The 535,400-nt window shown below is 24.3% G+C and overlaps 60 protein-coding genes, 1 long non-coding RNA gene and 2 other non-coding genes across 87 annotated transcripts; 32 read left to right on the plus strand and 31 right to left on the minus strand.

Moving 5' to 3' along the window:
• The first annotated feature begins 18,038 nt into the window (after positions 1–18,038).
• On the plus strand, positions 18,039–19,411 carry LOC122854055 (beta-1,3-galactosyltransferase 1-like). The gene is made up of 4 exons (XM_044154467.1): positions 18,039–18,069; positions 18,403–18,608; positions 18,731–19,008; positions 19,096–19,411. Exons 1-4 carry the CDS (start codon positions 18,039–18,041, stop codon positions 19,409–19,411), a joined length of 831 nt encoding a protein of 276 aa, XP_044010402.1.
• Positions 19,412–20,699: 1,288 nt separating this feature from the next.
• Positions 20,700–21,979, plus strand: LOC122854056 (beta-1,3-galactosyltransferase 1-like). Its single transcript, XM_044154468.1, has 4 exons — positions 20,700–20,733; positions 20,980–21,197; positions 21,309–21,586; positions 21,673–21,979. Exons 1-4 carry the CDS (start codon positions 20,700–20,702, stop codon positions 21,977–21,979), a joined length of 837 nt encoding a protein of 278 aa, XP_044010403.1.
• Positions 21,980–23,301: 1,322 nt separating this feature from the next.
• Positions 23,302–46,497, minus strand: LOC122855706 (probable serine/threonine-protein kinase DDB_G0282963). The gene is made up of 2 exons (XM_044157260.1): positions 44,488–46,497; positions 23,302–24,575 (listed from the first exon to the last, which is right to left on the minus strand). Exons 1-2 carry the CDS (start codon positions 45,806–45,808, stop codon positions 24,208–24,210), a joined length of 1,689 nt encoding a protein of 562 aa, XP_044013195.1. The 5' UTR covers positions 45,809–46,497; the 3' UTR covers positions 23,302–24,207.
• A 38,699-nt stretch (positions 46,498–85,196) lies between these two features.
• Positions 85,197–103,673, plus strand: LOC122855707 (homeobox protein Hox-D3). Of its 2 annotated transcripts, none has more exons than XM_044157262.1 (3): positions 85,197–86,488; positions 98,523–98,745; positions 102,801–103,669. In XM_044157262.1, the coding sequence occupies exons 1-3, from the start codon at positions 85,717–85,719 to the stop codon at positions 103,030–103,032; spliced, it is 1,227 nt and encodes a 408-aa protein (XP_044013197.1). In that variant the 5' UTR covers positions 85,197–85,716; the 3' UTR covers positions 103,033–103,669. The 2 variants fall into 2 exon arrangements, with proteins under 2 accessions (XP_044013197.1, XP_044013196.1); XM_044157261.1 differs by having other exon boundaries at positions 85,203–86,488; positions 98,517–98,745; positions 102,801–103,673.
• A 12,112-nt stretch (positions 103,674–115,785) lies between these two features.
• Positions 115,786–126,013, plus strand: LOC122855708 (lateral signaling target protein 2 homolog). The gene is made up of 6 exons (XM_044157263.1): positions 115,786–116,427; positions 121,478–121,900; positions 121,971–122,315; positions 122,381–124,845; positions 124,937–125,247; positions 125,339–126,013. Exons 1-6 carry the CDS (start codon positions 116,392–116,394, stop codon positions 125,614–125,616), a joined length of 3,858 nt encoding a protein of 1,285 aa, XP_044013198.1. The 5' UTR covers positions 115,786–116,391; the 3' UTR covers positions 125,617–126,013.
• Positions 126,014–127,786: 1,773 nt separating this feature from the next.
• Positions 127,787–134,989, plus strand: LOC122855709 (cilia- and flagella-associated protein 58-like). Its single transcript, XM_044157264.1, has 11 exons — positions 127,787–128,159; positions 129,438–129,521; positions 129,889–130,017; positions 130,158–130,393; positions 130,965–131,241; positions 131,517–131,749; positions 131,848–132,259; positions 133,225–133,495; positions 133,655–134,169; positions 134,301–134,525; positions 134,703–134,989. Exons 1-11 carry the CDS (start codon positions 128,127–128,129, stop codon positions 134,985–134,987), a joined length of 2,700 nt encoding a protein of 899 aa, XP_044013199.1. The 5' UTR covers positions 127,787–128,126; the 3' UTR covers positions 134,988–134,989.
• A 10,379-nt stretch (positions 134,990–145,368) lies between these two features.
• Positions 145,369–183,334, plus strand: LOC122855710 (5-hydroxytryptamine receptor 1). The gene is made up of 7 exons (XM_044157265.1): positions 145,369–146,108; positions 155,657–155,747; positions 156,783–157,194; positions 158,915–159,210; positions 161,136–161,376; positions 161,701–161,907; positions 181,622–183,334. The coding sequence occupies exons 3-7, from the start codon at positions 157,066–157,068 to the stop codon at positions 182,234–182,236; spliced, it is 1,488 nt and encodes a 495-aa protein (XP_044013200.1). The 5' UTR covers positions 145,369–146,108; positions 155,657–155,747; positions 156,783–157,065; the 3' UTR covers positions 182,237–183,334.
• Positions 183,335–188,766: 5,432 nt separating this feature from the next.
• On the plus strand, positions 188,767–191,372 carry LOC122854057. The gene is made up of 5 exons (XM_044154469.1): positions 188,767–189,014; positions 189,109–189,256; positions 189,348–189,826; positions 189,915–190,066; positions 191,363–191,372. Exons 1-5 carry the CDS (start codon positions 188,904–188,906, stop codon positions 191,370–191,372), a joined length of 900 nt encoding a protein of 299 aa, XP_044010404.1. The 5' UTR covers positions 188,767–188,903.
• Positions 191,373–192,088: 716 nt separating this feature from the next.
• Positions 192,089–196,030, plus strand: LOC122854058. The gene is made up of 4 exons (XM_044154470.1): positions 192,089–192,199; positions 192,294–192,441; positions 195,704–195,914; positions 195,994–196,030. Exons 1-4 carry the CDS (start codon positions 192,089–192,091, stop codon positions 196,028–196,030), a joined length of 507 nt encoding a protein of 168 aa, XP_044010405.1.
• A 3,950-nt stretch (positions 196,031–199,980) lies between these two features.
• LOC122855712 (transcription factor BTF3 homolog 4) lies at positions 199,981–201,418 on the minus strand. Its single transcript, XM_044157269.1, has 3 exons — positions 201,166–201,418; positions 200,134–200,505; positions 199,981–200,038 (listed from the first exon to the last, which is right to left on the minus strand). Exons 1-3 carry the CDS (start codon positions 201,241–201,243, stop codon positions 200,006–200,008), a joined length of 483 nt encoding a protein of 160 aa, XP_044013204.1. The 5' UTR covers positions 201,244–201,418; the 3' UTR covers positions 199,981–200,005.
• An 803-nt stretch (positions 201,419–202,221) lies between these two features.
• Positions 202,222–205,274, plus strand: LOC122855711 (UPF0692 protein CG33108). Its single transcript, XM_044157268.1, has 4 exons — positions 202,222–202,598; positions 202,945–203,448; positions 203,511–203,843; positions 203,910–205,274. Exons 2-4 carry the CDS (start codon positions 203,186–203,188, stop codon positions 204,109–204,111), a joined length of 798 nt encoding a protein of 265 aa, XP_044013203.1. The 5' UTR covers positions 202,222–202,598; positions 202,945–203,185; the 3' UTR covers positions 204,112–205,274.
• A 2,193-nt stretch (positions 205,275–207,467) lies between these two features.
• Positions 207,468–218,286, minus strand: LOC122855713 (phosphofurin acidic cluster sorting protein 2). Of its 3 annotated transcripts, none has more exons than XM_044157271.1 (12): positions 217,651–218,286; positions 213,477–213,780; positions 212,778–213,065; positions 212,602–212,701; positions 212,336–212,491; positions 211,757–211,864; positions 209,897–210,177; positions 209,615–209,820; positions 209,202–209,549; positions 208,739–209,133; positions 208,544–208,660; positions 207,468–208,473 (listed from the first exon to the last, which is right to left on the minus strand). In XM_044157271.1, exons 1-12 carry the CDS (start codon positions 217,752–217,754, stop codon positions 208,340–208,342), a joined length of 2,541 nt encoding a protein of 846 aa, XP_044013206.1. In that variant the 5' UTR covers positions 217,755–218,286; the 3' UTR covers positions 207,468–208,339. The 3 variants fall into 3 exon arrangements, with proteins under 3 accessions (XP_044013206.1, XP_044013205.1, XP_044013207.1); XM_044157270.1 differs by having other exon boundaries at positions 211,757–211,867; XM_044157272.1 differs by lacking the exon at positions 211,757–211,864.
• A 240-nt stretch (positions 218,287–218,526) lies between these two features.
• On the minus strand, positions 218,527–220,419 carry LOC122855714 (protein YIF1B-A). The gene is made up of 4 exons (XM_044157273.1): positions 220,179–220,419; positions 219,839–219,927; positions 219,394–219,774; positions 218,527–219,319 (listed from the first exon to the last, which is right to left on the minus strand). Exons 1-4 carry the CDS (start codon positions 220,207–220,209, stop codon positions 218,786–218,788), a joined length of 1,035 nt encoding a protein of 344 aa, XP_044013208.1. The 5' UTR covers positions 220,210–220,419; the 3' UTR covers positions 218,527–218,785.
• A 1,165-nt stretch (positions 220,420–221,584) lies between these two features.
• LOC122855715 (DEP domain-containing protein DDB_G0279099-like) lies at positions 221,585–227,493 on the plus strand. The gene is made up of 5 exons (XM_044157274.1): positions 221,585–221,632; positions 223,774–224,246; positions 224,329–226,306; positions 226,392–226,877; positions 227,291–227,493. Exons 1-5 carry the CDS (start codon positions 221,615–221,617, stop codon positions 227,309–227,311), a joined length of 2,976 nt encoding a protein of 991 aa, XP_044013209.1. The 5' UTR covers positions 221,585–221,614; the 3' UTR covers positions 227,312–227,493.
• A 2,861-nt stretch (positions 227,494–230,354) lies between these two features.
• Trnac-gca lies at positions 230,355–230,426 on the minus strand. The gene has a single exon. It is a non-coding gene; the product is annotated as a tRNA-Cys (tRNA).
• Positions 230,427–232,338: 1,912 nt separating this feature from the next.
• LOC122855716 (probable ATP-dependent RNA helicase kurz) lies at positions 232,339–236,231 on the minus strand. The gene is made up of 4 exons (XM_044157276.1): positions 236,029–236,231; positions 235,793–235,972; positions 232,533–235,713; positions 232,339–232,449 (listed from the first exon to the last, which is right to left on the minus strand). Exons 1-4 carry the CDS (start codon positions 236,107–236,109, stop codon positions 232,373–232,375), a joined length of 3,519 nt encoding a protein of 1,172 aa, XP_044013211.1. The 5' UTR covers positions 236,110–236,231; the 3' UTR covers positions 232,339–232,372.
• Positions 236,232–239,034: 2,803 nt separating this feature from the next.
• Positions 239,035–246,998, plus strand: LOC122855717 (ankycorbin). 5 transcript variants are annotated; one of them, XR_006374091.1, is made up of 13 exons: positions 239,083–239,116; positions 240,616–240,933; positions 241,005–241,159; positions 241,238–241,572; positions 241,829–242,105; positions 242,168–242,416; positions 242,487–242,911; positions 243,009–244,939; positions 245,205–245,531; positions 245,614–245,690; positions 245,759–245,913; positions 246,038–246,137; positions 246,542–246,577. XR_006374091.1 is itself a non-coding variant. In XM_044157277.1 (13 exons), exons 2-13 carry the CDS (start codon positions 240,874–240,876, stop codon positions 246,707–246,709), a joined length of 4,236 nt encoding a protein of 1,411 aa, XP_044013212.1. In that variant the 5' UTR covers positions 239,083–239,116; positions 240,616–240,873; the 3' UTR covers positions 246,710–246,998. The 5 variants fall into 5 exon arrangements, 4 of the variants coding, with proteins under 4 accessions (XP_044013214.1, XP_044013215.1, XP_044013212.1 ...); XM_044157277.1 differs by having other exon boundaries at positions 246,061–246,137; positions 246,542–246,998; XM_044157279.1 differs by lacking the exon at positions 240,616–240,933 and having other exon boundaries at positions 239,035–239,116; positions 246,061–246,137; positions 246,542–246,764.
• A 262-nt stretch (positions 246,999–247,260) lies between these two features.
• Positions 247,261–251,123, plus strand: LOC122855718 (cyclin-dependent kinase-like 1). Its single transcript, XM_044157281.1, has 6 exons — positions 247,261–247,625; positions 249,203–249,395; positions 249,872–250,219; positions 250,296–250,562; positions 250,661–250,822; positions 250,899–251,123. Exons 1-6 carry the CDS (start codon positions 247,558–247,560, stop codon positions 251,037–251,039), a joined length of 1,179 nt encoding a protein of 392 aa, XP_044013216.1. The 5' UTR covers positions 247,261–247,557; the 3' UTR covers positions 251,040–251,123.
• A 14,688-nt stretch (positions 251,124–265,811) lies between these two features.
• LOC122855720 (aldo-keto reductase family 1 member A1-like) lies at positions 265,812–267,794 on the plus strand. 2 transcript variants are annotated; one of them, XM_044157284.1, is made up of 7 exons: positions 265,812–265,835; positions 266,300–266,443; positions 266,509–266,673; positions 266,743–266,946; positions 267,024–267,140; positions 267,214–267,608; positions 267,672–267,794. In XM_044157284.1, the coding sequence occupies exons 2-7, from the start codon at positions 266,381–266,383 to the stop codon at positions 267,715–267,717; spliced, it is 990 nt and encodes a 329-aa protein (XP_044013219.1). In that variant the 5' UTR covers positions 265,812–265,835; positions 266,300–266,380; the 3' UTR covers positions 267,718–267,794. The 2 variants fall into 2 exon arrangements, with proteins under 2 accessions (XP_044013219.1, XP_044013218.1); XM_044157283.1 differs by having other exon boundaries at positions 265,823–265,898.
• Positions 267,169–270,265, minus strand: LOC122855719 (DNA replication licensing factor Mcm5). The gene is made up of 3 exons (XM_044157282.1): positions 269,749–270,265; positions 269,491–269,663; positions 267,169–269,418 (listed from the first exon to the last, which is right to left on the minus strand). Exons 1-3 carry the CDS (start codon positions 270,154–270,156, stop codon positions 267,801–267,803), a joined length of 2,199 nt encoding a protein of 732 aa, XP_044013217.1. The 5' UTR covers positions 270,157–270,265; the 3' UTR covers positions 267,169–267,800.
• Positions 270,266–270,778: 513 nt separating this feature from the next.
• LOC122855722 lies at positions 270,779–271,279 on the plus strand. Its single transcript, XR_006374092.1, has 3 exons — positions 270,779–270,859; positions 270,940–271,093; positions 271,164–271,279. It is a non-coding gene; the product is annotated as an uncharacterized LOC122855722 (long non-coding RNA).
• A 1,053-nt stretch (positions 271,280–272,332) lies between these two features.
• On the plus strand, positions 272,333–275,326 carry LOC122855726 (angiotensin-converting enzyme-like). The gene is made up of 5 exons (XM_044157289.1): positions 272,333–272,456; positions 272,925–274,355; positions 274,426–274,680; positions 274,757–274,920; positions 275,019–275,326. The coding sequence occupies exons 1-5, from the start codon at positions 272,446–272,448 to the stop codon at positions 275,021–275,023; spliced, it is 1,866 nt and encodes a 621-aa protein (XP_044013224.1). The 5' UTR covers positions 272,333–272,445; the 3' UTR covers positions 275,024–275,326.
• LOC122855724 (replication factor C subunit 1) lies at positions 275,233–279,469 on the minus strand. Its single transcript, XM_044157287.1, has 2 exons — positions 279,124–279,469; positions 275,233–279,023 (listed from the first exon to the last, which is right to left on the minus strand). The coding sequence occupies exons 1-2, from the start codon at positions 279,130–279,132 to the stop codon at positions 275,304–275,306; spliced, it is 3,729 nt and encodes a 1,242-aa protein (XP_044013222.1). The 5' UTR covers positions 279,133–279,469; the 3' UTR covers positions 275,233–275,303.
• A 16-nt stretch (positions 279,470–279,485) lies between these two features.
• LOC122855723 (DNA-directed RNA polymerase III subunit RPC1) lies at positions 279,486–284,445 on the plus strand. The gene is made up of 4 exons (XM_044157285.1): positions 279,486–279,709; positions 279,999–283,695; positions 283,760–283,960; positions 284,043–284,445. Exons 1-4 carry the CDS (start codon positions 279,666–279,668, stop codon positions 284,238–284,240), a joined length of 4,140 nt encoding a protein of 1,379 aa, XP_044013220.1. The 5' UTR covers positions 279,486–279,665; the 3' UTR covers positions 284,241–284,445.
• A 243-nt stretch (positions 284,446–284,688) lies between these two features.
• Positions 284,689–285,891, plus strand: LOC122855727 (parkin coregulated gene protein homolog). The gene is made up of 4 exons (XM_044157290.1): positions 284,689–284,990; positions 285,056–285,368; positions 285,440–285,589; positions 285,666–285,891. The coding sequence occupies exons 1-4, from the start codon at positions 284,889–284,891 to the stop codon at positions 285,824–285,826; spliced, it is 726 nt and encodes a 241-aa protein (XP_044013225.1). The 5' UTR covers positions 284,689–284,888; the 3' UTR covers positions 285,827–285,891.
• Positions 285,892–286,514: 623 nt separating this feature from the next.
• LOC122855725 (probable glutamine--tRNA ligase) lies at positions 286,515–289,289 on the minus strand. The gene is made up of 3 exons (XM_044157288.1): positions 288,922–289,289; positions 286,700–288,850; positions 286,515–286,617 (listed from the first exon to the last, which is right to left on the minus strand). Exons 1-3 carry the CDS (start codon positions 289,030–289,032, stop codon positions 286,567–286,569), a joined length of 2,313 nt encoding a protein of 770 aa, XP_044013223.1. The 5' UTR covers positions 289,033–289,289; the 3' UTR covers positions 286,515–286,566.
• A 387-nt stretch (positions 289,290–289,676) lies between these two features.
• LOC122855728 (PR domain zinc finger protein 5-like) lies at positions 289,677–294,006 on the plus strand. The gene is made up of 6 exons (XM_044157291.1): positions 289,677–291,369; positions 291,448–291,898; positions 291,978–292,226; positions 292,310–292,834; positions 293,124–293,278; positions 293,350–294,006. The coding sequence occupies exons 1-6, from the start codon at positions 290,540–290,542 to the stop codon at positions 293,525–293,527; spliced, it is 2,388 nt and encodes a 795-aa protein (XP_044013226.1). The 5' UTR covers positions 289,677–290,539; the 3' UTR covers positions 293,528–294,006.
• A 250-nt stretch (positions 294,007–294,256) lies between these two features.
• Positions 294,257–295,498, plus strand: LOC122855729. The gene is made up of 3 exons (XM_044157292.1): positions 294,257–294,541; positions 294,860–294,980; positions 295,079–295,498. Exons 1-3 carry the CDS (start codon positions 294,344–294,346, stop codon positions 295,144–295,146), a joined length of 387 nt encoding a protein of 128 aa, XP_044013227.1. The 5' UTR covers positions 294,257–294,343; the 3' UTR covers positions 295,147–295,498.
• Positions 295,499–303,075: 7,577 nt separating this feature from the next.
• On the plus strand, positions 303,076–303,860 carry LOC122855735. The gene is made up of 3 exons (XM_044157303.1): positions 303,076–303,524; positions 303,608–303,712; positions 303,784–303,860. The coding sequence occupies exons 1-2, from the start codon at positions 303,100–303,102 to the stop codon at positions 303,654–303,656; spliced, it is 474 nt and encodes a 157-aa protein (XP_044013238.1). The 5' UTR covers positions 303,076–303,099; the 3' UTR covers positions 303,657–303,712; positions 303,784–303,860.
• Positions 303,861–304,179: 319 nt separating this feature from the next.
• On the plus strand, positions 304,180–305,413 carry LOC122855734 (40S ribosomal protein S10-like). Its single transcript, XM_044157301.1, has 3 exons — positions 304,180–304,315; positions 304,717–304,860; positions 304,953–305,413. Exons 2-3 carry the CDS (start codon positions 304,717–304,719, stop codon positions 305,286–305,288), a joined length of 480 nt encoding a protein of 159 aa, XP_044013236.1. The 5' UTR covers positions 304,180–304,315; the 3' UTR covers positions 305,289–305,413.
• Positions 305,414–306,113: 700 nt separating this feature from the next.
• On the plus strand, positions 306,114–312,228 carry LOC122854059 (DNA polymerase theta). The gene is made up of 2 exons (XM_044154471.1): positions 306,114–306,117; positions 306,169–312,228. Exons 1-2 carry the CDS (start codon positions 306,114–306,116, stop codon positions 312,045–312,047), a joined length of 5,883 nt encoding a protein of 1,960 aa, XP_044010406.1. The 3' UTR covers positions 312,048–312,228.
• Positions 312,229–312,315: 87 nt separating this feature from the next.
• Positions 312,316–314,826, minus strand: LOC122855731 (cleavage and polyadenylation specificity factor 73). Its single transcript, XM_044157295.1, has 2 exons — positions 314,606–314,826; positions 312,316–314,502 (listed from the first exon to the last, which is right to left on the minus strand). The coding sequence occupies exon 2, from the start codon at positions 314,500–314,502 to the stop codon at positions 312,439–312,441; it is 2,064 nt and encodes a 687-aa protein (XP_044013230.1). The 5' UTR covers positions 314,606–314,826; the 3' UTR covers positions 312,316–312,438.
• Positions 314,827–315,255: 429 nt separating this feature from the next.
• Positions 315,256–318,942, minus strand: LOC122855733. Of its 4 annotated transcripts, none has more exons than XM_044157298.1 (7): positions 318,499–318,942; positions 318,295–318,403; positions 317,678–318,201; positions 316,389–317,590; positions 316,192–316,288; positions 315,585–316,096; positions 315,256–315,496 (listed from the first exon to the last, which is right to left on the minus strand). In XM_044157298.1, exons 4-7 carry the CDS (start codon positions 316,497–316,499, stop codon positions 315,368–315,370), a joined length of 849 nt encoding a protein of 282 aa, XP_044013233.1. In that variant the 5' UTR covers positions 316,500–317,590; positions 317,678–318,201; positions 318,295–318,403; positions 318,499–318,942; the 3' UTR covers positions 315,256–315,367. The 4 variants fall into 3 exon arrangements, 3 of the variants coding, with proteins under 3 accessions (XP_044013233.1, XP_044013234.1, XP_044013235.1); XM_044157299.1 differs by lacking the exons at positions 316,192–316,288; positions 316,389–317,590; positions 317,678–318,201; XM_044157300.1 differs by lacking the exons at positions 316,192–316,288; positions 316,389–317,590; positions 317,678–318,201 and having other exon boundaries at positions 318,295–318,406.
• Positions 318,943–319,133: 191 nt separating this feature from the next.
• LOC122854060 (ZZ-type zinc finger-containing protein 3) lies at positions 319,134–320,217 on the minus strand. The gene is made up of 2 exons (XM_044154472.1): positions 320,148–320,217; positions 319,134–320,074 (listed from the first exon to the last, which is right to left on the minus strand). Exon 2 carries the CDS (start codon positions 320,061–320,063, stop codon positions 319,134–319,136), a length of 930 nt encoding a protein of 309 aa, XP_044010407.1. The 5' UTR covers positions 320,064–320,074; positions 320,148–320,217.
• Positions 320,218–326,224: 6,007 nt separating this feature from the next.
• On the minus strand, positions 326,225–334,510 carry LOC122855730 (GATA zinc finger domain-containing protein 14-like). Its single transcript, XM_044157293.1, has 3 exons — positions 332,458–334,510; positions 329,126–332,342; positions 326,225–329,045 (listed from the first exon to the last, which is right to left on the minus strand). Exons 2-3 carry the CDS (start codon positions 332,339–332,341, stop codon positions 327,219–327,221), a joined length of 5,043 nt encoding a protein of 1,680 aa, XP_044013228.1. The 5' UTR covers position 332,342; positions 332,458–334,510; the 3' UTR covers positions 326,225–327,218.
• A 400-nt stretch (positions 334,511–334,910) lies between these two features.
• LOC122855732 lies at positions 334,911–336,520 on the plus strand. Of its 2 annotated transcripts, none has more exons than XM_044157297.1 (4): positions 334,911–334,926; positions 335,318–335,743; positions 335,827–335,931; positions 336,003–336,418. In XM_044157297.1, exons 2-4 carry the CDS (start codon positions 335,319–335,321, stop codon positions 336,361–336,363), a joined length of 891 nt encoding a protein of 296 aa, XP_044013232.1. In that variant the 5' UTR covers positions 334,911–334,926; position 335,318; the 3' UTR covers positions 336,364–336,418. The 2 variants fall into 2 exon arrangements, with proteins under 2 accessions (XP_044013232.1, XP_044013231.1); XM_044157296.1 differs by lacking the exon at positions 334,911–334,926 and adding an exon at positions 334,990–335,149 and having other exon boundaries at positions 336,003–336,520.
• Positions 336,521–336,753: 233 nt separating this feature from the next.
• On the plus strand, positions 336,754–338,587 carry LOC122855736 (ER membrane protein complex subunit 2-like). The gene is made up of 5 exons (XM_044157304.1): positions 336,754–337,002; positions 337,118–337,231; positions 337,316–337,607; positions 337,690–337,942; positions 338,015–338,587. Exons 1-5 carry the CDS (start codon positions 336,969–336,971, stop codon positions 338,186–338,188), a joined length of 867 nt encoding a protein of 288 aa, XP_044013239.1. The 5' UTR covers positions 336,754–336,968; the 3' UTR covers positions 338,189–338,587.
• On the minus strand, positions 338,554–340,588 carry LOC122855737 (tRNA (guanine(10)-N2)-methyltransferase homolog). Its single transcript, XM_044157305.1, has 8 exons — positions 340,495–340,588; positions 340,324–340,398; positions 340,005–340,250; positions 339,802–339,936; positions 339,472–339,735; positions 339,272–339,410; positions 338,985–339,183; positions 338,554–338,923 (listed from the first exon to the last, which is right to left on the minus strand). The coding sequence occupies exons 1-8, from the start codon at positions 340,558–340,560 to the stop codon at positions 338,626–338,628; spliced, it is 1,422 nt and encodes a 473-aa protein (XP_044013240.1). The 5' UTR covers positions 340,561–340,588; the 3' UTR covers positions 338,554–338,625.
• A 440-nt stretch (positions 340,589–341,028) lies between these two features.
• LOC122855738 (glutamic acid-rich protein-like) lies at positions 341,029–342,622 on the minus strand. Its single transcript, XM_044157306.1, has 2 exons — positions 342,292–342,622; positions 341,029–342,200 (listed from the first exon to the last, which is right to left on the minus strand). The coding sequence occupies exons 1-2, from the start codon at positions 342,329–342,331 to the stop codon at positions 341,113–341,115; spliced, it is 1,128 nt and encodes a 375-aa protein (XP_044013241.1). The 5' UTR covers positions 342,332–342,622; the 3' UTR covers positions 341,029–341,112.
• Positions 342,623–343,100: 478 nt separating this feature from the next.
• Positions 343,101–344,605, plus strand: LOC122855740. Its single transcript, XM_044157310.1, has 5 exons — positions 343,101–343,294; positions 343,373–343,677; positions 343,749–343,950; positions 344,026–344,135; positions 344,216–344,605. The coding sequence occupies exons 2-5, from the start codon at positions 343,507–343,509 to the stop codon at positions 344,453–344,455; spliced, it is 723 nt and encodes a 240-aa protein (XP_044013245.1). The 5' UTR covers positions 343,101–343,294; positions 343,373–343,506; the 3' UTR covers positions 344,456–344,605.
• LOC122855739 (adipocyte plasma membrane-associated protein-like) lies at positions 344,598–348,076 on the minus strand. 3 transcript variants are annotated; one of them, XM_044157309.1, is made up of 4 exons: positions 347,733–348,076; positions 346,877–347,002; positions 346,310–346,795; positions 344,598–346,226 (listed from the first exon to the last, which is right to left on the minus strand). In XM_044157309.1, the coding sequence occupies exons 2-4, from the start codon at positions 346,984–346,986 to the stop codon at positions 345,167–345,169; spliced, it is 1,656 nt and encodes a 551-aa protein (XP_044013244.1). In that variant the 5' UTR covers positions 346,987–347,002; positions 347,733–348,076; the 3' UTR covers positions 344,598–345,166. The 3 variants fall into 3 exon arrangements, with proteins under 3 accessions (XP_044013244.1, XP_044013243.1, XP_044013242.1); XM_044157308.1 differs by lacking the exon at positions 347,733–348,076 and adding an exon at positions 347,249–347,457 and having other exon boundaries at positions 344,937–346,226; XM_044157307.1 differs by lacking the exon at positions 347,733–348,076 and adding an exon at positions 347,095–347,219 and having other exon boundaries at positions 344,937–346,226.
• LOC122854061 lies at positions 347,880–348,758 on the plus strand. The gene is made up of 4 exons (XM_044154474.1): positions 347,880–347,984; positions 348,065–348,260; positions 348,351–348,469; positions 348,558–348,758. Exons 2-4 carry the CDS (start codon positions 348,245–348,247, stop codon positions 348,756–348,758), a joined length of 336 nt encoding a protein of 111 aa, XP_044010409.1. The 5' UTR covers positions 347,880–347,984; positions 348,065–348,244.
• A 94-nt stretch (positions 348,759–348,852) lies between these two features.
• On the minus strand, positions 348,853–352,166 carry LOC122855741 (protein PFC0760c-like). Its single transcript, XM_044157312.1, has 2 exons — positions 351,660–352,166; positions 348,853–351,587 (listed from the first exon to the last, which is right to left on the minus strand). Exons 1-2 carry the CDS (start codon positions 351,928–351,930, stop codon positions 349,048–349,050), a joined length of 2,811 nt encoding a protein of 936 aa, XP_044013247.1. The 5' UTR covers positions 351,931–352,166; the 3' UTR covers positions 348,853–349,047.
• Positions 352,167–353,777: 1,611 nt separating this feature from the next.
• Positions 353,778–356,350, plus strand: LOC122855742 (F-box/LRR-repeat protein 12-like). Of its 2 annotated transcripts, XM_044157314.1 has the most exons (5): positions 353,793–354,567; positions 354,660–354,807; positions 354,899–355,218; positions 355,295–355,374; positions 355,462–356,211. In XM_044157314.1, the coding sequence occupies exons 1-4, from the start codon at positions 354,445–354,447 to the stop codon at positions 355,301–355,303; spliced, it is 600 nt and encodes a 199-aa protein (XP_044013249.1). In that variant the 5' UTR covers positions 353,793–354,444; the 3' UTR covers positions 355,304–355,374; positions 355,462–356,211. The 2 variants fall into 2 exon arrangements, with proteins under 2 accessions (XP_044013248.1, XP_044013249.1); XM_044157313.1 differs by having other exon boundaries at positions 353,778–354,567; positions 354,899–355,374; positions 355,462–356,350.
• Positions 356,351–360,890: 4,540 nt separating this feature from the next.
• Positions 360,891–363,739, plus strand: LOC122854062 (zinc finger protein 33B-like). Its single transcript, XM_044154475.1, is given in 5 exon segments — positions 360,891–360,998; positions 361,086–362,158; positions 362,161–362,174; positions 362,260–363,507; positions 363,698–363,739. Coding segments are annotated over 4 exon segments (2,319 nt in total). The 5' UTR covers positions 360,891–360,998; positions 361,086–361,143.
• LOC122855751 (hrp65 protein-like) lies at positions 363,479–364,994 on the minus strand. Its single transcript, XM_044157331.1, has 3 exons — positions 364,686–364,994; positions 364,309–364,598; positions 363,479–364,223 (listed from the first exon to the last, which is right to left on the minus strand). The coding sequence occupies exons 1-3, from the start codon at positions 364,836–364,838 to the stop codon at positions 363,815–363,817; spliced, it is 852 nt and encodes a 283-aa protein (XP_044013266.1). The 5' UTR covers positions 364,839–364,994; the 3' UTR covers positions 363,479–363,814.
• Positions 364,995–366,477: 1,483 nt separating this feature from the next.
• Positions 366,478–369,148, minus strand: LOC122855747 (E3 ubiquitin-protein ligase synoviolin A). Of its 2 annotated transcripts, XM_044157324.1 has the most exons (6): positions 369,089–369,123; positions 368,583–368,945; positions 368,387–368,479; positions 368,171–368,323; positions 367,817–368,107; positions 366,478–367,732 (listed from the first exon to the last, which is right to left on the minus strand). In XM_044157324.1, exons 2-6 carry the CDS (start codon positions 368,709–368,711, stop codon positions 366,632–366,634), a joined length of 1,767 nt encoding a protein of 588 aa, XP_044013259.1. In that variant the 5' UTR covers positions 368,712–368,945; positions 369,089–369,123; the 3' UTR covers positions 366,478–366,631. The 2 variants fall into 2 exon arrangements, with proteins under 2 accessions (XP_044013259.1, XP_044013258.1); XM_044157323.1 differs by having other exon boundaries at positions 368,583–369,148.
• Positions 369,149–374,781: 5,633 nt separating this feature from the next.
• On the minus strand, positions 374,782–382,135 carry LOC122855746 (uncharacterized protein DDB_G0288805-like). Its single transcript, XM_044157322.1, has one exon. It carries the CDS (start codon positions 379,400–379,402, stop codon positions 377,624–377,626), a length of 1,779 nt encoding a protein of 592 aa, XP_044013257.1. The 5' UTR covers positions 379,403–382,135; the 3' UTR covers positions 374,782–377,623.
• A 10,797-nt stretch (positions 382,136–392,932) lies between these two features.
• LOC122855752 (electron transfer flavoprotein subunit beta) lies at positions 392,933–394,753 on the minus strand. Its single transcript, XM_044157332.1, has 3 exons — positions 394,260–394,753; positions 393,771–394,169; positions 392,933–393,689 (listed from the first exon to the last, which is right to left on the minus strand). Exons 1-3 carry the CDS (start codon positions 394,308–394,310, stop codon positions 393,378–393,380), a joined length of 762 nt encoding a protein of 253 aa, XP_044013267.1. The 5' UTR covers positions 394,311–394,753; the 3' UTR covers positions 392,933–393,377.
• A 439-nt stretch (positions 394,754–395,192) lies between these two features.
• On the minus strand, positions 395,193–404,980 carry LOC122854063 (kinesin-related protein 4-like). The gene is made up of 6 exons (XM_044154476.1): positions 404,595–404,980; positions 403,094–404,504; positions 402,872–403,001; positions 401,190–402,797; positions 395,788–401,069; positions 395,193–395,353 (listed from the first exon to the last, which is right to left on the minus strand). The coding sequence occupies exons 1-6, from the start codon at positions 404,743–404,745 to the stop codon at positions 395,263–395,265; spliced, it is 8,673 nt and encodes a 2,890-aa protein (XP_044010411.1). The 5' UTR covers positions 404,746–404,980; the 3' UTR covers positions 395,193–395,262.
• Positions 404,981–405,730: 750 nt separating this feature from the next.
• Trnae-uuc lies at positions 405,731–405,802 on the plus strand. Its single transcript has one exon. It is a non-coding gene; the product is annotated as a tRNA-Glu (tRNA).
• Positions 405,803–405,840: 38 nt separating this feature from the next.
• LOC122855749 (fatty acyl-CoA reductase wat-like) lies at positions 405,841–408,667 on the minus strand. The gene is made up of 5 exons (XM_044157326.1): positions 408,256–408,667; positions 407,670–408,189; positions 407,325–407,514; positions 407,002–407,244; positions 405,841–406,908 (listed from the first exon to the last, which is right to left on the minus strand). Exons 1-5 carry the CDS (start codon positions 408,499–408,501, stop codon positions 406,521–406,523), a joined length of 1,587 nt encoding a protein of 528 aa, XP_044013261.1. The 5' UTR covers positions 408,502–408,667; the 3' UTR covers positions 405,841–406,520.
• Positions 408,668–409,024: 357 nt separating this feature from the next.
• On the plus strand, positions 409,025–416,266 carry LOC122855744 (myb-like protein X). 2 transcript variants are annotated; one of them, XM_044157316.1, is made up of 5 exons: positions 409,025–409,273; positions 409,580–409,716; positions 409,783–413,563; positions 413,745–413,888; positions 415,086–416,266. In XM_044157316.1, the coding sequence occupies exons 3-5, from the start codon at positions 409,811–409,813 to the stop codon at positions 415,236–415,238; spliced, it is 4,050 nt and encodes a 1,349-aa protein (XP_044013251.1). In that variant the 5' UTR covers positions 409,025–409,273; positions 409,580–409,716; positions 409,783–409,810; the 3' UTR covers positions 415,239–416,266. The 2 variants fall into 2 exon arrangements, with proteins under 2 accessions (XP_044013251.1, XP_044013252.1); XM_044157317.1 differs by lacking the exons at positions 409,025–409,273; positions 409,580–409,716 and having other exon boundaries at positions 409,779–413,563.
• LOC122855753 (kappa-scoloptoxin(11)-Ss1a-like) lies at positions 413,888–415,089 on the minus strand. The gene is made up of 4 exons (XM_044157333.1): positions 414,738–415,089; positions 414,466–414,648; positions 414,200–414,403; positions 413,888–414,122 (listed from the first exon to the last, which is right to left on the minus strand). The coding sequence occupies exons 1-4, from the start codon at positions 414,891–414,893 to the stop codon at positions 413,922–413,924; spliced, it is 744 nt and encodes a 247-aa protein (XP_044013268.1). The 5' UTR covers positions 414,894–415,089; the 3' UTR covers positions 413,888–413,921.
• A 509-nt stretch (positions 416,267–416,775) lies between the features above and the next one.
• Positions 416,776–426,405, minus strand: LOC122855743 (MATH and LRR domain-containing protein PFE0570w-like). The gene is made up of 16 exons (XM_044157315.1): positions 425,633–426,405; positions 424,978–425,145; positions 424,762–424,860; positions 424,563–424,627; positions 424,253–424,376; positions 423,950–424,184; positions 422,273–423,742; positions 421,341–422,062; positions 420,668–421,128; positions 420,213–420,486; positions 420,043–420,135; positions 419,786–419,945; positions 417,539–419,721; positions 417,179–417,453; positions 416,941–417,096; positions 416,776–416,871 (listed from the first exon to the last, which is right to left on the minus strand). The coding sequence occupies exons 2-16, from the start codon at positions 425,141–425,143 to the stop codon at positions 416,785–416,787; spliced, it is 6,570 nt and encodes a 2,189-aa protein (XP_044013250.1). The 5' UTR covers positions 425,144–425,145; positions 425,633–426,405; the 3' UTR covers positions 416,776–416,784.
• On the plus strand, positions 425,117–432,933 carry LOC122855745 (putative uncharacterized protein DDB_G0287457). Of its 3 annotated transcripts, none has more exons than XM_044157320.1 (8): positions 425,117–425,217; positions 428,156–428,273; positions 428,342–429,849; positions 429,976–430,188; positions 430,260–430,409; positions 430,476–430,536; positions 430,835–430,969; positions 431,132–432,035. In XM_044157320.1, exons 2-8 carry the CDS (start codon positions 428,171–428,173, stop codon positions 431,626–431,628), a joined length of 2,667 nt encoding a protein of 888 aa, XP_044013255.1. In that variant the 5' UTR covers positions 425,117–425,217; positions 428,156–428,170; the 3' UTR covers positions 431,629–432,035. The 3 variants fall into 3 exon arrangements, with proteins under 3 accessions (XP_044013255.1, XP_044013253.1, XP_044013256.1); XM_044157318.1 differs by lacking the exon at positions 425,117–425,217 and adding an exon at positions 427,108–427,560 and having other exon boundaries at positions 431,132–432,579; XM_044157321.1 differs by lacking the exons at positions 425,117–425,217; positions 430,835–430,969 and adding an exon at positions 427,108–427,560 and having other exon boundaries at positions 431,132–432,933.
• On the minus strand, positions 432,804–434,214 carry LOC122855754 (guanosine-3',5'-bis(diphosphate) 3'-pyrophosphohydrolase MESH1). Its single transcript, XM_044157334.1, has 3 exons — positions 433,408–434,214; positions 433,010–433,341; positions 432,804–432,925 (listed from the first exon to the last, which is right to left on the minus strand). The coding sequence occupies exons 1-3, from the start codon at positions 433,601–433,603 to the stop codon at positions 432,824–432,826; spliced, it is 630 nt and encodes a 209-aa protein (XP_044013269.1). The 5' UTR covers positions 433,604–434,214; the 3' UTR covers positions 432,804–432,823.
• LOC122855748 (poly(U)-specific endoribonuclease homolog) lies at positions 433,996–436,797 on the minus strand. The gene is made up of 3 exons (XM_044157325.1): positions 436,587–436,797; positions 434,706–436,153; positions 433,996–434,637 (listed from the first exon to the last, which is right to left on the minus strand). Exons 1-3 carry the CDS (start codon positions 436,642–436,644, stop codon positions 434,404–434,406), a joined length of 1,740 nt encoding a protein of 579 aa, XP_044013260.1. The 5' UTR covers positions 436,645–436,797; the 3' UTR covers positions 433,996–434,403.
• Positions 436,798–437,763: 966 nt separating this feature from the next.
• LOC122855750 (fatty acyl-CoA reductase 1-like) lies at positions 437,764–440,452 on the minus strand. 3 transcript variants are annotated; one of them, XM_044157330.1, is made up of 6 exons: positions 440,128–440,452; positions 439,855–440,056; positions 439,537–439,785; positions 439,254–439,448; positions 438,927–439,172; positions 437,764–437,858 (listed from the first exon to the last, which is right to left on the minus strand). In XM_044157330.1, exons 1-4 carry the CDS (start codon positions 440,371–440,373, stop codon positions 439,315–439,317), a joined length of 831 nt encoding a protein of 276 aa, XP_044013265.1. In that variant the 5' UTR covers positions 440,374–440,452; the 3' UTR covers positions 437,764–437,858; positions 438,927–439,172; positions 439,254–439,314. The 3 variants fall into 3 exon arrangements, with proteins under 3 accessions (XP_044013265.1, XP_044013264.1, XP_044013262.1); XM_044157329.1 differs by having other exon boundaries at positions 439,537–439,806; XM_044157327.1 differs by having other exon boundaries at positions 439,537–440,056.
• Positions 440,453–441,647: 1,195 nt separating this feature from the next.
• On the minus strand, positions 441,648–443,601 carry LOC122855756 (probable phosphoserine aminotransferase). The gene is made up of 7 exons (XM_044157340.1): positions 443,485–443,601; positions 442,993–443,123; positions 442,807–442,922; positions 442,551–442,712; positions 442,391–442,485; positions 442,144–442,313; positions 441,648–441,912 (listed from the first exon to the last, which is right to left on the minus strand). The coding sequence occupies exons 1-7, from the start codon at positions 443,545–443,547 to the stop codon at positions 441,648–441,650; spliced, it is 1,002 nt and encodes a 333-aa protein (XP_044013275.1). The 5' UTR covers positions 443,548–443,601.
• A 149-nt stretch (positions 443,602–443,750) lies between these two features.
• LOC122855755 (pyruvate kinase-like) lies at positions 443,751–449,128 on the plus strand. Of its 4 annotated transcripts, none has more exons than XM_044157335.1 (5): positions 444,023–444,222; positions 445,605–445,640; positions 446,470–447,862; positions 447,956–448,163; positions 448,488–449,027. In XM_044157335.1, exons 2-5 carry the CDS (start codon positions 445,614–445,616, stop codon positions 448,498–448,500), a joined length of 1,641 nt encoding a protein of 546 aa, XP_044013270.1. In that variant the 5' UTR covers positions 444,023–444,222; positions 445,605–445,613; the 3' UTR covers positions 448,501–449,027. The 4 variants fall into 4 exon arrangements, with proteins under 4 accessions (XP_044013274.1, XP_044013270.1, XP_044013272.1 ...); XM_044157338.1 differs by having other exon boundaries at positions 444,031–444,222; positions 447,956–448,112; positions 448,488–449,124; XM_044157339.1 differs by lacking the exon at positions 445,605–445,640 and having other exon boundaries at positions 443,751–444,222; positions 447,956–448,112; positions 448,488–449,128.
• Positions 449,129–522,068: 72,940 nt separating this feature from the next.
• LOC122855758 (probable serine/threonine-protein kinase DDB_G0271682) lies at positions 522,069–522,645 on the minus strand. Its single transcript, XM_044157342.1, has one exon. It carries the CDS (start codon positions 522,643–522,645, stop codon positions 522,157–522,159), a length of 489 nt encoding a protein of 162 aa, XP_044013277.1. The 3' UTR covers positions 522,069–522,156.
• A 42-nt stretch (positions 522,646–522,687) lies between these two features.
• Positions 522,688–525,220, minus strand: LOC122855757 (forkhead box protein A2-like). The gene has a single exon (XM_044157341.1). It carries the CDS (start codon positions 524,353–524,355, stop codon positions 522,688–522,690), a length of 1,668 nt encoding a protein of 555 aa, XP_044013276.1. The 5' UTR covers positions 524,356–525,220.
• Between the last annotated feature and the right edge of the window lie 10,180 nt (positions 525,221–535,400).

Genomic DNA, 535,400 nt, shown 5'->3' on the forward strand with positions numbered 1-535,400 from the left:
TCAACAATGACAAATTATTTACACTGTTATTTGTTTATTGTTATATCAAATAATTACTCATAATTTTTGTAACAATTAATTCATCAAACGTATGAAAAAAATTAACACAAACTGATATGAGAGAGCCTTGATCAATGCTGTTTTTCCGACGAGCAATCTTGCCAATATCCACGATTCGCGGTTGAATTAAACAAAAAAAATAATAAATAAAAAAACACGAGAGGATTAGCACTTGATTAAAACGATAAAACAATTATTTATTACAACTAATAATGCCAGAGAGAAAAATTTATCAGCAATATGAGGGCGGACGTTACGTATTCACGGCAAAAGACAACCTGAGACTGAAATTCTCCCAAGCGTCCGTTAGAGGTAGCAGCTATAAATTCTAGAAAAAAATTTTATGGCGGTTTTTTTGAATGACAATTATACAACAATAATTAAACAACAATTATCGTTATACATAAACAACTATTGGTCAATAATTATAGTAAAAATAATAATAAAAATAAAAATGACAAAAAAATAATAAAATTATGCAACAAAATACAATAATTATTGAAATAATAAATTAATTTTTTAAGAAATAAAATATAGCGCCATCTAAGTTTTTTCCATGTACTGTAGTGTTGTAGTTCCGCTTTCTACTTTACCATTTTCGAGCAGCGTTCCACCACCAACAACTGCGCATTTTTTTTTGTCAGCCAATGGTCATTGGTTACTGGGGAACGACAAGGCGGCTTCCCTTCTCATTTTTTAAAGTTTGGCCGGTTGTTTGTTGTTGACTACATCTGAAAGAAAAGCCGCCTCATTATACGATTGATACTAATTTTATTGACAACAATCAATTATAAAAAAATATTTAAACGATAGCCAGAGTCAACTGCTATAAAGTGAGTAATAATTTTTGTAAATTAATTATGTTTTAATTACAATTTTTGAAATATAAAATTTTACTCATATATAGTTTGCCAGAAGCTGCCCTTTTTTTACTCTTTTTTTTTTTTTTTTGAGTATTATTTCGATGAAAATTCAGTACTTGTTTTGATAAATTTTGAGGCGTGATTCTTGATTATAATTAAAGCAATAAATTGATAGTTATTAATTATTGTAATTCAATTTTAATTAATTTATTGTTATTATTAGATGAGTGAGAGAGAACGTGAAAAAAAAAAAGACAGAAGATTTTAATTCACATTGGCGCTGCTGGAGGTCATTCGCGAAAATTTCGTCATTGTGATGTTGATGTTGATGTCCAAAAAAGAACCTGTTGTTCATTGATAAAATCCCATCTAAAATTTTAATATTTTATTTCAACTGTTTTCCATGTTGAGCATTACTTTATTATTCATCATTTGAAATATATTTGAATGATAATAATGTCGTTGAATTCATACATTATTGGTTAAAATTAATAATTCATTATTCAATACTCGTTGCGACAACACTCGTTGTTTTGTTTACCAATAATTCGTTGATGTTGCATACTGATGACATTGCCAACAGAATTATTATTCAGATATTTGGTAGGTCAGATGATACTCACAATGATGCTAAAATCATAAGCTACTTGACGTAAATTCGTATTCGGTCATTGTTGCAACGATTGAGTTTGTAAATAGGTTTAGCTTGAGCGTGTTCATCCATGATATGGTCAACCAACAATTCAACAACAAACCTCTACCTATAATACCAACAATATTTACAATTCAACTGTTGTTTTTAATTTTATCATGTACAGCCGGCTCTTATCATTTTCATTCACGCAAAGTTAAAATATTTTTAAAAATAATAGGCATTCTAATTTTTTTTCTTTCATTTTTTATTTATGATCCAGCTCAATCTTTATCTCATTACTTACTCAATGAGATTAAGATATGGCTTACTTGTGATATTTATACAATTAATCATTTTTCGAAATTTAAACTTTTTGTTTATTGTTTATTAAATTCATTTCAATTATTTTTTTTTAAATATAATTTATAAATATATATCAAAGCACAAACATTAAAGATTTAGTACAAATAAAAAATACAGTTTTCTATTCCCTTGGTACTTATCAAATTTATATTTTATTATAATACTATATTACTCGAAAATTATTTAAATTCTTAGTAACTAAAAAAAACGACTAGAACGGATTGTAATGGTCCATAAATTTTAAATTTTCTTGAGACAGTCGCTTTCAAGTTTTCACTATTTTTAAAATTCATAATTATTCGACCACCAATATTTTTGTTGACAATTTTTTTGATCATCAACATTATTATTTATTCGTAAACCTTGTCTGCAATTTTTTAAAAATGTTTTTCGCCCTATACTGTTTATTATGAATAAATATTATTCCAATTTAATTGAATATATTTTTCACTTTCTATATTTAATTATTAATTCAAAATTTATACAATTAAAAATAAAAATCACAGTAATAATTTTTATAAAATAGCATTAATCCGTAGACAAAAATATTAAACGTTTATAAAAAAATTGCTTTGAGGTTTTTTTTTTTGTGCAAGAAGATAGACATCAACGGAGTGAAATGAGGGCGTGGAAAAAGCTATTGGTTTGACGAGACAATAATCGTCAAGATACCATGCAGTTAAATGAAAATAAATGAAAATGAAAATTCTAGCCTCCTATAATTATTTAATTAGAGATTTGTTATATCAGTCAATTTGATCTATCCTTTTATAGTCATACTAAATACTGCTATATAATTTTTTTTTTATATTTTTATATTTTTCTAAAATTCATTGTGGGTTGGGTCGATTGGCTTGATAAATTATAAAACTAAACTTGAAGCATGTTATTTTAAAGAATTTTGTAAAATAAGAAGTTCACACCTTTTGCAAATGAAAGATTTAAAAGAATGCTAATTTTCCTAATAGATTAAATATCCCTCTTATGAAAGAATTTCTCGCTTTATTTTTATTTTTTGTCATTGAAGACTTGATTTTAAGATCCTGTACAACACGCTAAGTGAGGTGGGCCTCACCTCTTATATGCGCCATTGTTTCATCAAACAAAAGACGTGTTCGTGCTTGAGTCTTGGACGAGTCATGGCGGTACTCTTTGAACGCCCCTTGGCCAATCATTGGTCGCGTTTAGACTGCAAGCTAGTACAAAAGAAATTTGCTCAGTCTTGATGATTGAGATTTTCTGCGTATACTGCTGAGATAAAACTACTTTTTTTTATTCATTTATTTATTCTACTCTTTTTTTTTTTTTGTATATAACCATCAACATGAGAATCATCTTGTGCACAAGGTGGTTTCACTATTTTTTTTATTTATTTTCATGTAAAAAAGTTGAACTATGTTGGTGATCTAGGCTTGGTCTTGTCGATCATCATATACAACTTACTACTCGTTTGTTTTACTTTATACACTTGAAACTTTAATTGAGCAATTTGTACTACCAATTGAGTGCATTGTCAATTTTCCTATATTTTTTTTTCCATTCATTTTTTCTTTCTCTCATTCGTGGGTGGTTTTTTTTTTTCATTATATATTTTCTATCTTTATAACTACTAGAATTTTTATTGTTTTAAAAATATTTTTATGCGATCATATACCTCATCTTTTCTTCAATATGTGAAATTAATAATAATAATATAAAAAAAAAAAAAAAGGTTAATGGAAAGTTAGATGGAAGCGCTGCGAAGCGTATATACTGAAGATCATGATTAATCAATTAGCGATCCAATGGTATATACCCCTTAAAAAATTGACTCCGTGGATAAAGAAAAAAAAAATAAAAAATATCGTGGACTCCAAAGAGACCGCCCTGACGCTGCGGTATAAGAATATTGCCCACAAACGATTATGTTTCAAGAAATGACAAAAAAAAAAAAAGTACGATCAAAAGAAAATAAATAAAAATCGAGATTAAATATAAAAATTAAAAAAATTTTGTGTATATAAAATATAAAAAATCGTTTTCAGCGATTCAGCCTTCAGGATCGTCAACACAATGGACCTGTCAATTAGCAGACCCAAATAAACTTGAGTATCCTTTTTTTTTTCCCCTCGAATTTATTTATTTTTTTATTATTTTTATTTAAATTTAAATTTCTAAAACCTCGTTGATTAATTTGAATAATGATCGTTGATACTTGTCATCATTTTCTAAAAACTACTACTCATATATTCCATCATCATCGGCTTAACTGTATTTTTTTTTTTATATGATTATTTTTATTTAAATAACATATTTAAATTAAAAAAAAAAAATGTCATAACTTCTGTCTTTTACGTCAATTTTATTTGTCTCCATCTCCAAAAGAAGAAGAAGAAAAAATAATCAAGATAAATTTATAAAATAATAATAAAGTAAAATATATATTAAGTTTTGAACAAGCACATTGAGATTATTATTGTGTATGTCCAGAAGGTATGAAAAACTTTTTTAATTAACGAGTCGATTGGATACAGACCGCCTGAGTGGTCAGCGAATGAACTTGTTTAGCGTAAACGAGAATTTTCCCGCTTGACGAAGCGGCATTCACACAATCTGAAGGCGGTTCAGTCTTCAGATGAATAAGAGAAAAAAAAAAAATAAATAAATGAATGAATGAATAATAAAAAAAAAGGAAGCCTGTGTGAGAGATGATATAAAATAAAAAAAAGTAAATTAGTTCCCTTGGAAAGTCATTTTTCAGGACTCAAAACGAGTGAACGATGCCGGTGCTCGATTCAATTTTATCCTACCGGTTTTTATTAGGTTCTTAGAAGTACGATTGGTTCATTTGGGTGGTTGATGATGACCAAGAAAAATATACATTGCCCAAAGAAAAAAAAAAAATTAAGTTAAAAAAAAAAAAAGAGAAGTGGTCACCTTATTTTCTCCTTCCCCTTAAAAATATGTATCCGCACGGTGTGAAATCATCCGCTTCCGAATTTCCGCCGTGTTGTTCCTCTTTTGCCCGCCGGCCTGGATGAGAGGGTATTACATCTTTTTTTTTTTGGTATTTTTATTATTTTTATATAGATACCTATATATTTCTTTTTTTTTTTTGGCTTGTGCATTCGAGCACAAAGAAACAGCGACTATCTTCGGTGTCGATAATGTGCTGCTTCTTTTCGTCGGCACGGTTATATTGTATATACTTCAGAGACCTGCCAGAATACACTGGCTTCGGGGCTATACAGACACATTACAAAACTTTCAAAGATGGGTAATTAAAGCAAAGAATATATCTCGACCTTGGTGGTTGACTGGTTGGTTGTAAAAATAAAAAATAAATAAAATATATGAAAATATTTTAAGACGATTGTGTGTGTGCCGAGGGTTGTGTATTATTTGGGTGATAGCAATATAAATCCATAAAAAGAAAATATAAAAAAATTATACATCTGTATTAAAATTCTTTCATCTTGACCGACGTATTTTCAAGCATTTTCAAAACAAGAAAATATACAGCAATTTTTATTAATAAAAAAAATCTGTACCTGAAAATTTTGTTGGGAAATTATTTTTAATATTAATATTTATTTAAAAATTTATTTAATATATTTAACAAGTTATCTCAAGGTCGAATGCGTGTTTGTTTATTTAAATATATTCGGTAGCAAGTTTGTTTTTTGTTTATCATGAAGTTTTCATGGAGCAAATATATACTCATGCATTAGAATTGAAAGATAATCAAATAAAAGATAGAAAAAAAAAAAAAAAGAGAAAATAAATTAAAAAATAGATGCGTATAAAAAAATTTAAACGAGATAAAAATTGATATATAACATGGCAAAAGCAGCTGCTGAATGAGTTTGCCAATTATGTTTTTGATGTAGTTATAATTAATTTTTTATTCACATCTACTAAAATACATTATCCATCAATTCTTCATTTATATATTGATAAAATATAAAATTAGTATACGCCCTCCTATTGAATAATTAAAAATTTATTTATATTTTTTATTGAATAAATTTTTTTTTAAGTTTGAAAAAATATAGAAATTTATTATTTGAATGATTTTGAAGATGGAGATAATTTAAAATAATTTTGCAATTTTTAAATATTGTTTAAAAGAAATTTACTGTTTCAATTAATTTTTTTTAATAATCATAAAATTATTGTCTATTAAATTTACTGAGTAATAAAAAATAATAAATAAAAATAAAAAAATAAATATTATTTCTCATATTTATTGCCATTTCAACTATTTTTTTTTTTTTTTGAATTTTATAATTTGCCATGAATTTCTAGGACCTAAGTAAATTCAGTTCTGTGGCATCCCATGGACCCATGGCTACCCCCTGGGCCATTGTTTTGCGACATTCGAAGATGTACCTGGTCACATTTGGTGGAACTGAATTTACCGTTTTTCATATAACCCGTAGGCAAAAAACTCGGGGGTTTTTGCTGCAGGTCGTTTTTGTGTGAATATATTTCTAAAGACAAATTTCGGAATTTTATGTTTCTAATATTTGAGCAACACCAAAATATGATTATCCAAAAAATATTTAAAGTTAAATTTCAATTATTTCTATTTTTTTTTTTTTTTTTGATTTGTAATTTTTTTCTTTTTTTGGGAATTTTCGACCAGGATCACGTTTGTTTGAATAAATATTTCTGGGCATGAATTTCATAAAATTATGCTTCTAAATATAATTATCCTAACCCTTCTAAAAATTAATTTTAATTATTTTTATTTTTTCTTTTGAAAATACTATCGTTATTCTTCAAGTAAAAATTCATCTCAAACTAGATAAATAATTCTAAATTAATTCTAATAAATTACTAATTATACATAATTAAATAACTCATTTTAAATATTTATATTTAGTAATTTAATCTCTCTTCAATTCTTCATTACCATACTTAAATTCATAATTAATTTTAATATAAATATTCAAAAATTTTCCGACCAAGACCAACGGGGACTATATATGGTTGCAGGTATAAGCAGTAGTATATTTCGAGTCGTAATAGAGGCTTTTAGTATCCTCACCATCAAAGGTAACATCCCCGACGTCCTCCCACTCTTACTCTTCAACCAAAGCTGCTGTTATTATTTTATTTTCATTCTTGTTTTGATATTATACTCTATCTTTGTCGTTGATCCAAAGAAGCAAAGTCTCTCCCGTGTGAAGAAACACGTTGAGGATGAACAAAAATATATATAGACAAAACTGGTCCAAGTTGTAACGTTATGTTCTTCAGCTAAAAGATGCTCAGAGGTGTTACCTTGATCTATCGATTCCTTCTCAGCATTTCGACCTGATTGAGACGGATCTGTAGCAACTTGCCGACCCCAAGACCATTCTTCAACTTCTCAGCTTTCGTATATATTTATACACATTTTTATTTCTCTCTTGCTCTTTTTTTTTTATTTTTTTTATTTTTTTATATACACAGTATTAATAATACTTTTCTTTTCTGTTCTCTTCATCTTAATAATATTTCCCTGTCGTTAAAACAATAAAATAAAATAATAAAAAATTATTTTAAAATATAAAAATCCCCGAAAAACATAAAATTATAAAAATTCTTTTTTTCCAAGATTTTTATTTGTTAAAAAAAAAATTCCTACATTATATATTTATAATGAAAAAAAAAAAAAATTATGTCAGCCCTTTTTGCCATTGCCCTGGGGCAATATTCTCTTCTAAAATACCCGTTGATTGGCATGGATCGATTCGACATGGACAATGGTAGTATCGTCTTACTTTTTTTATTTTTAATTTTTTTAATTTTATTTCTCTATACTTTGGTATGCTTGTGAAACCTGGTTTGGTGTTGGCTAAACGATAAAAAACATAATGAGCAAAACGTCAAGATCGTTACCGTTTTCTTTATATATATACATATACTCTTAAATTATAAAATTGTTTATATAGAATCGTCATTTAAAACGAGTCACAGTAGAAATCATTTTTTATTTATATTCATTTAATTTTTTTTTCTTTTCGGGGAAGCAAAAGGAGGTTAAAATGCGAACAAGACAGAGCATCATTGCTCCCGGATGTCTTTTTGAAGGGTTTTTTAGCCAGAGGCAAATATATTAAGTATATTATCCGCAGTGTAGAGATTTCTCGAGTGTATCTTGATTCTTGACGTCGTTTATCCAACCAACAAACCAGCGCACATGCATATACTTGCAAAGATTATTTTAAAAAATGATTGATGAAATATATAACCGTGGTAGGAAGAGCAACAAGAAGGATATATCAGGAGGTGTATATATAATATATTTATATTTAATATATATATATGTGAAAGGAAAAAAATGAATAAAAAAATAAAAGAGCCAAAACCGGTGTCCAATTAATAGTGTTGCAGTTAGTCAAAAATCGTGTGATGCTGGTGTATAGGATATAATATATATTCTGCTATACTCTCTCATGAGAATTGTCGGTCTTTTTGACGATTTTTTGAGAGTGTTAAAATTTTGCGACGCTCCGTGGTGCGTATCGAGGCCGACATACGACAAACCAACTTAAACAACAACCCTGCCAATTTCATTCACTATATAGGTACTATATTATGACATATAATTTAACAAAAAAAAATATATTTAACACAAATATAATATTCAATCTTAATTTATAAAAATAGAAAAAAAACAATGTTGCAATATAATGTAACTCAACACCTTGTTTAATTGAAAGAAGAAAAAAAAAAAATTAAAAAAAATTTAATCAGAATAGTACACTTAACGAGTTAATTGCATCATATAAAAAATAAAATTGTGCAATCATTTCATCTAAGTGGACTTAATCCTATGTACTTTATTACCATTGTTATGTATTTCTATTTTTTTTTTTTTTTATTTTAAAAGTTTCATATCAGCTGTATATATATTTAAATTTTATGTTCGACATCTGATTATAATTTTGATCGGCACACCTAAAATTTATGTAATATTAAAGATTGGTATTTTTCGTCACCGGCGGGTGTGTTTTTCGATCGAAAATGGGATACGATTAACTAAACGAGACAAGAATATTGGACACCTTTGTATCAGCAACTCGCTGTTGAAACACCAGTAAGCAATCTTGTCTGTCTTGTTCATGTCAGACTATATGGTTTTCTTCTTTCTCAATTTATATTTTGATATATATCTATCTATCTCACTTTTTTATTTTTCATTTATAATATAGAATCATGTTTTTTTATATATATTTATCCTTGTTGAATTCATTTGCGCACGCGCTAACATTCAACCTGTCTCATCAGGTTATCATTGCCGATAGTATACATTCACATATACTCGCGGACAATACAACTTTAATATCATTCTATCACACTCTCTTGTATATAATAAATATATAATATTATATTAAAAAAAAGAAAAGAGTTTCATATCTTGTTTTCTCACTTACTCCAAATACGTATTGGTGTTCGCGCGACCACGCTGCACGATTGCTTACCTCTTTTACCTCCCTTTTTACCTCCCAATCTTACCTTTAAAAAATAATAAAATAAAAAATTCTCTTTTCTCCTCGCGCCTTATTTACCACCTCCCATGATACTTGCGTCGTATGGCGGCGTGGATGAAGGCAAGCGGTACCCTTTGAAGTCCAGTTGGGAGCCAATTACACGAGTCACACAGGGCCGCAGCAGCGTGCGCGGCAACGCGGCAATACTATAGTACGTTTGAAACTCCAAAAATATAGCGCGCATCGATTAAAATTGTAAAATATATGAAATTTTTTTTTTTTCAATATATTTAATATATTTATTTATATATTTCATTTTTTCTTATTTTCATATTTTCTATATTTAAATTGTATTATGATAAATAAAATAGACATTAATATATACAAGAAAAAAATAAAAAAAATTTTATATATTTAATTTATAGAGGGGATTAAATGCACGAATTAATTAACATTTGAAAGATGATTGTGTTACTGTAAGCGGAAATTGATTAATGATTTGTCAACGTGTGTTTTTCACTTGATTAAAATTATTTTTAATAAATAATTTAAAATATTATTTTTATTTTTTTATTTATTATATATCTAGCTTACACTTTCTCTGTATAATAAAAGTATTATTATAATTTTCTTTTTTTAATATATTAATTATTATCCCACCTGTAAGATGAAAAAATAAAAATAAAAAAAATGGGAAGTAAAGCTTGAGATATCCTTTGTAATGTTATATAGGGGGTGAAAAGTAGGCGTTATAGTTTCGCCCACTCACTGTCTATTGTTTTCCATCGGATAATAATTTTATAGTTTTATTGGTATTATCAAAAAATATAGTACAAGGATATATTTTATTGTTTTTTTTTTTTTAAATTGTAAAAAATAAAATAAATAAATATAAAAAGTACATGGTTTATGCAAAGAAAACAATTTTTTATTTTCTTGTGTATATAGTTTTTTTCCCATTTCTTGGGCAAGAATAAAATCTTGAACTTTGTTGGACCACCCACTCAACCTATACTTAGCGAGGTGTCGGCAAATTGAGCTATAGCTGTTCAGGGTAATACACAACACCACCATGATATGCCATGTCTTGTGGCATAGGGTAAAACTGTTTTGTGTCTAAGAAAAAAAAAGATATAATATTTGTTGTTGCATGAATGTGAGAGAGTAAGGAATTAGATGAGATAATAGTCGAAGGAAAAAAATAAAAAAAAAAAAAAGGTAGAAATAAGGTGTTTGAAAGATGGTCGATTGTATCCGGAATTATTAGGGACCAGACGCCCTTTTACCTGTTTGAATTTACTAATTTCTTCAACATCTGGTTCGGCTAAAATACCAATGGCTATTAGTCTCGTGCCTCAATTATTATTTTCTCAATTTTTCATTTAATGCGTGAGGTCTAAATGCAAATATCAATTAATTATTATTTTGACATTATGAGCTTATATTTGTTATTTATATTATTTTCTGAAATTTTATTTACTATTTTGTGCTGGTATTATATATTGTTTATCAATTTTTTCTTAGTGTAAATAATTATGTTGTTGGTGTAATTGTAACAAGTATGGAAAATCGAAAATTTAAGTCTGATTTATTAATTTTTTTGCTCTATAAAAAATTATGTCGTCTGAAATTTAATCCACTGAGCTTTTTTATATTATGCCCAATTTTTGGGTTGACTTTAATTTTAGTTGTGATATTTTGAAGTCGTTTTGAGATCAATTTTCGAAAGTCGACATTATTTTTCACCTGGCTTGTGCCTGACGATAATGAGCTTTTTTGGTTTTTTTTTTTTCACAAATATAAATTCAGAGAATAGTCATTATAGTCAAAAAAAAAAAAAATGTCGACGAAACTTAATGTAACAGTTTAAATATTTTTTGACTTAGCGTATTTTGTTGGATTATTTTTGTCGAATTAACATAAAAAAAAATTCGTTAAATTTGAAGAAAAATAATAATTATATCTAAATTTAGTCATGATTCGTCATAAATTCTTGCCCAGTGTTTAATTACAAATTTTATTATCTTATATAAAAACAAGAAATCAAAAAGCTCTTAGCATTTTTTTTTTTTTTTTATTTCCAAAAAAAATAATGCAATTCATATTAAAACAAAAATTTTTGCTCATTTTTTTCACTTCAATTTTAAAATTTGTGATAAAAGATGCAAAAATTTATAATCTTGACACCATCATCGACATTTGTATGATAATCACCAAGGTGTGGAAGAAATAACACAGATGCCGCGAGTGATTGCCACAAGGAACATCGAAAAAAAAAAAAAGGGTAGTAGAATATTTAAAAAAAAAAAAAAAAATAGAATGCAAGAAAGACAAGTGTAGTGATGAACTATAATGTTAATGCGTGTTCTAAAATGTATATATGTGTACAAGTGCCTTGAGGAAAAAAAATAAACAAAAAAAAAAAAAAAAACGAAGCGCGCGCCTCTTGTTCTCGGCAAGTGATCATGCGGTCTTTCTTTTGAAAATGAATCAGTGCCTTTGTCGGATCTTCCGGCGCTTCGCGATTTGCAACTAAAATCATCCCCCATATATGAAAAATAAAATAATATATGCCCAACCCCATTATGCATATATATTACATATCAATTTATAGAAAAAAAAAAAAAAACTCTTTCATCACTGTAATTTTTTTTACTCTAATATTTTAATTTATTTACAAAAAAAACATGAAAATGAAAATATAATTTTTCATTTTCATTAAAAAATTTCTTGATATTTTAGATTAAAAAAAATTTAATTTTTCAAAAATAAAAAATTTATGATCTTGTCTTCCAATCAGTACTTGATAATGGCGATACCATAAAAATATGAATGATATAAATATGAAATAAATATTGCATATATAGATAGTTTATATGTACATGGGTATATATATGCATTTGTTAGTATATATATATATGAAAAAAAAAGCAATACACACGATCTCAAAAGACCGTGGCAATGATGAAGAAAGAGTGGAAGGAACGCGGGTAGAGACCACCCCGTGGCTCGTCGGCTCGTTTGATCTCTTCCCCCTTTTCATCCCCCCTTCATCATCATTCCCCCTATTTTTCCCCCTACTAAACCCCCTTCAATGTACAATATTTACCCTCTCTTGCTAACCAACAACACCACCACCACCACTATCATCAGCATCATCATCATCATCATCGCAATATTCATGTAATTTTTGTCTCACTCATTCACTCATTTCATAACAATTTTGTATCTTCTCATCTGGTGATCGAGCCGCATCATCTTTTATCCTTTCTCAGTTCCAGCAGTTAGATCTTTTGCGGTCTTCAGACACTTTGGAATCACACCTTTCCTGCACTTCTCTCTTTCTTAAATCACTCCAAATAACTCTCATGCTTCTCATTCTTATTTCTTCAACTGTTATTTCATTTTTTTTTTTTTTTTTTTATTTATTTATATATATTATTTAAAAATTAATTTCTTTTGCAAAAATAAAATTATATAATTCTTTTTTTTTTTTTTTTTAATTATAATTTTTTATTTTTATATCAAAATGTTTTTTTTTTTTTTTAATCCAAATTTAGTTTTTAGTATTTAAGATGAAAAATTTGATATCGCGGTATTTTTGAGAGTACCTGCATGTTATTTGAGGGGCGCTACTTAATTATCCTGGTGGTCTCTAATCTGGCAAATTTTGCCGCCGCACACACGCCACTGGTTTGCGATTGTGGGTAGAAACGCGCGCCAAACTATTTTATATATATTGTATCTCTCATGCTACCTATCATCATAGAATTGACTTGAAATAAAATACGAAAAAAAATGAGCAATTCTTCTTCAACAAATAAACATCTCATTTTTATTTTTGCACAAACACAAGAAAAATAATAATAGATGAAAAATAAAAAAAAAAATAGATAATGTATTTTAACAGATGCATGCATTTAAATTTGAACAAAAGAAATAATCATGGTTATATATCAATTCATCGAGAATATATATTGTAAAAAAAATAGGCAGCAAATTATAGAAAAAAAAAAAGGAAATATAGATGTATAAAATAATGTGGGTATAATAGTTGGCATTATTACATCGTGCAAGGTGAAGAATCAATTTAGCTTAATGATGTGGTCACCATCAGCAATTACGTGAATTTTTAAAATAGATATAGCCAAATATTCAATATACAAAAATACAAATAAATAATAAATATAAAAATTATATTAGGGTGTTTTATTTATGATAAATTTCATGATTGATTTTTGACCACCATGAAAATAAATTTATAGAAAAAATTTATGATTATTTTTAATAAATTTTCTATTTTTAAAAACTCAATTTATTTATTTTTATAAATTTTTTTTAAATGAAAAAATAATATATATTTATAAATTTAATAATCTTTTGTGAGATAGTTTTTTTTTTTTTTTTCAAATATAATTGTAAAATATTGTTGGGAAAATAATTTGGACCACCATGATGTTTTTATATTTTTATTAAACAACTTGCAACACCTCTCAATACATATATTTTATCGTTTGACTTGCATCAACAATTTATTTTTTTTTAATTTTAAATAAAAGTATAGATAAAAATGTAAAATATTAAAAAAAAAATAAAATAATGGGCGTCGGTTTGATCTATAGACGTGTGTTGCATTTTGTATGAGCTATGTACAGTTGTGGTCCATCAAAGAAAAATAAAAATAATATAAAAGAGATCTCATATACAAACGATAGTTGAGACCAGTTGAGAGAAAATAAATGTATAAATGTGTGTACAATGTATATATATAAATATATTTTAAAATGTATGTGTGTATCTCAGACATCAGAGAGGTGAGATTCATCGTACTCTGTAATCAGAAGCTAAAGCCGCTCTCAAAGTTGGCAGGTTACAATACACAGTATATATTGTATACATGAAATACACACTTGCATATTTTTTATATAAAAAATAATTTTTCACTGTTGTATTGTACTTTTGTATGTTACAATTTTCATTATAATATTTTAACAATTCTATGCACATTTTGCTGGAATAAATAAATAATTAAAATTTTTATTTTTTATAAAAACAAATCACGTTTTTTTCTTGACAAATTAAATAGATTATATTTATTTATTTTTTTAATAATATATATGATGATTTAATTTTCATTAAAAAATTTAATAAATTAATTTTAAATATACATTTCATTTTATTTTATTTTTATATAATATTACATTTTTTATTTACGAAAAAATTAAATGATCAATATTTTTTTTTACGGTAACGATATTGGCACCGAATACAGGGGAATTTACGGAGACATTTGTAAAAATTACGGAAAAACTTATGGTAAACATAGTCAAAAATGTGTGTGAACTCCGTAAATGTCTCCGTATTTCCCGTGAATTTCTCCGTCTCGGCGCCAATAACGTTTCCGTTTTTTTTTCATTGAGAAAACAAGTAAATTATCTATAAACAAATTAAATATATATCTTAATTTTTATCGACACAAAAAATTAAGTAAATTAACTATTAATAAAAAAAATGTTATTTATTTATTTTTTAAATATTATATATTATTTTTATTGTTTAATATTAATATCATGTTGACCATGTGCCAATTGAAAAATATAAATTTAAAATTACTAAATTATGTCCCACAAACAATTATTTATTATCCCCAAATTATTTTTCATAATATATTTCTATATTTATCTCTTTAAATATTTGTACATGAATAATATCATCTGCATTATTTGTTGCCGTTGAAATTCCAAAATATAAAAAAAATACATTTCGTGACAAATTATGTGTAAAGGGCAAACACTCATTTTATATGTTATTCATATTATAATTCATTTAATTTATATAACATTTTTTTAATTCTCATTTCAAAATTTTTTTTCTCTAACTTTCATATTTTAATTAAAAATTATGCTATTTAACTTTTTTTTTTGACATCTACCTACAAATAATGATATTTTTTTTTGTTTTTTTTTTCGTTCAAAAATGATATCATTTTTCATACAAATGACTTTTTTTTAATTTAAAAAATTTTTTTTTATAATAATTTTTTAAAAGTTAACGCGCGACTATGAGATAGTTCGTTAGCGTGCATACGGTTGTCAAATATCATGGATTTTTAGCCTCTAGGTGTCATTAAGATGAGACGAGACTGTATATACGCTGATTGGTCTCACGAATATTGCCCCAAGGGGACAAGAGGTCCCATCAACTGTCTCATTCGCGCAAACAACGTTTCAAGTATTTTTTATCTTTCTCTATTTATCATCCTTGAAATCAAATGTAAAATACTTAAGTAATCTCTTCAACCTCACAAGCTTAAATTCATCTCTATATAATTTTCCAAGTTTTCATATTTTTTATATATATTTAAAAATGAATAAAATTTAAATTATCATAACGAGAGAAATAAAATATAAAAAAGAAAATTATTATTATAAAATATTATATTCACAATGATTATGTTTATAAATATATACACATATATTGGTGTTCATGATAAGTCTTGAACATTAACAAGACTCTGATGAGATGTAACGTCATATGGATAAGAAACATGTCTAATTATTGAAAACTTGTTTTGTAGCGTGATATGTGATGGATTTAAAAGGAAAATTATACATTTTTATTTCTTCTTTTTTATTTATCATTTCTTTACTTGTTTTAAATGTTTTTTCTCCATCATATTGTTTAATGATGCGTTAGTTTGTCTGTGAGATCAATTGACTGACATGTAAAATTGTTGAGATACAGGAGTTGAGTTGTAGTTGGCAAGAGGATCAATGTAAAGTGGAGTCAACGAGTAAATGGCTCCGAATTACGTAGGCGTGTCGATATACTCGTTGATATTATGCAAAGTGATAGTCACTTTACAACGGCTTATCCAAGACTATATATTGATGTTTATATATTTATATTCTTATATATTATATACATATATATTTAACCAAAAGCATCGACAAATATGTTGATTTTTAAATTTACTACTGTCAACGAGAGTCGTTAGAAACAACGCTTCAATATTTCACGATAAATTTTAATCAACCCTATTTATTTTCTTAAAACCGTTTAATTTTTTTGACTTAATAAGTACTCAGTAAATTAATTACCATTGAAACAAAATTTTTTTTTTTATTTACTTTTGTTTTTTTTTTTATTTTTGTTGTCAATAATTTTATTGTTGTTAAAATTAAGTGACAATGTATTGCACCCTCGTGCAACGATTGAAAATCAACCAATTGTTAAATTGCTTTATATTTTTCTTTGAATATATTTGTAATAGGGAGTGAGAGGGTTGGAAATTGATATAAAAAAAGGGTTGATATAAAACGTGAAAAATTTTCAGTAATTAATTGTTTTTTTTTATTTAAAAAATTTTAAACAACATAATTGTATAATTTTTTAAACAAAAAAAATATATAGATTTAGTGGTGATAGATAGATAATATTTATAAAATAAACGGATCATTTAATTTTTTAATTATTTTCATTTGTTTAATGAGAAAAAAAATTAGTAATACATTTTTTATTACTCAAGTACGGAGGTTTGTTTATCTGCGTTTTTTTTTTTTTTTATAATCAATACACTGTGAAAATAATGAAATAAATTATTGCCACAGTGGTGTATTTGAGTTGAAAATATTTGGGAATTGGTTGAGTTATTGGTGTATCGGTTATATATATCGGAGAAAATTGGTGGTGCGATCATCATCGCCATTATGAATTCTTTATTTTGATGGAGCGGCTTTTGAATTACAGGGCAGCACGAGCTACCTCGGTTACTGCTTCATATATAAGTATTAAATTTTGTGTATACACACATATACAAATGTGTACACACCAATATGTATACATAAATTTAAAGGTGTATGTAAATAACAAGTGATTTGATAAAAGATTAATTTATTATCATTTCTCCGTCGGAATCAGAAAAGAAGAGAAAGAGAGGAAAAAATAGGAAATTTAGGAAAATAAAATAGAATCGTGCAAAAGAGAAATCTTTAGCCGGAGATTTGTGTGCCGAGTGCTAATTGGTAAGCAGCGTATTGGCACACAACGGAGTCGACCGGCTCCGCTTTATGCTTTCGACAATGTGTTGGCCCTACAACCTGCATATTTGGAAAACCTGAAATGAAATAAAATAAAATAAAATATGGAAATTTCTAGGAACCACAATAAGCCTTAGAAACTGTCAGGTGTCTTTGTCGATCTTTCTTGTCGATTTTACGTTTTCGCACGTACACCAAAATGCCAAGGGCTGTGCTAATACCTTAGTCCTATTGTGCAGTTCAGTTGCATTGGAAAACTAGCTGCATAGACATCTCGTGTCGCCTGTCTTGCAGTATTAAATTAAAGATATAATACAAAAATTAAATTAAATAAAACAACAATAGGTTCGTGAATTAATCAAATGTTTTTTGAATAATAACAGAAAAATAATCTATTCTCTTTAAATTCAGTTACTAAATATCTCTCCCTTAACGAGTAAAATACCAAACAATCATAAGAAATAATAACGGTAAAAAACACAATTTAAAAATGCTAGAAAAAAATCGTCGATATTCTTTACGGAGTAAAATTTTTTGCTTTTTTTTGGTGATAATTTTCTTTCAGGCTAGTGTTCTGTATTATTTGAAACCTCCGTTTTATTATTTCTTAAGTGGAATGCAAAACTACAAAACTGAAATTGAAAATGGTAAGTTTGAATTTCAATATCGATTTACTTAATTTATGCAATGAGTTAATGATAAAAAAAATCTTGATGAAAACAATTTCTCCGATTTTTTTTCGATTTTTCTCCGATTTTCTCCAATAAAGATCGGAGTTAAAAAGATCGGAGATAATTGGAGTAAATAATTTTTCGTTTTTACCCCGATTCTTCTTCATAATAATATGCGGAGAAAATCTGAGAAAAGCGGAGTAAATCGGAGAAAAACTTAAAAATATTGGAGAAAATTTTCGCCAGAAAAACTGAATTTAATTTGTTATTGACGTTATATTTATTCATTTTTTTTTGCACACTTTATAGCTTGGCCTTCTGATAAACCTCGAAATTTAACATATTTCATAAGACCTCACGAAAATACAACAATAATAAGACCAATTGATTGCTGTAACTCATCTACAACGTTTTTAAATATAATTGTACCATCAGGACTCGATCAAAAAGATCGAAGAGTTGCTATAAGACAAACATGGGGCAGTAAAAAGAGAATAAATGATAAAGAAATAGTAGTAAATTTTTTGGTCGGTCAAACAAATAATAACACTCTTACTGTGAGTATTGGAGTAATTTTTTTCTAAAGTATATCACAATTATAATTACTAAGAAATACTAATAATACTTTTCATTTTAGGATTTGGTGAAACAAGAAGCAAATGAATATGGTGATATAATTCAAGAATCGTTTATTGATTCTTATTATAATTTGACAATAAAAGTTGGAATGATGTTTAAATGGATAAGAAATAATCATCCAGATACAAAATATATTGTAAAAGCTGACGATGATGTGTACATTGACGTTCCAAAGTTATTGAAAAATTTATCGGAGCATGAAAACAGGAGTAAAGAATTATTAATGGGTTATCTCAATATTTTATATCCACCGATTAAAGATGAATACAGCAAATGGTGAGAATTAAATATTTTTATCGATTTTGAAGTAAATTCTGTTACTTGTATCATTTATAGTATTTTAATTCTCAAATTTTTCCACAGGTATATGCCAGATTATATGTATAGCGAATTAACTTGGCCACCTTTCTTGGCTGGACCTGCTTACGTTATGAGTCAGACAGTTTTAAGAAAACTTTATGAAAATGCTTTAACACTTCCATTTTTACACCTGGAAGATGTTTTTTTTACTGGTATTTGTGCTCGTAAAGCACATATTGATCCTATCAGCAATAAAATCCTTGAATCTTTTGATGGACCTCTTGAAAACATTTTAGAACATAAAATTTCAATTGCAGAGATGAATCGTATGTGGAAAATTAGAAGTCAATTAAATAATCATGAAAATAAAACTTCGTGAAGAACTGATTTTTTTTTTTTTTTTGTATGTATTCAGTTATAAATATGCAATTTTTTATTATTAAATAAAGACCTGATATCAAAACTGTAAATGTCAATTAATAATTAATATTTTTCATTTATCATATTCAATTAAATTTCCATTGGGGTTTTTTTTTTGTGATACAACAAAATAACCTAGATGTAAAATAAAAATGATATGCTTATTAAATAAACATTTTAAGTTTTTAATAAACTTTCAAAGACATCTAAAAATTTATTCTTCAGGTATTAAATTCATAGGTATCAAATTATGTGTATACACACATACCCACAATGTGTACACACCAATATGGATACATAAATTTAAAAATGTATGTAAATAACAAGTGATTTGATATTCACTAGCTACTGTTGTTTTTATATATATTTTATTTGTCCTAGATAAAATATAATCACTGTCAGTCGATAATTAAAAAATCGAAAAAAACAAACTGATTATTTAAAAATACAAATAAATAAATCAATAAAATATTGCTTTTAAATTCAGTATTTTTATAAAAGTATAAAATTTCTATTAAGTGATTTTTAATCGTTTTATTTTATTTTTATTTTTTTTACTGATCAAACAATTGTTTTTTTTTTTTTTGTATAAATATAATTTACATAAGCATATTTTTATTCATTTTCATAATATTATTTCATTTTTTATAAAAAATATATTATTTGAATGTATAGCGTGCGTCTTAATTGGCGCTATATCAATTATCATATTCTCGCTGCAAACCTACAATTACGATAATGGATTAATTCATTATCATAATTAAATAATAATGGTTATTCATATATGATGATCTCTTGAAGAGCGTGTAAACGATCAATACGTCTATTATTTAAAAGTACATTACAAAATATATACATGATTTTAAAATGCTGATGTAACATTAATTTTTTCAACATTATGGATAAATAATGGCGGGTTTTTTTGAGACAAAAATAAAAATACATTTTTTATCTTATTTCGGAGGAGATAGCAGAGGCCAGACTATTAAAAAACAAAAAAAAATTTTATTACTTTTATAAGTCAATTTGGTCACAGTTGACCATTAGTATCGTCATCAAATCTGTTAGATATAGTATTTATAGTCAGGCATTTTATAATACGTCCTCAGACACGTTCACGAACTTCCGTGGCAACAATCGACAAGAAAAAAAAAAGTTTTTTTATTGATACTAATTTTTTTGTGCTATGAATTGAATATTGTTTTTAAATTTCAAAAATATACGAAATTATAAAACACAATTAAAAAATGGTAAAAAAAAATTCTCGGTATTCATTAGAAAGTAAAATTTTTTCCTGCAGTTTTTTGATTATTTTCTTGCAAGCTAATATTGTTGGTGCTTTTTTTGTTAATTCGTTTTGGGATTACATTCATGGATATAAAAATTACAAAACTCAAATTGAAAATGGTAAGTTTAAATTTTGATATCGTCTTATTATTTTATGTAATGATTTTATTAAAGATAAATATTAATAAATTTTTTTATTGGTACATTTTTTTATTTTTTTATTTTTTGCATATTTAATAGTCTGGCCTTATGATAAACCGAGAAATCTATTTGTTTACGTAAAACCTTATGAAGTAACAACAACAATTGAACCAATCAAACAATATAATCACTCGGAAATATTTTTAAATATAATTGTCATCACAGCACTTAATCATGAAGATCGAAGAATTGCTATAAGACAAACATGGGCCAGTAAAAAGAGAATAAATAATAAAAAAATAGCAGTGAATTTCTTGGTCGGTCAAACAAATAATAACACTCTAACTGCAAGTATTCAATAATTTTATTTACAAAATTATATAACAATTATAAATAATAAAAAATACTAATAATAATTTTTATTTTAGAATTTACTAAAACAAGAATCTGATAAGTATGGGGATATAATCCAAGAACCCTTTATCGATTCTTATTACAATTTGACAATAAAAGTTGGAATGATGCTCAAATGGATAAAAAATAATTATCCAGATACGAGATATATTTTAAAAGCTGATGATGATGTGTACATTGATATTCCAAACTTGTTGAAAAATTTATCACAGCATGAAAACAGTAGTGAATTATTATTGATGGGTCAACTGAATACGTTATCTTTACCGAATAGAGATCAATACAACAAATGGTTAGGTTTTGATATTTGCATTGATTTTAAAGTAAAATTTATTATTTCCTTATTCAGAGTATTCTAATTATCAAATTTTTGGACAGGTATATGCCAAATTATATGTATAGCGAATCAACTTATCCACCATACTTGGATGGACCTGCTTACATCATGAGTCAAGCAGTTTTAAACAAACTGTATGAAAAAGCATTATCACTTCCAATTTTACATCTTGAAGATCTTTTTTTCACTGGAATTTGTGCTCGTGAAGCAAATATTGATCCTATCAACAACAAAAATTTTGGATTTTTTGCTGAACCTCTTGGACTCATTATGAAACATGGAATTACAATTGCAGAGATGAATCGTATGTGGAAAAATAGAAGTCAATTGAATAATTATGAAAATTAATTTTATGAAGAATTAATTTCCTTTTTTTCTTCTTCATGTGCCCTGGTGGAAAAATTTCTCCGGATTTTTACGCAATTAAGACTATCGGAGTTATTTACGGAGTAATCTCCAGACTATTTAAAAAAATGGAAAAATCAATAAAAAAAACCAGAAATAAGACTTTACATACGAAAAATAAAAGAGGAATTTTTTTCCCAAAAAATCCGGAAAAAATTTGGAGAGATTATTTCTACCAGGTTATACAATTATAAATCCATTTAATTTTCAAATATCAAAAATTATAATAGCTGCAAATTTAAATAAAGACTATCATAGCAATATTAATGATTCCAGATTTTTATTAATAATTAATATCAAAGCCAACAATAAAGTATGAATTTAAAAATACCAAAATCTGTATTTTTATTTAAAAAAAAAAACTATTTAATTTTAAATGTTAGCAAATGTAATACATAAATTGTATATACTTATTTTTATTTTTTTCTTCTATTAAAATCCATGTGGCGTTTATTTAGCTGTCAGCTGATAGCTGATATTTTTTTTTTATGTTATTCAATTAAATTTTCATTGGTTAATATTTTTGTGACGTAATGAGATAACCCAGTTGTAAAATAAAATTGACACGTAAACTAGAAAAAAATTTAAAAATATAAATAAATTGTCAGAGACATTATAAATTTATTATTCAAAAAAAAATAAATAAATAAATAGATGATTCAATTGCATCAAAGTTGATGCACCACTGATGCAAAAATTAATTTACCGATTTTCAGAATATGCATTACGATTTACGTACATCCGTTGTGTATTATATCAGTTAAAATTTCTAAATAATACATAAAAATATGACAACTACCAGATGCATTTAAAACTTTAAAATGCAAATATATACATATACATTTGACTTTCATGCAATGCTCAAGCTTATTTTTCAATGTTAAATAAGTCAAAAAACAAGCACATAGTTAAATTCATACCAGAGGTCTTTTTAAGTTTATAATTCCCAGAAATTTTCTCATTCAAAAGTAAGAAAAAAAAAAAACAACCCCGTAAGCGTTGTTATTTTGAGGACTAAATAATCACATCGCGTGTTTCCCTGTCGTTCGACATCAGAATAAACTCTTTTACCCTCTTTTATACATTTATATATAAAATTTTTTTATTCTTTTTTAAAACACTTTGATGTTATTATCCAACTAAATGACACCTTTAATGACATTCAAAATATACGCATTCATACAAACACAAAATGGAAGTTTTTTCTTTTTGACTGGAATAAATAATAATAATGTCAATTTTATGTTATTATCTTCATTTATTATTATAAGTTTTTTCTTTATTTATTTTTTTTTTTTTCATCACTATTTTACACAATTCTATATAAAGTCTTTTCGTACATTTACCGACAGGTCGTATATTTTTGCAATACAATAAAAATAAATCACTAAAATTCATCATCATCATCATTTTTTTTATTTATAAAAACAAAAAAAAAATATTTTTATTTTTCTAATTATAAAACTGACAATTAGGATAAATTGCGCAGTGTCCCGTCTATTAATTTTTTTTTTTTAATATTATCATTAATTTATATTCTATATAATATGAATGACGAAAAAAAATTATTTACTTTTCTTTTTTTATTTTAATTTTACATATACATTTACTGGAATTTTTTTTTAAATTTTATTTTTACTATATATTTTGTCGACAAGTTGTTGTTATTATTATTCTAATTAATTAATTTTTTTTTTTTTGCAATAGATTATTTACAGGTTATTTACATTAGTCTTTTAATATATATATTATTTTAAATTTTCTACATTAAAGATAATAATAATTTAATAATTGTTTTAAAACAAAATATGGTAGCGTTATATACCCTTAAATATTATATTTTCATTTTTAATAAATACGCTATAATACAAATTTTAATCCCCTCAATTTTTAATAATAATTAAGTCTCGCTGCAACGGCGCAGCCGACTGTGCAGACTTTATTATGTGACATGATTCGTTTGTTGTTATTTAAATCCAAATTTAAAAATTAAAAAACAATACATTTTAAATATTATTTTAATAAAAAATTGTCACTTGGAAATTTTATCCATCTATTTTAACATCACTATTCAATCGTTTTGTAAAAAAAAAAATTACAAAACGATTGAAATATTATTTATTTATTTATATTAATTTATTTTTGAATATTTTTTGTTTTTAATTTTTAATTTACGATTTATCATCCATAGAGTTTGGCAATGGTCGTTTTTTTAAAATACCAAGATCTTGTACATTTTCTAAAAATGTTTTATGATGTTGTGCAACAAGCAGGGGATTAACAGTTTGTACATCTTTTTTTAATTCTTCCATATCTCTTTTAAGTTTTGCTCTTCTATTTTGAAACCATGTTATCACTTGTGCATTACTGAGACCCAATTGTGCTGCAATTTCATCACGATCAGCTGGACTTAAATATTTTTGATACAAAAAACGTTTTTCTAATTCAAATATTTGTTGATTTGTAAATGCTGTACGGCTTTTACGTTTTTTTTTTGGCTGTTGACGATTGTTGAATAAATTAAGATGATTTGCTTGTTCTGTAACAAAAAAAATAAAATACATATTATTAAACATATATAAAAAAATATAAAAAAATAAAATACTTGATATTTATTAAAGCTAAATTATATAATAACTTTTTGTTAAATATTATCATGTATTCAAGTTGTGTAACAAATCATTTGAAATTTTCTCATAAATGTCATATTATGCTTTCGTTCCAGAGACGCAGCACAAAAAAAATACCTAAATACCTATCGAAGATGCGACCGAGGGTCTTCACCAAAAGTAAAAGGTAAGAAATATATCTCATGAAAAAATAAAACTACTCTAATACAAAAAATTTAAAAAGAAAAAAAAAAACATTTATAAGTGTTTCTTTGGTATTCAAAAATTAAAGAGAAAAAAAAAAAAAACAAAAGCATTTATAGATGGAAAATATTGTGTGGTTTCTCATTTTGGTCACATGAAATTTATGAAAAAAAAAAAGAATTGGCTTTTATTTCGCAAAATATATAACCATGAGAGCAATATTATAATCGTTATGATGAGACAGAAAATGTTGTAAATGCCTAAATGATGAAGGGTGTATGAGAAAGATAGTTAAAGTAAAAAGAGTTTGTTGAGAGTATATAGCGTGTGCGTTTCTATAGACAAAGTAGCCGCGTCGTTTGTTGGATCAAAGGCTGCCGCCATCGGTCACACCTGCGCAACCCGCGTGCGTACAATCTAACCCACCAAAAATTAAATACAATATATATATGTATAATAAAAAAAATATCCAGACATATATATAGAATACGTCACGAAGAGTGTCAGAGAACAAGACCCATCAGTGGATAACCACCAGTGTCCTCCTTTTATTTTGACGCCGGAAGGTGCTAAATTCTTGTGGATTTTTTAAATATTATTATTTTCGATATTTTTTAAATTTTTTTTTCAATCTCATTTTCAGTGCTTTTTATTGTGTATATATTGTTTCTAATTATTATTTTTTTTTTACATAATTTTTCATTAATTCCTGCTTTGTTTAATTTTTTTTTTTTTTGATTGGAATTTTTTTTTTTTTTTATAATTATTATAATTTGATACTCAAAAATTTCATTTCGAAATGATTTTTAGTACCGTTGATCTATTTGAAACGAGCCTTGTAATAAGGATAACGATTCGGGACAAAAAAAAATTTTTTAAAAGCGTCGTTGAAGTATCAAATGATTGAGGACCAAGCGTGACGAATTATTATTTTACTTTTTTTTTAAATTTATCATTATTATTATTTATTTTTTGTTTCCATTATAAAGAATATCATTTTTTATTCTTGTTGGATGCATCATCGACATCATCAGTGAGACTCACACGCTATCTATTTTTTTATATGACCGTGGTAAATTCTTTTTTTTTTTTTTTTTCAATTTTTTGATTGCTTTGTTTTGTTCAGCATACAAAAGCATTGACTATAATCGAACGGGTTAAAGAGAGATACGCGGCATCAACAGCGAAACGTCCATTTTGCCGCGATACTATTAGCAGGTATAAAAGCATAGAGACAAATTAAGCGAAACAATTATAATTTTTTAGATAAAATTTTGATATACACAAGAGATCAATTCGTCTTTTATATTTTTCTGCAAAAGATGAACGAGGTGAAATAATAAAAAAAAATTAAAGAAACAAAAACGTATAAAAAAAATTAAGTATAAAAGAAAAAAAAAAAAAAAAAAGGATAGACACGTCGCATTAAGTGTGGTTCAAGTAAGCGGGAGAGTCTCTCTCGCGGAGGCGCTGAGATATTAGTTTCTGCGGTCAGAAGTCTTCGTGGAGATTTAATTCGTTTGATGTTCACGAATTCACCGACAGTCTCTACTCGTTGTGCTCTCTCATATTATATATATATATATATTGTATAATACATAGTAAATTACATCGTACACAGTACATATTTTAATCCACAGTACTAAATGTACTGTACTCGCATTATGATACCGCGAATATTTAAAAAAAAAAAAAAACTATTATTCCACTGTGACTTTCAACAGTGTGTCTCTCTGCAGTAGTTAATTCATTTATTTATTTATTTATAATCACACAAACTATTAAAAAAATTTAATTTAAATATGAAAAATTTATATTACTTGGTACCAAGATGCTTGAATGGATATAAATATTTTAAAATTTATTATTTTCTCATCCATTGAAGATGAAAAAAAATGTATATTTAAAAATAAAAAAAAGTAATTATACAATTTTCTATAGGATATTAATAATTTAATGGTATATCGTGAAAACTTAGACTCTGTATTTTTGTTCCGCTGTTGAATGCAATAGGAGAAAGGAAAAAATTATCAAATGACTTTGCTAACGGGTTCTTGTTAGTATTTTGCTTTACAATATATTTATAATAATAATGAAATAATAAATAACATTTAACAGAAATAAAAAAAAAACAAAAGTATTTAGATTAAAAAACAACAAAAAATTATAATAATAAAATGAAGAAAAAAATAAATAAATAAATGATTTTTGATGTGCTTAGCAGCGCGAGACCACCGACAATAAAATTCAATGATCACAGACATGTATATCGACTGGATTATCAACATTTCAACGCAACGACGAACATAATTATCTGATTAAAATTTCATTTTCTAATATAACCAACAATTTTTTTTTTCTAATTTTTATTTTAAATCATTACGCTTGTCTTGGAAAGGCAATTTATCAAAATCTGTCGAGCATAAAATGCCATTGATAATTTGTCGGTGTAGTCTAGTTTTTTTTTTTTTTAAAACAAAAAAATAGTTAATTAAAAAGAAAAATAATGTTACAAGTTAATCAGCAGTTGGTATATACAAATACCAATGTATTTGTGTGATTAAAAATTTATAAATGATTAGATAATTTTGTGGATAATCGTTAAAATATCGCGTTACATTTTGTACAATTTTATATGCGAAATAAATAATTGAATGGCTTGAGTGTGTAATATAAATTGGTCAAAATTTAAAGACATAAAAAATTGCCAGAAGCTGACTGTTGACTTGTCAGCCACCCAAAGGGACAGACAAGCCATTTGTCTCCAAACAGACAAATTCTGTCTTCTTTATTTTCTCATTCAAAATCCTTTTTTTTTTTCTCATCAAATGTTATACAACCAACCCCCACGGGCACCACCACCACACCACACATATATTCGTTTAAATTTTGATTACATACACGTGAATTATTATTTTTTGGTGTTGGTAAAATTTTTGCCACATGTCAACGATATATTTTCTGCCGGTTCACAAATCGTTTAGCGGGTAATTTTAAAATTGGAACACTTATTTAGTCATTTAGCCTCACAGGCATACCAACAAGATTTATTGCATCTTCATATAAATAAATTTATTTTTTTTGTTTTATTTTTTTCAATTGTTTTTAATGTTATACTTAAAATTTCATTCATATTCTGTAATTTTATTTTGTATAATGTCTTTATTTGTTGGATGCTTTTTATTAAATTTTATTCTTATTTTGAAAAATCAATAGGTACTATAGACTGTTGAGATATTTACGTGTCACTTGTCTTGTCAAATAGCAATTTGTATATAAACCTATAAGAATATTTTTTTTGTTTTATTAATGTTAGACAGTTTGATCAATACAATAACCTTTTTTTTTATTTTTTTCAAATGGACATATTGCTTGTAAAAACTTTGCAAATAACGTCATACTATATCTACACTGTCTATATTCTTAAAAGTATATTCTAAAAAATATATTTTTTCATATTTTAAACTGCTTATTTTTCTTGATATCTTGTATTGCATTTATGTCACAATCTTTTATTAGCATATTGCTCATAAATATAATAGCTTCGAGTCTATAATAGACAAACAAAAGAAACTATTAAAATAAAAAAAAAATATATTTATCATTGACTTGATATTTTTATAGTTTAATTTTTATTAGCTGAGTAACTGAGTTTTCTTGAAATTTAATGGCACTTCATTTATAAGTTAAAAAAAAATTTTTTAAAATTAATTAAATATCCGATTTCCAAGTATTTATTTGAATATGTATTTTTTTTTCTACAGATAGTTTGAATAATTTGTGATTTTTTTTTAACCTTGTCTTTTATGATTGCATGTAAATATGTAATTGTCATTATACATCAACTATATATTCTAACAATTGTAATGGAATATTCAATGAGACTATGTAAATTCATTGATTTATTTTATATACCAATGACAATAAATTTTATTGTAGCTGAAGTATATTAAATTAATATGAAAATTTCTATTTGAACAAGATGACAATCTACAATTTTTATTTATTAAAATATTGTAATAATTTTTTGACGGGAACGAAGGGGTTATTTTTTGATAAAGAGATCAACCAATCAATAGACAAAAAAATAAATTAACGAACAAGCGTTGTTAGCAAACAATAATATAAATTTATTTATAATTTTTTAACAGAAAAATTCATGTGATTTGAATGTTATGATTGTGTTAATGTTCTTTGAACTTTTTTTTTTTTTTAATATATTGAATATATGTTTGACTATGTATAGACCATTCCGCAGATAAATTTCTAGTTGTAATAAAATTCGTCATGTCAGCAAATGTAAATTCCCCGGCATTAATGATCACGCGAAAATTAAAAAAAAAAAACAAGTCCAGTTATAAATCCAAATATGGAAATAAAACAAATGATACTTAATATTCATTAGCGTTTTTTTTTTTCACTTAGTTTTTTTTTTCACAATGATAAAAACATTGTTTATATATTGATTCTTATCATATTTTATTTTGCTTTTGTGTGTATTATATATACACACACATAATTTTTAAATATATTTTTTTTATTTTTATTTTTAAATTGAATTACCAGGAAATGAATTTGATAATCATTTTTCGTCGTGAAGATTCGTCTTCATTAGGACTTCCCGGGGTGAAAATGGTGATTGTATATACCACCTGGTATATAGTATAGTATAGTATATATGTTGTTTATAAAAGTCTGGCATCTACAAGTTAGGTTGCTTGATGAAAACCAACATTGCTTTCCAACGCCCAATAGGTGGTCCTATAAATTTTTTTCCATTTTATATTTTTTTATTTATTATACGTAAAACATCGATTAGATGCAACAGACTTTCCCAAATGACCCAACTTTATTTATTTATTTTTTTTTGATGCTTTCATTTGTAGTTTAACACCTGACGTGTTTAAAATATATATATCTACATCCTTCCCTCGTTGTTATTTATTATTATAAATTTATAATAATCGATAATTAATGTATAATTTAATATCATAATTAAAAAAATATATTTCAATAAATTATAACTGTTTTTTTTTTCTTTTTTATATCTTCTTTATATTAGTGTCGTTGGAAAAAGGAAAAAAAAAAAAATTCGATTCGGTAAATTAATTACTCAGGCAATTATATATTTACTGTACGACAGTTAACGGATTCTGGGAATTATTTATGATTTTAATATTTATTATTTAATTATATTTTTATTTATTTTTTTTTCAAATGTCGCATATTACTGTTGCAAAGTTAACTGAATGACTATTTTCGGCTCCAAAGACTGCCATTGAGATTGTCAGAAGATGATGAGCCAACCCATGTGCACCTGATTAGTCTAATTATCTTTTAAAAAATATATGCAGTTTGCAAGTTGAAGAAGAAGAAGAAGAGGAAGAGAATAAAAAATAAAAGCTAAATTTTACAAAGAAAAAAAATAATAAAAATATAATAGACATGAAAAATACGTGTCAAGAGTGAAATCAAGCTGTATGTATTTGAGTTTGAGCTAATAGACTTGGTGTTTTTAAATATTTTTTTTTCAACTAATGATTACATGAATATTCGACTTTATTTTATTAGAGTCATATATATATTTTTACATTGTCTGTTGAAGCAAAAAAAAAAAAAAGGGTGTGTATATGTTATCTTCAGTCCAGACGGCTACCACACGCAGTTTCATCTACTCCATTTTTTTTTTTTTTATTTTATCTTCAACATATCTTTCTTTAGATATTTATTACAGTAATAAAGAAAAATTAACATCTATGCAAATTCATATTTTTTTTTTCAACTATTTTTTTTTTTTTTTATTTTAAATAGCTACCAGTTTAATAATTTTTATCATACGACTATATGTCACCTCGTTAATTTTCATCTGTCGTTAAAAACTTAAAATTCATTTTAAAAAAATTAACAATGACAAAAAAAAATATAAACTAGAGTATTTTTTAGTTGAAAAATTAAACATAATAAATATAAAATTATTTAAAAAATATTAAATTCCGTTGAATGACAAAAAGTTATATATTTTTTTTTCTTTTGAAAACCTTCGACTAGATCATTAGTCATAGTGTCATCACTCGAGCAATTGGATGCCACAATATATTTTTCTCATTTTTATTATTCATTTTAAATTTTAAGCGCCACATTTTTAAATTCTCCAGTTAATCGAGTGATTTTATTTGACACCTCATACATTCCATGACACACCATGATGTCAAATAAAATATTATTGTAAATATGTCTTTCGTTGTTTATTTTTTATTCTATTTTTTTCGTTCCATCTTAAGGATTAATGGTATACATACATAAAAAATTCATATATATATTTTTAAAAACAGGATATATAATTTTGTGGTATATTCAATCAAATATTATAACACATGAGAGAATTTTAAATCATTGTCATTATATGTCTTGATGTACATGTGAATATTTGCATACGATTTATACGAAATTCATTGTTTAATATGTCAGGTGCTAGATACAACAGAAGGCGTTACTTTTTTTCTTCTGTATGTGTTCTAAATGACAGACTTTAAAAAGGGCTGGTATTGTATGATACATTGATTATAGGAAAGTTGGAAAATTAAAGAGTACAAGCATATGTTCTACCCACTTTCTAAAATCTACAAATATTCCTTCTTTAAAAATTAAATATATATTTATATGTGACACTTTAATTTGTACTTCAACACGCGTGTCGATATTAAATTTGTTTTTTATTTTTTTGGTATTTCACCACTTGTGTTATTTTTTCTTTGATGTTAACGTCCGGTTTGACTCTATATAAGACTTCTTTTGACAACGATATGTTACAGTATGATAAAACAAATGTACTTCTTTTCATGTCATAAGTCCTCACTTTTCAACCTCATCATCCCTCTTTTTATTATTATTATTTTTCTTTGACATTTTACTGTTTATGTTACTTTATTTTTTTTTTTTTGTATTTCAAATGTTATTAAATGGTATTATTTTTTTCATACTTTTTTTTGTCGTTCATGAGCCAAATTGCCGTTCTGTTAGTTATGCTTTTCTTCTTGGCTTTTATATTTGTCATGCAGCATGATGTTTAACGACGCAAAACATGTATGTACTCAGTTGTATGTACTATATTGCTGAGACTAGACATATACACTAATTAGCAATGGCATGCATATCTCCTTGTGTTTTTCATAATTCATTATGAGATCTAATTATCACTATTAATTTATCATTTATTATATTATATTTAAAAAAATTATTTAACATTTTTTTATTGACATTTATAAACTAAAATTAATTAGTTAAAAAATTTATATAAAAAAGAAATAAAAATTACTTTTCAATCCTTTTTTATTGTAATAGTTTTAGTTGTTTTTTTTTTTATGAATTTTATGTATTCAAGAGACAGGACAGCTGTATCAACAGGCATTAGTCAAATTCAATTTAAATTCATTTTTTATTATTTTTATTTCTTTTTATGTCGTCCGACAAAACAACCGCATAAAAAATATATATTCTTGTATTATTAAATTAAATAGAACCTGATGGTCTGTCGCATCTAATTTTTTTTTTTAAACAATATTACAATTCGTGTATTTTTAATTGAAAATATATGAAAAAAATATACCTATATTTTAAATTATTTGAATTATTTTCGCGGGTTATGTGAGACTAAATGATTATTCAATTCGCTCATTTTATTTAAAAATTGAATTTGATATAGATAGGATTTGGCAATTATTAATTGAATATTGATGACTGATGTAATTTTTATTGAGGTCTTTATTGTATACTTGTGAAAATAGTGATGTACAAAGTTTACAGTGGGGGATGATCGAACAGGGTAGAAGCGTTATAAATTAACTGGTCTAGATGTCTATTGCACATGTTGAGGTATACCACCAGTATATGGAATAATTGAACATGAAAAATTTTATGAAGGTGTGTAAATGTCAGAAAACTATTACACCCATCATCCATAGCAAATAAAACTATATATAAAAAATATTGACTGTTTTATAAACCTAGTTTCAGGGATAATTGAATCGATTGATATTCTATATATTTTTATACATCAATAAAAGTCCATGTGAACTTAAATATGTGGCATATTAAATTATTAAATTCAACAAAATGAAGACACTATTGTCGTAATTATTAATACCAATAGTATATTTAAAAAAAAAAAAAAGAGATTTATACACCTGCATTGTCATCATGATGATAATATTTATGATTAATTTAATAGCTGGATAACTGTCTTGCAAAATAGTGGAATTATTTTTTTTTTATTTCATATAAAAATAATAGTTGATAATTAGATGCGAGGGGGTGATCAATAGGGGCTGATATAATTATTATTATAATTTTTTTTAGGTCAAACGTTGATTGGATGTATAATTTCACTTTGTTGCCTTGATGTTAAAACTTAAAATATATGTATACATCATTGAAATTAATTAATGACATGTATCAAGTCAACTAGAAAAATTCAATTAAATTTATTTATTTCATATTGTGAAATTAATTAAATGACTCTGACAATTAGGCTATGCATATTTTTAATCCGTAACTGATTTATTTTATTTATTTTTTTTTTGTTTTTATTTATTATTATTATTTGAATTGTGCTTAATACGTTTAAGCGATTAGTAATGATGGCAGGTGTCGATTTCCAGAAGACTGGACACCCTGGAGGCGCTAAAACGCGTGTCTGATCGGTATATATTTTTGATGTATCGTTTTTGCAGGTGGCCTCATCTTTAAAATCTAAAAAGCTTACGCGCATTTGAAATTGTTTTGTATATTTTTTTTTTGCCCTTGGCATAACTCTTTCATGTAATTTTACTCTAAGCAACTATAATAATATAATTTTATTTTCTGTAATCTCAACACCTTGTATTTTATATTGAGATTAAATAAGATTGTAAATTTACAGTTTATACAGCGACAAAAATATCTCGTCAGACTTGGAATGTTGTAAAACGACTTAATTTCATCTGTTTCTTGTGGAATTTTAGTTGAACTTCATGCTCAAAGCTTTTGTAACATTGCCATGTGCATTAATATGTATATACGCACATAGTAATTTAATGGCATACTTTTGTTTTTAATTTTTTTTTTATAATTTTTGACTCATTTTATCCTTGGCATACGAGTCATGAATATTGTTTTCCCGCGTGTAGTCATAAGAGCACTTGAGAACTCGTGCCAGAATATTTAAAATATAAAATTATTTTATTTTTTAAATTATTTAATGTTGTATGCGCATACTTATATATGTATTTTTATTTCATTTAATTTTTTTTGATACAGATGTAATTATGTTTGATGCCGAAAATATATTTACGGTAATATTAACAGACGCCATTTACGAATTGAAGATATATTAAAGTTCAAAAGCGCCGGTTGACTTAACTTATCTTTTGTGATTAAAAACAGAACTCCTCCCACTCAAGTACCTTTAAAATTCTGATGATCGTCTTGTAAAATTACAATGCTGACAGATCATCTTGAACAACATTCATCCACAAAAAAAAAAAAAAAAAATTTCATTTTTCGTTTCGTAAATAATTGTGATTAATAATTTATTGTTTATTCAATTTTTTTTTTCCCATTACTAATAAAGTAATGACACAGTTGTTGATGTTTAAAATAAAAAAAAATAAAGAATAATGTGCAATTACAATAAGCCATAAACTGCAGGTGGCTGATACTCTGAATCTTCAACAAATTGCAAACTTAATCGGTCGTAAAGTGAATGATCCATTCACTTTATACCATTTACGTTTATCCCAGCTCATTGTCGCATGTTTTTTTTTTTTATTTTTTCTTCATGGTCTTAATTCTATTTCATATGAAAATCCCTGTATGATATAGATCCCCTTGAAACAACATCAGCCACCCTTCAGGCGTGATTTCTAACCCAACATGACACGAAGAATCTGGTAAAATTATTTTTTTTTTTTTACTTAACTCAGGGTTAATGCTCTGAGTAAATTCCAAAATGTATATCCGATTTGTAACGGAAGTTATTCGATGCTTACTGAAGTAGCAAAAATCAGGGGTTGTATCAAAATATAATAATCAAAAAGAAGAAAAAAATCCACATACAAAATAATCCCTCATTTATTTTTTTTGTTATTCATTCATCAGGGAGAATTTATCAATTTTACGTTTACAATGACACTCATTAAATATGTGTAAGGGATATACTAAACATGAAAAAATATACACTCTTTTTTATCGTCTACCAGAAAAAAAAAAATAAACATGAAAAAAAAATAGTGTACGTGGTTGTGTCTATTAAAATAAATGGACCAATTTATGTTCTCAACCACTTTTTTTTATTTTTTTTTCGGTAAATAAAATCTTAGCAATGTCGATAGATTTTCTTGATGGCTCTTGAGACACACAATGACCATTATCAATTTTATTCTATTGTAAAAAATTCCAATCACAAATTTTCAATAGATAAATTTTATAATAAAATTATCGATAATCTGACATAAATATTGATCTTTCTATTGGTATTTATTAAACAAAAAAAATAAAATAAAATGGTTGGAATTTTTTTTATGATTTGAAGTTTATTTTCCGTCGGAAAGTTTTGAGATTGTTATGACCAGTAAAATAAGGGTGAATTTTATCTTTGGTGTATATATTTTTCGGAGGCACAAGTGTGAAAAATACCAACGTGCCAACAATGTTCACCATTTGTCAAATGACCCTACACTATTGTCTTTCTGGCTTTTCCATTTTCCATCCGATTTACCATTTAGTTGACTCGCGATTACACCGACTCACACACATTCACAAACTTGATGAATAAAAATACTGTACATAAATATGTCCATGTGTTGTCGGTGTATATAAATAAGTTGGTTTTTTCTTTTTTTTTACAATCATACAGACGATATATGATACCGCATGTTTGTTATAATATTCGCATCGATCGATATGGCAAAGAAAAAATACCGCACACTACCAACGTCATCGTCATATTTTCAACAAACAATTTATTTATTTATTTTTTATTTTTTTCACTAACGAATCCGGAAGAACTTGACCTATACATTTTACCAGTTGGTACATGCGGTTATATATTCCATAATTTATGACGTTAATATAAATAATATCTATTTGAGTTGATTGAATTGACACAGACTATTAAACTGCATTCAACGGTGAAATGAAACTCATAGAATTTATTTCAATATGAAGAAATAGCATATAAAATTTTAAATTTATTTTTATATAATTAAAAATTTTTATATTTTATATATAAATAATATATTTCTAATATTAAAAATACCATTTAACTATTTTTAAAATTTACCTTTTATTTTTTTATTTTTCATGTAAAATAAATAAATATAAAATTATATATAATTTTATATATTTTATATAAAAAATAAAAATTTACAAACAAGTGCAATTTGTAAATTAATAATAATGAAAAGTTAAAAAATAAAAAAAAAGGGAATATGAGGGTTGATGAGTACATGAAATGTTGAGAAAACACGATGATGATAACGATCATTTTTATAGACGGATTTTGCGAATATAATATTTTATATATGTAGATGATTTTATATATTATAAAATAATATTTGTTGGATAATGAGGATCGTGTGTGCTGGTTTTACGAATAATACTTTGTGAATTTTACCTTCACTTGATATTCGACAAGCTCGTCTATAGATAGTGTAGCTTGTTTTATTTTTTTTTTTTTTCTTTTTTCGCATCTATTACACGAGGTGAATTTTCCCTTTGGCCTGTTATCCATGGTAAATGTTGAAGAGAAGGTAAACGTAAGCTTGGCTATACTCCACATGTATACATGTATATAAATAGTTTGGTTTACACTGTCTTGGTTTAAATAGGGGCTGAAATTCGATGCATCCCTTATTGTTATATATTCATTTATGATGGTTCGATATCTCTCGTTAGGTTTAATACGATGCATGATGCCAAGGAAGCCTCGTTAACCCCACTGATTTTTTTTTTTTTTACAAATTAATTCACATAATCATCAACAGTCATCTTGCATGAATAAAAAAATATAAACATAATTTTAATTGAATGTTTTTTTTGCACGAAAAATATATGCAATTGTTTTAAATGTTTATTATCTTGCAGAATAATAAATTTTTGTAATTAATATTAAGATACTTTTGCATGCTTTGTTAATTTTTAATATATTTTTTTTTTAATCTTAATTTTATTTATAAAATTATAATGGATTTTTACTTTTTGTTGTTGTTTATTTTTTTTTTTTTTTTGAATTATTAGGGTTATTGTCTTAACAAAGACAGTTGCGTAAAACTGTAAGATATGAATGTTTTTTATTTTTTTTCTTCTGGTGTCTTGACTGTGCGGAGTTAACGACTCAGGTTAACCAGTCCTTTCGTTCACCTTCATTATTTTCATCGGCTCTCATCTCACAAAATTTTTAAAAGTGCTGATGATTTTTTTATATTTTTTATTCTATATGAGACCATCACCTTTTTATTTTTCTTCTTCCTCATCATCCATTAATTCTTTCTTCAAGATTCTCATAGTCGCTTTGGTTGGGTCAATTAGCTATCGCAAAATCAAAAAAACGTTCAACCATTTCAGGCAACGTTCAACAGATCCTAATTGGCCAATTACATTTACTAATCGACAAGCAGGTTATATTATTGCTTGAATTTTAAAAAAACAGAAGCAATGAGCTCAAACTTTATTACTTAAAAAAAAAAAAAAATTAAATTAAAAAACACAAATGAATTATAAAAGAATTTTAATAATCAAAAAACATGATTGAGAATTAAAAAATATTATGATTTTTATAGCTCATATACAATATACATACTAGTAAAAAAATAAAAATTAAATTAAAATTAACTTTTTAATCAACTTAATATTTTTTAAATGTATTTTCTATTATCGATAAAAATTATAGTAAAAATTTATATGTATTTTACAAAACAAAAGTAATACTTATAACCCGTGAGACTATCTACCTTGTGTATTATTAATTTCCGTTATAGTATTATTCACGTCAATTTTCATTTGACGCATCATACAACCCATATCGAACATGAATATAACCTCAGCAACAAAACAACTCAAGATACTTTGCATAACTATTTTTTTTCTCCATCATTTTTTTTATATTTAAAAAATCATAGCTATTTTATTTACACGTTTAAACAAAATTGAATAATTACTACTACTTCAAACCGCCAACAACAACAACAACAACAAAAAATAAATTAAAAAAAAAGATAATAGTGTTGTTAATTTAGTCAGCAACAACTAATTAATCATGTTAAAATAAATTAAAATAAAATCTACATTAAAAACAATAATACGAGCTTCATAAAAAGTTATATAAAAAATAAAAAACAGTTTTAAAAAACAGACAACAATAGGGTGGTGTAGGTTTGCAAGACATCGATCTAGAACAAATATGGCCGCGTGAATGTCTCGTCATTGTTTGAGGCCAGTGCTAATTACTATGAATCGATTAAAGCACGTTTCCCCTTCTTTTTATAAACTTTTTTATTTCTCTCTCTTTCTCTCTCTTTCCATCAACCAACAATTCCCATCAGTTCTTAACCGAATTGCAGAGTTAAAACCCTAACTAACACCGTGTACATATCGCGTGCAGCAGCCGTCTAGTTTAGTTAGCACGCGCGATACCTATTTATAGAAAAAAAAAAAAAATTAAAAATATAAAAAATAATATAAAATAATATACAATTCAATGGCCAAAAAGAAATACAGATTAGATGTCATTCAAAGAGCATATTCACTCATTTTCATTAACACCTCTCTCTCTCTCTCAACTTTGGTATTTTTAATTTTTTTTTTTTTGAATAAATTTAATAAAGTTATTATATTTAAGAGTTTAAATGGTTGTTTTTTTTTTTTCTTAACGTTCTTGGCAATTAGCACTGTCATAAAGCACAAATGTATATAAATATATATTTTTGTTAATGTTCGTCTGACCAACACGTTCTTCATCTACTGTGATTTGCATGTGAAAAGTGGACAGGTACACCTCCCTCTTTTATTTTATTTTGTATATACTCTGTCACCCTTATATTATATTATTTTGCATGTTGCTATTTTATTTTGTATTATCATATTATTGTATATTTTTTATCTATTTTTATTATCATATTATTGTTATTTTTTTATCACTGTTTTTTAGTTGCAATTAGAATATATAGGTAGTCATCGAATAAAAGACTTCTCTGATCCTCGCACTGACTGCGGTTCTTCTCTTTTCATCCTTAATTTTATATTTTTTATTTTAATGTTGACCTGTTATGTTGGTGTATACCTATATCTTCCATTACCAAAACCGCATGTCTGTCTTGAATATGCGGCTGTCTTTGAAACGGAAGTTTCAAATTCTAACGAAACAATGGTGAAACAGAGCCATAAACCTTTATAGCTCTATTCACTCTCAATATACACATAAAAACCCTCTATTTGCCTCTTTTTTTTTTTTTTTTTATTTTTTAAAAGCATCACACAACAATTTTTTTTTTTTTTTTGCTGTAGAAGAAGAGGAGGATAAATAAAAAAGATAAAAAAAAATTGACTAAATGCATAGTCCTTTAAATGCATCACGCACGCATATCACATTATGTGGTTATTCTCTTTTGTATGTCTCATTCTTCTTCTCTTTATACATTTTAAATTTGTATTTTTGTAAAATTTTATTTCAGTAAAAAAAAACATGTAATAAAGCAATACAATGGTGAATGACAAAAAAAAAAAATATATAATAAAAATCGAAAGTCAATCTTCATTCAAATTTCAATGTATATACAATTTAAATAATATGTGTTTATTTAAATTACAAAAATATATATGAGGACATATGTCAATTGCATGACTTATTATACATCTTCTAGGAAATGAAAAAATAAAAAAATTAATTTAACAAAATACAAGTATGACAAACTAGGTCTATCTACCGCCTTCTTTTGCCTATATATTATTTTTTTTATTATTAAATTCTTTTTTTTTTTTTTTACTGTTCAGACTTTACGGTTGAGCTAAATCTAAAAGTCATAAAAACTAATCGCCTCAAGAAGCCTGCAATTCTCTGACCGACCCAATGAAAGAATAATAGGGTCTCGACTCAAAGGTGCGAACCAATCAATTTTCTTTTTCACTGAAATTTTGTATATTATTTTTTTTTACATATCAATACTCTTAATTTTGTATTTTCATTTATTTTTATTTATCAATTTTATATTTTTCTTGTAGTAATTAATTTTTTCAACTAATAAATTTGTATTTTCTTTTTTTCATTATTTTTTTTTCATCGAGTAATTAATACTAGCTGCAAATTGAATAATATTTTTCACATGTAAATTGATAAAATAAATAAATCAAAATATATTTTATTTACCACCCAATGTGTTGGTTATTCGAAAGAAAAAAAAAATCGTTGACAGATGATAATCTTACCCTGGAGGCCAATTTCAAAATTTAATCCGTATCAAATTTATATATTTGTCCTTCGAGGGTGGTCACACATATTACAAAAATTTTTGTATTTATTTTTATTTATTGTTTCAGCATGTTTATATTATCATGAGTATAAACACTGATATTATTACGTATAGAAAAGTGATTTCTTATTTCATTTGTGGTCCTTTGACAATTGGCAATAGTCAAAAATTTTTTTGTATTTATGTTTGTGTCTCGATTGGAGTACAAAGTGAGAACGATTGTCGACATAAATCACCCTACGCCATCCAATATAAATCCGTTAGTCGTGCACTAAGCTAAACCCGACATAAATACGACTTAGTCAGCCATACGATTTACGACTAATTGAGAATTATTTGCCGCAATAGGGATTCTTTATATAAAAATTTTTTTTTTTTCTCTTTTTTCATATGTCTTTTGCTTATCTAAGTAATTCAACCAAATTTTTCGCAGTAATCGTTTGCCATTTGTCGTCGTCACGAATTAAAAAACGAAAAAAAAAATTAAATAATTTATATATATGTAAAGCAATAGTATACAGTAATAGATTTCATTGAAGTCGAAAAAAAAAAAGAAAGTTTTATCAAGGACTATTAAATTTTTAACTTCACTTGCTCTTCTAGCTGCTTTTTTTTTTAATAAAAAATGAGGAAAGAATAAATTTTCAAATAGTTTTTTTTCTTGTAACCTAAGACATGAGAAAAAAAAAAAAAAAGAATATATCAGCTACTTCCAGACGTTTTGTGGGTCACTTGAAAACCAGCGGGTGGTTATACATTGGAAAATTTTTGCTTTTTTTTTTTTTTTTGAGTATAAGTCTATTTGGAGTGTGTGTGTGTTGAAGTGAAGTTTGTTTGTAGATTAAACTGTCACAACATCTTGACCTAAACGCCAGAACAAGCCCTCTTAATTTTCAGAGGCTGGAAATTCGAGTATCCTCAAGGCTCTTAGCCCTCCCTTATTTGTCGCGCCAAAAATCTCATATATTTTCTTTTTTAAAAAAATAAAAATATATAATTATATTGAATTATCTAAAATTAATAAATTTATAAATATTATTAAACTTGATAATTTTCCAAGAATGATAAGAGAGAAAAAAGAGATAATAATTTTCAAAAAAAAACTAATAAATAAAAAATTAAATATCAAATTAAAAAAAAAAATGAATATAAATTTGATTGATTGGATTTATCTTAAATTGAATTGGCCAAGAAATGACCGTCAGAAGATACATCAAAGCGATATAATATTTTATATATATATATTGAAAAAAAAAAAGGAAAAAAAAATTTAAAAAAAAAAAAATACATTTATCCTGAGCGCGTAAGTATAGAGCATAATAATCAGAAGTAAATTGCCAATACGTGAGGCTACCGTGTGCCAAGAAAGACAGAATGAAAGATAAAAAATTAAAAAAAAAAAAAAAAACTTGATCTCATATCCAATGAGGGTTATAGTCATCGTTCAATCAAAAAAAAATTTCTTACGATACCGCCAACTTTACTTTCAACCCCAAAGCCATCTATATATAAAAACAATTTTTTTTTTTTGTTATTTTTATTATTCAGTTTACTGACTACATTATGCCTAATCTAATTTGAATCCCTTGAAATATATTCACATAATGGAACACGTATAAAATAATATTACAATTTGATTTTCTCAAGCTGAACAACAATTTATTTCTGATGATTATACCGCGTGTGAACTTCTGAATATTTTTATTTGATGATTGTATCAATAAAAATGAAAAATATATTTTTTTATTTATCTAAATAATAATAATGAATTTATAAATAAATATATATTCATTAACTGACACATTGTATTATAATTATATCATAAATACATTCGTGACAACTTTTCATTTCCATTGTTTTTTTATTTTTTTGCTCACTCAATTTTTATTATATTTTTTAACAAAAAAAAATTAATAGATATTAAATTGCTGTCTCGTTATTATTGTTATTATATACATAAAGTTTTTTTTTTTTATTTTTTTGCCACTTAATATTCATCCGTTTGTCTTACATATGGTGTGTCATTGCGCAATGCAAACTGAAAAGAAGTACACTGCTGCAGACGCCGTCGGTCTCTTTAATATATATTTTTACGTAAAAAATTCAAGAAACCAGTATGAAGTTTTTATTATCATTTATATTTTTTTTTATTAAAGGGTGAATAATGTTCATTTTCAATAACAAGAAAAATAAAAAAATAAAAAAAAAATGACTTTCTTATGTCGTTACAATTTTTTATATGCAAAAAAAATGAACAAAAAAAAAAGAACAAAATGAAATAAAAAAAAATTGAAAATAAGTAAAGAAAAAATTAGTGTTCATATATTGACGTTGACCCGTCGGATGTTGAACAACTTATATACACCAAAGATCCAAGAAATTGTAAAAATAAAATACAGTGTTTGTATCACGCTATATGCTAATAAGAACATATGCAGGGCACACAGCTACACGTAATAAATTACTTCTTATGAAAACGTACGTAGGCCTAAAATTACACGTGGGTTTTTAAAATTTTTCTTTGATAAATTTTATGATTATTAATATTTTTTTTTGTATTAAAAAAAAAATTTATGTTTATTTGAAAAATGGATAAATTTACTTGAATAATTAAATGAAAATTATTTATTGTTTTTTTTTTTGTTGTATGATTAATGTATAATGAAATGAGAAAAAAAAAATCAGATCCAATTTCATTTGGTCGATTTAGTGAGGAACAGTTTACACCGTGTTTCATGTGCGCGTCCTCCGGCGTTACCAATTTGGCTTGAACGAGAGTAATTCAGAAGCATAATAGACTGGTTCGAACAGCTCCAATAATGGCCCCAAAATCCAATAAGAAAAAAAAACAATTTTAAAAATGAAAAAAAAAAAAAAATAAAAAAAAAGTGCTTACTGGGACTTTTTGTTAATAACGTTGCGGCAAAAATGGGGATGCTAAAATTTTATTTCAAGGACTAAAACGTGTACCTTTATTTTTTTTTTTATTTAAAAGAAAATCTAAACTTTGGTTACGCATGATTTTAACAACCGTTGTATAGTCGTTAAAATTTTTAAGCAAAAAAAAAAAAGGTACGAAAAAGGTCAATGTTGTAGAGTCCGTTTGAAAAATAAATTTCTCTAAAAATCCAAATTTCGAAGGTCGAAAGATAGTAGTAGTAAAAAAAAAAAAAAAAAAACATGTTAAAAGGAAATTTTTATTTTTCTTTAATGAATTACATAATATCTTCAAAGGACACCTCAAGAATTTTCCGTTAAAACCATGTTAAATAAAAATTTAAAAAGGTGCATTACAGAAAATTAAATTTTATTACTTTTTTTTTTTTTTTTTTTTCGTTCTTTGGCTTGCCGAAATAGTCGGTCTAGGTATAAACAAGATAATTTTCAAATTTTTTTTTTAAATCTACAAAGAAAAAAAAGCATAAATAATTTGAAAAAAAAATGTTAAAACTCAATGAAATGAAAAAAAAAAATAATAATAATAAAAGTAGTTGCGAAGATTTTTAAAATGCATCGATAGTTTTGTTTGTTGGTTAATGCATCAGAGAATATTACTATCAACCAATTAAGTATGTATAGAATTTATACATACACACAAAGAATATATACAATTTTCATAATATACCTTGACAATAAAAATTTATTTCAAATTAAAAATTATAAGTTGACACGTACATCATTCTAAAGTCTCTCCCCATCATCAATAAAAATTAAAAAAAATAAATTAACCATGATTATCAACAATTTATAATTAATATTTTTTTTGATATTTTACGTTTGTCATATTGACAACAAAAATAATAACAAGCTAGTATAATCATACTTGTAATTTGACAAGGTACTCTTTAACGCTTACGACATATTACTAAAATAACATACAAACTATACAACAATTTACAAATGATAACTCTCTCATCTATTATTAACAACAAATTTTTTGTTTTCATCTAATAATTTAAAACAATTTAATTTTATATTCTTGTTATACAATGTAGCGTGATTAAGAATTGCCGGAATTAAATGACAAAAAAAAAAAAAAAAAAAATCATAAAAGAAATAATAAAATAATAAGTAATAGTTAAAAAAAAAAAAAAATAAAATTGTTGACAATTTAAAAGACAATGTAAGTTATATTTACCTTGACTGTGTTCACCAGCATCGAAGGTTTTGCTTGTCATGTGCAATAGTGCATCAAGAGGACTTCCTTGACCTGTACTTCTTTTTCCATTTTGACTATTTTGATGATTATGTTGTTGTGATGATGATGATTTACGTTTAAATTGTTGTTGCATTGCTGGATGATGAATACCATGATGTAAACCATGATGTAATGACGTATGATGTTGTTGTTGTTGTTGTTGATGATGAAGATGTAAATGATGATGATGACCAAGTGGATCTGGACTACCAGAATCAGATACAGAACTTCTTCCAGATGATGATGAACTACTTAATGGTGGTTCACTCATTGATCCTGACATTGATGCCAGTGACATACCCATTAATGATAAATCTCTTGGTGTTGAATGTGGTGATGTATGATGTATATGATGTTGTTGTTGATGATGGTGATGATGTTGATGTTGCAGCTGATTATTATTAATACTATTATGTCTTTGATTGTGTGTTGTTTCAACAGTATCCCATGGACGTACAATTTTATTGTTAGCTTTTGGTCTGTGTGATAATAATTCACTAATATCAAATGATTTAACACCACGTTCAACATTTATATCACGTTCTCTATCATCTTTATTATTATCTGATTGTTGTATTGGTGCCATTTTTAATTTTTTTAATGGTTTAAAATAATCATCACCACATTTTTTTTTTCTTGAGTTATTGTCATCAGTAGAATTATCATCATCATCATCATTATTGTCATCATCATCATCACATAAATTTGTCATTTCACTACGTCTACGTATTCTTCTATTAACATATTCATCATCTCTTGAATATCTTTCATCATCATCATTGTAACTTTTTTGACTAAGTCTTTCACTACACTCATCTCTTGATAAACAAATTCTTTCATCATCGTCAACGTCATCTTCCTCATCTTCATCATCATCATTATTTTCACCATTATTTATACTATTATTATTAATGTTATTATTATTATTATTATTAGTACTGCTATTATTATTATTACTATGATTAATTTGTTGAGGACTAGTTGAGACAACAAGTGGTAATGGACTTGGACAACCAACTGATATTTCACCATCATCATCATCATCATCGTCATTGTCATCACGTGTTTCACGTGCACGACCTGGTGAATTTCTTGATGGTGTCATACGTATTGATGGTGATCCAATACAGCCAATAATTGTACCACTTGATGAGGCTGTTGATGGTGACATTGTATAGCCTTCAGTCATTTCAGTTGTACACATACCAATACCAAATTCTGGTAATTGATTATAAATATTACTTATACTCACAAGTGTCATATAGATATTTTTTTTTTATTTTTCTTTAATTTATTTATTTTTTCAACTGGATTAAAATACCGTCGCTTGATTATTCTATATGCATTGTTTATGCTTTTTTTTTTTTTATAAATTTATATTATTAACTTAGTCTAGATGTAATTATCGAGTAAACACTTTTTTCAATTTAACACTATTGATCCATATGGAAAAACCGGTATACCCACATTATATACTAAACACATTAACAATTTTTTTTTTTTTCACTTGTTAATATAAATCATAAATAAATAAAAATTAAATTAAATTATTACAACACCGTGTTTCATGATTAAACGCCAATTAATTAGACATAAAAAAAAATTGTCATAAAACTAATAATTAATAATGAATATCCTGGTTTTTTTTTTTTTTTTAATTTTCACAATTATTAGACACAATTGATGTCCTTCAACTTCACTTGATTAAATATATATCCTCTCGTATAGAAATCACTTGTATTTGTTATTTTAAAATTTGAAAAATAAACTTTATATTATTATTTATAAAAAAAAAAAAAAATAGAAAAACTCGATGACAATTGAGATAAAATATTGAGCCGGTATTAAATGTATAAAATGTTGACGTAACAGAGAGAAACACACCAGTCTTAGACAGTGACTAAAAACGGTTTGAACCGATCTCTCGTTTCCAGTCAGTGCAAACGCCTACCCTCGTTCATCCAAGCTATAGCCTTTTGACGGTGGTAAATAAATGGTATATCGTAAAAGAGGGGGACACCTGACGGTATACATCAAAGTTATAAATGTGGGTTGCGCTTGTATAAAAGGTGGAGTCTTTATAATCAAGCTCCGCCTGTTATACAATCAAACAACCAGTACAAACACTCGCAAAATGAGGCTGGTTCAATGGAATTTTTACGAGATGTACTTAACATCTATACCCAACTTTTAAGCAAAAACCAATTTATGCCACACTATATAGACCAGATGATTTTGTGGATTCAGAAGGCAACAAAATCAAAAAAAAAAGAAATTTGTAAAAGACATAAAATTCAGGACCTTTACAATCACTTTAAGCTTTATTACCACATTTTTTTTTTTTTATATATATTTGGTTAAAAAATATTCTTTTGATTAAAATTGCCGAGTTTTCGTATCGCTAATTCAATTTTTATGTTATTTTATATTTTTATTATAATTTTAAGAGAATAAAAAGGTCTAAAAAAAATTTTGTGTATATTATATTTTGTAAATTTAATGTACATATAACTAGACCTCCATAGATGATTTAATATTTGAAATGCGATTGCTTGAATGACAAGTGAATTAAGCATAAAAAATGAAAAAAAAAAAAAATAATATGAATGTTGATGATACATTCTTGGTTTAAATGGCATTTGTTGAATTATATATATTCAAAGATTTATCATAAAGGTGTGAGCCCTCTGGGAATGTTATTGTGATGAAAGATGAGAATGAGAATTAGTTGTACCTGTGACGTGATTGCAACAGCAATAGCCAAAGAAGATCCGCATAAAATATAAAAAATAATATAATACTTTTTATTATTTATTTTTTATATATATTTTTTTTTTCTCTTCATTTTAGAGTCCTTTTAGCTTCAATTTAGCGCGATGGAGATCGTAGTTTTTTAATGCCACCCGTCGGCATTCTCTATCCTAATACAAAGATTTTATATTTATCTCACTTTTTCTACCTTAATATTAATCGTATCTTTCTCATTCTTTTCAAGCAAATTATTATGATACCCCAGCCACTGAATTCGTCGGCTTCTCTTTGATCTTAACAGTGCTTGCCGTTTAGCATCTTTCTCAGCTGATATATATATTTTTTTTTTTTTTTGGTTTTTCAAATGAAACATACATATATAAACCTTGTAAATATCAAATTTGATGACTCTAAATAATATATGTAAAAATCATCTACATATGTGTTGAATGAACAGATAAACTAACCCACCAATCAGTTTATAATTTTTTTTTTTTTCTTAATTATATTTCACAATTAAAAAAGCACAAAAATTGTTTTTTTTTTGGCTTGTTTTAAATTTTATTTTAATGTTTAAATGTAAAATATAATTCAAAGTATTAAATGGTAAATTTAAATTCAAGAGAAACTCACAATTGATGACGTTTTATATAAAAAATTTCTAATAATTTATTATTAGGTGTGATTGTGTATTTATTTATTTTTTTTTGAATTATAAAATGACATAAGTAGAACAAGATAAAAAAAAAAAAAAATTAATATATATTTGCTTTGTATTTAGATGTGTAATTTATACGTGCATATAAATAGAATATTTTAAATGATATTTATAAAAAATATTAACAACGACACAATGAACTTTCTATATGAAAAAAAAAAATAAATAAAAAACTATTAAATGTAGCTATGATCAAAGAGCTCAGTCGATGAATATAATTGGCCTTACTTACAATTGTCGGATATTACGTAATCCAGATATAGTTTTATGTATGAAAGTGTGTATAAAGTTGATGACGGCTTGCTAATGATTCAGCTAATGACTTGGTATACTGCATACTGCATTACTGCTGTCCCATGTATTTAATACGCACACTTATATTTAATGCATACTCTCCTTATCGTAATTTTTTTTTTATTTTTTTATTTCATTCGTCTTGAACATTGTATAAAAGGCACTCGGTACATGTGTATATTTATCCATAATTGACGAGAACGCGTCACGCAAAGACCCACTATCTTGAATTTCAGTGATTGTGTACATGTGTGTTTCGATGAGTGTGTGTGTAAATAATGTTGAGGATGAAAAAAAAAGCATAAAAAAATGTTATAATAAAAGAGTATTAAGTATGTATGATTATTGTGTAGACTAAATAATAGTTATGGCTTTGTTCAAGTGGTTTTATAAATCCTAGAAACTTGTCAAATTTTGGGGGTTGGTTTTTTGATCATATGACACATGATAGGTGGTCATCAGTTTATCTATTGATGCAGTCAAAGTCACTGATCTTAATCAAGTATTAATTATTTATATTTATAAATATTTTTATTTTTTATTTATTTATTTATTTATTCACAGTCCCAACAGATTACTCCAGGTACTCAACAGGGTATGCTGATATACAGTTTTGTAACAATAATTATTACATATTGATATTAATTAAGTTATTTATTATTTTATTTATTATTAAATTTTGTTTATATATTTTAAATTTACTTATGTTTATTTTCATTAATATCCATTAAAAGTGAATATTATAATTTTTTTTTTCTTCAATTTTAATACAATAAAATTGGAAAATTAAAAATCTTTTAAAATTTTTGGTTCAAAGAATAATAATTTGTCAACTGAATTAATTTTTTCTATTGATTTGGTGAATTTTAATTGATAAAATTTTATAAATTTAATTAATTTATCGTTAAAAATTATTATGACATTTATTTAAAAAATAAACTATTACATAGAAATTAATTTTTTTTTTGTCGTAATTTTTTGATAAAAAAAAAATTACCATGACATAATTTGACAAAATAAATTAAACAAAACATTAATTTAAAATGAAAAAAAAAAAACATAATTTCAAGGTTTATTTGTATAACCCTTTAACTAAAAATTAATTTTAGAATTTTTTAAAAAAAAGAGCCATACAATTTTTTTGACAATGTGTTAACAAAAAAAATTTGATATATCAAAAATTAAATTCCCTCGTTTCCATGGCATCCCTTGTGTAAGTTTAACCCTCTTTTGGCTTTTGCTTACGAGCCTTGACAGCTTCAAGTCTCGTTCTTTCTCTCTCATACATATGAATACACCCATACATATGAATTCTCAATTTGCTAAAAGAGCTTTAGGGGAGAATCACTGAGTGAACGTGAATCTCAAGGTAACTCCGCCTCTTGATGTTTCTCATTGGCTAAATATTTTCCCGCCTCCAATTTGATTTAGCTCTCTTTCTACAACGAGCAATTTATGTTTCTGTGATTTTTCGTATTTTCCACCAGACCTCCCTCGAGAAAATTTTATTTATATTTAGTACTTATACTTTTTCAATGATGATGATGCACGACAACATCATTGATGACACCTCAAAAGTCAAAACAATGACAATAAATATCTAATCAATATTTAAAAAATAAAAAAAATAGAAAAATTATTTTAATAATACTGTTATAATATGAAAACAAATATAATTAAAATTGTTGGTATATATATTTTAATGATTGAAAATATATTTCAAATGAAACTTCAAAATTTTTATAACTTTTGTTTCACTGGAAATGAAGGGCGGTTCATTTCCGTGAGTTAAGTATCAGCATCGTTGGCGGTCTCAAACTCTCAACGCAAAATCGATTATTTACCTCATCGTGGGCGCGTCGATGATGATGATGATGGTAATGATGATGATGACCAGTCAATTTTCACCCCAAAGGTGCGATGTATAGCTATAATCTCAGAACTTTTAAACTCAAAATATATATACCCATTTTTTTTTTCTAATTTATTTAATATTGATAGAAAGTCTTTCTTTTTCCGGTATACATAAGTTTATATATAGAATATTTTTTATATTTTATTTTCCCGGTCTATATTAAAGTCTAGTTAACTTCCTTCATATATAGAAACTCATAAGACGAATATGATAAAGACACGGTGCTTTGGTTCGAAGTCAATAAGTTTTGATGTCGGTTTCCTTTGTGCGCGATGAATTTTTCTGTTGCGGGCCCGCACACAATCATTCTTTTTTTTTTATTTCTTTTTTTTTATACACACATTTGAAAGGCCCACCAAAGTGCGTGGGACAATACCCAAATGGATTTTTCACAACTTCGACAATAAGCAATGTGCTTCGATCAAATGGTCCACAACTAATCGAACAAACTATTTTTTCATTGTTGACTTTTATATATAGAATTTTTCAAGTGCCTCTTCTACAATGTATATAAATATATTTTGAATGAGAAAAAAATAATACAAAATAAGTGTCAAATTTGATTGGGGGGTGTGATGATTAACAAGAATGAAAAAAAAAAAAAGTCTTTGATGATCAAAAATGAACTTGATTTACAATAAAAATATATAAAATTTTAATCGATTTGTCGAGGGGCTGACAAACTATCCAAACGATATATAATTTTGCAAATAAAAAGAAATAAAAATGCATTTCTTCAAGATGTCTTTGTTCTTGTACACATATAAGTGTAACCGAAATGTCGATAAAGTTAATTTTAGTATTGTTTCTTTATATTAAAATACTGTGTATATATAAAGCATTGACCTGCGAGCATTCAAAGTCTTTGTTCAATTCTACCATTGTCTGTGCTTCATGAAAAGAAAAGCATAGGTAATCATATCTTTTTTTTTTTTTTTGATTATTTTGAATTTTATTCGATGCCATAAAGCTCAACCTATAACGCGATACAGTTCCATGAAGCGCTTGTATATAAATATGATATGAGAAACTTTGCATATTATAGCCTTGTTCGCCAGAATAATAACCCTGGATATAATTTTTTTTTTTTTTTTTTGTTTTATTTTATAAAACTGTTGTGGGCAATAAAATTGTCTGACTTAAAAGAATTATGACTACTGAATATATTTAAAATTAATTTTTTATTACAATAATTATTTAAAAGTATTTATAAACATTGTACAATTATAAATTATTATTTAAACAGAACTTTATAAACAATTGTTGATTTATTTTTCAATCAATAAACGCTTTTTTTTCAATTTTAGAATTTATATGTTTATAGTCAATTAGAAATTATTCAAGTGAAGGTTTAAAATTGATTCGACGTCGGAAGGCTTGGAACAATGAAAAATCACAAATTTACGAGTCAAATTAATTGTTGTTAGATAGATTTATATGTCGATTAATTTTTTTATGATTTGACTCAACTATTTTGTAGAATTTTCTATTTTTTAGTAATTTTTTTTTTCATCTATTTTGAGCTCTTAAATTGTTTGAAATATTTCTATCAAATTATTTCGAATGATGATTTGATTTTTATCATCAAACCAAAATTGATTGTTAAATAGATGGACAATAATTACCACCTGGGTATATATTTAGTTTTTTTATATAAATATTTATTCAAAATATTCTAATTAATTTTTTTGTGATATGCAAAATACAAGCTATTTGCCATGACGGTTATCAAATAAAAAAACAAAAATAAAATAATAATCTAGTCCCAGTTGACATTGGGATAAGAGGGTTCAGAAAATTCTTGTTTCACACCACCCTCACTATCTCTCCAACAAATTCACTATGTCAACCCTCCGGTGAAATATCCGATTGGTGCTTCATCGACTGGAATTAATCCAACCCGACTGAACATTGAATTACTGTCTGACTAGAGAGACTCTCCTCCAGTGATAAATTGATACTTTATAGATTTTTTTTCCACCAAATAAATCAGGTTAAAAAAATAAACACAAAAAACACTTTTAAATTAAATTTTTTTTTATTTTCCATTCAATACATAATTGAATGATAGATGTAAATAATTTGACTTGAATTAGTCTCTAATTTAATCTATCCCTAAATAAAAAACAAAACAAAAAAAAAATTGCATTTAAAAAAATTCTATATAATAAAATATCAAGAAGAAAAAAAATAAAATACAAAAATTTCCAACTGAAAAATTGAATAAAGTCTCAATCAACTAGTCATTCATATTTTCAGTTAAAAATATATGCAAGCTGTTGATGATCCAAAACGAATGAAAATATGTCACGCACATAAAAATATAATAGAAAAAAAATATTTTCCAAAAATCTGTACAAAATTAGGAAGTGAGTGGGTATTGTTGTCACAGGCCAAAAATTTCTAGCCAATGACATATAAATTTTCGAGTATATAAAAACATCTATATTATATGAGCCTTGTACATATTGTCAAGAGTTTATTTGTCTGGCCATCACTGCATCCGAGCATTGGATCCATTACTAGCAGAATAGATCCAATGTGTATAAATATTAGACACGCCAGTCTATTGTCCTCCCCACATGAACTATCCACAAGACTTGCAAGTTATTTTTTTCATATTCATTTATTTATTTTATATTTATTAAACAATGAAAAGATAAAAAAAAATTTCTAGATAGTTTTGTTACTGGTTACAAGTTGTGTATACCAGCTGCAAAATTGTGAATCGTGAAAACCATGGAGAAGATACTTTGTGGCCGCCCATTTGTGCGCGACCACCAACGTGGCTCCGATCGATTCGCGATACCCAAAGCCAAAGACCTCAGTAAAACCATCATGTTCACATTTAAATATTATTTTTTAATATTTAAAAATAATAAAATAAAATACTACAGACATTTGTTTTTGTTGTGTAAATTATTTTCAGTATACTATAGATATTTTTATTTTTATTATTTTTTTTTTTTAATGAAGAAAAAAAATATTCGTCTTGTTAATATACTCATTATTTCATCAAGGTATCATCCTTTTTTGAACCCTCATTTTATTTCATATGTCATTGTTCACTTGGATTGCGAAAATTTGTAATTCCCAGGTCACGTAAATGATAGGTTACATAATATTTTGCCAGGTGGTCACACATGCTTTTTACTTTTATTTTTTTTTTTTATTTTTGAGATATGGCTAATTTTATTATCGCTGTATTGACCCTAAATTGTAACAACGTATATTCCAAAGTATTATTCATTGAAAAAGAAATTTTTTTTTTTTTATTAAAATAATAAATAGTAGTGTAAAATAACAAAAAAAATTGATAAATTATTGGTTACGAATTTATACTGTGATGTAGTTTACAATGTTGCGTGCAGATTCACGCAACTTTTTTGTGGGGTACCTGTAGATTTTTGAAATTTTTATATTAATTATTTATAATTTAATAGAGGCACGGTGGTTTTTTTTTTTTTTTTCAAATAATATATTTATATCGTACCGGGTAAGTGACAAACGCATGATTTACAAAAATAAAAATTTCAGGGAAGAGTGACTTTTGTGACAAAGTTTATCATGAATCACGCATAAATGTTTTTTTTTTTTTTTTAAATAAATTATGTATATTCAAAAAAATATTAATGACAATTGCAATAAAGACCGAGTAAATTTTTATTTTTCATAATTTGATAAAAAAATAAAAATTACACAAGTTTTTCCTCATAATTTGGATTTTTTTTCATTCAAAAAATGTTCAATCAGTTATTCAAATGAAAAATATTACGCATGTCATTTAACTAGTCTCCAGTATAAAAATAAAATACAATTTGGAGTAAAAAAAAACCATCATTTAACAATACAACAAATGTGCTAAACACGCTAAGCAAAAAGACCATATGATTAAGTCCCCTCTTCATAACTTTTTTTACACTGAAAAAGTATTTTTAAAAATAAAGTTTGTAAATTTAAATGTAACATGGATTTGTAAACGCTAAATGATCTCTTTGAATATTGCTTACATATTAATTTTATTCGTCACGAATTTATTGGTAAAAATAATGGTGGTTGAGGGTAATTTCAACTCACACATTCACACAAATATATAAATAAAAATATCTTTTACAAAATGTACATTTGTGGATATATAACATGGTCTGGTCGACGGGGCCACGAGTAGACAGTAATTGAGTTTAAATATTACCCCAAAGACATCGATACGATTCGTCGACCACCCTCTCTTTCCTTCTGTTATTCCCCCGACCATATTTTCCATTTACTTTTTTATTTAATTTTTCATTTTATAATACTTTTCACAATATAAAAAACCAAGGACAATGTTTTATTATTCATAAACAAATATGTCGCTAAATATATAATATTTATAAAAATTTAAAAAGTCATTCTGTCATATTTTCAATTTTACCACTATCATTTTCACAAAGTGACTGACGTAAATTATATTTTCATTTATATTTTCGCACCCCAAATAAATAAATAAATACAAATAATATTATATATTTAAAAAAAAAAAAAACCATATTTTCATTTATATATTATTCAACAAAAAAAAAGCTTTATAACATAAATTATTAAAAATTAAATTATACATATTTTAAATTATAAATTTGAATGAATTTTTGAAAAGCTTTGTCATTTTTTTTTTTTTTTCTGAATAATCTATTAATAAATTTGAATGAAAAATATTAGCTACCGTTTTTTATAAATTATTACAAATAGATATTTAAAAAAAAATAAAAATAAATATTTTTGATGATTATAAATAGTTTGTTAGCATAAATCACAATGATGTGCTGAATAGACTTAATTCATCCAAAGGATTAGTCTATTATAAATATGTGAAAGTCAGATATACAAAAAGGGACCTGAAAAAAAAAAATCATGATTATTTATTTTTATTAGCCGGAAGGATAATGACAAGATATTCCGGTTGTTTTTTTTTTTGATTATTGATATTTGTTATTAATTTTTGTTGTTGTAATTTAACAATAAAATTTGAGAGAGTATAAAGCATCACGACAACGAAAACAACTGTAAGATATAACTTATGGGGTAGCATTACACACACATGATTAAATTGAACATACACTTGGGCATGTTGGTGATGTACATGTGTACTTGAACAATATGTAATTTGAATGTGTACATTTATTTAATACAATACATGGCACTCGAGGGCCTTTGCATTATCATGCTAATTTATTAACCCATATTATGGTCTTTTGATCATTTGTATATAAGGCGCGGTGTCATCACGTCATGTTCGTATATGGATATTTATTTTTATTTATTTTTATTTATTATTATATACTGCATGCAGTAGTATGATGATGCTACAACATGCATTATTAATAATGTAGTATTAAAATCATGATGATGATGATAATCATTATGATAAAAATATATATACCTATATAAAATTTGGAGATTTTTGGAGTAGTTTTTTTAATTTTTTTTCTTTTTCAATTGTTAAAGTAGTAAAAGGTTTTATAATTAATTTGAGTTTTTTATTTATTGGCTTGATTAAATTGATATTTTTTATTTTTCAATTGCTCATTTGTTTAACAATATTTTAATTAATTTTTGAAAATGAAAAATAATTGAGTTGTCTGTTTTTTTTTTCTTGTTTTTTTTTGGAATTTTAAGTTAAAGCTTTGGCAACTTAATTATTGCAAGTATTTGTCAGCTGAAAAATAATATATTTTCCATGCAAATTAATTGATTTTAAAATCAGGGATATCAATGTTTTTCGAATTAAATTTTATTATAATATAACTATACATAATTAAACGATAAAAAAAAAAAAATAATTTAAAAATAATGAAAAGTCATTTGTTAGTATTTAACTCGAAATAATAATATAAAAAAAAAAAACCTTCCTATAAATATATAAAATCAGAAAAAAAAAAAAAAAAAAAGTCAATCAAATTATTGTACCGTAACTTTTTCAGTAGCTCTTCAAAAGAGCAGTTGATTTAAAGTCAATTACAAGTTTCATTGTTGTCTGAGAGTCAATAAAATAAAAACCTAAAAAAAAAATCTAAAAAAAAGAATAAAATAAACGATCTGTTCTTGAGGGTTCTTTTCACACACAAAGGTGATACACATAGCATAAACTGACACAAAAATTTTGAGGGTGTGACGAAGGCAAAGATTTTTCATTCATTATATATATACGAGTGTATTATTTGGCAAAGATATTTCCCATATATATATTTTTTTTTGGCTTTCATCAATTTCTCATCCACGGTGTGTATTATATATTGAGGGCTCGTGGGCATCGCGCCCCAGAAGTCGATTAGCCACGCTAAAAAGTCATCCTTAACGATCGTCGCGAGAATGATCGTCTCATCATCATCATCATCATCATCATAATATTTCAATACTATATATATAAAAAAGTAAATTATAAAAGCCTAGAAAACTGGGCCTCTTCTTGTTTGTCCATATAAAATACTCTCTTGACTTGATAATAAATATATTTTTTATTTTTTTGTGTCTATTCCCTGTGGCCTATTCAAGCGACGGGTGACGTGCTCCTCGTGTAAAATTCGTCACGCAATGTACAAATGCATGTATAAACTGACCCAATGTGGCATTTTTGAATATACATATTTTATTATTTTCTTTATGATTCCCAGTTTACCCCTGTCCCATCATGAATGGATGCTTGATGACTTGATATTGTTGTCAGACACGAAGTGAGCGTGAGCACTCGATGACAGAATCACACATACACATTTTATTTATTTATATGTGTATATACACTCTGCACACATCATTTTAATACAGTTTTATTTATTTTTTTCATTTATTCTCATCTCATCTTAGTGTAATATATTAACTGCGTGTACACGATTGTAATTTATTGGTCATACCGTTACTATTCATAATTTTTAATCATTTTTATATTTTCTATTTTTTTTTTTATTAATATGTTGTTGTTAACTTTCTCAAGTAATTTTTCCATCGATCAGCTAGTTAATAATTTATAGTTTCTTTGGTTAATATAGCTTGATAATTTAATCGTAAAAGAGCAATGAAAGTTTTTTTTTTTTTGATAACCATGACGACGTAAATCGTAATTCATTGGGTGAACACATGAGTCGATTTAATTTTGTATATGCCTACTTTATGATGATGCGTTGATGATTGTTTTTATATATAAATTTTTTTTTTTTAACTACATGTTTTTATAATTATTTAGCTTGATATTATTTTGTATTTTATTTATTTATTAATTAATTAATTATTATTAATTTGATTGTCGTTGTTTTAATAGTGAAATTTTAAAATTTGAAAATTTATAAATAACAAGTATTGCATATGCATTTGAGATAAGAAAAAATATATAAAAATAAATAGAATTATTCTGTATAAGCGCATATACAATATGAGTATAAAATATATATATGAAACGGGACATAAAGTTAGTTTATAAAAGCAATTCGTGTGTGGCCCAGAGATGGCCGGTTCTTCACCTTGCGAACGAGTCGGTTTCCTTTGATGTTCTACCTACAGGCACACTCTCTTGATACATTGGTGGGAGAAGTTACTTTTTTTTAAAAAAAAAAAAAAAAAAAAACATTTTTTGCTTTCCCATCTCTCTTTTTATAAATATTTTTAATTTTTTTATATGCAACCTCAGGAATAATCCCCTCCAGCAAAGAACCTCATATGTATTTTTTTCTATTTTTTTTTATTTTTTGTAAATACGTATTATGTAGTTGAGTGTATCAACTACCGAAGCTAAAACACTTTGATATATCTAGTTTCTTGCTTTCATCACAAACCGCACATGTACTCATATCCTCAATCATGACATTCATCAAAATAAAGTTGACTTGCTGCTACTGCATTTTATTTATTTTTTCATTATAAATAAAATATATAAATTGAAATTTTTTTTTTGTATTATACAATCATTAACAACAACAAAATTAATTAATAAATAAAAAAAAAATATATTATTTTGCTTTATAATTACTTTCATTTAAATTGCATACATTTATTTTATTTTTTTTTTATTAAAATAATGACAACAAATAAAACGATTTAAAATAAATGCGAATAAAGTAAAATTATTTATTTTTTTTTGTTTATGTTATTTGGATTTTTTTTGTACGTAGTTGATTTTGTATAAGTGCAATTTCCGTGTAAGTGGCGATCACCAATTGTGATGTGAAGTTTCTGAACGAAGTCATCGAGCAAAGCGAGCAGATAATTGGAAGATGATACACCACGAGGCACACGGCGGGCGCGCCACTCGGTAATTGCTTGTGTAATTCTTAATTTCACGTCACGCTGAGAAATATCCTGTAGGCTATATTCAGTTTATAGTATTATATGCATACCTCATATACAGTCATATTTATTTTAAATTATATCCAATATAATAATTAGCTTTTTAACCGCATCAATGTATTTTATTTTTATAATTTTTTTTTTTTTTGTGATTCTATTATATTGATCGTATTTTCATATGTCAGGTTGGTATATAACTACCATTAGAATAATTAAGTACATCAACCTTGTAGAAAAAAAATAAAAACATTATTATATTTTTAAAAATTAAAATCATCTATTTTCTATAAGTTTTTATAACTAAAAAATTAATAGATATCTATTTTGTTGCATCAAGTACTATAATGATGAAAAAAAAATCTCCATTAAATTTTTATTGTAGTTTAAATGATAATAATCTTCAATGAAGTAATTGGGAAAATTACGATAAGCTTTTTAACAGTTAATAAAATAATTATTTAATAATTGAATATTAACAAATGAAAATTCTCTCAATAAAATTTTTATTTTATTGTAATTTAATTATTTGAATAATAGCTATTATTAATTGAATAATTTAGAAAATTATAATTAACCATTTAACAGTTAATAAATTATAAAAAATTTGAATTAATTGACTGAAGGAATTAATTATTGATAAAACATTAACAAAATTCTCAATCAATTTTATGAAATCCATCTACTGCGAATATCATTATTTGAATTCAAAAAAATTAAAATTTTATAAACAAGTAAATAATAAATAAACATCCTAAAATATTTTAAAAATTTAATTTAAAAAAAAAAATTATGTAAAAGTTTAATTAAACTGTAACACAGCTAATAAATTTTCATCTAAAAAATTAATTAAATTTAAAAAACCCCAACTTGACAATGATTTTTAAAAAATTCATAAAACACTTTTTTTTTTTTTTTTATGATAATTATCAAACCATTGTATTTTTAATGAGAACAAAATGAAAAAAAAAAAATTCTAATTTGTCCAAGAAAATTTCATCACGATATTTAATTTAAATTTTTATAAAAAATTAAATCCATGTTGACACGTTTAAACAAAAACCATAATAAAAGAAATTTCTATATTTTCCATTGTATATTTTTTAAATGCATATTAATCCATAATGAAATTAACAACGGGTATAGATGAGAGAATAAATTAATATCTTAATTTTTTCGTTTAATTGCAACGTTGATGGGAAACCCAGCTTTGATGAAAAATAATAAAAAAAAAAAATGCATTTTTCATCATTAGAAATTGGATATTATATAGCATCTCGCTTAAATCTCGGACAATTTACATGGTGAAATAGGCGGTGTGTTTTATAATAGTAGATAGGTTTATAAACTTGATGGCGTTAAAGCGGAATTCATAGTGGCAAATGGATAATAAGTTCATTGCAAGTTACGGTATTTCGTTGATTGCCTTGAATTCACATCATCGTACAAGCAATTTTTCATTTTTCTCATCACTTTAATTTATATATAAATATTATTTTAGCATTTCTTCATCTAAAAAATATATATACTTTGTTATTTTTAAAATAACAATAAAATAAAAATAAAAAATTAACTTACCATCAGTCAAATCGTGCTTGACCTTTGTCGAGAGAGAAAGATCTTCGTCATCTATCGTTTTAATTACCTGGAAGTTGTGGTTAGCTTTAATAAATGAAAATTTAAATTTCACTTTATGTTATATTCATGCGCGCTTCATGTGAAATATATTTATCTAATTGATATCTTCCAACTGATCCCGCATATAATAAATTTAAATTATAACTGTGCTGAATGACGATTCGAAAAATTAATCTATTTTTATTTTTTATGACTATTGTTTTATCATTATTGTAATTATATTATTATTTTAGGTTAATTTGATGCTTTTTGAATTTAAAAATAAACTATTCATATTTCGTAAAAAAAAAAATAAATAATACTATTAGATTGTCTGGCAATTACCCTGATTATATATTAAATTTGAACGTCAGGCAAAATAATATACACTTTTGTTTTATGTATCCACTTGTTCGTCTTGATATTTGGTTATGCACGAAATTGCTATTAGACCAGATGTTACACTTTCATGTCAATAATGAATTTTTTTTTATTTTTGTTTGGAATATATTGAGAAATTTTGATATACCCTTGTGGTATAATATTCTCTGTGAAACGCCCATCGTCAGTTTATCAATTTTTTTTTGTTTCATTTGTTTTGCATTTGTATAAAATAAAAAATATAAAATTGATGAACAGTAATTTGGTTTAAGTTTGAATTCTATTTGCACTTGAAATTTTACTGATTCCTGTCACGACATTCAATATCTGAGATATTATATATCTATGTCTATGCAATTTAGAGTTGAAACGTTTTTATGGTTTACTGAGAAAAAAATAAAATTGTATAACATTTAGTATTTTTTCTATTTCGTTTTAAAATAATTGAAAATAAAAATAAAAAAAAAATAGTTGTCATCATTTAAATTTAAATTAGCTATACAAAAAATAAGTTGGATTTTCTTTTTTTATTTTATTTTTTTTTTCTTTTAGATTGGAATTTCAATTTGTAAGAAAAATAAGGGATCAATATATATATGCACAAGCTTACAGAATGGCAAATGAGATTTGACCCTCTGGGTAATTTCATGTTGGCATCATCACTCGATGTTGTTTCAATATACCTTGTACTTTTACAAACCTATCATCATTTTAAAAAGTTTAAAACAAACACAACAAATAAAACCAACATTAACAAAAATAAAAACTTTTATGAAAACTTTTATTCAAATGACACAATAATTTAATATTAAAAGTTTTTTTTTTTTTTTCTTTATTTAAAACAACCATTAGAGTTAGTTTTAAAAAAGTTTTTTTTTATTTTACAATTTTTTATGAACAATGCTTTGTATATGCAGTCGTGTAAAATTTATATTTCATATAGTATTGAATTGTTTCTTTTTTTTTTTTTTCAGTGCAATTTAAAACTTTTGCATGACAGTTTTATTTTTTTTTTATTTTGATGTTTCAATTTTTTTTACATACTAAATTTCATTTGATATTTTTTAAACTCAAAGGTTATACTTATAATGACAGTCTACTAAAATAGAATATAAAGTTTTTTAGCCCTCGATTGTTTCCAATATTGCACAATCTTCATAAATAATTGACAGAAATTTTATACAATACTCGAGCTTTCAAGTATCTCTTCCAATTAAAGCTCCTAAAATAATTCTCTCGTCATTACAAATAATATTTAAAAAAAAAAAATAATATTATTTTATAAATTTCAAGTTAATATACTCATCAAATTTAAACCTACCAAAAACACAAAAAATAAAATACTCCATATAACAAAAAAAAAAAAAAATAAATAATAAAAACCACGAAGAGAAAATAAACACACTCCTTTCCAACAATAGAATCCATTCAACCAAATAAACTATCGACAATTTTTTGCGGTCTGTTTTTTTTCTTCTTTTATTTATTTCATTTTCATTCAAATGTATAAATATATCAATAGCCATTTTTACATACAAATACAACTCCGATTCCAAGAATAACATTTAACCATAAAACTAGTAATTTTGACAATACCACATCCTGAAAACGTATGTTTTGTGAAAGTAATTATATTAACCCATATTACGTCAAATTTTTTATCCAGATCAATTGTAAATTATCATATGTTTAATATACAAAATGAGCTCAATAAAAGTACATTGTTGTATTGTTGAAAATTTATTATATATAAAGTGAAAATATTAAAAAAAAAAATAAAAAAAAACGAGGAAAATTATTTTCATATTAATAACAATAATAAAAAATGGGTGTAAAGAAAAAAAAATAGAATCAACCCTCAGGGTAACTAGTGCAGAAATAATATTTCAATATATCCTTTATTTTTTTATTTTTTTTTGTCTTGGGGATAGTATGTAGAAAAGGGGGCGCGACTCTGGAAGGCCGCGTAGGCGCGATCAAGCATACCCCGTTGCATAAACTGATCCCCTTCTTTCTTCCCTCTGCCCTGGTCATTGTAGCGTGCCAGTCCGCGAGTAGCCCCGCGTTATATCTTATACATACATATATATAAAACAATAAAAATAAAGTACATACACATATTAATACAATCTTACACTTCTTCTTTCATTTCACGAGTAAAGTTGCGGGGATATACCCACTTGCATCATCAGCATGTACAAGTTAGTCCAGTCGCGGTATATATTCTTTGATCTACCCATAACCACGCCTACTTTTTTCATTTTTTCACTCCTTAAAAGGCAGATGGACAAAGTGTATTGTAAAGTGGGCAGCGAGAGGCTATGCTGTAGGTGAAGCTGCCGAGCCGTGTCCAATTACAATTATTAAGGACTTCTATCCTGGTAAAAAATAAAGAAAGAAATAAAACATCATGATGAAAATGATGAAGAAAAAGAAGAAGAATAATAATAATAATAAAAAAAAAAAAGGGTGAGTATAAAAACTAAATGATAAATAAAGAAATGAGATATATGAAAAGAAAGCCATTGAAAAAATATTTATAGTCCGTATGATGAGGACAAAATTAAGAAGTGTCTGTGAGAATATTGTCTGGGAAAAAAGAAAAAATAAAATCAAGTATATATATAATAATAAAATTTGCTAATTATCCAATCGGGTATAAGCTTTTGTGATTGCTAATTGGAACGGGGAATGATTTGCAAATATACAATCGATCAATTCCACCACCGCTATCGAAATGTACAAATCTAACACTGCCTTTATTTTTCTTTTCTCTCTGTCTCTCTATCTTCCTCTCTCGACAGGGGTCCAATTGACCTGACGTCTTGTTTATCAGTATCATCAATTAGCCTATATATTTATCAATCATAAACCCATTGTTTTATAATTTTTTACTGATCATTTACAAATGAAAAATATAAAAAAATAATTAGTATAAATTATATGGTTTTACGTTAATATTTAGGTATACTTTATTTATTTTTTTATTTTTTTAAATATACTGATCGAAATAAAAACATCATATTGTGTAACTAATTAGGGGTTATAGGTGATAAAGAGAGTGCCTCATTTGTGAGTTTCATGATTAATAAGTCTGACCGGATACGTCTGTTTTCACTGAATACATTAATAACAACAAAAAAAAAAAAACAATATAAAAAATTTATTTCATAATTTTCTTACATCCTATACTATTTTTATGTGATAATCTGTATATTTTTTCTTTTTTTTTTTAATTAAAAATATATTTTTCTATTTTTGGAAATTTATATAAATATTAAAAATACATAGACTAATATTTTTTTTATTTTCAAGTATTAATAGCATAGTAATAGCATATTAGTTTTAATATTTTTTTTTTAGATTTACAATAAATTATGTCTTGCAATTATTTCATCAACTCAAATGTCGTTTTTTTTCATTCAATTTTTTGTGAATTACACAAATATATTCAATAATTTTTTGTCAATTGTCTTATGAATATGAAAATGGCAAATGATGAATATGTCTGTATGCAGTTCAAGCTACCGAAACGAATTATTTGCTGTGGTATTATTACAACATACACAATTTTGTATTCTAAAAAAAAAATTAAAAAAAAAATAACAACATTAACAATAATAATAATAATATCTTCAAGTGTGATGGGCCCATAAGCTATTGTACTGAGATCGTTCACGCTCGAAACTGTCTCGCTATTTTTTGACATTTATGACACGTCATGATTTATGATTTATTTATGCCATGTGATATCTTTACTGTCTCTGTATTATATATATTATAATAATAACAATAAATATAAATTTAATGTTGATAGGTTGGCTGCCTCTCTTACGAACAAAACGACTGCTATTTTAACCATAAGATTTTTTAACTCTTGTTTTAGTGCCCCATGGGAATATATAACATAATTTTCATATAAAACATTTTTTTTTTTCATCCTCAACATTATGAATATAATACAAACTATCCATTATATATAAATTCAAATTTTTTTTTTATTAATCTCAATATAAATGATAGTAATTTTTACTGTAAACAAAAATAAGTTTCGATGACTTTAAACAATTTTTTTTCAAGCTTTAACGATAATAAAAAATTGCATTAACTTTGTACACAATGACTTCCTTATTTTTAAATTTAAATATCTGTTTTATTGAGTATATATAAAATTACAATAATAAATATAAAAACAAATGGAAAAAATTTAAAAAAATATAAGAAGAAATTTAAAAAAAAAAAAAAATCCACTTGGCATAATATTATTATCAGTGGTTAAGATTTTATATTGTTGGTTAGTAATTTAAAAAAAAAAATTGACGACAAAGTAATGTATAATGTTTGAGGTATATGTATGATACATTGTAAATTGGTACACCTATGGGGCATTATTTATAAATGCATGTATTTGTGCGGGACCTGCGCTTGAGCGACCCGACACGACGATAAAATGAGCTGGCTTTTTTACGATTATTGCCTTGGCATAGCTGTCACTACTGTTTTGAGCTACCCAGAGAGATAATGTATCAAGTTTTCTTTCTCATTTTTATTTTTTAAAACTCATTCTATCTCATCCATGAGAATTGCTAGTTCAACTCACTCTTGGCCGCAAGGTTTGTGGTCTCCTGCATATATATTCAAACAGCAATACACTTTTTGTTTAATATTTTTTTATATTTTTATTTTTTTCCATATGTATATGAGATGTTCATGTTTATCACTAACTGACTCGACGGGTGTGGAAAGCTCTCGTTTTATTTTCCAATGGACATTTTACGTCAAAACCTCAGGGCAATATATTTATAAACTGAAAATTTATTTAATATATAATACATATATACATACGGGTTAAAAATATTCAAAATTTATATTATTTTACTAATGTGATAAAAATAAAAAATAAAATATATACTCGAGTCTTCAATTTCTGATGGTTGAGTGCAATTTTTATTTTATATATTTCTACATATTTAATAAGATGATAAATCATTGACATGCTGTTCTCTGTTCATGAATAAAAAACCAAAAATATACTTTTATTTTTTTTACGAATTTTATATTGATATGTTTTTTTTTTCATCCAGACCCTTTCACATTGTTAAATTATTATTTAACCCTATCTTGTTGGTATTATTTTTTTTCTTGTGTATTTTTTATTTTATCCTTTGCATGATGGATCGATTGGATCACAATAATATGTTGCTAGAAATTCATGTGCATGGTAAATGAACATCAAATTAAAAATTTGCATATAAATATATCTAAAATATATTTATTTATATATTGAAAAGAACAAATTAAATAAATTTAAATTCTTTTTTATATCCCCGGTAGAAATTAGAGTCAATTTGAGGTCACTTTTTGACTTTACATGTTAATTTGATAAGAGAAGTCAAAAAATTGACTCTTATTTCTACCTGGGATTGCTTCTAAATATCAAATTAAAATATGATATTGAGAATTGATATGAAATAAAAATAATAATTCTGTCAATTTATAATGTGAATGTTTTTTAAATACCTGCAATCAAGTGCTCATTGCAGAATGATGAAATAAAATGACAAGAAAACAGGAGCAATACAGGAAGACTCAAGACATGCACGTGTATATTTTGCGTCGCTTAGTAACAATCACAATAAAAAAAAAAAAAAAACGTAGAACAAGTATACATCAAGGCGATAGTTATAGACGTCGAAGACACGTCGCTTTTTTGCAAAGGAGCTACGCTCGGTTGCTTCAACTAAGCACTTGCTAAGTACGTACTTGTAGGCGGTAATTTAATTTTTTTATTTTCGATAAAACCTTATAACTACACAAGGGTCTATACTCACTTTCTCAATCTCCCTTTAATTTATCATGTATATGTGTATTTTATCAACGCCATCTTTTTATTTTCTACCGACAAAAAAAAAAAAAAAAAAAACAATAAAAATAAATATCAGATATAGCCAGACTACAAAGAAAAACCTTTGATGGGAATACATAAAAGCCATGTCAATTTTTGTAATATATCGTATACTTGTATATAAAATTTTTACCTTTAAGATATTGCGCGTTGCGTTGTTTCTTAATTTTAAATATTTATTTATATTTTTTTTCCTTTCAAAATGAAGCATTGTATGTAAACTACATGATGGACTCACTGAATTTGGATAATTACTTGGAAGTGTGATGATTTTAAGTAAATTATATATCTTCAAACGAAAGGCGGTTAAATATACTTTGATACGGAAAATTTATTTATTTATTCTTGTTATTTATTTATATTTTTATTTTCATATAAAAATAACAATATATATTATAAACAATGGGTGGCATTGTTAAATGAGCGTGTCAAAAGTGTTGTTGTTTGAGATATAACGTGAAAATTAAATGTATTTATGTATATGACAAAACTAAGAGAGAGAGAGAGAGAGAGAGAGAGAGAGAGAAGAATGTTGAGGGCGGCACCTGTCGTTTCTAAATCTCGCTACTTAATTTTCTTACGCACATAATACTAACGCGAAATAAATACCCGCGGGACGACACTTGTGCCTGCGTGTACATGTGTTAAATATATAAATGTACATGTATGAATGTTTTGTGTGGTATTTAATTGGCTAGCGTGCACTCGTGCAACAACCAACAGACTATGCTATTTATAGTACTTTAAAGTCATTAGTTCATTACTCGCATTAAGGAGATATCTGCAAAGACCATGTAGTTATGACCCTCAAGTCAGTGCAACAAGATATAAGTACTTTGATCTGCCAACAGAACTTGACTACCTGATAAATGTCTTAAAATTATCAATTTATAATTCAGGAAATTATTATAATATTTAATTTATATTATTTTAAACATTTAATTATTATTTTTTTTTTCATTATATTTATGGATTTAAGTGCTGTAATAAATTAAATGAAATATTGCCAAATAATTTTATATTCAAATAAATATTTAGACAATTAAAATAATAGTATTTTAGGTTTTTTTTTTTGGCACAATTAATACAGGAAATGCAAAAGAATAAGATTCTGTCTTTTGACAAAATGGTTTTTTGCTTTTTTTAAGGGGATGAAATTCGCAGATCAACTTCCTCCTTTTTTGTTTTTACTAGAACGGTAAGCACATACCGGCTAATGTTGATTTAATTAAGTGGGCGGTTTAGTAAAAAAGAATATACTTAAGTCATTTCCCTTCAACAGTTACCATCCATATCTTCTTTTTCTATTTTGAGTCGTGATAGTTTACATCGACGACGACATGTGTCTCTCGTATGTTCAGACGCAATGGACGATTTCGCGTGACTAATAGTTCTTCTTTCTGTAAAATCAAGAATACTGACAATGAGGGTATATACTTCTCCAAGAATCTCAACTTTCGGTACTTTATGACTTGATTTTTGTAATTTAGAAATTTAACTGCAAATTGAATTAATCAATCTCATTTTTTTTCTCAAATTTTTGTTTTACTTGATTATTTTATTTTCTTAAATATACAATTTTAAATTAAAATATACACTCTGTTAATTTATTTATTATTATTATTATTTTATATATACCTTTACGACTTAAAATTATGAAAATTTAAAACCTTAAGGCTTCAATTATTAAGTACAGTCCGAGTTTGAATTTATTACTGCACTATTAATCAAAATTTTAATATTTGACAATGTAAATACATGACATGTATTTAATTAACGGTTGTACGCGTGTGGTCTGGCATCTTTTTTGACCACCAACATTGTCGCAATAACTCTTCAATTACATATGATTAAGAAATATGATTTTTACTTAATGCCAGTTATTCGTTTAAAACATGACACTAATGAGACGTTTTAAATTTTTTTTACATAATAAATAATTTTGATTTATATTTACAAATATACTGTGCTCAATTTAACATACCAGTTGTTGATAATATCATTATTTTTCAGCTTGTCCAACACTCCATAAAGCAACCGACAATTGATCAAAGAAATTTCCAGCTTATCGACTTGGAATCAACTGGCAGTTCAGTGCTCCTTCTTTATCATGAGTCAATAAATGATCTAAGTAAAGCAAAAAAGATTCCTATAACCGACTGCAGATAATAAAGGTATTTACATTTATCAACAGTTTCTTAATATTAATTTCATTTAGAAAATTGATTAAAATATTTTAATTTATTTCATAAAAATAATCAAAATGAAAAAATTAAAAATCAATATTATTATTTCAACTTATAAATATGTAAACGAAGAAAAAAAAAATAATTCAACACTTTACAACGAACGAAATTCAAAGCAATTATTCAAAGTGCTTGGAGAGTTTTTTATTGCATCCATTAGATTTTATGGAATCTTCATTAGTTGATAAATATTAATACATAAAGGCTTGATTTCGCTATACATAAAACATAAGTTATTTATGAACCACCTTGTAAAAAAAAAAAATATATTAAAACGTAATGACACTTGGAGATTGTGTGTATTTGCGGGGTTTACATATAAATATGTATATTTTTTTTATTTTTTTTTCAAACAAAGTATAGTTAAACACTTTGCTCTCTTGTGTTCGTTCGTGCGGCTCTAAAACGACAATTCGGAAGATCAAGTATCTGTTATCGTTGGAATGTTAAAAGGCCACCTCTTCGTCAACTGAAATTTATTCGAATTAAAACGCTGCAGAGCCGCAAGCTGACTCTTTTAAGATAAGACTTCTTGTTGCAAACCGGACTAGAATCTCATCGAGCACACAAAATCCTCTTCTGTCTCGTACCTGATCAAGTAGATTTTAACCTTTTCTTTTATTTATTTTCGTCTCTTTCTGTTGTGTTAATTTTTATTTTTTTATTTTTTCTTTTACCACCTATAACCATTTGCCGGGTTCTTTCAAATGTGGCTGATGCAGAACCTTGCTTTATGCAGACACTTTATGCACCCGATTGCAAACAACACCAGAACGCTCTCAACAGAATATACTCCTGCACCTTTCATCTCACAGTCTTTTTCTGATCGGGTATTTTTTTTCAATCGACAAAACAACGATTTAAACAGTCATTAATTTAAGGTTTCAAGTATCGCATATATATTCTTCATTTACCGATACACAACACGCGTCGTTTAATAATACCGTTGCTTTGTTTAATTGAAACAATATCTATACATCAAAGTAACGATAAAAATAAAACGAAAAAAACATTGAACAATTACATTTTTATAATGATCATGGACCTTTTTTTTTTTTTTAAACACTGTAGAAAAAAATTCCCAAGATCTTCGAACGATAGATACTTTTTGCATTTGTTAACCTTTATAGTTATTGGATGGATAGAATAGAATAAGAAAAAAAAAAACATAATGTATATCTGTAATACTGTAACACGCCTTTTATAAACTTTAACGATTATCTCAGGCACAGCTTGATGATACATTATGTCGATAATGGATAAAAACTTTTGATAATAATTCCATAAATGGCAGTAGGTTTACGAATTATATGCTTGAAAGATAAATGATAATGGTCCTTGGATGCTGTAGAAAGATGATGTGGATAATGGAAAAAGGAAAAAAATAAAATAATCAACAATAATAATAATTCTAAATGAGAGGTGTATCAGTGTTTGAAGGGCTAAGGAATAATAAGGCTTGGACAATATTTATACGTTTTGATTGCGGTCATAGAAGAGCCAATAGGTCAAAAGTCAAAACAAATGATTATCGATAGTGATCATGTGAGGATGAGAATTGAATGATTTAAAATATTACGATTGTTGGAGAGAAAAAATAAAATAGTCAAGAGGGGTAATGACTAATAATACATGCCTCGAGAATTCTCTCTATCATTGCCAATTCGCCACAACAAAAAGAATGCCGATAAACATTTTATAAATATATTTTTTTATTTTATTTTTTTGTATTTATTCTTTGCTGTCTGTTTCGTAAATTTGAATCCTTATTTGGACATGAAGATTCTTTATGCATTCATCAATTTTTCAGCTTCATTTTTCAATTTTCATATCAAAAATTTTATCAACTAATCAATGATATGGATATCACTCAACTGCAAGTGGTTCCATCGCTAGAAATATATTTATGAAAATAAAAATGAGCTAATATTTTGGTGGATGTGTGTGTATTGTGTGAATGCACATATATGCATCTTTTGCATTTTATTTATCTCAATTCCATAATCCAAGATGGCCGTTGAAACGTTGAGTTCGCGGAGGCTGGCTTGAAAAAAACGATGAACGTAATAACTATAGCTAATGGCCGGGCAATTTCAGAAGATACGAATGTTCCACGATTTCGTCTCTACGTTGATTCCTCCCTTTTTTGCAGATTTTTATTTTTTTTTTTTGTTCGTTCGTTTCTTTGCCCTTTCTTTTTGGCTTTTAAATACGTTTTTTATTTTTTTTTTTCTTTTGCTAAATTTTTTTTCATTTTTTATTCTTTGATTTTTTGGCTGTTCGTTGTTTCTTCTTCTTTTTTATTTTTTTATGTATTTTGATTTTAACTTAAACATTTTGCCAACCCTCTTTCTTTCACTTTGGCATCAACGGTTACAACTCACCGCCATCAAAACGGATCCGTGGTTTTAGAATAACCGAAAATTTAAGCTTAAAAGTTAAACGTTTCCCCCCAGTGGTAAATTGAGATTTAAAAAAAAAAAATATATATTGTGACCCCATAATATGCACTCGTAGATATATACGGTTTGTCAGACAGGATATTGTTTTTCGTGCGGTCTCAACATGACAATTAAAGATGGTTATATGTATCCCTTATTCCCTTTGCTATATAATAATCGAAATAATTCAAGACAAATAAATATATACGTATCTATGAACAGATTGCAAGGGTATACAAGAAAAACGTTTTTTAAATAGTACATCTATTTTTGTGATTACAAGACATCTGTCATAATTTTCAGGAAATGGGAAGTGTCTCTATTATTCTGTATTCTTTTTTTTTTTTATTCTTACTTTTTTTTTGTTTCTCAGGCTTTCCATCTGATATAGTATTTTACTCACCGGATAACGTCTTTATTTGGGATTTTTTTTTTATTTTAATTTCAAAATTACTCTTGTTAAAAAAAAATAATACAAATGAGCGAAAAAAAAAAAATATATAAATAACAAATGAAACAAAAGTAAAATTAAAAATAATTGATACATTAACTTTACAAAATTTGTACAATTTAATATAACTGATGGAATTTATTTGAAACGGAAATTAATAATAAATTATTCAGTGAAAAAATTTACCTCCAGTTATCCAGTATTATTGACAGGTCAACGAGTGACATTCACATCTGATAGTTTGTGGTTTTTTTTATCCATTTTTTATTTATTCAACGATTTATTTGCATCACTTTTATATATGCAATTTACGTGCTTGTTTACCGATACTTTTTATCGATAATTTTCAGTTGACAAATTTTCAATAGCTATATATATTTCCATGCAGAAAAAAAAAAAACAATCAACATTCTCTGGATGTTGAATTTTTTTTTGTTTCATTTAATTTATTTTATATTAACTTCATGAATTGCAATTGGTGATTTATTATTGATATATTTTTTATTGAAAGGGCATCAAAGATGAGACGAAAGTAAAAGAATATTATAATAATAATGATAATAGTAAAATAATAACATTTTAGTTTATTCGAGTCAGATCAATTTGCTTGAATTTTTAATAAAAAAAAAAATATACCGCTTATGTTCGAATAAACTATATGAAATCGAAATAATATAATCGCAAAAATTCACGCTCGATACACAGTATTTTAGAATGATTTTTTAGTCTTTGTTGTTACCGCCTTTCACGAGTACAAGCATGTTCATCGAACCCGTACTTATGGAGAACGATTGTCGTTCCAGCCACTTACGATATTCAAGTCTCACAGCTACATTGTAAGGTAAAAAAAGTAATATAAATATATCCACCAAAAGTAAGAGTACAATAAAAAAATAATAAAAATTGTTTAAAAAAATTCAAAATAGGTGATACGACACTTTTTTTGAATACCGTTGTAATTAGATGAATATTACATCAAAGTCACAATTTTTTGTTCCATTTTTTTTTTATCCTTTAAATATATATAATTTAAAAAAAAAAAAAAAACATATGTATAACTAATTTGTCATTGAACGCACGTGTGTTTGCTCCACCCTTTTTTTTTCTAATTTTTCATTATATTTTTTTTTGAAGATATTGTTGACGTCTTTGTTTGATTCATGGTTAATGCACCTGGTTGAATTTGTGGTAGCTTGTTGCTCACTTGGGCGGTCCTATCTACAAATGAGTTTAAAATTACGTATACAATGTCGGTTTATTAGTCTAGATTCATATCAACATCAGCCACATATATCCATTACATACAAATTACCTATATATATTTCAAAAATTTTGATAACTGATATACAGCTTTTTTTTTTTCAATTTAAACTCAAATTGTAATAAAATAATCATAATCACATATATATATGCATTATAATGATAATAAATAATTGTTATTTAAAATAAAAAAAAAATGCAATATTAATAATAAAAATAATTATTTAAAAAAGTAGAATCTCGTTTGCCTCGAGAATGAATATGAGAAATTATATAAAAAGCGTTGGAGGCTTATTACTTTTCGCAGAGTTAACCGAGCCAGTCATTACAATTGAAATAGCATATATTGTATGTATATGTATTATATATGTTTGTGTATGTACCAAGAGTTTATTTGAAACCCCATCATAAAATAGCTGGAAAAATATATACTCAAGTATACGATTATATTCGTATATCGAGCCTCGCCCCGTTTCATATTATTTCATTTACAACAACGATTACCCTCTCTTCCCTCCTCTCTCTTTCTCTCTTTTTTTTATCTCTCTTTTTCTCTCTTTTTTTCTTACATGTTTCCATATATATATAGGTATTTATTTATTTATTTATAATTTTTTTTCCTCTCCACCCACTGTCGACATCAGTGCACAATTTAAATAATAATTCTGGCAAAATTATTATTTATTTAGTTTTTTTTTTGTTATAGTTTTTTGAATTGGTCGCGTATAATTTACAGCCAAATAAATACTGCATATATTTACATATTTAAAGATTAAAAAGGAAAAAAAATTGATCCATTTTTTTTTGTTTTATACAATGATTTTCATTTGAGATATTAACTTTTTTTTTTTTCATTTTTTTTTTTGTTTTTTTATTAAGAGTTTATGTTGGATTACTTATTTATTTAAATTGTTTATTTATTGGTCCATGGTATTTTATTATTCTCGAAATTTATCGTATGAATAATTTGTAAATTTGAAAATAAATTTTTGTAATGAATTTTTGATATTTGAAGTTGCAAACGGATGTAATTAACAATAAATTGAAAAATCATGTTTATTGAGTTTTACTGAGTTTACTGGGGAGTTTTTTGACAGTTTTACCGATTGGTTCTATAATTTACAAGGATTTCTAAAATTAACATTGTCGAAAATTGATTTATTATTTTTCATTTGATGTTTTCACCAATTTTCCAAATTATCGTAATTAAATTTTGAGTAAAAACATTTTCAATTAAATTGTAATAATTTTTTTGTAAGTGATTGATTTATGTTCGTTCAAGTCGATGGTTTGTGTTTTATTTTTTATATATTTTATTTGTTTGTATATGGTCAATAGTCAGTTTATACTTTATATATTTCAACCACTCAACTTGGCAATTCAATATAAATTCTTTGAATCGATTTTCTTTGATGTGAATATAAATAAATGTATATAAATAATAAATACGGTAAATATATTTTATAATGTATATTGTGAATGCAAAATTTAAGTCTTTAAATTTCTTTTACTTATATATATTTTCATGATATTGCCATCGAAAAACTCAATAGCGTCATTAAAAAACAAAAAGCAATTTTTTTTATTTATTTTTTTTTATGTGCTAATATTTTTCCAAGTTAAGGAAAGTAATTGTACTTGGAAACAACGGATCACATGACATGGGAAAATAGTTTCCTTAAATTTTGCCATTTATATGATCGACAAAAATAACCTTACAAATAGCAAAATTTATTTTTTTCTTGGAAAATCCGTTAAAATAATAATTTTCAAGAAATGGAAATATTACAGCTATTTAAATAGTATTTAAAAAAAATATTAACTTCCAAGTAAGTATTATAATAAAAAATTAAATTTAAAATTTAATTTTATAATTGAAAAAAAAATGAATAATTACTAAAAATTGAATTTAATATTTATTTTATTAATTTAGAAAATTTAATACATTATTTTTTTCGAAATAAAAATTTATAATCATACATAAAAAAAAATTGATGAAATTTATGAATAAAAAAAATGATAAATAATTTATTAATCAAATGATAAAAAAAAAAATTAAATTAAATATAAATTTTTATAATATTTTAAATTAAATTTTTTATTTTTTTAAATTTATATTTATTCAAAATATATTTTAATCAATAATATTTCTCATTTAAATAAGAGGATATCCTTAATTAAAAATTGATATATTTAATTAAAAAAATTAAAATTAAATATCCGGTTGGTAAAAAAAAAAAAAAATACTAAACCTTAAAAAATCAAAAATATTAAAAAAAATAATTTTAAAAATTATTATGAACATAATAAATAATATAAAATTAAATCTGACAAAATGAAAAATTAACATGCCACTAAAACATAATTCAAATTATTCAAAAAAAAAAAAAATGTTTATTATATTATATATTTCTCTCGACTTGTATATATATTTATTTTACAAACTAATTAACTGAAGATTCAAATCGTATGTTTTAAAATCACGTACAAGACTTATGAGGTAAATAATACGGTATATTTTTACTTATATATATACACATATATATTCGCAAAAGAGCTGAGGATTAAAGTGTTGTTGAAAGAGGCGCGCGATTTCGATTCAAGTTGTATCCTATTGGCCAACGTTGTGCTCAACAGCGAAGGCGGAGCAAGACTTAATGAGTTTCTAGCTCGATATTTCTTGTGCGCATTATTCTAACGCGTTTTTCGTTCAAGGACGATTATGTTAAAATATCCATTCAAACCATTGATAATACATATTCATTTAAAAAACAATAATCAACCCTTGATATCCACCCTGAACAAATTAACTACTCTCCATTTTTTTTATCACAAAAAAAATTATAAATAAATAACAAACGTATGATAAAACCACCCTCAAATTACCCACAATATCTACGAAATTTATTTATTTAATTCATGTCAATATATATTTTTTTTTTCGTGAGGTATACATCATCCACGTTAAACAATCGATGAGAACAAAGTTCATTGAATAATTTAGTTCAAGTCTTTGGCGACACTGTTAACCTAATACGAATGACTCGTCAGCATTGCCTCTTGAATAAATCATTAATAAACCACAAAATATAAGCTAAAATAAATCACCTCCTTTAAATTAAATAAACAAATATTATTAATCAAAAAAAATTGAAAAAAACCCTCTATTTTTCCAAGAAATTATTTGTAAAATTTAAATTCATCTATTAATAATTAATATAGCGCTTTATGTTAAAAGAAAAACTACTTAAAATTGATTAAAATTTATCAATTGAATTATCATTTATTAAATTCAATATTTTTTTATTAGATAATTCAAATAAATGTGTATATAAATCAAGTGTTAAAATAATTTATTAGAATATTTAAAAATAAATTTTATCGAGTTAAATAGCTTGGTGTATGTATACACTTGTGCTCATGGATAAATTAATTATTTATAAAATTAATGGCATGTGTCTAATTGATTCTAGAAAATGCAATTATCGCTGGTAAATTTTAGTCAACTATATACAGTGTTATATACAATGATAATAATAATAGCATCAATAATAATCATTGTGGAATAAATTAATGTTGTGAAATTTCACCTGTATATAAAAACCGCTAATATATGTGTTTTGTATATTTGAGGGTGGAAAATAATATAATACAATTTCTATGTATACATGTGGACAATAAGGGTGGCAATTGTATTTTGGGGTTGGCCTTAATTACGTAACAATATATAACACACTCACGTGTATTTTACTTTCCTTCTGAAAAAGAGCTTTTTTTTTATTTTTTTATTTTTCTTTGTTCATTTTTGTTTGTTTGAACGCCATTTTGGTTTCTGGTCACGTAAATCGTAAAATAATAAAAAATTCCAAATCTTTTGTTGATTAATATTTAATATGTCATTATTGGTTAGGGGTGGTTTGGAGCTTTTGAGACAATTGGCAAAGTTTTAGTGTGCTCAATAAGATATATTTTTTTTTTGTATTGTTTTGTAACTTAATGAAAAAATTATATTTATGAAATATTTTTGATAATTTAAAAAGAAAATTTGATTATGAATATAATATGGATAATTTATTGTATGAGAATATAAATGAATAAATAAAAAATTGAATCAACTGGAAGAGTAAAACAGATAGGAAGAAATAAAATTATAGTTGGAACAAGTTGAAATATCACTGCTTTCAGTAAAGTGAGTGGAAGACATTATGATCAAGTGCGGTACAATTCTTGTTGTAATGAAAACATGGCCGACTATTTTATACCTTTATATTTTGAATATATATGTACACAAGGGTGTCTATAATAGAATATATATTTTATTTTTAATATATTTTAAAAAGTTTTTGATTTACAATTTATTTTTTAAGGTATAAAAATTGACTTGTGTCATTTTTTTCATTGTACTGTCGAGTGACATTGTGATAATTTGAGTGAAGAGTCGTTTCTCAAATGTCAAATTCAAAAGTTTAAGGGAGAATGAAAATGAAAAAGAATAGAAAAAGTATAAAGTCAAAGTGTATTTTTTTTTTTATTTTTATTTTGTAAATAATTTATGATAACGTTGAATCGGGCAATCCCTACAGACATTTTAGTTTATTTTTTGAAAAAGCCACATCTAAGCAAAACAATTGTCTGGAAAATAAAAATCGCAGAAAACCAGTAAAAAATCGTTGGCACATTCATCTATTATTAAAACAATAGCCAAAAAATAACAAAAAAAAAATAAAATAACTTGCCCCAATCTTTTGCATTGTTAAACTTTTTTTATTTATTTTTTTTTCTTTCCCTCGGTCAGTGTGTTTCAAAGTGATTTCAATTCTCAATCCAACAATATTCTTTTTTTTATATCCTTCAAAATTCTCGATAACTATATGCGAGAGATAAAATAAATAAATAAATAAAGATTGCCTTAAATTTAAGATAGGCCAATATGTTGAAAATTAAAAAGACCACTTGGTATCCCAGAGGAGCAATGTATATGCTAGCAAGTGGAACCAGAAGATAATAAAAATAAAAAAACCAACAAAATTGGTGAAAACAGAAAACGAGAGCTGAGGGTAGAAGAGAAAAAAAAAAAAGGACACTCTAGGAGGGGTGCAGTAGAAATTAAATCGAATTTAATCACGCACACAGCGTATCTCTTGAAAAAAAAAAAAAAAACAAAAACACTTGCGAATAAAACAAACTCACACAAAAATCCCCAAGTTATTTTCAATAAAACTATTGTGTAAGTGAGTATAGGATGTCTGGTTAACGTCGGGCATAACCACTTAGCGTATTGGTGTTTGATTTATTTGTTGGCATCGAAGTGCCATCCAGGGGAAAGCATGCCTACCCCCCATGGGACTGCACATCGAGCTCTATTGTATTTCTATTAAATCGAGAAAATACCCCTCTTGTAAAATTTTTTGCCCTTCTCTTTATTACATCACATGGTCCATATCAAATATATTTTTTTTTGATCCTCCAATCTTCATAAACAACGCACGCGTCACTAACAAACTATCTTATTCTCAAAATTAAGCAAAAAAATTTAAATTTGAATTAGAAAATTAATTGTAATTATAGAAAAATTATCAATTTAAACTGAAAAATTTATTTTTATATTTATTTATATATTTATTTAAACAAATTGAATGAATTGTAAATGTATATATTTTATTTTTTTTTTTGTTGAAAATAATAATTCAAGATAATTTCTACTCAACGAGTTAATTAATTATGCGAGTTGTTTTTTCTTGGTTTGACGTAACTCTTGTAGCTTAAACCAAGCCGCACGCGGTTTATTTGAGAAAAGGAATTGCAAGTCAGAAAGTGTAAGATGGAGTGAGATATACCCACTGTAAATTTACTGGGACGGATTAATTTCGTCGTAACTCGGGAGAGCTGATTATTTATGCCTTGGGCTCGACACCATTTATATATGTATGCATAAAAGGGGAAAAGAAAACTTTAAATTATAATATATATTTATTTTTTTTATTTTGCTATATCAAAGTCATTGGTATAATGAGAATAATTAAGGAAAAATTAAATAAAAATATTACAAAACAAGTCAATTTAACTTATTAATATTTATAATGATTATTTGAAATTTACTTTCATCAAGGACGTCAATTGATTGGATATAAATTTTATATTGAAAAATAAGAAAAAAATAAAATAAATAAAATTTCTTGTTAATTGATAAACATTACCAGTTACCACAATTTGTCTGACTGACGAGTAGGATCATCTCTTCAGAAGACAAAAAAAAGAAAAAAAAAAAATATACAGAGAAAAAAAATCCTCAAGATGAAGAGAACGAAAAGCAAGATTCAGTAGAGAAAAGAAGAATTAAATTTGAACAGAAGTGTAGGCAATTATCCGTCGTCCCAAAAGAAATAAGAAACAAAAAAAAAAAAATTAAAACGACGAAAGTAACAGTTAAAAAGTCCAAAGGAAGTTGAAAAAAAAAAAGATATAATAATAATAAAAATATAGGGGTAGTGTAACACCCTTCGTAGAAGACCTGCCTACGAGAATTAAATATTCTTTTATCTTCTAAAGTTTTATATACTCTTGGCCAAGTACCGCCAACAGTGGCCTGTTAATCAATCAAAAAATCATGAGAAAAAAAAATATTAAAAACATACCAGATGCGGATTTTAACTTGCTGCTTTTTTTTATTAATTTTTTTATGATGATAAGATAGTAAAAAATAGTAAAAAAATTATAAATAAAATGTCGTAATTTTTTTTTTTTTTTAGTTAATGAAAAAATTTTAAATAAAAAAAAAAAATTAACATTTAAAAGGTAATTTTTTTAAAATCAATAATAAGATATCAAGGAATTAAAAAAACAAACTGATATTTTGGCAAATGACTTGGGACAAGTGTATATATAAAAATAGGAAAAAAATATAGATAAATAAATAAAGAGGTATAAAATAGACATTGTGCAATAAACTCAAGGAGTACAGAATAGAATACAAATCGGAAGTTGTAGGTTGGCTAACCGAGTTATCGCACCCCTTCAAATATACCAACCCCCAAAACCACTTACATTCTATTCTCTTGTTGTTTTTGTATTTCTTTAGGTATATATATAAATGTATCACTTGACTATGTATCTACTCAATATCTCAATGTTTATGTACGTGTATGTGTGCAGATAAACCCTCAATTTGATAAAATCCCTGGGTACTAAATAAATGTTTAACCCCCGAGCTAACACTACCTACATGTCGGAAATTTTGCAATAAGAGACTTTGCGCAATTGTATACTGCCACCTGCTGGCATTGTTCCATCAACAACTATTATATCTAGACCAATCAAAAAATTTACATCTCAAAATTCTCAATCTCTTTTCAATCGGTGGATTTTTTTTTACATCATCACCACAAATTGACAATGAAAAAAGAAATAAATTAACAAAAGCAAAAAGTTAATTTTAATATTTGTCGATTTTTAATTTTTCTACGATTGAATTATTTTAAAATATAATTGATAAATATTTTTTTAGATCGTTTAATTTATTGGTTTTGATTTTTGAAAAAAATATTTATATTTGAAATTGGAATTTTGATTTTTATGAATTTAAAAATAAAAAATATCAATTTAGTAATCGATATATATGATTTTTTGTTTTCTATTTCTCTTCGGTAGTTCTAGTTCTAAGAAGTCAAAGAAAAAAAATATAAAAATAAAGCAGTAGAAGATTTGAAATCCACGTGGGAGCTAAAGTTACCTTCTTGGCTTTCACGCCAATCCTTGGAGACTGCGGCACACTCTGAGCTTCACTATGTAATTGGCGATTTCTTGGAGTTTATTCGATGCAGACTGTCGAAAGATATATATCCTAACCTCGACAAATTCACTAGGGAATTTTATTTTTATATATATTTTCTTTTATCATTTCTTTTTGTTTTTTATGTTCGATACTCTTATAGACTTTTAAAACAGATCAGTAAAACAAAGCTAAATATTTATCATTGTTTTTCGTTTTTTAATTTTTAATTTAAAAAAAAAAAAAACAACGAAATAATGAATTAATAAATGCCGAGAGAGTATGTAGGTAAACTATGTGTTTATGCAGAACACACTTAAATTAATCCAAGGTTGATGTGTAATGAGTTTATAAGTCTTTACAGTGCTCGAGCATTAAGGCGCACGATAATATACCACAGAGGTCACTACTTTCACACATAATATACTCTGAAATGCTCGGAAATGTGGGTTAATTTACAAGGGCTATATTGTAAAACTCAATTGTTTTATTTTACTAATATTTAAATTTTTTTAAACAACAACAACTAAAAAAAAAATGGAAATTTAAAAAAATAATTATTCAAGTTAATTTCAAACAATAAATAAAATTGCAACAAAGCTCAAACAAAAATAAAAAGCTCTAATATAAAAAAATAATAAATAATTTATCAAATTAATTACAAACGAAAAATAAATTCATCAATAAAATATTTTTGATAAATTTAATTTATTAAAAATTAAATTTTTAATTTTTTTCAATATTTTAAAATTTTAAAAATTAATATTTCACAAATTTATTTATTAAATTACATTTGGATTATAAATTTTGATGAAAAAAAATTTTTTAGTTAATTTTTTTTATAAATAAAAGACATTAAAAAATAACAAGTTAAAAATATTAATAATATTATTTGATTCTCTTTGATGATTAATTGATGAAAGTTGATTATATATTGAGCCATAATAATTGTTATTTATATTTTGAATAATTTATTTGTATATCCATATGAATACAATGAACAAACAATCACCTGTAACTGAGACTCGTGGCACCCGACGATGAACATTCTCAATCTATCTTCACTTGCTTTACAATATTATTTCCCCTTTCGACTATTAAATTTCACAACAAGCCAATCGTCCGATCACCAGATGCCCCTCAATTTTTTTCTTGCCTCCAAATTATATTTTTATATACAACTATATTAATATATATACTAGGGAAAATAAATATACAACGATATACAATTGAAAATAAAAATTACAGGGGGATTGATTTTTGATCACACGCCCAGCAATATATTCCCCTTGAGTATACGACACTTGGGAATTAAATACAGGCACACATTGTTAGATCAATGAGGTGTCGCACAGTCAGCAGCAACAAAAATTCATGAGAAAGATTGACATTTTTATATTCAACAATCAGGGGAAAAAAAAAATAATAAATATGAATCAATTTAATCACATCATCATAATTAAAAAAAATAATTTCTTAATCATCATATAATTTTAATTACACATCATAAATAAAACTAATAAAAATTTTAAAAATAAATTGATTAAAAATTAAAAATATATACTGTGCTTTCATCAAATCAACTTTAAATAAAAAAAAACTTTACAAAAGTTGAGTTAAAAATTTATATACTTAACCTCTGTCATCACATTTTTTTATTTATTTTTTTTTTGAGTCCGGTCAACATCCTTCAAAATGTTGTATATGCTATTTTTTTTTTTCCTGCTTTTTGTGACACTTTGTACCGAGGGGACGACGGATGTTAGTTTCGTTTATATGTATATGCTCATTTCTTTTTTTTTTTTTTCGGGAAAAAGGGTTTTCGTCTGCGATGAATTAATAATGCCTCAAATGGTGAAAATGCCAAAGTGACACAATGTCTTCTTGACATCTAAATTTATTCTCAAACAGGATTGTCATGAACTCCCCAAAATTCAACCCCTAAATTCGTACATATAAATACAATAAAAAAAGAAAAATTAATAAAATATTTCTCAGCTAAGAAAAAAAATTATTTTAATTAAAAAAAAAAATTAAAAAAAACAAGCATGATGTTATTTTTCAACTCATTTAAAATAATAACAATATATAAATATAATTTAACCACTCCTTGAAAGTCATTTTAAGACATGAAATGAAAAATAAATAAATTTATTATTTGAAATTTTAAAAAATAAAATAAATGAAATGAGCGCAGTTGGTAAACAAGTTGGTAATTTGTTATTTCGAAATAATTTTTTTTTATTTCTGTTAAATAATAAAAAACCCCCAGACTTGTATATATAAAGTGCAACTCTTTGATTGAAATTTCATAGTTTAAACATTCACAATATGCCCTGCTGCAGCATTTGATTTTATCGTCCAATAAAATTATATCAAAATGCATTTATATAATTCAAATATTATTGTGGTTATATATTATTTCTAGTATACTATAGTAACATCCCCCTGCCTCTTCATCAACTACTTTCATAATTAAACTTGTGTATATGAAAAACTATCGAAGCCAATAAACATTTAGACTCGAATGATCACTTGTTTAATGTAACCTTGCTAGGGTAATATAAAACTAATATAATTGAATTGCATATAGACATCATCAGCGCATTATGTGTAAATATCTATTTAGATCGTAAATTGCAATCCGTTACGCAGCGGTAAATATCGGGGATAAATTCACAAGATATATACTAGTCTACAAAATTATTATTACAACGAAATAATAAAATGTTTAAAAATATTTACTAAAAAAATTAAAGAGAGAAAATATATTTAAGAGTTCAATTGTATTATTGCTTGTACAATTTGTTTTTTTTTTTTTTACTCTTTCTCTCAATGAAGAGGGAAAAAAATTCTGTACATCATCATCATTGCCAGAGGGTATATACAAAAACATAATATAAAAACCTCAACTTAGCAAAATGCATTACAACGAAAATTATATATTTACAATATAATTTTAATAACACATACAAGCCTTCGGTATAGTACCAGCCAATCGTCAAATATATACAACTCACATCATATTTTTCACATATCCCAATTTCTTCGAAAAATATAAAAAAATAAAATTGTTACTTTTTTTTTTTTCATCATAAAGTATAATCTCTTTCTATCCTGAGTATAAAAAGTAACAGGGTGTATGTTTAAATACATGAAATGTTTAAAAAAATAAATATACTTTGTAAATTATTTAAAGCATCTCAAGTTGTCTGTTCACGTGAGATGCATGAAGCAGCCTCTTATGGTGATACATATACCTTGAAGAAAAAAAATATGTATAAAATAAAGAAGAAATGGTTAAAAGGTGAAGCAGGGAATTTTTACATTTTTTTTTTTCTGTTTTCATTCTTGAAGTGCAGGTTTTTGAATGTTATGTTTGAAAAATAAAATACACACCATCAACTTGGCCAGGGTAAAAAAAAATAAATAAAAGACATACAATGCTAAAGCCCAAGTATATATGATTGTTTCAGAAATAAGAAATATTGGTTGAAAAAAATAAATAAAATTAAAAAGACAAAGATAAAATTTATAAAGTTACGTTGAAAGTATTGGCGTAATTAAGTCTCACAGCTTCCACGGTACATTGCAAACACGACGAGGCGGGTGGTTAGCGTGAAAGGGGAAGCCCTTGAGTTTAAATGAAAATAAAAAAAATTAAAAAATTTTAATAAAGACAACGAGATTGTACAATTTGACGGTAAAACAGAGAAAAAATTGTCGAGAGAATAAAGAGATGTGTAATTTGGTAAAAAAAAAAAAGAAACGAGCATACTTGTGCAAATGTAAGAGGTACTGTAAAGAAATAAAGAAAGATAAAGAATGAAAAAAAAAATGTACATGACGAAGCCAATAAATAATACAAGAAATAATAAAAAAAAAAAAAATTTTTAAAAAAGCGATCGCCAGCAGTATTTTGCACAAATGTTAAATGGGTATCAATTTGATTTGAGCCAATGAACGTGAAATAGGGCGTTCCAAAATAAGACTGGATTGGTTGATAAGAGTAAATGGGCGTGATGGGGTTTGTTGAGGGCCATTCGATTACGAATGGACTTTGTTCAAGTGGGGGGTTATAGCACCTGGTGTATGATGAGCTCTATGTTGTGAGAATAAGCTAAACCAGCTCACTTCTTCACGACGAACCGGCCAAGCCAGATCCCACAACAAAAAATTAATTGTTTTATTTACAAATTAAAATTATACATGAAAATATAAACAGTTATTAAATATTTTTATTATTAAATATTGTGAATACAAATAATTGTGATTAATTTTTTTTTTTTTTTTTTAATTAATTTGTGATTGAGTACTGGTTTTATTTTTAAAATGGTTTATAAAAATTGTGACAGGTGCTTGATGGATTGATCGATGGATACATTTGTATAAAATAAACTGAACAGTTTTTATTATTTTTTTTTAAATATATAAACAATTGTGATGGGTGAAATTATTAATAATTAAGTGGTAAATATTTTTTTCTTTTTTTTATATAAATAACAATTTTTTTCATCTTAATAAGATTGTTTAGTTTCTTTTTTTTTTTTTACTGTATACTTGAGATAAGTGATTGTGAATTATAAGTGTTAAAATTAAAAAATTAAAATAGTCAATTATATATCAACTTGAAAAAATAAATGAAAGTATGATAATTGCAAGAAAAAAAAAAAAAGTATAAATAAAACGTAGCTATCATCTGAATAATAGGGTAGAAGAAACAAGGTAATATTTATATATTTATTTTTTAACGTTGGTGGTACATTGAGTAAAGACTTGAAATAAAAAAAAAAAAAAAGAGTAATAGTATAGAATGCTTACCAGCTTACCTGGAAAAACCACTGTAAATTTTTATGGCCCATAAAATGGCCGACGAACAACCAGGACAAAGATACGCGAATAAACGTAAAAAGACAATTACTCATTGCCACGTATGCTTACCGTAATTTCCAAATAAATTATCAAAATTAAAAAATTAAAATTAATATAAAAAAATAAAAAATCTTGATTAAACAAAGATAAAACAACTAACAATAATACTATTTAGTTCTAAAATCAAAAAAAAAAGTAAATATATTAATAAAAATTTGAAAAAAAAAAAATAATAACAACATGTCAGAACACGGTGACAGTGACGTTGATCCCTCTGAGGAAATAAATGTTGATGAACTTGATTCACGCAGTTGTTCACCACGTAATTATGTTAATACAAATGACAATCACAACAATGAATTACCGTCGGATTGTTCAACATCACCAATACATACAAAAACATTAACAAATGATACATCATCACCACGTAGTCATCCATTCAGTATAAGTCGTTTACTTGGTGATAATAATCATCATAATATAACAAATAATAAAAGTCCAAGTTCAGATGATCAAGATAGTGAAAAAGAACGTAGAACATCATGGGTATGGGATGAACGTAGTAATCGTCATTTACAAATTGAAGATGGACATAGATCATGGAATGGTGATATTGAAGAAAAATTATCAGACAAAGATGATGATGATGATGATACTGGTAGTACACCTGAAATTGGACAAAATAATAATACAACAATGCATCCAAATGATTTATTATCACCATTTAGAATATTTCCTGGTGCATCTGGTTTATTATACACTGGTGGTGCTAGTGTTATACGTGTACCAGCACATAGACCACAAAATTCAAATGGTCAAAATAATAATAATAGCAATAATAATAATAATAATAATATGCAAACACAAGGACTAATATCACCATGGAGTCTTCAAGCACTTCAACATAGTCAACAACAAGCTGCTGCTGTTGGTCTTCATCGTGCAAGTATATTAGCAAATCTTGCTGCTCATCCACTTCAGTCACATCCACATCTTAAAGATCGTCTTGCTGGTAAGAATAATAATAAATAATTATACAAAACAAAAAAAAACATTTAAAATAAATAATATAATTGAATAATTATTATTCATTTATATCCTCATCCTGAGAAAACACATTTTTCATTTTAAAATTACATTACAACTATCATTTTAACATTACACGATTTTATTGCAAGCCTTAAGTCTTGGACAAAAATAAAAATAAATAAATAAAATTATTTTTTTTTTTTGTTATTTAAAAGAGGATGAAATAAATGACGAATATATTTTTGAAAATGATGGTTTTTTTTTCGAAATAAAATGAGCTAAATTTGATATTTATTTTTGAAATATTTCGACTGACATGTGCATATATTTAAGAATTTATATTATATAAATTTAAAACGAATGAAAATCAAAAAAGAAGATAGGGCACAGTGTAAGAGTTGATGCCGCGCCTCAGTGTGAAATACGTAATTAGAGTACACTTAAGCAAATTCCCCTGATGTCGTGTTTTTCGTGCGGATAATGAAAGCTAGTATTATATTGCCATGGCGTGAGTTAAATCGTATTTACAAATACAAGTAAAATATTATTACTTGATAGTTATTCTCTTCAGATGTATATACACACTCGGTTACTTGCCGGAAGGATAAAATATATTTAAACACGCTATAGATTATGAAAAATATATTTGAATGTTATACTTGGTTAATTTATTTAACTATGATTTATTAAGTGTTGAGGATTGATCATTTTCATCAAATGAATTTATGTATACATCTATGTATAATGATTATTTTAATAATCAACAAATTGCAAAAATAAAAATACTAGTAGCTCAATGAATAGTCAGACAATGATTCAACTTTAGTCTTTGTGTTGATCTATACAAGACAAATTCAATTTGACTTGTCACTTTACAATAAATATCATTTAATAGACGTGATTTGTGTCCATTTGTGTCCATCATTCAACTGATAATTAAAAAGAAAATAAATATAGTTAATTACCTTTTATTTTTATTCATTTACTAGATTTTTTTTGCCAATTTTTTTTCATTTTTTTTTCAATTATTTAATTATGTATTTGTAATTTAACGATTGATAATTAAATATCGTTGTCAATTTACAAGTTTCACTTGAAATTTAATTAGAACTATTTGTTTTTTTTTTTTTTTTCTAAACAATATTTTCTATTTTTAATAGATTTTTTATTTATTCAACTTTTTTTGCATATAGATTTGTATTTTTTTTTTTTTGGTTTTTTTTTTGTCCACGATTTTTTTAGTACCTTGATAATGATAATTTTTATTTTTTTTATTTTTTATATATATTTTTGTTCTTATCTAAGTGGGTGGGATAATTACCGCGACAAGTTTCTGCACGATCGACATTTAATTCATGCCGATAAAGTGGTTCGATAAATAATGACAGAATAAATTCGTTAATTGGAATTATCATTTAAATGATCTCACTTTTAGTTTGATGATGCTGCAATATTCTTAGTAAAATTTTAATTTTTTAAAAATAATCATATTTATTTCAAGTATCACAAACTCGTTGGATTTAAAGCAATCTCGACAATTATGTGATTCAATGAGTTGGTTTGTGTGTACATTTTAACCGGTAGCTTTGATTTTAATTATCGCAAATTTTAAACGTCAATATTTAGCAATATTATTTTCATTCAAGTATACTCGTTTAATTTTTTTTTTTTTTCATACTATTTATTTCCTTGAAAATAAATAATTTAGATATCAATTTTTTTTTTTTTAATTTTATTCATTTAATTTTTTGCTACCGTTTTTATCATTATGCAATTTCACAAAGTGAATGTTCTGTCACTTTTTTTACAACTACAAATAAATATTATATTTTTATTAACAAAAATATTCATTTGACAAGGCTTTTAAAATTTTACTCATAAAATTAAAATTTATCTATTTATTTCATGCGAATTTTCAATCGAGTTATTAACTCAAAATTATCACAAAGTAAGGAAGACATTTGTTCCAGTTGTTGGCTATAAATTTTTATAAATAAAAAAAAAAATATAATTTCACATCTCTTTAACTATTTATGTATTTAAAAAACATTTTAGAATAGCATTATTTTTTTTTCTCATCAGTCTCATTATGATTTGAACGGTCAAGCTAATTTTTTTTTTTCTTTTTTTTCTCTTACAACAAAGTATCCTCGAGCATCCGTTGTTCATTTCCGGCACCGATGAAATTATCCACTCTAAATACATCACTTTGTAGATACACATACATACGCATCTCAAGAAAATATGAAAAATAATAATAATAAATAAAAATATCTCTTGGCACGCTTAGTTTTTAGTGGCATTTAATTTCTTGGCAATTTTTATTTCAAAAAAAAAAAAAAGAGAAAAATACTAAATGTCAGTTATTTAACGAATTGCATGATCAGCATATGTCCACGTTGAATTGCAAAGTCTTGTCATAAGTTAAAAAATAAAAAATAAAATTTTTTGATGTTATAATTCAGTCTTTTCATGATGGTATTTTATATTTTTTTATTTTCTCAATTTTATTTCCTTAAACACAAAATTAATAAACAAAAAAAAAGAAAAATTTTTTGTCCAGTTGAATGTATGTATGTGTGTGTCTATTTTAATTCATGTACAGTTGAAATAATATTGTTGAGACTTGGTTTAAATGTTAATGTTGATATGTGTTAGTGTATGGCAAAGTTAGTTGGCCGGAGGCCAGGGATAACCGGGTACTGGGAAGCAGAGAAAAAATAAAAATAAAAAAGGCATCGCGTGACCAAAACCTGAAACAGATTCTACTGCAACAAACTCCATACTTTGGATGAGAAATATGCCCTATCCTTTTCATTTATATATATGAGTATTTTTATATTGACTGTATTGAAATTTCGCACTCGCAGTTTATTTATTTCTTATTTTTTTTTTTTGATGAGTTTAAAGAAGAAGAGAAAAAAAAATTTGTACAAATGCGCAAGTAGAAACAGACATATCATGTCAGACATTATACGAAAAATTCTTTTGGACCATCACTTGGTCCAATTGACCATGTTACATTCACCTGAAAGAGCGGATGTATATCCCATATATTTTTTTCACTTAATTTTTTTTATTCATTCACTGTATTTTTTTTTTTTTTTCAAATATAAGAATCAATTATTTATCTATTAATTTTTTCTTTTTTAATTCTTTCATTGTTGGGTATTTTTTTTCGAGTAAAAAAAATTTATTTAAATAATATAAAATTAAAATATCAATTGGCTATTTTGCACAAGTCATTGACACATATTTTTTTGATTAGATTTTATTTTTTTAATTTAGATAAATACCTTTTTACAAATATGATTTTCAATTAGTTTTTTTTTTTTTTTCTTTTTTATTTCTAACAAGTATAAAGCTTTAAAATAAATATAAATAATTATAATTTTATTTTTTTTATTATGAGAAATTGTGTATGTAATTCGTGGTAGGTTGATGGTCATATTATATACTTGGATAAAAATAATTTAAAGATGGAAAAATAAAAAAAAGATGAGCAAGAAAGTGCTAATGTGAGTAAGAACGCTGTCACGCTTGTACATGATGATTTGTTTGTAGCAATAATAATATAATATACATGCGTCTATTAGAAACAGTATAAAAAAAAATATAAATAAAAAAATCGTGTGTAGAACAGTAGTAACACGGTAGATATTAATTAGAAGGTATACATTCAAAACACCAATTAGTTAAACATTCAATCATTCTTTACATATATTTTTTTATCTATTTTTTTTTCTTCTATACAAAAAAATTAAACAAAAAATTAAAACTCTGAGAATTGTTAAAATAAAAATAACTTGTTTTTATTATTTATATTTTTTTTTTATTAATAATCATTTAGCTTTATTTTTATCAAATATTTAAATATAATTTATTTTTTTTTTTTAAATAAAAATTTATCAAAATGATATATTGTTATTTTTTAGATAAAAAAACAATTTGTTATTTTTACATTTTTATCAAATATTTAAAATGAAAATATATTTTTTGTAGATAAAGAAAATAAAAAAAAAAAATTAAATGATTAAAAATATGTGTATAAAAAATAAAAAAATTAATATTGATTTTTTTTTTTCGTTTAATTTTTGTTTTAATAAATAAAATTATCAATCAATAAGATAATAATTTATTTATTCATTTTTAATAATTCCAAGTAATTGAAAAATATTAAATTCATTTACTTTCTGTATACATAAAATATATATCAATGAAATATTTTTATTAGAAAACAACAAAACCACAAATTGAAATAACAAAAATATAAATAATACGTATAAGTGTTGTTAAATTATTGTAATACAATTTCAATTGTTTCTCAGAATAAAAACAAAAAAAAAAATATATATAGAATTTTAACGAGTAGATACAATTTGAGTCTTTTGAATTTACCAAAGCCTTTCTAGAACCATAATGGCCGATCATAAAGTATTAAGTACAACTCCAACTTTGCAAGGACTGCCGGAAGAAGTTTGCAAGGTACTATGTAATCGTCTGTGAACGAGTGCAAACTAATCGGACAAAAATACATAAATTTAACTGACCAACAATATATATTATCTCAAAAACTAGATGAATCGTTTTTACCTTAATTCTTTTTCTTTTTTTTTTTACATTAAAAACTTTTAACTTGATAAATTTCGTAGAATAACTGTCAATGAAAATTATTCTCACTTTTATTATATTTATTTATTATATTGCCTCTGTTTTTTTTTCATTTATTTATTTATTTATTTATTATTATTATTATTTATAATATAGATCTACAAAACGGATATACTAGCAATAAAAATCAAAAGACATTATATTTTTTTTTTTTTATTTCTTTTTGCTAATTTATTTCAAATACGTTTCTCTGACACACTTGAGAAATTATCATCATCATCATCATCATTATCATAGACTAAAATATTATATACATATTAAAATGAAATAATAAATTTTATATATTATTTTTATATTTTTTATATATATATTAATTGGGAGGAGCAAACGGTAGCTTTATTACCTGTTCCAATAAAAATGTTAAATTGAGGATCTTTTTAGTGCGTTATTCTGTGAAAGTGATTCTTGGTATATCTTATAATATCCAGCTATATTATTACGACAATGTATTCCTTGTGTGGCTTTTTGATTTCTCAAAGCCGACGGAAGCATAAGGCAATTTACCTGAGGCTACTGCGAATCACCAATGATTCGTCGTTACAATGATCATTCTCTTTATTTTTCTGTGACTATTTTTTTATTTTTTTCTCATTTTATTTATATCTAATTTTTTCTTTTTATTTAACAAATATATATTTTATTTTCAATTTTATTGTCGTCATCAATCATCGTATAATAATTTATCATCATAAAATCTTCGCACAAAGTTGTTCAACTTTTTTTAAAACCTCGATTAAAAAAAAAAACAATAAAAAAATTAATTTATTATTATTATTATTATTTGATAAATAAAATTATAAATAAATGTGTTTTGAAATAAAAAAAATAATAAATAAAACAGTTATACTTTTACGTTTTAATAATGATAAATTAATTTTTTTATTACCGAGTTTTTTTATTCAGTAAATTACTAATGATTAAAATTTAAACAAGTATATAGTGTTTAGTTAATAATTAATAATAATTACATTGTTGTTGATTGTAATTAATGCTAAAAATAGATCATAGAATGAGGCAGGGTGTTGTAAGTTGAATTATACTGTTGACTGATCGTTTTGGCGAAGCCAAGTTTTAGATTTTGCAGGATTATTTAAGTGGCAGACTATCTAAGGTTTAGCAAAGTGATCGTTCATCATCATTTACATACCAAGCAACTAATATTTCATATATATAGGATACACTAATACAATATTACGTTAATGTTGTACATGAAGAAATAACCCTTCATGATAATAGACAATATACTTGGGCTTATGCTGATATTCAAGACAACTTGGGTAGCTTTATTATTAACGTGACTTCACTTTAATGTTGCTACAGTCAATTAGCTGAGTATATCGTCTGTCAACACTATCAAAAATTAATTTATATATTTCTATATAATAACCACTGAAAGACAAGACAAAATTAATCTCAAAATTTATCATTAAAATGAGATTAAAAAAAAGAAAATCATATATTTTTATATAAAAATTTGCAAAGCTTTTTATGTCGATTTATTAATTTATTTATTTGATTTAAAAAAAGCTTAATTTAATTTAAATTTGATGGAAATATAGATTTGTAATTTAATTAAGAAAATAGTTATCATTTAGATTTTGAAAAATTTATTTTTATAAATCGTATATTATTGAATTTTTGTAGACAAATTTAAATATATGAAAATAAAAAAAAAGTATAATTCTGTGCTTGTATAATAAATCGGTAAAATGACAGCAAAAAAAAATCTCCCCTGGGTGGATATAAAAAGCGATGACCCTGGAAAAGTATTGGTATAAAATATTTCAACCCTAACCCCAACATAATATATTTCAAATCGCTTTGGTCCATACTTTTACCATTTGTCAATTTATGTTATATTTTACAACATATTTATCCATGTGGCTTTCCGCATACTATTTGCGATTTTTTTACATAAAAAAAAAACAAATATATATATGAAAAAATCCCTGGAGAAATACAAAATGTCACTGTGAATTTTATCGTATCGCAAAATCATATATTCCAAATAATATTTATGTCAGTATATATTTTTTTTCTTTTTCAAAAAATTCAATTCCCAAAGTTTTTAATAATTTTAAATTCTCGAGTGTATATATTGATAATTGATTAATAATTTTTTTTTTGATTTAAATAATAAATGTAAATAAATGTATGATGTGATTAAAATAATCGTATGAATAAAAATTACAATAAAAATTTGAATAAAAAATTACAGGATGTGGAAGCATTGAAAATATAAATTTTATTTTTTAAATAATAATGGAAAAGTAGTTAATGTATATAATAAAAAAAATATTGTTAACAATGTATTAAATCGTGAGATTTTAATTTTAAATAAAAATAAATATTCTTTTGAATTTTAGTAAAATACTGTATGGTGAACCATAAGGAACAATGGGGTGGAAAAAAAATACATGTTGATTTTTTTTTTTAGTAAATTTATAAAAGTGGTGAATTCTGGTAAAACCGAGTATGGGTAAACCGCAGTAAACAGATTTCAAAGGTGTCTTTTCTCGCGTGATTGTGGTATTATTGTGTCTTTTGAATTTTCATTTTGTATATGGTCATTTAGTCACATGTATACAAAAATTATATGCCAAGAAAATCAGATAAGCTATTTTATATTAAATACAAGAAATAATAATTATTATTTTAAATTTAACTGAAAATTTTTAATAGAAAATCTTGTTTATAAAAATAATTATTAATAATTTATTTTTCATATTTTAAACAAGCTAATTATTTAGCTATTATTTATTTTATTCTAATAACGATAAAAAAAATATTTTAAATGCTTAATTTTTTTTGTAAAATAAAATCCAGCTTTTGAGCTTTTAAAAAATTTTAAATATATTTTTTAAATATTGAGCTTTTTTGAAGAATTTTATACGTGTTTTTTTTTAAATTTAAATTAATTTGTTTATTGTAAATTGATAGTTATAGATATTAAATTTTTTTATGTGTAGTTTGTTTATTTAATGCGATTTTTCATTGACACATTTTGGTAATATCGATAATGTGCGAGTCACCAGTGTGCATGAATAGCATCATCCAACATTTTCTTGAGGGTTGGTTGAACATAAGACTGGATATATTCAACAAGAGGGCACATGTTTTATATCGACTTGTATAATATATATATATGAGCTTGAAAAATGATCAGTAACCCTCTTGAATTTTACCATCACCCATTTGCATTATTACATCAAATATAAATTCATTTTTATTTTTTTTTATAATGACAATAAATACTAAAAAAACAAATTTTAAATAATAAAATAAAAAGCTTGTAATAAATAATATCCTACTATTATCATTTTTTTTTTATAATAAACTTTTAAATAATAAAATTTTGGCAAATAATTATTCCTTTTTTTATTCCGTTATTTTTTTAGAACAATATCATCATTTGTCATAATAATTTAAAAAAACAACTAGTAAAAAACAAAGGAAAAATCACAATGATTATTTTAAAATGATAAATATTAATTTTCAACTTGCCAATTTTTATTTATCCATCATTAAAAACACTAAAAATATAAAAGACAAAAAAAAAAAGCTCATTTATTTTTTTATCTAAAATATTTTCAATTAAAAATAATATAAACATGTTAATAAAAAAAAAAAAATATCCATGAACAAAGAAAACTAAAATAATAATAATAAAAAAAAAAATAAAAAAATTAATTTCATAAAAAATTAAATGGTTAAAAGTTAAATGTATGTAGCATAACAAAAATCAAAATGGCGTCGCTTACATGTTATTTTATTGAAAGAGAATTGGCCTTTCTACGAATCGCTTGTGTCTTGTAAGCGTAATTCTTATAGAACTGACAGTTATGTATTTAAGGGTTCAATTACATTCTATATAAGCAAAAACAATATTATTCCAACTTAGCATACACAAATAGCCAAAGTAAAAAAAAGTTAAAAAAAAAAAATAAAAAAAACAATTTACATATATGTTTGTACCTAATATACCTGCATCATCGTAAAAGCGATTTAACAATTTTTCGTGAAAATAATATTAAGTATATATGCGTGTGCAGGGGTATGTACATATGAAAATAAAAAATAAATAAAATAGAAACATGGAATAGTGTACATTTGCACGCGAGTATATTTTTTTTTATGCTCAATAATTTATACACAATGTGCAATGTGCTTTTTTTTTTAAACTATTCATTAAAGTCATAAATTATTTATATTATTTACATTGACAATATGTATAGTGATGATGACTGTTGTTAATTTTCAAATGTTTTGAAAAACCAAGCGGCTGGAAAATTCATGACATCCTGCTTGACAATTAATATTAACAACAAAATTTTCCTCGTGGGACTCGTTACGCCTACTCAACAGTCAACACTTTGTATATATTATTGTTCATCATGTCATGCAACATATAAATTTATAATATCTTTTGCTAATAGCAAATAAACTAGTTTGTTGATAGCCTCAAAAAAAAATAATACATTTAAATAAATAAATAAACAATTTAAAAAACATATAAATTTCTTTTGTGTGAAAAAAATTTTTAGTATTTTAGTATTCAAGATAACAATTATATTTTATTGATTAAAAAAATAATTATATATTTATTTATTCATTTATTAATCATAAAATAATCAATGAATAAAAATATGATAATAATTTGTTTGTTGATTTTTTTTTTAAATTGTTTTGTTCTCATTATTCATGACAACGAGAGTCATGATTCTTGGGCCAAGTGATTTTTTTGCTACTGTGTTTGCATATGTTCATGTAATTTTATTTGATGTACATTTATATATGCAACAAGTCATGAATTATTATTTATTTTTTAAACATTTTTTACAAAGAAAAAACAATTTACTTTGAAGGCCACAATCTCTATTACTTCTTGATGCACACAGTCAAACGTGAGCAACAAAATAATGACTTTCTCTAATTCTTCTGTCATATTTTGATTAGATACCTAGTTTGTCAGTGAAATATTACATCATTTAAAAAAATGAAAAAATATAAATAAATAACATCATACAACTTGACTCATTTGTAAGGTAAATAGTGTCTTAATATTGTGACATAGTAAAACCGACAAAGGTTATGCGTCTCAAGCTCAGTAGGTCAAAATATTTTTCCCTTATATTTTTTTTTAACATCGTGATGAATCTGTACTTGTTTTTATTATTTGCGGTTTTTTCTTTTTATTCTTTGTATACAAGGCTGTTCTATAACTACACTACTAAATTATTATTAACTACATTGTTAAATAACTTGCAGTTTTTATTTACTTTGTACTTTTTTTTTTTTTGAAATCTATTTTGTTGTTTTTGATAATTTGACGATCTAAATTTCTGATATAGTTTTCCAGTTTTTTTTATTTTTACTACCCCTAGCTACTGTTCAACCCCCTGAAAAAATTTCAAGCTGAAAATTCTATAAATTTTTTGTAAAATTTCATTTTTAAAAATTGTACATTTATATATGAATTTCAAATTTTAAAATTTATTTATTTATTAATTTTTAATCTATGAAAAATTAAATTTTTTTTTTATTGTTAAATAAAATATTTATACAAATTGCAGACTTGAAAATAAACCCCTATTTTTTAAAATTTTATTCCCTCATCAAAACGATAAAATAAAGCCAATTTTTCTCCGAAATAAACACAGTTAGCTTTTTTTTTTTGTCTCAACTATCTCATAAGAAAATTATTTCTTTTTTCCGCCAGAAAGATGATTAGTTACATTGTTATATCCAATCTTGGGTAAAGCTTTTTGTTTTTCTTTCGATATGATCAAAATGAGTCAAAGTTTTTCATGTTTATGTGTATCAAATTTTTAGTATACATACTCTGGAGAGACAAAACTTTATCTTTGTATATATAAGTCATAGGAAGCCCCGACGGCACCATGAAGCCGACAACTTCTCTTTACTCATATTTATTTTATGTGTGTGTGTGTTGTACATATAAAATATATAAACATGTAACCACCTACATGTTTGCCACTGACACGCTTCGTTTATTTATGTCAGCCATTTTGCGGCAATGGTAACCATCTTGTTTTTATGACTACCCTTTTTACCACAATAGCTTACAATATAAATGTATCTTTTATCAAGTCTTTTGACTTTTTATAACATATTATATTCTCGTGCAGATTTCATTAAATTTAAAAATATAATAAATTCATTTTAAACTAAATAAATAAATAATTTCAAATTAAATTCATACAGAGTAACAAAAAACAAGCCTAAATAATGAATTGAATTATTTATAAAACTGATAATATTATAAAAATTATCAATATACAGTTTAACAAATAAATAAGGTAATTTTTCAACATAGTAGTTTTTTTACGAGTCATGTATAACCACTTTGTACATCGTTACTAGGAAGTATCCTTCATATTTTATAAATACAAAGCGAAATAACAAAAAAAAAATTATTATATTATCTTTATCGGTGTATATACGTGTATATTATTGTGTCCACCCTCTGCATGAACAACTTGACTATTTTTTATATATTTTTTTTTTCATTATTATTTATTTTATTTTCATGTCCTCGATGTGTTTTGGTCGCTGGAGTGTCGTTAGAAACACGCCAACTTTATGTATGATGGTTAGCCAAAAAAAAAATAAAATAAAATAATCCATGTATTCAACGAATAATATAAAAACTGTAACAAATATATTTACATTAATTTTTTTGTTAAAAATATTTAAAATCAAAAAAGCTATATAATAGAAAAATTGAATATTATATAATGTTGTTTTTTTTAATTTAAAAATAATTAATTAATTTAAATAGAAAAAAAAAATGTGATATTTAAAAGAAAGAAAGAAAAATATGTATTTTAATAATTAATAAATATTTTTTTTCTTTGTAAATAATTGATAATAATATAAAATAAAAAGTAATATTTTATTTTATCAGACTTGTTGATTCGTGGAAATATTATTATGAGCTTGTCTACGATGGGTATTATTAACTTTTAACGAAAACTAATTACGAATAAATTACTTTGTACATAAAGAAATGAGTTTATGAGTTTTATAATATAATGGGTATAATGGTTGGTACAGGATTATCATCATAATAAGGGAGTGACGTAAGTGTTGAGAACAAAATGAGTATAAAATAAATTGATAAAAGGGAAACATTTGATGATTATGTTGAAAAAGGTGTTGTGAAAATGATCGTAAAGGGTAGATGGATATGAAAAATTATCTACATAACAATAAACACCCTTGAATAAAAACAAAAAAATAAAATAAAAAGCTATACAATAATTATTATTACATGTGAATAATTGTTATTTTAATATTAAAATATTTATCTTGTTTAGTTGCAGGTGCATTTCCAAGAAGAATTGGACATCCATATCAAAATAGAACACCACCAAAACGAAAGAAACCACGAACAAGTTTTACAAGATTACAAATTGCTGAACTTGAAAAACGTTTTCATAAACAAAAATATTTAGCATCAGCTGAAAGAGCAGCACTTGCTAAATCATTAAAAATGACTGATGCACAAGTTAAAACATGGTTTCAAAATAGAAGAACGAAATGGAGGTTTGTCTATTTAATTATTCTTAACAAAAAAAAAAACCAACACAAAAACAACAAAGAAAATTATAAAAATCAAATTCTAGCAAAAATAATATTTCCTTTGTGAAAATAAAAATTAATTTGATAAATAAATTAGAAAATAAACAAAATTTATTATTGGTAATATCGGTATGTTAATATAGCAAGTTGTTTTTTTTTTTTTTTTTTTTGGGATTACCGTGTATGATTTGAAAAATAAAAATAAAAAAAGAAAGTATTTTTAGAGAGAGCACATTGGGTGTCCCCATCAGTGAATGCGTATTAAAACGGGCTCCTCTTCAAGATAAAGCCTGGTTCAAAAACACGTCATTTAGATAAAGAAATAAAAAAATAAAAAAAATATATATGTTGTATAGAGGAGCCCTGGATATCAGAGACGCGTCCGTCCGGCGAGACGTCCCGACATTCTCCAGAGGATATCGTTACGATATGCCCTGTACACCAAAACTGTTGACTCTCTAAAAGCAACCCCACAACGACCCCCGGGACCGTTATCCACATAACTATATAAAAAAAAAAAACTGATGACAGAGAGGTGCTCAATTTTAAAAGGCACATAAGGATACAAATCACGATAAAATACTTTTTAAATACCTGAAAAAAAACAACATAAATAAATAACAATAAAAAAAAAACATAAATAAGTTTAAATAAAAAAAAAATAATAATTATTTGAATTTTGAAAAAATCTATATATTAAATACTTTTTAACAAATTAACTATTACGTGATTTAAATAATTTTAATAATTGAAAATAAAATATAAAAAAAAAAAACAATTTGAAAAATTGAAAATATTTTATTTATTAAAATTGATAAAACAGTTTATGATTAATATCAGTGTATTATCAAATTTATGAACACGATTGATTATTTGATACTGTCAACGTAATACCGTAAAATGCATTTTCCATTTATTTATTTTTTTTATTTTTTTTTTTAGAATTAGTTTATCGTCAATTGACTTTGAAAGCTGTCTACACAAGTTACCTGACACTTGATGTCTTGACACGTGAATATAAAATAAAAACACATATTCAAACATACAATGTGTGTTTACTTATTTATTGATTATTTCTAAAAATACTTGAAATAACAAATCGATACATGAAATAAATAAAAATGATAAAAAATAATTGTGAATGCGACGGTAGCTGTTGTGCGCATTAGATCCATATTGAATATATCATTTATAAAATAAACAAAGATGACCATACATAGTATATGCATATACAAATGAGATAATTTGAAAAGCATTAAATAATTCATTCATCTAACAGCTTAGTCTTGTCCTGTACATTATGTAGTCGTTTTCAGTTAACCCCTCTTTTCTTTATCATCATGCTCCCCTATCTCATCGTACACAGTTTACTCAATATCACTGAGGATATCTTTCTCCCACCTTATCCTCATTGTCTCCTGTATATTATCCTCTCCCTCTTTCTCTTTTTATCTCTCTATTTTTCTCTGTTGAGCTACATCATCCCCTTATTCTCAATAAAAATGAAAAAAAAAAAACAACCCCTCTCCTCTCTCTTTGACATCACAAATACTTGCTTACATTTGACTCCATCCACGATCTCACAATTTTCTCGAGCTTTTAAACTGTCAAACATTCTAAATTCAACGGATTTTGAATCCCTTCGATTTTCTCTCGTTTTATATATACATCCAACAACCAACTACCGGTTTATATCACTTGCCTTTTCCAATTTCTCCCTCATCTTGTTAAACATTCATTCACACCAATCCCCCTATTTTCTATCTTAACTTGTACATATTCATTTTACCATTTCACTTTATTTTATAACTTTATAAATGTAAAACCTATACTGCAGTTTGCTTTTCTTCTTGTTTACTTGTTTTTTTTTTTAGTTATTTTTTATAAACCACCCTCGTAAAACTTGAGTGTAATTTTTTTGTTATTTTTTTTTTTGTATATCTAGAATTTTTTTTATTTTTAATATAATTTAATATATAAATAATTTCATGTTTAAGACTTGTGCGATAATTAAAAAATTAAATTAAAATTTCTTTCATTTACACAAATAATAATAAAAGGAATAAAAAAAGGCTAGTCTTAATTGAATTTAATTTTTTTGTATTTTTTAATTATTTAAAATGAAATTTAGTTTGAAGATTAGGGATATAAATTAGAAGGGTTGATTATTAGAGTTGAATAATATTCAACGGTTTTTGTGGGTAATAGACAAATGAGGTACCATTGAAAATGAACGATAAGGATAATGCATGTCGATGTCAGGAGTCAGGACCAACCCCCATTCTTCATATACCAAATGATATCAAGCTTTTTGGCTTGTATAAATTCAAATTGGTGTAGTAATTTTATAAGCTTACTATAATACCAAACTGAATAAACCAATCGACAAAGAAATTATTAATTTTTAATAATCAACCAAGTTAATTATTTTGACAGGGATGTGACATTATATTTATACATCAATTTATCAAAAAAAAAATATATTAAAACTTTTAAATGAAATTTCTTTTTTTCATAAAAATATTTTAAAGAGATTTCTTTTTTTATTTGACTCAAGTAATTTGTCATATTTTTTTTTGTTTTATTTATTCAATTTTAATGAATGCCAAATGAGTTTAATAACTTCTACTGAAGATGTAGAAAAAAATGAGAATTTTTTTTTTTTTTTTAAATAAATAAAAAACACTGGCTACCCGGTTCATCGTAAATTACAGGAAACTGTATATTGTAAAACGGACATATACGTTGAGGAAGAGTTAATAAGCAATGGATATAATTTTTTTAAGAAAATAAATATTTATGAATAATTTTTGAGGATATATATGAACATTGAACAAACTTACTGGTCTTAAAAAAAAATTTTAATATTATTTTTTTCATTAATTTTAAGTCAATTATTCTGTTGTTTGATTTATCAGTAAATAATTAATATTAATGTTATAATTTTCCATAACAAATATAAAATTAAAAATGAAATTAAAAAATTATATTAATAAAAATCTTAAAAATTTGTGTTAGAAATTTGTCAATACAAAAAAGATATAAAATTTAAAAAAAGATTTTTTATTTTTTTTTTGGTTCTGTCAATATTTCATCTGATACCTTTGGTGATGATCGAAATGGTCAATCCATCATCAAACCATACAGCTACTGTGATTTTATAGATATTTTTTATCCTTTTTTTTTTTTTATTTTTTTTTATTTTTTTTCTTGTCGATCCGTCGGGTATCGAAATAAAAAATATAAGGTAGCCGCGAATCAAATACAAAAATAAATAAATAAAAAAATATAGAGAGTGTAAAAAAGGTTACTACCTCGTAGTAGCCCGAGGGCAATCTGTCGTCTTGTTATTCAACATCGAAAACATTTAATTACCAGAAGCTAAGATTAAATCCTAATGAAGTCAGAGTGCTTCAACGATGATTAGCTCGTTTTTTATTTATTTTTATTTATTTATTTATTCTCAGTAGTTAATATAAAAATGATTATAATAATATATCAACTTAAGATAAACAATTTAATTAATTAATTAAAATATTTATTAAAAAATTGATAACTCTTTTTTTTTTTATTATTAATACTTATTAGCTCTTTAATTTTGTTGTTGTTTTTATGAATTTTTTTTTATTGCTCTTTGTGTTTTGATGAATATAAATGTGTTTGAAAAAAAAAATTATTTTCCATGTTATTTTGGGTTTGGTGTAATGATTTGCCAAATAAATGTCTGACTACGCAGGTCTCCTTGGGGTTGAATAAAAAAAAAATAAAACAACCCAGTGAATTTTCTTTTTGCTCCGCCTCAAAAGCTGCGCAAATGTCGTAAGCTAAACTAAACATGCGCACTTGATAAATTAAAAATTCATCTAATTGATAATTAATTCAGGAAATTTTTAATTTTTATTAAATGTTAAAAATGAATTTATACATTTTTTCATCAACCTTTTGTCTGATGAGTTTTATTAAATTTAAAAAGTATATAAAATGAATGAAAATTTAATGAAATTATTTTATTTTTACAGACGTCAAACAGCAGAAGAGAGAGAAGCTGAAAGACAAGCAGCAAATAGATTAATGATGTCGTTGCATTCAGAGGCACTTGGTAAAGTTGGATATCCAAGTGGTGTAGGCAATCATCCAGGTAATTCACAAGTGACAAGTATGGAGGGTCAATCAGGTCCACCACAACTTGGCCATGGTCAATGGACATCGCCATACGGACCACCTCAACCACTCACCGAGCCAATTTGCTAAGAATTCATTTATTTTTTTTTTTTAACATTTAGTGTCGACACTAGAAATATTAAAATCATCATGAAAAAAATTAAAGAAAATATATAAACTGATTGTGTAAATAATCTTTAAAAAAATATTGTTTTTTTAATTATAATCAAGTGTAGTATGAAAAATTTAAAAAGTGATTATCAAGTGACGAGTGTGATTGAAATATAAAATTTTTAAATAAAGGACATATCTGTATATAGCAAATATAACTTTATCAATTTAATTAACATTAAATCGTAGATTAAAATCACTACGATATAAAAAATAAATAATAAAATTATATATATATATATTGTCGTTATAAACGGCACTAATAATTGCTATGATAAATATTAAAAAAAATAATAAATATAAGTGAAAAAAAAAATTTTAAAAACAAAAAAAAAAAATATTAAAAATATAAAAAATAATTGAATTTAATTTTAAATTTAAGATCAATGGTAATTACACCGATGTATGATGTATAACGAGCTATGTGATTTTATGTACGTGTTGTAAATATTATAAATATTTAAAAAAAAAAAATTAAAAATATAAAGAAAAAATAATAAAAACCAACGACAATGATGTTGAATAATAAAAATAAAAAATTTAAAAAAAAAAAAAATACATTTGGATATAATAATCTGGACAAACGAGCTTAGAACCCAGTCTCATCATTTTTTTTTTTTTAACTATTATTATTTATTTTAAATTTTGTTATATTCTAAATTTTTTTTTTGCTCATTTTTTTATTCTGTATACATTTTGTTTCTTTGTATACAATTTTTTGAATTCAAACAGTTGCCGCCAAGTCTTTAGCGGGTGTCCAAATTGAAGGTAGCATTGCGGCAGTCTATCATCCCTCAAATCATGTAACAACATCCGGCAAAAATTTATATATATATATCTTTATTTCTTCTTGTTTTATTTATTTATTTTTGATTTTTTTTTTTCCTACTTTTTTGTGTATAACGATCCACCTTGAGTGTGTGTGTGCGTGGCTCAATCTCACACAAGTAGATATTAATATTATGTCTTAGAACAAATATAAACACATTGGTTGTGTGTGTGTGTGTGTGTATCACTTGTTTACCGGATGTGGCTACATTTACTACCTATAATTGTAGAGAGAGATACCGCGGCTTTGCCATCCTGACCAATTATTTGGAGACAAATGTCGGGAGTCCTTTTTCTTTTTTTCTTTTGGTGCTTATCCTCCTCCAGAAACACCGTTTTTCTATGTATGTATTTCATCCTTTTTATATATTATTTATTTTTTTTTTGGTTTCCTTTAATTTTTTTTATGGACCACCCGAGTTTCAACCTGTTTAATCACCACAAAATGTATGTCCGGTTGAAATATAATATTAAAAAAAAAAGATATAAATTTAATTTTCCTGTCAAGTTAGAAATAATTGATTTATTTGAAAATCTAGTTTTTTGATTTTATATAGGTGTATATATGAAATATAAATTAAAAAAATAAAATGCTTAGAATAAAAAATAGGAAACAAAAAAAGTAAAAAAATATATAATTATCAAATTGAGGCGGTTCGTAAAATTCGAGAAACTTTTAACTCTCTTTATCTCTCTTTTTCTTACCGCAAAATTTATCTGATTATTTTTTTCGATTTTTTTTTTTTAACATGTGTGTGCGTATATTTATAAAAACGTAACTCACATTTTTTTTTTTTTCTTACCTTTTGTTGGTTTTTAGTCGACAGTCTGACGCCCCAGACAATAAATGACCCTGTAATCTAGCCGGAAATAGATTTTGTTAATCTTAAAAGGATATAATAATAACTTACAACTAAAAAAAATCATTGTCAGAAAAGTAAAGATTTAAAAAATAAAATTTCTATTTTGAAAAAAATATTGGGTCATTATTATACAAAAAAAAAAAAAAATCAAAACAAAATATAATTACTTTTAAATTGAAACGTAAATGTAAATGTTTTTTTTTTAAAAATATTAAAGATATATTAATTTGTTTTTCATTAAACATTATTGTTATGCAATTTATTTATAATTATTATTTATTGTTAGTTAATTTAGTGTCACTAAATTACATGAATATAAGGGTGCAGAGTAAAAGAGGAATTTAAGGTAGGTAACACGATGATAAATTTCATGTGCAAATAAAAAGAGCAAGAGAATGAAAATAAATCCCACAGGACATTGCACACGCCCATTGAATTAATCCTCGATCATACATCAGTGGCATTCAACCCCCTTTGATACACCATATTCATATACAATTTTTATATTTTTTATTTCTTGCGTATGCGCACAAGTAACACGTGCGAATATCTCTCTTGGTTTTTCTCACCCTCCCTTATATATTCAACAACCACCCTCACATTTATACAATAGTATAACATCAAGTGGTTATAAAAAAAAAGAATGAAATATTGCATGTGTTGTCTTTGTCATGGTGGTGCTACAGAAAAGGGTAGTTTGAATTAAAAACTAATCCAATATTAGCTCCAGTCTGAGCAAAATGCAATATTTTCAACAATTAAATTTTCACCTTTTGTATTTATTTATATGCAACCTAACACTTTATTTACCATCAACAAATTAAACCCTCAAAATAAATCGCAAATTTATTATTTTTTTATATAAATTTTATTTTAAATTAATCCTTTTTTTGTGTAATGTTAAAATTTGTTTAATTAAAGCGTGACAAGTGATTTGTGAATATAAAAAATACTCAGCTGATTTAAAAAAATATTAATTAATAATAGAAATTTATTTATTTTATTTAAAAATAATTTTAATATTTAGTCCAGACTGTTTTTTGTGAAATGACATTTCTGACAATAAAATAAGTGGTCAATTCTTGGATTAGTATAATGAGATTTATATATCTATTTCCTGCTCGTAAATGTTATTTTTTTTTTTTTTTGTCATTATTTTATTTTATTTTAGTAAAAAAATAATATAATATTTTTTTTTCTTCCAAGTATATAGAAATAGAAGTATTTCTTGTGAAATGAAAGCCAATATATTTTTTACTATTTTAGATGATTTTTGTGGTTTTTTGTGGACAAACGTTTCTTAGTTTTCAAATAAAAAAAAAAATATATAATTTTCAACATATTGTTTTTAATGATGATTATTAATTATTATCAATTTATATTATTCAAAGTATTGAATTTCTTTTTACTTGTTATAAATGCTACAGTATAAAAATATATTTTGTATTTATTTTCAATATAAATATTATGAAAAAATATGGAAATTATTGAGCCGTGGGAAGGCTATTTGGATTATATGAAACGAGATATTTTGAATGATTGATAATTTTCAAATGTTAAGGTATAGATTAGATACAAAATTGGAATATATAGGAAAATATATTTAACGTTGATTTGTATGTATACGTTTGTAGTAATCCCAAGAGGAATTAAATACTGAATATTCTCTAGGTATAGAGAAAATTCGTTGGGGTTGAACAATAGAACAGGGTTAATTCCCGCGACAACTATGAGAATGCATTATCGACTGTCGAAGTACCATGTCAACGCTAACACATACGTAATCAAGTAAATCTATATAAGCTTCACAAAGTCTGATAAATTCAACATTAAATTCAATATTGGTCCCAGACGACGACAAATTATTTCTCATCTTGATATTAAATTTATCAATTATATTAATAAATTATCATTAATTATTAAATTATAGTAATCTTTAAAATTACATAAAATTTTTATCAAGTCTATTTGCAAATAAAAATTATTGAAATATTTAAAAAAAATAAAAGAATTATCATTGTTTCAAATTTATAAAAAGTTTTGAAAATTTAATGAGAGCCTTTTGAGAGACAATGTGACACAAATAGTGACAGTCACCACGGAATATTTAAAAAAAAATATAAAAATAAAACAATGAAAATAAAAAAAAATATATAAAACAAAATAATTGATAAGTCACCTGGGCATTTAGCATGATTGCTTGATTTATGTATTTGCAAAAAAGTATCACTGTTAAAAATTTTATTTTTTATTTATTTATTCTATCAGACTTTTGCCCTTTCATCCAACTTTTCCATCAAAGTTAATTTATCTCAAAAAGTTGATGCAAAAATCTCTCTGTCTGTTGAAAAAAAAAAAATAAAAAAATGAGGTAAAAGAAATACTAAAAATAAGAAATAAATTGAGGTAATATTTAATTTATAAATAACCTGCAACTGTAGACTATTGAAAAAATAATAAACAATTGCTAAAAAATTTATTTATGATCGCGAATAAATTTTAATTGAAATTTTTTTTTTGTAGTTTTAATATTTTGATTGTGAAAAATTGTGTCCTGGTTAAGCCATTGACATGAATTACTTGAAAGTAATTTAAATAACGTCGTCAAGATGAAATAATTTTGTTAATTTTTTTTCATAAAAATAATGGATGTGAAATAAATGTTTGAAAATTTTTTTAAAAAATGTTAACGTTGCTTAAAATCGTGATTCTTATCTCGGCCATGGACACGGGGAAGAAAATTATTTTTATTATTAAAATAAACCCTCCGAAAGTTGAGTTCAATCCATAGACACGCTGCGGTTTAACAAGATTTTAAGACCTATCATTACAAAACATCATATACCACATTAAAAAAATAAAAAATTACCTAAACAAAAAATAAAAATTATTTCAAGGACTCTTGCATTATTTTTTTATTTCAAAATCATTTAAGAAATTAAAAAAAAAGTAATAATTTTATTTGTTTGGTAACAATATAAATTGTTTGATAGATATATAAATTAATGCTAAGAGTATGCGTGTCTGCAAGTCGATAAAATTTAATATGAAAGGAAAAAGCCATTAACGACACAGGACAATCAAGACACCAAGCGTGCATTCATCGAGAAAAGATGTAAAACTTTTTTTTTATTTTTAATTTATTTATTATATTTTTTTTCTTTATGTAGCATATGTATGTGTTTGTACTTTAATCACTTCGAGTAACCAGACTCGTGCTTTTGTGATATACCCCCGGGGAAAAATCCCATTTCTATACATATTAAAAAAAAAAAGGAAAAAAAAAATAGCAGGGTGAGATATAAAAATAAATATCTGACAAAAAAATAAAAATAAAATTTTATATTATTTTTTAAATTGCAAAAAGAAAATGCATTAAATAAAAAAAGTGTATATTATTTTAATTAATTTAAATGACTTGAAAATACGTTGAAATTGCTTGCCTTAAAATTTCAATAAAATAGATAAAAAAATTTGGTAAATTTGACTTTATCCTTGCAGTAATTGATGATGAAAATTTGGATTAATTTCGCCAATAATTTGTCTCATTATCTGCAACAATGATTGATAAAAAAAAAAAAAAAAATGAATCAACCAAATGCTAGAGATTCCATCATTCAAGTAACATGGAAAATTTGACAGAAAAAAATTAATCAACACATGCAGAGCTAATTACTTTTAATCAGTATAAAATTTTCCAAATTAATAATTTTTTATTTTTTCAGCATCGGTTAAAGTTTTAATGTGAAAATCCAACATCAGATGGTTGTCAAATCGAGTGAATTTTCACCAACTGGAATATATTTTAATTTAATAAAAAATAATTTTTTATGTATACATGAATGATATGAACGCGTGCTGCTATATCAAAGATCCGATTGTTTTCATCTGTACATACAGTTGGGTAATTCCCTCGAGAATGGAAAAACGTTTTGTATATAGATGTATATCTATTTGCAATATATACATACACAAACACATACACATGCACATATAAATTCAACGAGTTTCGTCACTGTTGCTTTAATATTTAATGCGATTAAACTCGTCCCCGACAGTATCTACCAACGTAATTGCTTTCTGATTAGCGGCTAAGTTTTAAGTGTATTACATGATGATGTCATCATAATAATAATCAATATGACAATAAATTGATAATCATATAATTTGATACATACAATAGGTTAATTGAATTTTCCATAATATAATTTACATTGTTTTCATTTTTTATTATTATTTATATATAAAAAATATTCAAATTTAAAGCAAAAAAATGTACAAAAAAAAATACTTAATTAGATTTTTAAAAAATGTAAAAAATTTGTATATTTTTTTTGAAAATTATTTACATTTAATTTGTAGGATTTAATGGTTTAAAAAAAAAAATACTTTTTCAATTTAAAATTAGAAATAAATTGTGATTGATTTGACCCGAAGAGTTCAGTAATCGATTTAAAAATAATCGAGTGATGTCTTGGACAAATTTTATTGGATTGTAATAATAAAATAGTAAAATTAAGTTGGCTGTTAAATGAGCTGATGTAAAAAGTATTTTTATATTTATGGAAAATTAAATTAAATAAAAAAAAATGTATATAGATGGATGGATAAGAAAATGTTGATCTGGACGAGTTATCAAAAGGATAATTTATCAAAAGGATAATCCATTGACTCAACGTAAGTTGTGTTTCTCCATCCTTGTTGACAGAGAAAATCCATCCTTCATCCGGCCATGCGGAGGGACCAGCTTTATCTCATTTAAACCCCCTTAATATTTTTACAACCCCCAATAAGATTATCTATTTTCTTAGACACTCCTTTCTTATATATAAAATATAAACTTGGTTTTATACAAAATTTAATTAACCAACAGCATTGATTATCCCAAATGAAAATTGAATGATAACTCTTTATTCATGCAATAATTATACTCAACGTGATTTTATATCAAATACGAAAATATACCTTTAAAATTATCACTGCATTTTAATTCAAAGTTATTCACAGATAAAATGCATATTATACAAATTTCAAAATCAAATGAAAATAGTCTCACAAGTCATGACAATTACTGTCGTCAAATATTACATTGAATATTAAATTACACTTTTTTTTACATTACACAGTTCATTTTAATATTTAATAAAAAATTAAAAAAAAAAAAAAGACATGGGAATATAATTTGATGGTTTATTAACAATAACATAATTCAATTCCAGCCTTTTTTTGAGCCTTATAAACATTTTGTTTCAATTCTATGGTGACTTATTCATTGGGCCGTTTTTTTTATTTTTTTTCGGCGAACCATAACTTTTGTTATAATGAAAGCAGAGATCTTATATTAAGTTCATATTATGCACCTCAAAAGAATCTAGTGACGGTGTTGGGGTTTTTTTTTCTATTAATAACGGTTTTCGAGAAAAAAAATTAAATATCCAAATTTTTCGTTAGATTTGAAGTTTTTTTTTTTTTTTTTTTTCTCGAAAACTATTATAGATAGAAAAAAAAACCGTTATGCGAGCAATAGAGTTTTTTGAGGTGCATAATATGAGCTTAATACCTTTTTCTAAATTATAAGTGTATAAACAAACCTGATGAATTATTTTATTCAAACATATAAACTTATACCGGTAATTACCGGTAGTTATTAATAACTACTTCATCAGAATAATATAAAACGAGCTAAGATCGTTATTGGTTTGTTAATTGTTATTAAATAACACTAAATTAATATTGTCTGTGGCACCACACGCTACATCTATTAAAGTTAAAAATATACCCCCCGAAGTTACAGCTGATGATGGTCACAATAAGTCTAAAAGTGTAATTGAGTTCGAGGACATCAATTCAGCAAAATATTTTATTTTTTTATTTTAAAATAATATTTTTAGTTTCAGAACACTGATTAGAGAAAAGATGGAGAAAAGTTGGAGGAAAGTCGAAATAAATTTTAGGTGGAGAAAGGTTCGAGAAATTTGTCCGCCATTTCTCCAACCATGGCTCATTTTCGGAAAAAAATTGAGAAAGGCAGAGAAAGGTGGACAAAAGGCGGAGAAAAATTTCCACGAGGGCAGTCTGATCAATTTCTAAGTCATCGTCTTTAAAGTGGTATCCACACATACATTTCAATTTTACAATGCTCTTCCATGTAAGTTTTAACAATGCAGGATTCCCAGTTTTTTTTACCCCTTGCCTCCGTAAAACTTTTGGCAATCAATATGTAAAATAACAATAATAAATTATTTATTATTTATTTGCAATTTTTTTTATTTAAACACATTTTTTTTATATAATTATTACAAAGCAAAATTTACAAGCATATATAATTTTTAATTTTTTTATTCGTTATTTTCCATTGATTGTTATTTTATTTAATTTTATAATTTATAATTTAATATTAATAATTTAATCAATATCTTTGTTTAAAGCAGAACGTTGAAATGTGTTTGTTGCAAATTGATATTCTTCAATGACTTTTGTTAAAATGTTGAGAAGATCACAGGGTATTGAATAAATCTAAAGAAGAAAAATTAATTTTTAAATTGTTAATAATAATAAATAAATATGAAAATTAAATTAATATTTTTACTTGGTCATTTGAGTTCTCCTGAAGAAGCATTTTTAATTGTCGTAAACCACATTGAATTGTTGATGGATCATTTGTTTGACGTTTTATTTCTTGAAGTGGAAAATTCATTTTAAATTCCGTCGGTAGACCGAGACCAAATGTACCAATATCTGATCTTTTTCCATTTGTCCAACCACGACTGTATTGAAATGTTTGACTGCTTACAACGGTGATAATAAACACCAATAAAATCATTGAGACACTTGTTACATTAGCCATCTAAAATGTGAAAAATTAAATTAATAAATATCATACAAAAAAAAACAACAATTCATTATTATTTTTTTAATATATTTAAATTATTTTAGTGGCTTTATTATTTTTTGTATTTAAGATTTTGTTTTTTTATATTGAAGGCGTGTTGCTTGTTTAAATAAAAAAATTATTTTTCATTTTTTAAAAGTACATTAACGTGTTAAACAATGGAGTAGTTGAGACAATGGTCACGCTTGAATTGTCAAATCAACGATCCATTTATCAGGGATTTTTTTTCCAGCTAAATTATAGTTTAAAAAAAAATATATTTTTTAAATAATTTTTGTCCTTTCACTCAGTACGCCTCTTAGTTTATAAACAATAGATATTTTTTCTCATTTACAGCTTCTTTGTGTTTTTTTTTTTTAAATTAAGTAAATTTAATTATTCAATAATTACATTGTTACTTTTTTGCGTTAAATTTATAGGATAAATTAAAGAACAAAAATTATCAAAGAATGTTTAGTAATATTGTTGAGTAATTTATTGATAAAAACTATTAAAAAATCTTGATTACTATTAAGAAATAAAATATTTCCTGTCTTGAGTATAAAAGTATAAAACTTAAATAAAAATTAGTATTAAAAAATTAAAATATATAGATTAGTATTATATAAAATTGAAAGGAAATGAAAAATGAATTGTAAATAAAAATTAAAAAATTGCTTAAGAATTTTTATGAGACATTTTATCAGCGCGGAAATAGTGGTTTTGAAATTGATCATAAAAATTTTTTTTTAACTAATCTAAAACACGCTATTTATTTTATCCCAAAAAGGAACAAAAAAAAATATATATACATAGAAATTTAAATTATAATCTTAAGTGGGAAAAAAAAATATAAATAATATACATTAGAAATTAGAATTTGATTTGAAGAAAAATAAATTTGATGAATGTTTTTTAAATTTATTATTTATATACTTTTAATTTATTTTCATTGTTTATTTATTTTAGCATATGTGATTATTTAGAGAATGCAAAAAATAAATAAGTATGTTGAGAAACGAGGGATTTCCAAAAATTTTTCGAAGGGTGCCTCAGTGCTAATTTTAAGAGGCCATTAACGCAACGCGCGTCCTCAGTCATTAAGATAAGAGTAAGTGCTACTAAGTGTCTCAGTCTTTCTCTCTTTTTTTTTCCTCTCTCTCTCTCATCCTCTCTTGTTACTTATAGACTAGAAATTTTAAGCTCCGGTATTTACTATATAATGTAAATATTTTTTTATTTTTCACAATAATAAGTCAGTTTAAAAAATAAATAAATCAGTCAAGGGATATAATAAATACACGTATCAATAAAAAATAAAAAAAATAATCAAATAAAAAATTAAGCATGTTTTATTCATTCACTCGTGTCAATAATGTCAATATTGCAAAACTGGCTTTGCTTTTTTTTTAATCAGCTAATATTAATACTGGAAAAAAAAAAATTAACTTTTTTTTTTTTTTATGATTTTTCAGAAAACTTTGATATGGTTATTTGATTATATGTTTGGATTGAAAATTTAAATTTTTTTTAAATAAAATTATACACATGTAATTTGATGAAATAAAAAAATAAAAAAAATAAAATTCATGAGGTTTGATTGTATTTAAAAATAATTAATTCATGAAAGGTACGTTTGGTTGAAAAAAAAAAAAATTTAAATTTTGAATCAAATTCAAATAAAATAAAGATTTTTAATTTAAATTTTTTATAAATATTTAATTCAAATGCTCGATTGAATTTAATTATTCAAATTTTTTTTTATTTATTAAATTATTTATTGAGAGAGCTGTTGGTATTTATTTATAATTAAATTTATATTTTATTTTTTATATTTGTTGAAAATTTTTAAAATTAAATTGCAAAATATTATTGTAAAAATTTTATTGACCAATTTTAGGAATAATAAAAATATTTTCTGCAAGGTATATTGCACCTGGAAGTACTTTGACTTATCTTATTGTGAGTATCGTTTCGCGTATTGATTTTCTCATTATGGGAGTTACGATTCAATGCTGTTCACCTTAATATCAATAACCGATGACGTTCAATAGGAAGACGATTCGTGGTTCATTGAATTTTATCAACCAAACAATATTTAATAATTTTTTTTCATTTATTTATTATTGTTACTATCATTTTTTATTATTTTCATTTAGTTTTTTTAACGTTTATCATGAAATATTTATGATTCAAGTTGATATTTAAAACTTGAGATTCAATGAAAATTTATTTAAAAAATAAAAAAGTTTTATTAAAAGTTGAATTAGTTTGTTGATTATTTATTTATACTTTTTTTTCAGTTATTAAAATCTATTCACGCCATCTGACTAATTTATTTTGTTTCAAAATTTTACCATTTATCGGTTTATTTTTTTTTTTCATTGATAAATTACAAAATTTATTCGTGAATTTAAATTAAAAATCATCGAAGAATATATTTTAGTTTTAAAACTTTGTAAATTATTCAATAAACTTATTGATAGGATTTTTTTTTTTATAAGTTGTTTATTAAAGTAGCCAACAGTTGGCAAGTTAAACAGCTATTCTTATTTCTAAACGATAAAAATGTTTTTATTTTAAATAAATTATAGATGAAAAAATATATTTTTAAAAGATAAAAAAATAAAAAAACAATTTATAAATGTTATTATATTATTTGTTTATTATGTTTATTTATTTTTTCAAATGACATGTCGGATGATGAATGGATCCACCAACACAATGTGTTACACATTTGACATATATACTTTTTTTAAAAAAATTTTATAAAAATTAATACGCAATGTGTCATACGACAATGACAGTTGAGTTAATGAAAAATAAATTTAAGTGAATTTTGATAATACTGAGTGCACTTTAAATGAATAGAAAAATAACTTTAAAAAATAAAAAAAAGCAAGATCTATAAATAACTTTGATATTCAAAATCATAGATAAATAATTAAATTTTATTTCTAAAAAATAATTAATCAACTTACCTTTAATTATTTGAAACTCTTCTTCTTCTTTTTTTATCAAATAAATTTTATCCAAACTTGTTAAGACAGCTTGAAAATTTATTGACACGATTAATAATTTTAAAAAAAGCAATTATCAATTTAATAATAAAATTTTTATTTATTTATTTTTTTATTTATTCTTGAGACTTCCAGTGAGTTTAAATTCTCAACGTGAAATGTTCCTGTTGGTTGTTGCTTGGCACTTTTATAAGAAGCATCATCCCTTATCATCCCCCCACGCGTATACCACCCCCTGACCCCAAGAAAACTACCCTGGATGAACGATACAATACGTAGTTTCATGTCTAATTTTAAATCTCACACTTCTTCGAAAATTACATCCTAATTATTATCATTATTCCATCAAGATATAATTATCAAAAACAATACAAGCCCTCATGACAAAAAGTCACGTACTTGATTCCAAAATTTCACATCACAAAATTACTCACATCATTGTCATTCTCTATACTCAATCAAATTCACAATACAACTAATTAATTAAATTAATTATTTAATTAATCATTATTAAAAAAATTTAAATACATATAATTTAAACTTTTTTTTTATAAAAAAATTACTTAAAAAATATCAAAAACAACTAAAAATAAAATACAATAAAATCACTAATAAAAAATAAAATATATAAAATAAAAATACTTTAATAAATACCAATCAAAATAAATAACATTTAAAATTTACTTATTTTTTTTTTCTCATCAACTTGAGTGGTTTTTTGAAATAAAAATACTATTAAAATAATCAAATGACTATTTTAAATTTGCATATTTTTAATTATCGATATTGAAAATTAAATAGACACTAATAATCACTATTTATATTTAATTAAATAAAATGATAAAAATAACAATTTAAGTATAATTAAAAAAAAAAAACAAATTAAAAAAATTAAAAAGTACATTTTTTTTTTAAAATATTTTTTAGTGTCGATAATAAAGGTGTTGATTTATCAACCGAGTAAATTTGTCAAGTACAAAATATTGATAAGAGAGGCATTTAAATCAAAATAAAAAAAATAAAAATAATATATTTATCAACGCATGCGTAAAATGTAAACGCAAGCGCCTTTGTGATTTTATTATTTCTGATCTGTCATTTTATAAAATTTTCCCCACTATTTTTTTTTAATATCAAAAATGATATCAAACTGTGAGTTAGCCTCACGACTGCTGTCGGTTATCCTCTAAAAGTCTAAAACATGCAATAAATTGAAAAAAAAAAGCAGAAGTACTGGTTGGCCATAAGTGAAGTGTTTATTTTATTTTTATTTTCATTATAATTTTTTAAATAATAGGATAAAGTTTGTAGCAAGTGTAACATATTTAAAATTAAAGCACAATTTGACGTGTGTCACAAATTAATCATCAGTGTTGTTTATTAAATTTTAATTTACATATTAATACGTATGAACAATACAGTTATTAATATTATTTAATGAATAATAATAATATTGTAAATTAAATTGTGTGTGTGGTATTAATGCCAAAGCATTTGTGTTCCGACGTCGGGCGTCGGTATGACGCAAGTGCGAGAAGGTGCGCGAAAGGCGCAGTGATCTGTGCGGAAACAAGTACGACATAAAATTATATATTTTTATTTTTTATTTTTTTTTTTAAGTTTTTTATTTTTGTCATTATTGTTATTTAAATAAACGTCATTGTGTGTTGTGTTTGTGTATGTGGGTTTAAATACAATGGAGTCCATCAGAAAATGGTTTTACAGGCCAAAGGTGAGCAAAAAAAAAACAAAAAAATATAAATTGTTTAATTATTTTTATTAATAATCAAGTGTTAATTTATTATTAATTATATTATAATTTAATTATTATTTATGGTAATTTTATCAAGATTATTAATTTTATAATGTCAAAAATGTATTATCAAAATAAAATAAGTCTGGCCTCTTTTTTGTGATGAGAGTTTCCATTTTCTCTTTACTCATTTTTTTTTTTTTTTTTACAATTATATTTTTTGCTGTCCTCTTTTGTCTTGTAACTGATGGTTTTTAAAAATATTATTATTTTAGTTAAGTTAGGTATTGTTATAATTATTATTGAATAAAGTTTTTGATATAATTTTTTTTTGTTTTTATTATTTAAATATTTAATTTTAATGATAAAAAATTTAATACGAGTCTGCGCTTTGCCCACCTGTTTGTTCGAATGATAAATAGAACATATTGTGTATTATAATTAAATATATATATTTACGCATCTATAATCACAATAAGCTTGAAAAAATAAAAATAATATATAAAATTAAAAAAGAAAACATTGAATACGTTTTGATTGTTTGTGAAAGTTGGAGGAGAGTCAGTCAGTGTGGTAAACGAAGCACGGTATTAAAAAAAAAAAATAACAAAAAAAATAAAATAAAAATACATGAATTGTGTAAATTAAATATAATTGTTATTACTGTCAATTGACAATTACATTATCATCCTTATTTTTCTTACACTCTTAAATATTTCAAAATATTTTTCAAAATAAAAAAATGTGTTTATTATTTTTTTTTTCTTTGCACCATGAAAATAATAAATCTTCTTAATTTGACCTTCATTATCAGCAATAAAATAATATAAAATTTAAACAAAAAATAATCAATATTTATTTATAAAAAATGTAAATATCTAAATATTTATTTTTCTTATCACTTGATACATGTACAATCAAATAAAAAAAACAAACAAACAAAAAATAAAAAATGTACCTTTTTTTTTTTTTATCAAATTAATTTTATTTAATTTAAAAAATAATTAATTTTTTATATTTTTAGTGTTATTATTTTGTGTATGTGTGTGTATTAATTGAAAGTATATTTTGTGTGGGTGTACAGATGTTTTTTTCAGGATAATAAAATTCTTTAGCCAGGTAAAAATGAGCTCCCAGGTAGAATAAACAAATCCATGTCAAGCTGCAACGTATTTTTTTCAGTCTCTTCCTTATTTTTTTTTTTTTTTTACATTCAAATATTGTTGTTATTATTATGTTGCAAAGTGTGTATGTGTGATGATGTATTGTCAATGAAAAACGACATGAGGGAGTATCAATAAAGAAAGAAAAAAAATCTTAAATTATTGTTGTATTTTTTTTTTTTTGTAATTTAATTTGAAACCAGAGGCGTATTGCTAGACGAGAGGTCTAGGCAAACACGCGTGGAGTTATTTGATGTCAGTGCCAGATTGAAAAATATATATAAAAAATATAATACAATCGGTTAGCAAATACACCCGCACGTCATTCTAAAAAATAAATAATAAAAAAAAAAAAAACGAAATACATCTGTTTAAATTGAATTTAATAGAGAAAAAAAAGCTCAATTTTGTTTTCTTGATATTTACTAGAAAAATTTATTTATACTGTTAATTGTTGATATTTTAAATTTGTATTATTATTAACAATTGAATAATGGCTATTATTAGTTAATAAAAATTTTATTTTATGTTAAAAGTATGGAAATTTAATGGAATATAGAAAATAGAGGAAAAATGATAAATTTTTTTGTTTTTTTTTAAATAGAAATATTCATAGTTGAAATGAATTGAAGATTAATATTCAAATTGAAAAATAAATAATACTTAAATGCACACCAGCAGAGAACAAAACAATTTTAATTTATCAAGCTTGTTCCCCTTTCATCGGGGTCAATAGCGTAAATTTATGACAGATCGATAAAATGTCATTTAGATCAAGTCTAAGAATTTCCCAATTGCTTGTATATTAAGTACAATAATCATTTCAATTTAATACTAATAATGACGACAATCTATATTAAAATCATAAATATATATTTTTATTTATATATACACTTAATTTTATTTTTTATTTCGTTATTTTTGTATCTTATTTCGCTACTGGCGCCAATTTTTATACTTTCCAATTTAAATATATATGTGTACTTTGTTTTTTTAGTATTTGATGATTATATATATATAGACTTTATATTCATTATCATGTACTTTTTTGTTATTTTTACTTTTTTTTTTTATATTTATATTTTTTTTTTTAAATTATTGTCCGGGGAAAGCCGTCTCATCGCGCCCAACTCTACGTGACGAACCGAAAGTAAAAGTGCGTACAAAACACGAGGACGTTTGCGCCATGGCCTCGTCTAAACTATATGCTTACTATTTTCCTAATATTTTTATTTTTAATACAACTCTTTTATATTATCTTAAAATAGTTTTTATAAAAATATTTATACAAAAATAGACACATAGTAACAAATTAAATGTGTTGAGATTTTTAAAAAATTTACAAATTATTGTTACAATTATTTGTAATGGAAATATACAAAAAAATAAGATAAAATTTGTTTATATGTATTGTAAATTATTTTTATCGTTGATTATTATGAGGAAATAATATTATTTATATTGCAATGCTTATAGAAATATTATTGAAATATTAAAATATTGAGATAAGGAAAAAGGCCGAGTTTTTTCTAGACGACACATTTGCACTGTGGTTCATGGAAAATTCGAGGGGATGATAAAAAAAAAAAAAAAATCAAGGAGAGGGTAGATCACAATTGTCTGATGAGTCATATTTTCATATTGATCATACCAATTTTATTATAAACAATAATTTTTTATCCTTATTTATAAAAATGATTTTTTGTTAATTTTATTTTTTAAAGTGTGTCATTTGTAAAAAAATATAATAAATATTTCCGGATAATAAAAAAAATTTATTCCAATCATTAATCACTAGTTTAAAATGGACATGTGTTTAACTGCAATGTCAATGATTTTTATGATTATTATTTAAATCGCTATTTGATCTTGAGATATTGAAAAAAAAAAAAAAAAAATTTACACAAATTAATTTTGCACTCACTTTCTAGTGTTTTATTAATGACCATAAATAAATAAATTTAAAAAAATTAAATATATTAAAATAATAATAAATAAGTTTTAATAAATTATATTTTTTTTAATTAAATATCATATAAATAAATTTCTATTTTACACTTGAGAATAAAAATAGAAAAAAAAAAAAATTTATAAAATTAAATATAAAACTAATAATAAATAAAAAATTGATAATTTAATTTTATAAATTTATTTTTATAAATGATATACGAGGAAAAAGAAAAAAAAAAAAAGAAAATAGATGAAAAATTAAATACCACGAGTAGATATATTTAAAAAAAAAAAAAATAATAATGAAAATAATTATTGATAAGACTCGATAATACGACTTATAATCTGTTGTCATATGAAGGTTAAATTTAAATGAAAAAAAAAAGTATTATTAATGATTCTTTTTCTTTAAATAATATTCAATAATTTATCGAACACAAAAATATATATTTGAATAAAACACCTGTGCTCGATTCGCTTAGTTTGACCTGACCATTAAAAAAACTCTGATTATACGTATTACGAGACCTTGGTCAATCGTTTCAATGATTGTATCCTTGAAAAAAAAAATCATAAGGATGAAAAAAAATATAAAAATATTATAAATAAATAATGTTCGATGAGAAAGGTACAAATTTGTAACGTTTATAAATGGCCATCATGAATACATATTGCCTAACGGATATTGTCAAAGTTTCAAAATCGATTTATTTAAAAATATCAATTTAAAATTTTTTAATTTTTTTTTTTTTTTTTAATAAACTATTTTAGCTACTTGAAATCTTGATAATTATTCATTTATAATTTTTTTTTCTTTCATTTTTTTACAGTACTATTTATGATTTTTTTCCATAAAATAATAACTTTTTTTAATTTACTAAACTATTTTTTTTTTTTAACTTTAAAGACGTTTTAATTTGTTTTGAATATTGTCATTGGTTATTTATTGATATTTCATTATCAAACGTCGTATTATTTAGTTGATAATATATTTTTTTAAAAAAGCAACAACTGATAATGTAAAGAAATAAAAAAAAAATTAAAAGAAGCTTTTTTTGTTTAATGTATTTTTAGACTTTAGTATTGATTAAAAAATAAATTAATTAATAATCTTGTTTTGAGGTTTATCTATAAAAGTAATGTAATCAGATCCAAATGCATTGTTTATACATATGGCTTGTTAATGCAAAAACATATATCGTATAACTAAGTCAACAGTAGAAGAACAAATATAAAATAAAAAAAATCCTCAATGATATATAAATTTTATAGATAAAAAATGTTTATTTAAAAATTCAGTATAATAAAAAAAAAAACAAAGAGTGATTTTATCAAAGAGAGAATAATGTATTTTAAATATATTAAGAAAAAATATAATCAAAGTAATACGAGACAGCAGGTTGTGGTAGTAACCTCAATATAAATTGCAATATCGAGGTTTATAGACTCAACTTTTACTTGTAATAAAATTTATGTCTAGAATAACAGAAACATTATAAAATATATATCAACCAAAAATAATATAATAATAGAAAATATATCTCAACAAAGATAAAATATATATAAAACTAGTAAAAATTAATTTATAAAAATTAAAAAATTATTTACAAATTTAAATAATTGTTATTCAAGTGATGATGAAATAGCTTAAATGATAAAATAAGTAGACAGAATAAATAAGATAAAGAAAAAATATTCTTGCAAAATAATTGGCAAGACCAAACAAATGTAATTTTTTTTTTTAAATTCAACAAAGCTTCTTTTTGAATTATAATAATACTCATTGTTTGTATAATACTTAATACAAAGTAAATATTTAAATGACTATAATTAAAAATACTAAAAAAAACTAAATATTTCAAGATTTATCTTGATAATAATAATAATTTTAAATTATTTATTTATTATGATTTCAGAGAGATGATACAAGTTTATTGGCTCAATTTTTTTATGCAAATGAAGCATTAACAGCAGTTGCATGTGAACTGGATTCATTTGATGGACGTCAAGAGCCAGAACGTTGTACAACACTTGTTAATCAACTTCGTCATTGTCAAGATAAAGTATTGACAATATGTAATCAAATAATGGATGAATTAATACCAGATAGTCGAGCAAATCGTGATTTTAGAGTTAAATTTCCTGATGATGTTATGCAAGAAAATTTAGCTGGACAATTATGGTTTGGTGCTGAATGTCTTGCTGCTGGTTCATCAATAATGAATCGTGAAGTTGAAAGTTCAGCAATGAGACCACTTGCTAAAGCACTTACAAAATCACTTGAAATTGTTAGAAATTTATTGAGAGAACATGCACTCAAAGGTCACATGAATCTCAAGGTAATTTATACATTTATAATTATTATTATTATAAAAGTTTTTTTCTAATATAAAAATATTATTATTACAGGCACAAAATCCATTAGAACCATCATTGGAAAAATTAATTGAATCATTAAAAATATTTGATCGTTTATTTGCTGATTTTGAATTATGTTATGTTGCTGCAATGGTACCAGTTAAATCAACTAAAGAATATGAACAACAAGAACTTGTTTGTGTATTATTTTCTGAAACATTACAACGTGCACTTGAACGTGGTTTATTAAATCAAGCTGATGTTGATAATTATGAACCAGCACTTATGTTTACCATTCCAAGACTTGCTATTGTATCGGGTCTTCTTGCATCACCTGGTGGTCCACTTTGTTTAAATTCACCTGATACAATTAGTGAAATGTTTAGACCATTTAGAGTAAGTTTTAATTTATAATAGTTACATATTTTATTTATTAATTTAATTGTTATTTTTCCTTACAGAATCTTTTATTAAAAATACGTGAATTATTATGGACATTAAATAATCGTGAATTATATATGCTTGAAAAATTATTATGTTCAAATGAAGAACCAACAGCACCAATATCACAAACAAATAAAAATTCATGTCAACAAGATCTTGAAGAATTTGTTCATAATTTTTATACTGATTATCCATCTTGTAAAGATTTTATTGTTGATTTTTACACTGTTACTAAAAATACTGGTACAAATATGGATGAAACAGCAAATGATGCTGTTGAAACAATTGATCAAGATAATCATGAAAAAATTGAATATTTAATTGAAAGAAAATTACAACCAGAAAGAGATAAAAATAAACGTATTAAAAAACAAAAAATTACAAAAAATGATAATATTAATAATATTTGTGTTAATGAAATATCATCAAATTCAAATGATAATAATAATCATCAAGTATTGGGTATATTTGAAGAAAATAATAGACATGATAATAGTGAACAGAGTGAGCTTAATTGTCAAAGAATTGTTGATACAATAATTAATCATAATGATAATAGTAATAATAATAATAATAATACAATAGTAATTAATGAATGTCCTAGTAGTAGTAGTAGTAGTGGTAGTAGTAATGGTGGTGATAGTGGTAGTAATAATGGTGGTGTAGGTGTTAGTGTTAGTGATACTCATCAAAATAATAATAGTACACGTAGAAATGATAATTTTTTAAGTTCTGATATATCACAAATACTTGGTACAACAGAAAATATTGAAATACCACAAACTCAATATTTATTAAATCAAGTATCACATGAAAATAATGTTACTGGTGAAACAATAAATATTGAAAATTCACTGCCTGATATGGATTCACGTAAATTAATATCTGAAGCAAATAAAACATTGTCAAATTTATTACTTGAAGGTGAATGTCAAAATGAAATATCTGAACAAACTGATTCTGGTATTTGTACTGTAATATCATCAGAAAATACAAGTTTATATGATAAAAGTCCAGAAGAAAAAAAAACATTTACAAATATTATTAATAATAATGTTGATAATGATAATGATAATAATGATTTTGATGAAACACCATCGTCATCTTCATCAACATCATCATCTTCATCTTCATCTTCGTCTTCATCATCATCTGGTAATATTTATAATAAAAAAAATGATTGTGAAATAAATAATGATAATTGTGATGTTGAAAGTATTAAAAATAATGAGCTAGATAATAACCAAATTGATAATAATAATACAAATCAAAATAATAATTTTGATAGTATTGAAACATCAAAAAATATTGATTGTATATCATCAAATTTTAATGGGACCAATGAAGAATTTGTTGGTATTGCATATGGTAATGGACAAATATCAGTATGTGATTCAAATCCATCAACATTTCAAATAAATTATTCTGAAAATTGGGAAAATTTAAATATAAATATTGATAATAAAAATGATACTGCTAAAGAATTTTGGAATGATATAAAATGTAAAAATCATCCATCAACATCACATGATATTAATAAAATAAATAATTATACACAAGAAAGAATATCATCACGTAGATTAAAAGATACAAAAGGTAGTGGTAGTGGTAGTGGTAGTAAAAAAAGACATCATCAACGTAAATTTGATAGAAAAATTGGTAAAAGAAATTATGATGATACACATAGAAGTTTATCATGTAATGTTAGAACATTAAGATTAGCACAAAGTACTGAAAGTTCAAGATCAAATTCAACAGATCGTTGTTTAAGATTATCAACATTTGGTGCTAGTTTACATCCAAGTCAAAATACAAGACAAATGCCTAATTTTGGTAGTCATAGTCCACAAAGAAGTCCACGTTTATGTCATTTTGAACCACGTAATGATAATTATACAATGAGAAATTATAATTTTGGTCATAGAAATCATACAAATTCATCATCACCACAAAATCGTAAATTACTAGATCATAGACGTTCAAGATCTGAACAAATTGCTAAAATGCGTAAACGTGATATTATTGATAAAAAAGAAAATAAAACTAAAAATATTAATATTGATAAAAGAAAAAAAATTAATAATAATGATATTGATAAACATGATAAGCTACCAAATGATGGACTTGGACCAAGAACAGATAAAAGTGGATTATCATTAGAATCACCAACATCTGATAATATTGATACAACAATTGAACATCATCATCATCCTCATCATCATCATAATCATGACGATACAATAAGACAAAGAAAAATTGGTAATCTTGTTAATCCAAATGTTATTGCTAGAGCAACAGCACCAGTACTTGAATTAGCACTTAATCGACATGACATACCATCAAGTTCAAGTTGTTCAAGTTGTTGTGACTCAAGTTCTGAGACAAGTGAATTTCAAAGTGATTGTCAGGATGATGAAGAAATTGCACTTGCAATGCAAGCTGCTGAAATTGCAAATAGAAATCAAGTTAGAGCTAAATTTCGGTAAATATAAATTTTTTATTTTTTCATTTCTAATAACATTATTATAAATTTAATAAATAAATATTTATGTATTTTTTTTCTTTAATTTTAGATCATCTGAAGATCTTGTTCATAGATTATTTGTTTGTATTGCTGGAGTTGCTGATCAATTACAAACAAATTTTGCATCTGATTTACGAAATATTTTAAAATGTGTTTTTCTTATGAATAGCACAGAAATTGAAGCTAATGAAGAACAATTATTATCCAATGAATCAAGTCCAACAGATGTTATTGAAAACACAGAAATACCAGAAAGAAATAACACCAATAATAACAATAATAATAATATTGAAAGACAAAATTCATTGGGAGAAGATGAAGAGGATGAACTTGAAGATACAATGTCAAATAATGAAAGAAGTAAGAATAGATTAATTGTTAAAATTAAAAAAATGTATTATAGGTATATTTTGTTTATTTATTTATTAACGAATTTGTGTATTATTATTAGCTTCACCAGTGACTGAATGCGGTGAAGAATGTGTCGAGAGAGCACCCGCATGGATACCTGACAATGACGCACCAAGATGTATGGCATGTCATGCTGGTTTTACTGTTGTTAGACGCAGACATCACTGCAGAAATTGTGGAAAAGTATTTTGTGGTAGATGCAGTAGTAATAATGTTCCATTACCACGTTATGGACATACTAAACCTGTAAGAGTTTGCAACAGGTGTTTTCTATATCAAGTTACACCATTTACAGTATCACAAGTGACAACAAGTTGAACATCTCTATTTTCACTTACAAACTAAATATTTACCAAAAAACAAACAAATAATAAAAAAGCAACAAAGTGTCGTTGACGATTGTTTGATTAGACTTTTATTTTTTTTTATTTATTTATATTTCAATATTATATAAACAAAAAAACAAATTATAAACTTTAATTCTTGAAAAAAACAAAAAATGGCAAAGAAAAAAAAATTATTAAAAGTACATACAAGTTTTATGAAAATAAAATTAAAATAAGCATCACAAACTGCCTATACCGGATTGAATCAACCGGGTGAATGATGATGAAAAAAATATTCAACAAGATTTTAAAGAATTTCGAATTTTTCATGATAAATAAATGCATAATGAGTGTATTTTTTTTGTGCCAAATTCAGGAGACAATAAGCCTCTTCTGTCCAAACCAAATAAAAAAATAATAATATAATTTTGATGATTATTGTTAATTAAATTTCTATATTGGAAGTAGACAATCTGGCAATTGTGATTGTTTAGAATGTTATAATAATTCTGGATAAATAATTTTGACCAATTTCATTTGCTAAATTTTCATTTATTTTTTAACTATTTCGCTGTGAAATGGAATAAATATTTATACAATTGATTTGATCAATTGATATTTAAAAATTTTCGTTACGTACTGTCAATTTATTGTTATTATTATTACATTTATTTAAACGAAAAAACAAAGTTGATTTTATTTGATATTTGATACGAGTATTTACGATACTTGATAGAGTTTTTTTTTAAATTCACTGTGACACTTTATATTTTAAATAAAAATAGAAAAATAAATAAATTACACGTGTTGAATGACAAAGTCTGATGCAAGTGGTTTAAAAATTAAATTTTAATTAAAAATGAATACAATTATTATTACAATATTGATTAATGTCTAAAATTGTATTTTTCTCTTTGAAAATTAAACTGTTGACGTAGAGATGTAAAAAAATAAAAACGAATAACAATTGTAACGTCGCTTTAATTCCACTTGTCAATGTTCGATTTTTTAATTATTATTATTGCTCATTTAACGAGCTAATCATTCCCAATTTTTATGAATATAATTATAGATATTAAAAATATATCCAATTAAATTTTATTAAAATTTGAAAAAATAATAAAATCATTAAAAATTTTCAATGGATAAATATCACGTAATAAAAAATAATAATAAAAATAATATAAGACAAATGTAAAATTATTTTTTATCTAATCGAAATGCTGAATTATCATAATTATCATCAAATGATTACGATTAATATTTGGCTGATAAAATATTTTTAGTGTTAATATTTTTCCTTGTGTGCCTACAATTTTGTTTCTATAGAAATCTGTAAAATTATAAACAGGGAAAAATATTAAAAGTGTTTTCTTTTTTTTTCTTTTGTTTTATTATTGTTTTTATGTTTTGTAAGATAAAAAAAATATGGCAACATAATTATTTTTATATTGTTTGTCCTGGCAATACAAATTTGTTTGGTCATTTTTACAAAACTTAGCTTAGAAAAAATAAAAAATAAAAAATGTGTGCAATTATTATTACCGCATAAAAATCGAGTAAAATATCACAATATAATTTTTAATAATTAAAATAATATAATAATTACTCGAAATATTAAAATAATTCTATCTGTACAAAAAAAAAATTAGCGGACAATTGTAATATAATCGACACCTCGATATAAAACTTTAAATCAATACGAGATTTTTTTTTTTAGTTTTCTAGTTAATAGCCACAATAAATAAATAAAAAAATCACACACAAATAAATATATAAATTATAATTAAATAAATGTAAAAAAAAATAATAGAACTTGTGATTAATGGGCAATGTAATAAAGCAAAAAATATAAAAAAAAAATCAGTTTGCCCCTAAAAAAATCTGCGCTGATTAAAAAAAAGAAAAAAAAAATACCATGTCACAGGTTTATCGATAAACCATATTTTTTTTTTTTTGTGTAAATTGGTTTATGACTTAAAAAAATATAAATGTAAATAAAAAAAAATAAAAAATTTGTTATTTCAAAATATAAAAGACAAAAAAAAAAAAAAAATTGTGAAAACTAAAAAACGTAGTGTTATTTAATTAAAAAATTTAATTAATGATTTTTGAAATTTTATTTACAGATTTGTGTTCTTTACAAGTTGAAAATTTTATGAATATTTTATTGATTGAGGTGAGAGGTGTAAGGTTGAAATTCCTTTATCGTCATGGTGACTTGTAAACAATTGGCTAGATAAATAAGAAGATATATGAAAACCAAAGTTTCATAGCATTATTAACGAGCTACATTGTTATAAATTATAATAAACAAAACTTGATATAAAAATACATTTATTTATCTAAAAATATAGTCATTGTGATAGTAATAATTGAGTAGTGTCATCAGGTCAACAGTATCAAAACAAGTTACAAGTTACAAGTGTTATATCAGTTGACAAGTTGATGATAGTTTGGTGACTAAAGGCTTGAGAGTAAATTCAAAGGAAGGACGTAATCATGGAAATGGAAATGAATGCTGAAATGGAAAGGGTGGGTCGAACAGATGTTACCTCAAGTTTTGTCATTTTATTTTTATCTCATTCCTCTTTTTTTTTTTTTTAGTCTCTTTTTATTTATTCTATTTCCGAAAAATGTAAATGAAATACTGTCAATCAGAATGTCCAGAAATTCTCTTTTTTTTTAGTATTTTATTTTATCAAATTAAAAAATTCCTCTTTGATATATAAAATAACAAAAAAAAAAAACGACAATATCATGTGATATTTCAAACACATAAAACACAATATTAGCGTTATAGATTTTTTTTTTTTTTAAATTTATTTTTGTTTAATAAAAAAAAGGAAAAAAAAAATTTAACGTTTGAATGGACGTGATATATCAAGAACGAGAATTGCTAAAAAAAAGTTTAAAAAAAAAAAAAAGAAATTAACACTCAATTTTCATATTTTATTTTACGCTTATGTGAATTCATTTTTCTCACTATATATCACACGAATGTAGCTTGTTATTTCACTAGGATTGTAGAAAAGTGTTTAAAAAAAAAGAAATTATTGTTCATCACCGGAAGAAAAAATGAATAAAGAAAAAGCAAATAAAATGAAAATAAAAAAAAGTAAAATGAAATTCTACAAACGAGCTTTTGTCTGATAGCCGTAAATGTTTATACTTTTGTGACACATTTTACTGGCTTGTATCACATTTTTTTATATATTTTTTCTGTGGGTGTTGTAAGCAAACAACATGCGGAAACTAGCGTGTCTATATTTTTCTAACGTCCGACAGATAAAAAAATAAAAAATTATATATATTTAAAAAAATAGTAAAGTACCCCTGGGGCAAATTTATACAACTATTTTTAGGAATTACCGGACGTTAAACATCTTGCAATTTTATTATTGCTAAAAGATAGACAACTGGGGCAAAAAAAAAATAGAAAATATTGAAAAAATATTATAAATAAAATTAAGCTGAGATCAAAAAAGAAAATAAAATCGAAATATTTAATTTAATCATTCATTTGTCGATTGTTTTTTATTAAATTGGTTGGAGCTTTGTGTCTGGTTTTGTGACATATTGACATGTCATATTTGTAATTTCAATCAAACATCACATGCAACTTGGATCGAAATAACTGGAAAAATGACTGATCAAAAAATTCATCATAATGTCAGGATAATTATTCAATATTTTAATTTAATATTTATCAATATCTGTCATTTACAATTAACAAAATAATATACATAAATAAAATATGTTTTTAATGTATTATAAAATGAATATTGAAAATTTATTAAATTTTTTTTTCAGGATGATAGTGACAGTGGTGAACCATCAGCTGTTGGAAGCTCAGCCGGCAGTATATTTTGTTCACTCGAAAAAGATTACGCTCGAGTAAGTGATTATTAAATTTATTTGTTTGAAATTTTATTTTTAATATTTAAAAAAAAATACAATGGTAACAACTGTGTTGGTAATTTTGTACAATTTTATATTACAAAATTGTTTGTCAAATATTAATAAAAGTATTTTATTTTTTCATTATGAAACTTGTTTAATATAAAAAAATAATAACAATAGAAATATGATCTTGGTAAAATAATAACCGCGTTATTAAAATGTAACGAAAGGAATTTTTTTTTTCTTCTTTTTTATTAAGCAGCTTTTGAAGAGTGAACAGTTATTTCCCTTGTGGTGTGTTTAAATATATATTTGTTTTTTTTTTGGTAAATTTATGAAGATGAATTGAATGGTGTTACAGATCCTGGATGAAATGAAGACAAACGAGGCATTGTCAAGTTTTGAAGCTGAGTATACTAGATTATTTGAAATGCTATACAAATGTCGTCGAGATGAGGAAAATATGATGGAAGGATTTCGTCAACTTCAAGTAAAATTATTTAACTACTAATTGGCTAAAAGAAAAAAAAATAAAATTTCATTACTATTTTTATTTTATTTGCAATTTTTTTTTGTTTCATTTAATTTGTAATATATTTTATAAAAATTGAAAATTGATTTTTCATTTAGGACTCTGTAATAGATAAAACCAGTCAAATTTACGAGCTTAAAAAAAAAATAGAGAGCCAAGGTAATGAAATGTCAAAACTCAAAGATGAAATTGTTGGTGCATTAAAACTTGCTGATGCTGCTCATACACGCGAACAAAATTCACAAGAAATTATTGAAAATTTAAGGCTATCAATTTTTAAATTAAATCATGAAATTGAACAAAGAAATCGTCAACTTGCACTTGATGAAAAAAAGTAATAATAATTTTAATTGAAATATAAATTAAGAAACAATTAATAACTTATTAAAAACATTAACAGTATATTTAATTTTCATAAATTTAAGTATTTTAAATATAGCCACTGAACTTGTCTCGTAAACTCACAATATAAATAAGTTAAATAACTTTTAAATTTATCTTCAAGAAGTTGAGCCAGTAAATTCAACTTTTGATAATAAAATTTTAAAAATAAAAATATATTAAAAAATTGAAATCACAAGGGAAATAATTGTGATGAAATTTTTTTAATTTTCCTTTTGCAATAGTAAAATAAAAAAATCAAGTTTATTAAATTTTAAATATATATATTTGTTTTTCGTAAAAGAATATCAGTAACTAGTTGAAATTTTATAGTAAAAAAAAAAAAATAGAAATATTTTATATCTGGAGTTGAAATTTTAGCTTAATTTATAAAAAATCAAGTCTCATTTGCCCCAGGGTAATAGCCTCTGCATGACCAGGTTAATTGAGTTGACGAGAAAAGTAGATAATAAATTATTAAATAATAATATTATTTTTAATAACAAAAATAAATTAATCTCCAGCAATCGTGATACCAAGCAAAAAGAAAATTATGATAAAGAAAAAGAAAAATTAACAAATGAACTTGAGACAGTGAGACAACGTTTGAAGTGTGTCAATGAATATAATGAAGAACTTGAAAAAAAATTAAACACATCTGAACAACAAATTAATGTTATGCAAGAAAATATTGATGTACAATCAAATGAAATATCAAAAGAACGAATAATACGTGAAAGAATTGAACGAGAATTTCAAGAATTAATGGAAGAATTTAACAATAGAAATATAGAATTACAGGTAATAAAAAAAAATATAATAAAAAAATAATATCTTATTCTTAATTCAACAGCATTATTTAAGAATTTTTAATAATAAAAAATATAAATTTTACAAGTTAAAATTATACTACAAAACAACAATGATAAAAAGCATAAAATAAATTTAAAAATTTACGTTAAATTTTTCTCATTTTGCTTTTAAGCAATTTAAAAAAATAAAAAATACATATTTTTTTGTTTTTTTTTATTATTGTTGTTTTATTTATTTATTTTTGATTGTTTAAATATTTTTAGTCAGCAAATACAACGATCCAAACAGCAACAACAAACTTGACCAAACTGGATAATTCGCTGCGAGAACAAAAAAATACAAACGATAAGCTACGAAAAGAAATGAACAAATTGATGGTTGGTAAAATGAACTTACGAAATGAACTGGACAACGCAAATCGATTGATTGGTGAAATGGAAAAATCTATAAAAGACAAAGAAAAAGACTATAAATTACTGGAGCATGAAATAAGGAGGTCAGTTAATTGAAGTCTTGTTATATTTTAATTTTTGATATTATTATTTAATTATTAATTATATATATTTTGAATAATTTAAAAAATATGGTAAATAGATTGAAAGAGGAAGCCGCAAAATGCAAGGCTGAGAGTACCTGGATGTCGAGTAAGTATGCTAAAATCGATAATGTACGGGTCAAAGTGGAGAAGGACCTGGAGCATGTTAAGCATTCATTGAAGAATGCAGAAATTCAAGTACAAGCATTGAATCGCCAAATTATTGATGAAAAAAAAATTAATGATAATATTATACGTGAAAAAAATGAATTAACAAAACAATTAAAATTACTTAAAGATAATATTAAAAATATGCAACAATTAATTGATTGTAATGAACAAAATAAACGTAAAATACAAATGGATCTTGATCAGGCGCTTAATTTACTTGCTTCAATGACTAAAAAAAATGAGGCACTTGAAAAAGAACGTGAAAAGTTTAACCAAGATATCAAAAACCTCATGCAGCAGGTAATTTTTTATTAATTAATTTATGGGCTTTTTATAAATGCTATACGAGTTTTCATTGCTCTTTTAAAATACAGCACGATTTTATCAACAATTTATTTATTAAATTCAGCTTTTATTTACAAATATTGTTGATATAAATTTACAGCATGCCAATTAATGTATTTTTATATTTTTTTATTTTAAAAACTGACAATTGCTATTTTTTATTTTTACAAATTCTTTTATTTTTTTTTGTAATCGTTGTTTTTTAGTTTACATCGGGATATGCAAATATTGACTGTTGAAACAATGATAAAAATAATAAATAACATCAATTTTTTATTTGATTTAAATTAATTAATAGAACAACAAATATTATTTATTTAATTTTTAAAAACACAACTTTATACGAAAAATAAAAGCTAAATTTTCTTGATTATTTTTTTTTTGGTAATACCTATACTTAGATATTTTTTTTTTCAATTGAAAATCACTAAAAAATTGTGATGTAAATGATGAGCCAGACAATTGATTTATTCCCTTTTGGAAGTTTACTTTGTAATTCAATATTGCAAAATTGATTTCCATTCACCATTCTCCCCAATGTTTTGTACGTCATTCTCTAAATAACCGTATAATGATAAAGGGTGAAAAAGAAAAAAAAAAAAAAAAGAAAATCACTGAAAGAAATAAAAGATATTTAAAAAAGAAAATTAAAAAAAAGGGAATCTATTTGTTAAATTGGTGATTCGTCGAAATCCTTAATGCATTTTGAATGAACATGAACGGGTAATTCAATCTCTCTGGGGGATATCTATTTATTTTTTATTTTTTTTCAACAATTAAAAAGTATAAAATCAGATATTAATTGATAATTTTTATATCAATAAAATAGACGTTTGTAAAAAAATGAAAAAGAAATTTAAAATAAATGTTGAATCATCTTTGGTTAAAAAAGTAAAAATGTTTGTTTGCTTATCATACAGATTGATGACCATGCAAATCAATTAAAATCAAAAGATTATGAATTGATGGATTATAAAAAACAATTATCAGATCTTGATATTAAATTTCTACAACAACAAAATTTATTTGAAGCTGTAAGATCTGAAAAAAATACATACAGTAAAAATTTATCTACCGCCAATGACGACATCCTAGAACAACGTGAGAAAATAAAACTTTTAAATGGACAAATTGAACAGCTAAAAGAAATTATATCAGCCAAAGAATCCAATACTACAAAAGGAGAATTTTGTAAGTACATTTTTCATATAATTTTTCCACTATATACCTTTATAAAAAAAAATTTAAAAAATAAATAAAATAAAATTGAAGTTGTAAAAAAAAATTCAAAGAAATATGATTCAAGTGTGTTCATTTTGTTCTCATGATAATAATGATAATAAAAATCAGTATTGGGAAAAGCTGAAAAAGAAAAAGAATCAGCACGTCTTGAATTGCAATCAGCTAAAAAAGAATTGTTTGATCTTCGACGTGAGTTAGAAAATAATAAAAAAGAAGAAAAAAATTTACGTCAAAATGTTAAAAAATATGAAATGGATATAAATAGATTAGAAAAAGATATTGACATGATATTAAATGAACGTGATATATTGGGTACACAAATTGTTAGAAGAAATGATGAATTATCATTACAATCAATTAAATTAAAAGAACTTTATTCAACATTACGTAATGGTGAAAAAAAATATGCTGAAAAAATTGATGATATTAGACTGTTAAAGCTTGAAATAAAAAAGCTAAATACTGAAAAGCTATTGTTAGATAAAAGTTTAAAAAATAATGGTAATTTAAAAATTGAAGTATTTCATTTGGATCGTGATTTAACAAGAGAACGACTTAAAGTTATTGCTCTAGAAGAAGAAATACAAAACCCCATGAACATTCATCGATGGAGAAAACTTGAGGCAAATTTACTATGATATTATATATTTTTTTTTTTTAATAAAACTTTTATAAAAGAATTTTTTTGTTCTTCAACTTTATGAAATTTTTTTTTACTTTGCTGTTATAATTTTTTGGAGCTTATTTTTTCTAGGGTTCTGATCCTTCTTCATTGGAGTTGATAAAAAAACTTCAATGTTTTCAAAAACGTATAATAAAAATGAACAATGAATTGACATTTAAAGATGAAAAGATAAAACACAGTGAAAAATGTTATTTAGAAATTTTCGAAACAATTATGAAACAACCGAGTCAAGAAATTATTGATAATTTTGAAAAAACTAAAAATACATTACGTGAACGTGAAAATAAAATAAAGGTATTGTAAAAAAATGAAAATTTATAAATTTTTTATACTGTAAGCCTATTGATCCACATTGAATATGATAGTATTTGAAGAATATTCTTAAAAAATTCATATATTCAATTTTTTTTTATTTTTTATTTTATTTTTAGAGTCATTATGATTGTTTTTTTATGATTTTTTTTTTTAAAGGGTATGCTGGGTGAGCTTAACATGTGGGAAAGTCGTGCCAACGAATACAAATATGAACTTGATAATGTTGTCAAAGAACTTCGTGATTTGAAAAACAAGTATTATTTATTAAAAAAAGAAAATAATAAAAATGCCATGAAAAATAATGATGTTAAAAATTTAAATGAAAGTTTTTCATCATTACCACAAGTAACATCAAGTCAAAAAAAATTTTTCGGTGGTGGATTTACTATGACAGTTGCACCTTCAAGAAATTGTTATAGTCTTGAAACAGTTCGTAAATAATATGGATAAATTATCAAAATAATAAAATGATAAATTATTTAAATAAAAAAATATATTTTCATTAATTTTAAATGAGAGAAATGTCTCAACCAGCTGAATTGAAAATAAAAAAAATATTTTGAGATACTGTATTGTAAATAATCGAAATTTTTTTTATTTAATATTTTGTCAGTGGCAGATAGACTTGTGTTCATTTTGACTAATAATATTCCAGTCATGTTCAGTCTACTGTTGAGAATTTCAAATTTACGATAATATATAATTTTCATTTAAAATATATATATTAAAGGCGTGTTTACCCGTCGTATCAACAATCTCAATTCGATTTTTTTTGCATTTGAATCATGTCATACAACTCAATGATGAAAATATAAGTTCGAAAAATATAAAAACACTATTTCAATAAAGTAATAGTTTTAAAATAATTATTTTTTTTGATTAAAAAGTAGAAAAAATTATTTTTAATATAACAAAGTAATAACAGACAAATAATTTATATTAATTTTTTATTTTCAAAATAAAAAACACTATTTTTATGACAAAAATATTCAAATGAGCTTGACAACTGATAACTTTTTACATTTGAAAATAAAAAAAAAAGCTCAATATTTATTAGTTTCAAAGTATATTTAATATTTCACAACATTATTGTGATTTTATTTGTAAAAAAAAAAAACTTTTTCATATCCATAAACATTAATATCAGCCATCAGTAAAGATACTTGAAGGACAAAATATTTCAACCTAAAGCTGCACTATCAGAATGAGCAGAAAAAAAAAAAAAAAACTATACTTATTTACAAAATGACATAACGAAATTAAATAAACTCCATGATGAATCGTCAAGTACAATTATTATAATTATTTATGAATTAATAGATATTTAAAAATTGCATCAATTAAGGTCACTATAATTACTCAAAAATGTAAATAACCGTTGATAAAATTTACAACGTTGTTATTGAGAAAAAAAATCAATAATAAATTAAATTTGATTAATAATTTTATGCAGCTGTTTAATTATTTGATGGGTAAATTATGTAACTATGAAATGATAATTATTTTACTAATAATAATTATTGTTAATTATATTAATTGTATAATTAATTTTAATTATATACCTGCAATATTTATTTTGATTATTTGTTTGTGTGATTCAATATTCCAAAGGGTTTTACAGATGTTAATTTAATTTTGTGAGCTTTTAATATGAACTTCTCTCTCTTTATCTCTTTGAATTATGGTTTCAGACAGTATCATCGTAAACAACATTAGTGTGGGTGAAACAATGCTTCTGGCACAGACGTGGTCAAACAATTGTCGTTGTCGATATATATAATCATCGTTATTAATCATTTAACTCTCTAATTGCCTCATATAAATTGTCCTACAAAACATTGTGACCTAGTCTTATTTTTATTAAAAAAAAAAAAACACTTTTTACTTTAAAATATATCGAAAAGAAGTATCAACTTTGTTTGACAAAAGAAAAATAGAAAAACAAATAATAATATTAATAAAGAAAAGTTTATGTAATGTAAAATTTTGCTACATCTTTATTTTTATTTTTACAACTTTATTGTTTAATTTATCATAATTATAAATAGTTATTAAACTTAAATGTTTATATTTTCTATGAAAATTTAATAATGTTTAATAGTTATGATGTAAAGTTACATGTCAAATTGAATATTGTGGTTTGTCTCTTCTCTTGTCATTTAATTTTGGTTTTAGCATAAACTTTTGAGCTTAATATGTTCAACCAACGAGACAAAATAAAACTTTAAATAAATATATTTATCTTGTAGATTAATTTTTGAATTAATATAACTATAGAGAAAATAAAAATACTTTTTTATTTAAAATTCATTGACTAGTTATTAATTTTAAATTTTGTTTGATCCAACTGAAAATATTTATGAAAATTAAAATTTAATATTTAACTTTTTAGAATGTTTATATTCTTGTTATTATTGTGAAATTTTATTTTGGTACTTGTGACCAAGGCATTACGTTAATACAAAGTAATTTCAATTTAGCCATTATCTCTGGATCGCTATTTTTATAATTTACCATATTGCATATATAATTGAATAACCATCAAAGTGGAACATCAATAATTTTCGTCTATTTCAGTAATCAATTTTAACTCATCCATAAATACCACGTATAAATTTAAAAATAATATAAATATATATCAATAAATAATAATCATTATCAAAGTTTGAATTTTTGAAAATTTTGTAATTTAATTATTTAATTACTATTTTTTAAATTCAAATTATCAAACAATTTTGTAAATAGAATTAACAGTTTTTAAATTGAAAATATATTTTCAACAATTTTAAAAACAAGGAGAATAATTTAAAAATTAAAAATTATTGAACATAATTAACAAATCATTAACAAATTAAAAAATTATTTATTTTTTTTAATTTTTAAAATATTTTTTACTTTCAAAACTGTTTAATAATTTTTATTTAAAAAAATAATAATTAAATTTATTATTTATAGGTTTTCTTATGTCAGTAGATAATTGTTGAATTAGTTGGTGACTTGGTGTACATAGCATGTATAGAAATTATTATGAAGAACAAAGGAGCTCATTAGAGATAATTTCTCTCAAACATGTCAAAGATCTGCAGGATATCTATAGAAATTCTCTTGTCATGATATTACGACCAAAGTTTCATATAGATTTAAACAATCATAAACCGATATTAATAATTAATATTGGTCGATAATTATTATTGGGACTTTGTTTACAAGATGAAGATAGTAATCTAATTAACACAGAAGAACAAGACGAAAAAAAAAGAATCTTTATGTTTTTAATTGATAAAAAAAATAACAGTTATACAAGAAATTTAAAAAATATAATTTATTTCCAATATTATTGATGATACTTGACCTTGTGAAAATTTTTTTATGCTCATTGAAAATTTTTTTTTATATTCTTCAAAATGATTAACTATGAAAAAATATTTCTTCAATTTTACGTCTACTTTAAAAATGAAAAATGACACACAAATATTAAATTTTAAATTTTACGCGTCAATGTAAAATATTATTATATAAAAAAAATTTTAAAAAATTTATTTAGATTTGTGTTTATTCCTATTTAATGGTGATTGAAAAAAAGTAAAAAAAAAAAATAGATTTTATAGCTGTGGAATAGCAAGGATATATAATTTCAATTTGAAAATCTCATAAAGTCAAATGTAAATATATTTCTATTCGATAAATGTAACCATACTATCGTCACAGTTAACGATAATGTGACTGGTAGGATTTTGGTTGCGGCTAAATTACCGAACGACTATATGATTCTCACGTTTACGCTGATGTTTGATCAATCTATATACACAAATCCTTCGCTGGTATCACCTCTTCTCCTCCTCTTTCCCTTTTGCATGCATCCCTCATCGTCATTTCACGAAATCTCTGCATGTAATTAATTGAAACTTTTTGTTAGTTAAGTACCATTTAATATTTGCACAAAATTTAATTGAATTTAATTAATAATTAATATTTTAATTTTACTATTACATTCAGTTACAGCAATTTGTAGTCAAAATAATTGCATCAATAACTACTTGAACAATATCAAATGAAAAATCAATTTTTTCTTTGACAAATAGTTTTTATTTTATTCGAAAAATAATTCAAAACAAATATAATTTTTACTCTCTCGCATGAATGAAATAAAAATAATTAATAAATAAATTAATATAAATCAGTGAAGATTATTTTTAATTCAAATAACTTTATAATATCACGGAATTTTTAATTTCACGAGTCAACCGACAATTATATTATGTGTTTACCCAAAAAAATTTGAAAACAAAATTTAAATAAATAAATATTTATCAATGTTACAATATATAATCTAACGACATTCCAAATTTTTTTTTTTTTTTGAATAAATAAATATAAATTATTGAAAAATTTATTAAAAATCAAGATGAATTAAGTTGTTTTTATTTTTTTATTATTAAGAAATATTCTGTTTAGCAAGTGAAAAGGCACCAAATTGCATAATTTTGTGGTTTAGCTTTAAAATTTGAGTAACTCAAGTCTCACAAAACTCCCCTACACTGGTGTAACCCTATTTTATTTGATAAAACAAACCAACCAACCTGTAGACCACTTAAACTCTCAAAACTTTTACCTAATACAAGTTTTAACACCTCTATTAATTTTCACCTAATATTACGTTTATTATTCTAAGTGCTAAATTTATTATTCACATATAACTAATAAATAAATTCATTATTTATTCATATTTTCAGTTTTGAATGCTAATAGTTTCATAAACTCACTGGAATTTATTTATTAATTTTCATCACTCAATTGTCTTGTTTGTGTATTAAACAACAAATTATTTCATTTATTTTAATAATTTATTCAAGATATTTTTGATATTTTATCCAAATATTTAAATTTAAATAAAAAAAATATCGAATTTTCAAATATTCATAGAAATTTATTTATTTATTTTATTTCCTGATAAATACAATTTGATATTTGACTATAAATATGTTTATTTATTTTTTAATATTTTATCAAATTTTAAAATAAACATAGAACAATGTTGTAATAACAAAAAATAAAAAATACAAAAATATTTCTGTTTAAAATTCAATTGTTAATAATTTAATTTCCTGCTTATTATTTTGTATATTTATTTTTCATGAATTAATTAAAATAATCGATTTTTAAATAATATATAAACAATGTAAATGTTTATTTTATTTTATCGATTTTTATTTATGTTACTCAGTTAGTATTTTATTGATTAACTCGTGTTTGTATTATTTCGACAACAATATACACACCGAGACATGAAAAAAAATAAAATATCCTTTTTATTTATTTTATTACTTGATTCTAGGCAGGTACATCAGGCAATATCATGGAAAATTGGGTGTGCCATAGTTTTTTTTTTTAACTTATTTTCTTTCTTTTATCTAGGATCTCATTGTAATACCAATATTTTTGCGGTATTTTCGTATTTGGGACAGAAGGCGAGGCTTCTTTTGAAATATATCAAAAGAAACTTTGAATAATCTAACAATTTAAAAATATATCCTTCGATTTTTTTTTTATTTATTTTTTTTCAGGTAATCTAAAGCTGCAAATTTTACTTTTTTTCATTCACTCAAGTTTCATTTATTGTTGGCTTATCTCATGGTAAATCTTTGTGTATTTATATATATTTTTTCACGACAATTTTTGAAGTCGAAAAAAGACGTATTTATACTGGTTCAGAGAGATCTTATCATAACATTTATTTTTTAGTTTATTTTTTTACAAGTAAATACGCTTTTTTTTTGTATATTTTTCACCCTATGTTATTTATAGAATATCTGTTTTGATTAATCAACGAATAAATTGAATTATTTACTTAATTTTAAAGTGATTGCTATTTTTATTTTATCATTTTATTTTTAGTGTTTTTTTTTTTTATTTTGGTTACTGATAAAAACCATCCCACGTGGTCTTTGATATTCTACCAGTGCAACCGAAAAATATATCAATCGAATACGCCTTGAAAAGTTAAGTTAGCAAGTATTATTTTATTTTTTTTATTTTTTTATATAAACTTGATCTTACACGTGTGTGATTTCATCATCGTTAAATTTTTATTTTTATTCCAACTTGATACTTCAATTTTTCATGAATAATAAAATATAAATAAAATGTTATTTACAAAAATTTTATTTGTAAATTATTCATTGGCTAAATTAAGTCATATTTATTTTTTTATTTTTTATAAATTTGTTATTATCAATTAAAATTCAAATATAATTTAAAAATAATTTAATGATAAATAAATTCCAGTTGTAATGATTAGAATATAATGAATAATAATAAAATTAAAAAAATATAAAAAAAATAAATTAGTTGTGATAAAGATAAAGATATTTCTGTCGACGTCTATTTTCCAATTTCAGGTTTTAATCCTTATAATCTGTAATCCTCGTGTCCAAAGCCATGCCAAGGGAAGTAATTTCCAACAAGATCATTGTTGTCCAACGAGAAAATCTACCCCTAGCTTTAACAATTAATCATACAAAACACAGAAGCATATTCAATCATTTTCTTCCCTCTATTTTCCTCCACTATTGTTTACAATATTTTTCCTTTTTTTTTTTTATCTATTAAATTTACTTTTTTCATCCACCAAAAGACAATGCAAATCGTGGCACAATAAGCTCAGCTGGTTCGAGCTTGCAAAAGGCATGCTTTGTTTTCATTTCATTCAATTTCTCTCGAAAAAAAATCATTTTCACAAGTAAAATAAATAATAAGAAAAAAGGGTTAACGATTTCATGAGATAACTCATTATCACTCAACCCTTTATCACTTGTCTGTTTTTTTTTTTTTATCTTTTAAAATTTTTTTTCTCGTATTCACCCCAGTACAACACGCAATGTTCTCATAAGTATTCGTATTTTACGAGCAAAATAAATTTGCGATCAGCTAAAGATATTCAAATTTATATCAAGTATATCGCAATGTTATATTTATTAGTTATTACCATGACTTATTTACAAATCATTCTAATTTGTTGAAAAAAAAAATACAACAAAAATTTGTACAAGTATTTTTAATATCCAAGTTTTCATCGCTTTATTAATTTTTTCTTCCCCTCGAAATGAATAATCCAAATAGTATGACATGTATATCACTATTTTTTTTTTTTGAATCATTAATATTCTTTTGAGCTTTTAATATTTTAGATCAATACGTAACAAGGCTTTTTTTTTTTTCATTGTTAATTTGAACCCTCCGAAATGTTTAATCTTGATGACCTTAAATCCAACCCGCACTGCGAAGAATGATAACCTTTGAAGCTTTTCGTTGAAAATGGAAAAGGGTTTACTTTAATTTTGCTCTTTCATCCTGTGTTAATTAATACGATATATATATTTTTTTGAAAAAAGAAAATGATCTTTTTATCTGCATTAATTCAGGCATCAGAAATAATTTTTTTTTCGATATTTTGTATTTTTTAATCCAAATTTATTATTAGTTTTATGAATTATTATAATTTTTTTGAATAAATAAATTTTAGTTTGTCATATTTTTAAGCTTTCATTATTTAAATTAAATAGATTTAATTTTTTTTCAATTCAACGAAAAATAAACTTAAGATAATTGTAAAAAAAAAAAATTTATTTATCATATTTATTGTATATTTATTTTTAAAATATATCTGATGACCATGAGATTATTGGAATAAATAAAAATGAAAATAAATGAAATAAATAAATCAAAATAATAAATTAAGCAAAATATATAAATTAATTAGAAATATAAATAACGAATATATTAATAATTTGTCAAACTTAATTAAATAATATAAATTACCAAGTTTTTACCAAGTGGTTAACTTTGAAATTTTACTTTTTGAATTGGCTTTCAAAACATGCAATATCACGTGTATATTTTCTATAAAATATACAGATAGAAACATATATAACCATGATCCTCGCAGAAATCAATATGTCGACTAGACGCCATCGCGACCTCATACCTTCATCAACTGTCAAAATATTATTCTCACCTTAGAAAAATAAAAAAAATCCATTGAATAATATAAACAATAATAAATAAAACAAAAAAAATTACCATAAATATGTCAATCTATTTCGTTGTTTTCCAAATAATATTTCAAAAATGAAAAAAAATATAAAATTCAGTAAATAAATCATCGATAATTCATTAATAATTAAACAACAAGTTTCAATTAATTAACTGAAAATCTTAATATTGATTACAAATTTAATAAAAATATTAAATATTAGTTTCTTTATTTTTTTTTCATATAAAAAAATATATTCTTAAAATTAAAAAATTAAAATTAAATTTAATATGTTTTATGTATATTTATTATGTTTATTATTTTTGATTAATAGTCTGTTTGTATACAAAACACGTACACCTGACTTGAGATGGAAAGGTTACTTAGTGTAAGTTCAATTATTCTTGGTAAACGCGAAGACACAGTGGCTTTACAATGTCAGATACTCTCATCTTCACTCTCGAGTCAAGTTTATTTATGCGTTTAGGCATTTAAAGTGCATCAGTGCATGCAATTTTAATTATGTTATTAAACAAACATAATACACAAAATATATTAATAATTATTATTATTAATTTTAAATATAAAAAATAGTTGTTAATAATTTTATATAAATTAATATTTTATTTTTCGTTGGAAATAATTTTTAAAAATTAATAAATGAATAAATAAATAAATTCAAATAAATATAATAAATAAGGGTGTCAGGGTTTGTGTTGTTGTTGTTGTTGTCGTTATTGATATATCATTGTACAGTAAAGTCCCTAATTTACGTGCTTGTTAAGACACTCATTGAATCGAGTGAATCGCTTAATTCAGAAGGCATATATAAACGTGGCATTCCACTGACGAATTAACTAATTAATTGACCACACTTGATTTACCACACATTCAATTAATAATACAATTATATAATCAAAATTCATTAAATAATTATCATTAATAATCTGTAAATAATAAAAAAGCATTATTGTTTTTTATCGATTAAATTTGATCATTTCAAAGACAAAAGAAAAGACAAGTATTTTTATTATAGAAAAAGGTTAAATTCTTCATATAAATTAACTAGAGTTGAAATAAAATACCCGACACTTTGAAAAAGTTATATATGTTTGAAAAAAAATAAATAAATTTAATGACTATATAGCATGAAAGAAGAAAAAAAAAAATTAATTTTGTATGTCACCTTAAATATTGTATAAAATTTTATTTTTGAACTTGAATAAATTTACTTTTCCTCTAATTAACAAGATTATTAAGTCTAGAAAAAAAAAAAATATATACATGCAAGATAACATAAAAAAAAAAAAAATTTAAATTGATGATGATTAATTTGTTTTTTTGATTGTAACAAGTAAAGTTGTTGATAATTGTATTTTCCGTGTGAACAAAACACATTTAAATATGTGGCTGACCTCGAAATGTAATCTGACAATTTGAAATTGTTTAAATGGCATGCAACGGCCCAGGTAGTCTTGTGAAATTCTGTGTTATGCACTTGGCACGCAAACAAAGTAAAGGGTAAATGTGATTGAGAGAGAGATGATGATGATTCCAACCAAGATGATTTTGAAAATTGAAGGGGATGATGAGTTGAATTAGATACAGATAAATCTAAAGTGTTTAACATGTACAACTGTATAGTAATATATTCATGGATAAAACATAAATGATATATGTCTAGATATGATACAACTTGTCAGCTACTCATGCGCCAGTTGGTATCGGCTGAGACTCGAATTTCCTTGACTGTTGAACAAACACCTATTTCATGTCTATTCTCCGCAATGACCTCGTATTGTCACGCTCATATTTCCCTTCAGAATTTTTTTTATTTTTAATCTATAATTTTTTATATATAGTACACTTTTTATGCTCAACTTTTATATTACATTTTTTGATTAACCTTTCTTTATACTATGAAAAATTTTAACGTAAATTTATAAAAATTATTTATTAAAAATATACATGAAAATTTATACCAAAACAGTGTCAAATTTAACATGGTACAAAAATAAATATTAATTTGATACTATATTCAAAAACTTTGTATTTTAAAACATCTGTTTTTTTTTTTTTTTTTTTTAATTCTTGGCTTACCAGTGAATTGAAGAAAGAATGATTTATGATTTTTTATTTATTTATATGTGTATATATTTTTGAAATAAAGTTAGATATAAAGTTGAACGAGCTGTTTGAGAATGTGAATAAATTACAAGCCAGATTGTAAATAAATCGAACTGTTAAAGTAGAAAAAAAAATAATAAATAATATTTCAAGTGATGATGATAAACTGCTAATGAAGGTAAAAATATTTTCTTTCTTGTTTTTCTTTGTTAATTTATTTTATAAACATTTAAAGAAAAAAATAAAATATTTTATTGAATATATTAAAATATTATGACACTTTTAAATTTGTTTTTATAGTATTATTTTTTTATGATTTTAAAGAAACACAGAGTAGTTATTTTGATATTTTTTTATGTTATTTTTTTAAGTTTTTTTATCACTGCCTGAAATTTTGTGGTTGTGCATTAACCTGTTTGAATATTATGCTGTATTTTTGATGTCAATGTGTGTGTATTTGTTTGTTATAATCTTTGTGACAAAGTAGATTATGGTTTTGATACGAGGGTTAAGTCTTCTTGTATATTATGTTTTGAAAAAATATTACGTTACGTCACATGATACGGAATTATTTTCCGGATATAACTATAAAATTTTGGCGGCGCGGCGCTTGCGCTAAATGTTAAGTCCGGGTCAACGGCAAAGCACATCACTTCCCAGACTAGTCGCACAACCAACGTCAAAAAGTAACGACGTGTTGTAATTTATACTACGAGAAAACACAATTTGTTAACTACAATATATTCTAAATAAAATTTAACACACCATAAATATAAAACTAATTTTTTTAATATTAAAAAAAAACAAAAATTTTATTTAAATAATTTACTTAATTACATCGTAATAATTTATTGTAAAAAAAAAAAAATTAAAGTTTTTTTATTAATTGTTAATTTATACATATTAAAAAATTAATAATTAAATATTATTGTTTTGTTAAAAGTGTTTAAAGTCAATTTAAATTAAAGTGAATTGTTTTTTTTTTTATTGAAAATTTAACAGTGAATTTTAATTGTACTTTTCGTTTGAAGTTGATTAAATATAAACAATGATAAAATTTTTTTTCATGTTTGTATGATTATAGAGACAATTTGTGAATTTAAAAAAAATATAATTTTTTTGTTATTAGATATTGTAGAGAGAGTTATATATTGTACCACAAGTGGTATCTCTAATTAACGAATTTTCAGAGCTTATTGAATTTTATCCATGTGCTACACCTCCGGCTAATATAATATTAAACGTGATTTAAAAACTTTACTAGATGATACTGATAATTCAAAAATAAGTTAATTTAGTAAATTATTAATAATAAATAATAATCAAGTATAACAAGTAGCAAATAAAATTAAAAATAAAACATGAAAATTAATTTATCCATCAATTGATCTACAAGTTCAATGGTAAGTAATAAAATCATTAAATAAATATATTAATAATACTGTAAATTATTCATCAACTTTTAACACCATACTTTTATTTAATGAAAGAAAAAATTTTCTCTCAATACATCCAATTACTCATGAATGAAAGCTAAAACTAACTGAGAAAACATTTTATTTTTTTTCATTTTTTATATATAAAAATTAAAAAGTTTAAACAATCATTATTTATTTATATTAAAAGTTTATAAATAATTGATTAATTATAAATAAATAAAAATAAATTAATGTTAAATTGATTATTATCTTTTTCTTTTTTTTTTTAATTATATAATCATGTAAAATATTGAATAATTTTCGTTTGAAAATTAGGGCATTATTGCAAGAAGATAATGTGAGATTGGAGATGATTTATGGTTTTAAAATGAGTGTAATATTAACTGGCAAGTGAAATATTCAAATGGCCAATATTGAAGAGCCCCTTATTACATATCGTTTTGTTTGACAAGAAAAAACAGAGCTCAAAAAATTGACCTGAACTTTGTCTATAATTACCATGAAATGTAAATTTTTCTGTTCAAATTTTAGAATTTAATTTCAACAAAATTAAAGGCAAAAAAATATTATGTTTTGTTGTTTTTATTTTTTTTCTTTTTCAACAAATTAGGGTATACAGGAAAATTTGAATAAGCAATTAATTATTCGGAACATTTAACATGACGAAACAAGTATATAAATTTCAAAAAATTAAATTACATTGTAATGAGTCTGAGAGGTAAAATAAATTACTCTAAATGTAAATAAAAATAAATTTAAAAACTAAACTTTTATATACAAGTTTTTTGTATATATATTTATATATATTTTGTTTATTTTTTAATTTTTTTTTTTTCTCTGATGATTGTTTGAATTAACACCAAATTTACCAACAATTTTCCACGATAATTTTCAACAAATTGTTGTCGAAAACCAAGTACAAACTAAAACTTGAAAGCATGGTTAACCACCAAAGTAACTTTTAGAGAATAAAAAAAAAATATTTATTATTTTGTTTGAGTTTTGTTTTTAGAGTAAATTATGTGTAAAAATGTTTTTCAATTAATTTCCACATTTACTGTGTTGTTTAAGTAATTAAAAAAAAATAAATAATAAAATAATGTTATTTAAAAATTAAATACACTTGAATTTATATGTTATTTAAAAATTTTTAAATAACAAATAATTTGTAATATAATATTGAAAATTAATATTCAATATTTTGTATTTTCATTATTTTGTTTTTAAATACGAATGCAGTGTTATTGTATTTTTCAACGTTTCAAGTTGGATTAAACAAGCTATAATCACATATGAGGATAGTATATTGTTATTCGAAAAAAATTCACTTGATAATTTTTAGTTTATCTATATTTAAATTATAAATAAAGCATTTAAAAAAAAAAAAGAAAATTACTCTTTTTATGAAAATTGTTTGATCTTTTCTTTATAATTTTATTTGACACTTTGATTATAAATTGTAAACCTTTTTTTTTTATCAATTTGTTAAATAAAAAATGCAATTGATTTTATAATTTTGTGGTTTTTTAATTTTCTAAATGGAGTTATTCTTTAAAAAAAAAAACTACTGTTTTTATATAGAAATGTTCATGAATTATTTTTTTTATAAAATGATAAATTTCAGGGTTATAATTTAATTATTAAATAAAAAATTAGACACAGTTTTTTTCAATTATAATCTACAATTGTAAAATTTAATAAAAAAAAAAATTATATATATATACATTTTTTATCATTCAAAACGAATGAATAAAATGATCTTTTTTTTGCTAAAGAAGATTTTTTTCTCATCAAGATTCTACAAGCCTGAGTTTAAAAAAAATTTTATTTAATTTAAAAAAATAATTACTATTATTTCAGTACAATATATAAAGCTATGAAAGAGAGTTGAATGAAAAAAAAATAAATTCAAAAATATATGATATAAAGAGAGCATAATAAAATGTGAAAAAGGCAGTAAAGCAGTTTTCTAGATTTTGCGATTCATAAAAATACCTGGTACTCAAAGAGAATAGAATAGAAAATTAAAAAAAAATTATATCTACATATTTCTTTTCAATTTAATAATAATTTTATATATAAAGAGTAAAAATAAATATGTACAAGTTTTAAATAAACAAGTTTAAACGTTTGTGACTGAGTGGAAATGTAATTTACACTCGGAATAAAATAATATATATTTTCCTTCATTTAATTTATATTTTTTTATAATTAAAATTATAATTTTCATGTTTTTTTATAATTTAAATTATAACTTTTATATTTTCTAATTGAAAAAGCATTTTTTTTCAAAAATAAATTTAGTGGAGTCATCAATAAATACTCAAACAATGATACGTCGACATTGAACAAAGTTTTTTTTTTGCGATACAATAAAATTATTTTACAAAAACTATCCAGAGATTAAATTTTTTTACTCTATTTTTCTTACTTCGAAACGGTAATCCCAACGAAAAAATATCTAGTACGTGCTTTGAACAAAAATTTAAGAATAGATGATACAAGTTATCGGTTTTTATTGGATTACTAAAATCTCAAACAAAGTATATAAAAAATAAACAAATTATTATCAGCTTCACATTGACAAAATGATAATACAAATATTAAATATTATTTTTATTTTAAAACAATAATAAACCTGTCAGTAAAATAAATTTAAAAAAATAAAATTTTACAACTTAAATACAAAAAAAATATTGTAGAATGATTACTTAAAATTATTATAATCCTACAAAATAAAAAAGAATTTATATAAGTGAGAAAGTTTATTTCTTTTTGATGATAAAATATTTATGATGATAATAAATTTTTTTCTTCTGTAAAAAACACATAACAACTTTTATCTAATAATAGAAAGAAATAAATATTTTTTACAAGAAATAAAGTTTACTTATTTTTATCGAGATATACCTGAATTATTTAACAATGAACTTGGAAAAAAGTTACATTGCAAGTTGAATATAACACCGAAGGGCAAATATATAAACTTCATCTTACAAAATTGTCTTCAAGCCAAGAGCTTTCTTTTCTTTTTAATATTTTTTACATGAAGTTTATAATATGCATCAAGTCTGCAATGCGGAATCTGCATAAATTGTAATATGTAAATAATTGTGTAAACAAAAAAACAAAAAAAAAACTGAAGACGTTTATTTCAACAAGTAATGCACAGTAGTTTTTTAAAAAAGAAATTATTAAAGTGTTAATAAAATAGGATATTTCTATGGTAAATTTTTTTGTGATTGAGTAAATGATAAATTGATGAGTTGATTGAATGATTGATTGATTGCCCACTGATAAAAACAATCTATTGTAATCTGTTGTGCACAATGAACTGGTGGCGAAAATTGAAGGGAGAATGACACACAAAGAAAAGAGAGTAAAAAAAAAAAACAATAAAAAAAATATATACATATATGTGAACGTGACAGAAAAGTCTGGATGAAATATTATACATGATACATAAATTGCTCAGATTGAAAATGGTCATTGTGTGATTTTTAATGTAAAAAAAAACATATTTATTTTATTATTTTTCTAACCAAGGAAAACATAATGATGATGAAATAATTTTAAAATAATTTTACATACATATGTATAATATTTAAATGTTATTTATATATTTGAAAAAATAATAAAAAGATTAAGAAAATATGTATATATATTTTCGAAATATTTTGATGTTTTTTTTTTACGTGTAGAGTGGTTTTTAATTGGTGAACAAGTGAAAATGAATTTAGTGTTGAAATCGACCAGTTGGCTAGTCAACGAATAACCGAGAAACCATATACACCTATAAAATTTTTTTATTTATTTAAATTTTTTTTTCCATACATCCGTTTGTTGCTCACATGAAAAAAATAATAAATCGATTTGATTTTTTAATTAACGCGTATTTGAAAATTTAATAAACTCAGTATTTAAATTTGAAAAATAAAAAAATTAATAAATAAATATAATTTAATTATTAATCAATAAAATAATAATTATAAATTTATATAATAATAATAAGCAGAAAATTACTTGAAAATATTCTCGTAATTATTAATATTAATAACGATATAAATTAATTAGGTAATTATTAGAATTTTAGTGAGTCCTTGACATTTAATTCTCTTTTGATTTTCCAATGAACTTGAGTTAATATTAACTCAAAATATACATGCTAATATTAAAAATAAAAAAATAATAAAAACAAGCAGTTAACTATTTCTTTAGTAAATAAAATAAAAAAGTTAATAATAATTAAAAATTGTAATTGGCTAAAATAAAAATGAAATTATTATTTTTTTTAAAAAAGTAGTTTTTGTTTTTTAGAAAAACTGTAATTATTTTACGAAAGATAATATCGTAGGGATTTATAATAAGTAGACATTGTAAACTGATAAAATTGTCCTTGGTTGAACAGCACATTCGTATTTCTAGATTATTGGAAAACTATTATGACAAAAGGAAAACATTAGCTGCAAGTCGATTGTAAACCCCTTTGGGTATAAAACACGAGGGTGTTCATGCTCTGTTTTTTTTTTGTCATGTTAGTTTTACAATATACGTGATTATAATCTAACCAGTAATCCAACAATTCCCAGTATAATTTCATCCATGTAAAAAATAACTTTCATAATAATAGAAATAAAAAAAATTTGACAAAAATAAAAATGAATAAAAAAAAATAAAATTTTATATTTAATTGAAAATTTTTATGGTTGTATAGCACTGTAATTTTCTCTCATTTCCATCAGCAAAACTCACGAGATTATAAATAATCAAATTAAAGTAAAAAATTTTTATTAAAAAAAGTATAATTGAAAAAATAATTAAAAAAGTCTTTTAATATTGATGATACTTTTTTTTTTCAAATCGAATTATTTATTTTTTCATCAACTGAGAAAATATATAGTTAGTTTTTAAAAAAAAAAATACCAACGAGATATGTAGTTTATGTTAATAAAAAAAATTGTTTTTCTTGATGAGAAGTTTGAACAGCTGATTCACCAAAAACGAGTGCTCAAATGAATCAAATAATGATTGTCCTCTGTTTCACATTGCCCACTCTTTATATTCTCCCCTTTATTTATATACATTTATTCTATCATATTATATTTTTTTTTATATATTTTTTCTTATCTCACAGTCGACAATTTGTCAGTGATTTTTTTTTATTTTATTTATTTTCATTGAATGTAAGCCTTGTCTGTCAGCGTGAGTGTGAACAAGTGATTAAAATAAATTCAAGATAGTAAATTTAAAGAAGCAAATTTAAATCAATAAAATAGTGAATTGTTTTTGTTAAAAAAAAAAACAATTAAATTAATTAATTACGTAATTGAAAAAAAAAATATTTAAAATAGATTTATTTGCCATATATTTTTAATAAATTTTTGAGTGAATAGATTAGTTATTAATTATTTTTAAATAATTGAATTTGTTGGATATACTGATTTGATAATCTACAAACATGTGTTGGGTATTAATGACAACACATGCTAGTATATAATAGAAAATAATAATGAGATTATTGATATGATGGTTTACATGAAAATTAAATGATAGTTATAAATTTATCATTGAAATATTTTACGTTAATTACATAATACGAAATTGTCTGTTGTAATTAATTGAAAATGCTTCATTTGCTTGGATAATTTTTATTAAAAAATTCACGTTGTTATTAATTATCAACGGAAATTAAATCAAGCAACATGACCAAGACAAATAAACAAGGCCAATAACAACAATATTAAAATATACACAAACTGTAATAATAATAGGCTTAATTAATTTTAAATTAAAGATTAAAAACTAGTAGTATTTCCGTTTTTTATTTGATATTTTTTCCGGGAAAAAATGAGAAAATTTAATTACATTATCATAAAAAGTAATTAAGCCAACAGCTTGATTATTAACATATAAAGTTTTTTTTTTTTACTCTTTTCCTTTTACTTAATAATAATTTTATTATTAGAAAGAAAAAAAAATTTATTTTCTTTTTTTATTCTTCTTTTTATTTGTAAAAAATACTCAAATTTTTTAAATTAAAAAATAATATTTTATGATAATAATTTTAATATGGTTTGAGACACTTGTGATAACCAAACACCTGTGCCAACTATTATTATTATATTTTTTTTTTAATATTTAAATCTATATATAAAATTAAATTTACAAAGTTAATTTATTTATATTGTGATTCATGATATATATTTTTAAGTTAATTATTTTTAAATTTAATATCAAGGTTATTTTGATAAATATATTTGTCGATTGATTGACCTAAATACCTTGTTATGATAAATCAATAAACTATAAAAATTTATATTATCAACAATGAGGAAAATATTTGATAATAAATTGATTTTTTTGAGGTACATATTTATTTGATTTAAAAGCGTCATTGAGTCTCATCGTTTACTGGACCAGAAAATATGTGTATAATATTTAAATTGAGTTATTTTGAATGAGAAGTTTTAAAAAAATAATAGAGGGATTTTTTAAAGCTCAGCCAGTTTTAATATCGACAACTATTAATTCGTCACTTGAGCTATTATATAAAGATTTTAAAAAGAAAAAAATATCCAATGTTATACTACTATTAAAGTTTTGTATTTTTATCAGACTTTTTTTAAACATTGAATGTGTCAAAATGGATAAAAAAAAGTTATCGTTTTTTTATATATTTTTCTTTTTTTATGCAGGAAATATATTGGAAATAAAAAAGCTGAATATTATATAAACTTTTTGTTAAGTTGGAAAATTAATGTTCGCTTGGTTTTGTATTAAATTTACTTGCCAATAAATTTTTGAAAATAAAAATTATTAGCTTGTTTATTATTTAGAGTTAATAAATTATATTATGAAATTTACTGTTTTTCATTTTAATTGTAATGGTGATTTAAAAATTAGCTAGTAAATTTATTGAGTTTCTTATCGCCGAAATGATAAAGAAATTACTTGGATTTATTGGGTTGAGATAGTACTTTAATTAGGCCTCAAAAGTTAGATAATAAAAAAATATTTTTAAAAATAAATTGGAAATGAAATGAGTAAATTTTTAATTTGTTTTTTTTTTTATTTATAAAACCAAGTATTTTTAATTTTTCATCGACCTTTTGATGACGTCTGATTAGGTATCAATTTTTCTACTCTTTAGTCGAAAAATTTACCAGAATTTTTCGTCTTATAAATGTCACAGTTGAAACTCCGTTGACCTTATTACAAAATAAATAAATCCAAAAAACACGGAAAAATTTTATCCTACATTTACAGTCAAAACTATTTAGAAAAATAAACAACTTGAATAATAAAATTCAAACTTTAAAAGTTCACAAATAAACATATTGAAATATATATTTTTCTATTAACAAATAAATCTTAAATTACATCTATATATTTTTTACTTTTTTCAATAAATAAATTTTTATCGAGACCAGTTAAAATTGTCGATAAAAAAAATAATAAATTCACAATATCTTGAGGAAAAAAAAAAACACTTTCAAACCTTTTAAATAAATTAAAATGCGTATTGAAAAAATGCATTTTTTTTCTCATTTAAATTCAATTATATCATTGATTAAATAAGTATGCTAATTTTCACCGCAATTAACACAAAATCACGTGTTGATTGCGAAAAAAAAAAAGGTTAAAAACAAAAATAAATAAACTATCATTTACCTGGTTAAAATTAAAAATGCCATTATGGAAATTTGAAAACACCAATACAATATAAATTGTACATAATATTTAAATTAATTAAATCAAAATAAACACTAATATTTAATTAAATTAAAAAAACAAAATAATTTTAATAAATAATTAAATGTTGATATTGAAATTGTTATGAAAATAAATTATCAAATATATTAACGTGTGTTTGATATATTAAATGATTCGTTGCACTTTTCGAATGAATTCAATTTTATTATTAAAATTTATAAACCATATATGTCGCTGGTGAATTGTATCATCATTGTAAGCATCAGTGGTTTGTCAAATACTTTTCATATTATAATGAACACAGTGTTTGTAATATAATACAATTTTTCAACCGATAAATTAAATTTCCATACCAGAAAATAACAAGACTGCAGTTGTTTTGCATTATCGATTAAATGAAAATCATTAAATATTAAATTTAATATTCAAGTATAATAGTAATTAAAAATAATAGTAATTAATAGTAATAATGATTTTTTCATTTTGTATTTTATGTATTATTTAAGGGGAAGAACTACTTGAATTATATTTTAACTTTTTTTTTATTTAAATATATAAATATTAAATAACACGTCAATCAAAAAAACTTGAGATTTTTTTTTTAAATGAAACCAACTATAAGAATTTCATGACAGGTGGTTGGCACTAGGATTTAACTTAAATCCCCTTAATTTAAAAACTTTATCCTCAAAATATTTTATTTTTTTATGCATGATATATCTATGTGCTTTTTTTTTTTAATGTTTGATAACTTACTGCAGGTATTAAGATGTTTTAAAGTTGAAAATTGTGAATGATACGAGTCGTATTTTAAACAACAAAATACATGGTAATAATTAGGGATGATTTTTATAGAGAGATTACACTGCAAATCAAATTTAATGAATGACATAAACCCGGTATTAATTTTTTTTGTAAAATAAAAATGAGTCGTTTATTATGGTTTGAATTTTTCGATTGAAAATATGAGCTCATGTAAATATTGATTGTAAAAATAATAATAGAAAAAAAAAAAATTCAATCCGACTATTATTCTATGAATAAATACCTCGAGTCAAAATTTAAATAAAAATAAAAATAAAAGGGTAAAAAAAAAAACAGGATGTCATGGAATAATTTACAGAAATTCCAGATCAGGTTAAAATAATGAACGATTTTATTTTTTAAATTGTTTTTTGTTTTAAATCTATCAAGTACATAGTCAAAAATTCTATCGACAATGAGTTGTACAAATTTATGTAACGCATGAATAAATGTAAATATAAAATAATAAAAAATTGTATTTACATTGCCAACATACACATCAAATACAAATTCAAAAAGTTTTACAAGTTGGTTTTTTGTACCAGCCAAGTTTATTATTTTATTTATTTTTTCCATGTCAAACAATGACAAATGAATGCAGAAAAAAATTGAATAAAAACTTGCAATACTTTTAAATAATCAAGCTTCTTTTTGTTTTTTTCATATTGAAATTGAATATTTGACTTTTTAAGGTTTAAAAATAAAAATACATAATAAATAACAGAGTTGAGTTTTATAAACTTGAAGACAGTAGTTTACTGGATGAAAAATAATAATAAATTTAAAGAAACAAGTGAAGTTTGAGATAATAATAAAACTCATTGAAATTTGTATAAAATTTAAAATTCATTAAAATAAAAAATACGAGTACTTTAGTTTTAAAAATAATAAAATACCACAAAATTGTAAAAGTACTTCAAAAAAATAATATTACAATTTATTTTTCAATTTCTACTCTGAAGGGAATTAATATTTTCAACTTTTAATTTTTACAGAAAAATGGACGGATTTTTCACTGAAAAAGATGAGCCAAGTATATTCAAAAATAACCAAAAAATTACAAAAAAAATCCAGAGGATTAAAGTGGTAAGTAAAACCAGATAATATTTAAATAAATAATACTTCGTATGCAAGCAAAAAAAATTGAAAAGTATAAAAAAAAAATGAATATAGAATTACATAAAAAAGCAACCATATAAAATCTAGGATTTTATTATCCCTGTGTCCATGATATACGATGTACGACAAGATAAAAAATCACTTATCCATTGATGCACTGCATTTGTTTGTTGATAAAGAAAAAAAAAAAAATATAAACCATCTTTTTGTGTGACACAAAAACACATCAACAAACATATGACAATGCTTATCTCTCAATTTTTTATCGTTAAAAAAAAAAGCATGCTCACAATGATAATCCTTTCACAATAAATAAAAAAATAAATAAATTGAAAAAAAAATAAAATATACATAAAATTATTACTACCAGTCATAACCAAATGAAAAAAAAAGAAAACCATTAGAAATCAAGAAAAAAATAAAAAATAAAAACAAGGAAAAAAAATAAATTTATTTATGTATTGTATGGGTAAATGAGGACGAACTTTGATGGTAAAGATATAATGGATTTACGAGTTCACACTTGGATACATATATACACACATACACAATACACTTTTAATGTCTATTCGATTTTTTTTTCGTTGCATGCAATGTGTCCCTCATTTCCTGTATTCGTATAAACTCGTACAATTCTTTGTTGATTTATTTTTTTTACATATATATTTCTTTTTCACAATAAAGAATAAACAATCGATATTGTTATCCAGGGTCTTTATTTGAACTGACGCAATTTAAAAATCGATATTACAATCTCAACGAGGTGCCTCTTGTCCAACACGCTCATGATCATACACTTGCTTGTTGTTAAAGTGTTTATTGAAAAAAAAATTTATTATTATTACTAATAGCTCGTTGATTTAAATTAAAAAGAAAAAATAAAATACTTAATTATATTGTTGACATGTAAATGAATTAATTGGATTAATTTTTTTACAAATAAAATATTTTCAATTATTTTTTTTTTTAAATTTTATATATGTTTATTTTTATTTTTTTCAGAATAATTGGAGTTACAGTATAAAATTCAAGTGGTGATTAAAACTTGAAAAATAAAAAAGATAATATTTCGTGGATATTTTGAGTTGAAAATTCAAAGGGATATTGAAGATATTGTTGAAGAAAATATAAAAAATAAAATAAAAAATAAACAAGTGGAATAGATAGATGCTTGGGTTGCCGGGCAAAAACGAGAGGTGGGCATTCAGCCAAATATCAAAGAAGAATGACATAGGGGTGTGCAAAAGGGGCGATTGGGATGCTCCGGGTTATTGGTTAAGATCGTATGGAGGGGAAGGACGAAATAACGGATACAACTTGGCATCAAAATTTCACGACGCCGATTACAACACAGGAACCCGATTATTTTTTCCGGGGATTTCCCGGAAAACATTCTTCCTATACAACAACTCAGGTTTGTTAATTTTAATTGTATTTTTTAAATTGAATAAATTTATTAACATAAAATTGCATGTTGCACAAAATAATCATTTGCATTTTATTTTAAATATAATTATTATTGTAGATAAAGAAAAAAAATAATATTTATTTTGTTTTTTAATTTATTATATTTGATTAAAAATAAAATTTATTATTTTTGTTGTAATTTTTAAAAGTTAATTGATGTATAGTTTAATCAATTAAATTATCATAACAAAAAATCTTGTATATTTTTTTTTTTTTTTTTTAATTATTATGTTGAAAGATATAGGTGTTTTATTTGATATGAGAAATAGAAAATTTAAAAGTTTATTTTAATTTTTTTACGAGTAAAAAAATGTTAAGGAAATGGACATTTTTGTAAATTTCCATAGATTATTATATCGCGTGACTGATGGAATGAAATTTTGGAATTGTGTTTTTCGATTTAGTGGATTTTTTTTTTTAGGTACTTCTTTATTTTACAAATGTACACGGCTTTATTATTATTTATTTTTTAGTCATGCAATATTTATTTTAATTCAAATAATAATTTTAAAATCATTTTTTTTTATAAATTTATATTTACGAGCACATTGGCGCGCTACGCGCGCCTGTATCTATACCTTCTAAAAGGTTCATTGTTCATTGATTTTATAAACACAAGTATTATCATAAAAAAAAAAAAGAATGAATAAATTGACGAAAAATTTTTTTAATTTATTTATTTACACATAAATCACACAATTCACACGTAATTTTTAGTCTAATAACATCGAGATCGAATCTTTATTCTTTATTGAAAAAGTTGTGCTACCTTAATATGTCAATTTTAAAAAAAAATATAAAAAATATTTAAAAAAATTTTCTTTCAAATTTATTTCTTCACACATAAAAAACACATAATTCGCACAAAATTTTGAGCCCAATTGCATTAAGATCCGATGATTATTGAAAAAGTTGTGCTAGCTTAATATGTCAATTTTTAAAAAAAATATAAAAAATATTTAAAAAAATTTTCTTTTAAATTTATTTCTTCACACATAAAAAACACATAATTCGCACAAAATTTCAAGCCCAATTGCATCAAGATCTAATAATTATTAAAAAAGTTGTGCTAGCTTAATATGTCAATTTTTAAAAAAAATATAAAAAATATTAAAAAAAATTTTCTTTCAAATTTATTTCTTCACACATAAAAAACACATAATTCGCACAAAATTTGAAGCCCAATTGCATCGAGATCCGATGATTATTGAGAAAGTTGTGCTAGCTTAATATTTGAATTTTTTAAAAAAATGTAAAAAATAAAAAAAAAATTTTCTTTCAAATTTATTTCTTCACACATAAAAAACACATAATTCGCACAAAATTTTAAGCCCAATTGCATCAAGATCCGATGATTATTAAAAAAGTTGTGCTAGCTTAATATGTCAATTTAAAAAAAAAAAATATCAAAAAAAATTTTGTTTACTCGCTTTTTTTTGTTGTTTTTTTATTGCTAACGAAATAAATAAAAAAATAATAGAAAAAGGCAAACAAAGAAATTTGTATGAAAGTAAGTGAGAAAAAAACAATGACCAATAAAATGTTCGGAAGACCGATGATGTTTGTCCTTTTTATATTAGGAATTATTTTTGAGACTATTATTGATTTATTTTAGAATTAATTAAAAATTTTAATAACCTTGATTATTTATGTTTTTTTATCTTTAGGCAATTCTTATGGCCTTGGTACTCGGAATAATAGTAATTGTGACAATAATTGGAAACATATTGGTGTGTGTTGCGGTATGTCTTGTACGAAAATTACGTCGACCATGCAATTATTTACTAGTAAGTCTAGCAGTAAGTGATCTCTGCGTAGCACTACTCGTAATGCCAATGGCTTTATTATACGAGGTATTAGGAAGTTGGGTATTTGGACCAATACTATGTGACCTATGGGTGAGCTTTGACGTATTGAGCTGTGCAGCAAGTATACTAAATCTCTGCATGATATCAGTTGACAGGTATGTTAAATTTATTTATTCATTTTACCAATTTTCATTTAATTATATAAATTAATTTATCGATTCATATTACAACATAAAGCAACATCAAACTCTCTCTCTCTCTCTCTTATGATTTTGTTGGGCTTATGAAAATTTTAAATAACAAAATAAATACATAAAATAAATAAATGGAAATGTAAATTTCAAGTGATTATGGTCAATGTGAGGTCAGACCACCGAGTAATTACTGTGGCTCATTCAAAATTCCACAAAGCATCTCACATTTCCTAATTACATCTTATTTTTAATTACCAATTTTTATCAATCACATGCTTAAATTATTTTTCAAAAAACAATGCCTTTTAATTTGTCCTAATTATCATTATTTTTAGCTTGTAATTATTTATAAATATACTCGTTCATTTTGACATGAAATAATTTTTCGAAAATTTCAATTATTCAAAGTAAATAAACTTTATTTTTTTTTTAAATAATAAATCAAATGTAAAATATATTTAATAAATAAATTATTATCATTCCAATCAAATGAATAAATAACTGGATTTCCATATCACATATTTAATCGATTCAAACTTGAAAGCTTTTCGTTAAAAAAAAAAATCTAATAATAAATTTTTTTTTCACTATTTTTAACTATTTAAATATTTTATTTGTTTTTAAGTATTTTAAAAATTTTTAATTGCCAAAAGATTAATTTATATTGAGCATTGAACAATTCAAAAATATCCTAACAATTTTATCTAACTTTTTTATTGTTCTAGTTTTAAATATTACTTCTCTATTTTTTTACTAGTAAATAAATTTTTTCAAACATAAAAATTTCAATGAAAAAAAAGCATTTACATTAATTTTATTTATTTATTTCGTGGTAAAGTGGTTGCGTAATGATGTGAGGGTGTGAAAACAAATATTTAGAGTTCACCCAGTTTGTGTAACCGACGTCAATGGTCTGCGATTACTCAAACACCAACAAAGCGTTATCGTTTACCTTTTTTTTTTTTTTTCTCACTTTCTCTCACTCTCGGATATAAACAATTTATTTTTATTTTTTTTTCAAAGGTTTGGGGACAGTTCTTTGAGTTCAATATAGCCAAAATATATATGCATTTAATTAAACCGTTGATGAAAAAAAAATAAAATAATAAAAAACACAACATTGGAAAAAAGCATTTAATCCATTTTTAAAGTTGTTTTTATTTTTGATATATAATTAATTGTATTATTATATTTGTTAAATATATAAATCATCATATTATATATAGGTTAGTATGTTGCAAATGAGAGATGGGTAAATACGTCCCTTGCATTGTGGTAATTGTTGATCGTTTTGTTGGCAAACAAACAGACACGAGCTTCCCCTCCTATTGTGATTGTTAACGAACATTGCGGATCTCACGTCATGACCATAATAACATTGTCATCCGAGACGTTGATGTAATATATTTTTTTATTTATTTATTTATATATAAATAAAAACAACAAAGTTATACTCAACCAACATTCCAATTTATAATTCACATCACGTTTTCACGTCAACAAAAAATAAAAAAATTCTATAAAATATTATTTAACAGCCAGTGCAATAAAATCTACACTAAACACAAAATACTGTAAATAATTTTTTGTTTTTATTTTAAAAATTTAATTTCATCGTTATTACATTTTTATTATTTTTTATTCAATCTATTATTTTTTTATTTACGTCACTTTAATTTTGTTTGCTATTAAATGACAAATAAAATAGAAAAAAAAAATATATATACTAACGATAAAATATTCAAAGGAACTATTTTATATAGTCTAAAGGGAATGAAGTTTAATTTTAATTATAGAATATAGATGATAAAATTATTTAATAAAAAATAAGTAAAATAGAAAAAAAAAGTTTATTGAATAAAAAAAGGGATATTATAATGTTACAGATATTATGCAATAACAAAGCCACTGGAGTATGGTGTAAAACGTACACCTAAACGAATGATAATATGTGTTGGTCTTGTGTGGCTTGGTGCAGCTTGTATAAGTCTACCACCACTTTTAATACTTGGTAATGAACACAGATATGATATGGGTGCTTGGCATTGTGACGTATGTCAAAATTCAGGATATCAAATTTATGCAACACTTGGTAGTTTTTATATACCGTTATTTGTTATGATTCAGGTGAGAAAAAATATATTTTATTATTCAATAAACTTTTAATTAAATATATTAAAAAATTTATAAATTCATACGTTAAACTTGAGAAAATAAATTGTCATAGAATAAATAAATAAATAATTTTTAAGGATAAATTTTTTTTAAGAGAATTTCATTTTTAATTATTTTTTTTTTGTTGATAATAATATTTTTTGTGTTTATTTATCGATTGACTTTATTCATTCTGATAACACAAATAGAAAAAAAAATAAATTCAGCATTTTTTTTTTGAAATTGAAAAAGATAAAAAAAAGAATAAAAAAATTTTTTTATCTGTTTTTTTTTTAGGTGTACTACAAAATATTTTGTGCAGCACGTAAAATAGTACTGGAGGAAAGACGTGCACAGAGTCACTTGGATGTACATTGTCATCTTGATAAAGAACCAGTGATCCATCAAACAAGTACTTTGAACAAATCATTAAATTCAGATAGTCAAACAGCTCAAAGTAGTCCAACAATAAAACAGCATCGTAGCTCGAGTGCCTCAACTACGGTCAGTAATATCTATTTTTATAAATATTTATTTTTTTTTTCAATCCATGCATATTCCCTTATTTTTTTTTTTTTTATATATTTACTCAATCAACAAATGCAAATTTTTTTTTTTCAAAATTTATTTTCATATTCAACTTTTATTATACCGATTTTTAATAACTTCATGAATCAAATATTTTTTTTTTTTTTTTTACATAAATATCGTTTAATCTACAAATAAATTTGCATTGGAAAAATGTTTACAACATTATATAAAATTTCAAATAGAAATAATAAAATTTAATAAAAAAATTTTTCAATAATTATTTGAAGTTGAATGACAAATCAAAGTATTTTTCTAAAAAATTATTATTATTATGGCTATTCATAGACTTGAATGACAGGTAAAGAAAAATAATACCCTAAAAAATATAGTAATAGTATATTTCTTAAATTTTTTTTTATTAAAAAAAAATAAAATATCGTATTGCAAAAGGAAAAAAAAAAGTCAATATATTTTTTTAAAACAATTACAAGTGGTTTATTGTAAATGGGTAATATATATATGCTGACATTGACAGGTTAATGACTAAAATGTTCATAGTAAACACAGATAATTTATCAGGCAAAGTGATTTTATCAGATGCCTTGAAATTTGACCTTTATTGACCTGGGCGTATTGATAAACCCCCATACACACAATACATGTACACACATATTTACACATTCATATTATTATTGTCATCGTTAACCAATGTTACATCGTTTGATGTTATCTACATGGCAATTGGTTGTTGATGATGAGCCAATCAATCCGACAATAATATTGTATATTCCCTTAATTTTTAACTTAATGTAATAACAAGTTAACAACATCACGTTAATTTGATATTCATTTGATTCATAATTACTAATTACAAACCAAAACAAAACAAAAACAATTATTTCTTTGTTTCATAATTAATTGTTGTATTATTTTTTTTTTTATTTATTATTAAAACTTTTAGTTATTTAAATTACGATAAGTGAGTTGAATAAAAATGAAAAAAAGTAAATTTTTTAAACTCAATTTTACTAGTCGATGGGCTTAGTACAGAGTTTGGCTGACTAAAAACCAACCAGAGGACTGGTAAGCTCAACCAACCGAACAAGTAGTTGAAAAAAAAAAAAAGTAACTAAATGAAAATGCCGAGGTTTAAAAAAGAGAATAAAAGGTAGAATTTAAAAAATAAAAAAAAAAATTTTAACCAGCTGGACGAGTGCATTAAAATAGAATTGAAAAAAAAATACTTTGATATTCAATATGGCTGTTGTAATATATTTATTTTTTCATTTTCCCCGAGGGACAGTTATTTAATTATACAAAAAAAAAAAAATGAAAAAATCCGTATTGAAATATATCTGTTACATGATTGATGATAATTAAATGTTCCATGTTATTTTTTTACTATTTTTTTTTTTTTCTGTCTGTTAGTGAAACTGTCAATCGAGAAATAAAAAAAAGAAATTTATTATTTTTACATGTAGAATTTGATGAAAATATAAAAATATATTCTTGTCGTTTGTTGATGGTAAAATCTTCAAGTTAAAACGATTTAATGTCAATCTTGATGATAAAAAAAATTAACTAAAAAAATAGGTGAGAACCAAATAACCAATAAAGAGAAATTAGATGAATGCGACGAGGTGGAACATTGAATTCTCGGATTTCGGACCTCGAGGGAAATTTATTTTATCGGTTAAACCATTAATTGACATTGTTCGCTTCTCTGAACATTACAGTACCGTTTTTTTTTTTTTTTCTGGCCTTTATGGAGTAGATAGATAAGTGTATAAAAAACCTTTGTGATGAAAAACCATCAACTTTTCTTTACCATTTCTTTTTTATCAACATTTATATATTTTTTTTTTTTTGCTAGTGAGTTTCATTTCACTACGTAAGCCTCTAAAGGTGACAAAGCCACAATGATTAATTGCCCAGGCAACAGTACCTTAACATTACCAGTTACCATGAAGAAAAAAAAAAAAAAAATTAAATTCCCTGTTAAAATAACTACCAAAAAAAAAAAAAAGAAGAATTTTGAAGTTATTCGCCTGAAGAATTTGCAAAAACTTTCTTCACAAAGTTACTTAAAGATAAAAAATAAATATATATCGAAAAAATTATGTGATATAAGTTTTTAAACGTAATTATCATTTTTTTTTTTTCACAATCCCAGGTGGAAATTAACGTCAGTTTTTAATTTTTTATCTCTATTCGATTATCCTTTAAATATTTAAAAAGATACAAAAGAGTTTGCATTGGTCATTTGAAAATTTAAAAGGAAAGGTTTTAAAAAATTTTGAACTCGACATTATTGAAGTTGAAGATGGAAATTTGAAAATCATTACATCGACACTGATATCATCTGCAAAATAAATTATATAATTAAAATTTTTAATTAAATTATTTTATTAAAAATTTAAAATATAAAAAGTAAAAAAAAATTAATAATAAAAATTGATTTTAAATTTTGGAATAGAGTTAGAATATTACTGAATTTATTATTTTTATAATTACAAATAAAAAATTGCAATTGAATTGAATTTAAGTTCAATATTTAGTTTCCCAATAATCGATTATTTGAAGAAAACGTATTACAATTTACAAGTGGTTGAGAGGGCTCTTTGGAAGTTTAATTAAACGTCTTTAGAATGACATTTTACATAAGTTTTTAGCTTCAAATAAAACTCAATCCAAGTGTCAATGATAGATATTCTATCATGATTATTGAATGAAACATATTGTTATCAAAATTATATAAATTTTCATCAATTTACTTGTATTGTATAACTTGTAAAACTAATTATAGACTTTATTTAATCATATATACATTTCACAAGGACTCTTATCAACAAAATAAGCTGTTAAAATATTCAAGACATATTTAAAAACTGAATTTAAAACTTGGTATAGTTAAGTTGTATAAACTTTTGAGAGATTAAAAAAAAACAAGTAAGAAAAATATGTAAATCTTTGACCAAAAATAGTAGAATAAGTTTCGAAACTTTTTGGTAATGACAAACGACACTGTTTAAAAATTTTTTTTTTAATTCGATAATTCTATGGGGATCACTTAGTTGTTAACTACTATCATAATATTCTCTCAGGAACAATTAACCCAATGCCTTGAAGAAAATAGAAAGAAAAAAATCATATAATAAAATAAATGAAAAAAGTTTTTCGTCAAGTCAAGAAGTTAATAATGATAAAATCAATCTATCCTAAATCTCTAAAAATGTTTTTAAATTATTTTTTATTACTATTATTTTGTTATTATTATTTTAAGAATATTCTACAGTAAAAGTTCTTGAAATTGTTTTCGAATTTTACTTGAAACTTAAAGTCAATAAATATCTCAATTACAACGAAAAAAAAAAGAAAGTTTTTGTATTTTATCAATGTCTTGTTTATCTCCATTAAAAATTATTATACTCCATTAATTTAAATAGAAAAATAAATATTTTCTAGAATTTATTAACTATTTATATTTTTAAAAAATTTAAAAATAATCTTTTGGTAAATAAAGTACTGAGAAAATAAAAAAAAAAAATAAGACAGTGATGATAAATGTCGCGATGGCATTAACTTATTGTTGCATAAAACTTTTTTTTTCAATTGTTATTATTATTTAGAGAAAATAAGTTGTGGTAAATGCGTCATGCTTTGATTAAAAAGCACCCACGGTCTTGACCCAACCTTATTTGGCTTTTTTTTATTTTAATCCCTTTTTAACGAATTTTTTTTTTTTTTTCTAGCAAATTCCTCTGCTAACTCTCATCTCTTTTTACGAAATATTTCTTTTATTAAAAAAATTAAAACAAAATGAAATACAATAATGACAAAGCAAGTTCAAACAATAATGCTAAGTATAAAAGAATAAGACTAGTATAACGATGATGATAATAAGTTGAAAAAAACAAAAAAAAAAAAACCACAATATTTTTCTGTAATTAGAGAAGTACTGTTTAAACGAGTGTGACAGTTTTTCTTTTTTTCTCTTTTTTTCGACATCGTTGTATTTCAAAGTAAAAGAAAATTTTTGTACAATTTTTTTTATAGAAAGTACAAATATTTCCGTAAAAAAAAGAATAAATATTCTTTGTCTATCTATTTTTCTTTTTGAAAATTTATTTTAAAGTTTAGTTTATATACAAGTTTTTTTTTTATATAGTCAACTTTTTTTACCGGAAAAATACAAACTACATATTTTTTTTTCTCATTTCCGGTTGAAAGATAAAATGTATTGCATCGAAAAATTCATCCAGTTGTCTGTCGACGTACATGCAGTTTTATAAAAGAAAAAAAATTATTTAAATAAATAAAAAATAGTTGAAAAAAAAAAAATTAAACTTTCTGCCATTTGCATAGCTGATTGAAGTAATATTTTTTGTATTTTATTCATAAAAAATAATAGATACATAAAAAATTGTAAAATACAATTATTTTTAATCTACAAAATTTTATTTCTACAATTTTTATTCTATTATGTATTTACATAAGTTTAATCAAGTCTTTTGAAGATGAATGATAAAAAAAAAAAAAATTAAGAAATGAAAAACTTCAAAAGATCTTTCGAACCGTGCAAATTTTGTGGTAATTTTATCGCCGGATTTTATTCGTTTCCTTTTCAGCAGAATAAAAGAAAAATAGATAAAAAAGAAAAATAAAATTTAGTTAAAGATCAGTATAAATGTATATATGGGTAAAAAAATTGGAATTCATCTTTTCCAGGGTGCATATAATACAACGTAACCCAAGCATAAAAACGACACACACACGAGTGTATTTTGTAAAAGTTCAAGCTCAAATTCACTGCGTGTGAACGAGTGAACACATATTTTGCACATTTCAAAATGATATATATGAAGCATTTAATTTTCTTTGGCAAATATATCTTTTTATTTTGACCTGTATGCTGTTATTTATAAGATGAAAATGAAATTTCAAATAAAATATCAAATAAAGTACATATTAATATTTTTATATTAAAAAAAATTGTTTCATTTTATAAATAAATATATGAATAAATTTTTTAAAAATAATTAAATAGTTTATTTATTTATTAAGTGAATAATAAATCCCAAAAAAAATATATAATTAACAAAAAATAAATTATGAATAAACAAAATTATCATAGTAATTTAAAAAATTTCATATAAATTATTTTTAATTGATACTAAATTATTAAATTTTTTATTTTACGTGACTCGTGTATACCTGATCGTAATTAAGATTATTATTATTATTTTTATTATTTATTTTTAATCTAAATTGAATTTTTTGTTTGCTAAATTCAATTTATTTTCAAAATTTTTTTTTTCTTTAATTATTTAAAGAATGTTCTATGCAGAAGAAAATACGTGATGTTGCATTTGTTATAATATTTATACCATGATTCTTTCTGAAACACAAGAGACTTCAGAATCGACCTGGTAATTTTTTATATATATAAAATACAAGAGCATCAGTATACAACTGATGTGACCCAGGAGAATATTATATTCTCCAAAGTATATACTCGTAAACCGCCATTTATACAATCAAATGAAACAAAAAAAAAAAAAGCACAATACCATAAAAATAAAATTAACCAAAGTGTCTCAAAATCATCATAGAAAATTGTATTAATTTAAATCAATGAATTTTATTCTATTGAATATTTTTTTTTTCCACGTAAATTGATAAACAAAACGAAGAAAAAATTACTTTTTAAAATTAATTTAAAATAATTGAATTTAATAATTAAAATAAATTTTTTAAATTATTAATTATTAAACAATAAACAAAATAAAAAAAATGAATGATAAAATATATTTTCAAGATATAAAAATGTCCAACTTTTTTATTAATTACAAAAGCTTAAAAAATAATTATAAATTTTAAAAATTTTCTATTAGTTTATAAAATTTATAGTATTTTTAAGTTTTTTATTTTCAATGAAATAACTTAATAAATAGACTTGAAAGTAATATTTCAATATATAATTAAAAATTTATGTACTTTAAGGAAAACTGATTGTTGGATCATGAATATTTAAGACAATAAGGGACGACCACATCTTTCAACGGGCATTGTGGATCTCCTCTACTAAATATTCACACTAAAATATCACCAAAGTCTCTTAAATTAAATTCTATTTAAATGCCCATATATATATAAAATACGAACACTATAAATTTTACAGTTTCACAAGATAAAACAACCACAAAAATAGAAATTATTATTATATAAAATTAACATATTAATCATTTAAACTGTCATTAAAGTTTCAATTGAAATTTATAATCTAATAATTATTAAAATTTACTATTTTTAATGATAAAATATTGTTACTTGTTTTTTTTTAACTTAAATCAATTATTTATATTTTTTATGAACCATCATACAAATATATATATATAATAATATGAGTTGAGATGATTTACCGCAATAACTCGCGGTCTCTGGTGGCTTTACTCGCATTATATCAAAACTAATAAACCACCGTAATATATTATGCGGATACCATCATATTGCACAAAAGGAAAATGACATTGTTATTTACTTGAATGAATTTATAACTAGGATTAAATTTTATGTTACTTTATTTTAATAATTTATCAATTCAAAAAATAAAGTTAACGTATTGTCGTATTTCTTAATTATCAATTATTATTATTGTTATTATTTTGTTGAAGAATAAACAAGGAAAAAAATGAGAATAAATTTTAAGTTGTGTAAAATTTTATGCATGTAAATATAAACAGAAATAAAATCTATCCATAATTATTTGACTGGAAATATTTTAAATTACAAAAAAGTAATTAACAATGCGGCGAATTGGATATTTATATTAAAAATAATTGAAATAATAATTATTATAATTCAAATTAGTAAATAAAAAATAAAATATTTATTATTTATATATTTTAAGCTGTGTAAAAGTTGAGAGAAAATAGTTAAACTTATTGTTATTATATTTGATGAGAAGTAATTGTCATCATTAATTTTTCAATTCATTAATTTATATATAATCGTTTGTTTTATTTTTTTTTTTTTGCTCTTTTTTGTTTGTTTAAATATGTGATGGTTTCATTTTTGTCAAACTTTATTGTCACACTTCTTTTGTGTGACTTTCATTCACCACTGGGTAAATTATTTTTTTTTTAAAGCCTATATATTTTATTTCATGTTTTTTTTTTCTTTTTGCTAAAATGGCATGTTGTATAATGGCTTCTGGCATTGCTTTTCATGACATCTATAGAGAAAAACAATCTCTATTTTTTTATATTTTTTTTTAATACTTCGTCAGGATTTTTTTTTTATCATCATTCTTTCACCTTACTCTCGACAATTTATTTGCGTATGTATATGTATGAATTCAACGTAAATTGTCCCATATTTTTTTAGTGTCTCAATATATGTAAATATAAAAATATCCATTCGCCGAAAAACTAAACGATGTCTTATACTGGCTTTAAAATTATTCCAACCCTCGCAAAATTTTACCGAGGGAATTATTTTGCCATCAAGTTACCCACAACGAGAGATCTGTGATCTAAAATCAGTGGAACAAGTCAAGATAAAGGCAGACGGTCTCTCCTTCTCCAACAAAAGAAATATAACCAAGTCAAATAAAAAATGCAAAAGAAAAAAAAATTATGACAAAATCAAGAACACTTATATTTTCTTCAATCTTATTTTCGCTGACACAATCTTTTCTAGTTTAAACTCCGGTATTGAACAAACTACTGAAAAAAAAAAAAAAAAATACCTCTTAATTATAAAATCGCAGTTTAAATATTTGCTAAATATTCTTATTATATTTTTTAATTAAATTTTCTTTATGCATCATGATAAAAAACCTATTCTTAAAAATAAAAACAAAGTGCTTTTTTTTTTTTTGTCAATTTTTTTTTGTTGTCAAACATATGCACAACTTTAAAAAAATATTATTTGAAATAAAAAAAAGAAATAATATTTGTTTTCAACGATAAATCTTGAATCTCTTGGGGCAGGTTTCATCGGGGATATATACGTGGAGTATAGTGCGAGAAAATACCATCTAACATTTATTTTTATTTTTTTTTATTAGTTTTTTTTTTTTCTTTTTTTTGTACATTTTCTCAAGAGCTTTAGCCTTATTTCCGACTAGCTTATCAAACTCTTTCTATCTTCGCTTCTGACCAACACAAACTGCGGTAAAAAAAAAATTTACGATCTGTCATTACACATACCAAAAGTAAAATTAAATGGAAAAAAAAAATTCACGTACAAATTTTATAGTCATTTTATGAGTTTTATTTTTTTAAATATATTTAATTTTAATTTTTCTTTTTATTATGAAACATATAAATAGTCATGATATATTTAGTCATAAAAAAAGTCATTAATAACATAATAAAATGAATATAAAAATCTCATATCCGAATGGACAATAGATTGGTCAACAAAATGAGAAAAAAAAATTATTTTTTAAATTCATTAACTGTAATTTCCATCGTTAATTAAAAACTTTATAATTTAAAATATTTTTTTTCAAGTATTTAAATTTTTATATTTACAATCCTATTATTGAAACGACAATTGTCATTTTATAAATTTTTACCTTACGATTATTAAATTCTATATTCAATTTTTTTTTTTTTATAAAAATTCTCCCGAGAAAACGCATCAGTAGATATTTTTTAAAATTGTCAGGCATTTAAATACAGACCCTAACTACTTGCAAAAAAATTCTCATCGTGAGCCAAGCATTATTTATTGCAAAAAAATATAGTACGTATTTTCAAGTTAATAAAAACAATATAAACATTACATAAATTTCCATGAAAAATTGTTTATACACTATTTAATATCGTATTCATGAATAAATTTATATTACAAGATCAAGAATAATTTGCAAGTGTAAATTACAGTGTAAAGAAAATTATCACTTAACGACACTGTGAGTAAATCATTTACTGCATATACAAACACATTTTAAAATTAAAAAAAAAGCAAAAAAAAACACTTGTTTATCTCTTGATATAGTAACCCCTTCAACCTTCCCCTCTCGCCCTCTTTAACTTTAATAGTTTTTTAGTTTTTATTATTACTTTTTATGTATTCTTAGTGTGCATATTTAATCTTTAAACATATAAAATGTTATCAGAAAAAAAATGAATCATAAAGCAGTAAAGTGACATAGAAAAAAAATAATAATAACAAGCTCTTCAAGTTGCATTATGTACATGACTACATGAGTACTCTCAAGTTATAAGCACATGCTCTTATTGATAATCTAATTGAGAGTCAAGTATCTTTTATTTCATTTACAATAATATCATAGGTGTCATTCAGTCAATAACATCATCTTCAACAAATTTATATATTTATTTATCTCACAAGTGGGTTTTCAAACGTAAATGTGTTTTGATTATCAAGAAGTTTATTAAGTTGTATTTGTATATACGAGTAAGTGTGGAGTTTATTCACTAGACAGTTCAAGTTTATATATATTTTAATTCTGTCAGATGCATACAAATTTGTCCAATGAACCAACAAGATTAAACATATGGTTCATATATTTTATGTCTCATTTTTATATACAATAAATAATAATAAATAAAAAAAATATTAAAATGAAAAAATAATAATTCAAATAGTATTTTTTTTTTTTTAAATTTTTCGTTCAGTTTTTTTCCATTAGTTTATATGTTGAAATAGAAAAAAAAAATAGCCTAAAAGTTTCGACAGCCTCGAGTTAGAAAAAAAAAAATATTTTAAAATTTCTTTGAGGCAAGTTTTGAAATATATTTTCAACGAAAAATTTAATAAAATTAAAATAAAAAAATTGCGCGATATTATTTATTATAAAATAAATAATGGTAATATTTTTTGAGAAATATATATCATTAATTTGTTTTATTTGTGTGTCAGTTCGTGACAAATGCAATGGTTTTTAACTTGAATTAATTCTGACGCAAAACCTTGCGTTTTCTTCTCTAATTGGTTTCCACATCCGTCACAACCCTCCATTACCTTTTACCTTTTTTTAACCCAATTTGACCATTACAACGTAAAAGCATAAACATACCAATACCATCATAAATTATTTCAAAGAAACACAACCTAATATAATCATCATTATTTATTCAAAAAAAAAATATGAAAAATAAATAAAAGAAATATAATAATCATAAAACATAACTCAATATTATTTACATTTTATTTTTAATGTAGAATATTTTTACAAAAATAAGATGAAAAAAAAAAATATTGAATTTAAAGTTAAATTTGCAACATTTTTTATGCTAAAGTTTTTTTTTTATTTTTTTATTTTTTATATAAAAAATTTTATATAATGATGTTGGATAAAAAAAATGATAATAAAAATATAAATAGGATAAACAAAATAGATGAAAATATTTTTTAGTGCCTTGATCAAGTTGATTAAGAATTTCTATTTAATTCAGTTGAGAATATTGGCAAAGATCTTTCAATGGAATTTAATATTTCTACATGTCTAATGATTACTTGACGAGAGCTGGTTAAACAAAAACTTTTGCAATTTGCTTTTGTACACAACTTTCATTAAAATATATATATAAATAAAGTTTTGAAATAATTGCTGAGTCAAAGCTGATTGAAATTGAGTAAAGCCGATTGTTACCATCCAATTTTAAATAAAAATAAAAATAAATAATTAAATCCATTTTATTATCTACACCTCAGAGGTAAAGTTACGTTTAATTTTTTTAATTATTTTAACAATTATTACTGTATTTGAAAATTATAAAAAAAATAATTAACAAAATAAAAACGAGTCATAAATAATTCAAGTATTTAAGTTGAGTGAAAATTAAGAAAACTGGAAATAGCTAAACGATTAAAAGGATGAAAATCTTTTAGAGTAAAAGCAGGAATTTCATGAACAACAAGAACACCAAGACTATATTCCAATGAAAGTTTTAGCCGCAGGTGGCAAGGATGAAACAGGACAAATTCACCATGGGGTATTTCTGTTTTCTTTTAAACTTTTAATGGAAATTGGAAAATAATGAGTTGATGCTACTAGATGCTCTCTACCTCAACAAAAAAAAAAAAAAAACAACGTTAATAAAAAATTACGTATATACAGGAAATAAAATATAAAATTCAAAAAAAATATAAATATAAATGTCAAAAATTAAATGTCAAATTAACATTATTTTTAATATAAAGTGAAATTTTTTTTTTCCGGCACAAATGATAAATGTACAAATGGAAATAAAAACATTTTAATTTAAATTGTTTTTTTTTTTTTTAACTCAATTTTGTAATTAGTACAAAAAAAAAAAAAAATGAAACGTTTGAATTTTAATAATGAATAAATATTTTATAATTGTTAATTAAACATGTAAAAAAAATATAAAATAATTTGTTATTTTCAAATTCGAGCTAGCTATGAATTTATTTTAAAAATAAAAATACAATTTTTATTTTATTTAATGAAAATTGTTAAAATGTATAAATTTATTGGTAAAATGATATGGCATCTAAAAGTGAGTGTTGTGAAAAAATAATATGATGATTTGAAAATTTATATATGAAATTGATTGATTGATTGATTGGTTGATACAAAAGTGTGCTCGTGCTTGAAGCAAATCAAAGTAGACTGTCTAACATTTGAAATGTTTTAAAAAAGCACTTTTTCTGTTTCAATTTTTTTTCATTTGAGCACTATGTGACGGAAGAATTTTTATTAGCCCCGTATATTTATACCTGTCGTGTTTTTTTTGATCATACTGAAAGTAATTTTTGATATATTGATTTATTTTTTAGAAGAAAATAAATAAAAGAAAATGGAGCTTATTGCTACAGCAGTACACACATATCGAAGACATTTTATACGTTTTTTTTTTACGAGTATATTTTTATATTATATACTCGTAATAAATAAATAAATAAATAAATGAATTTTGAAAATATCAAGTCGTGTTATTTTAAGATTTTCATTTATTCATCCTGTTAAAAAAGGGATGAATATAAATTGTGTATAAATGCACTCAATCGTGATAAAATTGTGTCACAATGAGGCACTCAAATTGGCTTTTGAGTGTGTCATTTAGGTCTGGACTCTTGAGAAAAGTTTGATCAAGATTAAATATACCTTTGCTCACTTTAATTGACAAAGACACTAACTCTTTTTTATTCCATTTTTTTTTTCCAATGTTATTATCGGTGTATTGATTAAATTTTTCGCTCTTATTTTCAGATAATCGAATTTTAAAAAGAGACATAAAAATAATAATAATAATAAAATACATGAAAAAGTATTGGTATTTAGAAATAAAATGATACTTTTATTTTAAGCATTTATATGGTTTTTTGGCTTTTTTTTTTTTTTGTCTAGTGGGGAATTTAATATGACACATTATCAATTCCCTTGACACCAAGTCGAGACCTTCATAAACTTTTTAAAAATTTTATACTTATTAAAAAATGATAAAAAATCAGGGAAAAAAAATGACACTAAATGGAGTTTTCTTGTTTTAAAATAAAGTTTTAAAAATACTTTTAGATGAAAACTTGAAAAAATTTTTTAGACATTTACAAGACATTCATCGATAAGTAAAACTATTCAAGTTATTTCAAAATAAAATATAAACTATTTTCAATTTTATTTACCCGATAAATAATAATTTTAATAAAAATAAATAAATAAAATATTATATCAAAGTAAATTAGTGACTTTCCTTTGTATATCTTGGTTTTTTTTTTTCATTTATTTATTTTTCTCATTATACTTTGTTTATGTAATTTTTTTTATTTTTTCTTGTTCAATTATTTTTTCCTTTTTTTTTTTACATTTTCTTTGGTCAACCACAAAACGAGCAAGACTTTTCTCCAATAATCCAATACCAAATTAACAGAACGTTAATGTCATTTGTAAAAAATGAAAAAAATAAAAAAATAAAATGGATTTACAATGTCGCCTAGGAATAAAATTGTCTGCAAGATATATCGAGCATTATCTTGTACACAAATCAACTATGATTTTCATTAACAAACTATTTTACAATTAAAAAATAATAAAATAAATTTAAATAGTATTTAAATAAATAAAATAAAAAATTATGTTAATTTTTTCTGACGATCGTAGACCTTACCACGTGTCCAGCTTTAATTTACATTGACAATGACATTTAAAATTTTTTTTTTTTTAAATTTCTTTCTCTCATGACCCAAGGTCTTTCCGCAAAATGATATTATTTAAACATGCATAGGCACCATGTCACAATTCTATCACGACTATAAATCTAATTTCTATAAAAATTTTTTTATTTATTTTCAAGGTTATCATTAAAATATATGTTGAATTGAAAAAATATTAAATTCAATTTTTTTTTCTTTCTATAAACACTAATGATTATATTTTTTTTCTTTCAAATTAATATATATATTGTTGAATTTTTTTTTTCATGTATTTTGTAGTAGTCTTGTGAAAAATAAAAAAAAATTTAAGATTCATTTATTACGACTAGAAAATCCATCAGTCAACCACAAACTAACAGAAAAAAAAAAAAAAAAAAATTACTTTCTCACTTGAAGAACCAGACGATCTAATTAATTAAATTTTCTTTTATCTTTTATCATTAATTAGCTTTAAAAAGCCTCAAATTGAATTAGATTCTATTAATACATCTCAAAAGAATATTTTTTCTTTTTCTTTTGCAATGATTAAAAAGCTACTAAATAATTTTATTTGATAAATAATAAAAATCTTGATAAATTGATACTACATCTGTACAGCAATTTGTATCTTTCACTTTTGAAAAATCATAGTAAATTTATCTTGAAAAAATATGTTAAAATTGTATCATTGAATTTTTAAAAAAATGATAAAATATTGAGGTCAGCATTGCCACAAAAGACTTGCACTCAATTTTCAGTATAAAAAATTATTTCTGACTTATATTTTTATCTCTATTTTTATATAAATTTTTTCATTCTTTTCAATATGACAAAATAGTAACGTCCAAGAGTCCAGGATATAATATTTGACACAATATAAAATTGTGATATGCACACATAGATGTGATAAAATCTATCGGGTGTACAACGGAAAAAGTCAATTCCAAAGAAAAGCAATTTTCAGCTCGCTCAAACATTCCCAAGAGCTTCAAGTTTAAAAACCATTTTCAAGTCAAGAAAAAATCCACATCCAAACGACAAATTTTTAATAAAAAAAAAACAAAGATAAATAAAAAGTAAACATTTTTTAAATTGATGTACAAAGACAAACAAAAAAATATATAAATTTCAATGGTCAATATTTACTCTTCAAATTTATCTAAACTAAAAAATAAAAATAAAAAAAAAAAAAAAATTACATTTATTTGTATGTATATTTTAAATTAGTTTTTGATCCGATGATATTTTATGTGAGCTAAAAATTTATTTTCAACTCTTGTATAATGGCTTGAAAAAAAAAATGTAAAACAAAAAAGTTTGATACTTGTTGTTTGGAAAATTTTTTGAAGAAACAAAAAAGATTTATCAAAAATAAAAACAGCCAATACAGGTAGGAGTTTTAATGGCTTGAAAAAGCATGTACCAAGTGGAATTAAAGACCATTCGTATTGAAGAAACGAAAGCTGACTGAAACGTGAGACCCAGATTTTGTTTGAGTACACGAGTGTTTGGGGAACTATTAATACAAACCAACTATAAACAAATAAATAGCCCAAACATTATTCAACAGAAAAAAAAACATTACAAAACACGAAATGAAATAAAAACCTTCAAGTCAATTTCAAATGTTTATGATAACTCTTAACATAAACGTGTTGTTACCCCAAGTGCGTGAAAATCTTTTAAGTAGGCTCAAATAAAAAAAAAAAAAAATTGCCCAAGGGAAAATTCATGAAGAAATAGCACAGCATTTTCTCTAAAGTGCTATTAAGCGTGAGCTACGAAAAAAAAAAATAAAAGCCTGAGAAACAACTGGAATTCTTTAAAAGGGGATGTCAAACTAAGAAGTTGCATGACTGATGAAATTAGAAAAAAAAAAAGTCACGAATATTTTTCTTGTTAAATTATTTTTTTACTAATTTTATAATGAAAAAAAAAAAGCCAAAAAAAAATTAAATAAACTGCAAAAAGTTTAGAAAACAACAAAAACAAAATAAATGAAAAAAAAAAAAAAAAAACATCAGGGTTATCCTTAATTCTAGAATAAATATAAAAATATAATATATATTTTGATTTTTTTTTTTTGCACAAAACGTTTACTCAACTTTCTTATTTTATTTTTTTTTACTGATAAGAAATATACGTTTTGCCAAAAACGATTTTTATCTTTTAATTACAAGGGTAGAAAAATGAAATATAAAAATTGATAAATAAAAAAAAAAAGGCAAAGATGAATCAGGAAAATTGCCAAGAAAAATTTTTTATGTAATAAATTACACACTGGAGTGTATTAAAATAATTATTAGTAAGTAGCAATCAAATGGTTTAAATATATTTGTATATTCGTATCACGTTTAAACTTTAATATATAAAATTTATAATGTAAGTTTAATGTAGATAATAAAGGACACATGCAGCTGTTAAATATGTCATATTGAGCATAGATAATTTATATTATGTACAAAGTTGCTTCAAGTATTCTCTTGTCCTCTAGGGGTGATTAAAGCCTTTCAACATTCTCAAACAAAATTATATATTTCATCTTAAACGTGGTAATACCTAGAAGAAATTTAATACGCTTGATTTAAAATTCTATGTAACAACGAAAATATGCAATTTATAAAATATGCATTTTACATATTTTTTTTTTACAAAATTAATCACTTTGTCTTGTGTACATGCATTTACAATATATTTCATAATGAAAATTAATCCTTTATACAAACATGAATATATATTACATAAATTTACAGCGCCAATATTATTTTACAACGAATTTATTTGAAAATATATTCACATTGTAAAAATAGACAAGATCGATCATACCTACCAATTTTTTTTTTTTTTATATTTACATTTTTATTTACTCTTTTTTTTTCTTCATTTTAAAACCCTCAAAATTGACGTATCACTCTTTTGACTTTAAAACAGAGTAAACAAAATTTTATATTAATATTTACTCTATTTTTCATATTTTTTTTTTTTCTGGCAATGGCTTCCTTTACAAAATGCAAATTTGATGGAATTTCTACTGAGTGAAATTCAAATAGTGTATATGTAAAAATAAAAAAAAAATATAATACAAATTTTCAAAGGTAAAATTTGAGGTAAATTGAAATATGATTCAATAATAAAAAATAAATCTGATTTTTATATTTTTTATGTACAAAAATATACATGAAACAAAAATTTATTAAATAAAAAATATTGTTTATAATATAGTATACATGCAAAATAAAAGTTTTTTAATTTTTAATATTTAAATAATAATAAACTTTTGGCTCTTGAAATTATCAAGAATGATATGGAGTGTGTAGAGAGAGTTATGTCTGACTATTCACTGGTTCAACTACTTGCAAGTTTGTTAATGAAGTTTAAAAGAAAAATAGTACAAATGATAAAAACAATATTGGCATTGTAATTTCGAAAGATTAACAATTTTAAAATAGAAATTATTTTCTGAATAATAATAAAATTAAAATGACCTTTTGCAAGATTAATAAATTTGATATTCATGAAGCTTTCAAGTATTTGAGAGTATTTTGTTTCACAAAATGAAAGTAATATCAAGCTATTTAAGAATGAATATTTATTTTTCCAAAAAAATATTTTAATACCGTGTGTAAAATTTGAATATTTAATTTAAGTACAAAATACACTTTCTCAAAGTAAAATTTTGGGGTTATAATATTTGACAATTTTAGCTGTAAAAAGCTAAATGCAAAGGGCTTTGATAAAGTTTGTTTAATATATATATGACACTATGGCTTTTCATCAGGGTTAAAATAGCAGCTAACGGTGAGATTTATATCCAAGTAGACACTGCAAAGATCTCGTATTATACCTTCCCTTGAATTTAACCGAAAAACCAGGATTATGAGAAAATCTTTGAGAGGTAAAATTATATCCACACATCTCTCCTTCTGTCAAATTATTTAATTCAAATTTTTAAAAGGAATTTAATTATCAAATTTATATTAAAAAAAATTTTTTTTTTTTCAATTAAATTTATACCAAAAATAATTCATTATTATTCATCTCTTTTTTTTTCCCCAAACGATATATTAAAATAAATAAATAAATAGATTTATATTTTTTTTGGGTGAATAAATTTATTAAAAATTTTAATATTTAAATAATTTTATATTAATAATATATGAATAATGATTTGTGGATATTTTTTTTATCAATTATTTGGCCGATTGAAATGTTTTTTTAACTCAAAATTTGAATATTTAAATTATTTTTTTATTCATTCAAATTTTAGTTGTAAAATTTTTTAAACGACACTCTTTTTTTGTTGTTTTAAATAGAAAATAATTACCAACATACTGTAAAGTAAAAAAAATTGTTGAAATATATATTTTTTTCTTTGTAAAAATATTGTTTTGAGATGAAGTTGGATAATATTTTATGATTCATATTTAATGTTTAGGCACTTGCACAGTTGCACAATTTACATTTAATATTTATTCAAGTATCTCAAGAATTTTAGTGCTTCAATTTGCCCATTGTGTCTTTTATGTCGAGTATCAAATTTCATTACACACAAAACACTTTGCTCTCTCAATGTGTGTATGAAGCAATAAATATGCAAACATCCATTGCACATCTCCTATTATATTTAAATTTTCTTCTACTTCTTTGAAAGAAAAAAAGAACAAATTCTCATGAGCTTCAACATCGTCACATTTGTTTTATGAATAAACCGAAAATTCGTACACACTGTGTCATCAGCTCCTGGGAAATGCGCAAATGTTTTCATGAACTTTTAAATTTATTCATGCCTAAAAAAAAAATTTCTAAATTCCTGACAAAATATTTCTATGAGATAAAAAATTTATCAAAGTATTTTAAATTCTTTTTTAAAAATATAATTTAAAGATATTTTTTTCTTTATTTTCAATATGAATTATGGGAAATTGAATGCTATTTTACCGATTGAATTTACATAGCATTGACTAGGTCAAAGTATCATTCAATATTTGATTTTATATTTTTCGTTTAGAGCTTTATTGTTTTTGTGGTATTTCAAGAAACAAGATCAAGTCAACGTATTACCATTTTTATGGGACATTAATAACAGCAGTGGAATTTTTTTCTTTAATATACCCTCTGTTGAATCGATCAGATCAGAATGAAATTACGATAAAATAGGCTATAAATGCCGAAACCATTTTTCTGCTCTTTGCTTAGTTTTTTTTTATTTTTTTCTTTTGTTTTAGAATACCAAATATTGTCTCAATGGTATTAAATAATAAATATCGTTATAATGGAAAAAAAAAAATAAAAAAAAAAAATTTCAATTTTACCAAACAAAACTGTTTCTCTGGAAAAATTTATAATTCATATTTCAATTATTCCCGTATGAAATTGACTTTTAATAATTCATTTGTTTAAAAGGAAAAAAAAAATTTTTTTTTAATAAAAAAAATGGATTTTATATACAGAAATTTTTATCAATTTATGAAATATTTTTAAAAAATAAATAATAATACAAGTAGAAAATACAAAATTGAAATATAGATAAATAAAATTAATAAAGATACAATTGAAAATAATATTTTGCCATTTGATAATCTTCAAATATTTTATTAAATAAATAAAATAGTAAAATGTCAAAACAATATTAATAAAAAAATATATTTGAAAAAAAGAAAGAAAAACCTTAAACGACACGCGATTTCATGCCTGACTTTATTTATTGATTGTTAATATACGACAGAAGATACATGTTGACAAAGTGATGCTCATATAGAACAATTTGTCAATACCAAAAGTGAAATAAATCAACTTGATGTACATCTAAATCAAATAAATCATTATTGAGTTTTCTCAAAGAAAAAAAAACACCCAAACAAATATATATATAGACCAAGAGAAACACAAGATTTCAATATGCTACAAACAAATTGAAATAAAAAGTTTTTATACAAGTATATAAAACATTATCATTAACAACTAAATACACAAATATCATTTGTATACAAATACATGAAGCACCATCAGGCCCTAATAACAATTCAAGCAATTTTCAAAATACTCGAGGCAACCGATCAATACAATTCAAAGTGCTTCTAGATAAATAAAATATAAAGTGTAATTTTACTTATTTAACCTTTTTTTTTTTATTAAAAAAATTTAATATACATTTTATATGTAAATACAAATATTAATAATAAATCATAGGAGAAAGTTTATTAATTTTTCAAACAACTTGAACTTGAAAAATGTTGAAAAATTAAAAATATTAAAAATTTTGTCGTGTTGTTTACTCTTTTTAAATTATTATCTTTTATTTTTTAAAAATATTTATTTATTTTAATGTTTATTTATGTCTATCTTGTTAATTAATTGATTTTAATTTTCAAAACTTTAAAATTAATTTAAGACAAAATTTCATGAAAAAAAAAAATCCCAATAAGCCTTATTTTTTTTGAGTTTAATATGAAAATACTTGTCGTTTGTTAATAATAATATTATTTAATTGTAATAAATTTAATTATATATAAAAATAATTAATATTTAATATTTTTAAAATTTTTGTCAACAGTGCAGTGGTCATGGAGTAAAATGTTTTCAAGGTGGTCCAAGAAAAAGCAACGAATCACAATGTCCAATGTTACTAAAGCCAGATAAACATATGAAAACAACAAATAAAAAAAAATCAACAATTGTTAGAAATCATTTAAATAGTACATGCAGTGTAACAAGTTCACCACATCAAAAAAAATTACGTTTTCAATTGGCTAAAGAACGTAAAGCAAGTACAACATTGGGTATTATTATGAGTGCATTTACAATATGTTGGTTACCATTTTTTGTACTTGCATTATTACGTCCATTTGTAAATGATTCAAAATTAATACCAAAATCATTATCAAGTTTATTTTTATGGTTGGGTTATTGTAATAGTTTATTAAATCCAATAATATATGCAACATTAAATCGTGATTTTCGTAAACCATTTCGTGAAATATTATTTTTTAGATGTGGTAATTTGAATCACATGATGAGAGAAGAATTTTATCAAAGTCAATATGGTGATCCAGTTAATAATTACGTTATAAAATCATCAAACAATGATGATAATGGTGAACGTCTTGAAAATCATAACGACATTATTGATGTATCATTAAATGTACCAGCAAATGAAAGTTTTCTATGATTATAATTTATTTTAATTATTTAATCATTAAAAGAATATAATAATAGTAATCAAAAATAAGATCATTTTTACTTGGATATACAAGGATAATATTGTAAATGTCAATTTCGTATTTTTTGGATTATCCATTTGGGATAATACGTGACATGAATGAACTCTGAGATTGTCAATGTTATGTGTAGAGAGAGGTCAAATGCAATCGACCAATGGATCCTGATGGGGTGACAAGCAAACACTTGCTGACCTGAGGTGTGTTGAACTACTATCCATCAAACACTCTCAGTTTGGCTCAATGTGTATATATACAATAAAATCCACGATGAACAAAAATAATAACCAAGCAAAAAACTAGGAAAAAATTTTTAAAAGAATTTTCTTTTTGCGTTGTATTAAATTTTATTATATATAAAGGTATTGTTGAAAATTAAAATTAACTAAATGTTAACGAAAAAATAATAAAATATTATGTCTAAAAAAAAAAGGAGAGACTGAGTCAACTGGACAACTTGAATCAGCCAAAAAATATATTTAAAAAAATAAAGATATTGTTTTGTTTTGTGGATGATTAATTGTTCCGGAAATAATAAATAAATTTTAAATAATTAATAAAATTAATGAAATTAATGAAATTAATATACACGTATTTATTTGCGTTGATTATAATGCTAAAATTAGTTGATTGTGCAATTGATAAATATATAAATAACGAAAATTAATTATTTAAAAAAATAGTTATATTATTAATAAGGCAATTGATATAAAAATTAATAATATATTAGTCAAATGGCGTAGTGGACAATCGCTATGAAAAGGAAAAAAATAAAAAAATACGTAGTGTAATTGAAAATATTAAATTTCTATTGAGACTGTCATTGAGTATAAAGATAAATCTATAATAATTATAATGTTTTTCGATGAATAATATTTAATAAAAAATTGTGAATAATGTTACAGATGAAATTATAATTTTTATTATTTATCATATAATTAAATTTTAAAAATATATATATTTATTGTTTTATTCTATGAATAAAGATAAATAAATAAGGAGGAAACTAAAAGTACAGCTATGTACACTTTGCCAAGATGAAAAAAAGAGTAGTTGGCACTCGATAAACTTCATGTTTAAAGAGTTCTTGATAAATGTTCCACGATGGTGTAAAAAAAAATCATAAAAATGATTGGCAAATAAAGTTAAAAAATTAAAAATTCGATAGCTTTAAAATGAATAATAATTAGATTAATTTTAATTACATAATTAATATGAAAAAAAAAAAAATGCTCGAAATCATCAATTAAAAAAAATAAATCAAATTTAAATTAAAAACTCATTAAATGTTTAAGAATCATGTATAAATGAGTCTGAATTTCATGTAATATTTTATGTATTATAACGTAAATATATCATTAAAAATTATTTTTATATTTTTCATTTGTTAATACCTTCCATTATTTTCATATTTAAATTGTGAATTTGATGATATTAATTTTTAAAAATTCCAGGACACTTGTATTTTGTTGTTGTTTAAATACTAGAAAAATAATTTAACGAAATTTATTGTTAGAAATATTTTTTTAAACAACCCTGAGTTTGGCCAAAGTTAACAAAATTTAAACAAATAAAAAATCGTCTAAAATTGTCGAAAATTATGTTGCTTTATTTTTTTTTTATATTAAATTTTGTTGTTGAATAAAAACGTTCTCTTGTTCTTCAGAATTTTTCGCCGAGATTTATTTTAACATGACAATGAAAAGATGAACATTTCAAGTTTAAATTTCCAATAAATCGATATTTTCATTTTTTTATTTCCATTGAAATCAAAACTTTCAAGATAAAATCCATTAGACTTTAAAAAAAAATATATCATTTCAAGAAACACTTGGCTTTATTTATTTTATTTCCTTTATCATTTTTTTTCCATTATACATTTTGTATATCGACAATATGATTGAAAAATGAAATAAAAAAAATAAATAGTAAAACGATCGAGTGAAATATTGTAAAATAAAATTTTTTTACGCGAGTTATAAATTAAATTGGATAATGTTCACATTGATATTTTAATCGAAAGATATATTTTACACAATTTAAATAAATTGTTTGTAAATTTATATGTATTTATTAAATTTATATGTGTTTATTATTATCGTCACACTGTTAATATTACCAGGTTAAATATTTTTAGCATAAATACACAAATAAATAATCACGTTTTTGTTCGTTAGCTGATACGCAAAATGTGGCTTTTATCGTTGTTCTATTTTCAAACCACATGAAAACCGTCCAGGAAATAAAATATACGACCAACTGCGACCACGTATTTTCAGATTGACAAAAAAAAAAAATCCACAATGAATTACCCTTCACTAAAAAATAAATAAAAAAATCCGCTTGACAAAATTAAATCTTTACTCCTTTAAAAATATTGCTTTATATTTTCAAAATAAATATTTAAAAAATTTCTAATAAAAACAAAACTATCTCTCTTTTTTTATTTTCAATTTTTCCTTAAAAAAAATTATTAATATCTACAAAATAACAAACAAAAAAAAATTTTAATTTTTGACTAAATTAAAAAATTTCCCTTTTCAAAATTATATTCTAAAAATTTCTAAAAATCATTATTAAATAAATTAAATAACAAATGTTAATAATTAATAATTAAATAAATAAAAAAAAACAAAATTTAATGAAAAATATTAATTTACAAATGAAAATAGTAAATTTTCATTTTCAAAATTGATAGAGAAATGTTTGTCTTTGAACTCGGTCACACGAATCAAGCTTAGAGGTGATAATGCATACACAGATGAAAGTGTAAAAGCAAAATTCACAGACATATACTGATACTGTTGTATCAGAAACCAGGTAGATATAGCAACCACATGAATAATTTCCGTAGAATATCCTTTATCTGACTAACAAAACAAACATCTATATTTGCCAAGTCCAAAAAGATCAAGTGCACACATTTACAAATTTATTTCTATAGATGTGTGTGCACCTTTTACATAATTGTAAATCTCGCATACAATTTGAATTCCTCTAGTAAACAAAGAAGCTTCTTGTTGTTTCATGTTTGTATCATCAAAACGTTGTAACAATTTTATGCTTTGAATTGCCTCAAGGATACACACACTGCACACACAACAATATATTTTATTTTCTTGTGGTATAAATTTTTTTTTAATCTCATTTTATCATAGTTAATAATTTTTTTTTAAACCAAAATTTTAAATTTACATAGATCCGGATTTAATCTCCCGCAAGCCGGATGCTTATTGTACTTGCAACGAATTTTCTACTCGAATAATTTATCAGTTTCTTTGCATAAATACATGCACACAAAACCATTTAATTTCGAAATTTTAATACACAAAATATTTTCATTATTTAGCAGAGCAATATTACAAGTAAAACATATTTCATTAAAACTTTATATATGTTTATTAATCATCAAAAAAAAATCTAATGAAATGAAAAAATTTAAAAGTTTTTTTTAATTTACAAAAATAGTCTCAACAATTTTTTAAAAATTTCTAATGAAAATTTTTATCATCGATTATCTAGTTTAATAATCTACAATGAAAATTGTTTATACAAATTTATTGTAAAATTTTTTGAGCTTTATAAATTTGATATTTTTTTATTAAATATATGAAGTTTTTTTTTTTTATCTTTGAAAATTCTTTTTATCTTAAAAGTCAACTTTATATAAAAAAATATTAAATTGGCAGAAAAAATATTTTACTAAAATATTACATTATATAATAAAAAAAATAAATAAAAAATTTCAAGTATTAAAGTCAATGGGTGAGTGCAACTTGCAAGTATAAAATGTTGCATTTGATTTATTTAGTACAACGAGTGTAAAAATATATATTTCAAAATAAATAAAAAAAAATTTATATTGCAGTTATGTTAGATAAATATGTATACATGAATAAGACATCAAGGAGTTTTTTTAAAATATAATAATAAAAAAATATTTTTATTTCTTTTGAAGAAACATATTTTCTTACAGCTTGTATATTTTTTGCGATTATTAAATCTGGCATTGTCGTCATCCGATATACAACTTTGTATTACAACGCAAGGGCAAAAAAAAAAAAGTACTCAAGATGATAAAAAATAAATATGATATAGAATAAAAATACGAAAGCCAAGAACAAAAAAAAAATGCAGAACGAAATAAAAATTAAAAAAATGAAAGAAAAAAAAAAAACCAATACGTTCAGAGCTAGTACTTAGATTAAATTATTGCTAATTTTTTTTTTTTTTTTTATTTCACTTCATTTTAATCATTTTTTTTTTCTCCTCTTGGTGCAGTCAAGAAAATTCTGGGTGAATGAATTTTAAATCCCATCAAAACGACCCTCAAATGCACATGAAATAATTTTTTCTTTTTAAATTTATTTTCTTTCATTTTTCATTTTTATTAAATTCTCTTTTGATAATAGCTGATAAGTCATTGCAAATCATAGTGTGTATGCAAGTCATATAATAATCACATTGAGTGAGTAATGAGGTGAAGATTGACCCACGTCATAAATTAAAAGACAAAAAAAAAAAGCTAAGATCTTGTACAGTGTGGATAAAAAGATTACAGTTTGATGCACCAACGTTAGAAATATTTTTCATCCTCGTTTTTTTCATTTATATATTTTTTATTCTTTAGAATTTTTATAGCAGAATTCCAAGAGGACACCGACATATTTTTTATATTTTTATCTTGAGCAAAAGAAGAAAAAAAAATGACAGTCCCTGGATAGATATTAAATTTGAAATATTATACTGTTAGCTAATCTCCAAGAACGTCACATGGATCACGTATTTGCACGTTTAAAAAAAAAATTAGAATGCTTATTATTTTTAAAAATATTTTAACTTTGCGTGAATGAAAATGATAAGAGCCGGCTGTACATGATGAAATTAAAAACAACAGTTGAATTGTAAATATTGTTGGTATTGTAGGTAGAGGTTTGTTGTTGAATTGTTGGTTGACCATATCATGGATGAACACGCTCAAGCTAAACCTATTTACAAACTCAATCGTTGCAACAATGACCAAATACGAATTTACGTCAAGTAGCTTATGATTTTAGCATCATTGTGAGTATCATCTGACCTACCAAATATCTGAATAATAATTCTGTTGGCAATGTCATCAGTATGCAACATCAACGAATTATTGGTAAACAAAACAACGAGTGTTGTCGCAACGAGTATTGAATAATGAATTATTAATTTTATCCAATAATGTATAAATTCAACGACAATACTATCATTCAAATATATTTCTAATGAATAATATTAAAATAATGCTCAACGTGGAAATTAATTAAAATAAAATATTAAAATTTTAGATGGGCTTTGGTCATTATTAATTAAGACACAGTATCAGTGGCTGTCGTCGGTTTCAATAAAAGCATCAAAATAAATTCATAAAAATACGATTAAAAAAATATTATTAAAAAAAAAAAAAATTATCGTATGTTGGCCAAAGAAGAATGTCGTCATAATAGCGCGCTTTTGAACCGAATGTGGCGATATGACTATAATCGAGACAACTGCTGCTGCTTCAACCTGTCAGATGAAATTTGAAACAAAAATTGTGGCAATAATTTGGTAGAAAGATTAAAAAAAAACGGATAGATAACCATTAATATATTTAATGTTATCACTGAGTATTAAATAAGTAATTATTTGCTAAAAAAAAAAAAAGAACAAAATGTAAATTTGCCACCATAAAGCAATTAACAACGCTCAAGATAAATTGTGAATGGATAACTAATGATGGCGTATAGAAGTAGCCATTTCAAAGATGAATAATTTAACACATCTTCGTTTTTTCGGCATTAATGACAGCATTGATTCTTCATCAATTAAGTTGCTCAAAAACTTGATTGGATTTATGTTACCCCACAGTAATAAAATTACTGATGATTTAGCCATAAAGGTTCTCGAAAATTCACCAAAGATAAAGGTGCTTTTTGTTGCGGACAAAAATTTTTTTTTTTCTGTTTTTAGTTTTTAAAATACCCACAAAATCACACTATTAATATTTTGTATAGTCTTCCACTCTCCTTAAGATTTAATGTAAATACGAATCCCCTCTACTCGGTGTTGCTAATTTTTTTTTTAATCGCTAGCTAGAATAATTCTCTATTTTATAAAATTTTCTCAGATTTTTCGACCTTGAAATAAAGTTGACCGATTTAACACGGCCGTAAACGGAAAAACCCACGTTTTGATCTGTATCTAAAAACTCCTCTACTCGAAATTACAAAAGTGAATGAAAATGTCCCATGGAAATGGAAAGTGGAGGGAGAACGATTGAAGCGAACTCGGATAAACGGGCCCCGCCTTCCAAAATTAATCTGGGTATTTCGTATAATGGAAGATATAGTGAACTCGGCAATTGCCGACCGGACAATTGGATGGTTGAACTGCAGGCTGAACTGTAGCAGACTCTCAGTTCGCACTGGTTCGTACTTGGCTGTACTTTGTGGTGCTTCTTGTTGCCTATGTTGATTGATGCTGATCTTTGGTTACGTTTAGTAAAAAACATAGAGCATATTTAAAGTCTTTTGATATAATTAATATATATATATATTGGGTTGAAAAAAAATTAAACCAAAACTTGCTCCTAGTGAATTATCCAATATGGAAAAATTTAGAAAAAAACGTAAATCAGAGTTGGAAAACCTTTTTTCCAAAAAATATAAGGTTACAAATGAAATGTCAACACCTTTCTTCAACGAAAAAGATACTGAGGTTAGTCTAAAATATATAACTGCAGTCAAAACATGCTCATAGATTAATTATTGAAGTATTGTTGTAAAATGTAAATATCCATTATTATTTTTAGATATACTATAAGCATCATGATCATACATACGCCGAAAATATAATAATTGACCACGCCAACAGTATAGCAATTGACTTTGTTAATGATGATTGTCTAGCTGAAATATTCACGTATGTGCCAGCATGTGAGAGACCTAGAATTGCATTGGGTATGTGATAAGTACAATATCAATTAATTGAAAAAAAATAATAATTTAATTACCATAATTAATATATTTGTATAATTTATTTATTTTTTAGTATGTCAAAAATGGAAAAGAGCTCTTGATTATTCTTGGAGTAATGTCAGAAAACTTCAAATAACTCACTGGGAATGTGCTGAGTATCCAAATTGTTTGAAGAAATATCCAACACCCGATAAAAAATTAAGCTTCTTAAAATCATTGCTTTATAAATGTGGCCGTTATTTAACACAATTAGACTTGACAGCTTATGGTCATAGTAACATAGTGCCAGTTATTAATGAATATTGTCCAAACCTTGTAAAACTTCGATTGAGATTCATCTATGATGACGATAAACTATGTTGGAATTCATTTTCACGTCTATCTAAGCTCAAAGTACTATCAATTACATTACAACATAAATGGGACTGTGTATCTGTTAACTTAATCGATGCATTGTTGGCCCTTGCTGATACATTGACTGATCTGATTTTGTCCTATTGGAAAACTCACTTCGATAAACCCTGTGAAATGTCTACAAAGGAAATCATTGCTGTAAGTTAAACTTTACATCTATGACAAAAAAAATTCAAAAACATTCTTTTTATTGTTTACATATACTTATGAATAATTTCTTTTGCAGGTGCTTCGTCGATCCAAGGCTCTGAAAAGATTTGAATTAGGTGGTGTACGAATTCTCCCAAATCTAGTACAGTATATGAGAGATAATCGCACAGCTGTACAATTTTATCCTTATGATCATTACATAAACAAAAATATTATTGAGCCAAATCAGTTCATGAGTACAACTACATTGGATTTGATGAAATGGAAAATTACAGATGAGTGTTTGTATGCTATTGCCAATACCATGAATCATATAGTTAAGTTTTCTTTAAATATTGAACCGATAACCAATGATGGTGTAGTAGCCATCTCAAAGATGAATAATTTAAAATATCTTCAGCTTGCCGGCATCAATAACAGCATTGATTCTTCATCAATCAAATTGCTCAAAAACTTGAATAAATTACTTTTACCAAGCAGCAATAAAATTACTGATGATTTAGCCACGAAAGTTCTTGAAAATTCACCAAAGATGGAGATGCTTTTTGTTCTGTACTCAAATATAACTGTTGAATTTATCAAAAAAGCAGCAGAAATATCAAGAAATCGAAAACAATCCTTGATTTTAGCTGTTTCTTTCTTAATTGATAAAAAGAAATATGAATCGCCATATTTGAAAATACTTATTATCCAAAAAAGTAAAAAAAAAGAAAATTAGAGAATTAACAAATTTTGATTACAACTATTAATAAGACATAATGCTCGATTAATAGAAAAATTGATTTTCGATTTTAAAATATAACATGAAAGTACAATAACTAAATGTAACTATCATAGACTGAAAAAAAAAAAATTGTAACTACCGTTTTTAATTAAAATAGAATAAAGTTTTTAAATATAATAGAGTCGAATAGAATATTGTTATGTATATAATTTTATTCAAAAAATACATAAATAAATATAAACAATGAAAAGGTTAAATCTCGATTATTGACAACCATCAAGTACTAAATGTATTTTAATCTATTTTTCGTAATACACAAAGTTGGTCAACAGCATCATTTCGATGATTCAGATAATGAAGAAAAATTTTTTGAGCTTTATAAATTTGATATTTTTTCATTGATTCAATGAGTACAAATTATATTAGTAAATTCTTTATCTCAAATTAAGTCAAAATAAATCAATAACAACAACAGCAAATAACTAAAATATTGGAACATCAACAAAAAACAAATAAATTTCACATACGCAATAATATTATATATGGAGATGTAATAAATAAACTGATATTGAATCATATGGTTTTAACAATTTAGTACAAAACAAATGAAAATAATATCAAGTAATTTTTAATAATATATTGTATGTACGATGGTAATGGTTGTATACTATCAAAATGCATGTAAGTCACATAATAAGCGTTTTAAGCAGCACCAGTAATTATTGAAGGTAGTGAAAAACAACTTAAATAATATATCATCAATAAATGGTAAATTAATAATTGCTAATTTTGCAATAAAGGAGTGTTTAATTAACACAAGTAAAGATGATGATAATGATAATATTAAATATAATAAAATTTAAAAAATTAAATGATCATCTATGTTTAAAGAATAAAATTGATTTTTTTATATGAGATTTAAACATACAGAAAAAGGAATAAAACATGGACAAATGACAAAATTTACGCATCCTCGGACAAATATTGATATTAAAATTGAAGAATACCCACAAAATCGCACTAATAGTATTTTGTAGTCTTCCACTCTCCTTAAATTTATATAGTTCCAGCTATACACGTGGACATTAGCAGACATTAGTGGACACCAGACGGCTGGTACCGAGTTCGCTCCAAAGCCGAAAATTCTCCAATCTTGCGAATGAAAATGTCCCATGGAAATGGAAAGTGGAGGGAGAACGATTGAAGCGAACTCGGATAAACGGGCCCCGCCTTCCAAAATTAATCTGGGTATTTCGTATAATGGAAGATATAGTGAACTCGGCAATTGCCGACCGGACAATTGGATGGTTGAACTGCAGGCTGAACTGTAGCAGACTCTCAGTTCGCACTGGTTCGTACTTGGCTGTACTTTGTGGTGCTTCTTGTTGCCTATGTTGATTGATGCTGATCTTTGGTTGCGTTTGGTAAAAAACATAGAGCTTATTAAAAATCTTTCGATATTATTAATATATATATTGGGTTGAAAAAATATTAAACCAAAACTTGCAAACAGTGAATTATCCAATATGGAAAAATTTAATAAAAAACGTGAATCAGAGTTGGAAAACCTTTTTTCCAAAAAATATAAGGTTACAAATGAAATGTCAACACCTTTCTTCAACGAAAAAGATACTGAGGTTAGTCTAAAATATATAACTGCAGTCAAAACATGCTTGCAGATTAATTATTGGAGTATTGTTGTAAAATGTAAATATTCATTATTATTTTTAGATATACTATAAGCATCATGATCATTCATACGCCGAAAATATAATAATTGACCACGCCAACAGTATAGCAATTGACTTTGTTAATGATGATTGTCTAGCTGAAATATTCACGTATGTGCCAGCATGTGAAAGACCTAAAATTGCATTGGGTATGTGATAAGAACAATATCAATTAATTGATTTAAAAAGAAATTTAATTATCATAATTAATATATTTGTATAATTTATTTATTTTTTAGTATGTCAAAAATGGAAAAGAGCCCTTGATCATTCTTGGATTAATCTCAGAAAACTTCAAATAACTCACTGGGAATGTGCTGAGTATCCAAATTGTTTGAAGAAATATCCAACACACGATGGAAAATTACGCTTTTTAAAAACATTGCTTTATAAATGTGGTCGTTATTTAACACAATTAGACTTGACAGCTTATGGTCATAGTGACATAGTGCCAGTTATTAATGAATATTGTGAAAACCTCGTGAAACTTCGATTGAGATTCATCTATAGTGACGATAAACTATGTTGGAATTCATTTTCACATCTATCTAAGCTCAAAGTACTATCGATTACATTACAACATAAATATGACTGTATTCCTGTTGGTTTAATCGTTTCATTGTTGGCCGTTGCTGATACATTGACTCATCTGACTTTGTCCAATTGGAAAAATGACGTTTATAAACCCTGTGAATTGCCAATAGACGCATTCAGTGCTGTAAGTTAAACTTTACATTTATTACAAAAAAAAATCAAAAATATTATTTTTATTTTTTACATATACTTATGAATAATTTCTTTTGCAGGTGCTTCCTCGACTAAAGGCTCTAACAAGAATTGAACTTGGTGGTGTACAAATTCTCCCAAATTTATTTCAGTATATGAGAGATAATCGTCCAGCTGTACAATTTTATTCTTATGATTATTACATAAACCAAAATGTTATTAAGCCAAATCAGTTAATGAATATAACTACATTGGATTTGATTGAATGGAATATTTCAGATGAGTGTTTGTATACCATTGCCAATACCATGAAGCATTTACTGAAGTTTACTATAAATATTGAACCGATAACCAATGATGGTATAATAGCCATCTCAAAGATGAATAATTTAAAATGTCTACAGCTTTCCGGCATCAATAACAGCATTGATTCTTCATCAATCAAATTGCTCAAAAACTTGACTAGATTAGCGTTACCAGACAGTAATAAAATAACTGATGATTTAGCCACAAAAGTTCTTGAAAATTCACCAAAGATGGAGAAGCTTTTTGTTCTGTACTCAAGTATAACTGTTGAATTTATCAAAAAAGCAGCAGAAATATCAAATAATCGAAAACAATCCTTGCTTTTAGCTGTTTCTTTCTTAATTGATAAAAAAAAATACGAATCGCCATATTTGAAAATCCGTATTATCCAAAAAAGTAAAAAAAAAATAAGATAATTAACAAATTTAGATGACAACTATTAGTAAGACGTATGCTCGATTAATAAAAAAATCGATTTTCGATTTTAAAATATAACATGAAAGTACGATAACTAAATGTAATAATCATAGACTAAAAAAAAAAAAATGTAACTACCGTTTTCAATTAAAATATAATAAAGTTTTTAAATATAATAGAGTCGAATAAAATATTGTAATGTATATAATTTCATTCAAAAAATAAATAAACAATGAAAAGGTTAACCCTTGGTTATTGACAAATAATTGAGTACTAAATTTATTTTAATTTATGTTACGTAATACACAAGGTTAGTCAACAGCATCATTTGATGATTCAGATAATGAAGAAAAATTTTTAACAATAAGTTTATCTGGTGCTATGTCAGATTCAATGAGTACAAATAATATTAGTAAGGTTCAGCAAGTAGTATAAGCTCAAAATAATCAATAACAACAACAGCAACAACTAAACTATCTGGAACATCAACAAAAACAACAAATTTCACATACGCAATAATATTATTACATGGAGATGTAATAACAACTGATATTGAATCATATGGTTTAACAATAACAAGTACAAAACAAATGAAAATAATATCAAGTAATTTTTTAATAATATATTGGTATGTACGATGGTAATGGTTGTATACTATCAAATGCATGTAAGTCACATACGTTTACTAGCAGCACCAGTAATTATTGAAGGTAGTGAAAAAACAACTCAACATATATCATCAATAAATGGTAAATTAATAATTGCTAATTTTGCAATAAAGGAGTGTTTAATTAACACAAGTAAAGATGATGATAATGATAATATTAAATATAATAAAATTTAAAAAATTAAATGATCATCTATGTTTAAAGAATAAAATTGATTTTTTTATATGAGATTTAAAATTAATAATTTTCTCAATAAAAAAAAATTCATGAACAAAATGTTTATTTACAATTGCAAAATATTTTTTTTTTGTTTTTTTAATTTTCAAAATACCCACAAAATCGCACTATTAGTATTTTGTAGTCTTTCACTCTCCTTAAATTTATAGAGTTCCAGCTATACACGTGGACATTAGAGGACACCGGACGGCTGGTACCGAGTTCGCTCCAAAGCCGAAAATTCTCCAATCTTGAGAATGAAAATGTCCCATGGAAATGGAAAGTGGAGGGAAAACGATTGAAGCAAACTCGGATAAACGGACCCCGCCTTCCAAAATTAATCTGGGTATTTCCTAGAATGGAAGATGGAGTGAACTCGGCAATTGCCGACCGGACAATTGGATAGTTGAACTGCAGGCTGAACTGTATCAGCTGTATCAGACTCTCAGTTCGCACTGGTTCGTACTTGGCTGTACTTTGTGGTGCTTCTTGTTGCCTATGTTGATTGATGCTGATCTTTGGTTGCGTTTAGTAAAAAACATAGAGCTTATTAAAAATCTTTTGATATAATTAATATATATATTGGGTTGAAAAAATATTAAACCAAAACTTGCTCCTAGTAAATTATCAAATATGGAAAAATTTAGAGAAAAACGTAAACCGGAGTTGGAAAACCTTTTTTCCAAAAAATATAAGGTTACAAATGAAATGTCAACACCTTTCTTCAACGAAAAAGATACTGAGGTTAGTCTAAAATATATAACTGCAGTCAAAACATGCTCATAGATTAATTATTGAAGTATTGTTGTAAAATGTAAATATCCATTATTATTTTTAGATATACTATAAGCATCATGATCATTCATACGCCGAAAATATAATAATTGACCACGCCAACAGTATAGCAATTGACTTTGTTAATGATGATTGTCTAGCTGAAATATTCACGTATGTGCCAGCATGTGAGAGACCTAAAATTGCATTGGGTATGTGATAAGAGCAATATCAATTATTTGAAAAAAAAAAAATAATTTAATTACCATAATTAATGTACTTGTATAATTTATTAATTTTTTAGTATGTCAAAAATGGAAAAGAGCTCTTGATTATTCTTGGAGTAATGTCAGAAAACTTCAAATAACTCACTGGGAATGTGCTGAGTATCCAAATTGTTTGAAGAAATTTACAACACCCGATGGAAAATTAAGCTTTTTAAAATCATTGCTTTATAAATGTGGCCGTTATTTATCACAATTAGATTTGACAGCTTATGGTCGTAGTGATATAGTGCCAGTTATTAATGATTATTGTCCAAACCTTGTAAAACTTCGATTGAGATTCATCTATGATGACGATAAACTACGCCAGACATCATTTTCACGTCTGTCTAAGCTCAAAGTACTAGCAATTACATTACAACATAAATGGTACAGTATACCTGTTAACTTAATCGATGCATTGTTGGTCCTTGCTGATACATTGACTGATCTGATTTTGTCCTATTGGACAACTTACTTTTATAATCCCTGTGAATTGCCAACAAACGCACTCGTTGCCGTAAGTTAGAACTATACATCTATGACAAAATAAAATCAAAGATATTCTTTTTATCGTTTACATATACTTATGAATAATTTCTTTTGCAGGTGCTTCGTCGACTAAAGACTCTGAAAAGATTTGAATTTGGTGGTGTACAAATTCTCCCAAATTTAGTACAGTATATGAACGATTATCGCACAGCTGTACAATTTTATCCTTATGATCATTACATAAACAAAAATATTATTGAGCCAAATCAGTTCATGAGTACAACTACATTGGATTATATGAAATGGAAAATTACAGATGAGTGTTTGTACGCTATTGCCAATACCATGAATCATATAGTTAAGTTCTCTTTAAATATTGAACCGATAACCAATGATGGTATAATAGCCATCTCAAAGATGAATAATTTAAAATGTCTTCAGCTTTCCGGCATCAATAACAGCATTGATTCTTCATCAATCAAATTGCTCAAAAACTTGACTAGATTAGCGTTACCAGACAGTAATAAAATAACTGATGATTTAGCCACGAAAGTTCTTGAAAATTCACCAAAGATGGAGAAGCTTTTTGTTCTGTACTCAAGTATAACTGTTGAATTTATCAAAAAAGCAGCAGAAATATCAAGAAATCGAAAACAATCTTTGATTTTAGCTGTTTCTTTTTTGATTGATAAAATGAAATATGAATCGCCATATTTGAAATTACGTATCATCCAAAAAAGTAAAAAAAAAGAAAATTAGATAATTAACAAATTTTGATGACAACTATTAATAAAACATAATGCTCGATTAATAAAAAAATTGATTTTCGATTTTAAAATATAACATGAAATTACGATAACTAAATGTAAGTATCGACTAAAAAAAAAAAAATTGTGACTACCGTTTTCAATTAAAATAGATAGAAGTTTTTAAATATAATAGAGTCAAATAGAACATTGTAATGTATATATAATTTCATTCAAAAAATAAATAAACAATGAAAAGGTTAACCCTTGGTTATTGACAACCATCAAGTACTAAATGTATTTTAATCTATTTTTCGTAATACACAAAGTTGGTCAACAGCATCATTTCGATGATTCAGATAATGAAGAAAAATTTTTTGAGCTTTATAAATTTGATATTTTTTTTATTGAACATATGAAGTTATTTTTTATATTTGAAAATTCTTTTTATCTTAAATTAAGTCAATTTTATATAAAAAATATTAAATTGGCAGAAAAAATATTTTACTAAAATATTACATTATATAAAGAAAAAAAATAAATAAAAAATTTTAAGTATTAAAGTCAATGGGTGAGTGCAACTTGCAAGTACATACATATTGTATATAATATGTCATTTGATTTATTTAGTACAACGAGTGTAAAAATATATATTTCAAGATAAATAAAAAAAAAATTTATACAGCAGTTATGTTAGATAAATATGTATTCATGAATTAGACATCAAGGAGTTTTTTTTAAATATAATAATAAAAAAAAATTAATTAAATTAAATAAAAAGATTAAATTATTGCTATTTTTTTTTTTTTTATCTCACTTCATTTTAATCATTTTTTTTTTCTCCTCTTGGTGCAGTCAAGAAAATTCTGGGTGAATAAATTTTAAATCCCATCAAAACGACCTTCAAATGCACATGAAATAAATTTATTTTCTTTCATTTTTCATTTTTATTAAATTCTCTGTTCATAATAGCTGATAAGTCATTGCAAATCATAGTGTGTATGCAAGTCATATAATAATCACATTGAGTGAGTAATGAGGTGAAGATTGACCCACGTCATAAATTAAAAGACAAAAAAAAAAAAGCTAAGATCTTGTACAGTGTGGATAAAAAGATTACAGTTTGATGCACCAACGTTAGAAATATTTTTCATTGCCTTTTTTTTCATTTATATATTTTTTATTCTTTAGAATTTTTATAGCAGAATTCCAAGAGGACACCGACATATTTTTTATATTTTTATCTTAAACGCCTTAGTTGCATAAATAATTATTGGTATATTAAATGTTATCACTGGTTATTAAAAATATTAATTTGCTGAAAAACGACAAAATGTAAATTTGAGTAAAAAAAAGACGCCGACAAAGGAGTCATTGTCGCGGCTTCTTTGGCAATAAATTCATCTAAATTTTCAGCAGCATCAATGAAAATATAAGTAAATAAATAAATTACCACTGGTAGCATAAAATAAATCACTGAGCATACTTCTATATGTATATTGTATATGAATATGTTGATTTTTATACATTTCAGAGAATATAAATAGTTAATAAATAATGTAAACATTATTATTCCAATAAAGAAATTAAAAAAATATTTTAACATGTTGTTCAGTTTTTTTCCATAATTCAAAGTTTGGCGCTTTTATTGGCTCCTTGTATTAAAAAAAAATATGGCGCTTTTTGGTTCCGCTGGTTCCGTCTAAGCTAGAGTGGGTATAAGCCCACTCTCTAGTCTAAGCCGCACCGCAGCGCTATTTGCTCCTTTCCCTCGTTTCCACTCGTTTCTGACTTCTGGGATACAATTTAGCACAATTTAAAGCACAATTTAAATATAATAAATATAACATAATAAATTAAAAATTTAAATAATTTAAATTTAAATATTATAAATTTTAGCCAGTTCAAATGGCAAAATGGCAATGTGGCGCCCCTCCAACAATACGGCGGACTCTTTCACTATAATATAATAAATGAATAAAAAATTTTGCTAATTAATTTTATTAAAATAAAAAACCCCACGAATATGAATAAAATTGAATTCAGAATAATAAAACACCCAGTAATTCAATATCCAAGTTACAAAATTTGCAATATTCATATGAAAAAATTAACAATAGAAAATAAATTTATCATGCTAAGCATTATTTATAAAAATATAATAATTAACTGATTTATTAATATCCAGGTTTATATTTTATAAAAATTAAAAATAGCTGTCCATCTTCCAGCAAAAGAAACAATTTTTTCACACTATTAATATCCATAGACTTGTATGACAACTCTAGCATCAGCTAGATGCTATAAATAATTATCATTTATCAAGTATTTTAACGTATTCTTGGAGTATTAAACTATAAAGATTGCCAATGTTTACCTCGTTTACTGATTACAAATATATTTCCTAAATTGTATAAATGTTAAAATATCAAGGTACCATCATCCTCGATGATGCCAATCATCATTACATCTTGATTATTAAAATAAAGAAATCAGAAAAAAGTAACTACTATGATAAATTAAATTTTGTATTCTATCATAAAATTATTTTATAACAAAACGGTGATAACGATAGTATCAAATGAAGCATTAAAATAAAAAATCGAGGACAAATAATAGATCTAACAATTCATCAAATCGAGGTTTTTAATTTTTTTTTTTTTTTTTCATTATTAAAAAGATTTTAGCAAATAAAAAAAAATTAACTTGCAAATACGTAATTATTTTGTCGGCAATTGAGTCATCGTAGAATATTAAAAAAAAAAAAATGTAAATCAATATTGACATCAATGTAACTCACATTTTTTTTTTTTTTTTTTAAAAACAATGAATGATTATTTTTTTTTTTAGTTTCTTACTTAAATTTTTTTTTTCTGTTTATTACAGCAGTTAAATTACAAAATTATTTTTCAGCTTTAAACGCTGTACATTAAGACCAGTTTTTTATTTATTTTTTTTTTTTGTTTTTTTTATTTTTTTATTATCTGTAAAGAATAAAAATGAATAATTAGTATTACAATTAAATCAAAATAATATAAACAAAAAAAAAATGATAATAATTATCCATTATTTTCAATAACTTACGTTGAAAATTGTTGAGAAAATTTAAGCCTCAGTGGTGTCTTTCTTTGGGGCAACCTTGAACAATCAACAAAACAAAATAAAGTTAATAAATTAGCCAACAAATTAATTACTTTTTACAATTTTAAAATCATTTAAAAAATGAATTTTACCTCTCCTTTGCTGGCCTCATCAAAACTTTCAACAAGATCTGGTATTTCATCATCTTCTTCGAGTGCTGATTTACCAACATTACTTTGACCAACACTACTTGCCAATCTTTTCAATTGATTCAAACCTTCTGGTCCAAGTTGGCTCAAAATACCAGGCAACATTTCAGCTATTTGTTTATTTTCGCCATGTCCAGTAACGGCAAATGTATTGGCAGCAAGACTTGCCTGGGTTTTTGGATTATTAAAATGAATAACTGTACCATCATCCTTGATCATGTTAACTTCTTCAATACCAGGAATTCCATTAATTTGTAATTTTTTTAAACAACTTTGTAATTTTTTATCATCAGTTGCTGCTGTTGCGTGTACTACCTAGTTAAACATACAAAAAAAAACCAATAATTATCATCAACTTTCTCATTTTCTAACCTCAATTATGACAAATATATTTTAATTGACAAATTTTAACAATAATAAACCATGTGGTCCCTTTTTTCTTTGTTTAAAAAATATAATTTTAGCTCTAAAAAATAATTGACAAATACGTAATAGCCATATTTGGCAGTGAATGGTCGTATCACATAAAATGGAGCAATTCACATCAAGGTCGGCATCAAACCGAATGGAACAAATGACGCACGTTTTTAAAAACAATTAATAATCATTAAAACCACCATAATAATTACATAAATAATTATATCGACACTGATTTTAAATATAACAATTAACTAAATTCAAATAATTTAATTAAAAGAAAAAAAAAAATTAAAAGAAAAAAAAAAAAATTCAAGATGCCCCCAGGGCCGTTCATAACCATGATGAGATGAAATTGGACCTGGACAATTTCATGTATTTTTAATTTGACAGCATAATATAATGTTAATAATAATTAATTATTTTCAAGACAATAATTAATTGTTTATAATAATGATGTTAAAGTGTTTAATAAATGATTCGTTTAAAAAATTTTGGTTTTTGTCTTTCTTTTTTTTTTTTTAACACACAAATATAAAAATAAATTTTTTTTTTTACCTTCTTCTTACGACGGGGTGTACCTTTACCACCAATTCTCACTTGGGCTTGTAATTTCTTCAGTTTTTCTGGATTCATGATTATTTAATAATAATTACTATTACTGATGATTGGATATGTAATCAGTAATGGCTAATATATAATTAATTGTAATGATTAGTGCTTTTATGTGTCGACCGGCAAGTAAACACGTGCTCAACACTGTTAGCCAAAAGGATCGAGAAAATGGAAGACCGCATCTATGCCTTGTACGTCACAAATTAATTTCCGGAGCGAACACAATCGACTTCCGTTCAAGACAATAACTTATTTAAAATTATTTTGTAAAAAAATATTATTTATGGATTTTTTATTATACTGAAATATTATAGATAAATTAATTTAATTATTTTTTATTTTTTAATAATTTTTAGACAATTTATTTAATTCATAAATTTAATACAATTTTTTATAATTGTCGCAGTTTTGTCTAGGATTATGAAAAGTAGAAGTGAAAAATTAGAAAAAAAAAAATTTATCGGTAATGTAGATATATTTATTATCTTGTAAATATAAAAAGCGGTAAATAATTTTCTTTTTTTAAAAAAAAACAAATAGCAAAAATATAAAAATTAATTGTAAGAAAATTTTCTAAAAAAATATCAATTATTTTTAGTGTTAATTTTATAAAAAAAATATATTTATTAATTTTATTTGTCAATAATAATTATTGTTGTTATTTTTTATATAATATATTTTTTATCATTAGGAATTTTTAATCACTAAAAAGAAAAAAAAAAAAAAAAATTCAACAAACAAACAACTTATGAAATGTAAAATTAAAAAAAACTAAAATTTTTTTTTATTTATTTTGATAAATATATGATTTTTTTACTGATATAAATTAAATATAGGTCAATACTATAAAAAACAAATTATATTTATTTGATGATAAAATATTATTTTTAAAAACCCAGCCATATTTATCATAAATAAAAAAAAAAAAAAAAAAGAAAATGATATTTTATCTTTTTCTCTCTAGAATAAAATTGAGTAAAACTGAGTAAAAAACCTTGCTGGCAGCCATATTGGGATGGTTAAACATAAAACACTTGTCAAGTACATTTGCAGAAAAGAAAAATAAAAAAACAATATAGGTGTATATATATATATAACTCTATATAATACACACACATAAAAATAAAAAATAAAAAAATAGAAAAAAGAGATTGTCACCACCAGCTGCAGTGCAACGATCGATCATTTCATCGTCTGTCAGTTGAACCTAAATTGTCATTATTATTAACAATGTTCTTGTGAATTTAAATAATTATTTATAAATAATAATCAAGTGTCACAAGTATAGTGACAATTATTAATAATGATAAAACAAAATTACAAATTTAATCTACATTTATCAGGCATATCATCAACTTGAGTTTAATTTTATCAAGGTAATAATTTATATGTATTATTTTTTTAATCAATTATTATTAATTAAAATTAATTTATATATTTTAACGTTATTTTATTATAATAATTGATTAATTTATTTACTTTTTGTAATTATGTAATAATGAGAATGACGTTCGAAATTGTTTCGGATAAATTAGGCATGATGACTCATACACATCATGGGCGATTGTAAAAATTTATAACGGAATTATTTATTGCTAATAATTATTATTCAATATAGCTTTATTGCTTTAACATTTATAAAATAAAAAAAACATGAATGTATTTATTTTTTATAGTAAAAAAAAAATTTTTTTAATTTGTTTTTTCTTTTTTTTTTTCCAGTGCTAAAATAATCATAATTATTACTATGTTATATAAAAAAAATATTTAAAAAATGTTGTTGAACTCAATTATCAGCATAATACTAGAAAAAAAAAACTCATCAAATTCCAAATGACTCATCCAAATTGATTGTGTTGAAGATATAAAATACAGTAAACATTGTAGCGAGAAAAAAAAAAAGGAAATAAAAACATAGAAAAAAATTCAATAGAAAAATTAAATATAGTAAAATAAAATCATCATGCCAGCACCACCACTATCAATACCAAGACCTCCAAAAATTCAAGATTCACAAGAAGTAAAAAAATCAAATAAAAATAATAATAAAATTGATGATAATGATAAAAATGTTGTTACTGAAAGTGAAAATTTGCCACCCTGGGCTAAAATAACATTAACATCAGCTGAAGCTGAAGTTGAAAAATTAATTGTTAGAAATGAATTAAAAGATGCTGAAGTTATGTATTTTTGTCAAGTTGAGCCAATACTTCAAGATGGTCCACAGTAAGTTTATTAAAAAAAAATCTATAAAATAGCAAAATGTTGATATTATTTATTTTATTTAGATGTGGACTTGTTGCGTTAGCAATGGCATCACAAGAATATACAAAACCAGTATCAGTAAGTCAATTGTTAGCTGAAGCAAGAGTACGTGGTTTTACACAACATGGTGAGGTATATTCAGTTGATTTTATGGGTACACTTGCTGCTGAATATTTACCAGATCATAGACCAGAAATACTTGTTGATTTACAAACATGTCCAGATGCATTGACTCATGCATTGGCACATGGTGCTATGATACTTATTCCATATGATTCTGATTTTAATCATTCACCATGTTTGAAAAAAGGACACAAAGCACATTGGGCATTACTTGTTGGTCTTATTGCATCAAGGTAAATTAATTTATATATATTTTTTAATTTAATTTGTTAATAATAAATCTAATTATTATTTAATAGACAAGGCTACTATGTACTTGCAAGACATGGTAAATCACGACATTTGGCATGTTGGCCATTACGTGATTTAATTGAAAGTAATGGTAATTTAGAAGAAGAAGGAACAGCAAGACATGCTGGTGGTTATGTTATTCCAAAAGGTGGTGTTGGGGGCCAAAGAGGTTTACGTTCACGTGCTCTATCTTTACATCCATATATTTGAAATAAATAATAGGTATTATAATTATTATTATTTTATTACTATTATTATTTTATTATTATATGAATTTTATTTTTTAAATAACAATTACCTGAGAAATCATGTGTCGTCTGGTCCACGTATTGATAAAATAATCATTATAATTATTAATCCTTTTGATGCTTATATTTAAATAATATATATGATAGATTAATTATTGATATTTGTGCTTTTATTATCAATTCTATAAGCTTTGATAATATTATTCGATAAATATGCTATTTATATTTTTAAATGTTGAATCAATTGTCTTTTCTTTTTTGGGGGGTTTAATTATTTTTCATCAATTTGCATTGTGAAAATGGATTCATGAAGCCACAATTATTAACTGTGATATGTGGATAATTGAAAATTCATTTTGAGAAAAGTAAAAGGAAAATTAGAATTTTATAATTCAAACCAATTGATATTTAAATTTTTTTTTATAATCGTTATATTTGTTTGACATTATTATAATTGTTTTACCAAAGTCGTTCATTTATTTAAAAATAATTAATGATTTTTGTTTTTCTTTTTTTTTTTAAATGAAATATATATTTTAGTTTAAGTTTATTGATTTTCTATGAAATTGATTTTGTTTACTTTGAATTGAATGATATATTGAGTTGTTATCATAAATTGTATAACAGAAATAATTATTATTTATCTAACTCTCATTTAATGATCAAAAAAAAACAAAAAAAAGCCAAAGTAAAAAATTTACTTTTAAAAAGAAATTTAATAAATTAATAGTTAAAAAAAAAATCGAACAAAGAGATAAATATTTATGGATCTTCATAATTGTAATTAAACAAAAAAAAATATTTAAAATATGTAAGTATATTAAGTATAAATGAAGTATGAAAAAGGAAAAATTGTTTTTTTTTTCTTTTCTAAATAAAATTTTAAATTTTCTGCTTCTTTGTCCATTGGCTGTAAAATTTAACTAAAACACATTTAATAATCAAAAATTAAATAATTGATGTTATTTATTCTAATCATGAAATTAATAAAAAATTAAGAAAAATTTAACAAAAAATTAAATAACAAAAGAAAATTGTGAAACAAAAGGACCCAATGAGATAATCTTGTCATTGTAAAAATAAAATGAATTAATAAAAATAAATAAATAAAAAAAATTTTCAACTTATTAATACCCTTCCAATTTAAATTGTCTTTTTTTCTTTTAATAATTTGTATTTATTTTAATAAATAAAAAACTAAAATTTAAATGATATTTAAAATTATAAAAATAGTGAAAAATATAACAATTCATTGAATAAAAAAAAACACAATTAAAATTTATATAAAAAACGCGTTACATTTATATTTCAAGCTTACAAACATCAACAACATATTATTATTTTTTTCTTTCTAATTTTAAATGTATTATTATTAATTTTATTTTCATTTATAAATTCATCATATATGTACGTTTTTTTTTTTTCTCTAATTTTATCTTCAAATATACATAATTCATTTAATTATTATTAGCTTTATTTATTAACCATTTCCAATGCTCATTTCCTTTTATTTTTCATTCAATTCAGATATTTTTTTTTTATAACTGAATTATTAAAACTACTTGAATCCTGAGCCTCGTTTGAGAATGAAAAGTAAATAAATAATTTGAAAATGAACTAGAAGAAAAATCACAAAAGCTCAGAATACAAGATTTTATTATTAATATTAAATAATAATTAATGACATTTTAGAGAGTTTTGTGCTTTTTTAAAATTATAATATTTATCACACATTATTATCTCATAATTATTTATGAATGATTGATATTTTAAACAGGCTATTAATTAAATATCACTGTTTTTATTTCATGTCTGCTATCTGTGCTTAAAACAAAAAAGTTTTTGTCAATTTTTATTTAAAATTCAATTAATCAGGCACTTTTAGATATTTCCATGTTAAATATACTCTTTCTCAATTATTTTCACAAATTAATTTTCATTTATTTATTAATTTTTTCACTTGATTAAAACATTTAACAGTAAGAGTAATCGAACTGGAGACAAGCTTGACAAATGTACACACAGGATATGCATCATTTTGATTTTAATTTTTTAATTTTAAATTTTCACTCATTTCCTTTTATCAAACAGTTATAATTTTTATTTTTGAGCTTTGTAAATTGTTAAAATAATTGGATTAAAACATTTTACAGCCTTTTTAAACTCACGCCTAATTATTATTTAAAATTATCATTAAAATGATTATTTTCACAATGAAATTTCAATGTTTTTAAGCACAAAATATACCTACAATTAATTCTACTAAATCAGACTAATTTATTATTATTTTTTTTATCAATAACATAATATATTACCGAGTTTTTTTAGTATTTTTATTATTCATTATCTTTTTTTTTTTTTTTACATTATTGTAAGCTTTGAGCTTGGGCCTGCCTTTCATAGCCCCACTTGATATATAAAGACTGTTTAATAAAATACAAAAAATACCAATTAACAAATTATTATTATTATGGATCATTATTTTGACATGATAATGATACCTTTTGCTTTTTTTTTCTTCACAAATAAAGTCACAGTGTTGTGTGAAAATAATTATTAAATAATATTCAATATTATTCATTCCAGCTGCTGATAGATAATTATATTTAATCAATTATCAATGACTAGATTAAAAATATGTACGATTTATAAATTTAAATTAATAAAACTAGGCTTTGTCACAGATAAATTATAAATTGTGAAACGAAAAAAAAAAACTACTATCACTCATTTTACAACTGTCAGTGAATAATATTATGATGTCTATCATAAACTACAAAAAAAATAATTATATAATCATGAAAAAAAATTAAATATATCTATTGTTATTGCAATTTTTTAACATATTAATTATCAATCAATATTTCAGCATTATAATTTATTTGTAAAAAAAATATTTTGCTCTACTTTTTGACTCAGTTATTCTTTTACATTTGATAAAATTAATTTTTGTTTTTTTTTATTGCAAATTTTTTTTATATAAATGTGGATCGACCACTTGAAAAATTAATTACTATTAAAAAATCAATAAATAAATTTTCAAAATAATTATTTTCATTTGTGCGAAAAAGTATTGATTTTTAATTTAATTTTATTTAAGAGTATGTTGAGTAGTTGAATGAATGGCAGGCATATTTATAAAATAATAAACAAATCTCTTTATATTGATTTTCAATTGGAAAAAAGAGACAGTCTCACAAGTACCTGGCCATTAATTGATAACTAATTTTCACGTATAATTGAGCATTGTATTTTAAATCTCACATGGAAATTAAATTAAACAACGAATGCCTATTTACAATTCAATACAATTGTTACTTTTTTTTTTTTTTACCCCGTTGTAATTCTTTTATTTAATTCTAAAGTTCATTTCAACAACTAGTATACATGAGTACTTGTATTTGAATACTGTCATTATTTTTATTAATTAATAATTTAAGACTAGCGCGAAAGAAAAAAAATATATAATTAAAATACAAAATAAAAAACAAGGATAAAAATTATAAAAATTAATAAAACAAAAAAAAAAATAAATATAAATTTAATTAAATAAAAAATAATGAGTTAATTTTTTTCAGCATTTGAGTTAACGAGACAATTGGCAGAAAATATAAATACAATAATTGTTTTTTTTTTTTTTAATCTGAATTTGGCATTAGACAGTCTTGGCAACAGTACACGCTGCTAACACTAATATGACTTTATAAACTGTGCTAATTATTTATAAATTAATTTTCATCTAATCACAATTCTAATAATTCGGTCTAAATTGGTCATGAAGTTTACGAAAAATATTCATGACCTCTCACAACAGTTATTAAACAACGAGCAAGGAATGATACACGTTTTCATTTAAAAATTCTATTATTATTATTATTATTATCATTATTATTATTAATTTTTTTTAATTCTTCTTTTGGCATCAGATAAATTGACGAGAAATAGCCGACATATGCCAAAATAAAAATACCAAATGAAAACTTTAAAAAGAAAAAAATAAAGAAGATTATTTCGATATAATTAAAATATCATTTAGGAAGAAAATATGTCTTTGGATTGCATGAAATAATAATAAAAATAATAAAAATTATATAAACACTTGAAAAGATAAATAATTTTAAAAATATTCGACAGAGTATCATAATAAAATATAAAATAATAATAAATAAAAAATTTTTTACGTTAAAATATTAATTGAAACTCGTTGTTTGTTGGATTGGATTATATCCTAACATTGCAACAGGAAATGTTTTAATGTGTGTTTGCCATTGGGCTGAAAGTTGGAAGAATTTCACACCGTACCATTCAGTTCCATCAATTGTAACTGCAATATAATTATTATTGTTATTGTTTAAATTAAAAAATAATAATTATTGTCAATATTTTGATATTACCTCTCAATGGAATGTTGTGAGTTTTAGCTGAACATATTAATCTCGTAACACCATCAACAGCCTGACTCTTTGGTTCATTTTCTTTTTCTTTTTCTTTTTTTTTTCCAAGTCTCATAACTATAAAAAAAAAAGAATATTAATATCTATCCAAAAAATGTTGTCAGTGTAATACAATTTTTTGAAATAATTCCTCACTCTTTTGTTTTTTTTCTTTTGTTGTAAAATTCATTGACAAGTATTGTCCAGGATATTCACATAATGCTGGTAATCTTTGTACATGTAATGCACGAAATGCTTGACGTAATGTACTTTTACCCTTATCACCAAGTGTTGGTTTACTCCAATAATCTAATTGTAATTCAACTGGCTCCCATCCTTCACGTGGTTGACTGACATTTGGACTACTTGGTGGTGTTAATCTAGTTGGTGGTGGTATTGGTAAACTTGGTGGTGGTAAACTTGGTGGTGAATATGACACAGCCATACCAGCCTCATCAAAATCAACTGATGCTGATGTATTATTTTCAGGACAACCAACTCTCACGTCATTTACAAATGGAATAAATATTTGACTACTATCATCTGTTTCTCTAATTAAAATAAATTCATTTAATTATTATTTTTTTCATCTAATTAATTGACTTATTAAATATTATACCTGTATGTAACCATTGCCTCAGCAATTGGTAGTAAAAGTGTTGTTCCAGAATTCATTAAATAATCAAATACTCTAGCTGCACCCTCACCAGCACCACCAGCTTCACGTTCTAAAAGTTCTTTCCATTCATCACCAAATAATATTGAATATTTATTATCTATTGAGCATAAATATTTTGATAATGTATTTAAACCAAGTGGTACTATAAAAAAACGTAGATATTGTTGCCAATCTGGTGGTCGAAAACTTAATAAATCAACATAATGTTTTAATACACCATTTATAAAACCATCACCACCAGCTATCACAACTTTTATTGGTACTGGAGGTTTAGCTGAACTGTTGCAGCTATCAACAAAAAAAATTTTAATTACAATTACATTTATAAATAAACTAAATAAATATAAACTTACAATTTTTGTATTCTTGCAATAAGACATGTAAAAGTAGCACGAATATCTGCTGGTGATGCAGTTGTTAAAACTCTGATATTACGTTCTTGAAGACGTGCTGCTAATGCTGCACCACCTGGATCTGACAGTGACACAAGAGCTATTGATTCTGGTAGACAATCATCTGGTAAAACTCGACATAATTGCTCAACTAATGCTTTCCTTGGCTAAACATAAATTAAATCAAATAATAAATATCCATTATTTTAATTATTTGATGTATATTTTGTTGAATAAAATTACCTCTAAATTATTTAAATCCATTGGTGGTTTAAGATCAACACTTAAACTGTGTTTTTTCGATTTATTACTACCTGGTGTACCTCTATCTCTTGTAAATAATTTACTTTTTCTATCGGTATTTTCAGTTTTATTATTTTGTTGTTGTTGATAATCAGATTTTGGTGGTGATCCTGCAACAACTGTTGGTGCATCATTTGCCTCATGATCTGTCCAATTTTCTGGATGGGAATCACTGTCTGCTCGTCTTGAACTATCATCACTCTGTCTATCTCCACATCTTTCTGTAATATTATTTATTTATTTAAAATTCATTTGTCTATTTTAATTACATTTATTTTTTTTTTTAATTAAATTTTTGCTTTTCACTGCAATAAAATTATTAATATCTTATTACTATATATTGTTATTATTAATTTGTATTTTTTAATCAATTTGTAATTTATTTTTTTCTATTCTAAAATGTAAATTGGAAAAAAAATTATAATTGGAAACTACGAGACATTGAAAATAAAAAATTATTGTGCTTTAAAAATAACTTACAGTGTTAACATCGTCACAGATTCAAACAGGTAGATAAAAATACATAAAATATGCAATAAAAGTGAAAAGAGGAATACGTACGTGTACTGAGCAGATAGATAGAGACGTCAGATTATTATTATTATTTTTTATATCAATACTATTCATTATTTTATTTTTACATTGTGTAAAATATTCATGGAAAAAATATTTAAAAAAAAATTTTTATTACTGATCAAATGATGTTGAAAATATAATTAAAATTTTTCTTTTAATGTTAATTTTCATTGGGATATTTTTAACTATTCAAATGACAAAAAAAATTTATAATTCATTAGAAAATAGAAAATTAAGGGCAAAAGTTGAATTGACATTTTCATATTTTCGAAATTATAAAAAAAATTATTTTTTTCACCAAATTTAAACTACTTTTTTAAATATTATTCCACAGAGATGCTTCCAAGTGTCTAGGGTGCTTTTTAAAAATTTAATTTTAGGCCACCAAAGAGCCCTGAATAATCTCTGGACTTGGAAATTTTTACCGATTAAATTTTTATTCAACGTAATCTGATCAGAGTAAACAAAAAAATTTAACATGTTTGTTGAGAAATTTAACATAAGGACAATCATGCTGAATAGATAATGATTTTTGTTTTTTTAAATTCTAAATATAAATAATTCAACAATAATACTAGTGTTTAAATTATAAAAAAATAATATAAATATATACAGGATGTTCAAAGCTGACCAATGAAATTTTTATTTCAACTAAAAACTTACATGAAAAAAATTCTTTACATGAAATAATTTTAAAACTACAAAAATAAAATAAACTAAAATATAAAATGCATTTTATTTTACATAATTTTTTTACTATTTATTTTGTTGTTGTTATTTATTATTTATTATTAAATTAAAATATGATGTTATTGGTTTTCTTGAATCAAAAAAATTATTTAAATTATATCTTGCTTGTTAAATAAATTATCTGGAATATTTACAATTAATTGTTAATCTAAAAAATATAATTTATATTTTCCACTAGTGACAAATGAAAAATATCAATATTTATTGATAAAATTAATTTTAAAAAATACATCAAGCATAGAAAGAAATAAAAAATAAAAATTAATATTTTCTTAATTATAAGAATAATAATAGTGTACTATTTAAAAAACAAAAAGAAATTATTATTATTATTATAAAGTATATTAATAAATAAGAAAAATAAATAACTGTTTATTTTTAGTGAAAAAAAAAAAAAAATTAAATCAAGGTGATATATGAATTTTCGAAAAGTTTATTTGTTTTAAAATTTTGTTTTAATGTTTATTTACGTACCTGGTGTTGTATGCCGATTACGTGATTTATCTTTGACAATTTGACTGGATGATGATTGAACATGTGTTGTTGCTGGTGATGTATTTGCTCCACTTTCCTCTCTGGTAACTACTACCGAATTGAACCATGCAACAGTGCAAAGCCAATTCCACCAAGATTTACTTAATTTTATCATTTTTTTTTTAAATAAATTTTTTTTTTATTTAAATAATCAAGGGGAATATAAACTGTCATCAATTGTTTATTATTATAATTTATCAAAAATTATTTAATTCAAAAGCAAAATTAATTTTTTTAATTTAAATATCAAAATACTAATTTATCTGCTTGAAAATAAGCAAAAGTACAAGACTTGTGATAAAAAAAAATTCAACAATAATAATAATAATCATCATGCTATTATTATCATTATTATTTTAATTATGTATAAATGATTTATGATTTTTATATTAACTGCATTTAAAAATAAATAGGCTGTGATTAACGATTGATATTGTTTTAAATTTTGCGATATAACTGTCGCAGCAATACTACATTGTTAAATAAATAATTAAATAATAATAATGATGATAAATTTACCAGTATTTGATGGTGCAAGAAGTGATCGACTAGAACTAAAAAATGGTCGTAATGATGGTTTTGGTGTACTGCTAACTGACATTGTATCCAACTCAGGACCACTGTCAGATAAATCTTCAAGTTCATCAAATAATTCTTCAATTTCCATATCACCACCTTGTATAAAATAATAATAATAAATTAATTAATAATAATTGTTTGTTGAAGAAGAATAAAAAAGTAAATTAATTAAATAATAAAAGAAGAAAAATTAATCAATCATATACCAGATAACTTTTGTCCAATTTCAGCTTGATCATGTTCCAATTCTTCAGAGACACGAAAACGTTTTAGCAAAGCAATAAACTTTTGCTTCAAGTTTCTTTGCTAAACAATTGATAAAAATAAAAGTTAGTTAATTGAATTTGAATTTTTTTATTTTATTTATTTTTTGATTAATTACTCTTGCATTTGCTGGCATTTTAGCACGACTTTTTCTTCGATGTACTTCAAGAGTTGGCTCACTGTCACTACCCTCAGCTTCATTTTCTGAACTAAATTCTTCCTCTTCATCACTGTACTCTGGACAAAGACGTTCATTTACATCAGTTGATAAACGTTTGTCTTGATCAACTGGTTGTGATGTTAATCCAACAACACTTATTTTTGCTAGTACAACTGAATTACCACCGTATTTTTCTGCTTTATCGTATATTAATTCTAATTCTAAATCCATTTGTTTTTGTAATACCTAAAAATTTATTATTTTTTCATTATTTAAAATTTACATTGGGTATATATTATCATTGGCAAATAAATGACAAATTTATTATTATCAAACTATATTTTTTTCTATTTTATATTTAATTTGTTTTAAAAAAATTGACGTTATTGTTTTATTTAGAAATTAATCAAATATGATAATTAGGAAAAATGAAAATATTGTTTTTTAATCATTTAAATGATTAAACATCATTGAATATTTATGACTCAAGGCTGTATAAATAATTTGTGGTTTTTTTCTTTCAATTCTGTTTGCACGAAAATTTGAATTTTTCATTAATTAATTAAATTTCGATTAGTATATTAATTTTTTTATCATAACAAGTGATAAAAATATCAGATTAATATATTTTTTTTGAAAAATAAAAATGGAAATTACCTGTGCCATATTGACAAAACCTTCAGCAAGTGTTTTATATCCCAGCATTGTACGATTTTTATATCTTTTTCTTCTTTGTAATAGTATCAATAATTTATTACCATCTCTTTTTAAAAAATGTGGATATTGTAATGCAAATTGTAAATCCAATTCAGTATCAAGTATTCCACTTGGTGGTAATGTTATTTCATTAGATCTTAATGTTCTTTTTGAACTTTGCATTTTAACTGCAATGCTGATTGACGTTAAATCAACACCAAGTGATCGTAATATAACCAGTCTTGATAATGTCAATGTACAAAGCCTATAAACATAAAAAAATAACGATTTTTACATTTTGTAACAAGTAAAAACTTGTTTTAAATATTAAAAAATTTACATTTTATTTTTATCCTCAATAAGTCAATATGTATATATAGCAACTAAACTATATATTCAACAAATTTTTATTGCTCATTCAACACGCGATGAGTGTCCGATTACAACACAAGCCTATTTCCTAAACTTTGAATAATTTTTAAACTCCAATATACATTAAACCCTATTTCCTAATAACAAAATGAACACTTAAAAAAAAAAAAATTACCTTTTTCCCTATTTTTATTATTGAAACAACAATTTTTCTTATCAATTTAATCAATCATCAATTGATTAATATGCATAATAAATGTAATATATTAAATTGAAATAATATAAAAAATGTAGAATAATAAGCACGTGGATTCTATTTACGTTGAAAAGTTTTATATCGATTGGAAGAATTGAACAGACAGACAGTAGGGCGACACAGGTAATTGCTAAAAAAAAATAAAAAAAATAAAAGTACATGTGCGTGTGGCTCCAGGGGGTCGGTTTCGTGACAAAGGGCCCACCTACTGGCTTTCCTGCTATTAATTAAATTGCTGATGATTTTTATTATATTTAAAATATTTAAATCACAAAATTATATACTAATTTTTATTTTATCAAAACATCTTGATTTGATTATTTTTATATTTAATCATTAAATTTTTTTGCAAAATAATTTAGAAATATTTCATGTTACTTTTTATTTTTATATTTAAAAATAGATATCAAATATATATATGAGGTTTAATAATAAATCTGTAATACTAGTTACTTGATTGAAATGAAAAAAAATAAAAATTGCAATTCGAGGTGGGTTTACTGGTCAGTGACATCAAATCGATATAATTTTATTTCAACAACAACAACCCTTGGCAGTATGTGAAATTTTTTCCACTCTTAATTTTTTGTATATTCTATTTTGAATATTATTTTATTGATTTTTGAAATATTTTTAATACAATGTATATATGAAAATGTCATTGTAAATAAATTAATATCAAGATTGTCATATTGAATAACAAAAAGATATGAAATTTTTTTCAATCAAGTTTATATTTTGATTAAGAGTAAAATTTTATCAGTTTGTAGAATAAGTTAATATATTTCTTTTATATATTTTGTATGTCGATATGATTGTACCTGATATTTGTTTGGATACATATGTATGTGACGTATCATTCGTGGTCTGAAAATGGAATATTGATTCGTGACTTGTAGACGAATAAAACGAGTACAAGACAATATACACCTAAGCAATGATAAATTTTTTTTTTCGATATGAAAATATATTAAATTTAAATATGTTGGAGGACAATTAAAAATGTGTTGATAATAAATTAAATCAACAATGAGTATAAATATTTAATAGTCATGTTTTTTTATGAATAAAACAATATTTTCTTTTTTTTTTTTTTTTATTTCGATAATCGAAAACTATGACGAAAGATATTTTATTTTTTTTTCATGAAAAGTTTCGAAGGTGAGGTGTCTGTTGAATATTTTGCAATGATTATTTCATGGGTCGACAGATTTTATAAATAGAAAAATTCTATCCTTGATGGTTTTATTAGAAAAATGTAGGAAAAAAAAATTTAAAATACATTTATCAATATTAAATTTAATTTTTTTTCTAAGAATATTTTATATTTTTTATTATCCAGTGAGTTTGAATGTATAAAAATTTTTATTAGAATTGAAATTAAATTCTTGTCTGTTCAATTGAAATACAGAAATGAGAATTGACAGTTTAATTTTTTTATTACACATGGAAATCAGACTCTAAGAATTATTAATTTTTATTCTCATCGATAAATTTAATTTAAAATGTCAGAACACAAACAAAGACAGTGTATTATTCTCACAATTAATTAACAATAAATATAAACCATACAATTTCGAAATATATTATAATTTTTAAAATATCATGTGAAATTTTTTTGGCCCTCAACACATGTCCGCATTGCAGCAACAATGTTACGTCAATGCCAATGTCACAGACAGACGCCAAAATAATAATATTTAAAGGTCGTGGTCATATTTTATTTAAAAAAAAAAAAAACCAACTAATTAACTATCTAATGATTGAATTAATTAATCAACCCAACTGATTGATTTATAAAAATTTATTACAAGCTCTCTTGACACATAAAACACACGAATTTAATTTTCCTTTTTTTTTTCCTCAAAAAAATATAATCAATCTTATTTTATTTCTAAAAATATCATTGAATTTTTTTTTTCTTTTGGCAACTTGTTTATTAATTTTTTTTACAACGAATTTAAAACTTGATGTAATTTAAATTTAAAGTTTCATCAATAAAATATTTTTTAATTAAAAAAAAAAGTATATTTATTTATTCAATAATTTTTATTTATTAATTTAATCATTTAACAAGTTAAAAATAATAACAAACAATGTTCAATAATTTTTAACTTAAAAAAAACATACATCTCAAGTTTATTATTTCAAAAAATTAATTCAAGATAAATAAATGAAAATATAATAATAATATAATACATAAAGTGTGAATAAAAAAGGAAAAATAAATAAAAAAAAAATTGTATGTGTAAACCGATTTAGTGCTTACCACATGTTTACCGAAAACATAGCAACGGGTTGTCGAATATAAATTTACTCAACAAGAGAGGGAAGAAGAAAAAAAAAAAAAGAGGTGATATCTAATTACACAAAGCAACGATGAAACCTTATCATTACTTACATTTGTTGCTATTGACTCATTTTAACAAACCCCCACAAATTCAATCAATTAATACGAATTTAATATCGAAAAAAAAAAAAAAAAAAATTAATTACAATACTCTATTTATATTAATATAAATATGTAATTATTTTTTTTATTACTGTCGATGAATATTAATTTATGACAATGACATTGAAGTTGATAATCCTGTCATTGAAGCACCCGTTTGAATGAGCCGGGATTAGCTGTCAATTTTAAGTGTCACAGGAAATGTAAATCTCTCTCTCTCTCAATTTATTTTATGTTTACATTTTTTTTCTGTTTATTTTAACCCATGTTATTTATTTATTAACCATGTATATTATTAATTAAATTATTATTATTTTAAACAAAGAAATAGGCATTTTATTTTGGCAAATTTATTTTAAAAAATTAAAATTAATTTAATTAAATTCCTACGATTAATTAATTTAAGAAAATTAAATTAAAATTATCTCTATCTCTCTCTTCACGTCTTGGGATTAAATTCTCGATGAGTCAATTTTAAAATAATAATCAAATTTTCGTCTACCAATGCAATTTAATGCGCCATATAAAAAAAAAATTTATTTATTTTCATTTTTTATTATTAATATTAAATTTTATCAAAAAAAAAAAAAAAAAGTTAATAAACAAATAGTAATATATTTTTTCTTGTTTAAATATTTAAATAAATAAATTTATCTGATTAAAAAAAATTCAATAAAAAACAAATAATAATTACAATTAAAAATAAAAAAAAAAAAACATTTATTTTCATTTTATCTGTCAATAAAAATTTGTTTTAAATGATGATGATTGATGATAATGACATGTCAAGATAAAATAAAATAAACATAGTTTATGTGTATCTGATAATCACAAGTCATTTCCCTATTGTCCGGATGTTTGTCATCTTGACAGTTGTGCTTTTATTTTTTTATTTCCTTTTTCTTTATCAATAAAATTCCCTCCAAAATTCATCACAAAGAAAATCCATTATAATTAATAATAAAACAATAATAAAAATAGTAAAAATAAATTAAATACAACTGTCATTTTGGAGTAAATGTATTGATGATTATTGGAGTATTTATTAAATTTACCTGGGTATACAATTGGGTGGTGTACGATCAACTTCCCATGTTGCAAAAAGCTTCATTGGTACAGGCCGGTTGGCAGGAGTCGTCATTTTCATACGCTCCGCCATTGTTAAAATTATAAATATAACACTTATCACAATTATTTATTTAAACACATCAGTATAATTTCATAAACTATTATAATCATCAGTTAAATTATTTATATATTTTGATGATAAATAAAATTACACTGATGGAATTATAAACATCCCTGATGACAGGAATATAAACACAACACAACAACACACAACACACACTCTCACAAGAGACACTTTTTATTTTTTTCTTTTTACTCTTTATTTATTTTTTTTTAAGATGAATATATTTTTTTAAAAATATGTAAATATGTATGTTATTTGCGATATTCCACGTTGTGATATATGTATGTAATTTTTGAACATGTATTTTCTTAACGCATACACCAACAACAACACCACCCTGCCGTCAAGATTATACCCGTCTGTCTCGTCGGCATTTTATTCACCACCACCTCCACCACTTTTCAATACATACAAAACAAAAATTTATATCACAAAATATGTGTGATCAGATGATCACATAAATTTACTCTCTCTTACAATAATAAATTGGAGTAAAGTATCCAAGAGAGATGGAGAGTCAATATGATTTTTTTTTTTTTTATTGATAATAGGGACTCTAGATTAATTTCTAGCTTATACATGATTGGTTGATTTTATTATTTAGTTTTAAAATGGCTCGACGAATCAAGCTTGCGTATTAAAATAGCGGCAGCTTGAATTTTTTATTTACAAAAAATTGAAATTTATTTATTTTTCCTTAAAAAAAATTAATATGGATAAATAAAAATGTCACAAAAAATTTTCAATGATAATTTAATGTTTATTATTATAATTCTTAAATAATAAAATATTTTTATTACAAAAATTTTGAATTTTTTTTAAGAATATAAATTTTCTCCTAAACATGAATGAAAAAAAAAAAAAAATCACAATAATATTAATAATATAATAATTTGACAAAAACAAGAGAAAGAAAAAAAAAAAAAAATTCTATCAAAATGACACAGTATTAATTATATATATTAAAAAGAAAAAAGAAAAAGAAAAAATGATTAATCTCATTCAACAAGATGATAAGAAAGCCACCACATGAAGACTGACTGTAATGCAGCAACAAAAAGTATAAAATAAAGTCTTCTTTTATTGCCAATAGCTGTGTATGTAGAGTGTCCCTCAGGTATGACACGTAATTTAAGTGATCGAATTAAGAAAAATGCTAATGATATACTAAAATAACCAATGACAATATAATAACCCAAACGTCCAAGTAAAAGTGACAACAATAACGCAGCATTAATTCCAACATATTTATAACCACAATATGCAAGTAAATCAAGTGTTCGTAAACTAGTATCAAGATTCATTGTATATAATGTTACAGTATGAATAACAAGTTCAAGTACACTCCATGCAAGTGCTGAACTAGCAACAATACCAAGTTGTTCTGGACTAAAACGTTCTTGTGTACCAAGTAATAAACCAGCCATAACAACATATGTTAAAAATGCCATTGTTGGTATATACATATCTGGTGCATTTTTTTCATATCTTGGTTGTAATGGTACATCTTGTTCATACTTTACAGACCAATCCTAAACAACAAAAAATAAATAATTAATAAAATGATAAATTAATTAATAAATATAAATTTATAACAATTAATTACCGTATGTGTAAATGGAAAAAATAATAATGCAAGTTTAAGAAAAACATAATCAGTATCAACAGCAAAATAATATTTAATTGCTGTAACTGGTACATATTTTTCAAGATGTTGTTTACCAGTGTCAACAAGTGCATCACCATATTTTAATGCCATATTTGTGACAATTGGCTCGGCAAGTAATTGAGTTGGAAATTGAGTTGGTACAAATGTATCAATTCTTGGTGGTTCATTTTGATTATATTGCATTGATGGTTGTTGCATTGGCATTGGCATTGGCATTTGTTGTGGTATTGTTGATGGATTAAAACCATATGCTTGTGTTGATGGATCTGGCATATTGAAGCCATATTCTTGTTGTTGTGGAATATTGTTCATAGGCATCTGAATAATTTTTAATTGTTATTTATAATATTATTTTTGATGTATATATTTTTATTGAACATACCTGTTGGTTGTACATGTAAGGACTTTGTGGTGTTGATGAAGCTGTTGGAGCCAAGTTTGCTGAAGGATCTAGTATCCTTTTGGGCTTGCCTAGATAAATTTATAACAACAAATATTTTATTTTATGTTTATTGATATATTTGTTATGGGTTTTTATTTTTATGAAAACATAACCTCTAATTCTGTATATGTCATTATTTTAAAAATATAAACACAATGTATTTTAATGTATTTAAAGGGTGATAGTTAATTTATTTTTCAAATTGGTTATTTAATATTATTTAGTTTGACAGATGGAGTGATGAATGGGATTTAATTGTAATGTTGATGATGACACATACCTCTACGAGCACCTGAATTGTTATAGTTCATTTTTGTGCTCTTATTATGATTTCAAGTTGTTGTATTGTCTTGTTGTATTTGAAATTTATTTTTTCCTTTAATATTTATGTTTTTTTATTGATGATTGGAGCTATTTTATCATTTTTTTTATAACAAAATGTAAACTTACACGTCGCCTTGTCATTCCATAAAAATATTTTTTTATTTTCTCTCTTTTTTTTTTTTTGACTGTCTACTAGAGCAGCCAGTGAGAGTTTACAGAATTTTAAATTTTTTTTATTTTATTCTGTTGATAAAAAAGATTCCCAGGTAGTTGTTTAAAAAAAAAAATATACTCATCAACTATAATTATCAATAATAATTATTGAATCATGTCAAATTAATTTTTCAACATAAATAACAATACTAATATGTAATAATCAAATGATTTTAGAGTGAGACTATAGTAATCAAATTATTATTTAATTAATAAAAAAATTATGTATAATAATTCAATCGAGTATTTAACGCATTAAATTATTTTTTATCAGTTTTAATTAAAACATAACGATTTAAATAAAAATACTAATTTGATGTAACTGTAATTAGGTGTTTTCAATTGTATGGTTACCATAAATACATGCCATAAATTAACATCAATATTTTTTTTCCATTTACATAATTTACATTAACTTTTTCCTATCCTATTGAATAATTTATAAAATTTCGCGATGCATTTGCTTCAGCGAATTTTCCAATAAATAATGAGATGAAAAGTAAAAAAAATAAATAAGAAAAATGTCTTCAATATTTTCATACATAAATTGTATAAAAATTAACTTAATTTTTTTTCAAACCTATTATAAACAATTGGAATTTAGTTATGTGGAAAATTAGGGGCTGCATTGGGTCTACCTTATTTTCATCAAGGTAAGTATATAGAGTAACCGGTTTATATATCCAAATGATCAAAAATTTTCAGAAAAATAAAATCCTATATACTATATAGTAGTAAGGCTAAACATGTTTCGGCCAAAAAATGTATCTTAATTTTCTTGGTCTAGACAATACGGAAAACTCACAATCACAATAGCATATCAAATTCATTGCTTATAGAGGTATATACAAAAAAAAAAAAAAAAAAAAGAAAAAAAAAAGGAGCAGAGCTTCTGTCACCTGTCTGGTTTCTCCTTTTGTGTTTCCTCTTCTTTTTAAAAGCGTTTCACCGGTTCCACCAACAGATCAGATTGGATCAGATTCACTCGAACAGAGACCATCACACTGTATAGTCATGTTTTCGACAATAATTTTTGGTCTCTTGTAAAAATTAATATAATTTATTTAATATTATTAAATTGTTAATTATATTAATAATTTTCAAATATTATTTAATATCAAATTAATTTATAAAAAGTGCTTAATTTGTGTGAAATAACAAAAAGGATTACTCAACATCATGGAGTTATTTAAAAAAGTAAGTAATTTTACATTACGATAATATTTTTTTTAACTATGAAAAATATTTGATTATAAATTTTTTGTTATTATATAATGTTGAAGAATTATATATTTTGTTGGTTGAATTTTTTCTTTTGTTAAAATTATAACTTATTCATGCGGTGGCTAAGTGCAGTCAGGTAACACGATATAACTTTTTTTGATTTATGGACTTTGGGAAGGTCAGGGTTAACAAATATTTCTACGTTTTTTTTTTCTTCTTTAATTTTATTTTTTTGTTAGACAAGATGAGTATTGGAATTTTTTTTTTTTTTTATTATTCGATTGATTGATTATTTTATTGATGAAATATTACATCAATGTTTTCAAATATTACATCTCACCTGGGGGTCACACAATATAAATTAATTTTTTTTTTTATCATTTGATTTTTCATTATTTTTTTTTATCATGGGAAAAAAAAAATTCAATATTTACTTGTCGATGAGTTATTGATGGATTAAAAAAAAAAAAAAAAAACAAACATGTTAACAGTTTTTTGAGTCAGTAGGATGATTTCTAAGTTAATATTTAAAAATTTTAGACGCTTTCTTTATCACTGTATTTTTCTTGACAATCATCATATCCATAATGATCTGAGTGAGAAAGAGAATTTTTAGTTCTCAGCATAATATTTAATCCCCACCAAATAAATCAGTGTCCCAAAACCAGTGCCAGCATCTAAGAGGACACGGTTTCTTTTTACTCATCCTTCATAAATAATTCAAGGAAAAGGAAGAAAATTTTTTTCTCCGTTTACAATGGAATAGACGGAGATAAATGAAAAAAAAAAAAAATATATATAAAATACACAAGAGAATTGTTAATTTCTCTTTGCTGTTTCTTCCTCCTTCACTTTCTTTAAACGAATGTGATGTGCTCCAGAGTGTTCTCTTTCAATAATCAAGTTCACACGATTCTTACTGACAAGAAAAAAAAAAAATGAGCACATCATGATTTTAAAAGCGAAAAAATAAATAAAAACATGACTTTTAGCATTTTAAAAAATAATATTATTGTTTATTTTTAAAAAATAACAATAAATGAAATTTAAATAGAAAAATTTTCATTTAAAAAAATTTAATTTAAATTGAGCAATTAACAATTATTAAACAGCAAAAAAATTTTTTTTTATTAAATTAATATTTACATTGTTTACAGTCTATAATATTTAAAAAAAATTTTATTTAAAAAATTGAATTTAAACAATTAATAATTATTAATTAGTAAAGAAATTATTTATCAAATTTTTTTTATAATATATTAATAATATTAACAATAAAATTTATTATATTTATTAATGAAAAAAGAAAAAAAAAAAAGTTTAAATTATAAACAATTAAAGGTCGATGTATCAAAGTTTATTGCCTCATTGAAGATATTCAGAGAGGAAGCAAAATAATGACCCACTTTTTTAAAAAAAAATTCTTCTTTTGCTTCTCGTGCCATTGACTGTGTACTGTGTTGTTCTTCCTTGTGCTCGTGACCTCTCTAGTTTCCAATTTTTATATATATGTACTGCATAAGTATATTTTCACAAGACACTTTTACATTCAACACACGCATATCCATATAATTTTAAAACACATGAAAATTTTATTATTCTTGTTTTTTATTTTGAGAAAATTAATGGTTTTTTTTTTTTTAATATATATTTTACGGTTTACCTGTAGACAAATTGTCGAATGGATCATTAGAATTTTTAAAGTAGCTAACTAATAATAGTAAATTATGATTCATCATTGGACTCTCTCAATTTGAAAAGAAATAATAAAAAAAAATATATATATTTTCTCGTTATTAAAGTTGAAAAAAATTAAATAATAATTAATCATAAAAAAATAAATTCTTTTCATAAATTAATTAATATTGAGTTTAATTAATGTGATTATACACTTGCCAATTGTAAAATTTGTATTCACACAAAATACTTGTTATTGTTTAAATAAAATAACTCTAGTAAATTATTTATTTAACAATATAATGAATAAATTGATGATGAATTTATTAGCATATAATGAATAGCTTATTTTTAAACTGGTTATTTTGTTGCTTTACTTTCTAAATCATCAATTTAAATAAATCATAGATTCATATATTTTAATTTTATTTTTTTAGAGTTTGCTTTTCTTGATTCTACTGATAAATTATTTGTCAATGGTATCATCTTTTCGCAATAATGGACCAAGACAATTATTATCAAATAGACAAAATCAAGACTTTCCTAGTGAATTTTTAACACCACCAAAACAACAACAACCATCAAAAAATCCACGTCTTTTTTTACCAATCATTAATCCTAATACACGAGAAGGAAAATTATTGATGAATTTATTAACAAGTACACCAGCTCCAATACCTTTATCAACAACACCAGAACCACCTGGTTTTTTTGCAAGATTATTTGGTTGGACAAATGCAGTTAGTCCAACTACTCCAATACCAACAACAACAACACCACAGCCACAGCCACAACAACAAACACAAACAAATAATTATCAATCACGTAATTATCAAGATGATGATTCACAACAAGCTGGCCAATGGCAGAATACCTATGATGCACGAAAACAATCATTACCACATAAAACGTGAGTTTATTAATTTTATTTTTTAATTATAAATACATAGAAATAATAATTAATAATTATATTTAATTTTTTTAATTAATAGATATTCAAATGAGCAACTTCCACATCCACCATTTCCACCAAATGGTCAATCATATTCACCACCATCTCAGAAAGGTAATTGTAATGATTGTAATAGTATACCCTGGACTCCAATAAATAAAGCAAATGCTTATGATGATCAAAATAATTATTCTGGAACAAATAATGGATTACCTCAAAATTCAAATAATAAAAAACCAATTAATCAACAAAATAATTTACCATCAAATAATGTGAAAGTATATGCTCCAACTAATACAGTACCATTAAAAAATAAACCAAATACAAATTGTCAGGATAATAATAAAATATCAAAAAAACGTCAGCCAGATTATCCAGTTCCAATAAAAATTCCAATTCAAAATATATATATGTTTGCTGGTGCATTACCACCAATATATCGTGAAACAAAATTTCATCCTCAAACTAGAAGAATTGAAAATGATATATTTAATCAAACAAGTAAACCTATTGATCAAGTTACTGATGCTTCAAATACTGAACAATTGACAACTGTTATTCCATATTTTGGTATCAACAGAAATAATGTTACAGCATCAAATATAGGAATAACAGCATCTGGTCGTGATTCAGTATCAAATTCAGTTTTTCATCCATATGTTATTAATAATCAGCCTGAAAATGTTACATACATTTATTCACAATCAACAGAGCCAGTTATTTACATACAAAATTCACCAACTGTTAATTCATTGTCAGGTGAAGTTTTTACAATTGTTAATTCACCAGTTTTAAATTATTCAACAACAGAAACACCAATACAATCAACAATACAATCAACTACTACTGTTCAACAACCAACAATACAGTCAACAACTACCATACAACCACCAATAATACAATCGACAAGTACTATTCAACAACCAATAACACAATCAACAAGTACTGTTCGACAATCAACAATACAGTCAACAACTACTGTTCGACAACCAACAATACAATCAACTACTACTGTTCAACCACAAATAATACAATCAACAACTGCTGTTTGGCAACCAGCAATACAGCCAACAACTACTATTCAAGTACCAACAATACAATCAACTACTACTGTTGAACCACCAATAATACAATCCACAACTACTGTTCAGCAACCAACAATACAGTCAACAAGTACCACTCAACAACCAATTATACAATCAACATATTATCAAGTACAAACAACACCAAGTTCTAGAGTTATAACAACAACAACAACACAAAAATCAAATAATAATATCAATAATTCAAATAGAAAAAATAAAACTGAACAACCATTGAGAGATGCAATTTACGAATCTTATCTTGAATTTTTAAAAAGAAATGATAATTCAACAACAAAAGAAAAACCAAAATCATTATTTAATAATAATAATGGTGGTTCAACATTAAAAGTAATGAATGCTTTTCCAGATAAAATTCATGATAGCTATAGTATTGATGATGACAATGATTATCCTACCAGTAGACGACAAACTCCTAAAAGAAATAAATTATTTCAAATAATTATTCCTTATACATCACAATATAAACCAAGTCCATTTAAATTACCACATGATTTTTTAAATCAACAAGATAGCCACTCTGATGAAACAGCCATTTCTCCAACAATATTAACATCATCAAAAGAATTTAACACAAATTATGAAAATCAACTCTCAAAAAATTTAGAAAGTATGGAAAAATTATTAAACTCTACAGTTAGAATAGCAAAACCAGCTAATACATCAATTGATCATGTTAAATTACAAAAAAATATTGACAATTGGACAATTTTAGAATATTCAACAACAAAATTACCAGGTTCATTTAGTCCACAATTAACTCAATCAAAATCAATACCAGATGAATACTTGACAACAACTGAGCCAACTACATCAACTGAAAATACATATGATGATGATGATGATGATTTTTCGGAATTTTTTGAAAATGATTTAGAACATGTTGGATCATCATCAAGTGTAACAAATATTAAGGTAAATAAATTATTAAAAAATTATTTTTCAAATTTAAATATTATAATTTAAATAATTAATTATGTTTGTTTTTTTATTATTTTAGTATTCTCCATTTAAAACTGAAAGACCATCGACATACAATATTGAAAAAACAAGTAATAAAGAATCATCAATAAACATGAACGATCAATCCTCAAAACAACTTTCTGTTTCAATGGCTTCATTGAATAATGAACGTGTGTATGTTGTTACACCACAAACATTTACCAGTCATAGTAATAATAATAATAATAATAATAATAATAATAGTAATAATAAAAGTGATAATAATAATAATAGTTATAATAATAATGAAAATAATCATAGTGGTATTAGAAGAATAATAAAAAATGATATGATAAATTCAACTGAATTGAATTCCATTGAGAAAGCATACCAGGTGCTACCTGAAGCTGTTAATAATCTTGAAGTTGCTTCAACTGGTCCAGCACAAAATGGACTTTGGGGTATTATGGAGCATGATCAATATGCATCAGTAATTAATAATTCAACATCAAAAATACCAGTTCTTCATTCAGGCCATTCAAAGGTAAAAAAAAAAAAATATGATGAACTTAATATATTTTTTTAAATATATAAAAATATGATTAATTTAATATTTTTTTAAATATAAAAATATGTCGAATTTAATATTTTTTAAAATATAAAAAATATGATTGATTTAATATTTTTTAGAAGAAAATTTGATAAACCCTGCTGGAAAAATTGCTCTGGCATTACTCCGGCATGAGATTGATGCTGAAATAATTTCGTCGACATGGAATTAGTACCAGTATTTTCTCCGTCATCAATCTCATGCCGGAGTAATTACTCAGGGAATTAATTTAATATATTTATTTTCTTGATGATTTATTTAATAATATTCCATATTCTAATAATATACTTTTTTTTTTATTTTCATTAACCGTTATAATTTTAAAACGAAATTTTTTTTTGTTCTAGGTATCACGTGGAAGACAATAATGATTGCCAAATAAAAAAATGTAAATTTAAAAATAATATGAATGTATTTAATAGACTGCCAAGTATTTATTATTCATTATTTGAATATATTAAGTTATATTTTTTTGAATATTAATAGCTAATTAATGATTGATAGTTTTTGTAATCATCAAAAATATTATTATCAATATTTAAGCTCTACAAAAAAATGAAAAATATAAAAACTAATTTAAAAAAAAAAATAATTTTTTGTGTCAATTTGTGCTCAATTTTGTATACTAATAAATATTATCAATAATTAATTTAATAATTTTTATTTATTAACTTACATTTACATAAAAAAAAAAAAAAAGAGACTATATATAATAATCGAAAGAAAAAAAAAATTGAATGGAAAGTTGAGTGAAATAAGTTTTTTTTTTTACTAAAAATAAATTTTTCATTTAAATATATAGAAAAGAAAAACGTGGAATGAAATAATCATTGATAAGTGACTTGTGACTATTTTTTTTTTGTTTTTTTATAAATGTAAACATTGAATATTCAATGAGTATGTGGTGCTGAATAAAATAAAAAATAAAAAATGTAAATTTTGAATGATTTTCAAAGTGAAACCATATTGTTTTGTATTGAACTTTCGAATTATTAAAGAAATTAAATTTGAAAAAAAAAAATTAATTTAGTCTTATCAATTAATGACCTGATTAATATACTAACTTAATTAGAGGTAATTGTTGGTTTATTGAGTGTAGAAATGAAAATGATTGCACAATACTGAAGAGGATATATTTACTATAGAGGAAATTAAATACTATGAGTATAATGTCTGACATGAAATCATAAAATGTGAGAAACCGGAAGATGTTGAAACATTGTTTCATTGTTTTACACACAATTAATTAATTTACTTTTTCAAATATCATGAGAAATATATATAAACAAGGACATGACCTTAATAAAGAAAAAATTATTTAAAAAAGAAAAGCATGATCTAAATATCTGGCTGATATAATTTCATGGAGAAGAAAAAAAAAAAGTGGACCTACACAAAAATTAAAAAATTCGGAGTAATCACGGAGAAATTCGGAAAAATTCGGAGAAATATTTTCATCAGGGTATTTTTTTAGTATTTTTTAAAAATGCTGGAACTTTTGATATAATAATAAAAAAAATGGAAAAAGCAATAAAAAAAACCATAAGAAAGAGTTTATACATACGAAAAATAAAAAAGAAATTTTTTTCCAAAAAAATCCCGAGAAAATCTGAAAAAACTCCGAAATAATATCTCGAGATATCCGGAAGTCTCAATTGCGTAGAAAATCAGTAGAAATCCAGAGAAGATCCGGAGAAAATTGGCTTATTTTTTCATTCAATTTTTAGGGTATATAGTTTTATATATTTGCATTAATTATTTTTCAATCATGAATGGGTTATAATGGTTATAATCACAATTTTGTGATCAAATTAAAAAAGATAATTCTCGATTGTTGAGATTATTGCTTAGAGATATGTTTATATTTATATCACAAAATAAAAGTACTTTTATTGAGTTTTCTTTATAGGGCAATTGAGAACAACTATATGAAATTTAAACGTGGAACACAACATGACAGCTCAGAATTTCTTCTAAAATTATTCAATAAAATTTAATTATAAAAAAGCAACAGTCAGTGGAATAGGTGATTCATATTACCATGTAAATTTAAAAATATGTATAGACAACAATCATAAATATACCTAATAAATGAAAATATTTTGCCTATATTCATTTATGATAGATCTTATCAAGGTATTACTTTATTTTTAAAAAAATAAATTTAGAGAAAAAAATATTGAAAATATAATGAATATCTATCAATTGATGATTTAAAAAATGTAATTGAAATATGTTGCTTTCGATCCTGGTGTATGTGAACTATTTGGAGAAGTTGAAATGAATTCATTAGGGAATTTTAGACAGAAATAATTTTAACATTAAATAAATTTAAGCTATCTCAAAAATTCAAATACCCGAGGCAAAGAGCGAAGATAATAATATATGCTAATCGTAAAAATAAAAAAAAACGATGACCCTTTATACTGTGCAATAGCCAATAAGGCACTTGTAATTATTAATTGATAATACAAAAAAAAATATATATAAATAAATAATATCTTAATTTCTCTGCAATTATTCCGAATTTCTCCGTAATTACTCCGAATTTTTCCCAAATTGACCCATGCGGAGAAATGGGTGGAGAAAGGTATGAAAATTTTTTTCCGAATTTCTCCGAAATGACTAAGGGAAGAAATGTTCGGAATTATTTCTCCACGAACATAATTTTACCGTGAAGAAATTTTTCCATAAAACTTGGGTAAAGGAACGTTCCGAAACATTTCTCCGTGAAAAAACACGCGAATAAACGTGTGAAAAAAATAATTTTACCGCGGAAAAATTCTTCTGAAATCAATGACGAGGAGAAAATTTTTCACTTATTTTTCCAGATGGGTCAATTTGGGAGAAATTTAAAAATTAAATTAAAATTTAAAAATTCCGAGTAATCACGGAAAAATTCGGAGAAATAGTTTCATCAGGGGTTTTTTTAGTATTTTTGATATAATGAAGATAGAGACTTCGTATTAGGCTTAAATGAAAGGCCCGGAAAATGTGTATCATCTGGTATGTGGGGTTTTTTTCCAACAATAATAGCTTTCGAGAAAAAAAATTAAATATCTGATTTTTTTTTTTATTTTCGAAGTTTTTTTTTTTTTTTTCCAAAACCATTGAAGATAGAAAAAAAAAACCACAATGCAAGCGATAGAGTTTTATTTAAATCTAGTACGAAGTCTTTATGTCAATTAGTAATATTATTTTTTTGTATAATAAAGTTGAAATTTTTTTCCATCAAGTAGCTGATAAATAGAGAAATAGTAAGAGAGGGTAAATGATTAATTTGACTTCAGTTTGAGCTATTTTTAACGTAATTAAGCATTTGTTGGACTAATTAACACGTAATAAGTATCTAAAAAGGCGTAAATAGTATTAAAAAAATGCTAAACATGAAAAAAAATAACAAAAAATAACAGGGGGCACCCGGATTTGAACCAGGGACCCATTGGACTGCAGCCAATTGCTCTGCCACTGAGCTATACCCCCAAATCGATGTCATCCTCACTCAAAAAACAGTACAAAATCAACGAAAACTATATACCCCCAATTTGATATCTTTCACATTCAAAAAACAGTAGAAAACCAACAAAAACTATATACCCCCAAATCGATGTTGTACTAACTAAAAAAACAGTAGAAAATCAACGAAAACTACCCCCAATTTGATATCCTCCTTACTCAATAAACAGTACAAAAACTACGAAAACTATACCCCCTTCTTGATAGAAGTCTATTTACTAGTGACTTGAGGAAAAAAAAATTTCAACTTTACTATACGAAAAGTATTTTTTTTTTTTAAATAATTCTACTAACAATTGTAATCAGTTAGCCATTCAATGTCATGCATCAATAATTATTTTAGTACCTTCTCCCCCACCCTCCCCCTCATTAATTATAGAAATTACATATTGCAAATAGCCAACAACTATTTATTATTCTAAATGTTCAAGGCTGTGGAAAAATCTTTCTTCCTTATATTCTCGGAAGCAACCTTTAACTTGCCTACACATGTTTTTTTTTATTGAATCCTTTATACCTGTTCACACTACTAGGTATACATAGTAAATTATAAAATCAAGTTGATGATTTGATACATCAAAAAATATTAACAAACAAACAATTATTATAACACTACTTGCCTAAGTAAAATATTATTTATATTATTTATTTATTTAAAAAAAAAAAAAAAAAAAAAAACATGTGTCTCATTCGTTTACTTGTTAATTTTTTTCCACAGGATATGTCATTTCGATCAACAATGCCTGTAAAAAATTTAAAAATATCAATTTTAATTACAATGTTCATTTTAGTAAGTACTAAATTAAAATTATATTCATAATCATCATCATCATCAACAATTGAATCGAAACAAAAAAGACATTAATAATTATTTATATTCAAGGTTGGAATGTCCACTGGTTTATTGGAGGATTATAAATTTAGTGAGCATCTTCAAAATCAATCCTCATCCTTTGATGGAAGACCACTTCCATTTAGTTACCGAGACAGTATTATTCATCGTGTACAAATAACAAATCTTTATAAAAATCTTGTGTGTTTTAATGATTTCGACCATTGTGCATATATTATGCACTGGAATACATTTAAGAAAAGTAAGATATAAAAAAAATCGATTATTAAACAATATTGATTATTAATATTTCCATTTTTTTTTTTTAGATATAATAATGACTGTACGTTATACTAGTTATGATTTTCTTAGTGATAGTACAAATAATCCAATTAATGAAACACAAATATATCTTCTACAAGATCCATCAGGTAAGAAAAATTATCAATAATACAATGTACAATTTTAATTAATATATTTATATTTATTTTAAAATATAGTTAAAGAGCCAAAAAATAATAAAAAACAATGTAGATCAGGAACAGTCAACAATGCTGATTATTCAATTTGTGATTATATCATTGAAATTAATATGAATGGAAAGAATCCAAATAAAAATTGTCTCAACTTTCTATTTAGTCGATCCAATCCAAAACAACCATTAATACTAATTACTTGTAAAAATATTTTTCGTGAGTTGGAAAAATTAAGTGTACCAATGAGCTTAACAACAGTTGGTACTTTTAAATTTTTTTATAAACACATTGATCTTAAACTTTAATTGTATATTGAAATTTTAATAAAAGAAATTTTTTTATTATTCACACAATTGTCTTTTAGAATTTCGAAATTATTTTCTGATTATATTTAAATATTCCAAAATACTTTCAATTGGATATTTTCATTTTTTTTTTTTTTTATCAGTAGTATCACGTAAAATGGAAATACGCTTGTGTTAAAAAAAAAAAAAAAAAAAAAGAAATTTTATAAAAGTAAATCATTCTAATTTTAAATAATAAAAAGATAAATTTATTAATCATTATTATCGTGTTATTTACAAAATATGTAAAATAATAATCAACTACATTGGTGGCCAGAGTTTAGAAACTTGTTTGTGTGCTGATTCAGGAATCCATTTTTGATAAGCACTCAATAAAACTAAAAAAAAACAAAAAAATAACAATAAATTAATTAAATCAAAATTAGATATTTAAAATTTAAAATATATATAAAGTGCTTACATTTATCATCTCTTTTCCATACTTCAATTAATTTATCTCTTGTCATAACTCCTTGTGATAATAATTGTTTTGCCATAAAATCAACTCTAGGAACAGTTTTCGCCCATGGTTTGATCATAACATCACCCTCTGATATTAAAATTGGTACAAATTTTTGTAATTTCGTAAATACTTGTCCATTAAGTAAAAATTTAGCAAATAATTTAACACCATCAATATTTGATGGATGCTCAAGTTCCATTGGTGGTAATTCCCATGCAGCACGTCCAAATGTACCAGTCATATGACATATTATTTTTCCAGTATCATCATCATATCTTGGTGGTGGATCAACAAGTGGTTCACTTAAATGACACAATGATGGTACAAATTTTGGTAACCATTCTGGTTCAATTGCTGTGATACCTCTAATATACATTTTATTAGTTTCATAAACTTCTTGATAAACAATCCATTCAGGTAATGTTTTTTTCAAAACACAAGATGAATGCATATAAACTGGATCTTCCATTTCAATTGTTTTATATGCATATTTATATTTATCTTTATCTTGATCATCTTTAATTTCATCACGTTTAATTTTTTTAGCAACATGATCAACCATACCAGCAAGTATTATTTGACGTAATAATAATGATTGTTCATCATTTGGTGGTAACATATTTGGATCAACAATTAATTCTAAATTTGGTATATTTAAAGTTATATCATTTGTTAATTGTTGACGTAATTTACGAATTTCAACAACAGCTTTTGTACGTAAACCATGTCTTGTACAAAAATTATCAATTTTACCTTTTTGATATTCATATTCAGCAGCACCAATTGCTTTAATAAGTACCATTGGATCACCAAGTAATAAACTATTACCATTACCAGCCCACATTCTACGTGTTTTTAACCATTTAATTTTTGATTTACCATCAATTCCAAGTCCTTCAATTAATAATTCTTGTACTGATAATGCTGATACCATACAAATTGTATAACCAATTAAATTATATTGATGTGATATTGATAACATTTTACCATAACGTGGTGTTACTGGAAATACTGATATACTTTTACCAAGTTGTGTTACTTTTGAATTATAATTTTCTCTTTTATGAGCAATTGGTAATTCAAGTGCACCAAGTAAACATAATTTTTTTTCAGCAGTTTTTAATTGTACAATATCTGGTGATGATGGAAATGGAAAATTAATAACTTTAGATATATTCATAACTTTCATTTGTAATAATAAATCATCAACTGGTTTACGACATATTTCCGGCTCTGAATATAATTCAAATTGATCATTAAATACTGCTGATGAATATAGCCTATAACAATGACCATCTCTTGTTCTACCAGCTCTACCAGCACGTTGATTTGCTGCTGCTTTACTAATATATGATATTTCATATTTACTAACACCAGTTATTTTTTCATACAATCTTTTTTTACAACGTCCACTATCAACAACATATTTTATATTTGGTATTGTCAATGATGTTTCAGCAATATTTGTTGATACAACACAAAGTCTACAACCATCAGGAACTGGTTTAAATACTTCAGCTTGTTTATTTGATGGTAATAATGAATAAAGTGGTAATACCCAAAGTGGTCCAGCTGTTGAATTTTCTAAATCCATTAATAATTCTTCATCTTCTTCATCTTCCTCATTATCACTATCATTTATATCAAATAAATCATCTTGTGTATCATCAGTTGGTGTTGCTGAATAATCATCCAAATTTATATTTGGCATTTGAATTTGTTTTTTTTTTCTTTTTAATTTTTTAAATATACACATTTCATCATCATCATCATCATCATCATTATTATCAGCCTCTTCATCAACAACAGCAACATTTTTAGCTTGTTTTTTTAATTTTTTATTTTCATTATAAGGAAAATATTTACGTAATTTTTCAACAACAGAATTAACTTCATGTTGACCAGTTAAAAATACAAGAATACCACCTTCTGGTAAATTTTTATGTATTTTAACAATTTTTTTTAAACTATCAAGTACATAATTTTGACTTGTTTTACGATTATGATGAATTTGTACATTATGCTGACGTGATTCAACAGTAATTAATGGTGGTTTAATTTTAAATAATCTTCTATTATCAAGAAAATCTTCAACACGTAATGTTGCTGACATAATAATAACTTTTAATGGATCATTCATAGCAGTACGTCGTTCAACAATACGTGAAAGAAAACCAATAAGTATATCAGTATAAACACTTCTTTCATGTGCTTCATCTAATATTATAACTGAATATTTTGATAAATAAAAATCATTTTGTAATTCTTTTAACAATACACCATCAGTCATAAATTTAATTTTTGTATCATTTGTTGTATTACCCTCAAAACGTATTAAATATGATACTTGACTATTTGGTAAATTCATTTCTTCAGCAACACGTTTACTCATTGACATTGCAGCAACACGTCTTGGTTCAGTTATTCCAATTAATTTATTTTTTGCATAACCAGCTTCATATAAAAATTGTGGTATTTGAGTTGTTTTACCACTTCCAGTTTCACCAGTTATTATTATTACTGAATTTTCATTTATTGTTTCAACAATTGTTTGTTCTTCACGAAGTATTGGAAGTTTTAATCTTGCCATTTGAATTTCTGGTTTACGATCTAATGCAACAAATACTGCTGGTATTCTTGGTATTTCTTCTTTTTTTATTTCTACAATTGGAATTATTTTTTCTTTTACTACTACTACTGGTGGTGGTGTTGGTGGTGGTGATGGTAATGATGGAGTTGAATTTATTTGTTCTTTTTCATCATCAACCTCATCAACTTCATCATCATTATCATCATCATTATCACTTGATAAACTGTCATCATCACTTGACTCTTCAAATCCAACAATATTTGGATCAGACAATGCAGCTTTTTTAATTGCTGATTTATCATTTAATAATGAAAGACGAGCTCTTTTATTTCCTTTAATTGCATCAATAGCTGATTCTTCATCATCATCATCATCATCATCATCATCACCATTATTATCTACAAAATTTTCAACTTTAGATTCAGCACGTTCTTCATCACGCAAATGACGTTTTAATCCTTTTGTTTGAATTGTTGTTAATGATACATAATTTTTTAATTCTTCAGCTGGAATTTGTACTTTTTGTAAATTTTCAAGTAATCCTACTCTCTAATAACAACAAAAAAAAATTAAATTATAGTAAACAATAAACATATAAATATTTAGTTATTTTAAATCATCAACTTACGTTAAATTTTTTCTTTTTTTTTTCTAAAACTTTTTCCAATACTTTCCTACGTTTTTTTGATAATAATTTAACAGTTGATTTTTTTTTGTCCCTATTTATTGTTTGTCTTTTACGATCAGGAAGTACCAATGCATTACAATTGTCATAATGTTCTTTTGGATTATCAAATTCAACAACAATCTGAAATTAAATTTAAAGTTAATAAATTATATAAATTAATTTTAATTGTTATTTACGTTTTTAGTTTGTGAATTGTCAATTTCAATTTTTGGTGTTGATCGTGCTTTCCAATTATACTTTTTTTTCACAGTATTCATTTTCGAAAAATTTTAATTAACAAAAAAACAAATTATAAAAAAACTACAACAATTTATTATTTATAAACAAAGTTATATTATTAACAAGTATGTCAGTTAACCACATGTGCTTGTTACTTGTTTTCAAGCCATAACCTCAATTTTACATGTGTATATTATTGTGATTATTATTATTTATTATTTTTTTTTTTTTCTTTTACAATTTCGTGCGCAGAATGAAACTGTCAGTCATGGCTGACACTTTTTTCTGATTGGTCATTTAATAAAGCCGCCAATAATTAATTTAAAATTAAGATCAAGCTTTAGTATTTTGATTTGATTTTTTTTTTTTTGTGTTTCTAGCAATTAAATGCACGAAAGGATTATCTTGAAAATTATTTTGATAATATAGGAAATAGTTCAAAAATTTTTTTTTTATGGGGATGCACCTATAATATCCCCATTATTATTTTATTAAATTTAATATTTTTTTACTTGTAACATTTTATTAATAATTTTTATTTATATAATAAAAAATGTTTATTTACAATGATATATATTTTTTTGAAGTTTGCAAAATACCCACAAAATCGCTGTATTAAATTTTTGTAGTCTTCAACTATTCACGACACTCTAATCTTCTTAAATTAATATAGTTCTTGGACAGTTCCACATGTGTGTGGACACTGGGCAGTTTGAATTGGGTTGAACCTGCTTAAACCATCACAGTTCGCTTGTGTTCGTGCTTGCCGGTGCTTCTTTTCTATGGAATTAAAATATTAGTAAAAAAATATCAATAAAAAAATATTAAACCAAAACTTGCTCCTAGTGAATTATCAAATATGGAAGAATTTAGAAAAAAACGTAAATTAGAGTCGGAAAACCTTTTTTCTAAAAAATATAAAGTTACAAGTGAAATGTCAACATCTTCTTTTAACGAAAATAATAATGAGGTTAGTCTAAAATATATAACTGCAGTCAAAACATGCTTGTAAATTAATTATTGAATTATTGTTGTAAAATATAAACATTCATTATTATTTTTTAGATAAACGTTGAGAATCATGATCATTCATACGCCGAAAATATAATAATTGACCACGCCAACAGTATAGCAATTGACTTTGTTAATGATGATTGCCTGGCTGAAATTTTCATGTATGTGCCAGTATGGGAAAGACCTAAAATTGCATTGGGTATGTAATAATAAAAATATCAATTAACTATATTTAAAAAAATAATTTAATTATGATAATTAATATATATTTGTATAATTTATTTATATTTTTAGTATGTCAAAAATGGAAAAGAGCCCTTGATTTTTCTTGGAGTAATGTCAAAAAACTTCAACTAACTCACTGGGAATATGATGAGTATCCAAACTGTTTGAAGAAATATCAAACAAAAGATAGAAAATTAAGCTTTTTAAAATCATTGCTTAAAAAATGTGGTCGTTATTTAACACAATTAGATTTGACAGCTTATCGTCATAGTAACATAGTGCCAGTTGTTAATGAATATTGTCCGAACCTCTTGAAACTTCGTTTGAGACTCACCTCTAATAACGATGGAGTTATATATTATGATGCATTTTCACGTCTATCTAAGCTTAAAGTATTAACAGTTATATTTCAATATCATATGGTACACAACTTTAAGCTTTATTATTTAATTACTGCACTGGAATCCCTTGCTGATACATTGACTGATCTGACTTTGTTTCATTGGAAAGCTGACGTACCCTATATATTTAGCAGGCCTAATATACCCTGTACATTTCCGCAGAACACTGTTTGTGTAAGTTAAACTTTATATCTATTATAAAAAAAAATCATAAATATTCTTTTTATTTTTTACATAGATATACTTATAAATAATTGTTTTTGTAGGTGCTTCGTCGACTAAAGGCTCTGAAAAGATTTGAATTTAGTGGTATACTAATTTTTCCAGAGTTAAGAAAGTATCTGAGAAATAATCCCACACTAGAATGTTCTTACAGAGATTGTTCCTTAAACGAAAAGGTCATTAAGCCAAACCAGTTAATGAGTATAACTACATTGAAATTGAAGGAATACAAAGTTTCAGATGATAGTTTGTATACTATTGCCAATACCATAAAGCAATTAACAACGCTTGAGATAAATTGTAAATGGATGACTAACGATGGTGTAGTAGCCATTTCAAAGATGAATAATTTAACATTTCTGTATTTTTTCGGCGTTAATAACAGCATTGATTCTTCATCAATCAAATTGCTTAAAAACTTGACTAGATTAATGTTACCACGCAGCAATAAAATTACTGATGATGTAGCCACGAAAGTTCTTGAAAATTCACCAAAAATGAAAACGCTTATTGTTCTGTATGCAAGTATAACTGTTGAATTTATCAAAAAAGCAGCAGAAATATCAAAAAAACAAGAACAGCCCTTGCTTTTAGCTATTTCTTTTATAACTGATAAAAAACAATATGAATCGCCATATTTCAAAATTATGAATTGTTTAATAAAAAAAAAGTAGATAATTGACAAATTTTAATGATAACTGACTTTATTAATATCATAGATTAAAAAAATATTTTTATAATATTATTATTTTTTTTTTTTAGAAAAAAAATTTTCTAAACAATATAAATTTATTAAAAATATTTTAATTTTTTCAAACTAATAATTTTACATCTATAGCACAAAGTATATGAATAAAATCAATAAAAGCATAAATTAATTTTAATTTTAAAATGACCTCGAAATGAAATTTTGAATAAATAAATAAATAATCATCATCATTATTTAAACAAATTGACATCTTACAGTAATTAATAAAATGAATATTTAAATTTTTACTTCAAGCTGTCATATGTTATTGTTGACAATTTTTGGATATTGGTAACCATTGGCAACGTACACGATACTCTTGTACAGTGTACATATGTGATGTGTATATATACATAACGTGTTATTTTCATCGGCATTGCTCGTGTCTACCTGCCACCAAACTAAAACATTGCTGCAAAATAATGTTGTGATAAGGTAAACACATATATGCATGATAAAATGTAATTTAATTTGTCTTTAAGAAACAGTTTACTTACAACCGTCAGAGTAACACCACACCAAGTGCACCAACACCACCAGTTTTACCTTTATTTTTTTTTAGTTCATTTATCAAAAAATTTATTATCACCTTGGCACCATCCACACAAACTCATCATTATTCCCATCGTCTCGGGGTTCAACTCTTAAAAAGTATAATCAATAATATTTATCATTAAAAAAAACATTAATTTTTATTATCGAAAATATATATTAAAAATGTAAAATTACAACACTTGTTTTAAAATTTGTAAGTATTAATTTTTTATTTTCAATTATATTTAATTTATATTTATTATTTTTGTTTGTTGATTTTATTTTTTTAAAATATTTATTTGATTATTTTTTTAAATAGAAATTATAAATTTTAATTATTTTTTTTTCATTTATTTTTAATGGTTAATTGTTGACTATATATACGTATTTTATTATTGAATAAATTTAATTTAATTTAATAATTGTTTTTAAATATAGTAACATTGTGAAGGGTTGCGATTTTCCTCAACATGTAAATACACGTGGTTTTGTCGTTGACTTATTTATATATTTAAAAATAAATTTGAATTAAACAAAACGATAAAATTAAATGACAATGTAATTTATTTTTTTTTTTTATATGGTAAAGTGTTTAAATTTTGAGCAATGCAGGTCAGGGATCCAAGGTGTTAAATTCACTGACACACATATATACACATAATACACATATAAATTTATTTAAATAATGCATTTTGATATGCTTTTGATGGGACTTGCAAGCATAGCGTGACACATGATGGGCAGGAGCTTGAAAATAATGTTTGATATTAAAATCAAATATATCTGTAAATTGGACCAACACTATCTTTTTTATTAACATAATAATTTATCGAATATTTGTGTCCTAATTTTATAAAATACAAAAAAATTTCTAAATATTTATGGCTGACTAAATATTTATATTACTACTTAAATTTAAAAATAAAAAAAACGTAAATAAATTAATTAAAATAAAAAAAAATCAAGATGAAATAAAGAAAAATAATTTTTTATTCTTCACGTGCTGACCTTGTCGCGTGACTACCCCTATTCACAGTGCATGTTTTAGTTTTTTTTTTTTTTTATTATCATTAGCAAATTTATATTATAATTGTTGTGAATCATTGTAACCATGGTAGCCAGTGGTTGACCTGGTCAATTTTTCAACGGCACGTGGTTTCAACGACACAAGTAGTTTTAGATTCACGTTCACGCTGGTGATTTAATGTTCAAGATTATCAAGATATAAATTTGGCCCACTTATTCAATGCGCTCAAAAAAAAAAACGAACCAACGAACAAAGAATGAGTAAAATAAAAAAAAAAAAAAAAAGTAGTTTAATGAGGTCGGAAGTGACGTTTTTTTATTACGGACGATAATTCTCTCAATAAATTTCTTAAACACATTTTCAACCCCCACAGAGACGCTGTTACACCCCCAACCGACCAATAGTAGCCAAGATAATATTTAAATGTATACATGTGAATAATATATTCACAAATAAAATTAAAATAAAAATAAAAAGGATTGACATGCGGTTGTTTGATAATATTTGGCTAAAATGTTACTCAAGAGAGTGGATCAGTCGTTGAATAAGAAGCCGGTTGTACGCTGGCGGTGGTGGTGGTGGTGGTGGTGTTGGTGGTGGAATTTTAATTGTTATTTAATTATTAAGTGGAATGGATACAAAAACACCAACTATACCCTTGAAGTATCAAGAGAAGAAACAACAATCAAAAGTACATATTATTAATTAAATTATTTGTTTGTTTGTTTTTTAAAAATTTGGTTTTTTTATTTTTTCATTTAGAAAAAAGATAAAACAACTGGTGATGTATCATTACCACCATTGACAACACCACTACCAAATGGTATTAAATATAAAAATAAAAATCAAGGACAACGTCATTGGAGTCGTGATATACCATTTGTCAATCAGGATCCAATATCAAAACATCCATACAGGTTTTAAATAATAAAAATAAAAGTTAAATGAAAAAAAACTTTATTAATTATTTGAATTATTTTATATTTTTTTTAAAGAATACTTCATCTTGGAGCAACTCCATTGATGCATGCTTGTCAACAAGCAGATAGATCAAGAGTATTACGTTTATTAAAAGAACAAGAAGAAACAATTTGTTATCGTGATAGAACATTGAGAAGTGCATTACATTATTGTATGGATGCTGGTACAGCTGGTGCTGTTGCATCAACAGCACCTGAACTTGTTAATTCATCAGATAATGAAGGGCATACACCACTTCATCTTGCTGTTATTGCTGGTGATACACAATTAGTTGCTGTACTACTTGCAAATGGTGCTGATGTCAATGCCAAGGATCTTGAGGGACACAGTGTTCTTCATTGGGCAACTGGTATAAATAAATAAATAAATATTGCATTTTGAAATAATTATAAAATCAAAAATACTTTATTATAAATTTCATTTGGTCAGTTAAGGTCAGTGGGTCAAGATATTTGAAAAAAAAAAAATTTGTTCAGTTCATGTTGGTGTATCACGCGACAATTGCCCGACACACTCAATCAACTTTATTCTATATAGTTACTACTATAATTTACATGTCCTTGATTTTATTTAAAAATAATAATTTATATTATTTTAAAATTTAGTTTGTGGTGAAGCTGAATGTGTAAGACTAGTTCTTGCATCTGGTGCAAGACCATCAACACCAGATTTACGTGGTGGTTCACCACTTCATTATGCTGCACAATGTTGTGGTGCTGCTGTTACTGCTGAACTTTCAGTACCTAAAAAAATTGGTTTAAAAGTATTACAAACACTTTTAGAATTTAATGCTGATGTTAATGCTAAAGATGAAGATGGAAGACAGCCAATATTATGGGCAGCAAGTGCAGGAAGTGTTGAGGCTGTACTTGCACTTGTAAGGTAAATTTATATTTTTATATATATTAATGAATGGAAAATAATTTTAAATTGGTAAATTTAAGGGCTGGTGGAGCAGCAGCTGCTGGTGCAACTGATAAAGATGGTTTAACAGCTCTTCATTGTGCTGCATCACGTGGACATGCAAGATGTGTTGAAGCATTAGTTAATTTATGTGGTTCACAGCCAGATCATGTTGATGATAATGGCTGTTCAGCATTACATTATGCTGCAACACTTGGACATGCTGATGCAACAGCATTATTATTGAGACTTGGTGCTGATCCAAATAGACAAGATCGAAAAGGCAGAACGTATGTTTAATATATAATTATTCTTATTTTTTTTTATGTATAAAATTAATTGGTTTACATGTACATTTAGACCAGCACTTTGTGCTGCAGCAAAAGGACAATTGGAAACATTAAAAATGCTTGCCCAACATGGTGGTTCACTTAATGCAAGAACAATACGTGGTACTGGTGTTGCACATGAAGCTGTATTATCTGGACGTATTGAATTACTTAAATGGCTTGCACGTAAAAAACCAAGTACACTTGATGTATCAACAAATGATGGAAGAATGCCACTTCATGTTGCAGCATTACATGGTCATTTAGATGCTTGTAAAATATTACTTGATAATGATGCTAGAATAAATGCAATATTTAAAACAAATAAAGGTGGTACAATGACACCATTAGATGCAGCACTTTATCGTGGTCATCGTGATTGTGCTAAACTTATACAAATGCATGGTGGTACAACTTCACAACATCTTCGTAATTGTCAAACAGCACCTAATCGAGGTTTATTTTAAAATTAATTAAATATTTTTATTTATTTATTTATTTAAGTGTTTTTTTAATTTGTATATTTATTTGTTGTTTTTTTTTTTTCTACAAGTTTTTGCAGCTAAATTGAGAATTAAAAAAAATGCAAGTGAATCAAGTACAACAAGTGAGTGTGATTTCAATCATCATCGTTGTCACAATGCTGATGTTTATATTGAAGAACATTGGATTGAAAAAAGAACAAGAAGAAGAAATACAAAAAAAAATAAAAATAATCGTAGTTATAGTGAAGAAAAAATATGTCATTTAAAATCATCAAAACGTGAACGTGAAAGACGAGCTAAAAGTGAATCAGCAAGGTATAAAATTAATTTAAATAATGAAAAACCATGTAAAAAAAAATATTCAAGGCATGAATACAGTGAATCAACATCTTCATTGTCATCCTCATCATCATCATCATCAGCGTCATCTTCAAATGATTTGGATGATGAAAGCTCAGACAATGATGATGATGATGATGATAAAGAAAAAAAAAAAAAACATTCCAACAAAGAAAAACATAGTAGTTTAAGTGATGATAGCCTTGAAGTTGTTGTTGTAAAAAAATTATTAGAAAAAAAAATGGAAAAAGTAGAATATTCAGATAGAAAATCAAAAACACCAAGAGAATTATCACGTGAAACAATAACAGAATGTGAAAAAAATAAAAAAAGTACAAAAAAAAATGATAAGTTAAATAAAAAAAAAAAAAGAGATAATAGTGATAAAAAAAATTCAAATAATGAAAAAACAAATGATGATAATATTGATAATAAAAAAGAATTGAAAAAAAAAAAATTAACAAAAGATACAACTGATAGTACGAGTCAAGAAGCTGGTGAAAGAGTAACAGTTACAGCAATGATTCATAAAGATCAATCACCAGATAGACCAATTGAAAATACAGCAGCTGATAATGTTGATCAACAATTAACAAAATCTGAGATGGATGATATTCTTGAAAAAGCTGATAATATGCAAAATTCATTGATGAATAAAGCTGCAGATTTACGAAAAGATGTTAAAGATATTCGTAGTCAAAGAACAAAAGAAATTCATGCAGATGATGATAAAAATATTGATGATAAATCATTGTCAAGTAGTAAAACAGAAGATTCAAGTAGTCTTGATGATGTTACGACTGAAAATAGCACTGAATCATCTCAATCAAATGATTCACAATTAAAAAAAAATCAAAATCAAAATGACGATAGAACTTTAGAGCATCAAGATGATGAAAAAATAGAAGAAATAATTAGAGAAGAAACTCCAATGCCTTTGGAAGATAATAAAAAATCAATTGAAACATCAAAAACCACGTCAACTTCAAATTCTACTCCTGATAAATTGACAAATGAAAATTCTTCAAAGCATAGTAAATCAAGTTCTAGTGAAAAAGAAAATTCTCAAATTAAAAATGACAGTACATCAGAAAGTGAAACATTAATATCTAAAAATGAAAATCTAGAAAATATCGTAGATGATAATTTAGAAAAAAAATTAGAATCTACTGAGAGTTTGAAAAATGATGAAATAAAAAATGAAACTTCAAGTGAATTAGAAAAAATAGATAAAGAAAAAAATTTTGATGATAAACCATTGGATGTTAATCACAATGAAAATTCAAGCTCAGAAAAATCATCAAAAAATTCACATAGTTCAAGGCCATCAACTGGTAAAACACCAAGAAAACATGATGAAGAAAAAAAGCCAAAAAAATCAACATCAAAAAGTAGTTTATTTGATGAAAATTGTGAAAATGAACAGTCATCAAATCAGAGTGCTATTATTGCTGTTATTCAAAGTCCAGAATGGGATGACGAAGATGAACAAGTTGCCAAAGAAATAAGTGATGTTGTTGGTGATAATGCTGAGCCTGATACTGATCCTGATGATGATGAAGATGATAGTCTTGGAGTTGTCAGAGTGCTACCATCTACCAGTGATGAAGGTAGTCCAAGTACTCCACCAAAATCAACAAAAAATCAAACACCAGCTCAGGTAATTTTGTAAAAAAAAAAAATTAAATAAAAAATATTATCTATAAATTTAAAAAAATATATTTTTATTTATTTAAAAATTAGCTTTTATCTTTTTGTCCAAAAGAAGATGACTGGTAAAATTATAAATTTAATATTTCGATATTCGATATTTATTGGAAATAGTAAATGAAGATTTAACAAAAATAATATTTCAAGAAAATTCATGTTGAAGATAAGATTAATTAAATTTCCGTAATATAATTTATTAATTTTAAAACTTTTAGGCTGATAGACGATTGATTGGAAGTCCAGTTACTTTTAGACCACGTAGAAAACAAAGAAAAGACAGTACTGGTGGTGGTGGTGGTGGTGGACGTGATAGTGGTATTGAACCAAGTCCACGTGTATCAAAAATTCCAAAAAGAAATATAAAATGTTATCCAAATACTAAAAAACAACAAGCATTAAATATGGAAACAATAACTCGTGATGTATCAATTAATTTACGTCGTTATCATCTTGAAAGAAAAATATTTTTTCAATTAATGGAATTAAAACGTTTACAAATACGTCATGGTCAAACAAATGAAAATGTTCTTGTCAAAAGACAAGTACTTATAACAATTTTTACAAAATAAATCATAAATAATTTAGTTTTTAATTTAAATTTAATTTAATAATTTTAAATTCAAGGTTGAAGCATTTCACAAAGCTGGAATGGCTGGACCAGCTCTTGGTGTTGCACGATATGATCAACCTCTAACATTCAAGTTTGTATAATTTTTTAAAATAATTAAAATAAAATATATAATTAATTAAAAATTTTTTTTCTATTTAGAAATTTCGAAGGATTTCTTTATGAACAATTACGTCGTCTTCAAAGACGACCACCATCACCAGATTGGTGTACAGATGCTAAACAATGCACACTTAAAACACATCGTTGTCATCATGCCACAAGTGCATACACATCAGTACCAATTTATACATATCGTAAGAATTAAATATAAATATATTTAAACTTGATTATTAAATAATAATTAATCAAGACAGCTTAATTATATTAATGCTAATTTCGTTGTAAATTATTATTGTATAAATAACGTAATTTGCTTAGGTTCATGGTAGATTTAATTGCAGTAGGTGGAGGAGATCATGAACGAGGTGAAGGTACATTTTTTCCAAAAATTGAAACTCGAGCAAGGGGTCAAATGACGGTAGAAATTATTTAAACAATTAATTTATATTTTTTTTTTTTTCGGTTTTTTCATAGCAATCATCGTCATCTTCAGATTGCACCAAGATCATCTGTCAATCATAATCATCATATTATTTATTTCAATCTTGACATTCTCATATAATACGAGGGATTATTTTTTTTTTTTTACTTTAAATATTTTTTGTAAATTATACTGTTTTATCAATAAAAATTTTAAATAAATAATTCACAAATTTACATTAAATTAGATCAATTAAGCAGATAAAAAAAAATCCTCCACTCGTATTAAAAATATTAATCAATAGATTCATTTTCAATATAAAATAATACATACATACAATAAATTATTAAACTAGGTGTTAAAAATATATCTAATCTTGTTTTTTTTTTTTAATTTAATAGGTTGAATTTACAAAAGGTGATGAAAAACAAATAATATCATTACCAGCTGAAAAATTGGATCGCACAAAACGTTATTATGTTGCATTCACAGTAAGAGGCGATGAAAATAATCAAGATGATATTAAAACTCCACGAAATAACGCACAAAGAAATTTAAAAAGTGTATAATTACCAAAATTAAATATACTGCCACAGCAGAATAAAAAAATTATAAATAAATAATTACAAAATAATTAACTGTTAAATAAAAAAAAATTATAATGCAGATTATTTCTAAATAGAAATACGACCATAAAAACTGCATCTTATTTTTTATTTTCTAGCTGTAAAAAAATATTTGTTCTGTGTTATTGTTAATTAATAAATAATTTTAAAAAAAAGAAATAAAAAAGCCAATGACATTTCTGTCATATTTAAAAAATGTAATTAAAAAATAATAAAATAAAATAAATAAAAACATTATAACTGTACTTCAATATTCAATAATAATTTATTTGATATTTAATAGTAATTATTTTAGACCTTGAAACTTTTAAACATTATAATAAAATTTTTGAGTTGATATGAAATTCTGTAAATAGTTACACTCAACACACACAAAAAAACAAACATAATAATATTGGTCTAACAAACCTGATGGGTGCTGGTAACTCTTCAACTATCGATCCCACATGACGTACAATATTCAGTCTATTTTGTTTTTTATTATTTCAAAGTACACTGTGTATTCAAGACAGGTGAAAAAATTCATCATATTGTGTCGAAGCACTGTCGTTTTATTTTCATCAATATAATAATTATTTTTTTTTTTTTGTTAAACTTTAAAAAAAATATAAAAAGATAATCAATATTGTGTAAGAAAAAAAAAAAAATAATAGTGATTATGTTAATAAAATATTTAACTAAAGAAACAATGACACTAAATAATTTATTTGATAAAAAATTTATAACAGTGAATATTGAACAATTATCAAAATCAATAAATAAAATTATAAAATTTGAATAAAATAAGGCTCATGGACAAATGGTTACAAGATAGAAAGCTCTGGCTATTTGGCAACACACTGCCACTACTGCCACGAAGGTTTTAATATTTATTAATCAAATTTAATTATTTATTTATTTATTTATTTCTACTTTACTATCAACTTGTCAATTTAATCAATAAAAATAACATGACATTTACTACTCAAACATGTCATCAAAATAAATGAGACAATTTTTTTTTTTTTTCTGTTTCATTATTATTATTGTTTGTCAAGTAGAAAAAAAAATAAATCTATTTAGAATTATCTATTTTAGTATTTCTATTTTGCTTCTTCGCAGTTGCAGGATAAATTTATTCCTTTGAAATTTTATTATAGTTTGAGGGTATTATAAATATAATCGTGTTGGGAATTTTTAATTTGAAAGTCATATTAACTTCCGTTGACCTTCATTTAAATACATATCGATTAATCATAATGTGTAATAATAATACATCAAAATTTAACACGCAAGTATCTCAACAATTATCATTAAATATTAGCTAAATTTATGTTTTTATAATTTTGGTATTTAGTGTGACATAAATTACAATAAAAAAAAAAAACATATTGACAAATTGCAATGAAATTAATTTAAAAAAACTAGAGTAAATTCAAATAAAAATACTAAAAGTATTTTTAAATAATGACATGACAAATTGAACTGAACTGAAAAAATTAAACTAGAATCTTAAAATTGAAATAAAATAAAATAAAAAATTAATAATAAATATGTACAGTAGTAATAGTCAATGTGTAGTCAGCCTTGATAAAGTAGATAAACTTGTTGTTATTGATCAATGATTTATGAAATATGAATATATAAAAAAAATAAAAAAAAATAAACACTGGATGTAAAGGTAGTAGAAAAAAAAAAAAAGGAAATTAATGTCACTCAATAAGTCAGTTTGTTGAAAGCCACAAAAGGGTTAACATTATTTTTTTGCAAACATGAATTTTTTTTTGGAGATGCTGTTAGTATTTAATTTCCTTAATTATTAAATATTATTAAAATTAATTAAATGTTCAAGTATTTATATTAATTATACAAAATATTATTTTTTTTTTTGTTTTTTATTTAAATTTAATTACTGCGTAGTAATTATAATAATTTATATGGTAATGTATAGTTAAATATTTTTGAGGGAAAGAATATTTGAAACGCGCTGGCGCATTTATTTTGAATACTTGAAGTGTTATGTATTTTCAAAGAGAGAAAGAGAGTAAGTCGTTGAGGAGCTTGACCCCTCAACAATCGAGCAAGTTCCTAGTCTCATCGGTCAATGGCGAGAACAAGGACAGTTTTAGAAAAAATTTTAAAAACTTTATTAAACAGTTTATTTTAAATAGCTTTTTTTTGGTATTATTTTTATCGTGTTTTGATTTTTTTTTATCAAGTTAAAATGATATTTTCTGAACAATTTTCATTGCCTTGTCTTGGAAGATTTAAAAAGTCGGTATTTAAATTAAATTTACATGAAAATATATAAAACAAAGTTTAATTAAAATATTTTCTCCAGTTTTCATTGTTTTTTTTTATAGGTTTTTTGATTATTTTTTTATTTTATTTTCTTTTATTATTTGAGGAACATATATTTAGTTGAATTTTTAACTTGTAAGGTGGTTTTTTTTCTAGCAAATCTCGTGCACCGAGTAAAACAATGGAAAGATATGAACGTCTTGGTCGTCTTGGTGAAGGAAGTTATGGAATTGTATTTCAATGCAGAGATCGTCAAACTGGTAGAATTGTTGCTGTCAAAAAATTTCAACAAACTGAAGATGATCCTTTAATTCGTAAAATTGCATTACGAGAAATTCGTTTACTAAAGGTAATTCTAAATAAATATACCTATATAAAATAATATTAATTGACATTTATTTAATTTTTTAAAAATTAATTTGAATCATTTAAAATACGCAAGCGCATTGTTTTGTTATTATTTTACAAGTCCACATACTGGACACTGGTCAATAAAATGTACCGGTCAATATCATTGCGTGTTTCTCATAACAACGAAAAATCTTATCCAACAAATAATCAGCTATTCCTTTTTTTTTTTTTTTTATACACAATCATACATGAAACAACGAATTTTTATATTTTCTTCTTCATGTGAAATTACTTTGACCTTTTTATTCTTCCTCATGAATAAATCCGATGAAATTATTTGTTTATTTAATTTTTAATAATTTTCAATTTAACTTCAAGGTTTCCATCATAAAAAATAAAAATCAATTATTAAATGTCAAATATAATTAAAGATCCAAAACAATGTTATATGTATTTTTTTATTTTCATTTACAGAATTTAAAACATCCAAATTTAATAAATTTATTAGAAGTATTTAGAAGAAAACGTAAATTACATTTAGTATTTGAATATTGTGAGCATACATTATTAAATGAAATGGATAAATATCCAAATGGTTGTCCAGAATTAATGATCAAAGAATTAACATGGCAAATACTTCAGGGTGTTGCATATTGTCACAGACTTGGATGTGTACATCGTGATGTTAAACCAGAAAATATATTAATAACATCTGATGGTGTTGTTAAGCTATGTGATTTTGGATTTGCTAGAATGTTGAGCCCCGGTGAAAATTATACAGAGTACGTTGCAACAAGATGGTACAGAGCACCAGAATTATTGGTAATAAATTATTATATTATTTCATTGAATAATTAGTACAGATGAAAATATTTATATGATTAATGATTGTCAACAGGTTGGTGATACACAGTATGATACTTTGGTTGATGTTTGGGCAATTGGTTGTGTATTCGCTGAATTGATCCGTGGTGAAGCACTTTGGCCAGGAAAATCAGATGTTGATCAACTTTATTTAATCAGAAGAACACTCGGTGATTTATTACCAAGACACATGGCTATTTTTCAACAAAATGAATTTTTTTCTGGTGTTACTTTACCAACACCACAGTCATTGACACCATTGGAAACACTTTTACCAATAACACCAAATACACCTGCTCATGTTAGTTGTTATTTACATTTTTTTTTCATTGAAAATAATTTTATTATTTAAAGATAAATTAATTGTTTGTTTGTTAATTTTTTTTTTGTTGTTTAAAGATTGATTTTTTGAAAAAATGTCTTGATAAGGATCCAAATCAAAGATGGACTTGTGATCAATTACTTCAACATGGATATTTTGAAAATTTTAATTTTCAAATGCCAGAAGGTGAAATGGAAGAATTTGAGAAATTACAAAAAAAATATAGAGAACGTTCTAGGGTATTTATTTGTCAATAATTATTATGACTGTGATTTTTTGTTTGTATTTTTTGGGAATAATGATTTTTTGATGTAGAATTCAACGTACAATCAAATGGTACTACCCCAATTGACTTCCAAGGGTGGTGGTCAACATGAAAGTCGTCCAAGAAGCTCATCACTTCATCATCAAAATCAAGACTTTGATCATTTACCAACAATAAGAGGTTGCAATTAAATTTTAGACAATTATTGTCATTGTAAAATATCAAATTAAAAGTTTAATTAATAAATAAAACATATATATAATATAAAGAAAGAATAATTATTTTTATTTATTGTTATTTAATCATTGATGTGTCGAAGAGAAAAAAAAAAAATTATCAATTAAACGTAAGTAAATATAATTAAATTTCAGAGTTGTGAGGAAATATTTATAAATTTTCAAGCAATTTTACACGTGTAGGAAATTTTAAATATCAAAAGACAAGGTCGCAAGTGTTTAAACATTATTCTGGTATTTGTGTTTCATTTTTTCATTGTAATATTTTAACTTTATTTTGTAATTGAAAAGAAAAATATAATTAAAAGTATTCCGCATTCTTGAATATCATAAAATTTATTATCAAATACGAACAAAAAAACTTCCTGGTAAAATGTAATTTTTATAAATTTTAAATAAACAATTATTATTTTTTTTTGTAAATTCAATTTTTTTTTTTTTTCAACTTTGAAATGAAATTTTATTATCAAGCATGTAATTTGTATTTAAATCAAACTAAATTATAGTCATTAAAAAATATGTGATTAATAAAAATAATGAAGGTAATAAAATGTAGCATAATATTTTATAAAAATTATAATGACATTTTTAAAAAAATTAAAACTCAAATTAGATGATGAAAAATTAAAAACTTAAACTATATTTTAAATAAATATTTGACCTCCATTATTATATAGCTGTGTATCTTTTTTTAACGACTATTTTAAAAAAAATATATAATCAAAGTCCAAAGTTTTTTTTTATATTCCAAAAGATAATAAAAATATTTATCAGTGTTTTATTTTTATCCATAAAATTTTAAGTTGTTTATGAAAAAAAAAAAAATCACCTACAATATTATTCCGCATTCTTATAAATCAAGCGGACTTTTTGGCATTAAATTTGGCCGTCATACTTTGTTTCAAATTGAAAAAAAGCAAAACTCAAATTTAACAAAAATATAATATTCCAAAAGATAATTAAAATATTTATCAGTATTTTATTTTTATTTTTTTATTTGTAAAACTTTAAGTTGGTTTTGGAAAAAAAAAAAAACGCCTTCAAAATTATTCCGCATTCTTATATAAGGCAGACTTGTTGCCATTAAATTTTGCCAACATATTTTGTTTCAAATTAAAAAAAAGCAAAACTCAAATTTTATGATAAAAAATAAAATACAAAAAAAAATATTTTAAATAAATATTTGACCTCGATAATTATAGCCGAGTCATTTTTCATTTTCCGAAACTCATTCAACAGAAGTTCAAAGTTATTTTTATATATTATACAAAATAATAAAAACACTTGTCATTGTCATCATTGATAAGTGCTTATCATCAAAAATTTATTCTTTTTTAAAAAGTATAAATAGTCGTTCGACACCCATTTATTTAATCAGCTTTCAATAGTCTACTAATCAAGCTAGTCAACTTTTAAACTCCCTGAAAAGACAGTGTAAAAAACTAAATCGAATATCGTTTTTCATTTGTTCGGCTAAATATTTAAAACTAAATTATTTTTATTTAAAAATTTTCGAGGAAATAAAACAATTAAATTTTTTATTTATTTGCAATTATATCAGCAATCATGATAAAAATTAATATTCTTGTTGGCTTTGCATTGCTGGTTTTAGCAAGAGCTGATGTACAAGATAATACAATCATTTCAATGCAATCCGAGGTATATTGTGAACATGATTTTATTCCTGATGAATATTTACATTATACTTTATATGCTTGTGCCGATGCAACATTTCTTCCACCATCATCCATCATTGATTTCTCGGTAAGTTTTAATTATTTTATAAATTATTTATTCTGTTTTTTTCATATAAAGTTTTACACTTATACCTCAGTCAATAAATAGAAATTTTATTATGTTAATTTTATTAAATTACAACTATAATAATTGTATAATATTTGAATTTATTTAATTAGCTTGAAGACAGGATTACACCTGTGAACAGAATGTCAATGGCGCTTTATGATCCAGACCCAAATGGATGTTTTACATATGTTCCAAGGCATACGCAATTCACAATGTGTTTCAATGCATCGACCACCAGTGCTAAAGGTATTGTTTTATCCAAAGTTTTCATTAAACAATTAGTTTAATATTTATTTTCATTTATCAAGAACAACGTTGGAATTATTTTTTTTATTTTTTCAGCTTATCTAATTGATAAAAAACAAATTTCCATTAATCGTGCTATTTACTATGGAAACATAGGGTAAGTTTGAAAATGTTCATTGAAAATATTTATGTTTTTTCTTATCAATGAATTAAATTATTTTTATTTTAATTATGTTTTGATAATATTTTTTCTAGCAATCAGTTCGAGGATGATCAAGTTTGGCCAATAATTCATCCCGTTGATGGTTACAAACAATGCAACTTGAGATTCACTGAGACATATTCAGCTTTGAAAAATGAAAAAATTATAATTACAATCGTGACACCACCTGACAATAATTATATTCTTAAACTCACGGTAAAAAATTGATTTTTATAATTATGATTTTACTACTAAAAATAAATTGTTTTTTGTTTGTTTCTTTATACTATGTATATTTATTTCTATATTGTTTTTAGATAGAAGAAGAGAAACCAAGTTCAAAAAATATCCGTCTGAAAAAATGGAAACAATATGATGATAAATATTTATTGAATGAAGAAGTGCGTCTATCACTAAGTGGCGAAAGGGTTGAGTATGTTCCTCCAAAAGATGTTAATTTTCGAGTTTATTTCTATACATTTGCGCCAAGTGGTAAGTTGATACTGTTGTAATATTATTATTATTATTTTTCGCGTATAACAGTAAAATTAAATAAATTTATTTACAATCATTTAACTAAATTGTATTTACAGGAACTCCAGACCGACAAATAAAAAAATTAAATATTCTGACTAAAGTTACATATGGCAGCCCAGCGTGAGTCTTTTTTGTTTTTTTTCTAATTATAAAGTTATTACCAAAGCAGATTTTAATTGATACATGTTTTTCACAGACGAGGAGATTCAAAATTTAAACCAATTTATTAATTTCATGTGGAGAATTTACGTAAATATATGTCGATGAAAATTTAAAAATATAAATTCTCAACTATATTTTATCAATGTAATAATTTCAAACTTTTTGAGTAATAAATAAATAAAATAAATATTTTAATTGTAAATTAAAAATGCAAAAATTAAAATAAATCTGGAAAATAAATAATTGTTTTTTTTATTGTTGTTATTTACCTTCGCTAGATTAAATTTATTACTTTTTTTTTTTTGTCATTGTAAAAAATAAAAAAAATAATAAAACTAATAAATAAATATTATTATAATTATATAAAATAAAAAAATAATAATAACTTGTATTTTTTTAGTCATTAAATTTTCAAAGAAATATTTATTTCAAAATTTAATTTTTATATTTATTATCAGCTTCTTTTTTGATAAAAACATCGATTATTATTTTCATTTTATATTTTTTTCTTACTTTTGTTTAATTTTAATATTTTTATAAATATATTTTTTTTCAAAATTATCTTTTTAAATATGACCATGACATAAATTTTTAAATGACTTTCGTCTTGTTAATCGTTTTTTCAATATTCTTGGACATTAATATTCTCATATATATAAATATATAAAATAGAAAAAAAAAAAATATATATTACAAGTGTATACTGGCTCTATATTGATCATAAAATTATCTATCAAGCAGACACAAGAATTAGGAATAAGTTATATTAGCTATAGATCTTTTCAATACTGAAAAAAAAATGTTCAATTTTTTTTCATTTGCTATTTTATTTTTTTTCTTATAGTATACTAGAAAAAAAAAATCAAATAATTATATTCGAAATAAATATTTAACCTTCATAATACTAACTAAATATTTTTTATATTTAAAATTATTTTAAAGTCGTTAAATATTATAAACATAATAAAAATCCATTGTAATTTTTATATTCGTGGAAATAATAGAAATATTTATCAATGATAAGTGCTTATCACCAAATATTTTTTTTTTTTTTTTTTCAAAAGTATATAAATATCTATTCAATACCCATCTATCCACTCAGTTTTAAATTCTCTCTTGAAAGTAAACCTCTATTTGTTGGTTGTTGAAAAAAAAAAATATAATTAAAAAGAAAATTTAATTCATCGCAAATAAAAATAAATAATTATTTATTTTTTGTAATTACTATCAATCATGATAAAGATTAATATTCTTTTTGGCATCGTGATGCTATTTTTAGCAACAGTCAATGCACAAGATGATACAATTTTGATGCCATTTGCCATCGGTCATTGTGAAATAAATTCGATACCTCTAAAATATGTCAATCAATCCCTGTATGCATGTGCCAAAGCGAGTATCAACCAAGAATCAACTGTCATCATATTCTCGGTAAGTTTTAATTAATTAATCATAAATTATTTTTATTCAAGTTTTGTTCATTTTTTTTTCTTATCAAATTTATTTAATTTGTATTCAAAGTTGAGTCATTAGCGACTAGTTTTGTTTTTTTTTTTTTTTTTATAATTTTATACACTCAATCAACTAGCTATGATTATTAAATGACAATTATGATAATTTTTTTTCATCAGATGGAAGGCTTGGTAAACCCTGTGAATAGAATATCCATGGGACTTGATTTTATATCTTCATTTGGATGCTTTACATATTTTCCAAAACGTCAGCAATTTAAAATGTGTTTTAATGCTTCGACCACCAACACTCAATGTACGTTTTTATCCACATTCTTTATTAAATAATTAAATTATTAATTTTAGCATTCATTTGTATTTTTTATTTTAAATTTTTTAGTTATTTACCCAAATGATAAACAAGAAATTTCAATTACTCGCGGTATTTTTTATGGAAATATAAGGTGAAATAAATATTAAATAATAAATACAATAAAAAAAATATATATATTATAATTATTCGTAATTATTTTTCCTTAGTAATTTCGATATGGACATTGACAAAAAAATTTGGCCTGAACCCAGTTCTATTCCAGGATATTTTCAAAATGATTTTTATCGTTCCAAAGTTTATGATGCTAATGAAGGTGATAAAGTTTACATTTATTATGAAGTTTTGCCAAAGCCCGGCTATATACTCAAAATTATGGTATGAAAAAAATGAACAATATGATTTTTTTTGTTTTATAAAACTTGACTGAATTTTACGCAAAAAAAAATAAATAATAATAATAATTATCGTAGATGAAAATATATTTTAAAAATTATTTTTCTATAAAAATTTGCAGGTACAAGAAGAGAATGAAAAAAGTGGAAAATGGGAAAAGTATAATAAAAATTACATAATTAATGAGGAATTAATTTTTGGTAAAAAATCATATGTGGAATTTTTAGCTACTAAAAAATTTAATTATCGAGTTTTTGTCTATACGTTTGCCAAGAATGGTTAGTTATTATTATATTATTATTTTTTTTTTAAATAATAAAGCTCATTTAGTTGTTGAATTATTGTTGAATTATATATTTTTAATGAATTTTTATTTTTAGATATTGTTAATCCATTATCAATCTTGTCTTCTGTAAGAGTCATAACATTTCCAAATGGACTTAGAAGCTAAAGCGTTATTATTACTGAAGTTCTTCTTTTTTCATAATTTTGATGAATAGATTTTATCATCTCAAAAAAATAGAAAAAAAAACCAATTTACCTAAAATTTATGAATTACTAAAAAAATAATCAATGTAAAACAAAATTTTATTTGTTAAAAATATTAAATTTTATATTTATTGTGTAATGTTAAAACTCAATAAAAAGTTGAAATTAAATTTTAGACATTTATTATCATTGTAAAATATAAAATTAAAAGTTTAAATAAAAAATATAAATATAATATAATAAAGAAAATATATATGTATTTTTATTTATTGTAATTTAATCATTGATGTGTCCAATAAAAAATTAAAAAAAAAAAATTATCAATTATACGTAAGTAAATATAATTAAATTTAAAAATTGGGAGAAAATATTTATAAATTTTCAAGCAATTTTGCACGTGTATGAAACTTGAAATACCAAAAAACAAGGTCGCGAGTATTCAAACATAATTTATTGACACATGTTTTTCACAGACGAGGAGATTCAAAATTTAAACCAATTTATTAATTTCATGTGGAGAATGTACGTAAATATATGTCGATGAAAATTTAAAAATATAAATTCTCAACTATTTTATCAATGTAATAATTTCAAACTTTTTGAGTAATATTATGTAATTGTTCAAGCAACTTTTCAATTATAAATAAATAAAAATAAATAAAATAAATATTTTAATTGTAAATTAAAAATGCAAAAATTAAAATAAATCTAGAAAATAAATAATTGTTTTTTTTATTTGTTGTTATTTACCTTCGCTACATTAAATTTATTACTTTTTTTTTTTTTTTTTTTGTCATTGTAAAAAATAAAAAAAAAATAAAACTAATAAATAAATATTATTATAATTATATATAAATTAAAAAAAAAAATAATAACTTGTATTTTTTGAGTCATTAAATTCTCAAAGAAATATTTATTTCAAAATTTAATTTTTATATTTATTATCAGCTTCTTTTTTGATAAAAACATCGATTATTATTTTCATTTTATATTTTTTTCAAAATTATCTTTTTAAATATGACCATGACATAAATTTTTAAATGACTTCTTGTTAATCGTTTTTTCAATATTCTTGGACATTAATATTCTCATATAAATATATAAAATAGAAAAAAAAAAAAATATTACAAGTGTATACTGGATCGATATTGATCATAAAATTATCTATCAAGCAGACACAAAAATTTGGATTAAGCATTCCTTTAAAAAAATAATTTCAATGAAAAATAATAGCTATAGATCTTTTCAATACTGAAAAAAAAATGTTCAAGTTTTTACCATTTGCTATTTTATTTCTTTTCCATGGAAGAAAAAAAATCAAATAATTATATTCGAAATAAATATTTAACCTTCATAATAATAACTAAATATTTTTATGTTTAAAATTATTTCAAAGTCGTTAAATATTATAAACATAATAAAAATCCATTGTAATTTTTATATTCGTAGAAATAATAGAAATATTTGTAAGTGATAAGTGTTTATCACCAAATATTTTTTTTATTTTTTTTTCAAAAAAGTATAAATATCTATTCAATACCCATCTATCCACTCAGTTTTAAATTCTCTCTTGACAGTAAACTAATCTTCTATTTGTTGGCTGTTGAAAAAACAAAAAAAATATAATTAAAAAGAAAATTTAATTCATCGCAAATAAAAATAAATTATTATTTATTTTTTGTAATTATTATCAATCATGATAAAGATTAATATTCTTTTTGGCATCGTGATGCTATTTTTAGCAACAGTCGAAGCACAAGATTTTGTTCATTTTTTTTTTGTTATCAAATTTATTTAATTTGTATTCAAAGCTGAGTCATTAGCGACTAGTTTTTTTTTTTTTTCTAATTTTATACACTCAATCAACAAGCTGTGATTATTAAATGATAATTATGATAATTATGTTTCATCAGATGGAAGGATTGGTAAACCCTGTGAATAGAATATCCATGGGACTTGATTTTATATCTTCATTTGGATGCTTTACATATTTTCCAAAACATCAGCAATTTAAAATGTGTTTTAATGCTTCGACCACCAACACTCAATGTACGTTTTTATCCACATTCTTCATCAAATAATTAATTTATTAATTTTAGCATTCATTTGTATTTTTCATTTTAAATTTTTTAGTTATTCACCCAAATGATAAACAAGTAATTTCAATTTATCGCGGTATTTTTTATGGAAATATAAGGTGAAATAATTATTAAATAAAAAATACAATTAAAAAAAATATATATCATAATCATTTATAAATTTTTTTTTTTTTTTTTTGTAGTAATTTTGATAGTGATAAGGACGAAAAAATTTGGCCTGTGTCTATTCAGTCCATTCCCGGATATTTTCAAAAATATTTTTCTCATACCAAAATTTATGATGCTAATGAAGGTGATAAAGTTCACATTTATTATGAAGTTCTGCAAAAGCCCGGCTATATACTCAAAATTGTGGTATGAAAAAAATGAACAATATGAGTTTTTTTGTTTTATAAAACTTGACTGAATTTTACGCAAAAAAAAAAAATAATAGTAGATAAAAATATATTTTAAAAATTATTTTTCTATTAATATTTGCAGGTACAAGAAGAGAATGAAAAAAGTGGAAAATGGGAAAAGTATAATAAGAGTTACATAATTAATGAGGAATTAATTTTTGGTAAAAATCCATATGTGGAATTTTTAGCTCCTAAAAAATTTAAATATCGAGTTTTAATCTTTACGTTTGTCAAGAATGGTTAGTTATTATTTTATTATTATTATTTTGTTTAAATAATATAGTTTATTTAGTTTGAATTACTTCTGAATTATATTTTAAATAAATTTTTATTTTTAGATATTGTTAATCCATTATCAATCTTGTCTTTTGTAAGAGTCGAGACATTTCCAAATGGACTTAAAAGCTAAAGCGTCATTATTACTGAAGTTCTTCTTTTTTCATAATTTTGATGAATAGATTTTATCATCTCAAAAAAATATAAAACAAACCAATTTACCTAAAATTTATGAATTACTAGAAAATTAATCAATGTAAAACAAAATTTTATTTTTTAAAAATATTAAATTTATTGTGTAATGTTAAAATTCAATAAAAGGTTGCAATTAAATTTTAGACATTTATTATCATTGTAAAATATAAAATTGAAAGTTTAAATAAAATATATGTATAATAAAATAAAAAAAATAAATGTATTTTTATTTATTGTAATTTAATTATTGATGTGTCCAACAAAAAAATAAAAAAAAAAATAATCAATTATAAGTAAGTAAATATAATTAAATTTAAAAATTGGGAGAAAATATTTATAAATTTTCAAGCAATTTCGCACGTGTATGAAATTTAAAATATCAAAAAACAAGGTCGCGAGTATTCAAACATAATTCTGGTATTTGTCATTGATTTTTTTTATTGTAATTTTTTAACTTTATTTTGTAGTTGAAAAAAAAATATAATTAAAGTATTCCGCATTCTTAAACATCATAAAATTTGTTGTCAAACACGAACAAAAAACTTCCGGGTAAAATGTAATTTTTATAAATTATAAATAAACAATTTACTCAAACTATATTTTAAATAAATATTTGACCTCCATTATTATATCTGAGTATATTTTATTAACGACTATTCAAAGTCCAAAGTTTTTTTTATATTCAAAAAGATAATTAAAATATTTATCAGTATATTTTATTTTTATTCGTAAAACTTTAAGTTGGTTTCGGAAAAAAAAACACCTTCAAAATTATTCCGCATTCTTAAAAAATTATAAATTTTATTTTGGCAGTTTTTGACTTTTTGGCATTAAATTTTGCCCAAATATTTTGTTTTAAATTGAAAAAAAGCAGGACTCAAGTTTTATGATGATGATAAAAAATAAAATACCAAAAATGATATTTCAAATAAATATTTGACCTCGATAATTATAGCCGAGTCATGATTATTTTCTGAAACTCATTTAAAGTCGTTAAATAAAATTAATATAATACTCAAAGTTCAAAGTTATTTTTATATTATACAAAATAACAAATGTCATTGTCATCATTGCTTATCACCAAAAATTTAGTCTTTTTTCAAGAGTATAAATAGTCGTTTGACACCCATTTATTTAATCAGCTTTCAATAGTCTACTAATCAAGCTAGTCTACTTTTAAACTCCCTGAAAAGACAGTGTAAAAAACTAAATCAAATATCGTTTTTCATTTGTTCAGCTAAATATTTAAAACTAAATTATTTTCATTTAAAAATTTTCGAGGAATTAAAACAATTAAATTTTTTATTTATTTGCAATTATATCAGCAATCATGATAAAAATTAATATTCTTTTTGGCTTTGCATTGCTGGTTTTAGCAAGAGCTGATGTACAAGATAATACAATCATTTCAATGCAATCCGAGGTATATTGTGAAATTGGTTCTATTCCTAATGAATATTTAAATTATACTTTATATGCATGTGCCAATGCAACATCTCTTCCACCATCATCCACTATTGATTTCTCCGTAAGTTTTAATTATTTTATTAATTATTTATTTTGTTTCTTTCCATATATAAAATAATACCTCATCACTGACTCGTGAGTCAGTAAATAGTAATTTTATTAAATTATAATTATGATAATTATATAATATTCAAATTTATTTTATTAGATTGAAGACATGATTACAACTGTGAAAAGAGCATCAATGGTCCTTGATAATCCATCCCTAGATGTATGTTTCACATATGTTCCAAGGCATTCGCAATTCAAAATGTGTTTCAATGCATCGACCACCAATCTTGAATGTATTTTTTTACCCAAATTTTTTAATAAATAATTAGTTTAATATTTATTTTCATTTATCAAGCACAATATTAAAAATATTTTCTTATTTTAAACTTTTTTAGTTCAGCCAAATCATGAGAAACGAGTCTTCATTAGTCGTGGTATTTACTTTGGAAATATAGGGTAAGTTTGAGTAATTTTGAGAATGTTCATTGAAAATATATGTTTTTTCTTATCAATGAATTTTGTTATTTTTATTTTAATTATGTTTTGATAATATTTTTTCTAGCAATCAGTTCGAGGATGATCAAGTTTGGCCAATAATTGATCCCATTCGTGGTTACTATCAAAGCAACTTGAGATTCACTGAGAAATATTCAGCTTTGAAAAATGAAAAAATTATAATTACATACGTGACATCAGAAGACAGTGATTATATTCTTAAACTCACGGTAAAAAATTGATTTTTATAATTATGATTTTACTACTAAAAATAAATTGTTTTTTGTTTGTTTCTTTATATATATATATATTTATTTTAGATAGAAGAAGAGAACAAAAGTTCAAAAAATATTCATATGAAAAAATGGAAACGAAATAATGATAAATATTTATTGAATCAAGATTTGCGTCTATCACGTCATGGACAGGTCATTGAGTATACTCCTCCAAAAGATATTAATTTTCGAGTTTATTTCTATACATTTACGCGATATAGTAAGTTGATACTGTTGTAATATTGTTATTATTATTTTTCTTTTTTTGCATATTACAGTAAAATTAAATAAATTTATTTACAATCATTTAAATTGTATTTACAGGAATACAAGGGCCAATAAAATTACATATTGAGGCTAAAGTTACATATGGCAACCCCCCGTGAGTATTTTTTTTTTCTCTATAATCTTCAAGTTATTGCCAAAGCAGATTTTAATTGATGCGTGTTTTTCACAGACGAGGAGATTCACATTTTGACGCAATATATTTGCCGATAGATAATTAAAAATACAAATTCTCAACTATTTTATCAATTTAATAATTTCAAACTTTTCGATTATAAATGAATTAAAAAAATAAAATAAATATTCTGGTTGTAAAATAAAATTAAAAAATAAAAATAAATCTGCAAAATAAATAATTGTTTTTTTTTTCCTTTTCTTGTTACTTATTTGTCTTCGCTAATATAAATTTATTATTATAATTTTTTTTTTTTTTTTTTTTTTGTCATTGTAAAAAATAAAACTAATAAATAAATATTATTATAATTATATAAATTAAAAAAAAAATAATAATAACTTGTATTTTTTTAGTTATTAAATTTTCATAGAAATATTTATTTTAAAATTTAATTTTTATTTTTATATTTTTAGCTTATTTTTTGATAAAAAAATTGATTATTATGTTTATTTTACATTTTTTTTTTACTTTTGTTCAATTTCAATATTTTTATAAATATATTTATTACAAAATTATCTTTATAAATGTGACTATGAGATAAATTATAAATGACTCGCCTATCCATAATCGTTTTTTAAATCTTTTGGGACATTAATATTCAGATATATATATATAAAATAAAAAAATAAAAATATCAGAAGCGTATTTTGGATAGACATTGATCATAAAATTATTTATCAAACGGATGCAAAATGTTCTCAAATAGGATTGAATCTTATTCATAAAAAATCATTCTTTCCAAATTAAAATTAAAATAATTTCAATGAAAAATAATAGCTAGGCCTTTTCATTACTTTTATTTAAAAAATATAAAAAAAAACGTCGTTATTTTTGCGTTTAAATTTGCCATTTTATTTTGTTTCCGTTGAAGAAAGAAAATCAAAGAATTATATTCAAAATAAATAACCTTCATAATATTAACTAAATATTTTATGTACAAAATTATTTTAGTCACTAAATAATTTTATATCATTATTATAGCTGAGTATTTTTTAAATACACATCAAAGTCCAAAGTTTTTTTTACATTCCAATAGATAATGAAATAATTTATCAGTATTTTATTTTTATTCGTAAAACTTTAAGTTAGTTTTGGAAAAAAAAACACTTTCAAAATTTTTCCGCATTCTTATAAATCATAAATTTTCAGCGGTTTTTTTTGCCATTAAATTTTACCATCATATAAAAAAGCAAAACTCAATTTTTATGATAAATAATAAAATACCAAAAATGATATTTCAAATAAATATTCGACCTCGATAATAATTATAGACGAGTCATTTTTAATTTGAAGATGTATTATAACTAATAATAAAAATCTATTGTGACTTTTATATTCTTGGAAATAATAATAACATTTATCAGTGATAAGTGTTTATCACCAAATATTTTATTTTTTTAAAAAAGTATAAATATCCATTCAATACCCATTTATCCACTCAGTTTTAAATTCTCTCTTGACAGTAAACTAATCCTCTATTTGTTGGTTGTTGAAAAAACAAAAAAAATATAATTATAAAAAGAAAATTAAATTCATCAAATAAAAATAAATAATTATTTATTTTTTATAATTATTATCAATCATGATAAAGATTAATATTCTTTTTGGCATCGTGATGCTATTTTTAGCAACAGTCAATGCACAAGATGATACAATTTTAATGCACTTTCCCATCGGTCATTGTGCAATTAATTCTATACCTCTAGAATATGTTGATAAATCATTGTATGCATGTGCCAATGCAAGTATTAACGAAGAATCAACTTTCATCTTATTCTCGGTAAGTTTTAATTAATTAATCATAAATTATTTTTATTCAAGTTTTGTTCATTTTTTTTTTGTTATCAAATTTATTTAATTTGTATTCAAAGCTGAGTCATTAGCGACTAACTTTTTTTTTTTTTTTCTAATTTTATACACTTAATCAACTAGCTGTGATTATTAAATGATAATTATGTTTCATCAGATGGAAGGATTAGTAAACCCTGTAAATAGAATATCCATGGCACTTGAACGTAACTCTTCATTTGGATGCTTTACATATTTTCCAAAACGTCAGCAGTTTAAAATGTGTTTCAAAGCTTTCAATCCATCGGCCACCAAAACTCAATGTACGTTTTTATTTAAATTCTTCATTAAATGATTAATTTATTATTAATTTTTAGTATTTATTTGTATTTATATAATTGGTATTTTTTATTTAAAATTTTTTAGTCATTCACATAAATGATCAGCAAGAAATTTCAATTACTCGTGGTATTTACTATGGAAATATAAGGTGAAATAAATATTAAATAAAAAATACAATTAAAAAAAATATACCATAATTATTCAAGATTATTTTTTTTTTTTTGTAGTAATTTTGATAGGGGTATTGACAAAAAAATTTGGCCTGAACCCAGTTCTATTCCAGGATATTTTCAAAATGACTTTCAACGTACCAAAGTTTATCATGCCAATAAAGGTGATAAAATTTTTATTAGCTATGAAGTTGAGGAAAAGCCTGGCTATATAATCAAACTTACGGTATGAAATTAATTATATAAAATTTAATTATCAAAATATTTTAATGTTAATTTTTTTATTTTATAAAAATGTTCAGGTACAAGATGAAAATGAAAAAAGCAGCAAGTGGGAAGAATATAATAAAAATTACATTGTTAATAAGGAATTAATTTCCGGTCAAAGATTTTCTGCGGAATTTTTTGCGGCTAACGAACTTCATTATCGAGTTTTTTTCTATACATTTATCAAGAATGGTGAGATGTTACTACAATATTATTTTTATTATTAATTTTTTTTTTTTTTTGTCAATAAACAAAGCTTATTTAAGTATTCGAAATTATTATCTATAAATTTTAATTTTGTAGAAATCGTTGATCCATCGCCACTCGATTACGCTGTGGAAATCGGAAAATATCCAGCTTCGGATCCAAATCTTTATATTACTGAAGGTTTTTATCGTCGTAAATTTGAGAAAGACGATTCATCAAATTCAAATCCATCAAGTATATTGGATTTAATATTCTAAAATAATTTACATGAAAAAAATAATTGTTTTGATTCTAAAGATTAAAACTCTTTGAAATTCTTTCTAAAATAATTTGCATGTTATTTAAATATCTATGAATTACAAGTTTTGTTTTTATCTACTTTTTTTTTTTTTTTTTCATTAAAATTTTATAAAATATTATGCTACATTTTATTGCCTTTATCATTTCCATTAATTAAATATTTTCTGATCATTACTTTAGTAATTAAAATGAACCATAATGAACATATCAAATTTTCAATCATTTAATTTAATTTAACTTTCAACTATTTTACAAATATTAAATTAATAAATCTATTAATGCTTTTTTATAATTTAATTAATTAAATTAAATATAATATCGATTAATATTTCTATCACACAGTAAGTATAAAAAATTCGTAGAAACTCCACTAGGGGTGCAAGTGTATCTTTCACCCACATACAGTAAGAAATTTTTTAACCCTTTTTTCTATACCCAAAAGCTGTCGAAATATATTTTTTTCTATCTCCGTTATTAGTTAATTAATAAATATTATAAATTAAATTAAATCACTCAAATTGTCAAATTAATTTAAACTTTAAAACAACAAAAAAAAAAAAAAACTTGATAATTATTACACGAAATTATTCTGACCTATAAAAATTACGAATGAAAAAAAAAAAAAAATCAATTTTATACGGTTAAAAAAAAATTATTTGAATTGATATAAAAAATATATTAATGTATTTTTTAATTTTAGAAAAATATTAAATATATCGTGCAATATATAAAATAAAATTTAACTACATAGTCAATTTCTAAAAATAAAATCTTTACTGTGTTGTGCAATTGTGCAAAAATACAGGTCAATTGCAGCTGGTAACAAGTTGGTGAATAAAATAAAAAAATAATAAATTAAAATCAATATTATTATCAGTGATTGATCATGAAATCAGTGAAGCTGTCATCAGGATATGACATGCCAACAGTTGGCCTTGGTACATGGCAGGTAATAAAAAAAAAATAAACGAAAGCATAAAAAATAAATAAATAAAATATTGTAATATTATTTAGGCAAAACCAGAAGAAATTGAAGCAGCAGTTGAAAGTGCCTTAGAAAGTGGATATCGACATATTGATACAGCCTTTAATTATAATAATGAAGAAGCTATTGGTAAAAGTTTAAAAAAATGGTTAAATAATGGTGGTAAACGTGAAGAATTATTTATAACAACAAAGGTAATTAAAAGCTTAAATATAAAATTAAATATTTAATAATTAAATTTGGTGATTAATTTATTTTTTAAGCTTCCTAATTATGGTAATCGTGCATCAGATGTTGAAAAATATATAAATTCATCACTTGAAAAACTTGGTCTTGATTATATTGATATGTATTTAATTCACATGCCATTTGCTTTTGTCAGTGATGAATCTTGTTGTGCACCATCTGTTCATGAAGATGGAAGTTATCAATTAGACTTGAATACTGATCCTGTATCTGTCTGGAAGGTCTAACACTTGATTTACTTAATTTTTTATATAATTAAACTAATTAAATATTTATATATATTTTTTTTAAACCTCAGGAAATGGAAAAACAAGTCAAAAATGGACGAGCAAGATCAATTGGATTGAGTAATTTTAATGAAGATCAAATACTAGAAGTTTGGAAAAATGCAACAATAAAACCAAGCAATCTTCAGGTAAAAAAAAAATAATTATACTAGAAAATTTATTTGATTCTAAATAAAATTATAAAAACAATTTTTTATTAAGGTTGAACTTCATGCCTATCTTCAACAAAAAGATTTACGTGAATTTTGTAAAATTCACAGTATAATTGTAACTGGTTACAGTCCACTTGGTTCACCAGGTGCTAAAACTCATTTTCAAACAAAATATAATTATAATCCAGAAAAATTTCCTGATTTACTTGGACATCCAGTTGTTAGAAAAATATCAAATGATAAAAATAAAACAACTGGACAAATTTTACTACGACATTTAGTACAAGAAGGTCTTGTTGTCATTCCAAAAAGTTCATCACCAGAACGTATTAAAAAAAATATTGATATATTTAATTTTGAGCTAAGTTCTGATGAAATTGATGTACTAAATGCACTTGACCGAGGAAATAATGGAAGAATATTTAATTTTCTATTTTTTAAAGGGTAAAATTATTTAATCTAAATTAAAAAAGCAAAATTATAATTTTTTTTTCTTTTTTGTTTCAGAGTTGAACATCATCCATTGTATCCATTTAAAAATCAAATTTTATAAATTATTGTAAAAAAAAAATTGGCCATTTGGCAAAAGACAAAAAATGATTAAAAATAAAATAATTGAGTATTGATATGTTAAATTTACATAAGTCTGTAGAGCATTTTACGTTGCATACGATGTTGTAATTCTCCACGTCTAATCATAGTATGAATAACTTTAAAAACAGCACGTTCTGGATATTTTTGTTTGATAAAATCATTGACAATATTTTGTTCTGATACTTGTGAACCAATGGCAAATCTTTTTTTCAATTGTTTTTCAATAGTTGCAAGAATTTCATGATCTTCTTGTGATGTAAAACCTTCAGCACCAGCTAATGAACCTGACATTGCTGCATCAAGTGTTGATACTTGAAATAATCTTAATGCTTCATCAACATGTACCTCAGTTGCAAATGGTTGTAATTGCATTTTAGCTAATGATTCAGATATACGTATAACAGCTTCAAGTTGTCTAACAGTTATTGGTATTGATAAACGTTTTTCCATATCTTTTTCATGTTCACGTGTACCAGCTCTCATCATAACATAACGATTTTGTAATTTATCACCAGCTTCTTTATTTAAACGTGGACCACAACGCATTCTACAATAATATATATATTTTTTTAATACAGATAATGGTAATTCACCTTCAGTTGTTTCTTCATTAACTTGTCCAGCATTAGCATGTATATTCATAACATGTTTAGCAAGTGTTATATCTTTATTTTCTTCATGTACATCTTTAACAATAAATATCATATCAAAACGTGATAATATTGTTGGCATAAAATCAATATTTTCTTCTCCTTTAATATCATCCCATCTACCAAATATTGAATTTGCAGCAGCTAATACTGAACAACGTGTATTAAGTGTTGTTGTTATACCAGCTTTTGCAATTGATATTGTTTGTTGTTCCATAGCTTCATGTATTGCAACTCTATCATCTTCTTTCATTTTATCAAATTCATCAATACAAACAACACCACCATCAGCAAGTACCATTGCACCACCTTCCATAACAAAATTACGTGTTACTGGATCACGCATAACAGATGCTGTTAAACCAGCAGCTGAACTACCTTTACCAGATGTATATATACCAATTGGTGCAACTGTTTCAACAAATTTAAGTAATTGTGATTTAGCTGTACCTGGATCACCAAGCATCAATACATTAATATCACCTCTACGACATAAACCATCAGGCATTCTTTTACGTGAACCACCAAATAATAAACATGCTATTGATTTTTTAATATCAATTGCACCAAATATACTTGGTGCAATACTTTTAGCTATTTTATCATATATCAATGGATCATTTGACATACGACGAAATAAATCTTCTTCTTCATTTGTTAATGTTGGCATTGTACCACTACCAGTATTTTCACCATCAACTGATATACCAATAACACGTATATATGGTGCACGTACACCAACTAATGCTTTATCTCTACCACCACGTTTACTACCAGTTGTTGATACTTTTTTTATTGAATATATACCAAGTATCAGCACACGATTACCTGGTACAACACGATCACATAAATAACGATCACAATATAATTGTAAATGACGTGGCATTTCACCTTGTGGTATTTGATCTGGTAATTCTTGTAATTTTAATACTTGAAAATCAACACAATCACACATATCTGGCATTACAAAAAATGGATCAAGTTGACATTTTGGTCTACCAGCTTGTTCTCTGTATTTTGAAAAGAAATATTTTTCATATTATTTAAATGTTTATTAATTATTAATTGTTGTTTAAACTTACGTTGTACATTTTCGTGGTAATGCATAACCTTCTAGACCAGGTTTTATTGGAATATGACTCTGAATTGTACGACATGATCTACATTGAATTGATATTTTTGTTGCTTTTGAACGTATACCAGATGCTGAGACAATAATACCAGGTACTTTGATCAATTTGGAAACAATATCAGGCTTTAAAAAAAAAAGATAATAAATATTATATTAATTATATTCAAGTAGATATATTGTTTATTTGTTTATTTGTTTGTTTATTTACCTTGGTACCACGAAGAGATGTTGCATGACCATCTGATGACAATAATATTTGTATATCTTCAACTTTTTCCTCACCAAGTGGTCTTGGTGATGTTAATTCATCAGCAACATCTTTTGCAGCTTCTTCAAATACTGGCAAATATTCAGTTGGTTGTTTGTATATTTTTTCAGCAAGTGATTCATCAAATGCTGATAAATCTTCAAGATTTACCTCAATCCAATATAATCCAAGATTATAATTACGTTTTAATGCATCACGATATTTATAATTAAAATTACCCTCATGAAATTGACGTATAAATTCTTTATATTTTCTTTTAAATGATTGTAATTTTTGTGAATCATCACGTTGATCATCAGTTGAAAAATTATCAGAAAAAAATACTTGGGGTTGATCAAAATCATTCATGATGAATGTTTTTTATAATTATAACTAATAAATAATAATATTTATATATTTTTAACAAACACTTGTCAATTGTGATGGCGAGTGAAGCCCAACAATCTTTCTCTCTCTCGACTCTCTCAGTTCTCTCTCGCTCTCTCTCGCTTTGCAAATTACTTTTGGCGGGAAAATAAAATGCCATGTTTATTTTTAAGGTCAAGCTAGATGATAAATATCGGTAATATAAATTCCTCCTTTAACAGTTAAAATTTAAAAATGATATTTAAAATTGAACAGAACACAAAAAAAATGCTTAATGCGATTTTAATTCATTTTTTCATTTAGATATTCACCTTTGTTTTTTTATAAAATTATATAATTGTTGTTTATCAAATGATGTTTTTTTTTTACAATAACTGGGTTATTTCAGATTGTCATTAGGAAAAATAAAGAGACGTGTCTAAACGGTCTCAATGTTCATCTATCTTGTTTAAAAATTAATTTCGTCTTTTCATTTTTTTTTTTTTCTATTAAAAAGAAAATCAATATAATGAAGCTGCTAATTTTAATTATTGGTATATTATTTGAAGCAGTTATTTTGAGTCATTCAAAATCAGCAACATTAGTGTGTCAAATAGTATGTGAACGACAAAACTTTCAGCCAAATGATGACTTGTATCTAGGCTGGAAAATAGTTAATGCAAGTGGAATTCATATTGACTTTGAGGTATATTTAATTTTGTATTTTTAATTTAAAAAACTTGATGAAAAAATATATTTAAAATTAAATGAAAATAATTTTTGAAGATAAGAACGTCAGTTGGCAGTGATGGCATTAATCCAAGTAGACAAATTTTATTTATTAGTGATGCTCAAACTCAATTGGAATATGAAGATCATCACTTTACTGGTTCATCTACTGGAAAATTTGATATTTGCATTACGACACGTTTCGACAAAGGTATATGATAAATATTTTTTTCAAATAAATTGAATTAAATTTTAATAATATTTCTTAATAAAATTTCAAGGTGATGAAAATTCAAAGAAGCTTGTTTACTGGACAATAAGGAATTCAACGTATTCAAAAAAAAAATTATTTATATGAAAAAAATATTTACATTCGCGTTATCTATGACTATACCAGCTGGGCTAATAATAAACATTCTGTTCTATTGTATTCTACATTGCTGAAATTATTTTAAACACTTAAATATCATCAAAATTTATGAATGTTTTGAATGATAATATAGAATAATTTAAAACTATTAAAAATAATAATTTTTTTTATATTTTTAAATGACTTTTTATCCTTAAGTTAATGTATTTCATAAAATAAATACATATATACATTTAAAAAATTTATTATCACAATAATAAAAATGATAAATAAGATGATAATTAAAAAATATTTTTTAATTATTTGTGGTAATTTAAAAATTTTATTTTAAAAACCTATTTATCCTGTTTATGAAAATGAAAATATTTAAGTTTTAATGAAGCAGAAAAAAAAAAAAAATATATTATAAAATGTTTCTATTCAACACACAACACAATTCTTATTTATTTTTTTTTTTTTTATAATGTTGAGGATAATAATCATAAAAATCTCACAAGTCACAGTGATGTGAAAAAAAAAATTAAAATTGATAATTGATTTTTTTGCTTATTATTTTTAATGTGACAACCGGTTTTTTTATCATAAAATCTTAAAATTATTAATGATAATAAAAATAAACCAGTTTTAAAATTTAGGAAATATAAAAAGATAATTTTTTTCTTGTCATTCAAAGTTTGCAAAAATAATTATTTTCATGATAAGCAAAACGTGATAATTTTTTTTTTTTTTTTTATCTTATTCAATAACAAAGTCGGTAAAAATAAATTTCAAAATAGATAATAAATTGATATCTATAAATAATTTATTTATTTATATTATTAATGATTTTTTACATGATAATTTGATAATAAAAGAAAAATAAATAAAATTGACAATCGAGTTGTGATTTTTATGTACAAAAAAAAAAAAAAATCAACTGTCAATCTCAATAAATTATAATCTTTAATATATTTTTTTTTATTTATTATTTTATATTATTTTGTGTGGTAAATGGTCATAAATATTCACTCTGTGAATCTGTGATCCGATTGAAATGATAAGTGGGGAGAAAAAAAAATAATCACATATAAATATTAGGTTCAACGAACAAAAATATTCATTCCCAGTTTCAAGCAGTTACATGCTGCTTGTGTGATTGAGCTGAGCAGAGTTGAGTATCAAGGCTATCAGTGGAAAAAATTAAAAATAAAAATATGCTGATCACGTAAGTTCAACAAAAACATATAATAATACTCAATCTATTATTTTTTTTTTTTTATCATTCTAATAACGAAATACTAGCTCACTATATTTTAAAAATAGAAAAAAAAATTTTCAACGTTTTGAATCTTATTCTAAATATAAAAAAAAATCTACTTGATCAATTTTGTTATAAAAAATAGTTCAATATCAAAATTTGTTAATTCAATAATTTAATAAAAATATTTTATATAGATTTTTTAAAAATTAAATAGTCTAAAGTTTATTCTCGTGTGGTTATAGAAATTTTTCTAACATAATTTTGAATAAATATAAAATACAAAATAAAAAAGAAAATAATTTTTTAATTTTGAAAAATAAATTAAATAACTAAGCATGAATAAATATAAATTTAAATTGTCTTTGTCTACTGCAAAAAAAAAAAATTATAAACAAATAAATTTAATTTCCTGATTTTTAAAATTCATAATAGATCATCGTCCTTGATGATGGCAATGGCCTTGCTAATCACCATGGTCAAGTCAACAACAACATCACCATTAAACGATGATAATTATGAAACCATATCACGTGCAAAAGCACTATTGAATAAAATTGATAATGAATACAGTATTTGGAATAATAAATTAACAGTTGCAGCCTGGAATTATGCATCAAATTTAACTGATGAAAATCTTGCAAATCAATTAAAAATATCAAGTGATTTTGCTGAATATATACGTGAAATGTATAAAGAAGTATCTCAATTTCCATGGAAAAATATTAACAATTTTGATATTAATAGAAAATTTTCAAAGCTAGCATCACCAGGATCAGCAGCATTGTCAAAAGAAAAATATATGGAATATCAAGAAATAATAACTGGCATGGAAAATTTATATTCAACAGCAAAAGTATGTGATTATAATGAATTTGATAATTGTAATTTGAATTTAGAACCAGAAATAACTGAAATAATGATGACAAGTCGTGAACCAGAAAGATTAAAACATTTATGGAAATCATGGCGTGATGCATCTGGTAAAAAAATGAAAAATGATTATATAAAATATATTGAACTCAGTAATGAAATAGCAAGATTAAATAATTATACTGATATGGCTGCATACTGGATGAAAGAATATGAGACAGATAATTTTCCCGATCAAATTGAATTATTATGGCAACAAATAAAACCATTGTACTTACAAATTCATGCATATGTACGTCGTCAATTATTAAATAAATATGGTACCAATGTATTGTCAAAAGATGGTCCAATACCAGCTCATTTATTGGGCAACATGTGGGCACAAACATGGAATAACATAGCTGATTTTACAACACCATATCCAGGTAAAAAGCTACCAGATGTTACTGAAGAAATGATAAAACAAGGCTATGATGAAATTAAAATATTTAAAATTGCTGAAGATTTTTTTACATCATTAAATTTAACACCAATGCCAGATACATTTTGGAATAATTCAATATTAAAAAAACCTGATAATGTTGATCTTATTTGTCATGCAAGTGCATGGGATTTTTATGATTCAAATGATTTTCGTATAAAACAATGTACAAGAATAAATATGGAAGATTTATTAACAGCTCATCATGAAATGGGACATATAGAATATTTTCTACAATACAAAAATCAACCAATAATGTATAAAGAAGGTGCTAATCCTGGTTTTCATGAAGCTGTTGGTGATACAATTTCATTGAGTGCATCAACACCAGAACATCTCAAAGAAATTGGTCTTTTAAATGATACATCATCTGATCAAGAAGCTTTTATAAATCATTTGTACTTAAAAGGTCTTGATAAAATTGTTTTTCTTCCATTTGCTTATATGATGGACAAATGGAGATGGAATGTTTTTCAAGGAAAAACAAAACCTGATAAATACAATGATGATTGGTAAGATTATTTATTTATTTATCATTTAAAATGAATTTGTTTTTTTAAATGTAAATTTTATTACTTACAGGTGGAAACTTGCTCTTGAGTATCAGGGAATTGTACCACCTGTTGAAAGATCATCTGATGATTTTGATCCAGGTGCAAAGTATCATATTGTTGCATCAGTTGAATATATTCGTTATTTTGTAAGTTTTGTTGTACAATTTCAATTTCACAAAGCTCTTTGTATTGAAGCTGAACAATATGATCCAGAAAATCCCCTGAGTAAACCACTTAGTCAATGCAACATCTATGGAAATAAAAAAGCTGGAAAATTATTTTCGTAATGATAATTTAAATATTATTAAATTGTTTTTGTTAATTAATTTTCTTTGTTTAATATAGTTTTATTATTTTAGTGATATGTTGAGTCTTGGATCATCTGTTCCTTGGCAAGATGCAATGGAAAAAATAACTGGACAACGACAAATGGATGCCAGTGGTCTTTTAGAATACTTCAAACCACTCAGTGATATGCTAGAGGCTGAAAATTTAAAAAATAATGAATATATCGGTTGGAAAAGTAAGAATAAATTTTAAATTAATCAATTGATTTTGTATTTATTTTGACAATTTTTGAATAACTATACAATTTTAATTTCATTAATTATATTTTTTCAGATTGAGACTTATTATTATTTTTTAATAAGATAAAAATAAATTTGTTGAATACCACAATTATTTAAATAATAACTTAAAAGAAAATAAATACGAGGTAATTTATGAGCTTGTTATCACACTCCTCCAAGAATCATCATTTTTTACAAAAAAAAAAAAAAAAAAAAACCACTGATTTATTTGTAAAAAAATATATAAAATCAAATGAAAAAAAAAAAAAAAAGGAAACCATGTGAATTTTTAAATATAAATGATATGAATGTTCGAAGTTAATAAATTTAAAAAATATTATTTGCCACGACCACGTCCTCGTCCACGTCCTCTTGTTGTTGTTTTAGTCTGGCCTTTGCTAGTTGATGCTCCAGCATTTGTTGTTTTTGTTGGTTTTTTAACTTTAATCATTCTATCTTTTTCCAAGTTATCATCTTTATCTTTATCTTCATCTTCATCATCATCATCATCAATAATTTCATCACCATCACTACCAAAACCAGATTCTTGTGATGCTTGTATAGATTTTTTTTTCGGTGCATCACCAATTTTATATGGCATTATTGGTGCTTTTTTATTATACATTCTTGTAAATGCAGCTTTGACTTTTGATTCAATTCCTTGCATTGGATCACGTTGTCCTGGCCATAATGAACATTCAATTAAACCTTCTAAATCATCTTTTAACATATGATAATGTATCATTGTTTCAACAGCACTTTCAACTCCATCAGAGCCATCAACAACAAGTGGTCTAACAACAGCATCACGTAATGGTTTTAAATAATCAAATATAACAGCGTCTTTACTTGCACCAGTTACAAGACGTGTATGTGATGTTATTTCTTGTAATAATCTATCAAATTTACGTGCTGTTGAATTTTTACCAAGCCAACTTGGAAAATTAGTACGACCAACAGTATTACCAGACATTAATGTACCAGGTATAACAGATGAAAAACATGCTTGTACTGGTAACAATGACCATGCATCACGTGAACGTATTGCTTTTTCAATAACATCACCAATTGATAAACTATCAGCACTCAATGCAATTCTTTCTAATGTTTCACATTTTGGTGCTTTTGGTATTATTGTTAAATAATTTTCTTGTACAAATAAACTACCAATATTATAATCATGAAAAAATAAATTACTTTTATCATGTATTGACATATTTTTATGTGCTTCACAACTAAATACTTTTTCAACAACACTCCATGGTGTTAATTTTTCATCTTTATTAATTTTATTTGTTAAATTTTCATTTGTTATATTTGATAATTCATCACCACTTCTCATTGATAAATAATTTATAACTTGACGTATATCATATCCTGACATTTCAATTATTTTATCAATATCATCTTTTGTTATTTTTATTTTTTCAGCATAACATAATGACATCATAGCACCACGTATTTGTTCAAGTTTTGGTTTTGTAAAACGTAAATCAAATGTATAATTAACAAGTGTACGCATTTTTGGATTATTACGATCATTACAAATACAAACAATTGGTATATCTGTTGATTTTATTAAAGCAATTAATTCTTGTAAACCACCACGATCTTCATTACCAGCCATACCATCAACTTCATCCATTAATAATACATGTTTTAATGACATATTTTTACCATCATTTTCATTATTTGAATTATTATCTATTGAAAAATAATCTTTGGCTGTTTTATTTGAAAGAATTGTTGATATTTGATTTTGTAATAATTTTTTACTTCTTGTATCTGATGCATTAAATTCAAGTAAATCAAAACCAAGTTCTTTACATGCAACTTGTACTGTTGTTGTTTTACCAATACCAGGTGGTCCAGATAATAAACATGCTTTAAAATATGCACCATCATCACTTTTAGCAAATGGTGATGGACGTGTTAATTTTGTGCTTTTATTATTTTGATTTTTATGCCAATTTTTTAACCATAAATAAAATTTTTTAGCACAACTTTTATCTGTTTGTTGACCAATTATTTGTTTCATTGTTTTTGGACGATATTTTTCAACAAGAGCTGCTGTTGGTTCAACATATGGTAAATTAATTTTAATATTATTATCTATTTTATTATCTTTGATTGTTTTTGTTACTGGTTCTTTTTTTTCAATCAGTTTTATTGGTGTTTCATTGTTTATTATTTTTTCTTTTTCTTTAGTTTCATTTTTATTATTTGGCGTGTCAACTGATGATGTTAATGATGCTGATGATGAACTACTTCCAGTTCTTGTTTTATCTTCATTTGATAATGTTTTTGGTACATATAAACTAGTATCAAGAGGTTTAGTATCTTCTTTGAATGATTTATTATGATTATCTTTTTTAGATTTAGTTAAAATAATATCTGTAGCTTTACCAGCTTTTCTTGTTCTTATTAAATCCAATAATTCATCTTCACTAATTTTTTTAATTTTTAATACATCAGCTTTGTTTAATTTTGATTCACCAGCTTGATCACCAACAACAAGATAATTTGTTTTTTTTGATAATGCTGCAACTGTTCTACCACCGTATTTTTGTATCAGTTCATCAGCTTCAAATCTTTCAAGTGAATCAAGAACTCCAGTTACAACAAATGTCAAACCAGCAAGACAATTTACAGCACCAACTGGAATTTCTTTTGAGCCTGGATTTCTTGCACCACCACGAGACAAGTAACTTTGATAAGATGCTGCATGTTGTTTTTTTTTAATAATTCTATCTTCAAGAAAATCAAAATCATCTTCAGTTGCATTTTTTTTATTGTCTGGTTTTTTATTTTCTTCAATTTCAACTTCATGCTTTTTTGTTTTTTTTTTATCAATCTTTGATGATTTTTTAGCATCATTAGTATTTTTTTTTGTTGAAGAACTTGGTTCTTCATTATTTTTAGAAATATCTAATGTTTCTTTTATCTTTTCAACATGATTACTTGATTTTTCTTTTACCTTTTTATCATCATTTGATTTGATTTTCATTTCATCATCACGAACCAATTTTTTCTCTTCTTTTTTATTTTTTTCATCATTTGATTTAATTTTTATTTCATCTTCATCAATTAATTTTTTTTCTTCTTTTTTATCTTTATTTTTTTTATTTCTATCATCATTTGATTCAATTTTCATTTCAACATCATCACTTAATTTTTTCTCTTCTTTTTTAACATTATTTAATTCAGGTTTCACTTCATCATCCTGAATTTTAATTTTTTTAGCTTCTTTTTCAATATCACTATCACGATTTTTTCTTTTAGATGTTGTCTCACCATTTGATGAATTTTTAAGTGTTTTATCAATAATATTTTCATTGTCAAATTGATCAAGTACTGCTATAAAATCATCATCATCCATATGATAATCAGCTTCTTCTACTTTTTTTTGAATTGTTGGTTGATTAACACGTTTTATTGGAACACGAGAAAACATTTCTGCAATACTTGGTACTTTTTTATCTTTTTCATGACTTTTAGTTTTTGTATTTGGTTTTTTTTTATTTTTTGGTGTTTTTTCATCATCAGATGAACCAAGTTTTTTATTTTTTTCATTTAATTTATCTTTATCATTTTGTTTTTTAGGTGTTTTATGATCATCTGTTGATTTTTTAGCTGATTTATTTTTAATTTTATCATTTGAATGTTTCTTTTTATGTGAATTATCACCATCAGAATCCGACAAAGGATGTTTATCACTGGATTTTTTCTTGTTAATAATTTTTTCTTTAGCAGATTTTTTTTTTGGAGGTGTATCACTATCAGAATCCGACAAAAAATGTGTATTTTTAGTTTTTTCTAATTTTTTAGTAGGTTTTGTTGGCTTTTTTTCAAAATCATCTTCATCATCATCATCATCTGAAAGCAACACAAGTTTTGAAGTTGGTTTTTTAACATTTTTTTTAGCTTTTGATAGTTGAGGTGTTGCAATGACAATGTCATCATCTGATGACGACGATATACATCTGTTGTTTACTTTTTTTTCTGGTGGTTTACTTGTACTTGGAGTATTTTTAACTTGAAAAAATGACCTAATATCCTACGAATAATAAATAATAAAAAAAACATTAACAACAATAAATTATAGCATTTATATTTTAACCTAGAAATTATTATAAACAAAATATATAATTTCTTACCCGTGGCATTGTCGTAATTGTTTATTAAATATTCACTGTAATTTAACTCCAGCCTGTTGAGTCGCAATTTATTATGATTTTTATCTTGTAAATAAACAATCAAGCCACCAACATTAACATGAATGATTAAAATGCCTTATAATTTATATTTTTTTTTAACACATTTTTCCCACACACATATACAACACATGCAAAAACGCGCGCGTCAAAAACAACACACCAAAAAAATTCCCGCGCGCGTAACCCGTTAATCTAGGGATTTTGATTTTTTAATTTCATCATTTTCTATTTTGATATCTCTGTCTAAATATAATAATAATCAAATTTTTTATACGCAAATGTTCACATGTTTTTCTTTTTGCCACGACTGATTAATCATAATTGTTTTTTTTTATAAAAAAACAATTGAATATGATTATTTAATGTGATTCATTTTTATCATTTTATAAATTGTTTATCAAAAGTTGAAATAATCAACATTTCAACACATAAAAAGTGTAAAATAATATTATCGGCATTACTGGCTAACCTCACAATTAAAAATGGTTAAGGAATTATATCGTGAAGGCGATTCTAATCGTTTAATGTAAGTAATTATTGTTAATTAATCATAAAAAACAAAAAAATTGAATTATTTACTTTTCTTGTATCATTTGTAATCAATTTCTCCTTTTAATTTTTATTTATTGTCAATGCTTTTTTATCTTTAAAATACGTATTAAAAAATAAAAATATTAATTGTTATTTTAATTATTTATTATTGTCAATGAGACAATAATAAAACAAGTGTGACAATTGAATATTTAAAAAAAGTTGGAGTAAATTATATAAATATTGGAGTAAATTATTAAGTGTTGTTGTTGTTGTTTTTCTAGTAAACACGTACAGTTTGGTGTCTCCAGTAGTACAGAGATAAAACAACAAGGTCATGTACCAGTTGTTGGATCAGCTTTATACACCGAGATTGGTCATGCACCAAGACCATTTGGTGCACTTGATAAACGTATGGGTGTTACTGAAAAGGGTCAACACTGTCAAACATGTGGAAAAGGTTTACAAGATTGTATTGGACATTTTGGTTACATGGATCTTGAGTTACCAGTATTTCATGTTGGTTTTTTTCGTCAAATAATATCAATATTACAAATGATATGTAAAAAATGTTCACGTGTTATGCTTGATCCAGATCTTAAAAATGAATATTTACGTAAAAGTAAAAATTCAAAACTTGATTATGTTGCTAAAAAAATATTGAAAAAACAAATATTAGAAAAAGTTAAAAAAACAACAATATGTCCATACTGTAAAGAATTAAATGGTGTTGTTAAAAAAGGTGGTTTATTAAAAATAGCACATGATAAATATCGTTCAAAAAAAAAAGACAACCCAATTGTATTAAAAAAATTAGCTGAATATGATAATATATTTGATGAAAATAAAGAAATTAAACAAATACTTGAAAAAAGTATGGTACAAACATTAAATCCACTTGAAGTTGAAGCATTATTTAAAGCAATACCACTAGAGGATATGAGTTTATTAATGATTGCAAATGATGCTAAACCAGAGGATTTAGTTATACGAAGAATACCAGTACCACCAATATGTATACGTCCAAGTGTTAAATCAGATTTTCGTGCTGGTACAAATGAAGATTCATTAACTGGTAAATTAACTGAAATACAAATAATAAATACTGCAATTGGTAAACACATTGCATCTGGTGCTAAAATACAAAATTATAATGAACACTGGGAATTTTTACAGCTACATGTATCATTATATATTAATAGTGAAATGTCTGGTATACCATTAAATATGCAACCTAAAAAATCACTACGTGGTATTGTACAAAGATTAAAAGGTAAACAGGGTCGTTTTCGTGGTAATTTATGTGGTAAAAGAGTTGATTATTCAAGTCGTACTGTTATATCACCAGATCCAAATTTACGTATTGAACAAGTTGGTATACCAAAATATGTTGCTAAAATATTAACATATCCACAACACGTTAATAGTGCAAATATTGAATTATTAAGAAAACTAATAATAAATGGTCCAGATGTACATCCAGGTGCAAATTTTGTAAAAGATAAAGATACAAAAAATCGTAAATTTCTTAAATATGGTAATCGTCATAAAATTGCACAGGATTTAAAGTATGGTGATATTGTTGAACGACATTTAATGGATAATGATCTTGTGCTATTTAATCGTCAACCATCACTTCATAGATTAAGTATAATGTCACACAGAGCTAAAGTATTGGAACATAGAACATTTAGATTTAATGAATGTGCATGTACACCATATAATGCTGATTTTGATGGTGATGAAATGAATATACATTTACCACAAACTGAAGAAGCAAGAGCTGAGGCACTTATTTTAATGTCATCAAAATCAAATCTTGTTACACCACGTAATGGTGAATTAATCATTGCAGCAACACAAGATTTTATAACTGGTGGTTATTTAATAACACAAAAAGATACATTTTTTAATAGAATACAAGCATGGGAATTGGCAAGTTGTTTATTAGCTGGTGACGATTCAAATATGGATATAAAATTACCAATACCAGCAATTATTAAACCATATGAATTATGGACTGGTAAACAAATATTTAGTTTAATATTACGTCCAAATGATAAAACTAAAATTAAAGCAAATCTTGAAACACGTGTTAAAGTTAAATTACAATCAAAATTATATAAAAGAGAATTTTGTTTAGCTGAGGGTTATGTAATTATTAGAAATTCTGAATTAATTGCTGGTGCAATGGTCAAGCTGACACTTGGTTCTGGTTCAAAAAATAATATATTTTATATATTACTACGTGATTGGGGTGAAGAATCAGCAACAACAGCAATGTGGAGATTAGCTAGAATGGCTAGTCATTATTTAATGAATCGTGGTTTTTCAATTGGTATTAGTGATGTTAAACCAGATAAAAAACTTATTCAAGGAAAATTAGAACTTCTTGATAAAGGTTATGAACAATGTGATGAATTTATTGAAGAAATGAAAAGTGGACGAATGAAAAATATACCTGGTATGTCTATTGAAGAAACACTTGAATCAAAATTACTTGGTACATTATCAAAACTTCGTGATGAAGCTGGTAATACATGTTTTGAAAATCTTCATCCAAGTAATAGTCCATTAATAATGGCAAAATCTGGTAGTAAAGGTAGTTATATTAATATTGCACAAATGATTGCTTGTGTTGGACAACAAGCTGTTAGTGGTAAACGTGCACCAGATGGTTTTGAAAATCGTTCATTACCACATTATGAAGTTAATTCAAAAGCACCAGCAGCAAAAGGTTTTGTATCAAATTCATTTTTTTCTGGTTTAACACCAACTGAATTTTTTTTTCATACAATGGGTGGACGTGAGGGTCTTGTTGATACTGCTGTTAAAACAGCTGAAACTGGTTATATGCAACGTCGTTTAGTTAAAAGTTTAGAAGATCTTTGTTTAAGTTATGATATAACTGTTAGAAATTCAGTTAATGAAGTTATACAAATTGTTTATGGTGGTGATGGTCTTGATCCATCATATATGGAAGGTGATGATCGTCCAGTTAATTTTGAACGTGTATTAAATCATGTTAGAGCAATATTACCAGATAAAAATGAAAAATCATTTGATGGACCAACACTTGAAAAAGCAACAATGACATTATTAGGAGGTGATGAGTATTCATGTTTAAGCTATGATTTTAAAGATAAATTAATTAAATTTTTATTATCAATAGCTGATAAAATAACATTAAATAGAAAATATTATCCAGAAGAATCAAAAATTTCACAACAATTAGAACGTATAACATTATCACAACTTGTTGAATTTGTATTTACATGTAAAGAAAAATATATGAAATCGAAAGTTGAACCTGGTACAGCTGTTGGTGCATTAGCAGCACAAAGTATTGGTGAACCTGGTACACAAATGACACTTAAAACATTTCATTTTGCTGGTGTTGCATCAATGAATATAACACAAGGTGTACCACGTATTAAAGAAATTATAAATGCAACAGCTAAAATAAGTACACCAATTGTATCAGTTAAACTTGAAGTTGATAATGATCCTGATAAGGCTAGAATTGTCAAAGGATTAATTGAAAGAACAACTATTGGTGAAATTACAGAATTTATGGAAGAAATTTATCGTCCAGATGATTGTTTTCTTCTTCTTAAACTTGCTACTAACAGAATGCAATTACTTCAATTACAAGTTAATGCTGAATCAATAAGATTTTCATTAATTAAATCAAAACTTAAATTAAATCCACGTGATGTTACTGTTATGAGTGATTCAATAATATCTATTAGACCAAATTCTGATAAACACAGTATGAATTATCAATTATCAATGTTAAAAGAATCTGTTCTTAATATTGTCGTTCAAGGAATACCATCTATTTCACGAGCTGTTATTAATAAAAATGAAGGTGGAAAAACAACAACGTATCAAGTATTTGTTGAAGGTGATAATCTTCGAGATATCATGGCAACATGTGGTGTTGATGGACATAAAACAAAATCAAATAATACTATTGAGGTAAATAAATTTTTATTTTATTTTAATTGTTTTTAAATTAAAAATTAATTTTGAATTTTTTAAGGTGGCCAAAACATTGGGTATTGAAGCTGCAAGAAAAGTCATTGGTAGAGAAATTAAAAGTGTCATGGCAACTCATGGAATGAGTATTGATAGAAGACATGTTATGCTTGTTGCTGATTTAATGGCAGCTAGAGGAGACATACTTGGTATAACTCGTCAAGGTTTAGCTAAAATGAAAGAATCTGTTTTAAATTTAGCATCGGTAATTATTTAAATTTTTATAATTTATTAATGACATTATCTAATTTATCATCATAATACATACAAATATTTTAATTTTACAGTTTGAAAAAACAGCTGATCATTTATTTGATGCTGCATATTATGGACAAAAAGATGAAATATGTGGAGTATCTGAATCAGTTATCATGGGAATACCAGTTCCAATTGGTACTGGTTCTTTTAAATTGTTACAAAAATCAAATCGTGATGAGATCACCAAAAGTTCACTTATTTTTGATGCACCAAATGACAATCCATAAAATCAAAACTTTCCATGAAATTATCAGACCATCAAGTACATAATATTGTCAATATAATAATTATTATTTCAACATTAAACAGTTTTGTAAATATAAATTAATAAATGATTAGTTTATCATTTTTTATTTTAGTTTGTTCATTCAATGGAAAATTTTAGTCAATAATCTAAATATAATGGGGACATGTATATATATTTTTTTTTATTTAGAGACACTTTGCTATTTATCAAGCTAAAAATTCAATAAAAAAAAATAAAATATACATTTATTATTATGAATTTTGCATGTTTTACAAAAATAGAAAATATATTTTAACATCAATATGGTTAATTTATTTTTGAATGAACTGACAAGTTACTGCATTGTTATTTGTAACCATGGTTTTTTTGTTATTTATTTTTTTTTATTTTTTTGACCTATAAATTCAATGATTCAGTATTTACTTGGTTAATCAGTATCTTAACCATTTTGAAACATGTACCTTTTAGCTGTTTATAAATTGCTTTATTCATTTTACAAGTAAAAAAATATTTTTTTGATAAGAAAAAAAAAAAATTACTACGAATGTATAATTTTGTGTTTTTTAATTTTTTTAATTTTACAAAATAATTATATTTAATAAATTGATAAATTTTTTAATATAACGAAATGGTAAATCAAAGTGAATTTTGGGCTGAAATTAGAAAAAATAATCCAAAATATAAAAAAGCTCCTCGTGTTGTACCGGCATTTACAATTCAAGCACTTCAGGTATAAAATTATAAATTAATATTAGTATTTTTTTTAAATAAATATTAATTAATTTTTGTTGTTAGGAAAATACTATTGTTGCTAAACCACCAAGATGTGGTTTATACAAACCAGTACCACCAAAACCATCAAATTTTCGTAAATTTTATGAACGTGGTATATTTCCAATATCAATTAAAAGTGATGATGCACCAATAACATGGAAAGTACCAATTGAAGATTTAGATTTTCATCATTATCTTCCAATGTTTTTTGATGGTCTAACTGAAACAGAATCACCATATAAATATCTTGTTGAACAGGGTATATCTGATATGCTTTCACGTGGTGGTCCAAAAATACTTCCAGTTGTACCACAATTAATTATTCCAATTAAAAGTTAATATTATATATTTTTTTTTTTCAATTTATTTTAATTATTAAATTATTTTTTTTTTATTTTTAAATAGATGCATTAAATACTAAAATACCAGAAATTATTTGTACAACAATGAGAACACTTCAAAGACTTGTAAAATCAGCTGATTGTGTTGGTGAATCACTTGTTCCTTATTTTCGTCAAATTTTACCAATTTTAAATTTATTAAAAAATAGAAATGGTTTGTATAATTAAATTTATATTTATGTATATTACATTTTATGGATTCATTGATGGTTTTTGGTTTTTTTTTTAAGTCAATTTGGGTGAGGGCATAGATTATTCACAAGTTAAAGGAGAAAATCCAGCTGATTTGATTCAAGACACTCTGGAGGTGTTGGAAAAATATGGAGGTGAAGATGCATTTATTAATATTAAATATATGGTACCAACTTATGAATCTTGCATGATGAATTAAAAAAATTAATACATAAATAACATGTATATTAATCAAAATTAATTGTTATTAAAATATTTAATTAAAAGAAGGCAAAAATAAATTAACAAATTAACGATTAGTAAATGTTTTTCTCTCTATTAATGTATAATTTATTTAAATTAAAATTGTAAATTATTTCAAGGTAAGTGTAATTGTTATAAATGTTACTGAGAACAATTTGGCTATAAATTATTATCCAGCTAATTTATTTAATTAGTAAATTTATTTATATTTGAATTAATTAATGGTTTTTTTGTTAGGAAATCTTCCGAAGTGTTCCAAAAGTTTCGAAAACTTTCTGAGAGTCTCTCGAATTTTTTAAAGATTCCCGAATCGTTCGAACTATTTTTAATTCGGGAATCTTCTCATAATTCCAGAGACTTTCTGAAACTCTTTGAAACTTTCTGAATTCTTCAGAAGATTTCTGTGTACCGAGACTGCTTTTACGCGGGTTTATATTCATTCACTTGATAATAAACGCTCGCGAAAATCATGCGAATACTAGCGATAAAATAAGTAACTCTTTTATTTCCTCGTAATATCATTATTATTATATGCGAAATAATAATAATAGTAATAATAATAATAACAACAACGAATAAAGCAATAAACGTTTTAAAATAAAAAATTCAACTTGTATTTTAATCAACAAGTATTTATTGAAAAAAAAAAAAAAAAAAAACAACACAAAAAAATTACATTTTCATGATTACTAATTATTATGCTTTTCCAGAGTCTTCCTTGAGTCCAACAGTACGATTAAACACCAGCTGAAATATCAAATAAAATAACAGTTAACAATTTATATTAAAAAATATATGAAAAAAAATAAATGAATAAAAATATTTTTACCCTGTCTGGACGTGAATCAGGATCAACAGAAAAGAATCCAATTCTTTCAAATTGAAATTGTGTAAATGGTTTTGCAATATTAATCAAACTAGCATCAACATATCCAACAACTTCTTTTTTACTATTAATATTAATATCACTCAAATAACCATTTGGTACTTCATTAATATCTTCTGGATTTTTATGTTTAAATAATTTGTCATATAATCTTATTGATGCTACCTTTGGTTTAGCAACCCAATGAATAAATGCTTTTGGTTTATTTTGATCATTAACTGGTTCTTGTCTAACAACTAAACCAGTTACTTTACCACTAGCATCTTTTTCAATTTTTTGTAAATGTAAAACAACACCAGCATACTTTAATCCAACTGGTTGTTTAAATGTCAAACGTCTATATCCTTTTTCTTCAGTTTCTTTAAAATCAGATGCATCAATATAAACAATTTCATCAAATGCAATAGTATGTTGTCCTTTTGTTGTTTCATTTGGAAAATCAGCAACATTAATATTTTTTAAATTATCTTGATAATTTGTAATTGTAACTTTGAGTGGATCAATAACAACCATATGTCTTGGTGCTTTAATATTAAGAACATCTCTAACAGCAGCTTCAAGTACAGCTGGATCAACTGTTGCTTGTGCACCAGTAACACCCATTTGTGCACAAAAATTATTAATAGCCTCAGCTGGAAAACCACGTCTACGTAATGCTGTTAATGTAAATAATCTTGGATCATCCCAATCAGCAACAATATGTTCTTCAATTAATTTACCAATTTTTCTTTTTGATACAACTGTATAGCTAACATTTAATCTACCATATTCCCATTGTACTGGACAATATAAATCCAATGTATTACACAACCAATAATATGATGATCTACGTGATTGAAATTCTTTAGTACATAATGAATGTGTTATATTTTCAATACTATCACAAAGACAATGTGTAAAATCATAAGTTGGATAAATACACCATTGATTACCAGTACGATGATGTGGTGCATATTTAATTCTATATGCAACTGGATCTTGTTTACCCTCTTCAAGTGTTAATTTCATACGTAATGTTGCTTCACCCTCATCTAACATACCATTTTTCATATCTTCAAATAATTGAAGACTCTCAGCAACTGGTCTATTACGCCATGGACTTGGTGGTGGATTAAAACCTTTCATTTCTTCACTTTTTTGATGACAAACATATGCATGACCTTTTTCAATTAACATCACAGCCCATTCATATAATTGTTGAAAATTATCTGATGAATGAGTTATTTTTGATGGTTTATAACCAAGCCATTCAACCATATCACGTATACCAACAAAAAATTTTTCTTCTTCTTTTTCTGGATTTGTATCATCATAACGAAGAAAACATAAACCACCATTTGCTGATGCATAACCAAAATTAATATTTATTGCTTTTGCATGTCCAATATGAAGTATACCATTTGGTTCTGGTGGAAATCTTGTTCTAACAAGACCACGTGTTGCTTTTAAATGTTGTTCAAGTAATTTATGTGTATTATCAGTAACAACATAACCCTCAGTTTTATAATTTTCACCAGGTTTATGAAAATTAACTGATTTCATTAATTCATTCATTGTTATTGGTGTTACATCTTTATTATCATTTAATTTTTCATTATTTTTATTATCATCTTTTTTAGGTTTTTTTTCTTTTATTATTTTTGGTAATGGTGCAAGATCAGCATCTGTTTTAGCACCAAGTAAATCAAATATTTGTAAATCAACTTCATTTTTAATTGCTTTACCATCAGCCCATTTAAGTAATGTACGTACTTCTTGCATCAATGGTCCAGCATTAAATCTGTATCGTTTTTCAATTATTTCATTTTTATTTTTGCTTATTAATTTTTCAATGGCATTTTCAATTTCTTCTGGTGTTACTATTACACCAACACCACATGATTCTTCAAATTCTTGAATATTTATTGTTTTATTAACATTAGTTAGCAAATAATTTAATGCTGCATCAACACGTAATGTACTGTCCAATTTTTTTGCAACAATATAATCAACAATGAGTTCTATTTTATCCAATATTTGTTGTTTTATTTTTGATGCCAAGTGGTACAATAGAATACCGGTTTCTTGTGATATTTCACCATCATTTTTATTTGCCTAAAAAATTATTAATTATATTAATATGATAATTATTATAATGTTAATTTTATTATTTATATTTTACTTACAGCTGTAATTGCTGATTTTAGATTTTTTGTAACCTGAACATTTTTTAATGTCTCCTTGGCTTTTTGTTCACTCAAACCAATTGACATAAATAATTTTATATCATCCCCCATGATTGTTGGCGATTTTAATTCAACACCGTATGTTATTTTTTTTTTTTTTTAACAATCAAATTTTGAGTAATCTCAGGTTAATCAAACTGTCCACGCAACAAGTTTTTTTTAATTTTGTTTTTACAGTGAAACCAAGTGAAATAACAATGTATGATGTAAAATTATAAAAATGTATAAAATGCCGGCGTTTTAATACAGCTGTGTTTGTGTATTAATATATACCTACACAACTTTATATCTGTGTGTGTTAAATTATCTAATTTATCTATTCTTATCTGACAGCGTGGAGAAAAAAAAAAAAAATGCTCCAAAATTGACAAAAAAAAATTACTCCAAATAGTATAATGATAATTAACTTTAAGATTTCGAAAAAAATACGAATTCCTAATCTCAAAATTATTTAAATTATTTTATATATTTTATTTAATTTAATTAAGCTAATTTATAAAAAAATTATTATCTCAACAATCCACGTGTAGAATAAATTTTATTAAATTAAAAATCCAACAATTAAATTAACAATAATGATAATAATTATTAATTAAAAAAATTATCCTGTTTTCCGTCTTTTTTTTATTTAAATAAATTAATTAAAATTATTAATTTTTTATAATTTATTGAGTCATAGCAAGTCAAAGTATTGAGCAATAATATCAAAGCATAATTTTTAGATAATATTATTGAACAATAATCTCAATCAAACCGCCAAAATAATAACAAACGCCATTTAAAAAAAAAAAAAATAAAAAAAGAAGAGAGTAAAATTCAAAGCTATTATATTATCTATTGTTATCTGTTTGTATGTATTTGTTGTGTCCCCAGGTATACACTGGTATACACATATCTGGGTTGATCTCTTATCTAGATGACGATGATGACAATGATGAAGAGAGAAAAAGAGGTGGTACCAAGTGAAAGTTGTGTATATTTTTTTATCAATTTATAAATGTAGGTTGATAATAAAATAGCAATAATAATAGTAACTATTATTATTTAAAAACAATAAATTAGTTAATTATTTATAAAAATAATTATAACAAGACATAATACAATAAATTTTGATTGTTACTAAGTGATTGTATTGTTGTTTGATTGTGACAATATAATATGTGAGTAATGACGAAAAGTGTCTTGTTACAATGTCAATAAAATAACATTTAAAAAATCATCATATCTGTATAATAATCTTTTTCAATGTATGTACAACTGGTGATACGATTATATTAGTTAACCTCATTTTATAAAATTTACCATTTTCGGTATACCTTGATATAATCAATGATGACAATCAGTGTTAGACAAAAGTTTTTATTATGTATGCCTACACATTTTTTTACTCAAATTAATAGCCAAGTAATAATGTAATATTTACTCCAAAAAATCTACTTTTTATTTATAGGTATTTTGATTGAATAAATTAATAATAATGAAAATATAAATAAATAATATTCAAAAAAAATAAAAATAAATTGATAACAACATCTAGATAAGAATATTATAATTAAAAATGTCGTTGGAAAGTGAGTGGAAAAATACATGTAGGCTTTGTGCTGAAAATAAATTAGACATGTTAAAAATATTTGGTGATGAAGGTAAAAAACGTAAAATTGCAAATAAATTACGTTTATGTTTACCAGTTTTAGTATACAAAACAGATCCATTACCAAAAAATATATGTCAATTTTGTGCAGCACGTCTTGATGATATTTATGAATTTCGTGAATATTGTTTAGATATATATAAAAAAATGCATTGTAAATTATTATCAAATAAAGATATTAAAACAGTTAATATATTTTTGGATGCAATGAATAATTCTGTGGATCCATGTAAAGTTAATTTATGTACAAATAAATCACGTGCACCATTACCACCACTAGTACCATTGCCAATAACATCAAATACAAAGATTGATAATAAATTACAAGATGAATTAAGTATTAATACAATTGTTAATAATGATAAAGCAAGTGTTGCTGAAGAAGATGGTGAAGATGATGAAGAAGATGATAATGATGTTGAAAATAAAAAAAACAAATCATTTGTTGATTTAACATGTGATGTACAAATCAAAGAAGAGCCAGGAGTAAATAATCAAGGTATGGCACTTACTGAAGATGATGATGATGATGATTTTAACAATGAAAATAATTATGATGATGATGATTTATTAACTGATGTTAATTTAAATGGAAACAAAACAATTGATGCTGAAAAAAAAACAAGTATACTTAAACAAGCATTGACTGGAAATTTATCAGTTAATAATTGTCAAGAATTATCCAAGAAAAAATTAACATCTAAATGGTGGTGTTTACCTTGTAATAGTTATTTCAAGTATGTATAATTTTAATTTTAATATCACACTAATTTAACAAACTTGATAATTAATTTTTTGTATTTATTTCATTGTAGAACAAAAGAAGCATTGATAAAACATATGCATCAAAATTGTCCTCGTAGTTATACATGTGGTAAATGTACACAAGTATTTAAAAGTGTTGAAGAATTAGCTAAACATGAAGGCACAAATCATTTAAAAATAACACTTGATTTTGATGAGACAGTTAAAGAATGCCATCAATGTGATCGTGAGTTTGTTAGTTGGGAAATGCTTAGACATCATCGTATACGTGATCATGTTGGTTGTTCACTTGAACTTGGTACAAGTACATGGTGCCAAATATGTAATAGATTTTTTACAAATACTGATGATTATAAAAGTCATGTGGAACTTCATAATTCTGATACATCAATTTTAAATAATGACATAAATAATGGCTTTGCTATTGATGATGATGATGGTAAAAAAAAAGAAGAATTTATTAAAAGTATTAAGTCTCTAACTTGTCCAACTTGTGGAAAGGTAATTTTTTATTTTGTGTTTGCTATTTCAATAATTAAATATGAAGATAATAATTTGTTTTTTATGAATACTTTTATAGACATGTACACAACAGAGTGCACTATCAAATCATTTACGTACACATGAGCCAAAAAAACATAAATGTGAAGAGTGTGGTAGATCATTTGGTTTATTGATACGTTTAGAAACACATAGACTTAGTGAGCATAATAATCAGCAGTCATCATCACCTGTTATGACAAGTGTTGAACAAGAAGAAGCATTAAATGCTGAAAGAGAAGCTCGTGAAGCTAAAATGACAGGAAATCGTCGTAGAAAATATTCCGAGGTAATAAAATAAAAATATAAATAAACAAAAAACAACAATTAATGAAATTTAATAATTTATATTTAATTTAATTTGTTTTTTAGACAATTGACAATGATGATCTTTTAACAGACAATCAATCACCAGCTAAAAAACAAAATAATAATTCAAATTCATTGAAAAATGTTGCACGATGTGGTATATGCCAACAATGGTTTAATGATCATACAACAATGTTAACACATTTACAAACTCATTCAGATAATATAACAGTTAAAAATTTCTTTTGTTATATATGCAAAAAAAGTTTTAAAGAAAAATGGCAATTACAAAGACATGAGGTATCACATAAACATAATAAAACACTTGCAATTAATAATAAAAATAAACATGAAAATACTCATGTTGTTGATAAAACTTATCATTGTTCAAAGTGTAATAAAATATTTTTCAAAGAATTTTCACTTATGACACATCAGTGTAGTCCATTATTGACAATTGAAAAAATACCAGCTAAAAGAAAAATTAGAAAACAAAATTTTAAAAAATATGGATGTTCAAAGTGTGATGCTTGTTTTAATAGTTCACAATCGAGAAATTCACATATGAAAGTTCATGCTCCATCAAAGGTAATGATTATTCATTTATTTTTAATTTAATTTTTTACAAAAAAAAAATAAAAAATAACAATGATTTATTATTTAACAATAGACTGGATTAATAATTTAATTTTCAACTGTTATTCAAAATAATAATCATCAAGAAAATTATAAATATTCTGTAAAATTAATTATTAAATCTAAAAATTGCAAATAATTTATTTCTATTAATTAAAATAACAATGAAATAAATCAGTCAATATTTTCCTTTTTAGTTATTTTTGAATTTTTAAATTGCTAATTTAATTTTTATTTACAGACAAAAAAAAATATAAATAATGGAACTGAAGAAAGTAAAAAAATAGTGCCAGAATTATCACAAGGTACGTCGTTATTACTTGAACCGAAAATTGTCATTGAAGAACCAGAACCACCAGCACCAATTAAAAGGACTCTTATTAAAACAGCAAATGGGTAAGTTAATTAAATAGTTAATTAGATTTATTATTTGATGTAAATTAATTATTAATTGTTTTTTGAATTAGATATCGTTGTGGAGTGTGTCAGTCACCTTTTGTACTTCGTGAATTGGCTGTTGCACATTTACGTTCAGCACATCCAGTGATGCCTTATCAATGTCCTTATTGTAAAAAACGTTTTACAACACAATATACATTTTCACATCATATTAAGGAACAACATCCTGATGAGTCTGAAAAATAATTAAATGTCTTCATATTTATTAAAAATGTTCATAAATATGTATATTTTTTTTTCTCTTTTTCTTTTTTTTTAAATTAAATTTTCGTAATTTTAAATTGAAAATTAAACTTGGCTATTAAATGAGCAGTTTTTCTTTTTTTTTTTTTTTCATTTGATTTATTATTTTATTATTTTTATTTTATTTTAAACAAATAGTATTAATAAATTGGCAAGTATAAAATACAAATTAGCTGTATATTTATAAAATTGTTTATAAATTATTTAATAATAATTTAAAATTATATATTTTTAAATGAAAATAAAAAATATATTTTTTTATACTTAGTAATTTAGAGGTTTACTCGGATATCACGGTTTTGAAGTGTAAAAAAGAAAAAAAAAAAAAAAATTTGTTATTTAATAAGATGAGTCATTGATGGGTTCAATTATTATAAATTTGTATCATAAATAATTATAAATAAATAGCTAGTATTTAAATATTTTTTTTGACTTGTTGTTATTTTATTTTTTATCATTGTTTTTCATGGTTGTTTAATTTTTTTTTTGTATTTTTATATCATTTGGTAGCAGCATGTAATTTTTTGCAAACAAAATACATATCCAAGTTTGAATTAAAATAAAAAAATTGTCGCTCAAATTGGCATAAAATAATAAAGTTTGATCCTCAATTCGTAGCAAAATTAAAAACAAATTAGTGTATTTTTTATAAATCATAAAACTCTGGTAAATTAAATACACTTACTGACGTGTCTTAGGAAGTGCAAAGTCGACTTTAAAATCGTGTCAAGCATTGATTGATTAGTATAAATAATAATTATGAATTTATTCATTTTTTATGTTATTACCGGGGTAATGATTACTATCAATGGTAAAAGAATTGAATATAATCAGACATTAATAGTAAAAGAGCGTAATTGTACATTATCGAAATTTTCACGAGATTCATTTTGGAAAAATTGCGAAGCTGTATATTATCTTGATTGTGTAGTAACAGGTCAAGAAATAAGATTTAGTGTAAGTAAATTTATAACTCGAATTATTATTATTTTTTTAAATAAACTACAGTTCAATGTCTAGATGACCTCAATTAGACAAATATATATTTTTTTTTATAATCAGTTTATTATCCTACTGAAAAAATAATATAATAATATAAAATAATTTTTAGTATATTTTATTTATCATAGTTTAATTTGTTACTTTTATTTTCATCACTGTAATTTTATTGATCTTTTTTGAGTTTTTAATTCATTATTAATTTATTTTTTTTTTATTTATTTTAGTTTTTCTTTTTTCTATTCTAATAATATAAATAATTGTCTATTTTTTTAGGTATACAAATCTGATGGTGATAAAAGAGGAACAGAATTTTATGAGCCTGCTGTATATGAATCGATTAATTTAACTAGACATCAAAGAGTTAAAGAATTTTGCGCTTATGTAGAAAGTTTCAGTATGCCAAAAATATTTAATTTGATTATTTATTTAGTATTTTTAATATTTAAAAATAATTTATGGCAAATTATTGATAATTATGTTTTTTTTTTCTAGAAAAAGTACGACAACAACAGACTCTTCAAATCCAAAGTAGCTGTGAACAAGTTGACGTATACAATTAAATTTTAAAATATATATATTTTTTTTTTAATTTCAAGTATATTACACATTTTTTAATATATGGAAAGTTGAACAAAAAAAAAAAATAGGTCATAAAGATTATGACAATTATTTTCTTTCTAATTTATTTTTATTTGCTTAGTACTTTATAAGTTTGTATATTAAAAATAATAAAAATATAATATCTATATATAGTATTTAAATTTTTTAAAATTAAAATAAATGTAGATTTACCATGTTTCTATTGCAAACAGAATACAAATTCAAATTTAAAAAAAAAAAAAAAACCTGTCGCTCAAATTGGCATAAAAAAATAAAGTTTGATACTCAATTCGTAGCAAAATTAAAAACAAATTAGTGTATTTTTTATAAATAATATAACTCTGAAAATAAATACATTCACTGACGTGTCTTAGGAAGTGCAAAGTCGACTTTAAAATCGTGTCAAGCATTGATTATTGATTAGTAAAAATAAATATTTTAAATAATATTCAATTTTCAATTCAGCTAATAAAATCATGAATTTATTAATTTTTTTCGTTACTACCGTGGTAATAATTACTATCAATGGTGAAAGAATTGAATATAATCAGACATTAATTGTGAAAGACCGTTTTTGTACATTATCACAATTTTCACGAGATTCATTTTGGAAAAATTGCAAAGCAGCATACTATCTTGATCGCATGATATGGGGTCAAAATATTATACTTAGTGTAAGTAATTTATAAATTATATTTTTTAAATTTATATTATTTTTTTTTATTATCTGGATGACTTCAATCCGGCGTAATATACTTTTTATATTATATACGAGCTAATTATACTGGTCTTTTCAAACAATTTAACTTTTTTAATGTTTTGTTTAATTTACTCTTTTTTCTAATGCAATATTTTTTGTATTACATATTAATATAAATAATTTTTTTATTTTAGGTATACAAGTCTGACAGTAATGAAAGAGTAACAGAGTTTCATGAACCTGCCAAATTTGAATGGATTAATTTAACTAGATATCAAAGAGTCAAAGAATTTTGTGCCTATATAGAAAGTTTTAGTATGCCTTAAATATTTAATTTGATTATTTATTTAATATTTTTAATATTTAATAATAATTTATGGAAAATTATTTATAATTATATTTTGTTTTTTTTTTTTTAGATAAAGTACGACAACAACAGACTATTCGAGTCCAAAGTAGCTGTGAACGAGTTGACCTATATAATTAATTTTTAACGATTTAATAAACAAATATTTTGTTTTTTTTTTTCTTTTAATATTTCTAAAATAATCTTGAATTTTTTAACTATTGTTTATTGGTTCTCAATAGAAATTTCATAAAATAAAATTACACATTTTTATTGAAAAAAATAAATGTAAATTAAATTTTTCAATTTTTAATTATATTTTTTTTTTTTAACAATAATCAAAATACGTCGCTAATAACCCTGGCAGTTAATGCGACATTAAATAAAAGCGTAAAAACAAAAATGAATAAATTTTTACTTAGTACAAAATTTATTAATATTTTAATTATTATTATTATTAATTTAATGATCATTATTTATTACTAAAAAAAAAAAAAATACTAAATGTCCTTGAACTGTATAAATTTATGAGATGTATTTTTAAAAAATTTAGAATATAGATTTAAATAAATGGTACACAGACACTTAATTTCTGCTGTTTTTAGAATCAGTTGGTATTCAAATAATCGATAAAAAAACAATTACCCTGTTTTGAAACAAGTAAATTTTTACCCCGAAATACAATTGATGATGTATTTATCAACGAAGTTATAATTGGTCAACGTGTACTGTATACTATTTGACATTTTTGATAAAAGATTTATCTGTTGGTAAAAATAAAGTTTAACTGGGACCATTATTTGTTGAATTATAACCAGAAATAAAATGTCTGGAATACATGTACCAACGGTATTGGAACGTAAAAAAAATCCATCCGTTCTTTCATGTTGAATTTGAAACTCAAAAATCAATAATGTTTCTATCAATCTAGTATTATATATATACCATATTAATACCAGCTATCATCAGTCAAACTAATAATAAATTTGAAATATGGCGATTCATATTGTTTTTTATCAATTAAGAAAGAAACAGCTGTAAGCAAGGGTTGTTTTCGAATTTCTGATATTTTTGCTGCTTTTTTGATAAATTCAACAGTTACACTTGTGTACAGAAGAAAAAGCGCCTTCAGCTTTGGTGAGTTTTCGAGAACTTTCATGGCTAAATCATCAGTAATTTTATTACTGCGTGGTAACATTAATTTAGTCAAGTTTTTAAGCAATTTGATTGATGAAGAATCAATGCTATCATTAACGCCGGAAAAAAAAAGATTTGTTAACCTATTCATCTTTGAAATGGCTACTACAGCATCATTAGTTAACTCTTCACAACAAACAACGAATTTTGTTAATCGCTTCATGGTATTGGCAATAGTATACACCCTATTATCTGAAATTTTGTAATTCTTCAAATCCAATGTAGTTATGTAGTGATAATGTAGATTATAAGTGTGAATATTATAATGACAATATTTTAGTTTGCCTTTATCTCTCAGATTCTTTAGATAGTCTGCTAACTCTGGAAAAATTCGTATATTACCAATTTCAAGTCTTTTCAGAGCCTTTAGTCGACGAAGCACCTACAAAAACAATTATTCATGAGTATATATGTGAAAAATAAAAAGAATATTTTCTTTTTAATTTTTTTTTTTTGTAATATGTATATTACTAATAGATATTAGATATAAAGTTTAACTTACATCAATGGTTACATCTTTTGGTAAATCATACTTATCATTCAAGTAATTTTTCCAATAGCACAGAATGAGGTCAGTCAATGTATTAGCAAGGGATTCCAATGCAAGGATTACATCAAGAAGCCTCAAGCTGTTTTTCATATGTTGAAATATAACTTCTAACACTTTGAGCTTAGATAGACATGAAAATGCATCATGACTTAATTTTTGATTGTCCTTTATGAATCTCAATTTAAGTTTCAGGAGGTTCGGACAATATTCATTAATAACTGGCACTATGTCACTGTAACCATACGCTGACAAGTCTAACTCTGTTAAATAACGACCAAATTTATTAAGCAGTAATTTTAAAAAGCTTAATCTTCCATCGGATGTTGGATATTTTTTCAAACAATTTGGATAATTCCCAGGTTGTACCCAGTGAGTTAGTTGAAATTTTTTGACATTACCCCAAGAAAAATCAAGGACTCTACTCCATTTTTGACATACTAAAGAATAAATAAATTATACAATAATATTATATTAATTATTTTAATTAAATTATTTTTATAAATAGTTAATTGATATTTTTCTTATCACATACCCAATGCAATTTTAGGTCTTTCACATACTGGCACATACATGAATATTTCAGCCAGACAATCATCATTAATACAATCAATTATTGAATGATCATGATTTTCATAGTATATCTAAAAAATAATAACGAATATATTTATACAACAATAATTCAATAATTAATCTACATGCATGTTTTTATTGCAGTTGTATTTTGGACTAACCTTATTATCTTTTTCGTTGAATGAAAATTTTGAAATTTCACGTGGCACCATATATTTTTTTAAAGTGAAATATTCCGACTCTTCCATATTTGATGAAGTTAAAATATCGGTATATTTACTGTAATTTCGTTTTATTTTAATATTTTTTTATCTCAATATATCAATTGTGTATTATAAAAAATTTTTAAGCTTTGTTTTTTAGTAAAACATAACTAAAAATTATAGCATTAATTGACGTTTGATATTGGCACGACAAAGCACTAACCGGTGTGAACGTACGAGATTTTTGTAAAGCGATGTCTCCACGCCGCTCCACGCTTGCATCAGCTTGCATTCACATGCATTCACAGACAATGTAAGTCAATGTAAGTATGGAACAGTATGGAACATGTTCTATTTTTTCGTGCAAGAACTTGTGTTGCACAAACTTGCATGAGATTTATGTATCGTAGAGACTCTTTCGTCAAAAAAAAATATTCAAACACTAGCTATTTATTTATAATTATTTTATAATTATTTATGATACAAATTTATAATAATTAAACCCATCAATGACTCTTCTTATTAAAAAACAAATTGATGAACCGTGATATCCGAGTACACCACTAAATTACTATAAATATAAAAAAAAATATATTTTTTATTTTTGTTTAAAAATATGTAATTTTAAATAATTATTAAATAATTTATAAACAATTTTATTAATATATACAGCTAATTTGTATTTTATACTTTTAATGCCAATTTATTAATATTATTTGTTTAAAATAAAATAATAATAATAAAAACATAAATCAAATGAAAAAAAAAATTTAAGTAATGACCAAGTTTAATTTTCAATTTATTAAAATATTTTTTATATTGTACTTGTTAATTATATTAATCTGAGAAGACAAAAAAAAAAATTATATAAATTATTATTATTATTACATTTCTATTTATCAAATAATTTAATTTTTGAAATGTTTTGTTTAATTTATTCTTTTTTCAATTGCAATATTTTTTGTATTATATATTAATATGAATAATTTTTTTATTTTAGGTATACAAGTCTGACAGTGATGAAAGAGTAACAAAGTTTTGTGAACCTGCCAAATTTGGATCGATTACAATTTAACTAGATATCAAAGAGTTAAAGAATTTTGTGCCTATGAAGAAAGTTTTAGTATATGCCTCAAATATTTAATTTGATTATTTATTTAATATTTTTAATATTTAATAATAATTTATGGAAAATTATTTATAATTATATTTTGTTTTTTTTTTTTAGATAAAGTACGACAACAACAGACTACCCGAATTCAAAGTAGCTGTGAACGAGTTGACCTATATAATTAATTTTTAACGATTCAATAAACAAATATTTTTTTTTTTTTTTACTTTTAATATTTCTAAAATAATCTTGAATTTTTAAACTATTGTTTATTGATTCTCAATAGAAATTTCATAAGATAAAATTACACATTTTTATTTGCAAAAATAAATGTAAATTAAATTTTTCAATTTTTAATTATATTTTTTTTAAACAATAATCAAAATAATTGTAAAAAAAAAAAAAAATGAATAAATTTTTAATTTGAACAACATTTATTAATATTTTAATTATTATTATTATTAATTTAATGATCATTATTTATTTAGAAAAAAAAAAAATACTTGAACCTTGAACTGTATAAATTTATGAAATGTATTTTAAAAAAATTTGGAATACGGATTTAAATATTGTCTATATAATAATAAAATTAAACAATAATAGAAATCGTTTTATTCCCTTTTTGTAGACCTCTTCCATAGTTTCTTCCAACTGCTGTGTGGTAACTGGTATACAGACACTTAATTTCTGCTGTTTTTAGAATCAGTTGGTAAACAAATAATTGGTAAAAAACAATGACCCTGTCTTGAAACAACTAAATTTTTACCCTGGAATACAATTGATGATGTATTTATCAACGAGGTTATAATTGGTCATCGTGTACTGTGCTATTTGACATTATTTTGATAAAAGATTTATCTGTTGGTAAAAATAAAGTTTAACTATGGGACCATTATTTGTTGAATTATAACCATAAATAAAATGTCTGGAATACATGCACCAACATCAAGCCAAACTGATTGGAACGTGAAAAAGATCCATCCGTTCTTTCATGTTGAATTTGAAACTCAAAAATCAATTTTTCTATCAATCTAGCATATTAACAGCACTTACCATTAGCTAAGCAAATAATTAATTTGAAATATGGCGATTCATATTGTTTTTTATCAGTTATGAGAGTAACAATTGAAACCAAAAGTTGTTTTCGAATTTTCGATATTTTTGCTGCTCTTTTGATAAATTCAACAGTTACACTTGTGTCCAAAACAACAAGCAACTTCATTTTTGGTGAATTTTCGAGAACTTCAATGGCTAAATCATCAGTAATTTTATTGCTGCATGGTAACATTAATTTATTCAAGTTTTTGAGCAATTTGATTGATGAAGAATCAATGCTGTGATTAATGCCGATAAAACAAAGACGTGTTAAATTATTCATCTTTGAAATGGCTACTACAGCATCATTAGTTAACCATTCACAATTAACAATGAGTCCTGTTAATTGCTTCATGGTATTGGCAAAAGTATACACACTCTTATCTGAAATTTTGTAATTCCTCAAATCCAATTTAGTTATGAACTGATTTGGCTTATTAGCGTGAATATTATAATGAAAATATTTTAGTAAACGATTATCTCTCAGATAGTCTGCTAACTTTGGGGAAATTCGTAGATTACCAATATCAAGTCTTTTCAGAGCTTTTAGTCGACGAAGCATCTACAAAAACAATTATTGATAAGTATATGTAAAAAAATAAAAAGAATTTTTTTTTTTGTAAATAGATATAAAGTTTAACTTACACGAATGGTTATATCTTCTGGTAAACTACACGATTCATATAAATCATCTTTCCAACAGCACAGATACAGATCAGTCAATGTATTAGCAAGTGATTCTAATGCAAGGATTACATAAAGAAGCTTAAAGTGGTTTTTCATACGTTGAAATATAATTTCTAATACTTTGAGCTTAGATAGACGTGAAAATGCATCATATCTTAATATTTTGTTGTCATCTTGGAATCTCAATCGAAGTTCCACGAGATTTGGACAATATTCATTAATAACTGGCACTATGTCACTATAATCATAAGCTGTCAAGTCTAATTCTGTTAAGTAGCAACCACATTTATAAAGCAATGATTTTAAAAAGCTTAATTTTTCATCGGGTGTTGTAAATTTCTTCAAACAATCTGGATTCCCAGCTCGTTCCCAGTGAGTGAGTTCAAGTTTTTTGACATTACCCCAAGAAAAATCAAGGGCTTTTTTCCATTTTTGACATACTAAAAAATAAATAAATTATTCAAATATATTAATTATTGTAATTAAATTATTATTTTAAATTTTAATTAATCAATTGATATTTTAATTAATTAATTGATATTTTTCTTATCACATACCCAATGCAATTTTAGGTCTTTCACATGCTGGCACGTACATGAATATTTCAGCCAGACAATCATCATTAACACAATCAATTATTGAATGATCATGATTTTCATAGTATATCTAAAAAATAATAATGAATATATTTATACAACAATAATTCAATAATTAATCTACATGCATGTTTTTATTGCAGTTGTATTTTGGACTAACCTTATTATCTTTTTCGTTGAATGAAAATTTTGAAATTTCACGTGGCACCATATATTTTTTTAAAGTGAAATATTCCGACTCTTCCATATTTGATGAAGTTAAAATATCGGTATATTTACTGTAATTTCGTTTTATTTCAATATTTTTTTATCTCAATCATGGAGGTTTTTTTTTATTAAAATGTATTGCTTTAATTTTATTTGTTAAATAAATAATGTATTATTGAGTTGAATTATTTTTTTACAGAACTGAGCCACACAAAAAAAAAAAAATGTAAACAAAAACACCATGTGACTTCGGATCTTCTCGCTACTAGCGTCAACACTGGCAAAAAAATGTACTGACTTGTTCCATTCCGTGAGCTTCAAGCCTTCAACAGCTCCCAGTGACGTCACAGATTACCCTCCTTATATAAAACTCCATGACTTAACCTAAAAATTAATTGTTAAAATATTTAAATATCATAGACTGATGGACATTCTTGTATACATATATATACACGTGGCGTCAATATAATATAATAGCTCAAGTAAATTAACAATCTCAAACAAATTAATAATTGATTATTAATAAATAATATTGATTTAATAATAAATAACATAATCAGTGTATTAAAAATAATATTAAATATCTAATTTTATATTTAACAACAAACTGTCGATATTTAATTTGTTTAATAATTAATAATAAATTACAGAATGGAAGGAAAAGTAAATGAAAGTATTAAAAAAAAAAAAAATACCGAACAAGACAGAACAATATATTTACGTTTTCCAAAACGCATTACTGATATTGATGAAGTACGTAATTTAATAACTGGTGATGCAAATATTAAGTTTCAAAGACAAGCATCAAGACATTGTCATGTTATATTTCCTAAAATGGAACAAAAAATAAACAATATGAAATCAATAAAGGCTAAATCAAAAGAAAATAATTTACGTATTGTTGTATCTGGTGCTAAACCAAATCAAAAAATTCAACAATCATCTGATAATGATGAGCCACTTAATAAAGATAAAAATGTTACAACAACAAAAGCTAAAGATAATGAAACAAATGTGGATAAACAAGTTAAACAAAAAACAACTAAGCCTAAATTATCTAAAGCAAAAAAACGAGCGTAATTATCCTATTTTTATAAATTTATTTTAGTAAATAATCATTTACAAAAGTTAATTTGTCTTTTTGTTTTTTGTGTTACAGAATAATTGTACGTGGAATTTCAAAAGACACACCTTTGGCATTAGTCTAAGAAGCATTTCCAGATTGTAAAATTTTTGCATATATCAAAGATGAAGTAGTTTCAGGGTAAGGCTAATTATTTATTGATAAATTATATTGTTTATTTTTGATATTAATATGTTATTCTATTTCAACAGAGTTCCAGGTGGTATTTGTAAACGTAATGATGAAGTAGATGGTACATCATCTGGTGCTGTTTTGAAAAATAATCATTTAAAAAAAAAAAATTAAAACCCACTGTGAAAACTTTAATCATTCAATATTATAATTAATAAATTAAACTTAAATTAAATAATTAAATTGAATTATTCATTAATATTTTCCTAATATATAATAAGAAAAATAAATTTAATTCCATTTTGTTTCTTATTAATTAATTAATATTTGTTTATAATTAATTAATAATTATTATTTTTCAATTTATCAATTTACCTATATTATCGACAAAATAAAAAATACCTACATTATCAGTTTCAAACACATATACACAGAGCAACATGCATACAACACAAGCATGCTTGTGTAAACTGTAGTGAACTGTAGACTTGTGTGTTTTTTTCTCCATTTTTTCTTTCCTTGTAATTTGCCATCGAAGAAGCGTTGTCGCTTGTCGCTTTTGATTAACAATAATCATCATTTATCCGTTGCATCTCAACAAATAATATCAAAGTAAGAATAATAATTAAAACTTGATTAATTTATTTATTTGTTAAACTCAAAAATTCGATTAATAATTGTGTTGTTTATGTGTTAATCAAATAAATCATATGCACCAGGGCTGTTAATTTCTTGTCTTCATATTTTTTTGAATTAATTTTCAACCAGTGTTTTATTAATAATAAACTATTAATTGTTAAATTACTTTTTTTTTTTTTCCAATTGTAATTGTTAATTTAATTATTAATTTATACGTCCAGTGGTTAATGATTTATTTGAAAGAAAAAAAAAAAAAAAAATGTGATAGTGATAACATAACCTAACACCCGACACAATTGGTTGTTGATGGAGTTTTTTTTTTTTTATGATAATGTGCAAATGATTAATGTGTTGTTTTTTAATTTGTTAATTAGATGTTGATGCCAAAAAAGAATCGTGTTGCTATCTATGAATACCTCTTCAAGGAAGGTGTCATGGTAGCCAAGAAAGACTTCCACGCACCAAAGCATCCTGAATTGGAAGCAATTCCAAATCTCCAAGTCATCAAGGCTATGCAGGTAAATTAATTATCAATATGTTGATTGAGTAATAAAGAGAAAAACCTAAGTTACAAATAAACTAATAAAATATTTTTATGTTATTTGTTTAGTCTTTGAAATCCAAAGGATTCGTCAAGGAACAATTTGCATGGAGACATTATTACTGGTACCTCACAAATGAAGGTATCGAATACTTACGTGGTTTCCTTCATCTTCCACCTGAAATTGTTCCATCAACATTGAAACGTCAACCAAGACCAGAAACTGCTCGTCCAAGACCAGCAGCAACAAAATCAGACTCATCAAGACCAACTGAAGATAGAGCTGGATACAGACGTGGACCAGGTGGTCCACCAGCACCTGGTGATAAGAAAGCAGACATTGGTCCAGGTACTGGTGATCTTGAATTCCGTGGTGGTTTTGGACGTGGTAAAGCACCACAATAGATTTGTACGATGGCAAAAAATTTATTAAAATAAAAAAAAAATTAAATAAAAAAATAAATTAAAAATTTTGTTTTTCATTATTTTTCAATAATTAATTGAAATAAATATTTATGTCTCTCTTCAAATATTTATTGGTTGCTTTTCTTTTATTTGACAGATTAAATAATATTTATAATTTATTTATTCATCGTTGATTTAATTATTTTGTTGTAGATAATATATTTATTTTTTTATATTTATTGCTCCAAAATGACTCATTTAAATGTCCACATGTGTGTGAGTAAGTCCCCCCTTGCGCTAATAGGGATCTGACCTATGGGCGGGGTTTGGTCGCTCACGCACACATTTATTGTGTAAAAGCTTATCTGTGAGGCAATATGGCGCATTCCAGATCGTTTTACTATAGTATGCTATCGTCAACAAACTATACCATATAAAAATTTTCAATGTTGTTTCAAAGATCTGGAAATAGTTCACTGTGCGCCACCAGATGTCATGGTGAATAGGTCAGATCCCTTATAGATACTTAAACTCATGACTCCGAAATCAAAATGGAGTACTTGACGTTTATGTACTCATGTACTCAATACACGAGTACCGCTAAAAAAACACTGAAAATAACAACAACAAATTGGTAAATATACTTACAATAATTAATAATCATTATAAATTAATATAAAAATAATTTCTCATCAGGTAAAAGCAATGATACTAATTATATAAAAGAAGAAAAAAAAATAAACAAATCAAGATGCAGACAATTGGAGAAAATACACTCAATGCATTGATGATATCAGAAAGTTAAGAACAGATATAGAAGACAGAATGAGCAAGCATTGATAGTGTTGTACATAATAGATATCCATTAAATAAATACCAGTAACCCAAAGCCAATACGGTAGTGATGTTGGTGTTGATATTGTTGATGATGATGATGATGAACAAATTAATGTTGATTATACAACAAAAACAAGTCATATACAAGAATTAATAAAATCATCATTGTCTTATGAAGTACCATCACAAATATCAACACAAGAACGTCTTAAATTATCAAATTGGGGCTTGCCATTAACTGTACTAAGAAAATATGAGGAACGTGGTGTAACATCAATGTTCCCATGGCAAGTTGAATGTTTATCAAATTCAAATATTATTGATAGAGCTAAAAATCTTGTTTATTCAGCACCAACATCAGCTGGTAAAACACTTGTATCAGAAATATTAATAATTAAAACAGTTCTTGAACGTCGTAAAAAAGTAATATTTATATTACCATTTGTATCAGTTGTACGTGAAAAAATGTATTATTTTAAAGATTTATTATCAGATGCTGAGGTTAAAGTTGAAGGTTTTATGGGTGGTATACAACCACCAGGTGGTTTTAATGCAACAGATGTTGCTATTGCAACAATTGAAAAAGCAAATTCATTGATAAATCAAATGATGGAAGAAGGTGGCCTTGAAAATCTTGGTGCTGTTGTTATTGATGAATTACATTTACTTAGTGATCCATATCGTGGTTATTTACTTGAATTATTATTAACAAAGCTAAAATACATGACATTAAAAGAAGAAAATATAAATATACAATTAATTGGAATGTCAGCAACATTACCAAATTTAGATTTACTTGCAAAATGGCTTGATGCTGAATTATATAAAACAGATTTTCGTCCAATACCATTAAAAGAGTATTGTAAAATTGGCACAACAATATATGATGATAAATTAAATTCCCATAGAGTAATAAAACCATTACAAGAATTAAATAATGATAATGACAGTGATAATATAATACAATTATGTCTTGAAACAATACTTGAAGGACACAGTGTATTAATATTTTGTCCAACTAAAAATTGGACAGAAAGTCTTGCACAACAATTATCATCAGTAATAAGTCAACTTGGTAGACAAAATAATGAATTAGGTATTGCATTACGTAAACAATTAAATACTGAAACAATAATGGAAACATTAGAACAACTTAAACGTTCACCAGTTGGTCTTGATTCAGTATTAAATAAAACAGTATCATTTGGTGTTGCATTTCATCATGCTGGTTTAACAATGGATGAACGTGATATTGTTGAAGGTGCATTTCGTTCTGGTTCATTAAAAATATTAACAGCAACATCAACTCTAAGTAGTGGTGTTAATTTACCAGCAAGAAGAGTTTTAATAAGAACAATAATGTATCATGGTAAACCAATTGATACATTAACATATAAACAAATGATTGGTCGTGCTGGTAGAATGGGAAAAGATAGTGCTGGTGAAAGTATTATTATATGTAAACAAAATGAACGTATATTTTTAAAAAAATTATTACAATCAAATCTTGAACCAATTAAATCATGTTTAAATAGTACTGGACCATTAATAAGAGCTTTACTTGAAGCTGTTGCTAGTGAAGTTGCATATACAATTGATGATATTAATTTATATATGAAATGTACATTATTATATTTAACAAATAATCAAGAAATTAATAATTTGACTATTGATGCTGTTGATTTTTTAGTTAAAAATGAATTTTTTTTAAATCAAAAATCAATAAATGGTAATGATGAAAGATGGATTGCAACACAACTTGGTAAAGCAAGTTTAGCTGCATCAGTACCACCAAAAGATGCATTATTTTTATTTGAAGAATTATTAAAAGCAAGAAGAACATTTGTACTTGATACTGAATTACATATTATTTATACTGTAACACCAATTAATTCATCAAATAATATTGGTGATATTAATTGGTTAAATTTTTTTGATTTATGGAAATCAATGTCTGATAGTGATAAAAGAGTTGGACAGCATGTTGGTGTTAGTGAAAAATTTATAGCAAATGGTATTAGTGGTACAATTAAAAATAGTAAATTACTTGATATACATAAACGTTTTTATACATCATTAATATTAAATGATCTTGTTAAAGAAATACCATTATCAATTGTTTGTAAAAAATATTCATGTTGTCGTGGTGTTGTACAAAGTCTTCAACAATCAGCAGCAACATTTGCTGGTATGGTTACACAATTTTGTAAAAAACTTGGATGGGATTGTGTTGAATTATTGGTTAATCAATTTCAACAACGTTTACAATTTGGTGTATCACGTGAATTATTAGATTTATTAAGACTACCAATGTTAAATGGTATTAGAGCAAGAAGTTTATTTAAAGAAGGTATTAAAAGTGTTGCTGAATTAGCTGTTGCTGATGATATGGATGTTGAAAGAGCATTATATAAAGCATTACCATTTGAAAGTGAAAAAGATTATAATAATGAACATGAATATGATTTAGTTAAACGTAATAAAATGAGAAGTGTTTTTGTAACTGGTAAAGATGGTTTAACACCAAGAGAAGCAGCAGTTATGCTTGTTAAAGAAGCAAGAGAACTTGTTAAAAATGAATTAGGTGTTGATGAAGTTGATTGGAATAAAAAAAATAAAAATCATTTGACTGGTCAAACTTGTACAAATCATTTACAAATATCAACTAAAAATACAGATATATTGAGACAAGATTCTTCAACAAGTTATTCATCAACTGTATCAATAAACAGTGGTTCTTCAAAGATATCAATTGAAGATGACGATGATGATAAAAATGTACAACAATCTCTCAGTTTAATTGAAGAGGATGAAGAGAATGACCATAATATTGTTGATGATGATGATGAAGATGATGAACAAAAAGCTGATAAAATTGAAGAAAATATTCCAGAAATAGTTGAAAAACAATCTAGTATAGAAAGTTTTGGTGAAAGTTTAAAATTTGATTCAAGAATGGAAAACTTATCAACACCAAAATCAATTTTACTTAAAGAAACATTTAATTCAATATCAGATTCACGTAGTCCAAGTCTTTTTGGTGATAGTTTAATTTTAGATACACAAGATTGTAATATGCTTGATGAAAATATTCTTGAACATAATGTTCTTGATGAAAATATCATTGATCCAAATTTACTTGACATAAATGTAGCTGATTTTGAAGAAAATGAATTTTCATGTTTACAATCATCATCAAATAATAATAATAATAAACAAGATAAAGAAAAAGATGTAATTAATTTTGTAAAGCCAACAACTCCAAATGTTCAATTAAAAAATTTAGATGAAAAAGATAAAAGTAAATCATTATATTGGGCTGATGATTCATGGAACTTGACAAATGGAATTCTCAATGCACTTGATCAACAAGTTCAACAAAATAACAAAACCCATATTGATAATAAAAAACCAGCATCTACATTAAATACAGAGACAAATAATAAATTGGATAATGTAAAATCAACATCATCAAATGATACATCTAAAGAAGCTGATAAAAAATCATTAAAACGTAAATCAAGTAGTCCAATTATAACTGATAAATCACCACTAGCTAGTGTTGTTAAATATGATGCAGCAAAAAGACTATCAACAGACTCTAATACATCAGAGGATGATGTTGTTGTTGGCACTCAAGCAATGGACGTGTCAAATACAAGCAATAAAATAAGTAGAACACGTTTAAAGCTCGAAGCACTTAGAATACGTACACAAAAAACAACAGAATTAATTAAAACTCCATTACCATCAAAAACATCAACAACATTTACTGTTTCTCTTGATGATAATGTTGATGATGACGACGATGATTTATTTGCCGAAAGTATCATACCAAATTCCGAAGATGAAGATGCATCACCAAAGAAAAAAAAAATAAAGAAAACAACATCAAAAATTCATGAAAAATTATTGAAAAAAAATAATAAATCAATGAATAGTATGAATTTAAAAGAACTTGTTGTTATAAGTGTATCAGAAATTGAAAAATTTAATGATTTTAAAAATGAATTATTAAAAATAAATGAAATATCAATGGCACTTGCTTGTGAGTCATTCGTTAAAGATACAATATGCATTGGTACAAGAATAATAAGTACAATTAACAGCAAAGATCATGAAAGAAAAATTAAAAAAATTGATAATTGTATTTATAATGATAGAAAATTATGTGGTGTTGCAATAACATGGGGTAAAAATGTATATTATATGTCATTTGAAAATATACAAGAACCAAATCGTGTATCAATAAAAGACAGAATGTCATTGTTAACTGATATACTAACAAATGATAATTTAACTGTACGTTGTTTTTCATCAAAAGAAATATATAAAACTTTATTTAATTGTTGTAATATATCATCAACATGTAAATTCATTGATCCAACTGTTGCTGATTGGTTAATTAATCCAGATTTACCAGATAAAATATTTGGCAATTTAATTAGTGAATATTTACCAGATGGACTAGAACTTTATGAAAGACTTGGATCAATAAGTGGATATTTTGGTCCTGGTTTATATGTTAAATCAAAAATATCTGGATCAATAAGAGCATGCACAGAAACAGCACTAACTTGGTGTACAACAAATGTATTATTAAAAAAATTACAATATAAAAATTCTCAATTATTAAATACATATTTAAATATTGAAATGAAAATTGTTATGATATTATCAAGAATGGAGTTGACTGGTTTTGGTATTAATTTACCAGCATTACAAGAATTATCAACAGTTATTAAACAACAATTAGCACAAATTGAAAATCAAGCATACACATATGCTGGTAAAAAATTTAATTTTTCATCATCAAAAGCTGTTGCACAAGTATTAGGCTTAACAAATGACAATAATAAAAAGAAAATAAGTACAAATAAAGTGTCATTAGAAATGTGTGATAATCCAATAGCAAATTTAATAACAAATTGGCGTAAATTACATTCAACATGGATTAAAATGGTATGTCCATTATTAAATTTAGCTGAAAAAAATTCAAGAATACATGGTAATTGTCTGACAAATACAGTAACTGGACGTGTATCAATGCATGAGCCAAATTTACAAAATGTACCACGTGATTTTAATTCAGCTGATGATACATTTGTGATAAGTGTGAGAATGGCATTTGTTCCAGCAATTGGTAATATTATGTTATCAGCTGATTATTGTCAGCTTGAGTTACGTATACTTGCACATTTATCAAAAGAGCCAATATTATGTAGAGTATTTAAAAAACCAGGTGATGTATTTAAAAATATATCAGCCCATTGGTATAATTGTGCAATTGATGATGTTGATGAAACAATGAGACAACGTACTAAACAATTATGTTATGCTATGATTTATGGTATGGGAATTAAATCACTTGCTGAAACATTAAAGATAGAAGAAGACGAAGCTAAAGAATTTCAAGATAAATTTATGTCAACATATCCTGGATTAAAAAAATGGATTAACAAAACATTGGATGAAGCTAAAAAAAAAGGATACATAACAACATTGATGGGAAGAAGAAGATATTTACCTGGTTTAAATAGTGATATTAATGGAGAAAAAAAACATGCTGAAAGACAAGCAATTAATACAATGGTACAAGGTTCAGCTGCTGATATTGCTAAAAAAGCTATGGTTGTTATTGATGAAAGAATGAGAGATGAATACAGTGATATGCCAATGGTACTTGTTGATTATCCAGTAAAAAGAAAATTAAGAAAAAGTAAAGATTTAATACCACGAGGTGGTTATTTAGTATTGCAACTACATGATGAATTAATTTATGAAGTTAATGGACATGATTTAGAAAATGTTGCAAGAATCATTAAAGAATCTATGGAAAATTGTTGTCAGTTATCAGTGCCTTTGCCAGTCAAAGTCAAAGTTGGACCGGCTTGGGGTGATCTTCAAGAATATAAATTTTAATTGTATATAATTTTTTTTTTTTAATTAATCACGTTGCTTTTGCAGAGAAATTTTTTTTTTAATCATTAATAATTGTATATAATATTTAATTGTTGATTATGTTGTTTGGATTTTTTAAAAAATAAATTAACTATACGCTATTGCGAATTTATTGAATACATTTGTGTGTGAGATTGTACAATTAAATTATTCAAAAAAAAAAAAAATAAAATAATATATGTATACAAATGAAATGAAAAAAAAGAAATAAAATTATGTAATATTTTCATGAAATTAAAATAAATTTATATATTTAAAAAATTGTATATATATTTTATTTAAATAAAATATGATTAACATCATAATTGTTTGTTTTATTAATTAACTTAATAAAAGTTAAAATACAATATAATTAAATTGAATCACTAGTTGGTGCAAGTGATTGATGTAATTTTGTTACAGCAGTTCTGACAATTTGTTGGAACGTATCATCTTCTGGACATGATACCTCAAGACTTGTTAAATCAATATGTGCTTTTTTGTCATCAACAGTGACATATAATTTTTCACCTTTAAATATTTTTGGTACTGAATCTTCACCAAACATTTCTTGTAACATTTCAATAAGACATTCTTTAAAATGCATACGATCCATTTTAGTTGGTGCTGGTAATATTTTTGGTGGTGTTTCTAACATTTCACATTGTAATAATGCAACAACAATTGAATCAGCATACATATCATTAACTGGTGTTGCAATCCATTCAAGTGTAACAATTTTACCATCAATAGTAACATCAACATTTTTAAATACTCTTATTTTTTTATCATCAATAATATCAAGTGTACCAGATATTTGTTGTAATAAATGTTTAAGTACAGACCATGATGAATTAAAACATATACTTTGTCGTTGTACAACTTGTGCAATACCCATATCAGTATATTTTGATAAATCAGATGGTGCTAACATATGATAATTAAAATTTCTTTTAACAATAACACCAGATATAACTTGTCCTGGTTTTGGTGTATCAATAGCAAGTGTACCCATAACTTTAGCTGTTTTTTCACCACGAAAATATAATTCAACAGCAACAGTATTTCTTGGATTATGTATTTCCATTGTTGTTGATGGATCATCTTCATATTCACGTTGTAATGCTGCTTTTAATCTTCCCATTTCATTAGCTTCACCATGTACCAGCACAACATGTGGTGGTTTTAACATTCTTATAAATTCCGATGTTTGTTGATAATCTGTATGTGCTGAAAATGATATATAATCAACAGACATTTTTAATGGTAATCTTTGTCCACTCATTGTTGCAATATCTTCTGGTTCAGATAAAACTGTTTTAGCAAGTGTACCCTCAACACAATAACCAGCAATAATAACACCATTTTTAGTATCAGTACACCATGATTCAAATAATTCTCTTGATAAACCACTTTGCATCATACCTGGTGATGCCATAACAACACAAGGACCAATATCATCAAAATGATCAATACCTTTTAAATTTGATATATGTTTAAATACAAATGGATTATTAATTGCAATTTGACGACGTATTTTATCATTCATTGCATTAACATATGTTTGATAAACAGCCATACATTTTTTAGCAAGTGATGATGCATAATATATTGGTATTTCATGTAATTCTGGATGTAATGACCAGTATTCATCAAGTATTAATAGTAATTCTTGTGCTCTACCTAGGGCAAATACTGGTATAAGACATCTACCACCACGATTTACAATTTCATGTACTAAATTTGTAAATCTACCTTCTCTATCTTCACGTTTTTCATGTATATGTGTACCATATGTTGATTCTGTTATCAATACATCTGGATGTACATTTGGTATTTCAGCAGCCATTAAATGACGATCTTCTTGTCTACTAAAATCACCAGTATATAATATTTTAACACCAGCAATTTCAATCATAAACATTGCTGCACCAAGTACATGACCAGCATTATAAGCCCAAAATTTTATACCAAATACATCTTTTTCTTCATGAAAATTTATTGTTTCAATTTTATCCATACTTGCTTCAAGATCAGCTTCAGTATATAACATTTGTTCAGTTGCAATATTACTAACTTTAATATAATCAGATAAAAGCCAACGATAAATTGCTTTTGTAGCATGTGTCATAAAACAACGTCCTTTAAAACTTGTTTTTTGTAAAAACCATGGTAATGCACCACAATGATCCAAATGAAAATGTGATATTAATAATAAATCAATTTCATCTGGTTCAATTAAATCAACGTATGGCAATGCATCCATACCTGATAAACCTGGATGAATACCACAATCAAGCATTATTTGTTTTCCTTTAAATTCAAGCATTATACAAGATCTTCCAACTTCCTGACCAGCACCCAATGGTTTTATTGATAATAAATCACTCTCCTCTGCTGGTACATTGTCCATTTTTGGTCCACGTTTTGATGTCATCTTTAAATTATTATTATTTTTATTTTTTAATGTTAACAATTTTTTAAAATTATATTATTATATTGTACACTATATATTGTTGTTTATATTTTTTTTAACTTACTTTTTAGGTTAGAATTTATGTTTGTTTGTTATTAATTTAATTACTCAATTATTATTGACACAACTAATTATAATTAATCATAAATAATAATGTCAATGTTAAAATACTTTATTGTTATGTTTTTAAAATTTTTTAATTATTAAAAATAATTTTGTTTTAAAAAATAAAATAATAAACACACCGGTTGTGTTTTATTTATGTTGCAGTTGCAGTTTGCACTATTGACAACAGAGTTGCAGTCAGCTGGATGTGTCGTCACTCGTTCAATGTCGTTCGTCATCGTGTGAAATCGTGTATACCGTAATTTCTGTTTAAATTAGACTATAAATTTCTATCTGTTGCTAATGTATAAAGGAATTTTTGTTAATAATTATGTTTTTATATTTGCTATTAGTTTAAGTATAATTGATTTATTTTTTTTTTATTTACAAAAATTTACCGCTGCTGACAGAAAATATAATTAAATTTACAGAATTTTTTTTACAAAATCAAATTGAATTACATCTTGATATAATTGTTACTCAATATTTACAAAAAGAGGTAACTAATTAATTAATATATTTATATTTTGTTTTTCCAAGATTTCATAAATTATTTAGTTTCAAAAAATTTGTTATTTGGATAGAAAAAAAATTGTTAAACCACTCATCACTATCTAGCATTATATATATACAGTATTAATATCAGTATTATCACCGAATTTTGTCAATTATCTAATTTTTTTTGTTGAACAAATAATTTTAAAATTCATCTTTAAAATGGCTAAGGAAGGAAACAATCATAGTAAAAACATTCTAGTGTGTGACTATCTCTCAGATATTCTTCTAACTGTGGGAACATTTCTATACCAGTAAATTCAAATCTTTTCAGGGCCTTTAGTCGACGAAGCATCTGCAGAAGAAATTATTCATAAGTACATGTAAAAAATAAAAAGAACATTTTTGATTTTTTTTTGTAATAAATATAAAGTTTAACTTACCCAAATGGTGATCCCGGGAAATAGACAGGGTATATTAGGTGTACTATTTGTACTGCAGGATACGTCATCAGCTTTCCAATTGAACAGAGTAAGATCAGTCAATGTATTAGCAAGGGGTAACAATGCAGTGATTAAATAATGAAGCTTAGACTGGTGTTTTTCATGATATTGAAATATAACTGCTAATACTTTAAGCTTAGATAGACGGGAAAATGCATCATATACTACAATTTCATCGTTATCAGAGGTGAATCTCAAACGAAGTTTCACGAGGTTTGGACAATATTTATTAATAACTCGCACTATGTCACTATGACCATAAGCTGTCAAGTCTAATTGTCTTAAATAACGACCACATTTATTAAGTAGTGATTTTAAAAAGCTCAATTTTCCATCGGGTGTTGGATATTTCTTCAAACAATTTGCATCCTCATTATATTCCCAGTGAGTCAGTTCAAGCTTTTTGACATTACCCCAAGAATAATCAAGGACTCGATTCCATTTTTGACATACTAAAAATATAAATAAATTATATACAAATATATATTAATTATCATAATTAAATTATTTTTTTAAATAGTTAATTGATATTTTTATTATCACATACCCAATGCAATTCTAGGTCTTTCCCATACTGGCACATACATGAATATTTCAGCCAGACAATCATCATTAATACAATCAATTGTTGTATGTTTGTATGTCTAAAAAATAATAACAATTATAATATTTATATTTTACAACAATAATTCAATAATTAATCTATACAAGCATGTTTTTACTGCAGTTGTATTTTTGACTAACCTCATTATCCTTTGCGTTAAAAGAAGGTGTTGAAATTTCACTTGACACCTTATATTTTTTAGAAAAAAGGTTTTCCGACTCTGGTTTACGTTTTTCTCTAAATTTTTCCATATTTAACAATTCACTAGGAGCAAGTTTTGGTTTAATATTTTTTCAACTCAATATATATATTAATTATATTAAAAGATTTTTTTATAAGCTCTATGTTTTTTACTATAAACAATTGAAGCACCACAAAGCACAGCGAAGCACGAACCATAGTGCAAACTGTGACAGTTCTGTGCTGTTCAGCTGTGTCCACATGTCGCTGAAACAGCTGTTCAACAACTATATATAAATTTAAGAAGAGATTTTGTCGGTATTTTAAAAACTGATAGAAAAAAAAATATATATATATATATTATTGTTATTATAAATGAACATTTTGTTTATTAGGTTTTTTATATTATAAAAATTTTTAATAAATTTTTACAAGTAAAAAAAAAAAATGTATAATATTAAAAAAATTATTTTTTAATCTATGATATTAATATATCAGTTATCATTAAAATTTGTCAATTATCTAATTTCCTTTTTTTTACATTCTGGTACAACAAGAATTCTGAAATATGGCGATTCATATTGTTTTTCCTCAGTTTTGAAAGAAACAGCTAATTTCAAAAATTTTTCTCGTTTTCTTGATACTTCTGCTGCTTTTGTGATAAATTCAACAGTTACACTTGACTGCTGCAGAACAAACAACACCTCCAGCTTTGGTGAATTTTCGAGAACTTTCATGGCTAAATTATCAGTAATTTTATTGCTGCGTGGTAACATTAATTTAGTCAAGTTTTTGAGCAATTTGATTGATGAAGAATCAATGCTGTTATTGATGCCGACAAACCAAAGATGTGTTAAATTATTCAACTTTGAAATGGCTACTACACCATCATTAGTTATCCATCCACAATTTATTTTGAGCGTTGTTAATTGCTGCAAGGTATTGGCAATAGTATACAAACTATCATCTGAAATTTTGTATCTCAACATATCCAATGTAGTTATACTCATTAACTGATTTGGCTTAACATTTTTGTTTCTGAAATGATCATATAAGGATGACATTCTAGTGTGCTATTATTTTTCAAATACTCTCTCAACTTTGGAAAAATTAGTATACCACCAAATTCAAATCTTTTCAGAGCCTTTAGTCGACGAAGCACCTGCAGAAGAAATTATTCATAAGTATATGTAAAAAAGGGAAAGAATATTCTCAATTTTTTTTGTCATAGATATAAAGTTTAACTTACATGAACGATACTCATCGAAAATTCACAGGGTAAATACTTTGGAAATCCCCTAGGTCTACTATATGCCCAGGGTTCGTCAGCTTTCCAATTGAAGAGAGTCAGATCAGTCAATGTATCAGCAAGGGATTCCAATGCATGTACTAACTCATTGAGCTTAGCGTGGTGTTTTAGATGATGTTGAAATATAACTGTTAATACCTTGAGCTTAGATAGACGAGAAAATGGTCTCCAACCTAGTTTATGGGTTTCGTCATAGATTAATCTCAATCGAAGTTTCACGAGGTTTGGACAATATTCATTAATAACTGGCGCTATGTTACTATGACCATAAGCTGTCAAGTCTAATTGTGTTAAATAACGACCAAACTTTGGAAGCAATGAATTTAGAAAGCTTAATTTTTCATCGGGTGTTGGATATTTCTTCAAACAATTTGGAGACTCATTATTATATTCCCAATGAGTTAGTTGAAGTTTTTTGACATTACCCCAAGAATAATCAAGGACTCGATTCCATTTTTGACATACTAAAAAAATAAATAAATTATACAAATAATTATTAATTATCATAATTAAATTATTTTTCTAAATAGTTAATTAATATTTTTATCATCACATACCCAATGCAATTTTAGGTCTTTCAAATACTGGCACATACATGAATATTTCAGCAAGACAATCATCATTAACACTGTCAATTATTGAATGATCATGATTCTCATCGTATATCTAAAAAATAATAATAAATATTTATATTTTACAACAATAATTCAATAATTAATTTACAAGCATGTTTTGAGTGCAGTTATAAATTTTAGACTAACCTCATTATTATTTTCGTCAAAGGAAGATGTTGAAATTTCACTCGACACCTTATATTTTTTTAACAAAATTTGTTTGCTGACCTCTTCCATATCTGATATAATTGCAATTTGTCGGTGTTTACTATAATCACGTTGTGGTTGAAATATTTCTTTATCTTAAATCTCAATATATTAATTATTTTAAAAGATTTTTAAGCTCTATGTTTTTTACTAAACAGTAAACAAACCAATGATTAGCATCAATCACACAGCAAGAAACACCACAAACAACAAGTGTCAAGGACCAAGGGTGTCAACTGACAACTGTCAAGTGTCCACGTGAGACTGGAACTGTCAAAGAGCTATATAAATTTAAGAAGACTGGAGTGTCGTGAATAGTAAGACTAAAATAAATGCAGCGATTTCGTGGGTATTTTAAAAACTAAAAAAAAAAAATATTATTGTTATTGTAAATAAACATTTTTTATTATGAAAATTATTACCCAAATTGTTACAAGTAGAAAAAAAAAAAAAAAGATAAAAATAATAATATAAAAATATGAAATTTAATAAAATAATAATTATATATTCAATATATCATGACATCAGACCATTGTTTCTGATGGTTCATTTTATGCACATAAAATTGATTTTCATCATTTTTTAATTCTTTGTAACATTTCAATATGACTGTATACTCTTTGTGTATGATTATCACTACGTTCAGAGCTATTACTGTCATCACAATAACCACTTGGATTACTTGATACACCATCAATACTATTATCACAATTATTTTTATCAATGTCCATATTATTATCATCAACATCATCATGATTTTCACAATTATCAAATTCTTTGTATGGAAAAAATGTTGATGCTCTGTTACCACGACGTTTACGTTTACCTAAACGTGAATGAGTACTTGTTTCACTTTTAATACCTTTTCTAAATGTCAATGCAACTTGTTTTAATTTTATTTCATATTTTTGTACTCTACTTGATACTTGTTTTGGTGTACGATTACCCAATTCATTTGCAATTTTAGTCCATCTACGCATTTGAATTGTTTCTTCTGGATATTTTTCAAGTAAACGATCAAGTCTCATTTGTTCTTCATCTGTCCATGGTTGATTAAATGTTTCTGGTTTACTGTCATCAAATATTCTACCTCTAACAAGTCTTTTATTATCATCAATTTTTTTTTCACATACTGGTGCTGGTTCTTTGGGTCTTGTTTGTGGGCCCATTCTTGTATCACTACCATAAACAGTGTATTGGCTAAAATCAATTTTTGGAATATCTGGTATTTTACGACTACCTGGTAACTCTAGATGACAACCATCTTGTAATTGTTTTGCAAATGATAATGGATCATCAAGTGCTTTTTTACGCCAACTTATCAATGTGTCTAAATCTTCAAGTGATTTTATTCTCAGGGCTTCCAATGTTACTACTGTTTTTAAAAGAGATAAATAATCTTTGTTGTTTCTCAATGCCAAGTGATCAGATTCAAAATAAAATTCACTGTTTTCATCTTCTTCTTCTTCTTCGATTTTTATATTCTCTTCAGTGATTGTTTCCATTTTTGTTTATACTAAAAAAACAACAACAAAGATATAGTAAAATGTTTATATTAAAATTAAAAGATATTAAAAAAAAAAATAAACATATTGTTTATTAATTAACCTGCAAAATTGAATGTTTATATTATTTTCTGTCACACTGTCACACGTGTTGTTTATTGTGATTTGCTGCATTAACTAGATCAACTAGTTGGCTGACTGAATTTTACCAAATTTTACTTAACTTATTTAGATGGCAGCTCGGTATAATTATTACATTATTTTTAATATTTATATGGAGATAAAAGATGGCAGCTCATCAATATTCCCAGATTTTCAAATTTGAAAATATATATAATACATCGACTACTTTTTTTTTTTTTTTAGGCTCATTATTATTAAAATTATATCTTGAGAAATAAAGATAGCAGCCAGGATTTTTTTAGTTTAAATTGTTCAGGATTTTTTTCTCTATCAGTCAGTAAATTTTTAAGACAAACCTTCTTTGTATTTGAAAAAAAATCCTGATAATTATCACGTACATTTACCCCCTTTTTCAATTTAGTAAATTTATTTTGCTTCTTTTCCAAAGTTTATTTGATTTTTATTTTCTTTTCATCATTAAATAAAAAAAATTAAAAATTAAATTGTTTAATATTTACTATTTTTAATAAATAAATTAATTCAATTTACTTTTATACTTGTAAGTTTTTTAAATAAAATATATATTAAACTCAATTTTTTTTACAACCATTAAGACAAGTTATAACTGAATAACATTCCTTAAATTCTTTTAAACAATCTTTTGTAAAATTAGCATTATGAGTAAGTATCAAACCAGCTTTTTTTGCACAAATTCCAGTAAAAAAAATACCACCAAAATGAATAAATGTTTCTGTCAATGAAATTTCATATAATTTTTTAGCAATATTAGTACTCATCACATAGCCCAATGAACTATCCAAAAAAAATGGATAATATCGATCATTATATTCATAATCTGGTATATACCTAATGGAAAAAAAAAAATATAGACACATGAAAATTAATTACAAGCATACTTGTTGAATTGATAATTTTTTTTTAACTCTCACTGACCATGGATCAGATGGATCCTTGACTGGCTCTTCCCATTCTCTCAAACGTCCCATCAACAATGATCTACCAGCTCTGTTATTTTCATGACTCAATATACTTTGAATCAAATTAATAATATTAATATAAACATCATCATTAGTTATCATAATGTATTTTACATTTTTATTATTACAATTTTTTTTAATCCATTTTAATATCATTCCAACTCTTATTGTTGAATTATAAATAGAATCATAAAAATTTTCTTGAATTATATCTTTAAATTTACGAGATTCTTGTTTAATATTTTCCTAGAAAAATATTATAATTATAATTTTTATAAATAAATTAATAATTATAATTTCAAATACTTACATTAATAATTGAATTTTTTGATAGACCGATAAAAAAATTTGTTACTATGTTGATGTAATCAAATTTTTGTCTCATCTCAATTGACACTCTTATGTTGTTTCGTCGATTAATATTTTCTGGATTTGATATCATAATAATATTAATAAATGTTTTTGATATATTACAGTTCCATCGAGGTTTTAAAATTATTGTTTCAATCTTGGGTTTTATATAGAGACTTAAATTTCTCGGTTTTTCAATAGGCCAGTCTTCTAAATATTTTAAAAATATATTTCAATTAATTTAATAAATATGTTTGATTATTTTTTTTTTGTGAAATTTGTACTTGCCATATTCAATCTTGGCTTTGTATTCATTGCCTTTTCTCGGTGATAATGTTACAACGTAATTTTGTAAATAAATTATCATCAAAAGTAAATAAAAAATATTAATTGATAAAAAATTTTTTAACTCTCGTCTCATGATTTTATCGAGTTACTTGTAAAATCAAAAATTCATATAGATTTAATTTTAATTTATGTATTTTTTAAATAAATATTTATATACAAAATTAATGATTAGTATATCTTTAAAATTAATTTGACCTCAATTTATGATTTTTTTTAAAACACCTGCTTGTATCTAATGTGTTTGATGATTAAGTTGAAGCTTATTTGTCAATAAAATAAAGCTGATAAAGCCTTGAAAAATGATAATGTTAATGACTGTTGACTTTTATCATGACGACTATTAAATTTACGAAATTTAATCAGTATTATATATGTGAGTAAGTTGATATACATAGATTCAAATGTGATGAAATATTTTGTAAACTGAAAAGTAAATAATTTATTAATCTTCAAACTACATATCTAAATTATAAATGCCAAAAATATCCCTCGAGATTTAAAATAAAGAAAAAAAATATTAATATTTATTATCTATTATTTTTAATATATAAATCTTGTAGTTGAAATATTAATTAATTAATTCAATTAATTCATTTTATTGATTTAGTAAGTATGAAACCAGCTTTTCTCCACCATTTGTCCACTATTTCTCTGACCATGGGTCATTTTCGGAAAAAAGGTGGAGAAAAGGCGGAGAAAGATAGATAAAAGACGGAGAAAAATTTCCACCAGGGAAAAACATATCAAAGTGACTAATTTATCAACATCTGTAAGTGATAAGGAACTACAAGAAGCTTTTGGAATTTTTGACACCGTGAAGAGGGCCTTGTTAAGAGATATTTGCATGGTCAAACAAAAGGCAAAGGCCTTGTCTAATATTCAACTTATGAAGCAGCTTTCACATAGCTGTAACAATATTTCATCAAAAAAATTATTATATGAATACATTGTTAGATTCACAATAATTTATTTTTCGGAACCAGATTCGTATAAACCGGGATTGTATACAATTATAAAGTGAGCTGTTCTCTGATTTATTGAAGCCTTTTTATTGGAGCCGAACATATTTATGTTTTAATAAACCAGGAATCATTAATTTACAAAAAAAAAACAAAAAACTGTCACTAAATAACAAACTTATTTTTGTTAATTATATTATTAATTTGTTATTTATATTGTTATTGAATTGGTAATTTTTTTTTTAACTCTCACTGACCATTGATCAAATGGTTTCTTGACTGGCTGTTCCCAATCTTTCAAACGTCCCATCAACAATGAACCACCAACTATATATTTTTCTTGATCAAATATACTCTGAATTAAATTTTCAATATTAATATATATATCATCATGAGTTATCATAATGTATTTTGTATTTTGACAATTTTTTGTCACCCATTTTAGTATCATTCCATCTCTTATTGTTGAATTATAAAATGAATCATCAAAGCTTTCTTGAATTATATCGTTATAATAGTCAGACTCTTGTTTCAATTCTTTCTACAATATTATATTTATTTATTAATATCATTTTTTTTATTATTCATTAATTACAAATGTACTTACATTAATTGTAGAATTTTTCGATAGACCGATGAAAAAATTTACAACTACATTATTGCCATTGTAGTTTTTCATCATGTCAATTGACATTCTAATTTTTTTTCGTTGATTGAGATTTTCAGGATTTGATGTCATAATGATACTGATAAATGTTTTCGTTGTATTAAAATTCAAACGAGGTGTTAGTATTGTTGTTTCTGTCTCGGGTTGTATGTAATCACTCAAATTTCTTGATTTTTCGATTGGCCATTCTTCTGAATATTTATAAAATAATAAATTCAATTGACTCAAAAATTAATTATGAAAAATTATAATAAAGTTATTCAATAAGTTTCCCATGATTTTCATTTTTAAAAAATTGTTTGATTATCAGCACAGTCATTAATGCAATCATTAAACAATATTTTTTTAAATTTTAAAATATTTATAAATAATAATAATAAAAATAGGAAACTGACACTTACCGTATTCAATTCTCATTCTGTACTCATTATTTTTATTCTTTGGCATTGCCGTAACTATATTTTGTGAATAAATTATTACCAAAAGCAAATAAAACAAATTATTCAATAGAAAATCTTTCAGCTTTTGTACCATGATTTTAGAATTTTTTTTTACTTTTTTTTTTTGTAAAATTTAAAATTAATACACGAGGATAATTAGAGCAATTTATTAAAAAATACTAAATAATATATTACGATAAAATAATTCGACTTTCAATTTGTTTTTTGGCTGGCAGCTGCTTGTAAGCTGTAATGTTTAACTCGTGTATTTGTTGAGGTGTTAAAATATTATTCGCGTAAAAAATGAAATAATAATCACCAAAAATACGTGGCTGATAATAATTGATAAATTTTTTTTATTACCAAACAAATGTGGCTATTTTTCTTTTTATTACTTAAGGCTTTTTTTGTCGTTAAAATATAGAACAGAGATAAATAAAATAAATAAAAAATTTAAAAAATCAACAAAAAAAAATTACTATTTATTGCACAAATATACTTTGCCATATTAAATAATTTTTTTTTCCAATTTATTAATAATTTACAAAATTATTAAGTTAACATCTGAATTATTTGTTTTAAAAAATTATAATAAAATTATAATAATTATAATACAAAAATTAATTTGATACAATAATTATTATCATCAAAATAAGCTGCCAACTTTAAATAGAAAAAAAAAAATCGAAAACAGGTATTTTATTAATTAAATAAATAAACAAATATTAAATATGTTCAAGTTTGTTTTTTAATAAAGTACTCACTCGATGGTACAACATTTAAACGATAATGAACTCAACATGCTGGTGTTGATAAATTAATTTAAAAACGAAAAAAAAAAAAAAAATGAATTACATACTTTTAAATAATTACAATTTAAAAAAACATAAAAACGCTTTGATATTTGTTAAAAAAGAAAAAAAAAACAAAACATCCTCAATAGCACGTGGAGTTTGTATCCTGATTTAAATTTTATTTAATCATTTTTTTTTTTAAATTTAATTAATTGTTAATTATTCTATATCTCAACTCTCCTTTAGGTATGAATTAATTTTTTTTTTTTTTTCTTGCTTTCGTACATTTATTTAATTTTGCCAAATTTACGTTTTTTTTTTTCATTTTTTCTTTTACGTTTTTTTTTTTTTAATTATTTTCGCATTGGCCCTATTATAAAATAGAATCGATATACATATTTACAAATATATACAAAATTCTTTTCTCATTTTCACTCAAAACCTATTTTTAAATTTGTTTTTAATTTTCCAAATTTTCCCATACCTTTATTTTATTTTTAAAAACAATTAAGACAGAAAAAAAAAAATTATAATTTAAATTATAATTAACGAATTGCACGTTACATCGATGCTGGTTTTTTTTACATTAATTGTAAATTATTCAAAACACGACATTATTATAAAATCAAAAATTATAATTTAAGCTTTTTAATATTCTAAGATGTACAAAAATTTTTCTTTAATATTTTTTCTATAAAAAGAAAGAAAAAAATTCTTAAATTTGTAATTCTATTTATTGAGACATTTTTTCTTTTTTTAACCTTTCATACTGCTCTCTATTTATTTTACTTAATTATTTCTAATATTATTACTTTTATCGTTCATTCAGAAATGAAAAATTATCTAAATTACAAATTCTTCATTGCCAATATTAAATTTAACGAAGAAAAAAATAAATCACAATTATAATCACTTTTTTCAATTTCTTTTTTTGTTATTACATATTACTTGTTTTGTATTATTTTTTTTTTCTTTCATTTTTTTCTTATATTGTTATTGTTTTGGTACAGCTTTGAAGAATTGTTTTTATTTCATCTAAATTACCCTGAAATACAAATAAAATTATCATCTCGGGCCAATAATTATAACCGAGTGAATAATTTTTTTTTCTTTTCTCATTTGCATTCATGACTTGTTAAACTAATTTTTTATTAACTTATGTCTATTTTAATAATATAAATCAAACACAGTTAAATCACAAATAAATATACATTAACTGAAAATAATAATAATTCCACTAATTATTTATGTTTTTTTTTTAGTTACTTTGAAAATAGAAAGATATATAAAGAGAGCAGTACGAATAACCAACATCGATCAGTCTTAATATTGGATTATCCAATAATAATCACCTTAAGCATTGCAAAATATATAAATATACAAGAATAATAAATAATTATCCTTTATTTATCCCCTTCATATTTTTAATATGTTAAAAAATTGCAAATATTAATTTTTTGACAATTTATTAATTCGGCCTGTTTATTTTTATTTTTCTTTACTTGTTTATTACTTTGCTAGTTTTTTTTTTTTTTTTTGTTTATTAATATTATTTTTTTATTTTTTGCAAAACAGTTAAAAAAGAAAAAAAATATTTCACTTACGACTGACATTTTTTATAATTTATTTATTAATTTATTTAATTAATTACTGTACGCAGATATTTTTTTTTTAATTTTTTTAATAATGTTTTTATTTTGTTACCTAAATTTAATAATTGATTATTTTTATTATTACTTATTTTCTTTATTCATAAACATTAGTTGGCAAACATTTTTTTATTTATTATATTGAAATATTTCTATTTCTATTTTTTTTTTTTTTCTATTTCAAACAATTTTTTACTTTCTCTCTTAAAAAAACACTTCCATTTTTTTATGTTCACTTTACTGGAGTGTTTATTAAATTGTCCTTTTTTATTTCATTAATATATAATTGTTTATTATTATTATTAATTATTATTATCGTTATTTTAATTTAAGTAGGTCTATCTCAAACAAGACCCACAAATTCCTAGACCAAAAAAATAAAAATTAAAAAAAAAAGCAAACAATAATAATAATGATAATAATAATTAATATTTAAAAAAAAAAAAAAAAATTTTAATTAATTTTTTCTAATTTACAATCAATGCGACGAGTAACAATCATCAAGCATCAAAAGTCAACAAAATTGGTGCTAAAAAAAACAACATAAATATTCCTTTATGAATTTAAAAAGAAATAAAAAAAAAAAAAAAACTCAATAATAATTCTTATATTGATAAGAAAATTAATAACATTTTTTTTCTTCATTACGACATTAGTATAAAAAAAAAGTAATAATAATTAACTATACAATAATAATTATATCACGACATTTAAAATCAAATGAATTTGCACTTGAAAATTAAAGGAAAAACTCAAGAAAAAGTTAAAGAAAATTTCAAATAAATAAACAAAATGGAAATCACATTATTAAAATTAAATGAATATATTAATTTTCAGTATTGACAGGTTCTCTTGCATGATGAATTCTAACATGTTTATTATGATTTGATTTGGTACTACTTGATTTACCACAAATATGACATGTATAAGGACGTGCACCACTGTGAACACGTAAATGTTCTTTTAAATAATAAGAACGATGAAATGTTTTACTACAAACATTACATGTATATTGCTTATTTTCTTCATGTTCTTTAACATGTCTTAAACAATTATATTTTCTAATAAATTGTGCACCACAATAATTACATGTATATGGTCTAACATTTTTATGAGAATTCATATGTGCTGTAAAATCACTGTGACGATAAAATGCTGCTGAGCATTGATTACATTTAAATGGTTTTGTACTACGTGCAGCATGTGTCCATTTATGTAATTGTAAATTCCATTTTGTACTAAATGATTTTGAACATACTTGACATTCATATGGTTTTTCACCATTATGTACTCTCATATGTACAGCCAATGATGAACGTAAATAAATACATTTACATTCTGGACATTCAACATTTTCATTTTCACGTTCAGCATCAGGAACAAAACGTTTATTATGTGCACGTCTCATATGTCTTGTTAAACTAGCCATATGAATAAATTTTTCACTACAAAATGTACATGATTTTGGTTTTTCATCATGTGTTTCTTTATGCCATGCTAATTTTTTTTTAGTATGAAATACCTCACCACAATGACATATAAAATCTTTTAATTTTTTTTTAATATTTAAATGATGACGATTTTTATGTTGTGTTAAATTTGAATATCTTCTAAATGTTTCATTACATAAATTACATTTAACTGGTGCATTACCAGTATGTCCATTCATATGTTCATCAAGTTTTTGTTTTGTTAAAAATGCTTTATCACATACTGTACAAGGAAATGGTTTAATACCTAAATGACGTTTCATATGTAATTTAAAATTTTGTTTACGATAAAAATATTTACCACATTGTGCACATTCAAGTGGATGTTCTTTTAAATGTAAATTAAATGTAACAACTGATGGAAATTCTTCATTACATATTTGACATTTTGATATATCATGTAAACGTTTTGCAACTTCAGTATTATGTACACGTTTATTATGTATTTGTAATGAACGTTCAGATGTAAATTTTTGACTACACATTACACATGATATTTCAGCATTTTGTGGTATAATAATATCTGGTTTTTCATCATTGTCTTCATGTTTAGTATTATCAAGAATTAATAATTGTGACGATTGTAATGGATAATGTTGTTGTTGTTGTTGTTGCAACAGCAGCTGTTGTTGCTGTTGCTGCTGTTGTTGATACTGAAGTTGGTGTATTTGTTGTTGTTGCTGTTGTTGATAACATTGTTGTTCTTGTTGTTGAGGTGGTGGTTGCATTTGATGTAATAATGGTTGTCCTTGATTGGTATTTTGATTTGTATCAATACCACCAGGTACAAATATATCTTCAAATGCATTCATTCTTCTATCAAGTAATTTAATATCTTTACTATCATTTATTTCTAATGTACCTGAATTACTACTACTATTACTTGGTCCAGCTTCTTTGTGGACAGTTGTACTATGTACTCGACGTTCTTTTGGACAATCAAATATTTCATTACATTGTGAACATTTAAATGTACGTTGTTTTGTTGGTATTTTACGATCACCATCAAGAAATAAACTTGATGTAAAATGTCCAGCTAATGATCTACTATCCAATAATGGTACACCAGTTTCATTATCACTACCTTCTGATTCTTCCCAACTTTCACGTGCCATTAAATCATATGATGTTGACATACGTGATGATTCTTGTCCAACATATAACTGAAATTAAATTAAATTATTATTATTGCTATTATATTTATTTATTAGAAAAAAAAAAAAACAAGAAAATATTTTATTACCTGCCAAGCTGAATGTTCTGTACAACCATTACTTTCTTGTTCTGATAATTCACCTCTTGGTGGCATTGTTTCATCAGCTCTCATATTAACACTTTTAATTTCTTCATCAATACCAACACCACCACCACCTTCACTACTTGCCATTGATTGTTGACTTGTTGCACTTATTGCTTTTTGTGATGATTCACTTATAAATGTACTTGGTACTAATATTTGTAAACCATCAAATTCAAATACATTTGATAATGGACATGAGTGTGCATCTTCATTAATATTAAGAAGATCACTATTTGGTATATTATTTATTATTTTATTATTCATTGATTGAAAATTTTTTGTTTCATTACTTGTTGTTGGATTTGTTATATCAGATAAATCAAGTGGATCATGATTTTTATTCATTGATAATGATGATGGTGGTGTTGTTGTTGTTGTTATTGTTGTTGTTGATGATGTTGTTTTATTATTTGTTGATGATGACATTATATAATTATCAATTATTGATGATGATTGTTCTTGATTTGAATTTATTGTATTCAATTGTGGAAATGAACTAACATGTTCAGTTATAACTGATTGATAGACATTATCATTTTGTTTATTATTTATAATATTATTTGTTATTGTTGATGTTATTGTAGGTACTTTACGTCCAGTAGGATAATTTTTGTGTATATTTTTTTGTTTCATACGTATTTCTTCATCATCTTCGTCTTCATCATCTTCATCCTCATCGTCATCATCATCATCGTGATAAGTTTTAAATGTAACACGTTCAAATGATCTTGGTGGTGTTGTTGTTGATGATGATGTTGTTGATGGTGGTGTTATTACTGCTGCTGTTGCTGACGATGACGACGACGATGATTGATGATAATTATCTTTTAATAAATTTTTACGTCCACGTAAATTTTTTAAACCACTTATTGTTGTTGTTATTGTTGTTACTGGTGTATGTGATGATATTTTATTATTATCAATATCAAGCCTATTTGAATATGATTGTGTTGTTGATATTTCTCCAATTTCCATATCTTCTTCATCAAAATTATCAACAATACCTTTATCATCATCATCATCATCTTCATCATCAATATCTTCTGCTTCTTCATCGTCATCTTCATCATCCATTTCTTCATCTTCATCGTCAATCATTGTATTTGATTCAAATTCAACTGGATATAAATTATCACTTGAGCCATACTCTGATTTAGTACAATATGATTTTTTAAATTTATTATTATCTAATTGTGATGGTGATGATGGCAATGAACCACTACCTTTATTAATATATGTATAATTAAATACATCATCATCAATTTCACATAATTCATCATTAACTTCATCATGTATTTTTTTAATTTTCATTATTGTATAATTTTGTTTTGAATTTGTTGATTTATCATTATGATCGTCATTTAAATTATCTAGTTCAATTATTTTATTATCTGTTGTTTTAATAATACTTGTATTATTTATTATATTTTCAATATTATTAATATTTTGTCTTGTTAATTTTCTTTTTTTTAATAAATTTATATTATTATTTTTTTTTAATTTAAAATAATCAGGAATTAATCTTTCTTGTTCTAATTGTTCATAATTATATTCTTCTTCTTCATTATCATTAATTTCTTCAAGTATTTCTTCATTATCATTGCCAATATGTTCAACATCTTCTTCAATTGTTTCATGAATTGTTGAATTTTTATTATTTATTGTTTGACAATCATCATTTGTAAATACATTTTCTTCACATTGTTGTAATTCATTTAATCTGTGATCTGTACTGTCTTCATGAACACCACCATCATCATCATCATTATTATCATCAATAACATCATTATGATGATTATTGTCATCATCATCATCATCATCTTCGTCTTCTATATGTGGTAAAATACTCTCTGGTTTACTTTGTTGTGATGAAATATTATTATCAATAATTTGTTGATTATCATTATTTTGTAATTGTTGACACCTATCTCTTATTTCTAATTTTTCATGATCATCTTCATCATTATTATTTTGTCTAATTTCATCAACAATTATATTTGTTTCTATTTCTTCACTAATTATTTGTTGTTCTATTTGTGATACAGTCAACAATGTATTATCAACAATAATCGTTGATGATTCATCACTTGTTACATTTAATATTCTACTACTACTATTATTATCAGCACCATTATTACTATTACCTTGACAATTATTATTATCATCATCTTCATCATCATCATCATCACGTATTTCTGGCAATATTTGTTCAACACTATTATTATTATTACTATTATTATTTATAGTTGATGTTATTGATGATGATGTTGCTGTCGTTGTCGTAGTTGTTGTTGTTATTGATGTTGATGATAATAACAATGATGGTGATGGATCATTTCTATTTATTGTTGTATCATTTGTAAGATTAATTGATTTTATTCTAGTGGCTGCTGCTGCAGCTACTACTGTTGTTGTTGCTGCTGCTGTTGTTGTTGCTGTTGCTGCTGTTGTTGTTGATGGTGGTGGTAATTGTGGTTGTAATGTTGTTACTGGTGATAACATTTGTACAGCTGGTACTTGTTGTTGTTGATACATACTATATGGATTATACAGCATTTGCATCATTTGATTTGGTTGTGGTGGTGGTGCCATGGCATATTGTGGTATCATCATTGTACCATTATTAACAAATTGTTGATAACTAAATGATGCAAATTGTGGTGACATCATTGGATTTATTGGTGGATATTCAAATACAGGTCCAATTGGATATGGTGATTGTGATGGAATGTGATTTGCTTGTCCAGTTATTTGTGGTGATTGATTATGATGATGATGATGATGATGTGATTGTGGTGTTGTTGGTAATATTTGTGGACTAATTTGATGTGATGTTATTATTTGTGATGATTGTGATAATGTTGTTGATGATGCTGTTGTTGTATTTGTTATTGTTGATGGTGATGTTGGTGTTGATAATGTTGATATTGGTGATGATGATGATTGTGGTGGTATTGATGATGAGGAGGATGATGGTAGGGATAGTAATGATAATGAATTTGTATTTGTACCACTTGCAGCTTTAATAAGTGCATCAATAACTTGCTCCTTTGGATGAGTATTGAGATGCCTCTGGAGGCTGATGCCCTCACGAAGATAAAGTGTGCAGACAGGACAGGCAACTGCCCCACCGGTATCCGACGTCACATTGAGATCCATTCTGTATAGATTATATTATTTTTTTTTAATATCACTTTTGACGTTTATCAATTTATTTATTTACTACTAATGTGTTTTTATTTATTTTTTTTTTTGAATTCTTTTTAATTTCTTACCTTATTTTTTATTTATTATCTTGCTCTATATATCTTATCACACCTAAAAAACAATTTGGAGCTATTTATTTATTAATTGTACTCCTAGCGCACACACACAATTTTTTTTTTTTTATTATAATTCAGTCCTCCAACTTCGATCCAACAAGCCACTGCCTTTGTCAGAGAGTGCTCCTTCTCTTCTTCCTCCTCTGCCACTGTCGTTGCCTCCTGCCTTTTCTCTCTATATATCTCAATATGTATACCTATGTATATCTGTCTTTTACACACTACACTCTCTCTCGCTATTTTTTTTTTTTATTCTTCTTTTCTTATCTCACTTATTTTATTATTATTCCTCTTCTTCTTTATCTCACTTTCTCACAGATTTTTTTTTGGTAATTATTACCTTTTACTTTTTTATAATAACAACAACACTAACAATTAAAAAAAAAAGCCTTATTTTCACAATTTTTTAACACTTTTAATCACTTTTTAATAATAATAATAATTATTATAATGATGATGATAATAATAATAATGTGTGTTAGGGGGCTGTTAGGGCCCTATCAGGCCTTCGAGCAAGGCCTTACACGACGATGACTCGTTAGTGAGAAATCAACGGTGTCTTGTGCCCCAAAAATATCGACGTCCATGGCTGCTTGTCGTCTGCTGCTGCTGCTGGTGCTTTTCTTGCTTGCTTTGATGGCTGTTTCGTTGGTTGGTTAGTTGGTTGATCGGTCGGTTGGCTGGTTCAGATGTGATGTATGTCTATCAACTTTTTTGTTTTTTCTTTTTAAATACAAATAAAACTTGTATTGTTATTTCATAAAAATAATGAGCAATTGTTGCAAGGTGATTAATTGATGAACATTGTGATGATAAAAATTTTTTTTTTGATGATTATCAAAACCTTGTTTTAGTGTCACAAACATGTACACACAAGACACAACTTGATCACAAATAATACACACGCTACCCTTTTTCTCTCTCTCTCTCTCTCTTTTTCTCTTTCATTTATCTCACTCTCTTTTAAACTCAGAACATTCACACCAACATATGTATATACAATTGTGTAAACTAATACACATGAATATTTTTTTTTTTATTTATTTTTTGTATATAAATGTGTATCTTTTGGTTTAGCGAGACGAGTCACTAGGAGGGGGCCTGTCTCCACATACAAATCGATATCCTGTTAAATCGCCAGCAGCAGCCACCCCTGCTGATGCCTGATGCTACACTAGATTCTCTCCTTTTTTTTATTTTTATTTGATACATATACACCTATATTTCTTTTTATCTTTTTTATTGTCTGTATTTTTATGTACCTTTTTCATACATATATTTTATACCTAGGCTTTTTTTTTTTTTATGCAGACACCTTTGTGGCAGGTCAAAAAACTTTTCTTGTTTTTTTTTTTTTTTTAGTTTTTTTTGAGTACGTAAATATATGTCAACTAAATTTATTATTTATTCATTTTTTTTTCTATTATTTATCACACAATCAACACAATTATTACAACTTTTTAACGATATTTATTTCACAAACATCACGGCGTCCATTCAGTCAATTTACTTTTTACTCAAATTTTTTTTTTTTCACTGTATTTATTCATGTGTTTTATGTATTAATGTGTGAATCAAAAAATTAAAAAAAAAAAAAAAAAAACAACTGTGTGCATCGAGACAACGACCTTCGATTATTATGTTTTTTTTTTTTTAATAATTATTTTTTGCATTCAGACACTGAGATAAATGACTTGTTTATTTTTTATTTTTTTGGTTACTCAACAATATTTTATTTATTTAAAAAAATATATTAATTTATACAATGGATATATTTGACATCAAGCACAAACACAGAACACACCAGTCACCAAGCGATATTCTCCTCAGCTGGGAATAAAAGCAATTATATTTTTGTTTTTTTTTTTTTTAATAAAAAAAAAGAAAATAATAAAAAAAATATTGAGGCATTGAGAAAATTTCTTTTGGAGTGTTTTCAAGCATGACGATGCTAGCGACAAGGTTTACCAAGTGGTAGACTTAATAATTATTTATTTTACACACACTAATATATTTTTTTTTTAATATTTCTGTATATGTATACACAATTGTTTATGTTTTTTATTTACTTGTGTTTGTGACGGCCATGTTGTATCCGCCATTTTGAGATGACATGAAATTTTACAAACTTTTTTCTGCTTTTTTATGATAAATTTATTTAAAATAATATTTATAATTAATAGATATTATTTTAAATAATTTTTTTTCAATATTTAAAATTTTATTTTATGTTTGTAATGATTATTGGGTCATTTATGGATCTATAAAATTTGTCCTTGTTCCAGTTTTTTTTGACATTTTTAATTTTTTATCATATTTCCCTCTCACTTTTTTAAAAAAGCGACATCTTTTAGTCAATTTTATATTGTTGCTTATCATTATTTTTTATTTTCCCAGATAACCACCTACCAGTAATCTACTGTAATATTATATACAATTATATATATATATATATATAGATATATAAAAATAATCAATATTCAATATACAAGAAATCGGTTCATTCCACTTTCCAAGTAGATTCCACTTTTGTTCCATAATTTATAAACTTAACCTAAAAATTAATTGTTAAAATATCATAGGCTGATAAACATTGTTGTATACATATATATACACGTGGCGTCAATATAATATAATAGCTCAAGTAAATTAACAATCTTTAACAAATTAATAATTGATTATTAATAAATAATATTAATTTAATAATAAATAACATAATCAGTGTATTAAAAATAATATTAAATATCTAATTTTATATTTAACAACAAACTGTCGATATTTAATTTGTTTAATAATTAATAATAAATTACAGAATGGAAGGAAAAGTAAATGAAAGTATTAAAAAAAAAAAAAATACCAAACAAGACAGAACAATATATTTACGTTTTCCAAAACGTATTACTGATATTGATGAAGTACGTAATTTGATAACTGGTGATGCAAATATTAAATTACGAAGACAAGCATCAAGACATTGTCATGTTATATTTCCTAAAATGGAACAAAAAATAAACAATATGAAATCAATAAAGGCTAAATCAAAAGAAAATAATTTACGTATTGTTGTATCTGGTGCTAAACCAAATCCGAAAATTCAACAATCATCTGATAATGATGAGCCAGTTAATAAAGACAAAAAAGTTACAACAACAAAAGCTAAAGATAATGAAACAAATGTGGATAAACAAGTTAAACAAAAAAAAACTAAGCCTAAATTATCTAAAGCAAAAAAACGAGCGTAATTATCCTATTTTTATAAATTTATTTTAGTAAATAATCATTTACAAAAGTTAATTTGTTTTTTTGTTTTTTGTGTTACAGAATAATTGTACGTGGAATTTCAAAAGACACACCCTTGGCATTAGTCGAAGAAGCATTTCCAGATTGTAAAACTTGTGCATATATAAAAGATGAAGTAGTTTCAGGGTAAGGCTAATTATTTATTGATAAATTATATTGTTTATTTTTGATATTAATATGTTAATTTATTTCAACAGAGTTCCAGGTGGTATTGGTAAACGAGCAGTTGTAAAATTCAACACAGCTCAAGTTGCAGCTGAATATTTAACTAAAAAACGTACTTGGCCATTAATAAATGGACAAGAAATTGAAATAAAACAAGATCTAAGAAAGAAAACTAATGCTGCTAAACAAAGAAAATTGTCTGGTCTTAAATCTAATGATGATGAAACAAATAATACAAATATTATGCAATTAAAAAAAAAGAATATTAATGATGTAAAAGTTGAGGTAGATGGTACATCATCTAATGCTGTTGTAAAAATGGAGCTTCAAAGTGATAACGATGATACTGTTGCTGGAAAACTTTCCAAGAAAGAGAAAAAAAAAATTGAATAAACTTATGATTAATTAAAAATTTAAACAATAATTAATATTAAACAAAATATTCAATAAAATAATCATGAAAAAAAAAAAAAAATTAAAACCCACTGTGAAAACTTTTTAATCATTCAATATTATAATTAATAAATTAACCTTAAATTAAATAATTGAATTGAATTATTTAAATTATTCATTAATATTTTCCTGATATACCTATAATAAGAAAAATAGATTTAATTCTATTTTGTTTCTTATTAATTTATTAATAAATTATTTTTTATTAATTAATTGATAATTATTTTTCAAAAATACCTACATTATCAGCCTCAAATACATACATACCAAACTCCCTCATACATACGTACCAAACTCCCTTTTTTTTTAATTTTCCCCCGTGGATTATTTAATTAAATATCCACCTCCACCCGCGATAAATCGAGCGATACATAACCTTAATTTACATTTTCTTACGTGTCGGTTTTTTTTTTTTTTTCAACACAAATAATCAGCTTCAATTTTCTGTCGTATCATTATACTATATCGATTACTGTCATTTTGTTTTGTTGTTTATATTTTAATTTGTTGTGTTAAAAGTTTAGACTTATATCAATCAATCAAACATGGATAAAAATATTGATCAGCTGTCTTTACAAGGTTTGATATTATTTTTAAATAAAAAAAAAAACAAAAATATTAATGAATATTTTTTTTGTTCTATAATTTGGAGTAATGAGGACATTGTTGTAATTATAAATAATTAAAATTTCAGAGGCTAAAGACTTGCTACGTAAATGGCGAGAAAATTCAGAACGTAAAAGTCGTGAAATTATTGACATTTGGGAAAATGTTTTGGTTGCTAATGCAGAAAAACTTGGCAATGAAAGTAGGAAAATTAATTAATTAATTAATTATAAACAAATTAATATGATAATAATAATGTATATTGTTTTTTTTTTTTTGATTATAGAATTATTGATATTTGAGCAAGTTTGTGTTGCTGCACTTGATTGTAATCGTCGTTGGGCTGAATATTTGATAAAAGAATTAATGAAAGAATTTCCAGGTAGTTTAAGAGTACATAAATATCATGCAATGAATCTCGAAGCATTAGAAATGTATGATGAGGCATTAGAAGTACTTGATTCAATTATTAAAAGAGATGAAACAAATGCTGCACCAAGAAAACGTAAAATTGCAATATTAAAAGCTAAAGGTAAAAATACTGAAGCAATTAATGAGTTAACTGAGTATTTAAAAATGTAAGTAAATTTATTAATTAATATTTAATTAATATTTTTATTATTATGAGTGTTAAATGTATTTTTTTTTTATTATTAAAAGGTTCATGAGTGATCAAGAAGCTTGGCATGAACTTTGTGATTTATATTTACAAGAACAAGAATATGCAAAAGCATCATTTTGCATGGAAGAATTGATACTTCATAATCCACACAGCCATTTAATATTTCAACGTTATGCTGAAATTAAATATACACAAGGTGGTGCTGATAATATGGAAACAGCTAAGACATATTTTGCACAAGCTGCCAAGCTAAATCCAAATAATATCAGAGCTCTTTATGGATTATTATTGGTAATTTAAATAATAATTTTTCAAATTAAATTATTAACAATTAAATTAAATAAATGTTATAATTATTTTCAGACTGCAAATAATATCGCTAATTCATCAAAGTGTCCAGCATCGAAAAAAAAAGATGCAATCAAATTGAGTGAATGGGCAGCAGCTAATATTGAAAAACAATATAAATCTAAAACTGATAATTCTGATGTTAATTGTATTCAAGAATTTTTAGAACAATTAACCATTGAAGCTTGAATAATATTTATAAAATTATTGATACTAGTCTAATTGATAAATAACATAATTATTATTGTTAATTTCATTTATTTAAATGAATATATAAAAATTAAAAAATTTATTGTGTATTGTCTTTATGACTACACTTGATAATTTTTTTTTTTTTCTTTTAAATAATAAGCCACAATTTAATGTCAAAAAAACGTCCAGATCAAATTATTTTTTTTTGTCACACATTCCTTGAATTCATCAAAAATTTACTAACAAAAGTATCAATCATTTTATTAATTAAATAAATTTATAACTAATTGAGCATAAAATAAATGAAAAAAAAATCTTTTTTTAATTGTTTAAAAATAAATTGTTGTAATTCACTATGAACAAAAAGTTATTATAAAATAAAAAATACAAATTAAATTGTTTTTTTTATTGTAAAAAGAAAGAAACAGAACAATTTATCTTTCAGTACTTTCAGTTTTTTCACGACATCTTTGTTCCCAGTCAGCTTTATTTTTTGCACGTTCAGCATTTTGTCTAGCTCTTTTTTCACGACGTGTTTCATCTCTAAGTGCAAAATACATTTCTCGAAAATCAAGAATATTCGTGGAATCCATGACATCACAATTTTTTGGTTCACGAATTTTAATATAAGTTAGTAATCTTCTACTTGCATGATTACTAAGAACTTGTTCAGAATTTGCTGTTAATTTCATGCAAGGATGTATTGGCAATTGATCAGGTGAATAGTTATCCCTAAAAAAAATCATAAACAATAAATAATCATCATTAATTTCGAGGTATTTCAAAATATTACCTGTAAACAGGAAACCAACAAACTAATCTTCCATTAATCTCCAAATGTTGTGCTGCAAAATTAAATATATCCTTAAACATATGAGGCAAATTATAATCAATTTTCGATGGTATATGAGTTGCTGCTTGATGTTCATCAATTTGAGGATTTAATTTTGCACTTCCTACACGTTCAGTTGCTTCTCTAACACCATAAGGAGCTAAAAAAAATTAAAATAAATTACTCATAATTACATTCGACAATATTAAAAAATTATTAATAATATACTTTAATTTAATTTATATTACGATCTGTTATTATTGCATCTACTCGCATTCCTGGTCTCCATAATGGTCTTGAAAAATCAGCAACAACAACGTCAATGTACTGTGATTCTTTACCATATTGTTTCATGTTTGCAGCAACACTCTCATCACTACTTCTCTTCTACAGTTGAAATAAAAATTAATATAATTATATGAATTACATATTGTATTATAATATTTACCTTTTGATTTATTCTTGTGGGTCTTGTACGAGCATGTAACATCATATAATCAATATCATTTCCCATGATAAATCCACCAAATTGTGATGCAGCTACTAGCAATGATCCAGTACCAACAAATGGATCCAATATTATATCACCATTTTTAACTTGAGCTTGATTAGCCATCATCAATGACAATTGTGGATCCATTGATGTTGTACCAATGAATTTTCTTGTTTTTAATGATAATTTTTGTATCAATTCTCTTTGACCATTTGCAATCTAAACAATTGAAATATTTATTTAATTTTTTTTTTGATAATTTATTTTTTTTATATATTTATTTACCCAACGACCAAAAAAATATTCTTGTGGTTCTTTTGATATGTTATTTGGCTCCATTCCATAGTGCTCAATGTAGTATAATGTTGTATCAGGATCTGTCAATTTAACTGGACCATCAAGAGGTAAATAACTAAAACTCTAAAATGACAGATTAAATATTTTTTCCATTATTGTTTGTTGATATTTTTTTGTTTAGATAAATTTACCTCAATTCTGTCAATTTTTTCTTTTTGTGTAATATGACCACAAAATGTTTCAACAATAATTTTAAATGATTTACCATTTCCAATATGTTCATTTAATTTTTCTTTTGGTAATTTTTTTAATGTATCATGAAGAATATTTGACTGATTTTCACGAGCCCATATTTCAATACAAAATCTCAGTGACACTGATCTACTAGCAATTCTTCTAATTGTTGATTCAGAATTTGTCTCAACAATCCAATAAGGCTAATAAATATAAAAACAATATTTTAGATATTTTATTTATCTGCTTAATCATATGAAAAAAATTATTTCTTACATGATTTGGTGATTGTTCAATGGTTTTTAATATTGCTGGTGATATTTTAAAAACATTAAGTATCGATTCAATTTCCTGAAAAATTAATAAACAAATAAAAATAACCAATAAACAATTAATGCTTATTTAAATTAAAATAATTATTTATATTTTTTATTTATTTAAACTTACAGGAGCACGAAATTCAACGTGTTCATGAGCAAACCAAAGTAAAAATTTTCTCATTTGTTTATTCATTTTTTGTTTGTTTTTTAATTAATTTTATAAACAATTTGGAGCATATAATTATTAATCATACACGTGGTTTAATACAAAAACATTGCAGGTATGACAGAATATATTTTTTAAAATTATTATTATTATTTTTTTTTCCAAATAAATTAAATAAATAGATGGCAGCTTATCAATGTTCCCATTGTTATTTTCACCTGAAAAAAAGGGGGTAAATTTCTATTGTTATTTCTTGGAAATTCTAATCAATTCTAATTATCATCAAGTATTATTTTCCAGCATGTTATTTTATTGGTTAATTTTTTTATTTTATTTACTCCAAAAAATATTGCTCCAATTTGAATTTAAATAAACAAAAAAATATCAAACTTGTTTTTCTAAATTTATAAACAATATAAATGATGAAAAAATATATATTTAAAATTATAAATAATAAGGTTAAAAAACACATTAATATATTAATATAAAATTTAATTTTTATTATTCAATTATTGTGTTATAAAAGTAGTTTATTTCAATTGTTTTTTTGAATGTTAAAAATTTTTATGAGTAAGCGTATTAATCGACTATTGTTTCGTCTTCTTGAACGGTTATAACCATATCTTCATCTGATGTTGTACTTTCATCATCATCATCATCGTCATCTTCATCATCATTATCATCATCATCATGCTCGTCACTCACGTTATGTTCTTCTTCATCTTCATCATCATCATCATCATCACCAGTTTCCACTTTTTCGTCTTCAGGCTCTTGAGGAATCACATCATAATCTTCGTCTTTAGGCTCTTGAGGAGTACCATATTCTTCACCGTCATCAATATAACTGTCCTCAGCTCCTTCTGAACGATCAACATTTTCTGGTTTTTTAAAATCAATATTATTTTCTAATAGCCATTTGTTATTAGCTGCAGTAGCTTCAGCCAATGTTGGTAATTCATTTGGAAATATAATATTATTTTTAATAACACGATACTTCCAATCATAAATACGATTAATTAAATTTCTCCAACGATTAAGAACTTTAAATTCAATCAATGATTTTGATATAAATTTATAATTCCATAACTCATCATTTGAATATATATTAACCATGATCCAATTTAATCTACTACTTATAATTTCAGCTTCATTAATAATTTTTTGATTATCAATTTGATGATTATTATTGCTACTATCAGCATCATCATCTTTAAATAAATATTTAACAATAAGATAAGTTGCATTTTTTTGTAATTGGATGATATCTGAATCAATGATTTCATTCCAGCCACCTTCCATTGAATCAGCCATGCGTATTTCAAGCAACACCTGTTGTCTCAATGTTTCAGCCTCACTTATTAAACTGTCTAAATTAACATTATTATTTGAATTAAATATATCCAGTTGAAATGTTTCCAGGGGTTCAATTGTTGTTAATTTTGTGTCATTATTAACAATTACATCATCATTTTTTGTCTTTGTGTTAAAAAAATTTTTAGCTACATCTAAATCATCAATTGATCTAGTGCTTACTAATATAATTGCTCCAATAAATAGGATCAATAAATTTACATAAATTATCACCTTAATAATTTTTCCACATAATTTTTTAGGCTTTTTTTCATCTTGAATTCCTCCTCCTTTTTCCAAAAATGTATATAATTCTAAATAAAAATAAAAAAATAATAATAATATAATTTTTATATAAATTAATTAATAATAAATAATTAAATAATTATTATTTTTAATACTTACGATTATTTAATGATTGAGTTTTCATAATGCAGTCTTTCATAACTTTTTAAAAAAAATTTTTTTTTTAAATAGTTTTTCACTTGACACAAGGTATTTTTTGTTGTTTAACAATTTATTAATTATTGATTGATAATTTATTTAAATAATTGTAATACATGAGTTGAGGAAAAAAAATTAGTTTTTCCAGAGTGGTTATAAAATTTTTCAACCCCTGTGGATTTATTGAAAAGTGTTAAGCAGGTACAAACAGGTAAAATGAAAAAAAAAAAAGAAAAGGTAAACTCTTTAGTGCTCTTTAGTGAGAATCTAAAATGCTAAAATGAAAGAGGGGAGAAACAGGGAGAAGGGAAAAGTGCATTGAATATATATATTTTTGAGAAAGCATACTCAAAAAGAGGTCCAAACTCAGGGCCGGTTTACATTTTCTTTCTCTCATCTCTCTCAAATCTCAATGATCTCAATCGTCTCAATCGTCTCAAACATTGATTCTCGATCCCTGATTCCCTGTTTGATCCCTAAATCTTGAAAGTTTGAGTTGAAAATTTTTTGCAATCTTCAAAATAGTAAAAAGAAAACTATTAATAATAATTTTATATAAATATAATTACATTTTACCAAAATTTACACATTGTTATTAACAATAGACATTAATTGTTAATTAAATTTTTACTCCAATTTAAAAAATATATATTTTCTAAATGAGACAATTTTTTTGGTGTAACAGATGGCAGCTCTCTAAGATTCCCCTGATTTTATTATTAAAAAAAAAAAAATAAATAATTTTATCATATATTATTTATAACAATAATAAATAATAGGATAAACATATGATCAAAGTGATTTATATATTTACGTCTTATGACATTGCTCATCGACCTTATAAAATATTTACAACGAGTTGATCTAAATATACCTCTACATCATTGACATAAATTTAATAAACATAAAAAATTAATAATAAAAGAAAAATTTATTATTTATATTGTTTATTGTCCTTCAAAAAGTTAGTTAATATTTATTGTTATTATTATTTAAATGTTTTAATTTATCAATTAATTAACTCCGTTTTTTTTGTTTTTAGATTTACAGAATGTTTAAATAAATGTTTAAATAATTTTGCAACGAAAAATATTTGATAATTAGAAAGATAATAAACGAATTTAATTGTTGGATGATATTAATAATCAATTTGTAATAATAATAATAATAATCAAGATGTCAGAATTGGAGTCAACAAAAGTGTCAAATAAATCAGAATCGATGTTTATTAATTTTATATCAAAATTTGAGGATGAATTTAGCAGAAAAGATTCAAGAGGTTTTCAAATTTTAACATATGGATTAACTGGTGTTGGATTGATGACAGCATTGATCAGAATGAGACCTGTAAGTTTATAAAATTGTGTTGTTTATATATATGAAATAAATTGTTAATTATTTATTTTGTTGTTTTTTAGTTTGCTAAATTTTCTGATCCAAGAAAAGTGCCAATGAGATTTATCAAAAATCAAACAGTTCTTCAGGGTACAGTTGAACGAATTGAACCTGGTAAAACTGCACTTTTGATGGTTAATCATAAACCACTTGTTAATATTCCAAGATTTGGTCAACCAAAATATTTACCAGTAAAAATTGCTGGTGTTAATGTCACAAATAATGGTAAATTAAAATTTTAAATTTATCAAGTTAATTTAATTTAATAAAAATATTTTTTTGTTTTTCTTTTTTCAATAGGTATAAGTTGGCTATCGACTATTGTTCAAGGTCAAAAAATTGAATTTATCCCACTTGAAAAAACAAATGATTATCTTAATTGTAAAGTTAATATGTTGGAAGAAAATAAGGTAATTAATAATTGAAAATTACTAGTTAACATACATGTTTGAATGTAATTTTTAATTAAATTGTGTGTTTTTTTATAAAGGTACAATTGGAAATTGGAAAGGAACTTGCTCGTTTAGGCTTTGGTATTGTGACTGATCTTCCATCAATCAAAAATGATAATATAAAATCATACAAAAATGCATTAAAATCAGCACAAAATTATGCAAAATTACATCGAAATGGTGAATGGCATTTTACTATTTATCCATCAATTTGGTGGAAGATTAAAAATTCAATGAGTGAAAAATTAAGTTTCAAAAAATTAATCATCAGAAATTGAGCTTCAAAAAAAATCAACTTGAAGTCTTCAAATTGTGCCTGAAATTATTTTCTAGAACTTAAAATTATATAAAATATTGTTGATAATAAAAAAAAGAAAACGAAAAAAAAAAAAAATGTTAAATAAATGAAAAAAATAATAATTAATTAATTATATATATTTTTTTTTATTTATAAACGTTTTAGATATTTTAATTAAATTTTTAACAATAAATCCACTTAATTTTCAATAACACACATATTTAATTTAATAAATTGATTATTTTTCGTTAAACTGGTATTGAAAATTCATAGCTACTAAGTTATATATTATTTGAATTGGAAAAAATAACATTCAAGTAACTTAATGTTATTTACAAATGTCAAAAAAATTTATAAATTAACATAGTAACATCACAGTAGTACGAAATTTATTTATTTTTCATCATAAATTACTTTTTTAGAATTTTTTAATTTCATTTTAATTAATATAAAAAATTCTAGAATAAATTTAAACTACGGAATGTACTTAATAATAATTGGAAAACTTTTGTAGAAAAAAAATTTAACATTTATAAACAGTGTGACATCACTGTTGATATGTTGAAAGATCAGTCTTTGGATATTAAATCCAATATTTTGATCCAATATATTTTTTGTTTCTTCAAGTGGAACTTTTAAAAAATTGTTTATTTGAAGAAATAATGGAAAAAAGAAAGACATTAATTGAAATTTACATTTCATCTCTTATTGGTTTTTTTTGTTGATTTTTAGTTTCAAATGTTTCTTCTTTGACTGGTTTAATATCTGGTTGTTTAGTATTCTTGACAGGTTTTGGTGGTGTTTTAACAGTATTTTTAATTTGTTCATCAACTTTTTCAACAACTGGTTTTATTGTTGGTGTAACTGTTGGTTTTGGTTTTGTAACTTTTTCTGCTGGTTTTTGAGTTGGTTTTTGAGTTGTTGTTGCTGGTTTTGGAGTAGTTGTTGTTGTTGGTTTTGGAGTTGTTGTAGTTGTTGGTTTTGGAGTTGTAGTTGTTACTGGTTTTGGAGTAGTTGTTGTTGTTGGTTTTGGAGTAGTTGTTGTTGGTTTTGGAGTTGTTTTTGTTACTGGTTTTGGAGTTGTTGTTACTGGTTTTTTAGTTGGAACAATTTTATCAACTTTCTTAAAATCAGGAAGTGCTTTTGCAAGTGATACACGTGCAAGAAATTTATTAACTGGTGAACCCAAATAAAGATAATTATCTTTAATAATAGCTGAACTTATTAAAGATAATTTTTCATCATTGTTATCAAGAATATCCAAAATATTACCATTTCCATCGAATCTAATAACAGTTGCACCTGGTTCACTTGTACCTTGTACACTTTCATAGTGCCCAATATAATTAACAATACGTTTTGTATAAATATTTGGATAGACTTGCTCAAATAATTTAAATGGTGCTTCAATAATACCAAGTAAACGAAGAAGCATTTTTCTTAAATTTGAATGAGGTGCTAATGTTTGACTTATAAATGGATGATCCTCATCAATAAGTGTTGGAAAAGTAACAAAGAAATTACCCTGTCCATCACTGTGAATATTATCTGGAGCTCCAGGAAGGCCATCAATAAGAATTTCAGATTTACCAGCTTTTTGTCCTTTTATAAAGTATTTTATAATTTTTGATGACAATGTTTCAGCAACAAGTACAAATGATTCATCATCACTCAACTTAACACCATTTGCAAAACCAAGATTTTCTAATAAAACTTGATTCTTTTTTGTTGCTGCATTGTAACGAATTAATCTGTTGATAATAAATTTAAAATATATTAACAAAAAATTCAATTTAAATATAATTTACTTAAATTTTTATTGTTTTTTATTTACCTTCCTGATGGATCAGCAAGAAATGAATAAACTAAATCATTTAATTTAAAATCAGAACTAGAAACTGTCCAGTATAAATCACCATTACTAGCAATATCAATACTATTAGCAAGTACTGGAATTTTTCCATCAATTGGTTTTGTTAAATCAATAATTTTTTCGTATTTTTTAGTCTTAACATCGACCTTGAAAATACCATAGTAAGCATCAACAACAAAAAGTTTACCATTTTTATCAAATTTCAAACCCAAAGGACGTCCACATTTTTCTTCCTCATAAACACCATCACATTTATTGCCAAATTTAACGACTTCAATGATTTTATTGTTGACAATTTTACCAACAGCTCCACCATGTAAACCAGTGTATAAAACACCATCATAAATATCAAATGATTCTGGACCATGAATTTCACCATCAAAGAGTATTTCAGGATTATTTAATCTACCATTTCTTTCTTTATTCAATGCCATTGGTTGTTTAACACTATAAATTTAAAATAACAATTTAAAAATTAATTAACACATATTGGTAGTCTTGGTTATTTAGAATTTTTATTAATCTTACTTGTATGGTGTTGTTTCAATTTGAGGTGGAAGTCCAGGTATAAATGTTATGGCTGCTAAAATTGTGCATATCCATACAAAACCAGTTCCCAATGATTTTAAATAACCCATTGTTAAAATACTTCAACTGTAACACAAACAAAAATCAATTATTATAATTTATTTTAATGAAAAATAATTTTTTTGCTGATTCATTTGTAAAAAATGATAATTATATACTATTATCAATGCTGGTTGATTGGTTGATTGATAAATCAGTTCGTTTTATCTGCCACGATTAAAAAAAAAAGGTAAATTATGTATACGTGTCAATGTGATATCACCTGGTGACTCTGAATGATTTAAAATTTAAGATAAATACTTATTTATTCACCTGATAAATGTTTCAACAATAATAACAATTATTTAATTAACTTATTTATTTTTATAAATGATTTGTATAGCTGGTACAGTCTGGAATATTCAAGATATTGTTAGCTGCAAGAACAAGTTGAATTATAATAAAATAAAATAAACGTAGATGAAGAGAAGGAGAGAAAATAACAACTTCTTCTTCTTCGACGAGATCGGTCAGCCAACTAGGCAAAATTATAACGGTGTTTTTTACCAACATCCCGACGATCAATGACCTCTAAAACCACCTCTAGTATTTTGCCCTCAGGCATCTTCATATTTTTTTGCATATTTTATATTATTTTTTTTACCCAGTTCAATCAACTTTTAAACAAGTTAAAAAATAATAAAATAAAAAATTCTTGTTTATAATTAAAAATGCAATAAATTAAAAATATTTAAATTAAAAAAATAATAAATTAATTTATCAAAATAAATGATGCATGAAATATTATTTTACTAACCTTCTTCTTTTTTTGTTTCAATTTTGTGTTGGATGATTTACGTTTTGGAGCAGCTTCAGACACGAAATGTTCAGACACAATAATTATTTATAATAATTTATCTACTTGTGTCTTTGATGTTGATATTGAATTTAATATTTCGATTATTATGAGAAGCACTAAACGAAACCAACAGGAGCTCTGATAAATACGTAATAAAAAAAAAATTAAACTGCGAAATAATTATGATCACTTCACTGTGAGCCGGAAAATGTAAGCCGTTGTTTTTTTGTTTTTTTTTTTTATTGGAGTTTAGCCGGTGTTTATTATTATTCTTTTTCTTTTTCTCTCAGTTCTGTGTGTGTTTGTGTGTCAATGACAGCAATGTGTCATAACACACTCATACACAAAATGGCGGAGTAAACATAAATTAAAATAATCAGCTGAATTAATATAATACATTGTTTACAATAATATTGAGTATTTTTGTGAGGTCATTACAAAGGTCACAGTTAGGCATTTTAATTATAATTATGGCTAATGATTCAGGTGAGTTAATAAAAATTTATTTTTTCATTTTATTATGTCTGATGTTTTGTTATTTTGTTAATTTTAATATTATTGTTTTTGTTATTTTAGCTGATTTGGAGGAACAGTGTGAAGATGCTGTCTTTGAATTATCAGATACCAGAGAAAGATATCCAAAAAAATGTGCTGAATTGTTTAAACAATCACTTCAGCTTGAAAGTCAAATTGCTGTAAATAATTAACTTTTTTTCTTAAAAATATAAATTAAAATATGAATAACAAAATTTATTTATTAATAATTTTTTTGTTTTAATTTAGATGCAACCTGTTGAATTAAATAAACCAAAAAAGTTACCAAAACCAGTTATCACAGATTATCAGAAAGAATTGTTTAATAAATTTATGGAAAAAAATTTATCAAATGATTTAGATAAATATAAAAAAATGACAAATGAAATTCAAAATTTAAGAATAATATTGGATCAAATGAAAAGAGACAAATCATCATCAATTAATTAACAAAATTTAACATAAAAAAATTCGACAATTATTTAAACTAATTAATTCTATTAATCATAAATAATAATTAACAATTATATTTTTTTTTTTTATAAAATAAGCAAGTTTTATTATTATGATTTTTATATGATAATTTTTATAATGTGAATTTTAAATATCATTAAAACAACTACATATTTCAAGTAGATGTAAATATTAATAATTAAAATTATGTTATTTTTAATTTTTATTCCAAGTATTGTATGAACAATTGTTTATCACAAGTATGTACATAGTTAAAATTATATTATTATTTGATACAATTTTTAGCAACAATATTTGACATGTCTGATAAATCAAGACGTTTTACAACAACTCGAACACCTCTTGACATGTCTTGTAAAAATTTCCACATTTCAATTTCAACATCTTTTCTTGGTTGATCATTCTTATTTAATTCTTCAAGTTTACGTTTCATTGATAAACTTTTTCTTGTTAATCTTGGTACAACTGGAGATTTTTTTCTCGATCTTTTATTATATGAATTTGATGATTTAGTGTCATTATCAATTTCCATTTTGATAATACTATTTGTATTATCTGGACTCTTGTCATTAGCATTCAAATCATCTAGCTTTTTTGTGTTTATTATTAATTTTTCTTTGTCATTTGTAATTTTTTTATCATCCAATTTTGTATCTTTTAAAATTTCAGTATTTTCTATTTTCTTTTCATCTTCTATTTTTGAATTATCGTCAAGCATTTTTAATTCATCAGAATTGGTATTTTTATTATCATCATTTACTTCTTCATGAATAATTTTTGTATCATCAGAATTAATTTTTTCATCATCAGTTTGAACGTTAGAATCTTCAGGTGTAGTTTTATCATCACTATCATTTGATTTGTCTGTATCATTTGATTTATCTGCATCATTTGATTTATCTGTATCAGTTGATTTCCTGTTTGATTTAACAGAACGTAATGTTGATAAATCAAAACTAACTACTTCATTTGATACAATTCTTGGAGATTTAGCTTTTAGTTTTTTTGATTTAAATGAAACATCTGGTGGTGTGTAATAATTCTCTTCCTCCTCTTCATCACCATCATCATGATCATCCATAAGAAGATTTGATTCATCATGATTTATGTCAATTTTATTTTGCAATGCTTCTGGTATAATATCCTCATCAGCCATGCTTGGTGTATCACTTTCATTACCAGTTTTATCATTTTTATTTACATCATCATTGTCATCATCATCCTCATCATCAATAACATCTGTATCACTATCATCTGTTGATTTTACATTTCTTCCTTTTATTTTTTTTTGTTTTTTATTATTTTTTTCAACTTCTTTTGGACAATCATCCTTGAAATCAGGGTAGATATACTCAACATCCATTGGCATTGAATCAATTGATTTAGCAGATTCACTTTTTGAATCAATCACTTCACCAGATTCACTCTTTGAATCATCAACATCCATTGAAATTGAATCAATTGATTTATTTTTTGTTTCATCAGGATAAACATTTTTTTTAGCAAGTGAAAAAAATTCATCAACTTCTGATTTACTCATTCTATTTAATAATACAACATTGCTATTATTATTTTTATTATTTAAATAATCATCATTATAATTATGATTATCAATATTTTGTCCAAAATATGAACATGGAAGATTATTGCTTTTTATTTTATTTTTATTATTACTATTATTTGAATTTGATTTATCAATTTTTGTTATTAAATTTTCTAATTTTAATAAACTTGAATTGACTAGACATTCAGCACCTTCTTGAGTTTCAATTTTTTCTGAATTTTCAAGTACCTCATCTGGTTCTAATTTTGTTTTTTGTTCAACAACAGTTAAACTATCTTTATCTTGTCTTATTGTAAACATTAAACCTTCCATAACAAGATCAGTTATATTTGCTGATTTTGGTGTTATTTGATCAATTAAATTTGATATTGAATGATTTTTTGATAATGGTGATTGTGTTGGTGTTGATGTTAATTTAAAAAACGATGATGGTGATTTTATTGGTGTCATTTCATTTATTTTAATTGGTGATTTCATTTTTTCTTCTATATCAATTGGTAATTTTATTATTTTATTTAATTCATTTGATATATTTTTAAAATTATTATTATCATTTTGTAGTATCAATGGTGGTGGTTTAATTTTATCACATTTTTTATCTTTACTTTCATTTGTTGTATCAATAATATTATCTATATTTGTTTGACCATTGTTATTGCCAAATGATGATACAATTGTTTCACATTTTTCATGAGTTATTTTTTCATCAGGAATGATAAATGTACTGGGTATTGAATTATAATTTGTACCAACAGTACATTTACGTTTATTTAATGTTTTTGATTTTTCAATATCACGTTCAATTAAATACTGATATGGCATATCAATTGTTTCTTGCATGTCATTTAATGGTGATGATAATGATGAATCAATTTCTATTGGTACTTCTGATTCACTTTGATCTAATGGTGAATTATCAAGATCACCATAAATTGTTACTGATGAATCTGTTATTTTTTCTTCATCATTATTTTTATCAATTGATATATTTAAATTGTCATTTGATAAATCATCAAGACTTGAATTTGTCGTTGAGTTTTGATCAATGATAATTGTGTCATTTGTTTTATCACCATAAACAATAAGACCATCAACAAAATCACGACGATTATCAGGACGTAAATCAACAAGTAATATTTTAACAGTTAAAAAAAATTCATTATGATAAACAGTGACATTTGGCTTTTCATCAAATTTTAATTTTGCAAATATTTTATCTTGACGATCCCAGGGTCTATGATCTAACAAAAGAAAAAATTAATAAATTAATTTTTATTTGTTTATTAATATTATTTAAAAAATTAAAAACTTACTGTATGTCACCAAAAGATGACGAGTACCAAATTGTTGTCCTTGCTTTGAAATTGGTTGTGATTTAATAATTCTTCTGATTACTTTCATCAATTCTTTATCATGTTGAAATTTTTTTTTAACATTTCTATTATACTTTGGGTATTTAAATGTAAATTTAAATATTGTTTTTTTATGACATAACCAGTATGAACCTGGTACAGTTAATGCTTGATCTTTTTCATGTTTGTTCCAATCAGTTTGGCTAGATGTTCGTACATGTATTCCAGGCATTTTATTTCTGGTTTTAATTCAACAAATAATGGTACCAGTTCAACTTTATTTTTACCAACAGATATATCTTTTATTAAAAATGTCAAATAGTACAGTACTCGTTGACCAATTATAACTTCATTGATAAATACATCATCAATTGTATTCCAGGGTAAAAATTTACTTGTTTCAAAACAGGATAATTGTTTTTTGCCAATTATTTGGATACCAACTGATTCAACAACCAACAATATATCTAAAAACAAAATTGTCATTTTAATTTACAAACAAATTAACATAGTTTTTAGGAAAATTATCAAGTGAATAAATAATTAAAATTACCTCTTTCAACAGTTGACAATACACATTTTAATCTCAATAAAATATAAGATGTAATTAAAAAATAAACTGTTGAATGATAACTTGTCAAATTCCAGAGTAAAAAAATTCCAATGATTATTGGTAAATCAATATGTAAAGCTGTTATTTTTTTATTATTAATTAACTCAAATTGTACAATTTTATTTTGATGATTTTTTTTAAAACTTTTATCAATACGTTGGGTGAGAGTGATACTGTTACCATTGACACCACGATAATTCTTGACTGTTTGATAATTTTTTTGTTGAATATTATCTTCGTCTTCCACTTCGTCAGAATAATTAAATTTTAAAGACATTAATAACAATATCCTCGTCTTTTATTGACGAGATACATCACAAATACATTATTTAAAAAAATACTTTATAATTAATAATAATTAATTTTGATTATTAAAATTTTATTGCATCAATGAGCTTGATATTAATTATGTAACCTTAAATTTTATATTAATTTGATGAATGAAGAAATAAAATTAAATTTATTGTTAATTAATTTTTGATATTTTTTTCCTATATTTAATATTTATTTAGACGCCTTAATAAAAATTTCTCATTTTGTGTTTCACTTTATGTACTTGGCGTCTATGGCTGATTTGGGCTTGTTGGGTTGATTGTTGGAATGGAATTGGTTGGAATCTAATTTTTTTTTATTGTTTTATTTTTATTTGTTGTTTTTTAGTTCCGTCTAAGCCGCACCGTAGCGCTTTGCTCGTTTCAGACGACGTTTCGTGAGAAAATTTCCTATAAGAAACCAACACAAAAACATGTTGTCTCGGATATGATAAATGATAATATCCCCTTTCAGACTTCTGGCATTCTGGAGTTCTGGTGGCTGGCAAATCGCCGATATAGCCATTACAATTTACATACATTGCCTTACATGTATTTAGCCAGTTCGCTCCAGGGACCCAGAGTTGCCAGGTGACCTGAGATCAAAAAAAAATTTTTTTTTTGGGTGGTCATATTGTACTAAATTATCAAAGTTGCTACCCTTGGTCTTGCTTTATCTAGTCCAGCAATAACAACAATTTTTGATCCTGGTTTTAATTTTTCAGTTTGTCTAACCATAAATTCATATGATAAATGTGTCATAAAACCAAAACCAAAATAATATAGTCTAGGAATTAATTTATTTGGCTACATCTTTTTCTTAGAAGCATTTGCCAATAGCTTTTTCATTAATTAATTATGGCAAAAATAACTAAGGGAAGAAGTAGCCAAATAAATTAATTCTTAGTCTACATTAATTACTCAGCCATTTCGCACAATAATTTTAGTTGAATATAGAAAATATTACTAAGGGATTAATCTAGATTCTAGACCAAAAATTAATTTATTTAGAGCAAAATTTAAGTGGTTTAAAGTTTGGCGCTTTTATTGGCTCCTCGTACTAAAAAAAAAATGGCGCTTTTCGGCTCTGTTCGGCTCCGTCCGAGCCGCACCGTGGCGCTTTGCCCCTTCCAGTACCAGGCAACTCTGGTTCGCAGTTTCGCACTGGAATCTTCGCAGCGACTTGAGTCGGCACGTACTTTGTAATTTAAATTCACCCTGGTTTGTGCTTCGTGTTGTGTCTATAATGTCAGCTGTCAATTGATGCTGATCTTTGGTTATGTTTACTCTGTAGTAAAAAACAAAGCTTAAAAATTTTTTATAATACAATTAATGTATTGAGATATAAAAAAAATTAAACGAAACTTGGTAGTGAATACCAAATTTTTTATTATACAATTAATGTATTGACATAAACAAAACTTGTAGTAGTGACTACCAAATTTTTATAATACAATTAATGTATAGAGATATAAAAAAAATTAAACAAAACTTGGTAATAGTGAATAACAAAATTTTAATGTTATCAAATATAAGTGAGTTCAGAACAAAACGTTACTGTCAATTGTTTCTGATATTTGGTTATGTTTACTGTTTAGTAAAAAACATAGAGCTTGGGAATCTTTTTATAAATCCCTGTGGTCTAGAGGTCAAGGCATTTGCCCCGAAGGCAAAATACTCGGGTTCGAATCCCGACGGGGGGGGGGGGAATTTTTTCTAAGTTTCTGTTTTTTAAAAGTATTATATATCAGAAGTATAATATTTTAAACAGATAAACAAAAATATTAAACCAAAACTTGATAGCAGTAAATAACAAATTTTAATGTTATCAAATATGAATGAGTTCAGAAAAAAACGTAAATTAGAGTCGGAAAACCTTTTTTATAAAAAACGTAAGGTTACAAGTGAAATGTCAACACCTTCCTTGAACGAAAAGAATAATAAGGTCAGTTCAAAATATAACTGTAATAAGAACATGCATGTAGATTAATTATTGAATTATTGTTGTAAAATATAAATATTCATTTTTTTTTTTAGATATACTATCAGCATCATGATCATTCATACGCCAAAAATATAATATTTGAGCACGCCAAAAGTATAATAATTGACAGTGTTAATGACGATTGTCTAGCTGAAATATTCATGTATGTGCCAGTATGGGAAAGACCTAAAATTGCATTAGGTATGTGATAAGTACAATATCAATTTATTCAGAAAAAAAAAAAATTTAATTACCATAATTAATATATTTGTATAATTTATTTATTTTTTAGTATGTCAAAAATGGAAAAGAGCTCTTGATTATTCTTGGAGTAATGTCAAAAAACTTCAACTCACTCACTGGGAACGAGCTGAGAATCCAAATTGTTTGAAGAAATTTACAACACCCGAGGAAAAATTGAGCTTTTTAAAATCATTGCTTAATAAATGTGGTCGTTATTTAAGACAATTAGACTTGACAGCTTATGGTCATAGTAACATAGTGCCAGTTATTAATGAATATTGTCCAAATCTCGTGGAACTTCGATTGAGATTCACCTATGAGGACGATATACTTGATATCGAATCATATTCACGTCTATCTCAGCTCAAAGTACTAGCGATTACATTTCAACCTAAAGATAAACGTATATCTGCTAATTTAATCGTTTCATTGTTGGGGGTTACAGATACATTGACTGATCTAATTTTGTCCAATTGGAACAAAAACGTTTATATACCTTGTGTAATTCCAAAAAACCTAATAATAGTAAGTTAAACTTAACATCTATTACAAAAAAAATCAAAAGTATTATTTTTATATTTTCAATATACTTATAAATAATTGTTTTTGTAGGTGCTTCGTCGACTGAAGGCTCTGAAAAGATTTGAATTTGGTGGTTTACTAATTTTCCGAGAGTTAGAAGAGTGGATGATAGCTAATCGCACATGTATAAAATTTCATCCTTATGATCGTTACTTAAACAAAAATATTATTAAGCTAAACCAGTTAAAGAGTATAACTATATTGGATTTGTTGGGATTCAAAGCTTCAGATCATTTTTTGTATACTGTTGCCAATACCATAAAGCAATTAACAAAACTTAAGGTAAATTGTCGATGGATAACCAACGATGGTGTAGTAGCCATTTCAAAGATGAATAATTTAACACATCTTGGTTTTGCCGGCATTAATGACAGCATTGATTCTTCATCAATCAAATTGCTCAAAAACTTGATTGGATTAGCTCTACCACGCAGCAATAAAATTACTGATGATGTAGCCATGAAAGTTCTCGAAAATTCACCAAAGATGAATAAGCTTTTTGTTCTGACCACAAGTGTTGAATTTATCAAAAAAGCAGCAGAAATATCGGAAAATCGTAAACAACTTTTGAAATTAGTTGTTTTTCTCAAAATTGATACAAAACAATATGAATCTCTATATTTAAAAATTAGTATCAGTAGTTTATTTAAAAAAGAGTAGATAAATGACAAATTTTATTGATAACTGACTATTAGGGGTTATTATCGTATCCCAGACAACATACTTTTTTATTCATTTCTTATAGGAAATTAATATCTTATATGGCTATTAATATCATATTAGATGAAAAAAAAAAATTCATAACTGTTTTCAATTAAAATACATGTAAAATGTATAATCGTATAATCGATTAAAATACAATATTGTAATGTATATAATTTCATTCGAAGAATAAATAAATGAACAATTGAAAGGTTAATCTTTGGTTATTGACAAGTTATTGGTATTAAATTTATTTTAATTTTTAAGAAAAAAAACTATAAATTCCCGCTTTTTGTTTCTTTTTTTATATACGTCGATATAATCATGAAGACTCAGAGTTACATGATCTCGAGGAATTTCACGTATTTGATTATGTAAATATTATCAACAAAAAAACGTTGAATATCATTTTCTTGAAAATGTAATTCACAAACATAATATGTTTTGCGATTTTTTTTTTGCCTCGTAGATTTGGAAAAAGGGGGATATTCCGATATCCGAGTAGGGATCTTCGATTTTCGGCGATTTTTTAAGATTCATACATACCTATACATATATATCTAATAAAATTTAATATTAATAAATTGTCAAAAAAATAATATTTGCAATTTTTTAACATATTAAAAATATGAAGGGGATAAATAAAAGATAAATAGTTATTATTCTTATGTATATTTATATATTTTGCAATGCTTAAGGTGATTATTATTGGATAATCCAATATTAAGACTGATCGATGTTGGTTATTCGTACTGCTCTCTTTATATATCTTTCTATTTTCAAAGTAACTACATAAATAATTAGTGGAATTATTATTATTTTCAGTTAATGTATATTTATTTGTTATTTAACTGTGTTTGATTTATATTATTAAAATAGACATAAGTAAATAAACAATTAGTTTAACAAGTCATGAATGCAAATGAGAAAAGAAAAAAAAAATTATTATTACTCGGTTATAATTATTGGCCCGAGATGATAATTTTATTTGTATTTCAGGGTAATTTAGGTGAAATAAAAACAATTCTTCAAAGCTGTACCAAAACAATAACAATATAAGAAAAAAATGAAAGAAAAAAAAATAATACAAAACAAATAATATGTAATAACGAAAAAAAAATTGAAAAAAGTGATTATAATTGTGATTTATTTTTTTCTTCGTTAAATTTAATATTGGCAATGGAGAATTTGTAATTTAGATAATTTTTCATTTTTGAATGAACGATAAAAGTAATAATATTAGAAATAATTAAGTAAAATGAATAGAGAGCAGTATGAAAGGTTAAAAAAAGAAAAATGTCTCTATAAATAGAATTACAAATTTAAGAATTTTTTTCTTTCTTTTCATAGAAAAAATATAAAAAACAAATTTTTGTACATCTTAGAATATTAAAAAGCTTAAATTATAAATTTTGATTTTATAATAATTAATTAATGTAGAAAAAAACCAGCATCGATGTAACGTGCAATTCGTTAATTATATAATATTTATATTATAATTTTCTTTTTTCTGTCTTAATTGTTTTTAAAAATAAAATAAAGGTATGGGAAAATTTGAAAAATTAAAAACAAATTTGAAAATAGGTTTTGAGTGAAAATGAGAAAAGAATTTTGTATATATTTGTAAATATGTATATCGATATTCTATTTTATAATAGGGCGAATGCGAAAATAATTAAAAAAAAAACGTAAATTTGGCAAAATTAAATAAATGTACGAAAACAAGAAAAAAAAAAAAATTAATTCATACCTAAAGGAGAGTTGAGATATAGAATAATTAATAATTAATTAAATTTAAAAAAAAAAATGATTAAATAAAATTTAAATCAGGATACAAACTCCACGTGCTATTGAGGATGTTTTGTTTTTTTTTCTTTTTTAACAAATATCAAAGCATTTTCATGTTTTTTTAAATTGTAATTATTGAAAAGTATGTAATTAATTTTTTTTTTTTTTTTCGTTTTTTAAATTAATTTATCAACACCAGCATGTTGAGTTCATTATCGTATAAATGTTGTACCATCGAGTGAGTACTTTATTAAAAAACAGACTTGAACATAATTAATATTTGTTTATTCATTTAATTAATATAATACCTGTTTTTGATTTTTTTTTCTATTGAAAGTTGGCAGCTTATTTTGATGATAATAATTATTGTATCAAATTAATTTTTGTATTATAATTATTATAATTTTATTATAATTTTTTAAAACAAACAATTCAGATGTTGACTTAATAATTTTGTAAATTATAAATAAATTGGAAAAAAAAATTATTTAATATAGCAAAGTATTTGTGCAATAAATAGTATTTTTTTTTTGTTGATTCTTTAAATTTTTTATTCATTTTATTTATCTCTGTTCTATATATTTTAACTACAAAAAAGCCTCAAGTAATTAAAAAAAAAAAAAATAGCCACTTTCGTTTGGTAATAAAAATAAATTATTATTAGCTACGTATTTTTACTGATTATTATTTAACTTTTCACGTGAATAATATTTAAACACCTCAACAAATACACGATTTACGCCTTGCAGCTTACAAGCAGATGTTAGCCCACAAAAAAATTGTAAAGTCTAATTATTTCATTATAATATATTGTTCGGTATTTTCAGATATAAATAAATTAAATCTAATTATTCTCGTGTATTAATTTTAAATTTTACAAAAACGAAAATTCTAAAATCATGGTACGAAAGCTGAAAAATTTTCTATCGGATAATTTTTTTTATTTGCTTTTGGTAATCATTTATTCGCAAAATATAGTTGCAGCAATGCCAAAGGATAAAAATAATGAGTACAGAATGAGGATCGAATATGGTAAGTATCAGTTTACTATTTTTATTATTATTATTTATAAATATTTTGAAATCAAAATAAATATTTTTTGATGGTTGTATTAATGACTAGCTGTGCTGATAATTATAATATATTATTTTTTATAATATATTAATATATTATAAACAAAATAATTATACAATTTTTTTTTGAATGAAAATCATAGGAAACTTATTGAATAACTTTATTATAATTTTCATAATTAATTTTCAAGTCAATTGAATTTATTTTTTATAAATATTCAGAAGAATGGCCAATCGAAAAATCGAGAAATTTGAGTGATTACATACAACCCGAGACAGAAACAACAATACTAACACCTCGTTTGAATTTTAATACAACAAAAATATTTATCAGTATCATTATGACATCAAATCCTGAAAATCTTAATCAACGAAAAAAAATTAGAATGTCAATTGACATGATGAAAAACTACAATGGCAATAACGTAGTAGTAAATTTTTTCATCGGTCTATCAGAAAATTCTACAATCAATGTGAGTATATTTATGATTAATTAATAATAAATCAAATTATATTAATAAATAAATATAATTGTAGAAAGAATTGAAACAAGAGTCTGACTATTATAATGATATAATTCAAGAAAGCTTTGATGATTCATTTTACAATTCAACAATAACAGATGGAATGATACTAAAATGGGTGACAAAAAATTGTCAAAATACAAAATACATTATGATAACTCATGATGATATATATATTAATATTGAAAATTTAATTCAGAGTATATTTGATCAAGAAAAACATATAGTTGGTGGTTCATTGTTGATGGGACGTTTGAAAGATTGGGAACAGCCAGTCAAGAAACCATTTAATCAATGGTCAGTGAGAGTTAAAAAAAAATTATCAATTCAACAAGTATGCTTGTAATTAATTTTGATGTGTCTATAATTTTTTTTTTCTATTAGGTATATACCAGATTATGAATATAATGATAAATATTATCCATTTTATTTGGATAGTTCATTAGGCTATGTGATGAGTACAAATATTGCTAAAAAATTATATGAAATTTCATTGACAGAAACATTTATTCATTTTGGTGATGTTTTTTTTACTGGAATTTGTGCAAAAAAAGCTGGTTTGATACATACTCATAATGCTGATTTTACAAGAAATTGTTTAACAGAATTTAAAGGATGTTCTTCAATTATAACTTGTCTTAATGGTTGTAAAAAAAATTGAGTTTAATATATATTTTATTCAAAAAACTTACAAGTATAATAGTCAATTGAATTAATTTATTTATTTATTAAAAATAGTAAATATTAAACAATTTAATTTTTAATGATCTTTATTTAATAATGAAAATAAAAATAAAAATCAAATAAACTTTGGAAAAGAAGCAAAATAAATTTACTTAGTTGAAAAAGGGGTAAATGTACGTGATAATTATCAGGATTTTGATCTTATTAATTTTTTAAATGCAAAGAAGGGTTGTCTTAAAAATTTACTGACTGATAGAGGAAAAAATCCTGAACAATTTAAATCCAAAAAATCCTGATTGCTATCTTTATTTCTCTCAAGATATAAATTTAATAATAAAGAGCCAAAAGAAAAAAAAAAAGTAGTCAATGCGTATTATATATTTTTAAATTTAAAAATCTGGGAGTGTTAATGAGCTGCCATCTTTTATTCCCATATAAAAAAATTAAAAATGATTTTTTTTTTTTTTTTTTTTTATTAAGAAAAAAAAATAAAAGGGATCAGACTGTCGTCTATACACCCACAGTAGTTACATAGATATACACTTTTACATATATACAGCTTATTCTATTCAAGGTTTTTTTTTTTTTTTTTTTTTTAATTAAATAATTACACTATAATTGCAAAATTAAAAATGATGTAATAATTATACCGAGCTGCCATCTAAGTAAATAAGTAAAGTTAAATTCAGTCCAATTCAGTCAACCAACTAGTTGATCTAGTTAATGCAGCAAATCACAATAAACAACAATAAACAACACGTGTGACAGAAAATAATATAAACATTCAGCTTTGCAGGTTAATTAATAAACAATATGTTTATTTTTTTTTATATCTTTTAATTTTAATATACATTTTATCATATCTTTGTTGTTGTTTTTTTAGTATAAACAAAAATGGAAACAATTACTGAAGGTATTGTTGATAATTTGATGAAGAAGATATGGAAATTGGAGAAATATCAACAACACAATCATATTCAAATAGGCTTGATATTGATAATAATAAAATATCATCACATACACCAGTAACAACAATAACAACAACAATAAGTGGTTTAAAAAATTTACGTGGACGTAAAAATTTATTAAAAGATAATTATCATCAATCATCGTCGTCGTCGTCGTCAGCAACAGCAGCAGTAATAACACCACCATCAACAACATCGTCATCATCAAAAACAACACCACCAAGATCATTTGAACGTGTTACTTTTAAAACTTATCACGATGATGATGATGAAGATGAGGATGAAGAGGATGAAGACGAAGATGATGAAGAAATACGTATGAAACAAAAAAATATACATAAAAATTATCCTACTGGACGTAAAGTACCTACAATAACATCAACAATAACAAATAATATTATAAATAATAAACAAAATGATAATGTCTATCAATCAGTTATAACTGAACATGTTAGTTCATTTCCACAATTGAATACAATAAATTCAAATCAAGAACAATCATCATCAATAATTGATAATTATATAATGTCATCATCAACAAATAATAAAACAACATCATCAACAACAACAATAACAACAACCACAACACCATCATCATTATCAATGAATAAAAATCATGATCCCCTTGATTTATCTGATATAACAAATCCAACAACAAGTAATGAAACAAAAAGTTTTCAATCAATGAATAATAAAATAATAAATAATATACCAAATAGTGATCTTCTTAATATTAATGAAGATGCACACTCATGTCCATTATCAAATGTATTTGAATTTGATGGTTTACAAATATTAGTACCAAGTACATTTATAAGTGAATCATCACAAAAAGCAATAAGTGCAACAAGTCAACAATCAATGGCAAGTAGTGAAGGTGGTGGTGGTGTTGGTATTGATGAAGAAATTAAAAGTGTTAATATGAGAGCTGATGAAACAATGCCACCAAGAGGTGAATTATCAGAACAAGAAAGTAATGGTTGTACTGAAATTCAGCTTGGCAGGTAATAAAATATTTTCTTGTTTTTTTTTAAATAAATAAATAAATAAATATAATAGCAATAATAATTTAATTTAATTTAATTTCAGTTATATGTTGGACAAGAATCATCACGTATGTCAACATCATATGATTTAATGGCACGTGAAAGTTGGGAAGAATCAGAAGGTAGTGATAATGAAACTGGTGTACCATTATTAGATAGTAGATCATTAGCTGGACATTTTACATCAAGTTTATTTCTTGATGGTGATCGTAAAATCCCAACAAAACAACGTACATTTAAATGTTCACAATGTAATGAAATATTTGATTGTCCAAAAGAACGTCGTGTGCATAGTACAACTGTCCACAAAGAAGCTGGACCAAGTAATAGTAGTAGTAGTAATTCAGGTACATTAGAAATAAATGATAGTAAAGATATTAAATTACTTGATAGAAGAATGAATGCATTTGAAGATATATTTGTACCTGGTGGTATTGATACAAATCAAAATACAAATCAAGGACAACCATTATTACATCAAATGCAACCACCACCTCAACAACAAGAACAACAATGTTATCAACAACAGCAACAACAACAAATACACCAACTTCAGTATCAACAACAGCAGCAACAGCAACAACAGCTGCTGTTGCAACAACAACAACAACATTATCCATTACAATCGTCACAATTATTAATTCTTGATAATACTAAACATGAAGACAATGATGAAAAACCAGATATTATTATACCACAAAATGCTGAGATATCATGTGTAATTTGTAGTCAAAAATTTACATCTGAACGTTCATTACAAATACATAATAAACGTGTACATAATACTGAAGTTGCAAAACGTTTACATGACATATCAAAATGTCAAATATGTAATGAAGAATTTCCATCAGTTGTTACATTTAATTTACATTTAAAAGAACATCCACTTGAATGTGCACAATGTGGTAAATATTTTTATCGTAAACAAAATTTTAAATTACATATGAAACGTCATTTAGGCATTAAACCATTTCCTTGTACAGTATGTGATAAAGCATTTTTAACAAAACAAAAACTTGATGAACATATGAATGGACATACTGGTAATGCACCAGTTAAATGTAATTTATGTAATGAAACATTTAGAAGATATTCAAATTTAACACAACATAAGAATCGTCATCAATATAAATTATTTAAATTAAATTTAAATATTAAAAAAAAGCTAAAAGATTTTATTAGTCATTGTGGTGAAGTATTTCATACTAAAAAAAAATTAGCATGGCATAAAGAAACACATGATGAAAAAACAAAATCATGTACATTTTGTAGTGAAAAATTTATTCATATGGCTAGTTCAACAACAGCATCAACAACAAAATTATCCATTACAATCATCAATTATTAATTCTTGATAATACTAAACATGAATACAATGATGAAAAACTCTAGATATTATTATAGTTTTTTTTTTTTTTTTTTAAATATCAATTATTATTATTGTTTGTTTTTTTTTTTTAATTTTTTTTTTCTTGATCTAGGAATTGGTGGGTCTTGTTTTAAATAGACCTACTTCAATTTAACTAACGATAATAATAATTTATAATAATAATAATAAATTACATGTTAATCGAAAAAAAAGACAATTTAATGATCACTTAATTTTCAATATTTCCATTGGGTATTTCTTCTTCTATCTCATCATTATGATCAATTATTTCGTAGTTAACCACATCCATTACAATATCTATGTTTTCTTGAATTTCAGGTACAGGATTTCTATTAGCAAAATAATATAGGACATTTTTACCAGTTAAATCTTCTTCTGTATTACCATTATAATCATTTAATAAGATTCTTCTATCTTCGATGTGTTTCAGATCATTTTTTAGCTGAGTATTTAAAAGATCTGTGCGTTGTTCGTGAATTTTCAAAGTTTGCTTAACAATACTTCCTTCGCGGTGCTGGTGTGTGCCTTCTTCCCAGACGCGAGGATTAAATTGAACAACAGTTTCATCTGGAACAAATTTTTTAAAGATGTGATCAGCATCCACAGGTATAATTGCCCTATAAATAAAAAAAAGTGTTATTTAATAAGTTATATTTTTATTTGTAGAATAATAATAATAATAACAATAGTTAATTGACATACTCATCATTCATGTGAAAAATGTTTTTTTTACACGTTTCCACAGCAGCAACAGAGGATTTGTAATCTGCATATTCAATGACAGCTTCCCCTTGAGGATTGTTGACAAGGTCTGTCGCAAGACGTGAACTTTGAATTATTCCAAATACTTGAAATGCTTGTTGCAATTGATCATTATTAATCCATTCAGGTAAATTTTTAATTAATATATGTTTAGCAAAAGGTGCAAGATGAACCACGTGCTCTCCATTTAACTTGTAATCAATCAAATTAACAGCAGTTTCAAGATTAGTCTGAAAAAAACCATATGATATTTTTCAATAATGTCTTTATAAAAAATTTCTAGCCATAATTAAAGTTTTAATTAAAAATTAACAAACCATCTCGACAAATAAAATATTGTTGAAAGTATCTCTAAACGAGTTCACATAACCACCATTTTCATTGTGTAAAATTGCCAATATATCTTCCGTCTTTGTTTCAGCTTTGATATGAATCTCGATCCAAGCTGAGTTATTTTCACGTTCAGCCATAATAATTGATAATAATTCAACTAAATAATTTATTATAATAACTTAATGCGTTTGAATAGTTTATATTCTTATTTTTTACGACCTGTGTCGACTAGGTCATTAAACTCTCTAACACTCTCTAACACTCTCTAAATGTCTCTATGTAAAGTGCAGTAAAGTGAGTATATAAAATGAGTATAGAGTGCAAACTCACATGCGTTTTTAGATGGCTGCCGTAATTCTAAACATGGCGCCTCTAGGATTTAAATGGGCGAACCACACAAGTCTCAATATTTCCCGATGGAATACGGAATATATTGAAAATTTATATTGTCGTTCTGTTAAATAATGCGAATAAATAATAAATAAATAAATAAATAAATAATTTAATGATATAAATTATAGAATGATAATTGTAAGGTTGCAATTTTATTTTGTCATAAATAATATATAAAATATTAAAAAAATGGTTGCCATAAGGCGGGTAAATAAATATTTTTGAATGATTTTTAAGTATAAAGTCTTATTTGTTAATAAAACTCTATTTAAAATTAAAAAATAATAGAATACGAACTTGCAAGATTGATTTTTATGTCGATAAATTTATGAATAGTAAATATAAAAGCTTGAATACGTTTTATTTCAAAAAACTTTGTTTAAATAAACGAAAATGCAAAAGTGTGAAAAGTATAGAATTTATTTTGTTGGGTATGCATATGATGGTTTTTTTGGTTATCGGCAAAAATTGACATTACCGACTGCTAAAATCCGTTCTCTGTCAAACAATCATATGGCATCCTCACTCTAGGGCTTATTAGATTTTAAATTTCTAATTCTAAAGCTTATAATTATAATTATAATTCATTTTATCAAATGGCTTACGAGTTAATTTCTTCAGCTAAATAAATTCTTTAAAAATAAACTAGTCAGCAATATTCACTCCTCAGCCATTTTTCCTATAGCTTTTTATTTAAATTATTTAAACAATTTATAAAACAATCTGTCAATAGCTCTTTATTTATTCAAATATATTAAATACTATTGTTAATTCTTTTTTTTCTCAGCTACATTTTCCATAATTAATGAAAGAGCTGGTAGTCTAATTTAATTCCTTAGTTATATTCACGAAAATTAATAAAAATAATAGTTACAAATGTTTGAGGAATTAATTGAGCTCTTAACACAATCTATTTTGCTATGTTAATTGCTTAGCCATTTGCTAAAATGAATTATAGTTATAATTATAAGCTTTAGAATTAGAATGATTTCTAATTTCTAAAGATTATTAAATAACCATGAACCTTAATAATAATAATAATAATAATAATAATAATAAATTTATTTATATTTCGAATTACTCAACGAGTATTTTTAAATATAATATTTTATACACATTTTATTACATTAATTAATGAAGAGGAGCAATATTCATATATATAAAAAAAAAAACAAATATATATTTAAACGATGGAAGATGATTAAAATGACTCGAGTCAATTTCAACATACCTCAAAATTGCTCCTTGAAATTATTTACACAGATAATTAATTTGAGAAAAAAACACATTACATATGTTTCGATTTTCTTATTTTTACAAAAAAAAAAAACAAAAAGAAGATAATAATTTTTCATAAAATAACACAGTAAATCACGTTGTTGGAATAATTAGAAAAAAAATAAAAAAAAATATTCGAATTAAAGACGAGAGTCTGAAAATAGATATAAACTCTTGATAAAAACAGTTGAATAATTAAATAATTATTTTTATTTATATAATAATAAAAACAAAAGAAAAAAAAAAATAATTATTTAATCTATTCAGTGACTTGCGTGGTTGTAAATTTTTGTAGTCTTCTTCGACGAAGCACCGCAGCTTCATCATCACCGTCATCAACTTGTGATGTACTTGGTTCATTATTATTTTTAATTGTGCTATGATTATCTGTTGGTGTTGTTGTATTATCAACATTAATATTATTTAATATTTTTGATGATGTATCAATTGTTGTTGATGATGCTTCTTGATTATTATTATTATTATTATTATTAATTTTATTATCATTGGCAAGTGTTGTTTGTGCAACTGTTGGTGGCATTGGCATTGGAATATTAGCTGTTGCTGCAGCATTTTGATATTGATTCATCATAATAACTGCAGCATCAACAAGTAGCTGTACTCGTTGTAATGTTTGTATTCTTGATTCAACAGCTGGTCTTAAATTTCCTTCCATTGAACGTAATTCATCATCACTTAATGATGCTAAGTTTGGTGGTGGTGTTGGTACTGGTGGCATTGGTACAACTGTTGGAAATGGTGGTGGTGTGAAAAATGGTGGCATACCATTTAAAGGAAATGGTACACCTGGTTGTCCAATCATTGTACGTATACCATTAATACTACCAATTTGTTCTGGTCTTGGTCCATCTTGATTAATAACATTTGGCATTGGTTGACCTTGTTGTTGTTGAGCTTGATGGACTGGTCCATGGCCAAGTTGATGACCTTGTTGCTGTTGTGGTTGTTGTGGTTGTTGCTGCTGTTGTCCAGCTTGATTTTGTCCAGTTGTTGCTGTTGCTGGACGCAATATATTTAATCGACATGTTGGACATGTCTGTTGACGTTGAAACCATGAACGTAAACATGTCGTATGAAATATATGATTACATGGTAATTTTTTACTTGCTGATATCATTTCTTCACGACAAATAATACAAACATTATCAGCAGCAGCAAGTTCATCAGCTGTTGCATCTGGATAATATGTATTCATGTTTCTTATTGCACGACGTGACATAATAATATCTTGAAATGCTTTTTTAAAATTTCTCATTGTATAATACATTGGACGAAATGCAAATAATGGTAGTGTGTATAATTTAACCATGACTGTTACAAATGCCACGTACAAAATAACCTATGCAAAAAGAAAAATATAATAATTAAAATTTACAAAGAAATAATGCCAATAAATAGATAAAAATATAATAATTTTGCTTACTTTTATGAGACCAATACCAAGTTCAGTATATAATAAAAATACTGGTTTATTTTCCCAAGGATTTTCACTTTGTAAATCAATTGTATGTAGAATATATTTAACAGCAATATTTAATACAACTGTCAATAATATTGCATACTCAAAACCAAATACCAACTGTACTGATGCACCTTTTGATAATGTTGAATTGTATGCATACTCAATCATTGTTACATTAACAAATGATAATAAAAATAATAATGATGCAACACGTATATGAAATAGCCAGGTGATAACTGGACTTCTTTCCATCTATTAATATAATTTAATTATTAATATATTTGTTGTCTTTTTGTTTTTTATTTTAACACTTACATAGTCAACTCTGTCTTCAGCAAGCCAATGAAATGATTTTAAAAACAATAACAGTGTAAATAGTGCAATAAATTTTGGACTAAAATCATCTCTAAAAACAGTAAACGCCAGACAAGTTTCTGTTATTGCATACCAAGCTTTTTCCACCAAGTGCTAAAAGACAAATATATAAAAATTAATGTCAATAAATTTATGGTAATTTTAAATTAATCATACCTCAAGTTCAGCTGCTCGAAGATTGCCAAAAAAAATTTTTCTCAAAAATGTATTTGTCATAAAAACAAGTATCAATCCTTGTAAATAAATAACCTGTCAAATTATAAATAAAAAAAGTTAGATGATTGATCAAAATATATTCATTACAAGGTTGAAATGACAATATAAAAAATGAAAATTATTAAAAAATACTTACAGCCATACTTGGATTTGACTTGGTGATATAAACAACAGATGGATAAAATTGTTTTTTTTGATAATATGCATTACTAATAACAACGCACGTGAGTGCAACACTTATGAGCATTATCACCGCTGCTCGCATTTTATCAATATTATCATTTACTCCAAAAAAAAATAAAAATTTAAAATATAAATTTGAAAACAAAAAAAAAATATATAATATACGTCAATCCACAATCATCAAACCAATAAATTATCACCAAATTATATTTATAAAATAATATATTATTATTATTTGTTTTTTGTTTTTTGTTGTTGTTCTTCTAGAATTTTTTTTTTGATGAACATACGCGAGCCAAGTGGCCACGACTTTACTCTAAAATAAAAAAAATTTTTTAATTATTATTTAATAATTGTCACAGTGTTGATGAGTTAATGATAATAAAAAATTGTTGATGAGATAATAATAATTATTAATTAATTTTATTTATTTATATATTTAATATTTTGACAACTGACGAGGTTGATAGTTATACGCTGACGGGGCACTGGCGCTGCGGTGTTTTTTTTTTAAACTACAAATACTTACGTGTCGTTTGATGAAGCGACCAGCTGCGCCAATACTTCTCCCCCCCTTTACTACTATTAAAATAGTATTTTATTATCTTGTAAATTTCATTAATAATTATAATTTTTATCATGATGATTATATTTTTTTTATGAGATGTCTTGATAAGAGATATACATGGGCGGAGTTTTGTCGTATTGATTATTAATTTGATTAATTTTGTAGATTAATTGGGGGGTGAAATCATCCCTTGAATTAATTATTTTTTTTTATCGTGTTTGATCTTGTATTACTTTACCTACTCATGCATTTATTATACTACTTGTTTATGAGGTAAAGAAGACACCTTTAAAAGTACTTGCTATTTAAAAAAAAATAAATTTGTAATAGTAGTTTTGGAAAAGTATATTGGTTGATCGATTAAAATTTTATTTTAAAAAATTAATAATTTGTTTGGAAAAAATAAATATGAAAATTAAATTGTTTAATAGTTTGTTTTTAATTATTATTTTTTGATAATAGAAGAAGTGATTTGCAATTTTTAAAGAGAAAATTATAATAAATGTTTTTTATTTTTTATCAAATAATTTTTCATTGATAAAAAAAAAAATATCACGATATTGCGTTGATTAAAAAAAAAAAAGAGTATATTTATTTTGTATATCGTTATTATCAGTACTTATTTATACAATTATTTAAATATAAATTTGTTTTTTTGTATTTTAAAAATTTATAAATTTGTCAACTTTACTTTGACTGTTCATTTTAATTTTAACTCGTTTTTCGTATATATATATTTTTCATTTTTATTATTATTAAATTTAAAAATCAATATTATGGTTATTATGATTTTTATGATGACTGTTTTATGAAAAATTTTATTTATATAATTTATTTGACATTGACATTGTTTTTGATTACATTATTAAACAAAAAAATGTAGTAAAAAAATTTTTTATTAATTTTGAAATTTAATTGTTGCTTAATTTATTTTAAATAAAAATATTATTATTATTATTTAATGAAAAATATTTATTGTCAAGTAACGATTCAAGTCAAAAAAAAAAAATATTTATTAATTATTTTTCATAACAATAATAAATTAAAATCTTATTAAAAATTTAAAAAAGAAAAAAAAATAAATTTTAAAAAACTATTTTACACTTCCGGTAAAAATGAATATAAAAATTATAAAATAAAGGAAAAAATTATTATAACATTTCCGGGAAAATGAGTATTAAAAAAAATATAAATAAATTTTTGCAAACTCATCAAAAATATATATTGTTTTTTCGACCTATAATTTAGTCTGTGATTTTTTTTTTAAATACGAAAAAAACCACAAACATCTGTGTATTCCAATAATTATTTTAATTAAAAAAAAAAAAAATGAAAAATATATAATTAATATAAAATAAAAAAAATAATATTTTTGTTATTTAAAAATATAAAATTTTTGAGCCAGGTTGTCATGTGGGCTGATGGGTGGGTTGGCATTACCAGCGTCAGTTGTCTGTCTGATAATATCAGAAGCCAAATATTTCAACAAGCAATGTACCCCCTTATTCCCCTCATCTTTACATCACCTTTTCCATGAAACAGTAATAACACGAAAGAGGAAGAGGAGGTCAAGGGTGAAAATAACAAAAAAAAAAAAAAAATAATAAAAATAACAACTAAAGATAAATACACAGAGACAACAATCGACTGACAAATGCGGGCACCAGCAATTAAATACCATTGAATATAAATTTTATTCATTCTAAAAAAAAGATATCTTTTAAACTTTCAAAATCTTGATACTATTATTACCTTGATCTATGAATATTCAGTAATACATACTCCACAAATTTTATCAATATTTGATCAATCCATAATTATCTATATGTCATTATCAACAATTTTTTTTATTCATTTTTTTTTCAACTAAAAAATAATCAATACAACTATTTATTTTTCACGACAAGGTTTAAATATAAAATAAATAAATCCAGTATACGTGATCTTCCTGAAACCCCAACGCATTTATATTTTTTTTCTTTACCTAAACCTATTAGGAGACATAACACACGACCTCGTCGAGGAATCCCAGTTACTTCGTGTCGATTCCAAAGTCTGCTTATCTCTTTTTTTTTTTTTTTTTTATTTAGTACATGGGGTATAGTAAAAGTGATGAAGGAAATAAGCACACTCACCTGATTCATGAATCACAATTTTATTATTATTTATTATAAATCTGATTATAAATGACGAAAAAAAAAAAAAGAAAAATAAATAAAAAAATCATGAAATTATTCACATGTAAATAATGATAAAATAATAATAATAAGTTGGCAAAGTGTATGGGGTACGTTGAACAAACACTCTTGTCGAATTGTGAATTGGTCACTTGGATAACTTGAGAATCCAACAAAGAATGACTGGTTTTTTGGCCTGTCATGTCTACCTTGACGATATAAAAAAAAATCATATATTCTAAAAAAGTAAACCACACTTTGAAAGAACAATGAGTAATGAAAATAATAATAATAATAAATAAAAGAGAAAAAAATAAATTATGTCAGACAAAATAATAATAGCAAAATTGTGATTATTATCGTTGGGTTTTAGAACCTTTTTTTTTTTATTTCTTTGAAGTTGATCAACATCAGGTATATTTTGCCCTAGGCTCAATGTATTGCCCAATTTAATTTGAAAAAAAAAAAATATAGTAATTTCGTCATGGTTAGATAGGTATATTTTTTAATAATTTTTTTTTGATTTAATGTTTAATGATTGTTATTAAATAATTAATAATTAATGAAAAATATAAATTTTATTTTAAATTTTTGGTTGGATCCACTCGAGGTTGAATGTTGTTTTGGAGCTTTATGCCACTTGGCAAGCGTTACGTTAAATTTATATATTTTTTTTTTCTTTTCAGTCTAGGTCTTCTAATGTTACCTACCTGATCCTTGATGAATCCAAAGCCATTTTACCTTCAAACGATTTATACACACTGGTGTATATTTTTTTATTTATCCTACGTTCATTCGACTAGAACATATTTTTTTATATTTATTTTATATTCTTCTTCTTTAAAAAAAATTTTTTCTGTGAATAAAAATACAAAAGCATGTGTTGAATGATGGTGTGTACGTAATGAATGCACATGTGTGTTTGAATATATACAGAACACTGAAATAAGAGACAACTTAGCAATGTGCCGCAAAGTGGCTAAAAATGTGAGACGAATGGAAAAAATATAAAATAATAATTCTCAGCATGTCTTGAAAATAAAAAACCAAATAACTATATGTCGAAAGAGAAAAAAAAAAATATATTTAAAAATTATAAATCGAAATTAAATATGTATCTATCACAGAATAAATAAATAGAAATTATTCTTTTTTTTTTTTCTTTGACTTAAGTACAATTGGTACATTTACTTGAATGTAATTTTGATAAAAAAAAAAAAAATATTTAAGATTATTTGTAGCTTTAATTATCTAGCAAAAATTTATATTTAAATAATATTATAAAAATGAAAATAAATTGGAAATTATATATGAAAATAATAATAAATTAAAATAACAAATAAAAAAAATTATTTAACATGAAATATAAATTATATTTCGATGGCATTTTACAGTCAATTTGATTATTCATCAATGATGAATGTTATATATTCAATATGTATACAATATCTATTATAATACACAACTATTTACAATATAAAAACTCAAATCACTGAGTTTTTAATTCAATCATCAGATATAAATTTATTTTAAGTTACTTTTTTCATATAGTAATCATTGTTGTTTTTTTTTTTTACAATCATCGATTTGTTCGAAATAATCTAGATAATTTTCAAAGCTAAAAAATATATTTAAATAATAATTTTAATTAAAAGGAAGAACAAATTTACACCGCTCTGTTTAACATTCATCCGCTCCAACAAATTTCTTCGTCACACTCATACTTTTACTTTTTATTTGTGTATCACACTGTCTATATATAAAAAAAATTATTTTTTTTAATTTTTTTGCTTATCATACGCACTTTAGACATATTGAGGAATTTTTTTTTTTTAAATTTATCCTTTTTATATATTTTACAAGATTTAAAAAAAAAAAAACATTTTTATTATTTAGTCTTTATTTATTTATAATTTAAGAATCGAAATTATTATCAATTCTTTTATCTACTCTACGTGAATCTAGCCTTTTTTTCATACAACTAAAGGAAGAGTTTTTTTTTTTTTTTTTTTTGCTTTTTTATCAATTTTTTTACATTAACGTCTATTTTTTTTTAAATTTCTCACTTTTTTTTTTTTAGTTTTTTTTCGTTTATAATTTTTTATTTTCCTTTCTACCACACACATATTACATTTTAAAAAAAAATAGCATGCGTACAGAGTGTGTGTATATAATTTAACTCATTTTTTATTTAAATGTTTATTTTTTTTTTTTTTGCGAGGAATATATATCATTAATATTGTTACATACTTATAATTCTACAGTCGGAGAATAAGCGTATAGAAATTTTATCACACTATTTAGACTTGTTAAATGCAGGCTTTTTTTTTTATTTTTATTTTTCATCATAGGCATATGATTATTAATTAATTTATCATTTTTATAAATTTACATTAGTTATCTACCAGGCTTTAATGTTCAAAATATAAAAAAATATATTAATATGTACATGTAATATTAAAATCATTAAAAATCATTTAAAATAAATAAATATAATTTTTTTTTTTTTTTCTACAAATTTGTTTTTCTAAATCTCTATATGCCTGTGTGTAGAATTTTTTAAATATTTTTTTATTTCCAAGATGCTCACAAAAACACATAGAAATTTTTCAAGTGGAATAGAAATTTCTATTTTTTGTTTTTTTAAAAGAAATAGAATAAATAGAAAAAAAAATTCGTTGGGATCTAAATGTATATTTAGCTCCTCCTTCTTTTGCAAACTAGGTAGTTTCAAGTGTATATCTTGGGATCGAGAGAGGTATGAAGATGAGGGTCTGAAGTGAGATGGAAAATTGTCCGTCGAAAGATCGATAAATTCAAGTGAGTATGCTATACAGCTTGGCTATATATTTTACAATAATAAAAAAAGAATAAATAAAATATATAAAAAAAAAAAAAACCGACGGGTGTTCCGTTGGGTTGGCTTTGCACGCCGGTTATCGATCGTTCTACAGGCAAGTTAAATTTTCGAGAATGAGATAGAGAAGCTTAAGAGAACCTGCAGAACCAAAAAGATATTAACATTATAACCATAAGGATATTTCAAATACGTGTTTCATGTTTTTTTTTCTTTTTCTTTTTTTCTATCTTTCTCAAATTCTAAGGACACAGAGAGACCCTCCTCCAAGGGTGCGGTCATTTCCTCTCTTCTCAAAAGTCCCAAAAAAAAAAAAATATATTAAAACCCATAGCATCCCCTTTCGTAATATATGTTCTCTACTTTCATTTTTTTCTCTTTTTCTCTTCTTCAACAATACACCATCAGCAACAAAGTCCTTTTTCATACATGCATTTATGAAAAAAGCTACTTTTCTTTCTCATCATTATCATCATTCTTATATATTTTTTCTTTGTTCTTCAACGTCATCTTGTCTACTTTGTCTATTGTAAAATATTTTGCATATTTGTATTATTAACAGTTTTTGGCATCCAACTGGTTTTTTTTTTTTTACTTTGTTAATAACAACACTGTGAATCGATCGGCTTATCTAAACCCTATGTCCCGGGGAATATCACCCTAAAATCCCTGACTGTTGTTGGCCGCCGACGTCGTGGTGCATTAACTGTGTAGGCCAGCACAAGAGAGAGAGACACCAACAAAATCGAAATTTATATATACATACATAGGGGCTGTTTGATATAGAATAATAGCATAGCCAAAAAGGGAGTTTTATAATTTTAAATTTACAATAAAATTAATCATCATTATAATAATAATAATAAATTAAATATTATTTATAATAATAGAATAATAAAATCATAAAAATTTACATTTATTCGGATTAGATATTTGATCAATGTATTGTGTTAATAATCATTGAATTTTTGAAACCTCGGCATTTGAAAATAAAGAATCAAAGAAAAGTGAAAATAAAAGGAAAAAAAAAACAATCAAGTTCAAAGTACATTTACTACGAATACAATATATAGTAAATGAAGTTTTAAAATTTCTATTATTTATTATTTTTTTCGTGTCTCTTTTATGTGTAAATGTCTTTATGTTCTTCAAGGATATAACATGCTTTACGAGATAATTGATTTTCACAATAACTTTTTTTCTTTTTCTTTCCTTTTCTCATGGTTATCATTTATTTTATTTTTTCGTCGTGTTAACGCAATATTCATGTACATGCATGTGTTAATGTATGACGTGAGTAAAAAAAAAAAAAAAAAAATATTAGTGTAAAGTGAACGTTTATATATATATAAAACTCCGTACATGGCAAATGATGATTAATATATTTGAAAAAAAAAAAAAAACCCGATTCGAAAAAGAAAACACCGTGTGACTGGGTGAAGGGGGCCAGGGGGGAACCGATAGTTGGATAGATTTAAAGATAAAAAAAAGGAGAAAAATTAATATAAAAGAAAAAAAAAAAAAAAAACTATAATAAAATAGTGTATAGGACAATATTGAACGGAAAAAATTGGCTCGACTAAAGTCTGGCGCATGTCTAAAGGGTAACAGCGGGGGTATCAGGGGGTATAAGCAAAGCCCAATATTCTGTTGGAGAGAGAATAGACCCTTGGGTTTCAAAATCAGTTGTATTATATATATGCCATTTGTGAATAGCATGGATTGTAACATACGTCTGTAGCAGAATAGCATTGCAGTTAATAAGTGAGATAGATATATATTCATCCAGAGAGAAATTCCCTTTAGTGAGGAGGTTTTGGTCACAGAGACCGACCAGACGAGATGAGAGGCTGGATATATATGTATGAAAGAGGGACTAGAGTGTATTCCTCTCTGTCCTTAATAACACTATATATGTACCTAACCACACACGAATAGAGAGAGCAAGAGAGGAAGAGACAGAGATAGGTTTATGTAATTTTACGAATTGAGTGAACTGGCAAATGTATGTCGTTTCTGCTATGTACTGTCTGTTGTATGACCAAAGAGAGAGAGAGAAAGTTCATGATGAAAGAGAGAGAAAATAAAAGAGGTTGATGGTAATGGCCACGACGGATATGCCCACGGTGTACATGAGAGCATACAAGTACCATGCCACCCGACGCGAAACCAACATCAACGAAATATAAAAAAAAAATCATATATATAACGAAACAAGGGAGGAGGGTTGGGTCAACTTTACATTTACAAAAATATTTTCTATATAGAGCATTATAAAAAAAGACAAATGTAGTTCATTAAGAAATTGCTCATTAGTCTGTGATTTTAAATGATGATCTATAAAAAATTCGATAATAAATATTTTTTTTTTTTAAGATGAAATTTTTTATGGTTTTTTTATTTTTTGAATTTTTGATTATAAATTATGGAAGGTTGAATTATTGGGTGAAAATATTTGTAGGTAAAATATAAAAAAAAAAAAAATAATGCATAATGCAGGTAGATATTTGAGCTTTTAAATATATGTATGTGTGTGTGTGTGTGGGTTAAATTAAAGAGTGAAAAAAGGAAAGAGAGCAAAGAGAAACTGGCAGCCGTTAGAACAACGAGTAAAAAGCCCTCCCATGGGTAACACACAAATTCAAAAGCCAGAGTGTATATTTTATATAGTATGTGTGTTGCTCGACCTCTCACATGTATATGTGTATTTTTATAACAGACTCCACGCTCCACGTGCGTTTCACATTTTGACGTGGTTGCGAGATTCAAAGCCGGTATATATATATACTCACAATCTCACATACAACTTGCAATTTGAGAGTTGAGAGTTGGGCAAAAAGGGACCGACGTTTTGTTATAATACCAATGACGAAGGGGATAAATAATACTGAAAAAGAGAAAAAAAAAAAACCAACGATGATGATGATGAAGAAGAGAAACGAATGGAAAAAAAAAAAAAAATTTCAAGATAAAAAGAAAAAAAAAAATTCGTGCTATACGATATTATCTTTTCTCGTGGTTTTATTGTTCGTTGCGGATAAAATGATGCTGACACTGCGTTCCGTATTTGGTTGATGTTGTTCATCATCATTTTTTCGAATTTTTTTGTTCTAATAATAATGGATGATGATGATGATGATGATATTAAAAGTATAGACAAAAATAGTATATAGAAAAAATAATTTAATAAAAGAAAAAAAAAAATAAATAAAAAATAATAACAATAAATAAAATTTGATTAATAATTATAAAATATTATATTTAAAGCCTGGTAGTTGATTGTTAATTTAAATAATATCATAAATGATTATGATGATAATAATAATCCTGAGTTTAAACGTCATATTATTATAATATTTTTTATATAAATAATTAAAATTAATTGCCGAATCCTAGCTTCTTGGTAATAATGCACGATATGCTGATGCTTCATAAAAACTATTACCAGTATTATTATTTGGATTACTATTTGTATTTGAGCCATTTGCTGCTGCTCTTGCTGCTGCAGCAACTGCAGCAGCAGCAACTCTCAATGCTTGTAATGATGCTGCACGATGACGATTAACAGCTGTTGCATACATACTAGATGATGATGATGATGGTGGAGATGAAGATGATGATGAGGATGATGTTGAAGATGCTACAACTGATGATGATGATGATATTGATGCTGCAACATCAGATGGTGATGATGGTACAATTGGTGTACGTGATGATATATTACAATTTAATGATCTACGATATGGATGATGATTTGTTGTATTTCTACGTCTTGTTGTACTTGATACTGGCTCATTTGGTATTTGAAAATTTCTTAAAAATGCACCAGCTGGACTTGATGCTGTCAATGAACCACCAGAATTAACATTAACATGTGAATCATCATACAAATGATGATGTGATTGTTGTTGTTGTTGCTGTTGTTGTTGTTGCTGTGGTTGTGGTTGCTGTTGTTGAATATCATTTGGATTGTGAGGAGGAAGAGAAGTAGGATGATGATGTGGATGTGGATGTGGTTGATGATGTGATCTCATTGTATGAAAGTAATGCTGATATATACCTGATATAACAGCATTTTCTCTAAATGAAAATAATACACCTGGTCTTGCATGATGCTGATGGTGTTGTTGTTGTTGTTGTTGCTGTTGTTGTTGTTGATGATTCAGTCTTGTTTTATCATTATCATTATCATTATCAATAATAACAGCACTTGTTAAAGCAATATTATTATCATCATTATCAACATGTCGTCTATTAATTGTTCTTCTATGATTTTGTAATAATGTATTTATTGATGCTGATGATGGTGATGATGCTGCCAATGAATCACCAAGTAATATTCTATTATTATGACTATTATTAATATTATTAATATTACTATTATTATTAATTATTGAATGATTATTGCTTGTTGCAATTGCAGCTGTACCAGTTGCAACAATTGTTGGTGCTGATGATACATCACCACCACTTATTATATGATTATTATTACTACTATTATTATTATTATTTTTATTATTATTTGTATTTTTATTTTTTAATAATTGTGATGTTGTATCACGTCTACTTGTTTTTCTATTATTTGATGATGTTACAATTGGTGGTAAATTATTAACAAATTGACTACGTCTTTCACGTTCAGCACGACGATAATATGATGGATGTATCATAAGCAATGGTTCACCACCACCAGGTGGTGGTTTTGCTTGACTTGGTAATTCATATTCTACGCTACAATCAACATGAAGTGGTTGTGCATAATCTTTAAAATTATTTGTTGTTGATGTTATATCATTTTTATATGGACTTGTACCAGGTATAACAATATCGGTATTATTTGATGGTGAAATTATTGTTTGACCAATGACTGTAACACCAGCTGCTGCAATAGCTGCTGCTGCCGCTGCTGATGCTGATGATGTTCCTGTTGTTCCAGTTCCAGTTGATGTGGATGAACGATTTAATGTAGGTGCTGGTGTTGTTGATGGCTTTGTGAGTATAGATGTATTTGTTGAATTTAATAATCCACGCTGTTGTTGTTGTTGTTGATGTTGATGATGATGATGATGTGAATGAAGATGATAATGATGATGAGGAAGTGGATTTAAACCACTTATTCCATGACTAGCACCCTCAATCATAACTTCTTTTTGATAACATGCAGTTGCCATATTTTTATGTTTCTTTACAATAATAATATTTGAAAAAATAAGAAACACCTTGCAAATTAATTCTCTTCGTTTTTTTTTTTTGTATTTCTCTTGGAAATTTTTGTATATTTCTTTTTGTATTTTATTTCTTTTCTACCCTATTTTATGGCAGGGATAGTTGCTGATACTTTTGGCAACTAAAAAAAAAAAGTATCTATTGTTGTTATTTAATTATTTTAAATATTTCGAGTTTAGTCAGCACGAATATAACGGCGACGCCCTTCTGACGACGACTAATGGCCGGCGGCTGCTGGTTTGCGTCACGTTCTCATGCTTTTAAGTTCTCTCTTGCCTCATGAATGCACTGCTGTAATACAACAGAACGATTTAGTTCCCTTTTTTATATATAATATATATTTTTTCTCATTCGTTTGGTCCTTGGTAGTTCTTTTATTTCATTCCCCTTGTTTTATTATTATTTCGTTTTTTTTTTTACAATATATCAGTAACAGCAATAGTAACAACGAGTTTCCAGGATGTGGTTTTATTCGTTGATGATTCCACAGTGAATGTGGTTATATGGTTACTGGTAATGTTGCTGATTCTTCAACAATCTCGGTTTTATTCCAAATCCCAGACTTTTTCGTATCGATTTCACCTCGTAATTTCGTCCTCCTCGTCGTAGTCGTCGTCGTCGTTGTGCCGGAACAAACCGCCACAGAGGGAACAAGTTTGTTTCTTTTTTTTTATATTTCGACTAAAAGAATGAACGGCTTGTAACAAAGGGCATCAAGGGAAAAAGACAGAATAAATTGAAGAAAGATAAAATGTTGACGAGAATTGAAGGAACAGAGCCAAAGAAATTGGCTTTTTCTTTTTTTGTTTTCCTTTTATAATATTTATATATATTTTTTATATAAAAATGAGAATCAATGGGAATTGTAAGAATTGTGAAGGAAGTATTGAAACGTGGAAAATGTATCGGTTGAGAGTATAGATATCAATGTACAAAGATCGATTTTCTTGGTTCGACGAGGCGCGGCCACACACTATCAAACCCAGGTCCTGTTACCTTCTCACTCAGTTATATATGACTTTTTTCCTTTCTTATTATTATTATGATTTTTTTTTATCTTTCAGCTGCGCCCCCAGGTTTTTTGCCTCTACTCGGTCTCGCCCTTATCGCTCTCGTCTTTTACCTCCTCTTCGGCTTCTTCTTCTTATTATTATTCTTCTTCTTCTTGCTCTCACCTCACACGCCTCCTTATCCAGATTTTTTTTTTTTAATCCCTTTTATTACAGTATGTATACCTTCGTTAAAAATCTTCCGGCCTTTTTATTTTTATTACTATTTTTTTTGTTATTTTTCAAATTCTATCTATCTCTATGTCTCTATCTCACTCTCTTTTGGTAATAATTATATGAAATTTTGTTTTTTTCATAAATTTGAAAGTTGAGAAGAAAAAAAAAAAATTAATTTTTACATTTATCAAAAATTTAATATAAAAATTTGAAAAATAAATAAGATTTATAAATTTACGAGATGTCTTTGCCAGTTCTTGGACCAATATTCGAATTTTTTTTCCAAGACTAGTTTGACTTCTATTTTTTTTTTTTTTTTAAATTTTTTTTGTCAATTATTCATTTATTAATCTTAATATTTATTTATTTTGATATAAAATGATTAAATCATTGATAAATAATTTAAATGTATAATTAAACAAGTATAGAGAAGATTTTGTTGTTTTTTAAAATTTTTTCTTATTTTTATTATTAATAAACAAAATAAAAATAAAAAGAGTTTTATAATCTTGTTAATTCTTTTTTATTTACTTCTTATTTTTATAGTTATTTTTGTTATCCATTTGCGTCATCAATTGACGTTTACGTTAATCACCACATTAAGGCCAATGACAACTATTTCATGAAATTATTATTTTTAATTTTTCATTTCATGTGTCACTTAATCAATATAAAATGACAATAAACATGTGAATATTGTGGCTTTTATGTTTTTTTATTAATTTTAAGTAGTCAATTTTCAGTACCACCCTCACGTCTTTGTCTGCACCAATGATATTTACTTCCCTTATATCATAACTCATTCAAAATATTATTTGTCGTTTTATTAGCATCATATGTACAGACAATATATTATTCAAATTTATTTTAAAAAATACTATTCATCATTTTGAATAAAAATTTCCTTTTTTTTTTACTAGCGTTGTCTCGCAAGATTAAACACAAATATCCACCCACCTACACAACACACATACACATTTTTTTTTTTTATACAAATTTATACACAAATACCACTTTAACACTTTGTTAATAATTCAAAAATTAAAAATTATCACAATCACTGAATTTTCAAAATAAAAAAACAACAATAAACATTTAAAATTTAAAAAAAAAAAAAAGGCACGTTGTTACATTATCCAATTAATTATCAATATATTTAATTGGTTTATCAAATTTTATTTTTTCTCAATTATTTTTAAATATAATTGAAAAAAAAAAAAAAAATAAAAATAAAATAATAAATTTTTTATATATTACATTTTGAACGGTTACTATTTAAAATATTTTTTTTATTTCGATAAAAATTGTTAAAATTTAAACAAATTAAAATTAATTATTATAAATGAAAAAAAATTATTGTTTTTTATAAATTTTAAATAATTTTTTTCAATTATTATTATTATTATTATTTTTCTTGGCTCTCGACAAACCCGGCGTTTAGTTTGAAAGCCGAGCAGCAACTGAGTTTGTGAGCATTTGTGAGTTTGTGTATTGGTGCTGGCAATATTCAATAGTGTTGGAAAATATTTCTTCATGTTTGTGTGAATAAAATAAGGATAGTATTATACCATATGTATACCTACATAGTGAGTGAGTGAATAAGTTGCTTAATTTTTCGAATAAATGATTCGAAAAAAAAATTACCAAAAATTACAAAAATTACAAAAAATCAATCGTCATTGAATAATCCAAATTTGTCACTTTAATTTCCATTATTTAAATGATATTTAATTGTCTCTATTTCACTTAAAATAAATGTTGCAATGATGATTTTATTCCTTCACACTTTCACCTATTCAAATGTGCATAAATAATTTTCCCATGATTTTTCTTCAGCTAGCATACTTGATGACCATAAGCATCAAGACATTCATCTTGATGACCATTTGGACAATCACCCTTTTAATTGCAACCATCATCCTTGTTGAATTTATCATATATATATAAAACTTATTTTTATATATATTACGAGACCCCCGGGCCAATGTATATAACTATCTTTATCAAACTCATAAATTTATCATTTTATTTTTATATTATTTTCTCTTCTCTCCCCAGATTTTGTGCATGAAAACCCAACCCGTAATATTTCACATACACATATACATTGTATTCTTGCACCCTTCTCTCACTAACATACTACACAACTACTATTATCATCATCCACTACTATACCACCCATTCGTCTGGCCCCATCCTGATATGTAGTCATGCAGCAATTCACACACACACCAACAAAAATACTATATACATGTATAAAATTGCATCAGTTGCAATTGCAATTGACGGCCGTTGCTGCAATGCCATCTCGCTCATTCATAAATCGAATTTCATTGTTAATGATAAGGATAGATATAGACAAATAGATGGATGATAAATTGATGTTTAAATGCAAAAAGTAATAAAATTAAAAAAATATTCAAGAGAATTATACAACTAGGCAAAATTCAAAATTCAAATGATCCTCTATATACATAGTTGTCTCTCGACATGCGGCCCCATATAGTCTCGATTCTTTTGTGAGTTGCATTTTCTATGTATGTTATGTATGTACATAAGTATGTCGCTCTTCATTGTATGTAATATATATATTTGGTATGTGCCTGAGAGCCGTCATCGACGCCAAAAGCACCGTTGGCGTCGTCGGCTGCACCATCGTCGTGTCAAAACCATCCGGGTGAACATATATATTTTTTTTTCTTTTTTATTTTTTCCCCTGATGGTACTGATGCCGGTTCTCTCAACAGCTACATGTACACTTCATACAGAACATGTAACTTGGTTCTCGAATTCTACAACATCATCTAATGCCTTTTTTTATTATTATTATTATTATTTTTCATCTTTACCCTCATTTACCGGGAGCTCCTCCCTTATTCCCCTCTCTTAAAATTTTACCGTCTCTCTATATGTATATAGGTATTAGTCTTTAGAGAGTAAAATTTTGTCTCTCATCTACTTTTACACCACTCCGCTTACTTCGTAATCACCGGTTCTTAATATACCCTCCTTTTTCACCCCCTCTGTCTCCCTTTATTTTACCACCCTAGAACCATTACTAAAATCCCCCCTCTCCCTCTCTTCACACGCCTGATCTGCGCCCTCTTTTTCATGCTTCCGCATATTTACTAATTACAATTAATTTTCATGCACGTCGCCAATAGGTGAATGATTAAATTGCTCGAAGAATATTAATGGTTTTGTTGGAAAGTTTTTTTGTTTTTGTTGTTTTGGAAATTTTTGTTAATGAGGTTTTAATACGACTTGCTGGAGCTTTTTTTTATTTAATTTTAATTTTAATTTTATATGAAATATATTTTTTTTTTGTTAGATGGGTGGGTGGGTTGATGGTAAAATTATTTTTGGATTTTTTCATAAAAAAAAAAAAATGAAAATGTCACGTGTTTAGACACTTGACATTTTTTTAAAAAATTTGATTTAAAATTATGTTTGTCAAAATTAGAGGAGCTAGCTTTTTTATATACATGTGTGTTTTTTTTTTTTTTAGGTTTTATTATTGTTATTATTATTAGTGTATATAGATTTTGTAGAAGGAAATTTTTTGATTAAATTGCTGGTATTTACATAACTGCGAATCTAAATATACACTTGGGAATTTGTAATTAATCAAGTTGTTTTTTTTTTAATTTTTTTTTTAAATTTACATCGTCAATTTTAAGACGGTGGATTTTAAAGATATATAAAATACCTGATGGGCGATGTATACATTTAAAGAAGAGATATAAAAAAATATGAAAAAAAAGTTGTTCAGATATAGTATTGATTAAATGATTGAGAAACTTTTAATTGTATATACGAATTTGTAATATCCAATAACAAAAAAAAAATTGTGTTTTTCCACGAATATGTTTCTACGCATATGTTGGCTATGAAATTTAATGATGTTAAAATATCATGACATTATTATCAAACATTTGTATGTATACACAATTGAACATAAAAATCAATACTAAATATAAATTCTTGTAATTTTTGTTAAACTGTTAATTAAACAATAAATTACGAAAAAATTATTTCTTTGATTTTTATTATTTTATATTTAAAAAGTTTAGTATTACTTTTTTTTTTTTGCTTATATTTTTTTATTTCTGCAATGTTTAAACATAAAGCATTGATTAAGGCAAAAAAAAAAAAAGGAAAACAATCGAGTCATTGTTAAAAACATGGACCCGGAAATTGTCGAACAAGTTAAATTTATATACAGACTGAGTTGAAAAAGAATTAAATAAATAAATTTCAATACTCAAATGAAATTGATATACACAAAATAATTCAAGCCAATTAAAAAATATAATAGAAACATATTAAATCAAATTAAATATTATTTTAAAAATCATTATTTCAATTTATCAATAAATTTATAATTAAACTGCAAAAAAAAAATTATTTAAAATTTTTTTATATATCTACAAAATAGCTATTTAAATTATAATAAACAATAAATAATTTATAAACTATTTACAACGATAGATAATCATTATAAACAATAAAATAAAAAAAAAACGAAATCGAAATATTTTACTCCAAAATCGAAACGATGAATTATATATCGAAATAAATAATTGAGTAACTCATTATACATTTTGTTAAATTTTTCACTTGATTTATAAAAAATAAGACTCAAAATTAATAGATAATTTTTAGTCAATTAATAGTTATTAATAATTAAATTAAATTAAATTAAAATTAAATAAAAATTAGCTTGTTTTTAAAATAAGTTTCATAATAAACTTTAAATACAATTATTTAATTTATTTTTTTTTCACGATATACATAGACTCGTGTACATAAAGTTCAATATATATGAATACATAAAAAAATGTATATACGTATTCCAACCAACACAAAAAATACCTGAACAAAAAAAAAAATAATAATAATACACAGGCAAAAGCAGGCAAAAGTATGAGCTACAACATGAGCGCAAAGCCATACATATTCCGCAACTGAAGCTCCGTATTAGGTATACTAAATCACTTGGGTATTATATACATAAAATATATATATACTGATGAATTACACCATACACTAAAATCCCACAAAAGCCAAAGGGGTAGCCATTCGAAATTTCTACCAAGCAAAATTAAACCTTACTCGAAATATCATCACGTAAATAAAAATAAAAAAAATCAAAATTACAATATTCATTTTAAAATATATATAAAGCTACATAAAATAAATGTAAATGCATTTAATGAATCTGAATGAAATGTTAAGTCAAATTAAAAAATATGAAAACTCATGTAAGGAAAAAAAAAAATAAAAAAAAAAATTTAAAAAAGAGTTTTTGTATTGCATGATTAACGTAAACGCGACATCCGCACATGTGATGTACATATCCGCTGGTGATATATACAAATATATAGGTATGCACATGCAATATTAAACTCAACAAAAGACATAAATAAATAAATAAAAAATGAGCTAATAATAATAATCAAAAATTCTTGAATTTGATCTAAATAAATTTTTTTTTTTTTTTTATTATACTTGTGCAAATGTGTAAGGTTTCTTTTTTTTTTCTTTCATTTAAATTGAGTGATTTTAATCATACAATGACTTTATCTAACACAAAGAAATGAGTTCACAAAAAAAAAAAAAAAATTTACTTTGACGCATGACAAAGACGTTGCATCAATACAAAATAGTATTTGAACTATTTTTTTTTTTTTTTTATATATTTTCTTCTTGAAGCTTTTATTGGCTGTTTGTTGTATGAAATATATTTAAGATATGTTAGGTAAAATGGATATATATATCCTTGAAAAATTTTCATTCTTACAACATGCCAATAACACCCAGCAGGGAATTATTGAGGAGGGTAGTATGACGCGTCATCAATTCTACTATTATTTTTCATACAGCAGCAGCAGCTTCAATATTCTTCTCTCCAGACTTCCGTACCCAGAATTTTTCGCAAAAAAAAAAAACCTCAACATTTATCCAGACGGCTGTTTTCCCAGTAAACTATACTGAGTCCTAAAGAAGCCCTCTTTGCGGCCCTTTTATGACTATTGTTATTATTTCTTTATTTTTTTTTTTCTTTTCTTTTTTTTTTTCGTTCTTTTGGTTTTCTAAATCCAGGCGAGGAGAAAGAGACGAATCGAAATGAACACTTACTGAATTTTAAGTATTTCAACAGATAATGTCGTTGAGACAAGTTAATTTTTTTTATTTAAAGAGAGATGATGAAAAAAAAAAAAAGTTGTTACTTTGAGGATGAATAATTTTTGGATAATGATAATACGGATTTTAATATAAATAATTAATAATAGCTTGAATAAAACAGAAGGATTAATTTGAGAATGTAAATAAGCTTGTATGTCATAAAAATAATAAAAATAATTGGAATTAAGTTCTGTAAGTTGTATCAATTTAATCTGAATATTAGAATTATAATTTTTTAAATTTTTAATTATAATTTTAGTAAACAAGGCTACTAAACAGGACTAGTAACTATTTGTTTAAAAAATTTGACTTTTACGATTTAAATTGACTAGGTTTTTCTAATAAGCTTGAATAAATTTTTAATACATGAATTTTCAAGCTAAAAAAATGAAATATATTGTTAGAAATTTTCCAAAGATAGCTGAAGTATTAAAAAATATTTTTTTTTCTATTTTTTATCATGTAATTTTCAAAGTGTAGAAGATATAAATGTTGGTGATTTTTTAAAGTTCATTTGTACATCATTTTGGTACATGAAATTACTGTTAAATAATTACAAAAACCCAATATTTGTAGAAAAAAAACTAACAAAGAAATCATTCCCAAAAATTTATAAATTTCTATAAAACCTTCCAGCATAAAATTAGCAACAATAAATTGATCTTTTTATATAAAAGAAGATTAGTATTATTGTTATGTAAAAATCATCGATACTTATTTAAAATTAATATATACAAATAAAATTTAAAATACGCTTAATTTTAAATCCTTATCGCGATTTACAGTTGACCCAAAATATTGAATTCAGCTCATTTCCATTTTTCATTTTTACGCAGCTGTGAATTTTTTTTTTAAACAATATATTTACCATAATTTTCCATATGTAAATAATATTATTTAAATAATATAAAAATAAATATTTAATTTACAAATTTCTAAAATCAAAATGAACAAATGAAAATATATTTTTACTAGTTATTTCTATAATAATTTTAAATGAAAAAAAAAAAGGAATCTATACTTGTTGATAAAATTTTTATAAAATCTTGTAAAATTTATTTACACTTAAATAATTATTTTTATTATTAAAAATATAAACAAAGTGATGGAATATTTTTTCAGTAGATTGATTATTATAAATTTTTATAAATTATATTTTTTTTTTTAAATTTGTTCATACGGAAATGCAAGAGCATGTGAACCATATTGACTGGCCAAGTGTATATGCACGTGATCATTTCACACGACTTATTATTAAGAAAATACATGTATATATAAATGCGTGTGTATATAGGACAAAATGTACATTAGGGTGATGCGAGGAGGAGAATGTGCTTGGTAACATTTTCAAGATGACCGCCTGTCGTATGCAGACATCCAATGGATGTTGCTCGCTTATGTTATTATTATTATTAGTCGTAGTTTTTTTTTTTTTTTTTTTATTATTTTATTTTCTATGAGGGATATTATGTTCCACCTACTATGGTAATAAAAGGGAGAATGAAGGAGGGCCCATCAAGCCATCATGCAGGAAAGGGGACCTGGGTTATATTTTTGCTGGTTGATGTTGGTCCCCATGTGGCTCAGTTATGTAAAATCTCATATATATATTTTTTTTTTTTTTTTGACTCAAGTGTTGTATGACAGAGATAAAATAACACTGAAAAAAAGAAGGAAAATATAAACTACCCTCTTTTTAAAAAGCCACACACGATATGGCTTTATTTATTTAAAAAAAAAAAAAAAAGAGAAATTATTATACAAATAATAATTAAATATAATTTTTAAAATTAAATGTCTACTAGTTATTTGCAAAATTTTATTTTTCATTTTTTAATTTATGTATGTAGTATTTAAAATTAAATACTACTTAAATTTTTATTTAATTTTTATTATGTATTTTTTAAATATTTAGTAGATTTTAAATTAGTACATTATTATTATCATTCAGATTAAAATTAAATTAATATATTTACATGTTTAATTTGAGTATTTAAAAAATGAGTTAAAAATTTTCTTTTTTTTTTATAGATATTGATGTGTATATTTCAAATATTATAGAAAATATTTTTATTTTTTTTTTATTTATATTTATTTTCTCAATTTTATAAAATGAAAAAAAATTAATGACAAATATTTTTTTTATAAAATAAAATAGTTATTGTATTAAAAAAAGCTTATATTTAATTTTAATTAATTTTTTTTCTATGTATTTTTTAAATATTAACTTGCATTTGATTCGACATCGAAAAGCGAGTTTGATTTCGACGTCGAAACAATATTGAAGGTCGACTGTCGACATTAATTTCCACCTAGGTATTAATAAAAAATTATCATATGATATTTTTTTCAACTAAACATTCAAAGTGTCCTTACTCAATTTACTATTATAATTATTATAATTATTATCATTACAAATTTATATATACAATAACATTGAAAAATAAAAAAATCTATTTAAAAAAATTTTAAAAGTATTTTGTTCCGACTGTCGATTTACCTCCTCCTCCTCCTCCCCCCTGTTCCCGTATTTAATTTTTTTTTCCTCATGTCAATGAAAAATATTTTATATTTATTTGACTTTCGCTAAATATATTTGTATACAGCTCCAACTGCTTACATAAAATTACAGTCATCACATAAAAAAGAGGAAAAAAAAAATTTACCGATAATACGGGCTCCCATACAATCCCTCCATTTACCAAACAAAAATACATACGGGTTTCTCATATTATAATAATCTCAATTTTCTAATCAAATTCTGCCTGACCCGAATATTTTTTTTTTATTTTTTTCAAAATTATTATACGTATATACTATCAATCATAAAAATCTCTTTTATAAACCAAACAACGCACTGTGAAAATTTAATGAAAACAAAAAAAAACAAAATTATAAACAAACAAAAATAAAATAATAATGAGAGGAAGAGAAAGAGAGACTGGTTTTTATGGGGCTTGATGCACATGAGGACAGTCACCGAGAGTTAATTGAGTATCCTGCGGAAGTCAACTCTTGATGGAAGTTTTTTGTTACTACACAAGTCTCGAGGTCTTTTACAACAAATAAATATTTATAAATAATTATTTTTCTAACACTTAAAATGCTTTTTTTTTTTTTTCATCTGATCAAAATTATTTTTTCTTATTATAAAAAGAACAGTTGTCATCGATAATTATGAGAGAGAGATAGATAGGATATGTGTAGGTGTGTTACATTATATCTTTTTTATAGAAAAAATAAAAAAAGATATCAGGAATTTGAAGCAAATATTGCCTGGCATAGACCAAGTGCGTTCGTTCACATGGTTTATGCTAGATTATATTTGCCTTAAACACCATGAATTCATCTTGGAATCATTATTGAGCAACTAGCCTCCATATAGAACCCCTATAAGCCTCCAAATAGAATTTATGGAATGGAAATTTTTGAACTCTAAGTGGATTTGAACTCGTGACCACAAACACTGTAGGCAGGGCTCTTGCCGACTTAACCATCAGCTCACTCGATGAACTATTAGACATAAAAAATAGCCTTGAATTAAAAATTATTTGATTACTTAATATTATTTTTTTTTTATTTTTCAACATTAATATTTTTGATTACATGATTTTTTTATATTTATCATTATGATTTTTCAATGTCAATAAATTTAATTTTTTTTTACATTAATATTTTGTAATTTTTATTTATTTTATTTTCAGTATTAATTAGATTAATGTGGATTTAAATAAAGAATAATTTAAATAATATTTATCTGGTTTTACAAATATATAGTCGAAAAAAAAAAAAAATTACAAGTCAAACAGTCACTATACATTTTAATATGCTCGTGTTTTTTATTTTCCTTGTAAATAAAATAAATAACAAAAAGTTTAACATTTATAACAATTTAAAATTTTTAAAAATTTAACAATTATATAATATATTTTAATATTATTTATCATAAACTATGATCGACATATAAATTATCATCAAAGAAAAAAACAAATAAATTTATATTAAAATGTAAATGCATTTAGTCTATCAAGCAATGATCATTATTATTATTATTATTATTAGATAATGTTGTTTTGTAGTTGAATAGATAGAGAATGCAATCAATCAATGTATTATATACGTATGTAGAAGAGCCATCAGACATATACTCAATACGACATAGCAGCAGCTATTTCGAAATGAACAGGGTACATGGAATTCATACATATATGTAAGCTCAATACAGAGGGTGCATAGAGCATTGCAGGTATACCCAATAATTTTGTATATCTATAAATGCACATGGACAATCGAAATATAATAATAAAAAAAAAAAAGAAAATAGTACAGTAGGAGGGTGTCTATGTTAGAGAAATAAAATGTAAAATGTAGAAAAAAAAAATATTAAGGGATGTTAAAAATAAATCGTTAAAGAAAATCCGTCCTTCAACTTTTCAGGTATACTCAATGTCTATGTGTGTTGTTATTTTTTTATTTTATTTTTTTGAATGGTAGAATGCAAGGTGCAATCTTTTAAATCCCTCTTTTACTATAATATGTACCTTTACTTATTTTATATTTTATATATATGTATTTTTTTTTTTTATTCATTTTTATATTTGTATGGGGATGTTAAATAAAATATATATACTAAAATGGTATATGCACCTTTACTGTAACACATGACCGGCTTGGCAAATGGACAATGAAGAGAATGGCAAAGCCCTATTTGGTTTGCGATTGGACTTCTCTCTTGATGGTGCTGTTGGAGAAAGTGCTATGTTCTATTGTTGTTATTGTTAATTTTTTTTTTTTTTTTTTTACTTGGTATTTTTCTTGTTCTTTTTCTTTTTTCTCTTTTTATTTTATTGCTTTGTAACGTTGAGATGTTAAAAGGTGAGTAAAGGCTTTTTTTTTTTTTTTTTTGAGGATGAAATAAATAAAGGGTTTAAGGATTTTTATGGCTCGAAATTGCTTTTAGATTAAATAGAGAAAATTTTTATTCAAATATTAAATTTTTTTTGTTATCTTTTTGATGTTTTTGAGAATTAAATTGTGGGAATTGTTTGTTGATTTTTAATGCTGGAAATATTTTTGCTAAGCTTGGTAAATTTATTCTTTGATTTTTTAGTTTTATTTGATTTAAAAAATTGAAATAATTAAGTTTTCATAAATATTATTATTATAAAATTAAACTTACTTTGAGATTGAATATATTTTTATTTTATTTCTTTTTTTAAATTGAAGATATTCAGTGAGTACATCAGTGAGTACTTCAGTGTTTTATTCAGAAAATAGATAAAATCCAAGTTTTATTTTTTTGGTAAATTTGGCAATGTTGTTCTTGTCCTTGACTTTTTCATAAATATATTCCTGGTGAATTGAATAAAATATATTAATACAAAAATAAAGAAAAGAAAATTGTCTTTGAAAAAATAAATAAATAAAAATTATGTACCTTTAAAATCAACCAGGGAATTGTGTTTATCAATCAGATCAATTTATCAGCATTAATTAGCTAAATAATTTTTTACTCCAAAAAAAAAAAAAAAGAAAAAATCAACAATTGTTCAGATTTTTTTCCTGAATATGTATTAAATAATTAATGATTTTAATAAACTTACTAAAATCTTTATAGATCTTTAAATTGTACATCAGCAATTTCGCCAGTCTAGACTTTTAATTAATTTTTTTTTAGCTTTGTTATTACATCAACATCATCATTTAAAAAACCATGAAGATGTGACATCAATGACGTCAATGTTAAACATATTTGCATTGCCAGATTTTATATTTTTGGCATGAAATTTAATTCTATCATGTATTCAATTGAAAAAGTAATAAATGCAACTATCTTGCCAGGTTTTTTTCCTTTTTTTTTCTGCACCACTGATATTCCATATTTTCCTGTAGATTAAGTATTGATTTCTCTTGTACATGATAATGCCACATTATTGGCACATTTTTCCTGTCAAAAATAACAAACAAAGTAAATTAATTTATCCAACAAACAAATGGTACTTGAACTGTTACACTTTGAGATTATTTTACTGTCAATAATAAATATAATAAATACCTTGATGACTTTTATAATAATAATAATATAAAATAATAATTAATTATCATCTTGATAATCTAATGTTTATTGTCTAACTTAAACTGGTTCAAAAACATCTTAAATTTACAAGATTAATGACAGCTCATGACAATTTCAACTCACCCAATGACAGTGTCTCTTGTTGTCTTTACTTGCCTCTGTTTTTGTTTTTATTTTTACACTGAGGTTATATTTTTTATTTACATGACAATCAAATAAAAAATCAATAAACACTTGCTGAATTTATATTGAATAATAGAATATACGTAAAAATTTTATTATCTTTACAATAGTGTTACAAAAATAATTTTTCATCATCACTATCATTGTTGATATAAAAACGAAAAAAAAATTTATAATTCAAAATTAACGATGAATATTTACGTAATAATTATAAATCATGTATTATTTTTTTTTTTAAATTTTCAATTAAATATGTCCTCCTTCTTTTAGTTTAACAACAAGACTATCAACATCAGGTAAAATTGATCCAGCTTGTCTAACAGGTGGATCTTCAACAGAAATAACTTCAATTCTTGATGTTGTATCAATATCAAGTTCTTTTGTTGTTATTTTTTGAACTGGTTTTTTTTTAGCTTTCATGATATTTGGTAGTGTTGCATATCTTGGTTCATTTAAACGTAAATCAGCACTCAATACAGCTGGTGTTTTTATTTTAACAACTTCTAATCCACCATCAACTTCTCTGGTAACAGTAAGTTCACCTTGACCATGTTCAATCTACAAAAAATAACGAAAAATAAATACAACAACATCAACAACAACAATGATGATGATAATATAAACTAATTGATTATTTACCTTGCTGCAAAATGTACCAGCAGGCCAATCAAGTATACCAGCAGTCATTTGTGCTGTTTGATTACAATCATCATCAATAGCCTGTTTACCAACAATAACAATATCAGCTTTTTCATTTTGTGCAAGTTTAGCAAGTATTTTTGATACATGAATTGGTTGTAATGTATCATATTCTGGACCAGATATTTCAACATGAATACCACGATCAGCACCCATTGCCAATGCTGTTCTCAAAGTTTCTTGAGCTTGTGTTGGACCACATGTAACAGCTATTATTTCAGATGCTAATTTTTTTTCTTTCATACGTACAGCTTCTTCAATGGCTATTTCATCAAATGGATTCATTGAATGTTTTATACCATCTGTTACAACACCAGATTTATCTGGCTTAACACGAATCTACAAAATTATATATTAATTAATTTATCAAGCAGCTGGTTACATTTTTTTTTTTTTTTTTGTTATAAATATTGTTTGTTGGTGACTTACCTTGACAGCATAATCAATTACTCTTTTTACTCCAACAAGTACTCTTGCCATTTTTGCTAATTTTAATTATTATAATAAAGATCAACACAATAACACTTGGGTCTTAGATTGAACAATTGATTTATTTTACTTCTCGATCTAGATGCAATTTAAGATCTAAAGTCCAACTTGTACGATTACACAAATTATTAGAGTGGGAGAATTATATGTTACGTGTGATGGAGAATATATATGTATTGAGAAAATTTTTTAATAAAAAAATAATGAATAATATCAACAAGTTTATTAGAATTAATTAACAAAGGTTTATATTTTTTTTTCTTATGAAATTTAAATAAATATCATTTACTATTGTGGTAATTTTCAACAATGTAAAATATAATAATTGAAAATAATTATATAAAATTATAATGATAATAATTATTACAAATAAACAAATAAAAAAATTTCTTTATTTTTGTTTTTTTTTCTGGTGTCAAATTTTGGAGTAATCTGAACATTGGCACAAGTCGAAAAATAAATATCAGGTTGTTTGTGTGGTAGCACTGAATAAGAAAAAAAAAATATTTCGATTGTTGGATAAATAATAATAATAATAATTTCGAAATTAAAAAACATAATTTCGAAATTTAAATTCAGTATTAAAAAAAAATAAAAAATACAAACAATCTATTAAAAATAAAATTCTTTTTATATTTCTTTTGATTAGAAATTTAAATTATAAAAAAAAAAAAATTATTAAAATACAAGGATAAGGATTTAGAAAAAAAAATAAAAGAATATTTTTAATTTTTCATTGTTTATTATGATTATAATTTGTTAAATAATTACTCAAATATAAATTTATTATTTTATTAAAATTATTATCTATTTTTATATAAAGTTTAATAATGTTTTTTAATTTTTTCTTAATATTAATTTATTATTCTTTCGAGTAAAAAAATATAAATATAAATTTCGTTATTTACACACAAAAAAATATGTGTTTAAATATATTTTGACTTTATTTATCAAGCCATAAACGATGTCGATTTTTCATTTCCACTTGACCCATTATATTTGTTGATAAATTTTCTTTGCATTCCAATGACGTGCTGTTTATAAAAATACATGTCATTTTCTTTTAATTAGCAATTATAAAATTAATATTTTGTGTGCATGAAAAAAAATATACAATCGACATTGTGCTTCAAAATATTAATGCTAATTCATCATGCTTACAGAAAAAAAATCAATTAACTGATTATTGTTAGCTAGAAAATAGTCAAAGGCAAAAACAAGTCAAATTTAAATTTTTATTATTGTTAATGTCAGCTTTTAATTATAGAAAAAAAAAATATATGTATTTATTTATTTATAATCATACTCAAGTACTACTAAGAACAATTAATTTTTGGATGATACTTAAATAACAAAAAAGAAAAAAAACAATATACAAAAACAAACGCATAAATTAAAAAAAAAAAAAGGACAAGCAATTGATTAATAATAAATTAATTAACACTATTGAATTAACAATTTTGCTCACTTTTTAAAAACTGGCTGTATTGGAAATTTAATTGCCACTTGATTACGTAATTTTTCAATCTCTTCATTTTGTAAATCAATGGTTTTTTGAAGCTCAACAATTTGTGTTCTTCTACTGAGACATAATTTTTTCAATTCTACTTTATCAGATTTTAATTTTTCAACTTCCATATGTTGTTCAACAATACCAGATGGTCTTGACAACATAGCAATTGGTTCTCTTGGTGGTATACACTGTACAGATTTATCATGTTTATTATTGTTCCAATTTTTACAACGTTGACAAACAGAATTTAATTGTGATTGTGCTAGCTTATGAATCTCCAAATTCATTTGATGTTTTTCTTTTTTAAATGCCGTTAAAATTGATTGATATTCTTGGCATTTTTTTTTATAAGGAAATGTTTCAGCTTCAAGTTGTAATTGAAGTGATTTAATGTGATTTGATTTTAAAGCTGATGATTGTTCAAGCTTGATCATTTGTTGACGTAATAATTCACATTCATTTTTATAAACATCACATTGTTGACATGGTGGTAATGGTGTATCTTCACTAACAGTTAATTCTTCAGTAAGTGAACTTGGACGATTTTTATTAAATAAATCACTTCTACGTTGTTTACGCTTTGATGATAATGGTGTTGGACTTGTACTACGTGAACTACTTGTACTTTTTGATTCACGTAATATTGAATCGTTATTATTATTGTAACTATTATTTAATTTATATTTTAATTCATTACATTGCTTTATTAATTCTGAGCTCATTGGTATTGTTTTATTATTATTATTTCTACATTTACATGATGCACGTTCATTTTCAATTGTTCCTTTTAAATCGTAGAGTTCAATGTCAACGAGATCTTTTTCATGTTCAGTTTCATGAATTTTTTGTACCATGTCATTCATTTCATCATCAAGTTCTTTATTTTTAGCTTCAAGTATTGTTATTTTTTTTTCATATTGTAAACACATTGATTTTTTTTCTTCTAGTTCAAGTGCAATTCTATTTTTTTCTTGTACAAGATCATCATATTTTTCATCAAATGATATATCTAATCTTCTTGATTCTGTTTTTTTTTTATAATTATCAAATGTTGTATTTAGTTTTTCATATTCTTGAGATATATTATTGTATTTTGTTTCATAATCTATTTTTAATTTTAACAATTCACTTTTTGATGTTTGTAATTCAACAATTCTATTTGATGCACCATCAAGATTTTGTTGTAGTACATTATTTTTATCAATTAAATCAGCTGTTTGTTGTTTAAATATTTCACGTTCAGTACTATTTCTCATTCTTCTAATTAATCGCTGATTTTCACTCTCAAATTCTTCACATTTTTCTTTAATTTTTTCATAATCAAATTGTATTGTTGTATTTTTATTTGTTAAATCATCAAGCTGTTGGTTTAAATTATTTATTTTAATTTTTTCAACTTCAAATTTATCCTTTAAATTTTGTAGAATTATTAGTTGTTTTGAATTTTCATCTCTCAATGTGGTTACTTCTGTTTTATATTTTTCTAAACGTATTTCTCTTTCATCAAATTGTTCCTTGATAATATCATAATTTGGCTGTATTGTTTCTAATTGATTTTTATATTCTGATAATTTATCACATTTTTTCTTCAACAGCAGTGTTATTTCATCAAGTTTTTTAATATTTTGTGAATTATCTTGTGTTAATTGTACATGGCTGTTATTAATTTGTTTAAATTGTTCATTTAATTGATCATATTTAGTTGTTAATTTTAAATATTCATTTGTTTTTAAATCGACAATTGATTTAAGCTGTCTTTCATTGGCTTCTTGACAATCTAAATTACTTTGTAATTCAATATTTTTAGTTTTTAATAGCTCATTTGAATTTGTTAACTCATCAATTTTAAATTTATATTCTTTATCAATTTTATTTATTTTATTATTACATTCAATTTCATAATTTTCAATTACTTTTTCAATTTGTTTATCAATATTTTGTGATGATTGAATTGCACTTGTAACTTCACCTTTTTTTAATTTTTCATAGTCAATTTGTAATGTATTAAAATCACTTTCCATAACATTCATTTTTTCATTTATTAATAATTTTTCATGATCATATTCTTTTATTAAATTTTCTAGGTTTAATATTTTACTAATATAACCAGATGTTTTTTCTTCATGTGATGATAATTGTGATTGTAATCTTTCAACATCTGCTTCAAGTTCTTTTGACCAATTTGTTAAACGTAACTTTGATCTTTCTGTTTCATTTAGCTTTTCAATTAATTTTTTCTTTTCTTTTTCATTATCATACATTAATTTTTTTATTATTTCTTGTTCTTTTGTCATGATAACAGTGATAAATATTTGAAATAATTCAGCAACTGTTTTATCATTGTACTCAGACAGTTCAGATGATTGACATTGTTTTAATGATGATATTTCTTTTTTAATTGTTAATCTAGCTTCTTCAAGTTCATCAAGTGCTTTTAACATTTCATCCTTTGAATTTTCATCATTTTTATTTGTATCATAATTGTCACAAATTTCCATTTGATTATCTGTTTTATTTAAAATATTGGTATTTGATGTTTCATTTTGTAGTCTTGTTAATTCATCTTTCAAATTTAAATTTTCACTGTTACAATTATCTAATTTATTGTTTAAATCTTCAATAGATGTTTCAAGTTTTTTAGTACTTTCTTTGTACTCTTTAATTATTTTATTCAATGATTCAATTTCTGTAGATTGAGATGATTTAAATAATTCAAATTCTTTTATCAATTCTTCATTTTTTTCCTTGGTGTTATTTAAATTTTCATTGAGATTAACAATTTCTAAATCAAGAGCTGAATTAACATCTTTAATACTCTTATTTTCAGTCATTAATTTTTCAATTTGTTCATCAAGATTTGTTAGCTGTGATTTTAATTTATCCAATTCAAATTGAGAGTCTACTAATTTTTCATCAGCTAATTTATTCGACAATTTTAATGCATCAATTTCAGCTTCAGTTGTTTGTTTATTTGTTTTTAATTTTTGCAAAACTATATTGATGTTTTCAATTTTCTTTTTAATATAATTAATGTCATTTAATTCTTGACTGAGAATTTTTTCAAGACTACATATTTTTTCTTCACGTTTGATATTTGATTTTGATGATTTTAAATCATCTGATAAACATGAGTTATCAGGTGACACACTGCTATCACGAAGTCTATCAATTTCTTCAGATTGTTCACGATAACGTGACGATAATTTATCATAATTTTGTTGTACATTGTCAAGCTCTGCCTGAAGAAGCTGAATTTTTTCTTCAGCATATGATACATCAACACCTTCCATGATACTTGTATTCAATGATAACTCATTGATACTTGTGTCTAAATCTTGGTTAACCTTTGAGCGTAAAATTTCAGCATCAGCTGATTCTTGATCGAATTTTTTTTGCAGCTCTTTTAATTTAATATTGAAATTTCGAATGTCATTCTTTAATGCTTTACGGAATTCATTCTTTTCAATCAGGTGGACACATTGAGAGCATGATGTTAGCTTCTCTTCAATTAATTTTGAATTTAATAATTTTAATTCTTGTATTTTAGCATTAAGCATATTTAATTCATTTTTATTATTTTCTGGAAGCTTTGATGATTCATATGAACGTAATTTATCTGTCAATAAATCACACTCTTCAATTTTATCCATAAGATTATTTGACAATTCAATATTTTCATCTTTTAAATTTGTATTTTTGGATAATTCAACTGTCAATTTTTCTTGTATTTCATCAAAATTTTTATTTTTTTCTGTCAAATTTTCGAATAATTTATCATGTTCTTTTGTTAAATTTTCAATTTGTTTTTTTAATTCAATTAATATTTGACTGTTATCATTATCATTTTGAATATTATCATTTAGTTTTTTAATTTCATTTTCAAATTTAATTTTCATGTTTATTAATTGTTCTTTTTCTTGTGATAATTTAACAGTTAATTCCGAATTTTCAGTTGATAAAAGTTGTACTGTTTTTTGTAAATTTTCCATATCACATCCAAAATCTTTAAAATCATTTTTTAATTCTTCAATTTCACGTATTTTTAGTTTTAAATTATCTTCAAGTTTTATATTTTCTTCTTCAAGTGTTATTTTTAAATTAATAAATTCATTTATTATTGATTTAAGTTCATCAATTGTTTTATCATTTAATTTACCAATGTCATTTGTTATAATAATATCATTAAATATTGATGTATTTTTATTTGTATTATCTAGCAATAATGTTGTTTCATTGTGGCTAATATATTTATTATTCTGTTCAATGCTGCCATTTTCATAGCATGATTTATTTGATAATAAAGAATTGGCAAATACTGAATCACCTGGTCCAACAGACATACTCATATTTTCAAAATAACTTCCATTAGCAAACATACTACTTGAATCATTATCACTTGTTACCAAATCTATATTTTTATTATTTAAACAACTTGAATTTAATTGTGTGCTATTCAATGATTTATTTGATGTCACTTCATGATTATTTATCAAAGATTTTTCAGTCACTTCAGATTCACGTGTCAAGTCTATTTTTTTGTCTGTATCATTATTATTTGATACATTCTGATCAGGTTCTTCTTTCAATTGGCTTATTTCTTTTAGCAATAATTCTCTTTCAGCACAAATTTTATTCACTTCATCTTTAATTTTTAGGAATTTTTCATCTTTTTCTTCCATCATTGTAACTACATCATTTAGCTCATTTTTTAGATGTTCTTTTTCACTCTCAAGACAAGCAATTTTATTCTCAAAATCTTCAACAATTTTAGTTAATTCAATTGTCTTATTTTCAAGCAATTTTTCTAAATTTTTCATTGCATTATTTCGTTCAGCAATTTCGGTTTCTAGAGCCATTATATTCTCTTTGGTATCTAGAAGCTCATTTTTTTGTTGTTCAATCAATTCAGTTGCTTTTGTTTGTGTGTCATTTGAATCATTAATTAATTTATTGAGACGTGAAATTTCAGATTCTTGTGATTCAATTTGTGATATTGCTGTTTGAATTTCATCATTTTTAATTGACATTAATTTTGTTAATGAAGATAATTCATTTTCAATGTTTAATGTGTCTTGATTTTGTTGTTGTTTGTGTAAATTTTCTAACTCATCAAAACGAGATTTCATATTGATAAGTTCTTCATTTTTTTCATTGAGATTTAATTGTATTTGATCAATGTCAATTTTTAATTTGTCAATAAGCTCGTTACTTGTTGTTAATTTATTTTCTGCTTCAAGGTATTTGGAATTTAATTCTAAATTTTCATTGAGTTTTAAATCTTTTTCAGAAATTAATTCTTCAAGTTGTTTTATTTTTTTTATATTTTCTTCTTCAATTATTAATTTATTATTTTTTAAATCTTCCAATTCTTTATTCAATAAATCAACATCTGAATTTTTTGTTTCTAAATTTTTGAGTTGTGCATCTTTTTCAGCTATTGCTTCTTCAAGTTGTTTTATTTTTTCCAAGCTTTCTTTTTCAACTGTTGACTTATTTGCTTTTGAATCTTCCAATTCTTTATTTAATAAATCAATTTCTAATTTTGTTGTTTCTATATTTTTTAACTGGCTATTTTGTTCAGCAATTATTTCTTCAAGTTGATTTATTTTTTTCAAACTTTCTTCTTCAATTGTTGCTTTATTTATTTTTGATTCTTCCAATTCTTTAATCAATGAATCAAATTCAGAAATTTTCATTTCTAAATGTTTTAATTGACCATCTTTTTCAGCAATTATTTCTTCAAGTTGATTTATTTTTTTCAAGCTTTCTTCTTCAACTGCTGCTTTATTCATTTTTGATTCTTCCAATTCTTTAATCAATGAATCAATTTCTAATTTTGTTGTTTCTAAATTTTTCAATTGACCATCTTTTTCAGTAGCTATTTCTTCAAGTTGACTTATTTTTTTACTAAATTCATCTTTAATTGTTGAATGATTTAATTTTGATTCTTCAAGTTCTTTAGCCAATAAATTATATTCCAATTTCATTGCTTCTAAATTTGATATTTCTTTATTTTTTTCATCAACAATATCTTCAAGTTCTTTTATTTTTTTCATATACTCTTGTTGATCAGTTAAATAATTAGCATTTAGCTGTTCAATATTTCTATTTAACTCATCAATTTGATTACTTGACTCTTCTTTAATTTTAGCAATATTACACTCTTTATCAGCAATTAATATCTCGAATTTATTAATTTTATTTATATTTTCTTCTTGAGTATTTTTCAACTCTTGAATTTGTTGTAATAATAAATTATTATTAACTTTAATTGACTCAAAGCTTTCAATTTGATTATCTTTATCAATAATATCATTTTCAAGTTGACAAATCTTCTTGGATAATTTATCAATGTCATCGTGACATTGTGAAAATTCATCAACTTGTTTTGTCAATAAAGAATTACTATCTTGTAATTTTTTCAATTCAATTTCAAGCTCCTGAATTTTATCATTCAGTGAAGTATTTTCATTAAATGAATCTCTCAATTTTTCATTGACATTATCAACAACAGATTGTAATTCAACAATTTCTTTATTAACAACCTGTTTTCTTTCATCTTGATCAAGACCAGTTAAGCTTTTTAATTCTTCCCAGGCTGTGTTCAATGATGCTTCTAGCTCTTGTTCACGTTTTTTAAATTTTACCTTCAAGTGTTCCAATTCAAATGCATAAGATGACGATTCTCCTTCAAGTTCATCAATTTTTTTATTTGCTTCAATATATTTTGTTTTAAAATCATCTTTTTCTGACTCAACAATTACATAATTATCACGTAGCTTATGCAATGATTCAATTTGTTGAGTTAAATTTTTACAATCATCAGTTGATTTATCATGTTTACTTGATAATATTGCAAATTCACTTTGAAGCTCAGCATATTTTTTATTTGTATCCCTGCATATTTGTTCACTGTCAGCAAGTGTTTTTTGTAAAAATGCCATATTTTTTTCATAAGCACGATACTATAATTAACAAACAATAATAAATTAAAAACAATATAAATAGAAATTAATTAATTTAAACAAATACAACTTACTTTTGCTGCAGCTTCTGAATCTTCTTGTGATATTTGTTGTTCTAATGTTGTAAATTCACGAAGATCATTATAATTTGTTTCAAGTGATATAATTTTATTACGTAGTACATTTTTTGGTGTATCAGGTGATCTAAAAAATAAATTATTAAAATCATATAAACACATATAAAACAAAAATAATAATATTAATATTATAATAAAAATGAAAAATATATAAATTACGTTTCTCGTTGATATTTTTTTTCAGGTGTACAACAAGGTGATTCAATAATTCTCATATCATCTTCTTTGGCAAATTGTATTCTTTTTTTAGCTGAATCATAACAATCAAATTCACCATCAGTACTACCATTTGATTGCCTCAATCTTTCTTTTTCAGCTTTAATAAGTTCCCATTCAAAATCTGGAATTTCAACTTTAAATGAACAATCAGGATTATTTATTTGTATAACACTTTGTCGTCTTTTAGCATAATTTTTTTTTTCTTCTTCATCATTATATTGTTTATCTAATTGTTCATTTTCTTCAATTGTTGGTAATTCACGATAAGCAAAATTCATACCAGGACCACCCCATGTACGTCTTCTATTACGACCTTGACGATCATTTATTGATTCTTTAACTTGTCCAGATAACATTCTCGTTGTTAATAATTCAATTCTACCAAATAATATTTGTTTATCTTTTTCCAATAATTTTGATTCCATTTGATCAATTTGTGCAGTTAAATTATTAACTTGTTTAAACATTTTTTTAATTAATACTTGATCAGATATTGTTTTATTAACACATGGTTTATTTTTAATACCTTTAGCACGTTGTGCAAATGCAAGTGTACATTCAGTTTCTTCATCACCAGCTGGTGTTACAGCACATATTATTGTTGTCATAGCATTACCACCTAATGACGTTTGTAATATTCTTGTTAATTTTGAATCACGAAAATTAATATATCCATTACCATTTTCACTTAGCTGTTTAATAACAAGTGATAATGTTGATAATGATGAGTTTATATGTCTACCTTCATTAAAACGTTCACCAGTTGCACCAGTTGTTTTAGGTCTTTCTGAACCAGCAAGATCAATTAAATTAAGTTGTGCTGATATTGTTGCACCTTCTGGATTAGCTTTTTCACATGATTCAATTTCAATTCTAAATATTGTATGACTTCTACTACTTCTTTCATTCATATTTGTATCACCAACACGTCTTGCTTTATCACCAATTTTCATAGCTCTTAATACTTCTGTTGATGAATTTGCAACAATTGCTGTACAATCAACAGTAACATTACCATTTAAATCTTCTTTTATTTTTAAACCATCATTATCTTTGCATGTATCTTTACGTAATAAATCATGAATTTTTTCATTATAAATTTCAAGATATGATACACGTAATAAATAAACTCTAACTGGATCATTTTCAATAAAATTAAATATACGATTAACTGATAATGGAATAACACCTGGTTCACTTTCACAGCCCATCATCGTATATGTTTTACCAGAACTTGTTTGTCCATATGCAAATATTGTGCCATTATATCCTTTCATTGCTGCATCAACAATTGGTCTTGCTGTTGCTTCAAACACGTCATGGTTTGTTTTGCCAGAGTCAAATATATGATCTATTTAAATTCAATAATAAACAAATTAATTAATTAGTATAAATTAAACTATTAACAAAGGTTGGGATATACAAAATTAATAATATTTACCAAATTGATATGTTGAATCTGCTTTGCCAATTTTTGGCCCAATATGTGATATTGTATTTTCTTGTACAGTCCATTGTATTTTAGCTTGTTCTTCTTTTTCACGTTTTATTAATGGTCTAACTTTAATTGCAACTTTAATATTGTCCGACATTTTATTGCCAAATGAAAAAAAAAAAAAAATAAAAAGAAAAACATTCACGTGTTTACTTTAATCATACACTCCTTTTTTTTATTTTTTAAATATATTATTAAACCTTTTTTTTTTTATTTAAACAAATAATACATTTAAGAACAATTATTATATTTATGTTTGTTAAATAATAAAATTTTTATCTCTTATTTTTATAACACTCTCAAAGCCAAGCATCATTTTTACAACGTTTATAACGGTTACACACACAATTGCACGCAATTGTAAATTGTTGTTAATGCATATGTATTGTTCTGTACAGTTCTGTATGTGTGTAATAATGGCGTTGGGTTTCGAATTTAAAATTGAGTCATTTCATTGGTGAATTTTGTGTGTTGGGCAGTGTTGGGTGGGAAGTTAAGCCGAGTTTTTATGTAATTTTTTTATGTGATTGTCGGTAGTGTAGAATTAATTTGAAAAGCGCGGGTGATATTTGAAATATTTATAATAAATAATTACTAAAAAATGTAAATACTATTTTTTAATTAAATTTTTTAATCAAGAAATAACTTTCAATTGATTTAAATTCTAAATTTTTTTTTCTTTTTTATAAATTTATTATTTATTTATTAATTTTTTTTCAATCTAAAATTTAAAAACAAAAATTTATTAGTTTTTTTCGAATTTTATTCATTAAAAATTATATTCATTGATTTTACTAATGAGTTTTTATTTATAAAAATTTATTTGTAAAATCAATGAATATAATTTTTAATGAATAAAATTCGAAAAAAACTAATAAATTTTTGTTTTTAAATTTTAAATTGAAAAAAAATTAATAAATAAATAATAAATTTATAAAAAAGAAAAAAAAATTTAGAATTTAAATCAATTGAAAGTTATTTCTTGATTAAAAAATTTAATTAAAAAATAGTATTTACATTTTTTAGTAATTTAATTGGTTAACTATAAGAGACTCCAGCTAAAATAACATTCATCAATACACTCCGTTATGGTCTACTGGTTAGGATATCTGGCTTTCACCCAGAAGGTCCGGGTTCGATTCCCGGTAACGGAAATTATTTTTTGCATTTTCCAATAATATTTTGAACTCCCTTTTAATATTTTTATATAAATTATTTTTGTAATTATTTATTAATTAAATTTTAAAACAATAAAAAAATTATTTTATATTAATTTGTATTAAAAACTTTATAAAAATTGTTTTTTATTTTGAAAATTTTCCACAAGTAGTTTTTTTTTTTCTTTAAATTAGTCTTTATATATCGACTGGTTTTTATTGTACTCAAAATAAATTTTAAAACAGGTCAAAGTCAAATAAATTAAAACACTTGAATAAATTTAAAAAAATTTGTCATAATTTTTGTTATTTACATGATGTAAACACGAACAATCTTTGTATTCATTAATTTTTTTTTAATCAAATTCATATTTGCAATAATTAATAAGCATTAATTTATTTATAAATTAACAACATTATACAACAAGACCACACAGTGAATTAACTTAAAACTTAAAACGACAAAACCAAATTTAAACAAAAAAACCGAAAAATACTTGAATTTGTTTTTTTACATATTATTTTTATCATTATACAATTATATAATTATGATTATTAAAATTTACAAGTTTAATATAACTATTGTATCAAATTCCTAAGTAAACTATTATTATTTTTTTTTTTCTATAAATTTATCAAAACAATTAAGAGATTAAATTTAAATAAATTTAAAAACGAATAAATAAAATTTTTTTAGTAATTATAATTAGCATTATTAAATAAAACTATTAACAAGTTTAATAAGTTCTAAAAATGGCTTAAACATAATGACAATATAATCCCAAGAAATATATACAAATAATAATAAAATAATATAAAATAAAATATGTAAAATATTTTTATATAAATCAAATTTTTTCTTTGCATCTTTGACTGTTGAAATTGAATCTTTCATAATGTATAATCTCAATCCTGCCCAATAATAATAGCAATAAGTATTCCAATCAAAGCTTCTAAGATCATTATAAAATAATTCATTGTCACGTTTATTCATTCGATCCCAAACTTTTGTTGTTTCGTTGACGTAAATTCGCCAATTTCCATTGGCAAATAAACACACAGTTGGTAACCAGAGTGTTGCCTTGTACACAATACTCACACAACTAATATTTTAATGAAATGAAAATAGTTTTTTTTTTACATTAATATGCAATGATAATTTTAAATATTATTTAATTTTATTTCGTAATACTTACAATGGTTTTTTTCCACTTGCTAATAATACAATATCAGCAAAAATAGCTGGAATACAATGACCCAATATATGTCCAATTAAAAATAATACAACTGAATTTGTTATGTGAAAAAAATGTGGAGCTGATTTTATTGCTGGAGCTGTACAGCCTCTTTCATATGCCATTTTTTCAAATTTTTTTATACTAACTGGATTAACAACTGAACTTGCATAATTGTATACAAAAACTTTTCCAGTTTCATTTCTAAAAATAGTCAATTTTTTTTTCTAAATTATATTTATAAATAAAAAATCATATATTTTATTTGAAAATAATTTTTTTACTGATTAACAACGGCATCCCAGGTTGTTGCTATTAATCCATTTGTACACATATCAACTGGTACCATGTCAAATGGATTTGTCATTTGATATGCTACATGAACAAGTCCAAGACCTGATCCTAAAAACATTATAACTGGTCCATTTAAATTTCCAGTCCATCCAGGAATTGGCTCTTGAAAACTTGACATAACTAAATAATTTAATATTTTTATCTATTAAAAAATATAAATTCGTCAAAATAATTTTTAAATAATTTATTTCGACAAATTTATTTGTACGTAAGTCATTTTTTTTTAAGTATATTTTTTTAATTGAATATATTTTATAAAATTAATAAAATCTTACTGATAGATGGACGAAATATTGTACAACGAAATGTAGATTTTTCAGCATATTTTTTGACTAAATTTTCAGCAGTTGCTTTACCAAAAACATACATATTTTCCCATGGTGAAATAAAATCTTTAATTGCTGCTGATGACATACCATCAGGTGTTGAACGATCAGTATCAATGCAATTTTGAATTAAATTTAAATCACCTGGTGATGGATAGCATTTTTCAAATATTTGTTTTTCATGACAATTTGAATATGCTGTTGATACATAAGTAAATACTTTAATATATTTACACTGACATGCTAGATCAAGCATATTTTTAGTACCAAAAACATTACAACTAAGTGAATCAGATATTCGTAAATCAAATTTAACATTTGATGCATTGTGAATAAATATTGTTGCTTCATTTATAATAACACATTTATCTTCATCAGATAAACCCAAATTTTCACTCTCTAAATTTCCTTTAATCACAACAATTTTTGATGTAAATTTTGGTTGTAATTTTTTAAGTTCATCAAATAGCTAAATAACAATAATAAAATTCATTTATTTAATAATTGCAATATTTATATAATTTATTTAACTTACAACATTATTAAAATATTCTTTAATTCTTTCTTGAGCTGAGATTTTTTTTGGTCTAACTAAAAGATATATTTTTTTTAAATCTGGACATGATCTTAGTAATTTTTCAACAATACATTTTCCAAGAAAACCAGTACATCCAGTTAAAAATACACTTTGATTTGCATAAAATTTTTGTATTTCACTTGTTTCATTATTATCAATACCCCACTCATCAGGATTTGTTATTTTATTATATATTTCTTCCATTATTAAATTTTTCAATTCAACCCAATATCAAAAATTACCTCACTATTTATTTTATATACGTTATACAAATGAAATACATCAACTAAACTATCAATTGATAATTTCACTGTCTTTTATATATCGACAAACCTTTTTTTTTTTTTCTCTTTTATTCTTGTCACTCATTAGTTGCTTCTAAACAAAATCATTATATTAATGAATAAACTTGTATTGTACTAAATCAAATTAAATATTAATTAAACTCAATGTGGGAAATATTAATATTCAATTTACATTGATTTTTAAATTTCAAATAATATTATAATAAATTAAAAATTTATTTGTTGAATCATTGTTGTGCAATTTTTATAAATTCAAATCAACTAAAAAAATTTGTAATAGTCATTGATCTTGGAACTTTAATAAATTTAATTTTTTTTTTAATATTTACAAATGTTAATTCAAAAAATTATATGCCAAGTTTACAATGAACTTTTAAATGGCAATTGTCGATTATTTAAAAATCAGCCTGTATATTTTCGGCATCGATGATTCTTTTTTTTATCTCTCTTTTTCGAGTCAGTGATTGCTGATGTGTACTTTTTTCGATAATTAATGTTTATTGTAATATTAATTATTGTTTGAATATATTTATTGTTAATAATATACACGATAACATAAATAACAATATATTTAATGAATTGAACAATCAAAATATTAAATAAATTATAAATTTATCATTTTTTTTTTTCTATTTTTCTTGAGCTTCATCATTATTTTGATGTGTGAATAGGTGAGTGTTTGTGTGTATGATTAATATATGATATGTTTTTTGGAGTAAAAAATTTACTGATTATAATAATTTTAAATCAATTTATTGTATAAAAAATTAATAAATATATTTTGTTTTATTTTGTGATATTTTTAGTTGATTTATATTGGTTTTTGTTGTTAAATTTTTAATAAATGTCGTCGTGTCATTTTGATAATAGTATCTGCATTATGTTGCTGTTTATTTTTTGTTGCTTCATGTAAACAACAATTTATATATTTTTTATTAACTAATAATTATTTGTTTAATTATTTATTTATGTTTCAGAATATATTGTCAAGTGTTTAAAGAATAAATACTAATAATAAAAAACAAAAAAATTGTTGTAATTTTTTATTTTGTTTGGTTATTATTTAATTGGTTTTGTTGGACTGATTGAAATAAGATAATTTTATAAATTTGAAGTAAGTAATGTTATGTTGATTTATTAAAAAATTTAATTGAATGATTAATTTGTATTTAAATTACAGAATTGTCAATGATTTATTAAACTTAAAGATGGATATAACGACAATGGAAGTTGATAAAAATACAAATGATAATATTGAAATTGAAAATACTCCAAAAATTGATCATGATTTACTCAATGAATTTTTCGTAATTAAACCAAAAGATAATGGTGATTCATCAGCAATAAATGATAGTTCAAAATCAAATGATTTAACTATTGAAAAATCAAATAATGATAATTTGAAAAATAAAGATAATTCTGATAATAATGATTGTAAAAAAAATGAATTATGTGAAAATAAAATTGATGATAAAATTAATTTTTTTGATAGTATAAAAACTACTGACAATAAAAATGATGATAAAGATGATGATAAAAACACAGATACAACATTAAATAAATTACCGGAAATAAAAATATCACCATCAGATTCAAGTACGATAATTGAAAAAAGTAATGATGATATTATATCAAATGAAAAGGTAAATAATGAAACAACAAATGATACTAAAGATTCAAGTGATTCAATTGATTCAATAACTGAAGAAACAATTATTATATCAGCATTAGAAAGTTCAAGTAGTGCTGATGATGAAATTACTGAAGAGACACTTGATGATACAAATGGTACTATTGAATATAATCTTGTTGATTACGATGAGATAGATGATAAGACAACAACAAAAAATACTGAAAAAACATTAAAAAATATTGAAATTATTGTAGAAAATATTGGTGAATCAACAACGACAAAAATTATTGATGAAAAACCTGAAACTCCAATTAAAAATACAAAATTGTCTGATGATAAAATTGAAATTAAAAAATTACCAATAATACAAAATAAAAAAAATGATAATGTTGTTGTTGATAATGTAACTAGTCCAGATGCAAAACAACGTACTTTAATAAAAGATATATTTGATGATTGGACTGATGAAAATAATGAAGAAGAAATTAATTCTCCTCAAGAATTATCAAAATCACATGATGATGATGTTGAGCATCAATTGAGTCTTCTAGATGGTTCAAAACAAAAAGACGATGATGTCAAATTGCCAGTAACAAAAAAAATTCAAACATCATTATTAAAAATAAATAAAATTGATTGTGAAAAACAAAAAAATAAAAAAGACATCATACCAACAAAACCATCAATTAAAATAACTCAAATAATTGACAATAAACCATCAAATTCATCACAAATTATAACAAAAGATAAAATAAATAAAAAAGATGATTTGATAATTAAAAAAAATAAAGATGATAATAAATCACCAGTAACAATCCCAGCATTGATACCTATTGAAAATCCAGATAAAAAAATTAAAATTAAAGATAATATTAAAAAAAAAGAAAGTGATGATAATAGTGATTTATTGGCTATTCTTGAGGGTGATGTTGATCCAGATTGGTCTGATTTAAAGCCAACTAATGATAATCAAACTAAAAAAACATCAACAACACCAATAAGTGAACGTGAAATTGCAATGAAACAATTATTAGGACTTGATAGTCCACAAAAACAATCACCATCATCATCATCATCTCCGATAACTCCAAAAAAACGTTTATTTCAAACAAAATTATCTGAAGAATTAAAACTAATATCAGCACTTAGAACCGAGGCAGATAATAAAAATTTAAAAAAAATATCAACAATTGATTTAACATCAAATGAAAAAGAATTAATTGATAATAATAGTGATATTAAAAGTGAAGAAACACGATCTGGACGTAAAAGAAAACCAACTGAAAAAGCACGTGAACATGAAATATCAGCAAAACGTCAAAAACTTACTAAAACACGTCCATTAATATTAAAAAAAAATATCAAAAAAAATGATAATATTAATGCAAATAATGTGAATAATTTATCATCAATTGACAATCAAGATAGTGATTCAAATACAGAAAGTATTAATGAACGTAAATCATCATTATCTGAAGTTGAAGAAGTTGTTGATAATATTGAAAAATCATCAACACCAACAACAGCAAAAAAACAAAAAGATGATTTATCATTAAATAATAAAAAAATTATAACAAAAAAATTACCAAAAACAACAACGCCAACAACAACAACAACAACAGTAACAACAATAATAACACCACCTTCACCACCGCCACCACCACCACCACCAGCACCAGTATCAATAAAAAAAACAAATAAAAAATTACCAGTTAAAACACCAACTAAAAAAACAACAATGCCAGCACCAACAGATACACCAAAACCAAAAAAAAAAAGTAACAATGAAATTGATAGATTATTACAAGATGAAGGTGTTGTTAATCTACTTTATGATGTTGATCAACCAAGAACAAGACGTCTTGTACCAGTTACAAAATCACAAGTTAAAGTTATGGATATGGTTAAAGTACAACGTGAATTAAAAATACGTACAAAATTAGTTAAAAATGCTGTATTACGTTTACGTACATCAAGTACAAGTCCAACAAAAATATCACCACGTGCAAAACGCTGTGTATCAATTAATTATGATCAAGAAAATAATCAACAACAATTACTAACACCAGAAAAATTAACTGTTGATAAAAAACAAGATAATATTAAATCACCAAAATCACCAACTGAATTTATTTATCCAGCTAAAATACGTAATGCTGCTGATGCATCTGTTATTGTTAGAAGACATTCATCAAGTTCATTTTCATCAACATCTGGTAGTCCACGTGTTAGTTTTGATGGTACACGTACACGAGATTCATTAACACATGATAATCATGATGATGGTAATAATATCAGAGCCAACAAAAGAAGAATATCACAAGATAATAAAAAAAAAATTGCTGATGCTAAAAAAGCAAAAAAACAACCAGTGCCAGTATCTGTTACCATTAAAAAAATTGATGCAAATAAAAAAACAAGAGCTGGTTCTATTAATCAAACTGATGAAGTTGCTGATAAATCGACATCAAATAATAATAATAAATCAAATGGTAATGTTGCTACTAAAAATATTAAAGGTAAAAAAAATCAAAAAAGTAAAGTATCATTTATAAAAGAAGAGAAAGAAGATGAAGAAGAAGACGATGATAATGATGAAGAAGAAGAAGAAGAAGATGATGATGATGATGATGTTAAAGATAAAGATAATGAGCCTGAAAAAAAAGAAAACAAAGGTGTTAAAAACGAAACAGCTGATGGTGAATCAGATGAATTATCAGTATGTTTAGCTGAAGCTGTAACAGCACTGGCAACTGAACGTTCAAATCGAAAATCAAAGCTACGTAATTCAACAACAAATGATGATAAAAAAACACGTTCATCAAATGATAAAATACAATTTAGTAACAAAGAAATAAATGTTAAAAAACATGGTAATCTTGTGCAATTAATAATGACACCATCAACAAATTCAAAAATAAGAAATGGCATAACATTACAAATGATGGAAGAATTCAAAGATGTATTAACAATATTAAAAAAAGATGATGATTGTAGAGTTGTATTGTTAACATCAACTGGCTCAAGTTTTTGTGAAGGACTAGAATTATCAACATTGTTACATGATGATAAAGATACAAGACGTACACATGCACAAGAACTTGCAAAAGGTGTTAAAGAATTTATCAAAAGTCTTGCAACATTTAATAAACCAATTGTTGCTGGTGTGCAAGGTACAGCAGCTGGTCTTGGTGTAACAATGTTGCCATTATTTGATCTTGTTATTGCAAGTGATAAAGCATCGTTCAGTACACCCTATGGTAAATTAGGACAAATTGCTGAAGGTGCTGCTGTTTTTACATTGTCACATTTTCTTGGAAATGCTGTGGTACGTTTACAAATTATCCATCAATTAAAATCATTACTTCCCTGGTGGGAAAAATCTCTCAAATAATTTAATTTTATTATTGTTTACACTAAGTAATACTTGTTATTGGATCAGAAAATTCAAGAAATGAAGAATCAATTATTTCTATAGATTGATAATTTAATTTTATTATTGTTTACAGACAAGTGAACTTTTATTGGGTGGAAGAACACTAACAGCAAATGAAGCACTAAGAGCTGGACTTGTTTCAAGGGTACTTTGGCCAGATAGGTTTCACGTTGAATTGTTGCCTTCTTTACGAGTAATGAGTGATCAATCAGCCCAAGTAAGACATTTTAAGCTTATTCATTCATTTCTGCTAATCAAATATACTTGTTGAATTCCAAGGTTCACAAAATGCCTCGTAACCCTCTCCCAAGTACATTAATTCTTGTATATTTTCTGATTTTTCATATTTTGTTATACAAATATTCCCAGCTGGACATAAACAACGATAATAAATTGAATAAAAATCAGCTCTAACAAAACCACAAAATTCATAGCTCAAACATTTTCTTTGCTGTAAACAAATTTTACAATTTATATTTTCTATTAATTAATACAATTAATCAACATAATAATAAAAAATAATTTTACCTTTGCACATTTAAATACTTGATAAAGCTTATTATCAATATAACTGTATTCAGATATTTTCCAATAATGACTCTTTGGACATGAACAATCAATTTTAACACTTTCAACAATTATATTAGTTTGCTCATCATCAATTATACCATTAACTATTGCTGCTATTTGATGAGATTTACATGTTTTTTTATGATTTATTGGCTCACAAAACTGTCAAATAAAATTAATAATTATTATTAGGTATTATTTTAGCATAAAAAATATAAATTTACCTTTAAAAGTGATCTATTATTGAGTGACATTGATTGATTATCATTTTTTGTTGACCAAGGACACTCAATACCATCATAACAACGACAAAGTCTTTGTGATAAATTTGGCATCCAAAATCTTTTATAAATAACACTACATGCTTCATTTTTTTTACACTCATCAAGTGATTTTTCTCCTGGTGCCTAAAATAAAAATAAAAAAGTTATACTTTTAATATTTCTATTAGTATTATTGTTGTATTATTTAAAAAAATAAATTTTTATAAACTTACACCATCACGATATTGAAATACAATATCTGATGGTTTACTACTTATCCTGGTATATTTTGCATCACAAATATAATAATTCATTAACAATAATATTGTTAATTTAAAAATCATATTTATGCTTGTTTTATCATAAATATTTATCAAATAATATTTCATGTATTTGTTTGTTCAATCAACAAATAACTAAAGTTTTTTTAAAAAATTTTAAATATCATCGATTTGCGTTGCAATAAAATCCCACACATACGCCCACAATAATTTATGATTATTAAATTTAAATATAATTGAGAAATTTAATTTATTCATTTAAATTTTTTATATATCTGGTATTTTTAAATTTTTTTACAGTCTATGGAGGCAACAAAGGCACTTCTTCGTCACAGTTTTCGCACTAAATTGGATGCAGCATTGGAGTCTGAATGTTATCTTTTGATACAACACTGGTGTTCAACCGAGTGCCAGGATGCCATCCGCGTTTACCTGGATGAAAAAATTCAGTAAAAAAAAAAGGAATAATAATAATAATATAATTAATATTAAAAAACGTAAGTACAGAGTATATAAATTATTTTCCATCTTTAAAAATGATGAAGAAATTGTGTGGTTAATTATGAGATAACTGAATCGAGAAAATAAAAAATGAAAAGTTATAAACACCCACACACGAATTCAGGCGATTGAAAAAAATAATATTATTTAAATATTAGACTTATTGATGGATAAATGAATAATTCTGACTGCTGAATGTTTATTTTTTTTTGTTTTTTTTTTTTCTATGTTACATAATTTATGTAAAATAAGTTTCTAGCGTCTAGCTAATTTACAATGCAAAATTAAAAATTTGACATTTAAAAATTTCATCATTAGGTAGTATTTAAAAATGATAAAAATGCAATAAAATTGCAAACGTGATTGATCATCAATTTGTTAACTATCTTTAAAGATTAAAAACAATTTATTAAATTTTTAATTAGTTTATTTTGATCAAATTGATTTTTTAAAGCATTTTTTCTTTGCTTTTTTTACTAAAACAAATCAATTATACATTTTAATTGGCTAGATAAATATTCAGTTAATTTGAAATTGATGTAAATTTTAGTTCTAAATAACCATGTATATTTGTCGATCAACAAATGATGTCAATTGTACAAAAAAAAAAAAGAACAAATACGTTGAATATTGAGTTGATATTTTTTTTTTTCATGTAGCTTCACTCTGCACTTTGCTTTGAATATATTAATAAATTTGTTTTCTTTTAAATTCATATGAAAAAATTAATTTATCATTTGTTCTATAATCAATAAAATCAATTGTACACATAAAAAATTAATTTTATTGAATTGTAAAATGCCAAATTGGCAAATTCACCCTGGTGAAAATATTTCTCCGCGATTTCTCTTGAATTTCTCTGAGATTACTCCGAATTTCTCCCAAATAGACCCATATGAAGAAATAAGTGGAAAAAAGTACCAAAATTTTTTCCGTAATCACGGAAAAATTCGGAAAAATTCAGAGAAATATTTTTACCAGGGCACTAATAAAAAATCATAAATAATAATTATAATTAATTTTCTTTTAAAAAGAATATTATTGTGTGAATGTCAAGGAAGTTAATAAATTTAAATATTACAAATTAACAATTTAAAACACATGTATTATTGATAAATATAAAATACGTACAAATATAAATGAGAAATATTCACAAGCAAATTTATGATTTTATTTTTTTTTGTTATGTATTAAAAATATATCTTGTTTTTTTTTTTTTTATAGATAAATCAATTTTTTTTTTTTTGTATTTATCTATTGTTTGATGAAAAATTTTATCCTCCATATAATATTTAATAATTTTTTTAGATTATATTAAATACATATACACACAAATTAATCATAAATTATTTTTAAAATATATAAAAATCATTATTATTATTAAAATGACCAATAAGTTTAAAAAAAAAAAAAAAATATTATATTGATTATTTTTTTTGGTCTATATATTAAATATTTAATTATTTTAAAATTTTCTACATATTTTTTAAAATATTCATCAGAAAAGGCCAATTTTTTTCTTAATGTCAATTTGTTTCCATGATGGAAGTTTTTTAAATTCACTAATTTTCATTCCTAGCAGTTCCTGAAATAGAAAACAAAAAACAATTATTAATCAAAGAAAAATTGAATGACAAGTTTTTTTTAAAATTACCTGAAAATGTTGAGGTGATAAATATAATTCTAGAGAAGTTGGATCGACACCTTCTGGAAGAGGTCGTTGTAATAATTGAGCAGGGGGATAAGTACTTTGTGTTAAACGAGCCAGCTCGCTTTCAACAGATAATATTTGGCCAGGTGCACGACCATCCTAAATAATTTAAAATTAAATATATTATGATTTATATTTTATACATGTTTAAAGATATACCAGAAAAAAAAAATAAACAAACTTGTATATTTAGTTCAGCAATTTCATCACGATATGTCCAAGTTGGAAATAAATTTATAAATTCAAGTGGCTCAAGGCCAGCCCAGACTAAATAAACTGCACATTTTTTAGCATCTGAATGTTGTTTTTTCCAATATTGAATAGCAACATTCATTGCTTCTCTTCTTTCAGCTTGCCATCTTATTGCTCCACTTCCTGTTTGATCATCAGATCCAGTGTCTGGCCACCAGCCTTGCCACAACCATAACTCGTCTTTGTTGTCAAACAAAAATAAAGCTAAAAACAAAACAAATAAATAGTTTACAAGTTTTTCTTGTTTTTTTTTTTTTTTTCTAAAATTTAATAATAAAAAATTACTCACCAGGTTGATTAACTTGATATAGCTCTTCTTGTAAAAATGGAAAAGGTGTTGTATCATTACTACGAAAAAGACAAAATAATTCTGTTGCTATAAATTCACCAGAATTACTTGAAAAATGAAATAATCTTGGTGTATAATTTAATGATATTTTTGTTGTTTTAGTAAGTGTACCATTGATTTTTTTATTATTCATACTATCTTCAAATAAATCATCTGGTTCATTACCCTCATTAATTTCACGTATTTCATAATTATCATTATAATTAAAACCAGCTTCAATTGGTTTAAATTCTTTCAATTGTTGTGCTGCATAAATAGCATTTTTTTGAATATGTAAAAGTGAATGTTTACCATGCCAAACATAAATTAACATATTTTTTTTATCAATAAATATTAATGATGCACGACTACGTAATTGTTTTGTACTACATGATACTTCAATTAAAAATGTTTCATTTATTTCAGTACCACGACAAATATATGCTCTTATTGTTTTTGTATTTTTTTTAAAATTATTTATATCTTTTTTTTTTCCCATATGTATAATCATTTTACCATTAAATAAATTTAAAAATGCAGCTGGTTCAAAACCTTCTGATATACGTATTTGTGGACCTTCTTCTTTATCAAGTTCAATTGTTAATAATGCAGCAGTACCTTGTTTATTTAATGATGACATTTTACCTTGCCAAATAAAATATGCACATCTATCACGTCCTTCAACAGCATGTTTTGATGGTTTACCACTTAAACCTCTACCAGTTACAATAATTGTATACATCCAACGTACAATATAACTATCACCACTAAAAAATTGTCCAAATGAATTTTTATCATTTAAAAGTGTATATGAATTTTCTTCAATATGCCAAATAGTTATGTCACTTGTTGATACAATATATTGACGTTTAAATTCTTCATCAAACCATCCAGTACCTCTACCCAAATGACAACCTTCAATAATCAAATCAACATCTGGCTTTGTATTTTCCGATAAATTATTAACATCAATTTTTTCAATAATAATTTTATTATTACTATCAATATTATCTGTATTAATATTATTATTAATTTTTCTAATATTAATAATATCATTTGTATTTGGCCAATCTAAAAATTTTTCACGAAATAATATTGTTTCCATGTGTTGTGTTAGTTTAACAAGTAAACACCAATTTGGTCGTTTATTTGATTTTTTAATATTATTATTACTTGATGTATTTAATTGACGATTACCAATAATTGATGCAACATTTATTGGTGATACAGTACAATCAGTATAATCGAAACCTTCCATCCATAATTGTTCAGCAAGTATTATTGATAATTTACGTTTTTCAATTGATACACATTTACCATTCCATATGTACATTTCACTACCAAAATCAAATAATATTGATTTACTTGGATCAAGCATTTTAATCTTTGGCAACATACCCCAATATTTATCAATTGGAATTAGCTTATCATTTGATAATTCATATACAGCATTTGTATCAATAAGTGATGATTCATAAAATTCATCCTCATCTGGATGACCAGCATCCACAATATCTGGTACTCTATCATTATCAATACCTAAATATTTCCAAAATTTTTTAGCTATCATTGTGTTGTTGGGATTTTTAATACTATCTTCTTCATATATTGTTAATATTTTATTTGCACAACAGCCAAAATCTTTATTTTTCATTATTCTCAATGCAATTTCAGCACCACGTGATTTTTCAATGACATTACAATATTTACCAATGTAATTAAATATTTCATTTTTAGTAAATAATATATAATTATCACCGGAATTTATATTTGATGCTATTGGCTCAATTAAACGTACTTGTACATGACGACGTCCTTTTATTATTATCAACATAATATCATTATTTAATGGAATTATTTTATTATCATATTTTTTAGTTATTATGCTATTTGTTTTTTCAATATCTTTTAATGTTATTGCACTAAAATTTTCAGTTGATGCTAGACCAGCTAGTGCTTCAACAGCGAGTGTTGAATTTTTACCCAATTTTTCAATGTTATTTAATTTTATCATTCTATCAGCAACACCCATTTTTATTTCTGTGTATTCTTCTTTTATATCAGTACGTGCTGCAAGTGTACGTAGTGGATTTTTTGTTGATACACGACGACGTTGAACTTGAACTGTTCGTCTTGATCCAAGTCTAGATTTTTAATAATTAATTTTAGTTTTTAATAATAAATTCTATATACAAACATTATTATTACCTCTCGCAAAATGATGTTATCTGATTGAAATCATCCTCAGTTAGATCTAAACTTTCCTCTCGACATTTATCCACTGATATGCTATCAAAAAATGAGGTAAATGTTTCATCATCAGCTCGCGGAACATGATGAATTGATTCTTCATTTTTTATTACATCACCTATTATTAATCATCAAATAAAAAAAAATTATTATCAAAACAAATTACGATAATTATACAAAATCGAAAAATCTTAATGAAACAAAAAATTATTTACCGTTTTCTTTTTTACTAGTAATAGAATTTTCAACGAGTTTTTTTTCATCATCTTGGACATTTAAAAAATCATCTTCATTATTATTTTCATTATCTTTAATTGAATAATAAAAAAAATGTTTTATTATTTCGTTATTTAATTAATTGTTAAATATATTTCTATTGACCTACCTTTTTTATTAATTTCCTTTGTCTTTGGAAGTTTTTTTTTACGCTCAGATACACAATTACCCATATCAAATATTGCTTTATCATATATATTTTTATCAATTTGATCAACTCTCATTTTACCAGCAACTGAAAATTGTACAGCATCAGCTGTTGTAACACGTTTACGCCATCCTTCAGTTGCTGATTCTAATTTTTCAAGACGATCAGCAAGTCTTCCTTGTTTCATAACAATTTCGTCTTTTTCTTTTTGAAAATAACTTGTCTTTTCTGTTGCCTGTACATAAAAAACAAGATTAATTTATAGATATATATTACGTTTAAACTGATAACAATATTCCTTATCATTTTGTACGATTAATATTGTCTATATCATTTATTTAGTAGTAGTAGTAGTAGTAATAATAATAATCAATCAATTTAGAAAAAATATATACAAATGTATGAAATTTACTTACATTATCAAAATTTTGTTTTTCAATGATAAATGAGGCATTTATTGGTTCAGATGTAACACGTCTTTTCCAGTCAGTTGATCCACTTCGTTGAAGTGCAGCCAAACGATCACGAATACTAACACTTGGTAAATTGAGACTTTGCATTGTTGCTGATATTGGTCTTTGTTTTTTTTTAATATCATTACTTAAATAATTATTAATATCAACATGACAATTATCACTTTCATCAACTGACACAGAACGTGTTTTTAATAATTTTTTAAAATCAACACTACACTTTGTTAATTCATCAAAAGGCACATCAATATTATCATTTTTATGTTTCACACGACGTAGTACAACTGGTGATATTGATGATCCATCATCTGATGAATCTGTTGATGAATTTAATTTTGCACTAAGTATACTTGAACTTGATGATTTTAAAATACTTTTTGGTTTTTGTTGAGGTTTTTCATTAACTGTTGAATTAAATAAATTAAATTTATATTAAAATTATTAATATTGATAAAATTATTATTAATTTAATAATCATTATTTATAAAAAATCTATTTTTAAATTTATTAGCAAGAAAAATAATTTTAAATAAATTTCATTCGTTTAGTTTTTTTATAAATAATAATTTTGTTTATGTATTAAATTTTTTAATAGTAATTTTTAGAGAATATTTACCATGTTTATCTGATGGTGAATGTTTAGAATCTGTAATATTATTTGGAATGTATTTTGCAGCGAGGTCGACCTCCTCCGACGTAACTGGCTGTGTCCTAAAGCGACTGAAAGGTCTTCTCTGTGCTCGATTAACCGACTCATCAGCCTTGATAAATGTATCAATATGAATTTTTTCATCAAAAACTTTTTCAATTTGTTCATTTAAACTCAATTTGGATACTTCAACAATATTATTATGTCCATATTCACATTTATTTTTATTATATTTATCACAATTTAATGATTCCTTGACATCAAAATTAATTGTTAATTTTTTATTTTCATTAAAACATTTATCATGATTATTGTCCTTGATTGAGCTGACATTGACTGATTTTTTCATTATCATTGTATCCAGAATATTATTTCTATCATCTTGATTTTCATACAAATCTATTTCATCTATTTTTTTATTTTTATAAATATCATTTATTTCTTCATCAATAATATTATTTTTTATTTTTTCATCAATAAATTCAATGTCATTACTATTTATTTTAACATCAGCATCATGATCAGATGATGATAAATTTATATTTTCTCTATTTTTATGACGTCTTGATGTATTTTTTAAACGACCAAGTTTTTCACTATATTCATCTAATTTTTTTTTAAAATCAATTTCCTTACAATTCATTTCTCCGGTATTATTATTTGGATTGATAGAAACAATACTTTCATCTCTGTAAAATAAAATAAAGGAAAAAAAAACCAAATAATAAAATAATAATAATAATGATTAAATAAAAAATTAATTTATTAAAAGAGCATAAAGAAAAATATATAAAATAAAATGAAATAAATGTAGAACAAAGTAACATAAAGCCATATTAAATATGCGAAAAAAAAAAAAAAAAGAGTAAAAAAATAAATAAGCTCAATGAGACACATACCTACTGGACAATTTGAATGATACAATAGGCGTGATTGATGGTGGTGACGGTGGTGGTGATAATAATAATGAAGATGATGATGATGATGATGCATTATGACTAAAATATTTTTCATCTAATAAATCTGATTTAACTGATGTAAATTTAATAACATCATCTTGATCATTTGTATTATTATCATTGTATACATCTTGTCCAACAGATCTAGCACGTTTTCTTAATAAATTATTATTTTTAGATGTTATTAAATCAATTCTTGATGAACGTATTGTTGTATTATAATTAATTGAATTTTTTAATATTGGTTTAACTGTTATTAATTGTGTATCACATTCTGGTAAACTATTTGTACGTCTTTGTAATATATTATTTTTTAAAACAGATATATTTTTAGATATTATTTCAAAATCATTATTATTTGTTTCCTCAGAACTTCTTCTTGATGTTTTTAATATTGTTTTTTTTGGTTTATCATCATGTTCATCTGATTCAGTGCTTGATTTTTTTTTTAATATTGGACGTGGTTCAAGTGATGGTGGATCAGATGATGATGATTCTTCACGGCTTAATTTTTTTTTTAATATTGGTCGTACTTCTTGATTTGTATCATTATTATCTGTCCATGTTACACCAATTATTTTAGCTGTATTATTGTTATCATTTGTTATTGATGTTGTTGTTGAAATTGTTGATGTTGTTGTTGATGATGATGATGCTGATGATGTTGTTGTAGATAGTGATGTTGATGATGTTATTGTTGTTCCATCATTTTGATATTTTTTAAGTATACTTTGAAGTTCTGGTGAGCATACATCATCTTTATTATCTTCACGTGATTTTGACCATTTTCTTTTTAATATTGATGCTGGATAATCTGTACATTTTGTTAATTTTTTATTTGATAATTCATCCAGTGATGATCTTCTTTCAATTTTTAATATTGGACGTTTGTCAATTGTACTATTAATATCTTCAAATGTCACAAAATCAGATGAACGACATTTTGATCTACGTAATATTTCATTTTCATCAAGACTACTACGTTTTTTTAATATACCAAGTTTTTTAATTGGACTAATATTAAAGCTTGTTTTATTAATTTTTTGTTGATAATTATCATCATCATCATGATCATCTTCATCAACAACATCCCCATTATTATCATCATCATAAATATCAATTGTTTTATGTTTTAATATTGATATTAATGGTTGATTACGATTTAAAATTTTTGTATTTTTAATATCACCATTATTTTTATTAGTATTTGTGCTTGTTATTGATGATTTTTGTAATTTTTTTGTGCAATTATTGCTTGTTATGCTTGGATCGTTTGATGATAATGATGAAGTTAATAATAATGATGATGATGATGGTGGAGATGTCAGCCTTTCTACACGTTCAATTGTTGCTTTTGTCAATGCTGTCAATGCATCAACTCGTTGTATTACCTCGGTACTATCATGATTGCTACAAACATTTTAAAAAAATAATAAAAAATAATAATTTTAATGTTGATGTGCTTTGAAGTATATTAAAGAATAAAAATTATTCTTTTTTTAAAATACTTATTCTATTTTAAAGTGCACTTTGATCTGGTTTATTAATGTTTTTTTAAAAAGCTCAAGTTAGTTACTATGATAATTAAAAATAATTAAATGTATATTTAAAACTTACCCAGAACGTGTTGTTGTTGTTGTTGATGTTGTTGTACGTTTTGGTATTTGTGATGTTGATGTAATTGTTGAAGATGGCCGTGACAATACTTCATTGTGTTGATTCATTTTTTGTCGTGTAGATATTTCTTTGGCTTCATATTGTTTATGTGTCATCAAAGGTGACTGATTATTATATAATAATGAATTATTTTGTTTAACTGATAAACGTTTTGAACGTCTTAAACCTTTATCAACTAAAATTATAAATAATAATAATTAATTTTAATTAAAATCAACAAAAATAAATGATAATTTTACTTACAATTATTACTAGTTTCTAATATTTTATCTTGTGTTTCAATTGATCTATTTAAAACTCGTTTTGATCCTTCTTTTTCACGTAATAAACTTGACGATATTCCACTAGCATAAGAAACTGTACTTTTCTGTAAAATAATTATAACAATAATAACAATAAACGATAACATTATCAAGCTAAAAAAAAAACCATTAATATATACAAACATTATCACAAACAATAATAATAAACAAACAAAAAAAAGGTATATAATTTTACTTTGTTTTATGAACTCGTCAACTTATTGTTATTATTATTTAGTGATAGTACTTACACTCGACTGTGGTGAATTCCAGGAAGAAATATTATCACTAAGCCCGGATGCTTTTTTAGATCCATCTATATTAATAATGATAAAAAAATTCATTAACCACGTCAGACAGCTTATCACAATGAAAAGAAATAAAAAAAAAAAGAAACACAACCACATGTGTTACTAGATAAATATTAAATGTAAAAAAAAAAATACTTGCCAACAGGGGAGATAATAGAAGCAGCTCGTAGTCTTGAAGTTTTTGTTTCACGAATTGAAGTGGTCCTGTTTGTTGAGGTCGATGGACTTTCCTTTTTTCCTGAATTAAAATAAAAAATAAAACGAGATAAGAACAAAGAGAAAATGAAAAAAAAATCAACATTCTTTTTGATAAAAAAAAAATGTGAAAGAAAAAATAAAAGATGTGTTGACTTACTTGATGATTCTAATGATCTTGTTGTTGTTTTTTTGTGGGTACTATCACTAGTCATCTGTTGAGTATGATGATGATTATTGTTTGTGGAAATTATTGAATTATCAGTAACTTTATTTGTGGCTGATTCATTATTAGCCATCAGGGCATTTGCTCCAGCAGCTACCATTTCTATCAAGGACAAATAATACTTGTTGATGAATCATTTATATAAAATATACATTTTGCAATCTTCATTAACAGGTGAGTAGTTCCGGTTATGATTCATTTATAATAATAATAAATTTAATAATAATAATGATGATGAGATTTTTAAAAATTACGTATAATTATTTTTATGGTAAATAAATAATTATTATGTGTATTTAAAATGACTGACGTATTGATAATTTGGTCAAGGTAGAATTGTTAATGGAAAAAAAATAAATTATCGAAAAATTTATTTTAAAATCAATATATTATTTAATTTTATAATTTTTAAAAACTGTTAATATTTTTTTTAACAATTAAAATAACAATGTTAATTAATTTAGTTTAATTTAGCAGTTTAATTTTAAAAAAATCGAGGTGTTTATTGTTATTCTATTTTTAAATGACTAGCAATTAAAGATTTTGGGTTTAATTTAAAAACAAAGAAAAATAATGAAAATTTACTTACTGAATTGAATTAATGTGGATTATTATTAATTAGCTGGATTAAAATTATAAAAAAAAAAATTTATATTGTATCCTTTTAAATGTCCTGAATGTACATGTTTCTTTTTCAACTTTTTTAATTTTTTATATTAAACACAGGTCAGGTGCAAAACTTGTCTCTCTATTTTTTTATTATCGTTAAAAAATCAGTTGAAATATCATCACAACAGGTTTCATGATAAATTAAATTTTCTACACTAATACAGGTGAAAGTTTAAATATGTAAAATTCAATATATATGTATAAATATTTTATATATAGGTGTTTTTTATTTTTAAAAAAATTGAGTGGTCGTGGCAGCCTCCTCACTGATGAATCAAAAAAAAAAAAAAAACACCACAGGTAATAAAAAGAGAGAAAAAGTTGATTAAAAAAAAAAATTATAAAAGACACGTTGAGAGGAAAATAACTTAACTCTTTTCACTCTTTTCCTCTTTCTTTCTCACGCACACACATTATTTTGACACAAGTTTATTTACTAAATAAAAAAAAAATATATTACACACACAATCACAATAACTCACAATTCACAACCTGTATACCTGATTTTTTTAAAAAATCATGTAAAAAAATTATATAAACCTATTGGTATTTAAATTTCCTATTTCCTTACTAATGAATGTTTATTAAAATTTAATGATATTATTGTATCAATGTGTGTGTTTAATTAATTTATTATTATAATTTTATGAACACGATATTTTGACATCATCATTATGCGACTATCCATTGACCAACTCAGTCGGTAAAAAAGGATTACTTTATTGTTGTTATTAATTTATTATTATAATTATTATTTCTCTCTTTCTCTCTCATAGTGCTAGTGGCGATTTTCATAACTATTAATTGATCATTATTAATTGATATTTGAATGATAATATTTATCGTCAATATTATTATTTTTTTTTGAATGTTTTCGTACAATTATTATTGCCCAAGGCGTAATTTTGTATGAAATTGATTAAAAAAATATAAATTCATATTGTCCTTTTGTAATTAATCAAATCAATTCAATTGTTTGTATTTAATTTACTTAATTTGTTTATATTTCTAATATTTCACCGATTTTTTTCGAAATTTCTTTGACGAAATCCAAAGCAATTTCTCCGACGAAATCCAAATTAATTTCTCCGACGAAATCCAAAGAAATTTCTCTTTTTTTGGATAAAAAAATGAAAATTCTTTGACATTTTTTGGATACAGAAACTCTAAGAAAAGTTTCCAATAATATTTCAAGTAAAAATAAACTTTTATTATAAATTAATTGAAAAAAGAGCTTCCATCACTAAAATAATATTGCCGCGTTTATTTAAAATAAAACTGTTTCATCAACTGTCAATACAAACTTTTAATTATTATTATTACTATCATGAAGTGTCATGGAGTAAAAAAAAAAAATAATAGGTATAAAAAAAAAAAAAACAGAACAGGTGATCGTGTGTGTATTTGCAGATGACAGGTCACAATCTGATATTCTTTAAATAATTAAAATCCAAATAAAAAACAATAATTATTTATTTTATTAAAATTTATTCAGTATTTTTAATTAAGCAAAGTTTGTTGTTTTTTTTATTTAACTCGTCTGGTTTGTCATTGTTAAATACATAAAGCTATATTATATTTACGTGGGTGTTGATTCCAAATGGTGAAACTACCTTTTTTTTTTTTTTTTTTATTTATTCTTTCCTGTTTAAATGATTTGAGCAACAATTATCAGCCGAATGATAAATATGGTTACATGTAGTGATAATTTATTATAAAAACCTAGTGATAAAAAAAAAAAAAAATTGACATGTAATTTTGTCAGGTGATACGTGTGTTCAGATAACATTATTAAAATAAAAAAAAAATATACGACAATAAGGTGCAGTTGCTACAAATATCATTTAGGTTGGTATAAATTTACTTTTTTACTTTGTGTTACTTTTATTCCTGTCCACTTGAATATTCTCATCAAATTTATAATATTTTTTTACAATTATAATCAAATATTATGACGTAATCAAATTGTTATTGTTGTTAGCCTATATATTTTTTTTTTTGTTTAAATTATAAAATGAAAGTTGTATGTGACACATTGAGCCACATTCTTTCTGTTGTTTTTTTTTTCTAAACTTTTTTCTTAGAAATAATTAGCGTTAAAAAATTTTCCATTATTTCTTCAATCGAAATTTTATGTATTTCATGTTTGATGTTTTTTTTTTTTTTCCATTACCTTGATGACTCATAGCATTGTATATTCATTAATTATTTTTGTAAAAAAACAAAACGCATATTTGTTGGAATTTTTTATTGTTACTACTTTTTGACAAATTGTTGTAATATTTTTGTTGATAGAAAAATATCTGTATTATTACAAAATAATATTTTATTATATCTAAAACCTTGAGTACATGAAGGCCACAATGATTAGAAAGTCTTCCGGAGATAAATAATAAAAAAATAAAATTTTTTATAAATAAACTAATTAAAATTATAATTACAGGTAAAAAATATTAAAATGGCATTTCCACCATTGGTGAGTTCAACACCACCACCACTGGACAATTATCGTGAATCTGATGATGATGAGTTTGGTGATTTTGCAACAGGAGGTCTAGATGGTAAAATAAAATCTAACATTTATTTTAGTTACCCAAATAAAATAATAATAAAAATTCCTTTTATTAAGATTCATCAACAACATCAGAATCACCACAAAAAAATGTATCACCAGTACAAACACCACTTGCATCAGTAACAGCATCACCAAGGGTAAATGGAACAAGTGTTTATACACCATCAAAAAATAATATTATTGAAAATGCATTTGATCAAAATAAAATATACAATAATGAAGACGAAGATGATGATAATACAATAATAACTGTTGAAAAAACAAATGACAAAGTGAAGAGTATAATGCTTGATAATAGAACTAATAGTGCTAGTTTAAATAAAAATAATATAAATGACGAAAAAATATCAATTTTAACTAGTGATTTTAATAATCTAGATGTTGTTACAAATAATACATTTATCAATAAACAAGATAACAATGATAATCCATTAAATATGATTATAAAAAATCATAATAATGATAATATTATTAATGCAAATAGTCTAGATGATGATGATGATGATTTAAATTTAGTTTGTAGTAATAAAAGTAGCATAGCTGAGAGTAGTTCAAACAATTATCATGATAATAATGATACATCATTAAATATTGAATTAAATAATAATCATGATACAAAAATTGATTTTGTTATTGATGATAAAAAATCTATTGTCAATGATAATATACATAGTAATAATATAGATAATGATTTTTATGATTTTAAAAATTTTAATAATTCAATTGAGTGTGATAGTCCATCAGCCATTAATGATAATGCCATTAAAAATTATCAATTAAATGATAATAATAATCATCATCAAGATAATGTTGTTGATGATAATAAAAAAGGTTTATTTGAAAATACAAATGATGATTTTAAAAATTTTCTTATTAATCAAGAAATGAATAATGCTGTTAAAAGTTTTACAATATCTGATAATGAAAATGATAATGATATCAATGATACAACAATAAATTCAATAAATAATAATATTACAGATAATTTTGTATTTGATTATAATGATAGTAAAAAAATTGATCATGAAAATGATGATTTTTGTGATTTTACTGAAAATATTAATGATAATTTTAATAATTTAATGACAAGAGAAGATGGTGATGGTGAAAGTGTTATTGATAATGAAAATGTTGAAACAATATTTAATAATACGAGTAATGTTATTGATGATTTTAATGATATACCATCAATTGATGATTTTAAAATATCTAAAGATGATTTAATAATGTCAAATACATCTGTGTTTGATAAATCATCAGTGGCTGATGTTAAAAAAGATGATGATTTTGTTGATTGGAATATAAATGCTAATGATGATGATGATGATTTTGGTGATTTTGCTGATTTTTCAAGTGAACCTGTTGGTATTAGTGGTGATGAATGGAAGCCAGATACTCAACAATTAGCTACCTCAAATATTGATAATCCAAATAACGATAATGATGATGATGATGATTTTGGTGATTTTGAAGATTTTAGTTCATACACAACACCAGTTGTTAAAACTGTTAATAATAGCTTTGATTTAAAAAAATCTATAACTAGGATAGATAATGAAAATGTAAGTTATTGCTTTGTTAGAAAATTTTAATTGCTTTGGTAATTTAATTGTGTAAATTTAGTAATTTATTATTTGTTTTATTGTTGTTGTTATAATTATTTATTGTTTTATTATTTTTTGTTAAAGGTTGTCAATAAAATTGAGGACATTATAGCTAACATGTTTCCAAGTGTTCCAAAGCTTGAAAATATCGACCTTAAACCTCTTATTGTAGATACTGATAAGGTCTGGGAGGGACTTAAACACGTCGAAGAAACAAATGCCTTATCGTATCAGTGGACCAACAGTGTCAGCAATAATGCACTTCTTGGATCACTTGGTATTGATTCACGAAACATTGTGAGTTGCTTTCTACCAAAAATACAAATAATTTACAATCATCAAGTTATAAATATTATTTTTCGATACAGTTATTTGGTCCAAGATGGAATCCTAACATTCCAAGATTTGCTGCAAATTTGGGGTATGCACCTCTAGAACCAATGAAGGCCTTTAATGAATCACACTCATCAATACAATCAAGTACCTCAAAATCAACTAATTCTGCAAATACAATAGAGGTAATTTTCATAAATTTTAAATTAAATTACACAATTTTTAATTGTAATTTTAATATTATTTATCAGGAAGTTCCAGCTGCTCAATTTGATTGGAATAGTTCAGGATTAACAAACCCACTAGATGCAAGTAAGTACATTTTTTTAAAATTTAATTATTCCATTTATTTTTAATTTGTAATAAAAAAAAGAAAAAAAAAAAAAATTTAACTGCAAAATAATATAAGATATTTAAACAATTTCTAACGGGATATTTTGTTTTATTGATTTTTTTATTTTTGACCCGTTTATGTTGGCCTGCTTTAACCTTGCTTTTTAAAAAAAAAAATATTATTTTATCTAATTTTATTCTCATGTTTTGCACATAATCACAAATTATTATTTTCATTTTTTTTTTTTTTTTTCTATTATTCATTATGATTTATCAGATTGTGGTCTATCTGCACTTTTACCACTTGATTTTTTATATCCTTTTGATCCACTATTAACAAAACCCAATTGTTCCGCACATTCCGAATCCTATCATCATCACGCCGCTTGTACCAGGAGCTCCATATACTTCTGTAAGTTAACATTAACACAAAAAAAAAAAAATAGATTAAAAATAAAATCTCTGTTATATTTAAAAATTATTAATGCATGTTATATTTTTTTATTTTTTTTTTCAACAATATATAATTATAATTAAATAATTTCCAAAATTAACTAACTTGATTATAATGTAGATCCAGAGGATACACCGACAGATGAATCAAATAATTCTAAAAATATAAAATTAAAAACAACAAAATCATCACAATTATCAAAAATCATTGAACCTCTACCAGGACCAAGTACTGTCTCTTGGAAAAAGCAAGAAGATCCCATGGTACCATCTCCAAAAGTATTAAAAACACAAAAATTAAATCAGCCAACAATTGATGAAGAAAAATCACAAAAAAATTCAAATCTAGATAATAATAAAAAAGATTTATCATCAAAATTACACAACAACAATTCGAAATCATCAGCTTGTAAAAATGATAGTACACCAGTTAATTCTGATAACACAGTTATAGATAGATATGGTAGAAAAATGCAAGTTAAACAAGAAACAATACGTGTTCTTAAACAATTACCAGATATATCATTTTTAAGTGCACGAACATTATTATTTAATCCAGAACAAAAACATATTGTTCATGATCTTGGTGCAATGATTAATCGTAAAATGCCTGGTTGAGTAACATCGGTCTGAACACAAATTTCAAATGTCAACATTTTGAATTAATAATATTATTTTTCATTACTTTATAAATAACATTAATAATTAATAATTTTTTCTTTTTATTTATGCAAAATTAATTCAAATTATTGTTGCATTTATGATGATCATTTGATGATGGATTATTCCAATTCAAATTTGTGCTCAGACCAACCAAAAAATATCTTTATATCATTAAATAATAATAATAATAATTTTTTTCATTATCGGGAGCTTCCGAATTTTTTATTGTTATTATTATTATTATTATAAATATTATTGTTGCACTGATAATCGCGTGTTGCACATGTCATTTGTGTTTTTTCATTTTGTTTTTTTTATTTTCTACGTACATTCCGGGTTTTTTTGTTATCTTAATAACACTTAGGATAATGAAAAAATTGTTCATTGTTTATTAATATAATAAACTTATTCGACTTTGATAATTTTAATGTAAATACGTCGTATCTTTGCCAAATGGATATTATTAAATAATTCCATTTTCTAGTCGACGTTTTAAATAAAATTATAATTTTTTTTTTCCTTTTTTTTTTTTATTATATATAAATAAATATATAAAATTTAAAAAAAAAAAAAAAAACAATACAGTAATTTTTATCAAGTGTTTATTTAAGATTGTCAATAATGATAATTTTTTTTTTTTTTTTATTTTAAATCAGAGATTTAATTAACGAGAGAGATACAGTCAATTAGAAAGAAAGAAAAAAAGCAAAAAAATTAAAAAACAAAATTTTATTAAAGTTCAATTATAATTATTAATAATTACTAAAAATAAATTTTTAAATATGGTATTTTATTTATGTTAAAATATTCTTTATTAGTCAAATATTTTTTGACAAAAAAAAAATCATGTAAAATGTACTTAAGTTTATAGAAAATGAATTTAAAAAATAAATTAATTAAACATTATTAAATTTATTATGTTGTTTATTTTTAAGATAATAAATAGTTACTATTTTTTTTTCCTTTTCAAATGGATTTACATTAATTAAGTAGTACACCTTTAAATTATTTAAAATAAATCTGTTTTTTTTTTTTTTTTCTATTTTTTTCATAATATTATTACAACATTTTGTTGAAAGAAAATGATAAACAAAAGCTAATATTTATATTACGAAATATGTTAATTGTTATGTTAAAATTAATAATTATTCTAGTCTTCACACGTTTCAAGCTGTTCAGCAAATATTTTATCAAGTATAGCTTCAAGCTGGGTGTTTGTTCCACGACAACCTTCAATCACAGCTTTAGCCCACTGTAAAAATACAAAAAAAAATAATTAATAATTAATATTGCTTTTAAATAACATAAATTTTATAATTATATAATAATGACATACTTTAAAATATTCATGAACACGTGCTGGTGTCCAATCTTTAGGTGTACATCTACGTAAATCACGAAGATTATATATTTTATCAGCCAATTTGACTAATTTTCCTTCACGACTAATATGTGGTGCATGTTCAATTTGTAAACGTTTACGTTCATCTTTTGTTAATGATTTATCATCAGTAACTTCTGATACAACTAATTTAACTTCTGGACCAAATTCACGTTCAATTTCTTCAATTGTTGTGTCTGTATCTTCAACAGTGTCATGTAACAATGCTGATATTATGACAACTGGATCATAAACACCACCTTCTTCCATCAATATATTAGCAACACCTAAAAATATAATAATAATTATAAATTAATAAATAAATACTTGAATTAATTAATTATTCAACATACCAATTGGATGATTAATATATGGTGTTGATTCAGCATCAAGTCTTCTTTGTTTTCTATGTTTTATTGCAGCAAAATTTGTACATCTTATGACCAATGATAACAATTGATCTTTTGATAAATCTCTTGGTGAATCACCATCAAAACTTTTTGTCATTTTAACCATTTTACTTACAGGACAATTCTGACAACTAGACATTGCGATTAATGAGCTTTTATTGCTTCTGTATCTTGTGTTAATTATTTATTTGTTTGTATTTTAGTCACGTTTATTAAGTATGTGTACATAACCAACAAAGAATTTTATTGTATTCCTTGTATTGTCTAGATTTTATCTTATCAAAATATATATTTATATTTTTATCATATCACGTGCATGTAGAATGCAAATAATATTATTATCAATTATTTTTCCTTCATTTTCATTTTATATTTTTATAAGTGTTATATGCAGATTATTTTATCTAAAAATATAAGCTTTTTTTTTTTTTTTATTTTTAAATAAATATAATCCAATAATCAATGTGCTCCAGATGTATCATAATTCTTGGAAATAAATTATAACGAAAAATAAACAATAACAATTATGGACTTTTCTTTTTTAAATTATTTTTTTATTTATTTTTTTTATTTACACTCAAGTATTTACTTATAAATTGTTGACTTTTTTTTTCTTTTTTTTTATCAAATGCATTTCTAGGATCACAATCACAGGATTTAAAAAAAAAAAAAAAAATACATAGATAATTTTTATCTATTACTTATCTATTATTTTTTTTTTCATTTATTATATTTATTTGTTTTTTTTTTCTTTAAAAAATACACTGGTTTAAATTTTTTACAGTAAAAAATTTCTAAAGCAAATTTTTCGAAATATTACAACATTATATTGTAAATTTTCTACACTGATATAAAATAATTTTTTTTTTTCAAATTTTTAACAGATAACAAAAGGTAATCTTATTTATTATTGTTATGAAATTTTTTTGTAATTGAAATTTATATTTCTGGATATGCAGATCCAATCAATTCATTTCCACGATATTTAAATTTATGAGTGATGATATTGAATTTAGTTCCACCAAGTGAAACTGGACATGATTTTTCACTACGTACAAAAAAACACACTGTATAAAGTGCCATTTCAAGTTCTGGTGATGTTCCAACAAAAATAGTTGTTATTGGCTTATCAAGACCATTGAATGTTGCATGAACACTCAAAATAGCAGCTTTCTAAAAATAAAATACAAACACAAATATTAATTAATCAAATATATTAATAATAATAATTGTCAACTTACATCACCAAGATCAACTTTTTTAATGTAACCAAGATAATTTGCTCTTTTTTTAACTTCTTCAGCATTAAAATAAATCCAATTATGAAGACCAGTTAATTCAGTTCCTAATTTAATTTCTGTTAGAAAAACATGCTCAAAACCTGAGCTACCAATTTTTCCATCACCACGTGAATATAAATTAAACCAAATTTTTCTCAACACATCTTTGTATGCATAATAATCCTTGGCAATAAATCCTTTGTCAGCCAAAAATCTCATAGCAGCTGACATGACATTTGTACTCAAAAAAGTATCAACTAATAAACTTTCTTCATTTCTTTGAGCTGGACTGATGTATTCATTTTCTCTTGTATCTAATTTATAATTGTCATAAATGGTAATTACTTTGGCTATAGTTGGAATATTAAAAGCTTGTGAATTGACTGTAAATAATGGCTGAGGAGATTCATCTTTTTTATTACTTCCAGTTGTTTGTTTTTGTAAATTTAAATTTATATAACGATATGCATTATTGGCGTCTTTAATAAATAAAGCTTCACTGAGTTTAACAAGATCATCATCAGTTACTTGATTGCCTTTGCTGTAAGTTGGATTGCTTGAATAAGCTGATGTACTTGTTTGAGTTGATGGTAAACGTCCAGGATTAATTATAGAAATTGGAGTTGTTGTTGTTGATGTTATTTTTCCACCACTACCAGCTATTTCAGCCCAACTTTTACCTCCAGTTGTTGAAGTTGGTGGAACAGTAGGAACAAGAGGACCAATATTTAATGTAGATACTTGTGGTTTATCTGGAATAGCTGGATGAATGGCTTTGTTATTTTGACCAGGAATTGGCTGATTAATTCCTACTGATGAAGAAGTAGGTTTTGGAGTTACTGCAGGCTGTTGTGATGGAGATACAGGAAGACTAGGTTTTGGAGTTTGTCCTCCTTGATTTAATTGTGGTTGAGTTGGTGCAGGTTTTGGAGTAACTACAGGTTGAACTAAGCCTGATGGTTTTTTAGTAGTTGGTGTTACACTTGGAGCTAATGCTGGTGGTTGAGATGGTAATTTTGGTGGTAATTTACCTGGCTCACCTGTTCCAGTTAAGTCAAGAATAAAATCTCGATAGCCTTGACCATTATTACCACCAACTCCTGGTCTTGTTGGTTTTGAATTTGGAAAATCAAGACCAACTTCAGTGCCTGGATTTGGTTTTTTTGGTTGAGGATTATTTTTAATAAGTGTTCCTGTATTACCAACACCTATTGCTAAACCAGGATCAGCTGCTCCAGCAATTGCTTTTGTTGCACTTCCTGATTTTGAATTTGATGATGGTTTTGTTGGTGTTGTTGGTGTTGTTGTTGATGTCGTGCTTATTGTTGATGATGTTATATCTGGTGTTGGTGTTGATACATCATCTTTTTTATCTTTTTTCCAAAATTTCCAACCAGCATCGGTATCCTCTATTTAAAAATAAAAATAATTTATTTTTTTCATCAGATTAATTGGTATCACATGAAGAAACTGAGGCTATCAATGATTTTTTTTTATTTTATTTTTTTCATAACAAGATAAAATTGTTTGATACAGTGTTTATGATTATTATTTTTATATTAATTTCATGTAATAATTTATTTAAAATGTATTTTTTTAATTTTCATAGGATCTTGATTATTTTTCATGATTATTTTATATTTGATATTGAATCATTTGACCTCAGGCTATTTTTAAATTCCAACGCATACGTTAATTTCAAGGTCCTGATTCGTTGGGCATTAATGCCATATTTTTATATAAAATTTTTGATTAAGCAAAATTAATATTATCCTTTTTTTTTTTTTTTGTTAATAATTAATTAAATAAATATCTATATAAATAATTATTTAAAAAACTTACCGATAAACAAGGATAATAGAGTAATAAGAAGAATAAAAATAATTTTTTTCGAGGTCATACTGATTTAATGATCAGCATTTAATTAAATTGTATAAATATATATTTCAAAGTTATATACGATTGAACAAACTTTTACAGAGAGATCTTTAGAATGACTAAAGTGTTAGCTCAATTTCCAAGCATGTTTTTAATTCATTGAAGCGATTGTACAGTATACCAACTAAACTTTCTGATTGGTCAATCTTTTTTCTTTATTTTTTTATTACACAAATATTATTGTAGTCGTGTGTGATCTCAAGTTTTATTTTCAAGATGACGAAATTTCCAGCAGACGTCATGTGACAAACAATTTTTTTAAAACTATCATATTTTTTATTTTTTAAATTTGATAAATAGTTTTTTTTTTTTCTTTCTATTATTTATTTTTAATAACATATGTATATTTTTTTACAGTTAAAATTTTTTTCTAGTATAGTCTTGAATTTTAAAAGATTTCTGTTATTTTTTTATTTCATAATATCTATATCAACAAGATAAAAAAGAAATTTCCAAGAGAAAAAAAAATATTATAATTGACCTAAATCACATGGACTACTCTTGCAAGAAACAAGTTCAATAGTTCAAATGATAAAAAAAAAAAAAAAAGGAGAGTGTGAGAATTTTTAATACATATCACATTAATAATTATTTATCAGTTTAAATTATAATAATTAGAATTTTTTTATTAAACTAATAATATTGAATAAAGTGTATACTTAAAAATTATCTCTTTCAAAAAATTTTTAATAGTAAAGAAATTTGTTAACTTTGAAAGTAAATAAAATTTAAAATATTAAAAAGTGAAATCATAATTGCTAGATTGTATTGAATTCAATACATGTTTATAACAATGTATTAATTAGTTTTATAAGATTTAAAAACAGGATAAATAACAAGTAAATATAATAACGAAAAATGTATAAAAACAATAAAACAATTGCAATGCGTGAAGTATTCAAAATAATACGAAAAATAAAATATCGTTTTCTGGCTCGCTCAACTGTCGACAACGACTCTTTTAATGTATATTTTCGAAGACTTAGCCAAGCGTGATTACCATATATACCCCAATCCAGTGTTCTGAGATCATTGTAAAATAATTCGTTGTCTCGTTTATTCATTCTATCCCAAACTTTTGAAGTTTCATTAACATGTATTCTTATTTTTTTTTTAAATGCAAAAAAACGTAGAATCAGAAACCATTGTATTGCTTTGTATACTATTTTTAAAAGCCTATAATAATTAGAATAAATCAATTAAATTTATATAAATTGTATTCTTTATAATGTAATTACCAGGGCCAAAGAGTTCAGTCAAATTTGGATGCCGTATCAATTCGCGGTTAGAATTTTAATTAAAAAAATCGAAAAAATGTATCGTTATATCGAGGTTATTAAGTTAGAGTCTACAACAGGGATACTCGATATATTGATTTCGAGTCGAGTTTGTTTTTTGTTTCAACTGAGCCTCACTGAAATAAATTATTTATTTATTTTATTAAACTTTTATTTTATTTTCACAATAAAATTATGCATTTAATTTAATTTAAAGTACTGAATAAAGTTTTGAAATATAACACTCTTTTAACAATCAAGTGTTAATTTTATATTTTTAAGATTTTTAATTCTAAATAAAGTTCTTTTTAGAAATATATTTAGAACTTTATTTTTATTTTTTACAGATTTTTTTTTGATATTTTTTTTTGAGAACTTTTTCGAGAATTTTTTTGAGAACTTTTATTAGAACTTTTTTTTGAGAACTTTTTTGAGAATTTTTTTGAGAACTTTTTTTAAAACTTTTTTTTGAGAACTTTTTTGAGAATTTTTTTGAGAACTTTTGTTAGAACTTTTTAAAAAGTTCTAAAAAAAGTTCTAACAAAAGTTCTCAAAAAAATTCTCAAAAAAGTTCTCAAAAAAAAATATCAAAAAAAGTTCAGTAAAAAATAAAAATAAAATTCTAAATATATTTAAAAAAAAAAACTTTTTTTAGAATTAAAAATATCAAAAATATAAAATTAACACTGAGTGTTAAAAGAGTGTTATATTTCAAATCTTTATTCAGTACTTTAAATTAAATTAAATGCATAATTTTATTGTGAAAATAAAAGTTTAATAAAATAAATAAATAATTTATTTCAGTAGTCAGTTAAACAAAACAATCATTGAAATCAATCGGCATCCCTATTGAGCTCAACGTTCCTCGATATAACGATACATTTTCGATTTCAATTAATTAAACATAAATTACGGCATCCAAAGCCTTGGCTGGTAATACTAATATAATAAAAAAATAATAACTCACATTGGTTTTCGTCGAGTTGCTAACAATGCAAGGTCAGCAAAAATAGCTGGTATCAAATGAAATAGTATATTTGCTATGACAAACAATGTCATTGATTTTGTAGCATATAAAAAATATGGAGCAACCATTTTAATTGAAGGAAAATCAACACCTCTATCATACAATAAATCTTTAAGCTTAAGGAATGACATGACATTGACAACTGAACTTCCATAATTATATACAAATACTTTTTCTCGTTCTTTTCTAAAAAAGTGAAATAATAATTATAAAATTAATTTCAAGTCATTAATAATTATTAAAAATTTAATTTAAATATATTTTTACTGATTAACAACAGCATCCCAAGTGGTTGCAAGTAACGCATTTGTGCACATATCAACAGGTATTAAATCGATAGAATTTGGTGTGTCAATATAGTAACGTGAATAAACCCAAGACCAACTCCAAGAAATACCAAAGTTGGCCCATTGAAATTTCCATCACTCCATCCAGGTGTAGGCTCTTGATAACTTCCCAATACTAGAATGTAAAACAATTAAAAATTATACTTAATACAATTAACTTGAAGTATATATTATTTTATAAAAATAAAGTTGAATTATTTTACTAATTGATGGACGAAATATTGTACAGCGAAAATCAACATTTTTTGCATATTGTTCAACCAAACTTTCAGCAGTTGATTTTCCAAAGAGATACATGTTTGGCCAAGGTGCAATTAATTCTTTAATTGCCGTTGATGACATACCATCAGGTGTTGAACGATCAGTATCAATGCAATTTTGAATTAATTTTAAATCACCTGGTGGTGGATAGCACTTTTCATATATATCATCATGATAACAATGAGAATATGCTGTTGATACATAAACAAATGCTTTAATATATTTACATTGACTTGCCAGGTCAAGCATATTTTTAGTACCAAACACATTACAACTAAGTGAATCAGATATTCGCAATTCAAATTTAACATTTGATGCATTATGAATGAATATTGTTGCTTCATTTATAATAACACATTTATCTTCATCAGATAAACCTAAATTTTCACTCTCTAAACTTCCTTCAAACCACACAACTTTTGATGTAAAATTTTTTCGTAATTTACGAAGCTCATTAAAAATCTAAAAATAAAAAAAAAAGTCAATAAAATAAAATTGTTTGTTATTAAAAATACAATGTTACATAAACTTACTGAGTCATTAAAATATTTATCAATTCTATCTTTAGCTGAAATTTTTTTTGGTCTAACTAAAAGATATATTTTTTTTAAACCTGGACATGATCGTAATAATTTTTCAACAATACTTTTACCAACAAAGCCAGTACATCCAGTTAAAAAAATACTTTCATTTTCATAAAATTTTTGAATTTCACTTGTTTCATTATCGTCTACACCCCACTCATCAGGGTTAGTAATTTTATTATAAATTTCATCCATACTGGACTATATAATATATTATTTATTTTTCAATAAAATTGAAAAGTACTTAAGTTGTTTGATTCGTCAACTTATTCATCACGATATATTAAACTCAAATGAGCTAGACTCTAAGTTAGCTTCCTTTTATATAAAATTAGTCATTAGTCATTCATTACTTTATATTTTAGAATAGATTGATGCGATTACAAAGTTGCATTTTAATAGCACGCATTTAAAAATACAAAAATTACGCATGCATTGAATTGTAATAAATTCAAAACAGTTTGCAAATATTCGGAATGACTTTTTTTTTTCAGAGGTCATTATGCACAATTACCACAAAATTATATTCGTGATCCCAATATTTTTATTTCATTAATTACATTGTTGCATTTAAAAAATAAATCAAAATAAAAATTAAAAATAAACACATTACCTATTTTATTTATAAATTCATATTTAATAAATATATTTAATAATAATAAATTCATATATAATACATATTTATAAATTCAAAAATATTTTTTTTCGTTGTAAGAAAATTAATTAATTATTCAATTTAAATTTGTATTAAATATATTCAAAAGCTATATACGATTAAACAGATTTTAACAGAGAGATCTCCAGACTAATATAAATGTTAGCCCAGTTTCTAAGCATGTTTTTAATTCATGGAGGCGATTGTACAATATACGCGATATACTTACCAGCTAAAATTCCTAAAAAATGTTCATATCTCCTGAAATAATACAGATAGGATGTTCGTATATGAGAACCAAATTAATGCTTAGATATACTACAACCGAGGATATAAAAAAAACATTCTTATTGTTAATCAATTAGTTATCAACAAAAAATGTTTTTGCAAAAATTTTAAACACAATGTAAAATAACTAAAAACAAATAATGGATGCAATTGAAATTGATTTCAGTAAAATTAAATTTGTTTTTTATTAAAAATACAGCGTTAAAAAAACTTACTGAGTCATTAAAATATTTAACAATTTTATCTTTAGCTGAAATTTTTTTTGGTCTAACTAAAAGATATATTTTTTTTAAACCTGGACATGATCGTAATAATTTTTCAACAATGCATTTACCAACAAAGCCAGTACAACCAGTCAAAAAAATACTTCATTTTCATAAAATCTTTGAATTTCACTTTTTTCATTGTCGTCTACTCCCCACTCATCAGGGCTAGTAATTTTATTATAAATTTCATTCATATTCGTCTAAAATATATGTTATTAAAAAATTTAATAATTAATTTTTAATAAGGCTTTAATCAATTTTTACCTGTGTCCTTTCAATTGGAGCATTCCCTGTTCAACTGCACCAGCTAAGAATTTTTTTTCAAGCTCTTCATCACCACCATTTATTCTAAATGGTAAATTCATACGACTTCTTGCACTTGGTACTACTGGACAAGTATAAAAACCTTTTGATTCTTCAATAACATCATAAACTAATTTACTTTTTTCCTTGGCAAGTTTTTCCATTCCTTCAACACCACCATGTTTTTTAATCCACTCAAATACACGTCCAACAACATAAATTCTATTGAATAAAAATTTATAAATATTATGTTAATCGAAAAGACCTGAATGACAGGAAAATAATTACATTGAAAAATAAAAAATAGCTACAATTGATGAAATATAAAACCGTTCGATCTAGTTAAGCTCATTCAAATTATATAACATTGTGTTATTTTATTGAATACGAGTTTGTAATTATAATAAATAAATAAAATATTAATCTACAGTGTCACTAGGTCAATTTACTTACTGAAATGTTGGTGGTGTATTGTACAATGAATTATCATTAGCCATTATGCTAAAGTCAAATACTGAAGGACAAATATTCAACGCATTATTTAATAAATCATCACGTACAATAACAAGTGTTACACCAGATGGTCCAATATTTTTTTGTGCACCAGCAAAAATAACTCCAAACTTGATTTAAAAAAAAACCACAATTAAATTATAAATTTAGCTGTTTAATTTTTATAATTAAAAACATTTTTAAATACCTTGGAAATGTCCAATGGTCTGGTAAGAATATTTGATGACATATCAGCAACAAGTGGAACTCCATTTGTCTCAGGAATAAAATCAAATTCAACTCCTAAATAAAAATACAATAAAAATTAAAAATTTATTAAATATAAAATTTACTAAATTTTAATTTACCATGAACAGTTTCATTTGCACAATAATAAACATATGATGCATTTGAATCTAATTTCCAAGTTGATTGATCAGGAATATTTGTGTATTTATCAAGTTTTGGAAAAACTTGATTGACCTTTCCATATTTAGCAGCCTCCTTGACTGCCTTTGCCGACCAAGAGCCTGAAATAATATTTACATTATTCTTATCATCATCATTGATAATAATATCAATTAAATTATTTATTAAAAAAAAACAATAATAATAATTTCTTACCAGTTACAATATAATCAGCAGTTCCAGTTTTGCCAATAAGATTAAGAGGCACTGCTGCAAAAAGACCAGTTCCACCACCTTGCATGAAAAGCACTTTATAATTTTCTGGAATATTTCTAAATAATAATAGCAATATTAATTAAATTTTCAATCATTATTAAATTAATAATTAAGTAATTAACATACAGCAATTCTCGTACACGATCTTGGGCATTTTGATTGACTTTAGCAAAATCTGGTGATCTGTGACTCAGCTCCATGATACTGACCTTGGTTGAGGCAAATGATAAAAGCTCATTTTGTACCTCTTTAAGTACCTATTAATTAGAAATTTAATTATATTAATTACGTGGTCAGTTTTAATTAATAAAAAACAAACAATTTAATTGATAACAATATCAAAAATCATGTTATCAATTAAACGATTTGAACGATTTTATTTTTATATCAAAAAATAAAATAAATACCTACGTGGCGAGTAAATAAAATAATAAAAAATAAAACATCTCAATTGAAAAATATTTAACAATAATTATTGTAATAAGTAAAATATTATTTAGTAAAGTTACAATAGTATATTTAATTTATTTTAAAAATATTTTTATATTGTTTATATTAATAATAGATTAAGTATTATTGTTTAAACAATTAACAAATAATTTTATATCAAATGCAAACCTCTTGGGGCAGCTTGGCTGGTCCAGCTCCAAAATTAATGACTCTATCGTTTTTGGTGCTCATCTTGGATTGCTTGGGTTGCTTGGATCAATTGAGATTAATTGAAAGTTAAATGTAACTTGATGTAACCGGTCTGGAAGCTGGATGTTATATGCATTATAAAAGCCTTGACTTTGTTCATCGTCATCATTATTATGGAGGGGATTTTGATACTGTATAATGATTTGTGATGATAACAAAATTTATCATCTCTCTCTCATTTTACTCATTTTGATGACAAGCTGCTTCTGAAATAATTTCATTTTCATAACAAAATAATAATTAAAAATATTCTGTTTTATTTTTTAATTTAATCGTCAAAATTTTTATGTTTAAAATTATTTATTTAAATTGATTTTTAATTGTTTGTTTTTTTTTCTTTATAATTTATGTGTGTGTTTATTTATTTTTAAATAAATTCAAAATGACAGACGTCACTTGAGCCAAAATGGCTGACATTTAAAAAATAAAAAAATCGCTCCGGTGTAATAGTAAAAAAACTGAGGCAACTTGCCGGTTGGTGATATGAAAATTAACGTTGACCTTCAGCGTCCTCAAGTCGAACGCAAACTCGCATCGGTTTGACATCATCTCAAAGTAAAATATCTAATTATTACAATTGTTTGAATAAAAATATTTATATTTTTCATTGTCACACAGTGAATTAAATTCTATCGAGGAACTTAATTGTCAATAAAGGTAACAATGATATAATCAATATAATTATTATTAACAATAATCAATATATATTTAATAATTATTAATTTATTTTCTATTCTTTCAACGTATATAACTTAAATGAAAATCAATAAAATCATTAGATAATATATTTAATTTATTGTTTATAACAATTGTCATGCTTAACTAACATAATAATCAATTGCATAAAACATCGACCTTGAAGCTTGAATATTTCCGGTATGGGTCTTGCAAATTTACACCAATTTTTTCATTTAATTTACATTAAAAAAAAATGCTGTTTTTAAATTATAACCTAGAAAAAAAATAAAAATTCCATTAATTGTCACGAGATTTTTTGAGAATTTAAAAAAAATTGATGAAATTTATAGCTAAAAGATGAAAAAAAAAAATCACGATGGAAGGTCGTGATCACTAGCTGATATCATAAAAAAAAAAAAAGAAAAAAAATTAAGCGCATGCTCAATTAAATTAGTTTTATTTCCAAGTTTATTACCAAAAATCACCTGAGCTTGTCATTAAATTTTGTCATGACTTGAATGATTTATCAAAATAATAATCATCCAAATTATTAAATGTAATTATTCATTCAAAAAAGTATAATAACCAGGTTATCATGACGAAATAATTATAGTTATCAGTAATAAAATGAAGAGAAAAAAAAATTGTGATAACTGGATTTATCATGAGTCGTTGACTTTTTTTTTTTATATAAATAAAACCATATGATTATTTAAAAAAATCAGCTGATGATTCAAAAAATTTGCTTTGTTTTTAGTTTTTTAATTGAAAAATAATTTTGCAAATTAATTTTAATGAGTTGTCACGCCATGATGACCTTGCTTGACGTTAAATTCTGTCACCATTTTGATGTTGATGTTAATATTATTGGACCTATGACAATTTTCTGGTTCTACTTTTATTTATTTTTTTTTTTTTTGTGTTACATAATTCAGTAACCTCGACCGATCAATATTTTATTTAAATATAAATTATTATCTATTCATTCAAATTATTGCTATTTTTATTACAAAAAAAAATGGTCTAGATCCAGATGTACACATGGTACAATTTTATTTGTAAAATTTTGTTTTTGTTTTTTGTTTTTTCTATAGTCAATAGTGCTCAACAAAAAAAATTTATTTTAGTCAAATTTTTCAGGTAAAATTGTACAGTCAATTTTACAGTCAAGAAAAATATATTTTTAAATTTTCCAATTGATTATTTATGAGATGAAAATAGCTTCATGTTTATTATCATTATTATCAAATTATGATATTCATTTATTTTTAAAATCAAAAGTATTAATTAGAAAAAATTATTGTGATAATATTGTCATTAAAAATCATAAACTAATTGATATTTTTTCTAAATTATCACAGCAGCATAAAATGGTCTGGACAACAGTCGATGATAAGGTATCAATAAACTGTTAAAAGCTCAAAATAAAAATGCTCATATATTTTTATTTTACTGAAAAAAAAAAACAATATCTTTTTTAAATTATTTTTCTTTTCGTTTTTCATTAAAAAATATACACAATTTTTCATCGTTATTTCTAATTTTATGATTTATTGCCAAACATATTTATTTGAAAATAAAAAAAAATCAATAAATTAATAGTTTTTGTTGATGATTTTGTTTTGAAAATAAAATACAATTTTTTTTTCATTTTATTTTATTTATTCTTGAAGAATATTTGTTGGTAAAACTAGTCAATATATTCTATTTTTATTTCTCTCAACCCTTTTCAACGTAACCCCAATTACGTAATATTTTTCATTTTTTATTTCCAGGTTTTATTATTGATTGATTACCCTTTTTTTACTCGAGTCATATAAATTCCAATATGTTTAATATTGTTTATCATTTTTATTTTTTTTATTTATTGCCTGATAAAAATGCAATGAGTGTCATTTGTAATGACACCAGTCAGCTGACTCAATTTATCATCACAGCATTATCTTGTTAATGCTATAATCTCGTCAATTTGAATTTTACATGATAAATATATCCTTTATTTAATCACCATTTCAAGTTGAATAATAATAATTATCATTTTAAATTATTTAATTGTAATTGACATCTATAATAAACCAATTTTCCATTTTTTAAATTTATTTATACATTATGCATGGATTTGATTATTTGTTTATTAATTTTTGTTGTATATTTTTGTGTTTGTTGATAAATTGTACTTGGTATTTATCATTTTTAATGGCTAATATTAAATGAAATAATTTACAGATGGCATCATCAGGAAAATTACGTGTACAAGGTGCTGAAAGTCAGTTGGATCATATGTGTACCCTTGACACTGATTCACCAGCTGCATTTTATCGTTTATCTGGAATAATTTGTACAATTGGACCAGTATCAAGATCAGTTGAGATGCTTGAAAAAATGATTGAAACTGGAATGAATATTGCTAGAATGAATTTTTCTCATGGTTCACATGAATATCATGCTGAAACAATAGCAAATGTAAGACAAGCACAAAAAAATGTATCAGCACGTACTAAAATTGATGTACCAGTTGCAATTGCACTTGATACAAAAGGACCAGAAATACGTACTGGATTATTAGAAGGTGGTGGTTCAGCTGAAGTTGAATTAGTTAAAGGACAAACATTTAAATTATCAACTGATAAATCAATTACTGAAAAAGGTAATGCTCAAGGTGTATGGGTTGATTATGAAAATATATCAAAAGTTTTAAAAGTTGGTAATCGTGTATTTGTTGATGATGGTTTAATATCATTAATTGTAACTGGTGTTGCTGCTGATGGTGTTATAACAACTGTTGAAAATGGTGGTACACTTGGATCAAGAAAAGGTGTTAATTTACCAGGTGTACCAGTTGATTTACCAGCTGTATCAGTTAAAGATAAATCTGATTTACAATTTGGTGTTGATCAAGATGTTGATATGATATTTGCTTCATTTATTAGAAATGCTGATGCATTAACTGAAATACGTAAAATACTTGGTGATAAAGGTAAAAATATTAAAATAATATCAAAAATTGAAAATCAACAAGGTATGACAAATCTTGATGAAATTATTGAAGCATCTGATGGTATTATGGTTGCACGTGGTGATTTGGGAATTGAAATACCACCAGAAAAAGTATTTCTTGCACAAAAATGTATGATTAGTAGATGTAATAAAGCTGGTAAACCAGTTATTTGTGCAACACAAATGCTTGAATCAATGGTTAAAAAACCACGTGCAACAAGAGCTGAAACATCAGATGTTGCTAATGCTATTCTTGATGGAGCTGATTGTGTTATGTTATCTGGTGAAACAGCTAAAGGTGAATATCCACTTGAATGTGTACGTACAATGGCTAATATTTGTAAAGAAGCTGAAGCTGCTGTATGGCAAAAACAATTATTTAATGATATATCAAATAAAGCTATTCCACCAATTGATGCAACACATGCTGTTGCTATTGCATCTGTTGAAGCTGCTGCTAAATGTCTTGCAACAGCTATTATTGTTATAACAACAAGTGGACGTTCAGCTCATCTTGTATCAAAATATCGTCCAAGATGTCCAATTATTGCTGTTACAAGATTCCCAAGAATTGCTAGACAAGCTCATCTTTATCGTGGTATCTTGCCACTTTGTTATGCAGGTAATTTTACTCGTTTAGCTTGTTATTATCATCATAAAAACACTTTGTATAAATAAATAATTGATTAATTAATTAATTTTGTTTTTAAAATAGAACAACCACAAGCTGATTGGTTGAAGGATGTCGATATTCGTGTACAACATGGTGTATCATTTGGTAAAACACGTGGTTTTCTCAAGACTGGTGACACTGTTGTTGTTGTTACTGGATGGAAACAAGGATCTGGATTTACAAACACTCTTCGCATTGTGTATGTAGATGATGATGAACCTTCTTGTCTTCTCGTCAGCGATGATGACTCGTATGATGATATCTTTTGACTAATCATTTTTTATTCAAACTAATATTTCCCCTCATTAAAACCAAAAACGAAAAATTCATTGTTTATCTTAACAATTAACTTGCTATTGTTCTTTTTACTGTTTCATTTCTTTTTTTTTTTTCCATTTATATTTTCACAATAAAATCCTGCATGATTTATTGATAATACTAAAATTTCTTATTTTTTTTTTCTTTTAATTTTCTTAATTATTTGAAAAAATAATTAGTGCATGCCTTGATTATTATTATAATTAATTGTTTAACATGTAAAATATTTATCATGATTTTTATGTAATTTTTTCAGCACCATCGAATAAATTTGTCAATCTGTGATTGGCCCGACAAAGTTGCAGTGAACTACAACCAGCTGCTTTTAAAATTTATCATTTTCTCGTTAATATTTAAACTTCAGTTAATATTATTAATTTAAAAAAATGGTGTATTGAGTTAATGAGGGTTCAGCGTTTTTCTCATACCAGAATGATGCTAGATCTAATGTTAGATTCAGTATTATTACAATTTTTCTTTCATTGATATACCTAGAGTGTATATATCTAAATCTCATTTAATAAAATGATAATAATTTAACGTTGTATTATATAGAACAAGAAAATAGAAAGTACAAGTATGATGTTTTACAAACCCGATTTAAATTCAATGTTCAATAAACAAATGATAAACAGAAGAATATAATTTTTGTTTTTTAAATTTATTTATAATAATTATTATATAAATGTGTTGATTGTTTAAATTTTTTTTTAAATTAAATAGAAGAGAAAAATACAAGCAATGATTGACATTGATTCATCAATTATCAATAATGATAAAACAATGAAGATTAAAATATTGAGTTTTATTTTTTTCGTTATGCAATTTATAAATTATTTATTTATTTATTAATAATAATACAGGTAAGATTAATTTGATAGCAATTATTTTTTACTACGACACAATAGACAATCTTGAGATAATAAGACTTTATCACGAAAATCACTAAGTATAATTTGATATAAATAACAATAAATAAATTTAAAAAAACAATTATTATAAAAGAAAAATAATTAATAATTAATAATTAATAATAAAAATCAACAATTTTATATACTAAATTTTAGTGAACAAAAATGAGCACTATTTGGCACATTTGATAAATTTTAAATTTAGAATTAAATTTGAACGCCATCTCGCATCTTTTTTTATAAACTTATATTTTGTGCCTCTGGCGGCCATTTTGTAAATGTTAGTTTTGCGTTGTCTATGACCGTGTACGCGTAGTGTCCGCAGACCGTTGCTGTTGAATAAATTTAACATGTATTATTATCAATATAAAAATTGTTTATTTATCGTTATATTAATTAACAATCTTTTGGCAATATTTTGAGTTTATTTTTGTGGCTTTATTTTATCTTAAAGAGTGAATATTGACAGTTTTTGTGGCCAGCAAAATGAAGTTGACAAAAATAAGCTCATGCCGGTTCTTGGAATTGAGTAGTCGGCTTCATTGGGCTTCATTTGTTGACAAAACAAAAAAAAAAAAAAAAACAAACAATTGAATAATTTATTGTGAGTCTTTTTTATTCTTTGTTTTAATAATTTTATAAAAAGTTCATTAACAATGAGACATATTTGGTGCAATTAATTAAACATCAGTGAAATGTGTAAAATAATTTTCATCACAAGAATACAAGATTTGGACTTGTTCATTGATCACAACGTTGTATCTTGCTGAATCTTAGGTAAGTCATTATATTTTTATTTTCAAGTCTCTATTGTTTTATTATTAATTAATTGTTGTTATATTGAATTTTGTTGAATGTTTTCTGGACAACAAATAACAATTGATTTTAAGTTTTTCATTGTTTTTCTTTATACTCCAAACCTGCAGTTAATTTTTTAAATTTTTTTTTATTAGGTACATAAATTTTATTAAGGTATCACAGTTAGATAGAGGTACTTGAATATTTGTTGATTATAAATTATAAATCAGCTGGAGCAATTAAGTCATTAATTTTTCCATTTATAAATCATTTTGATTTAATTTTTTATTCAGTAATGTCATTAAACAGAACATGTAATTTTTCATAATAAGTTTATTCATTTATTTATTTATTTCTTAATTTAATTATAAATAATTTAAATTAAAATAAATAAAGAAAATAATAAACTTTGCTGTTTTTTGTGACACTTTGCTTCTCAAATTGCGCTAATAAAAATTTTTTTTTTAATTGAATTTATATTGTAATATTTTACACGCAGATAAATAATTAATTGAATATCGATAATTGTTGTAATATATCTTATTAAAATTAACTACAAATCAACAATTTCTATTTTATCAAAAACAGTTTTGTGCCAAAATCCATCAGATGGCAGTTTAATGTCCATTTTTGAAATGAAAATTTTATTCTTTCGTCAATACTAATTTCACAAAAAAAAAAATTTTTTCATTTAACATATAGTTAATTTTAAATTATTTTATTTTAAAAATATTTTGATTTAATAAAATATTCATGCATCTAAAGACAAAATGAATATCAACATAATAAATTCATAAAATCAAGTGTGAAAAAAAAAATAAAAAACAACTGATGATATGTGTAACTAGAATTATCGTGTAAACATAATTTGCAAATGTGAAAAATTTATTAAATTATTTGTTTCTTGCAATATCTTCGGGGTATATAAATATGTGTGAAAATTGATGTTTAAATATAGCTCATCTACGTGATGATCAGACTTGTCCGTTACGTGCACTTGTCACCTCTTGAATCCTGTCGAAAAAAATAAATAAATAAATAAAACAAACTCTTCAATCTATACACACACATAGCAAAAAATAAAAAATAAACTTTTAAAATATTTAAATAAATAAATAATTAAATCAGCATTAATTTACACTATCACAAAATAATAGTAACAAAAAAAAATAAAATTATTTTACAATCCAAAATAAATTCTTGAATGTAAAATCAAACTTGAAAATAATTGATAAATTTCAAAAATAAATATTTTTTATTAATAAAAACAATAGTATTTTTTTTTTAAATGTCATTGGTCAAGATTGACGAGTCAATTTATCAATCTGATAAATTTTAAGATTTTTATTTTTTTATTTTTCGTTGTGTTTAGATAAAAAAAATTAAAAAAAAAAAATGATCGATCGTTTGGCTACAAGTTTACTACTGTCCAAAAAAAAAATCTAAAAAAAATAAAAATGCAAAAGAAGAAAGATGATAAAGTAGAAAAAAAACGAATTCATATATAAAAAAAATGAATACGAAAGTTTTGTATATGTGATGAGAAAAAATAAAATAATATAATATAAAAAATAGGGGATGAAAAATGTTGAGAGAAGAATATAAATGTATATAGTGGTGTAACGCACAAATCAGAGGGGTAGTAGACATTGGCTAGGATATAGGGTCCATCCTTATCTTTGCCAAGCAGACACTATGCATTTTACAATATCACCCCTTGGTATAGAGATGATGATGGTGGTGGTGGTGATGGTTGCCTTGGCATAAGTCACTTTTACAGTATAGATTTGTGTTAGATATATATAAATTTGTATGTGTGTGTTGAATAGTCCTGCGCTCTATCAACCCTCAACCCTCGACAATGTCCGCGAATATACAACAAGATATGCGCCATGATGAATCGGCCATATTGCCTTTTATTGCCCTCGATGATGATGATGATAATCATGAAAATATAATTTAATTTGTTTTTTATTTATATCTAATAAATTGCCAAAAAAATAGACAAATAATTTCAAGATTATTTATCAAAACAACAGCTCATTATTGAATTTTAATTTAATTATTATTTGTTTTATAAATTTTCGATGATGGAGAAGAAGATCAAATTGTTAAATAATTTTTCAATCTGTTAAAAAAAAAATTATCTTGAATTTTAATATTATTATTTGGTTTTTTTTTTGTATTTTGAAATTTTTTTTAAAATAAATTTCTCTTTTTTGTATACTACGGTGTACTCCAGATGAAAGACTTATATAATATATGATAAATTCTCATAAGAGAGATGAGAAAATAAAAATATATGTGTATGGACCACCCATGTCGATGAAGACTTGGTCACTTGACTTGGAGATTTAAGGATCTCTTCAGATTTGACCGCGCGAACCAGTACTTTATTCAGCATTTAAATACGCTTATGTTTATGATTTTTAATTTTATTTTTTTTTAATTTTTAATTTTTATAATATTGCAGAATGCATATTTTAATTTAATAAATTTATTATCAGTTTTTATAATTAAATAAATTAACTAAAAATAATTATTGAAAAATTATTTGATTTATAATTTTGATTTAGTTATTTTCTAAAAATTTATATATTTTTTTTTCAATGTTGAAGAAGCTGAAAATTCCAGGCCAGTCAGTCTCGAGTACGTAATGGCATCTCTCGTATCACAGAGAACGGCAAAAGAGTTATTTATTTTTTTTTTTTCCATCATCACTCGTTGATTTTTTTTTTCATTTTTTTCTTGACAAATAAAAATATAAAATACAAAAATTTATGATTTTTTTATTTAGTAAATAAATTTATCAAAAGTTTATATTTTTCTACTGCGAAATGTATAATTATTTATTTCTTAGTATTAGAATATATTTGATAAACAATTAGATAGTTAATATTTAAAAAAAAAAAAAAAAAACATCGAGTGTGGTCCTGGCATGTATTGAGGTGTTAATCACTAATATTAGCTACCGTTTTTTAATATTTTTTCACTGGCCCTTCAATTAGTATACATAAAAAAAAGCAGCCCACGTTTCATTTCATTTTTATATTCAAAAATTTACCATTACATATGTAATATTACACGCAAAGTTGTCATGTACCAATGTGTCTATCAATCACCATCATAAAATACCATCTTCTTTTTTCCTTGTGCTGTTTTTTATTAACACTTTTTTTTTTTTTCCCACATTTAAATTTATCCACTCTCTATAGGTACACACCTTGAAATTGAAATTGAAATATTCCCACTTCATCACAAAATATTTTTTAATAAATAAATGACTCAATGAATATTACATATCTCTTGCTGATGTAAAATAAAAATAAAAAACAGTGGCTTCATTGTCTTTTATATCCAAGTGTCATTGATAAATCAAGCATCACCTTTTTTGTATATCATCGTAGAACCTGTTTATTTATTATTATTATTATTTTTGCCATTGGCAACATATTTCATAAATAATAATAATAATAAATTAATAATTAAATAATTTTTAGAATTAATTTAAAATTAATTATCATGTTTTTTATTATTTAGAAACTAAAAATACTTGAATTTTTTAAATTTTTTATAAAATTTTTTCTATAAAATTCATAATTCTCTTTAATAATTAAATTTATCAATATAAAATTAATAAAATACAATAATAATAAATTTAATTAATAAAAACTATGTAAAATAATTAATTAATTAAATTATTTTTAAAATTTTTTCATTTTTATAAAATTGTATTTTAAATTTTTGAAGAATTTTTATTAAATTGAAAATAATCAATGTTTATACTTGTATAGTGAAAATATAATGAAAATGTAAAAAGAATTATAAAATATATGAAAAAATAAAAAATTTCAAAAAATAAAATAAATAAAGGATTTGAAAATAATAATAAGTAAAGTAGATCGATGCGGGTTTTAGTATATACACGTGGTTTTATTTGCAAAAACAAAGTTTGCATGAGACAAACACGGGTGTGTATGGTGCAGTGTGATGCACATATAGTGAGTGAGTTTTACTGGGTGTAGATGGGATGTTGTTGAGGACGACGGCCTAGTTATATGTCTATACAGTTTAAATTTCTACACGGGGTCAAAAGCGCAACAAAGACTTGCAACTGCATTATACTTTTTTTTCATTTTTTTTTATTTTTTATTTTTCCCAAACACAATGTATCTCTTCTCTTCTTTTTATTTTTAATCAAACATTTTTTTTTAATTTAATTTTTCTATCCTTCTAAATACACTGGGTTTTTTTCGCGTTTTAAAACTTTTTTTTTTTTTTTTTTTTTTCGTGTGACACTCTTGGTGATTTATGCAAACTCGTGTGGGCAGTGATAATTGACTTCTACTTGGATAACATTGAATGTCTTGATGTTTATTATCATTATAATAATTTTTTTTTTTTTTTAAATGCAAAAAAAAAATAGAAATATATTTTTTAAATTGATAAAAATTAATTTTTATATTTTTCTAAATATATAATTTATTAGTTAATTATAATAATTAATTTTTAAAAATGTATTTTTTTATTTAAATTAATTATTTAGTTGAACAAATGGGAATTTTTTATTTTGAAATTATTTTTTTTCAAGATTATATTGTTTAATAATTAATTGGAATGAAAATTATTAATAAAAATAGATAAATGTTTGAGATACTCATAAAGTATTTGTATTCATTTACCAAAATGAGTTGTTTTTCTTAATTTTAGTAAAAGGGTTGATTGCAAAAGTACAGGGTAGTTTGAAAAAAAAAGCACTTGTTTCTAATGGTTAGAATTTGATTTGATATACAAGTAAAAAAAATAAAATAAATATATAAATACTTTATATATATACACAAACTCTTTATGAACAGTAAATAAAAATAATTGATGGAAATAATAAATATAATATTATTTACTTATGTATTATTGATCATGTTTTACTCAACGATTTCGCTTTTTTGTTTAAATATATATATAAAGATGATAATATGTAGGGATAAAGTCAGACAACACTGTTCATTGAAAAAAAAAAAAAAAAATAAACCAAATAAATGAAATGAAAAGTTAAAGAGAAATTGTTTGATAGTGGTGGTATTTTATACCGTGGTAAATATTTGCGTGTCAACATCAAGAGTCGTGTTACCCTTGTTATATTTTTATTTGATTTTTATATTTTTTAATATATTTATTCATATCGTTATATAAATTTTAATAATTAACTCAAATTTTTATACTACTACTATACTAACGTGTCACAAAATAATTTGCAATTTATTTATTATAAAAATAAAAAATAATCAACATCAAGCGAGATTAATAAAAATTAAAAAATAAACAAATTTTTTTTGGATAAATATAAAAATAGCTGTTAATTTAATTGATAATAAATTTAAAAAAAAAATTAGTTAATAAAAAAAACATTGAGCTACATCCTCAGTTTAAATAAAAAAAAGAAAAAAAAAATTTACAATTTCAATAATAGCTTCGATTGTTTATACAATAAATTTTTTAAAAAAATGGTATATATTTTTTAATAATAATATAAATATTTACTATAAATAAATATAAAAAAAATTTAAAATTGAAAAAGTAAATGAAATTATCAGAGATTAAAAATGAATGAATAATAATAATAAATTAATTAATATATAAACAAATAGAAATTTTATAAAAGAAATAAAAAAAATTATAAATATAAATTGAAATAATTTTTTACAAATGAAAGAAAAAAATAAAAATTGGATAAAATGTAAAAATAAATAATTTGGTATTTTATCAGAGAGTGAGTGGATGATGATACTCATCTGATACGATCAAGAGACAGTGCTGATGGTCATCCTCTTCTTTTATCATTCTCATTTACATTGTTCATATCGTTCACTTACTCTGTCTGTATGCTTTTAATTTAACAGGCGGCAGGCAAATGTTTGCGCCACTCCTCTTCGATCGTACTAACCCATCTACTCTATTTCTCATCCCTCAAATTTTTATCATCTTTTTCTATTTTATTCTCTTCTTTATCTCCATACCTATATAAATTATTTTTCATCCACTGAGAGTCTACAACATTTTCATTTTGTCTCTTTATAATTTCTCCATATCAATTTTCTTCATAGACCAATTATTATCGGACCGACTCTGACCATAATCTCACCAATTGTCAGCTTTTATTTAATTTCATATACCCAAAGTCAATTTATCAATTTTTTTATATTATTATCCAATAAATTATTACGTTATTTTTTAATTCATCTATTTTATTTTCTTTTTTATTTTTACGGAGCTTTTTACGGAGCAATTAAAAATGAACATGCTTTATACGTATTGCTTTTATCAATTTTTTTTTTTTTTTTTTTAAATCAAATATAAATCTTAAATTAATAAATTTAAATATTTGAAATTTAATGCTTGAAAAGCTTCTTTTTAACATCTTCTAAAATTCTAAATAATTTTATTTATTTATTTATTTTTTTTTAAATAATTATTTCATTTTTGAGAAAAAAAAATTTTTCATATTTTAAAAAATTTTTTTTATTAGCAATATTTTTTTATTATTAAATCAATTATTTAATTAAATTTTTTTTAAGTTCTCATATAAAGGTAAATATTGTATTTAAATAATGTGTGAATTTTTTTGTTGTTGACCCTAGTAAAAATGTCAAATGATAATTTCTCACAAAGATACTATTTTAAAGAAAAATGAGTAAATAAAAAATAAAAAAGACAATTGCAATATGATCGTTAAATATTGGTTAAAATTACGATGTAAATAATAATTATCATTGCTTCGGCACGCGTCAAATATACTGATAAACGAGCAATAATAAGTGTCCCCATAAAATTTAACCCAACTTTGTTCACGTGAACGGAAGTTACATCGGTATATGTGCAACAAACTCATCCATCCATGTGAACTACAACTCATTGCGTGTGAATTGGAAAAAAAATAATATTATTTTTCCCTCTACCTGTTCATCCTCATTAAAAAAAAAAAATAAAAAAACATGAATAAAAATAGAAAAATAATAATAATTATTGAATTTATATAAATTTATTCAAAAAAATATTTTTCTCAATTATCAAATAACATTTATAACCCTTTCTAATTTAATTAAAAAAATTTTTCATTTAATTTCCATTTAATCTCTATAAATAATAAAATAAAAAAAAAAAAAATAGATTCATATTTATTAATAATAAATTAAAAACAATAAAAAGGGTAAAATAATAAAAAATAAAACGTCTTTAAGAAAGTTACTTGGAAAACGACAAAAAAAATGAAAAAAAAAAAAAAAAATAATAAAACTCCCTTTGATGAATTTGAAGAGGAAACTTTCTCGGTTGTTGACGAATCTCCATCAAGAGTTGATGAAAACTTTATTAATTAGTTGAGGGAAATTACGAAATGCCTTGAGTACAAAAAAAAAAAAGGGAATAAAAAAAGGGATGATAAAAATTCAAATAAAAAAATAGATAAATAAATAAATGACGACATTGAGCAAGTGGAATTAATAAATATACAACCCTACAAAAAAAATAAAAATAAATAGTAATACACTTGAAATATATTTTTAATTCAATTAAATTGCTTTGTCGAATAATCCTTGATGTCATGTGAATTAAATGAGGAATAAACATGAAATCAATCTTTGAATAAGTTATAAAAAAAAAAATTTGTCTTTTATTTCCCTGGTTGGATGAGTCGTTGGGTGGTGTATTTATGTGGTTTAGTGTATATTGAATATTATATAACGACCTGGACATTAGTCGACATTAAACTTACCTCCTTCAATGCACGCAGGACTGTTTGAGTTTGTTTTAGTTTATACATTTGAAGGGCTATGTCAAAGTAGGGTTGTTAATAATAATAATGAATGAAAAAAAAAAAATATATACATGAGGGTTGCTACTTGAAATCATCGTTGATAATAATTTGACAGAAATATAAAAAAATTAGACATCAATTCATATTCCCACTGTTGAATAAAAAAAAATTTCTCACCCATTTGCATTGACATGATTACTAAATTGACAAATTAATCGTTGTGAATAAATTATTATAATCAATAAAATATTATGAGAATTTTATTGTTATTTTTTTATGAAAAAATTTAAAAATATATTTTTAATTTTTTATAAAACAAGAGTGACCCTGCGCCTCTATTTTTCTAATAAAAAAAAAAAATTTAGTCCGGCAGTTTTTGAAAAATTCAAAATTTATTATGCCGCTGAAATTAACGTCTAAGTTGGGATGATTCGGGTTCTAAGGTCCCAACTTGAATAAATAATTAAAAATGATATAAAATATAATAAAATTTATTAGAAATTATTAATTAAGTATTAATATACCCCAAAAAAGTCACAGATATTAAGGGATTACCATCACCAATCAAAAACGCAGATAGAGCCTTGAAATTTTTTGAGCAGATTAATGAAATAATAATACATATACTCAAAGATAATTCTTGTAGCTAAATTAGTAATTAATTACTAAAGTAGGCTACTTTTTTGAAGGTTATACATAGGTTTTATAGACTTTAGTTTTTAGAAATGGTTGCCATTTTATGACGCAGATAGCTTTTCTAACTACAGATGATAGAGGAAAAAGTTTTGATATAAAATAATATTTGAGATTTTATTTTACAATAAATTAAATTGTCTTTGTCTAATACTAAGTTGAGTGAGAAAAAGATTTTATCTTTCGCACTCATAGAAATATTATGTTTCTAAATTTCATACGCAAGAGGTCTAGATATGTGGGTAATTTAAACAACCTTCTGGAATAAGTTACATATCGTATTTAGAGAACTACGAGGTTGTTGGTTAAATAATTTTTTAACTATAGTTGATACAATTTTTTATTGAATTGTCTATCCTCTAATTGAGAAAATTAATTTTTTAAGAGGAATTTATATTTTTAAACTGGTAATTTTTAAAGAGTTGAGTATCGTAATTTTTATTCATTGTTTAGGATAAGTTTTTAGATGGAATTTTTATTTTTTTTTGTCTATGATGGGGTTAAGCCATCCTCGTAATTTTTTTTTCATTAAATTGTCTAAGATCTCAGCTAGTTTAGGAAAAAAAATTACGAGGGTGGCTCAACCCCATCATAGACAAAAAAAATAAAAATAGTTAAAATCCACCCCCTACCCCCTTTTGACCATTTCAAAAATTCCCATTTTTTTTCTTAAACTAGCTTTGATCCTAGAAAATTTAATGAAAAAAAAATTACGAGGATAGCTCAAACCATATTAAAAAATTAAAAAGTAGTCGCCCAGAAGAAACCTCCACCCTTTACATTTTTAAAGTCCCTTTTTTCTTAAACTAGCTTTGATCCTAAACAATTGAATAAAAAAAAAATTACGAGGATAGCTCTATTTTTATTAATAATTGATTATAAAAGTTAAGGGCCGGGCCCAAGAAAACCCCTACTTTAAAGTCCCTGTTCCCTGTACTTTAAATTTCTAGACGCTAACTTAGACGCTAATTTCAGCGCCATAAATTTATTTACCACTTTAATTTTTTGACTACTATCAATATTATTTTAACTACTATCAATCCAAAGCTACATTTATACATTTTTTATAATAAATAAAATACCTCCGACAAAAAAATATGAGTTTATAATTATTGTTAATATAAAATTTTATTATTTTTCATTTTCATAACCAAAATAAATTAATTGCCGAAAAAAAAAAAAAAGTAGCAACCACACAACACAATGCTAGAAAATTTTGACCAATCGAATTACAAATAAAATGCGTTCAAGTGTCCTATTTATAATAGGATAAAAAAGATAGACTAAAAATTATTTAACTTTTAATTTTTTATATTTTAAATTTAATAAAAACAATAAATATTTAAAATTTATTAAATTAATGATATAAATAATATTTTAAAAATTACGAAAAAAAAAAATTAAATTTTTAAATTTTCATATATATTTTCTTTGAAATATGAAAAATAAAAATGTTTTACCAGAAAAAAAAACAGAGAGAAACTGAGTTTTGTTTGACTTGACTTGAAGCAAAATGTAATTTAATATTTAACCACAAGAAAAGGGTTGAAAATCAAGGAGAGTAAAACTGGTTGATGATCCAGTTGCATTAAGTAGTTATATTGTACTTTTATATTCATACAATTTTATATATACATATAGCAATATTAAACATATAAAATCATACTTTAAAATTATACCTTTAGCTTGAAAATTTATATTTACACTTTGTCATCCTGAGGCGCAATTGGCCCCATCATTATCATTATCATCATTTTCTCGGAATAAATATATCCATATATACATTTCTTCATTATTCTTCTGACAAACTAAACCTTTTTTTATTTATTTTATTTTTTATTTTTTTTCTCTCATGTTATTTTTATCTCGTTTGTTTTAACATCCTTTTAGATCATAGGTGAAAGCTATTCAACTTAGTTCAAACACTTTTCATCATTACAATTTAAACAAAAAAAATTTTTTTCTTTTTTTTCATTTATATTCTTTTATATATTTTACAAAATCTCAATTTTTATTCATTTAATTTTATAATTGTAATTTTTATTTTTACTAATCATCATATTATAATTTAAAATTAAAATTATTTATTTGTTTAATAATTTAAATAAAATAAATATATAATTTTCATTTAAAAATTAAAATTAATTAAAAAATAAAATACTGTATGTTTGAGTACAAAGTGGATGAAAGAGTAGAGATGCACACGAGACGAGACGAGACGAGATTTGATCGAGTCTCGTCTCGGTCTCGAAAAATGACCAAAACAACAGTCTCGTCTCGGTATCGTCTCGCCTGAAAAAATCAGAGTCTCGTCTCGGTCTCGTCTCAAGTAAAAAAAATCAGAGTCTCGTCTAGTCTCGGCTGTATAAATATAAAGTGAACAAAAGTAAACTTTTTTTTTTTATTATCAATACAACATTTTTAAATATATACATTCTTGTAATATATGCATATAAAATATTTTTTTTTATTTTTTACTTTTTTATAACGTATGAGTACTTTATATTAGTTTTTTTTTCAATTATTAATTAACAATGAATATTGCATTTATTTTAACTCAAAAAGTATGTATCGATTGTACTGAACAACAAACAAAAAAATATATAAAATGAATATAAATTAATATTAAATAAATTAAGTTTAAATTAAAAAAAAATGCTTATTTATACTTTGATTTAACATATATAATGAAGATGTTCTTTATTTATTTCGTACGTCTAAATCAAAATATAATTTACCATTATTTTTTTAAATTAAGCTGGATTTCAATTTAATTTTTATTCATTCTATATATTTTTTTGTTTGTTTATGGTTATTATAAAGATGTATAAGAACTTGAAACTAAAAAAGGCACAACAAAAAAAAATTAAAGAAACCAAATTTGATATTATTGACGTCACGAGACTCTCGCGAAAGTCTCGCGAGAAGTCTCGGACTAATGCTAGTATCGTCTCGGTCTCGTCTCGCCTGAAAAATTGTCAGTCTCGTCTCGGTCTCGTCTCGAGTTCGCGAGACGAGACGAGAAAGTGCCGAGACTGGTCTCGTCTCGTGTGCATCTCTAAAATAAAGTGGGTGGTTTATTGAATAAGATAAAAAAATATGAGTGGTGAAAGTTTTAAATATACCAGGTCAATGATGATACAGTTGATAGAGTATCTATCAAATTCTCTAGTCTCGTATCATTCTACAATCTACATCAACCAATTCAACAAATGCCAATCAAATTGCAGCATGCGTTTAGTAAATTTTCATAAAATTTAAACTATCCACATTGATATTTCTCTGATGCTTTTCATTTGCTGCAATTAATATTGAAATTACCATCAATTCTCTTTTTATTTAATATTAAATTCTAAAACCCAATTCAAATACTAATAATAGATTAAAATAAACACCCATAATATAAATTTTATAAAAATAAATAAATAAAACAACGCAGTAACTTTATTTGAATTCAAAAATAAAATTTAAAATTTAAAATTTTCATCAAATATAATTAGTAAATTTATGTGACATTTTATTTTTTTATTTTGATACAATTTATTCTTTTGTTGTGGTTGATGAGCAGATAAATGAGTTTAAATTGAATTTAAATTTTTTGTTTATTTTTAAATTGGTGAAAATTTGTGGACACAAAAGAGCGAAAATTGTCAAAAAAAAAAAAAAAGAAATAATCAAATCAAATTAAAATAAAATTAAAATTGATTATGTGTTTGTGTGTGGATGTGTACATGTATATGGATTGATTGAATTTTATTTTTAATTATCACAGGTAGTTATGTGATGGAATGGGGATGAAAATCATTATTGATAGAGAGGGTGAATATATATATTCACATTGGTCAGTATTGCAGCGTAACGAGTATTTGCTAGTTGGTTCGATGCATAGTTAATGATTTGTCAATCGAAGTTATACACTGTTACCGTTATCATACAGCTTGCATCTACGAATTGCACATGTATTATGAGTCTATTATCCGATGCACTTTGTACTTTTATAAACTCGAAATTTCAAGGTATATATTCAATTTGTATATCGTCAATGATTTTCCTTTGAGATTTATCATCAAAGTTTGTACATATATAATGTTTCATTTACTCATCATCATCATTACCACATGTTTCGTTTAATTTTTAATTTTTAACATCGATAGTTGACTCAGTTTTTTTTAAATTATATATAACTTTTTTCACGACAAATTGTCTGACCCAAATCGCAAATTATATATTTGTAAATTCAAAAATTCTTCCCGTCTTTATTAATAAACTTTTTCGGTTAATTTTTTTTTTTGCCGTCATTAAAATTTATCACAAGGATAAGTTGATATTTTAAACAATCCAATGGAAAAAAAATTAGACGAAAAAGTTTATTAATAAAGATGGAAATGATTTTTGAATATTTGAATAATTTATTAATTTTCTAATATCACCAGTATTTTTGTGTGTCAAAAATTGACGTAATTTTTTCTGTGATAATTTTTTTAATTAATTCAACAAATACCTATATGCTGTTTTATTTATCTATTTTTTTTATAAATTTACGCAGTTTATTGCCACTCGAGCATTTATCAAACAAAAAAATAATTTTTCGATAAAGAAAAAATTAAAAAAATTTCGAAAAATAAAAATAACGATTAAACTATAAATTATTGTAATAATAAATAATTAAAATTGTTTGTAAATATACACACAATTGGTGTGTTAACATGAATATATGTATATGTTTGTACTTGGATCGTTTGCTTGATTAATTAAAGCCAACGACAGTCGATAGACTTCTCGTTGAATACCATCAGACTAGACAACTCTCGCGATATATATACATTCATATATAGATGTCTATATATATACAAATAATGAGAGCATACGAGAGAGAAAGAGAGAGAGATGTTTAAGGGTGGGTTATGTAGACAATCTCCAAATATTTGCAAGGCCAAATATCTTACATAAACAGCAAAGTGTCACACTTTATATAGCATCCTTCTATATATTCGTCAGTAATCAGAAAATTCAAATATATATTATATATATTTAACTAGAATTCAAATCATACATCTTAATATTAATTTAAAATAATTATTTAATTAATTAATTTACATCGAAAATTAAACAAATGAATTTTAATATTATTTTTAATTTTTTTTTAAATTTTCATATTTATTGTTTTATAAAATTGTAAATTTTTTTTTTTTCATTTAAAAATATTTATTAACTTTATTATTAAATCTTTTTATATTTAAAAAAAAAAAAAAATTCAGGTAAAGTTATTAATTTTTTTCTTGCGGTGACTTTGTGATATTAAATTTTTTCTATTTATTTTTTTTTTATTTTTATGAGCAACAAGATGAGACACTCGTGCCACCGGTCTTTTTTTTTTTTTTATATTTTCCATTATGATATTTTACATCCTGCTGTGTGTTCGAACGACATTACATAATTGTTTGTTACAAAAACCAGCATGAGGTAAGCACGCCCCACCTGGCAATAGTACTATTCATTCGTTTTTATGTATTATTAGAGATTACCCTGTAGTCAATTTTCTCTACACAATTCTTATACACATTTTGATGCATTATAAATATGATAAATAAAAAAAAAACCCTCATAATTTGTCATGATTATCGAAAGATTACGAGAATCGTTGACAGCCATATTCGTCTATCCAATTGTCTCGCGGATTTTTCCACCTACATTAATATCAATAAAAAAAATTTCTTAAAATTTTATATATAAAAAAAAAAATAGTTTAACATTGTTTCTATATAAAAAAATTATTATTTATCAATTTAAATTTAAAAATATACTATATTTATAAAATAAAAAATATTTTCATTTGAAAAATAATAATTTTTTTTTTTAATATACAATATAAAATTGATTTTTAAATTATAAATAAATTTTTTTTATTAATACAAAATATAATAAGAAAAATTAATTAATTGCAAATAATTAAATTTGATTTACTTGATGTATAATTTTTTATTTATTTATTCAATTATAAAATGTTTAAATTTCCACCTGTTTTATAAATAATTGTATTAAATTTATTGACAAATAAACAAATTCATGTCAACTAAATACATTGATAAATATATTTATTTATTTGTATGTATAAATATAAATAAATATATAAGTTAGTATATAGAGTGCACAAGTTACCCGTCGGTACAACGGGTGTGCGCGATGTCAATATTATAACGACAAACACACTTAAATAGGCTTAAAATACTAACATCCACCACCATTTTAACCACCGTTTACAGTATGACAGTATATATATATGTGTATTTATAATATATACACATTGACTTATAAATACAATTATTTGTTTTTATTGTTCAATATATATTGTTGTTAGTTAAATATATTTTATATATTTATCATTTGATTAAATATAACTACATTGCGATATTATGACCCTTTTCTCTTTTTTATTCATTTTTATAAATATAAACAAACATGTATATACATTGTTAGTTTGGACCTTTTTAATAAATATTTACAAAACCCCTACTTATCATTCAATTAGCATTGCTTATATGTTTATTTAATTTAACTTTTTCAGTCTATAAAATCAATAAATTCTCTTATATTATATTATTTAATGTAAGGTAATTAAACATATAGCTTTATTTTAATTAAAATTTGTATTTAATAAACACCGGAAGTTTGATTGATAAACAAAAAATATTAATAAAATTTATACAACAAATGTAATATATTTTTTTGAAACAAGCGCAAACAATTTTTAAATAAACATAAACAGGAAAAACGAATTTTTTTGTTTTAGTTTTGGCAGAAAATAAATTACTATTTCTAAAATATTTTTATTAATTTTTACAGTTTTTAAATTTTGAAATTGCTTACAATTAAAATCATTATTTTAATTGCCATAAAAAAATTAATTAACATTTTAAAAATATATTTTAAATGTAGCCAGAAATAAGTTGTGAATTGATTATAAAAAAATTAATATACAACAGTAATTTTAAAATCCATAAAGAATTAAATAATAAATTTCAACTTTTTAAATAAATTAATAACAATTGATATAATTATCCTGAAGATTGAAATAAAAATAAAAAGCAAATTGAATGTTATCTGCAGGCTATTAATTTGATTTTTTTTTTTCATCAGATTCAGATGTAATTTAAAATTAAAAAAATTTATATGAATTGTTATAACGATAGTAGGGTTTTTAGATAAATGATAGAGTATATATTAGAGTATAAGGGATGTATATATAATTTTATACTATATATATGAATGAATGTATATAACATGGAACATTGAATTTGTAAGAGCTAACAAGATCAAAAGCCCTGTAGTTGTAAAAGACGAACAAGATGAGAGAAATACACCGGTGACTGGTTGTTTGCTGATTGGCTTAAATCAACGTTAAGCCGATCCAATCCAATTCGTGGCCTCTGGATATATGCAACCCGTGATTCCCGTGTGTATATATATATTATATAAAATGCGTTGGCGGCCCCTTTCTGCCGATCATGATTGTATATAACTGATCAAAATAATATCTATGATATAACGCATCACAAAATATATACTTTTTTTTTTTATTTTTATTTTTCTTACATGTGATCTTGACAATCCTTGTAACTTTCATCATACCGATTGAGCTTCTGAATTTTTTTTTTATTTCATTTAAAAGACCAGGGGCTATATCTCGATATGTTACAGAAATTTTACATGGGTATTGTGGTTTTAAAGAGAGAAAATAATCTCTATTATTGTCTATTTGTTAAATATATCTAGAATAATAATCGATACATTAAAAAAAAAATTTATAATTAAATAATTTTGTCTTTTTATAATTTTTCTAAAAATCAAGAAAAAAGGGGTTTAAAAATAAAAATATAAAAGTGAATTTAGTCAATTTATTTATTGATATTTTCGTGTTTATTTGATATATTTTTTGATAATGATATCCTTACTGTAACATTTTTTTTTATTCACGTAATAAAAATACTTGTTGTTTTGTTTTTTTTTAATTATTTAAGGGATGATATAATCACCTGATTATTTACCATACAATTAACCAAGTATACCAGTCAAGAGAATGAAAAAAAAATACAAAAAAAAATAATAATTTCATTGTTGTAATAAATTTTAATATATACAATTAAAAATATTATTTTTTTTTATAATTAAATCATGAAATTTCAGTTATTTTATGTTGTTTAAATTTTTTTTTCATCAAAGATATATTGTATAATAATTCGTTAGTTAAATTTTCAATTCATTGATATATATTTATAAATTATACAATAAATAATTGTTTGTTGGCACGAGTTTGTAAAGTTGTATATCAAAATTAATCATGAATGTGACTCCAGGTGTTGATGCTACTGGTCCTGCTGGTTTTTAGTAGGATTACTACAAAACAACCCCCCTTTTTTACCCCTCATCTCTCTTGTGAATGTTGTCTGAATGTTAAAATGGTTTTGGATGATTTAGGAAAAGACAACATGCTGGGTACATCTTTAGGGTAGTTTGATTATTGGTCAACCACAATTCTCTATCACAAGATTTTCATCTTAACAACTTTAATTTATCATAAATAATATTATACCAATATAATTTATACAAACTTAAACAGTAAAATAACACATATATTAATCTATAAATAATCAAAAATAAATATGAAAAATTAATTTCCTTTTAAATTTAATTTAATATAGAATTTATTTTTTTCATCAGGATGTTGGCATCTAGCCACAAAAAAGGCAAAAGACCGGCGGAAACTGTAATGGTTATTTTTCTATTTTATATATACATTTTTTTTTTTTTTTATTTGTCTGTTGTTGTAATGTTGCGATCTGGACAAAAGTCAATACATGTTAAAATGGTAAAAGGTTCTATTGTTGTGTGGCATAGTCTGTTCAATTGCCATGAAATCTGTGTTGTACATCATTCGATATATATTTTATTATTCTTTTACATTTTGACATGGTATATCGTCAATAGCTGTGCACATCTTGGCCAACTCATATATGTATAAAGAAGTGTTTTCTTATACTCTCGCTCCTTTCATTTCTATTTTTTTTTATTTTTCTATTGATTTTCTTGTCGTTGTGGATATACCTTACCTGTTTCGAATATATTTCTTTGAACAAACTGTTGGTTGATGCGCATATTCCCTGGGTTCTGACATCGATAACCTTTGGTGCTTTTTGCTTTTTTTATTTTCTTTTTGTATGGCGCGAAAATTGAATTTTAACGAGGATTTAAAGTGAGCGTGATACGATTTATTGAATTATTGGTGTATCATTGTTAGTGTCAATTGTCAATTTAATTTGATGATCGATTGTGAGAAAGTGACGATTTTCGTAGGCGTTACATTGAATATTTTTTCCCGAGTCAGGTTTATTTCTATGATGAAAATAATATTGAATACTTCCTTGAGGAAGTTCACACGAGTTGAATATGATGCCAGGTACACTGAGAGAAATTTTAACTAAAAATTAAAATCATGGTTGGATAGAAATTACTATAGTACTTTGTAATTTTTGTTTTAATTCTGGGACTGGCCGCGAGAGTCGGAATTCTACAATAAAATTATGTAAAATGTGTAAAATGTCAAAAAATTGTTGGGTTACTTCAAGCCTCTATACATCGTTATCTATTGCAGATGGACATGGGGTTGAGTAAAGTTTATTATTGAAAATTCAATTCTAAACAATTTATAAAGAATTACTTTTTTTGATTAATCTCTTAGATAATGAGTTATGAGTCAATTAAAATATAGACATACATGTTTTGTGAAAACAATAAAAATTATTATATGGTTGAATAAAAAATACTGCACAATTTAATAAATATTCTTATATAATAAAAATTATCATGTAGACATATAAAAGTTAAATAGACTTAAATATTTTACTATATAGTTTTTGTAAAATTCTGTTTGTGGGACGAAATAACACAAAGATGGCCGACCGATTGAACAAATGATTGAACTGTCATGTAATTTCAAGCATTTCTGGCCTTATCTGTTAAGCTAGGATGGGGTTAAGCGAGGTTTATTGTTGGTTATTTATTCTAAACAATTTATCAAGAATAACTTTTTTCTATTTAACAATTAGTTTTCGAGTTTTGAGCGTGTAAACAGAAAAGAAAAAATGTTGCCGGGAATTGATTGCTATTCTCCGTGAATCTAGCACAAACTGCCCAACTTAACACAAAAAATGTCCAACTTTTAAATAAAATTTGTAATAAAATTTAGTAAATTCTAAAACCGGTAGTGGGTAAATTCTCAGTCTGCTAGATTTTACTTGTGAGTGTCGTGAATTTAGTCATTTTTTTAAACAGAAATTACAATAAAATTGTGTAAATTTTATGGCTTAGTAGTGTACATATTGTATATAGTCAATGGCCAGATTTTTTACATAATTTTATTGTAAAAATTATCTATCAATATACGAATAATTCTTATAAATGACGGGGGAACGCAGTTTTTACTATTTATTTTGTATTTTTTTCTTTTACGTTTGTAATTCTTAGTTAATATTTCTCTCAGTGTAACTTATCAGACACGCCTTGTTATTCTTTATGAAAATATATATAAACGTTTTCGTCGAGTCTTTGAATATATTTTTCTTTTTATCTATTTTATAGAAATATTAACAAGTCATTTTCAAAATAAAAATATATATTTTTTAAATTTTTACAATAGCTACTATATAAAAATTTTAAAATTATATTTTTAAAATAATTTAAATTCATTTTTAAAATATAAATTAGGAAAAAATAAAATTTATTATTATAAATTTTTTAACAATTAAAATTCAAGTAATGTTTTGTTTATTAAAAATTATTTTTTTATAAATGGAAAAATTTATCTGTGGATATATTTGGAAAAAAAAAAAGAATCTGTTGAATTTTTATCAACAAGTGCGATGCAATATAATAATTTACCACCAAATATAATTTCCCTATTAAAAAAAAGAAGAAATAAAAAAAAAAAAAAAAAATCAAGGATATAAATTGACAATAAAGATTTCTCATGGCAATTTGTCGGTGCCGTCGGTGTTGGCCCTCGAGAATCAAATGAATATCAGTACAACCAAAGACCGAATACCGCCCTTGAACGCCCCAGGATAAATGCAATCCATTGAATATATCGCAACGCCCTAACCAACCCCCTGAAGCAACAAATAATTTTGCAGGGTGACTTGCTGCCCATCAACAATATATATATATATTCCCGCACCCTTATTACATCCAAAAAGAAAACGAATAAAAAAAATAAAAAAAAACTCATAAATATTTTTTCATCTCAACGAAAAGTTACGTATTGCTTTTGAAAAAAAAAAATAAATAGAAAGAAAAAATCATCAATTTCTTTGGCAACTGTGTATAGAAGAATAGAAGAAAAACTTTGAGAATACAAAATATTTTCATTTTGAATTTTTATCACATATAGTTAAATAAAAATGTAGAAAATAAAATTAAACATCCAGCTTCCAAAAAAGAAAAATAATGATTAAAAACATGGTAGAAAATATGACACAAGAATTGCATCAACTAGCAATTTTAAAATAAATAAATTACAAATTAATATCAAAGATTTGCATGAATTATCTTATCAATAATATATAATAATAAATTTGAAAAAAAATAAATAAAATAAATAAAAATTTTGTACAATATTTAAAATGTAAATATTAAAAAAATTAAATTTTAAAAAATAATAACATTTAGTCATTACAATACAATGATTAATTAATTTATTTTTAAATTAATTAATTTTAAATTTATCCAAAATATATGATTAAAGTTAATTTAATAAAATAAATAAATTTTTAAATTAAATATTTATTTATTTATCATAAATATACTGTTGTTATTATTTTTTAAAAATTTGCAATTTTCATAATATTATTTTGTTTATATTTTACCATGCTTGTATTATTTTATTAATGATTAATTTTAATATAAACTCTATTTTCATTTAATTTATTATAAACTCTAATAAATTCAATTTCAAATGATTTAACTTGATATTGTGATAACAAAACGAAAACTAGAACGATAATGATAATAAAAGAAATAAAATAAAAAAAAAAAAAGGGAACATTCAAAGCTAAAAGACGCGCGTGTCACTTAATGTACATATGTATATGTACATAATGTGTATATATGTATTTAACACGAGTGTATGTGTATTGGTATAAAATGATCGTTGGAAAAACATTTAAAACGGTACAAACATGCATTGAAAATGGTAACAATAGGGCGTGACCGGGGCGGAACACATGTCCAAACATTACAACACAATGATTCCCCCCCGTTGACAATTGTCCTATTCACCCTCACCTATATATTTTTAAATATATTGAATATTATTATATGACTATAGTCTACATATATATTATTTAAAGGTACACAAGCACAAGGATATAGATAGGTGATCCTTACTCTGTTATAAGGTTGTTACCCAGATATTTATAGAAGCCAAATGTTTGCTATATATTATGTACGCTTGTTCGAACACATCAGACAAATTCTAAAATTCATCAAATATATATATCATATATTCACATCTATTTACATCATATACTCATGAGATTTTAATTTAATTATAAATCATAAATTAATTGACGAAAAATTAGCAAGTAAAATATTATTATATTTTTTTTTTTTAATTTTTATTTATGAAAAATTTCATTTCACGTTTTTTTTACTTATTAAATGTTAATTTTTTTTTTTTTTTTTCTCAACATGTCTTTTGTCTTGAATATTCCATTTCTTGACTATTTAAAAAAAAATTTTTTTTTCATTTTTTTAATGTTTTTTATTTAAATAATGTTTTTTTTTTTTTTACATTTTTTTTTTTTTTAAATGTCTTGTTCAACGAATCACACTCGTTATAGGCGCACTTTTGGACGTGCGAGAGATAAAATTCCCGGAAGCCTTTAGCTCGTTCTTTTTCTATCTCAACGGGACCAGGTATTGTTTTAACGTGTTTGAGTCAAATATTGACGCAAGTCGGAACGAATAGAGAGGGAAAAAAAACTCAATGTGAAGAAGATGAGACGCGACGAAACGACCCACATAACGTCATCTGTCCCTGGGCTGAGTCCTTTTTTTTTTGTTTAAATTTCTTTTTTTAATTTTTTTTTCTTTTATACATTAACGATCAAGAAGAGAAACACGACAGAGTTGAAATTTAAAAAAAAAAAAAACGTATTTAAAGAAGAAAAGATAAAAAAAATTAAAAATAACAGTTAAAAGCAAAAAGTCCTAGTGTCACTTTCACACAAAAATTTCTCATGTATTTCTCATATTATTTAAAAAAAAAAAATGAGATTTTTTAAATAGTTTAATGTTGATAAAATTGAGATAATAAAATTAGAAAAAATAAATAAATATAATGATCCATTGCAAATTGATTGAATGAATTGGAAATTTTTTTTATTTTGTTATATATTTTTGTACAACAGTATATTCGGTTGAAAAATCAAAGAAACCGAATGGAAATAAAAATAAAATAAAAAAATAAGCATAAGGGATGCTAGAGAGAGGGTGACTCAAAAATATTTAAACCGCTTTGAGTCTACTCATAAAATCTCATAACCCGAAGGCACATGAAAATGAGAAAGATAGATTATTCGTCTAGGGTTTTAATACAAGAGAGATGAATAAATGAGTGAGTGAATAAATGAATGAATGAATGAATGAATGGATCAAGACAAGTTGAGTTTTTGACATGTATTTTACGATGGTGAAAATTTCAATAGGTTATTTTGTTATATGGTGTTTGTTTTAGGGATATTTTCTTCTAATATCAAACTCTATATTATTATATATAAAATAAAATAAAAAATAAAATATATATACAATATAGTATACTATTATTATATTTATATACTCTAAAAATATTTAAATGAAAATAATAGAAATAAAATTATTTTTTTAATAGTTTTGTAAGATATTTTTTTATGTGTTTGCTTTTTTTGATGAAGAGGAAAATATTTGCTCTAGGATGTAAAAACGTTTTTTTATTATTTTAGAATATATTTTTCATTTGTTTTTTTAATTGTTGTTGCAGATTATATATGAATTTTGAAGGAACGATATCAACCTAGCAAGTTCCATCATCAATACTGCAATAAAGTTAGTTGAGCCAATTTTTTTTTTCTATTTTATTTTGATTTTTAGATGACTGAGGTCTTATGTATATTTTCAAGAAAAATTTTCACGAAATTATTGTTCTATTATTTAAACAACAGTTAAATATTATTATTCTAAAAGTTTTAGAATTTAATTTGTACTATTTTTATTTTTTTTTCAATTTGAGAGTTTTTTTGAAAATTTGGTCTTTTTGCCAATAGTACAACTGTTTATTGAAAATATATTAATTCCAATGACAAATTTCATAGTTTTATAATTCTAATATTTAAAAAATACCAGGGTATAATTATTCTAAATAATTATCAGCTCCAAAAAATTATTCAAACCTGTTTATTATCTATTTTTAAAATTCATAGTATTAAATTATAACTTCAAAATTTTTTACATCTTCAAAAATTTTATTTTCTTTCCATTTTTTTTTTATAACAATTTCATTTTATTTTCGTAATACTTATTTTCTTTTTTCTTCAAACTTTATAGAATAATAATCAGTCTGTCACTTTGAAGAAAGAAATAAAACTTGTTCGTTGAAAAAAAAAAGAAAATAAACTTTGGCTATTGTTATTTTCAAGTGGCTATAATAATATTCAATAGAAAATTTTTACTCTTATAAATTCATATGACAAAATTTATAACAATAGTAAATATAAATTTAAAAAAATTTTTTTTTTTTGTATACGCATATAAAATAAAATCCATTATATGTATATCTATTTATAATATTATATTCAAAATATTCAAAATAAAAACAAATAAATTAAATACATACTCCAAACAGCAAAATATATATTTTATAATAAATATTTTGGTTCAATTTGGTTATTATATAGTAAGCAGTAATTGATATTTTTTGTTTGTCTGATCAAAACACGATATTTCTACTTGAATCAAAATATTCACATACTCGGAAAAAAATATATTAAATAATTTCCGAGTAAACATAGAATATCTTTAATCCGTCGGATGCATGTTGCACTTTGACCTAAACAATCTAAAAATTTAAAATTATTTACTTAAGACAAACAAACAAGTATACATACATTTTCTCTATCAAATTTAATTTTATCTTTTAAAATATCTTTACTCTTTATCTATTCCACAAAATATTTTTTTAAAAAAATAAGCATTATTCTCATTTAACAAAATAATTATGTAAATATTGAAAAAAAATGTAAATAAATTTATTATTTGATTTTTCATTTCCAATAAAAGATCAATAATAATACAGCTAAATATTTTTTTTAAACTAAAAAATATTTTTCATAGTATTTTTAATAGATCAAGCAAAAGTTTTATCATCTACATATATTGCATTTACAGTGTGCTCCAAAAAGAAGAAGATAAATAAACATAATAAAAAAAAAAAAAGAAATAAAAAAGGGTGAATGTTGAATTTGCAAACATGTCTGCATTATTTTGTCATGTAACTTTCAGGAAATTACGTCTGCTTTTATACTAAAACACAGATAAATGAACAACCAGCAGCACAATTCCTTTTTTTTTTTTGCCAAATTTTATTTGTAAATTTTCCAAGTAAAATATATACATACTAAAATCTCATTTCTTTACCTAGAGGGTTAAACTGTTGATAATATAAATAATGGACAAATATTATTATGGGTCAAGTTTTTTTTTTTTTTTTTTCATGTTACATATATGTGCTGTAAAACTTTGGACTATTTGTTTAATTTATATGTGATAAAGACTGACCAAGTGACCTAGCTAACTTCAACAAATAATAAATAAATGATGTATTGACAAATATTATGTGTCATTGTGACAATAATACTTTGAATTTTTCAAATAAATAAGCAACTTTTTTTTTTTTTCTCAAGAATTATAAGAATTTATAAAAAAAAAATTATCAATCCATCAACTAATTGCTTAAATTATTATAAACATTTTTTTTTGCAACAAAATAATACAAAAATTAATTAAAAAAAAGACTTTTATTTAAAAAAAAATAAATACAGTTTTTTAAATTTTTTATTTATTAATAAATAAACAAATAAATAAATCGTATAAAAAATTAAAATTCATATAATTTAGAATAAAATAAAACATTTAAACAATAGTAAAATATATAATAAATAATAATAAAAATTAAATAAACAAAAAAATAAGCTTTTTTTTAAGTGGCACAATTTTTTTTTTAAGAGAATGGGGTAGACATATATATATAAAATTTTAAAAAGTATATGAAGGGATGAATAAAAAGGGATCGAGAATTATAAATGCCTGGCTTACAATAATACCAGTGCTAATGCTATGCAAAACACTGGGCTTTGTTATTATTATTATTATTTTAACTGGTGTTTTTTTTTATTTTCAATAACACTTTTGGCCATATGATGATATTCAGGGATGTTTTATACAACAACAACATCACTGCACCAATAAAAAATTTTTAAATAATTTTAAAACTCATAATTTATAATAATAAAAATATCAAATAATAATATTAAAATAATGATTAAAGTTTTTGTAAAATTATTATTGATGAAAAACGTTTTTTTCAAAAATATTTATTTTTTTTTTTCAAAATTAAATTGCCCTTTGGCGATATGATACATTGTTTTTTCATTGTTTCGTCGTTATTTTTATTTTATTTTATTTGTAATATGTAATATGGAGAGACGTAAATGTAAATGGAAGCAATATCGCAATGTTGGCGCCAATGCTCCATGGATGAGTGACTGGTGCTGATTGATGTTGCAATGTTTAACTAGAGGGTTGTTTCTACTATGTGCCAGCATCATCCCCTTCTATATATGTTCTCTTCCTCATCCTCCTCTTTTTGACGGACCCAATAAGCACCTCACATTGGACCTTCATATGCGTGCTTTATACTGTATATACATATAAATGTTACATGTCAGTTTTCACCCACACACACATCAGTAAATTTTACCCGCACAAGAGCCATTGTTTGTCATTGCTTGCAAGCCGTCTGTCATGCGGCTAAATCCATGTTCTCGATCGAGAAAGCTTTGAGGGTTACGCACAACTTAAGATTTCAACTTTAAATTTTATATATATAGTTTTTTTTTTTTTTTTATGTTTGATTGATTTTATTGAAAACAAAGAAAATAAAAATGATGAAAATTTATTTATTTATTTATTTAATAACAAGACAAAAAAGAATTTCAAAAAAGCGTTGGAAATAATTTCGAAACTAATTCTGTGAATTTTCATAGTATATTCAATTTTATAAAATTGAAATGCTATTGTGTACAGGATATAAATTAAAAAGCTTAATACAAATAGCTTGCATGTAAAAATAATTTTTAATATTACATTTTATACCTACATCTCTTTCTCGATTTTTCGTAATGCACCAAAAATATACATTAATTATCTTCCACATGTGTGCAGTTTTGTGCAGTATGTAATGATCAATGTGAAAATTAATTTACATACATCATTGTTTTGGTGATTAAATATAGATGCATTAGCTGAGTAGCATCATCAAGTAAATAGCAAGTATATTACAGCAAGATAATTGAAAGCAAAAAATAAAAATTTAATGTGACATACACACGTAGTTAGAATTTACGAATATTTTAATTAACTCAAAAAGCCATCAGTTTTAAAGTAATTTGAAAAATAAAATTAAAACGTGCGAAACACGTATGTACAATATATATATAATTTTATTTGATAGTTGACAGGGTTGACCTTGCGTGTGTATTTATATATGCACATATATTTGCTGATCTATTCGACTCAACAAAAAAAAAAAAAAAAATACAAAAAAAAACTATGCATATATTTATACATGTATTTTGAAAAAAATATAGAAAAATAAGTAACGAGGTCAAGTAGTACCGATAATTTTCCAAGAATCTTCATACAAATGTTTAAAAAAATAAACCTTGCAATAAACAAATATAAAAAAAAATTAAAATAAATATCTTAAGGTTTTTCATTACAAAAAAAAAAAGATGTAAATAATATAATTATTAATTTTTAAAATTAAATAAAATTAATATAAATAATTTAAGCAAAACAAAGTAAAGTTTTTGATTTTTATTTTCAAAAAATTCTGTTTATAAATATTTTTTTGTTTATTTTTTAATTAATCGGGATTAATAGCAATGAATATATATATGTAGTAATAAAATGATTGACCTAACAGTAAAGAGAAAGAGAGAGAGAGAGAGAGAGGGGCCAGAGGGTGGTAAAGTAGCCACCCCTTAAAGGCATGGAGCTTGATCGGCACGCATCGTCGACACAAACTGGTTGGGGTACATTGAACTAGCCCCTGGGTACAACGTCAACAACGTCATGTCCGGGTTCATATATATATATTGCCAATTTCCAATACAATCAAAAGCCAAACTATATACATACATGTACATATATATACTCTCTCTCTAAACTTGAGCTTGCTGATGCTGTACATACCTAAAATATCAAACTATATATATTATATATATATAAAATGTCTACATAGAATTGGTGGGCTCGGTGGTATGTTGGAGAGTTTAAGGGTTTCTCTATCATCCCCTATAATTTTCTCTCTTTCTCTCTCTCTTTCTCTTGTATCTATTCTGTGTATATATTATAGAGAGAGAGAGAGAGAGAGAGAGATGCAAAGGTGCGCCCGTGTATTACGTGATTAAACCCCGGGCAAGGGCCAACATGGCCGCTCGCTAATTAGCAACTAATTATTATTTATTATCAATATATTAATGAATAAATATACATATATTTTAAAGACACATTTAGCATCTATTTTTATATATATATAATTATTAAAATTAAAAAGATAAATTATATATTTTTGAATGTGAAAAAAAATTAAAATTAAAAAAACAATACTCTAATTTGATTATAAATAATTAATATAAGTATATTTAATTGATAATATAATTATGTTGAAGTTGACAATTGATTTATTTCATAAATAAATATGTACATTACAAGTTGATATTGTTTTTTTTTTTTTATTGGGGAGATTTTAGTTTGAATCAATAGATTTAATTGTTGTCAACTTGGTTACTTATAGTTTAAATATATGTAGTTGAGAATGATGGTGAGGTGATAAAAGAAGGATGAAAGGGTGAGGTGGTTTAAACACTAAGGGTGTCAATGATAAATGAAAATGATAGGAGAGGGAGAATTGAATACTTTTGTACCTTGGTGTGCGGTGAAAGATTGGTCGACTCAAGACTTGACTGTATAGGGTACCAACAGGGCCCTCGCAAATATTAGTGTTTGCCAAAGACTATCCTTGATCCGCATCTTTCTCTTTCTATCATTCACTACTCTATATATATTTTAAATCAGGTATCTTGTAATTTCATTTATTCTTTTTCCTATCATCTCATGTAGACAGATATATTTTCATTTATTTTTTTTTTATTTTATTATCAAACAATTCTGGCATTATTATCATACTCTTTGACCTATACACCTTGTTATTTATTTTTTTTATTTTCTCTTTTTATTCATTTGTTTGATAAATATTTATAACAGGTATTTATTTTTTAAATAAATAAATAAATAAATAAAAACTCTTTAAATATTTTTTGCTATTTTTTTTTGTATTTCAAGGCACAGTCAATAATCAGACAACCAACTGTTAATAAAACCACACATGTATCTTTCTTATAAAACACTTAAAAAACTACTGATACCAATGACAAATAATTTACAAACAGATATGATTTTTATGAATGCACTCAACACACAACCTGCTGTTTACAATTTTATTTTTATTTTATTTTTTTTCGTTTATTATTTTTATTGTTATTTTACCATCAATGGTTTATTCAAGTGATCATCAAAAAATTCACCACCATCATCATCATTATGAGGTGATGCTAGAAAAAAAGAAAAAAAAAAAACATCCGGTATTATTCGTGTGCATTTAACCGAATGAATCAATGGATTTATTCTGTTAAATTCAAGTATATTTTCTTGTGTCCTTTTTTTTTTTTCATATAGGTATATTATTATGATTTTCGTTTTTACTCGTTTAGAGACTTGGTGATTTACGCTAGATCGCTTCATAATGCCACTTGTGGTCTTGCACAACGGGGAAGTGAGTCAATTTTTTGTTTTTTTTTTTTGTAAAAAAAACCACTCTAAATTTAGAACCAAATGTTCCATTTATATATGATTTTTTATTTGTTGAAAATTTAAATTTTTATTATTCGATAAAGGTGTATGTTTGTTAGTTGATGGGTAATTTATATGTAGACATTTTGTGTATGTGTGAGAGGAGATTGTGTACTTGGCAGAGGTGGTATGCCATAGGTACACATTGCCAGAAGAGAAGATAGAAAAGCACCTCGTCGACATGGAACAACCAGTAATATAATCTCTGGGTTAACGATAAAACATAGATAACGGTATTTTTTATTTTATTTTTTATATATATATTTCTTAAAACACTACACAGTTTGTCTGTATTTAATATGCCAACCTAACAAAACATTGCATTGTTATAATGAATTTAACGTACATATAAAATGTGATTGTAATAATCATAAAGTTTCATGATAAAACACGAATAAAATACAAAAAATTATATTAAAAAAAAATTTAATATTCACCTGATAAATTAAAATGTTTAATTCGCAATTATATATATATATTAAAAATATTTGTAAAACGTATATAAAATGCCGGAATTTTTTTTTTTTTCCAACTCAAGTATTTCGAAAATAATTGCTTATATTTATGTTAACATAAACGAAAATCATAATAATAATAAAAACATGATTAAAGTAATATTTTATTGATTGATTTTATTAATTTTTAAATACATAAATTTATTATTTAAATAATAATTGTATTTATTGAATATATATATTTTTTTTTTCGAAGAAAAATTTATGGTTGATCAGTCAATTACCAATGGCAATCACTTGAGCATTTCCAATCGGACTTGCATTCTGAGTCTTCACTGCAATCTAGCCCTGGTCCCCGTCCTCGAGATGGATTTATAGAGCACCATTGATGCGTGCTCACCCAAAAAATTTCAGTATCACACCATTTGGTGCAATACGAACGTTTTGTATCGTGATAACAAGACGCTTCACCACCCAGCGCTTGATGTACATTCAGTAACATTATAAATGTTACCAAAATACAAATATGGATTTTCATCTGCAATTACATGAAATTTTCAATGATAAATTATAATATGTATTTTAAAACCTTCAACAGTTGATTGCAAAAAAAAAAATCATACTCATAAATATGTTAAACAATACATAAATCAAAATTAATTTAAAAAATTTAAAATTTCATAAAGTATACATAAAGTATAATATAATTTTTATTACCTTTATTATTATTTTTTTTTCTATAATAAATATGATGTTGTTTATACACACAATGTGCATACGGTTCCTTGGAACAATATTTGGTGTCTTAATTTTGACGCTTTATATACACACCAGGAAATTCAAATGCTAAAAATATTTGTATTTATTACTTATTTTTTTTTACAGAGGATTATCTTTATATGATATAAATACTTGTAGTTCCGCATTGTTATAACTATTGCGATGCACATATATTAAAGCAAAACAAAAATATTAAAATTACAAAAATGATTTTGAAATTTTATTGCTTTAAAATTTACAGAAAATATTGTCCCAATGTTTTTCAAAAATAAATAAATAAATTTTTTTTCTTATCAACGTGAAAAAAAAACAGTTTTTAAATTTTTAAGTCTTACAAAAAATTATATTTCACTGCAATTTGTAATAAAAGTCCATTTCAATGCCAAATTTTTTCGTCTTTATGACAATTTTTATGTTATATCTCATATCTCATATTTGTATTTATTACTTATTTTATGTAAAGTTTTATTCAGCAAATCATCTTCATATCATATAAATACTTGAAGTTCCGCATTGTCATAACTATTGCGATGCACATATTAAAGCAAAACAAAAATATTAAAATTACAAAAGTTATTTTGAAATTTTATTGCTTTAAAATTTACAGAGAAATATTGTCCCAATGTTTTTTAAAAATAAATAAATAATTTTTTTTTCTTATCAACGTGAAAAACAATTTTTAAATTTTCAAGTTTTACAAAAAATTATATTTCGCTGCAATTTTTAATAAAAGTTTATTTCAATGTCAAATTTTTTCATTTTTATGACATATATTTTTTGCCACAAGAGATTATACATTTATCAAAAATATTTCCGCATTGTTTGATTAAAATTAATGCGTTGCAAAACAATAGAAAAAAAGTATTTTAAATACAAAAATAATGATCAAATTTTACTGCTTTAAAATTCAAGAAAAATATTTGCTAAATATTATTTAATAATAACAATATAAAAAAAAAAAATAGTTTATAAATTTTAAATGTAAATTGAATTTTTATCATTGTTTATATTAACGAGCACATTGCCCGTGTAGGAGACTACAACACGGCCATGCAACGGCCGATGCATGGCGAAATTTTGCCATTAATGGGCTGCCATTAATGGGCCACTCATACGCCGGGCCTGGCGCGTTACACCATTCTAATATTGGCTGCCATTATTGGCCCATTAACATTTGCCAAGATTGGCCCATTAAAATTTGCCAAGATTGTCCCATTAACATTTGCCAAGATTGACCCATTAAAATTTGCCAAGATTGGCCCATTAACATTTGCCAAGATTGGCCCATTACTTGCGAAATCAATTTTTTTATAAATAAATTTAAAAAAAATATTTTTTTTTTCAATTGCATATATAGATTATCGAGTCCAACTCTGTTTTTTTTTATAATAAATGTTTTTTTTTTCCTGCCTCTCGCCGGGCGCGAACTCTCGACCGAAAACCTAAACCTACACTAAACCTATGCTTTAACTAACTGAGCCACGAGCGCGATATATATATTTCGGAAGTTTTTTGTTCTCTTGTAGTAATTAAGTTCACTCGTAGACTTGGTAGACTTTTTTGAAGATGATTATTCAAATACAAATATATTTATTTATTCATTTAATTTTAATGCTCCATTGTTGAATTTTTTTTTTCTATTGTCTTGTTTTTTTTTTGTCAAAAATTAGCTGATGGTTGGTAGCCATTAATGGCCAGCCATGAATTTGCCATGAATTGGCCGATGAACGGCAGCCATTAAATGGCCAGCCATTTATTTGCCATGAATTGGCCGATGAACAGTAGCCATTAAATGGCCAGTCATGAATTTGCCATTAATTGGCCGATGAACGGTAGCCATTAATGGCCAGCCATGAATTTGCCATGAATTGGCCGATGAACGTCAGCCATTAAATGGCCAGCCATGAATTTGCCATGAATTGGCCGATGAACGGTAGCCATTAATGGCCAGCCATGATTTTGCCATGAATTGGCCGATGAACGGTTTTATTAAATGGCCAGCCATGAATTTGCCATGAATTGGCCGATGAACGGTAGCCATTAATGGCCAGCCATGATTTTGCCATGAATTGGCCGATGAACGGCAGCCATTAAATGGCCAGCCATGAATTTGCCATGAATTGGCCGATAAACAGTAGCCATTAAATGGCCAGCCATGAATTTGCCATGAATTGGCCGATGAACGGCAGCCATTAATGGCCAGTCATGAATTTGCCATGAATTGGCCGATGAACGGCAGCCATTAAATGGCCAGCCATGAATTTGCCATGAATTGGCCGATGAACGGAAGCCATTAAATGGCCAGCCATGAATTTGCCATGAATTGGCCGATGAATGGTACCCATTGAATGGCCAGCCATGAATTTGCCAAGGATCGGCCAATGAACGGCAGCCATTAAATGGCCAGCAATGCATTTACCATGAATTGGCCGATGAATGGTAACCATTAAATGGCCAGCCAATTAATGGCCAGACGTTGGCCAAGACAAGACTGCCAATCTTGGCAGCACAATAATGGACCGATCGTTTGCCAAGTATATCCCATTAATGGCCCTTGCTTGGCTACCAATCATGGGCTGCCGTTTATCGGCCAGTGTATGGCCATGTTTCCATGCTTGGCGATTCCTACACGGGTGGCGCGCTACACCATAATTTCTAAAGTGTTTATTGTTATAAATAAATGCTTTATTCAAACAAATGAAAATAAAAAGACCTGCAGTAAAAAATTATAAAATTAAAATTTTTTTAAAGTTTAAACAATTTTTTTTACAATAAATATTCGTTGCACAGTATTTCTGAAATATCCATTAATTAAAAGACATCTTAACGAAGTAAATTATATTTTTTTGTAGATTTTTACTGATGCATTTTTTCATAACATTAGCAACAAAAAAAAAAACTTTCTCACTCACTCTTTTTTTTTTCGTTTTTTTGTTGCTAACGAAATAAATTAAAAAATAATAGAAAAAGGCAAACAGAAAGAAATTCATATTAGAGTAAGTGAAAAAAAAACAATGACCAATTAAATATCCGGAAGACCGATGATGTTTGTTCTTTTTATATAAGGATAAAAAATTTTTTCGAACAAATATTTTAAAATAATTAATAATTTGCTACAAATGAAAAAACAAAAAAAATTACAAATAGCCAAAAAATATTCACATGAATAATATAAAATACTATTTATTACTGATTTATTTTATTGATTTTCAATACATTTATTATTCAAATATAACAATTTATTATTTGAGAAAAACAATTTTTTTTGAATTTACATTTTTTATTTTATATTTATATTTTATTTATTTTTTTTTTTTACTGATGTTTAACTGTTATGGTCGCTCAATCAAAGTCAGATAATAACTACTTGTGCAATTCCAATCTGGGCTGCATTTCCTTACATCGTTATCACATTCCATTGCAAACCATGCTCTTGGATGTGTATAGCACCATGTCGCATCAAAACCATCACAATATTTGCCACAGAACTTCCTTCCGCTTTCTCTTATATGACAAAATGCGCCATAACTCAAGGCTTGATGTACATTCAGTAACATTATAAATGTTACCAAAATACAAATATGCATTTTCATCTTCAATCATACATAAAATTTTTAATTATAACATATTTTAAAATTTTCAACAGTTGGATGAAAAAAAATTGGCTTTATATATTATATATAATATAAAAGAGAAAAAATTATATTGATAAGAAGGTTAAACAATGCGTAATGCAAAATTAATTTAAAAAATCAAAAATTTTATGAAATATATAATATATAATTTTTATTACCTTTATTATTATTTTTTTATCTTTTGAGAAAATATGATTTTTTTTACACAATGTGGACTGTTGCTTTTGCAATTTTATTTGGTGTTTTTATTTTGACGCTTTATATATATGTATACACCAGAAACAGTCGTAAAAAATTATTTAAATGCTAAAAATATTTGTTTTAAATTATTTATTTTATTTCACAAAGGATTATCTTTATATCATATGAATACTTGTAGTTCCGCATTGTTATAACTATTGCGATGCACATATTAAAGTAAAAAAAATCTATATAATATTATACTTATTTTATGTGCAATTTTATTACACAAAATATTATCTTCATATCATATAATATATATAAATATTTGAAGTTCCGCATATTGTCATATATATATAAGTATTTAACAAAGTAAAAAAAAATATATTGAAATTACAAAAATGATGTTTAAATTTTATTGTTTTAAAAATTACAGAAAATATTGTCCTAATGTTATTCAAAAATAAATAAATAATTGTTTTTTCTAATCAACGTGAAAAACAATTTTTACATTTTCAAGTCTTACAAAAAATTATATTTCGCTGCAACTTGTTTACTTGTAATAAAAGTTAATTTCAATGCCAAATTTTTTTCAACTTTATGGCTATTTTTATGTCATATATTTTTAGTCACGAAGATTATACATCTGTCAATAATTTTTCCGCATTGTTTGATAAAAACTAATGCGTTGCAAAACAAAAAAAAAATAAAGTATTTCATATGCAAAAATAATCATCAAATTATATACTGTTTAATATTATTTGATAATAACAATAAACACATTGTTGTTCAAAACAATATATGAAAAAAAAAAAAAAATCTACATGAATTTTTATTATTGTTTATTGATAAAAAATTTCGTCGTATAAATATTTTAAAATATAATTATTTATTTGCGACAAATATATAAAAGAAAAAGATCTGGTAACGTTTGTTGGGGCGTGTGGCCCGCGTTAACGTTGAAAATTAAAAATTTTCAATACTCCGGCTAGGGCCGTGTTAAATTTTATCTCTTAAATGGTTTTTAAAAGTAACAATACAATAATAGTACATTTTTTTTTATTTTTCTGAAAATCGATTTTTTTTTTTTTTTTCGTTTAAGTTAAGGCAAGCTATAACTTCTGTTAGAATCAACGGAATGACTTCGTATTAAGCTCAAAAAACGTAGTTTTTAAAACTCTATCGCCCCTTAAGGAGTTTATCCTGATTCCAATTGTCAATTTTTTTCTATTTTTGAAACAAAAGAGACAAAAATATTTCAAAAATTCTATTTTTTACTATTTTATGAAAACTATAATTTTTTGAAAAGTTTACTAAAAGTTGTAGATTTCACCACACATGCTTTTTGTATACAAAGTATCTAGGACGATTTTGTCGAAAGTTAGAGCGTTTTTCAGAAATTACTCGAAAACTAGGAATACAATAACTTTTGATAAAATTGTAGTAGAGACTTCGTATTAGGCTCAAACAACGCGTCTTCTGAAACTCCATCGCCCTTCATGAGAAAAGAGACATTATCACTTTTTTTTTTTTTTTTTCAAAACTAAATTTAAAAAAAATCGGTTTTTTAATTTTTATGAAAATATGATTCATGATCCAAATTTTTCGGAGAGGCGATAGAATTTTCGAATACGCATGTTTTAAGCCTCCAATATGAAGTCTCTAACATCATTTCATCATAAGTTATCGTTTGCCTAAAAATGAAAACGGCACAAGCTATAACTCAAAAATAGAGTTGTCGCAGAGGTTTTATATTATTTAAAATAATCGTTTTCAAAATTTATAACTTTTCAAATGAATTTATCGTACGAATAGTATTTTTCGTGAAAAACATAATTTTTTCTGTTTTCGGAAAAAAAAATGGTGAATAGATAATGTTTTTTATTAATGGCGATAGAATTTGTGAGCCGCTTTTGAGCCAAATCTGAAGTCTTTACGACAATTAGTTTAGAAGTTATGAACGTTTTTTTTTTTTGGGGGATAAATCCAATACTGCGGCTGAGCCTTTCGGCTCCTAGCCTCCGTAAAAAACATTACAAATAGCCAAAAAATATTCACATGAAATATAAATCAATATTTTATTTATTTATTTTATTGATTTTCAATACATTTATCATTTAAATATAAAAATTTTTTATTTATTATTTGAGAATAATAATTTTTTTAAATTTACATTTTTTATTTTCTTAATATATTTTCTTAATTTTTTTTTTTTTCTAGTGCGATGTTTAATTTTTATACTGGATTGAATAAAGTTATACGACATTTACCAATACATGGCCATTCTGGTTTGCAAATCGTATCATCATGAGCACATGAAAATGAATCCCATCTGTTATTACTTGGATTTGTTAAGCACCAACTGCTCCAGGTACTACCACTGTTGTCACCACAATATTTGCCACACTCTGCAAAACGTCCGTTTTCGTATTTATAACAAAATGCACCACCACCCAAGGCTTGATGTACATTCAATAACATTATAAATGTTACCAAAATACAAATCTGCATTTTCATCTGCAATAACATGAAATTTTTAATCATAATGCAAAATTAATGTAAAAAATAAAAAATTTTATAAAGAATATAATATAATTTTCGTTACCTTTATTATTATTATTATTATTATTATTATTTCTTTTTTTTTTTTTTTTTAGTAAATATAATGTCTACACGATGCGCACGTTTTTTTGCAATTTTATTGGTGTCTTAATTTTGACGCTTAATATATACACCAGGAACAGTCGTAAAAAAATATTTTTATTTATATGTATTACTTATTTTATTTGACAAAAGATTATCTTCATATTATATAAATACTTGTAGTTCTGCATTGTCATAACTGTTGCACACATCAAAGCAAAAAAAATATTGAAATTACAAAAATGATGTTTAAATTTTATCGCTTTAAAATTTACGAAAAATATTGTCCCAATGTTATTCAAAAAATAATGAATAATTTTTTTTCTAATCAATGTGAAAAGAAAAACAATTTTTAAATTTTTAAGTCTTAAAAAAAATTATATTTCATGAATTTTGATTTTTGAATTTATGAATTTCATGAAACTGGTCGCTGCAAGTTCCAATAAAAGTCCATTCCAATGCCAAATTTTTTCATCTTTATGACTGTTTTTATGTCATATATTTTTTGCCACAAAAGATTATACATACATTTATCAAAAATATTAATATTTCCGCATTGTTTGACAACATAACAATATAAAAGATAGAAAAATTGATTTTTATTTTTTTCTTTTCTAACAATATTCTAAAATAATTATTTATTTCCGACAAATAAAATATTCGTATACAAAATATAAAATAAAAATGTCAAAATATCCATCAAAAAAAAAAAAAAAATTGAAAATCCCACTTCTTTAATCATCCCACAATTAAAAAAAAAATAAATTTAAAAAATATTTATCATTAAAATAATACAAAATTAATAAATTCAATTAAATTTTATAAATTCATTTTTCAACCAGAAAATTTTACTTGATTATGTAAAAAATAATAATAAAAAAATGTTAAACAAATTATCAAAAGAATAAAAATAAATTTTAATTAATTTAAATTAAATGGATTTGTGAATCATCATCATATAATATAAAAGGGCGAATGAATGAAAATTGAAAAGTCAAATTTTATGTAATATAAATAAAGGAAAATTCATGGGGGGTGAGAAAATGAAAAGAAAAATTTATCAATTTGTAAAATATATATATGTATTTCGAGTGAGACACATGGAATTTTTTTTTCTTTTTGTTATTTATATCCAAGCCTGGTAATTGGATGATAGAATAATGTTTAAGGGATCTATTGTCCAGCTGACCCTCTTGACACACCTTGTACACGATTGACCCATGGTGACACGTATTACGATAATTATCTAATATAAAATTCACACGTTTTCATTGATCCAGTGATCATTTATTTTCTCTCTTTTTATTTATTTTTTTTTTTCTCTCCCTAAAAATAATCAGTCCAGTTTACTCGCCCACTGCAAACAATATAAAAAATTAAAATATGATCTTTCGTGACTTGACACGTGTCAAATTATATATTTCAAAAACATAAATATAAAAATTAAAAAAAAAATATATATGAGCGCAATGAAAAATATAAATTTTGATGATAAAAGAAAAAAAAAAATAAAATAAAAAATCGAACAATAACGTGAGAAACACCTGTGTCTGTTTTTTTATTTTTTTTTAATTCATGAATTTTTTTTTTTTATATTATTTATTATCTCATTTGACTTTATTTCATAAAATTGATACGAGAATTATTAATACACAATGGAATTTTATATAAAAATATAGAAAAAAAAAAAATGTGGAAGAGTTTTGATGTCACAGTGATGAGGGAACAATGTGAGAATAATAAAGAATGAAAAGAAATAAAAAAATTAAATAGAAAAAATAAAAAAAAGAATTGAAATAGAAGTAGATATAAAATGAAGCCACGAGAAAACTCATGTTGGGGTATATTATAATTCACCTGATGGACTTTGTTGACTAGTTTTTTCTTTTTCTTTTCTATTTTTTATTTTTCATCTATTTGGTTATTCATTTATTCATTGATTTCCATTAATTCATGCGGGACAATATTTATGTATATGAGCATTGGTGGACCAGCAAAAAGGCAATGCTTTTTTGTTGAATATTTAAACGATCAAAAAATAATAATAAATTTAAGTAGAAATAAAAAATTATAAATACAAATATATTGTTAATATTAAATTACTAGAAATATTTTTAAAAAATATATTTAAAATTGATTAAAAAAAAATTACATTGAGCTAAATAAAATTAATAATATTTATTAATTTTATTTACTTATAAATTTTTTTTTTTTTCTTATCTGGAATTCAGAGCAGTTATATCCTATCATAGAATAAGCGAGATTATATTCATCTCAACTTTTTCTACGTCAGAAGATAACTGTCCTAAATTGTTAAAGAGCCAGTAAATGTTGAAGAACGGCAATAACTCCACATGTATCAATATATCTCATCAATCAGTATGATAAACATTCATCTATTGCTAGACATGGATTTGAACTCCAACCCTCTAGCAACTAAAACCAAGCTCTTGCCTACTCAACCACGGTCTCACTACACCTGAATCTACAAATATATTTATCATTTATTAAAAGCAAAAAAATTAATAAATTAATTAAAATTTATAACGCAAAAATCAACTGAAATTTTATGTTTTTGAATTTTCTTTTTTTTTTTTTTATATTATTATTGATGTAATAAAATAAAAATCGATATTCACTTTACAAAATTGACCATTATATATTATTGAATATGTATAATTTATTATTTCGATGCAAGTTGACCATATGGTTGGTCATCCGTGATTTTATAACCAGCATTTACAAAAGACCATTGAGGGATTTTCATGGTTGTACACATGTTAATCATGGGGGTTGAAGTGACAACCAGAAATATCATTAGTGAAAATAACATCAAAATACACCCACGATCACGATTAACCATTGTCTGTCATTTTATCAAATATAATAACAATAAAAATAACAATAACAACTAAACATACAATTTTCTTTATATAATAAAATAATAATATATGACTAAAGCAAGCAAACTTGTATATATGTGTATGTGAAAATAAATGTATTTGTCAGTATGATATATATGTGTGTTGCGTTAAAGTTGAGGGAGAGAAACACAGTGAAGAGAGAATTTCGCTTGGATGCTTGGACGACTCACTGATTTCCGTCGGGAGTTTAGTCCATTCACATTCGTTATATAATATATGTATATATATATTATGTATTTGTATATCTATCTCATACAACTCCCTGGTACCCTGACGCGGCTGATGTTTGAAATTTCAAAATGTCTATGTATAAATGTGCTGTATTTGTTGAACCTTCAAACTGCCTTTAATCATTTGATTGCTTGGTGGATGCTTTGATTCACCAACGCCTTTAAATTTATATTTTTTTATTTATACATCTATATATCCTTTTTCTAATAATATATACATTTATATATTTAAAAATATTTTTCATTAATTTTATACATCATCAACCAAGGCTATTCCAATAAAAATTAAAATTTATAAATTTAATAATTTTTTTTTTTCTTTTATAATAATAATCAATAAATAATACATTTTATTTACAACAATTTAAATTATTTTACATATATTTTTATATTATTTTTATATGTAAAATTTATTTCTTCTTTTGGATGATTATTATTATTATTATAATTCTTTTTGATGCTGAAAACACAAGTGGATTATTATTGACAGTGCAGAGATGAAATATAAAAAAAAAAAAACAATAAAAGTTGACTATTGTTCGTGATTATTGCTGTATTAAACTATGGGTCCCTGTCAGTTTTGTTGTTTATGAAGTGGACAAAAGTGAGGAGTAGGTTTATAAGCTCGTTTGAGTGGCCAACCAAGAGACGAGTCAAGTGTATGAGCTACATCTGGCTTGTCTGATCGGTGTTTATCAAAAATTATACTTCAGGATATAGCCCTTTTATTTTCTTCATCATTCACATATATATTTTATTTATTTTACCCCACTTTTTATTCCACCCATTGTCTTTTTTATATATTTTTTTTTATTATTGGAAATTTTTTTTGTATACCTTTTTACTAAAATAAAATTTAAAAAACAAAAATGTTAGTTTACTTTTTTAACCTTTTGATTTATTTATTTATTTTATTTTTTTACGTGTTGTGGATTGTTGAATTAAATAATAAAATTGTTATATATACCTACTTGAATCTTGAATAAATATATTTGTTCTGTGAAAATAAAATGAGTCAAAAAAAAAATTATTATAATGTATAGGCGCCTTGTCAAATTTGCACACTTTGGGGAGATGAATGTATAAAAAAGTGAGAAGATAAAATAATAATAAAAAAAAAATAATAGATCTTTGAATAAAAATGATGTCAAATGTTCCTTTAGCGGTCAAATAGTATATATACTTTTTGTTAAAGACCAAACGGGATAATCTTTTGACAACACAAATGTTGATTTTTTATTTTTTTTTCTATATAGTCAGTGTTTCTTCTTGCATACTGGTGAATTGTAAATAATGAAATAAAAATAATGAAAAAAAAAGAAATTAAATAAATAGAAATGAGAAAATGAGAGATTGGGGGTGGATTGAAAATGAACAGGGATGTTTGAGTATATGCCATGTCCCATTGGGGACTTGAGACTAAAAGCAAAAGAGGAGAGACAACTTTAACTCGAGAGAAAATCCAGTGTGGCTCCAAGGGATTCAATATAATCGTGCAATAAAATTCACTCATGAAAAATCCTTTTCTTTTTTTTTTTTATTCATTTTACTTTATATATTTTTTTCTATCTAATTTTTTTTCTACAAAATTTTTTCTTTTATCTTTGGGGTTTTTTAAAATTCCCTTTTTAAAAAATTTAATTAATTTTTTGAAAATTATTTTTTATTTTATTTATAAAAATATATTATTTAAATATTTATTGTAAAATTAATATACTAATTTTTTATTTACAAACAAGTTAAAATTTATATTTGTGAAAAAAAAATTTATTCACAAATATTTGATATTTGTTCTTTTACATTGAAAATATATATATGCTTTGAATTTAATATTAAAAAAATATTCATTTAATAAACATGCATGTAAACAAAATAATATTTGTAAATTAAATATGACAAAATTCTTTTTTTTAATTTATATTTTCATTTTGATATTTTATTTTAATTAATTGTTTGTCAAATAAAATCAGAGATTTTTTTTCATTAATTAAACACTGCTTATTTATATATTTTTTTTTTCATATTATAACGGTTGTACAAATTACTTGTAATCCATTTTTCAATAAAAAAAAAAAAATACATTAAATGTATTATTTATTATATTTTTTTTTTTCAAAATATAAACGAACAAAATATGAAAGCGATTAATCGAAAGTCCTCGAGCCGTTTGAACGCTATTAAATCATACAACCGCATTTTATCTTTTTTTTTTTTTTCTTTTTTTATCTATCTTTATTGTGCCGCGTGTGCGCGGATGTCGACCAATGAATACATGGTTTGTTTGCATAGGTCCCTGGAGGTGCAATGGACTCGATTTGAACGAGGAAAATAATAATACAGGCCCATCTAAAAATGACACTAAAGTGGGGAATGAGAATGTATAGATAAAATAGGACGGGGTAGATTCAAAAAAAAAAAAAAAAAAACATTTTCAAGGTAACATTCAAACAAGCCAGAAAAATAAAATAAAAATCTCACCCTGTGTACACTCAGCTGTCGAGCTGTTTTTGCGTTATGTTCAATTTATGTATCCATGAAGATAAAAGCATTCTCAATATTATATTTTCATTCACATGGAATTCAAATTTTATTCATCTGACATTTTATCAATATTCAAGAAGCCACATAAAATTAATAATAATTATTTTTTATAAATAAAATATATATCAAAATATGATAAATTTATTTTTATTTTTTTATTTTTTTATATTGTTATAGTTGTTGTTGTTGTATATTATTTACATGAAAATTTCGACTTTAGTGAGTTGCATAAAGTGAAGAGTACAGACATATATATATATATAATTCCCGAGGGGTAAGAGTGAAGCCAAGGGGAAATAAATATATATACCACGATGAAAATCCAGGATGCTGGTTGGTTGCTTGAGACTCCGCCTTATATTCGAGCAGACCAGCCGTTCTCTCGCGAATATATATATATTTTATATACATTTATATATATTTTATATATATAGATATATAAATGAGATGGTAAAGTTACGTATAGATACAGGATATACTTTACAGTGTACGTAATGCGTTCTCTTTGCCTCCATCGTCCACATCATGCTCCGCCGGTTACCTTATCTTTCTTGGATTTTTATATATACCTTTATTCTTTTTACCCCTTATTTTTATACATCTCTATTTGAGCTATATCAAATGATAATAATAATGATAATATGTAATTTTTAACTTGAGAGATTTAATTATTTTAAATTGATAGGAAAAAAAAGGTGGAAAAATATTTACTGTTAGAAATTTGAAGCATGTTTTCTATGGAGAAATTATTTTTTAGGTTTTAGAAATTTATTGCAATATTTAAATGTTTTTTTTTTTGAATCAATTGTAAATTTATTATATATTTTTCATATGATTTTTTTATTGTTTATTATTTTTTTAGATGATGTGAATTTTCATGGAAGAAACTGACAAAATCAATCTGGAATTTTTATTGCTATAAATGGTAAGGACGTTAGAAATTTTTTTGAAATTATGATTAAATTTCTTTCAAGATTTTTTTTTATTGTTTGAAAATTTTTAGAATTAATAATTTGTCTATTATAGTGTGAATGCAATTTTTTAATACGATTTAAAGTTAATTTTTCAATTTTTTTTTTTGATTACATAAAAATTAGGAATATACTTACACTTTGGATTTTTTAACTTCAATATTTATATACACTGTATGTTTAAATGAAAAAAAAAAAAAAAAGAAAATATAATATATGTGTTTTTAATTTAAACGCATACTTTGTGACCCTGTAACTGTAGCCTACAAAAATAATATATGCAAATATTATAATTTTAATAAGACTCTTATTGTTAGTTAAATAATGAAATAAAAAAAATAAAAAAATCTCGACAATATTTTATGATAACATTATAAGTAAATATATATAATTTTTCTCAACTTTTCATTCGAAAAAAAAGAGTTGAATAAAAAATCAGTAAACAAAGTAATTACAGCCTCTCAAAAAATACCTATAAAAATTATTTTTTTAAATTCTCAAATTAATTATTAAAAATTCAATTTAAAATGATATAATATATTAAAATTTCTATAAAAATAATAAAACTTTAAGAGATGAAAAATGAAAATTTACAATTTATTATTATTATTTAATATTAATTACAAAAAAAAAAAAAAGAAAAACTTTTTTAAAATGAATGAAACTTGGGTCGTTACATTGAAGTGGCATGTAAGTGTATGTGATGATAAAAAAGTGGGGCAAGAGGAGATAAAAGCAAGAGGAAAAAGAGGAGAAAAGAGGTAAAAAATTTAACCTTTGAAAAGTGAAGTATATATGAGAGCTGTGCGAGTTGTATATTAGCAACTTTAAAGTTGTCAAGAAAACTTTAAAAAACTTTTCAAAACGACATAAAATGCCAAGTTTAAAATATATATTATATATATGTGTATACAGTGTATAAAGTTGAAATGGTTTACGTCACTTTACGTAAAATTTACTAGTTTAATGCAACGAGAGAAGAAAATATTCACGAATCTAGTTGATAGGCCACTCGGTTGACGCTTTTCACTGAAAATTTTATATAAATTCAATAAAACTTTGTTAAACTTTTTCAACTACATATATTTATTTAAAATATCTCCCTCTTTTTTGTCATTTAAATGTTAATGCTTGACTTGTCAAAGAAATTTTAAATAATTTACAAATTAAATAAATTTCATCTATATTTTTTTCTTATTAAAAAAATAATACAATTTTTTTTTTTGGTTTTGTAGTTTTTTTTTTTATCAGATAAAATGTTTATCAATAAATTTTTTAAACAATGAAAAAAATATATGACCATGAAGTGACGTTAAGGACTCTCAACCAGCCACGTGGAAACACTTTTATCATTTTTTTTTTTTTTTTTTTGATATATAACAATTATTATTTTTATATACAAAATATACTTACAAACATAATTGCAAGTGTCGAAACAAGCTGTGGTCTGACATGGTCCCCAAGATCATCAACAATACCAAATGTATTTCAAGTATACACAATATACACTTACTGATACTTCACTAAAACATCACTCCCTCTCTCTAAACTCAACCCCTAAAAAAATAAAAAATAAAACACATACAATTAAAAATTTCAAATGAAAAAAATTCTACTAAAATAGTTGATAAGTAACAAAAAACTCTACTTTTTCGATATAATATCAAAATAAATTTTCGAAAAAATAAAAATATAAATCTATTGATATAAATCCTTGCTTAAATATCAACTACATTTGTATATGCATGTGTTTATAAACGAGTATTAGTAAAATTAGGGAGAAAAAAAAAAAAAGAAAAATAGCCAACAATATGTAGCATTTAACATTGGTATTATTCGCTTGAGATGCTTGGCATAAACATTGAGGGTAACACAAATAACAATATATTCAACACGCAGATATAACAGGACTATATATTTTGACCAAAAAAAAAAGGGGGTAAATTTAGATATAAAATTGGAAGGGGTGCGCGACAATTGCCTGATCGCAGATACAAATGACTGATCTCATTCTCCCCTTCCAACAAAAATCAACCACTACCACCACCACCCCCATAAAATTATTTAAAGCGACAATTTAACAGGCACCAAGAAAAACCTCGTCTGTTTCACCCTAGAGATTTTCTCAGTTGGCAAAAATAAAAAGTTATATAGAGAGGGTGCTAATCTTGCTGTCGCTCATACTTACCCCTGATTTGTTAACATATTATTCTTTCGTTGCATGTACCAAAAAAACCACCCCATAAACCACCTTCACAATGTTATATGGCGCCTCAAGCAAAATATCATTTTTTTTTTTTTTTTATATTTATTTCAGTCACTCGCTTACTCAATATATTTTCCCCTAAATAAAATTGTTTAGGGAGATGAAAATATATATTTATATTTATTTATTTTTTTCTCTTTCTTTGGCAATCTGTACAATTGTTTTGGGAACATGGGTCTATTGGGAATTGAATATATAGAATTGTCTTATGTTGAGGTCATGGGTCGAATTATTATTTACCAGATTCATCGGATAAACAGTGAATTATTTAAGTCCCGCAAAGTGGTCTTGTGATGTCACGCCTGTGGCTTTCGAAAATTTATTTTTATAGCAGTATATATTAATATATATATATTGGTAATGTCGATGTGTTTGTGTGTGTATTTATGTGTTAATGTTTATGATGAAAATTGCCTCGGGAAGATTACTTGAGTTGGTGCGCGCAACGTCTCACCTTGTTAGCACTTAATTAACTATCCAGCATGACCAGTTATTGAATGTATTGTGGACCTCGTGTATATATACAAAATATATATACAATATATTTACAGTGTGTGTTGGAGGACATACAACATATATACATTCCTTTTTTTTTTTTTAAATAAATTTTTTTATTTTTTTTTTTTAATAATAAAATTGTTGGTAGATATATGCTAAAGCACTTGAGAAATTTTTTTTTTTTTTCAGATAGTTGCATATGCATCACACACACGTGCCATTATTTAAAAATATATATTTTTTATTTTTATTTTAACATCAAGACACGAGGCAAGAATTAATTATAATTTTTTTTTTTTATGTCAAGTATTTTATTTAATTTTTATTCAACAAATATATGTGAAAAATTCATGATTATTTATTTGTTATTATATTAGAAATAATTTATATTTATTTGATTGATATTTAAATATAAAAAATTATTTCTTTGCACAATTTACAGTGTAAATTTGTAACTTTTTCTAAGCCAAACATACTCGAAACACTATGAAGCATCATCTCTTGACGATTGACGCCCGGCAAATATTTGCAGGTAATTCATACGATTGTTCGCGGCAGGTTCGTCAATGTTTTGTGTCTTTATCATTTACTTTCTTTCTCTATCTATCATATATACATATGTATATCAGAGTATAATATTAACTTATTCTCTATAGAACGTAATAATAATACATAACGATGTTAAATACAAGGGTATTATCACACTTGAAATAACTTTGTGTGTGAAATAGTGAATGTTTGTGTGTGTGTAACCTTACTGACATGGTCTCTTGATAATAATTTTCATAATAAACATATAAACTAATGTATTCAACAGTAATATCTATCATATATGCATATAGATATGATAATATTTGACAAAATAAATCGATAATGTTAATTGTCATACAACAAATTTGTTTGTTTTCAAAACCAAAAGAGATTATGGATTCTAATTGTCGACATACAGATAAAGATATATAGTCAAATTAAATACAAATATATACAACAATAGTAAGATTAATTTTCTTATAATCTTATATTTATTTTTGTGTGTATGAAAATTTATATTTACAATTAATTCATAACTTGTGAATCGTGTTAATTATCAAGTTGAATATTTTTTTCTTAAATTTTTTTTCGTTAATAATTTCATTTTAATAATTTATAAAAATATATAATTATTAATTTATTATGAAAAATTTATTATTTTTTTTATTTCATTTAGTCAAAATTTTTTTAGTAATTATTTGAAAAAGTTTATTAAATTTTTATAATTAAAAAAAAATACAAATTACAGTAAATTTTATTTTTTTAAATTAATTAATTGAAAATTTATTTTTAAAATGATTAGATATTAATTGTTATAATTATTTTTTATTTTTATTTATATAAATTTTATTTAGGCATTATTTTTGTTATAAAAAAAGAGAAGATAAAAGTAATTTAAATTTTTAAAGAATTATAATAAAAAGAAAATTTGTTTGATATTTTATTTTGAAATATAAAAATTGATATTTTGATTATTTATTTACTTGGTGCAAGTAAGTAATAATAATGTAATTGTGTGTATACAGTATAATAATTTGATTTTAGTAAACGTCCCGCGAAACGTTTTGTATATTAGCCCAGCACATATAGACACGTTGATTTTAACCCAGCTAAAGTTTGACGACAAAATATTTGTCGCTCAAACAGTCACAGTATCCTGGAGAGTCCCTTGTGCGCGATTTACTTACTGCTAAATCTACTTTACTCTATATATATATGTATATTGTCTTTTTACTTACTTGACAATATATACTTGTCAATGTATACATGAAATTAATAGCCATTTGACATTATCACGTATTATTCAACAAGAAACAAATAAACAATTATTTTTTTTTACTTTACATTTTTTATAAAATGAAATTTATTTTTTTATAGAAAAATTTATTATTTTTTTTATTTGTTTACATAGTTTTTTACTAGTTAAAATATTCTAGTCTTTTTTTTTTTTTTAAACTGATATTTGCTTTTTTTTTTCAATTAATTTTTTTTATATTGTTTTTAAAATTGAAATTTTATTGGAAAATTCAATTTTCTATTTTCATTTTATAGAGATTGTTTTTCTTTTGGTATTTTAAAAATTTATTTACTGTATACATTTAAAAAATAATTGAAAAATTTAATTTTATCATAAAAAAAAAATTTGATCCTTTTTTTTGTTTAAAACGTGTTTTTTAAAATTTTTATTATTATTATTGTTTTTTTAATTTTGTTTAAATAATGTTAATTTAAAGTTTAATTGTAAATTTTAATGGCTCATTGATTGTTGTTAAAATTGGGTGTTTGTTTATTTAAAAGAGCAATAAACAAATAGTGTTTATAATTTAAAAAAAAAATATTTTGCATATGTGTTTATGTATTTTCTGAACACAAATGTGTTAACTGGAATAACTGCAAGATAATCGGTAATTACAAGCATTTAACACTGTTAAAAACAAAACTAACAGAAAAAAAAAAAAAAAAAATTAGACAACGCAATTGGTTGTACTCGTCAAGAGTTATTTAAACAGCAAATATATAATTTTTGTCAAATATTTATTTTTAAATATACACGTTTTGTTTCATATTATTATTTAAAATTTGATAATCATTTTTAATTTTTATTTTTCATTGTCATTATCAAATTTAAAATAATCATTTATACGTTTTTTTTTTCATTAATCTTGACAGTTTTATTATACTCTTTACTTAACAATTGTTTTTTTTTTTTTTGTTCATTTTTATATTTTTTATTTTACATGATTTTTAAAAACAAAAATTTTATATTTGTATATGGTAGAAGACAACGACAAGTTTTGTGGATCGATTTCACTTGAAAATCCTACATTTTTTTTTCAATTTTTTTTTATTTTTTCTGTAAGTATTTGGTGCGCGGGCGCGATGACAACGACAATGAGAGATACTCGCATATGGCAGCGCGCGGAATAGGAAGGTCGAATGACGTGGTACCAAAGTCCCGGCTGCGCAAATATTGATCGACTGTGTGTCAAAAAATTCCATCAAATAACTATAGACTTAGTGTCTTTATAATTACCCAAATTTATTTATAATAAGGGTTGATTTTCAAACAAAAATTCAAAAAGTATTCTTTTAATTTTTCTTAGTTAATTTCAATTTTACATATACCATCAGAGTCAATTTTATTTTTTTAGAAAAGAGGGTGGTTTCCTTTAGTCTATCCAAACTACTTGTTAATATTTTTTTAATAACAAAAACATTAAATCTTTAAATTTCTTTAAATTTTCAATTTTACAAAATAATCATTTTTTATCAAAATCAGTACATTTTCGTTGTCAATTGTCAAGTATTTTTGCTGAACGTATATTTTTACATATATAAAATTTTTTTATTTATTTATTATATACATCGGGGTTGAAGCCCGACATCCAGCTGTGCATGACTGAAGAGGCCACGGGGGTGGTTTGACGCGTGCACTCAAATTGTCGACAACCGTCTGCCACCTGTTTTTTTATTATTATCATTTTTTTTTTTTTTATATTATTAGAGGCCTCAAGTGCCCCCCTCCCCCTATATTTATTTCACACACGCATTATTTGTACTTAAACTACGTAATACACCATAAACCACAAGATCTCATTGATAAAAAAAGGAACAAAAAATAAAATGAAAATTAAAAAAAATTACTTTGATTTTTAAATTTATAAATTATAATTAAATAAAGTAATTGAAAAATAATTAATAATATCGTTTATTATTTGATTGTTTAAATCAAAGTTATATATATATTTTTTTTAACTCTATTTTAAATGGATAAATTGAATATATATTTGTATGATTAATGAGACAATTAGTTGAATTAATCTCAATGTTATAAATTGGAATCAGAATCATTCATCGGTTTTCCATAATGGATCGTTTGCAACGGTGGTCGACACGACGAGTAGTTAGCAAACACTGGAAAATTCTTTACATTTTTTTTTACTTTTTTTTTTTGTTCAAACGTTTGTTCATAGTTTTTTTCCTTGTTGAGTTTTCATCGTAAATCGATTGTCTACATGTAGTGTATGTATATTGGTTTGTACTTTTTTTTTTTTTTCATTTATTTTATTTTTTTGAAGAGTGTATAGATTCATGTCCCACGGTCTGATAAAAGTTGTTGAAAGTATATTAGTTCATCTCGATTAAAAAGGCAATCGGTGAATTTGAAAGAGAAAATGTATAGTGAGATTAACATGGTAACAAATAGGGGTAAAAATATAATCATGAATTTGGGAATTTGCATTTTGCAAGTGTATTTATAGTTGGGGGATGTTTGATAATTTAAATTATATACTTTATGTTAATTATATTTTATATATCAAATTTATATGTATCAATGATAATAGCTATTCCCTGGAGCAATAAAATCACAAGACAATTTTTTATAATACATTTATTTTGTCGATTAACTTCCACGATTTTTAAACTGACAATTTATAAATAATAAATTCAATTTTCATTTATTTTTCTAATTAATTAATTAAATATTAATTTTTATTATAAATTTAAAAAGCTATATCGTTATATCCAATAATTATTTAAAAAAATTTCACATGATAATTGAATTTGAAATAAAAAAAAATAAAAAGTAAACTCTTTACCAAATCAACTTGAATAAATATTTACAATTTGAATAAAAAATAATTTATTTATGTAATATTTACTTGAATTTATATATTATTTGTTGAAAAATAAAAGTTAAATATTTTTTTTTTTTTTTAATATATTTATATTTTACTTACATAAAAATTGCTTTATTATTTATTTTCAAATAAAAAATATTTTAGTAATGATATAGGGATGAATTAAGAGAGTGTGATGCTGTTTAGATTATTAAAGATTTAAAATTAGAATTATCTGAATGTAGAATAATTAATTACAATTTAAAAAAAAATAATAAAAAAATATACAGAGAAAAATGCCTGGAGCAACTCTCATGATCGTGATGATCGACTCTGACAAATTTCCCATGCGCCAATCGTATGTCTCTAGTTTTCGAGTAATATATATTATCAAGTATACATATATGTACCCTCAGGGGGGTTGTACATTGAAAGTGGTGAGACTGACACGCGGCAATGAATTTTTGTAAATCCCCTCATACCAATAACATCAGCGTTGCTCATGAAACGATCATAGAGGATCATAGCCAAGTTAAATCTCGCAATGATGTCCAGTATATTATTTGGTCTATTTTGACAAGGCGGTTGGTACACGTGTCGTTTAGCTGTTTGTAAAACATCAAAACTATTGTCATGGATGAATATTAAATCGATTGCGCACACTGCAATTTTTATATTCAAAAAAAAAACAAAAAAAAAAAAGGTATATAAATTGAGAAAATGAAAATTAAGACACACGTCGATTTATTGTTGTGGCTCAAGAGGCCAATGTACATATCAAAATATAAATTGAAACCGTGATTTTATACCCTTACTGAAATTAAAAAAAATATATATTTGTGTATTTACAAGTGTTGAGAATGTTAAAATGATATGGTTTTATTATTTATAGAAATTTAATTTTAATTAACATTTTATTTTTTGTTTATAAGCAAAAAAATTTATTTTTAAATAAAAATTTTTGTAAGATTATGCTTTTATTATTTAAATAATACTTGAATATTGTTATCCTAAAAATTTTATAAATTAATTTCAGTTGTTGTTATTTTTTTTTTTTCAATTTTATATTTTTTATTTGACAAATAGAGAAAATTATATAATTCGACAATTTATTTCTTTTGAAAAAAAATACTTTTAAGTATCAATTTCATAAAATTATGGTTTTATTATTTAAAAAACACTTTAATATAATTATGTTTCCATATTAAACTATGCAATACAGCGTGATGCTCTTGTGGTTGAGTTGGTAAGCTCTTCGCCTACGGTGCTGGAGTTTTCAGTTCAAGCCCAGTTCTTTTGTAATTATTAATTTAGCAATTTACTAAATAAACAGCTGACCTATTTTACAGTTCCAAATCTTGGGGCAAATACCTCCTTGCATAGAACAAGTAAGCTTCAAACTCCTTCACTTGTTTTATGCGTAGAAGTATTTGCCCTCACGCAATTAATTTTTGGTATTTTTAATCTTCTGTATTAATTATTTTTACATTTTTTTAATTTAAATTTGAATAAAAACTCTATAAATCGTGACTAAACTCTCAAGAAATATCCTCAAAAAAATTAATTACAATCATTTACAAGTTGCACAAATGAAACCACAAAAAAAAAAATAACTATATAAATGCTTCTTTTTCTATAAAAATTGGTGTTATATATTGTTTTTTTTTTTTTTTTTGCTTCAATGTTTTTTTTATTATTTTGTTATCCTAAAAGTTTTATAAATTAATTTTAATTATTTTTATTTTTTTTTTCAATTTTATATATTATATTTGACAGATATAAAAAATTCAATAATTTGACAATTTGGCTCATTTCAAAAAAAAATACTTCTAAGTATAAATTTGATAAAATTATGCTTTTATTATTTAAAAAACACTTGAATATAATTATCCTTAAACTTTTGGAAATTAATTTCAATTATTTTTATTTTTTTTTGAATTTTATATTCTTCATGACTTGCAAACAAAATTTGCCATTTTTCGTTGCAGGTCATGTTATTTAAAATAAATATTTCTTAATGGAAATTTCATGAAATTTTACTTTTATTATTGAAACAACACTTAGATATTATCATTCTAAAAATTTCATAAACTGATTTCAATTAATTTTATTTTTGACCGATGACAACTGTTTTTTTTGTGTAAGGAGAATTAATTAGACTCAATGTAATTATTTAATTTTTGTTCATTTTAAACTACGGTATTAATTATTTTCACATTTTTTAATTTGTATTTGGAAACAAACTGTGTAAGTCTTGTCTGAACACTGAAAAAATATTATTTTAATAGATAAGATTTCGAGTTTAGTCAATTTATTTGGTGAACAATATGGCTTTAGTAATTTGTAACATTTATATTTCCATATTAAACTCCAGAATACAGCGTGATGCTCTTGTGGTTGAGTTTGCAAGCACCCAAGCCTACAGTGCTGGAGATCTTCAGTTCAAGCCTGGTATGCATTATCAAATGGATCGTTTCATTGTACTCATATTTTCGGTTTTGAAGATGCTTATTATGAAATAGTCAGGTAAATCACCATATGACGATATCGAGACCTATTTTATAGTTCCAAATCTTGGGGCAAACACCTCCTTGCATAGAACGAGTGAGCTTCAAACTCCTTCACTTGTTCTATGCTTAGAAGTGTTTGCCCTCACGCAATTAATTTTTGGTCTTTTTAAACTTCTATATTAATTATTTTTACATTTTTTTAATTCAAATTTGAATATAAACTCTATAAATCGTGACTAAACTCTCAAGAAATATCCTCAAAAAAATTAATTACAACCATTTACAAGTTGCACAAATAAAACCTCAAAAAAAAAAAATTATATAAATGCTTCTTTTTCTATAAAAATTGCCCATACAAACGACAAATTAAATTTATAATTTTAAAACTCTCAAAAATAAATTTTTTATCAATCTCACTCTTTCAATTATCATCGATGACAATCGTTTTTTTTTTATAAGAAAAAAACAAAAGATTGAATTTAATAAATTTTTGATTCAAAGTGGTGTCATATTTTTTTTTTTTTTTTTTTTTTTTTTTTTTTTGCGTCAATGTTTTAAGTTTTTTTTTATTATTTTGTTTATTTTTCAATTGTTAAGTAAGTAAAATATTTGATAGGGAGTTTTAATGAACAGGTGAACAACATAAAGGGTTGATACATGTCAAAAAGTCGACACGCAATTTATTCACTATTAAAAAAAAATTAAAAATAAATAATACAAAAAAAAAAAAATAAAATAAAATGTAAATTTTTTGATTTGTTAAATATTGTAAATAATAAAAAATATTGAGATCGTAAAAGTAACGTTGATGCCGCATGTTTGTTGAATAAAAATATTAGGGGTATATTGACATTGCAACGAGACTGACAATCATGGGTTTTTTTTTTTCATATTTACTATTGACAAACAGTAAATTTCAAACACACTGATGGATAATAGATAAATTGTTAAAAAATATATATTTTTTTCTTCTACAAAAATTATTATAATCAACAAGGAAATAATTTAACAAAAAAAAAAAAAGTTATTTCTTTGTTTAGTATATACTTTTTTGTGTTTCAACTTTAAACATTTTTTTTTTTTTAAATTTTGTTTGAATGATAAAGTTTTAATTGCCATACAAAGGGTTTACAAATTGGAACAAAGTTGAACACAGTGGTTATCCACATGTAGTACTTTGGACCTCAAATTAAACTGACCAAAATCTAGCCAAAATCTTTTGATCATTGTACACAAGATAACTCCAAATTAAACACAAATAAATTTTTTAAAAAACTGTAAATTCATTTGTTTTATATAAAACAAATAAATAAACTTCAATTTTATTTTTTTATATATATTTATTACATTTTACTTTGAAATAACCCATCATCAAGTGACATGTTTGTTTGTCTTTTTGACTATAAAATTGGATAAACAAAAGGGGATATAAAAGAAGTATTTTAAAGTTGAAAAATAAATAATAAAATATTTAAGACAACTGTTTGATAATCGTGCTGGATAATGATCATTAAATTTTGTACTTTTTTATACAATGTCAATGATACAATCGAGGCCAGATTGGCAAAAGGGTTAAACACACCTACCTGTTTGTCCTGGAGAAACATATGTCACGGGGTCAAACAATTCATGTGTGTATGTGTATTAAAACTGATATATTTGTATGAAATTTTTTAGTGTTAGTATAGTAACAAGTATGTTTATATAATATATAAAAAATAAAATCAAAACTTAACACATTGACGTAGGTGTAAATTTGTATTTGAAGGTTTTAAAGTTGTCTCTTCTTGGATTCAACACACACACCACGCAATATGTCAGTTTTATATAAAAAATTTAAATTACAACAATCTGACATATGTTTAACTTGTTGGTACACGTCAATCTTATTTTTACATGAAAAATATAATAAAAATATTTACAATTAAAATTAAAAAACGCTATGATTTAAGCAAATTAAAAGAAAAATTTAAAATTTAATTATATTTATTATTTTTGACTACGTGATTTTGTTGAGAAATAATTAATTTTATTTAATTTATATTTTTCAATGAATTTATTTATTAGTTAATATTGTATGGTAAAAATAAGGGACACAATATAAGAGTCATTGATGAGGTCAACATTTGCCAAATTGTAATGTGTTAAGCATGAAAAGTGCCGTCAATCAGACACGGCTTTGGGGGCATCGTAAAAAATTCATTACACGTCATGAAGAATCGATCGAAAATCCGTGTAATTACGTGACCTCTGACACACCCATATAAATATAAAAAAAAATTTTTTTTTACATACATCTGAAATACTCTTGTTAATGCAAAATATATACTTGCATATAAAAAAATAATAAACTCCTAAAAATTCCAACAATTTTTCATGCAATATTGTCGGGTTAATTGATTCATCGCGTTGATTTTATTTTTTATATATTTTTTGAAATAAAATTATTCAAAAAATCATGGTGATAAAGTATAAATTATCTGTGTAATATAAATACTATTATTTTTTGAAGAAATTCCAAAAAATTTGATGATGAATTTTCGAAGAAAAAGAATTTAAGAGAAAAAAAAATGTATATCAAGAGACAATGTGATAAAACAGGAACATTAACTTTGTGGATTTAGGTACCGAGTGTATACGAGGTAAGAAAAATAACATGACAAGACAAAAAAAAAAAAAGAGAGAATTTTTTTTAAATGAAAAATAAAGTAAACGGAAACGAGGCAGTTTTGTGGAGGCAACAAGCGTCATATACGATAACGATATTTGTCTTGCCTTCTTGTCTCTGTAACCAAGTGACGAATACATCTAAATATGCGTCTAATTTAAAAAAAAAAAAAATATACACTAATGAATCACACATCATAAAATACAACCTAAATAATTTAATTTAATTTTTTCAATAATTAATAGCTAAAAAAAAATCATCAAAATGAAAAAAAAAAAATACAAAAATATAAAATTTTTCTTCTATTTTTTCGCTGTTTTAAAATTAACCATCAAGTGGTGGATAAAAGATGAAATAAAATAAACTAATTAATTTGTTAAAAATTATCCGGAAAAAATTGACAACTAATTAGAAGTAAAAAATTTTAAAAAACTTTTAAATCTTTCGACATGATTCTGCTGATTAAATTCAATTGAAATATTTAAATGACAAAAAAAGGTTTTAAATCTTTTTATTCTTTTTTTTTTTTGGAATTATAATTAATTGTATCAACGAGTATTTTCAAAGTACGTAATCAACGATCTGTACACGATTCGTCTAACGAGGTAAATTCGTAAATTAACGAGGTGCAAACTTCTGTCTTTTCATTCTTTACATAAATTTTTTTATTTTTTATTTTGTACGATTAATTCAACGTCTTGTACACTCAATTTATAAATAATAAAATCAGCCTCTTTACAAGTGAATACAAATAAATCCTAATTGAAAATTGAATGATTCATTTTTTAGCAGTCAATTGAACATAGTCAATTAAAGATAGTCATATACGATAATTCAAATATTATTCAAATTTTTTTTTTATTTTTAGAATTTATTTTACAAATATATTGATATTTTTTTTCGTTCTAATATATAATTTTTCTTTTGAATCGTATTTAACCAATTTAAAATTTATTTACTTTTCTAGTTTTATTGATTTACGAGTATGATGATGGAGCAAATGGTTTTTTTTATATTTTTATTTTTTCATATGTGGTATATATATTTTGCCTCATCGTTTTACGTTCACTATTTTTTTGACGGAGAGTATAACAGCACTCCGAATAATTGAGGAAGGCTAATGGATCCATGGTATAGGCTCCTGTGTTTGCACAGTTTTAAAACACGACTGGCCCCGACAAAAAAAAAATATATTCTTTTTTTAAATTTAAAAAAAAAATGTTCGCTTAGCAGACTTTTAAAGATATTATTATTTTTTTTATCAAGTCTCAAAAATAATATTAAATGTATAAAATTATATTTAAAAATATTAAATTAATTAATTCATATTATGTGATATTTTATGTGAGGAAAAATATTATTGAATTTTTTTTTTTTGAGGATAAATTTTATGTATGATTAAATCATGATAAGGGATATTATATTTTTTATTTTTTTGACGTTTGAAAATGAGGATTATTAGGTGTGATACAGCTTTACACAGTCACACGGTTATTTTTTTATTTTTTATTTTTTTTAATCTTATCAATTGTCGTTTTTTCGTTATCAGACAAATGTATTTATGGGGTTGGTTGTATAAACGTGAATCTGATGGGAGCAGAAAAAAACATCCGAGATATGAGAATTTTTTTTTCTTTTTTAATAAAAAAATTTATTATGAGATAAATATTTTTAAATAAAAATTATTTTTTTTTTTATATTTTTAAATACAATTGTTAAATTAATTTATATAAAAATTTATTAATTATTTATTATAAATAATAGCAAAAAAAATTTAAAACATAAAATTTAAATTTTTTAATTTAATTTTCAACAAAATAAATAAATATTAAAAATTAATTATAAAAATTCTATATATATATTTCATTGACATCAAAAAATATATATATTTTTTTTTCCTCAAATATATCCATAATATAAATTTAATTTTTAAAATTTACACAAGTGTAAAGACGCGCCGGTTTAATTACTTCAAAGCCATGAGTATAATACATCTGTCTAATTCTCGTTAATAAATCATTCTACTTACTCAACGTAAAACGCATGATTACATACAATTGCGCAATAACATCACCTCCAAAATAAAAAAAAAATAAAAAAATTTTAAAACGCAATATAAAATCATAAATTAAGATTAAAAACCAGAAGAAATAAAAAATTTAAAAAAAATAAAGCTTGCGTTATCAAATATAAAGAAAAAAAAAATAAAAAATAAACAATAAAACAGCTATATAATAATTAGAAAAAATTTTTAATTGAGTTAACAGGTACATTGCTCAAGTTGATAATTGACAAGTAAAGAGAAAACTATGTATATATTTATTTATATATATATACAAAAATATTTAACTGTCGATTAATCTCGACAGTACACACGAAATGATTCAAGAATCAAATAGTAAGAGTCAACCGTTGGGGTAGACTTGAGTACATATTGTACAGAGTCTATATTTTCATTAAATATATACACACACACATACTAATATACATAGTATATTGAGTACATAAAACATTGGTATATACATTTAAAATAAAAAAAATAAAAAAGTAGAAACAAAAATCATGAAAATAAATGAAAAAGTAGACTAAAGAAAAATGACCAAGCAAAAAGAGGATAAATGAGAGGAGTGCATAAAAGTAAAAAAAAATATACCTATTTAAAAATATATACTTTTCGTTGAGTTACATTGAAAAAAAAATATATCAAAAAAATCCGAGGGGTCAAGGGAAAATGCTCCAACATTTTACTTGGAATGCCCCATATATTGGTATATTCAAAAAAAAAAAATAATTTAAAGATATTTGAGGTGGTTTACTTTCTTGCACTGGAAGCCAAATATTTATTTGTTTACATGATAATACACATATGTATTAACATGATGAATTATTTCCTTGTCAATTATAAACATGTATAATCATTGTGCAAAATGTCAATATATAATAATCAAATAAAATAAATAAAATTTGATTTTTATTAATATAATTTTTTTTTTTTTTTCATTTTTTATATTAAAAAATTGTCGAGGTCTTTGGTGTGATTGACCCTTTATCATTTACGTATATTTTCTTAGTCTTTATCATTGTTAAGTTAGACATATACTGTTTGACGACAATAAAAAAAAAAAAAAATGATAATAATATAATTCTTGTCTTATCTTTGTATTGCAATTGAATCGTGGAAAATCAGGGACTAATTTGTTTATTTAACCGAGACTTGAAATATGAGAATAATATTTTGAAAAAAAAATTATAATGAAAATTAATTGGTGTATAATTAAATGGCAATATTTTTTTTTGATAAATATAAATATTTAATTTTTATATTTTCAAGTTGAACGAAATTTATTTAAATATATTTTGTATTTTATTTATTTTAAAAATGGTTTAAATATTTTTTTACATTTAATTTTGACGTGGATCTATTTAGTAATTTGAATATATTTTTAAAAATAAATCAAGTGTAACAATATTGCCAATGAAAATCTGGTAAACCACTGGGTCGAGCGTTACTCCAAATATTACCAACTCAAACAACCATCCGAGTGTGACTTCCCATTCCTCAAATCAAAGGTAAAGATTTGTTCGGCCAAATAATGGCTTGGCTAAAAGTGAAACGAGAATGGCAACAGTTATATATATCTATATAAAAATTCCAATGTAAAAAAAAAACGACAAGTTTGTGAATGAATGAAAATAGTTGTGTGCGAAATTGAACTGGTAGAGTAATGTAGAACATAGACTTTGTTTAAAAATGAATAAAACAAAAAGTAGAATAAACGAGAATAAAAAATAATGAGCAAATAAAAAAAAAGAAAAATAGTATCAATAAAATGAAGAAAAAAAATATATAGTAATATTAAAATCACTTGATTATAAAGCTTTGATTTAAAACCACTAGAATCGTAAAAATTCAAGTTTACAAATAAATTCAGTATAAAATTCATGAAAAGTATTTTTTTTTTTTAATAAATTTTTCATTGAAAAAGATAAAGGGTTCTTGAACTGTCGTTATTTCAAAGAGATAATGAAAATAATATAAAAAAATATATTTAAAAAGAAATAAATATTAATTTATATAATTTTAAGTGAAAAATAAATTTTTTTTTTCACATTTTTCATTTGAAATTAATTGTCTGATTGTCTTTAACTACTAATTTGTAACTACTAATTTTATACAAGACTTTGATATGAATGGATATATAAAATGAGATATAAAACTTGTATAGTTATTTATTTATTATTATATTTTTTGTCTTTTAAATGTTATCAATAATAATTAATCGATAAACACATTGTTTGCACCCGACCTACATTACTTAATGATAATAATCGTTCGGCGCACCCGCTTGGAGAAACTGTCGCGAGAAAAATTATAAAAAAATAAAATTATTTTAAAAAAATGTAAACATTGTCATTTGTGAATGCACCTTGAATGTATATATATATATTTCAACATCTGATTATTATTTATACACTCAATTTATTCTCCATTTAGCTGATAATCCAATTTTTTTTTTTTTCCTTTTTTCATTTACAATTTGTTTTAAAAATTTTTTTAACTTGAAAATAATAAATGAAATTAATAGTTTATATATATTATTATTGTATTATTTATATATTTATTTAATAATAATTGTATTTTTAAATAATATGTGTTTTTTAAATTTATAAAAAAATATAAATAATTTATAACTAGAAAAAATATGGAAAATATGGAAAAATATATTTGAAAAGAAATATGAAAATTCTTGTTTTTTTCTCAAGACGTATTTGAGTAAATATGTTTTTTTTTTTTTTATATATTTTTGTATTTTATGTGAGCAGAAAGCAGATATATTTTGCTAAACGCGAAAGGCCTGGGATTTAGGCCAGAAAATATATACACACATACAAAATTCGTTGCATATATAAAAATGATTTAAAAAATATCTAAAAAATATATCCACGCTTTCGTCAGACATCTAAATATATTATTATTATTATTTTTCAATGGGAAATCAAGTGTAAAGGTAAAAAAAAAAAATTGTAATATGTGCAAATTAACCAAGGTTGATTTTGCCAGTTAGCAGTCACGTGAAAGTACCAAATGTCTCGCATCAATTACGCGAATTATTATCCAGATAATATGTCAACAATATATTTTTTTTTTTTCATTTCAAGACAACCAGATCCATAAATTAAATTTAAAAAAAAAAAATCATACAAATTATTTAAAATAACACACATTAAAAGTAATTTAAAAAAAATATTTTTTTTTTTTATTATCATCTGTATTATGATGATTTAAAAAAAAAAAAAAAAAATTATTCAAGTCAGAAAAATATTATGTGTATGAAATGAAAAAAAAAAAAATATATGCAATTGCAAGAAAAACTGAGGTGGTGTATCCAAGCACGTACAGATGGTTAAAGAAAAAAAAAAAAAAATTATTTTTTAAAATAAAAAGATAAAGTGGAAAAAGTGAAATAAAATAAAAAAATCTTGAGAGATGAAAAAAAAGAGAAGATGATGAATAAAAAAAAAAAAAAAAAAAGAAAATATTGAAAAAGAAAAAGGATGGTTGAAGCAAATGTTGAGTGCCAGCCGACTCTCGGATGCATTATTTGAACTCTAAATTAAGGGGGTGTCTATTTACGTAGATCCAAGATGAGAGACAAGTGGTGAAGGATTCTTTGATGAAATACCTGTGCCGCACATCGTGGGTGGCATTTATTTTCACCCTTAATAAATCCCTTATAATTATTAAAATAATAATATTAAATATATAATCTTGACACACTTGAAAAACGCATTCTAAACAAAAAAATTAATTTAAAAATTTCACTCGATTTACCAGCTAAATTTGACATAAATTATTTATAATATTATCCAATATTTTTTTAACAATATTAAGCTTTTATTTTTCAAGTTAACATGAAAAATATACTTGGAAATTTTATAGTGTTGATTGGACAAATAATAATTATTGATAAATTGAGTGTCGAAATTTTTTTTTCATCAATTTATTTGTGTTAATTTGATACACTCATGTGTTGAATTATAACACAGTGAAAATGTTAAATGAAATGCAACAGTGTAATGTTAACATTGTATTTTTTTATCCAATTGTTTAAAAATTATTTATCAACATTAAATATATGTAGATTGATTGGTAATATTATACGAAATGATTACATAATAAATCCAAGAATTAATGTTTAAAGTAGAAAAATTATTACGCGTGCGTAATACACATTGAGTTAAGAGATTGGTATTGATTGGTCTGTTTGCTATGAGCATACAATGCCAATAATATATAGTTATATATATAATACATAAAAGGGGCGGTTCGAGGTGCACATATATCGAGTTATACATGACGACTATATGAAGTGAAGTGTATACCAAAGGAAGGAAGGAAGGAAGGAAAGTAAAAAAATAGAGGGAAAGTTAAAAAAAATTAGAATTAAACAGTAAAAAAGAGGCCACATTGTAGACAAAGTGATGAAAACAATGAAAGTTAATACGATGATATGAAAAAAAAATTATACATATATATATATTTTGTGGCTAATATTAGCTTGAAATTTATACATAAAATACAAAGAAAATTAAGTTGATAATTAACTGTAAATTTTTGTATGATCACTTGGCTAATTTTTGTATCAAACGGTAAAGAGGAAGGTAAAAAAAAAAGAATCAATAAATATATATAGATAAAAGATGAAAAGCCAACATCAAAGATTTTTTGAATTTGAAAAAGAGAAAATAAAAAGGTAAAATTTATTTCAAGGGATTTGATTTTTGGAAAAAAAAAAAAAAACGATGACGTTGCATTTATTGTAGCAAGATATTTTCAAAGTCAAAGGAGCACACAGAAAAAGACCACTTGAAAAAGATAAAAAAAAGTAAATTTAACCGCTGGATGCATCTCATGTTGATGAGAGGGTGCGCGAAGAAAGTCAAGTGGATGGATGCAAAAATAAAAAAAAACTAAAAAAATAAATAAATATTACAACAACGACGTGAGGAAGAATGAAAAAATATACCTATATGTGCGGGTAAAAGTGGATATAGACAGGGGATGAAAATACAGAAAGAAAAATAATATAAAAAAAAAGGTTTTTTTTTTTAAATCAAATAAAAATATATTAGAAAAAAAAAATATATAAAAAAAAATTCTACCAAGATTGAGAAATATAAAAGTGATGCCGCTGTTTGTGGAGTAACGTTGGTGCAAACATTGGATCGTGCCGGTGTCTTCATTGTGGTTCAAAATTTTTCTTCATTTTATTATATACCTGATGGACCACTTGTTTATGACGATGAGACTTTTTAAATGTGACATATGAGATTTTATATATTTCTATTCTCCCAAAAGAAAAAGAATCATAAAAAACATGGTAGAAAATATGACACAAGAATATCATCAACTAGCAATTTTAAAATAAATAAATTACAAATTAATATCAAAGATTTGCATGAATTATCTTATCAATAATATATAATAATAAATTTGAAAAAAAATAAATAAAATAAATAAAAATTTTGTACAATATTTAAAATGTAAATATTAAAAAAATTAAATTTTAAAAAATAATAACATTTAGTCATTACAATACAATGATTAATTAATTTATTTTTAAATTAATTAATTTTAAATTTATCCAAAATATATGATTAAAGTTAATTTAATAAAATAAATAAATTTTTAAATTAAATATTTATTTATTTATCATAAATATACTGTTGTTATTATTTTTTAAAAATTTGCAATTTTCATAATATTATTTTGTTTATATTTTACCATGCTTGTATTATTTTATTAATGATTAATTTTAATTTTACCAATATATCTAATGTCTATTTTTTATACAAATATTAACTGTATATTTGCTTTGTAAAGTTTATTATATAAACTAATAAATTTAATTTTAAAATGACAAAAATTTATGACGAAATACATTCCGACCTTAAGAATTTGTATGAAAACAAAAAAAATTAAATTTTATCTAAATGTAAATTAAAAACACAATATTTAAATATAAGAATAAAAAAAAAAATAAATAATATTAATAAATTATTTTTAAAGCGCGTCAAAGTTGATTGAACTTGTTACTTTGTATATTGTTTGTATATATTTGTTGTACGTCAATGTTGATAATATACTTAAACTTTGTATGTGTATATAAATATATACAATACACATACAAATATAAACGTGTTACATGAGAAACAATATTATTGACAAATTTGCAGGTTTATATATCGATTAAATCAATAAATAAATATATTCAAAGTGAGTAAATATTTAGAAAAAAATCATACAAACATAATATCATATGAAAAGAAAAAAAAAAAAAACATATTATGTATATATTAAATATTATTACTGTATACATAATATTAGAATAATATTAATTTAATAAATTTTACATTATAATTTATAATAAAAAAATAAATAATTGTTTATATTATAATTTATTGATTAAAATTGAGTTTTTTTATGCGCGAAAACTTTTTCATAATAAAATTTATTTAAAAAACGGTATTCACGTAAAAGTTGTATATTTTTTAAAATATGAAAAATAAAAAAAAATACTTTACTAGGCACGTCGTCGTCGTCATCATCACCATCATCGTCATCATCATCGTCGTCAACGTTGTCGTTTTGATACGAAGATGGGGCTTCGCGTGACGATAGCGAATGTTTGAACAGTGATAAATCGACTTGTACCTGGCGCCCATCCCTTCTCACAAAAAAAAATATAAATAAAATATAAAAAAAATATAATTACTAAATAATTTACATGTACTGAATATTCTAATATAAATTTTATTATAAAAATAAAAATCAATTAAAAACACAAAATATAAATTAAATTTTAAAAATAGAAATTAAAAATCATCTTTTTTTCTTTCAAATAAATTCATTTGATTGGAAAAATAAAAACATTTTAAAATACATCGATATGCAAAAGCTAAATAAATTTATTACAAATAAAAGGGTTCAAAAAAAAAAAAAAGGAAAAATAGAAATAAAAATTGAAAGAAAACATTTAGATAAAATAAAAATATATTTATAAGACCCCCTGTCTCGATGACAACTGGTGACAATGTCATGATGTAGCCAACATATAGAGTATGAATGACAGCACATACAGTATATATACAAAATCCAGCTTAAGATATAAAAACGTTTAAATGCAAGGGTACAGATGCATATATAAAAATTCGTACTAAAAACACCCTCAAATATAAAGAACCATGAAATGCTAAATATCTGTGTTGCGGGTATTGCTCATGTGGCATGGACTAAAATATATATACAAGGGTGATTTTAATATGCTCACCCTTATTTTTATTATTCAAAAAAAAAAAAAATACCCTATACATCACACACCCACCCATTCACACACCCATGAATTTATTGTATTGCAAGTACTTATTGTATTTAAGACAGATAATACACTCGGTAAATTTTTCACGTATGTCACGAGCTAATAATAATTGTTACATCAAAAAAAAAAATGATAATAATAATTATATATTTAAATAGCTAAATAAAAATATAAATATTTATTGTTTATTTATTTAAATTTAATTAATAATAAATAAATAAATATAATTGTTTTATCAAAAAATTAAACTAATTTTAAAAATTTATGTTCATTAATTTTGTTGTAAATTTTTAGGATATAATTATAAATAAAAAAAAAAAATTATTTTGTTTTTTTAATATAGTTAATTATTGAATAATTAAAAGTAAATTTATTTTAATTGTTTAAAATTTAATTAATAGTAAATAAACAAATATAATTGTTTTATAAAAAATTAAAATTTATAATTTAAAAAATTTATGTTCATTAATTTTGTTGTAATTTTTAGGATATATAATTATAAATTATAAAAAAAATTTATTTTGTTTTTTTAATATAGTTAATTATTGAATCGTAAAAAGTTAATTTATTTTAATTATTTAAAATCTAATTAATAGTACAGTTAGTTAAAGGAAAAATTGGGTTTTTTTTTTTTTTACTTTCAATCAGTTATATGTATATGATGAAATAAAAAATAAAATTTATATACTTGACCGCATATAAAATATTAAAATATATATCAAAAATGAAATCCATTATTCTATCGATGTCACATTTTGATTGATTACTTACGGTGATTAATTACATACTGTCCTTGCTATTCTTTGAACCATCATGACGAGTCAACCAATGCGAGCTTTGCCTTGTTCTCCACCTATGACGATAATAAATATAAATTCGCAAAATATATTCCATGCGTCTATCATTTTTAATATCACTTAGTATACGCCCTTTTAAATTAAATAGAAAATATAATATTCAATTTTTTATTATAAATTTGAGAGATTAAAAATTGATTGTCAAAACAAAAATGATAAAAAGAATTGTCAATATTGTCGATATAGATTCTTGGTTTTTTTTGTTTTCTAGTTACTTTTTTATTTATTTTTCAAAGGATGTTATTATTTTGTATATTTATTATATATTTTTTTCAATGCGTGCATGCAGTTTGTTTGTTTGTTTGTGTATAAATAAAAATATCCAAGCATGCATGTTATTTTGTTACATATTTTTTTTATTTTCTCACAACGTGATGTTGAGATAGAAGCGTGGATTTGCAACCAATGTCCATCGAATAAAGAATATAAAGTTGCTTATATATATATTTTGAAAATATAAATGTGTTAGTTTGTATACATACAAAATAAAAATGATATGGGGTAAAAATGTGTAGGCGGCTCAACGAGAATTAAAAACGATAAAATGACAATGTGTTTATTATATTGATTTTTATTTTATTAAATATATAAAAGTATATAAATTTGAATTCAAAAAATATATCTGAAATAACAAAGCTTGTTATTTTTATATACAGTTTATTTTTTTTAATTTTTTTTACAATAATTTATCAAGATAAATAATTAAATTTGATGTAATATAATTTTTTTGAAATTTTTAATTAATTCAAAAATTTAAAAATAATAGAAATAAATAAAATTACACTATGATATTCATATAGAACAGTTTAATTTCAATGTTATTTAAATATTAGAAAAAAAAATCAAACGAAATTTTCAATTATTTAAATAAAAAGATAACAATTGAAATAAAAAAATATTTTATTTAAAAAAAAAAAAACAAATAAATGAATGATAATTTGATAAACCAGTCAATTGATAATACAATTAATTTGTTTATATCCCAGTATAATAGAAAAATTAAATAAAAAAAAAAAAACCTGTCGTGCCAGATTTAAATGACCCCATTATTAGAGTAGGCGTTTGATCCTATTACGATAATAATAGCAAGTAATTGGTAACATAGTGAAAGAGAGAAAGAGAGAGGGTGGGTGGGTTAAAGGACAATGAGGGGTAGTTTTTTGGTTTCAACGCGAGAAAAGCAACATGTGTGATGGCTGATCCGTCACACCTGATCAACATCAACCCCCATAACAACAAAACACTTGGTCTAATTTTTTGTTTTTTTTTTTTATTTTTATAAATACGGATTCAATTTATCCAATGAATCAAGATACATATGGAAAATCGGCTTGTAAATAAAATATATAATATATACACACATATGTGTGAATGATTTTTATCCTTTAAATAATATCATTGAAATAAAAAAACAGTTTGATCATTAAATCATGTCCCTAAAAAATACACATTTTTTTTAAATCTTAAATTATAATTTAAATTAAATATATCTAATTTAAGTTAAATAAAATAAACAATATAATTATTTTTATGATATTCATTCAAAAAAACTACCCTTAAATTTACAGTACTATATTTTTGTCTTAAAAATAGTACTAAAAATAAAAACAAAGTTTAAGTTCAATTTAATTTTTCATTCCAAAAATCCACTCGAATATTTATTATAAAATTTTAATTAAATAATACATTAATTAGAGAATACAATCCATTAAAAATAAATGAAATTAAAATTTAAATTTAATTATATATTTGTACATTTTTAATAAATTAAAATTGAAAATAACAAATCATGTATTATAAATTGCAATTTGCAATGTAATTACATGCGAAAAAAAAAATATAAAATGAGCATAGAGTACGTGTATGTGTGTATTTTTATGACTACAAATATACGATGTGATGATCAAAATAAAAGTTGACATATATAATGTATATTTATGTGTGTATGTGTGTAAGAGAATAGTGAGAGAGAGTTTGTATCTCTTGTATCACTTAGCCGAATATTGTCGGCCATGTTGAATTGTGAAACGAGTCTGCGTATTTCATACAAACAAGAATAAAAGTATCACATCCTCTTCTTTTCTCTTTCACAAGTACCTCCCGTATTTTATTCTCATCCATTAACCCTTCCTCTTCACCTCCTCATTTTACGTCCATCCCTCCGCGATATTCATGCGCACGTCAATAATATCATAACGATGATACAGACTCGGCTTTACTCGGCTATGCCCTCCACATTTTACTCTTATTGAACATGTATATATATATATATTTTCTGTCTGTATGTACTCCCAAGGGGGGTGTAAGTAGAGGGGTTATACTAGGGCTTGACTAACCAACCAGCATTCACGTTGATATCCACCACCGTAGCGATGGCAACGCTCCTAATGTTCGCGGTATTCACGCGCGCGATCAAACTCAAGAAAAAGATGAAAAAATTTATATTTTTTTACAGCAATATTATAATAATAATAATAAAATAATAATAATACTAAAAAATTTAATAAATATAAATTTTTGAAATTTAAAAAAAAAAATATTTTTATTAATTTTTTTTTCAAATTTAATTTGGTTTTTTTTTTTCTGCACTTATAATAGTTATTGTAAATTTTTATACAACCCTTAGATGTATTTTATAAAAGCTCCATTGACAAGGCACTTTAAACGAGTGAAAAAAAATATATAAAATTTTTTTTTTTTGATAAAAATAATGATTTAAAAAAAAATAGAAAAAATATTTATTCACTTGAGATTTTTTTATTTACAAATAAAATAATTGTTTATGTATTTTTTTTTTGTCTACCTATACTTGATAATTTGCAAGACGATGTATTTTAAAAAATTATATTTGTAGTGATCATCTCCATATAGGTATATATGTATGTAAAAAAAAAATAATTGAAAAAAAGAGTTTGGCAAGAGTTTAATCTTGAATATCATGGATCCAGATTTCCGCATGAGCATGCTATTAAGACCAGGATTACATTGTGATTAACAATCGTATATATATACATGTATAACTTGTTTCGTTCTTCAGTACACTCAACATAATCCCTTAACGAAAATTTCAATTTCTCGCCGCACCTAAGTAAACCAAAAGGCCACCCATAACCATTTTCATAATATAAAGTCCTGTTTTAGTTTGTCTTTTGCTATATATGTATGTTTAAATTTCGATGCCGTGAATACAATCTCACCACGAGCATGTACAATCATATATATATATATATATTACTTTTCAAACATTATCTCTACTATATACCCTCGGTAATAATAATATACACCATCAGACTCTATTAAAAAAAATGAATAGAAAAAAAATTCAAATTTTTGGCAATTAAATTATTCAATATACATGAAAATTTAAATTAAAAAAAAAATTATATATTCAATTTTAGATATATATTCTGTTAAATTAAATAATTAATTAATTTTAATTAATAAATTTTATATTTTTAATTAAAATAAATAAACTTTTATACTAAAATGACCGAAAAAAAAATATTTTTAAAAACTTGTTGTTCTATTTAAACAATTAATAAAAAATATGTTTAAATATTTAAAATATAGTATTATTATTTTTTCATAGTATAATATTTAATTATCAAAATTAAATTTATTTTATAATTTAATTCTATAATTATGTAATTTTAAATAATTTCTATGTAAATATATATTTTTTTAAATAGTTGAAAAATTTGGATGATGTTGTTTAGTTTATTTAATTCAAATTGTTATTGATTGACAATGCATTTTAAAAGTGCACTTATATGTGATAATGATAATGATGATGATGATAATAGATTGGCTGATAAAATATTTGAAAATATTATTGTCAAGATGTATGTCAACAAAGCCAACTAGATATTTCTATACATGTATTTTTGTTATTCGTTTTTGTATATAGTTATTATCGTTGATTTATAAATTTATATATTAATATATTATGTAGACAAATGTATATAAACATAAATATATTTATAAAAAATTTTCAAATACATACCTTGACTGTGGAAGGATCCAGCTACCGTCGTAGCCGCCGTCGTCGTCGTTGTTGTTTTGGTTGCTGTCGTTGTTGTCGCGCGTATATACGAATGTATATGAATTCGCGAATATGTGTACAATCAAACATTGTTCATGATTTAGTCAAATATTGACGAAATACACACAGCTTTGTAGTGCCTCTCTTTGTGTATATCTACCTATGTATCATGATGTATAATCCGTTGAAAATTGCACCCTGATTATACCAATATATCTGTATGTTTTATTTTATCGTCAAGTATTGCAAGTTAACCGCATAATGTATTATTATGCACTGAGAAAAAATTATTTTAAAGATCAGGAAAATTTTTTTAAACATGATAACAAGTATTTTAAAGATTAAGAAGTTATTTTAGAGATAAAAAAAATTGTTCTAGTGATTAAGAAAATTATTATAAGAAAGAAAAAAATTTTTTTTTAAATGAAATTATTTTAAAAATCAAATTTCCAAAATTAATTTTTATATAAAAATATCAGTTTTATATGTTGGTAATTATTAAAAGTATAAATATAAATTAATTAGGTTTTAATTATTTAATAAATAATCAATTTAACAATTGTTTTTTATTTTTTTTTAATTTTTTTTATTTATTTATTTTTTTTTTCGTAGAAATACGTGGATTTATTTTGAAACATGTACATCAGCTGCTTTTTTTTTTTTAATTTTCTTTTTTTATATTTTAAACATCTTTTTTTTTTTTTGGATTGAATTTTTTTTACTTAATTTTATATTTATATATAATATATATTTATTTATTTTTTTTTTTCAACAAGAGCGTTAGTAGATTATGCTCATCTTGATGTTAAATTGAAAAAAAAAAAAAATAAAACAAATTTTCTTTTTATTTAATTAGATCTTAATAATTTATTTACAGATTTTTTTTTTTTATTTTTTTTGAGGTAGAAATTTCGAGGATTGTTCAGTTATCTCGATAGTCATATCGCAATTGAATTTTTTATTTATTTTTTTTTAAATTTTAAAACGAGATTCAAGTGATTTTCTCGAAATTTCTACCACTTTTTTTTTTTTCTATTATTTTTCACATACCTAGTATAATTTTATCAATTTTTTAAAATTTATTTTCATCAATTTACTTTGTTTTTTTTTGTTAAGATTCCATTTAGTTTTTTTTTTATATATTTATAATTAATCTATATATATTTATTTATATTTATATATAATATATAACTCTTTATAACATACAATGTACATTATACACGTTACGTTGTGCGAACTATCTACAAATTTTTTTTTATAATACAAAAAAAAAAGAAAAAAAAATCACTGGACGTGCGGTTATTTCCGCTGAAAAAATTACATTTCAAAAATTCAAAAAACAACTTAATCCGTTTTATTATTTTACCCATTTGTTTTTTTTTTCAAAATTGTTGTGTATTACATTTTTAAATAAAAAAAAAAACGCTTTTCTAAATATGATTTTTCTTGTCACGAATAATTATCACAATTTTCGCTTAATATACCGCACACGCACACAGACACACTCACTATTTAATTAATTTTTTGATGAAAAATTTATCGAGCACCGATGGAATTAATTGCTGGTAATTTAATATATCTTCCATAAATTGCCGAAATGAAAATAAATATATATATTGCAATATAATTGAATAAAATAAAGCCATATATCGACCAGAAAATTATTTGACAATTTAAAATAATAAAAAACCAATAAAACTTATCAACCAGAAAATGAATATATGATTATTGAGATAAAAAAAATACGTGAAAATCCAGTAATAACATTGATGATAAAATAAAAATAAAAAAAAAAACTGCTATCGTCATTTGAAGTTATCAAAATAATATCATGACACATCTTAAAATCAGATATGTCCTATCACAAATGACGAATTAACACAAGAATAACTAAAAAAAAAAAAAAAAAATTCTCAATAATTTTCTGGTCTTTTATAATAATATATAAAAAATAATTTCAAATAGAAAAAAATAAAAATATATATACGCGAGAAGAAAAACTGTACACAATCGAGACAAGAAAATAAAAAAAAAAATTTGACCAACACGTCACGTTAATTATATAAAACAAAAAAAAAAAAAAATATATAAAAAAAAAAAAAAATGATGGTGATGATGAAGTTGATGATTTAATTGTTTAATTAATAATAATATATAAATATGTATATATACACAACAAGTCCATAAAAGGATAAAAAGATCTAGACGCTTTGAGTATAAGATCCAGTTGGATCATGTACATTGTCATCATCGTCGGCAAGTTCTTCTGGTTCATCATCAACACCGTCGGCAATAACATGCCACGATACATGTTGCTGTTGTTGTTGCTGTTGTATATGATGTTGTTGTTGTTGTTGATGTTGATGATGATGATGATGATGCAATTGTTGTAGCTGTTGTAATTGTTGTTGTTGCTGTTGTTGATGATGCGTCACTCCAGCAACATTACCACCTTCATGCCCATTATTTTGATCCCGTAATAAGATTCTATTTTCTGCCTGATTATGATGATTATGATTTTGAGAATGATGATTATTTGTTCTTGTTCTTGTGTTATCAATATTATTATTACTATTGTTATCACTATTATTATCATCATCATTATCATTATTATTATTGCTGGTATTATTATTATTATTATCATCATCATTATTATCACTAATAATAACAGCAGTCTGTTCGACTGCCATAGCGCTAACTCAGGCAAGGGCGTACGGGTGTGTGGCGTGATGTCACAATCCTGGTGCTGATGATACTGATGTTGGTGGTGCAATACTACTTGATGTTGTAATACTACTAGTTGCATGATGATACAATGGACTTGGATAATAATCTTGATGATGATGATTAGTCATATTATGCATTGTAACTGATGAATTAAGACCACCATTACCTCCTCCACCTCCTCCACCTCCACCACCACCACCATGCATACCATTGTGATGATGATGATGATGATGTGTTGGTCCACCAGAATGTGGATGTGAATGATGTGGTGATCCATAATTAGCATAACTTTGATGTAATTGTTCATACATTTTTAAATCAGGATGTTTTCGCTCTTGTGAATTTGGTGATGTTGCTGCTGTTTCACCAGGTAATAATCTTGTTATACTAAATGGATGTGATGCTGCAGTATATGGTGGTTCTTGTTTTAAACTACCAGTCATTGTATGATGTAGCGATGTTGGATCACTTAATAAATGTGGATGTAAACTTCTACCAACCATTGCTGCTAGCTCATCATGTGCTGCACCAAGATCAGTACCAAGTAAACCACCAATATCTTGATCATTTTTTAAACTTGAATGATGTTGATGTAAACTTGATGAATGATGATGATGATGATGATGATTATGTGATGATACAAGTGAATGTAATTCTTTATCATCATGTTGTTGTCCAATATTATGGTGTAATGGTGTTTTTTTACCATGTAATAAATCATGTGATACTGGACTACCATGACCACTACCAACACTACTACCACCACCACCAACACTACCACTACCACCACCTCCACCACCGCCACCAACACCAACACTACCACCACTTGAATTATGATGTGATTGATGTGGTTTTGTTGTTTGTCTAGCATGTTCTTTTTTTTCATCTTTAAAACGTTTTTGACGACGTAAATAACAACCATTTTCAAACATATTACCACTTTCTGGATGTAATGTCCAAAATGAACCTTTACCTGGTTTATCTGGTGTTCTTGGTACTTTAACAAAACAATCATTAAAACTCAATGAATGTCTTATTGAATTTTGCCAACGTTGTTGATTTGTACGATAAAATGGAAATAAATCCATAATAAATTGATATATTTCAGATAAAGTTAACATTTTTGATGGTGCATTTTGTATTGCCATTGTTATTAAACTAATATATGAATATGGTGGTTTAGCATGTGTATAATTACGTCTATATGATTTATCATTACGTGCACGTTGTAATGCTGAATTTGGTGAATCTGGTTCATTTAATGATAATGTATCACGTGTTACACCACCAATATTACCACCACCACCACCACCACCAACACCACCACCACCACCAGTTATTGATGGATAACCAACAGCACTCATACATGCACTTGAACCACCCATTGTTGTACCACCATAACTTCCCATACCACCACCAACACCACCACCACCACCTCCCATTGATGACATACCCATTGTACTCATTGTACCCATATTAAAACCAGCTTGTAAATTATTTGGACTACAATTTGGACCAACACCCATTGGCATACCCATTGATACACAACCCATACTATTTATTGTACTGTATGTTGGTGCCATACTTCCCATACTTGACATTGTTGCACTTGTCATGGCACTGCCAAGGCTGCCAGCCTCGCTGTACAGCTTTTGCGACTGAAGCATTGTCATTTAGATAAATTTTTTTATTATCTACTCGCTTTTTTTTTTTTTTTTTATTATTTTTCTTTATCAATTCGTTTTTTTTTATTTCAATTGATCCAAATGTTATTTATGTGTCATTGAAACAAATCATATTTACGCAGGATTGTCTCACAAATTGAAAATAAATTTTTTTTATTTTTTTTGAATTTTTATTAACTGTACGTATACACTTTCACTTGGATATTAATGAAAAAAAAAAAATATTAATATGCTGATTTCACTATTCAAGTTCCGTTAACAAAGTAACATCAAGTTTTTTTTTTTTTTTTATTTATTTATTTTTTATATTTTTGTCTATATACCTATGTACCACTTCAGTTTATATACTTGACATTTGTACACACTCGAAATGACTGTATAAAGTCCAATGTTAAATAAAATAATAATTTTTAAATTACACAAAGACTGTGTGTGTGACTTTTTTTTTTTACTTTTTTTATTATAAAAAATTAAAAAACCACTCACGTAATTTATGGAAAAAAAATATATATATCAACTAAAACTTTTCACAATTATAATTAAACTTTTTTTTTCTCATATAATTAAAATAATTAAATAACAAAATAAAAAAAAAAAAATTTAAATATTAAAATGAAAAATTAAATATATATTTTTGATTGACGTTGTTTATGAATTTCGTTGACAACAATGACAACTTTGCAGTGAAGATGACATTAACCGAATAAGTGGATAATTGTTATTAAAACATATCACACGATAACAACACGTTTTGAATTTAAAAAAAAAAAAAAACCCGCGATGTTATTTGCGGTTTATGTGAGGCCATGCAGCCCCTTTCTCACTCACTCACTATATGTGTAGTATGGATGAAGGCCGGTTAGCGAGTGTACTCCGATACTCTTGAGCTGTCCAAGACTTGTTCAAACATCCCTTCCTAAACCACCAATATTGTAAAATATATTATTTTTTTTTTAACGAAAAGTAGTAGTAGGTAGTAGAGCAGTAGTGGGGAAGGGTGCACAAGTGAGTGAGAGAATAGGAGGAGTAAAGAAAAAAAGTGCGATCAAGATAGAAAAGGAAGAATGAAGATGATGCGCCAGTTGGTTACGCCCATCAGCATCAGTTGAGCTAATTCACTGGCTGATGATACTTGTATACGACTAAAATCCACCAATCAAAATCTACCAAGCTCAATGAAGGTGGGAGCTTTCAATGTATTACATACATATATACTGTAAATGCATGACGCCCTGGTGTATTCGAGGGGGAAAAATACTGGACACCCTGTATCAAACTAACATTTGTACACACATACGTTGATCTATACTACTTGTTTTTATACGTACAGCTGGTTTTTAACCCTTATCATTTATTTCTGCGCACGCAGTTTATTATAACCCGCCTGTTTTTTTTTTTTTGAATTCTATATACATGTATATTTTTTTTTTTTATATACTGTATAAAAAGATGTATTTCGATTTTTGCTGGAACGATTATATTATGTTCTTCATGTGTAATTTTTACGCGACGGTAAATTTTTAAAATTTTATATCTTTAGTATTATATAAATTAATTTATTGATTGATAATTTTAATGGATAATTTTAGTTTATTTATAAATTAATTCAGTTGAAATATTATTATTTTAAAATGCGTTTTATTTTATTTTTATTTTTTTAGATTGAGAGGTGATAATAATGATAAGAAAAAAATATGATGTCATGTATTTATATGTGTGTATAGAATTGGTGAGTTCAATATACTTGTTATTTGTTAAAAAATAATTGAAATATAAATTATTGTTTAATTAAATTGTAATAATAATAGCCGAATAAATAAATTTTATTTTTCGAGTAATTTAAATGAATTTATATAAAATATATGTAGATCATTTAAATAAAATATTTAGAAAAGCAATATTTATTATTTAATATTTAATATTTAAAATTCAATTATTAATATAAATAAAAAAAAAAAATTAAATATATATATTTATTATCTTATGATAAAATGAAAAGTCAATGAAACTTTTAGTTAATATTATTAGATCAACTTCAGATCTTTGTTAACGGTGATATTCATCTGTCAATATGGAATTGTTTACTGACACTCTAGTTGCTCTCAAATTGTGTGGTGCTTGAACAAACATACTTGCCAAGTTTATCCTATCATATGAAACATATTTGCCGCCGGTTATATACGCAAATTTTACAACTAATAAAACTATTATTTATATTTTTTTTTTAAATTATAATTTAAATATTATTAAAACTCAATTTTTTTTTCATGATCAAAGCTTTTTATTGAAGTATTATTTCAAGGATTTATCTATTTATTTTTTTGATATATATAGGTGCGAGGAAAAATGAAAATATAGACAAAGAAATAGATATAAAATAAAAATAAAAAAAATTTATATACGTGCGTCGGTCAAAGCTTTGGCAAATGCCCAAAAGCCTTCTAATTTTTTTTTTATATATTTTTATCTTTTTCCTTTTTTTTTTTGTTCCTCGCCGCCGATGGCTAAAACCCCAACGTAATTGAACCGGCACAGGCACACATACACCATAAAAAAAAAAAAAAATAATAAAAACTCTGAAGCCCGGAAATGAATGACCGACGAGCCGCAGAATTAGCACCCGAAAAACCTCGTGAATTAAAAATAAAAATAATATTATACTTACCCCCTTTAGCTTTAGAAAAGCTCAAATATATTTTTCAATTTTCATGAATGTAACTGTACAAATCCATATATATATTTCTAATTATTAATATTATAATACAAAAAAAAAATAAGCCAGTTAATAGAACTTAGTATTCATCATAATTTTTTTTTTATTTAACTTAAATATTAAATAATAAATAAAAAAATAAATAGCAACTATTTATTGTTTATTTATTTACACTTTTAATCCTTTTTTTTTTTAATAATAAAATTTTTTTTTTATTATTAATATATATTTTCTTAGGTTATGTATTTAACAAATCTTGATGTTTTTATTTTTCATTTTTTTTTTGTTTTTCAATTAATTATTTATTTAAATAATAAAAAATATAAATTTGTAAATCTAAAAATCTTTTCAATTAAATAACAATTTAATATTTACTTGAGATTAAAAATATATACACTATATATGAAACAAATACGTTTTGCAAATTGTTTGCTGATTTAAACTGATTATTTAAGATCATCGTTTTAATGCGATAACAATTTTTTTTTTTTTCTTTATTATCATTTATATTTATTTGCTTCTTTTTTTTTTTTTTTGTTTATTGAATTTTTATAGAGTGTAGTGTATTGTAATTAAGCTTATAATAAAAATAATTTTAGTAATAATAAATAAATAAAATTATAATATACAAATAATCGAATTTTTATATTTGGATAATGAATGAAAAGAAGGGTCTTTTGTCATTTTTATGAGGCATTGAAAAATATATGTATGATGGATAAAAAAAAAATAGAGAAGAGGATCTATTGAATTTACCTTTTATACACAAATTCTTATACCTGAAAATATTAGTAGTTCAAACCATTAGACCACGTGGGTGGTCACAAAGTCGTATAAATTAACACTAATAATAACACACACCAAAAGTTGAGAAAATCTACACATAATAAAACTTGAAAATTAAAAAAAAAAATATTAATTAACTGTTACCTTAATATTTATAAAATTTTTATTATTTATAATTTTATTTAATTAAAAAAACATAATTTTTATCAATATTTATGTGCTTTTTTAATTTTTAAAAATTTCGAATTTTAAAAAATCATTTTAAAAATGTATTTTCGTATTTTTTTTTGTGGAAAATTTATGTAGTTTGTTTTTAAAAAAACTAACTTGAAATGTAATTTTGGTTTGTTGATAATTTTAGGATATTTTTACACAAGAATTTTGACTTATTTTGACTTATTTCAGCAAAAATAAAAAATACTAAAAATGTTTTTATAATGAAAATTGGCATTTTTTAAAGAATTATTTTTATATTATTTATTTATTGTTGTTTTTTTTTTTTCTGGCATTTAAAGCTTTTGTGTAATAATGTTATTGAACGTGACCCAAGACTGGCAACACCTGATTTTAAGGGTTCAAATCTTCCATCAATAAAATTGACTTTTTTCAACAACACAAAAAAATATTAAGTGACACGGTTTGTTTTTGCTGTCCGTTGAAACAACAAATCAAAGATATATATTTTTTATTTTTTTACAGCCAGAAAATAGCAGGTTATTTTATTTTCCATTTTTTTTTTATGTAGACCCATGTTAATTGTGTGCGACAGGTATATATATTTTTGTCTCGTCAAGGTCCTTCAAATGTTTTTCTAGGGCACTCTTACCCCAAACGAAAAAAAAAAAATTCATATATATAGTTTTATAAAAATAAAAAAAGATTATTACAATATTTCTCTCAATAATGGAAAATCTCAAAGATAAATATTTTTTAAAAATTCATAAAAAAATAATTTTAATAATATTATAAGTTAGACAAGAATTTTTTTTTTTTCTAATTTTTATTTTGACTTTTAAAAAATGACAAAAAAATATTGCAAATTATTATTTTTTTTTTTTAACTAAGTAGTTGAGATTATAGTGAAAAGGAATTTTTTTTTTTTTTTTTTTTTTTTGTAATAATATTGTATAGTTTATTTGCATAAAGCTGATGGGAATTTTTTTTTCGACAAAATACATGTCAATCATTTTTCTTTTTCTAACTGCAAAATTTGCAGTAAAAATATTTTTAAAATATTTATTTTTGATATTTTTAATTGTCAGAATAGTGGAGAATTTATACCAATGAATTTATCGATCACAATAATTTTTTCAGTGGCAAAAAAATAAATAAAAAAAAAATAGAAAAAGAAATGAATATATATTGAGAAAATAATACAATCTTGGTGTTGGATATTAAAGATGAGACACACAAGTAAACACAATGAAGATAAGAAAAAAAAAAAAAAAGATATTGACTTTGAAGATATATATTTTCTCATAATAAAGACATGACAAACTAAACTAAGAACATACAAATAATCTCAAATGATAATACAATGACCCTTCAATACACTTTAACCCTGAAAATTATTTAAAAAATCAAAAAAAAAATTCACTCTGGTACTTTCACTTCAACGAGATAATAATATAACATTATCAGTAAAAAAGTATTTAAAATTGAAAATAAAAATCTGTTGATTTTATTGTGTATACTTTTTATTTTTCTATTTGTTTTCTTATTTTTTTCTAGTTGATAATGGTGCTATCGAAATTCGAAAAATCGATGTGATGTTTTAAAAATTAGATAATAAACGAGTCTTCTTTTTTTTTTCTATTAAATTTTTATATATTTATTTTTTAATAAAAAAAATTAACAATAAAAGCTTATAAATAATTTCTTATAAGTTCAGTTAAATTTATTTATTGTTTGGTTATTGGTCGATACCAATATTCTGTTGAATTTTTCCATTTTAATTCTTTCAATCGCTTTTCCAATTCAGCATCCACTCTTTTATCACCGACTTGATGAAAAAAAAAAATAAGAATAAATAAATTAAATAGAATTCAACAAGATAATTGTCAACTATCATTTTTTTTTTCATTAATTGTTTTATAAGGGTTGAAATAAACTATAAAAATTACCACGATAATTATAAAATAAAGAAAAAAATTAAAATTACATTTTCGAAACTTAAGAATTGATATGGAAAAAAAAGTTAATAGATCAGCATTAAATAATTAATTACAGAATATTAAAATGAATATAAGCTTTAGCAATTGATAAATATTTAAAATATATTAGCAATTTTTTTTTGTGTAGCAATTATTTAAAACTAAATAATTTTTAAAAATTTTATCGATATAATTTTAGTGTTTAATTTATTTCAAACTCACCTGAGTAATAGACAGCAAAAATGATGAAAATAATTATGTTGAATATTAGAGATACCTTCATCTTGACCAGAAGAAAAAATTTAAAATTATTTTACAAATAAAATATACGGAGTACGTAATAGTTGAATGATGAATGTAATAATTTCCACAAATTTTTTGTCTTTTATACCTCAAGCAGAGAGTAGATTAACCCAAAAACCAAAAATACTGATAACTTTTTTTATCATATCATATATTTTAAGATAAAACTTTCGAGTTTTGAATGATATAAAAGGATTAAGTTGCTGGAGGTGATGTTGCAAAGTAAATACAGACAAAAAATTAAACCAACTTTTAAAATAAGACAATGGAAATTTTATATAAATTTAAGAGAAACACGTGCCGTTTTTTTAAGGTCATTATATTTTATCATGCATTGCTATAAATTTAAAGCATGATTTTGATAATTTCATAATTTTTCCACGAATTAATAAAAGAACCCAGCCATAAAGTCAACAAAATTAATCATTTGTTAATTAAAAAAAAATAGGTAAAGGTAAAAATTTCTCAATGAAAAAAATAATTTTTCTAAATTTTTTCTGCATTTTCTTGTCAATTTTTCATTAATAATATTCAATATGAAATAAAAATAAATATATTTTTTTTTTCCATTTAAAAACAGCTCTATTTATAAAATATTTATCAATTTTTTTTCGATTATTATTGATTAATATTGATCGATTAAAAATGAGAATTTTCAAATTCAAAAAAAAAAAAAAAGGAGAAAAAATATATTTAAGATATTTATTTTATCAGGATGGTTTCAGTATTTTCGTAGCGTATTGCTACAGGACAAGAAAGATAAAAAAAATAAAAAAAAAAAAATGATGATTCGAGTGTGCTTTATCAAACTCAACGCAACGCAGACGATCGAGGGCACGTCTACACGCGTGCCTTGTCGTACTTTTCCCAGATTTGCAACCCCCTGAAACCTCGATTTAGTTCTATCATCATCCAAAGGTACTTTCCCCCAGTATTTTTTTCTCAACACCAAACGCAAAAATAATAGACCTCCTCAATTTTTCCCCAAGTAATCGATTATTATTTTTTCTTTTTATTTCAACAATAACATACACGAAAAAAAAAAATAATATATATCCATCAGTAATATAAAAAAATAAACTTTCAAGTGTTATATATAAAAGAAAAAAAAATATATTTTTATAATTTATAATAAATTAATTTTAGTATTATTATTAATAATAATTTATATTGAAAAAAAATAATAATTTTACGTAAATTTTAATGAAAAATAATTTTGTTAAATTTGAAAAACTTCTTACTAAATTTGAAAAAAGAAAAAAAGAAAATTTTGTAGTTTTTCTTAATCATCTTGATGACTCAAACTTGGTCATTCATGAATGAAAGAAAAAAAAGGAAAGTATCATGCTAAAGATGATGAATATTCTTAGAAAAAAAATTGCAAAAAAAAAAGAGAAAAAGTTACAACTGTCTTACGAATTTCCTTCCGGTCTCATAGACTTCCTCTCAGTTTCTTTTATTTGTAAAATTTTTAATCCCATTAGTTTGACCAATAGCCCAGCATGACTAAACATTTCTTTCTTTTTTTTTTTCTGTCACAATAGTCCAAATCATCTCTACAAAATAAATTTTATTATCATTTTGTTTCATTTAAAATGTACCTAAGATTTATCTCTACTAAGAAAAAAAAACAATAAATAAAAATTAGACAAATATTTGTCATCTTAGTTCAAAGTCTGCAATGATATAGTCTCTGATGACTAAAACTGATTTACATCATCTTAATAAATAAATTAACTATCACCATGAGTCATTAGAAAAATAAAAAATAAATAATTATATTTTAATAATGAAATAATAATTTTAGAAAATATAAAAACAGGTGATGAGCACGGATTAATCCGCGTGCTCATCACCTGTTTTTTTCAATTGAAATGACTTGTAAATTACCATAAAAATTATAAATAAATTAATAATTGTCAAGTCAATTTTATTATTAATTTTTTTAAATTCTTATTATTTTTTTTTTTTATTTAATCATCACCCCTGGTTAGCCATGACTCGACAGATTCCCAAAGGCACGTTTCAATTATCCCGGGGACTTGCTCCCACGACTTACTACCCCGTTATACATCCCCCACACATACACACATTTGTATATATGTGCGTATATATTAATATCGATTGTAACTTTATAACATGTATGTAAAAATAATATATATGGAAAAATTTAACCGGCAATAATAATTATTGTAAATTAATTGAAATAATTTAATTTGAATGTGATTTAAATTATTCATCAAATTCTCATGTTAATTTTATTGTTAATTAATTTATTATTGATTTGCAATAATCAAAGTTAAATTGTTGAATAAATTTATACTTTTTTTTTCAGTATTAATATGGGTGTATTGTAATTTTTTTTTAGGTGAAAATTTCATTTGAAAAAGTAGAGTAATATAACTTTTTTTTATTTGAAAATTTATTTGAAAATTTAAAAAATTGAATACTGTTTTTACAACCACAAAATTTAAGCAAAAGTTTTGCCGACATAGAGCCTATAATAATCGATTTATGATGCCGACAAATAAAAGCGGTATAACCTTCAGTTAAAAATAAAAAAATATATATAATGATAAAAATGAAAAAAAAATTTTCGAGGGTTGTAAAATTTATCAAAAAGGTTTTTCCGCCAAAATAAAAAATTTAATATATACGTGTTTATTGTGGCATTCGGTCAGCTTTATTTAAAATGAAAAATATAAAAATTTTATATAAATTATTGTGTTAAAATGATGCATCTATAAAAAAAAATAGTTTTTCTTTTTTTTTTTATTTTTAAATAAATTTATAGAAGCATTGTTGAAATTTTTTTAAAAAGTGAAAAATAATGCGTGGTATATATTTATTTGCAAATTATGTGAAAAGCTAAAGAGACGACCTGGAATTCAGAACTGAGGGCGTCTCGACACAGGGTCGATTATGTCAACAAAAATTGAAACTCAGTGGTGCTCTATGTCTACACTTGCAACATTGCAACAACGAAATTTTTTTTATTTAAAGATAAATTCTATAATAAATATTATTTTTATATGAAAATTAATTTTTATTTTTACTTGGAAATTAATTTTAAAAACAATTCTCAATTTTTTTAGTTTATTTCGACAAATTTTTAGTTAAAAAACAATTAATTTTTATATTTTTAGGAACTTATACAAATAGATAAAAGCTAAATTATAAATAAAATATTTTTTACACTTTTAGAATTGATTGTTTAAATAAAAATATTAATTTTGCATTTAAAAAAAAAATTAAAAATCATAGATTGAAAGAAAATAAACATAATTTTACTTTTAAGAAATTTTAATTATTGAAAATACTTATCGGTATACTGTTTAACAATGAATCATAGTTTTACGTTTTAAAACTTCTGATAGAGATGCATAAGAAAGAAGACGAGACAAGATTTCTAAAGTCTCGACAATTTCGAAAAATGACAATGACGACAGTCGCGTCTCAATCTCGCCCCGTCTCACGTGCATTTCTACTTGTCATTTTGAAATTTAAAATTACAAAGGATCCAGCTAGAAAACTGAAAAACAATTAATCTTCTAAAAAATTTATATTATTAAATAAATAAATTATCAATATATTATTTAATTAAATATTTTTCAAACTATATCATTTAAAAATTAAATCCTTGTAAATTAAATAATAAATTTTCCATCAATAAATTCATTGAAATATTAAAAAAAAAAAAACATCATTTACCTTGTGGTTAAAATAACGAGTTGATTGATATCACACTGAAGACATCCAAGATAATATTACAAGTGGAAAAAAAAAAGAAAAAATTGATGCGACGATTAAGTAAGTGTGATATTATGTAGCACATCACTCGAGACGATCTTTACTAAAACTACATTAAAAAAATTCACAAAATATTCATGTTTAAATTGTTTGTGTTTATTAAAATTTCATAAAATCAAATTATATTTTTACGTATATTTTTTAAACAACTATTTACAGTACTAGAAAAAAATTATAATTTTAAAAATTCATCAACAATAATGTCTATTGGAATTTATCGAGAGAAAAAAATATTTTTCATTTTTATTTTTTATGTAAATCCATTATTTTAATTATTATTGTTATTGAAAATATTTAATGATCTATTTATCTTTTTTTAATAATGGCACTTGAATAAAAATAATAAAAACAATAGTTATTTATTATTTTTAAAATGTCATTTTAATTTGCTCTCGTATAATTATTTTTGATCATTTTTGTTATTTCAATTTCAATCATCTGTTTATTAAATTATCCATTTTTTAAATATCATTTTCATATAAAATTAATTATTTTTTTGATATAATAAAATATATATATTAAATATATCCCTATAATATTAATCTAAAATTATTTTTTAAATTTTTAAAAAGCTCATATTTTTCCAAGAAAAAAAAAAAAAGAAAAAAAAAAATCATTTTTGTATTTTTTTTTAACAACAATCATCTTAATATATAATTATTTAATTTTTTTTTTAATTTTGAGATTCTAGGTCAAGGTCTTATTGCTTATTCAAGTGGTAAATTTAATTGGAATAATTTTCGATTAATTTCGACCCTGAGACATACTTAAAACAAATTTGTTAATTTTATTTTTGCTGATATGACTTGTTAAATTATTATCAAGAATATATAAATATAGAATTATGTTTTATCCAAGCTTTTTAAAATCTACATTAATAGTTGATAATAATAATAATAATAATTGAGAATCGAAAAAGTATACATTGTCGAGACTCATTAACCTCTTTAACCAGTCATTAATTACAAACTAATAATAAATTAATTAAGTCTATCATCATTGTGTATTAGTAACACATCAATGATTAATTTAAATATTCAATAATCATCAAATCTAAATATATTAGTATATAATTTCTTTTTTTTTGTTTCTTTAAATATTTTTTTTGGCTCTGCATTTTGTGACAACAATTAAAAAAAAAAAAACAATATTCCATAATTTGATAAATCAAATGCAATAAGGCAAATTCATCATAATTAATTAACTCTACATGCTGATGAATTATAAATTGCTCGTAGATAATTTGTTTTTCTTTTTAATTTAAAAAT

This window comes from Aphidius gifuensis, linkage group LG4, assembly GCF_014905175.1.
Source record: "Aphidius gifuensis isolate YNYX2018 linkage group LG4, ASM1490517v1, whole genome shotgun sequence".
NCBI classification, from domain to species: domain Eukaryota; kingdom Metazoa; phylum Arthropoda; class Insecta; order Hymenoptera; family Braconidae; genus Aphidius; species Aphidius gifuensis.

What these genes read in the sequence shown, in the direction of transcription:
- LOC122854055 (XM_044154467.1), top strand. Translation starts at nt 18,039, where the DNA reads ATGCAAAACTACAAAACTGAAATTGAAAATG. An exon ending in CAAAACTGAAATTGAAAATG is followed by an intron (nt 18,070 to 18,402) that starts GTAAGTTTGAAT and finishes CACACTTTATAG; the next exon opens with CTTGGCCTTCTGATAAACCT. An exon ending in AAAGATGAATACAGCAAATG is followed by an intron (nt 19,009 to 19,095) that starts GTGAGAATTAAA and finishes ATTTTTCCACAG; the next exon opens with GTATATGCCAGATTATATGT.
- LOC122854056 (XM_044154468.1), top strand. Translation starts at nt 20,700, where the DNA reads ATGGTAAAAAAAAATTCTCGGTATTCATTAGAAA. An exon ending in TTCTCGGTATTCATTAGAAA is followed by an intron (nt 20,734 to 20,979) that starts GTAAAATTTTTT and finishes CATATTTAATAG; the next exon opens with TCTGGCCTTATGATAAACCG. An exon ending in AGAGATCAATACAACAAATG is followed by an intron (nt 21,587 to 21,672) that starts GTTAGGTTTTGA and finishes ATTTTTGGACAG; the next exon opens with GTATATGCCAAATTATATGT.
- LOC122855706 (XM_044157260.1), bottom strand. Translation starts at nt 45,808, where the DNA reads ATGACACTTGTGAGTATAAGTAATATTTATAATCAATTACCAGAATTT. An exon ending in TGCTGGTGAACACAGTCAAG is followed by an intron (nt 24,576 to 44,487) that starts GTAAATATAACT and finishes TTTTTGTTACAG; the next exon opens with AACAAGCAAATCATCTTAAT.
- LOC122855707 (XM_044157261.1), top strand. Translation starts at nt 85,717, where the DNA reads ATGTCAGAACACGGTGACAGTGACGTTGATCCCTCTGAGGAAATAAAT. An exon ending in TCTTAAAGATCGTCTTGCTG is followed by an intron (nt 86,489 to 98,516) that starts GTAAGAATAATA and finishes TATCTTGTTTAG; the next exon opens with TTGCAGGTGCATTTCCAAGA. An exon ending in AATAGAAGAACGAAATGGAG is followed by an intron (nt 98,746 to 102,800) that starts GTTTGTCTATTT and finishes TTATTTTTACAG; the next exon opens with ACGTCAAACAGCAGAAGAGA.
- LOC122855708 (XM_044157263.1), top strand. Translation starts at nt 116,392, where the DNA reads ATGGAGTCCATCAGAAAATGGTTTTACAGGCCAAAG. An exon ending in AAGGTCACATGAATCTCAAG is followed by an intron (nt 121,901 to 121,970) that starts GTAATTTATACA and finishes TTATTATTACAG; the next exon opens with GCACAAAATCCATTAGAACC. An exon ending in CAAGTTAGAGCTAAATTTCG is followed by an intron (nt 124,846 to 124,936) that starts GTAAATATAAAT and finishes CTTTAATTTTAG; the next exon opens with ATCATCTGAAGATCTTGTTC.
- LOC122855709 (XM_044157264.1), top strand. Translation starts at nt 128,127, where the DNA reads ATGGAAATGGAAATGAATGCTGAAATGGAAAGG. An exon ending in TGAATGCTGAAATGGAAAGG is followed by an intron (nt 128,160 to 129,437) that starts GTGGGTCGAACA and finishes TTTTTTTTTCAG; the next exon opens with GATGATAGTGACAGTGGTGA. An exon ending in ATAGAAATATAGAATTACAG is followed by an intron (nt 131,242 to 131,516) that starts GTAATAAAAAAA and finishes AAATATTTTTAG; the next exon opens with TCAGCAAATACAACGATCCA.
- LOC122855710 (XM_044157265.1), top strand. Translation starts at nt 157,066, where the DNA reads ATGGAGGGGAAGGACGAAATAACGGATACAACTTGGCATCAAAATTTC. An exon ending in CTTCCTATACAACAACTCAG is followed by an intron (nt 157,195 to 158,914) that starts GTTTGTTAATTT and finishes TTTTATCTTTAG; the next exon opens with GCAATTCTTATGGCCTTGGT. An exon ending in GCTCGAGTGCCTCAACTACG is followed by an intron (nt 161,908 to 181,621) that starts GTCAGTAATATC and finishes TTTTGTCAACAG; the next exon opens with TGCAGTGGTCATGGAGTAAA.
- LOC122854057 (XM_044154469.1), top strand. Translation starts at nt 188,904, where the DNA reads ATGGAAAAATTTAGAAAAAAACGTAAATCAGAGTTGGAAAACCTTTTT. An exon ending in GAGACCTAGAATTGCATTGG is followed by an intron (nt 189,257 to 189,347) that starts GTATGTGATAAG and finishes TTTATTTTTTAG; the next exon opens with TATGTCAAAAATGGAAAAGA. An exon ending in CTACAAAGGAAATCATTGCT is followed by an intron (nt 189,827 to 189,914) that starts GTAAGTTAAACT and finishes TTTCTTTTGCAG; the next exon opens with GTGCTTCGTCGATCCAAGGC.
- LOC122854058 (XM_044154470.1), top strand. Translation starts at nt 192,089, where the DNA reads ATGGAAAAATTTAATAAAAAACGTGAATCAGAGTTGGAAAACCTTTTT. An exon ending in TCAACGAAAAAGATACTGAG is followed by an intron (nt 192,200 to 192,293) that starts GTTAGTCTAAAA and finishes TATTATTTTTAG; the next exon opens with ATATACTATAAGCATCATGA. An exon ending in TATGGTCGTAGTGATATAGT is followed by an intron (nt 195,915 to 195,993) that starts GCCAGTTATTAA and finishes AAACTACGCCAG; the next exon opens with ACATCATTTTCACGTCTGTC.
- LOC122855712 (XM_044157269.1), bottom strand. Translation starts at nt 201,243, where the DNA reads ATGAATCCAGAAAAACTGAAGAAATTACAAGCCCAAGTGAGAATTGGT. An exon ending in CACCCCGTCGTAAGAAGAAG is followed by an intron (nt 200,506 to 201,165) that starts GTAAAAAAAAAA and finishes ATGTTTAACTAG; the next exon opens with GTAGTACACGCAACAGCAGC. An exon ending in ATGAGGCCAGCAAAGGAGAG is followed by an intron (nt 200,039 to 200,133) that starts GTAAAATTCATT and finishes TGATTGTTCAAG; the next exon opens with GTTGCCCCAAAGAAAGACAC.
- LOC122855711 (XM_044157268.1), top strand. Translation starts at nt 203,186, where the DNA reads ATGCCAGCACCACCACTATCAATACCAAGACCTCCAAAAATTCAAGAT. An exon ending in ATACTTCAAGATGGTCCACA is followed by an intron (nt 203,449 to 203,510) that starts GTAAGTTTATTA and finishes TATTTTATTTAG; the next exon opens with ATGTGGACTTGTTGCGTTAG. An exon ending in GTTGGTCTTATTGCATCAAG is followed by an intron (nt 203,844 to 203,909) that starts GTAAATTAATTT and finishes ATTATTTAATAG; the next exon opens with ACAAGGCTACTATGTACTTG.
- LOC122855713 (XM_044157270.1), bottom strand. Translation starts at nt 217,754, where the DNA reads ATGGCGGAGCGTATGAAAATGACGACTCCTGCCAACCGGCCTGTACCA. An exon ending in GTTTTGTCAATATGGCACAG is followed by an intron (nt 213,066 to 213,476) that starts GTAATTTCCATT and finishes ATAAATTTTTAG; the next exon opens with GTATTACAAAAACAAATGGA. An exon ending in TCACAACATTCCATTGAGAG is followed by an intron (nt 208,474 to 208,543) that starts GTAATATCAAAA and finishes ATTATATTGCAG; the next exon opens with TTACAATTGATGGAACTGAA.
- LOC122855714 (XM_044157273.1), bottom strand. Translation starts at nt 220,209, where the DNA reads ATGAACTATAACAATTCAGGTGCTCGTAGAG. An exon ending in CTTACATGTACAACCAACAG is followed by an intron (nt 219,775 to 219,838) that starts GTATGTTCAATA and finishes AAAATTATTCAG; the next exon opens with ATGCCTATGAACAATATTCC. An exon ending in TTTTTCCATTTACACATACG is followed by an intron (nt 219,320 to 219,393) that starts GTAATTAATTGT and finishes TTTGTTGTTTAG; the next exon opens with GATTGGTCTGTAAAGTATGA.
- LOC122855715 (XM_044157274.1), top strand. An exon ending in CAAGTGTAACAAATATTAAG is followed by an intron (nt 226,307 to 226,391) that starts GTAAATAAATTA and finishes TTATTATTTTAG; the next exon opens with TATTCTCCATTTAAAACTGA. An exon ending in TTCATTCAGGCCATTCAAAG is followed by an intron (nt 226,878 to 227,290) that starts GTAAAAAAAAAA and finishes TTTTTGTTCTAG; the next exon opens with GTATCACGTGGAAGACAATA.
- LOC122855716 (XM_044157276.1), bottom strand. Translation starts at nt 236,109, where the DNA reads ATGAATACTGTGAAAAAAAAGTATAATTGGAAAGCACGATCAACACCA. An exon ending in ACAATTCACAAACTAAAAAC is followed by an intron (nt 235,973 to 236,028) that starts GTAAATAACAAT and finishes ATTTAATTTCAG; the next exon opens with ATTGTTGTTGAATTTGATAA. An exon ending in AAAAAAAGAAAAAATTTAAC is followed by an intron (nt 235,714 to 235,792) that starts GTAAGTTGATGA and finishes TGTTGTTATTAG; the next exon opens with AGAGTAGGATTACTTGAAAA.
- LOC122855717 (XM_044157277.1), top strand. Translation starts at nt 240,874, where the DNA reads ATGGATACAAAAACACCAACTATACCCTTGAAGTATCAAGAGAAGAAA. An exon ending in AGAAGAAACAACAATCAAAA is followed by an intron (nt 240,934 to 241,004) that starts GTACATATTATT and finishes TTTTTCATTTAG; the next exon opens with AAAAAAGATAAAACAACTGG. An exon ending in ATGTTCTTGTCAAAAGACAA is followed by an intron (nt 245,532 to 245,613) that starts GTACTTATAACA and finishes TTTAAATTCAAG; the next exon opens with GTTGAAGCATTTCACAAAGC.
- LOC122855718 (XM_044157281.1), top strand. Translation starts at nt 247,558, where the DNA reads ATGGACAAATGGTTACAAGATAGAAAGCTCTGGCTATTTGGCAACACA. An exon ending in CTGCCACTACTGCCACGAAG is followed by an intron (nt 247,626 to 249,202) that starts GTTTTAATATTT and finishes TTTTTTTTCTAG; the next exon opens with CAAATCTCGTGCACCGAGTA. An exon ending in GAGAAATTCGTTTACTAAAG is followed by an intron (nt 249,396 to 249,871) that starts GTAATTCTAAAT and finishes TTTCATTTACAG; the next exon opens with AATTTAAAACATCCAAATTT.
- LOC122855720 (XM_044157284.1), top strand. Translation starts at nt 266,381, where the DNA reads ATGAAATCAGTGAAGCTGTCATCAGGATATGACATGCCAACAGTTGGC. An exon ending in TTGGCCTTGGTACATGGCAG is followed by an intron (nt 266,444 to 266,508) that starts GTAATAAAAAAA and finishes AATATTATTTAG; the next exon opens with GCAAAACCAGAAGAAATTGA. An exon ending in TAAAACCAAGCAATCTTCAG is followed by an intron (nt 267,141 to 267,213) that starts GTAAAAAAAAAA and finishes TTTTTTATTAAG; the next exon opens with GTTGAACTTCATGCCTATCT.
- LOC122855719 (XM_044157282.1), bottom strand. Translation starts at nt 270,156, where the DNA reads ATGAATGATTTTGATCAACCCCAAGTATTTTTTTCTGATAATTTTTCA. An exon ending in CATCTCTTCGTGGTACCAAG is followed by an intron (nt 269,664 to 269,748) that starts GTAAATAAACAA and finishes TTTTTTTTAAAG; the next exon opens with CCTGATATTGTTTCCAAATT. An exon ending in TTACCACGAAAATGTACAAC is followed by an intron (nt 269,419 to 269,490) that starts GTAAGTTTAAAC and finishes TTCAAAATACAG; the next exon opens with AGAACAAGCTGGTAGACCAA.
- LOC122855726 (XM_044157289.1), top strand. An exon ending in GATAAATACAATGATGATTG is followed by an intron (nt 274,356 to 274,425) that starts GTAAGATTATTT and finishes TATTACTTACAG; the next exon opens with GTGGAAACTTGCTCTTGAGT. An exon ending in AAAGCTGGAAAATTATTTTC is followed by an intron (nt 274,681 to 274,756) that starts GTAATGATAATT and finishes TTATTATTTTAG; the next exon opens with TGATATGTTGAGTCTTGGAT.
- LOC122855723 (XM_044157285.1), top strand. Translation starts at nt 279,666, where the DNA reads ATGGTTAAGGAATTATATCGTGAAGGCGATTCTAATCGTTTAAT. An exon ending in AATCAAATAATACTATTGAG is followed by an intron (nt 283,696 to 283,759) that starts GTAAATAAATTT and finishes GAATTTTTTAAG; the next exon opens with GTGGCCAAAACATTGGGTAT. An exon ending in CTGTTTTAAATTTAGCATCG is followed by an intron (nt 283,961 to 284,042) that starts GTAATTATTTAA and finishes TTAATTTTACAG; the next exon opens with TTTGAAAAAACAGCTGATCA.
- LOC122855727 (XM_044157290.1), top strand. Translation starts at nt 284,889, where the DNA reads ATGGTAAATCAAAGTGAATTTTGGGCTGAAATTAGAAAAAATAATCCA. An exon ending in TTACAATTCAAGCACTTCAG is followed by an intron (nt 284,991 to 285,055) that starts GTATAAAATTAT and finishes TTTTGTTGTTAG; the next exon opens with GAAAATACTATTGTTGCTAA. An exon ending in ATTAATTATTCCAATTAAAA is followed by an intron (nt 285,369 to 285,439) that starts GTTAATATTATA and finishes ATTTTTAAATAG; the next exon opens with ATGCATTAAATACTAAAATA.
- LOC122855725 (XM_044157288.1), bottom strand. Translation starts at nt 289,032, where the DNA reads ATGGGGGATGATATAAAATTATTTATGTCAATTGGTTTGAGTGAACAA. An exon ending in TAAAATCAGCAATTACAGCT is followed by an intron (nt 288,851 to 288,921) that starts GTAAGTAAAATA and finishes ATAATTTTTTAG; the next exon opens with GCAAATAAAAATGATGGTGA. An exon ending in CTGATTCACGTCCAGACAGG is followed by an intron (nt 286,618 to 286,699) that starts GTAAAAATATTT and finishes TTGATATTTCAG; the next exon opens with CTGGTGTTTAATCGTACTGT.
- LOC122855728 (XM_044157291.1), top strand. Translation starts at nt 290,540, where the DNA reads ATGTCGTTGGAAAGTGAGTGGAAAAATACATGTAGGCTTTGTGCTGAA. An exon ending in CCTTGTAATAGTTATTTCAA is followed by an intron (nt 291,370 to 291,447) that starts GTATGTATAATT and finishes ATTTCATTGTAG; the next exon opens with AACAAAAGAAGCATTGATAA. An exon ending in CTTGTCCAACTTGTGGAAAG is followed by an intron (nt 291,899 to 291,977) that starts GTAATTTTTTAT and finishes ATACTTTTATAG; the next exon opens with ACATGTACACAACAGAGTGC.
- LOC122855729 (XM_044157292.1), top strand. Translation starts at nt 294,344, where the DNA reads ATGAATTTATTCATTTTTTATGTTATTACCGGGGTAATGATTACTATC. An exon ending in GTCAAGAAATAAGATTTAGT is followed by an intron (nt 294,542 to 294,859) that starts GTAAGTAAATTT and finishes CTATTTTTTTAG; the next exon opens with GTATACAAATCTGATGGTGA. An exon ending in CGCTTATGTAGAAAGTTTCA is followed by an intron (nt 294,981 to 295,078) that starts GTATGCCAAAAA and finishes TTTTTTTTCTAG; the next exon opens with AAAAAGTACGACAACAACAG.
- LOC122855735 (XM_044157303.1), top strand. Translation starts at nt 303,100, where the DNA reads ATGGAAGGAAAAGTAAATGAAAGTATTAAAAAAAAAAAAAATACCGAA. An exon ending in TCTAAAGCAAAAAAACGAGC is followed by an intron (nt 303,525 to 303,607) that starts GTAATTATCCTA and finishes TTTGTGTTACAG; the next exon opens with AATAATTGTACGTGGAATTT.
- LOC122855734 (XM_044157301.1), top strand. Translation starts at nt 304,717, where the DNA reads ATGTTGATGCCAAAAAAGAATCGTGTTGCTATCTATGAATACCTCTTC. An exon ending in AAGTCATCAAGGCTATGCAG is followed by an intron (nt 304,861 to 304,952) that starts GTAAATTAATTA and finishes TTATTTGTTTAG; the next exon opens with TCTTTGAAATCCAAAGGATT.
- LOC122855731 (XM_044157295.1), bottom strand. Translation starts at nt 314,502, where the DNA reads ATGACATCAAAACGTGGACCAAAAATGGACAATGTACCAGCAGAGGAG.
- LOC122855733 (XM_044157298.1), bottom strand. Translation starts at nt 316,499, where the DNA reads ATGGAAAAATTTAGAGAAAAACGTAAACCAGAGTCGGAAAACCTTTTT. An exon ending in AAGACCTAGAATTGCATTGG is followed by an intron (nt 316,097 to 316,191) that starts GTATGTGATAAT and finishes TTATATTTTTAG; the next exon opens with TATGTCAAAAATGGAATCGA. An exon ending in TTCCCGGGATCACCATTTGG is followed by an intron (nt 315,497 to 315,584) that starts GTAAGTTAAACT and finishes TTTCTTCTGCAG; the next exon opens with ATGCTTCGTCGACTAAAGGC.
- LOC122854060 (XM_044154472.1), bottom strand. Translation starts at nt 320,063, where the DNA reads ATGGAAACAATCACTGAAGAGAATATAAAAATCGAAGAAGAAGAAGAA.
- LOC122855730 (XM_044157293.1), bottom strand. Translation starts at nt 332,341, where the DNA reads ATGGATCTCAATGTGACGTCGGATACCGGTGGGGCAGTTGCCTGTCCT. An exon ending in CAGAACATTCAGCTTGGCAG is followed by an intron (nt 329,046 to 329,125) that starts GTAATAAAATAT and finishes ATTTAATTTCAG; the next exon opens with TTATATGTTGGACAAGAATC.
- LOC122855732 (XM_044157297.1), top strand. Translation starts at nt 335,319, where the DNA reads ATGGAAGGAAAAGTAAATGAAAGTATTAAAAAAAAAAAAAATACCAAA. An exon ending in TCTAAAGCAAAAAAACGAGC is followed by an intron (nt 335,744 to 335,826) that starts GTAATTATCCTA and finishes TTTGTGTTACAG; the next exon opens with AATAATTGTACGTGGAATTT. An exon ending in AAAGATGAAGTAGTTTCAGG is followed by an intron (nt 335,932 to 336,002) that starts GTAAGGCTAATT and finishes TTATTTCAACAG; the next exon opens with AGTTCCAGGTGGTATTGGTA.
- LOC122855736 (XM_044157304.1), top strand. Translation starts at nt 336,969, where the DNA reads ATGGATAAAAATATTGATCAGCTGTCTTTACAAG. An exon ending in AGAAAAACTTGGCAATGAAA is followed by an intron (nt 337,232 to 337,315) that starts GTAGGAAAATTA and finishes TTTTGATTATAG; the next exon opens with AATTATTGATATTTGAGCAA. An exon ending in TTAACTGAGTATTTAAAAAT is followed by an intron (nt 337,608 to 337,689) that starts GTAAGTAAATTT and finishes TATTATTAAAAG; the next exon opens with GTTCATGAGTGATCAAGAAG.
- LOC122855737 (XM_044157305.1), bottom strand. Translation starts at nt 340,560, where the DNA reads ATGAATAAACAAATGAGAAAATTTTTACTTTGGTTTGCTCATGAACAC. An exon ending in TTGAACAATCACCAAATCAT is followed by an intron (nt 340,251 to 340,323) that starts GTAAGAAATAAT and finishes TATATTTATTAG; the next exon opens with CCTTATTGGATTGTTGAGAC. An exon ending in AATATTTTTTTGGTCGTTGG is followed by an intron (nt 339,736 to 339,801) that starts GTAAATAAATAT and finishes TCAATTGTTTAG; the next exon opens with ATTGCAAATGGTCAAAGAGA.
- LOC122855738 (XM_044157306.1), bottom strand. Translation starts at nt 342,331, where the DNA reads ATGAAAGACTGCATTATGAAAACTCAATCATTAAATAATC. An exon ending in AACTCAATCATTAAATAATC is followed by an intron (nt 342,201 to 342,291) that starts GTAAGTATTAAA and finishes ATTTTTATTTAG; the next exon opens with AATTATATACATTTTTGGAA.
- LOC122855740 (XM_044157310.1), top strand. Translation starts at nt 343,507, where the DNA reads ATGTCAGAATTGGAGTCAACAAAAGTGTCAAATAAATCAGAATCGATG. An exon ending in TGTTAATGTCACAAATAATG is followed by an intron (nt 343,951 to 344,025) that starts GTAAATTAAAAT and finishes TTTTTTCAATAG; the next exon opens with GTATAAGTTGGCTATCGACT. An exon ending in ATATGTTGGAAGAAAATAAG is followed by an intron (nt 344,136 to 344,215) that starts GTAATTAATAAT and finishes TTTTTTATAAAG; the next exon opens with GTACAATTGGAAATTGGAAA.
- LOC122855739 (XM_044157309.1), bottom strand. Translation starts at nt 346,986, where the DNA reads ATGGGTTATTTAAAATCATTGGGAACTGGTTTTGTATGGATATGCACA. An exon ending in ATTGAAACAACACCATACAA is followed by an intron (nt 346,796 to 346,876) that starts GTAAGATTAATA and finishes TTAAATTTATAG; the next exon opens with TGTTAAACAACCAATGGCAT. An exon ending in CTTGCTGATCCATCAGGAAG is followed by an intron (nt 346,227 to 346,309) that starts GTAAATAAAAAA and finishes TATTATCAACAG; the next exon opens with ATTAATTCGTTACAATGCAG.
- LOC122854061 (XM_044154474.1), top strand. An exon ending in AGCTTGAAAGTCAAATTGCT is followed by an intron (nt 348,470 to 348,557) that starts GTAAATAATTAA and finishes GTTTTAATTTAG; the next exon opens with ATGCAACCTGTTGAATTAAA.
- LOC122855741 (XM_044157312.1), bottom strand. Translation starts at nt 351,930, where the DNA reads ATGCCTGGAATACATGTACGAACATCTAGCCAAACTGATTGGAACAAA. An exon ending in TCATCTTTTGGTGACATACA is followed by an intron (nt 351,588 to 351,659) that starts GTAAGTTTTTAA and finishes TTCTTTTGTTAG; the next exon opens with ATCATAGACCCTGGGATCGT.
- LOC122855742 (XM_044157313.1), top strand. Translation starts at nt 354,445, where the DNA reads ATGTTATCAAATATGAATGAGTTCAGAAAAAAACGTAAATTAGAGTCG. An exon ending in TGAACGAAAAGAATAATAAG is followed by an intron (nt 354,568 to 354,659) that starts GTCAGTTCAAAA and finishes TTTTTTTTTTAG; the next exon opens with ATATACTATCAGCATCATGA. An exon ending in TTCCAAAAAACCTAATAATA is followed by an intron (nt 355,375 to 355,461) that starts GTAAGTTAAACT and finishes TTGTTTTTGTAG; the next exon opens with GTGCTTCGTCGACTGAAGGC.
- LOC122855751 (XM_044157331.1), bottom strand. Translation starts at nt 364,838, where the DNA reads ATGGCTGAACGTGAAAATAACTCAGCTTGGATCGAGATTCATATCAAA. An exon ending in ATATTTTATTTGTCGAGATG is followed by an intron (nt 364,599 to 364,685) that starts GTTTGTTAATTT and finishes GGTTTTTTTCAG; the next exon opens with ACTAATCTTGAAACTGCTGT. An exon ending in ATTTTTCACATGAATGATGA is followed by an intron (nt 364,224 to 364,308) that starts GTATGTCAATTA and finishes TTTTATTTATAG; the next exon opens with GGCAATTATACCTGTGGATG.
- LOC122855747 (XM_044157323.1), bottom strand. Translation starts at nt 368,711, where the DNA reads ATGCGAGCAGCGGTGATAATGCTCATAAGTGTTGCACTCACGTGCGTT. An exon ending in TTCGAGCAGCTGAACTTGAG is followed by an intron (nt 368,324 to 368,386) that starts GTATGATTAATT and finishes TTTGTCTTTTAG; the next exon opens with CACTTGGTGGAAAAAGCTTG. An exon ending in CTGAAGACAGAGTTGACTAT is followed by an intron (nt 368,108 to 368,170) that starts GTAAGTGTTAAA and finishes TTATATTAATAG; the next exon opens with ATGGAAAGAAGTCCAGTTAT.
- LOC122855746 (XM_044157322.1), bottom strand. Translation starts at nt 379,402, where the DNA reads ATGGCAACTGCATGTTATCAAAAAGAAGTTATGATTGAGGGTGCTAGT.
- LOC122855752 (XM_044157332.1), bottom strand. Translation starts at nt 394,310, where the DNA reads ATGGCAAGAGTACTTGTTGGAGTAAAAAGAGTAATTGATTATGCTGTC. An exon ending in TAATTGATTATGCTGTCAAG is followed by an intron (nt 394,170 to 394,259) that starts GTAAGTCACCAA and finishes ATAATTTTGTAG; the next exon opens with ATTCGTGTTAAGCCAGATAA. An exon ending in CTGGTACATTTTGCAGCAAG is followed by an intron (nt 393,690 to 393,770) that starts GTAAATAATCAA and finishes TATTTTTTGTAG; the next exon opens with ATTGAACATGGTCAAGGTGA.
- LOC122854063 (XM_044154476.1), bottom strand. Translation starts at nt 404,745, where the DNA reads ATGTCGGACAATATTAAAGTTGCAATTAAAGTTAGACCATTAATAAAA. An exon ending in AGATTCAACATATCAATTTG is followed by an intron (nt 404,505 to 404,594) that starts GTAAATATTATT and finishes GAATTTAAATAG; the next exon opens with ATCATATATTTGACTCTGGC. An exon ending in AAAAAATATCAACGAGAAAC is followed by an intron (nt 403,002 to 403,093) that starts GTAATTTATATA and finishes TTTATTTTTTAG; the next exon opens with ATCACCTGATACACCAAAAA.
- LOC122855749 (XM_044157326.1), bottom strand. Translation starts at nt 408,501, where the DNA reads ATGGAAGAAATATATAATAAAATAACAAATCCTGATGAGTGGGGTATT. An exon ending in AATATTTCGTCCATCTATCA is followed by an intron (nt 407,515 to 407,669) that starts GTAAGATTTTAT and finishes TAAATTATTTAG; the next exon opens with TTATGTCAAGTTTTCAAGAG. An exon ending in GCAAGTGGAAAAAAACCATT is followed by an intron (nt 406,909 to 407,001) that starts GTAAGTATTACG and finishes TTAAAATATTAG; the next exon opens with TTGTGTGAGTATTGTGTACA.
- LOC122855744 (XM_044157316.1), top strand. Translation starts at nt 409,811, where the DNA reads ATGGATATAACGACAATGGAAGTTGATAAAAATACAAATGATAATATT. An exon ending in ATTTTCTTGGAAATGCTGTG is followed by an intron (nt 413,564 to 413,744) that starts GTACGTTTACAA and finishes TATTGTTTACAG; the next exon opens with ACAAGTGAACTTTTATTGGG. An exon ending in TGAGTGATCAATCAGCCCAA is followed by an intron (nt 413,889 to 415,085) that starts GTAAGACATTTT and finishes ATTTTTTTACAG; the next exon opens with TCTATGGAGGCAACAAAGGC.
- LOC122855753 (XM_044157333.1), bottom strand. Translation starts at nt 414,893, where the DNA reads ATGAAATATTATTTGATAAATATTTATGATAAAACAAGCATAAATATG. An exon ending in TATTTCAATATCGTGATGGT is followed by an intron (nt 414,649 to 414,737) that starts GTAAGTTTATAA and finishes TTTTTATTTTAG; the next exon opens with GCACCAGGAGAAAAATCACT. An exon ending in ATAATAGATCACTTTTAAAG is followed by an intron (nt 414,404 to 414,465) that starts GTAAATTTATAT and finishes TTTATTTGACAG; the next exon opens with TTTTGTGAGCCAATAAATCA.
- LOC122855743 (XM_044157315.1), bottom strand. Translation starts at nt 425,143, where the DNA reads ATGGTAGCTGCTGGAGCAAATGCCCTGATGGCTAATAATGAATCAGCC. An exon ending in TTCACCATCAGATAAACATG is followed by an intron (nt 421,129 to 421,340) that starts GTAAATATTCTC and finishes TTAATTCAACAG; the next exon opens with TTAATGAAAAACCTCAACAA. An exon ending in AAAAACAAAATTTTGATAAT is followed by an intron (nt 420,487 to 420,667) that starts GTAAGTAAATTT and finishes TTTTATGTACAG; the next exon opens with GCAACAGAAAAGACAAGTTA.
- LOC122855745 (XM_044157320.1), top strand. Translation starts at nt 428,171, where the DNA reads ATGGCATTTCCACCATTGGTGAGTTCAACACCACCACCACTGGACAAT. An exon ending in TGCAACAGGAGGTCTAGATG is followed by an intron (nt 428,274 to 428,341) that starts GTAAAATAAAAT and finishes CCTTTTATTAAG; the next exon opens with ATTCATCAACAACATCAGAA. An exon ending in GTATTGATTCACGAAACATT is followed by an intron (nt 430,189 to 430,259) that starts GTGAGTTGCTTT and finishes TTTTCGATACAG; the next exon opens with TTATTTGGTCCAAGATGGAA.
- LOC122855754 (XM_044157334.1), bottom strand. Translation starts at nt 433,603, where the DNA reads ATGTCTAGTTGTCAGAATTGTCCTGTAAGTAAAATGGTTAAAATGACA. An exon ending in ATATATTAATCATCCAATTG is followed by an intron (nt 433,342 to 433,407) that starts GTATGTTGAATA and finishes TTATATTTTTAG; the next exon opens with GTGTTGCTAATATATTGATG. An exon ending in GTGTTCATGAATATTTTAAA is followed by an intron (nt 432,926 to 433,009) that starts GTATGTCATTAT and finishes GTATTTTTACAG; the next exon opens with TGGGCTAAAGCTGTGATTGA.
- LOC122855748 (XM_044157325.1), bottom strand. Translation starts at nt 436,644, where the DNA reads ATGACCTCGAAAAAAATTATTTTTATTCTTCTTATTACTCTATTATCC. An exon ending in TCTATTATCCTTGTTTATCG is followed by an intron (nt 436,154 to 436,586) that starts GTAAGTTTTTTA and finishes ATTTTTAAATAG; the next exon opens with AGGATACCGATGCTGGTTGG. An exon ending in AAAAAGTTGATCTTGGTGAT is followed by an intron (nt 434,638 to 434,705) that starts GTAAGTTGACAA and finishes TTTTATTTTTAG; the next exon opens with AAAGCTGCTATTTTGAGTGT.
- LOC122855750 (XM_044157327.1), bottom strand. Translation starts at nt 440,373, where the DNA reads ATGGATGAAATTTATAATAAAATTACTAACCCTGATGAGTGGGGTGTA. An exon ending in ATAAATATTTTAATGACTCA is followed by an intron (nt 440,057 to 440,127) that starts GTAAGTTTATGT and finishes TTTTATTTTTAG; the next exon opens with ATTTTTAATGAGCTTCGTAA. An exon ending in AATATTTCGTCCATCAATTA is followed by an intron (nt 439,449 to 439,536) that starts GTAAAATAATTC and finishes TTTACATTCTAG; the next exon opens with TATTGGGAAGTTATCAAGAG.
- LOC122855756 (XM_044157340.1), bottom strand. Translation starts at nt 443,547, where the DNA reads ATGAGCACCAAAAACGATAGAGTCATTAATTTTGGAGCTGGACCAGCC. An exon ending in GATCGTGTACGAGAATTGCT is followed by an intron (nt 442,923 to 442,992) that starts GTATGTTAATTA and finishes ATTATTATTTAG; the next exon opens with AAATATTCCAGAAAATTATA. An exon ending in TGCTGATTATATTGTAACTG is followed by an intron (nt 442,713 to 442,806) that starts GTAAGAAATTAT and finishes ATATTATTTCAG; the next exon opens with GCTCTTGGTCGGCAAAGGCA.
- LOC122855755 (XM_044157335.1), top strand. Translation starts at nt 445,614, where the DNA reads ATGGTCTGGACAACAGTCGATGATAAG. An exon ending in GGACAACAGTCGATGATAAG is followed by an intron (nt 445,641 to 446,469) that starts GTATCAATAAAC and finishes AATAATTTACAG; the next exon opens with ATGGCATCATCAGGAAAATT. An exon ending in CTTGCCACTTTGTTATGCAG is followed by an intron (nt 447,863 to 447,955) that starts GTAATTTTACTC and finishes TTTTTAAAATAG; the next exon opens with AACAACCACAAGCTGATTGG.
- LOC122855758 (XM_044157342.1), bottom strand. Translation starts at nt 522,645, where the DNA reads ATGGCAGTCGAACAGACTGCTGTTATTATTAGTGATAATAATGATGAT.
- LOC122855757 (XM_044157341.1), bottom strand. Translation starts at nt 524,355, where the DNA reads ATGACAATGCTTCAGTCGCAAAAGCTGTACAGCGAGGCTGGCAGCCTT.